The 452,070-nt window shown below is 37.6% G+C and overlaps 11 protein-coding genes across 21 annotated transcripts; 6 read left to right on the forward strand and 5 right to left on the reverse strand.

Annotated features, from left to right (window-relative positions):
* The first annotated feature begins 11,330 nt into the window (after nt 1–11,330).
* Nucleotides 11,331–35,123, forward strand: LOC139143078 (multiple epidermal growth factor-like domains protein 6). The gene is made up of 7 exons (XM_070713241.1): nt 11,331–11,554; nt 23,530–23,603; nt 25,415–25,546; nt 32,899–32,996; nt 33,594–33,689; nt 34,158–34,289; nt 34,612–35,123. The coding sequence occupies exons 2-7, from the start codon at nt 23,536–23,538 to the stop codon at nt 34,620–34,622; spliced, it is 537 nt and encodes a 178-aa protein (XP_070569342.1). The 5' UTR covers nt 11,331–11,554; nt 23,530–23,535; the 3' UTR covers nt 34,623–35,123.
* Nucleotides 35,124–37,486: 2,363 nt separating this feature from the next.
* On the reverse strand, nt 37,487–42,165 carry LOC139143809 (CMP-N-acetylneuraminate-poly-alpha-2,8-sialyltransferase-like). Its single transcript, XM_070714373.1, has 5 exons — nt 41,740–42,165; nt 41,108–41,431; nt 40,273–40,383; nt 39,013–39,591; nt 37,487–38,644 (listed from the first exon to the last, which is right to left on the reverse strand). Exons 2-5 carry the CDS (start codon nt 41,284–41,286, stop codon nt 38,389–38,391), a joined length of 1,125 nt encoding a protein of 374 aa, XP_070570474.1. The 5' UTR covers nt 41,287–41,431; nt 41,740–42,165; the 3' UTR covers nt 37,487–38,388.
* A 20,279-nt stretch (nt 42,166–62,444) lies between these two features.
* Nucleotides 62,445–63,260, reverse strand: LOC139144411 (galactosylceramide sulfotransferase-like). The gene has a single exon (XM_070715113.1). It carries the CDS (start codon nt 63,258–63,260, stop codon nt 62,445–62,447), a length of 816 nt encoding a protein of 271 aa, XP_070571214.1.
* Nucleotides 63,261–96,161: 32,901 nt separating this feature from the next.
* LOC139143180 (uncharacterized) lies at nt 96,162–156,078 on the forward strand. Its single transcript, XM_070713312.1, has 8 exons — nt 96,162–96,242; nt 151,734–151,828; nt 151,974–152,159; nt 152,474–152,542; nt 153,136–153,256; nt 154,069–154,242; nt 155,734–155,799; nt 156,035–156,078. The coding sequence occupies exons 2-8, from the start codon at nt 151,739–151,741 to the stop codon at nt 156,076–156,078; spliced, it is 750 nt and encodes a 249-aa protein (XP_070569413.1). The 5' UTR covers nt 96,162–96,242; nt 151,734–151,738.
* Nucleotides 96,174–207,857, forward strand: LOC139144412 (uncharacterized). The gene is made up of 15 exons (XM_070715114.1): nt 96,174–96,242; nt 96,724–96,852; nt 96,998–97,183; nt 100,130–100,250; nt 101,019–101,192; nt 101,420–101,495; nt 102,288–102,432; nt 102,586–102,635; nt 156,465–156,590; nt 158,510–158,621; nt 160,371–160,456; nt 160,957–161,086; nt 162,143–162,184; nt 207,057–207,233; nt 207,759–207,857. Exons 1-15 carry the CDS (start codon nt 96,174–96,176, stop codon nt 207,855–207,857), a joined length of 1,722 nt encoding a protein of 573 aa, XP_070571215.1.
* On the forward strand, nt 102,956–109,273 carry LOC139143179 (putative adhesion G protein-coupled receptor E4P). The gene is made up of 10 exons (XM_070713311.1): nt 102,956–103,135; nt 103,589–103,686; nt 105,089–105,200; nt 105,476–105,603; nt 106,013–106,102; nt 106,283–106,355; nt 106,920–107,005; nt 107,154–107,284; nt 108,323–108,364; nt 109,185–109,273. Exons 1-9 carry the CDS (start codon nt 102,956–102,958, stop codon nt 108,358–108,360), a joined length of 936 nt encoding a protein of 311 aa, XP_070569412.1. The 3' UTR covers nt 108,361–108,364; nt 109,185–109,273.
* On the forward strand, nt 193,465–205,463 carry LOC139143181 (uncharacterized). The gene is made up of 9 exons (XM_070713313.1): nt 193,465–193,536; nt 194,318–194,462; nt 194,613–194,662; nt 195,046–195,172; nt 195,829–195,926; nt 197,486–197,597; nt 203,289–203,378; nt 204,252–204,337; nt 205,460–205,463. Exons 2-9 carry the CDS (start codon nt 194,442–194,444, stop codon nt 205,461–205,463), a joined length of 588 nt encoding a protein of 195 aa, XP_070569414.1. The 5' UTR covers nt 193,465–193,536; nt 194,318–194,441.
* A 4,401-nt stretch (nt 207,858–212,258) lies between the features above and the next one.
* On the reverse strand, nt 212,259–391,009 carry LOC139143812 (uncharacterized). Of its 8 annotated transcripts, XM_070714377.1 has the most exons (18): nt 390,758–391,009; nt 350,929–351,016; nt 296,900–296,967; nt 272,250–272,313; nt 263,263–263,487; nt 261,552–261,641; nt 250,483–250,614; nt 244,073–244,111; nt 233,249–233,374; nt 230,543–230,665; nt 227,634–227,825; nt 224,066–226,887; nt 223,032–223,179; nt 222,437–222,574; nt 220,155–222,035; nt 219,407–219,530; nt 218,634–218,806; nt 214,343–217,852 (listed from the first exon to the last, which is right to left on the reverse strand). In XM_070714377.1, the coding sequence occupies exons 1-18, from the start codon at nt 390,781–390,783 to the stop codon at nt 217,646–217,648; spliced, it is 6,666 nt and encodes a 2,221-aa protein (XP_070570478.1). In that variant the 5' UTR covers nt 390,784–391,009; the 3' UTR covers nt 214,343–217,645. The 8 variants fall into 8 exon arrangements, with proteins under 8 accessions (XP_070570477.1, XP_070570484.1, XP_070570478.1 ...); XM_070714376.1 differs by lacking the exons at nt 350,929–351,016; nt 390,758–391,009 and adding an exon at nt 311,782–312,148 and having other exon boundaries at nt 212,259–217,852; nt 219,416–219,530; XM_070714381.1 differs by lacking the exons at nt 350,929–351,016; nt 390,758–391,009 and adding an exon at nt 349,329–349,658.
* Nucleotides 391,010–395,630: 4,621 nt separating this feature from the next.
* Nucleotides 395,631–421,874, reverse strand: LOC139143814 (histone-lysine N-methyltransferase EZH2-like). Of its 4 annotated transcripts, none has more exons than XM_070714387.1 (20): nt 421,796–421,874; nt 419,174–419,484; nt 418,198–418,326; nt 417,126–417,245; nt 411,413–411,533; nt 410,607–410,684; nt 409,569–409,668; nt 408,321–408,484; nt 407,448–407,545; nt 406,577–406,793; nt 405,573–405,763; nt 405,122–405,216; nt 404,499–404,539; nt 403,887–404,012; nt 402,436–402,549; nt 401,542–401,603; nt 400,213–400,308; nt 399,098–399,179; nt 397,268–397,433; nt 395,631–396,431 (listed from the first exon to the last, which is right to left on the reverse strand). In XM_070714387.1, the coding sequence occupies exons 2-20, from the start codon at nt 419,438–419,440 to the stop codon at nt 396,356–396,358; spliced, it is 2,343 nt and encodes a 780-aa protein (XP_070570488.1). In that variant the 5' UTR covers nt 419,441–419,484; nt 421,796–421,874; the 3' UTR covers nt 395,631–396,355. The 4 variants fall into 4 exon arrangements, with proteins under 4 accessions (XP_070570488.1, XP_070570487.1, XP_070570486.1 ...); XM_070714386.1 differs by having other exon boundaries at nt 403,887–404,018; XM_070714385.1 differs by having other exon boundaries at nt 410,595–410,684.
* A 176-nt stretch (nt 421,875–422,050) lies between these two features.
* LOC139143818 (uncharacterized) lies at nt 422,051–425,219 on the forward strand. Its single transcript, XM_070714390.1, has 3 exons — nt 422,051–422,203; nt 423,807–423,892; nt 424,480–425,219. Exons 1-3 carry the CDS (start codon nt 422,075–422,077, stop codon nt 424,628–424,630), a joined length of 366 nt encoding a protein of 121 aa, XP_070570491.1. The 5' UTR covers nt 422,051–422,074; the 3' UTR covers nt 424,631–425,219.
* Nucleotides 425,220–426,548: 1,329 nt separating this feature from the next.
* LOC139144413 (kinesin-like protein KIF9) lies at nt 426,549–443,464 on the reverse strand. The gene is made up of 15 exons (XM_070715115.1): nt 443,441–443,464; nt 442,883–443,038; nt 441,665–441,937; nt 440,593–440,820; nt 439,396–439,572; nt 438,936–439,083; nt 438,249–438,464; nt 436,973–437,220; nt 435,945–436,105; nt 431,081–431,343; nt 430,474–430,596; nt 429,790–429,969; nt 429,275–429,378; nt 428,333–428,437; nt 426,549–427,712 (listed from the first exon to the last, which is right to left on the reverse strand). The coding sequence occupies exons 1-15, from the start codon at nt 443,462–443,464 to the stop codon at nt 427,602–427,604; spliced, it is 2,517 nt and encodes an 838-aa protein (XP_070571216.1). The 3' UTR covers nt 426,549–427,601.
* Between the last annotated feature and the right edge of the window lie 8,606 nt (nt 443,465–452,070).

Below are 452,070 nucleotides of genomic sequence, written 5' to 3' on the forward strand. Positions count from 1 at the left end.
AATGTACTCTATTCGAGTTGTATGTGCCAGTGATGCTGCTGGGTCGTGGTTGGAAGTACAGCAGACAAATATACAGGTTGGTGAGGCTACAAACAACTTCAACGTAAAGTACGTTCGTTTTTCTTGCGAGCTACTGCAAAAGCTGATGATTTACCTGTGGATAAACAGTTCACTTTCCTGTCAAAGAATCGTAATTCAGACATTTCCGCTGCAGTCTAATAAACCGCACACTTCAATTTTTACTGATGAATAATTTATTTTAATATATTGGTATTCAATTTGAGTGCATTTCATGAGGAAATTGTTCACTGGTAGTTTGTTTGAACGCGTACAAAATGCACATTGAGAAATTAAAAAATGAAAAAAAAAATTCCCTACCTACCTACCTGCCCTATATTTGAAAACCATGTAATCGGAACAGCACATGTTCGGGGGGGGGAGCTTACATTGTGTCGAAAAAATAGAATAAACTTTAAATGTTTCATTGTCTCAATAGAGAAGTAATAATTGTATGGGCTATCAAGTGTGTAATATGTAGCTAAAAAAGTAGTTTGCCTGTTGACGCTGGACTTTCAATTCTAGCCCTGATTTTAGCTCGTCCCTATGACCCATGTATGGTATTTGTGCGGGACATTGTTGCTAATTTTGAGTCAAAATACTCGAGAACGCACTCTGGGCAAAACACTGACTGATTAACGTATTTAAGAGACTTTCCTACTAAGGAATATATATCAGTATTGTCTTGACCAAAGTTGACAAAATGCCATGTACATTTCATTACTACAGTGGTTAAATAAATTTCTTTAACATGTAGTATTTTCGATATAAACAGGGGAAGGTATGAAGTTACTGATCCAATAACAAAGATGCCACCTATTTAAGGTGGCCGGAAAGACTATTTTTGATCCCACATGACATGTAGCTAAAAATATTATTTGAGCAAGTCAAAATAAAGATACAAACTTCAAACTTTCAGTGTAGCTTTGTTATATATTATGTATCATTAAAAATGCATAAAAGTTTTATAACCGTATAATAATGAAATTTGAGACGTATGAAAAATACTTGTTTTTTTCATATTTTTCGAATTTAATTTTTTTCGCTTTTTTTCTGGCTTTGTAATGAAATTACCATAGTATGCATGCCATCAAGACTGTGTACGGCACAATGTCTGTGTCGATACTCAAGAAATAATAATATCTATAGAAAAAAATATGGATTTTTATCAAAAACATTATCCAAATTTAAAGACGTGTTTCATGCCAACAGCCCCAAATACGAAAAAACCCTGCCATACAATTGTCAGAAATAATCTCTGAAATGCGTGGGAAAAATATCAATTGCGTTTGTTGTTTGGTTAGCCAGAAAACTGAATTCTGAAGAACATGAAAAATGCACTAAACGATTGAAAAGTGTTTTCGGCGCCGCTGAAATCGTCCAAAACTTCCGCATTCCGATCAACTGGGTCTTTCCTGATTCTTTAGAACACCCTGGGATACGATTCCCGTGCTCAATATGGTCACTCAAAACACTCTTCCCTGATTCAGCTTGCTTCACAATTTGACTTGTATTGTTTTGAAAAGTCAGAAACAAGAGGGTGTGCTTAGGGGAGCTGTCTCACTGCACATGAATCTTCGCAGAATGACATAGTGACTCGCAGTCGTGCCCGTGCTATGAAAGTTTGGCGCGCGTCCGGTAGAGAACGACTATATAACTTACATGCTCCCCACTGAGAAAAACAACAGTCATGTCCGATCTGTTCTGCTGGAGGGCGCGTAAAAAACTCCCTAGCAATACAGACAACCGTAACTTTCCGCATAAAATATTGTTGCTTTTTATATAACTATCATGCGAAAATGTTGTTTTTAAAGATTTCAACTGACGCCATAGGCTTTCTCGCCACCTTGATATATTACAGAAAACCGTAACTTTCATAAAATGTTGTTGCTTTTTTATATTAACTATCATGCGAAAAATGTTGTTTTTTAAAGATTTTAACTGACGCCGTAGGCTTTCTCGTCACCTTAATATATTACAGACGACCGTAACTTTCATTAATATTGTTGCTTTTTATATAACTATCATGCGAAAAATGTTGGTTTTTAAAGATTTTAACTGACGCCGTAGGCTTTCTCGCCATCTTAATATATTAAAATTTATGAAAAAGCGCCGAGTCAGCACTATTGCATCAGTGGCTTCTCAAGGAAAATAAAATAAGTGCAACTAGTCTCCCTACTTTTCATCACCTTATTCTGTATAGCTGAAGACACAATCAGTGGAAAAATAATGCTAATATATTCTTTCTCAATCAAGCACATTTTTCTAAATCATTTGAAATAGGAAATTTAGAAGAAAGGTGTCCATAAAAGAACGTTTTCAGAATTTTAAAACCTAGTCTGTGAATATATGTACACATGGGAGACACAGTAGACCACTGAGGAGTTGCCGAGTGTACCAATCATGATAGGAAATCTCCAGTACTGTGTAACAGGCTAATGAAACTTTAAAAAAAACAAACAAACATCAAAATAAGAAAATTGGTGGCAAGGTCCTACGGGAGACAAACGTTATATAGAGTATTAAAAATCCACCCTTTAGGACAAAACGGTCCGGCCCTAGATCACGTGAAACATCAAGTGCGCAAGCGCATACTGTCAACGTCGTCATAAGGGCAGTTGATCCAAGGCCGAAATGATTACCTGCTAGAGACCGTGATCGGTATGACTTTTGCAGAGTGAAGTATTTAACGTAGCTTTCTTTAAGAACCATACAGTGATGTGTTGTTGATATTACATCAGGTAAGTTATTTTATGCTTTTTCAGAGTGTTAGGTGCCATGTCTGATCACAGGACTGCAAATAAATAAGAGTAGATAGCTCCGATAATTTCTGCCAACTGCCATACGCGTTTCCTTTCCGAACATACAGTACCCCTTTCTCAATGAAGATTTAGCTTTATGGTGCTTTATAGATTGCCCAAGGCTACAAAAATAAAAGTGAGTTTGTGTTATTTCATTTTAATATTTACGTTCAAGTTTCCAGTGAAAAAAAAATCGATGGGCTTCATCTCGTATATTTGTAGGATGTAAAATAACGTGAGAAAGATACGGTAGAGCAGTTACCAGTTCATCTCTCTCTCTCTCTCTCTCTCTCTCTCTCTCTCTCTCTCCTCTCTCTCTCTCTCTCTCTCTCTCTCTCTCTCTCTCTCTCTCTCTCTCTCTCTCTCTCTTGTCCAGCATACCATTTTCAATGGTGTTATTTTATTTAATTTTATCGACATAAACACAATAAAGGTTCATATCTATGACATTTTTATCAATAGATCATTTGCATATTTAATGAAACTTGATAAGGCATGTATCAAAATGCATTTGATTGGACTTCTTGGAGTACATTGGTTATATTTACTAATACATTTATGATGACCATGTAACTCTGATTTAAAACTTGTACATAATGGAATACTGTACTTGGGCTATATGTTGAAAGTGAATGTGATATTTGTAACTTAATTTGATATGACTTCTAAGCTTCAGCAGCTATACTTACTTTAAGTCATGCTTGAAGTTTATGAGTATCTCATATTATAATTAGCTCAATTAGGCCATGAACAAAACTGAATGCAGTGAATTTGATCCAAGTTTCGTTTAACATATATGCTTTTGCTTAATGAGCATGCTATGAGTCGTCATACTTACATTTTGCAATATTTTTTTGAATACATTTTTGAAAGTTTGGTGTTTCCCATATCATAATTAGTTCATTTGCATATATTTGCACATATTTTGATATGTATATCCCTTTTTCTCTCCACAGATTTCTGAAGGGCTGACCATAATTAATAACCAATTAGCCTGTGGCATTCACTTCCAGGGAACACAGAAATGATAGTGAAAGATGTCAACTGTCAATCATACCAAATTCACTTACTTTGACCTGATCATGTCATTGCTCCCACACAATTTGCAATGCATAATAGTCCAACAAAACAACCCATCTTAAAGGGTATGATTGTCCCTCTTTACAAAAAGGGTTCTCGTGAATCTGTGAACAACTATAGAGGGATCACATTACTTCCTGTTGTCAGTAAAGTTTTTTGTAATATTATGCATAGCTGGATATCTGAATTTGTTGAAATCAACTGCCCTATTTCACAATCACAGGCTGGTTTTCGAAAAAATCGTAGTACCATTGATAACATTTTCATTTTAGACACTGCAGTATGGAAGTATTTAGTTAAACACAAATCAAGGTTATACTGTGCATTTATCGATCTTGAAAAAGCTTTCGATAGAATAGATCGTACCGCTATGTTTTACAAGCTTTTGAAATTAGGTATGAAAGGGAAAATGTTGAAAGTATTAAAATCCATGTATAGTAATGTAAAAGCATGTGTCAGGACTCCGCACGGAGTAACTGAGTTTTTCAACTGTACATTTGGGGTTCAACAAGGGTCTGTATTATCACCTCTTTTTATTCAATATTTTTATTGATGATATCGGTGAAACTTTACAAAGTGGATTGTATAGTGGTGTCTATGTGGGTATGTTAAAATTATTGTATTTATTATTTGCCGATGACTTAGTTATTGCTTCTAGTAATGTAAGTGGGTTGCAAAGACAACTTGACAGGCTTTGTATGTATTGTAAGCAATGGAAGCTAAAAGTTAACTCATCTAAGTAAAAAATTATGGTGTTTAGGAAGGGAGGAAGATTGAAAAATTATGAAAATGGTATTTAGATGGAAAACATGTAGAAGTAGTTTCATATTTTAACTATCTTGGTTTACAATTTTCTTGCTCGGGCGTTTGGTCTAGCGCCCAAGAGAAATTGGCAAAACACGGTAAAAGTGTGTTGTATAGAATTAAAAATACCTTAGTCTCTTTAAAAATTCAGATGTTAACATTGCACTTAGAATATTTGATTGTAAAATTTTACCGATTCTTATGTATGGTTGCGAACTGTGGGGCTTCCACGAGGGTCCTGATGTGGAAAATGTACACAGCCTATTTTGTAAATTCATTTTAAAAGTTGGTACCAGAACATGTAATTATGCTGCTTTGGGAGAACTTGGTAGAGTGCCTTTAAGAGTCATGAGGCTTGGTCGTATTGTTAAATACTGGCTCAAATTAATTTCTAGTGATAATGCCACATATATTAAAATGTGTTACAATTACCAATTTGAAATGGCTGAGAAGGGATACAGTTGTTGGGCTTATAATGTTAAGCATTTGTTGTTAACTTATGGTTTTGGTATTGTATGGGATATGCAAGCCGTAGGTGACGCATCATCTTTCTTATCTGCATTTAAGCAAAGATCTTTTGATATTGGCTTCCAACAATGGAACACGAACCTCCACAATACTTCCAATTAGATTCATATCGCCTTTATAAAAACAACCTTGCGCTTGAGAATATATATGTGTTATTAACGTGGAGATATTTAGAAGAGCATTATGTAAATTTCGAGTGTCGAATCATAACTTGCGTATTGAGAGTGGTCGATTTGAAAATATTCCAAGGGAAGCCAGAGTTTGCCAGTTGTGTAATGACAATCAAATAGAAAGCGAGTTTCATTTTTGTTTAGCTTGTCCAGTGTATAGTGACATAAGAAAACGTTTTCTTCCGTCTTACTGTCATGACTTACCAACAGAAACGAAGTTTGTGAATCTTCTCAGTTCACAACATCCTAGTACTATTATCAATTTATCTAAGTTCATCTTTTATAGTTTCAGCCGAAGAGAAAACTTATTATCCATGAGCAATAATGTATAACTGCCCCTAAGTTTGTCTGTATTATTTTTACAAGAATTGTAAGAAAGGCCGGTGGCCTATATTACTGAATAAACTTATATATAACTAAAAACAACCCATCTGGAATCATTCATGTGATAACTCAATTAATTCCAAAGTTGCACTTCAAAAGTTTAACTTTATCTAACTTTATTGATATTGTGTAATTCCTGGGTTTGTTCTTTGTCATTGTGTAGTGAAACTTGAAAAATGCACATTGTTCATTTTATTAAAATTAATTCTCTTGCTTCACTTACTCTAGTAAAAGAGTTATTAATACTCATGTGTCATGTAATCATTGTCAATGGAAATATTTTGGTCTTCCGTTAATTATATAGGCCCGTGTAATTTCAGAGACCCCATGCTTGCTTTTATCAGAGACCCCATGCTTGCTTTTATATCATGGGAACGCAAATCCTAGTTTTTGTAAATATATATAGTGACAAATTCTATTATTCAATTAACCTTTCATTTTTCAAATATTTCCGCGTTGGCAACTAAAGTTTTACTTTGATTTACCATGGCCCTATAATTTGGAGGGGAAATTTAAGCTGTTTGTAACTGCCCGACCACCAGCAACATGCAAAAAACATGCCATCCAACTGAGTTATATTTCCCAATGCCCTCCAGAATCTATGGTCTACCCACTCCCCACAACTGTTCCAGCTCACCACTACTCTCTCCCCGCCACTGACAGTTCCCTTCTGTTTGCCAGATGCCGGATATTCAGAATACATACAGCAGAGGCAGAGCGATAAAAAACAGGCATTACTCGTGCAGTCCATGTTCACTTTGATGGAAAAAGAACTGGAGCACAAATAAATGGACATTGCTAGCGCGTGCATTTAGTGTTGTTAGCAAAATATCCAGCTTGATCTTCATTTTATCCCATAGATGTATGATGGCCGATGACACTGTTGACTTTCGAATTTCAGCAGTTTTAGCGTTGCATATTAAACAGAATTTACATTAATGTGTTTTACAAGATAATAATAGGTATTATCTTTTAAAACAAATTTCAGTATAATTTTGTGTGGAAAAGCAAGTGTATTAATCTTCCTGTGGGTAAATTACACGACGTGTTATCGATATCATATCGTTTAGAGTGATATTTTGACGTGTTGCATGGCCACGTGTCGAAACTACGGACACATTAACATCACGGATTGCTATAAGTTGTTTTCTGATCCCTGTTGAACCCGGACACAATGTTTGATATTGAAAAATAGCTGTAAACATGATACAATCGTCGACGTTGTTGCGCAGCTTAAACCGTTTTCATTCGGTGAGTTTTGTCCAGTGCACGGTCCGACTCTCACGTGATGGATGGACCATACCCAGTGCAAACACGGAACGGTCAAACTTTGTTGGCATTATTGCGTACCTACATTGTACATAATACGACAAACAATCACTCAACACGCCTCAATCTTTCAATAACAAATCTTATTATTGGTTTTCTTGGACCTGGTTTGACTGTTCAATGACGATAAGAAACAAGGAACGCCTGCATGCTAAGATTTTTAACATCATTTGAATTAAAAATCATTTGAAGTGAAAGTTATTAAACGTCTATTAGAATGTCAATAAGTTTAAAATATTAAGATATTGCAGATAATACACTGGCTTAGAAGAATGAGCAAAATGTCTTCTTCTTCCGCGAAAAACTGCATATTATCAACCCTGAAAAATTACTATAGTCCCACATCTCTCTGTCAGTCTAACTGTCTGACTTTGTCTCTCTGACTGTCTGACAGTGGTTGAATGTCTGTCTGACTGGGTCGTCTGCCAGTATATGTCTGGCAGAATTTGTCTGTCTGTCTATCTGTCGATACAGTGATACATGTTTCTTAGCTGGTAAACATAAGAGTATTGGCAATAATGCGTATGTGTATCACGTATTTCTTAACAAAATCACGGGTGTTGTGGTTAAGTCCCTTACGTTGAAGTTCCCTGCTGTTATTACTGCACTGCTTTGAACGAACAGCCATTGTCGTCATTCATGCTGTATCCTTATACAAAACAACGTCAGGATTTTTTTGCGTGAACAAAACGAAGTGAGGCAACAATGTAAAATTGCTTCAATGGCATGGACAGGATAACATTTTGTGATAAAAATTTGGTCGAAAATTTATAGTTGCTGTTGTAGTTTGAAGTCTTTTTTCCCTGCAAATTCTTTGGTCGAGTAAGTGAGCTTATTTCAAAAAATGAAAACGAAAGAGCGGAGAACAATTTTAATAACACTGTTGTAAATAACATTTAGGTTCCTGTTTTTTGACAAGGAAGTCCACTTTTTATGCTATTTTGATCTCGAGCTAAGGGCTTTCTATGGAAACCATAATAAACTATGATCACATTTCTGTACGATCGACCAATCAGATTGACCAGTTCGCTGCTTCCAATACACCACAGAACCTATAGTCTACCCACTCCCCACAACAATTCCAGCTCACCACTGCCCTCCCCCAACCACTGACAGTTCCCTTCTGTTTGCCAGATATACATTTTCCTACATGTAAATTTTATGGATACAACTTATCGTGAAGTTCTATCAACCACATAATTCCCTCTCTCTACTATTATCCGGCACCAACTGCCAGTAATTGCCTCCCTGCCCACTGTAAAAACTGAAATTTCTTCCCTGCCCATGATTAAATGGACTTTTCTTCTCCATCCACCGTTTTTAAATTTGACATATCAATATGCAATATCTTATATAGTCTTCAAAAAATAGGACCACACCCCATACCCCGAATTCTCAAACTTCATCTAAAGTAAGTTTTCGAACAGATGTAGTTTGCAAATAAAACTAAAGGCTTGGGTAAGTTTTTTGCTATTTCATTACAACTTAAGATGATAATGCACTTTATGATATGCTAAAATAAAGAGTGATAAAAACTAATTGGAATGATACCCTACAATCTGGGTCACGTATAAAATACAGGTTGGCAGATAACTTTCATGGAAACTTGTTTAATAAAATTTAACGGGTTTCAGCAATATATATCCTGCAACCCTTCAAAACATGATGCTAACAGCAATTACATTACAATAATTATCCTGTTAATGGTATATTTCATAGTTTGGAATTGTCTCTTTAACAAATGATATAGGTTTCATACAAATTTTGCCTTTTTTATAGAATTTATCTAAATTAAATTCTAGTTTTGACAGTAATTTGCGACATAAAACTTTCGGGTATGGGGTAAGGTTTGGTCCTATTTCATAAAAAACTATTAATATATTGCATATCACAATATGTCATTTTAAAGGAAAATGAACTGCCTTTTTAATGACACCCCATAAGTTAGGCTATGATAAAACGTAAGCAATACTGTGACTTCACGGTACCCGTCATACAAAATAGAATTAATCAACACTTTATATTACTTCAAGCCAGTTTATTTCATCAGGGAACGAATGTTGTACCCCTTCTCCCTGCTTTTGCGTACCCCATACCGATACATGCAATTCAAAATTGACGGCAGGGAAGTAGTGTATTGTTAAATAACCAATGTTAACACTTTTTTTCTTATTTAATATGTAGAAATAAATAATGTAAACAAAAAGCTGTAAAATTTTGCTTCATAAAAAGTAAATCATAATTGTTACATGGTATTTTGGGTAAACAATTTCAAAATTGGCAAAAAAAAAATCATTTTAAAGTCGTCTTGTTCAATGTAAAAGAATTTATTTTGCTAAAGTTGGTGTTTGTCATAAAGAGCAGTATCTGAGCTTTCTAAAAATGTAAGGTTTGTGTTATTCCATGCTGGGGGAGGATATTGTACCCCCTACCCCTATCCATATTTCGCCATTTTTCGCGGTACATGCAAATCAAAAACCAGCCCAGATAGGTAGTGCATCCCAAAATATTCAATGTTAACATCTTTTTTCTTATTCAGCAGGTCCTAAAAAACAAAAAAATACCCATGTAGTAGAGATGTTGGGGTGCATGTGGGCCCCTCCAGCCCACGGACTAAAAGAATCTTTTTTAAACACTGATTATCATTGCCCTGGAGTCTCCGTTTAGGACTTGCCAAGTGCCCTATTATTCAAAGCATATTTAACAGTTTTATGGCTCTAACTAAACCTTTACTTCAAAACACATCCAATGCAATACATGGGGGCGAATGATTCTTTAGTTGATGATGTGCATTGCAGTCTTACGACTGTGTCCTTGCATCACGAAACCGTTAATATCCAGAACCATCATATTACAATGAGATTGGTTAGGTAAAGGTTTGGAACATCTTCGCGTGCCAAGGTCTCTTGGCCGGGGAGCTGGATGCTTCCCGGTAGTAAGTGGGAAGTAACGGACCCGTGCGAGCGGATGATTGGTTTGGAAGTGAGCGTGGTTTGGTTATGTGTATGTGGCGGGTATAAGAAATTATCAGAGACACAGTCCCCAGTGTTACCAATATACAATTTGATTGAGATCACTCTTATTGCTGCGCATGCCTATAGATGTACTGCAAACTTTGTAGGGTCGTCTAAGATTGCCACGTAAGTTCAACAAACGGAAAAAGGCGACTACTAACCCGGATATACACCCGGATATGTGTATGTGGCGAGTGTAAGAAATTATCAGAGACAGTCCCCAGTGTTACCAATATTCAATTTGATTAAGGTCACTCGTACTGCAGGGCATCCCTAGATGCACTGCAAACTTTGTTGGGTCGTCTCAGATTGCTGCGGAAGTTCAACAAACGGAAAAAAGGCGACTACAAACCCGGATATTCAGGATAGATACAGCAGAGGCAGAGCGATAAAAACAGGCATTACTCGTGCAGTCAATGTTTACTTTGACGGAAAAAGGACTGAAGCAGAAATAAAATGGACATTGCTAGCGCTTGAATTTAGTGTTGTAAGCAAAATATCCAGCTTGTTCTTCATTTTATCCCATATATTTATGATGCCCGATGACACTGTTGACTTCCGAATTTCAGCAGTTTTAGCGTTGCATATTAAACAGAATTCACAATAATGTGTTTTACAAGATTATAATAGGTATTATCTTTAAAACACATTTCAGTATAATTTTGTGGGGAAAAGCAAGTGTATTTATCTTCCTGTGGGGTAAATTACACGACGTGTTATCGATATCATATCGTTTTAAGTGATATTTTGACGTGTTGCATACCAACGAGTCGAAACTACGGACACATTAACATATCGAATTGCTACAAGAGTTTTTCCTGATCCCTGTTGAACCCGGACTCGATGTTTGATATTGAAAAATAGCTGTAAACAATGTAAAATTGCTACAATGGCATAGGACAAGATAACATTTTGGGATAAAAATTTGGTCGAAAATTTATAGTTGGTGATGTAGTTTGAAGTCTTTTTTCTCTGCAAATTCCCTGGTCGAGTAAGTGAGCTTATTTCAAATAAATGAAAACGAAAGAGCGGAGAACAAATTTGATAACATTGTTGTAAATAACATTTAGGTTCCTGCTTTTTGACAAGAGAGTCCACTTAATATGCTATTTTGATCTCGAGCTAAGGGGCTTTCTATCGAAACCATAATAAACTATGATCACATTTCTGTACGATCGACCAATCAGATTGACCAGTTCGCTGCTTCCAATACACCATAAAGAGATCAAATTCTCCAAGGACGCGCCATACGAATCTCGACAAGAGAACAAACATCTTCTCTCTGAAGCTCGGTGAGCTGCTCCATTTTAGGAAACTACACGATTAAGAAGCTGTTAGGGCTTCCATACGAGTTGAACAGCCGAAGTCTAGCTACTCAGAATTTCAGGTGAGTATACCAAACTACACGTGTTTACTATTTTCAGTTTGTAGTGTCACTTATTTGAGTGCTGTAAAATGGCATCAAAAATTGCATTTACTGTTGCTGGTAATGTGCTCACAACTTCGGCCGCATGATTGCTATTGATAAAAAGCTATTATGATATCATTAAAGCGATATCAGTCGCTGTATCACTTATTTGAACGATTATAAACCATGAACGTTAATAAGTGGAATATAATAGCTTTCCCCATCCGACAAAAACATTTTTCTGAGTCGGGATGTGGTAAGCAGTTTTAGTGTCACCGTCTTAACTTCAAGTCGAATTTAATAGAATTTGTCACCAAAGAATAGGATTTGCGTTCCTATGATATAAAAAGAAGCATGGGATCTCTGAAGTTACATGGGCTTTAATATATAAAAAAGACAAAAATATTTCTATTGATAATGATTACATGACACATGAGTATTAGTAACTGTTTTACTAGAGTAAATGAAGCAAGACAGTTTTAAAATGAACAACAGTATGCGTTCTTCAAGCTACACTATACAATTACATGGAAAGAACAAACTCAGGAATTTACAGAACAACTACAATAAATTAGAGAAATGTAAACTTTAGAAGTGCAACTTTGGCATTAATTATATTGTGACATGAATGATTCTAGATGTTTTTTGTTGGACTATTATGCATTGCAAATTGTGTAGGAACAATGACATGATCAGGTCAAAATAAGTGAATTTAGTATGACTGACAGTTGTTCTGTCTGACAAAGCATCTTTCACTGTCGTTTCTGTGCTCTGGAGGTGAATGGCACAAGCTTTAATTGGTTCAGCCTTTCAGAAATCTGAGGAGAGAAAAAGGGATATACATATTAAAATATATGCAAAATATATGCAAATGAACTAATTATGATATGGGAACCTCATCATACTCCCAAATATGTATTCAAAAAATATTGCAAAATGTGAGGATGATGTACATATAGCATGCTCATTTAGCAAAAGTATGTTAAACGCAACTTGGACGAATCCACTCCATTCAGGTTTGTTCATGGCCTAATTACTAAAAGGCATCAAATGTGTAAATGAGCTAACTATAATATGAGATACTCATAAACTTCAAGCATAACTTTAAGTAAGTAGAGCTGCTGAAGCTTAGAATATCAAATTAATTTACAAACATCACATTCATTTCTCAATAAATAGCCCAAGTACAGAATTTCATTAGGTAAAACTTTTTAATCAGTGATCATGGTCATCATAGTTTCAGTATGAATAAATCTATTAGTACTGTTACGTGTAGAAAACGAACAAAAGGTGAACTCAGCAGTTTCCGTGTAAAACGAAATTTATTACGAAAAATAAAACTAATTGCTAAGTCAGGGATAGAATACAAACTGTAAAAGTGTACAGACTACTTATCTCAGCTGGGACGGCAAAGCTCCAGTCTCAGAGTTGTAACAGTAAGTCGGTGAATGAACAGTCCTTTGGCTTGCAGGCTTGAAGTTGCACAAAGTCCACAGTATAAATCCAGCATTGGCAGTGAAGGTCTTGAAAAGTCTTGAAAATTAATACTGCTGGAGTTTCCAAAGACTTGAAGTAACACGCAAGAGACACAATCCCAAAAGTCTGACTGCAAGCTGTGCACGTCCCTATTTATACCCATGTGCTTACATAAGAGCATATAAGAATAATCTAGAACTTTTATTGACATGCTAATTACTGTTCTAAAATTATCTCTCTTGCACAACTCAGTAAATTTCCAGAACATTCCAAACATGACTAATTGAATTAAAGGTTGTGAGGTCATTATAAAGGGCAGTGACCTTGAGAATGTTCTAGACTAATTAAACTCAGGTCATGATGAGTGTGTGAAAATGACCTACATAACAATACAAAGTTCTTTATATCTACATTTATTTGTAAAAAAGGGTAAATAAATAAATTATTATTATTATTATTATTATTATTATTATTATTATTATTACAAGTTTAGGGGCTATAAGTATTATATAGAAATCTAATAACAGTTCATTGAAGCTGTGGGAATTCTGAAAAAGAGGTGTTGTTTATTTTAATTTTGTCAATAGGGGTGACTTTTAATTGTCGTACGTATATTCTCTCCGCCCAGTTAGGTGTTCCTTTTGACATCACTACCCTTATGAATATTCATATACTTGCAAAAACTGACAGTCGCTGTGTCTGGCAGCGCGTGCTCACAGCTGCTGAGCTGCACAGCGTAGCCTTCGAATGCAGGCCCATCGTGGCAGTCGTGGGCGTGCACAAAACAAGGCACAGCGACTGTGCAGAGTCTATGCCAGTGTAATTGGCCTTGTAAACGTATCTTCAGCGTGGCATTTGGAGTTGTGGCGAAAACCATAAACCCTCTCCCTATGCTGACGTTGCTGGTTTTATTTTGTTCATGTGCATTAAATGTAAGCAATCAAGGAAGTTTTGGGATGGAAATAGAGCAAAGGCATGAGTTTCCGCGAGATCTGTGCTACAAATATAACTTTACGCATGCGCACTCTTTTGCCAGTGTAGTCTGCCAATTGAGCATGCGCAATTGAGTGAACGTGCGCGTGAGTGTAGTCTGCACTACGTCTCCTGCTATAATCATGTCGTTCAGCTTTGCATGTTGACAGAAACTGGAATTACTGCAGAGAATACCTTTCAGGACATCACATGTGAGTCTCTAAGGTAACAAGTAGGACGTTTAGGAAATCCTTTCAGAAAGTTCACGCTGCCTGTGGCCATTTTGTGGAGTATAAGCTTATAGTTATACGTACCTGGAGCGTATACAGTATTTCTACTGTACAGTGTACATATTGCCGGATAATATGCGATGGAATTTTGCGTTTCACGTCGTTCAATCATTCAGATGGAAATGCTGCCCTTCTCCAAACTTTGAAAAAAACAGGGTGACAGATTTGGAATGCTAACTCTTGTATATCAAGAATGACGTAATTTAATGAGAAGACATTTGTATTCGAGCACGGCTACAGTTTTTGATTCGAGAACTCTCATCATGGACCGTGGTTGTATTCAACAATCGAGAGGGCTAGGGTGAGTCGAACTTTTTCCTATGTCCATGTAGCACTTGTGCAAAAATAAGCGAATCCACAGGCCTTTGGCGAATCAATAAATGCGTTTTTCACCAAGCTGAAAGGTTGAAAGATCCGTCCGTCACTTTGGGACGAGGTAGATAAATGCAGTCAACCCAGCTGGGCACATAATGTGACTTTGTTCTGGAAATTACGAAGACGACCGGCCGTGCGGTGGAACTTTGCAACAAAGTTTCAATATCTGAACTGACGTACTTGAATGACAGGCACAGGAAACGATGGCCAATAAAAAAAGTTGTTGCATTTTGATAATAATGTATCAATCACTATGACACAGAAATTATGCCTCCTCCCGGCAGAAGGGCCATGGCCAATTTTTAGCCCTGCTACAGTATGTCTCAGTGCCGAAAAGGCCATGTTGATGTCAGGTTGTCATGGCAACTTTTAAAATTTGCATACAACTCTGAGAGTGAAACGGGTTGTTAATAGGTCACAAAACTTTTGAGTCCCACTGTCGTCCATTATACCTGTTTCCTTGGGTATTAAAGGTGTGCAAGTATACACATCAAAAGACTAGAAAATTCACTTCATGGGCAGAATCTCGTAAAATAGCCTTTTCTTGTCTGGTTAACGAGAAAAGATACCCCTGATCTAAAATATGCATGGTTTTAAATAAAAAACTGTGGTTACCTAAATGGTTACCATGGCAACATGAAACAAAATGAACATGGAGTTCATGCTGTGATAAATACACTTAGGAGAGCATTTGCATAGTAACTGGGATTACTTTTAATGGAATTTGGAAAAACTTTGAAATTTTAAAACGCAAATAGGTTACTATGGAAACACAGGGCAGTAAAAATGGATATCATGTTTTGTCTTTCTAACCCAAAATAACCCTTTGGTATAATATTTCTGTTGATTACTGGATTTTTACACTGGATATTTGGTCTTTCTAACCCAAAATATCCCTTTGATATAACATATTCTGTTGGTTACTGGATTTTAGGTGGAATCTTTGAAAAACTGGTAATATTTACTCCTGAATGGTTACCATTGAAACATCTCACATTAAAATGAGTGGGTTTTTTTGTGTGCTAACAAGAAAAACCCTTATTATCATTTTTTTTTACATCAATCAATAGTTCTTTAATAGGAATTAGGGAAAAAGTAACATTTTCAATCCCAAAATAGTTACCATGGCAACTCGAAACATTAAGATAAGTCTGGTTTTTGTGTTCTCTGACCCGAACTCCCCCACTAGGTAATTTTCATATCAATCAAAGTAACTTTTCATGGGATATTAGAAAAACTGAAATTTTCAACCCCTAAAATGGTTACCATGGAAACATGGGGCAGTGAAATCGATATCATATTTGGTCTTTTCGACCCAAAGTATGGTGAATTTTCACGGAAATTGAACCTATTATTATTCGCGTTATTATTTCTATTTCTATTTCGCTTCGATAAAGTGTGTATGTGCGATGTATGATAGTGAGCATGCGTGCGTGAGTGCTTCACGAACTCTACAACGTGTTGAGCGGTCTCAGTCAGAAAAATGTAACAACTTAGCCGGCTATTGAACCACTCTTTTTTGGGAGTGGAGATTTAGCCGAGTGGTTCTGTCTGTGGCCTCTCAGCTAGGCGACTGATGCCGTATGTTGTGGGTTCGAATCCGATTGAAAACTATCCGAATTTTCTACCCTGGATAGGTAACACTGCTGGTGGACAGAATTGTCCCCGAGGTTATCGTTCGCCCAGTTAAAGCAATGAAATTCGTTTCTTCGCTTCGATAAGTGTGTATGTGCGATGTATGATATGAGCATGCGTGCGTGAGTGCTTCACGAACTCTACAATGTGTTGAGCGGTCTCAGTCAGAAAAATGTAACAACTTAGCCGGCTATTGAACCACTCTTTTTTGGGAGTGGAGATTTAGCCGAGTGGTTCTGTCTGTGGCCTCTCAGCTAGGCGACTGATGCCGTATGTTGTGGGTTCGAATCCGATTGAAAACTATGCGAATTTTCTACCCTGGATAGGTAACACTGCTGGTGGACAGAATTGTCCCCGAGGTTATCGTTCGCCCAGTTAAAGCGATGAAATTCGTTTCTTCGCTTCGATAAGTGTGTATGTGCGATGTATGATAGTGAGCATGCGTGCGTGAGTGCTTCACGAACTCTACAACGTGTTAAGCGGTCTCAGTCAGAAAAATGTAACAACTTAGCCGGCTATTGAACCACTCTTTTTTGGGAGTGGAGATTTAGCCGAGTGGTTCTGTCTGTGGCCTCTCAGCTAGGCGACTGATGCCGTATGTTGTGGGTTCGAATCCGATTGAAAACTATCCGAATTTTCTACCCTGGCAAGGTAACACTGCTGGTGGACAGAATTGTCCCCAAGGTTATCGTTCGCCAAGTTAAAGCAATGAAATTCGTTTCTTCGCTTCAATAAAGTGTGTATGTGCAATGTATGATAGCGAGCATGCGTGCGTGAGTGCTTCACGAACTCTACAACGTGTTGAGCGGTCTCAGTCAGAAAAATGTAACAACTTAGCCGGCTATTGAACCACTCTTTTTTGGGAGTGGAGATTTAGCCGAGTGGTTCTGTCTGTGGCCTCTCAGCTAGGCGACTGATGCCGTATGTTGTGGGTTCGAATCCGATTGAAAACTATCCGAATTTTCTACCCTGGGTAGGTAACACTGCTGGTGGACAGAATTGTCCCCGAGGTTATCGTTCGCCCAGTTAAAGCGATGAAATTCGTTTCTTCGCTTCGATAAAGTGTGTATGTGCGATGTATGATAGTGAGCATGCGTGCGTGAGTGCTTCACGAACTCTACAATGTGTTGAGCGGTCTCAGTCAGAAAAATGTAACAACTTAGCCGACTATTGAACCACTCTTTTTTGGGAGTGGAGATTTAGCCGAGTGGTTCTGTCTGTGGCCTCTCAGCTAGGCGACTGATGCCGTATGTTGTGGGTTCGAATCCGATTGAAAACTATCCGAATTTTCTACCCTGGGTAGGTAACACTGCTGGTGGACAGAATTGTCCCCGAGGTTATCGTTCGCCCAGTTAAAGCGATGAAATTCGTTTCTTCGCTTCGATAAAGTGTGTATGTGCGATGTATGATAGTGAGCATTCGTGCGTGAGTGCTTCACGAACTCTACAACGTGTTGAGCGGTCTCAGTCAGAAAAATGTAACAACTTAGCCGGCTATTGAACCACTCTTTTTTGGGAGTGGAGATTTAGCCGAGTGGTTCTGTCTGTGGCCTCTCAGCTAGGCGACTGATGCCGTATGTTGTGGGTTCGAATCCGATTGAAAACTATCCGTATTTTCTACCCTGGATAGGTAACACTGCTGGTGGACAGAATTGTCCCCGAGGTTATCGTTCGCCCTGTTAAAGGGATGAAATTCGTTTCTTCGCTTCGATAAAGTGTGTATGTGCGATGTATGATAGTGAGCATGCGTGCGTGAGTGCTTCACGAACTCTACAACGTGTTGAGCGGTCTCAGTCAGAAAAATGTAAGAACTTATTAGCCGGCTATTGAACCACTCTTTTTTAGGGAGTGGAGATTTAGCCGAGTGGTTCTGTCTGTGGCCTCTCAGCTAGACGACTGATGCCGTATGTTGTGGGTTCGAATCCGATTGAAAACTATCCGAATTTTCTACCCTGGGTAGGTAACACTGCTGGTGGACAGAATTGTCCCCGAGGTTATCGTTCACCCAGTTAAAGCGATGAAATTCGTTTCTTCGCTTCGATAAAGTGTGTATGTGCGATGTATGATAGTGAGCATGCGTGCGTGAGTGCTTCACGAACTCTACAACGTGTTGAGCGGTCTCAGTCAGAAAAATGTAACAACTTAGCTGGCTATTGAACCACTCTTTTTTGGGAGTGGAGATTTAGCCGAGTGGTTCTGTCTGTGGACTCTCAGGTAGGCGACTGATGCCGTATGTTGTGGGTTCGAATCCGATTGAAAACTATCCGAATTTTCTACCCTGGGTAGGTAACACTGCTGGTGGACAGAATTGTCCCCGAGGTTATCGTTCGCCCAGTTAAAGCGATGAAATTCGTTTCTTCGCTTCGATAAAGTGTGTATGTGCGATGTATGATAGTGAGCATGCGTGCGTGAGTGCTTCACGAACTCTACAACGTGTTGAGCGGTCTCAGTCAGAAAATGTAACAACTTAGCCGCTATTGAACCACTCTTTTTTGGGAGTGGAGATTTAGCCGAGTGGTTCTGTCTGTGGACTCTCAGGTAGGCGACTGATGCCGTATGTTGTGGGTTCGAATCCGATTGAAAACTATCCGAATTATATTAATTATTATTATAATAGTCATCGATATCACTGCGCATTAGGCTTTAAGATGGGACCAGTTTACGGATAACGGATGAAATTTGTATCTTTATATGCTGGTACTTTGTTTTTGACAAGCAATAGAGTTTTGCTTCGCTAATTTTACATTTATACAAATATGCCCTCTGATAAACACTGTCATTAGTGAACTTTTATGTCCGAAAATATATATCGAAATGAAGTTCAGAAGCGCCAAGTAATTTACTCTTATTCTCTACTGAAGTTAAAGGTGCCGCAGAGGGCGTCAGATAAATGTTTGAATAATTTAACTAGCTTGCTAAAACACATTTTCCAAGTTTTAAGGCAAGACATTTTCGTTCAACCTTCTTGTGTCTTACTGTGAGTAGTGCATTGCATTACCTTTTTTCTACTTTGAGAGATTTTGATAACGAGATTTCGTTAGTTTTTGACGTTTATCCTAACACAATTACACTTCTCAAAGGACCCTATTTATTTAAATGAAAGTTTTTCCCTGCAGAATATCTGGATGAAATTAATCCAGAATTGAACTGTTCAAGATCTAAGATCTATTTTAAAACATGGCATAAGGTCTTGAAGAAAAAAAAACGGCTAAAAAGCAGGAAGTGAAAATGACACTTTAGAAGAAATGAAAATTCTGAACATTAACATTGATTACTGGAATGCCACCAAGAAATACTCTATTTCATTATTCTCATTACGCAATAGACCAGATACCACATTTGGTTGGCAACTCAAGCAGTTGATGTAAACAGCATTAAACAAACAGGGAAATATAATTTTACATGATCACATGGAATTAAATAAACATTTCTTGGGAATCCTTCAAGATTACGTCTGAACTTCTTAATTAAGTATCGAGTCTGTGAAGATTGAGACCCGATTTAAACTTTTGAAAAAAAAGAATCTCGTCGATTGAAATATATCTTCCACTTTGATTACTGGAGAATAACATTTTATCTTAAGTAATTGTTTGCTCGCTTTACAACTGAATAACTTCAATTTTATTGTACTACTTTGATTTCGGTCTCGAAGTTTCATTTTGTTCAAATGACAACTAATCCCTCAAAGTCGACATTTTTATTTGGCCATACATGTATTTCCCTTAACAAACTTTGTTTAATAGAGAAACAAATTACCGTAGATTTACTGATATTTAAATTAAAAATGGCCGCCATCCCTGTGTTAACTCAATTGAGAAAATAAAATTTTCGAATTTCGAAAAACTAAGCTTTCGTACACCAAAAGCTTTAAAATGAACTCCCGTAAGTGGTATATTCGAAGAGAATTGTAAAGTTTGAGAGTCCGAATGTCTGTCCCCGATGCGCGTTCTACCTTAAACCGCTTGAGTGAAACTTCTATGAAAAGACATGTAACATTAAATATCGAACGCAGAAGTTATTCGCCTGGTTAACATTTACACTTCTTTCTCAAGCTACTTTCTCTCATCTAAGCTTGATCAATAACCTTCAATTTGTGTCAGTCGTATACTTGGTGCTTTTGGTGCTACATGTTTGTACGACATTGGTAGACATGCAGCTATGCTGTATTTTGAACATGGGCGGGAAATAAGTGTTAATGATAAACCGTACACATACTTGAATAACTGGTACACTAAATGTTCACACAGACACTGAGGGTAATATTAAATTCCGGAATCTAGACATAATGTCGATGTAATTAAGTCATGTCCGTAATTCCACCAGAATAAACCTAACTACTGTTGAGAAGAGAAATAAACCAAAACAGAGACAGAAGCCGATCGCTTCGACATTAAAGCCTCAGACTTTTTCTCAAACTTTCCTCGCGGAAACTTGATTAACCTATATTTGAAATTCAAAATGACCGCCATCTCTTTGTTAACTCTATAGGAAAAATGTTTCGATTTTCAAAAACAAAGCATGTGAAAACTTTTGTTATTCCGCGAGCTTCATAATGAACCCTACAAAATACCGAAAAATTCTGATAAATATACATACAAAAACTTCTATAATCCGAGAGTGAAGCCAATGATTCGCTCAGTGGATTTAAAAACTAGTAAAACTGATTATTAAAAAGGTTTAATAACGTTACCAGGATGCCTTTCGATACACAGTACCAATTTTTATCATGGTCGATTAAAAAAGTCGTAAAATTCACTAGGTATGTCATTAATTTTGATCAACTTCAACTCGATTTAACACTTTTTTTGTTTCCTTTGCAAAGCTGGTTATTGCAAGCTTCTTGACTTCTGTAAACACTGAACAGTATTTCATAGACATAAATTCAACCTGATCCTTCATCCTAATGTGCAGGATCAAGAATAGAAATCAAGTTTCACCGTCCAAAGTGTGGAACAGAGTAACAAATTACCTAACGCTCACATTCACCGGTATTTGATGTTAAACATGGCCACCATCTTCAACTCTACAGAGGAATAAAGATTTTCAAATTTCGAATACCTAAGATGATGAAAATTTTTCTCATTCTCAGAGCTTTTAAATGAGCCCAACACGCGGGGAATCAGGAAAGGCGCATTCTAACTTAATAGGCGTCAGAAGTAAAAAGGGCGCGGGGACTGTAGACCTTTACGGCAATACGGCTCCGTCCGTGACTCCATGTCACCACTAGGCGAATAAAGTGCATTTAATCAATAATTTACCCATGGAAGTGTGACATAGAAGCGGGTTACGTTTACACCCTTGTACTCGAAAAAGTATGTCTATTTCCGGGGTCGCCAAAGGTACTGCACGAAAGAGGAGGGCAGTGCTTTATGGGCTGGTAGATGCAACTCTTCACCGTTGCACTCGAGCAGTAGTTCTGTTTTCCGGGTTCACCAAAGGTTAATCGTTACCTTGACTGGAAGGTCGGCCGTATCGTACGACGGACCTTCCAGTTTAACTGTTGCATAACCTACCAAAAACTCATGGCCTGCGTGTGCGGGACGTATGAACCATACCCTGGCATACGTCGAAAAGTTTTGTTCATGCACAAAACTTTTCGACGACCACGCCGTACTACGACGTATACCAGCGTGTAAGCGTGCTTCAGCGTGCTCTTAACTTATACAAAACTTACCCATAACGTATTCGACGTACGCCCAGCGTATTCGCCAAATTTTTCATACGTTGGCATACGCTGGCTAAATCGTCAAGGTGTGACAGGGCCTTAAGGGAAAGGGTTGGAATCGGTACGGTATTATGCTAAGAGGCATTTTCATTCAATCAAGTGTATGTTGGGGTGGGATTCCAGGTGTGTTCGTTGATAATTACGAGCAAAATCAAAGTTCCTTACAACATAACCATTATGATGAATACTAAAAGTAACTTTTTTCCTGGCAGTTTTACATGTTATATATCGTCTATGAAAGGTATTATCCACTCAGACGATTATTGCCATACGTTTTGGCCTAATTTTTCTCGTATATGCGGTTTTGCGTACGCTGTTTATTGATGGGTGTTTTCAACACTTATGGCAGTGTTCAACACTTTTTCAATCTTTACTTGGTGGTATTCAAAGAAAACTCTTAAAAAACTGATATTTGAGATCGGTTTACCTTCGCAGCTATTGGGGCTTTAATGATGTAAAAATCCGTCATCGTATGTTTCCTCATACGAGATATTTCACGATTGTCATTGCCATGATATTTCACGATTGCGTTTCACAACTATCCTTGGTTCATGTTATGTGTCTCGGCCTTCACGAAAAGAGGTCTTCAAAGCCTGTGGAGTTATGATCGAGATTAATAAATAAAGATCAATAATAAAGATCAATAATAATATTCATGGTATAGCCTTCATCTCGTTCAAGGAGCTTACACATTACAGCTGATAAGCATAGATGTCATAGCATCCATGGATAGATTGTTTTCCTCAGAGCCAAAGAAAGAAGCTACCCTAAGTTTGAACCCGCCACTTTCATTACTACATTACAGACAATGGTGTTTTGTGGTGTCCGAATTCTTACCGGAGTAAACACCGAAGACAGCGTTTCACAAAACTTTCAAATGTTTACCTCTGATCTTACGATGGAAACTTTTCACACGAGAATTGCAATTCAAACAGTTGCAAGCCTTATACGATATTTTGTGAACCCGGAAACTTCATTCTCTGTCGTTTTATTTGGAATCAGATGTCCTTAATGGTTGACAGTTTCCTTTTCTTGGCGTGTACCCCTTTAAGGGTTCCATACCTCCGAATTTTCCGACACAGTTCTAGTGAAGGTCGTTTGCAACATCGCGTGCTTTCATTGTGACAAGTCTCACACGTTAAGGACATCAACAAAACTGGACTCAAACCCAACTGTGTCGTCACTCGTATAAAATCTTGTTCAGCAGATATTTTGGTAGATTCGCCATTTTTCACAGAAAGTAGATAATACTCGTCACTAGTCGCTTGGAACGACAAAAAGTATTTTTTGGGACAAGCTTTTGCCGTGTTGTTGCTTTGCAGACTTTCCTCGTATCAGTTCTAATAATATTATTCTTAACCTTTCTGCTTCCAATCACATACCAACTAGCAAAAATGGTTGCTACCTGCATTGCTGTGAAGAGTCTGATAGACATTATTCTGGGAACTCATAAATTAAATAATTGTCTGTATCTTTCTTCAGATAAGAATGCCTACAGGAATGTTGAAGCAGAGCTTGATAATGGCGACTCTGGTATTGGTTATCGTTACGGCAAAGTAATGTATTGTATTTGTTTTTCTGCAATAACGTTTAGTTTGAGGTCATAAAAATAATGTCTAAACAGTAATGATTTATTGACCAAGATATCACTGAAGCTGACAGACAAAAACCATAGGGGTCTACAAGTCCGTCCCCTGGGATGGGTAGGTGTTTGGTTGTATTGCTAATAAAAGTTTATTCTACCAACCTTAATTTGGAGTTCTGGTCTTAACTGAGCACTGCCCTTGACAATCTTGCGTAAACTTTTTATCACCATGTTGCATCTATTATCTGAAGAGTTTGATTGCCTAATTCGCAAAAACAAGCAGGTGTAAGTTACTAATCTGTGGACGCTGTCACCAGATTACCACTGGATTAACTTTGACAAAGTAAACAACGAACGCACCAGCAAGGCATACATTGCTGGCGCGTTCGTTGTTGACTTCCGGTGATAATCTGGTGGACACCGTCCACAGATTAGAAATTCCCTTGCTTGCTTTGGCGAATTAGGCAATCAAACTAGTCAGATAATAGACGCAACACAGTGACAAAACTTCGTGTAAGATTGTCAAAGGAAAAATAGGTGGCAAGGCGAAGGAGAAAAAAATCGTTACAAAACCAGTGCTAACATAAGCAAGGGTTGGCAGTATAAATCTGTATTAGCAATACATATCATAGTCAAACGTATTAAAATAAAATAAACCATAGCAAGAAGAACCGTGTGCTGAGACCAAGACACCCCTACCCCTCACCACTACCCCTGGGGACGGACTTTTGTGCAATCCCGTATGCAAAAACGTATGAAATTAGCAGAAATGATTTGAACAATTTGTAATATCGTTAATCGGATCAAATGCACCAAGTACGAGATCAAAGCAAATGGAGTGACCGTTAAGATATATAACATTTGTCGTGCACTAATTTCTTGGAAAGTTTATGTCAATATTTAATGCAATGGAATTAAACCCTGGATGTCTAAATTAAACCCATGTGTCTGATAACTGACCCCAAAAACTTGAAACTGAAGGAAACTTGTCATTATTTTCAAGCGTAATAAGCGGCCATCTCTACGAACCTCAAAACCAAAATCGGCCGATTGGTCGCAGGATTGAACGTAAACGAAAACATTCGGCAAAAAAAACTGCTATGTAAAACGGCTCTTTGAGAAAATTGATTTGACCGAACCTCTAAACACATCAATCATGATTTCTGCTAATTTCATGTGTATTCTAATGCTAATGCATTAGAACACACATGAATTTGACCACCAAAAGTAAGCTACCGACAAAATTTCTACGTTTTTAAAGGAAGGATTTTGAAAGAAAACAAATTAATAACTTGTCAGGAATTTCCATATGCAAATTTCATGCTTATTCAACAGTTCTGCATAAGAGCATCCCAATGTATACATGTCCAAAATACGGGACTGTTAGTATAGCTAGAGAGAATATGATTTTCTTTAATGTTAATAAATTTTATGCAAAGTACGCCCATCAAATATCGGAAAAATATTGTGGTATTTCGAACTATAATCGATGTATCAAAATTTTATTCAATTACTATACCAACCCAAAGACGCACACATACCAACAGACAGACAGACAGATAGAAAGAGAGACAAACGGACGGACAGACAGACAGACAGACACATAGACACATAGACACACAGACAGACCGACAGACAAAGAATGGGTAATATTACGCTGACAGGAGTTAAAAGGGACCTATGCGATGTATTCTAGTATTCTCTTTCAGCATTTGATTTCCCTCGAGGGGGTACAATTGGTCTACAGTTGCTACAGTATTGCTTTAATGTTCACTTTTCTAGGGCGAATTCGGAGTCTCATGTGTGTACTCGGAAAGTAAAGCGCGAAACATACAGAAGCATACTAGTTTCATCAAAAGATATGTATCACAGGACGTGCGGATGGTGGGGATGGAGTAGCTGTACAGCTTACAAGTAAGATATATCGACCACTTCAAAGTGCAAATTTTTTTGAATAAATTTCGACAAACGTACTTTTTAAATTTTGCCATACGGAGTTGTCATTTCAATAAGACGTGTGTTGCTATTTGATGTTTAGCAAATAATATTTAAGGGTTTAAAGAGACGTTCTGATCGTCTATGTAAACGTCACGATCGTGGATTGCACATCATGCCAGTATCTGAGTGTTTTAGTTATTGCCAATTTCAAATATTTTCTTAAAATACCAATAGCCAAATACCAAGTATCAATTGGATGAAAACTAAGATGCTCTAATGTTTGCATTTGAAGTAACTTGAACTGGGATTCTGAAGATATTATGGGGTTATCCCGAAAATATCGAAAAGGACGCACTCGGACATTGGCGCAGCGTATGCGCGGCGCCAATCTTACTATTACACATCTTTCATTCGTAACTGAGGCATCAAATTTTCAGAGTATTGACCGTTTTCGTTCAATGTCAACAATTTTTCTTCCAGTTTATAGTGTAAGTATGCTATCCTTGACGCGCTTCTTGATAGCTCAGGCCTAGGTAAGAAATATTAGCAAAGCGTACGGTCCATATCGTCAGGATGGAATTCTAGATAGCTAAGCTACGAAGTCCCACCTATGAGATGTAAAACACAGATAGTTGATGACAAAATCTAGGTTGTCAAGACGCAATTTTGACGATTTTTCCCGTCATACATGCCGTTTCAACATGGCGGCCTAAGATAACGTCGATGCGAAGGCAGCAGTCGTGGTAAGTTTTTACCGTTATTTTTATGTTTTGAAGTGAGAAATCGTGAAAAAATGTATCGCCTTCCGGGTCAAATATCATGGAAAATGCCCTCGTGAAGTATTTTTGTCGAACGTTTGGTATTTTTAGAGAAGATAGATGTTAATTGCAGACTGCTGTGGGTCTACCAGCAGATCTGTGCGATTTTGCAAATACTAATAGGAAATGGAGCAAACTTTGCATGAGTACCATTTAATAAGCTAGACCCTGCACATACGGTAATCTCAAAGATCAGATGGTAGAAGTCGCATGTTGTATACGACCAAGTCAACGAGTTGAGATCTTAAATTGCACAGCACTGCACCATACCGTGTACCATACTTGTACTGATACGCACGTGGTTTTCTATGGATATCGCACAGATCAGCTTAGCAGACCCACAGCAGTCCGCAATTAACATCTATCTTATCTAAAAATACCAAACGTTCGACAAAAATACTTCACGAGGGCATTTTCCATGATATTTGACCCGGAAGGCGATACATTTTTTCACGATTTCTCACTTCAAAACTAAAAATAACGGTAAAAACTTACCACGACTGCTGCCTTCGCATCGACGTTATCCTAGGCCGCCATGTTGAAACGGCATGTATGACGGGAAAAATCGTCAAAATTGCGTCTTGACAATCTAGATTTTGTCATCAACTATCTGTGTTTTACATCTCATAGGTTGGACTTCGTAGCTTAGCTATCTAGAATTCCATCCTGACGATATGGACCGTACGCTTTGTTAATATTTCTTACCTAGGCCTGTAGCTTGTGCACCACACGCACGGAGCGCGAGAAGTCGTTTTGTACTCGTCCAATGAGTCCCTTAAAACCGTTCAACAGTGAATGCAGCCGCGGGGGTTTGGCAGTCTGGAAACGGTAAATGTTACGGAACGGGTTCCGTACAGCTTTTAAGAGCACACAAAATTCAATTGATCTTGATGATTGATGTATAATAATGACAAATATTATTTTCACATGCACAAATCAAGTTTGTCGTCTCTGAACAGAAAATACCGGGATTTATACTCTGGTCGTTCTACGTCACGACAACTCGCTTCAATGCCGTCACCAATTTTGGTGCGTCGGAACTTGTTTGCGTTGATTTTTCGATGTGCTCGTCAATTTAAACAAACATCATGGTGGCCCATATTTCTCCCGCGATCAAAATTTGTCTGACGTTAACATTTGTAAAAATCGATCTGTTTTAGTTTCGTCGCCAATATGGGGTTCTGTATCCGTATAAACCCCGCCGCTGCCAGAACTTTCCGGGCACAAAGTACTTTGAAATTCATACGGTAGGGATGCAATTTCAACTGTAACAGGGGAGGTCAAGGACTGCGCCCAGACCGCACGCCAAGCCTCAAAAAGTCGTGAAATGAAATTAACATTTTCATACACTTAGCTACGACAATAATAATTCGAACTACGAAAAATGCCTGTATATTCCTACGGCATTACGTAAGTAATATCGAAAACAAGGAACTCGAAGCTGGTCGCATTACCGTGGTTCCGTGAGCATTTCAACGAGGGTACAATCGGGCTTGACGCTACACAGTGTTCGCGCCTTGAGATTCGATTTTGTTCTCGAAAAATAGCGTAACTTTGTTTAACACTAATGAATTTCTAAGCCTATGCTAGTTTTGAAATCGTGTATAACTTCGCGGCAGGTATGTGTTCTGTAAGGTCATCTGGCATTTGCTCCTTACACAAACGTAGGCGCAGTGTTCCTCGCTGGCGCGACTGAAAACTACATTGTAAAAATAGCGGACGCCAGACGCGTCATTACGCCTTCAAAATGTACGTGTCGGTGTTCAAATTCGAACGGCTAGTGTTCATATTGTTAACACTAGTGTTCATATTATTAAAAATGATGTTCTAAACCTGAACACGTAGTGTTAACAACCATCTCCTTCAAGTGTTCAAAACTCAGCATCACAGAAAGTTTACAATACTGTGAAACAATTAACAATCTTTTGTTTATTTTACTTTACAATGGCTATATTAAATTTACTAATGCCTCGCTGTCCAGCAAACGTACACGGACTTTGGTGTAACGAGTTTCACACTAAGTGAAACATATTTCCGGTCTACAAGGGTCGTAGGTCGAAGTGCGCCGGAGCGCCCGCACGCGACGGAATCTTTCAGTCTAACAATTGCTGAAAGCATGTTTTTTCTCTAAAAAAAAAGTATACAAAATAATTTTTACACGTTTATTACGTGTTGAAATTTTGAAAATTTGAAAAGAAAATCAGAAAATCACCATGAACGTTTTAATTTTAATATCGGCGTGCAAGAGGCGTTCTATTTCGAAACACTTGGTATTCAAGTTTGGTGCTTTTTCCTATCCCATAATGCATCAAAACGGAAGTTGCGACATTTTCTTGTAAGCGCACCCTGAAGTCGTGATTGTGCGAAAGCATGACCAGAAAGGGTAAGTTTTCTCTCCAAAATAGTAAAAGGTATTAGATTTTGAAGCATCTGCATTAATATCCTTCGAAATTAATCATATTGTACTTTGAAATAGCTTAACTACATGAAGAAACGGTTTTTCTTTCAGTGGCTAGTATACCAACAACAAGCTGTGAATACGCGGTGGTACTTTTGGCCATGGCACATCGATCGATCTCACTCGGGTCAAGGGTCATCGCAACACAACTGTAGCGATAACGCGTGACCTTAGCGAGATCGATACGTCTTGCATAGTACCGCTGCGTAATCACAGCTGACACATGTCTTTTAGTAGAGACAATCGCATGTAAAAAATCAATTGAACATTGTAGAGTATACAATGTATTGTTTCAGCATATGAGAGGTTGGCTTTTTATTTTAACAAGTTGATGACAAGAAGAAGCCAATATTTTGTAACAGTATTGAAAAGAGGCACTGTGTATATAAAAGTCTCCCCTTTTCCTTGACCCAATCTGCCACTTGTCTTTCATTTAAAGTCTCATCTGGCCATATTACCTATTGTTGCATTATTTTCAGAATGCAAAAAGTTGGATTTTACTGAAAATTGAAGAGTTGTTACAGAAGCTGGTGGTACAGATAATGAAGAAGATGAGTGTACAGGAAGCTGTCTTGAAACAGCTTGATAACTTGAGTTCATCTCTAATGTAGATTTAAACTTCCAAGGCTCAGTAACTGAATTCTATAAGTTTCTGTATTTTTTCTGATTAATCTAAGCTTTGGTAGCATGCTATGATCAGCTAAATGTTGCCGGAGAATAAGCTTTCACGACGTGTAGTCTCCTTTATCAGATGCAAGGGTGGAATGAAACATTACAGCTGAAAGCGACGGAAAATTCAGAGTGAAAATGTCCACTCTGAAATACTGAATTTACTGAAATTTTCACTCTGAATTTTCTGTCACTTTCTGCTTCAATTTTTCATTCCCCCTTGCATCTGATAAAAGAGACTTCATGTCGTTGGAAGCTTATGCCCTCATGAATTTAGTTGATCATAGCCTGCTACCAAACCTACTTGTTTAAAACGTACAAAAATCATCTGAAAAAGCTCAAAATTTGGCATACGTATTGTCTTGAAAAGACGTATATGTATGAAATTCATGCTTCATTTTTGTAAGATGGTTTCTTAAAGACATTTCCTCTTTTATAGACAATTGTAAATTTTGAAGAAAAAAGAAGTTAGTCAAGGCTTCTCTGGTGCACATGGTATATAGTTGTCCACACTAAACATGTCAAGTTGCCAAAGTGTCACAGTAAGGCACAACATGCAGAAAGTGGGGAAAGTGGGTCCTTAGAAGGGTAAAACCTATTTCCTTGTCCAACAAAGTACTTCATAAACAAAAAAGGTTTGTTTGTTTGTAATATCTTTAAGTAAACCCTAAAATAAATGGGTGACATTTCAAAAATATACTTTTCAGAAATTTAAAACATATTCGTAAACACCTTTCAAATTTTGGTGTACCCTGCTATTAATTTTTGTAAAATTTTTTTACCAAAATGGTAAAAATCACCCTTAAAATGAAAAAAAATGTACATTTCATCATAACTTGAATATACCACATTTTGGTACTTCCTAATGTCTTAAAAATGTCTGAAATGTCTTTAATAACCTAAAAATAAAAAGTTGCAAATTTCTGCATAATTTGAACAATCTGAAAAAGACTATCAGTAGATACCTATGTCCTAAATATTAAAGCTGTTCGATTAGCAGTTTTGAAAAAGAGTTTTTAAAGATTTTTTGACCAAAAATGACAAAAATTGCCATGATATATAAAAATTTGAATATTTCATCACAACTACCACAAATTTGACAAAGGTCGTTTTGAGAGACATGTTTACCAACTATTGAAGACGTCAGTTAAAGAGAAGATTTTTGCCACAAAATAGCAAAATTAGCCTCAAAAATATAAATTTGCATATATCACCATAATTTGAACATATCTGATTACGGTAATCCCTTGGGACCTGTAATTTAAATATTAAAGGATTCGTACAGGCTGTTTTGAAGAAAAACCGTTGGGTGTACAAATTTGATGACAATGCTACACATCCACCTATTTAGCTGACAGCAAAGCTAAAAACCAGTTGCTAAATACAAGAGACGTGTTGAGCTACAATACAAAATAATCTACGGTTTGGTAGCAGGCTATGATAAACTAAATTTTACAAGGGCATAAGCTTTCAAAGACGCGAAGTCTCCTTCATCAGATGCAAGGGGGTAAGAAAAATTGAAGCAGAAAGTGACAGAAAATTCAGAGTGAAAATTTCAGAAAAATCAGTAATTCAGAGTGGACATTTTTACTCTGAATGGTCTGTCGCTTTCAGCTTTAATTTAAATAAGGGAGACTACACGTCTGTGAAAGCTTATTCTAAGGCAACATTTAGTTGATCACAGCATGCTACCAAAGCCTAGATTAATTTCGAACAAAAATACAGAAATTTATCAAAATTCAGTTACTGACCTTGGAAGGTTAAATCTACATTAGAGATGAACTGGGGTTCTCAAGCTTGTTTCAAGACAGCTACCTGTACACTCATCTTGTTCGTTATCTGTACCACCAGCTTCTATAACAACTCTTCGACTTTCAGTTAAATCCAACTTTTTACATCCTGAAAAATGCCACAATAGGTAATATGGCGAGATGAGACTTTAATGAAAGACAATGTCTGGCTGATTAGGTTAAGGAAAAGGAGAGACTTTCATATACAGTACCTCTCTTCAATGCTGTTACAAAATATTGGCTTCTTCTTGTCATCAACTGGTTAAAATAAAAAAGCCAAACTCTCATATGCTGAAACAATACATTGTATACTCTAAGATGTTTAACTGATGTTTTAAATGCGATTGTGTCTCCTAAAAGACATGTGTCAGCTGTAATTACGCAGCGGTACTATGCAAGGCGTATTGATCGCATTTAGGTCAAGGGTTATCGCTACAGTTGTGTTGCGATGACCCTTGACCCGAGTGAGATCGATCGATAGGCCATGGCCAAAAGTACCACTGCGTAGTCACAGCTAGTTGTTGGTATAGCAGCCACTGAAAGAAAACAAGGTTTCTTCATGTAGTTAAGCTATTTCAAGGTACAATACAATTAATTTCAAAGGACGATAATATAGATGCTTCAAAAATCTAATACCTTTTACTATTTTGGAGAGGAAACTTACCCTTTCTGGTCTTGCTTCCGCACAATCACGACTTCAGGTGCGCTTACAAGAAAAAATGTCGCAACTTCCGTTTTGATGCATCATGGGATAGAAAAGACACCAAACTTGAACACCTAGTGTTCAGAAATAGAACCCCTCTTGCACGCCGATATTAAATTAAAACGTTCATGGTGGTTTTCTGATTTTCTTTTCTAATTTTTAAACTTTCAACACTTAATAAATGTGTAAAATTATTTTGTATTCTTCCTTTTTTAGAAAAAACATGCTTTCAGCAATTGTAGGTCGGAAATATTTTGCACTTAGTGGGAAATTCGTTACACCAAAATCCGTGTACGTTTGCCGGACAGTGAAGCAATAGTAGATTTAATATAGCCATTGTAAAGAAAACAACACATAAGACTGTTAGTTAATTGTTTCACAGTATTGTAAAATGTCTATGATGCTGAGTTTTGAACACTTGAAGGAGATCGTTGTTAACACATAGTGTTCAGGTTTAGAACATCATTTTTCATATTATGAACACTAGTGTTAACAATATGAACACCAGCCGTTCAAATTTGAACACCGAGATGTACATTTTGAACGCGTAAAGACGCGTCTAGCGTCCGCTATTTTTACAGTGTAGGTGAGTGGACCAGCCATATTCATAGGAATTGGCCCCTTCCATATCACATTATGCAAGCTCCAAGCTTGGCGCTTTTTCCCATGATTCAAATTACATGAACAACTTCCTGTACTATTTGTATCGTTTTTTGTAAAAAATCGTACGAGTTATAAATGGCGAAAATAGCTTTACCGGGATAAGTGACTACAAAGCTAGTACATATGTAATAAAAATCACTCTTGGTGAACTCCCCCTTTAAGCTATAATAATCATTACGGTCCCAGTGCACTCAAAATTAATTACTCACTGCGACATAAATTTCCAGGACAGAATATCACACTGACTGTCGGCCAACGACCGAGCTAGTAACTGAACAATATTGTTGTCCCGGATGGAGCAACATGGACAACGAATGCAGAACACGTAAGTTCGTGAAAATTGTCATCTCGTATCACATCATCATTATGTATATATTATTAGAACTCGATTTCTGTGAGTTACTATTACGTTTATATTGACCGTTACACGAATAAACATGTATGCATGCTTAAATACATACATACATACGTACATAAATACATACATATACATATATACATACATACATCTATACATACATACATACATCTATACATACATACATACATACATCTATACATCTATTTATACATACATACATACATACATCTATACATACATACATACATACATACATCTATACATACATCTATACATACATACATACATACATACATACATACATACATACATACATACATACATACATACATACATACATACATACATGCATGCATGCATGCATGCATGCATGCATGCATACATACATACATACATACATACATACATACATACATACATACATACATACATACATACATACATACATACATACATACATACATACATACATACATACATACATACATACACCGTGCGATTCACGTCATCGTACAAGCTCATTATAAACCCAGTTTTGATTCCTTAATCTGTGCATTACAGCAATATGTACACCATCTTGTGAAAATGGCAGCACCTGCATCAGTCCAAATGTTTGCACTTGCCCTCCGAACTTCACCGGTCCAACCTGTAATGAAGGTGAGCAAAATCATGAATTTGTTACTTTATATATATCAAAAGTAATACACAAAGTCTAGTGTATAGTTTGGTACATAATGCCGTACCGTCTGAATTTCAAACATGTCACATATACATAAGCAAATTCTATATAGACGAAAACTAAGCCTTTTCGACCTTATGCTCTCGGAATCCAGACGGGTTTCGTTCAGAAAATTTCTGGTTAGCCACATTTCTGTCGAAAATGTAGAATGGCAATATGACCTACTCGGTTAGGTTCGATCGGTATGATAAGAAAGTGTTGTGATAGACATCCTCTCTTCAGCCGAATCAACCATGACGTCATGACGCAAAGGAAGACAGTACTTTTGTAGAAGTCCGCATATCGTTGAGTAGGCTATCGGCGCGCAGAGAAGTACAAAGTAAAAGCCCCAACATTTTTGTGACGTAACTAAAATGTGTAAGTTGTCACTCTTTTGTACCACCCAGGATTGACGACAAACCCTTGTCAACATTATAATGGCGGTTGCACTCACACATGCGTACCCTGTTCCGGTAGCAGTTACTTCTGTGACTGTCCAGATGGTTATAGACTATCGCTGAATCGTCGTGGTTGTGATGGTAAGGCAATTTTGATATTTTAGAGTGCAAATCCAGTTCATAGAGTAAACAAGAATATATAACCATCATCAAATCTCAAATTGCATAATATGCCGAAACCCCCGTTACACACTTGATTCTATTTTTATTCTGATGAATTTCTAAGTACATTTGTATGGCACTAAAAGTAATTGATTTTATGATCGAAGGCTATGATGATGATCTACTTCTATATTAAATTGTAAAGTGCTACATGTATAAATTCCATTTCGTTACGTTTCGTTACGAGATATACTGTTCATATCGAATTTTACTCTGTATTTTTTTCTTATCCACTACCTAGTGATCAATTAGTTGCTATGACGACAATTGGGGAACTCCGGATTCAGATTTCATCCTACGTCAGAGCCCTGTCCAGTTCGTTTCGTACAACCATATTTGATGATCAGCAGTACTTTATGGTATAAATGAAATAGAAGAGGATAAAGCAACGTAAAAAACTTAATATAAAGCTCAGTTTCTTGTAGAAATACATTAGCTTTTCACCTTGAGAAAAGTTTACCTTCCTTTTATAGTAGTTCGTTATCTCTTTTTCGAATGATATTATACAGATATTTTATGCAGAAATTCTTTTGTCAAATCTATCCAATCCAACATCCACTTATCGATATCCAATTCTCTCCAATATGTCACTAGTTGACTGAACAATTTCACAAAATTCTCTTGGAAAGTCACATGAGCTTTGAGAAGCACTGATAATGTGTGAATTAATTTTTGCATAAAGATTTTACATCATAAATAGAAAGGAATATGCAAGTAACGCGTATCGTACCAAATAAAAGCAGAAGTGACAGCAGCTCATAGTCTCTCTGGTTTTGCTCTGTCGATGTTTCACAATATTTGGGAGTAATTTGGGTTTTCCTACAGAGAATTCAGGACACCACATCAAGAAATTGTAAACACATAGACGATTGTACTTGGTCCATTCAAGTACGGGCGCACAGCATGTGACTCTGACCTTACTTCTAAAATCGGTAGAAGCTACTGCAGAGCGATCACCAATGTGTGGGGTACAGCGAAGAGGCAAACCATCAAATTATCAAACACTGCTGTGATATGAACCTCGATAGAACAAAGATGTATACTTCAACCATTCTAAAACATCATATTATAATATAAGAAAGACGTCGTCTGTTATAAGGCTCGAAATCACAGGCGCTTGTGGGGTGGGTAGCTGCTGGTCGATCGATCGTCTGCTCGATCTATAGATCGCGCAGTCATTGCTCTGCCCTCTAACGCAAATTGGTTACGCGTGCTATGACCCAAAGTATCGGCGAACTAATCCACAGACTCCAAAAGGGTGGCTATATGCTGAAAAAAAACCGCAGTCACGATTTCCCAACAAATCAAAACTATAGTCTGGTCCCCTGCCCCATTTCTACCGTTGGCTGCACTGCTCACAAAAATAGGGCAGGTATGGGCAACCATTTTAGGCAGAATTTTGACTGCATATTAATGAGAACAGTCACCTGATCACCGTGACGTGATCAGCACATCTGTATAGTGACAAGCTTAGAAATTACGGCAAAACATCAAAAATTGAAGTTACTTGCACGGCTTTACTTTTAAGTCTCTAGCTCTGTACTTCCATGATGAAATTTATAATGATGAACTGCAGATTATCGTCTGTAGGTTTTTCCAGACGTAACAAACTAACCGGAAGTGACTTAAAAGTAAGTGATTTTTTCGTTTTTCACTCAATTTCGACATAGGATGCTTGGTTTTGGGAAACCATGGAGGTAAAATTACTCCATGGGCAAACGAAAACTTAATTAGGAGGTAGCGCTAAGTTGGAAATAAATTCATTGTAATCACACTCGTACTATTAACCAACGAAGCCATGCTTAACAATAGCCGATACTTGACCCTATTCTCTTGAGCAGCGCAGCCAGCGGTAGAAATGGGACAGGAGACCAGACATAACCAAACTACAGCTGTGTACAGCTGTCATGGTATCACCCTACAGTTACAGCAAACCCACGGTAATTATGAAACAGTCGACATGGTCACGTTTCCTTGAAATAACCAATCTTTGTTTGTTCCCTTGATTTAAAATGACAACCGCCAACGATCAATGAAATTCGACAGTGTATTATTTACCACCTGGCAACTGGCATTATTAGCCGGCGTATTTTTCTGTGATCGATAATCCAACGCTGACAAGTTTTGAAGGCAAACCAGCAAGAGATTTATCCCAGGGAGAGTTAATGAGGTAATCAAAATGGAATTTAGTGATGTTTGCACGCGCCTATATTTAGACAGAAATCGCTAGGAAACAGTAAAGAGAGCCCCAAGCTAAACATTTTCAGAACAGGACGAAGAGGGTCTCAACACCTATCAGAGCTCAAACCTCCGGACATCACCCAAGATCGGAGGCCGTCCTCGAATCCATCTCCAAATCCAAATAAAAAAAATAAAAAATCCTCACCTCAAACTGCAGTAATTATTCGAGCGTTACTGAACATACATATGTACATGATTTCTGTTGAGAAATGTTATGCAGAGATAGTAATTCCTTGACAATGAAGACAGATTGTCATTTTTTCAGTTCCTCCCTAATATCCTGTGTTTCCTGGTCTCGGCACAAAGACAATGTGTTTAATCGTTTGTGAAGCAGGAACTTTTGAGTTCAAGTTATGGAGACATAGACGGTGGCTTTATTTATGTACTATTTCTTGACAATTTCACGAGGCCGAAGAAAATTCTTTGTTTTGCGTCCCGCGCGAGTTTTTTTAGTTTTCCAAAACAACAGTGTAGTTAAATAAAACATAAGCGCCTAGCTCTTCTACCTACAGAATTTTGTTTGCCAATTTTGTAAAACACATTTATAAAGCCTGCATGCCTGCAGAATGTGAATTTGCAGGCCCTTAAACACTATGCCGTTACTCCCTCAGTGATTTACACACTGCAGATTCACAATGTATTGTTACATATTTATCTACACACGGGCTTGTCCATCTTGACAGCTAAATTCAACAGCCACCGTTGGTTAACATACAGTCCACCCTGTCGTACAATTTGATAGGTTATTTTGCTGTGCTTCTGAATGTCCGTGAATAAATCATATCAGTCATAATGAGGTGCCATACTTTTGGCAAAGGTTTATTGATGATATCTAACTGTTGCCAAAACTCAACAGCACTTACTTTCTCCTGCCATACCTTTCATTCCTCTCTTTTAGTACACATTACTATGCAGACTACACTTCCAGAGGGGACAGTATAGGTTATTCAAAACCGACACTGTCTCACTTTTACCCATCCCTATATGCGTCCACCGAATGATACTCACCACTTACGCGTAGGAGCAAAGACATCCTCGTAACTCTATTAGTTACTTCAAATAATACCTTAGCAATATCCACGTGGAAGTACGATAAACTCAACAAACGAATTTATAAACGGATTACATATAAAACACTGTCAGATACACATCGGTGAATAGCAACTATATTCTATGGTATTCCTAACAGCATACCTTGATTTAAAAAAAGACGTGCACGAAAGGAAAAAGAAAAAGTAGGAGCAATCGTCACTGAAGCGTAAATTTTAGCGCAGTACCTGGTTTGTATCTTGTGTCGTGTATATGGTGCGTTTTATGGGCACACTTCGAGCTAATATTTTAGTCTCAGAACAAGACTTTATATAGGACAACAAAACACCGGCGGCGACTTTTTGGTGGCTGCCACCCCTAGCAAAACTGTCCAAAATATAGTGATTTCCAACATTTTAACAAGTAAGATATCTGCTGTTCATTTGCAAAAAAAGGACACAATAAGGCAAAATGTGTGTTTAACTTAGTATATACATGTGTCAATGCATGCCAAAAAAATCATGGACTAGGTTTTCTAACGCTAACGCAAATCGATGCGCTACGAGGCGGAAACGTGTCCCTATTTTGTTCAGTCACCTTCTGCGGTCACTGTATTATTAAGCCTCGTCTTCTTGGGCTGTAAACCTTGTGCTAGTCAAATTTTCAGGGTCATTCTTGTCATAATGTGACTGTGGGGAGAGGGTTCATGTACATACCATCCTGCCACCTACTGAACAGAAACAGTGAATCAATGTCGACAGTTGGATGTCACCATGTTTATGATTCCTCGATTGTTCAGCTCTCGCAGAATCTCGCTCTCTCTCGGCATGACAGCCTTTCTTGTATACCGAGATTTCTTGTCGTAGTAGTGATGACTGATATGCTTTCCCGTGGGACTGGAAGGAAACGGCCAGAAACCGTAGATGTTGATCTTCTCACAGAATAGAACTGCCACCGTGAACGCAAGAAACCCTTCGCTAGTTCCTCTTGTCGTATTCCAGAACCTTTGAAGTTGGAAAATAGAATTAATTGCTGTATAAATAGGGGTTTTTGTGTGAACAAGTAGTGTCTGACAGTGTCTGTAGTGACAGATTGATTACTATTCAAAGAAACTTTCATTTAAATTTAACACAATCCGTTGAGTGACCTACTGCCGAATGACATGTTGAACAAAGGAGGCCCAGGCGTTACTGACGTCAAAACAATGATCGATCGACGTGATAAATTGCGAGTCGAGCTAATCGGCAAGATTTATTGAGTAAAAATATATATTTCTCAGCTGAAAAAAATTAAGAAAGACGGAAAGATAATATCAACACTTTCCTCAATGAAAGATGCTAGACTACTTATAAATTCAGAAATGCTTGTTTACCTTTTCACTATCCGAGGCCATACTGGCAACATGGAATAAGCAAGTGTGAAGTTCAAGTTCGTTTTATCTTTTGCGTGATCAAGGAGATATTTAACATCGGATTTTGCTTGATTCATGAGATAAACTCTCTCTGTAAAGTTGTATCCGAACCATAGTATAGTGTTGTTAGCCGACAATAACGAATCGAAATAATACTTGTTCGTCTGTATCTGCCATTGGTTTTCCGGGTGCTTCATGTAAAGGACCAGGCCGTGGAGGGCGATGTTGTTGACGGCGGAAAAATCTGTTCTGTAGCCGACATCCTTCTCGTAGCCCTTGATGGGCGGCAAGTTGACACGGAGGACAAAATCGTGAGAGTCAATTTCCCGGCCGCATCTGCTGTGCAGTAGAATTCCGCTGCTACCAACTACTGCGCATGATCGAACGGGCTTGATAGTGTGGAAGTGTTCGTCGTAACGGGTGCCTGTAGGCACTTTCTTTTGGCGCCAGTTTTGGTGACAGCATTTACTACTAAGATTACGATCATCATTGAACATAACAACTGTTGACTCGAGCCTAATCACTTCTGAAAGTGGTTTTCTGAAACAAATGATCAAAACAAAATTAAAGGAACAATTGCTTAAGCTTCCGATTATATTTTATTATAAAATGTTCTATGTATGTTGTATATTACAAATACAATTTTTGTATTTTGCTCTATATATGTTGAAAACAATCCGACTGGCCTCGTGTCACAAAAACTATATAAACTGCTGTTTTATTTTGTAAGTTTTCCCATTGCAAACAATGAAAAGGCAGTCTCAAAATAGCGCAGTCACGCTCAGAACGAGCGGCTTCTTAGTTTGTTACATTGGGGTTGACAAGCGTTGGCAAAGAAACCTAAAATACACAACATTTTGAATTGCATCACTATTTTTCAAATCGGAAAGATATGGGACAGTTGTTTATCAGAAACAGAATCATCGATTCTATGAAATTCACCAAGAAAATATCGTACTTACGTTTCAATTACAAACTCTTTTGAACTGTTTGGAACTACCACCGAATTAGAGCACCGGGATAGAGTGTGACAAGAGCGGGAAAGAGGGCCAGGCTAGATCGAGAGATGTGTCCGACGGTGACGCATACGAGAACTTCAGACACATAGACAGACAGATGAAGGGTAAACATTTAAATAGAAAGATGGGCAACAGGACGAATGATACTGAGAGGAAATGGCAAAATTACACCAAATATAACAAGGACATACTTTGCTTTTACCTTAAATCTTGTAAAGTCTGCACCATTTCTAAACGTTGAGGGCAGTATTCACAGGATGACAATCCAGTTCGCTCTTTCGCTACTGATTTTATACTGGATGAAATATTGACCCTGGCAAACATAACGAGAAGTCGAATTTTCAAAACATGCCTAAAGCACGTGTAAAACAATCCTGAAGTCAAATCATTCTAAATATGTAATCAACAATGGAAGGCATGAATTCGTCAGTACTTTATATGAGACGTACGCTTGATTCATGGAGGTCAGGTCAGGTCAGGTCAGGTCAGATCTATGTAAACCTCATCGCTGTCATCTCGGATGTTTAAACATCATGTCGAGTTCGTCTACTACGTCGGCGATAAGGAGAAACTATTCTACTAAACTTGTGTCTTGTTTAAACCAAAGGGACGCGTCGTCTTTCCTGAAACTCCAGAGGTGCACGCAGAACGTGTGCCAAGATGCTATCAGGCGCGCGTGCTGCCCGAAGCTTGACGGCACAAAGATACTATTGACATGAGGCTTCACCTTCCTATGTTTATAGAACACCGATGGTGTTTTATATAAATTGTGGGGAAAAACTTACTTTTAAGAAAACGTTATTCTTACATGTATTTTACGGAAAGACAATATTTCTAAAAATAGAACCAATTTTGTTCTTGACACCTTTGCGCTACATTTATGCGCCCCTATAAGAGTCAATGAGGTACTTAAAGTACCAAAATATCATACAGCAGCTGCGTGTCGCGCAACAGGACATGCCTCTGTGGTTTAAACCTGCTTAAAAGCTGAAATAAATCTGTGATCACGTAACGTTGAATATATTACTAATCAGCACCTTGTCTTTCTGATTTCTTGTCGGCCTTTCTGATCATGAGTGGCATGGTGCATAATAGACGGCCCTGCTACGGGCTTAACATACGATCTTGTTTCGGTCCGGGAGTACAGGAACAAGCAAACGCCACAAACAACGAGCATTACCCAGAATAGTTGATAAAATCGCGTTACTGTTGCCATAATTTGAGCGACGTAATCGACGAAGCTGTCTGCCTCTTTCTGTTTGACCTGCTGGCGACCCTAGGAGAGTCTTCAATGCGAACATACAATCTCGATATCTTGGACGTTCAACCCATCTGTCATCAGGATACCTGGTTAATGGACCCTAAGTACCGGAAAGGAGGACGTAAAACAACCATTTACAAAGGATAGCGAAACGGTAAATAATCAAGTTAAGTTTATGAAGCAAAGGCAGAATTATTTATTCGGACAAGTTATAATCTCCGAGGCACGAAATCCATATTTATGCAATACCTGTCATTCGACGGTCACATGTCCCAAGCTTCTGTTCTGAGAAACTTTATCAGACTATCGTTTTCTCTGATCATAAATTCCCAAGTGACTGTTGAGAACTATGGAAACTTTACACATGTTTGAAGCCCATGGTAGTGTTTATCGTGCCAGCCTGCTTACCTTGCTCAGCTCCTTGCTCGTGAGTATTGCGTCGGCTTCCTATTTGTGACGCAAATTCATGCGATTGGGTGTAGCCTTTCTTTCGTGTGATCGTCTCGAATCGAACGCTTTACTGCTAACCAGCCGCTCAAGTATGGAATGAAATGCCGTACGATTTGTCCATGCTCTTGAAGGTCGGCAAAAGACTTGCCAGAGAAGCTACACTAAGAAAAGAATTATATAACTCAAGTGGCACAGGGTTTAACCGTACAATAGAAAGTCAATGTTTGGCATCTTATGGTTAAATACCGAAAGACGAAAGACACACGAAATTGGCCTCATTACGTAACAATAGTTTAAAAGGGAACTGCTGTGATTCGTATGATGTCGTCATGGCACTTTCATCGCGTCATAAATCGCAGAACAGACCGACCACTTTCTGTAGGTTTCATACTGAAGCCGTACAATTTATCAGGTGCCGCCAACGAAGCTGTTCGTGCAAAAAGGTGTTTGTGCGCAGTTTTTCAGCGGGCGGGCAGATTTAAAAACTAATCAGCGGGTGGGGAGAAAGAAATCGATATTTTCTATGGGCGGGGAAGAAATTTCATTGTTCGTCAGTGGGCGGGGAGAAATGTTTTGACAGTGGCTACCGAAATTCATATAGGGAAAGGAATACTGTGGTTGATAGAACTTGAGGGGAGATAAAGCTCCTAACTTAGAGGGGAGAAAGGGAATATGTACATCCAGCGGGCAATGGGGAATTTCAGTCGTGGGGAGAGGGCAGTGGGGAGCATGAATTGTTATGAGGAGTGAGGAGCGGGCAGACCTGGAAGGCAGTAGGCATCAAAATTCAGAGGGAGGGCACATTTTCCGTGTATGCCAGTGGGAGGGCAGTTACGAACAGCTCTACTTTCTCCTCCAAATTTTCGCTCAAGGTAATAAAAGAAGTAAAGTCGGTATATCAGCTTTCAAAACATGTGTTGTGACGATTTTGCAAAATTGATGAAATTTACCACTTGGCGGCGCTTGACCGTTTCACTGAGTGTCCTGAATGGTCAGATAGTCAAGAAACGAATCTCGTATTACCACATTTGGTTATTCAAACATCTTCGTTCGTGACACATAGCTTGAAATGGAAGTACACGTAGTCATGGAGGCAGTCTCTCTTTCTACCTCCATGTTGTAGATTAATTCTTACCCACATGACACGCGCCCGCAATTCTCTTGCTAACCACAAAGACTGGAGAGATACTTTGCTTCTACACCGAGAGCCTTCGAGTCCATTTGATCGTAATATTGATTAGGTGTGACCTCACCTTCGGCTCAGGTATCAGTAAAATTACAGCCAAGAGCACTATCCCCTTAGTGGGCGACGTCAAAAGTTCAATGTAGGATAAAAAACTTAATTCCCTTAGTTTCCCCCCAAACCCCCCCCACCCCCCTAGAAACTTAATTGACTTATATTGAACCTGTTGCCAGGCTCTATCTAATAGATGTAAAGCGAAGATAAGGATCAGTCAATTTAGGGGTGAAATAAGTAATGCATCGTTAAGGCCCCACTAGCTGTAACTCTTGAAATTTGTTGACGTCAAATTATCTACCTATTCTTTCCTCCTCTCTGAAATCTACCCTCTGAAGAGATATGAGCTTTTACTGCATTAGGAAACCATTCCTTTCAGAAACATTTGACATGTAAATTAAAATTTTATTACGGTCATTTTGATTTCCTGGCATTTTCAAAATTTGGTAAATTATAAAGGAATCAGAACATACAATGTCATAGTTGAAAACATTCACCCTTGTGGATTACAGTTTGGACTACGCTGTGCAGTTTATATGAAGATTTAAATGCAGATATGCATAGTATCAAGGGTTTAGCTTTTCTGCATGGGGCTGTGATTTAATGTTTGGGCGAACATTTAATCGCAGTGTAATCTTTATCTTGTTCAAAATTGCATATATAGCCCCGGCAGTGTGTACACAGACCTAAATGACTACATTGTCACAAGCTTATTTTAGTTTGAAAGTAAAATCATAAAAATAATGCTAAAAGATACAGCTAGTGGGGCTTAAGATTGGGAACACACTTTGTGTTTCATCCAATGTAAATACAACATACTAACAACAAACTTGAAGTTTATCAATGAATGAACAAGAACAACAACAATAAAGTCCAGGTTTCTCCTTCCAGAGGCATAAAAACTATCTCATCTGTCCCGGTGGGTTGTAACAACTCAGTTCACACTGCTCCATTCAGGCGGACTACACATGCACCAGAAATGTAGCAAGATATAATTAAAAATAAATCCGAGTGCAACCAGAAACAGTAGAGAAACTACCGTCTATGGTGCAACAGAAGCCAACAGCCTGCATTGTTTACACTAACTAGGCCAGGTGCAGCTCTGCACCGTGTTAAAACAACTCCCTCCGCTGGATTCAACACGAAAGTGTGCATTTCTGCTCTATTTTTTCAAATATTCATTCCCCTGGCAATTTTACCTTAAATCGATTTGTAGGATAGAAACTTTTTAGGTCAAAACCACCCCACCCCAAACTAAAAGAATTAAGTTTTTTATCCTTCATTGAACTTTTGATGTTGCCCCTTAGTGGGCAAGAATCGTGTCGAGGGTAGCACGTTTTATTATTTATATTTAGTGTGTTTTTTTTAAAGAGATAACCCGATAGTGTTTGAACTCAGCGGTATAAATTTCGCAATATACTGTAGATTTGAAATCTATTCACGCAAGCTTCTGATACCGGTCCGCAAACAAACAACTATTTCATGTAAGGGACTGGTCAGTTTCTTCAGCCTGGGGGGGCGGTGGATTCATGGGGGGGGTCACCTGTTTTTGACTTTGGTGATGGGGGGGGTCACCTTGTTTTTGAAATGCCCAATAGGGGGGTCAGTGTGTTTTTGAATTTTGACACAGGCTCATCATTGCCTAAATGCTAGTGTCAGCCACAAATTTCATTATTCAGTTGTATTTTTCGGCGCGCCCTTCGGGCGCGTAACTTTAATATCAGTCATATTTTTCAGCACACCCAACTTTAACATATCAAGCATACATACATCAGAGATATCTGTATGTTCAATATTTTTCAGCATGCTCTTCAAGCTCATTACTTTAATATATATCAGACATTTTTCAGCATGCCGTTCAGGTGCATGACTTTAATATACAAGGCATATATATCAGAGATATCAGGATGTTTCATATTTTTCGGCGCGCCCTTCGGGCGCCATACTTTAATAAATCAGAGATATCTTGATGTTTGCTAAGTGAAAGTGTACCATTATGAAATCTGCATTTCATATGAAAAGGATGACAAATTTCTGATACTTTTCTGTTCTCTCTATGAGAATTCAGTATGAGAAAGCAACATGCACAAATATTTCACAATATATATTTGATACAGTGACTTATTTTAGAGATAGAAAAATGACAAGATATCTTTCCTTCTCATTGATGCAATTATTTTCCTTTGTGTCACAGGTTTTCTGTAGAAAGATGTTTTTTTATGAACAAAATAACAGTTAAAAAAGGCAGTTTTTGTCATTATATAGCTGCATGTGCTTTTATGGTTTCAATGTTACAAGAAAAGGTCCTCTCAGACACTGTACACATCAGATTTGGCTAAAAAAGCTCTCTATGGCTCCTCAGGAGATTTAATTGGATGGTTGGCAAGTCTTTACACCCATCAAAGTTTTTGATTCACTGCTTTTTCCTCTTTGATATTAATGATTGACATCCATTTCTGTACAACAGTTCAGGACATCTGGTTAAGCATAGAAAGTGTGAAATACATTCAAAGCTCATTCAAAATACAGCTCATTCAAAATGTACTGTATTCAAACTTTAAGCTTGACACTTTGAAATTCCTATCTTACAACTGACATGTCAACAATTTCATTAAAACATAGAATGACTATTTAAAATATAAATATATGTAAAATGTAAAATATAATAAATATATATATATATATATATATATATATATATATATATATATATATATATATATATATATATATATATATATATATATATATATATATATATAATTTTTGTCCACCTTTTGTTTTACCTATGTCGCGCGCCGGGGGGGGGGGGGTCACCTTGTTTTCGAAATTTGGAATAGGGGGGGGGGGTCACCCTGTTTTCAAAATTTGGCATAGGGGGGTCAGCCACTTTTTGACGTCGGCAAAAAATAATCCACCGCCCCCCCCCCCCAGGCCGAAGAAACTGACCAGTCCCTAATTGGCTCCCACCAAGAAGCAAAACGGCAGTGAGCACGCCACCCGGGGAGACATGCTGGTGCATCCAAAGGACAATTATTTTCATATTCTCGTTGTTGATATCGAGGGGTTTAAGCAGTTTATTCGTCCCCATGATGCCCCACACTACTGTTTTGGCTTTACCTCCATGACAATAGTGTCGTTCACAAACAGGCCATTAAAACGCCTCTGAAACGGCTCAGGTCCAACGCTGGCGTAAAAAGTTACGTTGTGACGCTCCCAAGTGGTTCTGAAACGTTTCAAATTTGAGATTTGAACGGAAAATTTGAGACGGAAAAACCTGGGCCGGTGAAGGGGTTACTAGTAATTCTATCCGCAACTCGCTGTGTGGACCCACTGAGCCGCTTCAGAGTCGTCTTAAACGCCCTCATGCGACAGGTTTTTGTATCTTATCACAAACAACAATCAACATTCAGTTTCCTTCCATGGCTGCCGAACAGAGTTCATCATCTTGTGGCACTAATTGGTCTGACGATGAGATCAGTCTGCTTATCTCAGTCTGCGCATGGATGTACAAAATTTTTGTATATCCATGGTCTGGGCGGACGAAAGTACATAGGGAATGTTGGAACAGAACCTGTAGACACAGCCTCATTTTAAAAAAATTCTGCAAGGGCTCTACAAAAGGGTTTAAATATGACAGTTGATCAGTGTCACCGCAACATAAAGGCACGGAAACTGAAGCACAAAGAAGTTGTTGACAGCAACGGGTAGTACGATATCAATCATGTAAGCCATCTTTTACAATGCTGTATGCTTGGCCATGTACACCTTTTGAACTCGAGAGGGTGCCGAAACAAGACTTCAATTTTGAATGTGTGGACATAAGCGTACTCAAACTATTAATCCCCTGTGTTTGCAAATCACAAATAGTGTCACACAAACGTTTCCAATTTTGAACGAACTAAAAACAACACAAAACGCTATTCTGATAGACAAGTCCTACATTCATGGCTTAATTACAAAATAATAAACAACGAATGAATATCGTCATTTTATGTTTCTTCCTGTTATGTCTATACCTTTTCCATATCAATTGTGAATTTTTCTACTCCGACAACACGCTTTACATTGCATGTCAGACCAGTTGTTACTTCTAAGCGGATTTCAACTCTTTTGTAATCGTCTTATCAGGTTGTCATATAAATCTATTGACAAAATGAAGGAAAGCTAATCATTGTACTTTGCGGAATTTCGGTATTTTTTCAAAATATCTTGTTTTGGTGATGTTTACCCTTTCTTTTTATCGTTGTAAACGTACAGGGACAAAGCCGCTCTTTTTTGAACTTCTTTTATGAATTGTGTTCGATATGAAAAGTAGTTAGTGTCGTTTGACTTCTTGAAACATGCTGAAATACTGCTCACCAGTTCAAAACCTATACTCTGCTTGCAGCCAGAGAAGGTTAAAAATTCAACATTTTACATGGTGTACCAAAAATCAAGTTCCGCGTGCTAAACTGTCAATATACACGGCTGAACATACACTAGTTTCAGACCTAATGCAAGCTTTGTAAGACTACAGCGATTGCGCAGAATAAACTTGTCGTCCAGACCAAAACAAACCATCTACACACGTACATCGATACATGTGCATGGCGTTCCTCCTTGTTGTAATGTACTAATCTTAACGGCCCTGATACTGGGAGCCTATAAATACCCCCTATCTCCCCGGGCATTCATAATCCTACATGAGTGGCACATGATAACAGCGTCAACGAATGCTCCCGAAAATCTGGAGCTTTCAACAACCATGGTGTAAATTAAAGCATTGTTCCAACATATTACGTTTTGTGAATACTTGTGGCATCACCTTGTTGGCGAAATTCTCTCATTTTTTCCATTTTAAGTTGATTTTTGATGCCAAAACTGCTTCGATGCTGTGTTCGAAGCGTCCAACAAACAATAGATGAAAGCATTCAAACAGCTGCCAATCACAAGGGGACGCGCAAAGGTGCAAAACGATCAAACATTTGTTGTGTACATCGGATCGATTACGATGTCAACAATGAATAAACGATTCTTACAACTGAGCAAAATACTTGACCAACGGTTACTGAACACGAGTCTCAGATGAGTTCAGACACAAACGGACTATTTCATGGTTTCAAGCAGATTGCCTCTCCCTGTTTGTTTGTTGATCTGTGTACGTCTAGGCCTATGAATGGGTGATGTGTATGTTTACCTGCAGTACGATATTTTACGATAGATCTCTTTTCGAAGTATGTTGTCGCCTAGCCCTGCGTACGATGCCGTGTGTTCCCGGCGTTATACGGCCTCCCACCACAGCTCTGCTGATTGCCATGGACAAAACCGGCAACATGCGGATCCAATTCGGACGGAACACGAAAAACTACTTTTCGAACTGTTTTCGGCCGAAATCAACTCGATTCCGATCTATGCAGCCTACCCAAATCACTCAACCGCTCACAGACTGCGGAAAAATGCTCTCGTGACGTCCAAAACCGTTGTTTGCTGGCGATGCACGGTCAATGGCCCATGCAGTGGACGGCCATTGGATACGTTCACGCCACGATTATACAGGTGCCCATGAGCTGCATTATTTTCTGTCGGGTCGGGGCGATGAAACTAAATCGCGATTGCTTCATCTCTGTCAGATTTGACCAAAAAGAGACACTTGACATAGATTATAGCATCAAATGTTGACCGTTCAGACTGAAACATGATAAAAGGTTTGAAGATCGCCGTGATGTCGTTCTTCTCTATACGTTTTTCTGAGCTTGTTTTTTACTAAATTGCTCTAATATTATCTGACGTTTTTTTGAAATCTTAATCAACTTTTCTTTCCCAACCAGGACACAACATTACCTTTTTACTTTCATAGTAACTTAGGATTCATTTAATTCGCAGATTAATAGACTCTTATGTTCTTCCTCGATTGTCTGTGACTGATTTTGCTATCCCGATACCGATATTGCGTTCGCACTCAGGTGTCTTGAAACTTACGTCATTCACTGAAATAGTTTTCGGACAAACTCAAGAAATTCGACAACTACTAACGAATGTTCGGCAAAATTTACAGAGACTAGCAATAATAATTATGGTCATTTTACCGTCTTTAGCTAAGCGGACTCGCTTGGCGGAAGCAGTATATAACGTTCTGAGTTCCCCATTTTTACCCTACCATGTAAGTGTAGTATTCGAACGAGTGCTTGGATATTGATATTTTTCTATACTTTTTTACTTTTGATTTTAAGTCTTTTGATTCTCCATCGGCGGCAGCACATGTACGGTTACAACCGTCAATGTGATGACCGGAGTGTGCTTGTAGTTGTCGACAAGTTGTCGGGAAGTTGTATTTAGAGGCTGCAGTTCGGGATTTTTCAAGATGAACAACACATTATACATTTCCTACATCTTTGAAATGGGGATTACGGTAATCTTTCATGTGATGAACATTTTTTGAACGTCTTTGCAATGTGTTCCCACGATGAGTGTGAACTGATTCTTTGTTTGTAAAAATCGTCAGAAATGGTCCAGTGACCGTGTTAAAATAGACACAGATGTAAAACCATTGCGAGGAAGATACAGTTAAGGAAATTCACATTGCAATATTTGCTGTCGTATTTCTCAGCAGGAATAATCATTTTTTACACGTTGTGTATAAGAACAGCAAGCAGGTGTTCGGCGGTCAATTGCTTCTATCATAATGATCTTGATCGCAGCTATTTGGCGAGAAGACAGCGGGTACTTATAATCTCGCAAAATTATTGATATCATGTCTTTGTATAGAAAATTTTCGATCGAGGCAGCTTAAATCAACAGCCGTGGTATAGTGTTCTCACTGGACACAGAACTACCTGTTATCAACAGTACGTTATGTACCATCGGCGGTAACACATTGGTCATAATCTTGTCTAATTCTGCCCCGCTTTTTGTACCGTCCAGAAATTTCAAAACTAGATTTTTTTACCCTGACATATAATACAGCGACCTTGCACACTAATGATCATTCCACTGTTTCTGTTGGGATTTGTTGGTTTTTTAATTTGTTCCGTGGCCCCGGTAAGATTTTTTCAATACGATACACAGTTTGAATTTTTTTCAAGGTAAATTTAGTATATTCCCAGTTTCTGGGGTCAAGTAGTCTGGAGTGAAAGTTTGAGCAGACGCTGACAGAGTAGACGTCGAGCCCGGTACAGTTGACTGAGATCCGGTCGGTTTGGGTCGTTTTGTCCAGAAACCTACAAAGTTCTGTATGATCACCGTTCGGCATTTGGGTGAATTTTGGTCAAAGTAATTCAGTAACAATATACGCCAGATTCCTTGTGTTGTTTTTGTCACCATCATACGCGTATACGGACGGTTTTCGATTAAAAACGGTAAAAATATCCAGTGCTCGTAAATGCGTGCAAAATTTATTCAGTGACTGTTTACGCAGCAGTCGTAAATACGACTAGGATTTACCACCACGTAACAACTGTAAACACCGCATCAACAGTCCATACGAAAATTTTGTGCTGAATCGAGGGAGATAACAATTGCGGTAGGAAAGGTCAGTCCACCATCTGTCAAAGTTGTTGATCGGAAAAATCTTCACTGTTCACAAACTACATGAGTGGCTGTTATAGTTGTACACGTAGTTCCATGGGCTTTCCACTGTCCCTTGTTACGAGCTATGTTCAAAGTGCGTCAAGCTACGAATATTTTCATGTATGGAGTTACAGACATCGGTGAAGTACCGGCTACATTTTGTTCAAAACCCCTGTCTGTTTGTTCCTCGTGTTGTTTTTTGTGTCCCTAACGTCGACTGGCTCTATGTGCGTATAAATATAGCAGTCGGGATTAAGATTTCCTGGATAGATAGATACACTCATCGTTTATTCCGCCTCTGACGCAAAGATACTGTTATGTAGGTCATTTCCCCCACACTCATCATGACCTGAGTTCAATCAGTCTAGAACATTCTCAAGGTCACTGCCCTTGATGACCTCACAACCTTGAATTCAATTAGTCATGTTTGGAATGTTCTGGAAAGTTGATTAGTTGTGTAAGGGAGACAATTTTAGAACAGTAATTAGCATGTCAATAAAAGTTCTAGATTGTTCTTATATGCCTTTATAAAAGGGACGTGCACAGCTTCCAGTCAGACTTTTGGGATCATGTCTCTTGTGTGTTACTATAAACTCCAGCAGTAGTCATTCTCAAGACTTTTCAAGACCTTCACTGTCAACGCTGGATTTATACTGTGGACTTTGTGTAGCTTCAAGCCTGCAAACCAAAGGACTGTTCATTCATCCGACTGACTGTTACAACTCTGAGACTGGAGCTTTGCCGTCCCAGCTGAGATAAGTAGTCTGTACACTTTAAAGCTTGTATTCTATCCCTAACTTAGCAATTAGTTTTATTTTCGTAATAAATTTTGTGTAAACGGAAACTGCTGAGTTCACCCTTTTGTTCGTTTTCTCTGCACGTAACAAAATTGGGGGCTCGTCCGGGAGACGAATATTTTGAGCCGTTTGACAACATTTTGACAGCTTTTAAAACTACTGTATACTGTGAACTCAGCGAAATTTAATCATGGCGGAATTTAAACCAGAGGAAATGGATGACCTTGATCAGGACACATTTGATTCCCTCAGAAAAGACGACCTCATAACACTGGCCATTTCCTTAAGGTAGAAGTTAAACGATCTATGCGCAAGCGAGAAATACAGTTCAAGATTGCAAAACATTTAGTTAAATCAGGCCATTTTGAGGAGTCTGCCTTAAAAGATTATGAGCCCGAGTCTACCTCTGAACTCAGAAAATTAGAATTAGAAATGCAGACAAATTTGGAGATCAAGAAACTAGAATTACAAATGAGAGAGAAAGAATTACAAATGGAAGAAAGACAGAGAGAGAAAGATAGGCAGGAAAGATTAGAAATGGAAGAAAGACAGAAAAAGAGGGAATTGGAAATGAAAGAAAAAGAATTGCAAATGGAAGAAAGACAAGGGAGAAAGAAAGAGAGGAAAAAGAAAAGGAAAGAGAATTAGCAGAACACCGACTGCAGTTAGAAATGAGACGTTTAGAGCTTAGAAAGTCAGGAAAATTCTTCCCTTCAGACAAGTTTGACATCACTAAGCATTTCAGGTTAGTTCCCCCTTTCCAAGAAAAGGATGTTGATAAATATTTCCTTCATTTTGAGAAAATTGCTCAGAGTCTGGATTGGCCTAAGGAGTCCTGGTCTATGCTTTTGCAGAGTGCTTTGGTGGGTAAAGCCAGAGAAATTTACATTCAGTTGTCAGTAGAACAGGCTTCAAATTATGATTCTGTGAAGGAATTAATTCTCAAGGGCTACGAGTTGGTGCCTGAAGCTTACCGTCAGAAATTTAGGGATTGTGAGAAGGTGAAAGATCAAACTTATGTTGAATTTGCTCGAACAAAAGAACAACTGTTTGATCGTTGGTGTTCTTCTGAAAAGGTCAGTCAGAATTATGACAAATTACGACAACTTGTTTTGATTGAAGAATTTAAGAGGTGCATTCGGAGTGACATCAAGACGTTTATCAATGAACAAAAGGCAGATACATTAGAGGTTGCTGCACGTTTGGCCGATGATTATTCATTGACCCACAAATCTTCATTTCTCAGCAAACCATCCCAGTCCTTTTCCTACAGAAACAATGCAGGTAAATTTAACTCCTCCTTTTCATCCAAGAATTTTTCAAAGGACAGTAGAAAATCAAATGACAACAGTTCACAGAGTTCAAGTAACACTCCCACATCATCAGATCCCAAGTCTCAATCTCCTTCTGACAAACAGTTCGTTACACTTTCTTGTAATTATTGTAAGAAAGACGGCCATTTAATGTCAGAGTGTTTCAAATTGAAAAGAAAACGTGAAGGTCAAAGTGGTCAAAGTGGATCTAAGCCAACCGGCTTTATTTCTTCATCAACTCAATTAGAGTCTAATAATGTGTGCAACACATTTTCTGAGGTTAAACCCCTCTTATCCCCAATTAATGAGGTCAAGGTCAATTCTTCTCAATATAGCATTATGGGTATTTTCGAGCCATTTATTCATAATGGTTTTATATCACTTTCTAGTGATTTTTCTTCCGCTACCCCTGTCAAAATTTTAAGAGATACCGGGGCTTCCCAGTCTCTTTTGTTGGCAGATACCCTGCCGTTTTCTGAAAAGTCATTTTCAGGTTCTAAAGTTCTTATTAAGGGGGTAGATTGTAATGACTACATTCCTGTTCCTCTCCATAATGTCTATTTGTCTTCGGACTTTGTTTCTGGACCTGTGACTTTAGGTATTAGGCCTTTTTTGCCTTTTGAAGGGATTCACCTTCTTCTTGGAAACGACCTTGCTGGGGACAAGGTCATTACTAATCCACTTGTGACTGATAATCCTAGTTTAGATCAGGATCCAGAGCCAATTGAACAAGAGATACCCGATTTATTTCCTTCATGTGCTATTACTCGAGCCATGTCAAAGAAAACTTCCGAGAATCAAATACTCTCAAAAATAATGTCACAGATGTTGACTTAAATGACACCTTTCTCAGTCAGGTGTTTGACACGGATCATTCCGTTATCCCTCGTGGATTTGAAACTTCCAGTAAAACTTCTGCTGACCAAAGTCAGACATTTTCTAGATCAAATCTCATTGCAGAACAACACAAAGACCCAGATATTTTGTCTTTGTTTGACAGGGTAGATGATGAAGGTAAAACTTCAGATAACTCTGTTTCCTATTATACAAAATCTGGTATTCTCATGCGTAAATGGAGACCTCCAGATGTTTTGGTTGATGACGATTGGGCTATAAAACATCAAATTGTGGTTCCAAAGCCCTACCATGCTGAAATATTGCGCCTGGCCCATGAAACCCCCTGGGCTGGTCACTTAGGAGTCAGGAAAACTTATCATAAAATTCTCAGTCACTTTTATTGGCCTAATCTCAGGCAGGATGTAGCACATTTCTGTAAAACTTGTCACACATGTCAAATGGTAGGAAAGCCAAATCAGACCATTCCAAAGGCCCCTTTACAGCCAATTCCTGCATTTCAAGAACCATTTAGTAGGATACTAATAGACTGTGTTGGGCCCCTACCAAAAACAAGATCAGGAAATGAGTACATGCTGACAATAATGTGTACATCAACTCGGTTCCCAGAAGCCATACCACTGAGAAACATAAAGACAAAGACTATAGTGAGAGCTTTAGTTAATTTTTCACTTTATTTGGCCTCCCTAAATGTGTCCAGTCCGATCAAGGCTCCAACTTTATGTCTGGAATTTTTTCAACAAGTAATGGATCAGCTAGGCATTAAACAGTATACGTCATCCGCCTATCATCCAGAAAGTCAGGGTGCTCTTGAGCGATTTCATCAAACTTTGAAAAACATGATTAGGACCTACTGTTTTGACACAGAGAAACAGTGGGATGAAGGAATTCATTTTTTGCTCTTTGCTGTTAGAGAGTCAATTCAGGAGTCTCTTGGTTTTAGCCCATTTGAGCTTGTATTTGGACATACAGTCCGTGGCCCACTTAAGCTCGTTAAAGAGAAATTCCTATCAGACGATGATGATTGTCTGAATATTTTGCAATATGTGTCAGATTTTCGTACAAAACTCTCTAAAGCATGTGAATTAGCCAGAGAAAATCTTGAGTCATCTCAGCAGTCAATGGAAACCAAATACGATAAAAACACCTCAAAACGGAAGTTTGAACCAGGTCAAAAAGTTCTTGTTTTACTTCCAATTCCTGGCAAACCACTCCATGCTCGTTACTTTGGGCCATACCTAATTGATAAGAAATTGAGTGATTTAAATTACATCATAATAACACCTGACAGGAGAAAACAAAAACAGCTATGTCACATAAATATGCTTAAGCCATATTTGGATAGGGATAATCCTACTATAACTCAGCCTGTCAGTACCGTCAGTTCTGGCCATTATGAAGATAGTGATACTGAAACTGACTTGAGTGAAAATACTCTAAACTCAAAGCTGGGCTCGGTCAAGCTTCAGAACTCAGAAATCCTGGAGAAGCTGGAGTCTACAAAGTTGGCACACCTCCAGCCAGAACAACAACAACAGGTGAAAGAACTGCTCCACGAATATAAACACCTGTTTCAAGATGTTCCAACGAGGACAAACGTCATCTATCACGACGTTGATGTTGGGGACAGTAAGCCTGTAAAACAACATCCATACAGACTGAATCCAACAAAAGCAAAATATCTCCAGGAAGAAGTCAAATACCTGCTGGACAATGACTTTATTGAACCCAGTAAAAGTAACTGGAGTTCGCCGTGCATACTTGTTCCCAAATCAGACCACAGTTATCGTATGTGCACGGACTTTAGGAAGGTCAACACTTTAACAAAGACAGACACTTTCCCAATCCCGAGGATTGATGACTGCATCGACCGAGTGGGAAAAGCCAAGTATGTGACGAAATTTGACCTACTGAAGGGATTTGGCAAGTCCCTCTGACGGATCGTGCTCGTGAAATATCCGCCTTTGTTACACCAGACGGATTGTTCCAGTACAAGGTGATGCCATTTGGAATGAAGAACTCTCCGGCAACGTTCCAACGGATGATCAACGACGTCATATCCGGGCTAGACGGGTGTGCAGCTTACGTTGACGACGTCATTCTGTATGGTGACACCTGGGAGGAACACATCAAGCTCATGCGGAAGTTCTTTGAGAGACTGAGCAAAGCAATGTTGACTGTCAACCTTGCCAAATCTGAGTTTGGTTGGGCTAGGGTAACTTACCTCGGACATACTGTAGGACAGGGTGAGGTAAAACCTGTTGATGCCAAAATCAGTGCCATTTCAAGTTTTCCCATACCAAACTGCAAACGACAACTGATGCGCTTTCTCGGTATGGCTGGTTACTACAGAAAATTCTGTCCAAATTTCTCCACAATTACTGAGCCTTTGACTAACTTACTTAAAAAGAAAGTAAAGTTTGTTTGGTCAGAGCAATGCCAACAGGCATTTGATACACTTAAAGCCATACTGCAAAGTGCCCCAGTGTTGTCTGCACCAGATTTCACTTTGCCATTCAAATTAGCTGTAGATGCTAGTGATACGGCTGCTGGTGCTGTTTTATTGCAAGAGGATAGTCATGGTATAGATCATCCTGTTTGCTATTTTTCACGCAAATTTAACAAATCCCAGAGAAACTACTCTACAATTGAAAAGAGTGTTTATCTTTGATATTAGCTTTACAGCATTTTGAAGTTTATGTTACTTCTTCAAATCAGCCAATAGTGGTTTATATGATCACAACCCTCTTGTTTTTCTGCAGAAATTTAAAGGCAAAAATCAGAGATTGCTAAGATGGAGTTTAATGTTACAGGAGTTTAATCTTGACATTAGACATATCAAAGGCAGAGACAATTTAATTGCAGACTGTCTCTCTCGTATTTAGAACTTATTGTTGTTCACACTTTTAAGATTACATTTGTAAAAGAAAGATTTTTCTTTGAAAAATTTGCTTTTTGAAGACGGGGTGTGTTATGTAGGTCATTTCCCCCACACTCATCATGACCTGAGTTCAATTAGTCTAGAACATTCTCAAGGTCACTGCCCTTGATGACCTCACAACCTTGAATTCAATTAGTCATGTTTGGAATGTTCTGGAAAGTTGATTAGTTGTGTAAGGGAGATAATTTTAGAACAGTAATTAGCATGTCAATAAAAGTTCTAGATTGTTCTTATATGCCTTTATAAAAGGGACGTGCACAGCTTCCAGTCAGACTTTTGGGATCATGTCTCTTGTGTGTTACTATAAACTCCAGCAGTAGTCATTCTCAAGACTTTTCAAGACCTTCACTGTCAACGCTGGATTTATACTGTGGACTTTGTGTAGCTTCAAGCCTGCAAACCAAAGGACTGTTCATTCATCCGACTGACTGTTACAACTCTGAGACTGGAGCTTTGCCGTCCCAGCTGAGATAAGTAGTCTGTACACTTTAAAGCTTGTATTCTATCCCTAACTTAGCAATTAGTTTTATTTTCGTAATAAATTTTGTGTAAACGGAAACTGCTGAGTTCACCCTTTTGTTCGTTTTCTCTGCACGTAACAATACACACTGTTTTAAATGTGCCACTCCTAGGCCCTGGGATCGATTTCCATACCTTTAAGGTGAAGTACTACGAATTACGTCAAAATTAAGTTGTGGTGTCATTTTCTTGAAACTTTGCACAAATATTCTTGGAAGTTTTGCAAGTGCAAAAATGAAATTAAAAATGGGGGTCACCAAGCTCGTTTCCATGGAAACGGACGTTAAAATGGCGTCGTTAGAAATAATAAAAATGATATAATTCACTTAAACTAAAAAAAAGCAATTATAAACGCTTAGCAAATGAGTTATTTTAATAAATACCAAGACTTAAGATCCATATCTATCGAATGTATAGTTTTCATGATGTTTGTGAAGAAATTTTAACATAAGTATCGATTACAAAATGACGATATCGAAATTGTATCTCTACATAATTTTCGAACTTTGTTCCTGTCGCTTTGAATGGTGTCATTTTGACCAAACTTGGCGAATAAACTCCTGACATAATACCATTTAGTTTACACTTTTAATAAAAGGGTGTCACCACGCTCCTTTTAACAATATCTCCAGGTGAATGGGTAATTTGCGCCATATAAATGGGAGAGAAATGTAATTTTTCGCTCATATTGAATAAAAAACAGCTTCCTAGGGGGTCAAAATATGACCAGGTTATGGGCCACATGTATTTCTAAGACACTGGGTCAAAAAATTAGGTAAAAGCGCAATTTCAACAATGACAGGTGATGTTAAATATATGCGCTACAAATAACCCATTTGCGGCAGGCTGGAGTTAAATCTGCGCAGAAACGTTCTAAAGCGTGTGCGCGTCCGAATTCGTCGCCCTTTACCTTAACGGCCCTGATACGGCTGCGAGAGCCCTTACGCCGTACGACCAAGGGCCGCAACAGCCGTATCAGGGTCGTAAAGGTTTTATCATATACCTTATAGAATGATAAATATGTAGTTTACATAATATTCAACATTGTTTAGGAGATAAAAATGTGTGCGATATCAAATATTTATCGCCTTTTGTGTCAGTTTTTCATGAATACGATGGCCGCTTCCCGTCGCGGATTGACATACATAATGACGTCATTTGTTTACCTGCAGAATTCTAGAACGCGCAAAGCAACATCCGTACTATTACTTGACCAACAGAGATCCAGGCTGAAATTGAGGTGTAGGAAGGACAAAAGCGTGGTGTCAGTTTCTTGTAATTTATACTGAACAGGCACGCATTTGGTATACAAGATTTCACTAGAATTTAGAAATAATAGCCGATGTTACCGGCGCGCCTCCACTGTCGCCACGCGCAACTACGATCTGAGCGAGCAGACGTTTTCCTAATCTCGCGCTGGCTTTGTGTACGAATGGAACGTTTGCGGATAGCAACGCGCGTAGTAACCAGAATCGAGATAGTTCAGAAATGCATGCGATTGTCCATATTTGGGCCGAGGCGTGATACGTATGTACGGCGCTTATCTGACAAAACGTGCTTATCTGACAAAAATAACTAATTACTGCTTGTAGCCTTACTTATTTGTGGAAAGTAACCCCTCACACAATACTTCGTCTGTTAAAACACACAAATGAAATTTTAATTACAGAAGTCTAAAATCACAAACATCACAAAATAGGCATAAAATAGTTAAAAAATACAGTAAATTTCATTGATTGTGTAAAATTGCCGTGCACCTCAATTAATCATTGTGTATACATCGATCAACACATAGAGGCTGTCTTGAGGGGTAGAGGAGAGGGCACGGGGTCACATGAGGTCGTTCGCTCTCACGGTGGCGGGAGTATCAAAACCATTAACCACCCACATCACAATGCGGCAATGGCAAGCAGAGTACTTTTGTTTTTGTTTTTCATCACCTTCCTCGACCGCTAATTTTGCCATTTAAGTACATAAATTATATTCAATAAACATACAAGTGGATGATAAGAAAAGCACCTACATGTTGCTACACGGAGTTATCTCCATGGGCTCGTACAGTACTTTGTACAGTGAGCGAGCGCGAGCCCGGCCGATGGAAGAACCACCACAATAAAAAAACTACATGTCAACAATTTGAGAGTAGTTTACAGAAACAATAATCCTCCGTATAGAAGAATTCGTATTAACGTTAAATTGGCACACTCCGTGTACACAACATCGTACGAAGCGACGACATGTACCGCGCGCATGAAGTGCGCTGGCTATAGTGACTCCCCAGGGTATTGCTAAAAAGAGTTTTGTCAGATAAGCACGTTTTGTCAGATAAGCGCCGTACATATGTAAAAAATGCACTGATCTGAGGGCGCTTCCTCACATAGCTTTACACAGGCATATAAATGTAGGTATATGATAATTTGTTTTAGAACATCTTGATGTGGATCAGGGTGAAAATTTGGTCACTCCTCACATAAGCACGGTCCCAGCTTATCCGAAACGAAGCAAATACTTTTGTAACAAAAACTTTTCGATATTGAGGTGGGAGCCTCAAGGCTTTTTCGCATTTTTATACGAGATAATTCATTTCCTTTAAAGCTGTTGCGTTCCCTTTTGGCGTCCAAATCCGATTGAACTCCTGGGGAATCCGCGTTGCTAGGCGACTGTGCGCGACTGTGATCATCGTGTCACACTAACTATAGGGCATCTATGGAAGTGTACCCTGAGTCTTAAAACAGGTAAACCAAAGACACAAACAAAATCACTATCCCAAAATCATTGTTTCGAAAGAAAAAAACATAAAAACAAAAGACTCACCAATAGTAAAATATCATAAATTTAATCTTAAAGATCCATTAGCTGTAACTTTTGGTCATTTTTTCATTTTGTTTTTTCTGTGTATCATCTGCAGTTTCTGGTTTGAATCCCTGAACCATGGAGAAATTCCTAATATTTAGCTCATAAATATACCCTATATGAGTATAATCTGCATTGTAATTGTTTAAATTTTGTATTCAGGTCCGGACTAGAATACATTTATCAACAATAACAATGGTCATTTCACATACACAGGCTGTGTTGGCAAGCAAGACACCGGGCATTGGTCATGATGATTTGATTATAGTAAAATTCTGTAGTTGATACATTGAAACAGAGTAGAGAAAATTTAGTCAAAAGTTACAGCTGATGACTGAAATATGCTGAGTTGGATTAGCTTCAAACATGGAGGGGAGGAGAAAAAATTGCGACCAAAAAGCCAACCTGCTTAAAGTTTCAAAATGGCGTCGCGAAAACCTCAACAGCATTCCGAAATATCGAAAGAATTAATTTTAATTAATAGTCGCGCCAGCGGCTTACTGACTACGCATGCGCAGATTCATAATATACCATGCGAGTAACCGGAAGTGTACCCTACTTTCATGGGCCCCGCGATGTTTTTTTTTTTGAGTACTCGTAAATAAACAAATATGAAACGTGCAAATTATTATTTTATAACATGCCATTTATAAAATTTATATTTTTTATTAGCCTGTAAGTGTTATTATCCACCTTGTCGCTGGTACAAAAGACCGTTAATATCACGCATAAAAAAATAGAAAAAGGGAGAAAACTGTCATGCAGGGATTGAATTTTAGAAAGCGCCCCCTGTGTCAATAACTAGATTCAAAAATTGTCAGTTTTTAGACGAAACGCTATAGTTTTCAACTTGCAAGTGGAAGGTGGGCAGTGAGGTTACCATTGCAATGATAATGATGGCATAATACGTCCCTTGTTTAAGACCATAGGCTGTTATCATGGTAAAAATTGCAAATTTTTGTCCAACACTTTTACACAATACAGAAAATCTATACCTGCACTGCTGCAGGTTTTGACGTCGTGTAAGCTTACGTACGTGAACTGCTTTCATCAGAGGGAAACTGTGCATAGTTGTCATACAAACGTATATAACAAATCATTCTATTTTATCATGCAATGATCAATACAAATAACATTATTATTATTACCAATCTTAACCCCTGGCGCGACACCAAGGGCTGAGCCCTATATAATATTATTAGAATAAAAATCAAGTCTAGAAAGTAGCTTTTAGGAAGGTATACACCTCGCAAGTCATACTGTATACAACACTTTACCAGTTGATTGGCAATTTTCGTTGTTCAAAAACCGCATGGCCGATCGATAGTGGCCGCCATCTTGATTTTAAACAACATAAACATTGTCGAAAACGCGGGCGTTTTCTAACACAGGACAGAGTAAAGTAACAAAAAATGGATATTACCAATTTTCATAACCACATGGCTGATTGATTACGCAAAAATCATTTCGATTTCTGTTTATTTCTGCAAATGAGAGGGGAGGACGTTTCGTACCACAAACTGCCTTTTCCTACATAGCACTGTCAAATTTGATGGGTGAAAATTCGACGGAAAAACACGGAAAATCGTAGACGAAAATCTAAGAAGAAAACACTCTCCATAAAAACAGTTACTTAGTTTTATCAGAAATCCTGACTATGGCAACAAAGTTAACAGAGGTGCGAAGAATATGACAATAAATAAAAATAGTCCGCCCCGCAAGATGTCGCCAAATGCTACTGACGGCGTCACCAAGTGAGCGTTTACATTTGCAACGCCTTTAGAACATACTGTAGATATGAGCGCACGTGTCGCGTGTTCAGACCGGTAGGTGGAGAATCTGTGTCCTAAAGTTATTATATGGGCAACAGTTTACATATTACATTCACTTATTCAGGACTCTCACAGTACAACACTAGCACGTTCGAATATCATATGTGTATTCAGTTTATAGCATTCTAAAATAATTAACAACAAAATGTATATATTACGTAATATCTTCACTGCTCTTAACTTAATTTAAACATTCAACCGCCGTTTATCGATGCTATGTCTACTTTAACTGGTGGTTAACAGCCAGATGTCTTGATTTTTAACGTTGCTCAATGGGGTGTAAAATGCCATTCTTTTATGAATGGTTACCTCCGCAACGAGACAAATGCACCATTTGATTTTTTTGCTTTACCATTGATCATAATTCCATTCGTTAATTTTGATGTACAAACTGACAGTTTTGCGAAACAAATCCCAATACAGGTTAGATTTATATGCCTTACGGTATATCCGTTTCTATAAAAATGTTTGCCTAATGCACTTACAAATTTCGAAATATTAATGAAACATTTGATGTAATGGTTTTTCAGAGAGGTAGGGAGCTTCCAAAAGTATAAGCACTATATTTAAAGGGACAAAGTCGGCAATTTTTCATGAATTTTGTTTAATACGAGATACTTATATTGTTTGACATGTTGAAAGACACTGAAAGGGTGACCATGCATATATTTTTGGCCCAGGGTTTAAACACGATAAATGAAACCATCGCAAAATTATTAATGCTCATGACCATGGTATCATTAATTGGTCAAAAACCGGGGTCGAATGCTAAAATGCGGCTAGTACAAGTATGGTAGGATAAACTACTGACTTCAACACATCGATCCATTTTGCTTGCTGATTGTATACTATCTTTACCAGGTCTTTCACGTCCCCCTGTAAATTCCTGCAATAGTCACTGCATTCACTAGCTTCACATTTGCCCGTGGCCGCTTTCTGAAACGATCGAAATTCTTCGAGGTCAGCTTCGAAGTCGCCGTCGTAGTTCTTCACTTTTTCCCAGAATGTCCTGTTGAAATAGTCATAAAGCCTTATGTCTGCATGGGACACTTTTGTAATGATATCTCGCATTGCGTCAGTGGTCGGTGGTTGATAATATTCATGCACCTTGCATGAGCGATAGACAATATCGTCAAAGTCCCAGCACATTAGCTTTTTCAGTAAAACGAGCGACTCGTCCATGTCTTCCATCATCATCACCAAATCGATCTCATCGTCGAACTGTCTGAAGTCTTCAAAAGCAGACGATGTGTTCTCGGTGATTTTGAGACCAAACCGAAAATGAAAACAATTTGTTTCTTTTCGCAGTTGTTCGTCCTTCATCGCTGTTTTCTCAATCTCTTTGAGGTGAATCGCAAAAGGGTCGGGTGACATCGACAGGTTCAGAATTCGCCTGCTGTAGTAAAATTTGGATTTGAGATGTGTGAACGGAGATCGAATAATTGTCGTGTATTTGGCATCGTGGACGGTGCTGTCCAATTCAGCTCGGTCATAAGTCTGGATATGTTGACACAAATAATTATACCCTTGGAAATCACTGCAGTTGTAATACAAGATATCCAGTCTGCCTTTTTCTTTATCCATTTTTAATAATAACGAAGCCTTTTGTCTGTCTTGGTTTCAGAGCAGCCACTAGGTTGTTTTTCATGCCATACCGCAAGAAGAGGGAGGAAACTGTACTCCCGCCAGTCTTTTCAGGTTTGATGAAAACAAAGTTATTCACTGGTCGGCGACTGTATGGCTTCTTCCTATCATTGTATCGTAGGACGTCTACTCCCACTTGTTGTTCCCTGTTTAAGTCTCCACTTTTTATGACTGCATAACTGCGGACAAACAGTAAATACCTAATATAGAAACATTACCAGTAATAGGGAAGACAGGTATTGCTAAACTAAATTTCCATTATCCTGCAATTTCCATTATCCTGCAATGTTGAATAGCAAGGTTTCTCCATCTTAACAGCCGATAAGCATATATATTTATGAACAGATTTAATATTGAAGCCCACTTATCAGAAAGATCAATTTATATAGATCAGAAGATTTTGTGAAATTGCACCAATGTTCTTTTGGCGGCGCTAGACCTTTTTAAGGATATTGAGAAAGCCATGAAATAGCCATTTGTGCTCGAATATTGAACTGATTAATCATGGAAATCTAGTATAACTTGGTATATGAACAGACAAAACTGAACGAAATCGTGTAATTATGACAAAAATGAAATTAAAACTAAACGACATACATGGAGAAATATGATTATCGGAGATCATTAAACCTGAAATTAGACATTTTGTCACCGATATGTTACTTGTTGCAAAGATTTTTTTTTTAACATTGCAGAGGTTTTGCACTGAGCAGTGCGGATATTAATCTCAATTTACGAAACACAAAGAGTCCCAATTGCACTGACGGTTTAGGTAAAACCAACCGTGTACTATACTTAATTTTAGCCACATCATGTTTTATCGATGTAACCGCATGACACAACCCGATCTTATGACATTCATGACGGAAAAGCGTAGCAAGCCTCAAAACAGAATACCTGTGATAGTTTTTCGACAGTGATTCGCATAAAGTTACATGAAGATGATGGCGAACAAAATATTAATTTCACCTCTTTTCCTCGAAAACCTCTCTGGGATGTTAGGTTGTAATAAAAGTACAAACCGGAAACGAAGAACACAAGCCAAAGCAGGACATTGTAGTGACTGCATCCTGAGCAGACTGAAATACAAATGAAATGTAAATCTTTAGATCAAACTAACCAGCGGATATGGACTGACAAACAACTTAGTTATCTTCTATATTAAAGACATTTCAATGCTTTTCATGCTAAATGAATGAAATTTAAGTAACAGATATAATTACTTTGTACTTGAAGTAATATATATATATATATATATATATATATATATATATATATATATATATATATATATATATATATATATATATATATACTTTACGGGGACAAGCAAGCACTATATCGCGATTTCGTCAAATATCAATATCAAAGAATACAACAAGATTAATTCGATCTTTTGCCTGAATGCCCCTAATGCCCCCGAATGCCTTGGCATTGAAAAATTCATTAACATACCGCTTAATAACTTCATGTTCATGGCTCTGAGCTGTTTCTATTCGTTCAAGGCCCGCTCTCTCGTCCTCTTCTCTCTGCACAACATTGGCAGTGTAATGTTAACAAATCCCAAGATCAAATGAAAATGAGGTAAAAAATTGACCGGTTTGCTATGAAAGCGTATACACGCCACATTTTGCAAGGAAAATATTTTTTTAAATCTCGCATTTTTTAATCTAGTAGGATTTTAACAAGCATTACAATTTCTGAATTACGAGGATTAAAATCTCGTAATTACGAGGATTAAATCTCGTAATTACGAGATTCTTTTCCTACCTAATTGTCGGAAGATGCTTCCGTAGATTTCAGATACTAACACGCGCAAACGATGCGAAGAAAGGCTTTCCTTCACTGCTGGCATATTAAAAGGGTGTACAGAGAATCCGCAGTTAGCGAGTTTACCACATGATGAACAGATTTCATACTACTGTAAAATGTCAGCAGACTTTTGTTATGAATGCAAATTGGAACAATTCTGAAAGAAGCTTATGTGATTTGCACAACTGTAGACGATTTTTCCCTAAGACTTGTTTTTGCCTGTCGCGGCTGCCTCTCGGTGAGCATAGAATCTGATTATTTGATTATCTGGTGCTCTATGGTGTGCGACAGTCATATGACTAACACTTGTCCCCTTTTTATTGTTGCATGGCAACGAATGGCAATTAATGGGCAGGTAGAGAGTTAATCGATCGAAAAAGACATCGGTCGCACCCTGGCAGGTCAATCGTTTGTGTCCTAGCACAATTATAATAGTTAATATTTTAAGCCAGGCACAAATGGAGAACTTAACATGGCAAAAACGATAATAGAGCGACCGACAATTGCCAGGCATCAATCCATTTGCGGTAATTACGAATGGATTTACTGACAGCCATTCTCGACAATGATGGAATTGACTGATGAGTAATAGAATGTAGTTTCATTAGAACCACGTTTGCGACCCGAGTTCAAAAAAGTATCCAATAGTCATTCCACGGTCACTACTTTCGAACCAACTTTAACATTTCTTGAGAGCAAAATTCACGGTGCCGTCTGACTTGTGTCAATATGAGTCACAAGGTTTCACTACTTCGATGTTAGACAAGGCCTAGTGGTTGAGACATCCATACAACTTAAAAAATACTCTCCATACACGCAAAATGCTTTTGATTCATAAAAGATGCTTGTTATATTATGTAGTCGCTGTATATTCAAAATTATATTATATCATGCTACCATGCGCCATTCTGATTGGACGAGAGCTCATTCCACCGATGCTAAAATACTGTTTTAGCACTGATAGCAGTGCTAAAACGGGCCCCTAAACCAGCATTTTCGAACATTGCCCGGTCGGTGCATTTGAACGTACCTATCTAAACCATACACCCTCGAGAAAGACCGAAACAGTCCACTTTGTTTCAAAGACCGAAGACCGAATTTTGATACACGGATAAAGTGTGGGTCTTTAACTCACCTTTTGGTGTAAATAAGTTGGGATCGATGATGAAAGACATCTCTGAAGCAGCACGTTTGGGGTATGATGCACACAAATATTAGGGCGACAGCGCACCGTGCACTTTGCGGGAGTCGAGACGCGATATATCCTAGTACCGCTCTTTAAAATGAAGATAGTATTCGTTCATACACAAATAAATTGACACTTCCTCACAGTAACGGTATTTCGGATATTATTTACCAAAGTTTGGGCTATAACAGATCGGGATGTCCTAACGACGTAGACCAAGAAGTTCAAAATAACAATGGGATGACTCCTGGCGACTGCGACGATATTTGACATCAAATGCAACGAGCAGTGTCAGCGTCCAGCTCTCCCTGCATCGGGCAACACACTCAGAATTTGCACAACTGTTCATCACACTTGCAGTCATAGCAAGTCTGGATTATTTTAAAACTGCTTGTTTTCTGGTACAATTATAACGTCCAAATTATCAATCAAAAATAGATCCTGTAACTTCACTGTGCCACCACTGAATGTCGCGACGGTATGCGGTACAGAATTAGACAAAACTATTTTTAGTATGCCAAAAAAGCCAGGACTATTGTTCTTATGTAAACTTACGAAAAAAATTGTTACTCTTTTCTTTTGATTTGAACTCTTGACCCATTTTCTGTGTGAGTGCAGCAGGTATTTTTTGACAAGTATCGTTCGTGTTGCATGTGAATAAAATGCAATGTCGATATGGACGTAATGCGTATTTATCGTAGGATACTGTGTGCCTGAACGGAATCCTTATAAAAATGCTCGGTCTCGGGCGCAGAATTTCCGACGTTCGATCTCTCAGACGTCCGTTTTCTGCATTTGGGGCTTAGAGTTATGAAAATACCCAAGTAAGACAACAAATACACTCAAGTTGATATGATATAATAGCAATAACCCCCTTCGCAGTCGGGTATACACTCGATTTTGGTACAATTCGCTCCATATAGCACTCGCCTATCGGCTCGTGCTATATGTCGCGCATTGTACCAAAATCTCGTGTATACCCTCCTGCGGCGGGGGTTATTGCTTAAATATTGTATATAACCTATCTAATGATCAGTAACACTATTATCAAAGATCGCGCCGGGGACAGATATTCGGACTCTCAAACTGTTCCAATACTTCTCTGGTTAACTGAGGGCTCATTTGAAAACTCTTTGGGTCAGAAATATTTTCATTGCCATAGAATTTTGAAAATAGAAAAAATGTTTTCCCTTGCCCCTCCCCCAAAGAATTAACACAGGGATGGCGCTCATTTTGAATTTCAAATATCGGTAAATGTCGAGTAATTTGTTCCTGCTCAGATTTCTGATTTTTCTTCTTGATTTGGTAACATAATAACATTATGTTTTAAATACCAATGCGATGTCATCAAAATAATAAGAATAATAAGTTAACTTTTTGTAAGAAAGATGATCTCAACAAACTCTCCGGCGGTTCAGAAAAATCATAAATATTTAAACCATGAACCTCTTGTCTTTTATGGAGAGTCTCTCCCACAATATATCGCCCTTGTATGTCCTCTTTTCACCAATGCATTTGCTTTCCACTGTAAGTTTGTGGTACAGCATCATCTTGAAGTCTTTTCCTAATCCAAATTTGATTGTGGATCGTCAAACTGCCGACGAAGTCCTTCTCTTGGAAACGGCCTTTGCATACGTAAAAACATGCACTGCACTTATAATTTTCAAAACTAATGTCAGTGGCAATCTTTACCGGCAATAATTTTTAGAGGCGGTGTTTTCACTTCGGGTTTCGAATCATTCAGAATGCCTTATCGAAATCTCGCCCACGATTATTGGTACATCCCTAATACTTACAGGCAGGCATAAGCTATTTATGAGACTCCCTAGATCAGACCCCCTAGCCAATGCACCAAAACACGAAAACTTTACGTCATCATCCGGGCATTTCTCCCGACATGCTTTGCGAGGAAGTAGACAATATGGCTGCGCACAGTCGGCTAAAAAGGTCTCCATATTGCCTGATTTTGATATTTATTTTCATAGATAACTTCAACAAATCGCTGTTTCTGTGCAAAAAGTAATGATAAATGCTTTTATGACATACATAGAAACCTGTATAAGGCAGATTACATTTTGAGTGGACTATTCCTTTAAAGTTTCATTTAGGAGTGTTTGAGCAAAAGTTTTGAGTCTTACGCAAAATATGTTCATGCAGAGTCCATAAATAATTTGTCGATCCAAATTAGGGGTACTGAAGATTAGCTGGAATTATCGAGTTTAATGAATATTCGCCTTTGATTTTTCTCTTTTAATATCTCTGCCAATCTTCAGTGAATGTTACTGAAATTCGACGTGGCAATGTGGTTAACAAGGCGAACTCACAATATCACAGTGCCTGCCTCTCGCCAGACAACGTGGAGGGGTAGTCGTCATTGAAAATTGTTACAAGACCACGGCTAAGTTTAATTATTACAGTCAATAGGTCCGATGCGATGCTTCGGAATACACGGTGGCCAAGTTTTCATTCACCCTTCCACTTTAACTTTGACTTGCATCGGATAACTCACTCGAACACCTAAAGGGCGATTGCCCGAATTATTCAACATAATAAATAATGGGTAGCACATTGAGTTAGAAACATTTTCGAAATAAATGAAGTTCCCATTCTTTTCCTTCTTGCAATTTTTCACACAATTCATGATAAATTTGCATAATAGTTGAATTTTCCTCAGAGTTTGACGGACAGATAGATGGACATACAAACGGTCAAAGTTTGATGGAGATACATGTGCAGATAAATAGCAAGTTAAAGCAGACGACAGAAACGGAAATATGAGTTCTTGCATAATTGAAATAAATGACTTCATATAAATTTTAGTCAACAAATCGGAAGGGAACAAATATTCCTGATTATGATGAAAAAAGGAGAAATATTCATGGTCGAGGCAGAACGAACGAAATTGGGAATTGGAATTAATTTTACTCACCTGTTTCATAAAAGCTTTCAGTGCCCTACCGCTTTTACCGATCACGAAGAGACTGAATTGACGAGTTGCAATGAATAGAACGCTGGGGTCGCCAGTTTTGCCAAACATGCGCATAAGTCGCCTTTTTGGCTTACACACTTTAGATTGAAATAAAGTATGTCAATTTTCTGCGAATACCGGAATCCCCGGCCCACATTAGGTCTAAATCTACACTGACAAACACTGTCAGTGTCTTGCGAGGTACTCTCTCCTTAAGAAAGTGAACTTGAGCAGAGTATCAAAATAGGGGGTAGAACTGACTTTTGAGAGCACCCTGGGTCAGAGACGGGAGAGAGGACAGATATGAGAGATGCCTGAGCTGCCATATCTTAGATGCAAAATCTCAGAGGCCTCTGATCTCACAGCGTGGCTGCCAACCTCATAGAATATTATTCAAACTTGGCTACCATGTGTTAGACAGTAGCAGACTCCATTCTCAAATATATTTGCAAAATGTCTTCAAAAGATCGTTCAGTATAATTTTCGTATCGTACCGATTCGAAATAGGCCTATATGCGATTTGGTTGAAATCCAAGCGCCAACTCAATATGCATTCTGAATCCACTTCGAATTCAATCCCAAAATAGGTCATTGGCCGTACCACACAGCTGAAGAAAATGTGGTGCCCCTACCTCTGCACTTATCACACTTGTAGACCTGTATCCTTTTCTACGATAAAGCATTGCAGTGTGCTCCATTCCAGTCAACTTCAATTTATCTTAAAGTTGCTAAACCGGGGGCAACAAGTTTGTTTCCCAATTTCCGCTCGGATGCTGGCATTAATCTAAGTCCGAAATTAACAACTCTGGACGCTAGTATGGTTGGTTTTTTCAAGATGGCGGCAAAATGCTTTACGGAGTATTTCAAGGCTAGGTGTGTGTGCATGTAAACTTTAAGCTATTAAAGCTCCATAAGCTGTATCTTTTTTCTATTTTTTCAGAACTTTTATATTGTGGTTTCCCTACACTTTCTGCATTGAATTCCATGACTGTAATTTAAAGCCAAGTATTTAGCATATCAACAAAACCTATAAGAGTATAATCTACATTGTTATTGTTGAACATTGTATTCAGGTCCGGACTAGAATTCATTTATAAACAATAAATAATGATCACTACACATATACAAGCTGTGTTGACAAAAAGAATACTGGAAATTTCAGCATGACAGACGCGGTAGTTGATATATACAGACGCAGAATACTGAAAAACTTGCCACAAGTTACTGCTTATGTTCCTTTAAACATGTTTTTTATAATAATACGGTTTTCGACATTTTGGATATCCCTTGTCCTTTGTGTCTGCATAGTTTCGCCCGCTAAATTTTGCCCGACACAGTACAAATTTTGACGGCCAGCATGACATTACACCTTCATCTTCGTTTAATATATGACTTTTTCGGTTATATTTCACGCCACCGGTAATTTCGGGTTTATATGAGAGGCTCTGAGGATGCCTGCTCATAGAAATCTATCTAAGAGACCCTCTGAGATATCAACTTAGAGATCCCTGTGAGATCTACCCTCTGACCCCTCCCCTTCCTTCAACTCTACCAAAATCTAACAAAATGTGGTTCTTTTTTGCACGAAACGAAGATCCACATTAATAACATAATGGTGTTTAATCTGGTTTTAAGCGTGCGGCATTTCCTCTCGACATTTTACATGACTGTTTTCATTTGAGTTGCGTACGACAGACATCATCGTTGAACACCCTTACGACTCGCCCTATTGTACTCACATAATTCTAACATGACGTTATAACAAGTCATTGTCGATGACACAGTCCCCAGTTGTTTACGAGTACATGGACTACAAGTTGTCAAGGAGGACAGAGTACTGTTCATTAATTGCAACACAGATGGGGCTTAATGACCGAGAATGAGTTTGTAGCACAGTTGTGGTTCAACTATTGAATTGAACGAGACATGTCTGAAGACAATATTGATGGGAATTTATGCAATAGTAATGACAGTGATAACCATACAAAACCGAATACCTCAGTGCAATTGAGTGGTTTAACGTACCACATACAATCATGGATGAAAGTTGTTTTTAAAATTATGACTAGATTACAAGCAGCATATGATAACTTGCTGTTAATGTACAAAGAAAACATTGCCACCTATAAGCTCGGTGTTGCTGACAGCGGAGCTAAACAAAAAGTAGCCACGCATTTGTGGGACAATAAGTTGGATACAGTTTGTGCAAGGTACCAAGTATGTACCAAAGATCAAGGCAAGCTGGCTGGAGATTTTTTATTGTAGCATTTTAACAGAGTTGGCCTTTTTAACCTCATTTGAATGTTTTGATACAAACGTTTGTTTGAAAAAGTTCACATGTCCAACCTGTAATGCATCAACACATAAAATATTGAGACGGTAGCAAGCTAATGTGGGGTGACTCTGGGTGAAAAATATGTGCATCTTTGATGGCCATTGATGGCCATATTGGATCATATCATGAAACAAATTGATCAGCCCATGTATGACATAGATTAGGGTTCTTGTACTAACTTTAATTGAAATGTTTGAGTTTTGCCTCTGAAAAATTTGTTACAAAATGGCCCCAAGGCAGCCATATCGGATCATATCACCAAAAAAATTTATGTGCACATGTATGACATAGGACAATGTCCTTGTATCAACTTTGAATAAAATCGCTTAAGACATGTCTTAGTTTTGGCTCCGGACATGGAAACATCGTTATAAAATGACCGCCAGGCTGATCGTACCACGAAACAAATTGACACGCATATGTATGACATAGGTCAATGTACTTGTACCAACTTTGAATGATATTGGTTGGAAAATGGCTAAGTTACGACTCCAGACAGGAAAAATCGTTATAAAATGGCCGCCAGGCATCCAAATTGCATCGCATTGTGAAACTAATTGACGTGCATATGTATGACATATATCAAAGCCCTTGTACCAACTTTGAATAAAATCGGTTAAGATATGTCTGAGTTATAACTCCAGACGTGAAAAAATTGTAAGAAAATGGTGGCCCTGCAGCCATATTGGATCGTATCGTGAAACAAATCGACGTGCATATGCATTACATAAGTCAATGTTCTTGTACCAACTTTGATGATGATGATGATGATGATCGTGATGTTGTTGTTGTTGTTGGTGGTGGTGGTGGTGGTGGTGATGGTGAGGAAGAGACGGGGACGAAGAGAAGGTGGAGGAAACGAGAAAAGGGGAACGAGCATTGTGATGATGAACTGGATGATGTTGATGATGATGATGATGATGATGATGATGATGATGATGATGATGATGATGGTGATGATGATGATAATAGCAACGGTGGCGCGGTTATAAGTGATGTGCTGGTGACGATAGAGACGACAGAGATACAGGCTGACACTTTCTTGTTTAAGTTGATTTTCTGTTCATTAATTGCAGCTGTGAAATTGATAGACTTACTCAGTAAATTAAATTGATTATTTTTTCAATTATTGTCGTCACAGAGACTTATTCAGTACTTCATCGGGTTTTTTTCGTTCTCCAAAATATACTTTTCAGTGTTTTTCAGATTGCATTGTTCAGTGCAGTATGGCGTAAGGTTTGTACATTGGCATAAAACAAAGTGTATAAATTTCTTTTTCACAAGTCATCGTTGACGATTCCAGTTATGTAACGTTTAATTTGGACAATAGTTTACGGAGGCGCCGTTTGGCAGAGGCTAGGGTACCGGACTCACTATCAGAAGATGGTTTTTCGAGACTTGCTATGTCCAGAGTAACGGATGTCGAAGGATTGTGAGTTCGAGACTCTAATGCCGTGATGTGCCCTTGGGCAAGGCACTCTACTCCTCATTGCTCCATTGGGTAGTGGGTCATAGGTACCTCATCCTGTAAATGGGTTTTCGCCCGTTGGGTGATGGATTTAATAAAAACATTGTTTGGCCTATTCAAGTTATATTTATTTTTTTCAAAGGTCATGTGAATGTTGATATTAAGTCAGAAGTCATCTCGAAGACAGATATTTGGACTCTGAAACTTTTCCAATTCTTTTCTGTTCTACCACTTGTAGAGGCTCATTTTAAAGCTTTTCACCTCCTTAGATTTTTTGAAAATCGAAAATTTACATTTTTCCCAATAGAGTTAACACAGGGATGTCGGCCATTTTGAATTTCAAATGTCGGGAAATCTCAGGTAATTTGTCTTTCTAGTACCAAAATTTGCATTGTGACCCCTAGTACTTCTTTTTCATTAAGTAGGAGAATGGTTGAAATATTCCTTGAGGAAAGTTTGAGCAAAAGTTTAAGCTTTCACTTTCGAGGTGCATGCTACCTTAACTTTCAACTTTTATGAAGAGGATATGTATTTGACAGTACTAGTGCAATCAAAACTCACATTCTTGAGGGTATTTCATAATTTCTACATACAATTGAAGGGATTCGGTCAACCCGTCTGCGGCTGCGCGTATGGAACCATGCAACGGGTCTGTCGCCATGCACAACATATCCCAGCATACCTTTTGGGTATACCGAAATTTTAAAATGTAATACCTAATCCATTTTAATTGGATTAGGATTTACAAAAATAGTAAAATTTATTGTCGGATTGTCAACAATTTATCTATGAGGCTAGATTTTTCACACTCAAATTATTTTCCTTCTTCCCGAAAACAAACATAAAAGCCCTGTTCTAGTCTGTTGTTCATTGAAGCGCCCTCTATTATCATCATTTCAGCATCTTTACATGGCGTTTCTTGCTGGACTGACTTCACTTGACATAGATGGCCATGTTCTGAGGACTCTCCAAGAAGCAGTCGAATATCTAAAAAGTTGGGTATCCGAAATTTGTTTGGTATAGTCGAAGCGGAGGGTGTTTCATATCAAAATGTAATATGAGAGGTGCGCTGTCTCTGCTGAACACGTCCCAGGTTGGCGCATCAGTCACATACACAATTAATTATAATTACCGTGACTATTTTTATGCGACGAATAATAGTGATTATTTTAATTTTCTGAGTAGCTTTTCTTCATAAAAGTCAATCACAATGACAACCTGCAGATTGGGAGTAGATCAGATGGCACACGGCTGATCAAATTCGGTCGAAAATAAGCTGTCGATATGCATCGGAAGTCAATTCTACCGCGTAAGGCACGTCTTTTCTTGTTTCTCGCCGTTTACATCGGACATGCTGAAGGCCAAGGTAAGAAATTTGTACAATTTATATTGGGAGTGATAATAGTGTAAATCGTCCTTCTGTAGCTGTAATAATATGTTTAAACCTACGGGTACTCCGAACTATGATAATATGAAGAGTAAGACTGAAACTTTTGTTTATTTTTACGAATAAAATGGTCAAAAAATATTGGCATCGAATTTTTCAAAACTGCGCTCCCTGTTCCGAATAAAGGCCGTAGCAACGCCCTTGGCATCAAGGATACAAATTTTCGGTAATCTTCGGCAAATGTAGGGTATGACGTCAGTTTTAGAATGTTCTCCGCCGGCGCTATTCACGCAAATGCTTTTGTGTGCATTCTATCATGCCTAAACGCGGCCTATGAAACATTTTTACGATTTGATGAATGTTTATTTTCAAGTCAAATACGATGTTAGATGTAAAATATAGGCTGGGGTGAGTAATGTGAATAGTTTTTCGTGTTGTGAAAATAAACTTGGCCCTTCACGAAAGTTACGAGGCCCACCAGAACATCGGGTCAAGGTCGACCTCGCTCGGCGCGCGCATTGAGTTTGCATACGGCATCTCTACACAACAAATGCAATGTAAGTGGGATATAATATTACTTAGTGAGTAATAGTTGTACCTGTCAGTTCATCTTCAAGAATAGTACATGTCCTTTCTTTACACGTACCATATGCCGAATTTATCATCCCAGAAGGGGATTTGTGAGCGGATTAGATAAGACTTGAAGTGAGTGCAGCTTTGTAACTCGTTCATTATAATATACTGTGTACATCCACAGTTTATTGTAGTACGAATAAAACATTTCAAAAGGTATTTTACATCGTCTGCTGGTGTATTTTCGTCACCGACTTGCCTAAATATAACAAAACTTGTTTCAACGGCCAACACGAAAGGTTGACTTTCTTGGAAGTATCTTCAATATGCTTTGTGTTCGAAACTTATACGGAACAGGATCACGACCTTTCTGAGTCTGACACTCAATGTATGTATAATCGTAAAATGTGTGCACCTTCTCTGTCGTGTATTTTCACTGTGTAATCGGATTTTTTTGGATCATTTATGGTTATAGTCTATAGGATCATTTATGGTTATAGTCTATATAATTTTCTACATCGATATTAAACGTCGTAAATAAGAAACTTGTCGTCTAGTGGTTCTGTCATAATGCAGTCGACCAGGACTTCAGCAGCGACATGAAAGGGCCGAACAAGGACCGTGTCGTTCGTAATATATGCACAATGTTCAACGCAATCGTTTGCTTTATCCAAAGCCTGTTGGTATATATTTTATATACTTTATTATTAGAATATGATGATAAATTTCAAGCCATTGACTTAGCAAGACTCGGAAGCACAATTTACTCAATTACACCGAGCACAAGTCGCAATTGAACCGAAGTGCAGGTCAACAAAGGCGAGCTGAAGCTCCATGGAAACACAACGCTTTTTTTTAATCTATAGCCTAGTCCAAGGTCGTTAACCGATCCTGTGGCAAAATTGTAGTAATCGAAGCTTTGAACAAGATTTGCGTAAATCATTTCCAAAGCTTTGAAACATAAGCTTTCACACAGGCCAGTAAGCTAAAGGTTCAGCAAAGATCACGCGTGACGTGACTGCGCTCAGCTGTACTTGTCGAGGTACACTTCGTGCACACCGATGCTGCTCTTACGGATAATAGCATCTCTCGTTGGGCTTTTACTGTGCGAATCTAGCGTAAATAAGCCCGGGAAAGACTACGGAATTTTAACGCAAGGTATTGATTTGATACATACTATAACATTAATTTGAGTGAAAATTCATTCATAAAATGATCAGACGTGCAAACGGGACGTCGCGACACTCAGCCGCGGCTGGCAAGAACGGGTCATTTTTGTCAATATTCGAACATTATTCAAAGAATTCTGCTTTGAAAACTTTGTATGAAATTTTCGAAATTACCCCACAAGTGGTAGGCCGAAAGACTATCGTTTCAAAGTTCTGAATGTCTGTCCCCTAGATGCATTTATTTGTCATTAATTGGATTTGTGATATCAAACAACTAACTTTGTCTCGGAAGCTTGTAGATAATTGTTCAGCTTAAAGTCATTTTCCCTTTGAATTATTGTCAACATGTCCAAACAATTAAACATTTACTCAATAGCCTTAGTTTCAGACTCCTTAAGCTTTTGGAAAAACGGCAAACTACCAACCAGATAAAGCCTTCGGAGATACCGCATTATGCCAGCATAATTTGCCGAATCAAACAACTTTTATATGACTTGAAACTCTTTGCGCAGTCTTCGTAATATATTTTGAAACAATAAGATTGTGACTAGGACGAGCGCAAATATTTGAAGCAAAATTAAAATCACCAGCAACAGGTCTAATATAAAACAAACATCAAACTTTTTTTTTCTCTTTTATTATAAAAAAAAAATCAAGTAATTGCAGAGTTACATTAAATCACGTAAAGAATTTACAAAAGGTTGTGAATTCTTTTGTAAATTTTCATTACATCAGGTCTAGTTTCTATATTGTAACGTAAAGTAAATTCTTTTTTAAGTAAAATTCCAATTGGAATATTTGTTTCTGATATCCAGTATTTATGTATGCACCATTTTCCTAATAAAATTAGAAGTTGCATAACCGTATTACAATGTCTGGGGATGACCATGTTTTCAATGGGGTCACCAAAAATTTTCATTGATGGTGTGATTTTCACCCTTTCTCCAATAAATCTACAAATTACATTTTCAATCTTTTCCCAACATCTTTCAGCAATGTTACAATATAAAAATTTCATACCCAAAGAAAACACCTAGAGTCTTCCTTCACAGGCTCTTGGGTCCAGTTAATATCACCAACATTTTAACCATTTGTTCTTAAATTACCGAGCCACACTGCTTTTGTCTTATTTTTGTTGACTTTTAGCCCACTACACTTATGAAATTGTTCCATAACGAATAGCACATTTACAACAGATGCTTGATCTTGTACAAAAATAGTTGTGTCGTCTGCAAGAAGTGAAATCTTTGCATCATACACTCTGCTGTTATATTTCGGTAACTTGAAACCCTTTATGTCATTATCATGTCTTATTTTACAGGCAAGCATCTCAATGGCAAGTACAAATAGCAAAGCTGAAAGAGAGTAGCCTTGCCTAACACCTCTATGTATATTAAAGTAGCTCGAACACCAGCCTTTATAGAGAATACAACTTTGAATGTCAGTATACAAAGTTCTTACCCACTGACGAAACGATAGACCGAACTGAAATTTGTGTAACGCTTCATCGATATGAGACCAATTAACGCTGTCAAAAGCTTTTTCGTAGTCCACGAAAATGGTGACACCACTTACGTTACGTTTCTTTGAAAAATGAAAAATATCAGAAATCAAACGAATGTTCTCACCAATGTAACGTCCTTTTATATAACCTGTTTGGTCTCTATGGATTATTGACGGAAGGACATGTTTCAATCGATTAGACAGAGCTTTGGTGGCAATCTTGTAATCAGTGTTAAGGAGTGAAATTGGACGCCAGTTATTAAGATCTCCCTCTGCACCTTTTTTGAACAGAAGGGTGATGACTCCACGTCTCTGAGAAACAGACATGAAACCACTTCTGTACGCTTCATTCAAAGATGAAAGAACAAGATCTGAAATTTCTGGCCAAAAGTGTTGATAGAACTCGGCAGTGAGTCCATCAGAACCAGGGGACTTATTATGAACCATGCTACTAAGCGCAGCGAAACATTCCCTTTCTAATAATTCTCCTTTGCACTCGTCTCTCTGTTCATTTGTCAATTGAGGCACAGGTGTATCACCTAAAAACTCATTCAAGTCAATCTCTCAATCCCTTGATTCATACAAATTATAATAAAATTGCTTTTGCCCTTCAAGTATATGCTCTGTATCAGTGATGTGCTCCCCGTGTGGGGTGTAAAGTACCTTCATGACAAACATCAAACTTTCCCTCAACGTAGTACGCGCCTCGAAAGTGAAAAACTTCAACTTTCGGTTATACTTTCCTCAAAAAACTTTTCAGCCATTCTTTCATCAAATCAAGAATTAAAATCATGGGTCATAGTTCAAAGTTCGTACTAGAGAAACAAATTAGCTAACGTTTACCGATATTTGAATTTAAAAATTGCCGAAATCCTCTTATAACTCTGTGGGGGGAATAAATTTTCAATAAAAACTAAGTTGAAAATCATAGTATGAAATAGTATTTTCTCACTCCAAGGGCTTTAAAAATGAGCTCCCACTAGAGGTAAATCAGAAAAGAAATGAAAAAGATTGAGATTCTAGACATCTGTCCCCAAGGTCTATCTACCGTAGTATATTGCCATAATTTCCGATGCTTTCTACCAGTTTGCAGCCCATTGTCGGCCTTTTATGAATATAGGCTGCGGTAGACAATCGAGCTCCCTGGAGACTTTTGCGGTATTTTCGACAATTAGAAACCATAGTGATCTGCTGATAAACCCGTGGGATTAGATGGAGAACGTCATTATTATTTTTCCTTAGAAGTGTACGGCAAAGGGAATTGTGTAAAATAATGTCAATTATTTTCGACGTCACTCTTTCGTTTACTGGGTCATTGTCCAACTTGTACAATAAAGACATAATTCCTCCTGGACTTCAATAGAGATTTCGTCGTGATCTTGGTAACAAGATTTGTCCAAAATGCATCCCCTCCTCTACTTCTTAAAACGGTCTCAACCTAGTACTCAAAAAATGCATTCCCTGTCCTATCTGACGACTGTATCAATCAACTGACATAAGAACGACAGCTAAACGGAAACGTTATGTTGGCCTGTCAGTGCAGTCAAAACCTGAAATGAATTGCAACACAAATCATTCATGTCGTTTTGCACTCGGGAGATACCGCTCACTGACGTACCAAAAGTAGCTAAATTCAAAATCTAAAGATTTCGGTTTGTTGGTGGGTTATTTTTTCTTGATTTACAAGTGAAAATTTTGTCTTCTTAAAATGCAGGAGTTCTTTGTCCTCCATTCTTAGTAATGCTGTTCTCATTATGGTTGAACTAACGTAGATATTGCATAATGTCAAAATTATGTTGTCATTGTGTTCTTATTTCTCAATTTGCATTTATTATCTTATAAACTGTTACCTTAGTAATCGATCTTCAAGAAAACTTGCTTAAAAATGAATCAACGCATAACTAAATCCTGTTTTACCGTATGAAGAAACTACTAAAACATCAGAATCGTTACAAATAATTTTAATACCACAAATAATATTAAACATTTCTTGATAGTTTATTCCCATACCGGAATATTACAGAAAGACCTAGTTTAAATATATTTTTTTTCAATAAAGTTATATAGGCGGTCAAGAATAGACATACTTCTATACATAGCATAGTGAGTGTTCATAAAGGATAAAAGCACATCTTCACAGAAACGTTTCTGGTAGTTCTTCAATGCCTTTGTCTTTACCTACAATGTGTAGATAGAGAGAATTCAGACAAAAATTTTAAGTACCCTGACAATGTTTCCTCAACAAAATAAACTCAAGCTCGTGTCTTAAGAAGGCAGCGGACCGTACAGCAATTAGACGTACGCTGAAAATAATTATATTAAGTAGGTTGTCAGCCGGAAGAAGTTATTTGTGCATGAATTGCTGCACTTGTTTCCGTTTATTTCCGTAAACTCGTATTTCTTTGGTCGGATATAATCACTCTCCCTAAGTTGACAGAACGTGTACACTCTGCGGTATGATAAACAGTTCCCGCTGATCTTGCTGTAATACTAATTTATCATTTTATTGGTTTATTTCGGACAACGTTTGTCCGAATAGATCACTTGGTGAAGGTAAAGTATTCAAAAGAAAATTTTACAGTTGCTCATTAAACTGCTAACAATGGAAGACTAGCTTTTATTTTTGAAATAACGCAATTGAAAACTGTACAAAACAAGACATCATCAATCATTCCTTCAATTCTATTTCTTTGTTTAACATTGTTTCATCAAACTACAGATTGCTGTTCGAAGCAGATACATTTATCGACCGTATTTCTGACAAGCAGAATTTGCACTAAACTGTCTCCCGTAAAATATAAGCTTGTGCGTGCTACTTCACTGTTTACAGTCTTCATTTTCTAAGGCACCAACCATGTACACTATATTATTACTGTATATATAATATTACTGTAAGCCAATATATAAGCATAACCATTCGATCCGAAATAAATTACACTTCATTCTCAGTCACATAGCAAAAAACACGATTTTCTGAGCACCATGTTTGCCCATACACAAAAACATACTCTTTTGACGCTAAATATCCTTATTGTCACTAAACATATCTCAGAGCGTTCAAAAATGACATAAGTTCATAGTGTTTTCTACTTGATTAAGGTAATGCCATGTTTGTCGCCAAAGTGGCTACACACGTATTTTTATAGCCCCCTTGACTGCAAGGCTAATCAAACAGGTTTCATCAGCATAAATTAGGTGATTGCGAAGATTCTACCTATGTAACATCCCATTTTAGCTCACGTGTTCACACACTTAAGCTTATGTCGTAGCGATGTATGTCTGTCTATCCATGAATGTGATTATGTCTGTCTGTCTCTCTGTCTCTCTGTCTGTCTGTCTGTCTGTCTGTTTACACGGTAACTCAAAAATGCCTGAACGGATTCAAGTCAGATTTGGTAGACAGGTACTCTATGCTAATGGTAAGAACTGAATAGACTTTGGTCAGTATGACTTGCATATTAAAGACTTGATAAACTCAACATATAAAGAAGGAGAAAAGCAATATTTGTACCCCGCGGTCTTTAATTACCATAATTACTGCAACCGTTTTATGAATAGAGAAGCATCATGGAAACAACAAGGAGTTCTCTGGAATATAATATTTTAATTATAGTAAGTAAAAGCTTCTCGATGACATATTGACAACTAATCGATAAAAGAATTGTACGATTAATCAGATGATGGATTATCGGTTGACTGATCGCAGTAAAGCAGCCTTGTCTGCAAATAGGGAAAGCTGATGTTGAAATCGTAAATCTAGACTATTTTTTCAGTGATCGGATAGTACTGCCACTATTTCATTAATCAGCCATGGATACATCTGTCAATGTTTACGTCAAGAAGTTGTCTTCCGTTGACTCACAATCGATTACTACTCCAATAAACATAATAAATTCATCAACTTCCGCTTACATGTAATTCTCGGTATCTTAAATACGATTTTGCCACCTATATGGTCTCAGACGGTCGACCACATTTTCAATAAGGCGGATTGCTAATGGTAAAACACATATGATTATAGAAGTCAAAGTAAAATTTTAGGCTAGCTACAGAAATTATATACTAGAAATGCCTATCACGCGAGTTTAGCTGGTTCCACACAAACAGAACCTTTTGCCATGAAGACAATTTCATTTGCAAAAGTGTTCATTTGATCATCATCTCCAACTCTTTTTTTTTTGGTGAGAAGTCGACGTTTTACCCAGAATGCATTAGAATAGCATGTAGTTTGCACCCCAAGCACAGACAAAAGCCAGAATTGTAAATTATCTGTACGTTGAATGAATGCCCTAACTAGCCATGGTCTCGCTTACACCTCCACGGTAAAACTAAGGTGTCCAGTCAACAATATTTCATACCGTTGGTACTAGGAAACTTGCTTTTCGATACTGAAACCATCGTGAGTTCTGGTGGACTAAGTCACTTCAAGAACGCAACTGTGCCAATATATGAAGGACAAGGATAATAAAGATACCGTTAAAATCAACTATCGCCCAACTACATTGTCAGCAATTCCATTTAAGTTATGATGGAATACATGCCATCTCATTATTCGTTTGGCTTCAACACCTCCCATTCTACAGATATAGGTGTATTTTGAAAGAAACCGTTAGATCTTACAGGAAACTTTGTATCCATTTATGTACATCTATGGATGCTCCTAAAGCATTCGATCGTGTCAATCATCGGACATTGTTCGAGAAACTGATCTCTTGTCATGTACCAATTTGTTTCATAACATTTCCCCTTGGTCGGTTCCGAACTAAGAATATTCCACGGGCAGTTGTCTATCAGACAGTTGTGTTGTGATCAATGATGTTAGGGCAGCGTACAGTTTAATTTCAGAAATTTTTCAATGCGTATATCAGTCACCATAGTACTCGATTATTAAATTCAAAAATGGGATGAAACATATTAGGTAGTATCTTCGCAATCACCTAATGTATGCTGATGAAACCTGTTTGATTAGCCCTGCAATCAAGGGGGCTCATAAAATATGTCTGTAGCCACTTAGACGACAGTCAAGACATTACTCTTAACACAAAGAAAATGCAATCTTTCAAAATTTATATACCTATATTTATAATTCGTATTAACTTAAAAATGTAGAATTTAAAAATATTACCCTCCTCGTGATAGGTTTTCAAATATGCCCTTCCTAAAATTCTTTCTGCCCCGATCGAACGCTTTAGAAGCATCCATGGATACAAAGTTTCGTGTAAGATCTAATGGTTTCTTTCAAACTACACTTATATCTGTAGAATGGGAAGTGTTGAAGCCAAACGAATAATGAGATTAATCAAAATAGATGTCATTCTTGTACAAAATAGCATGTATTTCATCATAAATTAAACTTGAAGGGAATTGCTGACAATGTAGTTGGGCGATAGTTGATTTTATCGGTAATTTTATTATCTTTGTCCTTAATAATTGGCATAGGTGCGCTCTTGAAGTGACTTAGTCCACCAGAACTCACGATGGTTTCGGCATTGAAAAGGAAGTTCCCTTGTACCAACGGTAGGAGATATTGTCGACTGGACAACTTATTCTTAGTTTTACCATGGAGGTGTAAGCGAGACCACGTCTAGTTAGGGGATTCATTCAACATACAGATAATTTACAATTCTCGCTATCACCTTAAAGAGCCTCTGTCTGTGCTAGGGGTGCAAACTACATGCTATTCTGATGCATTCTGGCTAAAACGTTGACTTCTCACCAGCCAAGAGTTGGAGTTGGTGATCAAATGAATACTTTTAACGCAAATGAAATTGTCTTCATGGCAAAAGGTTTTGTTTGCATGGAACTAGCTAAACTTGTGTGACTTTTCATCTTTTGTAGGCATTTCTGGTATGTAATTCCTGTAGCTAACCTAAAAAATTACTTTGACTTTTATAATCTTATGTGTTTTACCATTAGAAATCCGCCATATTGGAAATGTGGTCGACCCTCTGACACTTTATAGGCGGCAAAATCGTATTAAGGTACCTAGAATTACATGTAAGCGGAAGTTGATGAATTTATTATGTTTATTCGAATAGTAATCGATTATGAGTCAACGAGAAATAACTTCTTGCCGAAAACATTGACATGTGTATCCATAGCTGATTAATGAAATAGTGGCAGTACTATCCGATCACTGAAAAAATAGTCTAGAGTTACGATTTCAACACCAGCTTTCCCATGGGAGACAATTTTATTTTGCAGACAATGCTGCACGACTGCGATCAACTAACCAATAATTTGGCACCATCAACTAATGAATCGTCCAATTGTTTTGTCAATGGCTTGTCTATGTGTCACTGAAAAGCTTTTACTTAATTAAAATATTATATTCCAGAGTGCTGATGCTTCTGTATTCATAAAATTGTTGCAACAAGGTGATGAAAGGCAATGGGGATAAAAATATAGCTTTTCTCTTTTGTACTTGTTTAGCTTCTCAAGTCTTTAACATTTCTACTAAAACGATTATTTCCATAAGGTTTCATAAACTCTCACAAAATTTTCAATTCTTGCCAACTGCTTTAAAATTATACTATCGATCGATTGACATAGGGATTTTTACATATCATCAAGTGGCCAAGCTTCCACATTGATCAAACGGCGGTTCTATCGACTTATCAAACGTTTGCCGGAAATCGATAAACCGACGATAAAGTCTTAACTTGAATGTACTTTTGCATAAGGGTGCCGTCGTTATTTACGGCCTGGAGGGGGTCGGAGGAGTTTCATCGGAAACTCTGAAATTTCGAGTAACCCCCGCCCCTGCCCACCAAGATATATTTGAGCAACTCCCTTCCTAGCACAGAAATTTTGACTGACCCCCCTACTTAGAAAAGTTAAATTTCAATATATGTATTTGTGAAAATTTACATATATACAACAATAATAAAGATCTTTCAAAATCCTGCTGTACACTGCTAGATTATCATCGGTTATCTCAGAATGTCAAACAGAATATTAAAGTACAAAGGGAATTGTCAGAGTAGTGTGTCCCCTATCTTGTGTGCATACTTTTGCTTCACATTTGTCTCCCTTCTTAGAACATTGGGAGGGGGAATTACTGTGACTCCGGTAAAAGTAACACTTTTGAAAACTTTATCGCTGCAATTTTTGAAAAATTCCACTGGATTGGCATACCAGATCATGTGTTATTAACATTGTTAGTACTTGTCTTATTTCATCTTTTGAAATAGGGTTATCAGTCAGGGCGACCACTATCAAACCTTCTTGTTCATTATCAATTCTTCCCTCATGGTGTCTCGAGAAATTCTTTCCGGTTCTGCCGATAGTCCTCTAAGCTCACTAAGTTCTATTCTATAGTATGATTGAAGGACGTGTAAATATTATTGAAGGACGTATGAATATATAACCAGGCAATTCGTGTCTCAAAATTCTCAATTTGCAAATTTTACATTTTTAAAGTTAAAACAATTTCTCAATATTCTGATTCAGTGGTGGAAAAAGGACAGAAACTTTGATAATGTTTTGAGAACTGCCAATAGCTGCAGGAACATTTCAAGTTTTTATACAGCTCAGGACTTTACTTTTAGCAATGTTACATGACATTGTCAGCACTTTGTCCTAACCAATATATGATAAAGTTTAGTAGAAAATGGTATTTTGCATATTTTGTTCCTGTGCCAACTGCAATTTAAAAATCCACTTTTTGACAGAGCCTTGAATGCATAAACCATTGTTGAATGGCCACCAAAGTGTAAATGTAAATAAACGAAATACTGGCTATGCATATCCAACACAGAGTATTTTGCTCAAATCACTGTTATGCAAATATTCATTCAATTTAAATTAATTTGTTAACCCAAGATTAAGATATTGGTTGTGTTCACTTTTAAGCTTGTCAAGCAGTCGTAAGTTGCGTGATAAAAAATTGTTTATTTAGGCAAATGTATGTAAATCACCCTATTTCTGGCCTCTCTTTCTCCCGATTCTCCCAAATCTCCGGTCAAATTTTCTGAAATTTATGGTACTTACCTTTTGAATAAGAGGCATTTAAATTTGCCAATCATGTTTTTACTCACTTTTTGGGCTGTCAGTTTTTCAAACCATGCCATGTAAGAATGAGAGATAATTCAACATACATACAGTTTTTTACCTCAAATATAAACCCCCTTCATCCTTTGAGTAAACTATTGCTACCATACTAAACGTTAGATTCTGTACGTTTTGAAAATGTATAGTATGAGTAGGTTTCCTTGTCATCTTGGATGAGGCATATTCCTTTCAATAACTTTGTGTCTGGTAATTGCATGATCGACATCGACATATGTGTTTCAAAATCGAAAAGTTTTTCAAGGCCACAATAAAATTGATGATAGGGAAGGGTCGTGTCCAATACATTTGGTAAAGGGGTCATATTTGAGAAAAAGGAATCGGGGAGGACAAACTGGACGTGGCCGAGGAAAATTTGATGTCCTGAATCACCTCTAAATGTACAAGCTGGCTATAAGTACCAAAAACTCAACGTTTGTACTGCATGTTCTTTTCAGTAGGATTAGTGGCTTACGATTTGAAAAATAAGATCGTCGTCCTTCCGGTAAATGTAATATCCCAGTGAGATTTTAAAACGTCATACATATTGCAACATCGATTTAAAAAATTACTGTGTTTTAGAAATGTTATGGCCGTATTACATTTGATGATAAAATACTAATTATCCATTCCTTTGTTTACAGGTATTAATCTTGCAGTCGGGAAAAAATCTCGGGTACACCTCTCACAGCACAATCAAATTACTGCAATTTGGTTGATGACAGCTTTGAAACATGCATTTTCACCAAAAGTGAATTAAATGCTTTTATTAGCATAGATTTGGGAGGGACCTACAGCGTGATCAATATTTCATTGATTTATCCGAATAGTGGTGGCGGAAGTAAGTATTTATGTAAATATATGTGGCAGTTATGAGTTATGAAGAGCATTTTTCTATATATATAAATATAAATGTATATATATATATATATATATATATATATATATATACATATATATATATGTGTGTGTGTGTGTCTGTCTGTCTGTCTGTCTGTCTGTCTGTCTGTCTGTCTGTCTGTCTCTGTCTCTGTCTCTCTCTCTGTCTCTGTCTGTGTCTGTGTCGTTGTGTCTGTGTCTGTGTCAATTGTCTGTAAATTGACATTTTTCTCTGACATTATTGCCATGAGTTGTTAACTTTATTAAAATTGTTACAATCAATATCACGAGCAACATTCATCATGTATAATTTCAACTGAAAACGTTTGAAGCATGCGAATTAGCATTTAGCTGAAATGAAAACAATGCTAAATTTCTGTCACAACAGTCATATCCTTGTATCATATTCTTTACTAGCAAGTGTAATTGCCTGTGGTCAAGTCCCTCACGTCTTCAAAGGTCAGTAACTATGCAAACTACAAATTAGGATAAAATGTTCAATGTCTTTTACTATTACAATGACATTGTCTCATTAACGTACTAGGTTAAGTTTCCTTAACACTTAGCAAAGTTCTTTAAATAATTGGTAAATGTCATGAAATATATAAATAAGCGATTAGCTGGGATGAAAATGTTAAATGCCTTTCACAGCTATTACATAATCATGTCATCAACATAAGTGACAAATTTCATCAACCTTCGCCATGTCCTTCCAGTCTCATGTCCGTAATGGTAAAGGTAATTACATATGCAAATTAGTTCGTAGCGGATGCAAACATGTATTATGACTTTCATTACACTTGCATTAAAATATTTTCAATTAACAAAGCAAGTTTCATCAATTTTGGGCGAGTCATTCCGGAAAAAAAATATATATACTTAATTAGAAAACTTCGCCTAATATGCAAAGTAGTGATAAGTTGATGTAAAAATGCTAAATACTCTTCATAAATGTTATATCATAATATCTTCAATGTGCATAAGACGTTTCATCAACTTTGGACAAGTCAATCCAGCTATATAACCCTCATTAGAAAATATCGTTAAATATGCAAATGAGTAATTAGCTTATATAAAAATGCAAACTTTTTACAAATGCGAAGTGACTTCATTACTGTTATATCAAGTATTTTCAATTCATATACAAAGTTTCGTCAACTTTTGTCAACCCAATCCAGTTATGAATCCTAAATTAGGTATTGTTGAATATATATAGTCTTCCAAAATATTATCTATTATGCAAACCGCACCCGCCAAAACGAATCAGTTCTTGCCATTCCCGAACAAGATCAGTGTAAAATTAGTTGATTCCAAGCCGATGAACTCAATTACTCAGAGAATGAGGCTCCGTAAGCGCCGCCCACCTAACAAGTGACAGCGATGGACGGTACAATAAATTTGATCTAAATCTTGGTGTCATATTATTCCAAGTGTCAAATTTACCCTATCCACCCATATCACAAACAGGCACTATAGGCAGAGCTGGTAAAATGTATGTTCGGGACGCAACATCACAACCAAAAGTGCAATCTATAACGTAGAATGTTAGATAAGTTTTTTGTCTAATTTTATGATATGGGACGAAACGGAATAAAGACAATTGTAAACACTCTTTATGATGGAACAGTCTTGGGTGGATTGACTTTTGCGCAAGGCTTCAAAAATAGAAACCTGGAAGCACCGTCTCTGACAAGGAATCATAAAGTAACAACCGCGGGTATTGGGGCCCCGCTACCCAATATTTTGTCTCCGAGAAAATATCATTTAAAAACGCCGACAATGTAGACAGCCCGAGCAGCAGTAGTTGGAAAAACAGTGTTAGGCGCAGCGGTCAATGCAACGCCATTTACAGAAGGTTCAATTCGTTGTTAAAATGGTCAGGTGAAATCGAAGGGTTATGACGACCGAAAAAAAAGCAAGATCGCACTTTGTTGAACTTCGATGATTAATCTGTTCTGGCCTGCTGTCTCTACAGTCTCAGATCAGTACCAAAATATGTTATTTCAATGTAGCCAGTAGAATTGCTATTTTGCATAAAGTATATCCAAAAACGGGGCCCTTCTCTTCTACCCGTACCTTGAAACTTTACCTATTCAACAGCTGGATACAAAAACGTGGCCGTTAAGGTATTCGATGAACAGGAAGGGAGGGGCTGTGGTGAACTCAACAACGTGACGATATCAGCGCCAACACGCACGAAGCTAACTTCCGAGTGTGACGATCACGTGGGACAACGTGTCGAGGTGACTAAGCGATCTCGTAGCAAGAACAATAAAAGAACTTTCTCGTTGTGTGAATTCCAAGTCTTTGGCAAACCACACGGTAAGTACCTTCACCAACGCGCCATTTACGTTTTTCCGAACGATAAAACAACTCATAACGTGAATAAGTCATAATCTTTAAGTTGATGGATCTTGACTTTATCGCGTGGTCCGAATACCGTCACACGCACAATTTCTTTTCCCTGGCGGATAGTACAAATTAACCTTCACATTAGTTTTCACTGATAGCTTCCTTAGGAAATGCTGCAAGTACGAATAGCTCAAAGCAAGTCTTCCTGATCTAGTTATGCATAGTTAACATATTCTCTGGGACGTATATGTAGACAGTTTTGCATTATGTCTCGGGCAAAACATTAAATGGCTAGTATATTTCCGTCCCACAACACAAATTAAGTAACATTTAAAGATTTCAAAAACATAATTTAAAATATTACCTAATATTATATAGGGCTCAGCCCTTGGTGTCGCGCCAGACGTTGAGATTAAAATTTTTTCATTCATGATTAGTAATCGTAAAGGATAAAATAGAATTAATTGTTACTTTCTATATACGTTTGTACAACTATGACCGGTTTACCCTCTGAGTTCTGATGAAAACAGTTCACGTACACGATGTCAGACCCTGTAAGTATAGATTTTCTGTAATGTATAAAAAAGTTCGACTAAAATTTGCAATTTAACTACCTATTGCGACTATTGTGTTTTACAAGGGACGTATTGTGCCACCATTTACGTTGCAATAGTAACTGTACCGCCCAACTTCCGATATTGTAAGCTGAAAACCAGCGTTACGTTACGTCTAAAAACGGCAAATTTTGCACCAAGTTATCGACACAGGGGGCGCTTTTCTAAGATTCAATCCCAGCATTCTTTGCGAATGTTCTCGTTCATATGCACGACAGTTTTCTCTCTTCTTCTATTTTTTTGGCGTGATAGTAACGATATTTTGTATCAGCGACAGGGTGGATAATGGCATGCTATAAAATAATAGCGAGCACGTTTCGTATTTGTTTATTTACGAGCACTCAAAAAAACATGGCGGCGCCCACGAAAGTAGGATACACTTCCGGTTATTCGCATAGTATATTATAAATATGCGCATGCGTAGTCAGTAAGCCGCTGGCGCGATATTAATATATAGGGCTCAGCCCTTGGTGTCGCGCCAGGGGTTAAGATTGGCAATGTTATTTGTATTGATTCATGATAAACTGTAATTGTTACTTCATATCGTTTATATGACAACTATGCCCAGTTTCCCTCTGATGAAAGCAGTTCACGTACTTACACGACGTCAAACCCTGCAGCAGGGCAGGTATAGATATTCTGTAGCGTGTAAAATTTTGGACAAAAATTGGCAATTTTTACAATGATAACAGCCTATGGCGTTAAACAAGGGACGTATTATGCAATAATTATCATTGCAATGGTAACCGCACTACCCACCTTCCACTTGCAAGCTGAAAACTATAGCGTTCCGTCTAAAAACTTGCAATTTTTGAATCTAATTATTGACACAGGGGGCGCTCTTCTATAATTCAATCCCAGCATTCTTTGCGTTATGCCCTCGTTCATATGCACGACAGTTTTCTCCGTTTATCTATATCAACGATACTTTGTATCAGCGACAAGGTGTATAATAACATTTACTGGCTAATAAAAGAGGTATATTTTATAAAAGCATGTTATATCATGGTAATTTGTTTCGTATTTGTTTATTTACGAGTACTCAAAAAAAAAAAAAAACATGGCGGCGCCCATCATGAGAAAGAAGGGTACACTTCCGGTTACTCGCATAGTATATTATGAATAAGCGCATGCGTAGTCAGTAAGCCGCTGGCGCGACTATTAAAATACACATCCATATTGCTTTTGAATTACACCCGTGGCCACTTCAGTGTTGATTAAGCCTGTCTGGTGCAAGCAGAAATTCTGTTTGTATAAACGAAACAAAGTGGTGATCGGTGTAATAAATGTAAGATTCACTATCGGCACCCCACTGTTAGGATTGAGATAACGGTCTACTAAAATGTCTCGCCTGCCAATTCAAATCGATCAAAACACTGCAATGTAGACACGCTGTAAGTCTGCACTCCGACATTGAACATCAATAACAAGGGTCGCGAATATCATACGGGAAAATCCTTCAGTAAGGACGTGTGCAGCTTGATTGTTCAAAATATAAGACATTGTGGTGGCAATTTGGCATCTAGCGAGGTACCACGAGGAGCTACCAAAAAACAAGCGAGCGACCGTTTTAAGATAAGCGTAGAGGGAGCCAGAAAAGTTTGGAAGAGATATATATGTATCAGGACAGGTTCCCTTCAACCGGGATGAGAAAAGTGTCGTTCATGGTTACACACATGTAAATACATGTACATGTAAAACGCTACCCCGACTGTACTTTACTCTTACCTTTCCGTACCAAGTGAGATTGGAGTAAGTTTATTCACGGTTTGTAGGAAAGAAACATGGCTTAGTGCAAGTGAATGTTTATTTCGAAAGTTTTGCAGTCAAGACGGGCGATGTCTGTAATTTAATTGCTAACATTTTCAAAGTGGCATTTTCTCAATTCCCGCGTCTGAACAAAGTCTGAACACGACACTTACAATACACGCTATAGTATCGTTGGTATTCATTCACTGCAATATTGAAATCGGCACAAAATGTGTGATGTTCTCTGACACTGACTACATTTGAAACACATGAGTTTTACCTGAAACTAAATACTGATAGGGCAAATGCTGTGGTCAAAATCATTTGTATACAGTGTATTTTATAATCACTCCGTAATTTCAGGCTAATCGGCGTGTCCATGGGGTACCGATAGTAGGATCATTATCACCACTGATACAGGGTAAAGTAACCGTTTTATCCCCCTTCTGCAGACAGAATTCTGCTTGCACCAGACAGGCTTGATCAACACTAAAATGGCCACGGGTGTAATACCTGTACGCAAGCATGTATTCCCTTTTCTGGCATTTGCAAATTTCTGATAATCATTTATTTGTACCGTAGTTCCATTAGGAAGCCTGGTATTAGATAAACACATAATTAATGATGGAATGATAAGTACATCGGTCATCAATTTTAATTTGAATAAATCTGAGACAAGCACCCTTTGTAATCTTCAAATTAAATTTCGGGTCGTCATATGAATGTTCTGAGAAGATTACAAAGTGAAGGCAAGTATCAAAAACAAACTGTCATAATTGAAAAAAAAACTAATCAAAGCATAAAAGGGAAGGGCCGGGCCAGACGATAATAATTGTGTCTGGATCAAATCTGAATCAGAACATCGCCGGGAGCCAGTGATGTATACCTGCATCTAAGTGGTAATAAGCAGAGTTGAACATTGCATATGTTTGAGCAATACACTCTTTAGACTGCAAAAATCACAGAACGCTTTTAATTTTCGCCATCGACAGTAATAACAACACTTCTGACATTGATTTTTGTTTGAAGATGATTAAAATTATATCATCGTCATCATATAATTTACCTAAGACTGGAAACGCTTACCATAAAGGCTTATAGTCCCACAGTATGTCAAAAAGATATTCCGGCGATGCTTAGTGCTATGTATGACTGCTTCCTCCTTGCAGTATAGGGAAAGGATGTTAGCAATCTATCTTAATGTTGGGTTCACTTTATAATCTTTGGCTGCGTATGAAAATAAATGCTGATTGAGAAATTATTTTTGTTATTCTTTGTTTGTGAATTATAATGCTAAGATTTCGAATATCGCATAATGACATCAAATCTGTAAAAAGTGCAATTTAGTTCTCAAAAAGCGAACTCCGAGGAGGCTAGACCTCTTTTCAATTTCTATGGAGAAATATAAGAGCAACATTTGGACCTAAACCTGTAAATACATATATAGGGAGTTGACCTTTGACATCCTGTGAAAACGGTAGACAGTGACACCTTGACAAAATACCCTGAATATTTGAAAGAAGAAACAAGCGCTTTTCCGGGATCTCAAAAAACTCCTTAAGATATGTTGGTTACGAACTATACTGCCACAAAACAATCTGCGTAGTTTCCTTCTGATTTAAGTTGGTCCATCATTAATACTAGACGTCATAAGTATATCTGATAGCAGATGTTACTGTTCATTTTAAACACGATGTGCAATTTTAACGAATGTTTATTCTATAAAGTCTGATGGCAAGTTTACAACAAGACAGCCCAAACAATGTATGTATCTTTTCATTTAATTCATTTACTGAGCTATCTTGCTTGTGCGCGTCGAAACAAAACTATTCTTGTGTTCTCTGATCGCAGGGCATTTGGTAAATTCAACCAGGTCTCGATGCGAGGATAGCCAGTCATCTACCTTGTCACCGACGCTCAGTTTGTCAACTTCCGTGCCTACACCGGCAAAAGTCAGTGGTTATTCCACCGGCGTCGGTAGCCTACACAATACCGACGGATCGTGTACTCTCAACGCCACACGCTTAAGACGAGGCACGTTGTTACGTGTGAACTATGGCAGCAGAGTGTTATTTGTCTGTCCGAACGGGACTGAAATTGCCTCTCCGTCTATTAGCGTTTGTACCGATGAAACCAGTGTGATCCCTTACAAGCGTTGTATTGGTAAGACTGGCAATATTTCCAATTTTTGTCTGGTTGAAATGTTCCGTAGCAACAACTTGTTCCGTCCAAGGCTGCATTCACTAATACTGGACGGGGAGGGCAGGAAATTAGAGGTGGACTTGAAAGTTCTGGGAGAGTGGATGGAAAGAGTTGCATTTGGTATAGGGTACATTACAATATTTTGCTTTCCTATTATTTCACATGTTTTGATTCAACAGTTTGAAAGTTGATTCAATAAAAGTTAGAAAGTAACATAACAATGATAACATAACAATGATAAAATAACAATGTCATCCAATGGCTCCAGTGTTAATAATAATTAGACAAATTCTGGAATCATTTTTAAAATTTCATAAGAGTTATTATATGAAAAAGTTCAAAATAGTATGAATACCATTTAAATTTCATTTGAAAAAAAAATACATCGTGTAAGAAGTCAAGAGGCTACAGCTGTTTATTGTTTTCAGTATTTTAATTCTATTTACCAACACCGTTACTCTACCATGCTATCTCAACTCTACAGTATACTGAAACACACATTATTCAACGTGCCAACGAGCCCCGTGTATGTATATACTATTGTTGATGATTGAATTAAGGTCCAGACTTAAATCCATATAGTCAACGATGCAAATGCATAGTACACATTCATAGACTGTGTTGGAAAGCTGAATACTGGTTAGTTCAAGATGCTACAGCAAGTAGAACAAGAAACTCTCGAGCTGATATATTGAACATAGGCAAAACCAAGATTATCAATTATCAATTTATACAGCTACTGGCCCTGTATATGCCATTAGAACGATAATAGGAGTGACAGTGACAGCACAGCCACTTTTATACTATCTCAGTATATGAGTGATTGAAATGCAAATTTTTGTTCAATTCAAGTCAATTCAATTCAATTTAATTCGACTTTATTCATTCCTTAAGGGCAATTCAGTTTGGCGGAAAACACACAAAATATCACAACTAAACAACAATTACTAGACTAAAACTAAAATACAGTAACAACACACAACGACCATTAAGACACATCATTTAGAAACCGCACAACGGTAGGGATAAAATAGTTCTTGAGTCGGTTTGTCTTGCAAACTGGATACTTAAAACGTCTTCCGGAAGGCAGCAGTTGGAATTCTGAATTTAAAATATGATCTGAATTCTATCACATAATATACACCACAAGAACTCCACAAGTGCCTGCTGCCCTGACTTGTTCCTTTATCTCTGCAAGCATAAAGGTACAAGACAAGCAAAATCGTCAGACAACTGTCATGTATTGAAAGTTCTCCATATAGTCATGTACTACAGGTACTATAACAATTGACAGTAGTACCATCAAAGGCCCTGCCACACACGCGTGATACAGAGCACCGTATATGCAGCATGAATTTGAAGCTCTGTTTACCGTGAATCTTGTACCCTCCTTGCTCATACAGACCTGTCTCACAGGGCTGTATTTGGGCATGACAGAGGTGAATTATTTCATGTTGTTTGCTGAGTCAGCAAATGCTTTGTATTGAAACATTGAGTCGTGCTTGGTGAAAAAATAGTGATCTGGCAAGAAGTGGCATAAACAAAACAGGGACCACTGAGAAACATTTAAAATTACTCTATGAGACAGAAGCTGTAAGGTAATTAAAGTATTTTGTGTTGGTCAATTATGGTATATTGTTACTTCTTTCTAAACCTCGCAAGAACACAAAATATGCAGCTTGTTAACTCAGCCTATGCAGGAAGAACTTTGATATTTACTGACAATTGAATTTTAAGAATATCTTCCATACATTTGTTTTGTTTATTGACCAGAGTACTCGTTCCTCTCCTTTTAGCATGTATTGAAACACCAAGCATTCGCCTACAATGTCATCACAACTCTAGCTGTATAGCCCCTATTTTTATTTAATATCTGAATTACTGTCCAGGCTAGTGCTAGTGAATATAATACCAACTGTTTACAAACCACCAACGTGTTCTTAAGTAGTAAAACAAGAAACTGTTGACATATAAAAGTGTAGCAAAATATCAGCAACAGTTTTGGCCTTTATAAAGGCAAAAAAAGGTGAAAGGTTAGTGTTACAGATGATGTCTATGCCCCTAATGTTTGTATTTCATTGGCAGACATCGACGAGTGCGAAAATGACCAACACCGTTGTGGCTTTAATTACAACTGTCACAATACAATCGGCAGCTACCAGTGCGTGTGTCGTGATGGATACAGAGAAGAGGGCGGTCAGTGTGTACCAGAGAGAGCTTTGTCGGCAAATGATGGCGTGGAGGATGAAAGTATGTGACAGTAAAAATTGAGTTAAATTAAACTTTCCCTCATAATACATAAAATTGTAAAATCCCGATTTCCCATGATAAATGTGCTTCGCTTGTTTATTCAGATCCGTGCTTGGCTTATTATTCAGATGTTTAAGCTAAGGCATTTTTGAACTTAACAAGGCTGGACTCAATAACTTAGCGAAAGCCATCTAAACATGTCCAGTTTTATTGATGACAAACGAGTGAAATTTTAACGAAAATAATTTTCTTACTTATTTTCAAATGGAGCTCCAGAAAATCACCTTTCGAATTCACAATTAAAATTTCTCATGTCACAAACAGGCGTTGGGGGTGAACACTGTCCAGAAAGCGACGATGGACAGTGGGAAAGAACACCAGCAAACCACTTTTCTTCATGGATTCCGTGCTCCGGCGATACATTGGGTAGGTTACTAAAACCGATGTACCTCTGATTTGATGTTTACTGCGCTCCCACCATGACATTGTTCAAACTTTAACTACGTTTAAGATGTCTATTTCCCCTTTCATCTCCTTAAGGCCACATCAGATGCAACTTTCTACATATTCGTATATTTTGTTTCATGAATCAGAGATGATTCCTAGGGGTTCCTAAAATACGTTGAAATACTCAACATTACGTTTAATCATACAGTATTTGGCTTGTCTACAAGTAAACAAACACTCCAAGGTGAATTTATACTGTTACATTCACTTGTTATGCCAATTTCGGCTACCTAATTGCGAGCTGTATCGACCTTATCTCTAATAGGAAATTTGAAGCTGGTTTCGATGGCGTCACGGTCGACCTGTAGCTGATGAAAACGACAGACAGCAATATCCCTTGTCAACAATCTGTAACAAGACACATCTCTTCAGGAAATTTGTATTTGTATTCGCTTGGTAGTGTTCATTCGAGGACTTATTCTGTTTAATTCCAGGGTTAATGAGACGATTCTGTGACGCTGAGGGTGAATGGAACAATCCGGACACAACTGAATGCAAGACAAGGGAACTTGTGGATTTGGCGGAAAAGGTTCGTCCATTAAATTTTCTTTCCCTCACTAACGGATCATACAAGCTAATTGAAAATAAAAATGCAAAAAGGAGAATTAAAAACCACGAAAAGGAGATCCAAATATACAAACAACCAATCACATGTTTCGACCATTTAACTGTAGGTAATGCAAACCAGCGATGCAGGCGATGCAGTGGCTATTGTGGAATCCCTTGCTCACTCCTCGACATCACACAGCGCCATCTACGCGGGTGATATGGTGCTCATGTCTGAAATGTTGGTGAACTTGGCAGTGATAGTTTCCTTCTTTGAGGACGTGAACTTGAATGACACAGAAAAGTACATCGAGGTAAATATACTAAGGACGTCAGAAGATTCGTCTCTGCTTTTCTTATGTAGTTTGCAAGACCTAAAAAATTGCAAGTTCTTTTGTTCACAAGTAAGAAGGGACAGTGCACGTACATTTGATATCAATTTTACATTCAGCCTCTACCTTGTGTTCTGAGACTAACTGTTAATGAATTTTCACTACAATTGTTTCTTCTTTGTTTCAATTCTCACGGGAATGTTTAGTTCGAAAGCAATCTCGGTAGACTTTTTTAGGTACTAACCAAGATTTCCTTCACAGCTTTTCACGGAAGATGTTTGCCGACTCCTAGCCAAAGATCACGAACAGGTTTATCTTTTCCTTCTTTATAAAGGGTCATATCAGGCAAATGAAGACTTTTCTTAAAACTATATTCCATATGAAGTGGTGATGGTTGATTTGTCAACTCTGTCTTATCTCAATGTCAGTTATTGCTTCCGTTGCTTTTGAGGTATTACGCCCCTTGAAGGTGAAAGACTTAAATTTTTGCTCAAACTTCTCTCAATGAAACTTTCAACCTAACTCTAACCCTCCAAATCAAGAATTGAAAACTGGGGTCACCGTGCAAAGTTTGGAACTAGATAAATTACCTTATATTTCCCGATATTTGACATTCAAAATGACCGCCGTCCCTGTGTTAACTCTGTGGGGGAAATAAAATGTTCGGTTTTCATAAAAATAAGACGGTTAAAAAGTCTTATAAGTCAAAGAGCTTTAAAGTGAACCAAGGCAAGGGGTAGAATGATCAGAAAAGAATCGTAAAAATGTGAGAGTCTGAATAGCTTTCCCAATTGAGAAATAATTAGGGGCCCAAGCCTACCGGCTGGGCCCCTATTGGTTTTATAGGAGTTCAATATTCTTCTTCTTCTTCTTCTTCTTCTTCTTCTTCCGCTCTTTTTTGTCGACCTAGAACTCAATCACCGCTTACCGCAAACTTCTGAAACTTGCAGGGCTAATAGGTACCTATGAGATCTCGTGCACCTGGGTATAGAAATTTCGAATAGTCGCGCGACCTGGCGGCCATATTGGATTTGCGAAAAATACCGATTTAATTTTAAAAATCTTCTTCTCCAGAACCAACACACAGATTTAGCTGAAATTTTAGTCATGTCATCCTAGAGTGATCTCTTTCAAGTTGCGAAAGACGTTTGGATCGGTCACGTGATTTGGCCGCCATCTTGGATTTTACGAAAATCGCAATTTAATCATTAAAAATCTTCTTCTCCAGAACAAACACACCGATTTAACTGAAATTTTACTCATGTCATCCTTAGAGTGATCTCTTTTAAGTTTGCGAAAGACATTTGGATTGGTCACATGATTTGGCCGCCATCTTGGATTTTATGCGCATATCTAATTCTGAGCCAGCCAATAGAGCTAGAGGTCTGATTTTTGGTATATAGGGATAACTTAGCAATACAATTTTTTTGACAAAATGTCACGTGACCTCGATGACCTTTGACCTTGAATATACGTATATGTCCATAACTCAGTAACCACAAGTGCTACACCCTTCATATTTGGTATGATGGGAGACCTTATGACACCACATCCTGTACCTCATTAATTATGCGCATATCTAATTCTGAGCCAGCCAATAGAGCTAGAGGTCTGATTTTTGGTATATAGGCATAACTTAGCAATACAATTTTTTTGACAAAATGTCACGTGACGTCGATAACCTTTGACCTTGAAAATACGTATATGTGCATAACTCAGTAACCACAAGTGCTAGACCCTTCATATTTGGTATGATGGGAGACCTTATGACACCACATCCTGTACCTCATTAATTATGCGCATATCTAATTCTGAGCCAGCCAATAGAGCTAGAGGTCTGATTTTTGGTATATAGGCATAACTTAGCAATACAATTTTTTTGACAAAATGTCACGTGACCTTGATAACCTTTGCCCTTGAAAATACGTATATGTCCATAACTCAGTAACCACAAGTGCTACACCCTTCATATTTGGTATGATGGGAGACCTTATGACACCACATCCTGTACCTCATCAATTATGCGCATATCTAATTCTGAGCCAGCCAATAGAGCTAGAGGTCTGATTTTTGGTATATAGGCATATCTTAGCAATACAATTTTTTTGACAAAATGTCACGTGACCTTCATGACCTTTGACCTTGAATATACGTATATATCCATAACTCAGTAACCACAAGTGCTACACCCTTCATATTAGGTATGATGTTTGACCTTATGACACCACATCCTGTACCTCATTAATTATGCGCATATCTAATTCTGAGCCAGCCAATAGAGCTAGAAGTCTGATTTTTGGTATATAGGGATAACTTAGCAATACAATTTTTTTGACAAAATGTCACGTGACCTCGATGACCTTTGACATTGAATATACGTATATGTCCATAACTCAGTAACCACAAGTGCTACACCCTTCATATTAGGTATGATGTTTGACCTTATGAGACCACATCCTGTACCTCATTAATTATGCGCATATCTAATTCTGAGCCAGCCAATAGAGCTAGAAGTCCGATTTTGGTATATAGGGATAACTTAGCAATACAATTTTTAGGACAAAATGTCATGTGACCTCGATGACCTTTAACCTTAAATATAGTATATGTTCATAACTAAGTAACCACAAGTGCTACACCCTTCATATTTGGTAGGATCTTATCATCTTAAGTTTAATCTCTTTCAAGTTTGCAAACTGCATTTCGATCAGTCACATGTTTGGCCGCCATCTTGGATTTTTCGTACAACATGCAATAGCTAGTGAAACACATAGTAAATATGAGATGATGTTTAAAATCCTTCTTTTCCAAGCTTCAATTTTGCACATAATATCATCACTGCAAAAAGTTTAAACCATGTTATCCGCTTGGGCCCCGCCAATGCTGCTTGCAGCTTTAATTTGTTCTTGGTTTCTTTCTCTTCCTAAGATACTTGGGCCAAATAAAGGCATAGTTACATTATTTGCTGCCCTTGAATCAGTTGGCAAGACTATCTACGATTTTATGTCAAGGTCGGGACGGGAAGTTGCCACGTCCTGTGGTATACTTGGTAAGTTCAGTGAATTAACAATTTACGAACATGAAGCACCTAATTATGTGCCACTTCTTTCCCCGGTCATTGGTATCGCCCTTTGATTGCTTACATTTTGTCTTTTGAATTTAGTTTTAATGACTGACGATGACTCTGACCGACAGTAACCCCTACACGTGATGCATCGTGAGAATGATCTCCCCTTATTTACCGGACCTTTTGAAGTAACCGTTCATCCTCCTTTAGTGAATGTGTCGTTTAAACAACTGCTAAGCAATGGCGATAGATTCCTTCAGCCTGTTTGACATTGTTTTTAGATAGGAGCGACCTTCCTCAAGATACATGCATACCAAAGTCATGACAATATGCAGATTTTGAGACGATTTACTTTAGACAGACACTCCTTTGCTACACACTTCTACGCACTTCTTTGCTTAATAGACACTGAGATGTGGACGCTCTAAGACTTCGACATACTGACTTCAGTGAGAAGCCCAGTCCGTTTGACTGTGGTGGACCACGTCTTTGTAAAAGCCGACCTTTCTAGACATTGTAATCATGTCGAAGTGTAAAGATTAACTATTAAAGCGACCCATGGTGTACCACTCACCTGTATGTGCTATATTACCAAGCTCTTGGTGTACGAGCAACCGGACTACATAGCACCGACAACCACGAATAATATAGATACTGGGACGATCACAACCCAAACTACCACTCGACAACGCCACATGACAGTATTTCCGAAACTTAACATTTGTATTTCTCTGATTGTCACCACGACAGATATCAACGGAATCTTCTTCGAGCCGAACAGTAACCTGGTTGTCGGGTCTAGAAGAATAGAACAGCCAGCTAGGCGACGACGGTCTATAAAATGGAACAGTACAGAAGCCTCGAACAGCTATGTGTATTTGTCTCAGGAGACACTAGAAAAGCTACATTCTGCTAGGTCCGAAGGTTAGTTTGCTACGAGAATTGTTGCACGCATTTGTATACGTGTGTCTGTTGAGTGTATGTCTGTATGTCTGTCTGTCTGTCTGTATGTATGTATGTATGTATGTATGTATGTATGTATGTATGTATGTATGGTACGGTATGTATGTATGTGTGTATGTATGATTTTTTGTATTCGAATTCGTGGATATCTGATAACTATGCCGTTTTATTCTACTGTCAACCTACAGATAGGCCACTCGCTGTAATACCGTACATCTATAGCAATGTAGAAGACATTTTACCGACGGACTTAATATCCGAGAGGTCAGTAATATGCCTACAACAGTATAATAGTATGTGAGCATGATCAAAAATATGCGATGCAAGTGTACTGTATTTTCGACCCCGCATTTACCAATCCAGTGACGTCATAAAAGAGCAATACTGTTGATGACAAGGATGAGCAGACGCATTATTCATGCACGAAATTATAATCTATGCTAAACGTATTTAATATTCAACAGCATAACTCATTGCAGACTGGAAGATCCGTCGCTCGAGGGCGCTCTTTACGGTCCAGGAAGGGACCGTAGGGAGAGTCCTCGAGCGACTGTTTTTTCAGTCTAAACTCATTGAAGCTTGTCTAGCCCCTTCACTTTCTGTCTAAAGCATTCTAGAGATATCTATGAATCGCACATGTTAAGGGAGCAGTCGCTTTTTACCGGGAGGGGTTGGATGGATGGAAATCAGGGGGTGACATTTACAAAACCGATTTTTGGGGGAGGTCAAATTTTAGAAATTTAATTTGGAGGGGATCGCTTTTTGCATTTCCTTTGTAGTTAAGTTCCACCGACCCCTCTCCCCGTAAAAACAAATGCTCCCTAACTCTTACATTTGATCCCGCTACCGATTACAATGTGGAGGTCGAGGGTTATGCCTGAATGACTGAACAACTTATATTGGCAGTGAACAGTAAAGTGTTAAGATTAACGTTTCTTTCCTTACGTGTTGTTAGTAAGTCATGTAGTCAGAGCGATAAAGCATTGCGTTGGTGATCGGTATCTCTCGTCCCTCTGTTTTTATTTTGTCCTTGATAACTGACACCTTGACCTCTAGGTCACCAGGGCAATATTGGGTGAATTCTGTGACGGCTGTCAAGAGAAACAAGAAAGTAAACACACCGGTAATATCAGTGTCAGTCTATCCAAAACAGGAAGAAGTTATTGATTTAGACGTTCAAATGAGATTCTTTGAAAAAGAGGTAAGTTCTTTTTTACTATACCTATGCCAAGACATGTTACGTTCACATCACCTAATAAAGAATAAATGTTTAATGCCATACACCGATATATTTATAGACAATTATTTGTATTGAATGAAGGAATGCTTATTGACTTATGTCTCCTCTTTTCAGGAAGGATATGCTCCAAGATGCTTGAACATGAAACCAGGAACTGACCATGGGTAACATTAGCTATGGAATTTATTCCCTAACTTTCCTTATTACACAATTTTAAGCCTTAATTTCAGATATAGCTAAATGCCCTCAACTAGAATTTCGCGAACGACGTCGCTATTTTCATGACCGCGTCATTGTTCACCTTTGCACGATTTTAACAGGAACAATTGCTTTGTGACGATTGCTGAGAGAATGCCTTTATTTCCGAACATATGGATTTTTTGTCGTTTATTTGTAGGCGATAACGAGTAAGGGTTTACAGACGCGCGGCTGCTAGCCAAATATATGTGACGACAAAGAAAAACAAACGAGATTTGGAGTGAGAATGGCTGACATTCAAACGCAGACGACACCACATTCGTCTTTTTATACATGCAGAATATGGAGTACCATCGGCTGCAAAGTAACTCACAGTGGCGAACGCGACATCTTAGACTACGTGGAATGCAAGTGTAACCGCGTTGGTACGTTTGCCGTCATTATGACCATGGGAAGGGAACCGAAGGTATGTATGTATTTGTGCACGATAAGTTCAAACCTCGTCTGTAAAAATGAGAGCCTTGTCAGTAGCAGCTATTTAAAAAAAAGATGATTGTTGCGTTTACCTAAGGTCATAAAAGCGTTTTGATTTTCCGGCCAAAGTGTCTAACATTGTACTCGCGAAAAATCAAATTTTGTAAATACTGCTAACATCGTTTAAAGAAGTTTTCCCGTCTATCGACTCACTCTTTTGGAAAAACCCTGGAAGAGTTAATACTTGATCAACAAACCCTTCTATCCGATTACTCGTGTCCATGAAGGTAATATTGAGCTCTGAGATGCAAATTTTAAATGAAAACCATATCTGCAGATTGCTGATTAAATCTGTTAGCAACACTTACCATCCCAAACCCCATCCGTTTACATTGTTCTAACCTCTTTTAATTGTTTCTGAGAAATCAATGTACTTTTTTCGCAGCCATTTCTCGAAGCTGCTGCTGTACCGATATTGACAATGTCCTGCATCTTGTCGATGCTGTTTGTCACAATAAGTTTATTCGCTGTGTGCATTGCTAGGTAAGTGCTTACAATAATTCATCCAACAGAGTTGCACGCATGAGCAGAAAGTTAAGTCAACTCCGGTCATTTTTCGATATGCACTCAATAACCCCTTTCCCAACAATATATAGTAGCGTCTTCTCAGAATATGTATTCTTTCTTTTCAAAGAGACAACTTAAAATCAGATTTTAACTTAGAATATCAAGTGAACGTATGCCAGACATTACAGCTTTGAGCAAATTGGTTTTTAAGTACAACGCCTGTCAAATTCTCGCTAGCTAACTTTCGCTGGTATAAAGCTTATTGTACCGCCAAGAACATGCAGAAAATTTACCTTTATCTGTTTTAGTAAGAGGATATGAAATGTAATTTTCACAGTTGAAGAAAACAAGGACAATTTTGTATTTTAAATATTTGCAAAGTTTTCGAGAATGCCAAAATTGTAGATGTTTATCCTTGACAATTATTCTAATTATTTTCAAGGTGTGTATCATGCACGACTTTCTTCCGGAATAAACATTGCTTTTCCCAGATGTTGGTCATGGATATCGATCAATTGTGAAGCAAATTCAGCATATGATGAATGCCCACAGTTCACCAGTTAACATACAGTTCACCAAGGTTTTGCCGACTAAACTTTGATCGGCTGCAATTCTCCTTCATTAATATGAAGCTGCTTCAGCCGCGGTCACAAGTGTCGCTACAACCGCCATGATTTTAAAATATTTGAAATACACACAGGATGTTGGAATACGTAGTGTGTTTAGCAATAGGCCCGTTGAATTGTTCCCATGCGTACAGCCGCAGACGGGACTACCGCTGTTTAAGTGATTTTAATCATCACGTTTTAAATCACACGTCATTGTCAGACTGAGTTCACAATTTTGCTTGTATTCATTGTAATAAAAAGTTACAGTGCTCTGCATGAAAGTGTATCTGTAAAGTTCTCACTTATGATTTATTGTTGGAAGAATTTTATCTATTTATAACAAGGAGTCTATATGCTTGTGCACTGTATCTTTCTCAATAGTCTTTATCTTCTAGGCTACAGTGTTTGACTCATAGCAAATGTAGCAAATGACGTTTTTCAATGCTTGAACATTTTAATTGCATACATAAATAGTTTTGCTGAAGGTATGAGATAACTATCAGTAACTGGCCCTCTAGAGTCTCCAACACGTGCATCATGAAGGCTGGGTCTAATGACAAGTGAAGATTCTTGTGATGTAATTAACTTCAAGAAAATGACAGCCAAAGTAGCAATGGTTTGCTTGTACGTCTGGTGTTTCGCAGTTTTCTAGTTCAACTTCGTTTTCAGCCTTATAATTGAAAGAAAAGATTTCATTGTAACGAAAATTTATCCTGTAGTATAATTTCTCTTCTTGTGTCTTATAAAAGTGTCTTATGCTCTGTACAAAGGCTGACATCGGACTTCTATGTGGTACTGGCACAGGCAATTCTGTCGTTTGCTTTCTTCCCGACACTGGTTGCCGTTGATGCTCTCTCCAATACTTACGGCATAAAGGATGAGGTATATTTATTAAACTCGCTACTCATTATGTGTCTAAGATACACTTGTCACTGTACGAGTAGTGCCCAATGTAATGTTATTGAAAGCTATCGATATCGACAATGCATGTCCTTATTTGCCGCAGGACCAGTAGAATTGTGATTAACGTTTATACTTTTTAGAATGAAAAGGCCAAGTGCAGGAATATTGGTGCTTTGCTGTGTAATTGAAAACCTGCCATGATATTATCCATGAATTCCAAAAAATGTATTATTTTATATTTCTCTTGGTTGCAGCAATCGTGTGGTTTGAGGGCGTCCTTTGGTCGTGTTGCACTGCTCAGCAACGCTTTCTGGATGATGAACCTTGGTCTTCAGTTTTTCATTCGTCTCAAGTACTACTTATACCGAAGTACACGAGCTAGGTGATCAAAAATATGCATCTTTCCCATGTTTTTCCACTTTTATAAGACAAACGTCTTTCTGAAAAACTTTCAAGCAGCCTTTTATGATATTACAGTATGCATAGCTACGGAATATTACGATAAATCTTGTATTATTTGAAATCGAATGTAGATCTCTCCGTGGCATGAGAATTCGAAGTCTGCTTGGCGTGTTTTCTCCATAAGTCCACTTGGTGGCGCCCTTCTGTGTTCCCAGATAATCCAAAGGAACAAATGTGACAAGGACCCGTCCGGAGTCTGGTTTTATAAAACAATTTCTAATTGCTATTGTATCATAGAGTGAACTTTTAGCGAAGGCTTATTCACATTTTATTTGTTGACCCCGACTATATTTGCACGATCTTACAAAGATTGTTACCTACTTTTTCAGAGTCTTTTACGTCGTTTGTGGCTGGGTGATACCTTTTGTAGTCCTTGCGTGCCAGATTGGAGTGTTACATACCCATCGCGATCGGAACAGGTAAGAGAATACAATCTTGCGCATGGTACATTTATAACTTTTAATAAAATATTTTTCTTCAAAAATGTCGTACGTATAATTGTGTCCAAACACTTACAGTCTTGTCTTGTAATTTTCAACTTGTATTATTCTTTGAAATATCGTCTTGAGTGACGACTAAATCAATATTTTACATTTTAGATACAACTGCCCGGATGTTACCTCTTCGGTTGGTTTGTATTTCATAGACGTAACGGCTCTCTTTATTTCAGTGGTACGTATGCTTGTAGTTATTGGCGACAGATATTGAAATAAAACACCATTTAACAGTGGCCTGCCCTTTCGATATTTACATCACTATTTCTCAGAATAAACCATCCTTTGGCGTTTATTTATGGTTTGTATTGTGAATACTATTTGACATACATGACTATGATGAATTTTTGCTATTTAAAAAAAAAACACCTTTGGAATTATGTTTTCAAATTTCCAATATTACAAAACACGTGACACACTGAATATCCCTTTATCGACGTATTTAGAGGAATAGTATCTACCTTTTCCTGAATTCAGCACTTATAATCACATCAAATGCCAGTTGTTTTAAAAGTTTGCCCTTGGCAATGATTTCAAGAAATTTTAATTAAAGAGTGACTTTTTACCCAACAATTATCCGAGAATATGAATACATACTATTTCGTTCGCAAAAGCAATCAGCTTCGAAATCCACACTCGTACAGGTCAGATTAAATGCGCCATTTAAAGTCTGGGAGGGATACTCTGCAGTTGCATAGCTTTTAGGTGTCCTCTCATACCGTTATGCATTTCCACATTCTAGGCAACGTTGGTGGTATACTGCCGCGCCTATCGCTTGCTGGCTGAACTGATCAAACTCTTTCGGGGACCTGAGGAGGAGATACTGAGGTAAGCGATTCTCGTGTTGTCGTTTTTTTCTGTATAATTGGAGAACAGGGTTTGGGAATCTCAACATTTTGCATTTTTGTCTGGCCTACAGCCTGGGTAGACATTTTAAAAGCATTTTAAATGATTCATCGTTTTCATTGAATTGTAGTGGGAAGATGCAATCCGCCTTCGTATTACATTTAATATTCATTGTCACTGGAATTGCAAATTTTGCTGTTAGCATGATTGAAGACCCAATAATTTTTACTGTATGCCTTGGCGTGCTGCATTTTTGCGGAGGTAAGATTTGGTTTTTAGCTTCCGGTTGCCATAGATGAATATGGCAAAAGCAACGAATTGGTTGATATACCTATGCAGTGTCTGTCTGTCTGCCTGTCTTCCTGTGTCTCTGTTGGTATGTTTGCGTTCGTCTGTTTGGCAGTCTCTCCGTCTACACAAATTTGATGATGGGTCAAGGAGGGATATTGCGAAGTTAGTGTTATGGGTCCAAAATATGTAATAAGCATAATAATGCAGATATTAAAATGCAAAACAAACCTAAATACCAAAACAACCAAGACGAGACCTTTTGCAAGTTTGCTAAAATAGTCCTACACATTTGAAGATCTATTATAGTTTGTTCAAGCCAAGTTGATCGTATGACTATTATACAAATGAACAAAATAAATCAGGTAAATTGGTCAAAAATCATAAACTTAGAACTTGATACTCACAGGTTGTATCTCATAGTGTGTTCACATTTCCGTATGAGGTACGTTCGTGCAAGTGTCTGGAATTTGTGTTTGATGTAATGTCGTCACAGCGTGACAAGAACCACAATCAAAATTGGTAAGGATACTCGCTATACAACAATGTTTGGTTCCCTATTGCACCAGGCAAAGAGATTGTATTATGTTCATGTTAGTTTGAGGGGATAAAGGTCTAGTTTTTGATAACATTAATCGTTAGTTAGCAATTAGCCAAGGTTGCACCGTTCTATGCATGATTCGTCCTATAGAATGCATACATACATGTGGCTTCAAGTAAATCTGCTTTACAGCAATAAGGTGACAGATGCAAAGCACGAGGCAAAACAAGATTCAAAATGCCGTCATTATCTCACGCGTCAGTCACAACGCGACACTCGTCAAGTATACCATAAAAAGAAACAAAATTTACATCTGCTATCTAATCATTTAATCTTCACTAAAATGTAACCTTTAGTTGTATGTTTCAATATCCACCATTGTAATAACTAACGTCAAGGTGGACGAGACAGCGTCTCAATGTAATTTCTCTCTATGGAAAAGTAGTCATTACTTCGATTTCTATTTTCAGGGTTCTGTCATCTATCTTGGATTTTTCGCGACGAATAGCGAGGTTGGTAATTGAAATCACAAAATACATTTTTGTTGCTATACATAAATATAGCGAATTGGAGCTGGAATAAAAGTTCAATATTTCTGGCCGTCTCACTCGCACACTCGCTTCCACCTTTCCACATTCGAGTTAGAGCTAGCTAAATTACAAGTCAAAAGACACATACCACTCGTTTTCATAAAGTATGCATTTATCTGTGAATGCCACATACAACCTGCAGATATGCTCATGTTGTTCAAGGCAGACTTCAAAATTTAAGCCCGTAGTATTGATGAATAGAGTGAAAATTGGTTATATAGAATTGCTTCAAACCTACTGTTACAGTTTTTGAGTCGATGGGTTACATTTAATACACTCATACATCTACTCGTGTTTTTCGATGGCAAAGTATCGCATTTGCAAGAACACCTTTGCAACACTGTCAGGGCGCTTTGCGGCAGCTCGAGATCACTGTTTGCTCCTTATCTCCGTTATCTTTTGCAAAAAGAATGGCCTTTATCCACCCTGTTCATATATCGCTTTGTCAGGGAATTAGATTATATTTTTATATATATTTAATTCTTTAGAGAGTTTAGCAAGTTACAAGTGATGCATCTAACTGTAATAAATATGGCCAAGTGTCTCAAATTTCTGTGTTGAACTTCTTCATTCAAAATGTTTCAGACGGCAAATAAGCATCTTCAGTAGTATCATCAGGCACCACGCTGCTATAAACAAAAGACACAGCTATATCTGTCAACTGTCCATCAACATGCAGTCTTCGTCAGAATCCAGAACAGGTTTACTGAGCCCTGTGCACCCCTCTTTGTTATTTCTCTAGCTGGTCATTGTCTTGAGAGCTCGATATTTCGAAGATGACGAAGAGCACAGACAGGCGTTGGAAGACTTTGAGGCTGAAGATTCTCACAGATTTCAGATCCAGAAAGAAAGGGTGAAAAACGAAGCCAAAGATGGAAAAGGATTGAGTTCAACGCTGCAATTGAATGAACATGCAATGGTAAGTGGCAAACTGTGAAGTGGCAAAGCACTCTGCAAACTTGAGAAGTTAAGTTTCGCAAGAGTTGTGCTCATCCGTTATGCTTCCCTAGCTATTCGTAATAATCCAATTGTAACACCATACAATGTCAGCAATGTCGACCATTCTCTGGCAACCATACGTTTCTGTCGCACATTAACTTCAAGTTGTTTTACGATGTGTATGCAGGAGAATTTTCCAAAAAGTACGTACCTTAATAATCGTTTCAAGCAAACAAATTACAGATTACCAATTGTCTGCTCAGACACACCATTCACATGATATTTTGGCTTCCGTGCTTCGCAGGTCCAGTCCAAGACAGGACAGATACGGTATAGGAATAACGATAAAAAGAACGAGGTAACCAATCAACATGATGACATGGTAATGGAAGATATCTGTTAAATAGTTCCTTGCCTCACCGATGTGTATACTACTGGTAGCCTGGTCTATGATAGCACCTAGTTTATCAGCATTAACCCATTTGCAACTAAAACGGAAATGTAATTGTAAAGATGAGAGATATTGTTCAGATTGTAAATATTGTTGGAGCTGCATTGTGATCTTAATCCCGGTTCATGTATGCAACACAGGGGGACAAAAGTTGCGGGGTTGACAACATTGTCATTATTGTTTAATAAATATATGGTAGAAAAGGTTTTTCCTTCATTGAAGTTGTATTATCCAAGATTTGATAGTTTAAATGAAAGAGATAGGTTTTTAGTTCTCAAATGATAAGCTGTCTCGCATGAAATGTATTACAAACGCTATGCTTCCCCCAGTAGCTGCAGGTCAAAACATTGACAACAATGTTTTATGCAATGTTTACCTTTGTTCTTGTTATATTGCACTTTCTGAAGTGTGTTGTTATGCAATGCAGTGTTGTCATTTTTAATCTGTAAAACAAGTACAGCTCCTTCTTCTTCTGTCGCCAATATTAGGAAAATACAGAGTATTAGCCTGTAAAGATAATGCATCGTGTACAATATGGTATTGTTCATTGATAAATTCTACTCTGGACTAAAGTTCAATACAATTTCAAGAATGACATTGGTTTATATTGCACCAAAAGTTCATGTTGACGAGTTGAAGTCTCGGCACTTTTACATGGTTATGAGATTAGACTAAGATGATCTTCAGAAATACGAAGAAAACAACAACACAACGCTAGATAATACATCAAAACTTACAGCTAATATAACTCTGTAGTAATTTATTTATGTAAAATACTATATGTTTATCATTATTCTGGTTAATCGTATGGTAAGGGTAAAGGCAACACAGCATATCTAAACGGTGAACTTGGCTTTAAGCAACATGGAATATTAAAGCAAGTGTAAAGTGCAAGATCGTTTTGTCTTTTTGAATGTTGAAGGAGATATTTAACATCAAATTTTGCCGGATTCATGAGATAAACTCTCTCTGTAAAGTTGTATCCAAACCTTAGTATTGTGTTGTTAGCCGACAATAACAAATCGAAACAATACTTGTTAGTCTGTATCCCCTGCCATTGGTTTTCCGGATGCTTCATGTAAAGGACCAGGCCGTGGAGGGCGATGTTACTAACAGCGGAAAAATCTGTTCTGTGGCCAACATCGATGGGCGGCAGGTTGACAAGGAGGACAAAATCGTGAGAGTCAATTTCCCGGCCGCATCTGCTGCGCAGTAGAATTCTACTGCTACCAACTACTGCGCATGATCGAAAGAGCTTGATTGTGTGGATGTTTTCGTAATGGGCGCCTGTTGGCACTTTCTTTCGGCGCAGGTTTTGGTGACAGAATTTACTGCTGAAATTACGACCATCATTGAACACAACTACTATTGACTTGAGCCTAATAATGTCTGAAAGTGTTTGTCTTAAACAAATGATCAAAACATAAATAAACTAAAGCTTCCGATAATATTTTATTATAAAATGGTATATGTATGTTGTATATAACAAATACGATTTTGTGATGTGTTCTATTAAGTTGAAAAAATCAGACCAGCCGCGTGTCACAAAAAGTATATGAAATACTGTTTGTAAGTTTTCTGATTACATACAATGAAAAAGCAGTCTCAAAATAGCACAATCAAACTCAGACAAGTGGCTACTTAAAATGTTTCATTTTGGTTGACTAACGTTGGCAAAGACCCACAAATACACAACATTTTGAATTACATCACTATTTAAATTGGAAAGATATGGGACAATTGTTTATCGGAACGGAATCATCAATTCTATGAAATTCACCAAGCAAATATCGTACTTAAGTTAAAATTTACAAACTCTTTGGAACTGTTTTGAACTGCTACCGAATTAGAGTACCGGGACAGGAGATGACAAGAGTGAGAAAGAGGCCCGGGCTAGATCGAGAGACATGTCAGTGATGCAAGCGAGCAGATACATAGACGGACAGATGAAGGATAAACAATCGAATAGAAAGATGAGCAACAGAACGAATGTTACTGAGAGGAAATGGGAAAATTACACCAAATATAACAGTACATGCTTTGCTTTTACCTTAAATCTGTGAAGTCTACACAATTTCTAAATGTTGAGGACAGTATTCATGGGAAGACAATGGGGGTTCGTTTTCCTCGCTGCTGATTTTCTACTGGATAAAATATTGACCCTGGCGAATAGAACGAGAAGTCAAAGAAGACGAAAGACATACTGAATTGGCCTCATTACGTAACAATAGTTTAAAAGGCAGCTGCCGTGATTCGTACCGTCCTAGCAGTTTCATCGCTTCATAAATCGCAGAACAGACTGACCACTCTCTGTAGGTTTGATACGTTAACCGTACGTTTTATCGTTTCACTGAGTGTCTTGAATGGTCAGATAGTCAAGAAACGAATCTCGCATTACCACATTTGGTTATTCAAACATCATCGTTCGTGACACATAGCTTGTCGAAGACAAATAACAGTTTATTGAAACTCTACATAATGATATGGCCATGCGGATCCTGGATGCGATACTTTCAGCCAATCGGACACTGCACTTATTACTTTCTACCAATCACTATGGACTAGAATCTCCCCCAAAATGTTTCTCCTTTGGTTTTCTATCACGTTCGTTGCATGCCTATCTAAAGGCGCATTTAGTTTGCTACATTTCGAGTCTTGTTCATTCCTTCTTTCGCACTATCTGTGCAGCAATAAACCTAGTGAGTTCATTGCAAATACACGATTGTTGTTGCTTCTTTGCGAAGTCAAAGTCACTTGTGATCGGTCTATTCCGCTCGGCGTCTATGCCCCCATAGACGTGTGTACCTCAGGCACATGTACACACGTCTATGGGGGCATAGACGCCGAGCGGAATAAACCGATCACAAGTGACTGTGCCTTGATCATAAAAAAACCGTCACCACATAGCTTGACATGATAGTACATGTAGTTTGATTCTTACCTACATGACACGAAACTTTCTTCCTTTTCATAAACTCTGGAGTGATATCTGGAGTGATACATTTGACAGTACAAGAAAACTCACATTCTTGAGGATATTTCATAATTTCTCAATACAATTAAAGGGATTCGGTTAACCCGCCTGGACTGCGCGTGTGGAACCATGTAACGGGTCTCAGGCTGTCGCCATGCACAACATATCCCAACATCCCTTTTAGACATACCGATGATTTAAAAAAAGCGGCCGTGCAGAAGCTGGTAACGTACGCCTTTCGGGGAGAGAGATTTATGTTTCTGAATAAAAATGCCTTATGTTTTTATTACGGGAAAATGGATCAAGACTTGCAAATTTGTCAAGTTACTCTACTTGTGCTGATAGTCATTACACTTGACTCACCAGTTTCTGCAGTTTCCGGTGAATATCACTGTTCTGAGCACACACTTTCGTCTGCCTTCTTTCAGTAACCCTGAGCAAGCCTCAACGAATTTACGCCCCCTGTATTCTGGACACAACCTTCTTCATGGAAGAGTTTCCTCGCATATCATTATGAGAGAAGATCATAATAAGATTTGTCATCTATGGCGCACTTGTCAGTTTTGTTCGTACCATTAGGGAGAGCACTCACGTGACCAGAATCGTGGCTTGTGGATGTGCGTTTTGATACTTTCTTCATCCCAGAATTTGTCGAAATGTATCCAGTTATGTTTTCAATAAGTTTACGAAGTCGTGCAGGATAACATGTTAAATTTTTATTGTTGGTTGTCGTTAGGTTTCTCAGAGTATCCGGTAAGTTGTCTGTTTATGGTGCGGATAAGGCTGTTCTTGTTTTGTTTTGGTTTTTTTCTGTGAACGTTTTGAGAGGCGCCTGTGGTTCAGAATTGTGTTGCCACTCATAGTTGCAATGTTTCCTTGTGTATTAAAATATATTTGTATTCCCTCTCTACATTATCATCGGATTAGGTATTACAGAAATGGTAAATCTTCTTGCTGGATTTTAATTTGTCTGTCATGCTAGTTTTTTCTCGCTCGAATTATTTCTTTCTTTCCTGAAAACAAACATCAAAGCCTTAATTTAAAAGTGTTTGTCGTTCATTGAAGCGCCCTATATGTGTGTGCTCATTAATTTCCCACTCTTGTACCTTGCCCTAGTATTGTATTTATTCTTACTGCCGTGAAAATTTCATCATCAACAAAGTAATACTAGGACTAGCATTAACAGGTTTTTTTTTGTTTTTTGTTTTTTGTATAGAAACATTTAATTTGAAATAATAACAGGAAACGCATCGCTTCACTAATTTTCTTTCATGCAGTATAACTCGCTCACAACAATAAAAACAGGAAGAATATAATGCATTCATATTTTGAACGTCAGATAAAATTGATGAGACTGCAAGGCTAAGTAGAACATCATTTCAGCATCTTTTCAACGCGTTTTTTGCTGGATAGATTTCACTGGATGTAGACAGCCGAGTTTAGAGGATCCTCCAAGAAGCAGTCGAATATCTACATAGTCTGGTATCCGAAATATCGTACAGTCGAAGCGGAGGGCGTATCATATCAAAATATAATATGAGGGGTGGGTTGTCTCCGCTGAATACGTCCTAAGTCGGCACACCAGTCATATACACAATTATAATTACCGTGACTATTTTAATGCGACGCATAATAATGACTGTTTCAATTTTCTTAATAGCTTTTATTCTTAATAGTCCATCACAATAACAACCTGTAGATTGGGAGTAGATCAGATGGCACACGGCTGATCAAATTCGCTCCAAAATAACCTGTGGATATGCATCTGAAGTCAATTCTACGGCATAAGGCACGTCTTTTTTTGTTTCTCGCCGCTTGTATCGGACATGCTGAAGGCCAAGGTAAGAAATGTGTACAATTCATTTTGGGAATGATAAAAGTGTAAATCATCCTTCTGTAGTTGTAATAACATGTTTATACGTACGGGCTCTTCGAACTCTGATAATATTTGAAAGGTCTTGTGAAGAGTAAGACTGGCATTTTTATTGTTTATTTTAAACGAGTAAAATTTTTAAAAAATATTGGCACTGAATTTCATCAAAACTGCGCTCCCAGTTCCGAATAAAGGCCCTAGCAACGCCCTTGGCAACAAAGATATAAATCTTCAGTAACCTTCGGCAAATATTGAAGATGACGTCAGTTGGAGAACGTTGCCCGCCGGCGGTGCATTCTCTCATGCCTAACGCAGCCTATAGCCCATTTTACGATTTGAAAATGTTTATTTTTTAGTCAAAAACGACGTTAGATGTAAAATATAGGCTGGAGTTGGTAACATGAGTAATTTTTCGTGTTTTCAAAATAAACTCCGCCCTTCAGGAAAGTTACGAGGTCCACCAGAACATCGCAAGATCGACCTCGCTCAGCGCGCGCACGGAGTTTGCATACGGCTTCTCTACACAACGAATGCGATGCAAGTTGGATATAGTATTAGTTGTACCAGTCAGTTTATCTTCAAGAATTATCCATGTCCTTTCTTACACGTCCCATATGCCGACTTTATCATCTCAGAAGGGGATATGTGAGCTGGTTAGGGTAAACTTGAAGTGAGCACAGCTTTTGTAACTCGTTCATTGTAATAAACTCTGTTGCGCCATAAAGCATTCTTACTGCTGCAGGGATGATTGGTACTTGTCTTGGATTATGGTATTTTTCTCTGTTTGACGTCATTGTATACGAGTGTTTTACGCGGAGCCGGACAACTTCGAGCCGAAGGCGAGAAGTTGTGCGGTTCCGCGAAAAACACAAGTATACGATGATGTCAAACAGAGAAAAATACCATGGGAATATATATAATTATCAATGAACAGTCTTCTTATTTTTTCTTTGATGTGGATGGATCAAAATTATTCTGACAATTGTATGATTTTTGTCGCGATTTTGTGTTTTACTTACGCGGATTACTTTAATTTAATGAGTAAAGTGGCCCGTCACCCAGGAGATGTGCAAATGCTTACAGGTACACTTTCATTCATAAATCCGATAAAGCTGAAATGTTGATACATCGAGTGGTACCTCCACCAATCAGACATACGGATTCGGTCACGTGCGCGTGTCAATCATTGTCTCGCGTAGGACCGATTCCAAGGTTAGTCGGCCATCGGCGGACATAGCTTTCACCGCGCTAGCGACGGATAACCACACTATTTTGAGTTATTTAGAATATGTCAGCGTTGGAAACTACCGCCCGTCCTCCCGTCCGAGACGGGTAACTTTTCAGTCGGACGGGAGGAAAATTGTACTTCCACGTCCGTGTGTCGGGCTCTCGATAGTAGCCCATACGGCATACCCAGTAATCTCATCGATCAGCTGCTTCTAGATGTTGTGTAAAATAAACGAAATGTAGTATACCAATACGTCCGACTTCGACGCGCTTATGCTACTGAAACTGTGCAACTGTGTGACGCCGGAACGCAATGCAAGCGAGACATGTAAACACGGGTAAACAGGAAGTCGCTCATACCAGCAAATCTCACACTATAAAGCGAGATTTGCGCGATATTAGCCAGTGCCATAAATATAAGGGACTGGTCAGTTTCTTCGGCCTGGGGGGCGGTGGATTCATTGGGGGGGGTTTAACCCTGTTTTTGACTTTGGTGATAGGGGGGGGTCACCATGTTTTTGAAATGCCCAATAGGGTGGGTCAGTGTGTTTTTGAATTTCGACACAGGCTCATCATTGCCTAAAATGCATCGTGTCAGCCACAAATTTCATCCAGTTGCATTTTTCGGCACGCCCGAAGGGCGCGTAACTTTAATAATCAGACATATTTTTCAGCACGCCCAACTTTAACATATCAGGCATACATATATCAGAGATATATGTATGTTCAATATTTTTCAGCGTGCTCTTCGAGCGCATTACTTTAATATATCAGACATTTTTCAGCACACCCTTCCTGTGCATTACTTTAATATACAAGACATATATATCAGAGATATCAGGATGTTTCATATTTTTCTCCGCGCCCTTACTTTAATAAATCAGAGATATATGCCAGAGATATCTTGATGTTTGCTAAGTGAAAGTGTACCATTATGAAATCTGCATTTCATATGAAAAGCATGACAAATTTCAGATTCTTTTCTGTTCTCTCTTTGAGAATTCAGTATGAGAAAGCAACATGCACAAATATCAATGTTACAAGAAAAGGTCATCTCAGACTTTGCACACATCAGATTTGGCTAAAATGCCTCTCTATTGTTCCTCAGGAGATTTAATTGGATGGCTGGCAAGTCTTAACACCCATCAAAGTTTTTGATTTACTGCTTTTTCCTGTTTGATATTAATCATTGACATCCATTTCTGTACAACAGTTTAGGACATCTGGTTAAGCATAGAAAGTGTGAAATAAATTCACAGCTCATTCAAAATGTACTGTATTCCCTCTTACAACTGACATGCCAACAATTTCATTAAAACACAGAATGACTTAAAATATAAATGTATGTAAATATAACATATATATTTACATATATATATATATATATATATATATATATATATATATATATATATATATATATATATATATATATATATATATATTACAGTATTATATTATTACATATTACAGTTGTCGCGTGCGGGGGGGTCACCCTGTTTTCAAATTTGGAATAGGAGGGTCACCTGTTTTCAAAATTTGGAATAGGGGGGTCAGCCACATTTTGACGTCGGCAAAAAATAATCCACCGCCCCCCCCCCCCGGCCGAAGAAACTGACCAGTCCCTAAAGATATAACGGAAAGATATAATATATAAAGGATATAAAGGAAAATGAGGGCAACTCCACACATCGGCTTTACCAAGATTGTTTAGTATTACGATATGGTAAATAAAAGGATCATTGCATTTATTTTGTATGGAATACATGGCGAGACACCGGTGAATCGATAGTGCTTTGACCCTAGTCATGTGATTTGGGTCCCCGGTAAACCGGTTTGTTGATTGAGTGATTCGTCTTAACGGTGTTTCGGAACCAAAAATGGGGTTCCTTCATCAGTCGCTCTCTTGTTTTGTATCCCATCCGCTTGGTTGTGTGATGAAGTCATCTTCGTCCTCGAGGAGGAGAAGCCAGATTCGTTATTGAGAGAGTTAGCCACTATTGACTGACTCTATAGTGAGCGATCCGGTGTGTGGTGTCATATTATAATTAACATGACCCAGCATCGACCGGAGTTTCTGGACGCTTATAAGGATTTTTGTTTTAGGGCATATTTTGAGCGTTGCTAGTGCTCGTTATGTTAACAGTAAATGTTGTACTAATCTGTCAACGATTAGTTTGTTTTAGGCATTTAAATCGATTATCCGAACTTTTAGTTTTGTGTCAATTTTTCGTGGACTTTGTAATATTGGTGCCTGCTTTCCGGTGTTTGAAAAGCATGTTGTGAAGGGCTGCTTCGAGAAATAAATCTTGTTTCTCTGTGTTTAGTCATTCCCAGGTTTCATGGTTTCGTTAACAATATTTGCTGTAAACGGCCTTTGAAATCGGTTTGGTCTGAGGAGAGTATTGGTTTATTTAATTCATGCCGCCAACTTTGATTACTTATATGGCAGCTCTCTCAGTTTTTTATTTTCTTTGCCAGATGATGTTTTCTGTATTGCTCAGCAATCTTTTCAGTTTGGTTGATTGTAGTACCAATTCGATGACAGATTGCATCTTGGTTTTATACGATAAAGTGGCATAAAATGGAGACAAATTTAAAAAAAATGTTTCCCCGTTGTTAAAACCGCTATCGTGAAACCTTTTAACTGTTTGAGCGATATGGGCAAAGTGTGTTTGAATTAACTAATTAATTAATCAGGGTGTTATCAGCATTGTTATTTTATAAATTTTGTATTCAAGTCCGGATTAGAATTCATTTCAAACAGTGGAATTCAGAACAGTTTGTTTGTAAGATCACAGTTAATACTCATGTTGAAAATAAAGTTGTTTACAGTTTGAAGTACATTATGGTTTTTCAATGAACGGATTTGTCAAAAATTCAGGACAGGCAACTTTCTGGCAGGACAGGCAAGTTTTGAAAGTTGCCAGTCCTGATGTCTGGCAAATATTTTGGCCAGTTTCCAACACTGGAATATTTACAATTATATTTATGAAGTTAATGCAACGACATGATCGAAACAGTGGCTAGTAGTTATCATTCTTAGAGATGCCGTGGCTTTTAAAATATCGCAAGTTTACGACCTTGGCGAGCCCGAATGATTCCGATCGATAACACACAGAGTGTACCCTTGTAGTGGGCGCAACACTGCCATCACCGGTCTCTACCGCGCCGGTGGCAATCTCGGTCGTCAATGTTTTCGTCTTACTGACTTTGATGTTTGCTGTGATATATACTTTGCCCTCAGGTACATCCCAATTTTGTTACTTGACGGGCACTCTGTTCTGTTGTGAGTGTTGTCCGAGTCAACTTTCGCAATAAATCGGATTCTACAGAATTGCACTGCAGAGTTAAGGCTACAGGTCGACAGCTTATGTCTTCACTACATCCTTACGCTGGAGGTTTGATTCCGATCGAGAAACAACGGAATAATTTGTATGATGAAGGAATTTATCGTTGTTAGTCGAAGGACTTTATGCTTGCCTTCTATGTCGCTTTCCCGAAGATTATACGCTACTCATTTATTAAGTTGAACTTGCGTTGAGGTGTATCTTTCGGGTTTATCGCCAACAGGGATCGCCAGGTACGACGACGTCCACATTGGGCCTTGCCACTGGAGCCGTAACGTTACTGAGCCATTAAAACGATCGACGGTATCCTCATTCGATTCATGGGAATAGCTAAAGCTTAAGCGGCTCGAAATTTCGTAGGACGTGCCTTCTATTTTTCCATATCTGGATTTATCGGGTCACCTTTTTGTCAAAACGCCATGACAGCACGGCATCGATCACGACAAATCGGTCTGTGTCGTGGTGTGCATGTACGAACGGTACCATTGTAGGAAAAAAGTTCCGGTATACAACAGGGGTAATATGGATTTCTTATCTGTGCTGGGGTACGTCACACAGGTGGAGATACGGGCTAGTTCATGTGATAAAGTGTAATTTTCTCTTTCGCTAGTATGATGACTTCTATGAAAACTGTGTTTTATCTCCTTGTGTGACGATCGGCTATTGCCATAAAGTTCGCGATACCATGTAGGTAAAGGAAACGCTTTAAGTGTACAATCAGTTTTGATTTTGTTTATTCTTAGAGTTATAATTTCAACTTTTACGTGATCCACCTAGACAAATAATCGCCCGCTTTCGATATCAACAACTCAGCTCAGTACCGTCTTTGCGGTTAATATTGTTCAATACAACATAATCTAAAGGGGCAGATGGAAGCCCACCATTTACAATACTTATATCAAACGCGTTCATTAAGGAACAACTCTCTATTATGCCTGTCAAATCGTTATACACACACTTTGTAGACTTGCTAGAATTTCTTCAATGTCGCTAAGTTAATATAATGCAAATAACAAAATTTAAAAAAACCAAACTGGGTGTAAATTTCAAAATGGCCACCATCCCTGTGTAATCTCTATGGCCGAAAATCAAATTCCCGATTTTCACAAAACTAAGCGGGTGAAAATTTTCTATTTCATAAGCTTCAAAAGGAGCCCCGGGGTAAGCCCGAACAAGTGGTAGGCTGGAAGACTATCGTTACAAAGTTCCGAATGTCTGTCCCCGAGATGCATTTATTTGTCATTAATTGGATTTGTGATATCAAATAACTAACTTTGTCTCGGAAAGTTTAGATAATCATTCAGCTTAAAGTCATTTTCCCATTGAATGATTGTCAACGTATCCAAACCAATAAACATTTACTCTATAGCCTTGGGGAGCGTTAAGTTATTACGGCGGGGGAGGCCGCCAAAATCCGGGGGCAGTCACCTCAAATTTGAAAACTGCAAAGGGGTCATGTATTTGTCAAATAGCATAGAGGAGGTTACTTAATTTTCATCAGTATCCATCCCGTCAAAAAGCAGTTTCAGTGTTCAGAAATATTCTGGGTGATAAAAATGATTCGTTGCATGATTTCATTCTCTGAAGTCATTTAACTGTAAACCTGAACAAAAGTATAGTTATCTGTCACATGAACATCTTCACTTGGCAACTTTGAGGCTTGTCTTATTGTAAATTGAGGTCATTGAGGGGAATGATTATTTCTGTTACTTAACATATTAGAAATATAACAAGTTTTGTCAGGAAATTATTTAACAGTTACCCGTAGACTACTAGGGCCAAGTACCATGAAAAGTCATATAATACTTTTAGGTGAAATTCCAGCATCATAATTGTTGTCAACATCTGAACTTTCAAATACCCTATTTGAATCCATTATCAAACACTTATAAAAGCACAAATTAATTTACTTTAGCATTGTAAAAATATTATTCATTGTTTTCTCATGGACTCCAATGTATAGTGAATCAATATTTCGGTGAATTTCCAAAATCCAATTTCGTGCACACATATCGACCTTCAACATCCTAGTCTAACTAAGTACTTCAAAATTAATTATCAAACGTCTATAAATACACAGATTTAGATGGTTTTGTATTGAAAAAAATTAGTCACAATTTCCACATCGACTAACATGTATAGTGAATCAACATTTCGGTGAAATTCTAAAATTTCATAGTTTCCTCATAGACTTCCACGTACAGTGAGTCTACATTTCAGTGAAATTCCAAAGTCCAATTTCTGGCGAACACATCTTTTTGTTACCACCCTATTCTAATCAAGTACATTAATATTTGTAATCGAGAGTACATAAATACACAGGTTTACCTATTTTGCATCTGAAAAAAATATTCACAGTTTTCTCATAGACTGCCATATATAGTGGATGAACATTTTAAGTGAAATTCCGAAATCAGATTTCTGGTACACATAATATGCACTTTTAACCATTATATTCTAATCAAGTACAATTATGTTAATTATTCAACGTCTGTATATGCACATGTATAGCAGGTTTTTCATTGAAAAAAAATATTTATAATTGTATTTATATTACCATGTATAGTGGATGAACATTTTTTGTGAAATTCTAAAGTCAATTTTTTGTCCACATACCAGTTGTAACAACCCTATTCCAATTAAGTACATTTATATCAATTATCAAATATCTATAAATGTATATATATTTATATTGTTATGTATTGTAAAAGTTTTACATAGTTTTCTCATACACTACCATGTCTAGAGAAAAAACATTATCAACAGCTGATTATCAATAAATCCAAATATCAAAATTTTCTACACACATGCTTGCGCAAAAATATTGCCATCCACCTGTAATTTCTGTCCAATCCCTTTAAGGGGTAATTTCAAAATTATAGCAAATCAAAAGAGGAAGTTTGAACATTAACACCTTGAGAGTTTGTAAGGGGGCCATTTGAAAAATCTGAGTAACTTTTTGGGGATTCTATCGCCCCAGGTGTTTGTGTGTGCAGTTTTACTCAAACAATTTGGGGAGGGTTCATGAAATTTTTGTCATCTTAAAAGGGGGGTCATCGATTTTTTGGTGCAATGGGTAAGGGGGTTCACTTATTTCGACCGATGCGCAGGAAGAATTTGCCGTCCACACCCCGGCCATAATAACTGAAGGCTCCCTAAATGACGGGACTGATTCTGCTTCGTCTACTCAAAACGTAGTTTAATATACGGCACCGGGCTACGCTGCAGGCAACACCGCCTATCAACTTCCCCGTAATTGAAAACGCTCAGAAAGAAACAAATTATATCTTGAATGCGTGCAGCTTTACTCAAGCAATATGGGAGGGGGCGGTCATGAAATTTTTGCCATCTTGAAAGGGGATCATCAATTTTTTGATGCAATGGGTGGAGGGGGTTCCCTTATTTTGACTGATGCGCAGGAAGAATTTCCGGCCCACCCGGACCATAACAACTGAACGCTCCTTTAGTCTCAGACCCCTTAAATTTTTGTAAAAATAGCAAATTGCCAATCAGATATAGCATTCGGAGATGCTATATTCGGCCAGCGTAATTGCCGAACCAAACAACTTTTACAGGTCCATGGGTATGACTTGCAACTCTTCCCGCAGTCTTAATGAATATATTTTGAAACTTGTAGATTGTGACTATATACGACGAATGCAAACATATGAAACGAAATTAAAACCACCAGCAACATGTGCAACAGGTCGTATAAAAACAAACTTATCAAACTTTCCCTTAGGGTAGTATGCGCCTTGAAAGTGTAAACCTTCAACTTTCGATTATACTTTCCTCAATGAACTTTTGAGCCATTTTTTCATCAAATCAAGACTTAAAATTATGGGTCACCGTTCCAAGTTCGTACTAGAGAAACAAATTAGCTAATGTTTACCGATATTTGAAATTAAAAATTGCCAACATCCTCTTATAACTCTGTTGGGAAAATAAATTTTCAATAAAAACTAAGTTGAAAATCTTTTCTCACTCAAAGAGCTTTAAAATGAGATGCCACTGGAGGTAAATCAGAAAAGAATTGAAAAAGATTGAGAGTCTAGGTATCTTTCCCCAAGGTCTATCTACCGTATTATATTGCCATAATTTCCCATGTTTTCTACCAGTTTGCAGCCCATTGTCATAAGTATTTACCGATCTTTTCTAAATACCGGATGCGGCAGACAATATGGCTCCCAGGAGAATTTTGCCCTATTTTCGACAATTAGTAACCATAGTGATCTGCTGATAAACCCGTGGGATAAGATGGAGAACGCCATTATTATTTTTCGTTATAAGTGTACGACAAAAGGAATTGTGTAAAATAATGTCAATTATTTTCGACGTCGCTCTCTTGTTTGTTCGGTCATTGTCCAAATTGTACAATTATGACATTATTCATCTTTTAATAGAGATTTTGTCGTGATCTTGGTAACAAAAATTGTCCAAAATGTATCCCCTAATCTTCTTCTTCTGAAATGGTCTCAACCTACTCAAAAATATGCATTCCCTCTCCTTTCTGACGACGATATCAACCAACTGACATAGGAGCAACAGCTATACTGAAACGTTATGTTGGCCTGTCAGTGCAGTCAAAACCTGAAATAAATTGCAACACAAATCATTCATGTCGTTTTGTACTCGGGAGATACCGCTCACTGACGTACTAAAGTAGCTAAAATTCTAAATCGAAAGATGAGAAAATTGTTAGGGTTTGTTGGCGGGTTATTTGTTTCATGATTTTCAGTGAAAATTTTCATTGTCTTCTTAGAGTGCATGAGATCTTTGTCCTCCCTATTGCTGTTCTCATTATGGTTGCACTAACGATTGAAGATATTATATAATGTCAACATTATATTGTCATTGTGTTCTTATTTCTCAATTTTGTATCTATTATCTTATACATTGTTACCATAGCAATCGATCTTCCAGAAAATTTGCTTAAAATTGAATCAACGCATAACTAAATCCAGTTTTACCATATGAAGAGACTACTAAAACATCAGAATCGTTGCAAACAATTTTAATACCGCAAATAATATTAATTCATTTCATTTCATTTTATTCTCATACCAGGATATTACTGAAATACCTAGTTTAAATATAACTCTTTTTCAGTGAAGTTATATAGGCAGTCAAGAATAGACATACTGCTATATATGGCATAGTGACTGTTCACAACAAATAAAAGCACATCTTCACAAAAATGTTTACGTAATTACTTAAATGTCTTCGTTTTATCTACAGTATGTAGAATTCAAACAACAATTTGAAGTACGCCGACAACCTTTCCTTAACAGCATAAGCTCAAGCTCTTGTCTTCTGCATAAGAAGGCAGCTGACCGTACAACAATTAGACGTACGCTGAAAACTAATTATATTAAGTAGGTTGTCAGCCGAAAGAAGTTATTTGTGCATGAATTGCTGCCATCATTTCTGTTTATTTCCGTTCGTATTACTTTGGTCTGATATAATTACCCTCCCTTTGTTGACAGAACGTGTACACTCTGCGCTATGATAAACAGATCCTGCTGATCTTACTGTAATACTAAATTATCATTTTCTTGGTTTATTTCGGACAACGTTTGTCCGTGTAAATCACATGATGAAGGTAAAGTATTCAAAAGAAAAAAATATTACAGTTGCTCATCAAATTGCAACTATGGAATACTGGCTTTTATTTCTGAAATAACACAATTGAAAACTGGACAAAACTAGACATCATCAACCATTCCTACAATTCTATTTGATTGTTTGACATCGTTGCATCAAACTACAGATTGCTGTTCGAAGCAGAAATATTTATCGACCGTATTTCTTACAAGCAGAGCTTGCACTGCACTGTCTCCTGTAAAAACAAGTCATCGTTGATGACACAGTCCCCGCTTGCTAATGGGTACTTTGATTACAGGTCCTGTGATAAAAATACTTTGATACAGATGGCACTCAATGGCCAAAAATTAGTTCCATGGTGATGAAAAACATAAAACCAATGTAGGCCACTATCCTAAAGGTCATTAAATGAGTCAACTGGGAATTAGTTGACAGGATGTTGCAAACATTTTTTCATACTATCCTAACACTAATAGATTATCACAGGTACCATATTTCATAAAGTTTAATGCAGTATTTACAACACTATGAGATCAACATCTGTATCAAGTTTCATCAAATTTGACGCAGTATTTGTGGATATATCACTCTAATTAGGAAAGTTCATTACATATGCAATTACAAATTAATTAAAATGACACTGATAAATGTCTTTTTCACTGTTAAAGCAATGTGAGCTTAACATCTGTACAAAGTTTGATGCAGTATTTCTGACATATCAGCCTAATTATGAAACTTCAATAATTGACATGATACTGCTACATGACATGAAACAAATTGACGAGCATGTATGAAATATGTCAATGTCCTTGTACCAACTTTGAATGATACTGGTGGAAATATGTCTGAGTTATGGCTCAGTACATGAGAAAATCGTAACAAAATCGCCGCCACGCAGCGATATTTGATCTTACTGTTTAAAAAATCAACACGTATATGTATGACATAAGTCAATGTCCAGGTACAAACTTTGAATAAAATCAGTTGAGACTTGCCAGAGTTATGGGTCTCGACATGAAAAAAACCATAACAAATTGCCACCATGTGGCCATATTGGACCATATCGAGAAAAAAATCAAAGTACATATTTATATCAAAGTACATATGTATACTATAAGTCAATGTCCTTGTACCAACTTTGAATAAATTTGCTTGATACATGTCTGAGTTATGGTTCAGGACATGGAAAATCGTAAAAAAATGACCACAAGGTGGCCATATTGGATCGTATCACAAAACAAATCAATGTGCATATGTATGACATAGGTCAATGTCCTTGTACCAATTTTGCATTGATTGTGAAATGAGTTTTTGCAGAAACTTGATCGGTTCAGCCAAGTACACATGCTTACTCATAACAGCTAGCTGGAATGCGATGATCACAACATTGTTTTGTGATATTCCAATACAAAATTAAAATAATTTTATTAATATGTCGCATTGACTATAAAGTTGCAAATGTTTCCTTGGGTGTTGAAACATGTTAGCATAGTGTGTTACAAATCAACACACCAAACAGCAATGTTCATGTAAGAACAACCTGCTTGATTTCCATGGACTTTCTGGTCCGCCCATCACACTGGTATGTCTGTTTCCCCTCTAGCTTCCGAAAATTCTTAGTAAAGTTACAAATTCAGTCTCAGAAATTTTGAGTAAATTTCAAAATTGATTGTATTAATTAAATTGTCAGTTATTAACAAATTCCTTTTGTATGCCAATACAGCTCATCTCAGAACCGGACATACTTATATACACACAAGATTTGGCAACACCCTGACAATTAAATAATCTTCAACAGCACTGATTTACATTTACAAATTATTCTATGTGAAGTAATTCTTCAATTGCAGATACTATGACAGAGGAGTTCAGCACTGCCAAGATATGAGTATAGCACACTGAATTTTGAACCAGAGTTATGAAAATGACTGAACTGTGTCACAATAAGTTTCTTTTATTAAATCAATCGTTTCATTTTTACTACTACTACTACTAGTAAGATTGTAGATCGTTTCATTTTTTCTAAGATTGTAGATATTAGTAACTTTAAACCAGGAAAAAAATACCAATAAGTGGAAAGGATCAAAATAAATCAAATTATTTATTTCTTTACATATTACAAAACCAGAAAGTAACACATAATTCTAATTTAAGTGATTTAAGGCTAGTTTTACAAGCTTACTTGTCAATGTTTGATGATGGAAAGAAACAAAAAACCACGAATAAACCTCAAAAGCAACAAAATTCCAAGCATAACATTACACGATGGTTCAGAATGTTCATTTACAAAGTTTACTCAAAATGTAGTTTGAAAACGATAGTATTTTGACTGCTGTACTGCGGCTATTACTAAAATCTGTTGAAAAAGAGTACTAAATATCGTTGTTTTTCATGTCAACAAGTGATTGAATCAGAAACATGTCTCATGAAACAGTAAAACAACAACTGATAAATAAGTAACTTTTCTCAAGAGTAACTTGAAACGCCTCGCCTGAAAGAAAATCTCATCCCGTTTCACAGAAACCACAGTCCCTCTATAGAGGGACTGTGCAGAAACTGACTGCGTATTCGAGCGCCACAGCAATGAACGGTCGGGGAATCCCCGCGAAAAATCACTCACACGTATGTACTCGTCCAAAACATTGATTGTTCACTTTTTAGCTGCATGATTCAGCCTGCCAAAATATTTTTATTTTGCAGATAAATAATTGAATTTCTTACTTTTTTATTTCGTTTGTTGATGAAAAGTCATTTTAATATTTTTAGATGCTCTAAAAATTTCAAAACCCGCTAAAAAGCGACTATTTGGCCAAAATTCAAACGAAAAACAGGAAAACCAAGCTCATATCATGGGCTATTTCTGTATGAATACTCTCAGTCTCTATACGCTTACGCTTATTGCTCTCGCCGATGCACGATTTTTGCATCAAAATTTTTCACTCATTTTCGTTGGTATGACTTTGAAACTCCAGGAAGCGATTGAGAAGAAAGGGTTACCTTGAATTATTGAGGTTTTTGCTGATAATTTGCCAAATTAAATGAGAAAAAACACTACGCAAATTTCCACACGCTTACACACTGAGTGTTTCAGAGGCCGGCCTTTCATGTTCGTGTGGTACAACATGTGATCATGGAGCCTCGAAGGTAGTAGGAGACCACAGTCGCTCGAGAGCTATTCAGCTCTGGGACTATTCGCCCCATAGACGAATGCACAGAAGGGGTATTTCTCGCTTCTGTATACTCGTCTATGGGGCGAATAGTCCCAGAGCTGAATAGCTCTCGAGCGACTGTGTAGGAGACTGAGGTTTCTTGCACGGTCGCGCCGATGAAATGGGAAGCTGAAATTTTCGCTCGTAATTTTACAAACGAAATCGTAAATCCACTCAAAACTTCGTATTTTTTTGACACATTTGAAACCCATGAGGAACGTAATTCATTCTCCCCTGCACTGTAAAAAGGAGATCGAAACGACATGCATGTCACTTTGTCAGAACCAAACGCACGCAAGATGTCCGTCAACATCCACCAATCTCGTAATTTACACTGACAGAACAAAAACAATTTGATCGAGCATGGACGTTCTAACGTAAATACATCATTGTCTATCGCATTTTCATGTAAGCCAATACACTCACACGTACGCTCATAAGTTCAATTATAATGTCAATTCAACACGATCTGGTATTTTCGCTGATTGTGAGTGTGCAGCGTGAATGGTATGCTATAGTCGTTAGATAACACTGATCACGTGGTGTGACAAAATAGTTTTACGGAAGTTATTGACGGAAATGACGTCAATTTTGCCTCTCCCAACTCTATAAGCTTCCTCAGTTACGTAACTTCGTCGCTAAAAAATCGTAATAAAATGGTCGCCTGGCGGCCATATTGGATCATATCACAAAACAAATTGACGTGCATATCTATGACATTGGTCAATGTCCTTGTACCAACTTTGAATAAAATCGGTTGAAACATGTCTGAGTTATGGCTCCGTACATGAAAAAATTGTAATAAAATGGCCGCCTGGCGGCCATATTGGATCGTATCGCAAAATAAATCGATGTGCATCTGTAGGTTATAGTGCTATGCCTTTGTGCAAAGTTTGAACAAAATTGGTTCAGCAGTATCTGAGAAACTGTTGATGACGGACGGACGGACGGACGGACACACGGACGGGACCCAATCTATAAGTCCCCGCCGGACTTCGTCCGCGGGGACTAATGAAGCTTATGCGTGCTACTTCACTGTTTCCAGTCTTCATTTCTCAGAGCACCGACAATGTATACTACCAATATTAATGTAAGCCCATATATAAGAATAACTATTAGATCTGAAATAAATTGCAATTCACTCTCAGTCACATATAGCAAAAAACACGATTTTCTAAGCAGCATGTTTGCCTTTGCACAAAAACACATTCTTTTAACACCCAATATCTCTATCGTCACTAAATAGAATCGTTAAAAAACGCAAAGTATCCTATTATAAACACAGGATGTTGAACATATCTCAGAGTGTTCAAAAATGGCACAAGTACATAGTGTTTTCTTCTTGCTTAAAGTAATACCATGACTGTCGCCAAAGTGGCTACACACGTATTTTGAGGCCCCCCCCCTCCCTGACTGCAGAGCTAATCAAACAGGTTTCATCAGCATATACGTAAATTAGATGATTGCTAAGATACTTCCTATGGAACATCCCATTTTTGAATTAAATAATCGAGTGACAGACATACGCATTGAAAACTTCGGAAATAAAACTGTGCGCGCCCTAACATCATTGATCACAACACGAATGTCTGATAGACAACTGCTCAACGGAATATTTAGAGTTGTGTACCAAGCGAGGGGAAATATCATGAAACAAATTGGATTCATTTTCGTGAAGAATGTCCGATGATTGACCCGATCGAATGCTTTAGAAGCATCCGTAGACGTACATAAATGGATACAACGTTTCCTTTAAGATCTAACGGTATCTTTCAAAATACACCTATATCTGTAGAATGGGAAGTGTTGAAGCCAAACGGATATTGAGATGGCATGTATTTCGTCATAACTTAAACTTCAAGAGAATTGCTGACAATGTAGTCGGGCGATAGTTGATTTTAACGGTAACTTTATTGTCCTTGTCCTTAATAATTAGCATGGATTCGTTCTCGAAGTGACGTAGTCCACCAGAACTCACGATGGTTTCAGTATCAAAAAGCAAGTTTCCTAGTACCAACGGTATGAGATATCGTCGACTGGACACTTTATTCTTAGTTTTATCATGGAGGTGTAAGCGAGACCATGGCTAGTAAGGGGATTCATTCAACGTACAGATAATTTACAGTTCTCATTAGTACCTTAAATAGCGTTCGTCTGTGCTAGGGGTGCAAACTACATGATATTCTAATGCTTCTGGGTAAAAAGTCGACTTCTCACCAACCAAGAGTTGGAGATGGTGATCAAATGAATACTTTTAACGCAAATGCTATTGTCTTCATGGCATAAGGTTCTGTTTGCGTGGAACTAGCTAAACTGGTACTGTGTCTTTTTTATCTTCGTAGGCATTTCTGGTATTCAATTCCTGTAGCTAACCTAAAAATTTACTTTGACTTCTATAATCTTATGTGTTTTACCTTTAGAAATCCGCAATATTGAAAATGTGGTCGACCGTCTGAGAGTTTATAGGCGGCAAAATCGCATTTAAGGTACCGAGAATTACATGTAAGCGGAAGTTGATGTATGTGTGATATTTATTAGAGTAGTAATCGATTTTGAGTCAACGAGAGACAACTTTCTTGCCGAAAACATCGCCAGATTTATCTATTGCTGATGAATGAACAATTCGAATAAACATAATAAATACAACAATTTCCACTTACATATAATTCTCGGTACCTTAAATACGATTTTGTCACCTATAAAGTCTCAGACTGTCGACCACATTTCCAATATGGATTACCCGATTGAAAGCACCGTCTTTTCTCTCCTGAGTTGATAGCTCTGCTGGTGAACAGAATTGTACCCGAGGCTGTCTTTTGCCAACTTTAAGCGATGTATTCCTTGCTTCGCTTCGATAAAGTTTGTGTGTGATGTGTGATAGTGAGCGTACGAGCGTGAGTGTTTCACGAACTCTACAGCGTGTGGAGAGATCACATTCAGAAATATGATAACAAATGAGTTCGGTTATTATATAACCAATCTTTTTGAGAATAGGGATTTGGCAGAGCGGTTTTGTCTGTGGCTTCTCCGCTAGGTGGCTGGATTCCGTAGGTTGTGAGTACGAACCCCGATTGAAACCACCGTATTTTCTCTCCTGGATTGATAGCTCTGCTGGTGGACAGAATTGTCCCCGAGGCTGTCTTTCACCCAGTTTAAGCGATGTATCCTTGCTTCGCTTCAATGCCATTGAGCTACAGAGATTGTCAAAAAAACTTGAAATGTCCAACAAAACGTTTAAAGCAAAAATCGATCATGACAACAGCGGTATTGTATGTCGTTTTCAGAAATTCAGTTCCAATATAACAGTTAAATGAGAAATTGTTTTATCAGGGGAAAATTAACAGTGATATCGTATTGAAAATACTTGGGTATTGTTTTCAAAAGAATACATTATTATAGTTATCATTTCCACCGATTTTACTCTAACCTCTCTGTAGCCGAATACTGACTTGAGGACATTTTTACCATGGTATCTAAGACGTCGACGATGATGTTTGCCAAATTTGATTCCTGAACACGCAATTTAGAGTAATTCTATAGAGAAGACTCCGTATTACAGTGATTAATGAACAAGAATTGCCACCCGATGATGTAGTAGAAAAATGCTTCTTTGATATATAAAAGATAGAGAGACGAGAAGTCGAGAAGACGAAAAACGTGATAGATAGTATAATCAATGTAAAGGGCTGCATTAGAAAGCTTTAAAAAGTGATAAACATTAAAGTAACATAAGGCAACTAAAGATTTATGCTGAGATCTTACATGTTTCTCTTGGGGAGCTTTCATCGTTGGAGCGGAGAGATTAGGGGAGGGTCATATTCTGTAAACCTGTCAATGGGAGGGTCAAATTTGCAAATTTTACATTTTATAGTAAAGTTAATACAAATTCTAAATATTCAGACTTTAACGGTGAAAAAAGGACAGAAACATGTACAATGTAATAAGAACTACCAACAGCTGAAGGAACATGTAAATTTTGTAAGTCAACTCACGACTTTACTTTCAGTAATTTCACGAGAAGTTGTCAGCACTTCGCCTCAAGAACAACATGCATTCAAGAAGAGCTATATGATGAAATTTTGTGGAAAATAGCCTTGCTCCCCGTGTTAACTGAACCCAAAATTTCACTTCTTGATAAAGCCTGCAATGTGTAACAATCGTTGAATGGTCGCCAAAGTGCAAATGCAAACAAAATACTGGCTGTGCATACATATTAAAGCTGTATTAAAAGGATGTTAAACAATAATATTTGGATTTTCCACAAAACTGTAGTTGGAAAGAGAAATACAATGACATAACAGTATTTCTTCCTCTAAAGAAAAAATATCAAACAATGTGTATATAAATAAAAAAATACTAAAATATAAGCTTATATTAAAGCCCCAGTAATGCTAACTTATGATGATAATTTCACCATTTTTATTTTGAATGTGAACCATAATTCCTTGTTCTTCTCCCCAAGAATGTTAAAATACACAGTAGCCAGCTTGTTAACTAAGCCCCTATGGTTGTACACTGCGTTGTTATTGTTGAAAACTGACTTCTGGTCCGGACTAGAATTCAATTGTAAACAATAACCAAGCATTTTACACATATAGACGCTAAGTTGACAAGCTAAATAGTGGGTGTTTCAAAATCTTTGGGAGTAAAAAAAGAAGTTGCAATTGATTTGTAAAATAAAAATAATGAAAAAATCATCGAAAGTTAGCACTACTGGGGCATCAAATAATTTAAAAAGCAAACAAATACATCAATATTATATTTATTTACATACACATATAAGATAAACACATAATGTATGACACTTTTGAGACAATATCCTGACCGGATGAGAATATCTAAGTACTTGAAAGTTCAATAGTTCAATATAAATATCAACATAATACTAAGGAAAGGACAACAATATGCAATAAGTGTTTTATGAGCTTTTGATTTTCATTATGCGACACCCATGCTCACATCACTTAATGTTTCATCACTGGTCCCATCAATTTATTGCTTAGCAACGTGATCTCTCAGTTCAAAAGGTAAAGTTATCAGGATCAGCTCAAAAACATGTCAGCCAATTCAAATCCAATCAGTACATGGGAAGGAGATTGGTTGCTTTTGACAGCGACAGTGTCTTCACTGATTTTGGAAGCACCATAGTGGCCGGTGCTGACACATAAATGCCTACCTCCTGTCTGTAAATCATGATTTTTTTCATGAACCTGGTTAACTCTGTTGCTTAGTATATCTAATCATCTAATCCAAACAATATTAGTTTGAATGTCTTTGAGATAGGAGAGGGTCATGTTCAACAATTTGGCAAAGGGAGGGCCTTATTTGAGGAAAGGGAACTGGCGAGGGCAACATTTCGAACTTCAGACATGCTTCGATTCCCAACGGCTCATCAACTCATAATAAATTGAAGCTCATGTTTACCTAATCTCATAATTGCTTAGATGGCATTCATCAGACACTGGAAGCATATTGATCTATCTTTTTGTACTTATACCGGAGATTCCACTCTCAATAAGTCGATATAGAATGCACACCGGGGACAGATATTCGGAGTCTTAAACCGTTCTTTCTACCACTAGTGGCGGCTCATTTTAAGCTCATCATATAAAGAGAATAAAGGTTTTATAATATTGTTTTTGTGGAAATTGAAAAAATTAATTTTTCCTCCTAGAGTTACCACAGGGATGGGCCCAGTTTGAATTTCAATTGTCAATAAATATTTGGTCTTTTGTTTCTCAATTACCAAACTTATATTAGCTCCGTGATCCTTGATTTGTATTTTTGGTTTCCAAGAATACAAAGAATTTGTTTCTGTAGGAAAAATGTGTGCAAACATTTTAAGACTTTTACTTTGGAGGCGCCTACTACCTTAATACCGCATCTGCACAGCAGCCACGTGAGCTGAGCACCAGATTGGTACTATCCGTCGATATTAAATGCTTAAATGCATTTCCATTGCATATCAGTAGGTTAACAATAACAGCAAATCAATATGAACTTACAAAGTCTGTGTTGGAGTTAAGCATGTAATTTAATATGAAGTCTTTCTATTAATGCACGATGACGGCTTTATATTGTAATGTATCCCCATCGTTGAGAGGTAAATCTTTGCTCAGATGACCCATTTCAGCTTCAGTTGTTTCTGATCATGTCTGTATCCACATGCATGTACAGGCGAGTACATTTTGTCGCGAATGTTTGTATTGATTCTAATCGCAACTGAACCATCAAACAACTGAATTGTCTGCGTCACTATAGACCATATGATGGCATTTAAATTCCATCGAATGCATAACCGAATAAAATTCTGGCAATTGAGACGGGAAACTATAATTATGTTTAAGATAACAGATCACAATTTCATCCGTTTAAGAGCAACGTGAAACGCCAGTAAAATATAAAAAATGTGTAGGTATCTAACAATCTGGTTCAATGACAACGGCATGAAACTTGACAGAGCCAAAGAAAATGAATGCCGGTATTCGTAATATCCTAGTGAGCTTTTAAGACTTCATGTATATTGCAACATCGATTAGAGAAATTAATGTGTTTTAGACATGTTATGGACATATTACATTTCATGATAAAATTAAGCAACGTGAGCCCCGTCGCAGGAGGGTATACACGAGATTTTGGTACAATGCGCGACATATAGCACGAGCCGATAGGCTCGTGCTATATGGAGCGAATTGTACAAATATCGAGTGATTCCCGACTGCGGCGGGGGTTATTGCTATTATATTATATCAGTTTGTATGTCCTTGTTGTCTTGCTTGGGTATTTGCCTCGCTTGAAGCCCCAAATGCAGAAAACGGACGCATGAGAGATCGAACGTTGGAAATTCAGCGCCCGAGACCGAGCATTTTTGTAAGCTTGGATAACGTTGACAAGAGACGCTCACAGTATCCTACGATAACATATACACATTACGTTCATCAACATTGCATTTTATTCACATGCAACGCGAACACTGACTTATGGAAATCCGGTCACGACATGCGACCTGCGACTTCAAAACTGCGACCTACGTACGCGTCCTGCGTGTTTGTCAAACTGCGACCTGCGTAGGGTTAGTGTTAGGGTTAGGATTAGGGTTAGGGTTAGGTTTAGGGGTAGGGTTAGGGTATAAGGAAGTCGGACCCCAACCAGAAGACAAGTTTTGAGCCTTGCCTCTCCCCAACGCCGCCGGCCAGGGCAACATGTAGCTAGGGTTAGGTTGCAGATCACAGTTTGCAGGCCGGGACGCAGGTACCGGTCACGACCTGCGACATGCGACCTGCATCCCCGGCCTGCGTCTTTTACTGTGATCTGCGATGTAACCCTAGCTACACGTTGCCCTGGCCGGCGGCGTTGGGGAGAGGCAAGGCTGAAAACCTGTCTTCTTGTCGGGGTCCGACTTCGGGGTACTGTTGCAGTGGGCGCTCAGCAGCAGAGATGCGTCGGCTCCCGGCGGCCCAACGTTGCCCTGACCGGCGGCGTTTGGGAGAGGCAAGGCTCAAAACTTGTCTTCTGGTTGGGGTCCGACTTCCCTAACCCTAACTTAAACCCTAAACCTAACCCTAAACCCTAAACCTAACCCTAACCCCTAACCCTAACACTAACCCCTAGTATACGCAGGTCGCAGTTTGACAAACACGCAGGTCGCAGTTTTGAAGTCGCAGGTCGCATGTCGCATGCCGTGACCGGATTTCCATACTGACTGAAAGATCCGTCGTTCCAGTAAGCGGGAAGTGTAGAGAGCGCCCTCGAGCGACGGATCTTTCAGTCTACGCGAACACTAACTTGCGACGAGAGTAAAGTTGGCGTCATCCTCATCCTCAGCCTCATCCTCAGGTGTCACGCGAAAATTAGGATGAGGATGGCGCTACAGCGTGAGCTTCACCGGCGTCAGATCCGATTATTCCCCGACTGCGTCTGATTGAATGATAAATGTAAAAACGATTGAAAAAATGTGCTCCAAGTTTCATGTCACTTCAAATGTTTATCAAAACACAGTAGAGTTTGTATTTCATAATATTTAATAGCCTCTTCTCTTAGTATCCGTTTTTCATGATGTATAGTTACAACACAACATTCTTAGCACTTAAAATTCGAATGATGTATGTTTAATATGTCAACTTTTCAGGCCTCCTGTCATGGTTATACAAGCTAATTGTTTTACAAATATATGTCCTCTAAATAATCAGGGCTCTCATATCACCTCTCATGATGGCGATTTTTTCACATTTAAGACCATGTATGCTTTTTTTTGCAACAATTTTCGGAAAAATCTTAACCAACAAACCATCCACAGATCATGAACTGAAAATTACTAACACTACAGAAAACTAGTCTTTATGAGATATTCTGCTGAAATCACTAATGTATTCAAAACGTAAAAACAAAGACCCTGCCGCCAGCACGTCTGACCGCAACTTTTCCTGGCTGTCAGCAAGACTTGTCAACCGAAAACATGAACCCGCCAAATTCAAAACATCGACGCGCGAAACAGAAAAGTTTGACTGCCCAGACCAAAAAGATAAAACCACGCCCACCTTCCAAACGCCGACCACCGCACACTTACACTGTGTTTGAAGCGTGTTTGTGCACAGCTTTTCTCTCGATTTACTTACTGGTTTACTAGACTTGGTTCAAGTGCGTGATTTGTGAACGTGTGAGTTGGGTGAACGCCTGAGAATGCAATGATTTGTGTTCTGTTTTCATGTGAAATGTGTGAGTAGGATTATGAACGCGTTGAGTGGGTTGAACGCGATGCAGGGGAATTTCACCCGGCACAAATAAAACTCACTACTGCTATAGCTGCACAGACTAAATAAAAGCGCGTTCGATCGCTACGAAAACCTGCCCTGGGCTGCCAAATTTTACACGAGGAACTTTGGCAAATCATTTTATTTTTGAAAATTCACCGAACAACAACAACTGAACAACAACCAAACAAAATCTGGTTCTTTGATTTCCAGTTCTTGCATATTTCACAAAGTCCTAGTCCATGTTTTCGGGCCATGCTTCTAGTTGTTTCTCCTGCGGCGTGTCGATGTACTGTTCGGGTAGGATTTGAAATCCTGTTCATTGTCTCACAATTTTACAATTTTCCAAAGATGAATGACTGAATGGCCAACGGCCGTGCCAGTCGACAGAACCACAATGTCTGAACAACGTCTGAGAAATGGGTTGATCATGAAATTTGAGGTCAAAATTGGAGGTGTGGTTTAACAGATTTGCTTTGGCGGATAGAACTTTTCTATTTCGCGCCATGATCTTTTGAGTTTGGCAGATTGATGTTTTCACTTGAGGTATCTGCTAAAGTGCGGGCTGCAGGTTGCGGGGTGCGGGTTTTTAGAATAATGGCTAGATGTCTAATATATGTAATATGGCATTTAGTATATAAGAAATAAAACCTTTAGAAGGTGTCTATTATCAATAATCATGATCAGGTCTATCGTACAGTATCCCTTTTCCTGCCAAGTCCATATTTCACCATCAGGTCAGGATGGTTAAAATTAATGAAACACAACTATATGGTGTATTTTAACATAATACTGTACATTTGAAGGCTGTTGAAAACATAAATGCTGTAAATGTGATTTCAGGGCTAAAGATGCTATAACAGACCAAACCAAGTGGGTGAAAATGCGTCATGTTCCTGAAAAAAGTCAAAATCTGCTAAACTAAAAGCGGCGATTCCGAGGACCAATTTATTTATTCCGATTATTATTTATTATTCATTACAAATAATTTGGGATCTGATATCACTTTTCTTCCTTGCCATGGATGTGAGTGAGAAATAATACCAGACTGACAAAAAAAAGTTCGCGCCTCGGAAATGTCGCCACTTATCGCGGAATGAAAATTGTCATTTCTAGTATCAGGCCATAGGAAGTAAATTCTTTGTAATGCATCCATTCACAATTCGGTTCAAGGGCAACACATACAGAAAATTAATGCCTACTTAGGCCTAAATGCAATGTGTAAGAAAAGTTTTGACTTAAAAAGCGTGGAAGTGATGTGTATTTAAATGCTGTGTATTTTTCATGAAATCTTTAAACAGAAAAAGACTTACAACAAAGGACTTAGTTTACTTTGCCGTTTCGGTTTACCCGAGGCCGCGACCGCAGAGAACGACATTCCGCTAACATTTTACGCGAGAATTTCAGCGGGAAAAACACGCCGGTGCGTTGACTTATTTTCAGGAATCGATGTAATAGGAATATTTTTGGATGAGTTTGTGTTCTGTAGCTCTCAATTATTGTGTATCTCCTAATATCATGAACGAATTCTATTTATGACTTGCACCTGCAGTATGATAGTCGCTCAATGCATTTGATCCAGCGTGACTATGAAAAGTTCCTAGGACTATTCACCACAATAAAATAATTTAAACGGCATTGAAAACGATTTTGAAAATTGTGCTTTTATCGCGGCGTTGAACTAATCTGAAGTGTGAGAAAGGCATGGCATGCTATGAAAAAGTAACAAATTATTTATAGGCGTGTCGAGTTTCAACGAACTGAAGTTCATCTCCCAGTTCATCTGTGCTGTCAACGATCCGAAACTTACTTTTAAACTATCCATCCTAATCATAACATAAAAGTTAATATAGCGAGTTGATGTGAAATCTGTCGACTTGTGCTCATATTATTACTCATCCGTGTTCAGTCATGTCATTTCGAAAGCTTCGATCGGCAGTGCGCTGTGCAACGGTTGGATAGGAAATGGACTATTCTGACGTTGGTGGCGCGTTACCAGATGGAAGCTCAAATAACGGCATTATTCAAGAAGTTCACGGCTTTTATTCCATAAACAAATACGTCTAGATACTGTTTTCAGCATTTTTTCTAATTACTAGCGAAAATGATACCCAAAAACACACATTTTTTCATGCCCACAACCTGCAGCCCGCAACCTGCAAAATAGCGCATCCGTTCACTTGACAAGTTGAGCGACAGCTGGAAATATCTTGCGGTTGGACGCGGCTGGGCCTTTGTTTTGACGTTTGAACACATCAGTGCTTTTAGCAGAAACGATAAAATATTACCTGCGAACCAGTTTTACGATTCAAAAGAAAGTTGTGAAAGAACAAAGCTAATATTTTCTGTAAGTTGTGGGCGAATTTTATCATTTATCTACGGTGGCCCTAAACTAAGTGTTCTTCTTATGTAGTAATTTCTCTTAACTTTGGTAACTTTGTCACTTACCTTCAAAATCAATGAGCTTTTCGCGATCACGAACACTGAAAGAGTGATACTTTTTCCGGATGCAATCATGGGTCATGGAGCGAGGGTCACGCTCACCAAAACTTGCCAGCGCCCTCATGTGTTGGTGACAAAAATCATTGACTGCGACGCCCATGTATGAGAGAAGCAATTGACTGCGACGCACACTTTGAATGCGGACAATTGAATGCGACGCAGACATTGAACGCGGACACATATCTCGGAGAGAAACAATTGACTGCGACGCAGACTTTGAATGCGGACACATATGTCAGAGAGAAACAATTGAATGCGACGCAGACATTGAACGCGGACACATATCTCTGAGAGAAACAATTGACTGCGACGCAGACTTTGAATGCGGACACATATGTCAGAGAGAAACAATTGAATGCGACGCTAACATTGAATGCTGACACACATATTTCGGAGAGAAACAATTAAATGCGAACACATATGTCGGAGAGAAAAATTGACTGTGACGCAGACATTGAATGCGAACACATATGTCAGAGAGAAACAATTGAATGCGACGCTAACATTGAATGCTGACACATAAGTCGGAGAGAAATTCTAAGTCGGGGAGAAATTACTACATACGAAGAACACGTAGTTTGGGGCCACCGTATTTATCCGTCCTCGGGTAGCGTCACTTCGGCAATCTTCGGTTCTGACGCTGAGCAGCGTCATTTTCAGCGTTAGCTAGAAAGGTAGGCTGAGGCTGAGGATAAAGCCAACTTTACGTTCGTAACTTACGATCTGCTCCAGACACAGAAAATGGGTCAAGAGTTCAAATCACAAGAAAAAGTAAAAATTATTTCGTAAATTTCCATAAGCCCTGGCTGTTTTGGAATACTAAAACTAGATTTGTCTCATTTTGTACCGATGCGTCGACCATCGCAACATTCAGTCTTGGTACAGGACGTTACAGGCGCTTTTTTGAATGATGGATAATTTGGACGTTATTGTACCAGTAAACAAGCAGTTTTGAAATAATCCAGACTTGGGATGACAGCAACTGCAGTGATCAACAGTTTGCAGAGTGTGCTGCCCGATTCAGTGAGAGCTGGACGCCGACACTGATTGTTGCATTTGATGTCAACTTTCGTCGCAGTCACCAGGAATAATCCCATTGTTATTTTGAACTTCTTGCTCTATATCGTTAGGAAATCCTCGTCTTTTACAGCACAAACTTACCGTTACCGTGAGGAAATGTCGATTTTTTTGTATATGAACGATTCTAGCTTCATTTTAAAGAGCGATGTGTCGCGTCTCGACTTTCCCTGAATCAAGCAAAAGTGCACGGTGCGCCGTGATGGACCGGCAAAATCCAGGGGCGGTCACCTTAAATTTGAAAACTGCAAAAGGGGGGGTGATGTATTTTTCAAACAGCAAAGGGGGGGGTCACTTAATTTTCATAAGTATCGTTCCCATTAAAAAGGAGTTTCAGTGTTTAGAAATATTCTGGGAGATAAAAATGATTCGCTGCATGATTTCATTCTCTGAAGTCATTTAACTGTAAATCTGAACAAAAGTATAATTATCTGTCATATGGACATCTTGCCTTAGCAACTCTGAGGCTTGTCTTATTGTAAATCGAGCTCACTGAGGGCAATGAACAATTCCTATTACTTACATATTAGAGATACAACAAATTTTGTCAGGGAAAAGATCTAACAGTTACCTGTAGGCTACTAGGTACCATGAAAAGTGAATAGGTGACATTCCAAAATCATAAATGTCGTCCATATATTAACTTTCAAACGCCCTATTTGAATGAAGAACATTTGTACCAATTGTCAAACACCTAAAAAAGCACAGATTTAGTTTTAGTATTGTAAAAACTTACTTAAAGTTTTCTCATAGACTTCAATTCATAGTGGATGAAAATTTTCAATGAAATTCCAAAATCAAATTTCTTGCACACATATCATCTTTTAACCATCCTAGACTAATCAAGTTCTTTAAAACAGACTATTAAATGTCTATAAAATACAGATTTAGCTAGTCTTGTATTGGAAGAAAATTATTCATAGTTTCCTCATAGACTACCATGAATAGTGAAACTACATTTCGCGGGAAAATCAAACATCCAATTTCTTGCACACACATCCATTTGTAACCACACTAGTCCAGTCAGGTACTTTAAAATGACTTTTCAAATGTCTATAAATACACAGATTTAGCTAGTTTTGTATTATAAAAAAAATTATTCATAGTTTGCTCATAGACTACTATGTGCGATGAATCTATATTTCGATGAAATTCCAAAATCAAATTTCTTGCACACATATCTACTTGCAACCACCCTAGTCTAATCAAGTTCTTTAAAATCAATTATCAACAGTCTATAAAATTATACACTGATTTAGAATTGGGAAAAATTATTCATAGTTTCCTCATAGACTCCCATTTGTAGCGGATGAATATTTTAAGAGAAATTCCAAAATCAAATTTCTTGTACCCATAATATGCATCTGTAATCATCATATTTTAATCAAGTACAATTATGTTAATTATCAAACGTTTGTATATGCACAAGTATGGCAAGTTTTTCATGAGAAAAATTTTTCAGAGTTTTATCATGACTCCCATGATTGTGGTTGAACGTTTTAGGTGAATTTCCAAAGTCAATTTTTTTGTACACATACCAGTTTAACAACCCTATTCCAATTAAGTACATGCAAGCTTATGTCAATTATCAAATGTCTATAAATGCAGAGGTATTGCTAGTTTGTATTTAAAAAAATTACATAGTTTTCTCATAGACTACCATGTATAGTGAATCAACATTATCAACAGCTGATTATCAATTAAATCCAAACATCAAAATTTGTTCACACACGCCTGCCCAAAGAAATTGCTATCCACCTGTTCTTTCTGTCCAATACCTTTGAGGGGAAATTTCAAAATTATGACAAGTCAGAAGAGAAATTTCAACGTTAATACATTGTGAGTTTGTAAAGGGGATCATTTGAAAAAATCTGAGAATGTTTTTTTTGGATTCCCCCTCCAGAGGTGTTTGTTCGAGCAGCTTTATTGAGGCAATGGGGGGATGAAATTTTTGTCATCTTAAAAGGGGGTCATCAATGTTTTGGTGCAATGGGTAGGGGTTCACCTATTTTGACTGATGCACAGGAGAATTTGCCGGCCCAACCCGGCCCTAATAACTGAACGCTCCCTAATGTAATGATCTGTGTACATCAAACCCAAATGTGCTGCTTCAGAGGTGTCTTTCATCATTGACCCTAACTTATTTTCACCAAAGAGTGAGTTACGGACCCATACTTTTATCTGTGTATCGAAATTCGGACTTCGGTCTTTGAAACAAAGCGGACTGTTTCGGATTAACATCGGAACGTTAAAATGCACCGACTCAGCAATTTTCGAAAATGCTGGTTTAAGGGCCCATTTTACCACTGCTAAAACAGTATTTTAGCACCGGTTGAATGATCCCTCGTCCAATCAGAATGGCGCATGGTAGCATGGTATAATATAACACTAATTATTCATTCCTTTGTTCACAGGTATGAATCTTGCGACAGGAAAAACCGTCACGGGTACACCTCTCAAAGATAATTCAAATTACTCTTATTTGGGTGATGACAGCTTGGACACGTGCATTAAGTCTCAATATGAATCAAATGCTTCTATAGCCATCGATTTGGGAGGCAACTACAGTGTGATCAATATTTCATTGATTTATCCGACGAGTGGTTCAAGAAGTAAATATTTATTATTTGGTATTATATGGCAGTTAGAAGCTATAAAGAGCAATATATATATATATATATATATATATATATATATATATATATATATATATATATATATTTATACTTCATAATAATAATAATTATATATATACTTCATAATAATAATAATTATTATATATATAAATATATATATATATATATATATATATTATATATATATATATAATATATATATATATATATATATATATATACTTCAAGTACAAAGTAATGAAATCTGTTACTTAAGTAACACATTTCATTACTTTTACTTGAAGTAATTTGTGATATTATTATAAAAAAAAAAATATATATATATATATATATATATATATATATATATATATATCAATGATCAATATCAATATCAATATGCAATGAAAACAATGCTAAATTTCTGTCACCAATATGTCGTGAAATATTCAAATTAGCAATTAGCTGGGGTTAAAATGCTAAATGCCATTCACAGCGATTACATCATCACGTCATCAACATAAACGGTACATTTCATCAACCTTGGACATGCCTTCCAGTCTCATGTCCGTAATGGTAAAGGTAATTAGACATGCAAATCAATTCGTAGCTGATGCAAACATGCATAATGATTCTCATTCCTGTTCTGTTACATTATAATATTTTCAATGGAAAAAAGCAAGTTTCATCAATTTTAGGCGAGTCATTCCGGAAAAAAATATATATATACATATATATATATATATATATATATATATATATATATATATATATATATATATATATATATATATATATATATATATATATATATATATATTCAAATATTCAAATATATATATATAATTAGGAAACTTCGCAAATATGCAAAGTAGTAATAAGTTTATGTAAAAATGCTAAGTACTTTTCATACATGTTATATCATAATATCTTCAATGATCTTACGACGTTTCATCGGCTTTGGTCAAGTCAATCCAGATATAAAACCCTAATTCGAAAATATCGTGAAATATGCAAATGAGTAATTAGCTGATGTAAAAATGCAAATTGACTTTGCAAATGCGAAGTGATTTCATTACTGTTATATCGAGTATTTTCAATGCACATACAAAGTTTCATCAACTTTGGTCCACCAATCCAGAAATGAATCAAAAATAGGAAAGTTCTTTAGATATGCAGATGAACAGTGCCATTGTCGTAAAACTTCTTACATGACCTTGAAAGCTGTCATTCTTAGAATGAACTAGATCTGAATACATAATTATCCAAATTACTATTGATTATACAAACCTCGCCCACCAAAACGAATCTGTTGTTATTCCTGAACAAGATCAGTGTATCTCCGTTGATTCCAAACCGACTCACTCACTCACGGAATTAGGCTCCGCAAGCACCGCCCACCTCACAAGTGAAAGCGTTAGATGGCACAATAATTTAATCTAAATCTGGGTGTTGTATTATTCTAAGTGCCAAAGTTTACCCGGGCACCTATCCACCCATATCGCAAACAGGCACTATATAGGCAGAGCTAATAAAATGTATTTGAGGGACGCAACATCAAAACCAAAAGTGCAATCTATCACGTACGTAGAATGCTTTAGATAAGTTTTTGTCTCATTTTATGATATAGGACGAAATGGACTACAGGCAGTTGTAAACACACTTTATGATGGAACAGCTTTGGGTGGATTGGCTTTTGCTATCCCATGGCTTCAAAAACTAGAATACCTTGAAACACCGTCTCTGACAAGGAATCGTTAAGTAGCCACCGCGGGTATTGGTGCCCCGCTACCCAATACTTTGTCTCCGAGAAAAATATTATTTAAAAATGCCGACCATGTAGACAGCCCGAGCAGCAGCAGTAGTTGGAAAAACAGTTTTAGGCGCAGCGGTCAATGCAACGCCATTTACAGAGGTTCAATTCGTTGTTAAAAATGGTAAGGTGAAAGCAAACGGTTATGACGATCGAAAGAAAAGCATGATCGCACTTTGGAAAACTTCAATAATGAATCTGTTCTGACTTTACTGTCTCAGATCAGTACCAAAATATGTTATTTCAAAGCAGCCAGTGGAATTGCTATATTGCATAAAGTATATCCAAGAACGGGGCTCTTCTCTTCTACTCTCACCTTGAAACTCTACCTATTCAACAGTTTCGTACGGCAATACGAACGTTACGGTATTCAATGGACAGGAACGGAGGGATTGTGCTGAACTCAACACCGTGACGATATCAGCCCCAACACGCACGAAGCTTACTTTCGAGTGTGACGATCACGTGGGACAACGTGTCAAGGTGACTAAGATAAGCAATGACAACGAAAGAGCTTTCTCGTTGTGCGAATTCCAAGTCTTTGGCAAACCACACGGTAAGTACCTTCACCAGTGCGCCATTTATGTTTCTCCAAACGATAAAACAATTATGACGTGAATAAGTTCATAATCTTTGAGTTGATGGACATTGAATTTATCGCGTGGTCCGAACCCCGTCACACGCACATTTTCTTTTTCCTGGCGGATTAGCAAAATTTAATCTTCACATTAGTTTTCACTGATAGTTCCGTAGGAAATGCTGCAAGTACGACTAGCTCAAAGAAAGTCTTCCTCATCTAGTCATTCATAGTTTTATATTTTCTGAGACGTAGACAGTTAATGCATTATGTATCGGGCAAAACATTAAATGGCTAGTATATTTCCGTCCCACAAACAAATTAAGTAACAATGGAAGATTTCAAAAATATATTTTAAATAACAATTGGTGTGGTCATTTCGAATGGAGCCAAATGGTAAATGTTAGTTGACTTTTATGAAATATTATAGAAATAACGGGCGACGCGCTGACCATAAACGTTAATGTATGGGCAAGGGCGAGACAAAAGCCAAAAATTAACGGGCGAGGCTTGCCTCGCCCTTAATTTTGGGTTTTCCTCGAGCCCGCACCCATAAATAAACGTTAATGGTTAGCGCGGAGTCTGTTATTTCCATTATATTATCAACGAACCCCAAAAACTGTCAAAATTTACGAAAATTTCCTACGCGAACGACAGCCGGGCCCCAGAACTTGAGTGAGTAGTGCGCGCTGTAAAAATTTTGCAAAATTCGGAGATTTTTTCTAAACTTGGCCCACAAGTGCTCCATTTTATTTTGTGATTGGTTATGATCTTTGTACAAATTATAATTTACGTTTTAGCTGAAAAGTTACGATGTTTACGATATTATTCATATTCACGGGCACATAAACAAACCATTATTGCGTATTTGTGGTCGGTCACATGGTTCAGCTCGACCAATTAAAATGCGACGGACAGGGCATGGTAATATAATTAATAGGGGAATGACACGTACATCGGTCGTCAATTTTAATTTGAATAAACCTGAGACAAGCACCCTTTGTAATCTTCAGATTAAATTTCAAGGCCGTACATATGAATGTCCTAAGAATATAACAAAATGAAGGCAACTATCAAAAACAAACAGTCATAATTGAAAAAAAACGAATGAAAGCACAAAAGGGAAGAGCCAGACCAGATGATAGTAATTGTGTCTGGATCAAATCTGAATCAGAACATCGCACAGAGCCTGTGGTGTATACCTGCATCTAAGTGGTAATAAGTAAGAGTTGAACATTGATATGTTTTTTTCAGCCATAGACTTTTTAGAATGCAAATTTTCCCCATCAACAGTTATATTAACGCTTATAACGTTGACTTCTGTTTGAAGACGATCAAAATTATACCATCATATGATTCACCTAAGACTGGAAACGCTTACCATAAAAGGCAAAGAGTCTCACAGTACGTTAAGAAGATATTCCGGCGATGTATGACTGTATGACTGTATGACCTAGCATGACTACTTCCTCCTTAAAGTATATAGCAAGCAGATTAACTTACAGACAGGGAAAGGTTGTTAACAAGATATGTTTATGTAGGGCTTGCTTGATCTTTAGCTGCGTTCGAAATTAAAGTCTCATTGAGAAATGATTTTTTTGTTATTCTTTGTTTGTGAATTATAATAGTAAGATTTCGAATAGCTTATATCTGCATGTACTTTGCATAAAGACATCAAATCTGTAAAAACTGTAATGTACTACTCAAAAAGGTCGAACTCCGAGGAGGCCAGACCTCTTTTCAATTTCTATTGAGAAAGATAAGAGCAAAACTTGGACCTAAACCTGTAAATACATGTAAAAAGGGAGTTGACCTTTGACATCCTGTGATGGATCGGAAAAAGTTAAGAAACAAATAAACGGTAGACAGTGACACCTTGACAAAATATTCAGGGTATTTGAAAGAAGAAAAAAGTACCTTTCCGGGATCTCAAAAAGCTCCTTAAAATATGTTGATTAAGAACTATACTGCCCAAAACAATCTTCGTACTTTCCTTCTGACTTCAGTTGGTCCATCATTAATACTAGACGTCATAAGTATGTCTGATGGCAGATGTTACTGCTTATTTTGAACACGATATGCAATTTTTAAGGAATATTAAGATTAAAAAGTATGATGACAATTTTAAAAGAAGACAGCCCGAACAATGTATGTATTGAGTCATATGATTCATTTACTAAACTATCTTGCTTGTGCGCACAGTCCCACAGAGAGCGAAACAAAACTACTCTTCTGTTTTCTGATCGTAGGGCCATTGGTAGATTCAACCACGTCTCGATACGAGGATAGGCAATCATCTACCTTGTCATCGATGCCCCGTCTGTCAACTTCCGTGTCCACGCCGACAAAAGTCAGCGGTTATTCCACTGGCGTCGGTAGCCTACACCAGACCGACGGATCTTGTACTCTCAACGCCACACGCTTAAGACGAGGCACGTTGTTACGTGTAAACCATGGCAGCAGAGTGTTATTTGTCTGTCCGAACGGGACTGAAATTGCCTCTCCATCTATTAGCGTTTGTACCGATGAAACCAATGTTATCCCGTACAAACGTTGTATTGGTAAGACTGGCAACATTATTCCAATTTTTGTCTGGTTGAAGTATTCCGTCGCAACAAATAATTCCATCTTAGGCTGCGTTCACTAATACTTGACAGGGGAGGGTCGGACTTTAAGGGGGACTCGAAGTTCTGGGCTGGTGGATGAAAAATGTATATTGGGTATAGGAATTCCTATTTTTTCATATGTTTAGATTAAACAGTTTGGAGGGTAATTCAATAAAAAGTTAAAAACATAACATTTCAATATCGTCCAGTGGCTCCAATGTTAATAATAATTAAACAAAATTCTTGAATCATTTTCAACATTTTATAACTGTTATTATTATGAAAAAAAATTAAAATAGTATGAATGCACTTGAATTTCCATGTGAAAAAAAACACAATAAATCTTGTAACAAGGTCCAGAAGCTACAATTGTCAATTTTTTTCAGTATTTCAATTTTATGTATCGACACTGTTAGTCTACCGGGCTATCCCAACTCTACAGTATGCTGAAACACCCACATTATTCAGCTTGCCAACGAATCCTGTGTATGTATATACTAATGTTTATGATTGAATCAGAGTCCAGACTTAAATTCATATATTCAACGACACAAATGCACAGTACACATACAGAGGCTGTAGCTGTGTTGGCAAGCTGAAGACTGGGTAGTTCAAGATGCTACAGCGAGTAGAACAAGAAGCTCTGGAGTTGATATACTGAACAAAAATACTGCCAACATTATCAATTTATACAGCACTGCCCCAGTATAAACCACTGGAACGATAATGAGAGTGAGAGTGATAGAACAGCCACTTTTTTATTATCTCAATATATGTGGTTAAAATGCAAGATTTGTGTCAGCAACCTTCTATCTAACAAAGATCAGCGTGCCCAATATACACAACAAGAAACCCACAGATGACTGTTTCCCTGACCTGTTTTTTTATCTCTTACAGCAATGCATTCATATGGGTACAAGACAAGCAAAATCGTCAGACTACTGTCATGTCATGTCATGAAAGTTCTCCATATAGTCATGTGCTACAGGTGTTACAAAAACTAAATTGTACGATCCCAGGCCCTGCCATACACGCTTGATACAGAGCACTGTATATACAGCATGAATATGCTCACAGCAGTGTATGAAGCTCTGTTTATAATGACTCGTGTACCCTCTTTGCTCCTACAGACCTGTCTCACAGGGCTGTGTCAGGGCATCATAGCAGTGAATTATTTCGTGTTGTTTCCTGTGTAAGCAAATTTTGTATTGACACATTGAGTCATTCCTTGTGAAAAAAATAGTGATCTTGGAAGAAGTGGCATAAACAAAACAGGGACCACTATGAAACATTTAAAATTACTCTGAGACAGAAGCTGTAACGTAATAAAAACATTTTTGTGTTGGTCAATTATGGTATAGTGTTACTTTTTCCTAAACTTTGGCTCACCAGAACACAAAATATGCCGCTTGTTAACTGGGCCTTTATAGAAATAAATTTGACAATTGTTCAAAATTGAATTGAAAGAATATCTTCCATACAACTGTTTTGTTTTATAAACCAAATCTTCTATACATTTGCTTTGTTCATAAACCATAGTTACTCTCTCAACACCTTATAGCATGTATCGAAACATCAAGCATTCGCCTCATCACTGCTCTAGCTGTATAGCCCCCTATTTTTATTTTAACATTTGAATTATAGTCCAGACCAGTGCTAGTGAATATAATACCAACTGTCTACAAGCCAAAAACGTGTACTTAGGGAGTAAAACTATAAACTGTTTACACACAGAATGTAGGAAAACATCATAACAAATTGCCGCTAGAGTCCCTTTCACATGTCACCGATGCAAATGAAAATAAACATATCGTACTGGCTGTGTTCCACAGGGTGAACACATCGGCGTTTCAGCATGGTTTGTGAGTAGTATTTTCGTAAAGAACATGTAATTTTAACACAGAACAAGCTGTAATCTGCCATAATCACCCTTTAACAAAACAACAGAGAAAATTAAACGCTGACTGAAATAACAGATTGCAGATTGTAGATGGTTAGGAAATCTGTAGTTTTAATAACTCTGATTGGTAGACTTTGCAACGAATACATTATCCAACGACAGAGCCAAGCTGGCTTTATGGCTGGGCTGAAATGCAACTGCTAGCAATGTAAGTGTACAAAACAGATACAGGCATACAGGCTGTGTTGATAAGCTGATTACTTGATATTTCATCACGATAGGGTGTAAAGCAACAGATTGAAGTTGATATAACTAGCAAAAAACAATTTTAAAAAAAATCAAAATTTTAGTTTAATATTGTTGATTTAATAAATGATTTGCCATACAATAGTGGGGGGACTTGAAAAGCTTTGATCATGTGAGATTTCCATTTTTTTGGTATTGACTGAGATCTAAAAAAAAGATTTTAATTCGCCATTTTCCACATTCCTTCCCCCCCCCAGGTATTTGTGAACGCAGCCTTAATCTTTTCATCAAAATTGTCTAGCCCATCCAAGTTGTTTTCAATTAAGAGTGTTGGCCCGTATAAAGGTAGAAAGAGGTGAAAAGGTTAATGTTACAGATATTCGATGTCTATGCCTCTAATGTTTGTATTTTATTGCCAGACATCGACGAGTGTGAAAATGACCAACACCGTTGTGGCTTTAATTACAAATGTCGCAATACAATCGGCAGCTACCAGTGCGTGTGTCGTGATGGATACAGAGAAGAGGGTGGTCAGTGTGTACCACAGAGAGGTTTATCGGCAAATGACGGCGTGGAGGATGAAAGTGCGTGACAGTAAAAACTGAGTTACATTGAACTTTCCCTCATACTATTGTACATAAAACATAAAATTGTAAAATCCCGATTTCCCATGATAAATGTGCTCCGCTTGTTTCTTCAGATCCGTGCTTGGCTTTTTATTCAGATGTATAAGCTAAGGCATTTTTGAACTTAACAAGGCTGGACTCAATAAATTAGCGAAAGCCATCTAAACATGTCCAGTTTTATTGATGACAAACGAGTGAAATTTTATTGTAAATGATTTTCTTACCTATTTTCAAATGGAGCTCACGGAAAGTGTCATTCCGCTTTTACATGTGAAATCTCTCATGTCACGAACAGGCATTGGAGGTAAATACTGTTCGAAAAGTGACGATGGACTATGGGAAAGAACACTAGTAAACCACTTTTCTTCATGGATTCCTTGTTCCGGCGATACATTGGGTAGGTAGCAAATGCCGATGTACCTCTGATCTGATGTATTCCGCGCTCTCACCACTGCACTGCCCAAACTTTACTTACGTTTCAGACTTTTATTTTCCCCTTTCGTCTCCTTAAGGCCGCATCGATCAGATGCAACTTTCTACATATTTGTATCTTTTGTTTCATCAATCTGAGATGATTCCTAAAATTCCCTGAAATACTCAACATAAAGAATAGACTTCATTTAAGAATATAGTATATGGCTTGTCTACACGACAAGTACACAAGCAATCCCATGAGAATTTATACAGATACATTCTGTTTTACTTATGCTAATATCGGCTACATAATTGTGAGCTGTAGTGACGAACCAAAAACAAGGTATCTCACCTTACCTCTAATAGGAAATTTGAAGCTGGTTTTGATGACGTCACGGTCGACCTGTAGCTGACGATAACGACAGATAGCAATATCCCTTCTCAACAATCTGTAACAAGACATCTCTTCAAGACGTTTGTATTATTTGTTTTCGCTTGGTAGTGTTCATTTTCAAGGATTAGCTCTGTTTACTTCCAGGGTTAATGAGGCGATTCTGTGACGCCGAGGGTGAATGGAACGATCCTGACACGATTGAATGCAAGACAAGGGAACTTGTGGATTTGGCGGAAAAGGTTCGTCCATTAAATTTTCTTTCCCTCACAAACGGATTATACAAGCTATATGAAAATAAGTATGTCAAAACAAGTATGAACAAACACAAAAAGCAGATCCAACTATACAAACAAGCAATCACATGTTTCGACTGTTTAACTGTAGGTTACACGAGCGAGCGATGTAGGCGATGCAGTGGCTATTATGGAATCCCGTGGTCAGTCCTTGACGTCATACAACGCCATCTACGCGGGTGATATGTTGCTCATGTCTGAAATGTTGGTGCACTTGGCAGTTACAGTTTCCTTCTTCGAGGACGTGAACTTGAACGACATAAAAATGTACATCGAGGTAAATAGACCAACGACGTCAGAAGATTGATCTCTGCTTTTGTTATATAGTTTGCAAGGCCTCAAAAATTGCAAGTTCGTTTATTTACAAGTAAGAAGGGATAATGCACGTACATTGGCACATTTTCATATATGCAATATCAAGTTCACATTCAGCCTCTAGTTCGTGTTCTAGGACTAAGTGTCATGAAATGAATTTTCACTAGTACTACCATTGTTTGTTCGTTATGTCAATGCTCACGGGAAATTTTTAGTTCGAAAGCAATCTCGGTACACTTTTTAGGTACTGAACGTCAACCAATTTCTACTTCACAGCTTTTCACGGAAGATGTTTGCCGACTCCTAGCCAAAGATCACGAACAGCTGTGGAAAGAAATTCACCAGGTAAAGGTTTATCTTTTCCTTCTTTATAAAGGGCCATATAAGGCGAATGAAGACTTTTCTTAAAACTATATTCCATATGAAGTGGTGATGGTTGATTTGTCATGTCTGTCTTATTTCAATGTCTGTTGTTGCTTCGTTATTAAGTTATTACGCCCCTTGAAAATGAAAGACTTAAGCTTTTATTCAAACTTCTCTCTGAGAAACTTTCATCCAGACTCATATCTACCAGATCAAGAATAGAAATCAGGGGTCACCGTGCAAAGTTTGGTACTAGTGAAACAGTTTGCCTGCCATTTACCAATATTTGAATTTCAAAATGGCTGCCATCCCTGTGTTAACTGAATAGGGAAAATAATTTTTTGACTTCACAGCACCACGGCGATGAAAAGTCGTATTACTCAAAGCGCTTTAAAATGAGTGTACACAAGTGGTACATCAGAAAAGAATTGTTAAAATTTGAGAGTCCCAATATCTGTCCCCGAAGCGTATCTTACCTTAAGGTATGTTTATGTGAAAGAGTTAGCTCTGTCATATAAGGATGCATTGTTATTGAGAAATAATTTGTTCTTGCCTACTCCTTTTCTCTTCTGAAGACGCTTGGGCCAGATAAAGGCGTAGTTACATTATTTACTGCCCTTGAATCACTCGGCAAGACTGTATACGATTTTATGATACGGTCGGGACGGGAAGTTGCCTCGTCCTGCGGTATACTTGGTAAGTTCAATGAATTAATAAAGTACGTATGAAGTACCAAATGATGTGCCGCTTCTTTACCTGGTCATCCTGTATTTACATATCGAATACTCTTGTATTGTATTATGTTATCGCTCTTTGATTGCTTAGAATTTGTCTTTTGAATTTAATTCTAATGACTGACGATGAATCTGACCGATAGTAACCCCTACACGTGATGCATCTTGAGAATGAGCTCCCCTTAATTACCGGACCTTTTGAAGTAATCGTTCACCCTCCTTTAGTGAAATGTATTGTTTTTAACAACTGCTCAGAAATGACGACAGATTGCTTCAGCCTGTTTGACATTATTTTAGATTGGAGCGACCTTCCTCGTGATACATGCATACTAAAGTCTTGACAATATGCAGATTTTGAGACGATTTACTTTAGACAGACAGACACTCCTTTGCTACACACTTGTACGCACTTCTTCGCTTAATATAGACACTGAGATGTAGACGCTCTGAGACTTCGACGTACTAACTTCAGTGAGAAGCCCAGTCTGTTTGACTGTGGTGGACCACGTCTTTGTAACAGCCGACCTTTCTAGACATTGTAATCATGTAGAAGTGTCATGATAAACTAGTAAAGGCCACCATGGTGTACCACCCACCTGTATTTGCGTTATTACCAGACCCTAAGCCTTGGTGTACGAGCAACCAGACTAGCACCGACAACCACGAATAATATACGTACTTGGACGATCACGATCCAAACTACCACTCGACCACGCCACATGACAGTATGTCCGGAACTTATCATTTGTATTTCTCTGATTGTCACTACGGCAGATATCAACGGAATCTTCTTCGAGCCGAACAGTAACCTGGTTGTCGGGTCAAGTAGAATAGAACAGCCAGCTCGGCGACGACGGTCTATACAATGGAACAGTACAGTAGCCTCGAACAGCTATGTTTATCTGCCTCAAGAGACACTAGAAAAGCTACGTTCTGCTAGGTCCGAAGGTAAGTTTGCTAAGAGAATAATTGCACGCATTTGTATACGTACGTATGTACATATGTATGTATGTATGTATGTATGTATGTATGTATGTATGTATGTATGTATGTATGTATGTATGTATGTATGTATGTATGTATGTATGTATGTATGTCTGTCTGTCTGTCCTCTGTCTGTCTGTCTTTCTTTATGTATTACATGCATACATACATACATACATACATACATACATACATACATATACATACATACATACATACATACATACATACATACATACATACATACATACATACATACACAGGCATTACAAATGTATTTTCATCAAACATCGGAAAACGCTCACTATCGTTCGCTGCTATGTAAATTGGCAATAATCGCCATGATAGAAATAATTTCTAGCTCAGTACGAAAATAATGGCAAACTGCAAAAGTTTAAAGCTTAGTTCAAGAAACGGTGACGGAAATAATTCTTTTACTCTGACAGTTGTAAAATATTCATTTGGGTTCAGAAAGGTTTTTACCGTCTAATTGATTTCTCATAATGGATAATTTTATTTCGATATTGACCAATGTGACGTGTTTTGTACTCGAACTTGTGGGGTATCTGATAACATTCATTTTACTGTCAACGTACAGATAGGCCACTCGCTGTAATATCCTACATCTATAGCAATGAAGAAGACATTTTACCGACGGACTTCATATCAACGAGGTTTGTAATATGCCTATGAGAATATGGTATGTGAGCATGATCAGCAATATGCAATGCAATGTACTGTATTTTCGACCCCGCATTTACCAATCCAGTGACGTCATAACAGAGTAATAGTGTTGATGATGAGGATGTACAGACGCTTTTTTGATGCATGAAATGATAATTTATGCTAAACGTATTAAATATTCAACAGCCTAACTCATTGTCGACTGGAAAATCCGTCGCTTGTGGGCGCTCTCTACGCTCCAGGAAGGGTCCGTAGGGAGCGTCCACGAGAGACGGATCTTTCAGTCTAAACTCATTGAAGCTTGTCTAGCCCCTTCACTTTCTGCCTAAAGCATTTCTAGAGATATCTATGAATTGCACATGTTAAGGGAGCATTCGCGTTTTACAAGGGGGGTCGATGGAAATCAGGGGGTGACTTTTACAAAACCGATTGGGGGTCAAATTTTAGAGCTTTAATTTGGAGGGGTCGCTTTTTGCATTTCCTTTGTAGTTAAGTTCCACCGACCCCTCTCCCCGTAAAAAACGAATGGTCTCTAACTCTTACATTTGACCCCAATACCGATCATAATGTGGAGGTGAAGGGTTATGCCTTAATGACTGAACAACTTATAATGGGCAGTGAACAGTCAAGTGTTCAGATTAACGTCTCTCCTTACCTTACGAGTTGTTACCAAGTCCTGTAGTCATGGCGATAAAGCATCGCGTTGGTGATCGGCATCTCTCGTCCCTCTGTTTTTATTTCGTCCTTGTTAACTGACATCTCGACCTCTAGGTCACCAGGCAGTATTGGGTGAAATCCGTGACGGCTGTCAAGAGAAACAAGAGAGTAAACACACCGGTAATATCAGTGTCAGTCTATCCAAAACAGGAAGGAGTTATTGATTTAGATGTTCATATGAGATTCTTTGAAAAAGAAGTAAGTTCGTTTTAGCTTTACCTATGCAAGACATGTTATGTTTACATCACCTAATAAAGAATTCAATAAACTTTTAATGCCATACACCGATATATTTATGGGCAATTACTTGTATTGAATGAAGGAAGACTTCTTGACTTATGTCTCCTCTTTTCAGGAAGGATATGCTCCAAGATGCTCGCTTATGAAACCAGGAACTGACCATGGGTAACATGAGCTATGGAATTTATTCCCTAAAATTTATTATAACCCAATTTTAAGCCTTAATTTCAAATATAGCTAAATGCCCTCAGCTAGAATTTCGCGAACGACGTGGCTACTTTCCTGACCGCGTCAATGTTCACCTTTGCACGATTTTAACAGGAACAAGTTGCTTTGTGACGATTGCTGAGAGAATGCATTTTTTTCCGAAAATATGGATTTTTTTGTCGTTTATTTGAAGCGATAACAAGTCATGCTTAGGGTGTACAGACGCGCGGCTGCTAGCCAAATATATGTGACGACAAAGAAAAACAAACGAGATTTGGAGGGTGAATAGCTTACATCCAAACGCAGACGACACCACATTCGTCTTTTTATACATGCAGAATATGGAGTACCAGCGGCTGCAAAGTAACTCACAGTGGCAAACGCGACATCTTAGACTACGTGGAATGCGAGTGTAACCGCCTTGGTACTTTTGCCGTCATCATGATAATGGAAGGGAACCGAAGGTGTGTATGTATTTGTGCACGATGAGTACAAACCTCGTCTGAAAAAATTGGAAGACTTGTTAATGTCAGTAGCAGCTATTTAAAAAGACTAAATTTTTGCATTTATCGAACGTTACAAAACTTTTCTTATTTTTCCGGGGCAAAATGTTCAGCACTGTTCTAGCACAAAGACATATTTCTAAATTCTGTAATCAATCTACTCACTCGTTTGATACAATACTGGAAGAATTGATATGTGATCAACAAACCCTCCTATCCGATTACTGATATCAATGAAGGTAATATTGTGCTCTTAGATGAAAACTTTTAATGAAAACCATATCTGCAGATTGCTGATCAAATCTGTTAGTAACACTTACCATCCAAACCCCCATCCGTTTACGTTTTTCTAACCTCTTTAATTGTTTCTGAGAAATCAAATGAATGTCCTTTTTATCGCAGCCATTTTCTGAAGCTGCTGCTGTGCCGATATTGACAGTGTCCTGCATCTTGTCGTTGCTATTTGTCACAATAAGTTTATTCGCTGTGTGCATTGCTAGGTAAGTACTTACAATACATTATCCAAGAGAGTTGCACACATGACAGAAAGTTCAGTCAACTCCCGTCATTTTTCGATATGTACTAAATAACACCTTTCCCAACAATATGAAGTAGCGCCCTCTCAGAATATGTATTCTTTCTTTTCGAAGAGACAACTTAAATTAAAATTTTAACTTGGAATATCAAGTGAAAGTATACTAGACATTACAGCTTTGAGCAAATTGCTTTTGATGGGTCACGACGCCTCTCAAATTCGGCTAGCTAACTTTAGCTGGTATAAAGCTTATGGTACCACTAAGAAACATGCAGAAAATTTATGTATATCAGTTTTAGTCTGAGGATATCGTAATGTAATTTTTACTGTAGGTAAACGAGGAAAGTTTGGATTTCAAACGTAAGCAAATTTTTAGGTAATCCCTTTGCAAATCAAAATTGAATTTGTTTACCCTGACATTTATTGTAATTATTTCAAGATGTGTATCATGTTAAATGAGAGCCCCGTCCCATCTGCAGCTGCATGACATTTTTGTTGATAAACATAGCCTTTTACCAGATGTTGGTGATGAATATCGATCAATTGAGAAGCAATTTCAGCAGAATGTTCATAGCTCAACTGGTTCACATAAAGTTCACCAAGAGTTTGCCTAATAAACTTTGATTGGCTGTTTGCTCCTTCTTTCACATGCCTCAGCCGCTGTCACCAGTTTCGCTACAGCGGCCATTTTAAAATGTTTGGGATGTACACAGGATGTTGGGATAGGTTGGACGTATAAGGTTTCCAAACGTACAGCCGCAGACGGGACTGCCCCATTTGAAGTGACTTTAATCATCCCTTATAAATGATACGTCATTTTCATTTCGCAATTTTGCTTGTATTCTTTGTAATGAAGAGGCACAGTGCTCTACATGAAAGTGTAACTGTAATAGTTCTCGCTTATCATTTATTGTTGGAAGAATTTTAATCAATTGATAACAAGGTGTCTCTATACTAGTGTTCTGTATCTTTCTTCATAGCAATTCTTCAGATTCTAGGCTACAATGTTTGACTTATAACAAATGATGGTTTTCATTGGTTGAACATTTTCACTGCATACATAAATAGTTTTCGCTATTAAAGGTATGAGATGATATAAGTAACCAGACACACTGAAGTCTCCAACATGTCACTCATGAAGGCTGGGTCTCATGATAAGAAAAGATTCTGTGATGATTAACTTCAAGAAATGGCAGCCAAAGTAGCAATGTTTGCTTGTACTTCTGGTGTTTCACATTCTTCTAGTTCAATGTTTCCCGCCTTAAAATGTCACTGTAATGAAAATTTACTCTGTACTATAATTTCTCTCTTATGTCTTATAAAAGTCGTTATGCTCTGTACACAGGCTGACATCGGACTTCTATGTGGTACTGGCACAGGCGATTCTGTCGTTTGCTTTCTTCCCGACACTGGTTGCCGTTGATGTTCTCTCCAATCCTGACGGCATAAAGGATGAGGTACATTTATTGAACTCGATACTCATTATCTGTCGTAAGAAACACCTGTTGTGTACGAATACCGCGTAATGTGTGTTATTGAAAGCTATCGACATTGACAATACATGTCCTTATTTGCCGCAGGACCTGTAGAATTGTGATTAACGTTTATAATTCTTTCAGTCGAGAGGCCCAGTGCAGGAATATCTGTGCGTTTCTGTGTTACGGGAAACCTGTCATAACCTTATCCATTAATTCAACAAAATGCAATATTTTACATTTCTCTTTGTTGCAGAAATCGTGTGGTTTGAGGGCGTCCTTTGGTCGTGTTGTACTGCTCAGCAATGCTTTCTGGATGATGAACCTTGGTCTTCAGTTTTTCATTCGTCTCAAGTACTACTTGTATCGAAGTACACGAGCTAGGTGATCAAAAATCTGCATCTCTCCCATGTTTTTTCCACTTTTATAGATAAACGTCTCTCTCAAAAACTTTCAAGCAGCCTTTTATGAAATTACAGTACGTATAGCCGCGGAATATCAAGCTAAATCTTGTATTACTTGAACGTCAAAAATAGATCTCTCCTTGGCATGAGAATTCGAAGTCTGTTGGCGTGCTTTCTCCATAAGTCCACTTGGGCGCCCTTCTGTGTTCCCAGATAATCCAAGTAACAATGTGACAAGGCCCCGTCTCGGGTCTGGTTTAAAACAATTTCTAATTGCTATTGTATCATAGAGTGAACTTTTAGCGAAGGTTTATTCCCATTTTATTTGTTGACCCCGACTATGTTTGCACAATCGTACAAAGATTGTTACCTACTTTTTCAGAGTCTTTTACATCGTTTGTGGCTGGGTGATACCTTTTGTAGTTTTTGCGTGCCAGATTGGAGAGTTACATACCCATCGCGATCAGAACAGGTAAGAGCATACAATCTTGCGCATGGTACATTTATAACTTTTAAAAATGTTGTATGATTGTTTCCAAACACGTACAGATTGTCTTGCTCTGCTTAATATAGTTATTTTCACCTTGTAGTATTCTTTCAAATATTGTCTTGAGTGACGACTATATCAATATTTTACATTTTAGATACAGCTGCCCGGATGTTACCTCTTCGGTTGGTTTGTATTTCATAGACGTAACGGCACTCCTTATCTCAGTGGTACGTATGCTTGTAGTTATTGGCGACAATGTTAAAAGGCTCACCATTTAATATTGGTCTTCCATTTAGATATTTACTACAATATTTCTCGGAATAAACCATTCTTTGGCAATTATATATGGCTTGTATTGTGAATACTATTGGACATACATGACTATGATGACTTTATGATATTTAAAAACATTTTTGGAATTATGTTTCCAAATTTCCAATATTACAGAACACGTGACAAACTGAATATTTCTCTATCGACGTATTTAGAGGAATGATATCTGCACTTCGGTGATTTCCTGGATTCAGCGCTTATAATCACATCAAGTGCCAGTTGCTTTAAAAATTTTGCCCTGGAAGAAGTTTGAATTAAACAATGACTTTTTACCTAAAAATTATCCGAGAATATGAATACATCCTATTTTGTTCGCAAAATTAATCAGCTTCGAAATCCACACTCGTACTAAGTTTATGTATCCTTGTTTTGTATTCTTACTCAAGCATACATTCATAATGCAGATCAGATTAAATATGTCATTTAAAGTCTTGGAGGGTCACTCTGCAGTTACATAGCTTTTATAGGTTTCCTCTCATACCGGTGTGCATTTCCACATTCTAGGCAACCTTGCTGGTATACTGCCACCCTTACCGCATGCTGGCTGAATTGGTCAAACTCTTTTGGGGACCTGAGGAGGAGATACTGAGGTAAGCGATTCTCGTGTTGTCGTTTTTTTCTGTATAATTGGAGAACAGGGTTTGGGAATCTCAACATTTTGCATTTTTGTCTGGCCTACAGCCTGGGTAGACATTTTAAAAGCTAGGGGGATATTAAATATTCATTTTTTGATTTTCTTATTGTTGTAGGTGTCTTTTGAAAATCTAAAATCATTGCCCTTCCCGCTTTGCTTCTACAATCCAAAACTTTCAAAAGTACTAGTGATCCTTGATTGTTATTCTTGATTATGAAGAGAATGGTTCAAACTCTCCACTTGAAAATATAAACAAAGGTTTGAAACTTTCATTTTCGATGTGTGTTGCCAAAAGCTAGGACCTTTATAACTTTTTGCCGTGGCCGTCGTTTAAAATCGTAACGATTTGATCCTCCGATTAGCGCTGGATATTTCTTTAAGATTTCAAATTTACAGATTGTCCTTTTCCCGCCAAGATAGACCTATCGGTGATTCATAGTTTTCATTGAATTGTAGTGGGAAGATGCAAGCCGCCCTAGTAATACATTTAATATTCATCGCCACTGGACTTGCCAATTTTGCTGTTAGCATGATTGCAGACCCAATAATTTCTCTGTATGCCTTGGCGTGCTGCATTTTTGCGGAGGTAAGACTTGTGTTTTAGCCGTTGCTATGGATGAATATGGCAAAAGAAGCGAATGTGTTAATATGCTATGCAGTGTCTGTCTGCATGTCTGTCTGTATGTCTGCCTGTCTTCCTGCGTCTCTGTTGGTCTATTTGCGTGTGTCTGTTTGTCTGTCTGTCCGTCTGTACAAATTTGGTGTTTGGTGAGGGATGAATATTGCGAAGTTAGTTTTATGAGTTCAAATATGTAAATTAGCATAATAATGTAGAAATTCAAATGCAAAAAAAATACCAAAACAACCATAAACTAGACCTTTGCAAGTTTGCAAAAATAGTCCTACACAGTTGAAGATCTATTAAAGTTTCTTCAGGCCATGTTGATCGTATGACTGCTATACAGTGAGCAAATAAATTCTGGTTAATTGGTCAAAAATCATGAAATCAGAAACTACTTGATACCTACAGGCTGTGTCTCATAGTGTGTTCACATTTCCGGTTGAGGCACGTTTCTGCAAGTGTGTGGAATTTGTGTTTTACGTAATGTCGTCACAGGGTGACAAGAACCACCAGTCATCAGTAAGGATACTCGCTATACAACAATGTTTGGTTCCCTATTGCACCAGGCAAAGAGATTGTATTATGTTCATGTTAGTTTGAGGGGATAAAGGTCTAGTTTTTGATAACATTAATCGTTAGTTAGCAATTAGCCAAGGTTGCACCGTTCTGTAGTATGAACCATGCATGATTCGTCCTATAGAATGCATACATACATGTGGCTTCAAGTAAATCTGCTTTACAGCAATAAGGTGACAGATGCAAAGCACGAGGCAAAACAAGATTCAAAATGCCGTCATTATCTCACGCGTCAGTCACAACGCGACTCTCGTCAAACTATACCATGGAAAGAAACAAAATGTTACATCTGCTATGTGATCATTTAATCGTCACTAAAAATAACCTTTAGTTGTATGTTTCGATTATCCGCTATTATAATAACTAACGTCAAGTGGACGAGATAGCGTCTCAAAGTAATTTCCCTCCAAGGAAAAGTGGTCATTACTTCGATTTCTTTTTCAGGGTTCTGTCATCTATCTTGGATTTTTCGCAACGAATACAGAGGTTGGTAATTTAATCACAAAATGAAATCTTTTGTTGCATACATGATAATAGCGAACTGGAGCTTGAATAAAAGTTGAACATTTCTGGATCTCTCGCTGGCTCGATCCCTTCAACAACCGCCATTCTACATTCGAGTTACAGAGCTAGCTAGATCGCCATTCAAAGATATATGCCGATGGATGACATATTTTTAAGAGAATGAATTTATCTGTGGTTGTGATACATGGAACCTGAAGAATGTGCTCGTGTTGTTAAAGCCAGGATTCAAACTCTAAAACCCGTAGCATCGCTAGATGGAGAGAAAGTTGGATATTTTGATTGTTTCGAGCCTGCTGTTACCTTTTTGAATCAATAGAGATTCTTTTAATACACTTATACATCTACTCGTAAGTATCGCATTTGCAAAGTATCGCATTTGCAAGAATAGCTATGCAACACTATCCATTACCGTCGACGGCAACTCGAAATCACTGGTTTGCACCTATCTCTGTTATCTTTTGCACAGAAGAATTGCCTATATCCACCCTGTTCAGCACCTCCCTCTGTCACGTAATGTAGATAATAACTTTATATAGATGTGATTTTAGAGGATGTATAGCAAGTTACAAATGATGCATCTAACTGTAATGAATATGTGTCCAGTGTCTGAAATTCTGTGTTTAGCTTCCTTATTCAAAAGGTTTTAGACGACATTACCGTGAATGTAATAAGCATCTTCAATGATATCATCAGGCACCAATTTGAACGCTGCTATAAACAAAAGACACAGCTATATCTGTCAACTGTCCATCAATATGCAGTCTTCGTCAGAATCTAGAACAGGTTTACTGAGCCCTGTGTGACCCTCTTATTATTTCCCTAGCTGGTCATTGTCTTGCAAGTTCGATATTTCGAAGATGACGAAGAGCACAGACAGGCGTTGGAAGACTTTGAGGCCGAGGATTCTCAGAGACTTCAGATCCAGAAAGAAAGGATGGAAAACAAAGCCAAAGATGGAAAACAATTGAGTTCCGATGTGCATTTGAATGAATGTGCAAAGGTAAGTGTTAAGCTGTGAAGTGGCAAAGCACTCTGCAAACTTGAGAAGTTAAGTTTCGCAAGAGTTGTGCTCATCCGTTATGCTTCCCTAGCTATTCGTAATAATCCAATTGTAACACCATACAATTTCAGCAATGTCGACCATTCTCTGGCAACCATACGTTTCTGTCGCACACTAACTTCAAGTTGTTTTACGATGTGTATGCAGGAGAATTTTCCAAAAAGTACGTACCTTAATAATCGTTTCAAGCAAACAAATTACAGATTACCAATTGTCTGCTCAGACACACCATTCACATGATATTTTGGCTTCCGTGCTTCGCAGGTCCAGTCCAAGACAGGACAGATACGGTATAGGAATAACGATAAAAAGAACGAGGTAACCAATCAACATGATGACATGGTAATGGAAGATATCTGTTAAAGAGTTCCTTGGCTCATCGATATGTATAATACTGGTAGCCTGGTCAATGATAACACCTAGTTTATCAGCAATAAACCATTTGCAACTAAAAGAGAAATGTAATTTAAAGATGAGAAATATTATTCAGATTTTAATATCGTAGGGCATTGTGATCTTAATCTCAGTTTAAATATGGACCACAGGGGACAAAAGTTGCTGGCTTTGACAACATTTTCATAATCTTTTAATAAATATATGGTAGAAAAGGTTTTTCCTTCATTGAAGTTGTATTATCCAAGATTTGATAGTTTAAATGAAAGAGATAGGTTTTTAGTTCTCAAATGATAAGCTGTCTCGCATGAAATGTATTACAAACGCTATGCTTCCCCCAGTAGCTGCAGGTCAAAACATTGACAACAATGTTTTATGCAATGTTTACCTTTGTTCTTGTTATATTGCACTTTCTGAAGTGTGTTGTTATGCAATGCAGTGTTGTCATTTTTAATCTGTAAAACAAGTACAGCTCCTTCTTCTTCTCTCGCCAATATAGGAAAATACGGAGTATTAGCCTGTAAAGATAATGCATGGTGTACAATATGGTATTGTTCATAGATAAATTACTCACTCTGGACTGAAGTTCAATATAATGTCAAGAATAACATTGGTCTATATACTGCTGTAGGGATGATTGGTACGTGTCTTGGGTTATCGGCTATGCTTATTATGTTGTTGATGGACATCGAGAAGGGCAATTTTGACGAGGTAAACAACACAAAATGCCTGTAACATACCGTTAAAATATTATCAGCGGTGTACAAATCAAACGTTTCAATCAAAATCAACGACGAAGAAACACAAATTCATAAAAATTCTAGTATCGACGGTATTTTGTGTTCTACACATATATTTTAATATTCCTATTCCTTATGTTTCATTACCCTCCCACTTTTGCATTTCAGGGATTTGAAAATAAGTTCTGAACTGAACAGCTGATTTTTTGTTTACGTTTTAAAAGTAGTCCGGGTCCCATATCCACCACATGTGGAATATGGATTCATCGTAGTCATATACCTATAGTGTGACGTCATACTATAGGGATAACTGGGTCTATGTATGTGATAATGCTCAAGAATAACATTGGTCTATATTACACCAACAGTCCATGTTGACGAGTTGAACTCTCGGCACTTTTACATGGTTATGAGATTAGACTAAGATGATCTTTCACAAACACGAAGAAACTAACAACACAACGCTAGATAATACATCAAAACTTACAGCTAATATAACTCTGTAGTAATTTATTTATGTAAAATACTATATGTTTATCATTATTCTGGTTAATCGTATGGTAAGGGTAAAGGCAACACAGCATATCTAAACGGTGAACTTGGCTTTAAGCAACATGGAATATTAAAGCAAGTGTAAAGTGCAAGATCGTTTTGTCTTTTTGAATGTTGAAGGAGATATTTAACATCAAATTTTGCCGGATTCATGAGATAAACTCTCTCTGTAAAGTTGTATCCAAACCTTAGTATTGTGTTGTTAGCCGACAATAACTAATCGAAGTAATACTAGTTAGTCTGTATCTGACTGGTTTTCCTGATGTTTCATGTGAAGGACCAGGTCGTGGAGGGCGATGTTACTAACAACGGGAAAATCTGTTCTTTGGCCAACATCTCCGTAGCCCTTGATGGACGGCAGGTTGACAAGGAGGACAAAATCGTGAGAGTCAATTTCCCGGCCGCATCTGCTGCGCAGTAGAATTCTACTACTACAAACACATGATCAAACGGGCTTGATTGCGAGGATGTTTTCATCGCAACGGGCGCCAGTTGGCACTTTCTTTTGGCGCCAGTTTTGGTGACAGAATTTACTGCTGAGATTACGACCATCATTGGACATAACAACTATTGACTTGAGCCTAATAATGTCTGAAAGTGTTTGTCTTAAACAAATGATCAAAACATAATTAAAGGAACAATAACTGAAGCTTCCGACAATATTTTATTATAAAATGTTATATGTATGCTGTATATAACAAATACAATTTTGTAATGTGTTCTACTAAGTTCAAAAAATCCGACTGGCCTCGTGTCACAAAAAGTATATGAACTTCTGTTTAGTAAGTTTTCCGATTACAAACAATGAAAAAGCAGTCTCAAAATTGCACAATCAAACTCAGACAAGTGGTGTGGTTGACCAACGTTGGCAAAACCCTCAAATACACAACATTTTGAATTACCTCACTATTTAATTTGGAAAGATATGGGACAATTGTTTATCAGAAACAGAATCATCAATTCTATGAAATTCGCTACGAAAATATCGTACTTAGGTTAAAATTTACAAACTCTTTGGAACTGTTTTCAGCTGCTACCGAATTAAAGCACCGGAACAGGAGATGACAAGAGCGGGAAAGAGGCCCGGGCTAGATCGAGTGACATGCCAGTGATGCAAACGGGTAGACACATAGACGAACAGATGAAGGGTAACCAATCGAATAGAAAGATGAGCAACAGGACGAATGATACTGAGAGGAAATGGCAAAATTACATCAAATATAACAAGTACATGCTTTTACCTTAAATCTTATGAAGTCTGCACTATTTCTAAATGTTGAGGACAGTATTCACAGGACAACAACGGGGTTCGCTTTCTCGCTACTGATTTTCTACAGGATGAAATATTGACCCTGGCAAATACAACAAGAAGTCAAATTTGAATTTGCAAACGACATGACAGAAATGCCTAAGGAACACGTAAACAATCCTTAACCCAAATCACTCTATACTTGTCATCCGCTGTTGAAGCTAAATTCATCTGCATTTTATATATCAAACGTACGTTTCGTCAGAACTTGAACCTAGAGGTCAGGTCAGTTCAAGTTAGATCTATATCACCGAGTTTGAAAAAAAAAGAGTTTCGTTTTTTGCAAACGACACGACAGAAATGCCTAAAGAACACGTAAACTATCCTAAATTCAAATCACTCTAAACATGTCATCCGCTGTTGAAGCTAAATTCATCTGCATTTTATATATCAAACGTACGTTTCGTCAGAACTTGAACTTAGAGGTCAGGTCAGGTCAGGTCAAGTCAGCTCTATATCACCTCATAGGATGATTACACATCGCTATCGTGGGTGTTTAAACATGTCGTCTCCTGCATCGGTGATTACTTTTTCGCGTACACTTTTGTGTTGCTTAAACCACAATCACCTGTGGTCTCTTCCGCTCTGCGTCTATATATGCGCCCCATAGACGTGTGTCCACATCTATGGGCACATATATAGACACAGAGCAGAATAGACCACAGGTGTCTGTGCTTAAACTACAGGGACTTTCCTGGAACTCTAGGGATCTAAGAACTGCGTGCGTTCGAATGCTATCGCGCGTGTGCTGCCGAAGCTTGACGAGAAGTGGTACTATGGATGTGCAGGAAAAGATGATGTTAAGGCCAGGAAGAAAAAATAAATTGTTCATCGGAATCGCCGCTTCTACTTTGGCGTATTTGGAAATTTTTTTTTTTTTTTTTGATCGCGGCAAATTCTTACTTCCGCATTACAAATATTTTTAGTACTGCCGCTGGTGGCGCCCTACACTTTGTCGGGTTTTCGCGGGCACGGGATTTTGAATGAGACTTCCGACGTAGTTGACCGCCAACACGTTGTTGTGACGTCTGAATTTGGCGAATCACGACGCAAAGTGGGTCGATTTGGCCAGAAATTTCCTCGTTTTGTAAAGGTTCGTACATGTCACATCGTGAGTATTAATTTGATCGCCAACATTCGACGTGACGGCCAACAGTTAGTTCCAAGACGCTACTAGTATTCAGTGTTTGTCCTGATATTACGTTTGGCGATTTATTCAACAAGATCGTGACAGCAGATGGACGGTGCGTCCGATTGAATGAAAATTGCATCGAAAGTATAAAAATTTACGGCAATGACAAAACACATGGTTGCGTCGATGTTAAAGTACGATCTGAATGATGACTATATAACTTCATTCCAATCACAGTACAGTGTTGTTAGACCATTGTGTAAAATGTGTAGAGACAGTGGTAAAGAGGCCAAAACATGGGGCCAAAGTAAAATGAAAGAACTCAGATGCTAGGTCCCACCAGGACAATATTAAAGGACAATACTGAATTGTTGGATTTCAGTGATTTGCTGTACATTTCAGTTTTATTCTGAGAGAATGTTGAAATACTCAGAATATGTTGTGCAAACACTAACTGTGAATGTAATGGCCTATGTTATTGTTGGGAAATATAGTATTGAATTCAGTTACCAGTATCAGTGTTTCTTGTCTGAGATATTTCTGGTAAAAAGGGAAACAATTATCTTGCCTTGTCTGCATCTGTGCAAAAATGCCAGAGAACCGCGTTTACTTTCGGCCTAAAAAAAAAATTAAAAAAAAATTTTCGCTCGCCGCTCCTGGGACTTGGTCCAAAAAATCCGATGAACAAGATTTTTTTTTTCTCTGGCCTAAATACCATTTACAAAAGTAGGTAAATGTAGGATATCAAGTTAAGTTTATCAAGCAAAGACAAAATCGCTTATTCAGACACTTTATAATCTCCGAGGCACGAAATCCATTTTTGTGTTATACCTGCAATTCGACGGTCATGTTTCGGACTGTCAGTGTAGCAAATAAACCTTGTGAGTTCATTGCAAATAGTATACACTGTTGTTGCTTCTTTGCGAAGTCAGACTTAGCAACCTTGATCATAAAACCCGATCACCACATAGCTTGACATGGAAGTAAATGTAGTTTGATTCTTACCTACATGACACGAAACTCTCTTCCTCTTCATAAACTCTGGAGTGATACCTCTCTTCTACACCGAGTGCCTTAAAGTCCATTTGATCATAATTTTGATTAGGTGTGGCCTAACCTTTGTTCGGGCATCAGCAAATTACGATGAAGAGCACCATATCTTTGACAGGCAACAAATCGTGTCCTGGGTAAATGTACTGTTTTACTGTAACACGAAACAGCTGGATAGTGTTTTAAATTTAAGCACAGTCACTTGTGATCTATTCAGCTCTGGGACTATGCGCCCCATAGACGTGTGTACATATGCATGAAGATAGAAAGTAAGGAAACCAAATGACTGTAAAAACCACGCCATGTCACAATCCTTGTCCGATTTCACTGTGAAAATTAGCTAGTTGATCTATCATGCAGCCGTCGATCGTTCCCTATCATTCTAAAAATTCATACCTTATACTTTATCTTATTCAAAAACGCTAGTTTCGTGTGATTTTCGGCCGAATTCGAGGGACACCTCGCCAAAACTTGGGGGTGAGCAACATTCCGGTCACCTCGCACTGAACGTTGGGTAGGCGGCACCGACACAATAAAGTAGCGGTGCCTTGATTGGCTAACTTTTGGGCCTGCGTAGTGGTCTTCATTGAGTGTCCTCCTTTGCCAGGCCTTTTGCTTCGTCCCAGGGATAAGCGCTATATTATTGACAATGAGTCTTTCTGCTAAAAAATCGCTACGATATAAAATAGGTGAGTACATTTTTTATTTGCACTTTCTACCATACATTTCTGTGGGAGAATATATTACTTTTATTTTAATACGTATATACATCATAGAGCCAAGTTAAAAACGTTGATTACCGTTCCCCTGGCGACACGACACGTGCGGAAGTCAGGCACTTAGCCGTGATATTGACAGACCTCACTCGAAATCTGCAGTCCTATCGTTCCGAACGATTTTATCATAGGCCACCACCACCACCACAGTCTATGGTTCTACATTGTAAGAGTGTAAATACTGAATACTTGCGCCGGAAATTGAATTTCAAATTCAAAATCCGATAAAAAACCCGGTATTGTAACTGTACTATGTTGTGGACGAGGCAGTCACAGAGAGCACATACCACTAAAAGCTATTGATATAAATACCCTCTTAATGTCCAGTGTTGATTATATAGCCGGGTTAATTATTACCACTTCCTTAAGTGTTTATTATCATACTCACAAGTATGATAATCTTGGTCATTGTACTTGACCCCAGCATATGCACAACGTGATAACAAATGCATAACTTAGAATTCAACTAGTTGAAAGTATCAGTTTCTAACTCCACGTTGAAAGCCATGAATTCAGAGCAGGACAGAGCCCTAGAATTGGCCTTGTGTCACTATAGGGTAAAATTGCGTGACTAGAGCGAGAAAATGACGCTTTCTCGCAATCAGTGAGAATCTGTTCTTATTCTCACCGCTGTCGGTGAGAAACTTTTAATCTCCACTGGACATTGGTGAGAAATGCACTCCTTATCGAGAATCAAGTGTGAGAACAAATTCTCACCGGCGAGAATGGAAATTCTCACCAAGTACAGTGAGAATTGAACTTCTGATTCTTGCCAATGGATGGGGAGTCTTGCTGATTCTCGCAAATGAACGGCGAGTCTTGATGATTCTCGCCAGTGAATTTCAATTCCCACTGTACTTTGTGAGAATTTCAAAAGCGTCATTTTCTCGCTCTTGTCTCGCAATTTTTCCCTGTAGTGTGTGGTTATCGCTTTTTCCCGTGTGGTAGAGCAGGCACAGGGAAGACCCATACTGTGATAGAAATTGTGAGATCTTTGAAGAGTGCTGGCAAAAAGGAAGTGTAACGTGAACAACAGGACTCAGCAGTACTCATTATGAAGATGGTACAACAATCCATAGTTGGAGCGGCATGGGTGATGGACGGCATGGTAGACAGACGCTAGTGCAGTTTATTAAAGCAGATGAGGGGTATGCAAAATGTAAGAGAAGAATTAGTGATTCTGATTGTCTCATCATTGATGAGACAATTTCCATGATGAGCAAGACATTTTATGAAGGGATTCGGTCAACCCGCCTACGACTACGCGTGTTGAACATGCAACGGGTCTCAGGCTGTCGCCATGCACAACATACCAAAACATCCCTTTTAGACATACCGATGATTTTAAAAAAGCGGCCGTGCAGAAGCTGGTAACGTACGCCTTTCGGGAGAGAGATTTATGTTTCTGAATAAAAATGCCTTATGTTTTATTACGGGAAAATGGATCAAGACTTGCAATTTGTCAAGTTACTCTACTTGTGCTGATAGTCATTACACTTGACTCACCAGTTTCTGCAGTTTCCGGTGAATATCACTGTTCTGAGCACACACTTTCGTCTGCCTTCTTTCAGTAACCCTGAGCAAGCCTCAACGAATTTACGCCCCCTGTATTCTGGACACAACTTCTTCATGGAAGAGTTTCCTCGCATATCATTATGAGAGATTATCACAATAAGATTTGTCATCTATGGCACGCTTGTCAGCTTTGTTCGTACCATTAGGGAGAGCACTCACGTGACCAGAATCGTGGCTTGTGGACTGTGCGTTTCGATTCTTTCTATATCCCAGAATTTGGCGAAATGAATCCAGATATGTTTATGAAGTCGTGCAGGATAACATGTTTAATTTTTATTGTTGGTTATCGTTAGGTTTCTCAGAGTCTCCTGTAAGTTGTCTGTTCGTTTGTTTGTTTTTATGGCGCGGATAAGGCTGTTCTTGTTTGTTTCTGCGAACGTTTTGAGAGGCGCCTGTGGTTCAGAATTGTGTTGCCACTCATAGTTGCAATGTTTCCTTGTGTTTACAAACATGTTGTATTACCTCTCTGCACAATCATCGGATTAGGTATTACAGAAATGGTAAATCTTCTTGCTGGATTTTAATTTGTCTGTCATGCTAGTTTTTTCTCGCTCGAATTATTTCTTTCTTTCCTGAAAACAAACATCAAAGCCTTAATTTAAAAGTGTTTGTCGTTCATTGAAGCGCCCTATATGTGTGTGCTCATTAATTTCCCACTCTTGTACCTTGCCCTAGTATTGTATTTATTCTTACTGCCGTGAAAATTTCATCATCAACAAAGTAATACTAGGACTAGCATTAACAGGGTTTTTTTTTTTTGTTTGTTTTTTGTATTGAAACATTTAATTTGAAATAATAACAGGAAACGCATCGCTTCACTAATTTTCTTTCATGCAGTATAACTCGCTCACAACAATAAAAACAGGAAGAATATAATGCATTCATATTTTGAACGTCAGATAAAATTGATGAGACTGCAAGGCTAAGTAGAACATCATTTCAGCATCTTTTCATCGCATTTTTGCTGCAGGAAATCAGACAGCCGAGTTTCGAGGATCCTCCAAGAAGCAGTCGAATATCTACATAGTCGGGTATCCGAAATATCGTACAGTCGAAGCGGAGGCGTGTCGTATCAAAATGTAATATGAGGGTTGGACTGTCCCCGCTGAACACGTCCCAAGTCGGTATATCAGTCATATACACAATTATAATTACCGTGACTATTTTAATGCGTCAAAAATAATGACTATTCTAATTTTCTAAATAGCTTTTATTCATAATAGTCCATCACAATGAAAATCTGCAGATGGGGAGTAGATCAGATGGCACACGGCTGATCAAATTCGGTCAAAATAAGCTGTGGATATGCATCGGAAGTCAATTCATAAGGCACTTCTTTTCTTGTTTCTCGCCGCTTGTATCGGACATGCTGAAGGCCAAGGTAAGAAATTGTACAATTCATTTGGGAGTAATAAAAGTGTAAATCCACGGTCCTTCTGTAGCTGTAATTATATGTTAATACCTACAGGTTTTCAAAAGCGACAAGAGTGTCTGTCCACCTTGTCTGTTATTCGATGGATAGAACTAGTTTTCGAAAATCGAAATGTACCTGTGAAGATTTATTGATATTGTGCACTGTTATCAAACATTCCAGCTGCCTTCGGTATATACTGCAACTGTCTCTTTCGCTATATTGAATTCTATTAAATACAATAGATTTTCGATCTGATTCAAGCTCACAACGTACGTCATCCAGTCACCTAGTGAAGACATCGCATTCAAAATCGTTGTATTGACCAAATCCCCACCCTTAAAAAGAGTGGTTCACTAACCAAGCTAAGTTGTTACAATTTTTCTGACTGCGACCCCTCCACACGCGAGTTCATAAAGCACTCGCCCTCACATACATGCTATCAAACATAGCACACAAATTTTAACAGAGCAATGAATACATCGCTTACAGTGCGAAAGACAGCCTCGGGGACTATTCTGGCCACCAGCAGAGCTATCAAGCGAGGGTAGAAAATACAGTAGATTTGATTTTCGTTGTGTTGTATCTCCTAAATTTACTATTATGCAAATACCAAGCTCCTTTGGAACCATCATATCATTCGCGTACATTCACTTTTGTGTTAAAGGCACTGTTCGCGATCCCTGGGATCCCTTTGTCTAGTCTGTAAGAGGATTATGGAGGTTGGATAGCCTTTTGTTTTCGTTGAAATTGTATTCTGGTGTAATCTGGTGGGTAAATTTTCTGATGAGACAATTGGTGCCAACACGGGCCTTGTAAGACGATTATAAGACTGGAAATCGTTTTCAAGAAAAGGTTTAAAATGAGAGGAGTTGCGAGTAGGTGTGTCGTGTTGCAACTCTCAGGTAGTTCGAGCCTCAAAAGGGAAAGACTTTACCCTTTGCTCAAATATCCATCATCAAATAAAAAAACAAAAGCCATTGGTCACCCTGCAAAGTTTGGTACTAGAGAAACAAATTACCCAATATTGACAGATATTTGAGATTCAAAATGGCCACCATGCCTTTGTTATATCATGGGTAAAACAAAATTCCCAATTTTTACAAAACGAAGCCGACGAATTTTTTTCAATTCCATAATCTTCTGAGCCGCCAAATAAAGACGATATTTTAAAGTTTGAGAGTCCGAATATCTTTTCCAAAAGCGCATGTACCTTGTCCAAACAATAATTATTTACTCAATAGCCAAGTTTCAGACTCCTTAAGCTGTTGTAAAAATGACAAACTACCAATCAGATATAGCCTTCGGAGATGCTGTATTCTGCCAGCATAATTTGCCGAACCAAACAACTTTTACAGGTCTATGACTTGCAACTCTTTGCGCAGTATTCATGAATATATTTTCAAAATTATATATTGTAACTACGACGAGTGCAAACATTTGAAGCGAAATTAAATCACCAGCAACAGGTCTTGTAAAAACAAACTTAATTAAACTTTCCCTGAACTGAAGGCAGTATGCATTTCGTAGGTGCAAGACTTAAACTTTCCATTAAACTTTGAAATTCCTCACTGAATTTTTCAACCATCCTGTCATTAAATCAAGAATAAAAGTCATGGTCACATGTTCAAAGTTCGGTACAAGAGAAGCAAATCAGCTGATTTTTACCGATATTTGAAATTACAAATGACCGACATCCCTGTCTTATTCTCTGTGTGGAAAATAAAATTTTCTATTTTCAAAAAAACAAGACGTGAAAGTTTTTCTCACTACAAGAGCTTTCAAAATGAGCTATCAATAGTAGTAGATCAGCAAAGGATTGAAAAGATTGAGAGTCTAGATATCTGTTACCCAAGGTCTATCTACCGTCATTGCCATAATTTCGGATGGTTTTTACAATTTTGCAGCCCAATGTCTTGTAAAACACCCCATGCTGATCAAGTACATTTATATCAATTATTAAAACGTCTATACATGTAGATGAATGATATTGTACTTTTATAATGGAAAATCAGTGTTCAAATGAAATCGAAAATCAAAGTTTTAGTACACACTTGCACTTTTTACCTGCTACTTCTACAAGAAAAGTACATTTAAATGAATCATCAAACACATATAAATGTAGAGATATGGCTTGTTTTATTGGAAAAAATGTTAATAGTTTTCCCAACAGACTCTATGTATTATGATTTGTACTTTTTGACGAAGCACTATATCAGCAACACCTTGCCTTCCTTGCGGGGGGGACTCAAAATTACAGCATGTCAGAAGGGGGAACTTGAACCCATTTTGAATTGTTAGAGGGTATTTCAAATCTGAGAACTTTTTTGGAATCTCCCGCCCCCATTTAGAGGTGTTTGTGAATGCAGCCTAACCATTTACAAATTTATTCATGGCCGATGAATGAAAAAGTGGCAGTATTATCCGATCACTGAAAAAATGGTGGCAGTGCTATCAGATGACTGAAAAAAAACAGTCTAGGGTTACGATTTCATAACACGCTTTACCAAGGGAAAACAGAGTTTCAATTAGCAGACAAGGCTGCACGACTGCGATCAATCAACCGATAATCTGGCACCATCAACTAATGAATCGTCCAAATGTCTTGCCAATGAGTTGTCTATATGTCACTGCTTAAGCTTTTACTTAATTAAATATCATATTTCAGAGTACTCCTAGTGGTTCCCATGATGATTCTATATTCATATCCGGTTGTAATTATTATGGTGATAAAAGACAGAGGGGCTTTCAATATTTTTTCTCCTTTTTTGTGTTTGTTGTGTTTCTCAAGTCTTTTTACATTTCTACGAAAACTATAGTTGCCACGAATTTCAAAAACTCTGATAACATTTTCAATTCTTGCCTAAACACACACCCTTTAACTTAAATAGTATAATTTGACATGAGGGATTTCATCATATTCTCTCGTGGCCAAGCTTCCACACTTTATAAAACGGCGTTCTGTCATATTTATCAAACGTTTGCTGGGAATCGATAAGCCAGGATAAATTCTACCTTCTTTACATTCATATACTTTTGCATAAGATGTGGAGAATAATAGTATTGTCAATTGTACTGTACCCTTCTCAACCCGGATTTTTCTTCTTGAAGGCGGTCATTTCTTCCCAAAATTGTGATCCATACTTCAAAACACGTGTACTTTGTCTTATTTCGTTTCTGACAGGAGTTGATCAATTTGGACGACTACTTATCAAACCCTCAGGGTCACTATCAATTCTTTCCTCATGGTGTGTCGAGAAAATCTTCCCAGTTCTGCCGATAGTTCTCTAAGCTCCCTAAGTTCTATTCTGTGGTATGATTGAAAGGCGTGCAAATATATAATCAAGCAATTCGTGATTCAAATTCTGGAGGTTAACTAGGACTTCATGATCTTATGAAAAAGGACCAGAACTTACGAGAGTTGTTCTGATATTTTGCTTGATTTCTCAGTCTATATTTTTATGTTAATCAAGTTTGTTTAATAATTCTGTATTCTTTTATAAAACAAGAGGTGGTTCTAGCCATAGGTTGTTCATGAACATTCAACTGTGATAAACCTGGCTAGCTTCTTCCGCCTGTCGATGGCATTCATCATCGAATCAGCCTCTTTCAAATAGATACACTTCATTCATGTACAACGATGGTTTAACCACGGCAACGACCGAATTCTTTATTGCCTTAGGGTATAAGATAATGTGACATATTGTGTATTCAGCATTGTTGTTCTTTTTTATTAATGAGTTCATGAAAGTTCGAAAGTAAGGTTGGTGTTTGCATAGTGATGGTCGAGCTATTTTACATATTGTTTGCAGATGACCTCGTGTCACTAGCACAAAGCGCCATAATAAACTACATAGATAGTAAATACAACTTGCATTGTCCCTTAAAAAGTTTAAGGCAAAAGCCGATCTTAACAAAAGCGATATTGTCGTTTTCAGAAACTCGGTTCCATTATAATAGTTAAATTAGTATGATTTAATCAGGAGAAAGAAAACACGATTTGAACTAATTGAGACAATTGGATTTTTATATTTTTAAATGCTCAAAAGGTTAGGTGCAAGATAGTTGAATGTTGCAATAATACAAATTGCCTCATAAAACAAGTGTGTAATGTAAAAAGAAAAGCAGATGAGATACATTTGTAGATTCAATCGACATTACTTCACCATCCAATTATCCCAAATCAATTCTAATCGTGTTAAAAGTAACAGTGATATCGTATTCGAAATACTTGGGTAATTTTTTCAAAGAATACATTATTACATTTCTTATTTCCACTAATTTCAACGTTTTTTAGCTGAATAGCTGACTTGAGGACATTTGTACCATCCTATCCATGACGTCGACGATGTTTTTTGAAGTTGGAAAATGGCATTTTACATATTTGTTCCCTGTGTCACTGTAATGCAACTCATAATTTCACTTTGATAGAGCCTGCCATGTGTAAATTATTATTGAATTGCCGCCAAAGTGTAACTGTAACCGAAGTATATACTGACTATACATATATATTAAAGCCCTGTTAACAGGCTGTTGAACAGAATATTTGGCTTTTCCGTGCGTGATACAAGAAATACAATATCATAACAGTGGCTCCACCTCTAAGGAATAAAACATCAAACATTTGTATATAAATATAATATTGAAATAAAGGCGTTATATTAAATAGAAATGTGTTAAGTAACATACTATAAAAAAACATATACTATATCTATATAATATATATATATATATATATATATATATATATATATATTATATATATATATATATATATATATACATGTTGAAAGAATATTCACACTCTACTATATTCTGGTTTGTCGCTGTTTAATCTCACTTAGCACAACGTTTCGTCCGAGAAGTCGGACTTCATCGAGGTGTTCTGTTGAAAAAAATATATATGTGATAAACATATACTCTAGGAAACTTTTAAGATAATCTCTTGACTGAGTGAGAATACCTATGTGTTAGCTGAGTCAATCGTTCAATATCAACACCAACATAACAATGAGGAAAGAGTTGCAATTGCAAGTGTTTATTGGCTTTGATTCTCCTAAGGTTTCAATGTCAGTCTGAGGAATCATCACTTGACTGGACTGCCTCAAAGGTAGTACCCTTGCTCTCATCACTTAATATTGCATCACTGGCTCCATCAATTTTGCTTATCATATGATCTCTCGGTTCGAAATGCTGATTTACCTACTAAAGCATGTCTTTCAATATTTCACATGTGTGATTTCACTCATTTTTATTATCGTTAGAGAAAAAGTAACTTTCATATGTTGTCAGACAATTTCTACACGTATGATTGAGTGAAATGTATTTTGTGCACTCAGTACACTTACACAGTAATAATAATGAATTTTTCGGGGATACGCGATGTTATATTGTTGGAGATATAGACTCTATTAATCTGCGTGCATTTGAGCGGAGACGATGAATTCAAGAACTTATTGCTGGTCTTGTGCGGTAGCAAGCAAACAGAACACTAGCCTAGAAAGTTACGGTTGCTAAGTGACAATGATTGGATGTCCATGACGTAATGTCACATGTCTGGTGACGTACAAGAAGAAGCGGGAAGACGGCATGGGGCCGGACGCGACTTGTGTACAGTCGAATTTCAAACTTTCTGTTTCGACGTTGTGAACGTCGGAACTGACTCAAACATCACACCGTCTAGTATGGGTGAGACTCAAGAACATTTAGAGAGCATTCATATGTGGTAAGAGAGACAATTTCTGACAGAACGATCCATCGAGCCCCGACCACGTGTGGGCGAGTGACGTAGCTACGAGTGAAAGGACAGACCGGAAGCTTCGGCGCGAATGGGAACTCACCGGCCTATATGGAACTTCTGTGCACCTTCAACGCTACGCCGCGCTACCGACCGGACGTCAGGAACGGAACGATCAGGTTTAGTAGATATACACGCTTGTAGGATAACAAGGATCTGTCTTCATCCTTCGAACCGTGTAAACTTTACTTACGAATCCGAACTTTCGGCGGAATCGAAATCGTGCTTTAATAATCTCACACACACAAGTGTAAGTCGATTTTGTATGAGTGATTCTTTGCCGCTTGGAGGGACGTTTATAGTTTGGATCGTGGGTGAAATTGGTTCGAAAAGTGGGCGATTGTTATTTCCCTACAAGAAGGCTTAGAATTGTATGAGTGTTTGTACAAGTTGTCTGACACTGAAATACTGTTGTATTAGTTTGGTAGAACTACAACTAATTTCAGATTGACGTTTAGTGTTTACTGAATTTACTGAATTGTTGCATTGTTTGAGCATCAGTTTTGAGTAAAGCCTCACTGCTATAGGCTACTATCATTTCCTGTACATTTGTAAATCCACTACAGTGTGTTCCTACTTTGAAATAACCTTTAGTTGTCAAAGAGCCCAACAATAGAGTTGCCACTGTTGAACAACTGAGTTGTAAGTGCAAACGCCTCGGAGTGGTGCGTGACTTGTTTCGTCGAAATTTGGGTACATTTCTACTTGAGACACAGGACCTTTGGAAGTGTGACCTTGTAAAACATCGCATTAAACTCATGGATAACATACTTTATTATTATACTTCCTCACTGGCATTCAAAGATAACAAGACTGAAACATGGACACCCAAAAAAAATAAAACAACTACTCTACAAGAGAAAACACATACAAAGTCGAGACTGAAACAGAAGCAAGTAAATGGTTAAGACAAACAGGTGTCGAACACCTCTAGAACTGTCCCACCATACATAAAAATGGAAAAAAATGAAAGGACAACGACAATCAGAAAAAATGGTCATCAAACATTCACATAATAAAAACAAGAAAAACAATGTCAGATAAATCTCACACAGGAGCAATTACGTTGGATGGCAACTGTGACAGCGGCATGTTGTTATCCATGTACAAGTGTCAGTGGAATTAAAAGGAGTTTAAAATTTCTGTTTATAAAACAAGTTTACTTTAGATTTAAAAAGAGATAGACTCTCTGAAGATCTGATGTGGAATCCAACTGGTTCCATAAGGGAACAATTCTGTTAAAATAAGAACGTGTAAATGAATCTGTGTGGCAGGAATGAGATTTGAGTTTTAAATAGTCGTTACTAGATCTCGTACTGGGATAATTGGAAGTGGAACTATAAAAGATACAAAGTCATCCAAATTTACATCACAAAAACCATTAAAACACTTATAGAAAAATATTAGATCCGCTATTTCTCTTCTGTATGTTAGAGGCAGAAGGTTAAGTTTAAAAAGCCTGTCTTTGTAATCTAAATCCGCGTAGTGAAGGATATACTGAGTAGCCCTTCGTTGAACCCCTTCCAAAGCCTTTATATTCTGCTTGGATGTACCCGCCCACAGACAACTACAATATTCTAAGCCACTCCTAATTAGGGTTGAATACAAAGTCTTACTGGCATTCTGCGGAGCATCGAAGCCCAAAATACGCTTATCTACCAATTTACTATAAGACTTGCTTATTATTTTTTTATATGATTATTCCAAACTAAGGTGGAGGAAATATCCACTCCTAAGTCAGTAATTGAATTAACATGACGTAAGATGGTACCATTCATGCTATATGAGTAGATAATGGGATTTTTACGACGAGTGATTGAAATAATTTGACACTTGATGGGGTGAAAGCAAAGGTTCCAAGTATTACTCCACTTCAGTAAGGAATTAATATCGTTCTGCAGATACTCACAGTCAGCAACACTATTTATAACTCTATAACACTTTGAATCATCAGCAAACAAAGCAAGAGTAGAATTTTCGACAACCCGGGGCATGTCATTTATATAAAGGAGGAAAAGAAGAGGTCCTAATATTGACCCTTGGGGAACTCCTGAAACAACCGGGAGCCAGTCTGAATGAAGTCCTTCTACAACAACTCTCTGCTTTCGTCCAGATAAGTAAGCCTGTAACCATGTTAATAGCTGAGAATGGATCCCAAAAGATCTTAGTTTATGAATTAATAACTGATGAGGAACACTGTCAAAGGCCTTTGAAAAATCTAAGTAAACCATATCAACTTGACCAGCCCTGTCCAAAGTAGAACCAAAATCATGAAAAATCTAAGTAAACCATATCAACTTGACCAGCCCTGTCCAAAGTAGAACCAATATCATGAAAAATTTGCAAAAGCTGAGTCACTGAAGAATGTCCCTTAACAAAGCCATGTTGCAGATGATAGATGTGATCCTTTATATTTGGAAAAATGATGTTAAATACAGTCCTCTCAAGAACTTCACTACATATACTTAATAAGGATACTGGCTAGTATTTCAACTTGCTGTCTATCAGACTTCTTATGAATAGGAACAACGTTAGCTGTCAACTGTCATCCGGCAAAATACCTGTTGTAAGTGATAAATTAAAGATGTAACACAGTGGTTCAACTAGTTGCCTGGCACACTGTTTAAGGACAAGCGGAGAAATACCATCTGGGGCGATTGCTTTACAAACGTCAAGGTCGAGAAGGATGTTAAGAATGTCATCCCGAGTAACTGAAACATTTCCCAAAGAGAGATTCTTGAAAATGGAAATACCAGGGAAAGTAGCACGAGGATCAGACTTAGTAAAAACAGAATAAAAGTAGTTATTGAAAAGAGTGGCCTTATCTGCAGCAGTAGTGGCTGAACCTTGCTGGCTAACAAGAATCTTTGGTAATGATTTGGAACGCGTCTTAGACCGAATAAGAGACCAAAACCTTTTTGGATTTTCGACTATAGAGTTACTAAGATTGTCAATGTACTGATGAAATTTCGAAGTCACCATGTTTTTGAGCCTATTGCGAAGCTTACGAAACTTCGCCTGATGCCGTGAAAGATTTGATTTCTTGGCTTGTCTCCATACAGAAATATTTTTTATGCATATGCCTAATGTCGGCATCGATCCAACCCGGTGCAGATATATCCTTGATCTTTACTTTAGGTATATGAGCATCAATCACTTTAAAAAGATGTTTCTTAAAAAATAACCAGGCCGAATTTACATCACTGGAATGTAAAACATCATCAAATGTCGTATTAGACAATGCAGACCTAATGAGATTGAAATTTGCCTTTTTTTAGGTGTAAGTAAAGTGGGGTTTGTGTTTAATGTAATGTAATTAGGCCTAAAAAAAATTGTGTGTTTCCGGTAACCCGACCTACCCTAGTTCAAACCCCCCGACCCTAAACTTTTTTTTTGGACTTTGAAAACAAATCCCGCGAGATTGGCTGGGAAAAGTTTTAAATCACGCGTGATTTCATGACGTCATTAAACAACAATAGCGACTGCTTGTGCAAGCGTGTTTTCCGTAACATGTGAGAAATGCGATCACGTTCAAGAAAAAAATGTAAAAAGTGTGAGAGGCTCCCCACCTAACTATCCAAAATGTTTTGTGTCGAGTTGTGTTTTAATTCGTTTCAAAAATGTGTTCCTATATTCTTTATCCGATTTTTTTTGTTAATGAAAATGTTTGTTTCACCTCGGATATTTGTAGGGAAGTTTGGATTAGTGTGTACGGTAATGTTTTGTTTGTGTGGGAAAGCTTATGGCGAGACGCAGCCGGACCTATGGTGTTACAAAGTTGATGAGTGGCCCTTTGACGCTTGCGTTTCGAAACCCGAGTGTGTTTTCATCAGTCGCAATGTAGATTCTTTCGTTAGTTTGTGTTTGTGAAATTTATTTTAATGTATTTTAGTGGTCTTGCTCTTCGAATAGCGAGGCAAGAATATCAATGTTTGGTCTCGTTGTGAGTCCGTTTGGTGGTCTGGTTTGTTTGTTTTTGGTTCTTTCCTTCTGTAAATTTTGTTTTGACTAGTGTGTCTTTTAGGTTTTTGTTTCTCTTGTAAGCAATGATTGGTGATTCTGGGAATAGATTCCTTAGTGTTGAGTCCTTCTCAGTTCAGCCAAATGTTTCAAAAGACTCCCTTAAGATCTTTTGTTTTTATGTAAGGGCTGTATGTTGTACTGAAGATGAGTTTGTTTGTTGCTTCTTTACGTGTACTTGTACAGTTTGTTAGTGTATTACGAATACTGTGGTTTATTTTTTCTGTTATATTCGTGATTTCATTGTTTTTGTATCTCTGTCGAGTAGTTTGTTTCTAAAGAAAGCGACTTTTTAGTAAAGTCGTCATTGTTGTTTCAAGTGCGAGCGTATCTAAGGATTTCACCTTTGATAAAGCCATTAAATGTTGCTGTCGGGTGACACGATTCTCTATGTAGAAATTGGAATGTGTCTGTTGGTTTAGTATGTGTTTTGATGTCGAGGATATTTTCTTTGTGGTATCTTGCACCTTTGAAAACTACTACATCTAGGAATGTAATTTCTTGTGTTGAGTTTTCGTATGAAAACTTAAACGTTGGGTGCATGTGAGGATTTTTTGAATGAAGTTAGTGAGTTCGGTTTGTGTTCCCAGAAAGATTGCAAAGACATCATCTCTGAATCTTTTCAGAAGTGAATGTTGTTGTGGTTGTTTACGATTATTTTCTTTTCAAGTTCATGAAAAGCAATGTCTGCTATCTCTGGCGAGGCATTCGATCCCATGCTTCAGCCGCGGGTTTGGCGGAAATATTACTTGTTAAATTCAAAACTGTTGTGTTTTAGAATTAGTGAAAGCATTTCTATTGAGTCTTCTGTGGGTGGTTTTTTGATGCCGTAATTTGTTTGAAGCGAGGTTTGTGAGTTTAATGTTTCACTGACTAGCCGAATCGCTTTGTCGTGAATTGTGTTTCTGTACATCGACACTACGTCGAGTGTTATAAGAAATGCATGTTGGGGGACATTTGTTTTTTCTATTTCTTGTATGAAGTTTGTTGTGTCTTTATATTTGACGGTTGTTGCTGGACCAGTGGTTTTATGAAGTAATCCAGGAATTCTGAAATTCTGTTAGTGGGACTGGAGCAGCCACTAAATATTGGTCTCCCTGCAAACGTTGAGTTTTCAGGCGGCGGTTTGTGAATTTTAGGCAATAAGTACCAATGCGGGGTACGGATTTTTATGTTTTTTGGATCGAGATACTTATAAGTATCATGGTCGATGTGTTTGTTCTCGTACATTTGTTTAATAGTTCGTGTACTTTGTTTACTGTTTGTTCTGTGTCGTCACTGTCTAGTTGTGTATAATACTGAGTGTTGCGTAATTGTCTTTTGCATTCGTGTATGTAATCTTTGTGTTGACAATGACGATGCCTTGACCCTTGTCGAAGGGTATTAAAATTTTCACATTTTCTTTTTTGCAGAGAAAAAAAAATTACCAAAAAAAAATTTTTTTCCTACCTACCTACCCTATTTCTGAAGAGCATGTTACAGGCACACACAATTTTTTTTTTTGGCCTTAGCAATAATAGAAAAATTCCAAATCGATGATCGGTATAAACTTTCAGGGGAACAAAGAAACTGCCTCACCAAATCTATCAGGCATTGAAGTAAAAATAAGATCAAGAAGTTACAGCAATTGACCCGTGATGTAATATGATTCATTTGGGTAAAGAAAAATTGTGGACAGTATCACAGAAAGATTGTTTGTTTTTAGAAATACCATAAAGGACAGATCCGTGACAACCGTTGACAACCTACACGAGAAAGGCTCCGTGGACTACCGCTAGCAAAGTACGCGGAGCTAGGTCGATTGATACAAGACATAATGGGTTGTGGCGTCATAAGGGAGTCCAACTCACCGTACGCAGCGCCGATTGTCTTGGTGAAAAGAGAGATGTGAGACCCTGCTGTGTATTGATTATAGACGGCTGAACAGCAAAACAATCCAGGACGCTTATGCTCTTCAAAGGATCGAGGAAAGTATGGAATGCTTGAAGGGAGCTGATTGGTTTTCCACGTTGACCTCAAGTCCTCCTAACGGCAACCATTGATGCATGAAGATGATAATCGAGGAAAACAGCCTTCGTGACTCGGTTGGGCATTACGAGTGTCTCCGTTTACCCATGGGGCTGTGTAACAGCGCTAGCAGCTTTCAGCGTGCAATGGAGAAGTGCCTCGGAGACTTGGTTAACCGCACGTGTATAGTCTACCTTGACGATATTGTGATATTTGCTTCAACGTTTGAGGAGCACTGCCAGCGTCTTGATGAGGTACTCAAGCGGTTTAGAAGCATGGGTTGAAGGTGAAGGCTTCTAAGTGCAGTTTTCCGGTGAGAGGTCAGCTTTTGAGACATATTGTGATGCATGAGCGGGTGAAGACCGACCCAGCAAAGACTGAAGCGATTAAGACCTGGCCTGTACCCCACAGTGCTAAAGAAGTCAAAGTTTTTCTGGGAGCATGTGGCTATTACCGCAGATTTGTAGAAGGTTTCTCCAAAATCGTGAAGCCCTGAATGACTTGACCACAGGACTCTATGTAAAGACAGGACGAAGGGCGGAAAGATGGTACGACAGAAGCCACCAGAATTTGTGTGGACAGAGAGGTGTCAAGTGGCATTTGACACCTTAGTTGAGCGTCTCACAAACCCACCCTGTCCTCGAATATCCTGATTACTCACTGCCTTTCGAGCTGCCCACTAGTGAGAGCCTACTTGGGCTTGGAGCAGCACTAAACCAGGTACACAAAGGAAATGTAAAGAGAGTAATGGCATATGCCAGTCGTGGCTTTCAAAAAGTGAGAGGAAATAGCCAGCCCACCAGCTGGAGTTTTTAGCACTTTGATTGGGTCCCTCCAACCCCTCAAGAATCAACAGTAATGAGCAACCAGATGGTGATGGCATTTCTTGAAAGGTAAACTTGTCCCTATGTTACCAGCCACGGAAATTATCAGCAAAATTCCAAGATTAGCATCCAGACATTGGCGGACATGGTACCAGAAGGTACTGCGATGTTCCCCACCATTAGTCGTGCTGAGTGTAAGGATCTAAAGCTGCCAGATCCGACGATCAACACGATATAAAACTATGTCCAAAGAGGCGAACCACCCGACCGTCAGCAACGTGCATCAGAGACATGCCAAGTATCTGCAGCATTGCGAGAAGGGAAGAAGTATAGGTTGCGTAATGGTGTGTGTATAGGCAAAGAACAGAAAAGAGCGGTATTGACTACCGAGTTGTAAGTTCAAACCATTTGAACAGAGAATCGGTGTATTTCTATGTGTTGTGAGTACAGCCAGTTTAAAGACATTAAGGCTTACTAGCACATAGCTACCATATTTTCAGTGTTGTTCCAGCAAATTGTGACATTACAGAAACAATGCATTGGTGTGTTACTGTCAGTCTTTGCTATAATTGTTGTCGAGTTGTCAATCATTGTACAATACAAAGTATTTGTGAGTACTCGCTTTTGCCGTTTGTTCATTCTTTGATTATAAATATTGTTGCTGGTGGAACTGTTATGCGACTAATATGATTGTAAATATGGCTAGTTTTCAATTGGGTCCGAACCCACAACATACGGTAAGATAGCTTTCTGTTGTACATTTAGAAGTAAAGGCCACCTGCGCGGGCTATCGCGACCAGGTAAGAGATCTCAGTTGACCAAAAGTGAAACAGTTTAATTGTTGAATCAGGCACAGATTTTCTTGCCGTTTGACAATATATTTTCTAATAGTTACATCTGCCGCAACTTAAAGAAATTTTGGGCAACTGTCAGGTGTGACAAATAATATCAAGGTGATTTGCTTCTGACAAGGACTCGGTGTCTTACTGATTTAGGAAGCACCATTGCGGATGGTGCTGGCACATGTGTGACTTCATCGTGTCTGGGATTTATGAATTTTTCATAAACCTGGATAAATCTATTGCTTAGTTTGTCTAATCATGTAATCAAAGAATGTTAGTTTGATTGTTCGATGTCTTCTGCACACAAAGGTTCCATCCAAATAAATTATTGTCTGGAATAACTTCGTGTCTGATATTGCATGAGCAGCATATCTGTATCAAAATCAAAATATTTTTCATGTCCACAGTAAAATTGAGGATAGGGGAGGGTCATGTTCAACAAGTTTGGTAAAAGGCATCATATTCGAGAAAGAGGAGTTGGGGAGGACAGCATTTCAAACTACGGACATGCTCCGACTTCCTCCAGCCCACCTCCCATAATAAATGAAATCTAATTATTGCTTCAATGGCATTCATCAGACATTGTAACTACATTGATCTTTCTATTTGGAATGTAGTTTTCATAGATACATCTTATACCAGGAGTTCACACTCATAGGTTAAGGTAGGATACACCTCGGGGACAGATAATAAGAGTCTCAAACTTTTACAATTCTTTTATGGTATACCATTAGTAGGGACTCATTTTGAAGCGAATGAAGTTTTCATCGAATTATCTTTGTGAAAATCGAATTTTTTCTCTCATTAAATCAAACACAGCGATGAGGCATTTTGATTTTAAGTGTCGATAACTAGTGCACATTCCTGCACGATGACCATTTTATGTTGCAACTTATCCCCGTCGTGAGAGACAATATTACATGCCTCGATGTGAGTGCAAATCAGTACTTTGATTTGAACAGGAACATCCGGGGAGCCAGCGGGCCGTATGAAATATGTACGGATCAGTTTCAATAGTTACCGGTCCGGTGAAGCCCTTTGACGTCAAGGTAGACACTTAACACCATATGTAAAATACCCATGCGCGCACTGCTATTTTGACCTTGCTTAAAATCTGTTTGAAGCTGGTCGATACTGATAAAATTGTTTGAGAATGCACTGCATGTATAACTAAATGTCATATAGCGTTAACTGTGAAGAGGCATGTAATAAAAAATTATTGCCTGAATCTATGCGTTTATGTGCTCTCGCAGCAGCAAACATATTGCCCTCCTGGCGTCGGGCAAATTCTTATCTGCCATCGAGCACATAAACCGATGTATTCAGGCAATAATATTTAATCTGTGCTCAGATGACCAATTTCAGCTTCAATTGTTTCTGATTTTATCTGTATCCACATGCATTTACGAGCAAGCAGATTTGGTCGCAAATTTTTATGGAGTCTGTTTTCAATTGAAGAGACAAACAAGTGAATTGTCTGCAACACTATAGGATGGCATTTTCAGTCCATCAAATGTTACGTTAAATAAAATCTTGACACTGGAAACTTTTATGTTTACGATAACAGGTCAGAATTCATCCATTTAAGGACACCGTCAAACATTGATAATCGTGAGAAATGTGTTCGTATCTAACAGTCTGGTTCAATGGAAAATGCAAACCATTCTGTGTTCTTTAATCACAGAGCCATTGGTAAGTTCAAATTCAGCGGCGTTGATAGCCTCAACCAAACCGACGGATCGTGCACAATCAACGCCACACGCTTGAGACGAGGCATGTTGTTACGTTTAAACCATGGCAGCACTGTGTTATTCGTCTGTCCGAACGGGACGGAAGTTGCCACTCCATCTATAGCGTCTGTACCAATGAAACCAGTGCGATCCCTTACAAGCGTTGTATTGGTAAGACTGAAAATATTTCCGTTTTCCTGGGGGAAATGTTCCGAGCAATAGCTAGTTCCGTCATAGGCTGCATTCACTGGGGTAGTTGATGAAAAGTTTACATGGGGTAAAGGAGGATCTAAAAACATTTTGCTTTCCTACTTTTTTTCATGTGTTCAGATTCAACGGTCCTGAGATTGTAGACAAGCATAACAGCACTTATTAATGATTACATTCTCCAAATGGCGATCATGCTTTTCTCTTTGTTGACATAACCCTTCACTTTGACCTGGCCATTTTTGACCAAGAATTGAACCTCCTGTAAATGGCGTTGTATTGACCACTGCGCCTAAAACAGTCTTTCCAACTACTGCTGCTCAGGTTGTCTGCATGGTTGGCGTCTTTAAATAATTTTTTCTCGGAGAAAAATATATTGGTATAGCAGGCCCCTAATACCTTCGGTTGCTACTTTAACATTCCCTGTCAGTGATGGTGTTCCAATATATTCTATTTTTCTGAAGCCTTGGAATAGGCAAAAGTTAATCAACCTAAGACTGCTCCATCATACAGTGTCTTTACAATAGTCATGATGTACATTTCGTCCTATGTGATAAAATGAAACAAGAAAACTAATCTAAAAACATTCCATCTGATAAATTTCACTTTTCAATGTGATGTTATGTCGCGTCCCTCACTGGCATTGAATCAGCCTTGCTCATAGTGCCTTTTCATGATGTTGGTGGGTAGGTGCCCATGCAAATTGACACTCCGAATAATAAACACGATTGGAACTAATTTTGGATAATTGGATAGTGAAGTAATGTCGTTTGCATCTTTAAATGTTATCTCATCTACTTTTCTTTTTATAGTACACACTTGTTTTTTATGAGTAATTTGCGATATTGCAACTAACAACCATAGGGCACCTAACATTTTTGAGAAATTTGAAAAATATGAAAATCCAATTATCCTAAATTTGTTCCAATCGTGATAATATCTACCAACTCCTATAACACCAAGATTTAGATTACTATTATTGTACTATCTGTCGCCGTTTTCTTGTGAGCTGCCTCTCCTCCGGGCGATGCTCACAGGGTTTCGATCATTCGTGAGTGAGTTCATTATCGGCTCGGAATCAACTGAAATACAAGGATTCTGTTCAGGAACGGCAAGAAGTGATTAGTTATGATAGGTGTGACTTGCATGATTAATTTTATGTTGCATAATTATGTGATCAGAAACCATTTATTTCAGAATGACGTTTCAAGGTCATGTGGACGATATGGCAAGGGCAAGGGCAAGGGCACTGCTCATGTGCATATTTAATGCCATTTTATAGTATTTCAGTATATGAGTGATTGAAGTGCGAGATTTTTGTCAGCAGCGTTCTCTCAAATAAAGATCTCAACAAGAAATCCACCGAGGTGTGTTGTCCTGACCTTATCCTTTGTCTCGTACAGCAATGCATACATATGGGACAAGACAAGCAAAATCGTCAGATATTTGTTATGTATTGAAAGTTCTGTGTAATGTACTACAGGTACTAGAAAACTTGAGGGTAATAGTAGCCTATCTAGGCCTTGTCACACACTCGTGCAAATGTTTGTCCATACAATAGTGAGGGACCTGAAAAGCTTTGATCATGTACATGGGTGAGGTTTCAATTTTTGGGGTATTTCCATTTGAATTTACTCCAAACTCCTATGTGTTTGTAAATGCAGCCTTAATCCTTTCACCAAAATCTGTATTTTATTGGCAGACATTGACGAGTGTAAAAATGGCCAACACCGTTGTGGTTTAATTATAAATGTCACAATACAATAGGCAGCTACCAGTGCGTCTGTCGTGATGGATACGGAGAAGAGGGTGGCCACTGTGTACCAGAGAGAGCTTTGTCGGCAAATGACGGCGTGGAGGATGAAAGTATGTGACAGTAAGAGATTGAGTAGGGAAATTTGGTCTATCCTATATACTAAATAATATATATAATACATACTTTAAATTGTAAAATCCCGACTTCCCATAATAAATGTACTCGGCTTGTAAATCAGATCCTTGCTTGGCTTCTTTATCAGATACATAAGCTTAGGCATGTTTGAACTTAACAAGGTTGGACCCAATAACTTAGCGAAAGCCATCTTGACATGTCCAGTTTAATTAATGAGAAACGAGCAAAATTTTAACGAAAATGATTTTCTTACCATTTTCAAATGGAGGTCATCGAATGTGACATCCGCGTTTACATGTAAAATCTCTCATGTCACAAACAGGCGGCGGCGAAGGTGAATACTGTTCGAAAAGCGACGATGGGCAGTGGGAAAGAACACCAGTAAACCACTTTTCTTCATGGATTCCTGTGTTCGGCGATACATTGGGTAGGTAGCAAATGCCGATGTACCTCTGATCTGATGTATTCCGCGCTCTCACCACTGCACTGCCCAAACTTTACTTACGTTTCAGACTTTTATTTTCCCCTTTCGTCTCCTTAAGGCCGCATCGATCAGATGCAACTTTCTACATATTTGTATCTTTTGTTTCATCAATCTGAGATGATTCCTAAAATTCCCTGAAATACTCAACATAAAGAATAGACTTCATTTAAGAATATAGTATATGGCTTGTCTACACGACAAGTACACAAGCAATCCCATGAGAATTTATACAGATACATTCTGTTTTACTTATGCTAATATCGGCTACATAATTGTGAGCTGTAGTGACGAACCAAAAACAAGGTATCTCACCTTACCTCTAATAGGAAATTTGAAGCTGGTTTTGATGACGTCACGGTCGACCTGTAGCTGATGATAACGAAAGATAGCAATATCCCTTCTCAACAATCTGTAACAAGACATCTCTTCAAGACGTTTGTATTAGTTTTCGCTTGGTAGTGTTCATTTTCAAAGATTAGCTCTGTTTACTTCCAGGGTTAATGAGGCGATTCTGTGACGGCGAGGGTGAATGGAACGATCCTGACACGATTGAATGCAAGACAAGGGAACTTGTGGATTTGGCGGAAAAGGTTCGTCCATTAAATTTTCTTTCCCTCACAAACGGATTATACAAGCTATATGAAAATAAGTATGTCAAAACAAGTATGAACAAACACAAAAAGCAGATCCAACTATACAAACAAGCAATCACATGTTTCGACTGTTTAACTGTAGGTTACACGAGCGAGCGATGTAGGCGATGCAGTGGCTATTATGGAATCCTTGGTCAGTCCTTGACATCATACAACGCCATCTACGCGGGTGATATGTTGCTCATGTCTGAAATGTTGGTGCACTTGGCAGTTACAGTTTCCTTCTTCGAGGACGTGAACTTGAACGACATAAAAATGTACATCGAGGTAAATAGACCAACGACGTCAGAAGATTGATCTCTGCTTTTGTTATATAGTTTGCAAGGCCTCAAAAATTGCAAGTTCGTTTATTTACAAGTAAGAAGGGATAATGCACGTACATTGGCACATTTTCACATAATATTATGCAATATCAGGTTCACATTCAGTCTCTAGTTCATGTTATGGGACTAAGTGTCATGAAATGAATTTTCACTACCATTGCTTGTTCGTTATGTCAATTCTCACGGGAAATTTTCAGTTCGAAAGCAATCTGTGTAGACTTTTTTTGGTACTAAACCAAGGTTTACTTCACAGCTTTTCACGGAAGATGTTTGTCGACTCCTAGCCAAAGATCACGAACAGCTGTGGAAAGAAATTCACCAGGTAGAGGTTTATCTTTTCCTTCTTTATAAAGGGTCATATCAGGCGAATGAAGACTTTTCTTAAAACTATATTCCATATGAGGTGGTGACGGTAAATTTTGTCATGTCTGTCTTATTTCAATGTCTGTTGTTGCTTCGTTATTAAGTTATTACGCCCCTTGAAAATGAAAGACTTAAGCTTTTATTCAAACTTCTCTCTGAGAAACTTTCATCCAGACTCATATCTACCAGATCAAGAATAGAAATCAGGGGTCACCGTGCAAAGTTTGGTACTAGTGAAACAGTTTGCCTGCCATTTACCAATATTTGAATTTCAAAATGGCTGCCATCCCTGTGTTAACTGAATAGGGAAAATAATTTTTTGACTTCACAGCACCACGGCGATGAAAAGTCGTATTACTCAAAGCGCTTTAAAATGAGTGTACACAAGTGGTACATCAGAAAAGAATTGTTAAAATTGAGAGTCCCAATATCTGTCCCCGAAGCGTATCTTACCTTAAGGTATGTTTATGTGAAAGAGTTAGCTCTGTCATATAAGGATCCATTGTAATTGAGAAATAATTTGTTCTTGCCTACTCCTTTCTCTTCTGAAGACGCTTGGGCCAGATAAAGGCGTTGTTACATTATTTACTGCCCTTGAATCACTCGGCAAGACTGTATACGATTTTATGATACGGTCGGGACGGGAAGTTGCCTCGTCCTGCGGTATACTTGGTAAGTTCAATGAATTAATAAAGTACGTATGAAGTACCAAATGATGTGCCGCTTCTTTACCTGGTCATCCTGTATTTACATATCGAATACTCTTGTATTGTATTATGTTATCGCTCTTTGATTGCTTAGAATTTGTCTTTTGAATTTAGTTTTAATGACTGACGATGACTCTGACCGACAGTAACCCCTACACGTGATGCATCGTGAGAATGATCTCCCCTTATTTACCGGACCTTTTGAAGTAACCGTTCATCCTCCTTTAGTGAATGTGTCGTTTAAACAACTGCTAAGCAATGGCGACAGATTCCTTCAGCCTGTTTGACATTATTCTTAGATTGGAGCGACCTTCCTCGTGATACATGCATACTAAAGTCTTGACAATATGCAGATTTTGAGACGATTTACTTTAGACAGACACTCCTTTGCTACACACTTCTACGCACTTCTTCGCTTAATAGACACTGAGATGTGGACGCTCTAAGACTTCGACATACTGACTTCAGTGAGAAGCCCAGTCCGTTTGACTGTGGTGGACCACGTCTTTGTAACAGCCGACCTTTCTAGACATTGTAATCATGTAGAAGTGTCATGATAAACTAGTAAAGCCACCCATGGTGTACCACTCACCTGTATGTGCGTTATTACCAGACCCTAAGCCTTGGTGTACGAGCACCCAGACGATCACGATCCAAACTACCACTCGACCACGCCACATGACAGTATGTCCGGAACTTATCATTTGTATTTCTCTGATTGTCACTACGGCAGATATCAACGGAATCTTCTTCGAGCCGAACAGTAACCTGGTTGTCGGGTCAAGTAGAATTGAACAGCCAGCTCGGCGACGACGGTCCGGACAATGGAACAGTACAGTAGCCTCGAACAGCTATGTTTATCTGCCTCAAGAGACACTAGAAAAGCTACGTTCTGCTCGGTCCGAAGGTAAGTTTGCTAAGAGAATAATTGCACGCATTTGTATACGTAAGTATGTATGTATGTTGTAGTATATATGTAGTATGTATGTATGTATGTATGTATGTATACAGACAGACATAAGTACGTTCGTACATACGTACATACACAGGCATTACAAATGTATTTTCATCAAACATCAGAAAACGCACACTATAGGTCGTTCGCTGCCATGTAAATTGACAATAATCGCCATGATGGAAACAATTTCTAGCTCAGAACGAAAATAATGGCAAACTGAAAATGTTGAAAGCTTAGTTTACGAAACGGTGACGGAAATAATTATTTTCACTCTAACAGTTGTAAAATATTCATTTGGGTTCAGGAAGTTTTTACACGTCGAATTGATTCCTCATAATGGATAATTTTATTTGGATATTGACCAGTGTGATGTGTTTTTTGTACTCGAATTTGTGGAGTATCGGATAACATTTATTTCACTGTCAACCTACAGATAGGCCACTCGCTGTAATATCGTACATCTATAGCAATGAAGCAGACATTTTACCGACAGACTTCATATCAACGAGGTTGGTACTATGCCTATGACAATATGGTGTGTGAGCATGATCAGCAACATGCAATGCAATGTACTGTATTTTCGACCCCGCATTTACCAATCCAGTGACGTCATAACAGAGTAATAGTGTTGATGACGAGGATGTGCAGACGCTTTTTTGATGCATGAAATGATAATTTATGCTAAACGTATTAAATATTCAACAGCCTAACTCATTGTCGACTTGAAAATCCGTCGCTCGTGGGCGCTCTCTACGCTCCAGGAAGGGTCCGTAGGGAGCGTCCACGAGAGACGGATCTTTCAGTCTAAACTCATTGAAGCTTGTCTAGCCCCTTCACTTTCTGCCTAAAGCATTTCTAGAGATATCTATGAATTCCACATGTACTTTTAAGGGAGCATTCGCTTTTTACAAGGGGGAATCGATGGAAATCAGGGGGTGACTTTTAGAAAACCGATTGGGGGTCAAATTTTAGAGCTTTAATTTGGAGGGGTCGCTTTTTGCATTTCCTTTGTAGTTATAATTAAGTTCCATCGTAAAAAACGAATGGTCTCTAACTCTTACATTTGACCCCAATACCGATCATAATGTGGAGGTGAAGGGTTATGCCTTAATGACTGAACAACTTATAATGGGCAGTGAACAGTCAAGTGTTCAGATTAACGTCTCTCCTTACCTTACGAGTTGTCACCAAGTCCTGTAGTCATGGCGATAAAGCATCGCGTTGATGATCGGCATCTCTCGTCCCTCTGTTTTTATTTCTTCCTTGTTTAACCTACACCTTGACTTCAAGGTCACCAGGGCAGTATTGGGTGAAATCCGTGACGGCTGTCAAGAGAAACAAGAAAGTAAACACACCGGTAATATCGGTGTCAGTCTATCCAAAACAGGAAGAAGTTATTGATATAGATGTTCAGATGAGATTCTTTGAAAAAGAGGTCAGTTCGTTTTTCTTTATCTATGCCAAGACATGTTATGTTTACATCACCTAATAAAGAATACACTTTTAATCCCTTACACTAATATGTTTATAGACAATTATTTTTATTGAATGAAGGAATGCTTATTGATCTATGTCTTCTTTTCAGGAAGGGTATGCTCCAAGATGCTCGCACATGAAACCAGGAACTGACCATGGGTAACATTAGCTATGGAATTTATTCCCTAACATTTATTATAACCCAATTTTAAGCCTTAATTTCAAATATAGCTAAATGCCCTCAGCTAGAATTTCGCGAACGACGTGGCTACTTTCCTGACCGCGTCAATGTTCACCTTTGCACGATTTTAACAGGAACAAGTTGCTTGGCGACGATTGCTGAGAGACTGCGTTTGTTTCCGAAAATATGGATTTTTGTGGTTTATTTGTATGCGATAACAAGCCAGCTTAGGGTGTACAGACGCGCGGCTACCAGCCAAACATGTGTGACGACAAAGAAAAACAAACGATATTTTTTCGGGGGGGAATTAACTTACATCCCGAAAGTAGACGACACCACATTCGTCTTTTTATACATGCAGAATATGGAGTACCAGCGGCTGCAGAGTAACTCACAATGGCAAACGCGATATATTGGACTACGTGGAATGCGAGTGTAACCGTCTTGGTACTTTTGCCGTCATTATGACCATGGGGAAGGAACCAAAGGTGTGTATGTTAGATGTGCATGCATTTCTGCACGATGAGTTCAAACCTCGTCTCAAAAAAATGGAAGATTGGTTATTGTCAGTAGCAGCTATTTAAAAATACTATATTTTTGCATTTATCGAACGTTACAAAACTTTTCTTATTTTTCCGGGCAAAATGTTCAGCACTGTTCTAGCACAAAGACATATTTCTAAATGCTGTGATCAATCTACTCACTCGTTTGATACAACGCTGGAAGAATTGATATGTGATCAACAAACCCTTCTATCCGATCACTGATATTGCATCTGAGATGCAAATTTTAAATGAAAACTATATCTACAGATTGCTGATTAAATCTTTAGTAGCACTTACCATCAAAAAAACCCCGCCCCATCCGTTTGCGTTGTTGTAACCTCTTTAATTGTTTCTGAGAAATCAATAACACGATTGGAACTAATTTGGGATAATTGGATGGTGAAGTAATGTCGATTTAATCTACAAATGTTATCTCCTCTGCTTTTCTTTTTACATTACACACTTGCATTTTATGAGTAATTTGCGATATTGCAACATTCAGCTATATAGCATCTAAAACTTTTGCGAAATTTGCAAAATATGAAAATCCAATTATCCCAAATTAGTTCCAATCGTGTTCAATGTCCTTTTTATCGCAGCCATTTCTTGAAGCTGCTGCTGTGCCGATATTGACAGTGTCCTGCATCTTGTCGTTGCTATTTGTCACAATAAGTTTATTCGCTGTGTGCATTGCTAGGTAAGTACTTACAATATATTATTCAAGGGAGTTGCACGCATGAGCAGAAAGTTAAATCAACTCCGGTCATTTTTCGATATGTACTCAATAATCCCTTTCCCAATAATATGAAGAAGTGCCCCCTCAGAATATGTATTCTTTTCGTAGAGACAACTTAAAATCAAATTTCAACTTGGAATATCACACGAAAGTGTGCCAGACATAACAGCTTTGAGCAAATTGGATTTTTGGTACGATGTTTCTCAAATTCTCGCTAGCTAACTGGTATATGGTAAGTTTAGGTACTGCCAAGAACACGCAGAAAATCTATCTTTATCTGTTTTAGTATGAGGATATCGAAATATGATTTTTACATTTGGTAAATAAGGAGAATTTTGGATTTTAAATATTAGCAAAGTTTTTCAATAATCCTAAAACTGTAGATGTATACCCTTTACACTTTTCTTATTATTTTCAAGGCGTGTATCACAATTTCCTTGTTGATGAACATTGCCCTTTCCCATGTGTTGGCCATGAATATCGATCATTATTGAGAAGCAAATTCAGCATGTGATGAATGCCCACAGTTCACCAAGATTTTGCCGAATAAACTATGATTGGCTTCAGTGCTCTTTCATTTATATGAAGCTGCTTCGACCGCGGTCACCAGTTTCGCTACAACCGCCATTTTAAAATGTTTGAAATACACACGGGATGTTGGAATACGTTGTGTGTTTAGCAATAGGCCCGTTGTGTGGTTCCAAACGTACAGCTGAAAACGGGAATGCCACAGTTTAAGTGATTTTAATCATCATGTTGTAAATGACACGTCATTTTCATTTCGCAATTTTGCTTGTATTCATTGTGATGAAGAGGTACAGTTCTCTACATAAAACTTGTAACTGTATAGTTCTCACTTATCATTCATTGATGGAAGAATTTAAATCATTTATGACAAGTGCCTATATGCTAGTGTATCTTTCTCAACAGTCTTATCATTCTAGGCTATAGTGTTTGACTCAAAAGCAAATTTAGCAAATAGGGGTTTTCATTACTTGAACATTTTAATTGCATACAACACGATTGGAACTAATTTGGGATAATTGGATTTTCATATTTTGCAAATTTCGCAAAAGTTTTAGATGTTATATAGCTGAATGTTGCAATATCGCAGATTACTCATAAAAAACAAGTGTGTAATGTAAAAAGAAAAGCAGATGAGATAACATTTATAGATTAAATCGACATTACTTCACCATCCAATTATCCCAAATTAGTTCCGATCGTGTTATACACAAATAGCTTCGCTGAAGGTATGAGATGATCACTCTAGAGTCTCGAACACGTTCATCATGAAGGCTGGCTCTAATGACAAGAAAAGATTCTGGTGATGTAGTTAACTTCAAGAAAATGGCAGCCAAAGTAGCAATGATTTGCTTGTACTTCAGGTGTTTCACAGTTTTCTAGTTCATCTTCGTTTTCCTCCGTATAATTGATTTTGAAAAAAAAATAATCTCATTCTAACAAAAATTTACCCTTTACTATAATTTCTCTGCTTGTGTCTTATGCTCTGTACACAGGCTGACATCGGACTTCTATGTGGTACTGGCACAGGCAATTCTGTCGTTTGCTTTCTTCCCGACACTGGTTGCCGTTGATGCTCTCTCCAATATTTACGACATAAAGGATGAGGTATATTTATTGAACTCGATGTTCATTATCTGTCTAAGATACACATGTTGTGTTACGAATACCGCGTAATGTTTTGTTATTGAAAGCTTTCGACATTGACAATACATGTCCTTATTTGTCACAGGACCTGTAGAATTGTGATTAACGTTTATATTTCTTTCAGTTGAGAGGCCAAGTGCAGGAATATCTGTGCGTTTCTGTGTTACGGGAAACCTGTCATGACCTCATCCATGAATTCCACATAATGAAATATTTTACATTTCTCTTCGTTGCAGAAATCGTGTGGTTTGAGGGCGTCCTTTGGTCATGTTGCACTGCTAAGCAATGCTTTCTGGATGATGAACCTTGCTCTTCAATTTTTCATTCGTCTGAAGTACTACTTATATCGAAGTACACGTGCTAGGTGATCAAAAATCTGCATCTCTCCCATGTTTTTCCACTTTTATCAAACAAATGTCTCTCAAAAAATAATTTCAAGTAGTCTTTTATGATGTTACAGTATGTTTAGCCGCGGAATAGTAAGATAAACTTTGTATTATTTGAAGTCTAAAATAAATCTCTCTGTGGCATGACAATTCGAAGTCTGGTTGGCTTGCTCTGTCCATAACTTCGCCACTTGGAGGCGCCCTCCTGCGTTCCCAAACTTCATGTCCCATGTATAATCCAACTAACGTAAAAAGCATTACAAGGCCCTCGTTTGCTCTAAAACAATTATAGTCCAGTCAATTTAGGGTTTAACCTAGGACTAATTGCAACAGAAATTATTTCTCACCATGACCTTTGGAAAGGTCTCACTAATGACATATTAAAAGTATAGAAAAATATAAGGGGTGCAAATTGGTTAAATTTGCATATATTCAAATTAGCTATATATCGCCTTTAAAATGACTGCTATACTATCATTTTGGGCATGTAAACTGAATTCAAGTGACTTTTTCATTGCAACACAATTTAGTTAGGTTAAATAAGTAATTTTCTAAATGTCTTGAACAATAAAGAATATGCAAATTAAGTAATTTGCATATATTCACAGTTTTTCCACTATTTCAGACAAAATGAATGTTTAAGCTCATATTTAAACAATTTTTCTTCTCTATGAAATTGTTAAGGTTTTGCAAGAATTACCTAAAACAAAAGAGGTTGACCTAATTTGCATGCATAATTTGCATATTTTAATACAAAAGGCATAATTTGCATAATTGACACAAACTGTCTTCTGAATACAATACGACTACAATAGCTTCCATTGTAAATGCAATGAATAAAGAGAAGAGTTTCAGAGCAATACTGTTTAAATAAAAGGAATCAGAATTCTTTCTTTGGATATTCTTCTTTCTTTTACGACGATAAGGTTATTCATAAAAAATCATTGGACGTGCTCAAGTTTTTGACATCAATTGTCATTTTAAGTCATTTTCTCCTACAACATGTTCGATTGAAGTAAAATTTTTGAAGGAATATTTTATGCTTTTGGTCATTATCTTCAATGACGATGGAAATATTCAATTACTAATAAATGGTTCATCACACTTAACAGTTGTGCCTGTGAATCATCCTTCTCATTATTAAACTATCATTAGTATAAATACGAACATCATTTGAATCACCATGATGGTAGTGGTGATGACAATTATTATGATGGTCATTATCATATCAAAATTTCTTCCTCTTCCTCTCTGTTTACATCTTCCTCTAGGTGGTTCATTTGTTTACAGCCAGAATCCTTTCGTTGACAACAGAAAGTCTAGATTTTGCTTTCTGTCGGGGTTATTCATGCTGCCGCAGTTCATTGTAGAACCCATAAGTATGGGGAAGGATAACTCAATGAAAAGATGTGAAGCATAGGATGATATAATTGTACTGCGTATCATATCATATCATATCTTAGATGTGCAAGTATCACTCATGGGGCTGTTATGTAATGGACTTCCCATTTGCAGATTATTAGACTTTTGTATTATTACCAATAAGATCGATTACTCAAGGAATTGAGAGTCTGGCCAATCTGAGGTGAGACTTCCATAAGGTTCAAAATACAGGATAACCAATTTATGATAATTGATGTCAAATTTGATATCCTAATTGATAAACTCGTTAACGGCAGCTTCTGTGATGCAAATCCCTTCACATCTTGGTTTTCTTGTTTCACGGTCATGAAAATTTGAAAGAGCAGCTAGACCATGTAACATTATGAAAAGTATCTAGATTTGCTTTTACCAGTGATTTAGATTATCATGATTCAGTCAACAGATTTTTTTCAGTTTTTCCTCAAATGCTATGGTTGTTACGGTAAGATGTAACAGGAAATCTCTCTCTTCAGTCCACTATATGACTTTATATTAATTTTCAATTGTTGTCTTCAAGAAATTTCAAAATTTTGAGAAATGCAGTGTCCTTTGATTATTGTAATGTCTTTCAGCTGATAAAGGAACAGCTTTCCTATCCATATTTCATGATAATTGGCAGTACAGTATAACAATTGCACCTCTATATCATCGTGATCATTATAATTTATTTATCATTATTATCATAAATTTCTGTATGTGGCATGAACAGGCAAGTTGTACACAGTCAAAAGTATATCTGATTTACCAGTGACCACACAACCTGGTCTTTAATTACATTTTATCCACACTTAATCTATATTAGTAATACGGGTAAGGGTGAAAATAAAAGAAATAGAGCTGAAACACAAATTTTCTTCAGCCTCCCTTAGTACAAAGTATTGGTTATTTGGCCAAGCATTTTGGTATGCATTAAGAAAATTCAAATCTTCCAGTAAGTTTCCAATGTTATTGACATTATGCAAATTCTCAAGATAATTGAAATGAACTATACGAGTCAATCATAGTTTATTTTACAGGGCTTTTCATTCTGTAGGCCCTATTAGTATATAATCATTAAAATGAGTTAAAATACACAGAAAATACAGAACCATGTCAATTTCTTTGTACTGAGCAAAATGTTCATTCAAGTTATAAAATGGACATCTTTCGATAGGAAGAATTTAAAGTATTAAATAACTTAAACAAGTAGTGTCTCTTAATGTAACTTCTCATTTTACTGATAACATAATTAATTAAAATAAGTTGACGTCAATTTGAAAATTGAAGAAAATTATTTAATGATCATCATATATAATTTATGCACATGAGGAATCGCTCAAAATTAGGTAAAATATATTTAGCAATGTTAGTAAAAACTTCCAATCTCTCTTTACGATATTGTAAAACCTTCAAGTTTCAATTATTACATTAAGTACAGTGTGGGCATTTTCTATAAAATATTTTAAAATTAGTCTTTTGCACAGTGTAGATTGTATTAGGCTCTGAATATACCATTCTTGGACCTTTTAAGTATTTAAGGTGAAGAAATAATTCATGTTCCAATTAGAAAAAGGAAGTGGCATGGTTGACTTATTGGACAAATGCAAATAAGAATTTTTTATCGCTGTAAGATATATATGAAAACATTACCTGAACTAAAAACAAGAAAATGATGTTACATAGTCATTACATTGTCAGCTTTTCTCTTAAATCACTTTCGTAAATAGATTATCAACACCAGGTTTGTATAGCATCTATGACCCATTAAGCATTCGGGTAAATTAGCTGTCTTATGCACAACTCATTAAATGCACTTTTCGCGATCCTGGGATCGCCTTTGTTCTAGTCTGTAAGAGAATGATTGAGGTGTTAAGAGCCTTTTGTTTTCCATTGAATTGTAATCTGGTGGGTAAATTTTCTGATGAGAAAATCTGGTGCCAACACAGGCCTTTAAACTTGCGATATGTAACTTCCATGACCCTACTAAAATTTAGTTCTAATGATCTCCGTTGTTTTTTAACATTAGTCATTTATACTATAGGTCAAAAAAAGGGAAAACTAAAGTGGTAGGAGGGGCACATTGCAGTTATGTAAAATGAGGAATCTTAAATGATTTTATGCATTGCCGAGAAACACAAAAAGTACATTAAATAATGAAATTGCTTGAATTAAATATCAATTTGCTGAATACATTTTTAAGAAATCTATTAACAGCAACGATTTTGTTACCTTTTCTAAGTTTTATATTTATTTAAATTATGCACTGTCTCCCCTCTTAACAGTCATTTTGTTTGCCATTCTATACATTCAATACAGAGTGGAAACAAAAACTACTTGTTATGTAGATTAAATATAATTTTTAAGTGAAATGCAGTGGCAGCCATACTTGATTTAAGCAAATAGGAATATTTATCGGGCGATAAAATGTATTCAAAAATATTGCCTGGACAAAAATTAAGATAAATGCATACATTACTTGAACATAATGTCGCATTTTTCTCAATTCAATATGCATATTTCTTTTATCAGTGAATGTATTGCTCCCATTATCCGTTTATATCTATACAAATAAGGTAATGTTATAAATCTTAGATTGTATTGGACTTTTAGTATGTCAGTCTAGGACCTCTCTAAAATACACAAAGAAAATTTAATTCTATTGCAGTCAGAAGTAGCTTATATAGTTATTAATTAGGGACATACAAAGAAAAACGAAGTGTTGTGGCGGCCATATTGGATTTATGCAAATGAGGAATATTTCTATGACGACAAAATATTTTAATCAACATTGCCTGAACCAAAAACAAGGCAAATAAGCCCAAAACCCGCATATATCATGTTTAGCCAAATATTTTTAGTAGCAACATTCTATCAGCACCTAGTTTATAACCGTAATCTTTTTACATATATGCAAATTAGGCATTATTTACATTTCTAGATTGTACGAGGCTTTTAGTATGTCATTGTAGGGCTTCTCTGAAATACACAGTGGATAAATAATTCTATTGCTGTCAGAAGTAGCATAAAAATAGTTATTAATTGGAAAAAATACAAAGAAAAGTGAAGGTTGTGGCGGCCATATTGGATTTATGCAAATTAGGAATATTTCTATGAAGACTAGATATTTCCATCAACATTACCTAAACCAAAAACAAGGCAAATTAGCCAAAACCCTGTATAACATATCATGTTTAGCCAATTATTTTAGCAGAAACATTCTATCAGCACTTAGTTTGTACCCATAATCTTTACATCTATGCAAATTGGGCACTGTTTACAATTCTAGATTGTACTAGGCTTTTAGTATGTTATTCTAGGACTTGTCTAAAATACAATGTGAAAAAATAATTCCATTGCTGTCAGTAGTAGCTTAAAAATAGTTATTAATTCGAGAAAAACTAAGAAAAGTGAAGTGTTGTGGCGGCCATATTGGATTTATGCAAATGAGGAATATTTGTATGACGACAAAATATTTTCAACAACATTGACTACACCAAAAAGGAGGCAAATAAGCCAAAAAACCCTGATCAAAAGCATGTTTAGCCACATATTTTAAGTAGAAACCGTCTTCAGCGACAATTTTATACCCATGAGCCCCCTTTAGATTTATGCAAATTAGGCACTGTTGCACCCCTTAGATTTTATTATACTTTAGTATGTTATCTATGACCTGTCCAAAATGCATGGTGAAGAAATATTTCTGTTGCAATTAGTCCTAGGTTTACCCCTTTTTTGGCTTAGATTGACTGGACTATTATGGCCACTGTATCAATAGTGAACTTTTAGCGAAGGTTATTCCCATTTTATTTGTTGACCCCGACTATATTTGCACGATCTTTTAAAAGATTGTTACCTACTTTTTCAGGGTCTGTTACGTCGTTTGTGGCTGGGTGATACCGTTTGCAGTCCTTGCGTGCCAGATTGGAGTGTTACATACGCATCGCGATCAGAACAGGTAAGAGAACATAATCGTGCGCATGGCACATTTATAAATTTTAATAAAACATTTTCCTTCAGAAATGGCGTATAATTGTGTCCAAACACATATAGAGTGTTGTCTTACTCTGCTTACATTTGATACTTTTCACTTTGTAGTATTCTTTTAAATATTGTCGTGAGTGACGACTATATCAAATTTTACATTTTAGATACAGCTGCCCGGATGTTAACTCTTCGGTTGGTTTGTATTTAATAGAAGTGACGGCACTCTTTATCTCAGTGGTACGTGTGTTTGTAGTTATTGGCAACAGATATTGTATAAAAAACACCATTTTAACAGTGGTCTTCCATTTACATGTTTATTACACTATTGCTGGGAATAAAATAATACCACAAAAATCACCATGGGCGTTTCTTTAAGGCTGGTATCGTGAATGTTATTGGACTCATGCACGACCATCATGACTAAATGGGATTTTTCTCATTAAAAACCTTTGCGGGATTTCGTTTTCAATATCCAATATTTAGAATCCCTCTATCGACGTATTTAGGGAAGTGGTATCTACACTTTCAGTGATCTTCCTTAATTCAGCACTTATAATCACATCAAATGCCAGTTGTTTTAAAAACTTGCCCTCGTCAATGATTTCAAGAATGACTTTTTACCCAACAATTATCCAAGAATATGAATAAATCCTCTTTTGTTAGGGAAAACATTTAGCCTACATACTTCTACTAATCTTACATATCCTTGTTTTGTATTCCACGAGCACTTCGCTCATAATGTAGATCAGATTAAATGCGCCATTTAAAGTCTTGGAGGGTCACTCTGCAGTTACATAGCTTTTATAGGTTTCCTCTCATACCGGTGTGCATTTCCACATTCTAGGCAACCTTGCTGGTATACTGCCACCCTTACCGCATGCTGGCTGAATTGGTCAAACTCTTTTGGGGACCTGAGGAAGAGATACTGAGGTAAGCGATTCTCGTGTTATTTCTTTTCTGTATGACTGCAGAACAGGGTTTGAAAATCTCAAAAGTTTGCTTTTTTCTCTGGCCCATAGTCCGCTGGGTAGACTTATTTTGAAATCTAGAGTGGGAATTAAATATTTATTTTCTTTATTTTGTCATTGTTGTAGTTGTACGGAAGGGAAGGATATAATTTTAGATTTTAAATTGAAATCTAAATTTATATCCTTCCCTTCCCGTTTTGCTTCCTCAATCCAAAACTCTGAAAAGTACCAGTGATCCTTGATTGTTATTCTTGATTATGAAGAGAATGGTTCAAACTTTCCACTTGCGAATATAAACAAAAGTTTGAAACTTTCATTTTCGATGCTAGTTCCTAAAAGTTAAGGCCTTGATTACTTTTTGCCGTGGCCATCGTTCCAAATCGTAGCAATTGTGTTTTGCCACTGCGAATTTTAGGAGCGATTATCCTCGCTGGATATTTCTTTAAGATTTAAAATTTACAGATTGTCCTTTTCCCGCCAAGATAGACCTATCGGTGATTCATAGTTTTCATTGAATTGTAGTGGGAAGATGCAAGCCGCCCTAGTAATACATTTAATATTCATCGCCACTGGACTTGCCAATTTTGCTGTTAGCATGATTGCAGACCCAATAATTTCTCTGTATGCCTTGGCGTGCTGCATTTTTGCGGAGGTAAGACGTGTGTGTTTAGCTTCCGGTTGCCATAGGTGAGTATGGCAATGGAAGCAAATTGGGTAATAGCTGTGCAGTGTCTGTCTGTCTGTCTGTCTGTCTGTCTTCCCGTTTCTGTTGGTCTGTTTGCTTGTGTCTGTTTGTCAGAAGTTTGGTGTTGGGTCAAGGATGGATATGGGTCCAAAATATGCAAATTAGCAAAATAATGCAGAAATTACAATGCAAAAAAAATTAAATGTCAAAATAACCATTTTGCAAGTTTGCAAAAATTGTCCTACACAGTTGCAGATCTATTAAAGTTTGTTCAAGCCAAGTTGATCGTATGACTATTATACAAATGTGCAAAATACATCTGGTAAATTGGTCAAAAATCATAAACTTTGAGTACTTGATACTGGTAGGTTGTATCTCATTATATGTTCACATTTCCAGTTGAGACACGTTTGTGCAAGTGTCTAGATTGTGTTTAATGTAATGTCATCACAGAGTGATAAGAACCACCAATGATCAGTGAGAATACTCGCGCTATACTACAATAATCGCAATCATACCCATCCATAATCACATAACACTAGGTCAAAATTCGTAATACAATATAAACATAGACACAAAACAGCACAGAACACACCGGAAATCACCGGTACACACAACGAAGTCAAATTCATGAAAGAAAGACATATAGTATAGACCTCTGCCAAAAGACAAGTGCGTTATTGCATCAGGCATAGAGGTTGTAGTAAGTTCATGGTAGTTTAAGGGGAAGAGGGTTAAGTGTTTTACAACATTTTATCGTTAGTTAGCAGTCAGCCAAGATTGCACCATTTCTGTGTTATGAACGGTGCGATCGAATGCGGGCATACATAAGTCTGTAAAGAAATCTTCTTTTCAGCAATAGCGTGACCAATGCAATGCACACAAACAATCAGAATGTAACGAAATTCAAAATGCAACTATGATCTTACGCGTCACAACTTATCTAAATAAAAATAATTGCCATAAAAAGAAACTAAATGCTATATCTGCTATCCAATAATTTAATCTCCACTAAAAAGTAACATTTAGTTGTATGTGAAGAAGAAAACGCGCGTATTGTTTTGAACCTGAGTTTCAATATCAGCTCTTGTAATAACTAACATCAAGGTGGACGAGACAGCATCTCAAGGTAATTTCTCTCTATGGAAAAGTGGTCATTTTCTTCCATTTCTATTTTCAGGGTTCTGTCGTCTATCTTGGATTTTTCGCAACCAATAGCGAGGTCGGTAATTTAAATCACAATATGAAATCTTGTGTTGCTATCGCCATTCACCATTCCACACCCGAGTTGAGCAGAGCTAGCTAGATCACCATTCAAGATATATGCCAACTAAGGAGTCACTTTGAAAAGTATACGTTTATCTGTGGATGCGATACATATGACCTGAAGATATGCTCATGTTGTTAAAGCCAGGATTCGAAACTCTGAGCCCACAACATCGCTAAATAGAACGAAAATGGAATATTTGTGATTGTTTCGAACCTGCTGTTACCGTTTTGAGTCGGTGGAGATACTTTTAATACACTAATTCGTCTACTCGTGTTTTTCGATGGCAAAGTATCGCATTTGCAAGAACACCGTCTATCATGACCGTTGGAGGCAACTCGTTTGCACCTATCTCTGTTATCTTTTGCGAAGAAGAATTGCTTGTATCCACCCTGTTCACACCTCCCTTTGTCACGTAATGTAGATTATAAATTTATGTACATGTGATTTTGGACAGATATAAAGCAAGTTACAAATGATGCATCTAACTGTCATTAATATGGCCCAGTGTCTGAACTTTCTGTATTGAGCTTCCTTATTCAAAATGTTTTGGACGGCATAACCATGTATGCAAATAAGCATCTTCAATGATATCATCAGGCACCAGTTTGCACGCTGCTAACAAAACACACCGCTATACCTGCCACCTGTCCATCAACATCGAGCCCTCGTCAGATCTTAAGGACGGTCTTACTTAGCCCTGTACGCCCCTCTTTATTATCTCCATAGCTGCTCATTGTCTTGAGAGCTCGATATTTTGAAGATGACGAAGAGCACAGACAGGCGTTGGAAGACTTTGAGGCCGAGGATTCTCACAGACTTCAGATCCAGAAAGAAAGGATGGAAAACGAAGCCAAAGATGGAAAACGATTGAGTCCGATGATGCAATTGAATGAACGTGCAAAAGTAAGTTGTAAGCTGTGAAGTGTTAAACCACTCAGTCTGCAATCTTGGGAAGTCAAGTTTCGCAAGAGTTGTGCTCATGCGTCAGACTCCCTAGCAATTCGTAATAATCCAATTTTAACACCATACAATGTCAGCAATTTCGAACATTCTCTCGGAACCATACGTTTCTGTTATGTTAACGATGTGGATGCAGGAGGATTTTCCAAAAAGTACGTATAACACGATTGGAACTAATTTGGGATAATTGGATGATGTAATAATATCAATTTAATCTACAAATGTAATCTCATCAGCTTTTCTTCTTACATTAGACACTTTTTTATGAGTAATTTGCAATATTACATCATTCAGCTATACGGTACCTAACGGTTTTGAGAAATTTGAAAAATAGGAAAATCCAATTATCCCAAAATAGTTCCAATCGTGTTGTATCTTAATAATCGTTCCAAGCAAACAAATTACAGATTACCAATTACCTGCGCAGACAGACAATTCACATGATATTTCGGCTTCCGTCCTTCGCAGGTCCAGTCCAAGACAAGACAGATACAGTATAGGAATAACGATGAAAACAACGAGGTAACCACTCCACATGATGACATGGTAATGGAAGACATCTGTTAAAGAGTTCCTTGGCTCACCGATATGTATACTACTGGTAGCCTGGTCAATGATATCACCTAGTTTATCAGCAATAAACCATTTGCAACTAAAAGGGAAATGTAATTGAAAAGATGAGAAATATTATTCAGATAGTAAATATTGTGGGGCATTGTGATCTTAATTTCGGGTCATGTGTGGACCACAGGGGACAGTGGTCCGACTTTGGTTGCCGACTTTGATAATATTTTCTTTATTTTTAATTATTATTGTAACTATTATTTTTATTATTTAAAGATTCGATAGTTTAAATGAAAGAGAGAAGTTTTTATACATTTTACATTGTAAGTTCAGATGATAAGCGGTCACTCATGAAATATATTACAATCACTATGTTTCCTCAAATAACTGCAGGTCAAGACATAGACAACAACATTCTATGCAATGTGTTGTTTTGTTCTTGTTATACTGCACTTTATGAAGTGAGTTGTTATGCAAAGTGTTATTTTTAATCAATAAAATAAGGAGAACTTCTTCTTCTCTCGATATTTATTAGGGAAAGAGTAATAGCCATGGAACGATAATGCATCGTGTACAATATGGTATTGTTAATAGATAAATTTTACTCTGGACTAAAATTCAATGTATTTTCAAGAATAACATTGGTTTATATTGCATCAACAGTCCTTTTTGATAAATTGAACTATCGACACTTTTGCGGGATTATGGGAGAAGAAGATGTTCTTTAACAAACAGGAACAAAACACAACACAACACTGTGAAGTAATTTATCTAAAATGTTTTTATCTAATGTTTATTATTATTATTATTATTATTATTATTATTGTTGTTGTTGTTGTTTAATTGTATAGTTAGCGTAAAGGCAACACAGCAAATTTAAACGGGAATTTGGCTTTAACGAACTGCATTGTTTTAATTACTTTATCTAATGTTTAGTAAAGTAATTGTTTTTATGATATTTTCAGCATGTGCAACTTCCAGATCTATCATTGAATGTGTGGAAACATATGAGACTAAGATAGCTTGTCAAATTTCAGTATTTGTTTCTTGCAACAAAACATTTTTACATGGAGAAGGTTGAGGTTCAATTCATAACTATAATTAAACATTTAATCAGGCAAAAGTAGTGTTCAGAGTGCATATCAGTGTGTAGCTAATAACCTATATACTAGATGAGTCACTGTGTTCATAATGTCTCACTTAGTATGTGGCCTGTCCATCACTACATCACCAAATCAAAGTATTAACAAACACAGTAAAGCTGACATTCTGAGAAAGAAAGTAGCTCAAATAAAGCCTGTGAATGCAAAAGTTTTGTAGGGTCCCTCGGAAGGCTCTCTGAAAGTGAAGTATTGTTTCAGCTTCATTTTACAATGCAAAGATTTGTAAAATGCTTAAGATATAATACTTTTTACTTTTCTGTCGTCATGTTGTCTTTATTTGTGTTGTATATAGTCATGTTAAACCTCACTTTGTGGTCATGCTATTTTATCACTGAGACACCATTACACTAACATAAATCAACCACAGCAAATTTGGCACTTGTTTTTTCAATCCTTTGTAAGAGCACTGTTCAGAAACATTCAAATAAAATTCCTGTGCCGTGATTCAAAACATTAACTTTTTCGCTGTTGAACAAGTTGTGCTCTAAACACGATTGGAACTAATTTGGGATAATTGGGTCTTCATATTTTTCCAATGTCTCAAAAGTGTTAGGTGCCCTATAGCTGAATGTTGCAATATTACAAATTACTCATAAAAACAAGTGTGTAATTGAAAGAAAAAGCAGATTAGATTACATTTGCAGATAAAATTGACATTACTTCACTGTCCAGTTATCCTAAATTAGTTCCAATTGTGTTTCTAAACGAATGCAAATACTAACACTTTCTTCCGACATCATTTGACAAAATCAACGGAAGTGTTTGACATATTTGAATCCCGATACAGCTCTGATGATAATCTCTTTTCTGAATTTAATTTTTTCTATGTAGTTCACCCACAATACAAACCCAGAGTCACATTGTTATCTGCCCTATTGTTAATTTACAATATTGCTGCTTTGTGTAATTGAGGACTGCAGTGTTTATTCTTATTGAGGGCTTGTTTATGTTATGAAACCTTGTATGTACTGTCTTGATGCCTTATAACTTTTTTCTGAAAAGTGTGTGGGTGCCATTATGTTTTGCAGGATGTGCTCACTCCTTTCGATACAGCTGACATCACTGCTTAGTTTTTTGAATAAAAACCTTGTCTTTCAGTGTTTGCCTTTACTATTTTGTCTTGTGTATAGTACCTTTTCTGTCCATTGTTTGTGTTTGTGAGTTTGTTGATTAAAAGCTTAATTTTCTTTAACTGTTGTGGTTTACCACATAATATCCTTGTAAAAAAATGTTATGAATACTGAAATAGTCAAGAAATGCATTGTTTACTTGTCACAATGAAATCAAAGATGCTGATACAAGGACCACTGAGTAGGAATCTGTCAGTCTGATCGTTCCAGGTTCCAATTTGATCAAAATCCTTGGATACTTTCTGGATTTGATAAATTAACACTGAGACACCCATGTTTCTTCATCAAAATAGAACTATACCGAGGCATGGGTATTATTTCAGCGAATCATTTAGAAGAGCTTATTTATATAATCTAATTAGGTGAACATTAGAGTTCCTTCTGTTTATAGATTTGCATCATTTAGGCCTCATGGGTTAGCTTATAGGTTCATGGCATAATTATGGGGAACTTCGGGACATAGAGAAGACAGCCGTCAACTTGATTATGCAGTGAGGTTGCACAATTACGACCCAAACAATACAATGATATAAAATAGACGTTTCACTTTATTTGCCATGGTACTCGGTATTTCGTGTGAAGGTTTGAAATTTGTGCATCATATTTACATCATAAACATGGCATATTTACATACAAATAGCAGCATCCAACAAGTGTTTTTGTCATTTATTTACTGTAGCAAAAGTTGTTTTTTTCATGAAAATGGGTTCAGTTTGGATTTGAGTGTATGTAGTTGGGAAGATGGAACGAGGGATTAGTTGCTTACATTCTCATCATACCTCATGGCTACTGTACTTCCCTAGTATAACACTGTGCAAGAAAGTTGAGGTATTTGCACATGTACATATAAGCCATACACTGACATATCTCCATCAACATTGAAGATAAAATGTCCTTGGCCAAAATGAAAGAACATGATTAACAAGCGCTGATTTTGCAAATTCAAAATTGCAAGTAGTAGACACCATGCCATATCTATAGAATTATAGTCTAATGCAGATTTAAGGAATGGAAAATTTGCCATTTACCCATCCATCCATCCAAGTGGCAGATTTCCCATTCCTTAAATCTGCTTTAGACTAGAAGTTTACAGATACAGCATGGTGTCCACTACTTGCAACACTGGTCGGAATTGTTCTCTTAATTTTTTGCAAAAGTCAAATAACGTACATGTAACATTTGAACAAAATGGAACGGACACAGGCTTTTTTCTTTCTTGAGTTAAATTTCAGTCTAATGGACATGACATTGGATACCTGTGTTAAGTGGCAAATGGATGAGCACCTCAATTCCATACTCCATTTTGCGTGGACTATAAATTTAAAACTAGGTTTATCAATTGTCAAGCATTATGGCTGCCTTGAGCATGTACATGTGTGCTATAATCGAGTAAATAACACAGATGTAAGGGATTGGTATGATGCCTTAGCAAGTGGGCAGGACAAGAGCAACAGTGCTGAGATTTCTACACCTTGCAAAAGGCAGAAAAGGAAATTGTTTGACCGTTGAAGAGATGGGTAATGCTAATATATCTGAAAAAATTATAAAAGTAATTGTCACAGTTTTAGAGGTTTTGAAAAGAAACTAATTAAATGCCTTATTTGGGCGATTTTTGCTAGCAGGTAAAATGGATGAACTCCGTTCATAGTATAAGTCTGTCAAATATTAGATTTGTTAACATAATTGTGAATGTTCTCTTGAAGATAAAAAATCTGGACACACTTTCCAATACTTCTATGATGTAATCATGTTGTTTCAAAGAGTAATGTTTACCATTAAAGCAAACACTTCAGAGTAAAAAATGATAATTCCCTTTTTGTTTCAAATTTTCCACACTTGTTTCTACAACACAATTGGAACTAATTTGGGATAATTGGATGGTGAAGTAATGTCAATTTAATCTTCAAATGCAACCTCATCTACTTTTATTTTTAAGTTCCGCACTTGTTATTATGAGTAATTTGTAATATTGGAACATTCAGCTATAGGGCACCTAACACTTTTGAGAAATTTAAAAAATAAGATCCAATTATCCCAAATTAGTTCCAATCGTGTTCTACATGACTGGCAACCTTCATCCCAAAATTGATGAACTCAATGAAATCACAGAATATATGAAAATTCTACAATAGGACTGTTTATTTCTCAATATTTGATTTATAAACCATACGATCAGCTAATAATCTTCCAGACCCTTGTTGTGTACACATTGAAAAATACCAATAAAAATATTACAGTGCTCTCCTGCTCCGTATAAAATTCTATGTATTGTGTCAATTCAGCAACAATGTGAGCTGGCAAACACTTTGACACTTGTCGTATTTACAATAATTTTGGCCTACAAATTTATACCCTGCACATATTGCTTTCATTATCGCATCATATTTGAGTGACTGCAAGTCAGTGCAATGAAATACTTTTATTTACAATAGTTGGGAGTCTTCATCTACATATATTTCAGACATATTTGATACATATTACATGTGTATCAGTACATGTAATGAACAAGCTCTATCAATATGGATTGGTTTCTTTTCCCTATGGATATAATTTACTATAGTCAAAGCCCCAGTGACTGTACCTCTCGTGGGTATTTTAAGTGGTGTTTGGTGGATTTATCAACCATAGTTTCTTAGTCTGCATTCTTCACAAAGCAGAAAAACCAAGCATTTTGCCATTCAAGGCAGCCTGTATCTCCATTACGTACAGTGCCATTCTTGATTGTTAATTGTGTTTTGATTGGAAATAAACTTCTGGCAATACCAATACACTGGGCATACACTCTTATGTGCAGTGTTAACAAGAAAAATACCTGGTTCTGACAAGGACTATTGAAAAAGTAGTTTGTACAGAGAACGTGATACAGAACAAGTATGAGAAGTAATGTACACTGAAGCTTTACAATACAAAGTCCTTTTGATTCCTGAGCTCAATATACGTATAGCATAAAAAATGACTCAGAGCTTCACTTTAAAATATGGTCAGGTAAAAAATGTTTGAACCCATCTGTATTTATCATGTGGCTTACTGGCAGCTTCATCCCACTATACTGAATGTGCTTTCATCGCTGACACTTGAAAGAAATACAAGAAGTTTCTACAGTACATGTGATCTGCACCAAAGAATATTTTCAAATATTTTCTTCAGCGGGAAGATCTTGCAAGGTCACTCATACACCTTTAGTGCACTCTTTTTCCTTGAATATTTTAGCACCTGCTGTCATGCCATGAGACATGTATGAACCTTGTGCATTACATGATATGCACAGTGACTGCTGTTGAAAAGTTAACGTTGATGAATCAGTTGGCCGTCATACATGATCTGCAGCAGAATTTTAAATGGTTCATTTAAGCTGTAAAATAAGTTGCATGATCAGTGAGTTAGATGGCTGGATTAACTTGTAAGAACTAGTTTTCTTGTATTCTTAAGAACCATTGGAACTAATTTTATATGAAACTACTCCAGTAAAAGCAATTATACAATGTACCCTGTGTTTTGCCATTAACTAAAATGTTGCTCATCTGTTGGCTCTATCAGGCGTATTCTTATACACAGATCAATATATTTTTGTTGGAGTACTGCTTAAAAGATGGCAATGTTTTCTTCCCCGACCACTAAGAGCAAAAAGATACAAATCAATGATAACAAAAATAGCAACCTGTGATCGTTTTGTGTGTTTGTTGAAATTTTCATTAAAAAATATACAAAAATAAACTTCATGGAGATTCCTAAAATACTGAAGATCACAAAAACATCGGCAGGCATTGGTATGAAATGGGAGGACTGAATTTTACCATTCTCTAATTTACTTTTCAGATGGCTTTCTACACACTAATAGATCACCAGAAATGCCATATTTCAAACAGTTAGGCTTGATAAAATGAATTGGCCCTGTGACTCTCTTTGATGGTGACAAGCTTGCTAGAGTGGTGGGTGTTGAGAGAAAATGGGACTGCTACATAAATTTACCTAATCCAAATTAATTTTGGCATAATTTGTAGTAGCCCAAGCTTTGGTTTACATATTGTCAGTTAGATTATCCAATTTGTCACAAGTTCCTTCACAAAATTATGAATCTGAACATTTCTGCAAACGATCAGGAAGTTTGATGAAAGCTAACCTAAAAATCTGTGTTACTATGCTCTTGTTTTTCTAGGGTATATATGAAGCAATAAAACAGGTCGTAACAATAAAATATGTTTCTAAATATTGCATTTATTGTAAATATGTATCGGTTACCATGGATTTTGAATTGTCAAATCTCACTGGAACACAGTGCTTATTTGAAGGATGGCTCTCAATTGTTCAGATATATCATAAGATGTTGTTCATGGAGCAAGGGAGAGGGGCGCTTTTTGTTGTAACAAAATGGCGCTAACTTCAGGGCATGAAAATGTGAACATAATTCCTTAATTATCTATGTACAGTTACATCAGCTTAGTAATAAAACATTTTGTCTGTATGAGATAAAAGATGTACCCTGAATATAAAGTCCCCGACATATTTGTCTGCAAAAAGGGCTAAAATACATACTGATGTCACATACCAACAAATGTGTGAGATTTCAAGTGCTATCACTCGGGGGTCAATCACATTATCATTCTAGGGGTAGTGCCCCTCTCCTTTTCAAATCACATCGAGTAGGAACAGAGACATTGGAAAATTTCAAAAGTGGTGTACATACAAATTCTGTAAATATATTCTCACTGTTTGCATAATGGGCAACCATGAAGAGGTAGAGATAATAATTAGCTTCTAGGTGGTTGGAGTTTTTGCTGTGATTAACACGTTGAAAAGAAATCATCAATATCAAAATGCTCTTCCCACTGCATATCGTTGCCTAATGTGAGGATTTTCTCATAGCTCAGGTCTTCTGGGCAGCAGAGCAGATTTTATCTAAGAAAACGTACGCATGCTTCCATTCCATAATTGGGCCAAATGTTGTCTAAAACTAGCTGGCTGCGTTGGTATAAGTGCATTGATACACACTAAACCATTAGGGGGGTTTCATGTACCTTTGGAAGTTCAGGCAAATCACCAGAATGTGCACAGCAACCACGCTAGTGTGGAAGTCAACATATGACCTAGCATGCAAGTGGACATCCTTGTTAAAAGGTGAGATATTGCAGGTGGTGAACCACAAAAAATTAACATCATACATCATAACTGTGACAAGTCAGTTTTTTCAGGTGCTGTTCATGGAAAGGATTAAATGTATGTATCTGACAGATGTTCATGAAAATATTTCCCAGGACATATCCCCAAAAGATGAATCCTACTTGCTTATGGATTCTACTCATGATCATTTGGTAAAAAAATTAATCAGAACGAAGACATTTTCTCAGATTGCAAAGTGGAAAACTTGAAATTTTGGCATTTATTGAAACTAGGAAACATTTCAATTTCCTGTCTTTCACTCAAATGAGATGAACATCTCTTTCTACATTGTTCTATTGAAATATTTTCACCATGTAATGTACACATGTTTACCAAACAGAAGTATGCCTGGGTAGTGTTGCCACTTCCTATGGATTCATGTGGACCTGACAGTTTCAAGACACCCATTCTCAAAATCTACGGCTTTACACACAGGAATACTGACCTTATCACAGTTTTATTTCCTCCGATTAGTATTATACTTTCTCAAATTTTCAACGCAGTGGGAAATTATTTTGGCGTGATGACGTAATGTCTCACACCTCTTGGTTTTTTAATGAATACCACTGGCGGAAAATTTACGATTGCATATGCATATTGAGGTAATCTGAAGAGACACGAAATCGAGGGTCGATCAGAAATTGTGGTTTAACTTAACGTGTTATCCCTAGTGCCCAGTAAACAGGTCCACAATCACCATTGATAACAATGGGTTTGGGCTAAACCATGGTGGTGAAAGGGTTAACATAGCTAACCAAAGAGTGAAGAATTGCTTTGTACCACAAATCAGACGACTGAAGTCAGCATATTTGAATCATCCCTTCATGATCATCATAATCCAAATACTTTAATCTCTGTCTTCTGTTTTTATGAATTTTTTCCCTACGACACCATTTTGTCATAGCAAAGTCTGGGCTGTTCTTACTATCACCATAAATGGGTCATGAACTTTTCACCCCCCTCCCCCTCACCCCACCCCAATCGGTCCTCTCCACCAAACCGATAAATGGTCCTCTGCATCGACAGAAAAATCAAGCGAAAATACCTCATCCATAAAATGAATACATCACACACCAAGGCATGACAATTTTCGTTCGTACAACTGCAACATGCCATCAGCATGTTAGACTTCACTACTATTATCTGCATAGATCTAATACAATAAAAAAAAATTCTATAATATTGCTACTGTGCGAACGTATGTCCTTATAACCAACCATTCTCGGAAGACCCCTCCATTGAGATTTCAAAAATGTTTTATCAGAGTACTGGTGTACGGTCTTGCTATTTGCTCGAGTAGGAAGGCATTTTATATAAAAATAATAATTTTTTGCAGAGTATCAAAAGTGGGTATTATATAAAATTTGGGAGCTTGATGCATAATGCTGATAAGAAAAATATCAATTCGTTGGCACGGTAGAAAAAATCGAGTAGTCTCATATTTCAGTTCAGGTTCCCGTCAATTGGAAGTACGAAGGCCCTAAAAATTGGTTATAGGGACTTGATTACATTATCTGTTAGATTAGAAAGCTGCATATTTTCATTAAACCACTAATGCCTCGGTTTTATATAAATTCATGGCAGAATAAATCAACAATGATTTCTCTCCGTCATAGTGTTTATAAATAGTTTTCAATGTGGCCTATCATATGAAGGGTAGAATATATCTATTATGGAAGCGCCCTCACAAAGTTCTACATCAAATTCACTTGTTTTTATGTAAGGAGAGCAGAATCTGAGAACTGGCGGTTTTCTTTTCTTGTCTCTTATAAAAGCAAAATCAGTGAATCAAACTCATCTTGTTTGAATGATATAGTAAAAAAATAGAGAATTCACGGGACAAAAACACCATGCTTTAACAAAACATTTCATCCTCTTTTTGCACAAACAACATAACAGTTAACAAATTACTTCATCAGGCTTCTTATTTGCTTCTAAATATACATAACACATATCACACATAAGTTTTTATCAATAACGTAAAATACCATTCATAGAGGATGAAAACACAAATAAGTCCTTGTGTTCATCTGCCTTTCACATCTCATAATGATTATTTTGACAATTGTACAAACGTCTTACGCTGAATTACAAAGTGTCTTTTGTACAAACGTTGTATTTGATGCCGAATTTACAAAGTATCTTTTCATACAGATATTGTATTGGATAGAGAATTACAATGCATGTCTGTTGCAAATGATAGCAACCAGTGGTTCCTGTATTTTGCGGCAGACTGGACCGGAAACAGAACTGTTGTTCTAAGTTTGAATATATAAGTTCCAACTTGACAAAAAGTCTTTGAAATAAATTGAAGACTTCTTCTTGTTCTCAGTGTCGTGTGCTAGTGAATACTTGAGAGACTGTGACCAGAAGATGAGTAACTATCATATAGCGAGTCACTCAACGACAGCCGCTCTGGAGATGAGCTTCCTTCCGAGTGTCTTTCACGTTGCATGCCCTCATCGTCAGTGTCCGATTCCAGCTTGACGCCGCCACCAGGTATGATGTCTGTTTGGCTGTTTTGGTTGGTGTCCATCACGGGGTTATCCTATTGGAAAGATGAGAAACACGCATCAGTTGAAGAATGTCGAGTTTTCAATACAAAGCACCACAAAAAACAAAAATAACATGGTTGTGTGAAATCATAGGGAACTGAAAAGGATGATGGTTAAAAAGGAAATAAAATTGGTTTTCCTGAAGAACCCTTCTCAATTGGACAGTAGATGGAACATTTGACAATAATTCAATTATTTTTGAAACAAATACAGTCACTTCTTCTTTTCAATGTACATGTTAAAATACAAAGTACTAATACTAGATTTCCCAAAGCAATGTATTATGAACAGTATGCAATGTTATTGTTGATAAATTATTTAATAACTGGACTAAAATCCACCTATCAGCACATAACATGGGAGATTACACCCAGCAAGGCTGTGTTGGCAGGGAAAAGACTAAACATTCTATTCTGGCAGTACAGCAAGAAAGTGCATTTCAAACAGAGATAAAATACTGAACATTATATTAAGAGACACCAGCAGAAGAGCTGTAACATTAGTTGCATGCCTTCATACAGACCTCAACATAAACAGTATAACCTTGTAAGTGTTTTCTCCAGGTTTATCTCACATTGGGAGAAATCCCTCTACGTTTGAAAATTTGAGGGGAATTTGGTTCTGATTGAGAGGGCTAGGGACTATAATAACCTATGAAAGTTGAAGCAACCCAAACTTTTTTCAAGGTATTAGTAAATTTATGCAATGGCTCACTCTGGAGAAAAGTTATTGGTTCATTTATCTGGTTCATAAATGAATAGAGTAATGACTCACATTTGACTCAATGGTGTCTACGTCGAGCTCATCCACCAGCTCCTCCAGGAAATCAAAGCAAGCCATGGCTTCACGTTCCTTGTCGTCGTATCTGGTGTAGAGTTCTTGGATTTTGAAATCCAGGATGGACACCCTGTTGCTCTCTGAATACCTCAGCACTTGTCTCCTGTTGCCTGGGAAATGGAATAAAAGATAGGCATGAGCTGTGATACATCTTTGTAGTGATATGAGTAAGCACTTTTGGCTTTCTTTTTGCAGAAATTAACAGCACAAGTCCCTAGGCTCAGTCTTTTCCGATAGAAGTGTTAAGGTAGTATACTTCTAAAATTTGAATGACTGAAACTTTTGCTCAAACTTTCCTCAAGGAAAATTTAAACTTTGTTCTTCCAAAATAACGAATCAAAATCAGACGTCACCATTTGAATTTTGGTACTACTGATACAAACTACCTAAAATTTATGGATATTTGAAATTCAAAATGGCTCCAAAACCATGTTAACTCCATGGGGTAAAATTAGACAAAAAACAAGATTGTGAAAAAGCCTTTGACTTCACATTCTTCAAAAGGAGTTCGAGAGAAAAGTAAACCAGCAAAGAATTCTGAAATTGTGAGAGTTTGAAAATGTTCCTGAGACTCAGTCTACCTTAGTGACTTCAAAAATACTACAACCATGCGTGTCACTTCTACGGACACATGGATTTCTGACCACACCTCTCTCACCTAGGGATCTCATGCGTGTCACTTCTATGGACACATGGATTTTCGATCATACCTCTCTCACCTAGCAATCTCAGGAAGGCGTCCTCTCCGGGGTGACTGTGGTCCGTGTCGTCGCTGTCTCCACACGAGTCATCACTGTCGCTTTCGAAGAAGGAGTCCAACAGATTTGCTCTTTCCTGAAATTGGCCATACAGAGAAAACAAATACAGTGAATTTCTCAGGAAAGAAGAAAGATGACATTATTGCTGTATTCTCTTGTTCCTTGCAGGGCGTTCTTGGTTTTTTTGTTACGAATAGTGATTAGGGAAGTTGTCAGTATTTCTATCATAAAACAGCAATCCTATCACAAGGCATGTACATTCCTGATTGAAAGATTGTGTCGCAGGAAGTAAACTGTTTGTGAAAATGAATAACATAATAAATACTTAAACTATATAAAGTCTGTAATTTTAAGGATCCCTCAGTTCTGCATTTTAAAACATGAAGTATAATTTTTTGTGACGATCCATCAGAATGTGAATGTATAATCTGAGAAGCTCTTTCAATGTAAAGACATTTTTTCACTTATACCCCTGGATTGAATTGTTTACTGACACCCTTCACCATTTCAGCCTGGGTATTTCATCGTCCAATGCAAACATAAAAGATTACATCATTCTTATAATGTACAACAGAAATGTATGTTGTGATGATGAAATTGACAAAATCCGCAGAATAGCCACGTCTAGCGAAACAAGAGTAGCTCTGAAATCATACGTCAGAGTTATGATTTCATTTCAAAACAGCAAGCTGTGACTTACATGGGCATCCAGCTGTGCGGAGTCTTCACCGGCACTTTCAATGTCATCACTATCGTACAGATCTGAGCCTTCAAAGTCTTCCATTAGATCCGCACTGATAATGGGAGCTTGGCTTGCCTTGCTTTCAATACGGATGTCCACCAGTGATGGTTCATACGGAGTCTGACAGTGTTCTTGGTTTGGTCCCTGACATAGGTCAGTCTTCTGTGCAACGATGGGGTTATAAAACTCTTGTTTTTTCTCACTGTGTGAGAGCACGCCATTGGGTGATGGCGCTGCTACATCACTGTCAGTTTTTGATTTTGGAGACACACATTGTTTAGCAGCTGGATGAGTCCTGTGTGGGTGCCTTTCATTTGTAGATTCGACTGTTTTTATGTGAACACCAACTTTGTTTTCTGTCTTTGGGGTATGTCTGTCCAAACTCTGAATTCTTTTTGTGTTTGTATCGACTGAGGTGGTATTATGAGGGTGTCTGTCACTACAGTTTGTTTGAGAGTGTCTGTCAGTTGTGGCCACTGTATTTTGAAGGTGTTTGTCGCTGATGATATCTGGCTTTCTCTGTGGATGTCTGTCACTGCTTGTATGCGTCCACCTCGGAGAGTCTCTGTCACTGCCCCTATGTGCAAGCTGATCACTTTGCCTGCTACTGATCATATCGGTAGTTCTGCCATGGTGTCTGTCACCAGGGGTATCTGTCCTTTTGCTGGGCCTGCTTGGGTAGATTTCAACCCGCTGAACATGTATTACATTATCAACAGCCCTTGTCCCTTGCGTTGGTCTGTCTGTCCGAGGTGGATGTCTAGAAACATCACCGTTTGCATTTTGCACACTGTCCGCTGTAACTCCGTTTCTCTTGCATTTGTCCACAGAGTGACTTGACTCTGCTTTGGTGTTGGCATTTACTCTCTGTCTCCCATCACTGCAGTGTTTTGGGATTGTCTCCATCCTGGTAAAATCCTCGGGAGTTTTCACAGTGTCGCTGTCCTGACCGCTGCTGCTGTCGTCAATGAACGGCACATCGTCATTTTTCATCGCAAAGTGACTCGTCGACACCGCACCCATCTGGTGTCGCGAATTTTGATTTTCACTGTACACACTCCTGAGGCATACTGGCCTCGGTTCATTTTTCTTCAATTGTTTCTGCGGTCTCCCGCCATGCGCATTTATCGGTGCTGATATTTGTTGCCTATGTCCTCCAGTGGAAGTTATCTGCAAGGCAGCTGGCCTATGCTGCCAAGCGATGGCGCTGTTGCTGGTTCGCTGGTGATAAACTCCAGGAGGACCAAAGTTAGGCACTGGACGCCGGTACAGCTGCACATGATTCTGTTGGCGGTCTTTTTCATCTTTTAGTATCATTTTATAATCATATGGCCGCAAAGTCGTTGCCTTAGCTGCTGCTGGAATGAATAAAGTCGTTGGTCGCGTCAAAACTGCACAATCATCCATGGTTGTCCGCTCACCATCTGGCACGTTCGTCTTGCGGATTTCCTCGATTTTGGCACTTGTCGCATTGAAGTTTTCCTTTACAACTTTGGGATCGTTCTGGGAAAACTTTTCCGTGCCCAGGTCCTTCATTTCGCTCGGATCCGCGCTGCTATCCTCCTGAGCAAACAACGCTTTCCCGTTCTTATCTGCAGAAGCAGCGTCCACAACTGGACTGAGGTCCGGCATTTTGGTAGCGTCACCCACGATATGTTCTTTGCCAGCCTGGCCGTTCCTTGGTTCTGGAGAAGATGCCATCTTCGGAACAGGGCATTGGAGCAGTTGCTTTTCCTTTAGCAGGTCTTCGAAGTTACTCTCTTCTCCATCGGGTCTCTTGTTGGCATGGTTACCAGGGTCACACTGACTGTCGTTATCGGCCTTCAGTCCACTTGGCACCTGTCAATTGACAGTTGAACAAAAGATCAACAAATGTGAATGTTGTCTAAGTTCATGACATACGGTGATTTAAGTAACTTTCTCATTATTCCTAACATCAATCCAAACAAACACAAGAGCACTGATATACGGTATACTGGTACACACACAGGCATCTCACTTTTAAAAATATACATCTAAAATCTTGTTCAGTCTGTTTAGTAATTGTTAATAAATTATTCATGAAAGCAGAATACAAAAATATCTGACTGTGACTTTTACAGTACTATAGATATTTTTTAACTATCACGTACAGAAAGTCACAAATAAGCTGACACAGTTATGTTGAAACAGAGTTATCAAGGACAGATATGAAGACTCTGCTTAACCTTTTTTTTTTTTATCTTGAGATCATAGCTTACATTTTGAATGGTTTCTTTCTCTGTTTTGGTATGATCAGCATCTGGTAATGTTGACGACTGCGTCCAGGACTGTAACACGTCAACAAAATTCACCAGTGGTCTATCTTCCTCCTCCTCAGAGTCCGACAAGAATTCACTCTGCAAAGAGAAAAAAATTTGTTGAGGTTGGAAGAACAGATTGATCACCTTGGCTGTGTTATGATTCTAAACATCAGGTAACTTTGAATTGCTATGATTATAAGACCTTAGGACTTTGGAGATTCCGTCTGAAATATATCAGTTTTGTCTGATTACGTTATAATATTTCTTTATTATTTAACATTAAATTTCAAATGACTACTACTTTTTAATACTTATGTCTCGTGCTTTGTATGTGTTGTTCAAAGGCTATCCAGAAACGCATACAAGATAACGTTCCACACTATTGAACTTGCTTAAAAAGGTTAATAGCCACCCCATTTGACACCCCAGTCATGAATGTACAATGTACGGTGTATAATAATTTCGCATTGGGCGATACGCTGTACCAATGTCCTTGTGTATCCTTTGCAGTATTTTCATGATAACCTCATAGTCTCAGAAAGTTGATACTTACCAAGGGAGTTGCTGACTTTCTACTGATACTGCTCTTCAGACTAGCTGCAGCAGACCCTACGGAGTCCACAGAATTCAAGGAGTTCAGTGACTCCACCGACCCGCTCGTTTTGGACTTCTCTGCGTTCAACAAGGCCGATGCTGATGATCTGGAAAATGTGAAACATCTTGCAAATTAATCGTGGTAAAGTTTCATCACAAAAGGTTTTTGTTGTAGTGCCACAAATCAAGGCATTTCAAAACTGTTGCAGAAAAGTCTGGACACCATCAAAGGATTTTCATTGGCTGTGTTTTGTATTAAAAGAGGAATGAGCTTGGCAGTTTTATATACCGTATGGTGATCTTGTGAATCATTAGTGAGATAACACGAGTGATTTTGAGCTCTAGCTTGGTCATACAGAATCCATTCTTTGTCATAAACATTAACTATTCACTGGTCAGTGAGACAATTTAAATTATAATGGTAAATTGGATGGTCTCAGCAAATTTGATGTTCTGGTGCTTGAGTCGCTGGATTCGATCAAATTTTGACGAGGCTTTTGAAGCTGAAGTCTTGGGTAGTTACTGATTGAGGATCCTGTATTTTCACATCTAAAATATTGAAATTCCAAGGTATGAGAAACACAGTTTCTCAAACAGAAACGTATCGTAGAACTTCTTATATTAAAGTATATATCAAAGTAAACATTTTTAATTTTCCCCTTCTCATGGAAAACTTCACTTTGTGTGAAAAATTATTCTACTTTTGAAGGCAGTCTCTTTTCGTATCATTGATATCAAAAACATGTAAGAATTTATAAATAGTATTAAATGGAGACCTTATTTCCAAAACTTGAGGGGGAGTTTCCGAGCAGAAAATCACTAACAATATCCCTCATCATACTAAAAATTACTTTGCCCTTCATCTATTCAACTCCATTGCATAGTATAGAGGCCAACAGTTAAAATGGTTATACCTGAGGAACACAGTGATGTAGAAATGTGTCTGTGGTTGATAAAGTGGGTTTGGGGTTAATGTGCTGATCACATACTTACTTTGGATGTTTACTCTCCTCTGGTGCCTCAGATTCATCTTCCATGATCCCATTATTCAGAATCTGGCACGGACTTCGCCTGAGAGGGGCACTTTTCAAAACAAATCTCGGTGACAGATTGAGCAAAGTCAAGTCCTTGGATTGGGCAGTCAGGATTTCCACTTCCCTGACTGACGCGCTGCTCGAGGCAAACTTGGATTCCCCTATCTGAGTCCCTTGCACATTGGTATTTGTCTTCTGGAATGTTGATTTCTGTGAAGGTTTGTTAAAGAGAGACGACTCTGACTGTGCCCTGCCTGATGCCCAGGCAATGTGAGCGGCGCCCTCACGTGGCCTTGTCCATGAAACTTCTACAACGGAGGTGTGAGGCATACCAGCAGGCTTTCCCACACTTGATTCAATCCTGGACTTGCTCTGTCCGGGAACGATAGGGGAGGGACAACCTGCTCCATCTACGCAACAGTTCTGGTCTTTTGACTTCACTTTTTCACTGCTGCACTTCTCAGAATGTCCACACGAATTTTCCACAGCTACAGCCTTTCCTTTGCAATGCGAAGTAGCGCCACACTTGGCGACTTCTACCGCCTTGCCTTTTGCACTGAGCTCTCCACTCCCTGCACATTTTTTCTCCAGTTCCTGTGCAGCATAGTAAGGCCTGATCGGCCTGTCATCTGGGTTCATGACTGGGCTGCTGCTCACAGAACTGACTGACGCATTTTCCTGCTTCATCGCGTTCAGCTTCTCTGGCGATATGAAAGACGGCACTCTGTTCTCGGCCGACAGCCTCCGATACAGATGCTGCCTCTCTTCTTCGCACAGTCCGTCCTCCCGCCCTTCCCTGTATGTTTCATTGAGTGACGACTGTTTGATTAGTTCTGGTTTTGTGTTGGCGTACCAAAGGGCAGGTGATCCATTTGTGTATTTTACAGGCACTTGAGGGGAACACTTTTGCATGTTTTGCACACCATCTGTCGTTCGAATCCCGTCAACTATTTTCACACAATTCCCTGAGGTAGTAGTTTTGCAGTTCGGCTGCATAACATTTTGACCTTTGCCCTCTGAACTTCTCTCTTCACTTGTCCTCCTTTTCATCAGTTCCACAAGTTCCTTATTAATGCTGCTGTGATACAGTGAGTCGTCGCTTTCTTCTTCCAGAAGCCTCACTGGCTGTGGAAATGAGGAATCCTCAACAGGACTTTGCCTCTTGAAAACTTTCTTTTCAGTTTTTGCTTTCTGTTCTCCATCTATCACACTTTGGCTGTGCTCTTTTCCCAATTCTTTGTCCCTGACACTTGACCCATTCTCAACACCAGAGGGCTCCTTTTCTTTAGCAGCATGGTCTTCCGGCTGTTTCGGCGAGCTACTAGTAATGCCAGATTGGATCGCCGAGGTTATCTTTTCTGGAATGGAATTGTCTGGAATCTGATGTTGGCTGCTGCTTGCCTCAGCTGGCACCTGAACGATGGATGGGCAATTCAAGTTGTCAGAGCAACTGGACACCGATTTGTCTTCGTCAGCGACAACAGAGTTCAACTTTGACGTTTCCGGTTTGTAACTTGTGTGGTGGTTCCTGGTGACTGAGGTATACTGAACGAAGGCACTTTGACCGCTGCTTTCATTCGTTGGAACATCGAGACTTATATTCAAAGCAGCTCTCGGATCCTTCCTCCACGGTGACGTGTAAGTACTAAGTTTGTTTAAGTTACTGTTATTGTTCATACCATCATTTGCTCGTGCCAGCTCTGCACTTTCACCTTTGACCCCTCCAAGGTCGTTGACTATTTTCCCTAACGATGTAAGAGAAGTGTTGATTTCCTTAATCTCTGTGCCCTTACTGGCATCAATCTGACTCGCTATTCTAGCCTGGCTAGGACTTCTGTCATAGTTAGTTTCACCCGTGGTTCTAAAAATCTCGTTCCTTTCACCTGAGAGGGTCGGAATCTGGTACATTTCCTGGCCCCCTCCGTCGTCATCGTCGCTGCTTTCCAAACTGTTCAAACTAAAGGAGCTGTCCAGGAGGCCCTTTCCCGGTGCTGCCCCTTCAGATTCGTCTGTCCCTCCGGAATCTAAACTTCCCTGCGGTGAGCTTGTCTCCAGCCTTGGCATGGTTTCCAGAGTGCCCCTGTCACCGCTCCTCTTGGAATGCTTGACATCCGATGCAACAAGACTGTCGAAGCTTTTTACGTTGGCGGTGGCATCGTTGAGCTCTTTCATAACGCTCTGCGCAGTCTCATAAGGGGCGTGCTTGTACGGGAGGTGGTACTTATCGGTGACAATCAGTCCATTTCTGGAAGCCACGGGATCAAAAACTGGTTTGGTGGGATTGGCATCTCTCCTGTTGTTGGTAAATTCATTTGGTTTTTCCGTCTTTGCGAATTGATGATATGCCAAAGGTTGCATGCCGATCATGTGTTCCGTTTGCAGACTTTCCACGTGGAACTGCCGGAAGGTTTCCCTCAGCTTTGGTGGCATTTCCGAACTCATTCCAATTTCATCATACGCGGGGATTTTGCCATTCCCGCCCTGGTAGCAGTTTTTCTGAGCACTTGCTTGGTACATCCTCTCCTCGGCTAATTCCTGTTGCACCCCATTGAATTGTGGGTAAAGCCTGTCTGGCCTCCCGTAATGAGCAAACATGTCAATCATGGCCGAGGTCTCCTTCATGTAGCCACCATGGAAACCAGTTGTGTATCTGTCCAACGAATGTACATGTCTTTGTGAAGAGAATTCTGATTGGCTGTGGTAGAGATCTCCATTGGCAAATGCTTTGTGCTTACTTGTAGGTGACCACCCAAGTTGCATTGTTGGAACAGACGGATATGCCTGTTGGAGCAAACATGTAAAAATAATTAAAGTTTAATAATGATAGAACATTCCCACAGAGATCAGCCATTTTCAGTAGTTGTTTTACAGTTTTGTCATTTCAAATTCAAGAGTGACTGTGGATAATAAGATCTTCACTTCCTGAGGAATTTGGAGCAATATGAGGAAAAAAGAAAACTGTTTCGATACCCTAGTGGAATAATTTTTTTATGACTCTGTTGCTAGTCACAGAGGTGAGCATACTATTTGTACATATTCAAATGAGGATCTCAATGTTACTGTCTAACAAAGATTACAATATGAAAGACTAAGCCAATATTTTCAAAAATATTTGAAAAACTATTTACATGCAACTTGAAAATTGCTGTTGACAAAATGCTCTTTTAGGGAGTGACAGGTAAAAATAATTTTTTATAGTTTTAAAACTTAACCCTTTGAAAGCCGTAATTTTTTCCACCAAAATTTTAGTGCAACATTTTACCATTTTCTAATGAATATTCCTCAAACCTTTTAGATAATTTTGAACAAAATGGACATTACATTTCATTGGCTACAGTTTTTTATCAAAACTTTGGCAAAAATCTGAAAATCACTGACTGGGGTATATTTTGTAAAGGTGACATACATTGACTTTGGCATCCAAAGGGTTTATTTTCTCTATATAAGTTTCTCTACATTCACACTTTGCATTTTCAATTTTCTTGGTGAACAAAATATTGTCGTTCACAGAGTTTGACAACACTTACATAATTTGCTTGATTAGAATGAGTACTATGCAGAGATTCAGAGCTGAGACCAGCATAGTCAGGGCTGTTACCACCCTCCTTCCTGATTAAAGGCCTGGCACCACCTGACTTGTTTGTTGGTTTGTTGTTTCTCTTCTGGATGCTGGGCGAGGACTGAGCACTTCCTGGAGCACCTTGGGATCGATACAATGCCTGGAAAAGTAGAGAAATGCTCATCAGAGGAGGTAACCAACTCACGTTGACCATAAAAAAACATCCTTGCCAACTAACCAGACAAAAAAAATTATCATTTCTGGGTAAAATATGCATATATAAACTTCGGAATCACAGTACCCACAGTTCTCTTTGATCTGTACACACTGAGATCATTCATAGAAGTGCAGCAAATTTCCTCTGTACACAGAACAGCCGGGTCCATCAAATTCTGACAGCATTGTTTTGATATTCATTTCTTTATTTCCCACTTGGAGAAAATCGACCCTTTTCGCACAGAGGAGATGGCAATGTAATAATTTTGTCAACATATGTTTCAAATCAAGTCATCGTTGATGACACAGTCCCCGCTTGTCCATTTTGTTATAATCTTTGGTGTCTAGGTAGCTGTGGTCTAGGTAGCTGTGGAATGACATTGATGCAACGGGTGTATCAGGCCTGTGACTTGCATAATAAAGTAATCTGAGGAACGTTCAATAAATGACTCATCTCTGCCGGTGTTGACCACTGAAGGAACTTTTGATTACATCACACATAACGATGCCCTCACTGCCTCTCTAAGTGTCATGACGGCACATACATGGTTTGATGGAATTTTCGAAATGGTATGGGATCGGGTATGTTGTTGTAATCAGCCATTTCGAATCATATAATGAAACAAATTAATGTGCACAAGAATGCAGCCATAGTATTTTATCTTCGTATCACGTTTGAACAAAATCAGTCCATCGAGGGGCAGTGATCTATGTTTATGTTTCAAAGACATAAAAAATCACACCAAAATTGAAATCAAATGGCTGTCTATTGACCATATGGATCATAGCACAAAATTAGTAGACATGCATATGTATGCCATAGTTAAATAATAACACATGAGAGCGAGGGCAAGATCACGATTTATTGCCTGCCCAAGGGATGGTGGTCATGATCGAAATATTGATGATGCCCTTGCCTACGGCTCGGGCATCATCAATATTTCGATCATGACCACCAGCCCGAGGGCAGGCAAAAAATCGTGATCTTGCCCTCGCTCTCATGTGTTATTATTTTTATTACACCGAACAAACTTCTTCGAGTACAGTTCGCCTTTCTGCATGAGTCCGGACCTCAGCGAAAAATGTTGTCAGTGCCAAGTCTAGGTTGCCGCTGAATGTTTGCCGATCTCCTCGGTCGCGTATCCAAATTTGTTGCTTGCATAGTCGCTGAACACAGAAATTGCATTCCTTGTTGCCATTTTCGTTCGTTTGCTGTTTACTTGCATCAAAATATCGTCTAACTGTGCCGGTGACAGCTCTGCATGACGTTTTGCAGCGATAGTCAGATAGTAGCAAGTACAAGCGAACGACAATTTGTTATGCGCAGAAAGGATGCGCAGTAAGTAAAATGACGTCATCCATGTAATATCAAATGCAGAGGGCATCATCAAGTTCGCAGAGGGCATCATCACGTTCGCAGAGGGCATCATCACGTTCTTTTACATGTCACGTGAGTCGTGTTTAACCAATGGCTAGTGCACGCTGAATGAGTGAGGTGTAATAATACTTTATCTTTGTACCAAGTCTCAACAACATTGGTTAAGGAATATTTGCATATGATTAAGCCTCAAAGACATGAAAAAATCCAAAAATGACCATCTGGCAGCGATATAGGAAAAAAATGACAATCTGGCAGCCATATTGGAACATGTCACGAAGTAAATTGACATGTATATGTATGCCATAGTGCTTGATCTTTGTGCCAAGTTTGGACAAAATGGGTGTAATGACCTTTGAATTACGCTTCAAAGACATGCAAAATTCCAACAAAATGGCAGTTCTGCAGCCATATTGGATCCCATCGCAAGGTTAATTGATACATGCATATGTATGCCATAGTGCTTTGCCTTTGTGCCAAGTTTGAACAAAATCGGTTCAAGGATGTTTGAGTTATGGTTCAAAGACATGAAAAATCGCAACAAAATGGCCGCCTCACGCCCATATTGGATCGTATCGCAATATAATTCGACATGCATATGTAGGCCATAGTGTTATGCCTTTGTGCCAAGTTTGAACAGAATCGGTTCAAGGATGTTTGAGTTATGGTTCAAAGACACAAAAAATCACAAACAAAATGGCCGCCTCGTGGCCATATTGGATTGTATTGCAATATAATTTGACATGCATATGTAGGCAATTGTGTTATGCCTTTGTGCCAAGTTTGAACAGAATCTGTTCAAGGATGTCTGAGTTATAGTCCAAAGACATGAAAAATCGCAACAAAATGGCCGCCTCGTGCCCATATTGGATCATATCGCAAAATAATTTGACATGGATATGACAGCCATGGTGTTATGCCTTTGTGCCACGTTTGAACAGAATCTGTTCAAGGATGTCTGAGTTATGGTCTAAAGACATGAAAAATCGCAACAAAATGGCCGCCTCGCGCCCATATTCGATCATATCACAAAATAAATCAATGTGCATCTGTAGGTCATAGTGCTATGCCTTTGTGCCAAGTTTGAACAAAATTGGTTCAGCAGTGTCTGAGAAACTGTTGATGACGGACGGACAGACGGACGGACGGACGGACGGACGCACAGACGGGACCCAATCTATAAGTCCCCACCGGACTTCGTCCGCGGGGACTAATCAGAGTAAAACTATTAAAAGTGATACTTTAATAACATAAATTGGTATATTTTTATGAAATGTACTGACCTGAGTAGCTGTGTTGGAGGTAGTGGGCGTTGTGACTACGCTAATACTGCTATCTTCATTGGTTGTTTGATTTGGAGTTTCCCCTGAGACACCTTTTCCCCTTGAATGCTTTGTGGGATATGTCTGCAGGCAGAAGAAATTGTAGAAATATTATTGTTTGGAAAGTAGTCCCCTGTTCTACCGGTACTGCAATACTTGCCTTTGTTTGCTCTTGATTTTCTGCGTTTAAATACACCCTGGTGAACAAAGGGACTCTGGATAATGAAAAGATGTAAAACTGTTCTCTTCAATTGTGTGATTATGGTAGCGACAAGATCACCATCGAAGTAAAATGTGATCTACAAAATGTAAAACCGATAGAAATGAAAATTCAGAACAATGGCTTAGTAAGAGAAATGGAATGAAACTCAACCGATTATCTCTAGAAGAATACAAAACTATCTCCGGACATTCAGAAAATGTACAATCATCTGGTGAAATAAGTTTCAAAAATGTTGATACACACTTCTTGTCATTATCAATTTAGAGACATATGTTATACATGTCATAATACCTTTTCATTAAATATTGCAATTTTATTTAAATATTATGATAAATTTAGTCCACAACAAGAAAAAAGAGAATCCTATTTTCTAATGTATTCTTTTTGACTTCCTGTTTATTTGTGATTTGTTTTCCATTTCCTCCCTCATTTAATAGTAGAAATATCACTACAGTTTGTCTTCTTTTTGAATTTATTTTTAGTCTTTCTACTGTTTGCCACATTGTACTTAGCTATTCTTTGACTTCCAATGGAACACACTGACGATGAGAGGAAACAGGTCCCTGAACTCACAGCAATGTCACGCTGGGGTCAGGGCAATACACAAAGCTCTACGAACAAACTGAAAGGGCATTGTTGAGTACTGAGAAGACTGCCCAATGGAGTCAACCACCTCCATTAGTACAGTCCTGAGACGATCTGTACACTCTGATGGGACTTTTTTCAAATGAGAAATTACATGTCAATTAACCTCATGGAACGTGGCTTAATCCCCCCTCATCAAACTGTATATGACTTTCTATAGTTTTCAGAGCTGTTACTAGACCAACACACATGACACGGTAAATGGGGATGAATTTAACCCTTTCACCCCCAGTTCCCTGTATACAGGTCCAACTTTACCATAGAAAACAATGGGACAAACCATGGTGGTGAAAGGGTTAAAGCTATAGAAATAAAAAGCCATTTAATGAAACTGTATTGAAGGCTAGATATCTCATGCAATGGCTGCTCTCCCAGTGTTTGTATAGAACATTTTGCAAACCACGATAAGCTGTACTATGCTGCTCTTTCCATAGTTTTGACGCATTCCTTTGCCATTGTTAAAATATTGTCAAACACTGCACATTTGTTATCAATTCTTTTGATGCACCTTTCTGCCCCCTCCGCTGGTGTGTTCTGAACAAGGACACAGAATAAATGCCTCATCGTGACAACACACTCTTGTTTTACCACCCCTACGCTACCAGTACCTGCACCGCACATAATAGATGTGAAACAAGATTGCGTAAACTGTAAACACACTCACCACTCACTGAACACAATCAAGTTAACAAAAAGCCTTGCCACAGGACACACTGGAGGGCATTAATGCCCCAATTTGATGCCATCAGATCAGCCAACCAAGCCATCAGTGTTCTGTAACTACAAAGAACCCCTTGAGGGGGAATGCCATCTCCTTTGCCAATCTCCATCTCAACATCAACAAAACCCTCCACTGCTTCTCTGACTTCTTGAGTTTAAATTAGATTCGACAAACTCAGGTTTTTATCTGTAATTAGGTTTCAATCCAATTCTGTAGCATAAACAAGCTCCTCAGACGTTCAATGGCTAGCAGGCAGGCTTCACAAGAGCTGCCGTACTTCAAAACCGGGCACTTGAAATCCTTTCAACTTCTGTAAAATCAGCACACTTAATCAGCTGCCATGATGGACGCTGCAATTTACATCCATCATAGTCACATACGCATAATATGCCCATTCCACATCATTTTGTAGGAAATGCTTTGTTTGATAGAGAGCATCTATTCCTGTGCTTAAAATGAGTGGACACATTATGGCAAGTCAACATCCACGACTGTGGAACTCTGGGAAATTTCCCATGATGCAATTTAATATGAAAGATGACTCAGCAGTACATAAAATTTTTAAGTAAAAAAGTTTGTAGCATTCTGATTGACGATTCATTTATTCTTTTAACTATAAAGTTCATCATTATATTGAGATACAAAAGAGACTTTCCACTGACTTCCAAAGATGATGCTACAGTGCAGGGAACGATGCAATTATAAAGTGAAAGTTTTTAAGGCAGAATGCGCTTCGGGGACAGATATTTGGGCTTCGATATTTTCACAATGCTTTCCTTATCTACCCCTTGTGTAGGCTCATTTTGAAGCTCTTGGATTAAATAAAATTTTCACCGTCTCATTTTTGTGAAAATAAAAATTTACATTTTCCCTGCAAGTGAACTCAGGGATGGCGGCCATTTTGAATTTCAAATACGATAATTTGTTTCCATAGTACCAAAATTTGCATGGTAACCCCATTTTTATTCTTGATTTTCAAAAAAAATGGTTTTGAAAGAAGAACTTTTAAGCAAAAATTTATAAGTGTTTCAATTTTGAGGTGCATACTACCCTAAACAGTTGCTATGGCTTTTCTTACCTGCATAGATAGTTCTCTGGTTGATTGCCTCTGTCTCTCTCTTTCAAACATCATGTTCAATAATTTGTTCTGTTGCTCCAAATCAAACACCCTGTTCTGTAACTTTATGCATTCTGCTCTCAGGTCCTGAGGGAAAAACAAAGAATAGATCTGGTAAACATCTCTGGACTTACAATATGATATGCGATATATGATTTATATGTACAACGGTATTATCCTCTTCACAACTAATTTGTAATACTTGTAGACAAAGACTTGTCAGAGTGCTCAATGGAGCACACATACAACTGGTATTGTTACCATGGAGACCTGAAAAAGTGGTTATCATGTCAGCAAGCACTGGCAATTGAAAAACAACACTGCTTGCCGGTGGCATGGAAACTGTTCTGTATTTTCCTCAGCACTCAAATCAATGCTGTCACTATGTATGTAGAACAAGCTTTGCAAATAAGACCCTACTGTAGTAACGGCACAACTTCCTTGTGTAAATGGGGTTTCTATAAAATAAATTGTTACAATGATATCCTATTGACGTCAAAGTTTATTCAAACAGTAAACCTATATTGTCAGTTTTGGTGCAAGAGAGTCAGCGGAACCCTTTCACATTGGTAGACCTTTTTTACCAAATTCATACACTAGTAGGCAGTTTACATGCTTTAGTTCAAAATGGAGAGTGACATTGTCAAACAAAATTTTGGTTGGGTGACAACTTGTGTCACCCATCACAAGTTTTTTCAGAGAGTTTTAGGGAAACTCCCTTCAAGCAGTGATAATACTCAGAGCAGAAAGTACATCCTGTTAAAGTGCCTTTTGATGAGAGAGAATTTCTATGATAACCCTTTGTAGAAATTGTCTATAGTACTGGGTGTTTTAAACTGTAGTAGAAAAAGCATGTATAAGAATAGGGAAGGTTATGTGACCACAATGACAATAACAGACACTGAAAAGAATTTTCTGGATAATCAGGACATTGTGTTTGGAAAGCCCTAACCTTCACCCTGGCTTCCTCGTTTTTATCTATTCATTGCCCGGTTCCAAATGAACCAGCATGATACTAGACTATTGATCAACACACTGAATGGAATCTGGAAATCAATGAGGTTAACCTCTAAACTGAGGATTTTGCCGAAGTTGGCTGTTGCAAGGTAATGGCTGGAGATGTGAACACATACACAGAGTTATGTCTTCATCAACGTCAACGGTGTGTCAAGGTTATATATCAAGTTTAAGTAAGGTGTGAAGTTCTCTCCTGTACACACTTTTGTGTACAACAGTTGACATTCACAGCATCACTACCGTATAATAAACCTTGCAATCATTAGAGTTTGTTACAATTCTGGTGTTTTCTTTACCTGGACCTCTATGATAGGAAAAGCTTGTGGAAAGTTACGGTAAAATATGCTTCAGGGAACAGTTTTTCCAGACATTGAAATTTTTACAATACTGTTATGGTCTGCTACTTGTGTGGATTCATTTTGAAACTTGCTGAGTAAAGGATGTTTTCATCATCCTGTTTTGTAAAATTGAAAATTTGGATTTTTTTGGCCATTTTAAATTTTAAATTTCAGTAAATTTTGGGAAATACATCTCTAACAGCCCCTTTTTTAAGGGCCAGTAACGCAAACCTTTGATGATTTTTTTCACTATTTTTTGTTCTACTCCCCAAAGCATGTTGAGATATACAGTATTCAGCTTGTCAACTCAGCCTGTACATGTGTAGACTGTTGTTATTGTTGACAATAGAATGCTGGTCCAGATTAGAATTCAAATGTAAACAATAACAGTGCATTTTACACACATAGATGCTATGTTGGACAGCTAAATAATGGGTGTTTCAACATTCTTTTGGGAGTAGAACAAGAACTAGCAAATCATCGACAGTTAGAACTACCGGTACTGGCCCTTTAACCTTTGACCTTGTTAAAATGAATACTAATTTTAATGGCTGACATAAAACTCCTGGCATATACATATATACATTCACCTTGTTAAAGAAGGATCATGGTTATATTTGAAAAACTTTCATGCTTCACATAACTGGGATTTTTTGACATATTTAAAACTAGTAATGCACCCACTCAAAGGAAAAATGCTTTTAAAAGTATATCTACTTTTGAAACAACATTTTAAAACAGAATGGCCTGAATAGTCTCGGAAGCATGCTACATACAAACATTTGCACAACAAATTTTTGTGTTGAAATGTATCCTACCTCCTGAACACAAACACACAAAAACACGCACCTATACATCTCAAAATGGGACATTGATTTTCACAGGAAAAAGTTTGAAGTTAAGTTGATAAAGGGAATTCATGGAGGAAGTTAGGTAACGCAACATAGCTATGCAAAGCCTGTTTGGAGATACGCCATACACCTTTTAATTAAATTACATCCTTCCCGAACAAACGACCATTAGCGTCAGGAATCAATTTGCGACGCAACTTTTGGTGGAAAGTGGATCTAAATTTGGTGTCAGTATATAGAAATTGATTGACTTCATTGATCCGCTGTCTAACAGAGGAGAAGAACAATTCTGAAAAGAGGACCAGGTATTGCATTTTACATCAACAAAACCAAACATTTTTGCCTGTGCTTACGCTTTTTGGTGACATTCAGGAAATTGTTTCAATTAAGTTGTTTATATCTGAAGGGACCTAATCAACAGCACAATTAAAAATACTTTGGCCAGATTACAGGGATCTGTACCAAATTGACCCTTTGCCAAGAACCCTGGGTATAGAGTCCCTAATTGGCAGAAAAGTATGTCCAGCTGAAATGGCACTTCTTATGTTATACGATTTGTAAACAAACATCTCTGTTGAATGTTTGTCAGGCGCTGAAAAACAACAGGAAAAAGCCATTGCTGTGAATCCCCTCAAGACAGCATGCGTCACCTCGGTATGGTGTTTGGCAATGAAATCGTGCAAATGCTGCGCTGTTTCCTGGATTGGCCCTATTCCCTGTACCTCTCCTTGCTTGGAAAAGATGCACAAACACCTTTCCTCACTTTGAGAAAGCCCAACAAACATGCAAGGAAACCACACAAGACGGTTCGCGCTCAATGACGTCAAAGGCACATGATAATCATGATGCCCTACTTTTGACTTCCAGTTCTGATTCAAGATTCCTTGACGTTTCTTTTCTAGCAGTGTTATATTCAGGGTTTCTCATGACTAAAAAATTTTACTTCGTTATTGTCCATCAAACATCTCATCATTCTAATACATGTACAATACAATTGAATTTAGCATTCATGCTGGAAGTTCACGCTGGAAGTTGCATCATTGAATTTCATGTCAATGTTTTACCTTGAAATGGTTCACTTTGTACCGGCCATATGCTTGTTTCAGAAAAAAACTCAGCATCTGGTAAATTACTTTCAAGTTTTTGCAATTTTTGGAATTAATTTTGTAGTATTTTTGACCCTGATGAACATCTGTTTATTTGATTCATCGAATCTAGAACTGCAAATATTTGTAACAGCGAAAGGTAGGTGCATGTCCTGTAATAGCATTCCTCTTCAATCAGATATTTTTTGCAAACTCGTAATTTCGAAAACTAAAAGTGCATTTTGTGCTAAATCAACTTCTCAAGATTAAAAAGTGAAACCATGAGTGACATTTGACCTACACAATTCATAGGTTATTTGACTCAATTTAAGAATGTCCAGACAACTCTCTGAATTTAAGCCTGTATCAATACATGTAAGGTAATCTGACAAGTTTCTTACGTCACAGGGAGTTCTCCTGCGTCAGTGCACGGCACGTCATTATTGGCTTAGAAGATACCTTGATGGTAATGTCATTGAAGTACAGAAGTTGCAGCCGATGACAAATGTATACAATTATTACCTGGTACACAAGTCTCTCTGCACATTATAAGAACAATGCTTTAACCCTTTGAGCGCCAATGTCAATTTTTGTCGCCTATATCAAAATATACACAAGTCAACTTTTTTCTAATTTTTGCTAAAATTTTGATAAAAATCTCAAGCCAATACAATGTGATGTTCATTTGGTCCAAAATTGTCAAAAAATTACAGAAAAATTCACAAAATTGGTAAAATGTTGCACACTATAATTTTGGCGGTAAAAATTGCAGCACTCAAAGGGTTAACATGTAACTGATGCTAGATGATATCAATAAATCAAGTTTTCTTTGCAAACAGGACACACTGGAAGAGTTTTCAGAAATCAAATATTCTGCTACATGTTTGTCCGACATGTGTATTCTAGAAACAACATGTTTTACTTCATTTTGAAGGAAAACAAACAGCCGAGGTGCCTGCTGGATGCTCTGATCAAAATTATCAAGTTTTCTCATGCATCAGTCGGAATTGGAATGCAATTGATGCAAAGAGCACTGACATGCCGCTTGAAATCACAATCTTTTACGTCAGAAATAATGAGCGAAAAACAAATTCAATTTAAATCTCCCTTTGATGAAAAGGGAAGTTTATAAAATCTGAAAGCGAGACAAAATGTAATTGGATTGTCAAGTACCTGCATGTATGTGAGTGAGTTTTATCTGTGCAATCATACGATGAAGTCAAGCATAGAAAACATTTTACTGCCCGAATGGCATTCAAAATGAGCTGAATTCTATCACCCTTTAGAATATCCAACACTGCCAATAAACCTGTCAGCGTAAAATAAAATTTATCAATTTTCCTCGCACCGGTGACAAGAACTGGCAGTGTTTAGCGATTTAAGCAGGAGGAATAAATCTTTCTGAGAGCTGTGGGGCAGACGACAGGCAGTCAAATTTTATGACCGTGTAGCTGATTCTTTCCAGTCAAATGGCTTCTGTTTTCCAGTCAAAACACCCAACTTCCTGGATACCCAGAAACAAACCTTGGAAACAAAGTTGAAGTTGGTTGGTCATGTTGTAGCTATTACAGACAGCATAATCCACTACATAGCCAGTTAAAGGGGTGACAGACAGCTGTAACTATACATAACATTTTCATCATTTTGTGTTCTGTGAAGCAAGTACACTTTTTTCTTCTCCCAAAAGTACCAGTATTTTGAAATACAAAGCATCACCTTTGTCAACACAACGTATTACAACATGCAATATCATTGTTGACAAATGAATTCTAGTCCGGACTAGACTCCATATTCAAACAACAGCATTGGTCGGTTGGTTGTACAATGGGTACTTGTACAAGATTTTTATACTACTGTATGTTGTACAATTGAAAAGCCAATATTCATCATTGAAAATAAATCCAACCATATTCAAATGCAAGCTGCGTACTTTGTACTGTCACTTTGCTATGATGTACCCTACTCCCCATAAAAACAATTTCACATTATTCTGCAGCATGCACTGCTTCAAAAACACCCTGTATGAAAAACACAATCTGCTCGGCACGCAAGATGCAGTTCCCATGGTTACCACATGTTTTATTGACATTTGGGAAGGCGTGAGTTCTGACTTTATTTTATCAACATTCAGGCATAGATGTTTTTCGTGCTGTAACGTGAATCGGTTTGTGACTTCAGTGGAAAACACTACACTGAGTTGATAATACCATCCCCCGAGGGATACTGCTGGGTACCTGTTATGTTTATCACGGAGTTTCATTTGATTTATGAGCCAGTAACTGAATCATTTCAGAATACTGATTTGAAATCCTTGAACAATAACTTTTAAGAAAGTTTGAAGGTAAACTCTTTTCATTTCTGTTGAAATGAGTTTCTTGGCATAATTCTTGTCAACATTATGGAGTATTAATCTTAAAATGGCCCTCTTTGATAATAGTGAAGTATTTGTGTGGACACCAATAATGTGACCATTATTATTGTACTATAGTTGTAAAATCCTGATGGTATGCATGGATTGAACATCCACTTGACGAAACGTTTCAAAAGATGGTATCAACTGACCTGTACCGTATGAAGTGCATAAATAATTGTGTGTGTATGGACTCTGCTTGTACAGTAAAACCTGTCTAAACTGAACCGTTCAAAGACTGAGCAAATTGTTCGGTTTAGAGGGGTGTTTGATTTATAGAGGTCCTTTCAACATCGAGTTCCATTGGAATGAAACTGGGAAAAGGGTTTGGTTTAGAAAGGTTTCCAGTTTAGACAGGATTCAGTTTAGACAGGTTTCACTGCATTCTTAACCCTGTTTAATAAAATGTGAGTCAAATCTAACTCTTGGAAATGAGAGTTAAACCAACATGAACCATCCAAAGATAATCTGCCATTCTTGAGTAACAACTTACACACATGCGTCAACAGAAGTGATTTGTGTTCTGCCGAGCAGAGGTCGTTGGGTACGGTTGATCATTTCCAGACCTATAAATTTGCCTTGGAATGTCTACAATCTGAGATATGGAAACTTCCTTGACGTTTCAAAACTCATAGCAGAGGGTAGCTCTGCTGTGGAGTCTTTGTACAAAGCAAAGCAAAAATTCCTGGATTTTGATTTCATGAATTAAATATATTTTGTGTTCCAAAAATGTCCATTCTATGGGAAAATTACAGTGACAGAAAGCTCATGATTGCTAATGGTAATGTGAATACCGTGTAGCTTTTCAATCTTTTCTTTCAGAGTATGTTTGAGATGTTTCAAAATCACTGGCATATCAGTCTCGATGCTGGGCTTTGAGTACATGACTTGCATAAACAGCTTTTTGATCCACAGTGTTGTCTCCATACATGATTGCTTCCACCCTTCAAACCCTGTATTTCCCTGTATATGGGTCCATCGACCCTAATTGATAACAATTGGGGTGAACAAAGTGTGGCGATAAAGGGGTTTATTATACCATAGACAAGTACTGCATAGCAACACAAGCACAGAACCTAGCAGGATCTACCTGTATCAATACACTTCCCCCTTGATTTGGACACCTTGGTTCAATCATGGAGTACCAATTATGAGCAGAAGTGAAGTTGGAATTTATTGTACCTGTCCTGTATATCCTGCTGTACACAAGTTGTCACTGTGTACTGCAATGCTTGACACACTGGTCATACAGCCACATACCAGCATCACCATGTCACTACCAAAGATTGTGGAACTATGTGGTAAATATCATAATCATCGTTGGCATATTTTGGTTGACTGCATGTCAGTAGAATTCACACTGAAAAGAATTGATCTGCCTTTTTAACCTTTGTACCGATCCAAACAAAATCACAATTGAATTACATGCCTTACCAAGTAAACTAAATATCACTGTATCAGAGGGACAATGACTGTAAGTTTTGACAATGTTTTCAAAATTTTTGTTCTAGTAGACAAGAATGTTTTCTTTCTCATTGTAAAAGTGAGTTAAATTTCAATGTATTGCTCCATGTACAATGTATAATGTCATTGATGACTAAATTTGGAATGGATGTCAAATTCTGTTCTCATATACAACATTTGACGTTACCTACATTTTGGCTATGTCGACAAGCTGAACATAGTTTTACATGGTTTAGAAAAATGTCCATGTATTTCACACACAAAACAAAAAAATATTGAAAAATTTATCGTAAAAGTAACAGTTATGGAGCTTTCAGGTAAAACAGTACAATTTGAATGAAATGGCGAAGTCTTATTTAACTCATAAATTGCTACAAACAGTGAACCTGTAAATATAAAATATAGTTCTAATATGAACACAGGTGACTCAAAGATCAGAATATATGGCATATTTTGTGGGAAAATTATGCAAGAAATGGGTAGTGACTGGGATTTCATAATTTGGAGTTCACTTTTAGCTTGCCTGACAAACTGAAGCCACCACTGATTTCACAATTCAATATCAGCACACATTTCTATGTATATATTGACAAAGCTATCACACTGCGGCCAAAAAATCAATAGAAGGTCACCGTTGAATTATATGGATGCCATATAATTTCATAACACCAGACCGAGACTAACAATGCTTTACTGCTGCAATAATGCTTTGTCACCACAACCTTGCCATCTGTTAATTGAAAATGTGACTCCCTCCGAAACAAGTCACCACAGAAAAATTTTATGATTCAACTAATTATTATAAAAGTGGAAAACCATATATTGACAGCGCACCTGTGACTTTTCTATTTTCATATTTAACTTTCTATTTTTGGACAGGAAATTGCATTACTCAACACAAAACGCCAACCATCAGACACCAATGTGGATTTTTCGCTTGAATTTACTGCTTTCAAATTTACACGCACTAAAACAAATTGACTTTTCCCATCAGGGAGAGCTTGAAAAGTGCAAAAGACAATTAAAAGTTGAAAAATGAGAGCACTGTCCAGAGCTTTACAATAGAGAATAATTGATTTACAAATACTGAAGGTTTGTAGGTCTACAATGGTTTGTATACATTTGATTCATGATATGAAAGCCAAGTGACTTGTAATACAGTGCAGCCGTGCACAAGGAAAACTGACAGCAAGATACCACATTTTCTTGTTTTGTTTTGTTGTTATTCAAATGTCTTGCAAGACGCTTATTTTCACTGAATACAGAGCTTTCATTGTCAGGAATGGGGGAACGGTTCTTAAGAAGATTCTTGGAAAAAATTCAGAATTGACAACCTGACTAAACAGTGATTTCCTTCGGTAATTAGCAAAAACAATAGAGGCGATATACATAGACGTCAATGGTTTGTTTTTCATAATACACACAGTTATGTAACTTTGGTGAGAGTGAAATTGTCGTGTCCTGATTAGATTAAGCTGTGGAATTCACTGTTCTTCCTTACCATACCTCGGATTGGGATCAGTTTTTTCCTGGCGGAGTGACAGACGGAATGCTATTGGATACTGCTCACCGAAACGCTGAGTCAATGTTGTGGATACGCTAGTTTGCCATTTTGACAGAACAGCTATCATACCCCTTCTGAGCTACTTTGCAGTTTGGACCTCAACTTTCAAAACTGCAGATAAGGACAAGAAAAACCCCATTGTGCTACAAAGTGTATCTGCAGAACACAATTAAAACAGATTTACTGTATTTTTTTGACCAAGTTCCAATTAGCTTGAAGATACAATTGATGTGGCAATAATAAGCTTTACAAAGGTAGACATTTAACTCGTAAGATTTACAGCTGTCAACTGAAGGCATCTTACGTAGTTTCCATAAAGTATCCCCACCTACACAGTTGGTTTTTTTTGTGTAAGCTGCATGATGTGAGTTGAATTTCAAATAAAATGTCATTTGCAGCAAACATTCAACCTATATTTACTAAATTACACTCGTTCGACAACTTGTGTGAATAGTTTTACCTAACATATCCCGATATTTGCCTCAACACCAAACTATATGCCACAGCATTACCCTGTTACTACCACTCAGTGGTTTCTCCCGAACAGTGCACTATGGTAAAGATGGACCTCTACACAGACACACGGGGGTATCTGATGTAAGGGCAGTTAATCATGATAAGCATTACCTTTCGCCAGCTATGGAGATCAAATGTTTTGCTAAAAGTAGGTCAAAATTATACTTCAGTACAAAGTTTATTTACTCAACAATGTTCAAGAGGGATTAAACTGTAAATCCGTACACTCTGACAGTTTTGTAAACTTCTTGATGCATGAATGATAACAACACAATTGAAAAGAGAAATATTCTGCAGTGTTTACCTTACACAATGATTTGCTCAAAAAGTTTTTGTCAATCACAAATAAGATGAAGCTGATAATATGAAGCTAACCGATGTAACTGAATGTCAAGGCGGCGACAGAAAATGATGGTTAAGAGTGGGGGATTTTATACATTCATGATGTCCCCGATTTCTCTCGTTTACTTTTTTCTCTTTTCCATTTCTCTCTATGGGTGGACCCAATTACCAAACTGATCCTGACAGGGTGAACACGCAAGCATACGTACACCATGTGTACAGCACATTCCATAGGTGACCTCACAGCCTCTATAGTTGTAAAGAGCCAGGCTATGCACAGGAACTCAAGTCGCGTTGAAAGAATGAACCGGGCACGGCGGAGTCATAACAATGATACATCAATTTGCCAAACCTTACCTTGAAGAAGGACAGACACCACAACAGGCCCATCAGGGCTAGGTAAGTCGCCACAACACAGCTACACACCAGGTCAAAATCCATGCTTTTGAAGACAGCTGAACTTTAAACAGTTCAAAATCTTATGTCTGTCACATGCCTCTCTGTATTTCGGCAGGCTGTCTGTGGGTTTTTGTAAGTACCGCCGTTTAGTACACACTACTCTCTGATTTCCCCTATGCACTACTGCACCACTTTGTCAAATCCCATTAAGACTAAACCATTGTCTGGTGGGGGTGGTCAGGTTGTCTCCCTGAGGGACTAATTGGCACACTTTCAAACCACATTTGAATAATGTTATAGCACTGCCATTTTTTAGCAGCTTTTTAATTTTAATTTTTTTATCAATTGGAATTGAGCGATTATGTATTTTTTACTGACTTCATAACTGACACATTCTTCCTTCATTTCGCAGATACGAAGGCCATCCCCACAATGGTAAAATGACTCCAGAGACAAATGAATAATTTTTCACTAAAGATGAACAGCTGCTTGGTAGTGTAGGATCCCCAGACTAAATATTATCATTGTTGCCCACTAGTTTCAGTCTTGATGACAATATTTCTTTCTTTTCACAATCCCTGCAGTTTTATACAAGCCACTTGACTACCTCCCACAAGGAGCCAGTTTTGTTGGAAAAAAAAACCTGAAAAACATTCATTTGACGTCACAGTGAGCTTAGCAATACACTTGGATCTCTAGCACCCAATGACCAGGGAAAGGCCAAGTTCTAACTGATCTATGCCCTTTCAACTCAATCACCATTGACCTCTGACATCGAAAGCAATGTTTGTACACTTACCTTCTGCATAAGTAGAGCCTGTACAACCTGATTTGCAACCTGCAATTGAACAGAAACGAAAATCATTATAAACGAATAAAAGATATTTCACATATTGTTATCTGTGAGTTTAAATCCAATTTTTTGTGATCACAGCCTTAACAATCTTTTTTTTTCCCATGGACATAGGTATCTTAGTGTGTGTCTGTGAGATATTTAATAGCTAAGAGTTTAAGCACATGAGGTTGTACTACAGTTTGAAATTACAATTCCACTGGGGACAAAAATACTTCGTAAACGTTTTGTTGGTTCTTTACATCCAAGACGTCATACTTTAAATTTCACAACCTGTCTGATTCAGGCCTATACCCCCAGTACTGTCCATTTGGCGAAGATCCAATGAGAAAGACAGAGTTTTGCTCACAGTACTATAAATAGAATTGTGGTCAAATGGAGCACTGCCTTGTAGTTTCATTTTGTCATGCGGTACAAAAAGATTTCTACTTTAGTGAGGCAATTAATTTGTTTATTTCTCCAGGAAACAAAACGAAATAACTGCTACTGTTATCACCATGACAACTGCTTGATTCTGTGTCGGAGCAGTACGTACAAATATTTGTCCTCCAAACACCACAAACGATTGTCGTTTTTTTTCCTTTCTTCAGGACTTGTAACTCAAATAGCATAATAATCTTTTTAAAGTACTGGAAATGTGTCTAGCTTTGTCGTCAAATAGAAGGGATGAGTTGGGGATAATGATAAAAGTTATTTTCGACAAAGTGTGAACAGGAAAAATCAATGGCGGGCAAGTTTGGGTATCACGATGTATACAATGGTATTATCACATGCCTTTAGCCAAAAACACACTGCAGACTACAGCAAGACAGTGGTTTGTTGGTGTGGGCCACAATGCCCTATTGACAGAACAGGCGAATGCAAAGTGGTAACAATAGCGTGACCAATCTACGACAATCAGACAGAGCAAAACAAAAGGTGTAGATTTAGGGAGTAGCACGCCTTGTCATTATTTGAATTGTATCTATCAAGAATGGCCGGCAGCTGCTGAACTGTCCCTAGAATGGACAGCAACCTTGAAGCTGGAAGCTGAAACTTATTTTGGACAAGGATTTCCATAAAGAGATGGTTTTTGTTTTGTTTTTTTCTTTGCATTCGTCAGAATTTTTGTCAGTCATCTCTTATTTCTGAAAGAATAACTTTCTGAGCGTTGTTGCTACTGATGACATAATCAGCCCGGTTGCTAGGTGGAAATTACAGAGCAATCTGTTTGGTTGTCACGTAGAACATAACAGAATAATTTTGCTGGTCACCGGGGTAGAATAGAAAGAACATTTTTGTCACACTTGTTGCTGGTTTAGAATCCAGTGTGTTTCTGACTCCACCAACAGAGTCTGATAGCAATGAGAATAGAGACAACTTTTTAAGTTCACACTGTCAGAAAAAAATGGATTATGCGGGATCATTCTGCTGATATGATTACAGTTTCAATATTTTCCCATCTGCAACCTTTCCTTGCTTTCTTTTGAAATTGATACATTGCCTTATCAAGTGCATGCATTAACATTTCATGATTAGCCTGTTCAGACAACGTAACCAAATAAATACCGTACATGCTGTGTAAAGCTAGATTTCCAATGGCATGGACCAAGGCCAAAGTATAGACCAAAAGAATCACTTTACTCTGATTTTTGCAATATTTTCACATACATTTGGAGTGCTATGGTTTTGTGAGAACCCTATAAAGCTTTGGAACTCATGTCTCTGCTACTGGGGTTTTACCACTTCATTATAAAGGCTTGTCCAAGAAAGTCCAGAACACGCATGGCTCCCGGCACAACCATGATTAAGATGTCTATGGGATCCACTCTTGTATCTGGTGTGTGTAAGTTGGGCTATTAGCTATAGTACCACATGGACAGCAAGGGGAAATCATATCCCACACCTACAGTAAATTTAAATTTAAATTGCCACCGTACCTCCTGAGGGTATCGAGTGCAGGAAAGCCAACCGCGGTGGAAATCTGATCAAAAGTTTCCACCTCAGCGGGCCGGAGCTGAAGTCACTCATCCGACAGATGAGATACATTAGATTTTTGTACCCCTGCTGCGTTGAATTTTCAACACAGGGCAGTGAGTGATCATTTGCAAACGTTGTTCTCTCCTACCTCTGAAGATGTAATGGTGTCAGTTACACATTTTTTGCCGAGGTCAAACCTTCGCTGGGTAAGAATTTGGCACATTGGGAACCTGGGAGTCCCATATGTCTTTAAACCTGATAGGGTCTCTCACTTCCACAGTCGGGATCATTTTTGGAAACCGAAACAAGAACATCATAGAGAGAATGAATTTCAAAGATACACCACATATCAACCCTTTAAAGTGCCATAATTTTCCCTCCGAAATTTAAGTGCAAAATTTTGTTAATTTTTTTTATATTTTTCCAATATTTTTATATAGTTTTGGACTGAATTGACATGCTTTTCTATTGGCGTCAGATTTTTATCTCTGAAAAAATATGACAGAAATTGTTTTAGTTTTATTTTGCAAAAGTGACAAAAATTGACTTTAGCACTCAAAGGGATAAAAAGCCAGTAGCTGTGAATGTTTGTAATTTTTTCACCATTTCTGTTTCAATGTCAACTTTAGTTTCTTGTACTTTTTGCCAAAACATGTTAAGGTATACAGTATTCAGCTTGTCAACTCGGCCTGTACAAGTGTAGACTGCATTGTTATTGTTGACAAGTGAATTTTAGTGCTAGAATTCAATTGTAAACAATAACAGTGTATTTTACATGTACAGACATTGTGTTGACAAGCTAGATAATTGGTCTTTGAGCATGCTTTGGGGAGTATAACAAGACCTTGCAATCAATATACAAAACAAAATCAGTGAAAAAAACTCAAAAGTTACAGCTACTGGCCCCCTGCATTACATATATGTTGCTGTGGTGGATATGTGGGACTACATGTACATTACGACTACTGTAAAGACAAAACCCTGAACTGAATAGAAAGGAAGCTTATTGAAAATTCAGATACCCAAAATTGAATATCAGTCAAGTTGAAGCACAATGTTCATTTGGATAGCAAAGCCCTGCAACTCAATTTCTACTGTCCCGGCAACAGATTAAGAAAATTGGAGTCAGTAGTGGTGTCTGCTCTGCAGCCAGGGAGTCGTGATGCTTAAACCACTTTACGGATAAAAATTCAGACCAGAATAAATCTACAGTGAAGTTTCTTAATCGTAAGTAAGCTTTTCTGTGTAAAATTACAATTCATTTATTCCAGAACACATCAAAATGCTGTTACAGTAACAATGCTCTCAGAGCACCAGCTAATGAGACAACTCCATCAATAATTGTTTCTCTAAATTTCTTTTGATAGGACACATGGGTCATTAAAACCATCTCTTATAATCCTTGAAACTGGTTTGCTTGGTCAAGAAACATGAAGCTTCTGATAAAATGCTATTGATGTTTCTAAATTTGAGTTTCCAAAACCAACATTATCACCCTGTAATGTCTCCACGAATCCTTTCATGTACCATGCAACTCCTTTCCAATATCATCTATCAAGGCCAGGCTATATTCCACTCCCCTACATGTTTATTTGTTTACAAGACAGCAATGGGGATCTGCCTGCAAGTACAATAGGACTACTTGTTCTGTTGATTCGCAAGGACCCCTCGTCTCTGTTTTAATGAAGTGATGTCGGTCTGTGTTGTTTAGAGCTCATCTTCAGGTCCCAGGGGGCTTGTTATCTCAGTTCGGAGGTTTCCCTCAGGCCAACTGGGCTGGCCTGAATAAACACACTGCTGCTTGGCTGCTGAAGATGTTTTTGGAGCAATTTACAGAGAAAATCAGAGTGGAAGGAGATTATCAAACTTGGGCTCAACTTTCACATGAAGAGGAAAATCAATCAAGGACTGTTTTGTTTTCCCTTTACAGAATAACCAGGGCTTTATTACTGTATCTTGACAGGAAGCTTGGTCGGGCAACTGTACGATTCAAATATTTTACACCTCTCCACCTCCACCCCCACTATAGTACTCTTTGAAGTCAGGTAGAAAATGCATGGAGCTTGTTAGAATACAATGTCAATTTCCAGTGTCTTTTCATATTATTTATCATTTTAATAAACTTCAGCGGGTCTGAACTGCTCACAAATATTCACCCAGAACTTGAAAATTTGTCTTGTATTTTCAAGACAATGCTGTCAAAAACAGATGGACTTTTACAATTAACAGTTCCACTGATCTGCGACAATCTTGACGATTAATTTGAAATTGGAAGACACCTCAAATTAACCAGATACATTTGAGACACACTTGAATGTGATCTAGAAACTGATCTCATCATGACGCACATATCCTGTACAGTGTTTGACTGCCAATGAATGCTTTCCACGTAATATTAATGGGATTGAAAAGTTGCCAACGAATAAAATACAAACACGACCTTCAAGAATTCTCACAGGTTCGTGACAAAGCCTTGCATGAAAGGTCAGACCTGGGTAACAGTCAAACTATAAACAAACGAAACAAACTGTTGCAAAAATTTCAACGTATTCATAACCTTTGAACAACATAACTGTTATACAGTGGAGCAATTTTAATACACTGTAGAGACATCACTGAATGTTCAGTTCACTGAAGGCTCACTTATTCGTACCATGGTTTGTACAGCTCTTTATAAAAGCAATCCAGTTTAACTCAACATTTCTACAACCCTGATTGCTGACAGTTACATAAGAGCTTTTATTGTTTTTAGACAAAATTCAACCATTTATTATCCAGAGGCCTGATTTATTGCCAACCTGACAGACATAAAAAACCTAATGACAAACATCTTACCAACTACCAAATAGACTGAATATCTTATAAAGGACAGTGTATAAAACAATATCGTACCTGCGTCACAATTACCTGAGTAGTACATGGCATGAATATATCTTTGGACTAAACTGATTAATAATAATAATACAGTATCTTAGCCCCCAGTGTTAGCCTGAGAAATTTCCATTGTTTTCTGTAGGCAACTTGGATAATCCAAAATTTCAGAGAAAAATATTCGACCTACCTGGCTTTTATGGTCCCTCTCTCATTATCGTCTGACTACACCTATCTACCTGTAATTACTTTACCCCGGAGTGTTTAATTACATTTCACCAATCAGATCTATTGTGAGCCATTGTTATGCAAATGTACTGGAGTAATGAAACAACGTCACCAGGATCCGCATTCAAGTATTGTGTGCACTTACCACAAAGTTCTAAAAAGTTCTCTAATATTTGTTCGGGGGGAGATCTAGAGTAGAGATATCCCTGCCAGAATAGTATTTACACTGAGATATTTCTTTACAAGTAAACTCTGATTTAAGAATCTAAAAAGCATTCTTGGAGAAAGCTGATATCGGAGAATGATCTGGGTCTCTTGTGTTGATCTGAGGTCAAAAGTCACCTTCACTTTACTTGTTCTACAGTAATTTGAAGTGTAACACAAACAAGTAATTTCTACAAACTATCACTTGCGTTCTCATTCGGATGACTTGTAAAGCTGTTGAGATGTCAGCCCCATGAAATACTTGGAGCTAATGGGTTTGCCTTACAAAGGAACCTATGAGCTATGGGCTGTGATATTTTTCTCTCTATTCCAAAAAACCTGGCAGTTTTTGTGAGAGAAGAGGTTAATTGTTGACCTACTTTCAAGAAAGATGACACTACAGTGAAAATGATACGTTTCCTATCACTTGGCATAAATGAGATAGATTCATGTGCTTTTAGTTGAAGGATTCATGTATTGCAGGGTGTTTTTTAGTAGTTTTATTTCACACTGCACAGAGTCAGAGTTTCCAACACAAAAAAACACTGCCTTGTACAGCTGCTGTCAGCCACAAACATGATGTAAAAGTCATCTCTAGAGGGCGCTTTTCCTTGTTAACTTGTGCTCTGCCCAACTTTGAGGGACCTACCACAGACAGTAGAGAGGCAGTAGACCCATTCTTACTGTCTATATGCTTCCATAAACTCTAAGTAACTCATCATTCTGTGGAAATGAATGCATCTGTGATCAATGCAATACAATGCCTTTACTTGCAAATATCAAACATAATTGTTTTGTCCAAAATCAATTTCCAAATATAATCAAGATGTGGTAAGAAACTGGTGTTATAGAGTTTAAGTTTACTTTATGATCAAGATGTCTTGGCACAGTGGCTAAAAGAATCAAAGGTTTTATCACAAACCTAGCTTGCAAAAGAAAATTGTAGCTTCACAGAGACTTAAGATTTGCAAAGATAACATCTATAATCAGTGCAAGAGCAGCTTGGGAAATGAGCTGCTACACTGCCACCTTGACTATGCAATAAACTACATGAACTTCTAGATACAGCATGGAATGCTGGGTAATGAGCTCACCTCATCTAGACACCTCTCATACTGTTCTCTCTGACTTTCATTTTCTAGCACCAATGCAGAGTTCTCAGCTTCTAAGGCACGTAATCTCTCCACCAACAAGGATTTTTCCTTTCTGGTTTCCTCCTGGTTGACCTGAGTGGGGGAAAAAACAAGAACACACATATCATTGACGATGTCAGAAAGCTCAAAGGGGTGTATTTTTTGACATGGTATACCAATGTTCCTACATTTTGCATTTTATCTAATTCACATAATGCATGCATTTGTTTCCCATGGAATTTCAAATCCAGTTTACAAAATTCACTTTCCATGTAATATCTTTCAGAATATGCTGTCTTCAAACTCATGCATGTATTAAGGTAATGTGCACCTCGAAAGTGAAAGACTTAAAATTTTGCTCAAACTTTCCTCAGTGAAACTTTCAACCATTCTCTTACCGAAGCAAGAATAAAAATCAGGGGTCACCGTGCAAACTTTGGTACTAGAGAGACAAATAACTTGCGATATCTCGATATTTGAAATTCAAAATGGCCGCAATCCCTGTGTTAACTCTATGGGAAAAAATAAAATTTTCGATTTTCGAAAAACTAAGACTGTGAAAACTTTTCTTTCGCCAAGAGCTTCAAAATGAGCCCCCACAAGTGGTAGGTCAGAAGAAAATTGATTGCATTCTACCTTAAGATACAGACACTTTTGTGGCTGTATTACTAGAATATAATTACATCTTTTGATTGTAACTGAAGAAAGGAGGATCCTTGAAACTTGAGAAGCATGAGGATGGTAATAAATATTCGAAAAAAATAAAATTAGAATAACCTCTATCATCTATCTTTTGTCTGCCAAGAAGCATGTCAGTAGATTGCCAGCAACTGGTCTTCCCTCTAAATTTACTCATTGATAAAAACACCATGCCCTGCAGTAAATCATCCTATCAGACACATATCTTTCTATAAGATCTGAAGGTCACATCTCAGGGAGCTAGATTGGATGGCAAACTGCCATTCAAACACAGCAGAGCAACACAGGTTGTCGAGCTTTCTAATACAGTTTCTGCGCCTTACAAAAAGCAATCGATACCATCTACAGCAAGTAATGGTTTATTCTCTGACAATCAGCGACTACTTGTTCGTACTCAACGGGGTGTACAATGTTGCCTTTTGATAAATGATCACACCAGGTTTGCTTAAATGCAGAAGGCAAGGTGATGGTGCTGTATATAACATGATGGCTCCCCTCCCAGTCATAGAAAACTGTATGATTATTCTTCGATTTTCGACACTAGGGGGAGACATGCCATAGTAAATATTATCAGCATGTCAGAACAGTCCATAACAAAAGCAGCAGCATTTACCAAAAAAACTTAGAACCTCCCATAAATAATATTTGCACAGGTAAAAGATTACACCAGCAACTCATCAGTCTGTATTCTAATGAATTTTCAAAAACAATCACAACTATTCTCTGTTGAACAAATGACTATATTTTTGTATTGACAATACCTTGACAGTTTTATAATACCTTTATAGACATTCTCATATGCACTGTACATAGTTTGAGCAAAGAACGACAAAGCTATAACAACAGTTCAGTGACATACTAAATCATTCTTTCCAAAGCGTTCCTTGTTAACAACACTGACAAAGAAACAAAATGTCCACTATACAATTTGCATGGGCAACTCCTGGCGAACACATAGCACAGATTTACAAGCACTAGTGCTTCCCCTGCCGCCAGAGGGCGCACTTTGGAACTATGGTCAACTGTCATTCTTCCCTGCCTACCTCCAAATCCCTGATGGATGAGATGTGCCAATATATGGTCAAAAATTGGCCTCACTGACATTAACTTTTACTTTTTTGACTAAATTCAACAACATAGATAGGGAGCCCTCTGCAGAAAGAAACTCCCATTAAAGAAATCAATGTACATGGTCAACCTCAAGTTGTCTTATAATACTCCTTATCTTTCAAACAATTTGTAGTATTATCTTGTGAATTACTGAACATGTTGACCCCTTTGTCATATCTTTAATATTCTTCACTCATGAAAGTAAAGATTTGTGTGCTAATTTGAAGGTACAGCGGTCCCACAGCATCACACTAGCTTCAATTTAACCTCAGCAACCAACCAACATATTGCTTGACGTGACTTCAGAGTGAAGACAAAAAATTCATTAAAAAATATTTTGTTTTCATATCATTTCAGTACACATAATGTCCAGTTGTCCATTTAACGCATAAGAGGGGTGAGGGCTGTGAGTAGTCACCGTAGATGGCAAAATAAACATAGTACGGCTTTGCTATTTTTGTAGCAAAACTGCTGTTTACACACTTCACAATAACCGTGCACAATATAAGGAAAATATCTGCATGAAGTATATTAGCTAAAACCAGATTTACAAACCACCATAACTACTTTTCGGTTGCAATTACATCAAAATTGACAACATAACGAGGGGGCCTACATACATATACAAAAAGCGGATTAAACTGAGAAAACAGTTTGTATCGTTAAAGACTGCAGAAATACTGAGCTAAGCTGAGGAAAATTCATATCTTCGTGATAATCTGTCCTTATGTCAATGGGCTTAATGAAATATGCCTCACTCTTGCCTTATATGGGCACATACCGATGGACCTGACAAAGCTGCGATCACTCAAAATTTCCAACATGTCAGCACAAGAAAAACTCTTTACTCCAGAAATAATCGCACCGAATTACACCGGCTAAATCCTGTTGCTTTTGACGCAAAAAACCAGCTCAGTCGTAGAACATGTCAGAACCAATTTCGGGGCAATTTCTCTTCCGAGTCAAAATAGGCCCGGTAATGCTCATAATCCACAGAATGAGGTTATTGCTGCAGGGGAGTCACTAGCAAACAGCCCGGGCAAGATTTTTACTAAAACTGATCTAGGTGTTAGATTGAAATCGCATATGTGCTCCAATTCCCTCTGGTACATGCAGGAGAATTCACTAGAATGCTTCAGAAAAACTGCCGAAAAACTTTGACTGCAGCTACAGTTATTCATGATACATCGAATCTCAAAACTCAGAAAAAAACCCCTTCACACAGCCCTGCATGGGGGTCCTTTGCGTACTTGGCACAGTCTTCCGGGGCAGGACTAAGCTACACAGCACCCGCGTGCTTACTTTTCTGAAAGCTTAAAAGGCTATTGTTTGGCGGTAAATCTGTGACTAATAACATTACCTACGCATCAAATGCGGTTAACCGCTCTTTGATTTGTGGAATTCGTATTTGTAAGTTTCTAGAAGCTGGTGCACTGTTCAGACAAAGTTGTATGTGCACTGGCTGGAGAGAGTAGATCTGGTAATTTGACTGTCATTCTAAGCTCCAAACTAAGGTAAGTGTGAAGCTTGAAATGACGGCTTTATAAATATTAGCTTTGAGTACGAAGTGATGGTTACATACAAAGACTATGCAAATATCTACTGCTTACAAACAGAAATTTGATTTGACAAAAGGTACATGTTATGAAATGAAATGATACATCAGCTGGTTCTAATGCCAGCTTTAGCAAACTTCCATGATTAGGTGTAACTCAAGCCAGCATCATTGCTAGACTTCACAAATTATCTTCAAGGAACAATTATCTGCTGATATGTAGCGTGCTTGGAAGGTTATATCTGATTGGTCAATTGCCACTATTCACAGCGACTTAGGGAGTTTATTTGTATTATTCAATCATAATGGTAAAATTCAGCCACCCAATTGGATAACAGCTTCCGAGACACTGCACATCAGCCTAATATTAAAGCTGTAACTTTCGATAACATTTTCACTACAGTCTGTTGTTCTACACATTAATATGGTGTTTTTGTGTTTTTTTTTCCCTTTAAAGCATGTTAATACGAAGTATAAACTTTACAAACACAACTCAGAATGTGTAATTTAAGATGTTGTTGTTGACAAACCAATTTAAGCCAGGCATAAAATTCACTTGTCAACATTGCAAATGACACACACACATGAAGGCCAAGCTGACATGTTGGACACAAGGCATCTCATCATGGTTTTCAGAAAAGGACAAGAAACTGGTCACTACATACAGAACAAATATATGGGACAACAGGACAAAAGTTTTAAGAGAGTCAGATTCTAACATCTGGCAATGAGAGAGTCATTTTCCAGTAACTCTCAACAGACAGGTGGCTGGATAAGAACACAGTCACATTTCAGTTGTACAGTACACGACATGGCAAATACAATCACTAATTTCAAGGGAGAAGAAACATTAAACTACAGCATTTTCTTTTAATGCCAAAGATGTATCCTCCTTCATTTGCCAGAGGGCGCTGTGCATAATTGTCATCCCAGCTGAAATCCCATCTGTGCCGGAGAGATACATGATATTTTAATCCCAGGAAATTACAGAGTCCATACGGGAAATGCCAACAGGTTTCAACCATAGCAATTCATTACTACCAGTTTATCATCACCATGGCCTACTTTATAGTGTACACCAAAAAAACGAAAAAATTTTCAGAATTGAAAAAAATTGTGAGAACTTTAGAAATCGCATTCCTTACATTGTTTTTCAAGCATCAATAAAGTTTAATCTACAAGAAATTGTTCAAAACCATGATAGCAGAGAAGAGCGATTCAAATCCCCCAAAACACTTACTCTCTTCAAAACTGCACAAAGGGAAAGTATTTGACTTGGTTACTGATGTAAAGTTTGGATAATGACAGCCTACATGATTTGGAGTGTAATAGCAAAGGGAAAAGGTTATGTTTCTGTGTTATATGATAAATGTGAGTTATTTTCTTTCAAAAGCTTTCAAATTTGATATTAATGGCACCATTTACGCAATAGAATAAACTGTTGATATTGCAGGTCCCAAAGTGAACTGGCCAAGAAATTGGACAACGCGACAATATTTTCAAATATTTTGCAAGCAAAATATTGCTGGAAAAAATTTCATGAATAAATTTAAAACACCCTATGGATTTGGAGTTTGATGTACGATTAACCGATAATCCGGAATGCACTACAAAATCTCAGAGAACTCAAACATGTAACAAAATGGTGATACAAGAGGAAATAGAAATTACATTGAGAAATATTACACACCATATATTTGCGACTGTTTTAAGAAGTTGGTGCGAAACTCACACTTAAAAACTTAGTTTCTCTGAAAAACCATTCTCCGTATTTCCATTACCACACCTTGAACGTAGTCTGAGTGACATGCGAGGATTCCCAACTGTTTTCAGTATGTCAGATCGCGATGTTGAAAGAGTTATAAGGTGAGACGGATTTGCCATTAAGACGACTCCATATCATGTTTCAGTCTGCACTAATACTCCAAGTACTTTTTTTTCCTCCCACTATCATAAATTCAACGAGTCATAAATATTTCATGACAGTGCTCACTTTAAACACTTGAAGACTTTAATCCTTACGACTTTCCAATCTGCAGTACAACCAAAACCTGCCTTTGTGTGCTCGGCAAATTGCAGCGCCATATTCCCGAGTCGGAGTCAATTTTGAAGCCCCTTGATGATTCTTTGCAAAAGAAAGATTGACCAGAGACGATGAGCAATGTTCCTCGGCGTCCAATTTGAAAGGATATTTTCAAAAAGCAGTGTGAAAAAAAAGCTTACTAATCAAAAAGTATCCTTTAACATCACAGGCTGATACAACAGCCTGATTTCTGGACGTATGCAAATTATTTCTTGTTCAATGCGACTTCGTTTCATGATACTTGTGTATATTTTTCATCTTTTAAACCCATTCTTACTCCGCTAGGGGAATCTTGCCGTCATAGGTGTATGATTATTGAGTAGTCTTTGAATTTTGCCTTGAGATGCGTTCAAGAGGCGTCTCCCAATGATATCTAGACTACCTCGCATTAAATATTGCCAGCATTGATCAAAAATATATCGCTCTTTCCTGCCACTCTCCAAATAATTAAATTAAAATCGAATCTTTTAGCTGTCTCTGCTGAAGATAGCGCCAAAAATGAAGAAATTAATTTTTGAAGAGTACAAAAAGACCAAGATTCCTGTTCGATATCGTGCATTATCAGAGGATTTTTATCTGATAAGGAACTATTTTGGTAAGGAGTTTTTGACATGACAGATCACGATGAGATGATACAAATCCACAATATGCTCTCTTGAAAGCGTTGATAAAAATCTCTATTTTCTGAGCGAAAGATCTCAAATATGATCCCTGAGCACAATGTTTACTTTTCTTAAAACTCCATTAGCTGTGATAAAACTTTGACATTTTTCCTTCTCTTTGTAAAGCGCTGATCGCAAATGATGTTATTTTGTCTCTCATTAATATGCACGGATAAATATTTGTCCGCATTTTCCGCATAAAAGACGAAAATAAAACCTGCTAGTTTTACGATGGCTACTCAAAGTCACATTAATTTGCATGATTTAATGGCTCAGACTACAAGCTGCAACAACAGCCGCGCATACAACAGCAAAATTTGTCCAAATTTTAAGCAGTGTTGTCTGAAGTCGTGCGCGTGGAGCTATATTTAGTATTAAACAAACCTGAAATCACGATAAACACTTTATTTTTACTGTCCAGTGTTATTCTTGACCACTACAAAACTAGACAAGAATTCAATTTATCAACAATAATATTACATATTATAAGGAGCACTTTGCTTTTGCAAGACAAGTTCTATACATTTTGAGATAATCCCGGTAAAAGTTGAAAATGTTCTTGTTTTCTAGAACAAAAATAATGAAGACATCCTTGAAAATTAATTAATTTTCATTTTTGTGTAAGATCTATCATTGCATGAGATGGTATTTTTTTTTTCAAAAATTCCTTTAAAATGTGAATAGAACAAGCTAAAGATGAAATCTCATGTTTGAATATATGTATCTCCCTCTTGCATCATTTTCCTAATCTCTTCTCTGATCAGCAAATAACCGATTATCAGTTTCTGTGATAAAATTCACGGCTGCATAGATCAAATTTCCTGGCTAAGTTTCGATAACATGCTGCCTTGCGATTATTATTCTGAAGATTCTGATCATAGTTCAGCACAAGTATTTTGTTATTTTCTGTGAGTAGAATATGACTTTTAGAATGCTTTGTGAAAAAAAGGAAAAAAAAAACTACAAAAGTGGATATACGTACAATTCAAGCATGGGATGCTGTGAATAGGTATCTCTGATGGTTCCCTTGGGCAAACTACAATTCAAATGCAGCTTTGTCTCAGCCTGTCACTTATGAGGTACAGATCGTTGCGAGAGGAGCTTAAATATCATTTTTGTTTGTCTACAAGGACAGAGTAAAATACTACTGGTACCTACAGCATTGGTGAAAAAAATGCTGAAAATTACAAAACTGATAGATCTGCCCGTGGCAAGGCTCTGGCCATCCATACATCAGACTACTAAGCTGATTCAGAGAAACCACCAGATATCACTAGTCTCCAAAGACGTGATTTCACACGAAAGAAAAAGCATCACAGAAACCTTATGGTTTGTCTAAAATTCACTGAGCCACATTATGTGTTGGACATGTATAAACCATGGAGTCGGCAATCAAACAACAAAACCGTACACAGAAGGAGAATCTCACAATCAAAAGTCTGTTACATATCACGATATCAAAAAAACGATTTCTCAGAATAGCTAAAGGGGAAAATGTTATACAGTAAAAGGCCACTTGAATGTTCTTCTATATAAAAGACTGACAAAGAAAACAAAACTTATGATCTGACGTTCACAGTTTCCACAGCAACCAAAGAGCAGAATACTTCGTCAGCACAAAAATAACCAATCATTTCTGGTTAAGAAATTTCCCCTCTTCAGAGACCAGGTCAGCGTTTATCAAAGGATTTAACACCTCATGACTTGTTTCCCGTCATAAATCTGCAATTCAAGACCTGTAAGGAGATTTCACAGCTTGTCAAGCCATCTTAAATGAGTCTTACACCTTCCCCTTATTGTGAGCACTTGCCGCGCCAATCGCAGCTGGGCGACATTTACGATGATTTGCTGGTGTTTTCCCAGGTAAAATCCGCGAACACTTAGACGTTGTCAGGTAAACCCGATCAGCTGACATTTACTCGGTAAACGAAGTGATAACGTATCAATCAACTTGACCTCTTACCGACAGAATTTGCGCCAACTTGTCAAGTTTAATTTCGTTTGTGGGATAGGCCAGTCGAAGAAAACCCGTCCACGACAAATCCCATGGCAGCTCTTTACAAGACTGAACAATGGACCTACATCAGGCGGTTGTCTGCTTGAATAAATTTCAACAAAAGATGGCAAATTGCTAGTGTGAAACAAACCACAGAGAGTCCCCTTCCATTTCCAGAAGCGAAGAAACAACATGCTCGTTCATTTGCCAAAGTCGCAAGTAATAGTGTCACGTTGCAAGTTATACCTGGTAGTGTCATAATAACATGTCCAATTACAAGAGAATACCCTTCTGTTGAGAACTAACAGGTAACAGCATACCCTTTCGCCGCGCTTTGCCGTAATTTTGCCATTTACATCAAGTCTCCCCTCAAAAAATAACCTTGACTGCTACAACAGCCTGAAACACCTCTGTGGCGCCATGCTCAAAATACCGACAAAAGTTTGTCTGATTGTGTCTGCACCGTGCCAGAGCAGTGTACCGGCACTTGGATCTGTTGAAGTCAACACTTTTATGGTTGTTATGGCAACAACGGGAGCTTGAAGTGCCGTTTCCATCTCCATCAGCACGCACGACCACAGTGTCATCAAGAAGTCCACGCAGATTTCAATTTGCATATTCATTGGAAACGTGCTGTAATTTACAATTTGCTGAGTAGGTTGTGGGGGAGAGAGAATATCTAAGATTATTTGAGATGGCGTTTGTACTCATATTTGGAAGATAATTACAGGGGATTATGCCAAACGCAAAAGGCAACGTAAACGCGCCATACTTAAAGGGGAATTCACTGTTCTTAGGGATGATTCAGAAAACAGCTTGGTTTTTAGGAATCCACGGCTGATAACATCGTGTATATTGTACCATTACACCTACAGCAATGACCCCTTTGCCTCTTGATGAGGATGTGACAGCTTCCTGTCAGAATGAGCCGACGTCCATAGCAACGGATATGTCCATAAAAGGTTTTGTGAAATATGTTGCAACGTTCAAATACTGAGAAATTGTTGAACAGCCGTGAAACTGAAGGGACCCACTTGGGTAACTCGACTACAAATTCAGTCTGTGAGTTTGATTAAACATGATAGGAAAACCATCCATGACAACCAGCGTGAAAAATCAGCAATTTGATACAATAGCATCTGTTAGAATGGCTTAAAAATAAAATCTTACACCGTGTAGAAACAGCCAGAGAGACTCCCCTCAGTGGGTAGGTAGAGTTTTTTATGAGTTTTGTATTTCCACAGAGATTGTAACTCAAAATGATAAAATTTATAAGACTTCATATTCATTTTACCCAGACCTCCAATTCACTTTTCTCACAGTGCCACTGTATCAGATACCTTACTATTTTCATTCAGAGTTCAAACTCCATTAGAAATATAAGACAAATTTTATTGTTGAAAACTGCGTTTCAGTTTTTGACTAGAATTCACTTGTGAACAATAAAACTGCATATTGTGCCCCATGACTTGTGTTTGTTAGTCTAATATTTTGTGATTCACCATATTTTCGAAGGGAAGAATACCAATAAAAGTACAAACTGATTTTCTAGGAAAACATAACACCATCATGATAGCTGCTGTTTTTCCTTTATCATTTAACTGAATACCTTTAAATACATCAAAAATATTCAAAATTTTCACAGTGATTAAAAGAGGCAATGAGAAATTTTTCAATACGTTCAATGTCCCATATGCCTTATATAGACCATGACATTCAAGTTCATCAGAATTCCATTTCTCTCTTTAATCCCTATTTCATTTTCTGTTCAGCAAAGGTATCCCTGAGACAACCATCTCACCAGACTCTAAAAAAATATGCCTAGGCAAATGAGATAATCTTACCACTCATTTCATTTCCAAACGCAAATGTACGAAACAGATTTTGTTGAGCTCTAATGCTCTAAATATCTCTGAAACTTCTTATTTGTCTTATTTGTCCTTATATTACAGCGTGCAATCAACCAGTGAGTCGAGTCTCCTCTGGGATATTGCTGTGTGTATAAATAAAAAAATTCAACTTCCCTAGAATTATTTCGATGGCAGGATAAAAATGCTTCCTTCATATTATCCTCATCTGAGGTTGACAACAGACCTGCCAGAGTGGTGGCATTCATCCATTTCTGCAGAAGCCGCGAATAAAATATTCCTTCAAAGGATGACATGCTATCATTTCATCTGCATGATAAATTTCAACAGTTCTCTTCTACCTTTACAGAAACAGATGGCCTAGGATTTTTCGCCCACTGTGCATGAAAAGGACGCCCTACTTTCACGACGGTTTCATTTTCACATGTAAAGACTTGAAGTATTTTTTCTTACATATCTCGGCTTATCTCCCTTCCTTGGAAAGCTGCCTTTCACAACAGATGGCAGTGTCTCTGGGATATAATCTGGGAAAGCTGTCATTTCTAATGCAGCGTGCATTGTCAGTCTCCAAGCACTTGGCCTCTCTGAAGACTCTTTCTCCCGATACTCCAAACACACAAATTATCCAAATCCAAATGAATTATTTCTCTAAACCAATCGCATCGGGGAAATGTTGAGATGTTCAGCAAGATAATTGATATCTTTTAATGAGTTGAATTCCTTGCAGCAAAACAACTCAGAGACTGTAGTTCCATGGACCGTCTCAAAAGTTGTCAATGTTACCACAAAACCCACAGAAATTAAAAGCAGAATGCCAGTTTGGGGGTCTTCACCATTCAAGAATGTTACATACTCAAAACAAATGAGAATTTCATCCAATCACAATGCAGGAACCAAAGTGGATACATTTACCAACAAATTACAATTCAACCAGTTTACCAAATTTCCCCAGTAAAGAGGTCCGCAATCACCATTGAAAACAATGTGTTTGGGACAAATCATGTTTGTGGCTAAAAAAGAATTACAGAAAAGACAAAAAGAAAATGTAGAAACTTACCAAGGCTTCTCTGTTCTGGAATTCATTCATTAATGAGGAGTTATTTTTCTCTAAATTGTTTATGTGTGTTCGAAATTTTTGTAAATTATTCTGAAAAAATAAAAACACAGAATGATTTTCATTATAATGACATCTGCAAACACTTGAAACGTTGAGGGCACACAGCATATTACTAATATAATGCAATTTGGCACAGTTAATTAAATTTACCAGTAAAACAAAAATTTTATAAACTGACCATCAAAAAGTTCACCGTTTGCAGTTCTGAGTTACCTAAGAGCATCTAAACACAACATTTGCATATTCTAGGGACAAGTGTACACGCTTATTAGAATTGATGAGAATTTTAGAGAATTGATGAGGACCTTAGAGAATTTATGAGAATCTTTGAGAATCTGTTAAGATGCTGCAAAGATTATTCCGCTGAATTTGACAGTTGGTATGCTGTAGCAGCATCATTTTGAGGCTTATCGCTGTATATACGGTATGAGGATTTTTACGCATCCATTTTTCATTGCCACACTTTACAGCCTCGGCCGTAAATCACACAGTCAATACCACATCTTCACTGTAAAGACACTCCGTTACTAGGCAGTATCAGATAATCAAAATGTAAACTGATCAATTCTCATATATCAGAACTATTACGATCACATGAACATGTGAAGTGTAGGCTAAACCGTGCTGCAGATATGAATGATTTTAGCTCATTGCACTTTTTGGAAACTTTTTCTGGTTGTGAATCCTCTTTTGCAACTTCTCACACACACTTTTTGGGACAGCCTACGTGATTTCTATAACAGAAGTCTACATTAACTAACTCGAAACACACAGCCAGCTGTGCAGTGTCTTCTGAAATGATCCATGGAGCAAGTCTCCCCAAGGACATCATTAAAAACCAGAGAAATATCAAGAACCCTTCCAGACGATGTATAATTGGGGAGACATTATCATTATTGTCATTTCCGTCCGCTCATCATAATTTGATACCGTGAGCAGTCTCTCTGTAGGTGTCTAAATTTTCAACTTTCCATATATAAATATCATCTCCTTTTTATCTAAGATGTCTCATTATTTTCTGACTTTCTGACTATTTCACACGTCACATGAAATCAAACCGCAATGTTTTTCCAGTTCCCTTTCCTCAAATACCTTGCATCTACTAGTAATAGATAGGAAAGTCCATCACTTCTATACCAAAATCAATCAAAGTGGTCGTACAACTCTAGGCTCACAAACTAATGTGGACAGTCTCAAAATCTTGCAACAGTACATGTACCCTGGTAGGGGCTTGAAAAATGTCACACATTCACAATTCCGCAGCAATTTTTGTCTTGTTCTAGACAGTTGAAATAAATAAAACTGCTGGTTCTGGTCAGTGTTTTACTCAAAAGAAGCACTACTTCATAAAATTCCATGCACAGTGTCGCTTGTTTCTAAATAACCATTTTTAAGATGAAAGAAATTGAAGTGAACACTTTTGCCATCTGCATAAATACTCAATTTTGGAGGGATGTGGAGAACGGAAATAAAATGCATGTGAAATTTTTCCGTGGACATCGCAGTTCTCATATCAGCTGATTGTTGTAACCCTTTAAGAAGGTTAATACCTTGTGAAGATTATCAAAGCACTCATGGGAAATCTTTCTTCCATAATATTGCAAGGAAATGCAGGGTAGTTCATTTGGAAAGGATTTCACTGTTACCATACCTCGTAAGCCAAAATAACGTTGGATTTCTCCATTTTCAGCTGCTCTATTTTGGTTTTATACTGTAACATGTTTTTCACCGCCTCCTCCATCTTTTCAAACTCGGTCTGCAGCGTTTCCAGTCTGGTCTTGCACGTCTCGCTCTCCGTCGTCATTTCCGTCAGCCGCTTCTCGGCCTCCAGTCGCAGCTCCCGCTCTTTCATTAGGTCCTTCATCAGGGTCTCTCTCTGGAAATCATGGAAAAAAACAGGGATGAGGAAAAAAACTAGGAACACAGATGGAGCATCTTCACTCCATTAATGTATCATGCTCATTGTTATTCAGAGAACGGAACTTGCACAAGAAACACAGCGTTTACTGATATTACGAGATATTTCATCTTGTTTCAGAGATAAGCAGAGCTGCACAATGACAAAATTTAAATTTAAACTTAGGAAATAAAGGTTGTCATGGAAACATGGAAAGCGTTTACTTAATATGTTAAGTCACACCTTGAGTGCTATTAAACCAACACTCTAAAGGAAAATAAAATGATGATATTTGATATTTGATATTAAAAACTACAAATTACACAAAGATACAGCAGAAATACATGTGAAGTAACAAAGTCCTCGGTAAACACAAGGAAATTACAAACTATGCATCCACTGCATACTCATACTAAAATATTTGTTCTTTAATGGAATTTTGCTATTAATATTCAACATCACAAGTCTGAATTGCTATCTTTTCAAAAGCACTGCAGCCTATCTGTCTTCACGGGTATCCGATAAGAAATAGGAGATATAATGATAAGAAACCCCAACAATCACTTGAGTCATGCGAAGTCCTGCCCGGACGGTGGTACACATCCTGTCCAGCCACTGCTATGTATGCGCCATCAGCGTCTTTGCAGGAACCGCGGGTTCTATCAGCTTTCAGATCTATTTCAAGAAATACTCGCTGTAACCGAGCTTTGAAATTGGAGAAAGATTGAAGAAATAGCGGCCTGTAATGGGGGCTATTCCTGAAGCAGATGTGAAGTAGATGGTGAACATTTTTCAAACTCTTTATTTTTGTTGGAGTTCTCTAATGACGTGCACAGTGATCAGTTTGCCAGTGTTGCTGACAAGACTCGGCATCAATAATCCATGACTGGGGGATCTTGAATACCACTGATGAGCTTGGTAACTCAATGGTTTTGATGAGGAGAACATTTCTCTTCAGGAGGCCAGAGTTTCTCTATGATACCAGTGTGGGATGGCCTGAAACTATAATCATTGACGTTGAAAGGCCTTGTCGGAGTGCAAATTCAATTCTATGCGTTTCCACCTGAAGCCAAACTGGGGTTCTGAATGCATTTGCGACTCACTTTTGTGGAATTGCATTCAAAAATAGAAATGAAGGCAGCTGGACAAGAAAAGGCTGTTCAATATTATACAAATACACCCAGCTTATTTACTGGATACTTGTGACTTGTGATGAACTGCCTTTGCATATAATATACTGTAATTGTATTTTCACATTTATGTGAAGGAATAACATGGTTATTTACATTTTGGAAAACAGTAATTTAGGAGAAAAAATGAATTGTAAACCAAATGTAGGACAGAGCTGTGTGAAATTTTATTTTACAAAATAAACAAATATGTACTGTTACAATTGTCAGGATATGATATTCATCCTTAGTGTTGAGCTTTACAAATCTTTTGATACAGAGACATTGCAATTTCTTTTTTCGAGAAAACTCATAAACTACCAGTAGATGAGGTAAAACTGACTCTTTGGAAAAACCATGTAATTTGATCAACCATCAATTCAAAATCACACAGATTTCCAATCAACTCCCATCCACACCAACTCTTTTGTGTATGTTGACAATGTCAGAATTCTCTGACAGCAATCTCATAATGGAATTTAATTACTGGAAAATTGCTTCGGCAAACGCTCCACTAGCTCGTGTGGACAGGTCAGGGGTTACGTATTAAACGTACACTGTGTGCGTGACAAAAGATGATGGAGTGGGGAGACCCATGGGAAATTGTTTCCGCGACAATCTTTATGCAGTGTCTCCGCTCATACAAAATGTTTAGTCAGGAAAAAATGATTTTCAATCAAACTGTGAAGGCGTTGATAATGAACACTGAATGCAACATCTTTCAAGTTTATTACTCCATCCAAAGTACCAGGTACAAGACAATGTAAGCGGAAATGGGCGATCACGCCAACTGGTGACTCCTGGTATTAAACATCCTCAAGGAAATCACGACAGCGGTCAATACAATGCCAATTATCCATAAAAAGCAATCTTCAGATTGAAAATAGCTACAATGCTCTGGGTTCAATACCTAATTTACTGCTCATTGATTCTAATTATGCTGCCTACCATTCTGGAATGACTTCCATCACAGTTACTTTTAATGGTCAATGTTTTACCATTATCTGCCTGTGAAACAGCGCCCATGTTTTACATACATAAGTCCAGTGAAATATGATGGTGAAAGGTTTTTAAGGTCATTGATATCTCTCACATTGAAACAAACATCACACATCTAGACAGGATCATATTATTATTCCTCTTTGGGTACAGCCTAATTGACTTATTAACCTATTTGACCAGACACATGTCCAATTGAAAATAAACACCAAAAAATTGTGACCTTTGACCCTGTTGTTCTGTCTGTGTCTTGTCTTCCTTTGAACTAACACAAATGGTATGTTGTACAGCGTATGGTTTTTCTGCACTCTTCAGAAACCATCCACAGATAAACAAGCTGATTGAAAGCTATATTAATAGGTACACTGGTTGACTTTTGTCCTTCTTTCAAAAGCTCAGACACTGATAAAATAGCAAAACCCTTTTCACTGAACTGCTTCAATCTATAGCTAGACCTCTAGCAGTATAGTGCCTATATTATTGCCACAGACTTCTGACTTCTGTCCACATGCCGCTTCCAAAAATCAATAGGAATTAAGTGCTAGTACTACAACTCTTCCATCTTCATAGTAATGCACTTTCATTTTCTTTTCTTCATCAAATGCAGTCGGCACAACATCTGTTCTGTGACAGACTCCATCTAAACTACACACTCATTCAATCTTTTCAATCAATATTGTCTAGATCGGCAAAAAACCAATCTCCCTGTCTGTGGCTTTGATGTGGCCAGCACGGCTTGTCTGCTTATCTCACTTATTCCCATCCTGGAAAAAACAAATGACCTTGCATGCCATACATTAATGTATTGAAAAACTTTTTGACTAAAATGCTGCCCAATTTTTGCAAAGTTCTTTTTTCTCCTGATGTGTTGCTGTAGACTTTTGAAAATTATGGAATGAAGTCACAATTGGAACAATCACTACAATGTACTGTACATCGGTGGGAGTGAACGTTTGATATCCAACAGCCCTGCCTGCAATGCACAGACCAAGCACCGTAGCATAGCACACACCTGAATCTGATGGACGCATTGTGGTGAGAAGTGGTATGCTCATTATAGTATCATCTCATGTGTAAATGAAAACATTTCCACCATTTTGCGCAGGTAAACGCATCAGCAGTCAAATACTGTGCATTTGTGTAGATCACGCTAATAGTTAGTGCAGAGATACAGAATTATCTGTCTTCAGTTTTCTGTTCAAAGCTCAGATGGAAACAGAAAAAAAGTTCTATTATTCGTGGCTCCTGTGAGAAAATCATTCCCTTTTGATTGTCTATTATTCAGAGCGTCTGGACGTTGGTGCTACACAACTGATTGGCTAACTGTCAGTGGTATGCTGTGAATAGACGCCCGACACATGCATGACTTCCTCCATTGAGAGCAATGGTAAGCCACTGAATTGAAGTAATCAAATTCTCTCTGTAGAATCCGATGGGAAGCTGTGATTGTCAACAGACAAGGAAGGGAAGCCAATCGAATGTCCAAAGAAGTAGGTCTAAATGACTGGTAGAAAAGAAAGTAATTAGTAAACACAGGACCACAGACATTGAAAAATTTTTTAAATACCACAAATTGATTGGATTTGCATTGACACTTTTAACAACTTCTTTTGCTTGAGATGTCACAATTTTTTATTATTTTCGAGCAAAACAAAAGAGTACTTCAGTTTGTGATGTAAAGGAAAGTGGACCTAGGAGTGATGTTGTAAGAGCAAGTCGCAGATATTTGAGCAATTTACCTCACATTTCAGATCCACTGCAAGGTATTTGGGTGTAGTTGATGCAAAAATTCTTGAAATACATGTACACAGCATGGTTCAGTAAACGTTTTCTTCATATAATTCTTTTTAAAAAAGCCCTTTCATACCATGAAAAGTCTCCATTCAAGTGAACATATGGCAAGACATGCTATTTGCAGCCACTCCTGAAACTGGCAGAGAGCCATGTACCTTGCCATGTACAATTACTATAACACATCAGGCCAACTTTACAAAGTGGCCTGTCTCTTACGTTCAGGTTACTTTGAATTATGTTTTTTAATTCACCGATGGGATTTCTGCCATAATAAATATCATACATGAAAAAGTAGTGCAGCTGTAATAATGGATGTCAGATGAGGACAATGCACTCCTTCAAATCACAATCCTAGACACAACTTCTCACAACGAATCGGAAATTTTGCTGACTCTTTTCACAAGTAAAGTCTACTGTTTTAAGGTAGAATGCACATCAGGGACAGATACTTGAACACTAAAATTTTTTACAATTTTTTTCTGATCTACCACTTGTGAGGACTCATTTTAAAGCTCTTGGAGTAAGAAAAAATTTCGTCATTTTTAAGTTTTTTGAAAGTTGAAAATTTTTATTTTTTCCCATAGAATTAACACAGGGATGGCAGCCATTTTGAATTTCAAATATCAGTAATTGTGAGCTCATTTGTTTCTCTACTGGGGTAGTAGCAAACTATGCAAGGCGACCCTTGATTTTTATTATTGATTTGGTAAGAAAATGGTTGAAAGTTTCATCAAGGAAAGTTTGAGCAAAAGTTTAAGTCTTTCACATTTGAGGTGCATACAACCTTAAATAACCCCTTAGTAACTTAGCACAACCAGCATAATCAAAAAGTGACATCCAGTGTTTTCATAAAAAGTGAGCGCATACTCTTTTCTGTTTTCATATTAAAGAACAAAGATCATAGGTCAAAATGCAATTACTTGGATAAGAGAAACTAATTACCTCATACAAGATTGATATTTGTACTTCAAAATGACCTACATTCTCTGTGCCTTTATGGAGAAAATTAATGTTTCAATTTCACAAAATCAAGAATGTGGATTCTTATTATTATCTGTAGGTATCAAAATAAGTCTACACAAGCTCTTCAGCAGGAAAGAAATATAATATTTTGTGAGATAAAAAATCTGTTCCAATAAATATAACATTTGATTGTCAGTGAATTTTCTTGCAGAGTGTTTGTTCTATGCAGTAGAATATGCAAGCAGCGGCATTGCTCGCCTTAGCTGCTTTTGTTGTTTTTTAATTTTCCCCCCAAACATTGCCAGACACTTAAAAACTAAGCATTCAACATAAAATCAACACTGCATACAAGAATCCTTATGACCGTAAAAAGCAGTTTCAATAACATAATTGTCATATCCATATTTTGTCGCAATTGTTTGACGTACGGGACACTGAGAGCTATTGCTTGTTATCATCTGTAAAATGCAGTCTTGCCCGTTGGACAACTTTGCACGGCACAGAATCTCCACAGGAAACTACCAATTCCGTCAGTAAGATGACCCTCGGTGAACTGAAATCAAGACAACTCGTTCAAGTCAAGCAGACATGATTGGTTCCTGAGATCATCTTCAGATGGGCGAGAATCAAACTGATGTGCCAAGTCTGCCAAAACGACATCCGGGAATCATTCCGACACTGTTCAACTTTTTGATCATCCATGCAATTTTACTTCCTGTAAACGTCGCCAAATCACCAATTATTCTCACAAGACTCCCTTCCTTATGACTTCATAAAATGACTGCATTGTTGAACAGAGATCCAGAAGCAATGACGGAATGCGTGATTGGATTTTCAGATGAGAATTCTTGAATTTCCACTCGGGCTGCGGGGTCATATATTTATAGAAAAATTAATATCTGTGTACTCTGTCCTCGTTTTTAGCGTCTTTCCATCACAGAGATGAATTTTACTGAAAACTTAAAACAAATTACTGAACGTGTTTTCGATACAAATGAATTGCACACTGCCTCAGGAACTACTATTAACAGCTAGAACCTGATGTTTTATTTAATGCAACATATACAGAAACTCCATGACTACATCCATTTCGGTACACTGACTTTTAAATATTGAAGTTGTAAATTGTATAGTCACCTTAAAAAGAATACAGAAGACAGTATTTTTCAAACCTTTTCAAAAGCAAAAATTAGGCTCAGAGTGTCCACTTCCATTATTTGTTTTAACCTTTGACAAAAAAAGGCATTTTCAATTTTGAGAAAGATCTTGAACACGCATTGATTTATTACAGGATCTGGCTGTTTCTTTGATCCTTTGATGCCATTTTCTTTCACAAAATGTACAAATTTTGTCCAGAAAACATACTTGTACAAAATTTTTGCCAAGAAATGGTTCAATCACTCCTATCACAGAAAGACAGTATGAAATTTCAATCATTTTCTTTCCTTTTATTGGCATTTGAGACATTTTTGCACTGGTACCGTACACTATGAAGGGCCAGGAACTTCTACAATAGTGCAGCCTAGCAGTTGTACTGAGTTCATTCACACCACTGTCCCGCACACTGGAACGTCATATAAAAACAAGATGGAAATGGCAGAAAACATGAAAACACTCAAATGAGAGCTTCCGCCTAGATATACCAGCAACCAGTATATCACGCCTCAGTAATGATTCTTTATGGCAAAGTAAGTACAGCTGTGACGTTTACTGTCACACTCATTTATTACAAGTATCACTTTATAACTCTTCAAATTATCCCACGCAGACACACTCTACCGTGAAATATTGCCATTTTCTGTCTATCTGACTTCTCTGCCTGCAGAAGAAGCCTTACTCTCAGGGTCAATAACATTTGAATACCATAAGGTGTGAAGATACCTAAGGATTCAATTTCACTTTCAATGTCTACACCATGATTCATTCTCTGCTTCATCAAGCTTGCAGTCCTGCCCGGGCTTATGGCGTTCGTTTACTTTTAAACCTTAATGGCTGTAAAAAGTAGTCGCCCCATCCTTGTCTGAAATCTCTGCATTAAGGGAATGCTTACGGATGATTGCCGACATGCGACTGATAATTCGTATAGGGTAATAAAACCCGGTATTGAGATTCGACTCAGGTGTTTGATAACCTTGTGTGTGGACAATAACAGGTCAATATTGAACAATTAATGACCCAGAGTTCAGTAACCGTTGAAAGTTCACCATTCCATTAAATTCTCACTTTAATCACACAAGCATACAAGAAAATGTTTGTATATCTAATAACTGTGGGTTTCATTTTTCCTGATGTCTCAAGACAAATCAATGTCAAGGTTACACATGAACCACAGTGAGTGCAACGAGCATTTCCTTTTCATTAGATTTGATTACAGTCGTCCTATCATTCCACCATGTTTTTCTAAAAGCCTGAACTGATAAAACATGACTCCCCTATGCCATAGATGTAGCAAGGGCATTTTGAAAATGGTTATAAAGGAAGAACTTGTTCTTGTGTGCATTTATTTCTCTGCAATACATGTCTATAATTGTTTGATTTTTCTTAAATTTTTTGCTATCAAGATTCCAAATACAGATTTTCACAATCTTCTTAACCATTTACACTCTGTGTTACTGAAACCTGCCCAAAGAAGATCACAGTAGCCGGTTTGATGACATAACTTAGGGATTAGATGTACTGGTACTTTCAGAATCAAGCTTGGGGCCCAAACATCACAATATCAAAACTTTTAATGGGATTATACATGTCGCTGTAACTTTTGATGACATTTTCATTATTTTTATTCTTTCAAACAACTACATCTCTTCATTTCCTACCTAACGTAACAGTGTTTTGAAATACAGGCGTATTAACCTCGTTAACACAACAGACTCGTACACAATACATATATGCAATGTTATTGTTGACAATTGAATTCTCGTTCAGACTTGAATTCACTTGTCAACAATTACACACATACAGGCTGTGTTGAAATTCATGTACCTGAACACTGAGTACAACAACATGATCATCGACAAAAAAACAATAATCTGCAGTCCACAGACAGTAAAAATACTGACAAATATATATGTAGTTGTTCTTTTATTCACTTAGTTACTTTGTTACAATTAGGTTACTTTGCAATCCCACTACTTTCATGTACACTACCCTCGATATACTTCAGTTTTCTTTTTTCTTCTTCGTTTCCTTGCTTTAACATCAAATGGCTTTGGGAACGGACTAGACTAGCATTTGCTATTTCCGTTTCCATTTACCCTTTATCACAGCACAACTCAGATATACATTCATCATTGAATTGTAATATTATTATGATTAAGGGTAATAAAGATTATTATTATTATTATTATTATTATCAAAAGTTACAGCTTCTGAGCTTTGAAGATTTTCTTGCCAGTAGGGGTGAAGTGTAGATCTTCTCATCAGATGGTTCAGGCTTTCTCCAGAGGACATAAGATTATATAAATATCACATTTTTGGAAAAAATACATCAATATTGCATAAATACCGGTACATAAATATTAGAGTAATGAATTCCATAGTACGGTAGATTCTATTTTTCAAATGATATACCGGTATGTTGGATGTATGTTCACGGAATTGTGATGTTGTTGAAAACCATAACCAAGGTATTTTTGCACTTTTACCGAACTGAAAACCTGATAAGAACTGTTTTGAGGACTGTTCCCATTTGAACAGGAAGCAGCTCAATAGAAATCCATGCTCTGGGATACACATAAATGGGGCTCTGCTGGTCCTAATTTTCCCACCCCAGGAAAAATTTACGAACTGAATGAGATAAATATTGACGAGACTTACTGATGGTGTCTCCGTCTTGGCTTTGGACAACTCCCTCTGCAGCCGAGCCACTGCTAACTTCTCCCTGTAAGACACAAAATAATTTCCCATGAGATCCGGATTGGACAAGAATGCGGCCATTACTTTACCATCAATATCGAGTTTTACATCAGTACTGCACAAGGTTTACACACCTTAATGTAACTTTATTGCAACTTTGTAACTTTCTGACAATCCCCCTCGCACCGGCACCCATTTGCAGACAGCTCGCTTTAATCATCAAACATTAGTTTTTCTAGGTACTGTACACAAAAAGCACACCGCTTAAATCTGTATACACGGTATAACACTACACAGCATGTTCTACCTGCTGTTACAATAAATCGGTGAAAAAAATCACAAAAAAGTTCAAAGCGGCCTCAGATGGGCAAACTTTGAAGGTTTTCATTATTGATTTCCTTTATCAGCCAGCTGTTTGCACACCTGGACCCCTGAATGGTACATGCAAAAGCCTTGAGGTATCGCCTAGGTCCGCGTTCTCTGTACCCTGTTTCCGCAGTGAACATATCAACATATGGGCAAACGTTCCTATCGGGCAAATTAACACTTTCCGCTCCACTTCAAAACACCAAACATACAACCATAGTCGGGAATGACGTGTAAATTTACCGTGTGTACAAGGTGACTTTATTGCGCACTATTTCATTTTTTTATTCCTAAGCCGCTTCAAAGATCCCATCGAATTACCGCGAGGTAACAGTTGCTATGAAGGACGCATTACTTTGCTGAACACGTTCGGCAAATATCCTGTTAAAAAGGTTTCAGGTGGCTGTATTTCCACGAAATTAATTTCCAAAAGCAGCTTAAGACTTTCTTGAGGAAAACTTGAGATTGACACCGATAAATCAGCACGTCAATTAGGCAACAAATCTGTATATTGACACACTGCTGATGAGCTACAAAGTCAAAACCCATCTGGACAGGATCAACACAAACCTACAACACTTCACTGTTCACCAGATGATAGAGTACAAAGTAACTAATAATATTCAGAAGAGTATTTCTTGTCGCTTTGACGACCGCAGCCACTTTGAAAGGTTAAAATTAGGTCAAGCAGAACAGTCACATATCAAGACAGACCACATGCAGAGATTTTCACGCCAAGCTAGCAGGAAATTTGTTCACTTTCTGTTTTAATAAATTCTGCCACTGAGATAATTTTTTTTGGTACTGATGACTGACAAATGGCAGAAAATTTCAATTTTGTCACACATACATCTTATGTCTGTTTTGCATATATGAGAAAAATCACAGAGTCACTTCCAACTGACTGCAGTATTTATGGTAAAATGAACATGCATGGATTTTTGTTCCACAAAGTACATGTAAACAGAACTTAGCTAGCACACACAATAATGAACAAAAGTAATATACCGGTACTTGAAAAACAAGGAATACTGATACAGTATATGAAAATGCTATTAGCAAAAATGCCTTTCACATTGATAGTTCCAAAAATACGGACTTTCACTGACTTGAACAAGAAATTCAGAGCTGTTTGTTGAATATTGTATCCATGAGAAAATTAAAAAGCAGCCAATGCTACGAACATAAAATTGACTTTACAAGATTTCATATGTATCACATACCGGTACAAGTACAAGTTCGGTCAAACATGACATAACAATTTACATCACACCTATCTTTCTTTTTACTGGAACAAGGGTTTGCAATTAAAATGTACATGTACACTTTAAACAGCGTTTGAACCTTTTGAGGCTGAAGCTCAGAGATTTTGCGGCAAAATCTACTTTCTGAGATCTGTCACTTATTTTCAGTAAACGGCTTTCTGGTTTAGTAAACCACGCGACAAATACTACTTAAAAACTATCTACTGTTGATTGACCAATCAGAGTGCTCAATTCAGGGTGTTTTATTTACTCGTAAAGCCTTGGTCACCAAATTCCAGAAACGAATGACAGCGCCGTAGTAAAGTACTGTCCAATCAAAAGTGAACATGTCATATTCTGTAGACATCTGGTACGTTTTAATATTCAAATTTGGTAACACAGCCGAAACCAGCTGCAACAAAAAATCTTCTGTGCCCTAGGGCATTTACATGTATAGGATGTTCCATTACATTGGGAGGCTATTTCACAAATAAAAGTTTTAATTCATATCCTAAACATGTTACATTGACAAAGGGGACGGTTGACGTAAACACATTGAAAACGAAAATATATCAGTTAGGGGCGATAGTTTTTAAGTCGGATAAAACCCTCGTACTCGGGCTCTTCTGGTATATAAAGTCCAACCCTACGATAAAATGTCTCGGCCTGCGGCCTCGACATTTTATCGTTGGTTGGAACTTTATATACCAGAAGAGCCCTCGTACTCGGGCTTTATCCTATACTGAAATCACCTTTAAGCCACACGTACCACTGGTGTTATACTGAAAAAGTATTGAAATGTGCAGCTGCAATGTTGGATCTTGCCGACTTATCCTTTGTTCACTTGTTGTCATGCATTTTCTTGATTGGATATGCGTGTACCATACTCTTAAAATAGCCATCTAATGCCTATTGCCAGATGTAATTCCTAAAACCTGTCCTTTATCCTGAACTTTACTCTTTGAGACTGTAAATGGGAGACTAACACACTGTATGTGTACGGAATACTTGTCAATGAAAGCTACGTTTGGAATGAATTTTCCAAGTCTTTCGTGACACACGTGGAAGTACTACAAGTGAATTGAGAAACCCGTAATTTCAACTGCCTCATAGTACTGCCAAACGTTCTGTACATGTGATGTGCTGCATAAAAAGATACCAGTAACAAACAATGTAGATGTATGCTTATACAAGGGAACTAGTAACTACCTGCAGTGGTGGAATTTCAGAAGAAAAGTGACTGTTTTGGGACAAAATACTAGCCACACTTACTGCTGAAAAGTCATGAACTCGTGGACTGGCACTGGAAAGGGTGAACAGAAATTTCAAAATTCAATCATTCTCAATTGCGCATGAAATTTCTACAGACAAAACTGCAAAATACGGTTTATCTAATGATTGCTGCACCAATTACTGTGAACTTTGATGTGTTGGCCCAATTCAAGAAAATCCCCAACTATCGCAATTTTAAATATCACCATGGGCATTGTGAAGTCATGATGAGATCAATTTCAATGCACAATAAAAATCTAATTCAGTAAGCTGACTTTGAACTTCGCCGCTTCTTCTCTGATCTTCTCCTCATTTTTCTGATTACTATTTTTGCCTTTCTTGGTCAATTGACTGACACCAGGGGACTCATTACAACGATGAAAATACAATCTCCTGCAACTTGCCACTAGAGAGGGAAAAAATTACTAAGTGCAATTCATAGTAAAAAGATTGAAACAGCAGAATTAAACAAAGTGAGCACCATCGCCAACAAAGTGATTTTTTTCTGTCAAGTATAACACTTGCAAACTGCACTTCTAACACGTTTCCCACTAAAAGTATGAAACATACATCGTTCTCATTAAAAGCACCCCCCCCCCCATTTTAAGATCAGGAATAATAAAATCCTCTGAGAGGTGACAATGGTGTTTTCACAGAAACTTTAATAATATCTGATTGTCTGTTTTTAGTTATTATACCATAATTTAGCTATTCTTGTACTGTAATCTGTTATTGTACCGGTATGTACCAGTTATCACATTAAATTTTACAAAATTATTCAACGTAAAAATAGACATAAAAATTTCCTGTTTTGGTGACCTCCAAATGATCTTTGATTGGGCTAATAGGGAAGATAAGATTTATGATGGATATTCTAATAAGATCTGAACAACTTCAATATTTCTGCATTAAACATGCCACGTAAATGCACAACCAAATATGCAGTCCTGGAAATAGAAAAGATCTGAGTTATATGATGACTCAACAGTGTTTACTTTTTAGAGAATGAGCTGACGTCTGTGAAAGGGAAAAGAAAATTCCACAAATGGCTAGATCACTGCATCAAATACTGTTTAATCTGCCTGATCACTGATGCTAAAAGCGTGCTGCTAGCCGTTCACCTTGAACGCAATGAGTTCATCGACACAATTGATGGTTCTGATGACTTGTACAATACCGTGGGGGTGTTACAATGATGGCCGCACGCTTTCAAAATCTTAAAAAGAGCCCCTGCAATGACTCGCCCTTGTGACCTTAAATGAAATGCAACTGAACACGAGCCCATGTCAAAAGAGGATGTACCATCCACTAAAGGTGTTGAAAAGTGTACTTCTCACGGAATATCACTGCCATTGTACGGCAGATGGTACAGAAACATCTTAATGTCCATGTGATATGCCCAGTGAGTATTACGTGATGGATGGCAGTGATCCTGAGTATTAATGTCATGTTACCGTTGCTACTGACATTTCAAAGGAGGGCTGAGAAAATACTGAACACAATGATATTGAAACTGAGAAGCCCTCGTGTTACAAAAATGATGAAACTGACTGCCTACTGAAATGCTGAATAGAATATGTGTATGTATAGATAATTATTTTCAATGCAGAGTAACTACACACACATGTACTGGTAAACTTTCTTTACATTTTTAAAGAAAATTTCAAATGTTCTCTAAAATTTCTGAATTCTTTATTTTCAAAAAAATTTTATTCAAAAATTTTATCTGAACAGCAATGACTTGCCCGTACTATTGGTTGACAAAAACTCTCAAAAAAATTTTAATTCTCCCAGAATACATATCAAAATTCTGACAGCCCATTTTTCTAGATAAAACTGATATTTGGTACTAATCGTGATATTTCACATGTTGAATCTTTACAACATGCCTGCCTGAAGTATGACGTAAAATCCTACTTTACTTAAACATCAAGATGCGTGCAGATTTATGGTTGAATAAACAAGAAAAAGAGCCTGTGAATTTGCATTCTACTCAAATCACTCTTGCCGCAGTGCACTTCTACCAGTATTGCTGGTCAAACTATACTGCGTTATTTTCCATGCACCATCTGAATTTCCTCTAAAATTCAAACAAATAAAGCGCAGTACAATCGTTTGAAGAGCATTTTTATTCCTGCTCGATACATGTATTGCTTTTAAAATATTTCTAAAATATTTTCTGAAAACTTAATGTTCGTATCTGATAAATTACAAGTTACAGATATAGGAATGCTGCACATTTTCAATCCTGCCCAGACTGTACGAGAGGTTACCTTAATAGCTCAGTCTGCGTTCCATATGAAATTACCTGTCTCTCTTGACAACACTTTGCATGTACTTGGCAAAACTTTCCAATATCCACATCCCACACATCTCCAAGGTAATCTCGCCCGAGTTTAACTTGATCAAACCTACCAATCAATCTTAAATTACGTCTAATATGTAAACATTCTTGTGCATGCAGCACTGGAATTTAAATGTATCCTGTAAAAGCCTGCTGCTCTGCTATTTTCACTGTACGCACGGGGGGAAAATTACTAATTATGGCCAGGTATTAAAAATTTGATCTGGATTCTGCACATGGATAAATCTAAAACTGAAATCTTGTTTTTCTGTGTGTATCTATGCAAAGGAGGGAATATGAGTATCAAATTCGAAGCTTTCATGTTTTAATCATGTCCCTATCTGTTGTGGCTTGGGATTTACAAATTGCTGATCGTGAAAGTTTGAGGTCTACCCTGTAAATTGAACTGACAGCTTGAAGCAAATGCTGACGCAGGTATACACAAATAACTATTTCTAGTTAGTCTCTAGGTGCCCGGAAAGGCGCTGATCATGGAGTTAGGTACTGTCCACTATTTGATCAGCTACCGCTAGCGCAGAGGCGATGCGATATTACTTCTCATGAAAGAACATCTACAGTGAAATCACACATACATACACACCTAAGGCTGACTTTGAAGCATTCTGTCATCTTGGACAAGAAACCGCAAGTTGGTTTCGAGGCAGTCTCTATGACTTTTAAAAGAAGCTTGATTTATACACCCAATCAGATCCGCCAATAAGTTCGAATTTCCACAGTATGATACCGAGATCAGGTCCATACCAGAGTCTGTAATCTCACCACTATTGGCGTAATTTTACAAATACAACTTTCTGGAGGCAAACGTAAATGAGCCAAGGAAAAGCAGAATTTCCAAAGCGGGTTCGATTTAAAGACTAGTCAGATATTTTCCTTGATTAGGTCTTTTCATGACTGTGAAGTACAGTCGGCATAACCTGCGGGAATGGCTACAATTTACATTTGTTATGAAGTGATGGGTGTCTCACTTTTCCAATATTATCACAAACACTGTCGATTTTATTCAAGGAAACAGCTTTCTGGTTTGTCAGCTCCGTGCAAATTTATACTTTTAGTCTCTATCAACGAAAGAGATGTCAGTGGGGGGGCTTTGCAGAGACTCAGAAATTATTGCACAGTTCAATGTCCTTCTTTCGCTCAAAATCAACAATTCTGGGTCCCATTCATTTTAAAGGAAGGGCCAGGGATTTACCATGCTGAACTTATAGCATTGTAGACTACAATTCTGTCACATTCTGGCTGATCATTGAGTCTAAAACTGGGTGTTTGGGTCCCCCCTGAGCAGGACGTACCGGTACGGTACATTAGGGGGCTGATGTCATTACTCTCTCAGTCTGTGAGTTTGTGTCAGTCTAAATATCCCAGGGTAACAAACAAGGTACTGGTATTTCTGTACCGTACCATATCAAGGATAACTAACTAGTGTTGTTTTGCATGGTTGCAAATCATTGTTCAGGACCAACCATTTTAAACAGGCACCGAAATACAGTAGTGTGGCATTAGTATCGACTAAAATTTCCAATCTAGCCTGATGCCTTTGCAGCTAATCTGCTAAAAGTAAGGTTATACCAGTATTGGATAAGTTCATAAACTGCAGCTAATGTATAGAAGCTATTACAATTCAAAGATATTACAAATACTATGCTTAGTGTTTCCATAAATACTGAATAATTACATTTCAGTACCAATACAATACTGGCATGGCTCATATTTGAGTACATGACAATAACTGTCACAGAATTCAACCACACATGGTACACCTACGTCTTTCTAAAAATACTTGTACTTTACATATTGTGATAAAAATACCTGAATGGGTTTCAACTGTTAATATCTTCAATATATCAGACCATATGCTACATGTAACTCACACATATACGATCAGTATTTGTACACACGGCATTATATCAAAGAAGCTGTCAAAAATAATCTCGTCAATAAAAAACTTTAAACCGTTTTGTTGAGCCAAAATTATTGTGCAAACAGTTATAAACAGTGAAATGTAGCTATTATTTCACACCTACGCAGTTGTATTGTGAGCTCGTTTTCAGAGTTACTGCCAAGCTGGCAGAGTTAATGATATCATCTCCAAGCTACGGTTAAATGTTTCTTGCTTCAAAAAATACGATGACAGCATCTTCCGAGCACAGTTCCCCTGGACAGCTGCTTACATACGGAATCCTCCAAAGTAAATTAACCATTCAGGAGGCGTAATATCAATGGACAGTTTGACACAAGTCGCTGAACCTTCCATAAAGATGTATTACCCCTCTGATGGGATTTAACAAGCCTAATGTTCCCGCTAAATTCGATTCTCTAAATTCAATTATTTTGAAGATGAGGAGATAGTCTGCTGCTCATGTGAGGGAAATTTTCATATTAGGGACATTCCTTTGCAGTTCAACTGGTGTCTTTTAGTGTTCTCGTATGACGAAAAATTGCTGAGTTTGAACTTTTACTTGTTCTTTCCGAAAACTTCTAGCCCAGGTACTGGTGCTCTACCATACTGTACCATAAGAATACTTAATTGGAATAACACCTTGCAGAGTATACAATGTGGGAAAACACCTCTGAGAAATGGTCAGAAAAGCCAACATTTCTGTTTCTGAGCTATGTGGAAGTGGACATGATTAATATGCACTTTGGTCATGTGGCATTTTTTAACCAATAGAAGATGTATAGGGCGTTTTTGTTAATGACAGTAAGCAGCTGAATTTTACAGGGGTTCCCAGTCATTTTACCAGGGTTTGGTTCTTTTTGGTATAACAATGCAATCAGATATGCTATTGGGGTTCCTGAATCATTTATCAGTCTGTTTTCCCCAACCTGAGCAAAAGCACTGGTTTAAGTACAAGTTTTGGCCATGATGGACAGTGGGACCAAGTCTCTGATAATATCAAAAGCAAACTTGACATTGAAAAATAAAAGATTTTGAAAAACAAAATACAATGTAACATCTTTCTCTGCTCTGAAAATGGATTTTGGAAAACACGGAAAACCTAAAAAAAATATACAAGTGTAATTTGCTCTTTTATCAGGATTTCAAATGAATCAGTAAATTAAACATTAAGTGGAGATTTGCCCAATACCGGTATCTGTTCAGGGCAGTAGTTTCCTGTATAACCCAAAATTCGGTATGCGCGAGTATCAAGTCCTGAGTCACGTATAACATTTTAAATTGTTTGACTTATTCCATCTATTTTTGGTAACTTTTATCAATTATCATAGAACACCTCCTTCTTCAAATATTCTTGCAATTTACAAACTGGCCGCACAAATTACCTTCATTTCCAACCTCATCAGGGTCATACATCTAATACAGCTACGCTGGTTATTTTTGGCATGCAATTTTGTCACGAAACGAAGTTAAAAACCCATCCATTTCCCTGGAGACAGGAATGTCCACACAATTGCCAACGCTGGCCCTTCCTGACAATTTAACTGGAAATTTAATTTTCTCACAAAAAATTAAACTATGGAAATAAAATTAGGCGATCAGTGTCTCTTGGGGAAATGAATTACGGGGACACAACCGGAGTACAAAAATTTTAGAGCAGAGAGTAAGGCAGATAGAGGGCATGGAAAGTTCAAGGTTATACAGAAGACACAAACGTGACATTTGCATTTGACCGAGCTGTAATAACGCAATTCCACTTGAAAATGGACTCGGCTGACCTAGCCATCATCAACTGATCCAGCAACATGACAGCTGACCAATAAGGTTTCTCGATGTGATCAAAATGAGAACTGCGATATTGCTGGTGTTTTGTCCCCAGTACCAGTATATATTGATTAATATGAAATATATGGTCATGTTCTAAAACCGCCTTTGTGGTATTATCAGCAATCACTTCGTTCACCTTGTATGGTTTTCTTGTACTAAAGTTGGTGTAATTTTGTGTTGTAAACTATGAATTTAGTTATTTCTCAATGATAGAAAAGTGATTATATTTATTTCTTGAATCCAAATAATCTCTTTGCCAAAACCATACGATTTGCACTAATATTAGAAAATTGCACAAGGGTTTCCCTTTTTTTCAAAGTGAAGACGATCATTTTCTTAATCAGCATTTCTTGGCATGTAAAATGAGGTTTACCAGTTAAAATGGCAATGCTGAAGGGATACTGGTGTTGAAGAACTAGAGATATTAATCTAAAGGAACGACACACAGTAAAAGATTAACCATAGAACATTTGCCAATTGGACACGAACAAGCCATGCCGAACCAGCTAGTGTAACGGAAAAGTTCACATCCACACATCTCTGTGAGAGGTCACGAGACGTAAGAATTACACAGCAAATGATTTTCAGTGTATTTTGCATAACAATAAATCTGTTTTCATAATCCTGGCACCCTTTTAAGTCCTACAGCAAACTACATGACTGCCAAATCACCATCTGTACACGATTTGACACCTTATACCTGCCAAGGGCAATCCAACCAATATCAATGTCAATGCAATATTCAATAAAACATTTATCAGATCATTGTGGCTATAACACTTTTCCGATCAGGGCATTTATTAGAATTTTTAATCAAAGCAGCATGACGTTAAATTTATCAATTTTATCAGACGTTGGAAAAAGAAAGTGTATTTATTGAGAAGTAACCAGATTGCCAGAGTGAGCGCAATTAATCCTTTATAAATTTTACAGTGTCGTTCAATACCACGGCAATTATTATCCATTGATACGATCGTATTTCACGGAGCTAATCTGTATTCAGTAAATACATTGGAAACTGGCGGTAATTTTTTTCCAATTGCATGCCGGGTTCATTGATGAAGTCAATCGCTGTGAAACCATAAATTGCACAACTTCAAAAACGAAGCTGCCATGCAACAACTGAAAGTAAAGTGATTTATCTTGTTCAATCGGTGCTCAACGTTTTGACAACTTTAGGGCTCATGCCCATGGTCCCATGCATTGCTACAAAGACAACACTCGAGTACATAACACATTTTGCAAGTTCCAACATCAGGGTACTTGTATAAAACGTATGTCCTTCACCCTTTTCCCAGGTAACCCTAGAGTTGAATTCTTCACAGGTTAAAATAACCAAAGCTAGGGGGACCTCACAGGTTTTGGTGTGGTTAGGGATGCTAAATTTCTAGGAATTTTTTTTCTAAAGTGAACATGAGCGTTGAGTGAAGCATTCCCATAGAGATACACCAGCGGGATGGTGAAATGATAAAAAATTTACAACTAACGGAGGAGAAACCAAGGGAGTAGATGATTTTCACTTTGTACGTGATTTGTAATGCACTGCACCAGAAAATTTAGCATTGGTCACACAATGTTGTTTTCAAAGGTTTCTACATAGAGCTGTACTCACCGTACCTTGATGTACCGGTAGACCGTAGAAGGGTCAATGTGTGTGCTCACATTCATTAAGCTTGGGAGTCACAGTGAAGTGAGAGTGAACTCTGCCAAGATACCCTATTTCAAATTGTAACCTTGCTATCTCTGTCAACCATGTGCCAGTAAACCCAATATCTGCCATCACATGTTATTTATAGGAAAAAGAAAACAACTGTGACAAAACAAAAGAAAACATCCAGACCTATTTCTGTCTTGTTCCCTGTTCGACTGTAATAATCGCATGACAGGAAATCTGAGTTATGTTTTGTGCGCAGTGCCATGAAAGTCCCCATGCATGATATTGATCGGTGCAACCTAACAAAACATTGACCCTTCGTTATCCTAGGTTGTGATATGACGCCTCACTTACAAAATCAGACAAATGTAAGCCAGAGCAATCATAACAGGACAACTCGGGTAATGTCAGGATTGCACACATTATATGAGAATTTGTGCCCAGGAATATATCCATTGATAGATAGCTGGAGAGCATCCATTACTGTCACAGCCAGAAGCTATTCATCATATTTCATAAATGGGTGAGCGTATCAGCCTTCATACAAAAATAATGTCCCATAATGGGGGCATTACCCCTTTACGTGTTGCTGTGGTAACGAGAAAATTTTGCGGGATCATTTCCTGAGCTATCAATTTTGCAAATGACGGTTTCTTTTTCGGGTGATTGCAACCGACTCAAATCACAAAATTACTTATTTAACAACAGTGACTCCGATTTTTTCATTTTCTTTGTGTTTGGTCTTTCCTGTTGCACTCTGTGAATTGGCAGTCACACAACAAAATGCCTCTGATATCGTTACAAAATTTTTGTATGACATGTGCAAAAAATGCTGCGTTTTACTCGGGGGTAATGAACCAATTAAATGTCAGTATGGTCGGGGCACATTCTCTGTAAAGAAAAGCAACTCCGTCAATAGGATAAAAATGCATTTTTCCATAACAGCTAATACTGTACGGTATTCGTTCAACGGCATCAAATTTGGCAGAGCCAATTTCTGTCATTACTTAGCTATCGCATGATATGCCACGATAAAGAAAGCTGGGGATTTACAGCTAACTAAAGAGCCTTCATGTTTCCAAATTATGCCTTCAGCAGGAAACATATTTCAAAATCTTTACAAAACTGATACCGAGGACGAGGTATGATTGGTGTATCAATTTGAACTTATCTTTTAAGTTCAATATCTACATTATCCGCAGACGTTTCTTTGCTGGAGCTAGCATTACGGCAAAAAAGTGAAATTATTTTGCGTCATGGACATCAAAGTGCGTCACTGATATCATAGATTAGCTTACGGGGTATTACTGCTGGGTTCTCGCAAATTACGCGACCATTACTCTTTGTAAATGTTTCCAAACTTCTATTGTTGAGGAAATGTTACATTTTCACTGCTGCGTAAAACTCTTAAAATGAAAGTTATCATTTGGTATGGTGGAGGCGTATCGCCTGAAATGTAAAGATTACCTAGTATGCGAATTCTTTTTATGTGAAAGGTATACAGTATTTTGTAGACAGCCTTTCTTTGTTAAAGTATGAAGCGTTTTGGCAACGGCCTCTTCTAGTAATGCAGTGTGCTTTCCTACAGATTAGAGCATGCAGAAATATCTCCCTGTGTTTAATATTTAATTAATGACCTTTGATACAAGAAATTTATTTATAGTATTTCTGTTAATGCTATTACTTTGAAAGCGATAACACAAGTTTGTTCATTATAATCGTAAATACGTAGAGGTACTGGTACCTGGACAGAAATAGTGCCGATATCAATTGTAAGTTTGTCACTAAATATGGCATCATGCGACATCGGCTGCATGCCGCTGACAAAAATTTGGAAAAAGTTTGCCTTTTTGCACCCATGTCCATATTTCTACTGCTTGCGGCTGATTGCTGACATACAATTTCTGCCATGCATCTTAAATTATAACATTGTTAGTTAAAAAGTACCAAATTTGCAATCAATTTCTGAGTTCAAACGAGATACAAAATTGTGTGATAAAAGTGGCAACTTCACCAATTCACAAGACACACCACAACACATAGATGTGGTCGTAATAGACAAGAGCTGAAACAAACTGAGCTGTCATAGAATTGATAAATGCTATAGTCAAGACATAAAGTCATCAATACGACTGCTTTAATGTGGCACTGCGACCGTGTTCCAAGCTCTTAAAAATAATAACATACTGGCCACATCCAGTGAGCTGTGTAAGCCACCAACCCCGTCAAAGTCATTACTACCCTAACTTCAGTATTCATTTTATGATATCAGAATAATACCATGGTATGGATCACCTGCTGTGTAGTTACCCACTATGATCAAAATATTTTGGAAACCAGACCATCAAGTCTGAACACTGGCATTGATTTATTACACATGACAATGTACGCCAATCCGAGCAGCATTTTTGGGATAATATCACTGATCACATATATTGTACGTAATTGTTTGAGCTGTCCTGATATGATGTATGAAGCTGTTCAACTCCGATGAATTTCCACGGATTACAGACTCCTGCAGGGAAAATAATATCTGGAAGTTTTTTTATCTGATAATACCTGCCATTTATTGTAAACTCCCCACAGTGAAAGTACGCCACTGTCAGAAATCTTTCGCTATGTAACATCAGAGCATATAGAATATTTCCACAGTCACTGCTAAGGTACGGCCTACATGTTCCTGCTACCCTGCGACACCAATTTTGACTCGAGGGATTGACGACTGTGGTGGTATTCTGACCTGAAGCTGCTAAAATTTTCAGTTGGCAAAAAATGGAGGAGTTTTTCATTACTGCCCGACAACATGCGCACTCACTCATTTTTAATGACGGTTTCACATTTTCAAATAATTATTCATGATTTATCAATTTTCAAACTAAAAATAACATGCTCAAAACTGTGAAAGCTTCTCAAACACTGAAATATACATGAAAAATACTCATGGAATGAATATGTGCCACAGATAAGCAGCAATATGGTAATCAGAAAGTGGGCAGCTCTGTAAATAACAGTACAACCTCAAAATCTATGAGGACAATAAAATATAATACAAACTAACTGACACACATTGCGTCAATTATGCAAACATAATTATATTCCTAGAAAAATTAGTTATGCTGCATTTAAATGACACTGTATATAACAATTTCATCATGATTTTGCCGAAAAAAGGAAAAATTATTTTCCACTCGAATGAGTTACCACTACTGTCTTCACTATTTAGTAATTTGAAAATCACACAAAAACTGTTATATTTTTTGTTCTAGAATTTTTTTAAGTACAAACTTGAAAATGTCGATGAAATATAGCTTCATCTGATATTCTCACAGAATGCCGGTCAAATTGAAAAGCTACATGTGCATCCCTCATTTTTGAAACATTTTCTACAAATTAATGAAGCTTATATTCTCTACTATTTCATCAGGCCATGCATGACAAAGTGACTGCAAAACATTGCGCTGGAGGCACACTATCTTCTTATACGTTGGATGTGAATTACATTTCTGGGTAAAAGTACGTGCGTCTCAGGACTGACCGGGTGATTATATCATTCCCCGAAGCTTGTGCAATCCATGTGGTAATACACTTATCTGTTTCGTCTGAAATTTCATTTTTCCACGCAAAGCCCTTTCATCGTATCATGGATATTGCACATGTGAACCCAGCACAAACTGCTGGCTCTCACAATGTATTCTTTGTTAGCTCACACAATGATCGAGCTCTAATCTTCAAGAAATTGTCATGCCATAAATTCAGAGAAAAACCCCTGGATGAAAGATATGCACGATTACGAGAAACCGTTCACACCGAGGAACTGATACAAATCCTCAAGAAATCTGACAAATTTTTTTTGTTTTTTGTTTTTCATTTAAATATTTGCATATTCATGGACCAGATTCCATGGCAAAAGTAATTATAATTATTATAATTATAATAATATTCAATTATTCAAAGTGTATGAATCAGCATTTTAAATATGCAAATTTTATGATAATGACCAATCAATGGTGGGTATTTATGTGCCTTGAATCATGCACTATATGCTAAATAATAATTGCAGAAACTACTAGCTAAAATCTTGCCTAAGCTCAGATATTTCTGAAAACTGACAACCAGTGATGATATTGCCATTTCATAATTGCATCTCAAAATGCACAGGCAAAACTCCAGGGCTTCACTGAAACATTCAAATGATGATTAAAAACTTAAATTGATCAAGTTCAATGGTATAATTTCATGCTGAAAGAACTCAACAGTTACACAGCTGTTACAAATGGAACTGCAACATTTGTAGGCTATTAATATTACAGTATACGGTATGTCTAGTGTATGGTTTACATGAGCTTTCGATACACTCAAGTAGGGTTCACGGTAAAGTACTCTGTGAAATAAATGTTTCTGCACTTTACATTACAGCAGACCACAGCTGAATCGCAATACTGAGCACTACTGTAGTTTGTGCCTCAACCCTCTGAGTGCAAATCTTTGTCATCTTTACAGATTATACTCCAGTCAATTTTTTTCAGATTTATGCAAAAAATTTTGACAAAAAACTGTAGCCAATGAAATGTTTTGTCCATTTGCTCCAAAATTATAAAAAAAATACAGAAAAATTCATAAGCATTGGTAAGATGTTGCACCGAAATTTTGGCCGGAAAAATTACAGCACTCAAAGGGTTAAAACAAAGTAAATTACTCAAACTGCAATGCAACAATTGACAGTAGGAAAATGACAAGAACATGCTAGAGAAATGGTATGAATTCAAACACATTTGTTAAACTAATGATAAATACTGATTAATATTTATAAGTTCTATTCAGGGGCAAAAACATATCACAAGCAGCTGTAAAATATAATTTTTCATGATGAACTGTGATTATCACAGAACACATATATTACAAGCAGCTGTAAAAAAAAATTTTTTCATGATGTACTGTGATTATCACAGAACACATAAATCTGGACGAATAATCCCGGGATTTAATTTATTCAGGAAACGTCGTAACTTTTGATCAAGTGTTTTACATAGCAAAAGCACGGGGTAAAATATTGAGTTTCCACACAGTAGCTCAACAGTGTTCCAAACATTTATTGCATAGTTACATATTTTGAAATTCAGAACTATGCTACACGATTTTTCACTATCTTTAAAATCAAATATTCACCACATCATCACAGATACAGAACATCAGTAGAACAAAAGTCATCTATGAGAAATCATTTCATTTGGCTTGAGCATTTAATTTAACCCTTTCACCCCCAGTTCCCTGTATACAGGTCCAAGATCACCATTGATAACAATGGTTTGGGTGGAACCATGGTGGTGAAAGGGTTAAAGAATAAATAAATTAATGGGACAACTGGAAATAAGTCTACCTGCAGATGATAAGGTGTTAAGTTTTGACACAAACATCGAGAAAAAAATCGATTTAGATATGAAAAATTGGCCATGAAAGACAAAAGGATAATGTGATAAATCAGCAGGAGACTTCATACTCTTGCAACTGTTCAATACCTTTGATGAAATTCATGCATATTTGATGGGTTGGACAAACTAGCTTTTGTATGTACCGTAGACAGTGCAGTTGAGTAATTTATCCACATTTGCAACATTCAGAAGTGCTCACTTATCTCAGAACAAGATATATTTGGATCTAGTACATTTGTAAATTGTCTAAAAACAAAATTAATATTTTGTGGTATTTTTAAAAATAAATTATTGTATAATTTTCCACCTACTACCGGTAAACATAGTGCCAAACAGTTAACTCCCCTGTATATCCATATACATTACTTAGACAAATCCAGTTTTTATTTCGCCACCTTGAGAATACTAGTGGCTCGGTGTTGAAATACAGCTAGGAAAAATGATCACCGCCGTGTAAAATGAGATCTAAGGACTGAATGACTATCTCTCCTAAACTGACATTCACCTCAATCATTCAGAAAAAAATTTGTGAATGCTGAAATCCACACTGCGAAATGAATATCTGCTTTTTTTTTTTCAATTATTTTGATGGCACTGTATTTGAATGGTGAGGCAACTTCTCCGCTCCTACTGAAGAAGATTTCTTATGGCATCGGACACCTGGCAGTAAGAGCCTGAGAAAATGAGATCGTTATTATTCTTCTCCGCATTGGCATCATTTTTCACAAGATTTTTTTTTGCTTCAACTCATCTACCATCTGCAGAGGAAAGCATTGTGTCTAGCAATCAATGAGCCCTCACTGCTTCTACAGAGCTAATGGCAACACACTGTACTCATGATAACACATTTTTTGAGAGTGACTCAAATTTCTCACCAAAAAAATTGACCCAGATAATACCATACTCCTTTGTGGAGTCCAAATTTCAAATCTTCACACAGGGGCTGCACATTCCACACGACTAACCTCTTAAATCAGGAAGTATTCTCATTTTTCTAGCATGAAAAAAGGAATTATTTGATTTGATGAACTCAATAGTTGGCTTATTGACAACACTTCTTTTCTGCCAGCACCGAGCAGTATTAATAGCATTCAGCGATCGATAATTGGGAAATTCACAGCGCATTAAATAATGAACTGAATGGGCACTGCGGTGAAATGAGACATTTTAAAGTTATGACTGTTTATGATATTCATTCTAAATTATTGCCAAAGTTGCCGAATCAATCATGGTGAATCACCCTCCCAATGAATATGGATGTCAAATTATTTCTGATTATTTCTTACTAAATATATCCAACATCCTCTGCGTTCAATCCATATATCATGAGTTAAACGTACACGGTACACCGTAGTAAATTGCCTGCCTGTGTACATGTTTGCCCGGGGAAAACACACTCTGTTCAAATTGTGACCTGTTTTCAGTATAGATCTGTAATGAATATGCGAACAACCTGGCTGCGTTTCAATCGATAGCTGACACAAGATTATTTGTTTTTTCCCCTTTTGGATTATTTAAACACTCAGCTGGTTTATCTCGTTTTCCGTTGGCTATTTTGAGACAGTGTGCATTCTCCTCAATGAGCTTTTATCCATTAACACACAATGTTACAACCTCCACACACGGAAACTGATGCGTAACGGTACCGGCCGTTTGTGTTTTGATGGCGTGGGTTTGAATCCCAATGCTGTCACCAAATATGTCACATAATGGGTGTATCACATGTATACCTAACCACATTTGCAGGAGTTCTGTTCTTCATAAGGTTTCAAGAGTTTAATTTGGTAAAGGTATACATATCTTCATATTTAATGGTGAAAAAAAATTTGAGCCTGATAAAAGTCAATTTTATCATATTTCATTGACATTTGAAGCTCATGGCCAATCCATCCAAAGTTTCTTAATTTTGGTCTTACAGAGTAATATGAAAACTCCTTACATGTAACTTTATATAAGAGAAAATATGTCTTCAAACGGACAACTTGCATTGATATGATCAACAAGCACATAACATGTAAGAAAACAGCAGGGCAGCATAGCAGCTTGATGCTGTAATCTGATTGGCTGTCATATTCAATCCCAGCATGCATACAGCAGAGATGCTGGGATAAGAGCTGAGACCGAGAAGAATTCATGCATACTGCTGCACGTCTGACAGTGGCTCGTCCAGTACTGTGGATCTATTTTGCAGATATCCGTCATAACATTGACAAGTATACCAATTTGTTCATCTACTTCATTACTCTGTCTTTCCAGAGGTACGGTTGTTCACAATCAAGTTTTACCATTTGAACCTTAAATGCCAAACAGCATGGAACACTGTAGTATGTATATCTTTTTAAATGATGAGTATGAAGTGACATCATTGTGAAACAAGTGATATGTCTGTAGGTATGTCTAAATTGCATTAAATGCTATAAGTATTTGACACAAATTTTCAAACTTTGTTTTCCAGCGAGAATTTTTAGTAACATACAATGCCACACTGCAATTGCTCAGTAACCTCACAATACCAATAAATCTACTATATTCTGTGAATGACAAAAGACTTAAAACTTATAAGTATTATCTGACACCAAAATGCCTCTTTGTTTTTATCCGACACCAAAATGCCACTTTGCTTTAAACAATATGTGATACACTGCCTGACATACGTGTACAGTGTACCTTGCACTGAGTAGTTTAATTGACATGAAATTATTTTGTTCTGTGGCTATTGAAATGAAGCTTTTGAGTACAATTTTCCTAACAATGAACCAACATCTAGACCAATGAAACCTGGTTTACCACTTCGAGGGTCCTTGACCTTTGATAAAATCAGCAAAGAGAAGAAAGCACATATCTGAAATTTTAACTTATGACAAAATGGCACTCAATATTGTGTTTTCTTTTCAACTTCCGCATGACAATATCTTGCTGTTTCATTTCGGTTTGTCATTACAGCTAATGTTTCAACACAGAGTTCTGACGCACTGCTTTCCAAGGGGTTCAGTAATTGCTTTGTTAAAAAAAAAATATTGATAATTGGCTGAGGGAAGCTTTGCATACACATTTAATTTTTTATAGAAAAGCTAAAAGCACAATGGAGTCTTTATCTTGGTAAGGGAGATGAGAAACATGCAAGGGAAAAAAATATCACTGGCATTAGAGGAAACGTCAACGCCATCAAAGTTCATTCACCATCTGACAATGGCGATTACAATATTTCATTCACAGCATGGAGTAATTACGATGAGTAACCGATGCTATTGTCAATACTGCAGGCTTGAAAGACGGTCAACTCTCAAGGCCGGGTGCATTTAAGCAGATTAGAGGCCTAGAAATTAATGAAATGTAGAGAAACAACGGTAATCACGGCGATCGAGGCAAATCTGATTTGACTACTCTCCGGTGGGGGATGAAACGTAATTCTTCGAGATTGATTCTATCAATGAGCAAAACAGTCATTGTAAACCATCCACCAGAACACGATGTTTATCTGAACGAAAAATTTTTGAAGAGCACGTGGAAACGTCCACCGGAAACTATCCATTTCCAAAACAATTTGCAGGCACCCTGATTTAAATCCAAAAATAATGAAAAGGGATTTCCAAAAAAATCGGAAGGTCAAGTCTGTTGATTTTTACTTCTGGTCAGTTTTTTTTCACAGAAAACGACTTGAAATTCAGAGAAATTCTCCAAGGAATTGAGGACAGTACTATGATGACTCAAAGTCTAAACAATAGGAGACAGTAACTGATTCAATTAAAATCCAAACACAACGGCCACTTTAATATTTAATTGGCTTCAATATAAAGCGGACAATTTCTCCAACTTGGGAACTGACAAAAACGTATTTTAAGTTCGCAATCTATAAATTTCACTGGAATGGGGACAATGTAAAATTAATGGAATGAATCCTTACGTGTGACATATGTAAGTTGATACAACATCACACATTAAAATAAATTGGTAGAGAAACATTGGGAACAGTACGTTTAAACATCAATATTTTCACAGGTAATTGTTTAAAGAGCACTTGAAAGATCTACTCCCACAAATTTCATTGACAGAAAGATCAGATAGGCTTGTACAGCACGTACTGGTTCCTCGTAGATCACACCATATTTGAAGGTTTCTTGTGCAAGTATGCTTGTATCGACACAGGTGGTGCATATTCTACCTTAATTAATGAATCAAAATCTTACTGTTTCTCAGTTTTAAACCACGGTTCAAATACATTTGCTACGTCAGCTGAAGACAGAATATGACTCTCAAATCCACATCAGCTCAAGAATTATACAAGAAAAAAATTTACACAATATTCTAAACTCTGCGTTATTGAAGTCGTTTCACAGATCTATTAACGAGCAGAAACAGTTGTTTGCGAACATGCTGAAATTCATGTTTTTGCATTCGTTATCAATACATGTAAAGCAAAATGAATAATTTGTTTGATAATGGTTTAAAACATGGAGAAATGCGGATAAGAAAGAGGCATTGGAAAGACACTCTGAAGACATCCAAATTGCAACTGAAAGTCAGTAAAACATTGAGTATCACAGCAGAGGGATTATTATAAAACCACCTAAAAAATATAACAGGTGCTTTCCAAAGAATAGTGGTTGATACACTTTTGCCAAGAATTTCCAAATTTTCCTCACCGATCTTCAGCCATATCAATAGCATGCAGTTGCAGCCGTGCATTGCAGCCAGCCCGTAGGACACAGGGGAAGATGTTCCCGATGAAAATTCACTCCGAGATGATGCAGCATCATGTTTAACCAACAGGCGGCCAGCTGAGATCCCTCTTGCATGGCTACATTTTCCGGGAATCGTGAGAGTCTTGTGAATGAATGAATGAACTGTATCTCCAATCACTGGTACCCTTCACGTGGCAGCATTCATACTGCCTACTAGAGTTTGGTTCCAGCCAGCCATACCTCCCAGCTTACTCTCATCGAGTCAGCTGATTGGCTGCTCGCTGATCCCAGTTCGCCTGTTCCTTGAGAATCAGGCTCTTCCATCTAACATCCACCCTCCACCCAGAAAGAGGATTCCCTCTGTTGTGGCTGTTCAAAGGAACATCACCACCCACCTCCCACAAAAGTCACCAGATATGTATGGTTTTTCCTTTATGCACAACAAGGAGCAAGAGATACCGTATCGAGCAAACAGCCTTTTTCTTAAGATTTGCAAAAACAAAGCCTTTTTTTTTAATTTGAAAAAAAGATTCTTTTAGAATTAAAGAATGGAGATGATATCTGTTAATTATCTCTTACAATCTCCTAAATAAATTCCAAGGTATACGTTCAACAGGAAACAAAAGGCTGCCTTCGTAACCATCACTACAAGTCATCTATCATATCCAGCACAGTGGGCAATACATCCATCCACTTATATTTAATTCATGTCTTCTTTTTTTTACCAATTCTTGAAAGCAGTCGCTGCGTGTCATGCAGTTATGTAATTGCCAATCCAATGATTGATTTGGACCCGTTAATGGAATCGAAATTACCCAGAGCAGATATGGAACGTAGTTAAATTGGCACACACAATTAGGGAACAGTTTTTGCAATGATAGTTCCCATTCAGACTGGCATCGTATAACAAAACGTATTATTATTAAGAGACACACTTAGGAAACCTATCTAAATGGAGCGTACTGCCAATTCGGGGTGATGTATTTGATATCTGCTCGCATTTTATCGCTGGTAGACGATTTCTCCGAACGGATCCTATTCCGCCGCGATTGGATTGGATGAAGAGAAGGTCAAAACGCTATCGTGCAATCAGATATTCCTGAAATGCCATCTAGAAAAAAGGGTGGAATACTCTGATCTTCTGTGATATTCTACAAATGAGTGCATCACTTTTCACAAATAGAATATAGTTTGGTGTATATTGCACACCTTCCTGTTTCATGGCAACTGTGTAGACAGTTTTGCATATTGGCATAAATTTTCAACACTCAATTTTGATTTCTTTCTTTGACATCAGTACTTCCTTATAAAGGAATCCATTCTACAGAAATTAACCAGTGATTAGAGAGGCAGTGGCTCCACCGCTGACAATGTTTTCAAATTTTATTTTCAAGTAATGTTCTGTTTCCTACTGTTTCACATTCTCTTCCCTGCAGTACATGTACAATGGCATACATAGAATTCAGCTTGTTTAAAGGCGGAGCCTCCCTTTAAAAGGGTGCCAACCTATGGCGGCGTTCACTGTGTAAGTGGACACCAAACAGGTAACATGAGGGCACACGCTCCAGAAATGCCACTTTTTAGTTTTTTCCGACAGCAAAAACGTTGACAGACTGCCAAGCGGTTAGCACGAAGCTGCTGTCGATCAAACCCTGTGGTTATATTCAAGTTCTAACTTGACTGGACGACGTTTTTTTAAGGAAATTCAAGTGTGGTGCTGAGGAATAATTGACCGTTGGCAATTTGAACCGACCGTCAATCAAACGGTTATATAAGCTCTGTTTGCAGGATTAGCAAAAGGTGACAAAAGATTGAGATCAGTTTGTGTAATTAATGTTATAGAAATCAAACATCGTACTGGCCATGTGTTTGACTGGGAGGAGAACTCCACTAATGCGAGAACCTGGGATTGAAAAGTGCGGCTTTAACCTGTTCACCGCTAATTGCCAGTAAACAGGTCAAAAATCACCATTGATAACAATGGGTTTGGGCCAAACCATGGTGATAAAAGGGTCAACTTTTAAGTGCCTGCCATTTTTTTCTGCTTTACACCTTGTTATGGATATTATTCACAACAAACTGAGATGAGCACCGGAGAATTTTCCAAACGGTTGATACACATTTTGAATTTCAGAACCCTACACTGGCTAAGCCATCCATCATGCTATAGCAAACAGAGCAACAAATTGCTGGAGACATGTCACTAGAAATTTGAAAAAGAATCATATTAAAGAAATTCCCAGCTTTTTGTTCCTCAAGTACTGGTTGTTACAGTGTTCGATATCTTATATTTTCAGACATTAATCACACTAGGAAAATACGTTTCCATAGAATTTCATGGCCAAAAGAGAATTTGCATATTCACAAGTGATGAGCACAACTGAAGCAACAGAATACTTGTACTGAGGTATTTTATTATTTATATAATATTTATCTCTCTCCTACTGGGTTTCCTTACACTAAAACTTTTCTCTGAGCAGGCCCTGTACACAAACACACATTATTCTATCATGACATTGTCTATATGGTACACATCTTAAAATATCATTTCCAGTAATATTTACGAAATAACTTCTTTCAGATATGATACATAACTGCCATTTATCTCAAAGCAATTAAAATAGTAATACAAAAATACCACTTAGTATCTGACGCAAATGTCACAAACAAATTACAGTTTTTTTCAAGGTTTCCTTCAATGATCTTTTCATTTCCAAAGCAATCACAAAAATTATCAGAAAATGGTAGCTGCCATAAAAGTATCATACCTAAACAATAAATATTTCAATAAAATGTCATACCCATTAGTTTTTTGACAAAATAAACCAACATTTTACAAATACCATGTACCATGGACAGGTTTCCTGCTTACGTACATGTTAAAACTTGCAGTGTTTTTGTCTCTCTAATGAACTGAATTGAAAAAAATATCTAATAGTTTCCAGTTGCAGGGAACGGAAATGCTTGTTCTGCACTTGATTTCCTACCTGAAGAAACTGATGCCCCCACGTGATGAGATTTGTGCAGGTTTTTTCCTTTAATTACATATATGATGATTCTTTAAATACTGGCAAAATTATCGAACTTTTTTCCTCAGCAATTTTTCCAAACTTTCACAGTCAGCAATTTTGAACCTAGAACCAAGGCCATCCATCTTGGAATAGTAAACTATCATTTTAAATTTTGGCTTTCATCTAAAAGTGGACACAATATTTTACCACATCAAAACAATACCCGCATGAAGCTCAGATTGGGGTCAACTGATGTAAGCTGTATGGAAACGGCGGTAAAAAAGGAAGGAACGCAATCACTTCTCTTTCCTCGACTGCTCATCATCTTGATTGGAATCATGTCTACTTTTCGCGGGATCAATGGATTTATTTGCTGTAAAGACTGCACTTCAAGCTTCTTTCGATATCATCCCGTCTATTAGCACAGATAACAAACTCCACATGGCTGACTGACAGAAGAACGCACTCTGTTGTCACGACAACCTCATCCTTGAAGCTTTTAACGATGCAACTCCAGATGATAAAGAGACTTGTCACTTTAAACCACTGAATGTGTGTGGTGTAATGGTCATAATTACGAGCGTTAGCTGAGAAGTATTCTCGTCAAAATTTAACCATAACATTTCGACAAGTTCTCAACTCACACATAAAAACTAGAAATAAAGGTGTGACACAAAATGAAAAGACCATTTTCCCAGGCACAGAAGACAAAACTTGCATCCACGGACATGAAATGAAGCTTAATAATAACTTTTGTGTGAGGAAACTAGGATAAGTGCAGGGTACATATGAGAAGGCCATTTCACTCAGACCTGTACAAAACTCCTTGAAGACAATACAGCGCCCTCTACGGGCACTCATTCTTACCTTCTTGTATTTTGTTTTTCTTCCTGTAGCTGCCGACTGAGTTCATCTATCTTCTTATCCATGTACTCCTGGAAGGTGAAAAAATTGAAACAGGTATGTGTAAGAGTATTTGTCGAATATGCAAAATGTCAAATTATCAGAAAAAGGTACATCGAAAATACAAACTGCACAACAGATGGTATTCCCTGGGTGACAAAATTCATGTATTTTTGTATTTCTGAATATAAATCACTTGAAAGAATTTACATGGCCAGGAACAAGCATGTAGCTAATATCGTCTGGTAGTATTTCATTTATCTAAAGACAAAAATTCAAAGGAAATGAATGCATCTACGGTAGATGTACTGATAAATTGTACATGGCAGATTTAAAAGACTTTTACACAAAGAGAACTTGGAATTTCTATCGAGATTACAATATAACGGTTTTTTTTCGCAAATTTTTGATTTAGTATAATAGTAGCAGGGTGTGTGTAATTCATAATTACTCATATTGAAAATTGATGTGAATTGAAATGACTCACAGTGGTTAGGCTACATCAAGGCACTATACACTGTTTGCATAATTCTATTATAATTCCAAACACAATGGTGGCACAGCAAATATGAGTCATTTTTTTTGGATGTACGATGATTTCATGACGAAACTATGCAGAGAGGTGTCTTACTACCAGTTTTTGTTCCGTCTGATTGCCATATTTGGTCAGAGAGAATCTAGGTACAGCGTGTAAAAGAAGGATAGACTACTTTTCCCGGTATTTCAGTTTGTGAATAGTGGGCATGGAACGGACCATTTGTGAGAGTGATGCCACCCCTCTCTGATGTTTATATGTAAGAACCTGAAAAGCCTGACATCTGTGAAGATCGGTGGACACAGACTGATTTTGCATTAATCACCGGTACCCTAGGGGGTCAAGAGTTGGGGTTAAGGATAGAATACACAGCTAGAGTCCCCCTAGGAAAACTCTTCTAGATAGTATCGAAACACTATGTCCACTAATCATGTCCACTAATTGTCTCCCATGACACTCTTGATTTTGGTCTCTGGTGAGATGGGCATATATTTACTTTTATACTTTTTTATAAGACAAAAATTCGTTGTCCAGGTCTTCTCAACTACTTGTCAAATATAAAATTGAATACCGTTGTTCAAAAACAAATTAATTTCTCTACTGCTTGTCAATATCAAATTGAATAGTTCAAAAAAAATAATTTCCCCATCTTTCCAACAAAGTTTTGGTGCATATTTAATAGTTCAAAAAAAATAATTTCCCCATCTTTCCAACAAAGTTTTGGTGCACATTTCAGAGCTTTATATACTGAGGTACCAGTATTTTGGTACAATTTTGAATGTAAAAACATTTGTCAGAGAGCTGGTATAATATGGCACTTTAGCAATGATAAACATTACTGACTATCAAAGTAGCACCTCTTTGACCTGTATCAATTTGTAGCACGTGTGAAGTGTTTCTGAACTACTGTACCAGGCCCAATCATCGTGACCAACTGCTTGCTCACGAGTATAAATATGCATGGATGATTTAAACACTTCTCTTGCAAAACAGAAGGACTCATAGCGATTGCCACTGGTATAAACGTACTTGCATGTTTTCATGTCACTTCAATTCAACACATCAGATTTCAGTTTTCCATGATTCAAAGTTCTCAGGGAGCACATAGTGGGTCCTATATCCACTGTAAACATCACGATGATCCCTGCTGTATGCTAAAAATCTCTCTCTGTCTCTCTCAGACTCAACATGTCCGATACTCCATCACACACTGTGAAAACACCGCTAGCCGTGCTGTATGCACTCAAGCAGTGCCATACATTTTGCATGACACGCGGCGGAGTGTTCTACGCTAACGATGCTAACAGAGCATGTCTTTGTCAGGAGTGCCTCGCTTTAACACACAATACCACAGGTAAGCCATTGTGTGTCACCTCAGGAACCGAGGTGACTTCACAGAGACGTCCAGGTGATGATGATCACAATTTGCCCTACATTATACCACATGCAGGGAATTTTCAACATTTTGATAAACCCTGCGTTGTGATGCTGTGGAGACATTTGGTGACTTTTCCCTAATTGTCTGACTGAACTTACGCACAGGGTGAGGAGTTTAAGAGAAGGGTGAAGGGTGAAGGGTGATGAGTTAAAATGCATCAATGGTGCATTATTTTTATCAGCGTTGTTGGCGTCTACATTGGAAAACTGGGCAGGTATAATGGATTTTAATGAGAGGGATAAATATTGCTGACAAATGTTGACTTTTCAAATTGAGTTCTTTCGTATCATTTTAAACAAAGTAACAATTGCAGAATTTGCAACAAGTTTCACATCTTCCCTTTTTTTGTAAAAAATATGGTAGAAAATAAAAAAAATTTCTGAATCCTAAATGTTGACAGTGTTGTAGGTTGAGAAGGAATCTCCACTACTGCTTGCCTCAATAATATTTACATCAGGCCAGTGCCCGATATTTTGGAGAGCTGGTCTGCATCTTAGTTACCGACGATGCAAAGCATCTTAAAACCAGAGTGAAAACCTACAAAATGATAACATACAGAAGGGCAAGGCACTCAGACAGTTGCAAAACTAGGAAAAACATACAAGAACCTGAAAATTACGGGCGGAAAAAAAAAACGAGGAGTAAAATCTTGAAACTGTCAGCATCTGGAAATTACCACGGTAACTGTGCACCCAGTTCAGGAGAAAACGCATCTCCTTGCTGTTTGATTTCACGGATAAGCACCACCTTGGCATTTTGTTACAAAGACAAGTCACCGAGCAGGCTCCTCCGCAGCGTATTGATGCCTTCTAAACGTGTCTGAATTGGTTTTTTTGGAGCCGTATTTTCTCTATCCCCGGGGCAGTACGCTGCCAACGATAATAAAACGCCGGCACTTAAGTCTGTTGTCTCTTGTGTTTTAACAGACCGCTGGTGCCACAGAATCTCTCAGACTTTTCTCGAGTATCTTCAGCATGTATTCAGTGACACCAGAAATGAATTTTTTCTCCGACGATTGATTTATCATCGCATGTGGCTTCTCTCTGTGAATAACGACACTTTTAATGAAAACTGAATTAATGAACGGTCTTATCACACCAACAGTCTGTACGCCTTCCCCTCCAAAAACAAAACAAAACAAAACAAAACACTGCCTTTTGAAATCAATGACAACTTAAAACGAGAGAAGGAAGCCCCACTTGATAGTGATTCAAGTAGCGGTGTTGAAGCAACTGGAATAGTATTGTTTTTCAAGATGTGATCTTTTGGTATTTCAAAGCCTAGCTGCACAGTACATCAGCGCAATCCTTACCACAAATCGATGGGCTGTTTTTCACATGATACCATTGAAAGGAGTAACATTTAAAAAGACTGGTCTATTTAAAAATATCTTTCCATACATGAACATACGGTAGGTGTTCGTATCACTATTCATTTCACAGAAAGGTATCTTACTCAGGCTTCTCAATTTCGCTTCACAGGAAGCTTCCAGGCAAGCTATTTGCTGATTGGCTGACAGTCAGGTTCTCAGAAGTGTCGGCCAATCATCACCAGACAAAAGCTGTAGGGCAAATTTCAAACTTTGATATTTAGCTTTTCAATATCCCAAAGTGCGATTCCGAGCGACAGGAAAGAGAAGCAAAAATCCATGAATATGTCTTCTGTCAGGATGGAATAACACACTCTATTAAATTTTCAAATTGCCAGCTCAAGGAAGACTCTCTGATACTCCCAGATTTCTTTAGGGAATTACTTGTTGGGTCTCCATGAAAAACGGCCTTATCTTGAATCTTTTGACTGAAACGGCCCTTTATAAAAGATGATTCGACGTGTTGCCAAACATCACAGCAACTACCATCTTCACACTACATAATTCTTTCACATAGGTATTGAATCTGGCAGTTAGTCGATAACCGTATGCTATGCAATTCATTCATGGTAATAACATCAGGGGGGGAATCTCACAGCGTTGGCTTTGGTCTCCCATAGCAGGTTCACACAGGGAAAGGCCAGGTATGAGACGAAGCCCACCTGCATCTGACAGCTCATTGTCAACGGGAGTTGCTTCAAGGGACTTTTTCCGCTCATACAGCTTTCATTAAGAAATGAGAGAGAGTTAGAGGTGCCATATCAAAGAGACCCCCTCAAGTGCCCAGTATATTAACTTACCGCCACGAGAACCAATATTGACATTACATGTTTAAGGTGCTTGCCACTACTGCTTGCTCTGGGTGGCATGTTTTTCCATGTAAAGCTTTGTGACAAAATCAGACAATCAAAACAAGACATAATTGAAATGAAAAGTATATCTGCACCTTCATTTGTGTGTCTGTGACCCTGAATAAGTTAAGTAAAGCACTATTATGTGTAACTTTTGATATGCTTTCTATTATTATTTTTTTTCTGTTTTGAAAATAATTTCTTCTCCTACTCCTAAACACAGTCACGCCAACAAGTTTGTGGAGTGGCCGTGTCCTAAATCACTTCTAAATGCCAATTGCTCAACATGATGTGTTCACACAGCTTGTACTGGTACAGTGCGTGTGGTGTCAATTGTGAACGACTATAAATTTTTGTCAAAACGAGAATTCATTTTTAACACCTTCGAGGCTTGCATTTTGTACACTGTCACAAAAGGGCATTTCTTTTCTTGGAACAAAAATAATGAAAACCATTTCTCAAAGGTGAAAGCAACTACCGTCCCTTTAGACTACAAGTACATATCACTAAATACTGGCTACACACACTAGTACACTAGTACACCGAATCCCTCGCAGCAAAAAAGCAGGCTAGGTCCTAACACATTGATGTATCACATGCAATCACCCTTTGCAATAGAACCCTGACATGGGAATCAAGTACTCCAGGCCCTGCGGCTGAAACACGCTCCATGCATTCGTGATTTAGGCGTCACTTTCCACTAAAAGCAACGGCGTCACGGCAAGTTCAATTTAACCATGTACATCTCGACAGAGGCTAATTGCTCAATTAGCATCCGTCAGTGACTGTTGGTTTTTTCCTCCCGTGGACGTCAATAGAAATTAATGAAATATCAGCTTTGTAAGTAATGTTTACCAATACACATAATAATGAGATTGTATATATATATGTAACAGTTGAACTGACAAAGTGCTGTGGTATACTTATTGCTTAAAAGAAAATAACGCAAATACCCTGTCTCAATATTTTGTTTACTTTTTCCACTTCAGAAAATGATGCAAATATCCTTTCCGTAATATTTTAATTCATTTCACCAACCAGGTACTTAAAATAGCTTTTGTTGCCATAGATTGCAAATTATTTTATTCACAAATGTTGGCTGAATTAAGCAGTTTCTATATTGAGCACAAAGCTACATCTCTGGATCACTACACTTGTAACAAAAATTGCAATGAAAGTATGTATGCCCATTGTCTAGCGAAACTGTATTGACACGGTGCTTCATAAGCTTTTAATGTCCCCTACGTTTTCCGATGACTTTTGTCGTTAAATATTTAACCGTTTCACCACCACACTTTGGTCCATTACCATAGTTTTGAATAGGGCGGGTGGACCACTTTACAGCGAAATAGGGGTGATAGCATGCTTACAACATGTATTATCCCCATGAGGTATGAGCTAATTCACACAACACACAGTGAAGAAAGCTTCAATATAAATATTTATGTCCGTATAAAACTAAAATCAAAATTTATGACAGTCTGGAGTAAATTCAAAAAATATAATTGTGTAAGTGTGCATGGTTCAGTGCTTTGTGGTTGAAATTATCCTGGCATTAATTTTGGCTGTGCATAATTATGCCATATAGTGAGAACTACTGGCTCTATCACATCATTTTCCATCTTTAGGGCCTGACTCTATCATCAGAATTGCTGGTACTGGTGATCTTGTATCAAAATCTTTCGCCAGCAGGAGCTTGAACAATAGCAAACGACAAATAATAGAAATTCGCTACATAAGTATCAATTGCTAACATGACACACAATGGCTGGACAATGCTGTAGCACGGTATTGTCTTCTGCAAATGGCATAATATTGTTTCTGTCTTAGTCATGACCCACCTACACTGCACGCAAAAGTGATTATACCGGTGCAAAACTGCCTGCTCTGTTTAACACGAGCTGATCAGTTTGAATAAGCTGGCGAGATAACGGCTAATTCACAGTTGAAAATACAAATTGAGTTACACACATATATGCCAATTATAACAGACATAAATGATTGTCAGTGTCGTGTTCATGTCAATGTTATTCACACGTCGAATTTAAACAACTCAGAGACTAAAAAAGTTCAGAAAATGGCACCACGCACTTCTAAAACATGATATAAATTTTCTAAATTATGACTAACTGTCTGCCAGGCTTAAGCTTACCCCGTAAGACATTTCAGAGTAAGGTTGGAAGTTAAATAGATCGACACACATAACCTCTGGTCCACAGAACGACATAAAAGATACTAAAGGTAATACCACAATTTACTTTCACGATTTAACTGCTCTGTTATGTCAACCAACGATCGTCAAACTGTAAAAAAAATTCCGCTTTACTTTTCAGAAACCACCTCAGTGGACGTCGTTTTTCCCTTCATTGTCATGCAAGCCTGTATCTACGACAAACAAACAAATTCCCAATTGCATCTCGTGCATCCTTTTTAAAAACTGTGATTATTTTTCTGGTTGAAGGGATTTAATAATTACCGGACATTTTCCGAATGATTAAAAAAGAACACGTTTGTCACAAAGATAAGTGAAGTTGTACGTCACTATGTGGGAGGAAAGATGATATTTTGCTGTTCGGGACAAAAAAATGTCAATTATCGTCCTAAAAATTGTCAAAAATTTCAGAGATTTTGAGTAATTTTAACACAGCCACAAATCTTTGCATTTGGAGAACGTGGACTACTGTTCAAAAAATTGAAATGTCAAGATTCAGAATGATATGAAAATTTGACGCTATTTCCATAAATTTTGCATTACACAACAATGGGAACAAAGAGTGTTGGTTTCAGATATTTTTGGACTTCGTTATCATACGGGTGCTAGTTTTGTCATAATTTTGCGAAAATCACACCTCCATTTTCCCCCTTTGCATGAACAATCACCTCCATAATCCTAGCAGTACAGTTCATTACCCAGCCCTGCGAGCATTACACGGCGTTGAAAACTCTCAAATCGAAAACTTAATGTCCTCACCATCATCAGGATTTATGGAAGTCTGATTTGCAAAATGTTTGATTTTTCTATACTTTCGCCCCACTTTCACACTGCACCATCGACTGTCTGTCTGCCGTGGCGATCCATTCCGCCCGCTGGGCATTACAACTCATCCAAATCCCCCCAGCTTTCAAGCCTAAACACCCCGGATCAGGGAGCCTCTCAAAAAGACTGACGCAAAACACTCTGTACATTAAAACAATCCTGGATTTTGTCTGAAAAACCCCCTCAAACAATTCTAAATAGCACATCACCAATGTTAGGATTTTCTTTCTGTCCTTTTGTTCCAGCAGACAACAAAGAACTGTGCGAATTACAAAGAATAGAGGGTATGGTTTGGCCCATTGACTGTTGAATATCATCAATGGACGTAATGAGGCAGACACTGCACAAATGGTAGAAACTCAGACAGTGGCTCTGACTAAAACATCAGTTTCTGACACCTCTGTGCTCATCCTCCATGGCCAAACCTTTGTCTGTGCTGAAAAACAGATTCACAGAAGTTCAGGGATAAAAAACTGCAATATGCAGAGACTGAACAACTCTGCAGATGACTTTTCCCGAACTTTTTGTAGCTGCTATGGTAGAGTGAGTGCTCACCACTCTGTGCATTCCCAACAGATGGCGTTTACATACACTGGTATCACAGACAACTTCACACTGTTTCTGACCCTGAACACTTTTTTACCAAATTCTCCGCATGTCTGCAAAGATGAATGAAAAACCAGCTTACCTCACCATCGTGCCGGGAATGGCCTATTTTCCAGGAACACACTGACATTGGAAAGCGGGAATCGGCCTATATATCCGACAAACATGAATCGTGTTGCCTGTGTAACATGTGGACCATCACAACTATTATCAAATCATTATGTCGGAATATTGGCAAAACTCTAATGGGATTTCCCTACGGAAAGTCAGACAATACCATTTCAACACACAGGGGTGACAGGCGTAACAATGCTGGGGCTCTCATCACTGCCCAGTAACAAAAGTCAATGATTTCAACTGCAGTAGCTAAATCGCTCGCACAGAGAGATATCAGCGTAATTACCTGACCGGAGGAATGACACAATACCAGATTCAGGTTGGGATTTATGCAACATGCCTGGGGGAAGCAGACAAACTGAAGTCACCCCGTCATGAAGTAATAATGACTGAACTGAGTTTTGTTCGAACAATCGTACCTTTTGGGCATGCATGTGTGCCAACCGTGTGAAAATAAAATCTGGGAGAAGCATGCTAGATAAGGCTAAATACGATTTAAAAAAAAAAATCCATGATGCATGAAAAAAGAATTTTTGACAATCAATATTCATTTTCAGTCAATAATGACTGACCATAATTCATATAAAAATGATGAAAAAAAAGAATGAACAGTAAAGAAAGGATATTTAGAAATAACATTATCAATGCATTTCCTAATTGACATAAATGCAAAAATTACTATCATCGCTTAAGACTATATGACATTTTTATGACCTTAAGTTGACCTTTGACCTGATAAAGATTCAATGAAGTGACCTCATCTTTGTTGTGATCCTTCTGTACACTGCAAATATGTGACTAAAAATCCGGTAACACTTTGTAATATTTCATAGTTTAAGCATGGAATCATACCGCACTAGTCTCAAGTAACTGCCTTGAACAGTTTTTTTGGATGCCTATATTCAATCAACAACAGTCGCAGCTTTTTTAGTTAATTTTTTTAGTAACCGTGTATCAGCTTTTGTCATACAGTACAAAATGGTTTGCTGTGGTCTTTTCTAGCTTCCTTGGATAGCAAATTGGTTTAACGTTTTATACACTGGAAATGAAAACTACAGCAACCTTGTCCACAATCACAGCATGACTGTACTATACAAGGCAGTCCCATGATTTTGATAAAGCATTTGACAATTTACAATTATAGTTCGGAGACGATGGAAGTTAGATACAGAATTACAAGTTTCAGCAGTTAAAATTGATTATATCATATAGATATTGACACATATAAAGTAATTCTTGATAAATTTTGTAAAATTTCTGTTGTGTACACTGCACCTGCTATACAGCAGTCTCTCCATTTAACACATACAAGGGTAGGCTATTATTGAACAGATAAATACTACAAGTTGTTTCAAACATTGAAAGTTGAAAATAGAAAATACTGCTGCCACAAATGGTAAGAAAATAATCAATATGGGTTACGCTCTTGAACACTTAAAAGATTTCTCATACACAAAAGTAGTCATGAAATAAAATATGTAGATTGACAGCGATAGAAAGACCACTGCAAGGACAAGACAAGAGTTCAGACAGACTATTATAACAAATGTTTCACATGACGAAAAAGAGTTAAAGTTACGAATGTGTCTCCCATGGACAGGTGTTCCGCTTTGCATACAGTAGCAGTATATGATGATTGTAATACAAAAATGCTCACATTTGTAACTAATCATTTATGGTATTAATAAACTATGCTGTTAGGTAACCAAATCTCAGTGTAAATATTGAAAATATGGATTAATGTGACAGATGAAATGAAATATCCTTCTAATAAGCCGGAGCAATTGTCTGGAATAAGCCATTTCAAATTTTCATTCTTTCAAATCTGTTTAATGGCTGGGCGTGGATGTAATTGTATATTAACGGATCCAAACAATTGTATGAACAGCATCCATGACATGTCGAAGTTGATTTACAGCCATAGTATTTCACTTTAAATAAATACAAACTATCACTTTTAATATTGCCGTAGTAAGTCACATCAGAGGTAAAATTGGAGAGATTAAAATTTTAATGCCAAATGTAACAACTGGGGCGATAGTACTAAATGAACAGTGGTAAAAATATCTCATGACTGCCCGATGTGTGTGCACTGCAAAATAATGAGAATATGAAATACAAAATAATGGTAATTTTGTCTTGCCTTTTGTTTAGTTATTGTTTTTGCTTATTTATTCAATTTTGTCATAGGGAATGTTTTTAAAATCTTGAACTCCTCACACATTAAAAATAGTCACCGCCGTGTGAATGCTACTGGTGCTGATCTTATTATAATGTATATGACACCATAGCAATTACTACCTCCACATATAACCTTGTAAATCATAATTGTCGGCTTCCTGGTCAGTACAAATTCTGTGCAACAACTGGCAATATTTGTTCAGCGGTGGCAGCTAACTTTGCGCTCATCACTGCAGTTTGCAAAGTTGGGTCATATCACACAACATCAGCCACCACTATGAACAATTCTTTCAGTTTACAAATGTGGTACAAACACTTAAACTACATGAGATTTTCCAATAAACTGCAGGACATTTTCAAATGAACAGGCAAGCTTGAGTTTCCAAAACAGCAAACAATGCGAGTGATAAACCTTTCCTTGCATGCATGACAACCATAAACACGAGCAGGCAGAGGTGAAAAGTTCAACCAGCGAGAGGTTGCCATGGCATTAACCCAAGCCGAGCAAACAAGGTCCTAGGCTATGGAGATTATTACAAATCCTAATCTACCATCAAAATATTCAAATTTTTACAACAGAATCTTGTAGATTGATGTAGCTGATACTAGGGTCGACTATTGGTGATCATGACAACCATAATCCACCATTGAAATATTCAAAACTTTTTACTGTATCTTGCAGATTGATCTTGCTGATATAGGAGTATACAACAACGGACGGTGGTACAACTACGGTCTGAAATTTTCAGGAAGTGAGATCAGCTATACAGCAGATTATCTCAAAACTGAAATGTCCATACAACAGTGGGTTGAGAAGATTGACAGTCAGGCAGATTTAATTGCTCTGTTCTGGTAAATCATCATAGCTTTGATGACATCACAGCCTTGATGACATCATAAACCTTGACGACATCAAGTCGTTGGAATTTACACTACCTATCAATTCTACCATCTGCAAATATCACAATATGATAATTATTATTTCATCCATACAACAGTGGGTGGCCATGCCTGCACTGCATACGGTAGATACCCCCATTTTTTTAAAACCTATTTTTAGCAAGTTGATATTTTACCGAAAGTCTCATTTGTGCATACGACATCTGCAAACATACTGTACAAGAAATTCAAGTTCCAAATTTTACCAAATTCAAACTACGGATGAGGTTTGCAGACATGAGGTATCATATCATGTGCAAGTTTAGATCTGTAAGCTGATCGAGAAGTTGAAGCCACTAGTGACAAATTTCGGTATGATAATGGTAACCCTTTGGAAGAAACAGGGCAAAAATGGATTACCACTGTTCAAAATTTCACCCTTAAATTTTAGCAACATCTGGAAACCTCAACCATTCTTTTTATAATTCATAACTTTACACTCAACAAATTATACCCCTCCCCCCCTCCCTCTTTTTCCTGTACAAAGTTCCAACTTAGCCTTAGAAAGTAATGGGACTGTACCAAACTTTGGAGATGCAAAGGTAAAATTAACTTTTTTGTAATTTCTGAGGCTAGAAATAACATAGATCAGTATGCAACTTCCATCAGGTATTTTCTCCACACACACATAAACGCTGCTGCATCGCTAATGTTTTATGTAACACTGACATTTTCCTTTAAGAAGTTCACGACTTGCCGGAATGGACTGTTTCTTTAGAGTCTTTTAAATGCTCATTCACGCTGAAAATTATTCCACAAGGCGTACAGTCTTAATCCCAGATGTACGATGTCACCTAAATGTCCTCCTAAATAGAGAGCCATTTTGCATAGGTTACACGGGACGGATATTTACTGTTAATTAGCAAACATGACGTTCGGGGGTAAGCAACCAGGTTGCCGTGGTTACAGGGCTATTTCAATTTATTAGTAGTACCCTAATCAGCAGAAGATGGAGTATATTTTGTTCATTCATATTCCACTATTTTCTAGCTTTTAACAGCGGTAGTAGGCGTTACGTTACAACAGTGCTTTTCTCACAAAATGTTGTGGCCTGTATTTAAGTCTTTCATGAACTCATTTTGGTTGAACATCATTGCTCTAAAAAGGGTGATTATGCCAATGTCGAAAGAAATACCGGTTGCCATGGTTGCTGCTTTGAAACACTTTAGGCTCCACCTGCAAACTTTTCACAAATAAACTGCAAGTAGGGTAGTCCAGCACATTTTCACTATACCCAATTAAGGAAGAATGCCCAAAATTTGTTATCATTATTTTAACATGTGCAGACACCCCACGAAATCATCTGATGAGCAGGTTGGCATCAGAATAAAAAGCGCCCTCTAGAGCCCAACACCAACAGATTGCATTACAAATCCCGTAACATTGTATGTGCTGCAGTAACATCAAAAGTGATTACGAGATTTGTATGTGCTGGCACTATTTTTACAAATCTAGGTTACTCTGACATGATTGCTGACATCACAAACTATGCCCAGCTTATTGTGATTTGGTAAATTCAATACAAAGATCGCTAAGAACCCTGCATTAGCTATAATGACTGTCTGAAAACGAGTAGAGAAAGCCACCACAGCTCATATCAACAGGGTACAGTGACTTATTAAAGGATGATCTTTTGTGTTCCATGTTAGATGATGTTGTTGTCATGAATAATGCTCTCAATTTTACAGAAATACGACTTTTTTAATTATCTTTTTTGCCACTGATGTATACCCATTGATTTTGATCTCATAGAAACCGAGAGGCTGACTAAAGCAAGAAGAACAAATCGGTTCTGAGACAAAATCTGGTGTATTGGCTCTTCCCCTTTGTGAAGTGAAGTGGAAAGGACAATTTGTATTTGCCCGGCGGCAAAATAAGACAAAAGCTGCCCCGAAGATAAATTGTGATGTTTACAAACTTGTATTGCTGCCGTTTTGCGCAACTCCTGGGACGTAATGGCTGCATGGGACATTGCGTTTGTTTGACAAGTAACACAGTCACAAAATTACATGACAATTCCTGTCCAAACCTGGTGTTGCACATGTACCAATACACACACAATGCTAACACATGTCATTGACTTCAAAACAATGCGAATTTTCCAAGTGTTGCTGTCTGACAGAATTGAAAGCGGGGCCACAGCCGTTTTATAAACAAATGCCCAATTTTAGCAACAAGTTGTGACAAGCACATTACTAATGGTGTTTGGTGCTAGCTGACAACACAGATTTTATTGCCACTGCAGAAAAAAACAAGTTGAATCCTGTAGATCAATTTTGTGTTGTGGTAAGATGATGTTTCCATAGGATTTGCAAACAATGCTTCGAGAGCGAAATTTCATGTACAATGTAGTCATTTTTGTAAAGACTGCGATAATTTGATGTCGTCATGGTTTGGAATAGGTCTTTTTCTGACATAACAGCATGAATGTGCACTATAGCGACCAAATGAGCTTGGACAATCAGATTTACCTTTTGCCTGAATGGTTCAATGGTTATACAACATTTTATGACAGGGAAATAAAGAAATGCTTTAGCTTTGGAACACTAAAAGAGAAACAAGATAGGCTGCACCCTGACAACATGCCCTGTAAAAATGTTAAATCACTATTGTTGGAGTCTAATAATATTTTCAATGTTTACAACAGAATCATTATACTTCTCAAAACAAAATACGTCAGTCCTATTTTCTCATTTCAAAGACAATCCTAAAACACAAAATTCTACCAAATTGCTAGTCTTATACCTGTGTGAACACCACACATAGGCCAACTATCACTACCTACAAAAATGAAAACAAAACCGTAATAGAGAAAATGTTTTTGTCCCCTTCACCCCTCCCTAGCCTGTACACTGGTCAAACATCCCCTGTGTCAACTATAGGGTATGGACCGAACCACTGTGTGGCAGGGGTTAACACTGACATATTATAGTGTTTCTTCAGTTGAAACATGATCACTGTGGTACGATATTCTAGCAGAAGACATAACAGGGTACCCTTATCTGGCGGAAACACTGAGACAGAGTCTAATGCCTGGAAAAAACAGTCCGGTGCAAAACAAGGATCTGTTTCTTGTTTAGCGAGTGATTGTACATGTATGAACCACAACTAGAAAAGAAGATTTTTTTAAGTTTTTGTAAAAGCTGTCGACACAAGGAAGAGCATATGATGTTAAACGATATGTCAAGTTTGAAAACTAAGCCAAACCAAAACTGAATATGTAAAATAGTGGTTCAACCGGACGTTGAAGAGAGTTTCTTAATGGCAAAAACGTGGGTTTTTATAATTTATACCCCTGTGGTAGCGTACGGTATACCTACTCTGAGAACAGATTTGTAATTTGGAAAGGTTAGTCTTGAATGTACCTTCTTACAACCAGACTTTGGTATAACCCCCATGTGTTCCACGATAAAGTTGAATCTCTACCAAGGACAGGAGGGGGTGGAAGGATTCAGTATTTTCTAGTTCATACATATTAATTTCTCCCGGAAGTTACAAAGCTTGAAAACTGGAAAATAATTTCAGATTTTCAACTTATCACCTTATTGGTTTCAGTGATATAGCCATTTTGATTATACACTGCACGATGAAGACTGGCAGTGAACATGCGTGTTTTGCACAAAAATTGAAGGCATACAAATATCCCTGATAAGTAACTGCTTACAAAGTTCATTAACTACACACAACATTGAACATATGAACTTTGCTGTTCAATTCTGATTACACATAATGAAATTGCCATGTTGATGCTAGTCAGCAGTATCGTATCCTACCTGTTTACATTCAAGGAGTTTAGCGACAACTTTCCTTTCCATCATTCTCAGCGTGTACAGACACTCTGCCTTGTCGAATCTCTGTAACCCCAGAGAAGGCATGTCCGTTATGGTAACTGCCATGTTTTTTTCCGTTGGTGGTCTGTATCGTACCCGCAAACCAGATGACTCACGGCAAATGTCCTCACAGTTTTTTTTTTACAAAAAAAACGGACATATATATCTGTTTCAGTTCGGTGCGTAAGTTGAAAGGTGAACGCTGGCACACCTAGAGTACGTCTAAATCACCCAATTGAACACTATTGACTGCTGAGCTATAGAGCCTGACTGCTGATGCTCCGTCCTTGATGAATTCCCTATTGTCCGTGGACAAAGCCCCCAGTGGCTATTATTTGCGAGCAGTGACCTCGTAGCGCTGGGGTCAACAGACTCACGCCTTGCACTCGCCTGGTATCATTGCCACATTCCATGTTCAAACTGAATGAACTTTTTACGCCATTTTGTGCCCCGTATAACACAAACAAAACAAGGTACACTGGGCTCATTGTAATCTGGACAAGTTTACCATTGTTGTGAGGAAAGGACCATATAACAGCAATGGCTGAGTGTCAAGAGGTGATCGATTCTTCGAACACTGAATACAACAACTCACATTAACTCTCTACTCTTGGATAGGACTTTCTAAAATTTTCAATGTGTCTTTTCTTATTTCTTGACAGGTGAATAAAAAATGTTTTTCCCTTGCCAATAGCATTTATTTCCCATACACTGTGTAATATTCCTTGTGTCTTGTGAATTCATCTTTTCCTTTGTAGAATTTTAAAGACAACAAATTTTTCATTTTTATCTAAACGTTCCACTAGCTGCAATATTTAATGTGGAAAGTTTGTAAATTTTGTGTTGGAAATTGCACAGTTTTGATTTTTGTAACATTCTTACAGTCAAATTTTAGGCTGAGGCATATTGGAAATGAAAGTACCAGTACACTGTGATGATGGTATGTACAAGGAACTACCGGTGTAGGCATGACTGGGCACAGCAATGCCTTTATCAAACACACACATTCTATTCAGACTGAAATTCTATTGTAAACAGTAGAATTGTTCATCACATAGGCTGAGTTAACCAGTTGAATACTGGGTATTTCGATATACTTGTTGGTGTGGAACAAGAAACTGTAGGGCCAGTAGCTGTAACTTTTTATAGCTTTTTCACTTTTTTTGTTTTTGATAAATTAAAATGTCTACAAGAGTTTCTTGCTCCCAAAAGCATAGTATACCGTACAGACACATGCACAATATTCAGCTCGTCTACTCAACCTGTATGCGGGTAGACTGTACTGGTTTTGCTGACGGGTGAACTCTGGTCCTGATTAAGATTCAAATGTAAACAGTAATGGCGCATTTCATATGAATATACATGCTGTATTGACAAGCTAAATTCTGTTTCAACATGCTTTGTGGAGTAGAACAAGAAACTGTAGTTGACATTAAAAACAAAGAAAGTGAAAAAATCTTCAAAATTTACTGCTACTGGCTCTTTCAACATTTAAAAAAAAAAGGAGAAATAATGGAAAATGTGATAGATTCATTTTCTCTCACCTCTATCAAGGCAGAGATGTCATGAAACACAAGGACACACTGTATACCAAACTAGTATATTGATTATTCAATGAACTGAAATCACAGACATTACATTGCAGCATTTCTGGTATACCGTAAGAACAGTTCAGCATAAATATCAGATCATACACTATCACTTTAAGCAGCCACCACATTACTTATCTGCAATTATGTGAACACTATCAAGTTTCACCGATGAAAGCAGATGATTTGTGTTATGAGTTTAACTTCGTCTTAAAAGACACCTGAAATGACCACACATCAATGTATACACAAATTATGTCAAATCTGCTACCTTTAAATTGATTGAGTCAGATATAGCCTGCATGTGGGGAGTTTTCAATGCAAAACAATCAGACAATTTACCGTACACTATTTCCAGGAACTGATATTTCAGTAGTACCGGTATATGAGAACTTTCAAGCATAATTGCACGGTTATAAGTATTTAATCTTCATGTTTGCTGAGTTTTTTATTCATTCTCTTTTCTATGGAAAGATAAATTACACAGTGGCACGTTTTTTCTGATATGTCATCAACGTTTAGTTTACATATATTAAACAAAGGATGAGTACAAGAGTAATTTTATCAATTGCTGGAAAAAAGAAAACTTTTTCATTTTGTTCATATTTCAATGAAGGACATTTTTTCCATAGACAAGTAACTGGCTATTGATTGATATTTCAGCAACAAAAAATTTTGTCATTTCAATCATGTTTTGGCAGTCCATTTAACAGGTAAAATAGGGCTTTTTAACAACATTCCAAATTACACATGTTGACACCATTAGCCATGCCGAGAAAGACTTGGAGCCTACAACTACAGGTTCAAAAACAATCTTTACGTCATACACCAGCACTAAAGTCAATAAATCTTTGCAAGGCCAACAATCAGTACATTGTAATGTGACAGTATTGCTGTTTTGTGATTTCTGTGATGAAGATTTATTAGAAGCTTTGTCAATATTAATGTTTATGATACTGGAAGTGTATCGTAAACGTACAGTACGTTTACAATAGCGACAATGGGCAACAGAGCTCTTGACATCAACCCTGTGACCTTATACAAAGGGCAACTGAGGTCAGCAAGTTCACGACCTCTGTGAAAGTCATAAACATTAATAGCGCTCATCAGTATCTACTTTCAAAGGTGTTGAAGTATGAATGGTGTCCCTGCAGCTATAGTCTGAGTTGAATACATTAACAATAGTAAGTGGTATTAAAAGTATGTATACGTTTATGTCTTCATGCAGTTTTATATTAATTGTGGTGAGTATCGGGGTTTTGTGAAACTTGTAAGCTTTATTGCCAATTTTTTCAAATTGTTCTCAATTTACTTTTAAATTGTTCTTTCAGAGATATGTCTCAAACCTTTGAACAGTATTTGATTAGTGAATATGCAGACAACAATATCACTAGTACGCAGCACAGTTTCAATACATTTCATAGACAAAAGTTGACTTGCCTCGAGTCTATTGGCATATAAATATCAAAACAGTAAACAGAAGCAATATACTCGGGCAGACTGTCGCGCAGTTCATGAGGTTATCGCAATGGCCTACAGCCAGTAACTGGTGCATATGCCAAGAAAACAAAGCGACTGGGGCCAGTCTAAGACAAAGGTTAGGTATTTAATTATCCAAGACTATCTCTCTATAACATTCAGGGTTACATCTCTTGGGTATGATTGAGCATGAAAACAAAACATTTTGGATTATCCTAGTAAAATTGAATTTACCCTTTTGTTCAGGAGTAGAGTATCAGAACAGTACCCAGTGAGTGAAAAAGCTACTGATTCTGTAACCAGACCAGGAGAAGAAAGCCTCAGAAATAACAGCCAATGAGATCCACACTCCCGGGGGAGTTGGAAACCACCTCAAGACATTCAATCATCTTAAGTGATTCGTGTCTCATCAGAAACAGCAGAATTCATGATTAAATCATGAAGCGTCCACGGTACAGGCCGACAATGTTCAAAGAGTTTCAGTGTTCTGCTGTGTGTACAAAATCTCATTTTTACGGGGATTTTTGTCTCTGTGTATTCATTTACTTTTCAAAGGGTTTGGATCTGATTGGCTTGTTCTTGGAATGAATGTACGGTGGATAAAGAAGTATTTGGAGTGAATAAAAAATCATCTCCAATATCACTCTTGCAATAGTGCAACTCTCAGAGTCATCGTACATGTATCTCTGTGCAGCGATTATAATTTGCCTTCATTCATCCTGTTTCCAGCAATGAACAAAAATAACCACTGAAACAATACAATTAGCGACTCTGAGAAAAGTACAAAGGGGGTTCACAGTACTACCCGCCAAGTCACATGTCCGACTACACTGAGAATCTTTTCAGTCTGTAAGAATTATTTCTGCCCCCCGCCCTTTGAAATTAATTCTGCCTTCTCAATAGCATAGTTTGGTCCAAAACCCATTTTTAATCACAGTGAATGGTGGACCTTCACACATGGAACTAGGGATGAACAGGTTTAAATGCACGTACATGGGTACCAAGGACTTGCGAACAACGTTGACCCAAGATGCCCTTTTCAAGGTTAACTTAGGATGACTCTATGTCAAAAAGGAATTATGGGTGCACTGGTACTTTTACAAACGGGGAATGAGGCAAAGTCAGAATGAGGCTGACAGGAATGACAGCCGAGAGATAGCTAAAAACTACTGCTTGACCCATTACAGGTCTTTATGTATCGTGAAAGTGTTACAAATTTAGGAGTTTTGGCCAAAGATGTACTAACATTCTAATTTTTAAAATTTTCGGACACAGTAAGGAACCTGAAACACTGACAAATGTTTCATTCTTGATTTGCTTCAGATGAAAACTACTGTATGTAAATGATGAGATGGCCCCCTTTGTTGATCATTTTTGGTGCTGGTCCTTGGGTGCATGATAAAGACAATTTGTGTATAATCATTCATGTCCAGAAAAGATGGTACTGAGTTTTGCTACATGCAACGAGATGTCAGCAAGATTTTACAGACTGAGGCAGGCCTGTCCACTTTCTTCAACATTCACAATTACAGCAGTGGTTGAAACTGTCTCCGTCGTACACAACATCCACGAGGTCAAGTCACATGGAAAGTCCCCCCCCCCCCCGGAAACTGCACCTCTAAAACATTGATCCTCTGTGAACCAAAGTTCAAGGTGACTGCCTGACCATTTGAAAGACCTTCAGGTGAAAATGCAGCAAGGCATTGTGGGTATTATCTTTAACAATCGTAGAGAATTAATCTTTGAAATTGACAACCATGCATGTCATGCATGTAAAACCTACAGAAATGTTGATTTCCATCTATTTTAAACTAAAAGAGGAAAACGAACAGTGTCTCTTGGTTCAAATTTAATTTAATGAATTGCTAATATTTAATAATTACGGTGATATTCGCTTTGAAACAGATGAGAGGAGACAGTAGTCTATTGCAAGCTAAAAATCAAGTGTTTAATCCTAATCGCTAATTCATTAATACCACTTTGAGACATTTGAAAAAGTCGTGAACAAGTATCAAATGCCAGCTCTGTAGCTGCGAGGAAGCTGTTGCCATGGAAACACTCAAACATCATCATCACCATCGGTGAGCTTTCACCTATCTACGAGGGGACGCCATTCCGGGATGAAAATTAGCAACCTATGCATGTTTCCCAGCTTGGGGGAATAACAAATAGATAGGCCATGGACAGAACACACGCTGATAAGACACTGTTTAAAGAAATTCGAATTGTATTGGTTTCCATGGTGACAAGCTTGCAATACCGGCAACAGTCACTCAAGTGAATATAATGTCTTGGGCTTCTGCACATTTACAGGGTATTCCGCAGTGACCAATATCGACATCGCGATGGACAGAGCAAATTGAAGGAAAATTCTTTTTTTTCGAGGTAATTCTCCGAGACTTGCACTCTTCCCATGGTAATTGCAAACAAATTGTGGACAGAATATCTCAAGATTATTTTGATGAATTCATGAAAAATTCAAAGACGGAAAGTACATACATTTATATCGATGTACCATGTACAAATTACTTGTATTCTTGAATTTTTTTTCCAAAACAAGATTTTTGTTTTCTCTGCCAAAATTTGACAATTTGCCTTTGTAAACTGTAACGTTTAATATTCTCCATTGAGAAAGACAATACTGTGAGTTCAAATTCATCACCATTTACCAAAAAAATGATGTCCAATTTCCAATTGAAAAGTAATGAAAACTAGAATCACACAGTGCATAAATCCAAAGTGCTTCCGAAAAAAATTATTCTGTACTTGTACATCCAAAGTAAACCACATGATTTTGCGGTGGCATCACGGCAAACTGCTGAAGCCACTGTTTGCATGTGACCTATATATGTCAAAGAAAATTAGTCATACCTTTGTGTGTATCATGGTTCCTCCGTGACAAAGATGCTAATGTCTTTGCAGAACTCTTAAATTTGAATTCCAAAATTGATGCTGACTGCAAACACACTGGTAATGTCTTGGATTGTACAAGTAAAGCTGTAAGCTCAGTGGATGGGGCTGACCTTCTGGTCTGGCCAGGCTTGACAAATGGATCACTTTAAAATGGATAACAACAATCTCCCATCACAGTCACATCTCCATGGTAAGGTGTTAAATAAGACGCCAGAATTTTTTTTTCCCCTCCTGATTGTAGCTGGTTGATGATTCTATGCGGAAGGCCGAAGAATTTCAAAAACGATGAGCTGTCAAACTCGTTCAGCAAGAGTGTTCCTTCAGTGTGATCCGCAAAAAGATAAATGACGGTCACAAGTCCAGGACTTGCAGTTTCTTCACAAGGGGGATCCACGGCACAGCTGGCACGACGCATGGAAATCTTTCACACCTCGCGGAGTGGCTAAACGAGAGCAGGAAGTAGCCGATTTAACACAGTAACAGCCACTATCAGAAGACTGGCAAGACAGGCGCATTCTCCACACCGAGCAGCTCTCCCTAAGATTCAGCATTAAGATAGAATATAAGTCACGCGGTATTTCACCTTTAAAAGTTGACGCCGAAATCAGAGGAATCAGAATCCAATACAGACCGCATCGGTGGCCCTAACTCAACTGACTACGTTTTGAACAGGGGAGGGGAAAAAATATGTTGGCAATTGAATGTAGGTGTGTACGATAATGGTGAAGGAAATCTGTTAGCAATGGGTGAGTTGAAATACAATTAGACAGGCCGGCACCATAGCTTACTCCGAGGCAGTACTTTTTTCCATCTTAGATACATTATCATTGGGGATAATCTCTGGGAGATGCATCAGGGCCAGAGTACAGCATCTTTTATACATTGCCACAGTAGCAATATGATGCATTTATACCAACACAATTTGCGAGAGGGAAACCGATGCACTGTATCTCCTTGTGGATAAATTTATTTGTGGAGGCGGTGTGTTATCTACAGGGATGCGGGGATTAAAAAGATGGACAAGAATGCTAAGGCTCGTATGATCTCTAGTGTGAAATACTGATGTTTAAACTGTATTCGCCGAACCCTGGATCACTTTATGTCTCAAACCGTTTGAGGACTGTAACCCTTTGTTATCAAAGATGGCAAATTTCATTTGGATTTACAGCAATAAAATTGAAACAAACTTCAAAGAACGTCATTCATTCCATATCGATAAAATATTCACGGGAAGTGTTCCTGCCAAAACTTGATATTCCAGGGCATGAAGCACTTATGGATGCCGAGTTTTGAGAACTTGACACCTTTCGGAATCCAAGCCTTTTAACAGTGGAAAATAACACCGGATTCACTTTGCCAGAGCTGACCTGACAGAGTCTGATAACCCCCGATTCAGAAGCTTGCAATTCCAACCATTAACTTTCATCATCATTTGTGGCTTAACACAGACAACCTTTCAAGTTTCTGCACTGAGTATCACGTTGCCCAGACCTGCAGTCTCCCAAGCTATTTATCCGCAAGCACTTTCTTTTGATGAAGCAAGAGATAATTCATACTGTATAATATTAACTTTTTTTTTCTTTTAAGCTGCGAGAAAACAAGGACATGTACTCATTTCAGCCCAAATCCCACCTTTTGCATATGCCATAGCAGCCTTCAAGCTTCGAGTAGATTTCAGGAACCTTGCCTACGTTATTACACAGACAGCGTGTCACCTTCAAAAGTCAAAGACATGTCTTCAGACATTAATGGCACGAAAGATTGAGGAAAAGCTGGCCATTAGCGGAAAAAAACTGTCCATCTAGTGCAGAAGTAAAAGGTTCCGACGTAGCATCTACTGTTATTGCCTCAGTACCTGGCTTCACAGACACACACACCTGTATAAACTGTCAGAATATACAAGCTCACTGAATGAAAATTTTCCAGAAAAGAACACACTATTCATCGTTCACGATCATCAATGTCATCCACAATGAACTTTAACCTTTGACCTGACTCAAGGTGAAATAAAATGTAAGCGAATAAAATTATCACTGGACTCCACCCCTACCATTTTCCATTCACATGGGTCCACTTTCACAACTGAAAACAATAGCATTGGATCAAACCATTGAGGTAATAGGTTACGCAAAGTCAGCAAGTTTTCGGTTTTCCACACTGTACCGGTACTGAACCATTTACCGGTGGCGATAAACCTAATATTCCGAGCTCTACAAGTGATATTGCCACATGGCCAGTTTAGAATCCTACAAGGCAAAATCAGTTTATAAATAATATAATTTCAGTTAATAACAAGGTGTGATATACATTATATGTGGACACACATCCGACACCTCTCATCGCCAATGTAATTAGACTCACTGGCACCGAGACAACAGAATCTGAATAAGATTAATACCGAAAATAATTTGTACTTTGTGTGTTTGCCCGTCGGGCAGAATATTACTATTTTTAAACTGACAATACTGTTTCCATCAAGGCATCCTATTCCTTAAATCAAATCTGATTAATTTTAAATGCACATGTGTCAGCTCCTATTTGGGAAGTGTGCATAGATACTGCCATTGCCTACAATCAAATGGATTGGAGTCAAAATAGCTAAATGTCATCACTAGAGGGCAGGCTTTACTGTAAGGCAGCTTGTACTGAAGATTGGGCTTTCACTACTCGGCAGCCAGCTTGCCACTAGCTATGAAGTTTCAAATAGCGACTAGGAATTTAATTTACAGTGTTCAAACTGCCCAAGAAACACATTCTTGAAGATGATATGAAGATATATGATCAATAAATTTTGAATACTGCCCAAGAAACTGTGTTACATAATTCATTTTTGTACTATTTCTGTGCCTTTTAGGTTTTGCTCCATACACGCAATTGTACCTTTTACCTTTCAACACTGACAATAAAGCAATTTGCCAAAAGTACCATGGTGCAATATAAGACTACCGGTATATTTGGCACACTTACAAGTACTTTTACACACCAGCAGTGACAACTTTGAATAATGCATACCGGTATTTCTTGCTTTTCATTGGTTCAGAAGATTTCGCTTTCTTCTCATATTTTTGAAGTTTGCCAATGTGACCTACATACTCATATCACACAGAACAGTTTACATTCTGATTGCCAACATATTAAGAATAGTATCATCACAAACAGACTTACGAGACCTTTGGCAAAAATGACTTGAGTGTCAAAGATAACGTGGAAGACAATCGGTATCTCTTAAACTTTATTTCAATTATTTTAGATTTCATGTATTGAGCAGCTATTCATGTTGTTCTGCTCACTGAAACATGTTTAACTGTCAGTCGCAAGACCTCTGTTCCCTCCCTGCTTGTATACAATACTGCTATGATGACAAAATTTATGCTATGTAATCTACATATTTGCACATTATGCACATAAGCAAGGTGCAAGTAGAGGTCTGACGATTGATAAGTAAACATGTTTCTGCAATCAGAAAAACTCACAGACGATTTTTCACATGAAACAGAAATAACCAAAATAATTTGAAAAGATGGTGACTTTTTCCCAAGAACAGAGTACAATCAAGCTTATCCAATGGAGAAGTCTGGACAAACAGGTGAACTGATTTTCCCATAGCAAGACTTGTACAACAAAATACCCACTTGAACAAACATCGCTGAGGGAAAGCCTTGTATGAACAAAGGCAGTATTTGAAGTGACTGTGACAACGACTGTCATAATAAGTGATTTATGAGCTCCAGACACATCCATCACTGGGGAGAGATTTTCAAGATTACAAATCTCCTTCAGATGGGACGATATCAAGATCCACGTCATGGACTAATTGTCAAATCCTGGCCAGATTTTATTCCAAACTGAGTGCTGGCCACACCAAATTTTATTTGTGTTATGCAGACGCTAAGGAGCCTGGTCCCTTGTAGGTACATGTACAAGGTGCATATCAATATCGTATAATACCTGAAATAGAACAATAGCTGCATAAATATGCTGGTACATAAAAATTATGCGTGTTAGGTAAATTTATAACCAGAAATTAAGCAAATATGTCTCACCTGTTATGTCACCTAATGCTTGAAGCCAAATATGATAATATTCATTTAGACAGAGCCTATTCCTGAGCATAATGACTCATTACAAACGAAGAAGATTCATGTCGAGTACTTCAGACTGTGCACTATGTACTGCTACATGGTGCAACATAGAGGCTCAAACTTCACTACAGTCATGAATAACCGTACCATGTACTAGATTTCCAAATCACTCACTTGCATATGCAGCCATATTCAGTTATGGTGCAATGAACAAAATTACGCCTGCCTCATTCATCAATTGATAACACGGATATCATGCTTATAGCATACACAAACATGTGTAACAGTTTAAGATTGCATAAAATACTGGTAATATTGTACTGTCCGTTTTAATGTCCTTATGTACCGGAAGACAGTGTCTGGACAGACCTCTGTGTCTTCATTAAAAGCTCTGAAAATCAATTCCTAATTATCGAGCAAGACGTCAAGACTAACTTTGAGAAACATGTACTGCCATTGGCAGAATACATGTACCGGCATGGTACATTTAAGCCACAGTTGAAGCTAATGCCACAGGCATAGCAATAGAAAGTACACTGACTACTGGGGAGAGGGTATTGAGTTTTTAACAGGAACTACGGTCATTATCATTTAGAACAAGAAATTTCATCCAAAAGGAAAAAGATCCCCCACACCTTGCTCAACCTTGCATGTCCATACAACTAACACTCTGTCACATTTACATTACAGAAGTATGTTTAGTTTACATCTTGGGAAGCATTCTATAGTATCTGTCTGGTTAATTTATGGTAAACCGTGACACAGATTACCCACCTACGTTAATTAGTACTGTTATAGATTCCATCTTTGGAATTGAAGCAATTTAGTGTAATGACCTTGACTTCATTAGCTGCAGCATATTACTGTAAAGCAGCTGTTTAGCTTGTATCGAGGGTCATGATGAACAGACTGCTAACTTTAACAAGCCAAAGCTGTATCCAGTAGCTTGAGATTCTTTTGGCATGTCAGTGTACCCTACAATTTCTAGTATCTGTATCAGTTTTAGAGCTGGTTTCATTGAAGTGTATTTTTCTTATTCCTACCCTGAAGGTGTGAAGTGCCACTGTCATAAAAAGTCAACTAGCATTCTACTCAAAAGTGAAAATTTAAAGCAAGTAAAATGAACCCTTTACTTAACAATATTTTCTATGTACCGGTATAAAACCTAACATGTTTACTGCGTTAAAACCTCCAAGGTGCCCAAGTCTTTTAGCAAACCCTTGTTAAACAAAAGAATTTACCAGTATGGCTTCATTAACATCTGTTCGGAATGAAACCCATTTTCTACCTCTCTAAATCCAATCTAGATACAACGCTCCAACTACATCATTATGTACATTTTTGGATATCTCCCTCCTTATCTCACATTAAAACTTACATTTAGTCGTCTCCAGTCAAATATGTAATCTCTCTTGTGGGACCCGGCATGAACCTTCATTTACATTCGAAAATCCCTGCACCGGGCAATTAATGGGACATTCACCATTACTCAATGACAAGAGCCAGACACGTTCTGATCCGGTGTGCACACGTGTGTGAGTACTGTGAGCTTCGGGGACTACTGCATCAATGTTTGGGGATCTGCGTTTAAAGAATTGCTTCTGAGGGTAATGGAGGATGCATTAATACCATCAAGCACTTGGCTGCCTCTGTGTACCGGTACCCATCATGCAATGATTGGATGTTAACACTGGATCTCTGGGCAGGACACTTAACCAGTATACCGGTATACAAGTTGATGTTTACACCTGATGTGTGCATGGGCAGGACACTGTAACGTATATATTACAAGTTGATGTTAACACTGGATGTTGGCAGGACACTGTATACTATAAATGTGTATGAGTAGTTTGATGAGGTACATGATTAGTATGTATTATATCCTCTGCATAAACCTGTTTTGTTGTATCAATTAAGGATACGTATACAAACACTGAATTTAAATAATGTTCCATGGATCTTTTCTACAACTTGTTTGCAAGTTATACTATTACTGCATGAGCAATCGGAGGTGAAATGATCAGATGTGCAAGCCTATTTTTGTTTACATGGGTATGTGCATGTTTTGTGTTAATATACCGGTATGCATAACAAACTTTTAAATGATGTTAATTGGCATGCACTAATAATCACGCTTCATGAGAAACTTTCCAATCACTATAACATAGTACTGTCTACAGACTGAAAGTGCTTGGAATCTAAAATGTTGAGAAATACAATGAACTCCAGCTACAACAACCTTACCGTTGTGTTTAAGTTATAATGATAGACAGAATGGCAAGGCAAATAAAACACTTCCATCTAACTTCCACTGCAGTCAAGAAAACTAGGCACCAGAGACGAGAGATAAGAATTCTCTTGCACTGGCTAATACTTCAGCCTCCCATCTTGACACAAATATCTCCTTTTCTTAAAGATTTAACCTCCATCACCTTTTGTCCGCAGTGGAACAAAAATACCTGAGAAGGACTGCTCAAATTGACAAAACAGTACAATATCCTCCCAGGGACAGTTTAAGCATCCCCCTTCAATGAGTCTCTAGTATGCAAATGAGCTTAAATGAGTCTGCAGAAAAGTGCAACAACGCAACCATGGCGTCCTTATTAGGATTGTAATTTATGAGATTAATCTCATGAGATACGGGCAACATCAATTGTCAATGTTAGCGTGACTCATTCGATGTGTTAACTTTCTTGCAAGAGCAAGCATTGTTTATCCATAATGCATGAGAGCAGTCAGGTTTATTCCAAGGGATAACAATCCATAATTTTCTTTTTCAGCAAAAGTCAACTGCCAAAACAATTACCTCCAAATTGACGGCACCTCCCCTACACTGCATGACAGTCACATCTCCAAGTACTGAACCTGGATTTGAACTTGCTGAAAGTGAATCTGGATTTCAACTGGCCGTAAATGAAAAATCATTCGATCGAGCAAGGAAGAGTTTCAGTACCTTGGCGTTATGCGGCAACATTGACTCAAATGAATGTCATTACATTCTATATTTTAACTGTCACTCAGTCACTACAAGGCTAGTCAGGTCAGCTATACATGTACTTTGACATATACTCTCATAAGCTACCATATACCCCCGGTAATAGCAGGCATTTTCCAAACTAATGACTAACAAAATTAAGATATATGTTTCCCCTTAATTTTAGCCATAAACGCCTAATTTGAGAAAATGAAACATGACTCGTTTTACATATTCAGCCGATACAGCCTGCTCAACCATTCAATCTGAGAAAAACTAAGTCACTGGTTATACATCAGAATTTATAAAGATTGCGACAAAACACTAATGATGATGGGCTGACTTCATCATGTTCTTTCTATGGTAAGTTTACAGGCGAGTAAATTGCAAATGAAGCACAAACTTGATTCATTAAAGTTCTGAATAAGTATTGTTCGTTTAGGAAATTCAGTTATACTATGAAGAAATATGTTTCTGTTTTCAACCTGTGCAGTGCAAGTGGGAAAGTATGTAAGTACGGTATATAAACCAAAATCTTTTACGTACTCATATACAGTATCTGAAAATATTCAAAACACAGATTAAATAGGGCCGTTCACAGTTTACGTCACTGTTCTCCTATTATATGCAAAAATAAATATTTGTCCGCATTTTCAGATAACGCTTTTGAAATTACGCATGCAAGAACGACGAAAATACATCTCAGTGGGTGACTGCTAGTGTAACAATGAATACTAAAAAACATATAAACGACTCTGAGTACTAGCTGCAAAACGGCCATATATGCAACATTTATAAAATTTGTCCGCATTTCAAGCTGCGTGTGCGATGTCGCGCGCGTACAGCTATATTTAGTAACAAACCTGTAACCGTGAACAGCGCTATTCTTTGAATCTTTGGATGAGTACATTTTGTGGATAAATAATTGGACAAATAGACAGTGGTATATCATCAACTTCTTTGACACAAATAACTTGAGTCCATTGTTGGAAGATATAGAATACGAAAACAATTATGGACAGCGAAGAAACAATCTTATCTTAAATCTTACCTCAAATGTCTTATGTAACCATTTTGGCATGGGCACATTTGCAGCAGCCATGCTCTCACACTTGTACGTCCTCTAGAATCTCATTCCATTTGAGAGCCGATGCGTTATCACATCGCACACAACTGAATTAAATATTCCTGGGCAGGACTCTGGCTGGAACCAATGAGTCTGGGACTTGCGACATTACTCGAACGCTCTGAACTAACATTTTTACCCAGACTGGAGACTGATTTATGAACTTTTGTAATAACGGCAGCGTGTACGTGTATAAAAATGAAGATTTGTCAAGCTTTCCTCCCGGGGATTATGTCACTCTGCCTAGTAATTAAATTGTCTGCAAGTGGTGCAGTCCAAGGAATGCACACTTGATTGCACTGTAATCACGCAAAATTTCATAAGGAAATGAAGATGGGAACAAGAAGATCTATATCTTCAGAAGAATGGAAAAGGTCTCTTTGCTTTTTATCTCTACATATCTGTGTCCGATCACAACATCATCCTCCATGTGGCTATATTTCAAATTCAAACCATCAACTTTGCATTAACTAAAAGGGATAGAAAAAATTTGCCTCTCAAACAAAAACAAATGAATGTTTACAACAAAGTTTATTTGTTGTGGTTAGTATTCGAAAGGAATCAAAAATTGCTTGGATTATTAACGTTCTTGATTCATTGTTTCATAAATTCTAACAGTCACATATCCACTCATAGGGCAAAATAACACCATTTCTCCCCCCTCCCTGCACAGAAATGGGATGTCTCATCTGTTATTACGATCAAGTAAAGATTGAATCACTGCATTAAAAGGCAGACTTGGTGTCTTCAGAAAAACACACAGCCTGATAGCGGGACAGCCACTCTCACTTAACACGCATATGAACATTGCAAAAGAGAGTACAGCAAAATCCAAAGATAATGGTCATTAGACTAGCCACACTGGAGTCTGCACGACACGGAGACGGCAGTCTTTTACTCAAATAGCTATTCTCCTGTGGAAGGCCCGGTGTTCTGCCTTGTGCGGGAGACTTTCAGGTGTAAAATCAATTACAGTTTGATGCGTTTCATGTCAGGAATGATAACGCTCTCTTATACAAAATCATCATATTCTCATATATCATAGCAGAGATCTAAAGAACAAAAAAAAACGTTTCTATCTGCCTATCCATTCCTTTGAATTGCTTGATTTGTGGCCAGGTACTTCACTTTGTGAACAAAATTCCATCTTTAATATTGCATAGTGGTATTATACTTTCCATGACGAGAGATGACATTTAGAAACAACTACTTCAGACTCTGCATGTTATTACTCTCGCGAGACACGAATATACAACATTTTAAAACTACTAATCAGCAAACTAAATGATTCATGTTTGCATTTTGGGGCAAATAAGCACTGGTATTATATAAACCTTTTTGGTTACCACATGCGGTATTTGGATGAACTAATATACTGGTAAACCTTCCCCTTTAGCAGTAACATATCTCTTATACTATACCGGTATATGGTAAATTGCTTTCTGTTGCATGGAACTACCGGTACAGAGGACCCACAAATCAGCATATACCAATACATAATTTGCATATTTTATTGTTTAATATATTGGTATCTGTTCTTTTCTTGTTTTCTCATTAACGCAAAGAGTGCAACTAGAATAACAACACGTTATGCTGCTGAATCCCCCCCCCCCCCCCCCCCCCCCGAGAATAAAAAAAGATCTACACCTATTACTAGTATTAGTAGTGTGGCTTACCATGTATTTTCTATACAGCTCTTGTCCTGCCCATTTAGAATGAGACTAATGACTTTATTTTTCATTTGATTTGCTGTGCTTTCATATTTACTTATCAACACTCTTATATTCACTCAATTTCTGAATTCAAAAGATAAAAGGAAGTATGGATTAAAAAGAAATCATGAACTATAATATTCTCACAAGGGTTACCTTACTGCATTGCATGTTTCATAAAGCAGGTCAAGTGATTGAACTTAAACCCAGTGTCTTATAAACTTGCTCTCATTACTTTTCTTTGATGGGGTGAAAACTGTGACAAGTCACACACTCGAGAGTTACAGTGCTTCTTGCTGTATCTTATGTACCTTGTCATTCATCAACATTATTGATTGACAGTGTGTTGATAGTCGGTGGTGGTATTTTGACATCGACCTCGACCCTGTCCACGTGGTCAACATGCTTCATTTCAGGGTAATTTCGACGGGTCAAAAGTCGCCCACATGACAAATGAACTCTGATTTAAATGCTCTACTTCTTGAACAGAACCATCTCGACAAGATTCAATTCTAAGTTGAGCGGTCTTTATCCAATAAAAGTTAGCCGCTGTCAATCTAAAAGCAAATGTAACACCGTGTCTTCAATCCCATATAGGCTAGCACACTGGTGAACATTTTACCAAGACCTGAAATATTGAATTAGGTAAATTTTTCTACTTCATCTGCAGAATTCTGATGTTATTATCACACCAATTTGAGTTGTTCCTGGAAAAAAAATATTCTTGAGAAGAAATACTTGGTTTACTATAGTATGACAGCTATGTGTGTGACTTCCATTTGATTCAATGGACAAATTTTTGGAGTGTTCAGGAAGGAGCTGTGATGTCATACAGGCTTCCTGCTCAGCAAAACGTGTCCTATCATTGTAATGTTACTGACTTGCTGTTGAACGTTGCTGCTGATCTCTGATTCTACATAAAGACATTATACTTTCAAAAAACAGCAATAGAAAGATATCTGTCGAGTTTTCAAACCATACGATGGGAATACGAATATCTCCAGTTGACACAATTTCACATCAAAAACGTCGTAGAAAACGTGGAGACTTGTTGGACATTGTAATTGGGAAATTGTGCATACCAGTACACCGGTACCTAGCTGTGCTTTCAATGATGTCCTATTTGTTTGGTATAGATCTTCCCGGAATTCCTATCAGACCTTTTAACTGTTGGCTTTGGCAATCCTTATAATCATGTCAATTTGAGATGTGCTTTAACTTTTACAGTTAACCTATTATCAGTAAAGCTTGCAGCTAGTTAAGGCTATGGAACGTCAGAAAACTCCAATTTCATTCTCAATGAAGTTATTTTCCTCCACGCGACACGGTAATCTTGCCGTGAGTGGGCAGTGGCGCCCTGTTGCACTAAGAACACATATGAGCAATTATCCGATTATTGCACGCGGTTAGGTTGGCCTTCAACATGAGCCATTGCTGGGTAAATGAAATGCGCCCTGACAGGGCTATTCAAGCAGTCCTCAGAAATGCAATCACCTGTATTTCAGCTTGGACAAAGTTGCGTTAAGAATACAAATAGTACCCATAGTGGTAAATCAATCAAAGAAAACATAAATTAAAAACACACTTTACAAAAAATACTTTTTACCAAAGTCTCAGTCAGTTTTTTGGATTTGATGAATGCTCTCTTTGCTACAGAAAAGGTAGGAAATATCTTTAATGTTTCAAAGCCACAATAAATGCTGCTGGTGCTTGATAAAAGGGATTTAGGAAGTTTTCCTTTGTTGTTACTTTTTTCCCTGTAGAAATGTATAGTTGACCACAACTGCAAAATGGAAAATTCAATTTGATCAAAATATTTTGGACGTTAATACCATGCACATACTGCCCTTACATGAACTCCACAGCAATACATGTATGCCACACTCAATTGCCATAACTCAGCTAGCATATACGGTACAATATACAAACAGCTATTTCTGGCGAACTCAAAAATTTCACATCTTCCATGAAGGATGCCAATCACCAAATACAGATAGTTCACATCTTGTGAAGGCAGAGACGTTTTTCTGAGGCAGATGATCGGTGAAGTCTATCATGAAAAGTTTATATTATTAAATTTGATTTATTCTAGTTACAATATACAGTATCTTCCATAATGATGAATATTTGTAAACCTATATAAGACATAATTTCAAATACATACAGGTATGCATCTCCAGTACATAATGACAATATTGCCACCAGGTACAATTGGCACATTGGTACAATTTGGAAGGCTCAAACATTCCGCAACTTCTATATCCATAGCAACTACTGGTAATTCTTTGTCGATGAACATCCTCAAACATGTTGAATCTTTCACTTCAGTGGCGCTGCAACGGCAGCATAATTTGAGGAGACGTGCTGTCTGCCGTTATTCCAAATTAACGAATGCAGGTGGAGGCTTACAATTATATCGTGCCTCAGAAAATTTTTGCTTTGCATTTCTGTGGATTGTAGCGCATATAAAAGTGATTAATTCTCACAAACTTGGCAAAATTATTATGCTTTCGTTTAATATACTCCCCGCCATTTCCAAAGTTCTTAGGCCCAACAACATCATTGAAAATACGGCAGAATTGTATAATAACTTTGAGGTGGTAGGTCTAATGATTCATCGTAACTCTAGCCACCGACATGGAGCAAAATTGCAATAAATAGCGAAATAATACTTCAAAATGTCAAAATTTGTGGCTACTTCAGCTGTAAAACATACACTCATATATAGAATATCAGTAATTCTGACTCGACAGGGTGGCAGTGATATACACGTTACTGAGCGTATATGACATCCGATGATTTACAAGGTAATTATGGCGCAATATTACTACCGTAGTGCATGTGGAAAATCACCGTCCATTACAAAAAGAACATGCCCATGGAATTACCATTAAATCTGAAATAGAAGTCACAAAGGCTCCACCACAATATTATCCGGCCAAATCACTTTGACCGATTCAACTGCAGATATCTCCTCTCTGAGCAGTATCTCAGATAAATGTAACTCTCTCGGAGAGAAAGCACCAAACCAAATTACTTTATACACTGTCAGGTACAATTCTGTTATAGATGTCCATTCCTGAAATACCAACAACCAAATGCCCACTTCAAGAAAAGGTCTACACCTGCCCCGAAAATTTCTTTTCGACTGTGTTGCATGAAATTGTCGGAACCCTAGGCTATGTACAGCTTTGCCCACTGGGCAAACCAGTAAAACATGGAGGCGTATTACTCCTTAGCCAAATTTCATTTCAGACAAAGTACTGAAATATGGAATACAAATGTCATTAAGATCCGCTAGTTGGGGGCTCTGGGTTCAATTGTTGAATACTTTACATCAAGGCGTCAAACTTTAAATACAACTGCTGGCAGCAATGAGTGGGGAGCTCTTGTATAAAACACCTATTACTTATCCTATCACTAATAGCGTTGGCTCATTATAAAGTATCGGTAAAAGCATCTGTTGCTCATATAGACAAACTGATGTATTCATCACCCGGAGAGCCTTTAAAATTGATATTCTAATGCCCTGGATGCAGTAATTTTCTTCAGCTTTGGAATAATGACTCTTCAAGTCACATGTGAGGTCGTTGAAGTCATGACAACCCTCTCTAAGTATACATTATTTTCGCAATCTCATTTTGCGCAAGCAGTTTTTTTAATGGTAACAAAAATAAATTGCAGCACCGAAATTGTAATTCTAAATTGAAAATTTTCATTTCGGCATTTGAAAACCAGTAATTTTTGCAGGTCAAACACTATGAAGAACCTTTACATGTAATCAACATATTGACAATGCACCTAGTATCTACCACAACCTATTTCTTTCAGCAAAGCACATATAAGGGTGAGAAGAAATTGCAATTGCTGAAAAATTAGTGAATTATTAAGATTTGCACTGCTGCTTTCAAAAACCTGTTTCCTATGAAAACAAAAGACCTAGGGTACAGCTGAATAACCATGACGACCCTGAAGTTAACATTTATAGGTGGATTTAAAATAATTGCAAAGGAAGACATACAGTAGGAGCTTATTCACAATGACTGTGATAAATTAATTTCACTCGCTGTATCAAAGTACAAAAAACGCTATCAATCAGATTTCACAAAATGCTAGATGATCTTTTCAACAGCAGCATACCAATATTTTGCTGTGTAAGGGTCAGTTTGTTTTCTGTATGCATTTATTCTTTATTTTTTATTACTGGTACGCGTAGTGAGAGCAGAAATGGATTGGATAATATTCTTTTTTCACAGTACAGTATTCAAAATTACATGGTGACACTGCGGTAGAAAACAGTATCAGGAAAACATTGCTAGCTGTAACGGCCGTCAGAATATCAGCAGTCAGAATATTTTTCACGTTACACCATTTATCACTGTATCTAGGACAGATCTTCAAGCAGATTTCACCCTTTCACCGCCATGGTTTGGCCCAAACCCAGTGCTATCAATGGTGTTTTTGGATCCCTTTACAAGGAACAGGGGTGAACAGGTTGATTTCCCTCGGCACAAAATTTTTGTTGTGACCCTATTACTTTCAGCAGCAAAGCTGTACCTCAAAAGAGTGAATCATGATCACGACAAGATTGAAAGATTTTCTGTTCAGATTTGCCTCTGGAATTTCCTTGGCCAGTTCACTTAATACAAAACTGTACTTTACTCTGCAACCTGACCGTTTTGAATTAGTGGAACGCCAGTCTATTGATGACAGCTAATCAAACTGTCCGCCCACTGACTCTGGCATCAATTAGATGGAATGGAGAAACACACCTACTTGGCCAGGATAAATGTGCTCTGTCTCTGTACTCATCAAGTCCATCAACTGACAGCCACCAATAAGTATGCAAATTAAATGCCACATTGTGCATATCAATGTGACCCAGCAGGTCGCCTTATCACTTATGTGGCTACAATGTATCCAATATTGATGATCATTTTCACTTGTAGAATATTTTCCTGACAGGTGGGCCAGCAAAACAATGAGAGTTAGCAACATCTTTGCAACACTGTATCCATAATCTCAGATACTTTTTGTGTACCCAAAATGACATTGGATACTTTTATTTGGACAATGTGTCAAAATATTGCTCTCAGTGATAAATTTGTTTACAACCTGTGTGAACTTTGTTAGTAATTTGACAAGTGGTTAGTTTTGAGGAGCAGAGGGCTGAAAGACTGTCTATTAGTTTAAGACACATAATAAACAAATAATAGATCGACAGATGCATGAGAGTTTGAAAGAATGGATGAACAGACGGATAGATGGAAACATTTCTGATACAATGGAGGCAATTGAAACACAAATGAACTGAAGAAAGCAAACCCATAGCAGCTATACATGTATTAGATTAATGATTGAAACGATTGAAAAACAAACTGACAGCCTCTTCCCTCATTAATTCACTAATTAAACAAACAAATCAAAGACTTATTTAACTGTGCTGGTTACTTTCATCATTCACCAAACCAATTGTATTTGTAAAGCATGAGTATGTATGGACAGCCTAGATTGATTTGAGTATATGAAGACAATTTGATAGATGGTCTAGTTTTAGAGTATACCTGAAAATATTTGCAATAGAATGGGAAAAGTGGAGAATGGATGAATATGTGTATTGTAAGCGCAAAAGTTAAGATAGCTATTCCAGAAGGAATTAAAAATCTGACTAATAATGCTTTGACTGACACAAACTGATTCGTAAATCACTTATATACAGATTACATATCATAACAAAAAAACTCATTCAAAAAACACATGTTAATGAGCTTGTAAATCCACAGTTTACCTCTGTGTGCCTGGAACAGGCTTGAATGAACCCCTCCTCCATGGTAACGATACCACTATTCGACAACACTGCAAGCAAACCCTGAAACAGGGGTATCAACACAGGAGCGCAGTACACCTTGAACTTATCCCCCTGAATGTCATCAGTGTCAGTTAGAAACTATCCCTTATTGGACTTTTCTTAAAGGTATGGAAATCGATCCCAGGGCCTAGGAGTGGCACATGTAAAACAGTGTGTATCTTTTCGTCAGAGGCGGAATAAATCTATTTATCCAGGAAATCTTAATCCCGACTGCTATGTTTGTCCGCACATAGAGCCAGTCGACGTTAGGGACACAAAAAACAACACGAAGAACAAACAGGCAGTGGTTTTGAACAAAATCAATGTACCCGGTACTTCACCGATGTCTGTAACTCAGTACATGAAAATATTCGTAGCTTGACGCACTTTGAACATAGCTCGTAACAAGGGACAGTGGAAAGCCCATAGAACTACGTGTACAACTATAACAGCCACTCATGTAGTTGGCGCTCAGTGAAGATTTTTCCGATCAACAACTTTGATGGACTGACCTTTTCTACCGCAATTGTTATCTCCCTCGATTCAGCACAAAATTTTCGTATGGACTGTTGATGCGGTGTTACAGTTGTTACGTGGTGGTAAATCCTAGTCGTATTTACGACTGCTGCGTAAACAGTCACTGAATAAATTTTGCACGCATTTACGAGCACTGGATATTACTACCGTTTTTGATCGAAAACCGTCCGTATACGCGTATGACGGTTGTGACAAAAACAACACAAGGAATCTGGCGTACATTGTTACTGCATTACTTTGGCCAAAAAATCACCCAAATGCCGAACGGTGATCATACAGAACTCTGCTGCAGGTTTCTGGACTAAACGACCCCAAACCGACCGGGTCCCAGTCAACTGTGCCGGGCTCGACGGAGCAAATTAAAAAACCAACAAACCCCAACAGAAACAGTGGAATGATCATTAGTGTGCAAGGTCGCTGTATTATATGTCAGGGTAAAAAAAAATCTTGCTTTGAAATTTCTGGACGGTACAAACGGCGGGGCAGAATTAGACAAGATTAATTATTACGACCAATGTGTTACCGCTGATGGTACATAACGTACTGTTGATAGCAGGTAGTTCGGTGTCCAGTGAGAACACGATTCCGAATATATCACGGCTGTTGATTTGAGCTGCCTCCGATCGAAAATTTTCAACACAAAGACATGATATCAATAATTTTGCGAGATTATAAGTACCCGCTGTCTTCTCGCCAAATAGCTGCGATCAAGATCATTATGATAGAAGCAATAGACCGCCGAACACCTGCTTGCTGTTCTTATACACAACGGTAAAAACTTATTATTCCTGCTGAGAAATACGACAGCAAATATTGCAATGTGAATTTCTTACTATCTTCCTCGCAATGGTTTTGCATCTGTGTTTATTTTATCACGTCACTGGACCATTTCTGACGATTTTTACTAACAAAGAATCAGTACACACTCATCGTGGGAACACATTACAAAGACGTTCACAAAATTTTCATCACATGAAAGATTACCATAATCCCCGTTTCAAAGACGTAGGAAATGTATAATGATTTGTTTATCTTGAAAAATCCCGAACTGAAGCCAGAATACAAAATGATTTTTCTTCTGAACAACTTCCCGACAACTTTACAATCACACTCTGGTCATCACATGGCGGTTGTAACCGTACATGTGCTGCTGCCAATGGAGAATCAAAAGACTTCAAATCAACAGTCAAAACGTATGGAAAAATATCAATATCCAAGCAATGTAAAACAGAGTACTTTTGATAAGGTCAATTTATTGTATATTATAAAAAATCTCCAGACCACTCGGAACAGCGTAAGATTATGATCTCACTCATTCGAATACTACACCCGCACGGTAGGGCAAAATATAGGAACTCAGATCGTTATATACTGTTTCCGTCAAGCGAGTCCGCTTATCTAAAGACGGCAAAAATGGTAAAAAAGACGGTAAAATGACCATAATTATTATGCTTGTCTCTGTAAATTTTGCCAACTATTCGTTCGTAGTTGTCGAATTTCTTGAGTTTGTCCGAAAACTATTTCAGTGAATGACGTAAGTTTCAAGACACCGAGTGCGAACGCAATATCGATATTGGGATAGCAAAATCAGTCACAGACAATCTATGAAGAACATAAGAGTCCTGCGATTTAATTCATCCTAGGTTACCATGAAAGCAAAAAGGTAATGTTGTGCCCTGGTTGGGAAAGAAAAGTTGATTAAGTTTTCTAAAAAACGTCAGCTAATACTCGAACAATTTAGTAAAATCTAGCTCAGAAAAACGTATAGAGAAGAACGACATCACCGATCACGGCGATCTTCTGACCTTTTATCATGTTTCAGTCTGGACGGTCAACATTTGACGCTATAATCTATGTCAAGTGTCTCTTTTTGGTCAAATCCGACAGAGATGAATCAATCACGATTTAGTTTCATCGCCCCGACCCGACAGGAAATAATGAAGCTCATGGGCACCTGTATACATGTAATCGTGGCATGAACGTATCCAATGCCCGTCCACTGCATGAGCCATTGACCGTGCATCGCGAGCAAACAACGGTTTTGGACGTCACGAGAGCATTTTATTTTCGCAGTCTGTGAGCGGTTGAGTGGTTTGGGTAGGCTGCATACATGTAGATCGGAATCGAGTTGATTTCGGCCGAAAACTGTTAGAAAGTAGTTTTTTCGTGCTCCGTCCAAATTGGATCCGCATGTTGCCGGTTTTGTCCATGGTAATCAGCAGAGCTGTGATGGGAGGCCGTATAACGCCGGGAATACACGTCATCGTACGCAGGGCTAGGCCACAACATACTTCCAAAAGCGATCTATCGTAAAATATCGTACTGCAGGTCAACATACACATCACCCATTCATAGGCCTACAGGTACACATATCAACGAACAAAAAGGGAGAGGCAATCTGCTTGAAACCATGAAGTAGTCCGTTTGTGTCTGAATTCATTGAGGCGCGCGTTCAGTAACCGTTGGTCAAGTTTTTTTTTCAGTAGTAAGAATCGTTTATTCATTGTTGACATCGTAATCGATCCGATGTACACAACAAATGTTTGATCGTTTGCACCTTTGCGCGTCCCCTCGTGATTGGCAGCTGTTTGAATGCTTTCATCTATTGTCTGTTGGACGCTTCGAACACATCATCGAAGCAGTTTTGGCATAAAAAATCAACTTAAAATGGAAAAAATGAGAGAATTTCGCCAACAGGGTGATGCCACAAGTATTCACAAAACGTAATATGTTGGAACAGTGCTTTAATTTACACCATGGTTGTTGAAAGATCCAGATTTTCGGGAGCATTCGTTGACGTTGTTACCATGTGCCACTCATGTTGGATTATGAATCCCCAGGGAGATAGGGGGTGTTATAGGCTCCCCCTGCCTGTAAGCATCTTGACACAGGCTGGCAAGAAAATTGAACCCTTTTCTCAATTTGATCTTTCTTTTTCTCGTCTTTTGCCCTTCTTGCTTGAAAGATTATATCCCCTAGGTGTAGGAGCCGGTTGATTGCGGTGACAGGGCCTAGCCATGCTGTCTCCACTGCCATTTCCTTCTGCAATTTGCGATTAGATATCCATAAAATATACACGAATTAGGAAATTTGCAGAGAGGGAGAAAGAAGAAGAGGGAATCAACGAGAGGGGACTGGTGCCGAGAATTTGTGAAGCAATTTCCAAAGTGAAAAAGCCTGTCCTCGCCTACATGTCAGTTCCTTATTAACGAAAGAAAAACACGGCAAAGTTTTGATGTGACTGCAGAAGACGACTATTGAAATTCCGGAAGACTGGCATATTGATGAGCTTCTCAAATCAGAAAGGACATGAAATATTAAAGAATGCTTTTTCTTTAGCATGGGAGTGTTGGTGACATGCATCCGCGCTCTTGGCACCATGGAGATAACAGCCCACATATTTATGTCTAATACTTCAGGGATGCTACTGCAATATCTCAATTTCAATGGCCTAAAGCTGTATTTTCACAAAAAAAGTTTCGAGCTTGACACAATGGTTGACCTCTGAACAACATTTCCCCACGAAACGGCTGTCTTTTCATAATGCCTCTTATTTTAAAAATTTCATCACTCGCATTTTGAAGACATCTTGGCGACATGTTTTTAATATCAGGTGTATGTATTCTGTGAAAGATAAGTTTATGACTTTGCGATGATGCTTGGCAGCGCATTAGTAAGTTTTATATAAGAACCCTGAGACTGAGAGAATCTTATAGACTATTCATTGAGCTTAAGACAAGATCCTTCGCTTGAAGTCAGCAAAATTTATTTCACCACAGAAACAGACCTTGAAAACATTTCTGTTGAGAGTGTTTTTTTTATGAGACAAGACAGAGAGAAAGTGGTAATTTCTAAAAGAGAAAATTTAACATTTTGCTTCTTTACCTTCAGAAAAAAATAATCTTCCTGACGATGCGTAGTAAATATGTGATCCACTAAAATGCATTGGGGAGTCTCTACTGAAAGCAACTGGCCGAGTGTTCTGTCGGCGTTCTGTATCCTTATGTCATTTCCGTTTCAAATTAGATTAAAATGCCGATGCATGTGCAATCAAGTGCCGTACCTTGCCTGCCACTCTTGAATCAGTGGTGCATTAAATTGGTTTAGAGGGCAAAACCAGTGTGGTGTCCGCTATTTATATGTAAGCTTGGGTATGTAAGTGTGCGTAACTCAAGATCTACCAGCAGATAGAGGGTTGGAAAGAGTAGCTGCAGATAATTTGGACTGCTTGCTACATTCCAGTCGACCACAATTACACATAATGGAAATTGTCACTTAATGAGAGTGGTATGATGAGCACCTGTACAGTAAACGGTACTATTTTTCAGTTGTTGATCAGCTGCACAATTGGGATTGCACTGTCGTCATTCCACCACACTGACTACTTTGTTGGGCCATTTTCGAAAGTTCCAGAAGCATGGACACGTGCAAGTTCACTGACAACCTTGAAACGCAAAGCAAAAAGTTGACAGACTTATCCCCATTATGAAACCAGCTTTTAGGAGAGTTGTTTGCAGTTGAGTACCCTACTGTACCATGGGCCAAGCATGTTAGACAACCTGTGGTATCACCTCTTTGCATCCGATATGCAAATCATCCAACAAGTCACACAACACTGTGTAACTTTTGAAAGTGCAGCGTTTGGTTGCTAAGCAGCCACTGCAATGAAAAATAAATGGCACTCATGCAAAACTTTCTGCTGATGTAGGTGCTGTGTTACTACAACACATAATTCTAATGAATAAAGTTATCTTCCCTGTACATACACATGTAATGATCTTAAATTGCCGTGATCTTGAATTAACCTAAATCCCACACTATAAGTATTGGTTCTACCAGTACGCTATAATATTTTTATTGCATGAGTCTTATATTGATGAAATGCTCAGTCCTAACAAAAATTGAAAAATGCCTTTTTTCAAACGAATATATTTTAAAATATGTTTTACAGGACAACTCTCTCACCAGAAAAAAATTCATACAGTAAGAACTGTCATAATTCATCAAAGAGATGTATTCCTGAATGCCAATCTGATGCCGCTCTCACTGCATATAAATTCCGTGTGAAACAAGTATCAGCTTTTCTCAACTGGATTGTTCTGAGATCAAAGAAATGCATCTGGATTTTTCCATACGTACAGAATCTTACAATGTAATTATCATGAAAAGTGACACCAGTGTTTGCCGATACTGGTATTATATCCAGGCATCATCAATCATTCTACATCAGTAATTTTCAATGGTACAAAAATATAATACACATAAAAATTAACAAATAGAATGCATCTTGGTAGCAACATTCCTAGATGGTTGTTTTAAACAAAATGTTTACATTGCACAGAACAATTTCAAAAATTTTCATCGAACTCTACAGCAAACAGCAGTAAGTACCCAGCATGCAATACATTAGCTGAATTACCAAAATGATGAAATTGTTTTATTATTTTTTGTCTTGGAATGGCTGCTGATCAGTAATATAAGGAGTTTTCTCTGAACGCAAACTGTTCTTGGAAGCGCCTAACAATCTAATGGTGTGTAGGACAAACAGACATACTGATATTTACAATAAACCTGATTGTATAATAATACTTTTGAAACACCGGGAAAAAGTTCTATTACCTATTATCTGCAGAAAAATGATATGATGTACTGATTGGAAATATATCTTCCCCCTCCACTGAATCTATACAAAACAACAACATATAGAAACTTGCATTAACCCCAATTTATGCCGGGGCAAATAGTTTTTGAATAGGAATATTGTAAAGAAAGCGATCAGTTTCATGGCCACTGCAATACAGCTGAATGCCACCTAGACGTCATTAAAAGACGTGGAAATCACACGAGATGGGTTTGAAACCTGATGGTGTGCTGCGTATGAAAAATGTCAGAGGTCAGATATTTTGGAGCACAGCCTTGCTCATTGCCTATCATATTAGATCGGCAAAGATAAGCAAAAATCTAAATATCCAGTGTAGATTCACCCTGAAATTTGCGCTTTGATTAAGCAAACTTAATTCAACAAAATGAAATAGACAGCATGTCGCCACGGCAAGATCCTGTGATAAGCAGCAGCACCTTGTGCCCACCCCAAGGAATTCTAGTTTTTTCTTTGAGAGCCTACTTCACTGTTTCAAAATTAATTTTCCTATTTTGTAGTGAGTCTTCTTGAACTGAGAGACAATTAATATGCTATAGTCTGAAGCACTATCGGTAGATAAGTTCTTGTATTTTAGAGGCAGACATTCAACAAGTTCTTTGTAATATTCCATGCTAATGAAGTATTAATGGAATATTCAAATTTGGGAAGCTGTAGTAAGTAATTTACGACACCTGAAACCACTCTATATAGTTCACTTTCCCTCAACCTTGTCTAAGTCTCATATAATTGCTCCAGTAATAATGACTTTTGAAATGTCAAATCCAATCTGTTTGGTAATAAAGGATCATTTCACCTGCATTTCACAAAAAAAAACTGGAATTTTTTGTTCATCAGAATGTCACACATTTTTTTAATGGTTTTGAATGTACTAGGAATGCCTAGTAATCTCACTTACACTGGGCTGTATCGACCTCACTTTGGGAAATCAGTGCTCGTCTAGGGATGCCTTTCATGCTGATTAAATGTGACATGCCCCCTAAGATGATATTGAACTGCACTACGGCTCAGTGGGCACTATGGATTTGTCAGTCTTGTTATCAAGCAATAGCAATAAATGTTACACAAGGCATTTAGAATTTATTGTGAGACTTTTTCACATTCTCTACAAACATCAATGACTTTCTGCTCAGTTTGCCTGGAATGGCAATTTCATCATTGTGACTGGTTTGGGGAAAGCTGTCACGTTTTTGCTATACCAACAGCCTATTCAAAGCCCTTAAAAGAATACACATAGAACCCGGTACAGTCTGATTTTACAAAGGTGAATTCAAAGAACCAATATGTATTGTATATTGGTATCAACCACTGGCTAATTTCAGTTTGCATCTGTCCTCTGATAGTTTATGACCAATTTTTCATAAATGTAACAGCTCAAACTTTTATTGGAAATGCTTTCCCAAAGCTCCAGGCTGTAATCTTTTGTTTGTGAAACAAAGTGTCTTGTTCTATTCCAAAACGTCATGTTCAAATGACTGATTTGCCACTTGCAAACACAGCCTGTATGGGTGCCATGCTGACAATATGATAATAATAGTATCAGGACTAGAATTTGTTTGTCAACAATAACAATTGCATATTGTAAACAATGTTGTTGTATTTGCATAGCTAATACTGTATTCTGCACGTTATATCCTTAAAAGAGAAGTAGGGATAATTGTACAAAAAATTATGAAATTCTTGTAAAAACTTCCAGTTGTTGCCCCTTGAAGTTGTATTTCTCTGCCACAAAGCATTTTACCAGTGCTTATCATTTTAATGATGCTGATTTATTGAGTCCAAAGGTATAAACACCAAAATACTACAGAGTTTTCTTTTGCATCATTCATGCTTTCGAATCCCTGATTAGTGTTCCAAAAACTGAAATTAAAATTTAATAAATTTCTCCCTAGCAGTACATTTCCGAACATCCACTTGACATTAGATGCTGGAATGACTGCAAGCACATACACCCTGGGTGAAGAGACCTACATACTTGGCAAGTCTGCACGACCTTACAGTAGCCTCAGCTACTTTCTAAGGTTTCATACATCATACATGTATTGACGGTGTTATTAGATACAAAACGTTCGTCTTGGCCCACAGCTACACACCTTTCTATTTCATTGAAAGCTTTGTAGCCTACGGCGCTGATGTGTGTTTCATCTTTCTCATCGGTGACCTATCAGATTGCCAGGTGACAGTCACACCTCCGCATCAAGGTGGTGTGGTGACTGCATCCTGTGTATGGATTTGCAGGGACTGGGCTGGTGTTGACAGCCTTGCTTGGCACTCTCTTTCTCATCTGACCGACAGTGGCAGGTTCGGGTGTCGGGACTTTTGCTGACGTGCAGGGTAAAACTTGCAAAGTATAGAATAAATGCATGACATAGGAATCTCAGTCTTTGATATTGATGTCGCTATCTGGAGATGATACAGAGGACAAGACTAGACAATGCCTGATATAATGTACAGGTACATTTACTGGTCCAATTTTTATTTGGATAAAAAGTGGATCAGGGAGGGTTAATAAACAAGGTTCAAAAACCAGCGAATTGTTATGAAAATCTAATGACAACCCTATAAAATTCAGTAACATCAATAAAACACAAAATGTTCACTGAACAATGTTAACGTTCCACAACAAACTTCTATTCTTCCTTGATGTCTTCCTTGATGGAATTCATGACCTCATTACAATGTCTCTATAAATTTGGTAGGTCTTAAATATCCCAATACAGCTATGACATTATTAGAATCATAGTACCATATTGCACTGAATATATTTTTTTCAAAACATTTAATTTCAATCTTTCATATACCGGTACTTCATGAGGATTTAGGATAGTGGTTCAATATCACTGAGATTATTTTGTATTCACGGCTCGTCAGCGGTTGCCTGTATTATGAAAGAATGGAAAAAGTTCCCTCCGGTGAAAATTGGAGACAAGATCTACAAATGTCAGCCGAATCTACCTTATCACTACTTCAGCCAAAACAAAGACAGACAAGGTCATAGGCCGTCTTGGTTTCATGGAATGTCTTCACATACCATAACAGGTTTGCAAAAAAATTAAAATATTAAAATGTTCTTGTTTCTTGCACCTGCTTCCTGAGTACCAAATTTAATTATCATCACAAACAGACATTTTTTATAAGTCTATTATTAACCAGGAAAATCAAATGTATGGACAAACTTCAGTATTAAAACATCTGAATTCAAATGCTGACACCCTGCCCACTAAGGTATCAATTTTTCAAACTGATACCACTCATTAAAATTGACAATGACAGACTGCCGCGGTATTCAGAGCCATACGTACGTACATGTAATGTTGCTGACCTATTGACATTTTGCACTGGAACTTTGCTCGTTTACTGTCACAGAATTCCACACACGGACACAAATGTGCTGCAAAGTCCTATAACTACGCAACATCAGCCCCTGTAGTTACTTCAATGCCATTGTGCTTGTCTCTGAGTCCATAAAAACCATGTTTACAACCCTCTCTGGATGGCACTGCTTGACATTTTACACACAACTGCTATCTTTTTAATGGAGGAAAGCTGAATGCGTTGGAATTTTCACTGGATACCTCACGGTAATAGTACATGAACGGGCGAGCAGATGGCCGCTTTTCAAGCTATGCCGGGGTGTTACGCCGACATACTACAAATACAGAACGTGTGTGGGAGTCTTGTAACATTGCTGAGAGCCTGAATGTCAAGTGATGCTCTATAAACATTGCAATATTACTCTCATAATTCATGATTTCTGAGACGTGCCGAATGCACTCAGAAAATCTTCAACAAGTACAGAGTGTACTCACCCCTTTCAATGTCTCCATATCTGCTCTCCAAGCCTTTCTCATGTCTACCTTCAAAGCTGGTCTGTCTCAGTTCTCCGAAAGATGCCTCGAAGAGGTTTAACTCAAGAAGACATCCCCGCCAACTCTACCCATCCAGGTCAAAAATGTCTGTTCTTCAGTCATAATACACAACTGTGAGACTTTCCACAGAGAGGGACCAGCCCCTCTGGCCTGAGTCTCCTGGAGTATATGGCAACAGACAGAGTTATCCGTCAACAGCATACACAGTCACCTCTCCACAGGCCTTCAACATTGGCTGGCTTCAATGAATACGCATAAGTGAGACGGAACACATAACTTTAAACTGAGCTACAACAAATGAAATCATGGGATGATGAAAAGCTTGCTAGTTGTCATTCTGACAGAGTAAAGTGCCTCATACAAGTTATTACATCTGTGGTGGTACAAACCACTCTAAGACACAGGAAGTATTAATATCTGGAGTCCTGCTCACACTGTCAAGTGGAACATTCCATTGCGTAGGATGAGGGGAGAAAGCATGTCAATTTTTTCCCCCTTTCAAAGAGATGAGCCACAGAAAGACAAGAGGCTCTGTTGTCAATCTGAGGGATTCAACCCTTATCAACTAAAACAAGATACAGTAATTCTTCAGCCTGATCCTGCCCACACTCTTGCACCATCAATCAATCTCCGAACCATTTCTCTGTGAGATAAAAAGACCTAATCAATTCTGACGACGATATCAGTTACTAGTGTCTCCACTGGCTTCCAGTTTATGCACCTGCACTCTGATTTACAGCTCTACGAAGGCTAGTATCACGGAATTCTATCCTTATTCCCTATCTATGCTTAACAGTGACGGATGGGCCACTCCGGTGATGTTGTTGGTCAGTTTTTAACGCCAATCACACCTGATTGGCAGCAGACGCTACCGTGCACGGAGATGCCTAGCGTGAGTGTGCATGATCTAGCAATAATAAGACTATCTTCCTAGAAGTCAACATAGCACAATCCAATCTCTGTCAAATGGATTTCGGGAGTGTGCACAGTACACATGTATTAAGATCATTGTTGGGGAACCTGGTGCACATATCCCAGAGTTATTGACCTGCTATCGTCATATTGATTTACACACATATGGATATCTATTTATAGAGAAAGGCTTAACTCCGTACACAAACAAACCTTGTCATCTGGAAGCACTTCCATGATCTACGGGCAGATTGATTTCACAATACTATGAGATGTAAGGACTGTAATGTCACTGATACCACTCACAGATGTAGTATATACATACCGTATATATATTACATTGTACAACTAAATACGAATAAGGATCGCTTACACTGATCTGTGCTACTCCAAGCTGCACTCAATTCTCATATATCAAGTGAGATTACATATATTCAGTGAAATATGATTGTATTAAATGCAAATTAATGTTTCATAAATGTAATTCCAGAAATATGTCAGTTATCAAATATGGTTTGGATGAACGTAAAAAAATCTTGGGATATATAAATGCTTTCAACTAGAATAACAAAATTTACTATACTGGTGCAGTAGTTTATATTATATGATGTGAACTTGATTATGAACCTGGACTGAAATCCTGACTCTTCATATGATCAGCACAACATTACTAAATGTAAGGTGATATATATATATATATATATATAATGATATATATATATATATATATATATATATATATATATATATATATATATATATATATAATATATCATATATTATATATATATATATAATATATATATATATATATATATATATATTTAAACAGTACCAGAAATTTCAATAAAGGTCATTGTAAACTGTAATGTTTCTGGGATTTTATCCAGATGTACCTAATTCCAAAAGTTTTGGCATGCATCACACGGTGCACATTACAAAGGGAATGGAGTCATAGATTTGAAGGTCAAAGCACTTAATGTCAGTCAGCGGCTCCACTTTTCCTCCAAGCCTGTTCCAACAGACAGAAAATTAGGCCCATTGATGGAGATGAATGTGCCTCTTTATGAAATTCTGTTCATGTAATTTTCATAATGTAATGAAAGCTTATTTAGGTTCTGTTGCAAAGTCATACTTGAAAGTATCTCGATAGGCCAGTATATAGTCAAAACAGATACTGGTACTACACAATTAAAGTTTACTTTCATTGCAGATTCTTTCATTGCTACATGTAAAACAGTCAGATATAAAACGTGGCTCTGGAATAAAGTGCAGCCTTAAACATCAACAACCAGGGCATCACCTGAGTGTGGGCAAAAAAAAGTGTTTTCAGTTTTTCAATATCTGCCATAGAGGGCAGGCTTTTCATGACACCTACTAGGCTGTTCTGTTGGTTTAAACTATGCAAGAGGTTTCATTTGCTGTTCTGGTGCACTGTGAATGGCAATGTACCAGCGTGCATGTCCATAGACTTTCTCACACCTCTGGCTCAAAATACAACATCTAATCTTTGTTTTACTGTATACTGAAGTGCCCTCTACGTCTGGCTAAATCAGCCCTAAAGCCAATGCCTGCAATGCATGGCAAACCTCACTGGGGCTGTGCCTGCTCAGTGAGTTAGACAAAATTTTATAGCTTAAAATCAGGGCTGGGGAAGCCAGTACTCTGCCCATAGCCAAGACGGGCTGTAAAAGAATCTAAGCATATGCACATTTTTTTACAAGTATATTTCGAAAATGTTGAAAATGAGTATGCCACAATGTTCAATAAGCAACCAACATTCTGACAAAGTTGAATATTGTTTGTTTTTCACATTTCTTTTATAGTGTTAATAACAACAAACCGCCTGATACTTTTTAAAAATTTTATGGAAAACAAAGAATTATAATGTGGTGACCGGGTATATTTTATGCACTACATGTATGTTGAATGGTACCGGGGATTGGCCTTGCAAAGGTTAAGAAAATATTGTGTTACAGGTGACGTTAATTACAAGCTTATACTAAAACAGTTCAATATTGGTACCTCTGACATCTAAAAATTTAATTAACTGTGGAAAAACATCGCATTGTGTGGGAGAAGAAATTGTAGATGACCAGTATCAACACAACAGCTGTCATTTACCTAGCGGGGACACCAGCATATCAGAGTTGTGCACTGGTTTAGCCTCTTCCGAGATGACGTTTACACGTTTGGCCTGCGACTGAGACAGTCGTAAACGTGAGACAGACGACTTAATTTGGATGCAAAGCCAGCTGTTAGAGACAGCAGACAATGTGGAATTGGGCGGAAATTGGCTGCGGTTGGTCACCAAGCTGTGTAGCGCGTCACCTGTTTTTGGTCATAATCGCAGAGTACTGGCAGATACGTGCCTGTGTGGTTCAACAGCCATTTTTTTATTGCAATACTTGGCAAATAGCAGCCCACAGTAAATTTGGTACTGGAAAAAGTTCAATATGTATTCCACACATTACACGCTGGGCTTGTTGAAAGTGAAAATACTGTAAAGTACATTAATTTTTACTTCTGCACTGCGATGTACGTTAAACTGTACAGCTAGAATTTCAATTCATACACACATAAAAGTGTCATTTCCATAAAAAATATCTCGCTCTTGGTTTCGAATATTTCATGACTGATTGAAGACAGACTGGGCTGACAGTTTGTGTTAGGTCCAATTATACAGATCCTTAGATTGTTGATAATTGTAATAAGTAACGAAACACTCTCCCGTGAGCAAGAGTGCAAAACTTGATAGAATTTATAGTTTTATCATGCCATCCCATATATACAAAATGCAAAAAAAACTGACTATCTGATTGCGATAATGCTTAATGTGCAAAACTTAGACAATGGTACAGCATATATTTTTGTTTCACTCTTTACAACCGACAAACTCTCATCTCTTTTGATAGCCTCTTTTTCTAAAATCTGTTCCTCATTTGGCTTTCCGTTACAAAAGAACACAAAAGAAATGCAAAGCTGTGTTCAACTGATATGAGTGAGTGCACAGAAGTAGAAGTGGAATTCACTAATGTATGTGCCAAACTAGAATTTAATTCTCGTATATATACTATTACTAAGGTCAACGGCCACCCATCATGGCATGAACATTTCAAATTACAATTTTTTGTTGTATTTTAAGTACATGCCACTGAAATCTGTTGAACCAGATGAAGCAGCCCTAACTTCAGCACATATCCAACAGCAAACAACATCAAAATTTATCAACAGCACTGGCAAAACAAAGTTGATTTTCTGTGCCATCACTGTGTAGTCCTTACACAGTTTTTACTTGACCACTTCCCACTATAGTTTCCAAACTTTTCAAATTACCAATACCCCTACCCTGGTCAACGACACAGCAAAGGTATAATTTCTGTAGTGGCATCAAAAAAATTTAATTGGAAACTATTGCATTTCCAGCAAACCGATTATATTCCTTTGAATGTCGTTATTATTTCATAAATATCAAGAATTTAAATCTACTGGTATCGTAAATGGGCAAAGTGCTTTTCTATTCATTTGTCACAAATTACATTGTGTAATTGGGTGACATTGTGCTCCAAAGGTTATAGTGGTAGCAGTTAAACAGCATTCCTTTCTTTTCTCCAAACAGTATTTGGTTTTCCTTGGCACATTACACAATGTTTGCATAACTCTCACTCATACCCTGACCATACCATTGTTACAATTGTTTTATTTCAACAACGTGTCCAATTTATCACAACTACCAGCAATTCTGGGGAAATGAATGTTGACATTTTTGATCATATTGTATGTAAATATCAGTCGATACTATAGAGCCCCTATATCACTTCTGCAACCCCCCCCCCCTTCCATGAACAAACCATGAACAAACCATATACAAATTTGTACATACAGTTGCAAAGCAGAGGTAGAGATACTCAGACAGTCAATGTAGTGAAATGACTTTTGCATCCTGTAGTGAATTTGCATTTTTGAATTTGATTCATAAGACCTGTGTCTAAATCATACATACTAATTACATAAAAACTCATGAAATTGCATAAATATGGAGAGGTGTCCACTAACATTATGAAAATATTTTGACAACATGTGCTTGACATTTCATGCATTAATTACAGCAAAAAAAGTAAAAATACAAAATTTTTAAGTGAAAATTTTCTTCATTTTAAATCGGTCATCTGCTCTGTATTTTATGATAAATGATAATATTAGCTGTAACACAGTATGGGAAAATTTAATCAGGTTTCACTTCTGTATCAGGTTTAATCGTATTCATACATGCAGATTGCCTGGGCACAGTTGGATAAATTGACTTTTGGAAAAATCAGTAAATATTGGGGGATGGATTAACTCGCCAGATGAATGCCTGAAATTTCATGTAAACTACAGACCTATCATCTTACATCAGACTCTGGCTCTGCGTGTACAGAGTTCAGAGGAGAGGCTGTGTGAACGTCTCGTATTATGGAATCATTACACAGACACTGCACAAAGAAAAACAAAAGCGACCGAGGAAAAAAAAGTCGAACTTTTATCACGAAAAGATTTTAAAGTTGAACATTACGCCTAATAGCAATGATACCCCAGTCTTTCAGAGCCACAGCGTCATGCAACGTTTTTTAGTCTGCCAGTGCGACTACAATGTTTCGGCGATACCAGTAGATTTCATGTTTTTTTACATTTGCAAAATACGGTATTTATACAGTCTGCACACAACTGCAGAAGCTGAGAATGAAAGTCACTGAAGGGGTAAAGCCAGTTAACAGAAAAAAAAGACACTCCACGTGTTTAATACCTACCTTTTGTTGCCAACTTGACAAAGATAAAAGAAGAACACAGCAAAATTGTGTGATGGCTGCTTATCAGATCAGATCAAATCTGCATCTGTAAAAATTCCTTGGTTTCCCTACTGGGACCTGAACACTATCCTCTCCCGTTTCTACATTGGGAAATCGGATCCAAGCCCCACGGAAATGCCATCCAATGATTTTCAGCTATGTAGCAATACGTAACCAAAACACATGTAGCCCAGTGTGAGACTGTTTCCAGGCTGACTGTAACGAGATCCCTGGTACAAAGCCCACTCCAAAAATTTATCAGTGTTGGTATTCCAGCTGCCAGCGGTATCTGTCCAGAGACAGTGTGTCTCTCGAGCAGAAGGGAGCCCTCTAGAGTCATAGTGAAGAAATCAGCACAACCAGCCCTCTTTTCTTCTCCTCTCATTGACCCCCTCACCTACTCCCTCTCTCCCTCTACTTTCCTTTTCAACGTTTTCTCCACACATTGTACATTCGTGATGACCCGTCATTCACCTTATCTTTGTTCAATCTGCTTTGTCCAGACACGATAATTATCCGGAAATAATTTGAATTCTTTGGAAATATGTACTGCATATAGTGTCGCTGCACAGACATTTCATCTGCAAGCAATTGCTGCATTGTAAGCTGAGAGATACATACAGGCCTGGTATTTCAATTAAAACACTGATGTTGCTTTATGTTTCCCACGAATAATTCTTTTCTAATGAAACACTCTATTAAAAGGCTTCGCTGGTTCACTCCCATGATGCATTGCTGCATAGCCCTACATCATGGTTTATAAACATCTCCCACAACACCTGATTGGCTGATGCCAAATATCAACCTACAATACCCTCTGGCTCAGGTAACAAAGTAGTATTCAAAAAGTGTAGATTAAAATTTTCAATATTGAAGTATCGAAAATGATACTTCTGACATGAAACACTGACAACTTTACATGGCCAGCAAGGATTCTGACAACTAGTAGTCAAATCAGAATCAACCTGAGACCAAGCATCCATATTTTTTTTACTTTCTTATATACTCTAGGAATTCTGAAACATTGCAAACTTTCCATATAACTGGATTTTAAGAGCAACATCATTGACAGACAAATGAAGAGATGTTTAGCTTGCGATGCGGTTATTAAAAGTACCTGTGAAGCAGTTTCTCTGCAATTATGTTTCAGACGGATCACAAGTACAGCTATAAAATGTATATATTCACGATAAAGCACAGGAGGAATACATCACTATACTCTATTTCTGATACTAAATGTGTAAAATTTGCAAGGCCTAGATCTTTTAAGTAACTTGGACATTTCTTATGAAGTGATTTATATGGGAAGTGAAATCTTTCAGAAGGACTGGATGTGACAATATAATTATACATTATGCACTTTTAAAAGTATGAACGTACGTCGGTATTCTTGGTGCAAACTCACACTTGCATTTGACAGTGTGCACCATGTATCAAAGTTTATGAAAGACACTTTATGTATACAAAATAATAAGCAGTCTGCCCTTTTACACGCTGTACCCTTGGAAAAACTTCACTGTATTCCAATCATCAATATTGATCATGAATCACTTCAAGGTACCTCATTTTTAGTCTTGTATTTCTTCTTTTCTTTCTTTTCTTCCTTCTTCTTCTCCTTTTCCTTCTTCTTGTCCTCCTTGTCTTCTTTCCTGATGGAGAATCACAGAGTGAAAGGTTAGGTACTGGGATGGATGAGCAATGAGGTGAAGACATCCACAGTTTGAAAAACAATGTGAATGGCCCTGAGACAAATTTGTGAGTATACTTGGACCGTCTTAATTTTTCATTTTTATTTGGGTGGAAGAGGGGTTATATGGCTGTATTATATCTTTTCCGGTTCCTAAAAAATGTGCTACAGGCATAGGATTTCAGCAAATGATAAACGGGGCAATATCTATTTCTTTGATCTCTGCCTGTGGAAATGCATTCAGAGCTTGTTGGAAGGCTACATGAGAAGTATAGAGCAAAAATCTTAAATTTCTCCTCAAATTGATTTCAAAGGCAATGCTATCTTTGACTGCACTTCTGGATGATTTTGCAAAAAAAACTTCCAGAGAAAATTAAGATTCTTTTTCATTTAGTGACAGGTCGTAATTGAACTAATAAAAATGATTTTTCAAAGTTATATCATTGGCATGCAACAATAAATATTGGTCTAAAGTTTTTGACAATTAGTTGCAGACATTATGCTCAACAAGCTGCAGAAGTGCATACACACAAATATACAGCTTTGTCCAGATTTCTGTTGGCAGCCACTGATGTCGCACATATGATGCCAAGTCTGGTATAAAAACATTACAACTGTGAATAGCACTACCACTGGAAGGACTAGATGCGAGAAATAATGAATATTTTTCATTTAGTATGTTGCTTTAAAAGAGCGGGCAGCTTTAATTTGATGATTTTTTTCACCATTTTTGTTCTTTACTGTTAATATAACAACAGTTTCTTATTACTGGCTCATGAATATGTTGGTATACCATGCCATCTTTGAGATCAACAACATTGGAAAAAATATCAACATGATTACTGCTTGCATCAGAACAAATCTGAGACTACAACTATGGTCTTGTTGTGATTGACATGTGTAATAAAAACCCTAGCTGTACTGTGTTACAAATGAAATTTATTTGGGGGAAAATTTGATCAGCTTTCTATCCCTTCAAAATTCCTCCGGCACGGGGCGATTTCTAAAAAGCCGTGCGATCCAGGCAAGGAGATCAGCGAGACACCATTTCACAAGGTAGACGTTACCTGTCTTGAGTTTCAGAGCCCACTGCCACCCACGAATATCGAGTGTTGTGCAATTTTTAAAAACCGGCAATGTTCACTTCCAGCGGGGTATTTTTAGTTTTCGTTGCGGTATCCACTGAAGCCCGACGATATCATTTTACAGAACAACATCGGAACTCACCCAGGCTTTGGAAAATAACTCAATCAATATTGCATTAATGTTTTCATCAACTGCACTATTTAAAATATTGATGTTGGAATTACGGAAATTCCATGATGAGCACATAGGAAGATAGTTATTTAAAATAACAACAGTTGCATATAGACTATCAGCCCAGATAAAAAGACTAATATAAAGTATGATTGATATCAGTACATGTTGCTTGAAACTCAAAACTGCACTTTCGGGTCATTTGAAACTTGCTGTTTGTCACAAAAATCTTCATACATTTATACACAAGGCTTGGGTCATATACACAACATTTTTTTAACATTTACAACCTTTAATACATGGTTTTGCTAGAGAAATGTACTTAAGGTAGTATGCGTCTCAAAAGTGAAAGACTTAAAATTTTGCTCAAATTTTCCTCAAGGAGTCTTTCAACTATTCACTTTCAAAATCAAGAATGAAAATTTGGGGTCACCATGCAAATTTTGGTACTAGAGAAACAAATTACCCAAGATTTAGCAATATTTGAAATTCAAAATGGCCGCCATCCCTGTGTTAAGTCTATGGAGAAAAATAAAAGTTTCGATTTTCACAAAACTAAGAAAGTTTTTCTTAATACTTGAAGAGCTTTACAATGAACCCCAATAAGCAATAGATCGGAAAAACTGAAAAAAGTTTGAAATTCCAAATATCTGTCCTTAATACATTTAATACTACACGATGCAATTTGATATCAGTGGTAACTGCTCAAAATTTGACAAATTAAAAGTATTTTGCACTTTAACCCTTTTCCCGTCATGGTTTGGGCCAAACACACAGTTTTCTATGATACAGTTGGACATCTATACATGGAATTGGGGGGTGTCAGGGTAAGTGAAGCTTACTGGAATAATGAGAACATACACTGAAATGGCGTATTGAACATGGTTTACAATATGAGGCTGTCTACAAGAGCTGAGAACAGTTTACGCTTCCTGTGCAAATGGACTTTACAAATGGCAGATGAAAGATGTCGACTCCAAGCTGAACATGTTTCTCTATTCAGAGCTACCTTGTTGACAAAATTTTGTTTTTTACATTCATAATACACAGAGAGTAAGCCTATGTCTGGTAATTATAGCTATGAACAACTGATTCTTCTCCACAAGGAAAAGAACATCCTCTTCTTTTTGAGAGTTTCAATTATGGATGCCGATAAGTCAGTTTTACCTTGACCTTCATGGATTTCTACCTCACAGCTGGTAAATGTACAATTCCAGCAGGTGCACCTAAATCATGCAGCTTATCAAATCAAACGAGCTGTGGTAAATGAATTCACAAGAACAAAGACATGCTGTACATAAGGGGAGAACCATTTGATTTCTGGGGGGGGGTATGGAGGAAGAGGGTATGGGAGCAAATTTTTTTTTCCTGTCAGAGTGACAGCAATTTTTTTTTTCTACTGTCAGACCTGCATCAATTTTTTTTTTCCAAATGGAGTAGCAGTGCAAATTTTTTTTTTATTGGTCATCAAGTTTGTAATGCGTTGTATATAAGGGAGCCGTCATTATTGACGGCCTGAAACTCCGAAATTTCGAGTGACCCTCCCCCCTTCACCAACCATGATGAATTTGAGTAACCTTCCTCTCTAACTCTGAAATTTTGACCATTCCCCACTTAGAAAAGTTAAATACCAATACATGTAATTGTAAAATTTACAAAATACAGCAACAGTAAAGACTCTTCAAATCCTGATGTACCCTGCTAGACTATCATCAGCTATCTCATGATGGTTCAAAAAAGGTGAACATATCAAAATGAAATTCAAAGTCACAATAAAATAAAGATATAAAAGATCATGCAGTATCTAATCATATAGTATATTGTTTAATTGGATGGATATTATGACAGGGTTTTCACTAGGATATCTGACCGGGCAGAATTTGAAAGTACAGGGGGAGAACATGAGAGAGGCTTAGGGGGAAGTGTCACAGGGGCTTTCCCCTATCTTGCATGGAAATTTTTAAGATATTGATGTGTGCAATGGTGCAGTCTGGTGCAATCTGAGAGGTTTTTTAATTTGTTTACTCACTTAAAGTGAAACTGTTAGAATACCCATAGGGGGAGAGCACGAGAGGGGGTTCCCCCTCTCGTATTGGAAATTTTGAGAAATTGATGTGTTTAATGGTGCAATCTGAGAGGAGTTTCAGTTTATTTTGCACTCGGTAAAACTGTTTGAAAATGACATTGAACACTGATATTTTTTACATTTTTTGCATGATCAGTTTTTGAGTCACAATATTCAACAACCAAACAATGACAATACAATTTGTGAAAAACAGTTCTGTTTGCCAGAGACTGAAGACAAATGAATATACAGGAACGGAAAATCTGTGACCTTCTTGTGTCATTTCTACAGCTGCCAGCTTCTAATGAAAAGCCTGAATATGGTATGTTTGCGATCCGGTGTTGTGGTCAGAAAAACAAGGCTCACACATTGTATTTCATTATATTTTGTTTTTCCTCAATTTTTCTTTGTCAAGGTACATCTTTCTAACAAATTTATATTGAGAAAATAATATATTGGCTTTAACACTAGTTGATTGACTCCTGTCTTGTGTTTTAAATTTTCACAATTTACAGAAGTCAAATAGTCCCCTTTAGATAGTGCCTATGCCATTGAGATATTGCAACAGAAATCGTGAAAATGATTTCTTGGGTCAGAAAATGGAAGGAAAACATTGAGTGTACTGAGGTGTAAAGTAGACCTATGTAGTGCATGCTTATATCATAAGTGCTGGGAAAAGAAACATAAGAATTGCTTGTGGTAAAACATTTGCGCCGCCTATGGCGGCGCGCCAGCAAAGAATACATGAGAATAAGGTTTCCAAATTTTGCTTATTTCTGGTGCATTGTGACAATTTTTTTTTCTCTTCTGTCTGTTATGACAATTTTTTTTTTCTCAGGCCATGACAGGATCAATTTTTTTTTCTTCTCTCTCACCTGGTGACAAATTTTTTTTTCTCAAAATCCTCCATACCCCCCCCCCCAGAAATCAAATGGTTCTCCCCTACTGAGTCTGGTTCACCTTCTGAGTAACATGTACAAGGTCCTGAAAATGTTGAAATAAGGTTGACTTCCTGATATCCATGTGTCCAGTTTCTTTGAAATCTCTCACTAAAGTATTTGCAAAAAATATTTTTGCTTCAGGTTTACAATATTGTTGTTAGGACTGGCTATCACCTACAAGTCCCTCCAAGTCAGTGCTGTCTGCCTGTACAGACACTTCACCGTTGTCACAAACACTGAGACAGATCGATCAGTATTCAGTACTGCCTGTTGTCTTGTATCACAATGCACTTAGTACCTTATCAAGGTAATTCTCGTAAAGGACAACTTTCTAAGGGTTAATGAACTGATAACGGCCGGCTCACCTAAAGAATATATTGTGTTATTGACAAACTATCAGAACGTATAAGATTTGGGCATCCATTGGAAGATTTCATTTTCCAGAATATGTATCTAAACTTTGTAAATGATACAATTAATCTACCAGTCATTGCATACAGCGTCTGAAATGCCGAGAGATGAATGTTACACTTGTACAGTTGTCGATCTGCAGTTCTGACTCAAATACAATGCTTTCTATGATAAACCCCCGCACTGGTATTAGACTGTTAAAGTCAACCCTATGCGAGTTGTATGCACATCACATTGTGGTCATGGTTTGATCTGAATTCCGACATGCTATATATGAGAAGTTTTATACTATTGTCGGTGTCTGTAGTCTCCTCTCTGACTTTGAAGCTTGTTATGATGTACTGCAAGTCTTTCTTGAAAGGGCCAAATTGACACAACCATGAACTTCAATAAAGTTACACAAGATGGGTAACCCTTCCTATGGGACGATGCTGTGAATCAACATTTGAAGAATTTGCTCAAAATCAAAAACATAACAATATACTGGGTTTTCTTTGATCTTACATGTAACTTGACAATAGCTCACACCAGAATAGCCACTGTACAATGTTTCACTGCTATACACATTATTCGGTATCTGCTGTGTTGCAAATAGACTTTAAAAGGTCAGGTGCAATGTTATAAACATTGTTATGGCCATTCTCTGACCTCCATCCTATTCTAAGACTGAGACATGGAGTTCAGTAAATTGAATACTTCTCGGCTGGCTTGATATTTTCCATACATGCATGCATGCCTCAGCCTCAATCGCCTTGTCTAACAACTGAATGTATCTTATCAGTGATATTCCACATAAGACCACAGCCATGCTTGCTTTATATCACTGATATTGATAATCAGATATTATTATCTGCCTGATATTTACCAGTGAGTGAAGTTTGCAGACAGTGGCAGACTTTGAAGCCATTCCTATGCAAGATTACAGTGGGCCAGTCCAAAGGAATGGGAGAGGCTGTTTGTTTAAATTGTATATATTTGTTGCATGAAATGTGGGGGGGGGGGTCGGGTTGAATTATACATATTTGGTTCACGAAATGTAGAGGTAGGGGTGATGGTGTTTGTTTAAATTGTATGTATTTGGGGCATGAAATGTGAGGGGAGGGTTTTTGTTTTAATTTGTACATATTTGGTGCATGATATGTGGGGGGGGGTTGTTTTTGCTGTAAATTGCACATTAAAAGAGGGGGCTTGTTTTGAATTGTACATATTTGGTGAATGAAATGTGAGGGGAAGGTGTTTGTTTGAAATTGTACATACTTGGTTGATGAAATGAATTACACTAAAGACAAGACTTAAAGACTGATTATAAATACTATCAAAGTTGATTTACAAATGTGATGGATTCCATGCTGAGGTATGGATGGCACTTCAAAAAACTCAAGTTTAAATCAAACATGTTATTCTAGCAAAGACAAACACAGCAAATGCTTCAGCAAGATTTACGTTTACCCAAATCTTTTCAGTTAAACAAAAACGTATCAGTTCTAGAACCCCCATCTTTAAATACCGTAGTTCCTGAGAGTGAAAGTTCATGCACGCCACAATTTTTTAACTCATCTCGCTGGCAGAATCCTTGAAATATAAAAACACACTTCTTCTGAATGGAAAAACACCTGATTTTATTTATTGATAGCTTTTCCTTTCAATTTTGAGTCTCCATGGTATGTGTGTGTGTTTAAGATGCATTTTAAAGCCTGACAATGAAACAGACTGAAGATTTATTTTTTATGGCATAATCTCTGGAAAATGTTCAGAAATAATAATTTAAGGCTCTATCAGCTGCAGTGTATCCTAATATTTGGTCTGTAAAATGCAGTCTTGTTCTGTCACAATCATGATGAAATGTTGTGGCTGGTGTTGACACACTCTGCATGTACCGTATGTATGTATGTACTGTCTGTTGACGACTGAATTCTAGTCCAAACAAGAGTTCAGTCGTCAACAATAACACCTCATATTTGTACATAGTCAAATGTGTAAACTGGCAGGGCCAACACAACACACCTCAGGATGAGAATAAGAAAATATATTTGCTTCATAGAACCAAATACTGAAAATATACGGGTATCACCAAAAAGTTTCGAGGAGGCTTGTCCTTTTAGACAATACACATGTACTAGGTTGTTTATAAAAAATTGTCAATTGCTGAATCTTGCAATTATATGAGAAAACAAATTCCCCTGTCCTGGAATGATTTGGATTTTGATAAGACAGCAACTGATCAAAATGGATGTTGCTTTTGGGGATACACTGTTTGAAGATCACCATGCACTCAAAGCAAAGTGCAGTGAGCGATCGCATTCTGCTACACTCACTGCAAACAGGAATAATGTAAACAGACAACATTCCTGACTGGAAAAGTTTGGATTCCACGATAACAGAGCACTTGATGGATTGGGATGCGGAAGATGTTATGGATGAACAATGGAACTTGAGTTGAGCCTCGGAGTTTTATCAGATTTGGTTGATGTTTCCCTGGTGTACGGGATGCACATGGTGTAAATCACACAGGACCACTGATAATGCTCCTAGAACACCCAGCAAAGGTACCAGTTAAAGATTAGTGTATCTTTTTAAGTCTCTGGATGTTCATATGTCATCCTATGCACAGACTGAAGGATTCAGTCGTGTATGGGTGCTCTGCCATCCACCGTCCCTGGTCGTTTACGGCAGAGCACACATAATACTGAATCTTTCGTTTCCAGCCTACAGCGCCCTGTTTGATTGCCGTGTGACACAAAATGAAATCACCAACACTACTGTACCGCTGACATTACCTGCAACAGTGATTAATACTATTTCCAGTCCATCCAGGGTTTAAATCTATCCTGCCCCCCTAGAACTGACAAAATTTGCACTCAGAGAAATGCAATAGCCTACAGAATGATAGTATACCTTCTTTTTGGTATCAAAAAAAGCCTTGAGCAAAATAGAGGCGTGCAAATTAAGTTTCCAGGGAGCTTTTAGCTACACGTAGATACTCTGCAAATCTCACCATAATGACTCCCTAGGTTGCTGGTGATTAAATGTTTGTATTCAGTAATCTTCACTTATGCAAAAAAATCCACAAATATGCAAATTATTACATGCAAATTAGCAATGGTACATGTCTTCACCACTTCCGCACTCATATTTGACAATGCCCCGGGGGATGATGTAAAGTAATCTGCTTGAGACAAATCAAATTAGCTTTCAATTTCCTATATTCAATAAAAGTAATATTTCACACACAGACACCAATTTCTACTTGTATGAATACTGTGAACCCGTTCTCTGTAATCTAGGCCAAGTTCCTTGCAACAGTTGAACTGTGTCACACGTTCATCATCGGAAATTTTCAAAAACTGAAAAAATATGTAAAGCAAAAAATATTGCATAAATACACCTATATCTAGACTATAGTAAGATGACTGATTTACAATATTCAAACCATAAAATTGTTGGAAAGTGCAATATATTGGGGCAGTAGCTACCCATAGTCTGTAACACCTTCACAATGGAAATAAGTGGTTTCTACGGTACATGAGAAGGCGGTTACCAGGAAACCAAATTTGACTTGCAGCTCCATCTACCAGTGATGAAACAATGTGCCGATATTATCCAGAAAATTGTTTTCCGCAACAATGACAATGCAACGTCAGTGAATTTGATGAATCCTTTGGTGCCAGAAAAAAAGTGAGCATTTTCTCAAGGCTAAGAGTAAGAAGCTCATAATTTGACTCTGGGGAAAAAAATAACTGCTAATTACAGTATTCCAACAACTCTTTGTCTCGAAGGCTTTTTCACAAACTCTACATGTAGGAGCTCATCTTGCAAAATATCCACCTGCGCTGCAAATATTTTCACCCACTTTGTCAAAGAAATGCATCATACTGTACCCTACTCTGTCGAGATTTAAATCCACGTGTTTGTACAGCAATTTGAATTTCATGAGATGCTATGATTTTGAGGGGAATATAGAAATCTGACACACAATCTAAATCTCATGGGAGATCTAAGTTGATTTTACATATGCAGTAGGCTCTGTAATCAAGCAATATCAAAAATTTCTACGAATAAAATCAAGATAGGACTTCCACAGTGATGCCCTAGGATTGGAGAAAATGCTGTTGACATTCCTGATATATTCTGTACAAGCAATGTGCTGTATGAATTGATCAACACAATAGAATACAGCATGCACAATGCACAGACTTTTAATCGCGCTTCACAGGTATGCATGGCTGTATTGTGATCGGGTTAGTCTTACCTGGCCACGTTGTATCGTCCGGAGCTTTGCGTGAACGACGGCAACCGCACGAGGAACGTTCTCTTGGGTGTAGCCATCCCTACACCCTGTGACAACACGCAATTTCCTCAACAAGCATGCGACAGTCCAATTACCCGATGACTCATGAAATATATTTTTACCAGAAATACCCAAATAAACACATCATTACTTATACTGTCACAGCAGAGCTAACAAATACACGTGTGCACCTTATCTAGGGCCTGGATGCGACTCCACTCGGGAAAGATGCACTCATGGAAAAGGATGCAGTGGGCTTTCCCTCATTATCGCTGTGCCGGAATGACAATGATTTAACACAAGGAAGGCACCGCCACGACCCATGAATTATAATTTCCGATGGAAAGATAATTAGGGACATGAATCAGATTGGGGGGGATCAATATGACAGATAAGTCATGTTGAAATCCATCAGCCATCTGTCATATCTCGGCAGAAGTTCTAAATCTCAAAGCACAAGATGACACGTGGGGACGAGCACTGAAAGGGTCTTGTAGTTTTAGACTAGCAGCACATACACAATCAATGTATAAAAGTAGGAGAACCTTTATTTTAACAGGAAGCACATGCTATGGCAAAGCAATTGTAAAATAATGGGATTTGAACTCATTCCTATTGATTCCTGTGAGTGAGAGATTTTCACACACAAAATCAGTACCCTGACAATAATGTCACTTTCCGTTGCACGCTCCATGTGGACCGGACAAGTGATGGAATATTTTTTTATGACAATGCACCTTTGCCAAGTGCACGATAGGTTTAGAATATTTATGGTGCTGGGTTATTCTCAGTTCTGGAAACCAACCGAGATGCTGCATATCAATAATGGATTTAAGAAACAAAGGTTCCAACTGAAAATGTTGGCCAAATCATTTGGATCTTGATTTACAGCGCTTGAGGCTGATGACGCTATATGTGTTGCAAAATCCATAAAACAGCAAGAATTACCCAAGGCTACTGAAAATATTTCTTTGATAAATTATGTAGCCTGGTTTGTTCATGTAAGGAAAATTACCATCATTTATTTTAGTTGTGTGAAACACAGTCTTTTCACTTAAGACTGACAATTTTTTTCAGATAAAATCAAAAGCCATCCTTCTATTGAGTGAAATTCTACCTTGGATGTTCGGCTCTGTGGATGTAAATTACAACCATTTCGACCAATCAAACACAATGCTCTACTATGACCTTTGACATCAACACACCACGTGCAAGCTACATGTATGGCATAAGAAATTGTACAAATTTGTAGTTCTAACAAACAGTTACTGAACAGTAATGCAATTTTTATAGTAACAAAATAAGAAATCAGTTTTTATATAGGATATTTCCTTTGTAAGCCAACTTTAATCTGTTAAGCTAGTAAATGCAACTTTTTACAATGTTTTCACCGTCATGTTCTGTGAATCACGTAAGTTCTTGGTCCATTCTGAAAAGCATGTTGGAATACTTAATGTTGGCTATTGACTTGTCAATGCAACCAGTACGTGTGTGACAGACAATGTTATTATTGACAATGAATTAATGCAGGTAAGTAATATAACAGCATCCCATACTAATCACAACACAACCGGCTATGTAATCTACAGCAGGCAAGTTTTTGTTTGTATTTCATTTTGGTAGTACTGGTATGTGCCTTGAGAGTGAAAGACAAGCTTTTGCTCAAACTTTCCTGCAAAATATTTCAACCATTCTCTTTCAAAATCAAGAATAAAATAAGGGATCATCTTGCAATATTTGGTACTAGAGAAATAAATTACCCAAGATATCCAATATTGGAAATTCAAAATGGCTGCCATCCCTGTGTTACATTAGGGGAAGACTGCATTAACTTGCATGGTACCTGAAACCCGAGTCCTTGCCTGACCAACTCGGGTGACAAACAGAAGACTTTTAATCCCTCAAGGTGTGAATGTTCCATTGTTATGTTTATCTAATCCAGATGGTGCCATTGTAGTGCCATTGTAGGAAAGGCAGGTCTGTGAAATTGATCCTCATAGGGAAGTCGGGTATTCCTAAGTTAATGGAGCCTTCCCGTAATGTACTCTAGGGAGAGAAATGAAATTTTCGAATTTCAAAAAACTAAGACAGTGAAAAGTTTTACTGTACCAAGAGCTTTAAAATGAACCCCCACAAATGGTATATCAGAAAAGAATTGTAAAACTTCTTTGCGAAATCTGTTGCTGAGGCGCATTCTACCATAAGCTTTCGGAGACAATCAAAATGTTGTTGACACAATTGAGGAAGAGAATTATTGAAACATGGTAAAAACTTCTGAATGTCAAACGGTCAAGTTCTGTTCTTGTATAAAGTAGTTTGGAAAAGATTTGAATGCCATCACTTTCAATACGCATCAGGGATACTGTCCTTCACCTTGTGGAAATAAATTCTTTGGCACAACATGCACTCAGCGTGTACATGTACCTCCTATTGAAATCATTATGCTTCAGACCTTCACACTGGCAGTTAAGTTTGACAGCGATGCCGCAATATTAGCACAACTAGCTCTCTGAGGCATGTGAAGTAATTCTTTGGCTGAGCAATGAGAGGACACTGATATTACTGACGGGAATGACACCTCAGAATCACAAACCTCATTTCTGCCGCCATCCATAGTGTGGATGACAGTGTCAGATATGGCAATTATGTGATTAACATCTACGGATGTACAACAGCTCAACACTCACAGAAATATGAAATGTACATGTGCATCAATTACGACTGCGCAAATGACGCCATTGCAATATTAGTTTTGTAAAATGTCCATGTTTTCCAGGATTTGTTACAATGCAATCTTAACAATTCACTGATGCATACAGTGAATGGGCAACATGTAAGTTAACTGTAAAGTTCTTATTATTAAAGCTGATAAAATCTTCAAACAAGATGCCAGTAGCTTTTACTTTTACTATTTTTTTTTTCTCTATTTATGTTTGATATGTCAATGGCAAGTTCTTTCTCCACTCAACATTAGCATGTTGAAACACCTACTGCCTTGTTTGTCAACATAGCATCTATCCTTGTAAAATTCACTGTTATTGTTTACATTTGAATTCTAGTCCGGACCAGAATTCACTTGTCAACAATAACAATAAGGTACATGTATTTAGCCTACACATACAGGCTGAGTTGACAAGGTAAATACTGGGTATTTGGGGAGTAGAACAAGAAACTGTACAGTAGTTGACATTGAAAACAAATATAGTGCAAAGAATCACATTGTACATGTATCTCATCCTACTTGGCTTGCGATCCAATTAATTTAACAAATTTCATTTTCTCATATTCATTATACAGCCAATTTTTTTCAAGAGTCATTATTCACTGCCAATTAATATTTGCTCCACTTTCGAAAAGTACAGGTGTGCAAGGATTTCGATATCTGAATTCTCTGGGGATTTTGTGAGAGCAAACTCACACACATGTTCATGCTGTTTAATTCTAAATTAGTACAAGATATTTACAACATTGTGACAAATGACACGATGAGAAAATTAATGATTTCTCATCAGCTAGCCATTCTTATAGATGTAAATGTGAAGAAGTCACCGAGGTACACAGGATGACTCTGGGTTCATGCTATGACATATTGCATTGCGATGCTACCTCAGGGATTATGTTTCTGTGAAATGATGGGCTCTGTGATATGGATTACTTCCGAGTGGGTCCACTATGCCTCAGGTGCACTGGAAAAATTATGTTTCAATCCAATGAATGAAAAGAAACTTTACAGCTTAACCCTTTGAGTGCTGTAATTTTTTCCCACCAAGATTTTAGTGCAACATTTTATCAATTTTTCTGTAATTTTTTGATAATTTTAGACCAAATAGACACCACATTTCATTGGCTACAGTTTCTTATCAAAATTTTAGCAAAATAGAGGGTATATTATATAAATGCAACAAAAATTGACTTTGGTGCTCAAAGGGTTAATGGTAATATTACAGCCTGAATAACCATCACTATTCTAACTAAGGCCAAGTCCGTACAAGGCATTCATCCCCGGTACTGTAAAACAAGATCTGCTTGAAAAAAAATGTTGTTGTGTGGGTTTATTACAACTTGAATTTTTTTTATGCTGTCATTCTTACATTTTTTGCTCAAAGTATAAAATTTTAAAATAAAGAATGTGCATCAACATGACATTGAATTCTTGAATCGGATGAGATGAGAACTTGGCTTGTGGTACAATTCCTGACATACATACATTCTGATTTTGCGGTAAATGTAATATACAAGAAGTATTAACAACTGCAACATTTGTAACCAGACAAGGTCTTTGAGAAATCTGACTGACCAGCCAGTTGTGTTGTTCACACTGATGAACATGTGTGGATGTATAATTCTCACACATGAGTAAAACTGAACGGTGAAAAATCACGAGAAAAATATGCAAAAAAATTTTGCAGTTTTCAATTACACTAGCTAATATTCAATATTCCAACAATATGAGGTGAGTCATTCAAGAAATTTCATCTTACAACTCTGATCACAGCCGAGATATCTTTCCGATGACAGAGTTTTAATGTAGCGGTATTCCTGTTGAGCTTTAAGATGACAACTTGTTCTCAAATCAACTGGAAACTTGACAAACAATGCACAGTCTTTGGAGATTAATCACATACCATATAGCTTCTACATGTTTCATTCTACAGTAACTGATGTGATGTCACAATTTTCACTAGACAAAAATCCTTTTTACACTTGTACATTCACAGAAGAGGAAGACGTTAGTGAATTTTCGTCCAAAATTAAGACAATTTTCATTGATGAAATAACACTTTCACACAGCAGCTTACAATGTGCTAACGAAATATCTGTGATTGGCTGAATGTGATCACATGACATGACGCCACATCACAATCCAGCCGGTCGTCTTTTCAGCCACCTGCAGAAGATAGCCTTCAATAAATTGCCAAGTCAATGTTACACAGCCAGTAGTCACAGAGAATCTGACCCCAACAGCCTTGAAATCCAGCCTAATGGTGCCACAAATTAGATTTACGCATCGAGGGCAGGCATGCACTGCATTCCAACCAATTTCTCCAATCAAGTGCGACCGACTTGATCGTTTACTAATTAAGCCATAGTTGAAATGTCATTAAGCTGACAAAATTTCCAACATTCTGACAATTTTTCACAAATTTGCCGTTTTTTGTTTTTTACACTTTTAGGTCAGGCGGTAGTATATGTAATGGCCTTTCAACTGCTTCTGTCAAGTATCACATTACAGTTTGAAGGTCTCAGCCATTTTTCTTTCTGTCCTTCTGAAGGACACCATGTGACAATCGTGAAGATTTTTCGCTTGAGTTAAAAAAAACAGACACCGTAACAGCACTGCAATGCTTGGAAATTTGATATCTCTGCTAGTTTGTTATTGCATCAGTGACGTACTGCACTGGGAATTGGTGCACTGGTATCACTGTATCTCACTCCACATGCATTCTGTGTACCTGTAGTACTGAAAGACACGGGTAGGTACCTTTGGTATCAGAGATACCATCAATGCCCCTGGAAAAAAAGTTCCCACTGGGAGTGGAATCTGAGATCCGGCATTCGGCAATTTTTTTTTTGAAATTAAGGAGGTCACTTTAAACCACACAGGAAGTCATATCAGGGCTATACACAAGATCTCAATAAATATGGTATTTTTATAGACTTAACATGGCGTGGGAAATCATAAAACTTACTTGCTGACTTGTCAATGCAGAGCAATATACACCAATTACGGCATGAATCATGAGTGATGTTTAGGAAATTGATTTTCTTCTGAAGACTCTCAAAGGTTAATAAGTATCTTGTGAATTAGACTTGCTCCAAGTCTGCAGGCATTCAAATATCAAAACAGATATTGAAGAAGTAAACTTTAGCAGACTGTTGCGTTAGAGATGCGCTGTTGCATAGATTGTGGGGTGAACGCGTTCTTGGGCAGCCAGTAACTGCTGCCCAGAAAAGCCAAGCGACCGGGAGCCATCTACTTGTGAATTTGAAATGCACACTATCATTTAAAGGTACTTTCTTCTCTTTAACCCTTTGAGTGCCGTATTTTTTCCCACCAAAACTATAGTCACTGTGACACATTTTACAAATTTTTATGAATTTTTCTGTAATACTTTTGAAAATTTTGGACCAGGTGAACAGTACTTATTATAAACTTCAGCTTTAGGTCAAAATTTTGGGGAAAATCAGAACCAAATGTTTGGATCTAAAAATAAATTTTTTGGTTATATTTTATAAAGGTAACAAAAATTGACTTTGGCGCTCAAAGGGTTAACAGTTATTTAACCACAAAAATATATTGCATTTATGTGTCAGAATATCAGAAAAAAATTTCATTTAACTATATTAAGTTTTACTTCATTCCTAGTTCCTTGATTACTGCTAACATCAACACTTTAGAAAGAAGAATACGGGTGCAATATTAGAAACTGACCACATGAGGGCGCTCTATCCTCCGAGCAACTTTCAATTGCCCTGTGGGGCAAAGAATAACCAGCTTTTCAATACTTTTTGCAACTGTAATTAAAATTGCTTCATGGCAAACATGTTCTCACTTGAATATTTTGCAACTCGTGAAACAAATACTGTCTAAAAATCAATTGATGCCATTCAGCCAATTATTGAATCATGTCTGTACACAAACACACAAAGAGCCCTACTGGAACATTACATGCTAGGACGTAAACTGCAGAATTTCCAGCGCAGTGATTTTCACAGGCCAACTCTGACTGGTATTAACTTACATATCAGTTAGGATCTCGGTTATGAGTTCAGTGTATGGCTATTAAAAAATGTATGACTCATTTTTCACTGGCCTGGCATGCTTTGTGTCATTTCTTTGTTTCCCATGAATGCATGCACACACACACACATGTACAGTATTTCCGTCATAAAAAGTATATGGTATGTCATTTGGGTGTGATTCAAAATTACACATGAAACCCAGGAGATAGTTTACATAGAAACATACTATCAGCAGGATGAAACAGCATGATAACACAGGTCGTACAACAGTCAGGGAGAAGTTTAGTATTACTATCTCCCAGGACATAGGCAATCTCTGTTCCTAAAGACCATGTGCAAATTATTCATGTACCGCAAATCAATATTTTGCAAGAGGGTTGTCAAAAATTTTTTCAAACTGATGCCACAACATAATTGATAGGCAGCAAGAGAAGTATCAGCCGAGGGTCATACAGTGTACAACCCTGCATGGATGAAAGAATTTTTCATGGGAAAACTGTGAGGCAAAATTTCTGAATATTGGGTCAATTTCATCTATGCCAAGCTGAAATAGTACTAGTGAAGACACTGAAATCATGTGTATGAGCAGATTGATATCTTTCTCTGACACCTGACTTTGACCTTCACTTTAACACTTCCCAAGGTAACCTGGGGTCAGAGGTCATCTCCAAGGCCACCAAATGAGAAACCTAAAAGGTGGCAGTAGGAAGTCTTTCACTAACACCAGATATTTTTAGAGCACTATCCAAATATGCAAACACATTTATAAAGGTGGTTGCAAATTGTAAAACCGTCACCATAACATTAGATCTCGGAAAATCACAGCTGAATCTACAGCGCCTGTCTTGTAGGATAAAGCTTGTCAGACATTACTCATTCCTATAATTGCCGCATTGATGACGGTCGGATTCCCAGACTCGCTTTGTAATTTGCTGTCTGGCGTGCACTTTTACGAGCCACCATTATCTGATGATGTTACAGATAAAGTATGCTCAGCCTGGCTACACAAGTCAACACTGCTCAATATATCATCAGATTTTCACTTCTGTAGCCTGTCAAACACAGGGCACTGACTAGCAGTGAACATGTATTTTGCAGATTGTATCTTCTCTTTTTGTTCCACTTTTGCTTGTTTTTTTTTCAGAAAAAATTTTTACAGGTGGTGCTTCCCTTCTGCTGAAATCAATTTTTCTGATGACCTATCTCTAAAATATCGTTTTAGTCGATGTCTTACTTAATGTTTCACTTTTTTCAAATTCCATTTGTTTCTGATTGCTGACCTGCATGGGACAATAGTTCTACGAAATTTCAATAAAAGTCGTGATTCATCAGAAGGTGTGGCTGCTCAGAATGAGCAACATTTTATGTGACATGAAGGTGAAAAACACCCAGAACATTTACAACTTCAGCACTGATGTCCATGTAATCCATTGTACCTCTCTTTCTTTCCAACTTCTACATGTACAAATTAAATGTTTTAAGGGAGAGTGTGCCTCCGGTGTAGACATTTTGACTCTCGAACTTTTACATAACATTTTTGGTTTACCACTCATCGGGGCTCATTTTGAAGCTCATTGAGAAAATTAAGTTTACACCGACTAATTTTTGTGAATATCACTGCAAAATTTCATTTTTCACCATAGAATTTACAAACAGATGGCAGCCATTTTGAATTTCAAGTGTTGGTAAATAGCAGGTAATTTGTTTCTCTAATGCCAGATTTTGCACAATGACCCCTGATGTTTATTATTGATTTCCAAAGGGAATTGTTTAAAGTTTCCTTGAGGAAAGTTTGGGCAAAAGATTACACCTTTTAATTTTGAGGTGGTACTCAGTACTGTACTACCTTAATAAGGCAAACCTTGGTGAAAACGTAAATTTTGTTTAGAAAATCTTTTCATCGTATTCAACCGGCTGAAAATAATTAGTAGGTCATTAATGATGAAAGAAAATAATCTTAATCATTTAAAAGTAGGACATCACAAAATTACCAATAATCAAAAACTACAAGGTCACCTAAATGTTATATTTCCAATGGAAACTGAAATAACAGAACAAGTTTGCAGTCTTATCACACATAAACATAGGGTAATATGTACCTCGAAAGTGAAAGACTTAAACTTTTGCTCAAACTTTCCTCAATTAAACGTTCGACCATTCTCTTACCAAAGTATGAATAAAATCAGGGGTCACTGTGCAAACTTTTGTTCTATAGAGACAAATTACCCAAGATTTCCCGATATTTGAAATTCAAAATGGCAGCCATACCTGTGTTAACTCTATGGGGAAAAATAAAATTTCTGATTTTTGAAAAACTAAGAACGTGAAAACTTGTCTTTCATCACGAGCTTTCAAATGAGCCCCCACACGTGGTAGGTCAAAAGAGAATTGATAAAATTGGAAAGGCCCAATTTCTGTCCCCGAGGCACGTTCTACCTTAATGGCTGTAGATTCAGAAATGCACTTCACTTTTACTCTGAATCTATTTGATTACCCATTAAAATTCACAAACCATATGTTCTCTGCTCTGTGCCATATGTCATGACAGTTGAAAACCTTTAAATTCCTTCTGGATCTGGATGTACGTATTTGACGAAATACAGTTCATATTAAACAAAACCCGGACAAAAGCATGGCGGTCAATGGATAATTCACTTGCAACATCAATCCCACAAACAAAACTAATATTACGCAGTGACAACCATCTTTATTTTCAAACAAAGTTTACAAACTCAGCAATTCCGTATCGTTTACATACGCTGTACATCTCGGTAAACACTCTGGCTTTTAAATCATCCATTTTTTAAGAGGCTGTAAAAATAAATTGCACTTTTACGACTCCCCTCGTAATATTTCCGTGCGTGCTTCACTCCGCACTGACTTCGCATCAAAGTTCACATAAAGTTTACACACACCCTGTACTCTCACTGCACCAGAAACATCAATCTTGTATCTTTTCACACACTAATTGCTCAAATTTTCTGCAAACAACGTCATATATTTTTTTTCACCTGACCTTTAAAAATTCCAAGGTCAAGAACGGTAATTTCGTTACAGCATAACAAGACTACAGCAGATAAATTATTTGGCCACTTAGAGTTAAAGGGACCCTTTGGAGACATTGCAGTATTTCTTTACTATGCCCCGGAGGCAAATGTGTTGTTTACTAGTTGTTTGAAATTTAAGACTGTGCTATCAATAGAAGGGGTTCCCCGATTTGACCCCTGGGTCAGCTGGATTTCTGTTGGAGAGGTATTGTTTCTCTTGTCCTATTGCTCTGTTCGGCTCAAATCCTTACAGAGTAAAGCTTTGACATGTGGTTTACTGTTTTCCGTCCACAAAGGCCAGGCAAACTAATCGCCTCTGCTGGAGTGGGTAACTATTGAAGTGGGGTTAGCGGGGGCAGAACTGGTTCACGTGTGGTAGGCACTCGAAGCGCCGACTCTTACGACACAAACCACTTTCCACAGATCTTAAGTTACCATCTCATCCTTGGGAAGTGACTCACCTTGAAAGAACTGAATCTTATTTAAACTTAAAGAAAGGTTTTTTAAATGCATACTGTACATGTATGTGACATGACACTTCCGACTTATCTTTCACAAGGATTAATTTTGTCATCACCACGGAATATTACAAACTTTCCACATTGTCCTGAGGGGGACATACATGTAGTTTACACATTGCAGGTTGGACTTTATACTCCCTTTGAGCAAAGTTTGAGTGCTGTAATTTTTCTCACCATAATTTAAGTGTCACATTTTACCAAATTTTATCAATTTTTCTGTAACTTTTTTGATAGTTTTGAACCAAATGGACATAACTTTTCATTGGCTACAATTTTTGACCAAAATTTGGGGAAAATCTGAAAAAAAAATTGTCTAGGTCTGAAAAAAGTTGTTGTTGTAGATCTGAAAAAGCTATGAAGGCACCATTAACAAGAATTGATTTTGGCATTCAAAGGGTTAAAATGGCAGCCAAACAAGAACTGACTTTATTGATTCAAGTACATAACGGCCAAATAAAAGCATATATGTGTTCAGAAACATGCCTACCAAAATTAGGGTAGGTAAGGCTGTGCCGCAAAAAAAAAACAGTCAAGGGGGCTGGAGGAATTCAGGGGATTCGAAAATTTTGGGGTAATGGAGGGGGTACTTGAAAATTTTGCTCTGCCTGTAGGGGGGGGGACTTGAAATTTTTTGGTTCCCTTTAACATCTTCCAATTCCAAGTTTTTGTAGGTAATTCAATGAAAAATGAATACCATTTTTATGTCATCCAATTGTTGTAATGTTTGTAATACTTTCACATAATCTAAAACCATTTTGTCACATTTCATGACTTTTGTCTTGAAAAAATCTAAACATGTATGATTTGTCATAAAAAATCCACACAAGCCTAGTAACAGGGCAGAAGCTGCAACTGTTGATGATTTTTGCAACATTTCTGTGCAATATATCAACTACACTTTCTTGCTGTTTCCCTACAGCATGCTCAAACACACAATATTCAGTTTGTCGACAAAGCCTGTATATATAAATATATATTAGGTGATAATTTAATAAGAGTCCAGACTGACAGTCAGTTGTCAGTGATACGAATGCATGGTACACATACACAGGCTGTGTTAACAAGCTGAATACTGGACAGTTCAACATGCTGCAGGGAGTAGAACGAGAACACAGTTGTATAAATTGAACAAAAAAATTGTCAAAATTATGAAAGTTACAAAAAAAGTAACACAGTATACTCCCTACGGGCAGTGTCACTATCAGGTATAACCCTGCTACTGCACTGTCACTGTCACTGCATACCTGAACAGTGATAAAGATAGCTCTGACTCTGATGTACATGGTAGTTGAAGAAGAGTTTGGGTCAAATGATGCTCGAATGACAGTGAAACATACTTGTACACAAGATCAGGCCAGAGAGCAACACATAGAAGACCAGGAGACTAATTAAGTGTATAAGTTATCAGGGATTTTTGAATTCTGGCATATGAGAATAATCAAATATTAAAGAACCAGATATGAAAAGATAGGGTCACCATGCTTGATTTTCTAAATTTTCATTTCTCATCATAAATAAATACAAAAGTAAAACTTTGAATAGTAAAGACTATATGTGACTAAATTGAATTATTTATTTTTTAACCAAATTTGCCATTATTACACCAAAAATTTCAGAGATTAAAAGCATTATTTGAAGGAATATTTTAATCTTCCAGTATTGTCAACTTTGAGAAACATCTAATTCATATATGTCTTGTACTTTAGAAACAAATTTTTGATAGGTCACTGTGCTCATTTTTTCAAAGTATGACAATTTGCCTACTCTCTCATGATCGTCATTTTGTGTGCTCTTCAGCAGGAGCAATTGAGCTGGCCAGAGTTGGATCAACTCAAGTTGACTTAGACTGATAAATCCAAAAAGTTCACTGAAATGAATCAATTTAAGAAACTGCCCCAGGAATGAGACTTTCCAAACTGCTAGTAACAGGTAGTGTTGAAAATCTGCGAGCGGAACGGCACGATATGTGTTTATTTGTTCTGCCCGCATATCCTTTATCGATATACGGGCTTGTGATAGTTGGGGGGGGGGACTTGAAAAATTTGATCATATGGAGGGGGATGTGAAACTTTTTAGAGTATTGAGGGGATCTGAAAAAAAATAAGATTTCAATTGCAATTCCTCGAGCCCCCCCCCCCCCCCAAATCGTTATTTGTGAACGCAACCTTTAAAGTTGGAAGAACCTTTTTTATTTTTATTTTTGTTGGCTACGACACATAAAATACGATAAAATTTAGAGAATTTAACCAATTTTTTTTTTAAATGAGAAAAAATTGCCTAGGGTTGATGGGATTTTTGAGGTTTAGTCGGATTACCAGACACACACAGATATTTTTTATTTAAGGTACTGTATATTTCTTTAACAAAAAAAGTATTCAATTTTACCAGCCAAGTACTCTTAATGCATGTCTAATGCATTGGCATATTTATTATTACAAGGTAAATAGAATTCAGCGTTCATGAACAAGAAAAGAATCATCAAAATACTTTTGACATTGTGTACACTTTGCCTGGCAAACTGGACTTGAACACATGCTTCATCTTTGTAGAAAGGTCCAAAACCAATGATAATCAGCAAAATGGTAGACTAGTATTTCAGGCTTTTGACTGATTTTGCCCCATTACTACTTCATTTCATATTTTCTACATGTACATGTTCATTCGAACAAATTCACATCTCTATCATTGGGTGGACCTGAACATCAAATACAAAGATTGTAGGTCCTGCAATTTTCAAGCTTTTGATGTGGATGGACATACAGATGACAGACATTTTTTCAAACTGTTATGAATACTTCCAATATTAACATATAGCATATGGGAGCTAAAAATGAAATATTCTGGTCAAAATATCAAAATTTCACATTTCATTTCACACAGCAGGACTGGTACATGTAGATTATGGCTTTTGTGGCTTTCTATATTTTTACACAGGTATCAACTTGTGTCAAGACTCGAATGCTAATGACAAGACCAGCGCCTTTTATTCTGGGATTTCTTCCTGATCTTCCCAACCAGGTTATTCATTACTTACCTCTTATCCACATCACCTGAAATGCGCACGCTGGTCTTGAATAAGTGGTGTGTAACTTTGTAAAGTTCTGAGATTTTGCAAATATTTGCAAACAACTTTTCAAACTGACAGACAAGGTCACTCAGCCACTGGGTGAGAGTTTAATTTACTCTGCACCGACATATGTGGCAGTGTAGGGACTTGGGACTTGAACACTTTAGTTTTTGTATGAAAGGCTCGGCCAGAAAAAGAACGCTTGTGTTGTTTCGTATAAAGACATCTCACACAACCAAGCTTTTGGGCCTGCAGGTATAATGGAACAGGTCACAATGAAAAGTTAGCTGCAGGTTGCCTTTGGTGTCATAAGAGTCACCTGGGCTTCTCGCTGCCCACCCCCTGACACAAAAGGTGATCCCGACTACACAAATGGTGGTAGCAATGAGAAAATGGGGTCTTCTCAACCGAACAGATTTGGAAGAACAGTGACACAATGGAATTCAGAAATAGATAGCTGTGTGTTCTGGCGACTTGGTCAATCTTTGTTCTGTAACCCTTTAACCTTATTTCCCAGTTTAGACGTCGCACTTCACTTTTGACGAAACGGCAATGAAGCAAACTACAGTACTGTTGTAAAAAGCTGTGTACAATTTGTTATTTGCCTCAAAATGCACCAAAAGACAAAAGACAGGAAATTGGGAGGTTGCCTAATGAAAGATGTTGGAATTTTATGCATGCCAGCTTTGGTACAAAACAACAACTTCAATTACCAAACTGTGGAAGACTGGAGAATGGTGGACCAAGACTGAATAATTTCACACATTAGCATTCTCCTGGGGAGTCCAGTAGCTTAACAAAGCTATGGGAGGGTCATCTAGGAGAATTTGGTAGTTTATATGTCATTCAGATTCATCTCAAACTGACTCGAGTATGAAATCATAAAAACTTTCTGATCAGAGTCAAACACAGGCAAAAGATTGACTGGAGATAACCTCAAATCTGGACAGTTAATTCAGGCTCTGCCAACTGTTGAGAGATTTACAAAGTCCCAAATTTATGACGGCGGACTAGATTCTGGATTGGACCACAGTCCCCCATGACTGGACTAATGGAGGTGTCCTTGCCAACAGGCTGACTTGTTGACAGGAAGACGATCTGACGGCCAGCAGTCACTTCACACTTCAAGGAGTAGGACTGAACAATAAAGCAATCGACTCATTACCCACCTTGTACACAATGTTATCATAAATTAGGTAAATGGGTTCACCCTGTGGGCTGGCCAGTACCTACCTTCAACAGTCTGGGTTATGTCCATATAGAGGATAGTAGGGAATAGCCAATGGCGTACCGTAAATGTAATGAAATTAAGGCAAGAACCAATCACGTACTGTATATATAACAAGGGTCAAAGGTTACGTTGGTTCACTTCGTTCAGATCGCGATATGACCTGACAGATCCACCGATCGAGTGAGACTGTTGGCTACCCGGAAGTATCTTAGCTCCAGTCGATTGGCGACGTTCTACCGTGTTAAAAATTGTAAGATTTCTTCAAGAATAGTTTTCTGAGTTTCTTAACCCTTGACCATATTCGACAAAGAGTTATGTGACGTTTTTCGTTCTCTTTTCCAGCTTTTGGTTAACTTCTCGGCGATTGATCCGGCGCGCGTTTTTCTGAGCGAAGGGTCAATCGTACCTGGCAACGCATGGTGATCGAAAAATCGTGCTCCATCGTGCTCCGATGACCGACTAAAACAGTTGACCCATCTTTGCAAAGCTTGAAACATTCTCCATACTGCAGATGCCAATGTTAAATTGAAATTTGACCAAAATAGGCGATATTTGGCGATAAATAACGTACTGTAGATTTACAAGGGTCAAATGTTGATTTCTAGGAGCCGTACCCGGCCAGGAAATTCATCCAAATAAGTAATTTTCAATGTACTAACCACTTGTGTCGGTCACCATCTCGCCGCATTGAACATTGTGCGTAACGTCTACGTCTAAAACTACCCAGTGCTAAAAATAAAGGGCGAAATCAAGCCGAAAAGTTCCAAACTCGTTGCAATGTACGATCCAAGGTTTGCATGGTTAATTATTCATGACGTTGGCGGCGGCAGGTTCGCTGATTGGTCAATCGTAATATCCTCTCTATGGACATAACCCGGACTGTTCAAAGACCCACAGCATCCCCCCCCTCACCACCAAAGCTGTTGTGTGCCTTACACCAAACCTGAAAGTATATACTTTCTTCAAACGCTGCGTAAACAGCTGAACGAATTTATACATACGTGTGTGTACCAATACCAAAATCATTATTATTGAAGGGACAATGGCACTGTTTGATAATATTGAAATGTCTTTGGTCTGGAAAGCAATTTAAGTTTCTTTTTTCCTCGCTACAGTATGCTGAACTTGGCAATATAAACAGACATTTTCCTACTGTCAGTCTGAGATATTAGGCCTGCCAACACAACTGCGCCATGTACAAATACTAGACAGCACATTATTGGTTGGCCACCAGTGAAATTCTACCCCAGACTAGAATTCAGCTTTTGACAGTAAAGCATCACATATTACTCAGATACATGTATTGACAAGCTGAACGCTGGACACTTCAGCAGAGATTTGGGAAGTAGAACAGGAAGAGAAACTGTATTTCAAACAATTGGAACGAAACTTCGAGAAAATGAAAACAGTCAAAGATTATGTGTCTTTGAAAACTGACATCAACAACAATGAAAACAAGGATTTTGTTCCAAATTTTCCTCTACATACTGTACAGTACCTGTATGTGTCTCAAAGCACTAGAATAAGAAAATACATATAGTACATGTGCTTGTCAGACTACAGAACTACTGTTAACTGTAAAACAGTCATTTTAAATTATTTCAGTGATACAATACAGGAAGTATAAAACTGTAATAGTGCTTATTTGCAATCTATTTTTATGTCCATAAAAAGTAATGACGGATATAAAACAGGAGTATAGTTTTCCCTTTAAATACAATGTCAATATTAGTGCGGTGTGATTATATGAATTATTTTTTGGTTTGATTGCTTAGTATAGGTTATTAACTTTTTTTATTATTTTTTGCTCTCAGTGTAAACATTCATGATGCATATTAACAATCATGGGTAGATGCTTGAAGTGGGCATATCATGATGATGTATGGAAGAGTGTAACTCGTACATGTATATACGTCCTAAGCTACTGTGACAGTTGCTGTTGTTGGGTAAGGCAGAGCCATCCTCACACTACAGATGTTAAAATTGACTGACACAGTGACAGGCATAGACAGATTAACTATATATTAATGTAGAATTGAATTATTTTATTGAATAGTCTCTATACAGTGTATACCCACAGCTGCTTTCATTGAAATGGCTTATGATTTAGTTAAAAAATTGTTGGAATAAAAACCAGTAGTTGACGTGAAACATTTTTCAAACAGCGGTCACGTGAACTAGTTCAGAAATACTTATTGTTAAAAATACATGGGAAAATATTCTTATTTTTGCAAATTCTATCAATTCCGAGGCATATTCAAAACTGGCCAATTATTTCAATGAAGCAACCAACTGTGGCAGAGTCTGCACAGCTTTGAAACCAGACGATTGATTAATCTGCGTGACATTTACATGTCGTTATTTGTTTTATATTTAGTTATTTGCTCTTCTTAGAACTCTAAATATAACCTTTATCCAAAATAGCATCTCTGCTGGTGAGCATGTAAGAATTGTACTGACAGATACATTTGTACTTTACGTACTGTAAAACAGTAATAATCTGTATTGCTACATTTGATGTTTGTAGAATATCAGTTATGAAGAGAATAATTTGTTGGTTTTCATCAAAGTGACTCGGCATCATCACGATTGACAAATTGTGAAACTATATAACAGCAAAATATTGGTTTTCATTCAGTAAAAACAGTATAAATATTAAATTACTCCAGCGAGGGAGCTAACTTGGTACTGAGGAGCCACCTGTAGGACATTTGAATAGGGTGTTGTGATAAAAAACTACCCTGCGGCGTATTCATTTTTATTTACAACTTTAGAGCTGCAGTGCCCTGGGACGCTGTATTTCTGCATGTTGATGAATTAATCAATCATATATAAGTACCAACAAAATCATCTGCTGTTGTATTGTTCATTACTTCTGCTTCAAAATATTTGATACATTGTACCTTTTACAGTGTTTTCTCCAGATTTCTCTCACAAGGGGGGAATGTTGCCCTCTGAAAATTTAGGGAGGACGTCTTCTGATAAGGGGATGGGGACTGTGGTAATTAAGAATGCGAGCAAAATGCATGAACCGGGGTAGTTATTGAGTTGTCGACTCATGACAGGTAGTTTCCAAGTGAAAAATCAATGTGAACAAACTGGAGCTAGCACACATATACAAATTTGTGCCAAGACTCAACTCAGGGATCTAAAAAATAACCAACAGCCAGTGAAAACAACCAACTGTCAGCAAAAATTTGGCGGCAGTGAAAATGATTATGTGCTCATATTTATGTGCTCACACACTACTTTTAACCACTAATATTGTACTTTCATTGTTACGTCCTGTAACCAAAATTTTCTACATCCCTGACAACTACTTTCTACACTATTTTTTTTCCTAAACTAATCCTTTGTACCTGTTCACTCACTTTGGCATTTTAAAATGTTGATGAGGGAGTACATTTATGATACTGGAGAAAAATACATGAATTTGAAGTCAATATCACCTTACACAGCAAAATACATCATTTCAATTGGCATCATAGGGAAGTAGCTTTAATCAAACACGTCACTTGTAAATGCCAGTTCAAGGCTAAACATCCCACTTTTCTTTACAGTGTATCAATTTGAGTGCATATGCCATTCACAAACTTCAGCGTTGCCTGTCAATTCAAAAATTTGACAATTCATGGCTGCCAAGGAAACATGGCATCTATTTCATTTGCATAAATCATCAGAATACCAGAAATCCCCTTTTGACCAAAATATGGTTATCTCTTAGTAGTTTTTGGGACTGCCTGGTACATCTTTTGTGCATGTATCGATGAACGTATTACCTGTTACCCGACTTTTAAGTTAAAATTAAACTAACTAACTTGACACCTTTTTAATTAAATAACTGCTGTGCCAAATACGGCGAGCACAAGCTCAAATCCTGTCAGTTCAACTCTGTTGATTAGCTAAATCCTGGGAACTTTTTTAAAACATGAAATCATTTCCATTGATTTATATCATGAAGTTCTGGTCTGACTGCTGAGGTCAAAGGTGTCAAAAAATGTCAACAAAATGTGTACCAAGCTATTTCTATGCGTGTATTGACTGTGTTAACAGATAAACTATAAATCCGGTTGCTATGCACACTTCATGGGTCATTATCAGACCCATATCAAAGAACCAGGCCACGTCTGTCAGCACTTTTAGTCAAAAAGCAAAGAAACAATCACCAAAAGAAAAGCACAAATATGACATTGCATATATGTAGCGCTCAACATAAACCAAAACATGAAAACATATTTCATGTTGTCCAGACATGAGAAAACTGATCAGATATGATAAGAGCCACTGCAGACTATTGTACTGCAACACCTGTGAGCACCCAGATGGGTTTGATATTAAGGCCACAGATGTTAAATCCCATCTCCTGTCACCACAGCTGATAGGGCTATCTCACCATGACATCATCACCATACACATATCAACAACATTCACAGCTCTGTGCTATCTCACTCAATATGGACCCACCAATAATTCCACTACAGCTGATGACCTTTCACCTATAGAAAACTCAGCGAAATCTTGTCTGTCCTTGTTTGTACATGTGGTACACTACATTCTGTATTGTAAATATCACGCTGCAAGTTATATCAGTTGTAATCACATATTATGATTTTTTAGGGATGAAATTTTGGTCTGGACACATCCACTATAGCCAATACCGCGTCTGTCCTGGGCGATCACCATAGCAATACCGACCTACTTGCTCATGACTCAATATGAAAATTGCCAAATAAGATCTAATCTGGTCGCCATGGCGAAGGGGATCCCTTTACAAACAGACTGTCCAATAGATCAAATTGAAACAAGCATATATCTTGATTGCACACCCTGTTACCATGGCAGCACAATCTTGGCAATGTCACAAAAAGTTTTGATAATTTTGAGTTGACACCTTAGTCTGAAATTCTCCTTGTCAATTGGTACATAAGCATAAAAGCCATATTTTTTTAAAACAGCAATTACAGTACTGTAGAAATATCCTACCTTCCTGACTCTGAGAAGGAATTCTTCTACACGGGCCCAACAATTCTTTTTTAAGAGGGGCCTGACGATTTTTCTTAAGTGGACAAGTCCACTAAGCCCTGAAATTAGGTCAGTTATTGGCAGTGATGTCTTTATGGCTGATGGCCGCAAACAATGAGTGGTTGTAAATGGTCCTCTGTAACACTTGTGTTGAAAGATAAAAAAATTTGACTTTGGAATTTATTGCTTCTTGACAAGTACTTGGGACTGATCAGTGATTTACATTGAGCTAGAGAGTACCTGCGAACAGAGAGCCATGTGAGTTTGCAAAAATTGCCTGCGAACTTGGACTTTCTTGGCTGGACATATCCCAACTGGGATACGATTTCAATAAAGGCTTACTTTACTTTACTTTACTTTCAAAGAGCAATTTTTTTAATTTTTATGAACTGGTCAATTTGCCCAATATGACTGATTCCTAGTGACCGCAGAGTTCCATCACTACCTGGTGTTATGTAAAAATAAACAAACTTTTGTCCATCTCTGAAAAATTTGACGAGGCTTTCTGAAATTACGCTTACTGGAACAAAGAATTTGATTCTTTGTGACTGCCAATGTTGTTATTGAAAGTATGAAAATATTAGGTACATGTAAAAACGACCCTTCCATAAGATGCAGTAATAACAACATGAGAATAAAAGCAAAATTCTGTTGGCTCTAGATATTGTTGTGTGCATGTCACTAAATTCCAGTCAGTGACTTTTTTCCAAATATTATTCAATTTTTAGTCACTGCAAATATGCATGTATATGTATATGATGCATATGATGGCTGAGAAACTAGTACAAGATTTCTTTTTTCAACAAATGCATGCATTGTAAACCAGAAAAACATGAATTTAGTAAAAAAGGCATAACATTCTTTAGCTTTTTATAAGTAAAAAATTCAAACTCATAAAAAGGAGAAGCAGCAATTCCAAGGAGCATTTCTTTTCACTTTTCTTAGACTGAATTTGTTACAAAAAGAGATTACAATGACAATCATTCAGATTAAACCAATATATGCTCAACATACGTGTATAAAACAAGGTTTTTACACCATAAATATTGCAACCGTACTCAAACAATACCTGACTGACACTGAACGGATGCAGGTGTTTCTGCACAATATTTGCAGGGCTTTGCAATATCCGAAGGGAATAAAAGACCAAGCTCATATCCTATCTCGTTGCTTTTTTTTGAGCAAATCACAAAAGCCGATCGGGACTGAAATTTATGGAAGCACGTGTACACCGCTGATCTCTGCTCTGACAGCGTTGCCAAGTCTGTATATGTTATGCATCAATTTACTGCATAACCTGACATGAAGTCGGTGGTTCCTCTAGCTTTGTAAACACTGTATGTATTTTTACACTGAGTTCTTACTAAAGGACATACCAGGAAACTATAATCATACAATGTAGCTCACACGGTGTTTTTCACCAGAGTTTACAGGCACGAGTGGCACTTCGTGATTCCCTTCGGGAGAAGAGGCAATAAAAAGCTGTTTCTTGTCTTGTCACATGTATTTACGTCTAAACCGCAAATTTACGTGCTTGTGAAAACCTTGGTGCATTTTCCCTGTAATCTGTTTACATTTATTGTGTGTAAAGGAGTTACAGCTTTCTGTGGTTGATTTTTGTTTGGAGGGGGCGGCTTAGCGTGTGTGAGATGTGGCACGTTCAGATTGACAATGTGGCACGTCTCCTGGTGTCTCCTACTTTGAAAAATTCACGCGACATTTCTGACTTTGTCGTAAAACAAACCAACAAAATAGCAACAACACAGAGAATGCTCTTTGTCTAGTCTTGTCAATACACTCAGTATTTGTCTCCCATTTGCCTGTATCAGCATTCACCTTAAAGTGCAGCAAAGTTATCAAAGAGGGCAGAGAGGCTTGGTATCGGGTAGGACCCTTGGCACAAAAGTACCCAAAAATCAGCACAGCCAAAACACTGCTAAAAATTTAACACTCAAAGTATAATTCTTGGGAAAGTTGCATGAAAACACAACCTACCAATGCAGGAACACCAAGAAAGTGCATGGATAATGAGATTAAAGCAGTATACATGTGTAAATTATTTGACTGGTGCAAGATTTGGCATTGCTAGTCAACGCTTACTCTACATGTGTGCCTCTGATGACATTTTCACTGAATTCGAAGAAACAAGGACACTGACAGAACGAGGAATTATAAGAGATGAACTTTATTCTGCACTGAATATTCTGTACAGGCTCCAGCTCTCATCTCATTGGCACCAATAAGCAATCAAACTGACAGTTTCTATCCCAGGATTAGATTTAAACTTAACTTTCAAAATGTCAATGTGCTATTTATAATATTTTAAACACTGAATGATTATTCAAGTAATCATGGGGTCTGTACATTTCTATTTACTGTAATAAATGAAGGCTGTGAAATCAACCTGTGCTATTTACAAACTGGATTTTCTGGGGTCAATAGCTGTGTTTCATATTAACTTCTGAGTTATTCAATTATTTTCATGTTCTATCTTCCAGCTTGTATCGACTGGGACAAAATAACCCTTATGATCCAAAGTACAAGCGGACCACACAAACTAAATGGGTCATGTTTAACGTTTGACCCATCCAAAATCACTGTAGCCTAGATTCTATTCGTCTGCTTGCCTCCGTACCTCCGACGGACAAGCAGACAAATAGAATCTAGGCTAAAATCACTGTGAGTGGCATGTGAGGTACCCTGGCGTACAAGCGCCAGGTTCATGTTCTCATTGTGTACATTCACACACTGGCGACTAGTAGGTCAAGACCTGGCATTTCACCATGGCAACAGGCACTTCGTCATGGCAACAACCACCAGCCAGGCCTTTAAATGGGAGATGTCAAAGAGCCATGAATACAAATCTGGTACATGTGTAAGAATTACTCTTGCTATGTCAGTATGAAAAGCAAAACAAGACATACAAATCCCGGCAACTAATCAGTGTTCCTCAATTGAATCAGTGACAAGCACATTATAAGTCCTGTAAAGCAAATTAAACACAACTTGATTTCAAGACATCAAAATTAAACCCAGGGGCCATTCAACGATTGAATCATAAGGCCATCTTCAGTGGCCAGTAAAAGGAAAATCCCGTAACATTTTACAACAGTAGATCCAGTCAATACATTATCATTCCGGAAGTCTTTATTTGCATTATTATCTCTGGTGATAAGCAGGTCAGGGCATTTCAACGATAACACAGGCCACCCACAGGAAAAACAGTTCACTGAAACAAAATCAATATTTTTTGAATCGAGTACCGCAGGAGCAATAGTTGACACTTCACTCAAGGTATGTGTGTGCACACACTATATGCATACATATGCATACCGGGTCAGGCTTTGACCAGCAGCACAGCATGAATGTACTGCCTGCCTGATACTTTATGTCGGTGACATTGCCTCATTGTGCTTGCATCACCTACGTCAGTAATCTCTGCAGTACGGCTTGCGGGATTCAGGATGACATAATGGTGCCTTTGTCGGTCTGATGTTGACTCCCTGATCCTGCCTTGCTCATTTGACATTCTGGAAAGGGGCAGATTAAAGAGCAGGATGTACCACTACTCTCTTCTGATAGCGATCTCGCAACACACATCTACTGAAATTGCTCACAGTTATGCAAATCATACATTATCATGCAAATCTACCGTCCCTGTCTGTACCAAGTTGCTGAGATCGCTGGCTTCATTCACACGTTTTTCAAAAGTTCATTTTTGCTTGCGCTTCAACTGCTGATAGTATGACTAATCCCCATTGTACTTTCATTAGACTTGAAATAAAGAAATCATTCTCCCCTTGAGGGCAGAGTTACACAGTCAAAATCTCTGTAATCCCCAACAACATTTTCATTGTTGGTACCTTTTTTTTGTCGCTGATTAGCTCTCCACTTTCACAAAGCCCTGTCGGATATCTATCTCCACTTTCACAAAGCCCCGTCGGATATCTATCGGTAAATTCAAAACCGACAATTGTAATTTATGAACTACCCCCACTCTGCAGCCTTGTCCTGTACCTTCAACTGAGGAACAATCCCAGGGCCAGATTCTGAAAGGAGCCCGCAGGAAGAATGTGTCACAATGCGACATCACAGGGAAGAGTGCACAGAAACAATGGCAGTGTGGTTGCAATGTCATCTATTGAACCTTGGAAACCTCCGTTTGACTTCCTTACGGTAATACCTCTTGTCCCTTGTGTATAGAGCTGTTCTGAATGCTACACATAAAACCCCAATAGCTGTTAACTTTTTTTGTAGTTCCACTATTTTCTTATTGTTTAGAAGGCAATAACCTGTACTACCTTTGATTAATTAATGTGGAAAAAGTCGAGTGTTCAAATTGTGGAGACAATCTGCATGTGTAATGTCAGACATTATGGAAGACAACTGAATTTTTTGGAATTAAATGGGAATTTATATGTCAACAACAACAAACATTGCATGTCGTACAGTCAGACCTGCCTTAGTGGTCAACCTTACAGAGTGGTCAAGTCTTTATGGTGGTCACTTGTGACAGTCCGGTGACATTTTACATGTAAAAAGCCCTCTTCAGAACAGCCAAATCTCTTATGTGGTCAGTGGCCACAAGGAATTGTTCAAATTTGGCACAAAACCTGTGAATAATGGGTCAGCATATCTGACTTTGAATGACCTGTCAAAAAAAATTCTCAGAATGGAAAGCAAGAAATGAGACTATTTTGACCAATTTCAATTTCACATCTGCATTTGCGAGCTTTCAGAAACTAAACGGATGTATTTTGATTTTCAACAGATCCATATTTTCGAATTATCATAATTACAGTTATCTGTTCCTAAATTCACCACTCAGCATACCACCTACACCCAAAATGATGCCACACCAAACCACTATAGAAAGGCCACTTCAATTAAAGTGGTCACTTTTTCTTGGTCCCTTGAGTGACCACTATAGACAAGTTTGCGTAGCTCAGTCAAGTACTCTGTATTTGGACATATTTCAGGACGACAAAAAAACCTTGCAACTTCTCTTCCAGAATAAAAACTGGGATGTAAGAACGAGAGAGGGGAACGACACTATCTGTAATGCGTGGAGAGAGTACCAGTGATAAAACGTGAAATTTAATTTGTTTTGATATTTACTCCATTGAGGTTTTCCACATCTTGTGAACATGGACAATGACACGCTTTGCCGGAAACACACGCACCGAATTAATTCACGCACAGTTGCTCCGCAAAGCAGTTTCTGATATATCGAATGACGCACCGACCGGGAATACACGTAGATGTATGCATGGTTGAATTACGCTGCATGAAGTAATATTTTGTGTCAAATCCAGGGAATCATAAGCCCTTTGACAGGACTGGGTAGAATTCCTCTTTTCCATGACTGAGATCACCATCAATAATTCATTTACATCATGCTATATCCCAGATGCAATCAACTGATATTAAAACCAACTCGCCATTTATGACAGCGGGTCTCCGATCCATATCATTCAATACAACGCTAATACATTTCTAGCTAGCTGAATCACATTATTGACTAGATTTGTAACAAAATTAATCAAATTACACAGTGACCTATATTCATTCCGTAATGTGTTGCCATGGTGATGATTATCTCCGACTTATTTATCCCGACTTTCCGGCTTTTCATGAATCAATGGTTTTGACAATAGACTAATTGCACTGCAAAATGGGTTTCTGCCCTGGGCGATATTTCTGATCAAACAAAGCATTTTGACACGCTGCCAATCTCTGCTCTTCCATCCCTGTGTGGAACTCTCAAGCTTGCAGAACGTACTGGTGTTAGTTTACATTAATGGAGGGGATCGGGGATCACATCACTGTATTCCCGGAAGTGCCTTCTGTCCTGGGATTACATGAAGGATATGCTGTAACTCCTGATAAAATTCTCATCTTTTTTATCATGTGAAACAAATACAATCTTCTTTACGTGTACATTGAAATTCAGCGTATCAACCTTGCATCCTGTGACACTATGCATTGTGCACACACTATGCACGCTGTTATTTACTGATAAATGAATTCTACTAGTCTGGCTAAAATTCAACATTAAAATTGAACTAGAAACAACTTCTGTAAGCATATTCTGTGTTGACAAGTTGGTCAAGGTATCTCGACATGATTTGGAAAAGCAGGACACGAAATTGAGATGTATTTTTTAACGAGAACAAAGAATTACGAAAATATATACCAAATGTTATGGCTGATGGAGATTTAATCTTTGACGCTGTCTATTGAAAGATTCTGCACTAAGTGAAATACTTGCTATTGCTCAAGTAAAATGATGTACAAAAATGGAGATACCAGTTTGCCTGAAACGTAGTGCTTTTACATTGGAACTGCGATGTACATAGCCATACAGAGAAACATTACATGCCAAGTGAAGTGGCAAAATAAGAAAACTAATCGGAATATTTTTACGACACTGTCATTGATGTCATATATTGCCGTGACAGCATGACTAAAATCCCTGGCTGATCTGCCATGACTTTTAACATGAAAAGAATCCACTGAGAATACAACCCGCTGTTCACAATTTTCACTACCTGACCAAACGTATGACAAATTGTCAGAGTATTCAAATCAATTTATGAATATGATTCCTGACACACAGCTACTGCCATAACTGCTGGAGCCTCTTTCACTGCCCGACTAATGAATGACAAATTGTCCAAGTATTCAAATTAATTTACATACTACCAGTGTATCTGCTGGAGTCACACACATGGCCCAGTATCCAACAAAAATTTACTTGAAATATTGCAGACAAATCCATGCATGAGGGCTTATTCATGAATTCTGTGTAATAACTCTCCTTGCCATGAACTCGTCTGAACTTTGAAGGTTATAGTAATTACATCGTAGCCGGCACATGTGCCGCATTATTTTGCCGGTAATCCTTCCACACCTGTGCACTGGTTTGACCCTTGTGGAAGACATCTGAACAAAAGAAAACCATTTGTTATGGAGGGGAAAAATGGTTTACATTCAATTTTCATAAAAATTCAGCACGTGGGAATTGGATAATATTGCGAACAGTGTCTGTGCGTACCGCGTAATCAGTTATGTTGTCTTTGTTGAGCAGAAATGAGATATGATCTGGTAATGTATACACCTACATGTAGGCCTGCGTGTACCGTAAACCTTGGTATGCCTGGCAGCACTGCCGGTATTTAAAAAGCAGTGTACTGAAAGCGTGCCATTCTATCTGAACACTATGGCAGAAAAAACACAAGGCTGATAAATGTATAAGGGAAAAGTGGTCATATAGAGTAACTACACTGAGTTTGTTGATTCAACATTCACACATAACAACATTATCAATAAGTCATTGTGGTAGGACTCTGATAGAATTCAAGACTCAATATTAAAATTGATGAAATAATCATTGAAAAATGATCGGGAAAATTTTATAAATTACATGTACAACAAAGGGAGGTCATATACATTGACCTGTGAGAAATTATACACATGTTCAATTATGCAATGTTTCAACATTATAACTACACAACAGCGGCTCTATGAATTTTTGAATATACCTAAAACGCATTTGAAGAACATTGGAGTATTATGTTACGTGCTCATTGCAAAAAAGACGTTTTTTTCTCTAATTTTAAAAAGTGATTCTGAATTAGCAGATTGGTGCATTTTCCTAAAACTGAATAACAATAAGCCATAAAAATTTTATATTATTTTTCTTTCCTCTCCATTTTGTGAACTGGAACCTGGTTTACTTAATGTTTTCATATCTTGGTTTTATATCTCAATGACATAAATTCAATTGGCCCCTTAATATGATTATGGTCATGCATACACTGTACAGTATCTATATATGCAAAATTTTTCAGGCTTATCTAATCGACAATGTTAAAAGCTGAATTTTTTTCTGTATTATTCATTAATATTGACATAATATTACAATTTTTTAAAAATAACACATTTTTAATTGATGATACAAACTAATAAACGTAAAAAACCAAATCTCCTAGGGACATGAAGAGTTCATGATTTAGATTAAATGCATATTTCACACTGTTTACTAATTTATGCACCTTGTGGACTGTAGGATAATTAAACCCTGCCAGGTTTGACAAAATCAATAAATATGAAGACTTTCTTGCCGTACATGACAGATAACACAAGGGAGTAAAAACATTTTTTTCTCTTTCTCTTTCTCGTACCACAAGTCTGCCTTTCTTTCATGGCATGCAGCGTTTCTTTTTTCTCACTTTCACAACAACGTATGTTAAACAAACATCACAGACCACAAGACAGGGAAACCAAGCCAAAGGGCAAATAACCCTGAAAGTTAAACTATAAACCACATTGAACGTTTCCTTGCTAATTAGTTACAACTTGACAGCCGGGATCTTCTCCCACGATAAATTGAACCAGAATATTCTCAATGGCTTTTCTGGCAAAGAAAGGTGAGTTTTATGATGCGTTCAATTTTGATGTGAGAGACAGTTCAACTGTCTTTATCTCTACATCAATATCGAGGCTGACAACTGAAGGTTTTCCGAGATATCTGTCATTCTTCCAGTCTAGTACCCACACTGTTTCTTTGAAGCTCTGTATTTAAACACCATGCAGTTTTGAGTTCAAAACGAACCTGCAGACACTAGACTTGCCATGTTCAGACACAATTATAATGGTGCGCTGGAGAATAAATTTAGAACGGGGGCAACACTGAATACTGAACTGATGAAATAATGAGAATCTTGTGAAGGTACAGACACTGACTCATCAATAGACAGATTTCTGTAATGGGTCCACTCAATGACACAAATGCCCTTACTCCTTGTTTCCACACTCTAATTCTCACAGACGTTTCAATGAAAAGGGGTTCTGCTCGTATTCTATCTTTACATAGCAGCAGTGTGTCTTGAGGTTGAAAAGACAGATTTCAAAGGGAGTAGGGTGGTTTTTTTGTTGCCATTTATGTAACACTAGCAGTGTTTGCACACAGAATGCTAAACTAGATAAAACAGCAAATCTATACTTATTTGAATTTTTGTCTTCACACCGAAGTGAAATTTTCGGGCCAGGTTTGATTCAACTGAGGTCGTTGTCTCATACATACGCGAAAATTAAAACCTGCTGACTCGTTCAGCGGTTAATTGTATTAATCCGTGACGGGGTATACCCATAATCGCCATGGGTGTTATCAAACTGCACGACTTCACAAGTTCAAAGTTGAGCACTTTTACATAGATAAATCCAAGCCAACATTGGGAATTCTGTTGGAAAGTCCAATACCTCCAAGGCAATTCTGTAGCAGCAGAGCTTATCAAACATGGAGTATGTTGACATAACTGTCATAATGTAAACCAAAGATACCAAACTTTATTTAGCTGTATGGTATCCTAGCTGCATGAATATGCTGATTGACTGAATGTCATAAACACATCAAAATTTTCTGCTGTTCTCAGGAAATCCCACAGGGGAAGTTTCTTCTCTGACCCTTACACTGATTGCAAACTGAATTTTAAAGGTATAAGTATGCACGTCCACTCAAACATGGGTTTTCAACTTTTCAATGGAAACTTTCAATTTTTCTCCTATATAATCAAAGTATTCAATTCAGAGGGTCACTGGGCGAATCTATGGATTACAGAAGAAAATAATATTTACATGATATATCCTGAATTTAACAATATTTGAAATTAAAAGTTAGCAGCTTTGTGTCAGTTCTGAGCTTCAAAGAAACATAAGAAAGATGCAATTTTTAAAAAACTGCATTTTCTTTGCAGAATTGAAGAAAATCCACACACGCTGTCATTGTCAATAAGTCAAGTCTAAAAGTCCATTCCCATATGCCACAAAATTTTGAACAGAACTGTGACACTGAAATTTTCTACAGCAGTGCAGCCACTGTAAAGTTTTGTCACAAATATCATATGATTATCCTATCAAATTTATGATTAAGTAAAAACACTCAAATGCAGTTTCCATCTTTGGCAGACTATCCCATGATTCAAAGATTTCTTTTCAAGAATATTATATTAAATCATGACGGATTATTCTGAACATATCAAATTACAGAGCTCATCTGAACAACCGAGTTATGAAAATTACAAAACAAACACTCTCTCAAAATACTGCCCCTAATCTGTAATGCTCCCTATTTCAAACTGATTTTTAATTTATTAGTTTTCTCCTTAATTTAGATGTTCACGTTTTCTATTAATCGCGTTCTTTACGACGCAGACATTTTCAAGATGGGACACAGTCAAAAGACATTCTCAACTCGTTTGGGGAACGTATCTCAGTCAACTAGCACAAATGGAAGGCGTTGAATTTTCGACACCACTGCCCATGCATAAAAAAGTGCAGTGGCTATTGGTCTAGTTTGCCTCAGGTAGCCATTATCTTGCATGGTTTTGTAGTTTCCTGTTTTCGCTGAATGCAACGCCAATCGCCCAGGTGGGCTTGACTTGTCACTATCGATTTTTAATCTGAGTAAATTTTTTCCCGTTCGCTCGGTGGAAGACGCAGAGCTGAAATCAATTTCCCGGGGTTTTTAGATAGCCAGTCCGGATTCTTGGTTACAAAATCGGGGCAGAAATTGTGCAATTTCCAATCAAGAATGTAACACTTTAACCTGGTAAAGTCTGAATTATGACATGATTGCTCTGACCGCACGTACATTGTCAATTTACGTGTGAGTCATCGAACCGGTCTAGTTCCAGTCACTGGCGATGGGAATCAATGAAAATGATTGTGAAGCCAAGAAAGAAACAGGCGAGGTCGGCTATTTTCAAGCGTGCAATTGAAGTGCCTTCAAGAAGCACCCAATATATCCCAAACTAATACGCTGTACTTGCATTTGCGCCAGATCAGGCCGTCTGATAGCACGATTACACGAATAAAAACACCAGAAAAGCATCGCTTCCGCGGTGCTTGGCAATATGGAAATACGGAATTACCGGCGATCGCCGTCTGTACCAGGCGGAAAAATGGATTCCTCGCAACCTGCTTGGGGTTTAAGCTTGGATTCAGGAGGGGTTGTAAACATCACAATGAACTATTCAAAACTTTAACAAGGACAAAGCCCTGAAAGCTGACTGCTTTTTTGCGGCCGAGCGTATATAGTGTACATACCTTCGTCTTTCCAGCGTGAGCGGCATGACTTCAAGAGGGCTGGGAACGCCGAGAAACGAAAATGTAAACGAAGAAAAATAGCTGCTTAACTTCTTTACATGTGTCGATGGGTAGCACCATAGCTTGCGCTGATTACTTTCCAAGGTAATCGGCAAAATCACGGGAATTCAGCCAACAGACCTCACCGCATTCATCGTGAATAGACAAGCTTACCACCGTCACATCACAACATTAACGCCATGTTGAATAACTAATGAAGGTTGGAATACAAACTTCCGAGGGGTGGGCCGAACACCGGAATATACCATTGACAGGTGAGGGATTGATGCCCTTATCAATTCGGATTTCAAAGGTAAAGGTTGGCTCGTATATAAATATAACTATTGATAAAGTAACGTGTTTACAGGAACTAGAATTCTTTCAACTAGCCGACATCTATCTAGGGTACAACACAAAGTTGGCACGCATTACTGGATATACAGTGCACTTTTACAGTAAGTGAATGTGCAGGAATGCTGGGTACCTATCCATGGCTGCAGTCTGAATTTATATGTCCCTTTACATAGTTTTGCAGAAAAATAATATCTTGGCAAAAACATTGAAAATATTATGAATAGCCAACTTCATATTTCAGGAAATTTATGTCAGATGGTTTTTAATGTAAATACCTGACTTAAAATTCCATTGATTATCCTAATATCAACCCCTGTTCTCTCTAAAACATTCATATAAATTTCTCAAAGAGATCCTCCAAAGGGGTGACCTTCCATTTATGACTATTAAAGTTTGTGTATTTTATCATCCTAAAATACTGTTATCAATTATAGCTCTCATCATAAAGTGTTTTAAAACTGATATTGTATCTTAAGGTAGAACGCGCCTCAATATATTCAGACTCTCAAACTTTTACAATTCTTTTCTTAACTACCACTTTTGGGGGTTCATTTTAAGTTCTTTGTGTAAGAAAACCTTTCATCTGCTTAGTTTTTCAAAAATCGAAAATTGTAATTTTCTCCGTAGAGTTAACACAAGGATTGTGGCCATTTTGAATATTAAATATTGGTAAATCTTGGGTTATTTGTTTCTCTAGTACCAAAATTTGCACAGTGACCCTCGATTTTTTATTCTCGATTTTGAAATAGAATAGTTGAAAGATTCTTTAAGGAAATTTTGAAAAAAGTTTAAGGCTTTCACTTTTGAGCCGCATACTACCTTAATTAGACGTTTTGCTTTCAATAAATGAAGTGATAAAAACGCTGAAGAAACAGGAGGAATATGGAGAATGTGCAAGAGTATTTTTCAAAGGCAATGTTCAAAGTTTCTATTTTTTCTGCGAAGCTAAATTCATTGTCTCATTTTGTGTAAGCTACCATAATTACTTTGTCCCCCTAACTTCAGATACCATGACCAGTGGAGCATAGAATCGATGTAATTAATTAATTACTGAAATGTAAGCCTATGAGAGACCCAATTATTCAATCAGCTAACATGTTTGTCACGGTTGATTTGGCTTGTCTTAGTAGTGCTGTATGGGGTTACAGTAGTTTTGTAACCTGGTATTAGATTAAACATCTCTGAATATATTGTGTTGACTGTTAATGACCATATTACCCTGTTACAGAGAAAGTAGGTTTATATTTCTAACTTATTGGCTGTGAACTGCCCTGATCAGTGACAACCATTCACCATCAAATTTTGCTTTACTATTAATAATACGGCTGATGATCGACCTCAAAAAAGGGGGACACAATATGTGGAAAGGTATTTCAATTTAATTTGTTAACATGTCTCGATGACATTCTGCTTCAAAAAAATGCGCTTTCAAAGTACTAGTGGTGCAGAAATTAAATGAGAAAAAGCAATGTGAATTACAAGTTTCTGATGGGGGTTGAGTATCCTTAACATTTACAGTGTTTATAGGCATGTTTTTATGGTTTGTTTGAAAAATCTTTTCTCTCCTAGCAACGTACATTTCAGATTTCAAGAATTTCCACAATTTCCGGAGGTTTGTGTAAGTCTTCATTTAGTTAGAAACAAAATGTATGTGTTTTTTGTAACATTGTTGCGAGTGTATAGATATGTAATTAGAAACATTAGTATGTGTACAAAACTGTTTTTGATAGGTAGGACAACTGAGCGGGGATATTTTACTTTCGTTAACATCAACAGTGGTTGAGCCATCAAATGTGAGCAATTACAACAGACTGATCGTGTCCTGTTTGCGGTTTGCTTTGCATGCATAACACAGGGAGTCAAATGTCTGAGCTAGTTGTCGGTGGATCTTTAAGCTCCGAGGGGGAAACCAGAGGCTGGCAATCAGCACAAAGAATTTTTATATTTGCAGCCATTACGTATGCTACAACTTTTCAAAATACAACTGGCCTGAAACTGCCACCCCATGTTGACATCAATACGATATCTACCGTGACTTTTTGAAATATTCAAACTGGTCATGTCCATATCTTAAAATCTTCATGAAGAGCATGCACATAACTCAACTTTTTTTTTAGCTTTGTTTAATTTGACTTCTAGCTTTTCAACAGTACCAGCTTGCCATATAACATCTAGCACATGTTTTTAAGCGTAAACTTCCAAGATAAACACCAACCTATGCTCAGTAACTGTTTTGACAGCATATTACTACATTCGGTGATGCTTAGTGATACGTATTTAAGCAATATTGGTCAAAGTATTACCACCCCCAACTTCCTTGTACAAGTAGGTCCATTGAAAACAGTTTTGATTCGAGCAAATCACTTTGGTGAAAGGGTGGAATCCATCCTCAGTTACTGTAATTAACACTACATAGTGGGCAGTACATACCATCAAGCCCATTATTACAGATTATGGGGTCAGAGTCTAGACAAGACAGCGTTAATTCATTATCATGTGTTTGTGGAACTGCATCAATGGGCAACCTCGAAAATTACTTGTGGCAGTGCATGCCTCAAATCTTACGGACTTCAGACTTTCACTAAAAACTTTCCATGAGGAAACTGTAAACTATTCCCTCCTGAAACCAGAATAAAATCTGGTGTCACCATGCAAAATTTGGTAATTGAAAAACAAATTTCCATTTATACCTGTACACTCCAAATTTAAAATGGCTGTCATCCTATGTTTATGGGGAAATATTATATTTTCGATTTTCACAAAAAAAAGCGAGGGAAAACTTAATTAGCTCCTATGAGCTGAAATGTTTGAGAGTCTGAGTGTCCCTAGGCATGATCTACCTCACTAGAAATCACGTACAGTGCTTGCTGACATGAGTCAAACCGATAGAAATCATAAAAACTTAGCTAACATCTGTTTATCAGACTAGTTTAACCCTTTCACCAGAATGGTTTGGCCCAAACCCATCGTTATCAATGGTGATTGTGGACCTGTTAACATGGAATCGGGAGTGAGCAGGTTTACAAGGCTGGGATGTAGTCTGATGTGATTTGTTTCTGCAAATCCATTATGTTTCCATCATTCATTCACAGTTAATACAACAAACAATTTCTCAAACAAGAATGTGGAGGGTGCTTAGCAGCTGTCACGCTGATCTTCAGAACTTAACCACTGGTAGATGCCTACATGAAATATGGAATATTTCCAAAAATCTTTTGACACACATTCCTTTGTCTTGCAGTTTGCGTTGGGCTTAACATTTCAAACATCATGATCGCGTTCAACAAACATACCACTGCCCTGAACACAGATCAGCATCATTCATCTATCAATGAGTTCATTCATCTCCCAGTCCACTATAATGAACTGTACGCAAACAATTCCGTGAAAAGACTTGCTGTAACTTGTGCCTTGCTCAACTGAAACAATGTTTCATCTCTTTGAAAGAAACCTTACAGTTCAGTCTAACGGAGCTGTTCAAGCCTCTGATTCTACCCATCGGTGAAAAAAATTTCACCAAGAACATTTTTGATCAAATCATTCATCAGAGAAAGTTTTAAAAATAATTTGCAACATTTTGGTAAAAATCAAAGGGTGCAAAATCTTAATACAAGTCGGTACTTGAATATTTCTTGTCGCGCATAGTAATTTTTATATGAAATATTTTACACATCTGATACTTGTTAACAGAAATATGCATTTTATGACCATTTTCCACTGAGCAGTCAAATTTAGTCAATGATCAAGCTCTCATTTCATTAACTTCAACCAAGGCTGGATCCTTGGCAAACAACACTACATCTCAATGGAGGTCCTTTTTGCGGTCTGTATTGCAGACTATTTGCCCAATTTCATCAGAGGTTACACGATAGATCAAATGCCATTGCACAACGCTCATTCTAAAAGCTATTGGATTTCCCTTCAGCTGTCAACACGTCCACATCAGTGGTATCATTCAGTTTTTAGAAAACAACAACCGAGAAACTCAATAGACTCTCTCCTTTGTGACTAATCTGAGAAGCCCAATAGTATGATATTATCCATGGACACTGATGACCACTGGTTGAATGATCAATCACTAACTGGACCCCAGTACTTGACCCTCAACTTTGAGCATGGCTCAAGAAGCGAAATGACCACTCACATGATTTAGGGGGGCTATTCTTGTGTCTTGGCGAGGTCACATCTCTTGAGTTGACAAATGAAACATTCCAAGCCCGATGCTTCATACCCCCCCCCCCCCCCCCCCCCACCTCAAATTGTTATATGGCCAACTCTGGTTTTTGTCAAGGATGAAACTGGACATGTACACAAAGTAAAATATGGAGTCAAAACATCAGCCCTCATTTTCAACACTGAGATAATGCATCCATTTCACAACAGCCAATATGTATAATAATTTATATTGTGAACTTCCAACTCCTGAGGCAGACAGGCAACACTTTCAGGCCAAAAAGAGACTTGACATCCATTCCCACAATTCAGATAAAAAGAATTTATTTCATTCTAGAAGAAAATCAGGTCAGCTATTCATATAAATTCAAAACAGGTTCGTCAAAAATTCATGATTATATAAGCTTTATTTTAACATACTAACACTATCTTTTACATTTCATGGAGAAAGGTCTCCAAGATTTCTCTGCACAAGTTTTTTTTCCTGGATTCCTAGCTGTAAGACACAGGTGGTACAAAATACTGAAAGACAGTGCAATGTGCGTAGAGAAACACTCCCCCTAGAGAGGGCTATACATTCATCTACAGACACTTTACATTCATGTATTCTATCAGTGGCATAGGTTAAAGAAATCTTGCGAAGAACAATAAAATTAACAGAGCAATACTAAAAGGTTACCACACAATTCTCTTCATTTCACTTAAGACTGCATTCTACAGTAAATTTAATCAGCGCCCTCTTGTGACACACTCTCTCTTTCCTTTGTTTAACACAATCATTTCACAGCTGTTCACGGATTAGAACATTGTGGCTACAATACCTCCTTTTAAACTGTCAACAATATCGTCAGCAATCTTGAAATGATAAAAGCTGCAGGCTGTACAATAGACAAGAATGATAATGCTAAGCAAATTTTACACATAAAAGGCGACAGTCAACGATTTTGGGAGCATTAACTGGCTGTCTTCTTTCTTCTACAGACTCTGATATTTCTTGGCGGAGGAAGAGTTGAGGCGTCGCATCTTTCTTGGTCATTTTCCTGCGATGTACGGCACTTCTGTTTCTCTCTCAATGCCAACGTATTTCAGAGCGTCTGTAGGTCCATACCTGAGATGTGAATCCACAAGGAGATGGCGATCGTTTCATTCAAATTGTACATGTTGTCAATGCAATGGCTGTTGAGGCACTGCACCAGATGTTGGCCGTTACCTTCCGTTTTGTTTCATGATAATACAGTGATCTGACAAACCCATCATCCTTCTCTGAATTAAAAGGTCATCGTCTCCACTTTAGGATTAGTCAAGATCTCCCTTCCCCTGTAACGTTTTTGTAATAATCGATCAAGGTTTTCTTATATCTGACATAGAACATTCAAAGCTATGAAAGTGCAAAGGACACCCATATTAAATCTGCCTTGGGGAGAGGTGGGGAAGGGGCGGGGTTAACACAGTCTGAAAGCAAACTTTTGCCACTTGCACTTTTCAAGATGCACTTTAGCATGGATGGGTTAAAGATTTCTGAAACAAGCATATTTTGGCTCATAACACTGTGTACGTGCAGGCTTATTTTTATTCTAACAGTGAAAAGTGTTAGCGACAATTGGGAGTGTTACAAAAGTAAACTTCACTATGAGAGCATTTAGATTGAAAAATCTGATGTTAGATGTGTTACTGTCAATCAGCTCTTTCGGTAAATGACATACAAATGACTCAAAGATGTCCTCCTTGATACAAACAAATTTCACGCACTACACACATTGGTTGAAATCTGAAGAATTCCCAGATTGACTCAAAGTGTTCAGAAATATTGACAGTAAGGAGGGCAACGTGTGTGTACTGAAAGGTTTCACAGTATTCAGACACGCAATAAACCACACCCAGCGATGGTATATCACGAGATTTTGACCAGTTCACAACATACATGCACGAGAAATAGCAACGTACCTGTAATCAAAGAAGAGTTCTTCACCAGTCTGGATTGGACGTTTAGCAAAGATACCAATTCTGTGATCACCATTCACCATCATCACCTTGGCACAGCAGTTGGGATTGACTGAGTGGTTGGCAAACCGAATTTTATTACCTTTCCTAGTTGCATCTACCACAAAATCTGAGGGGAAAATACATATCTTTTAATTTTTTAATATTTGCAAACAATGAATTCACATAGGCACAGTTCTGATGATCCCTTCCCTTTAAAGGGACAAAGTAACTTTGGGAAGACTGAAGACGACTGCACCAAAACTGGATAGTTTTACAACCTAGGGGGTTGGAAGACCCCCTAAGAAATCCAACTATTTTCATAGCGAAGATTTGGCCAAGCGTTTCCTTTCTTTGGAAATAATTTCTGTATTATTTGAGTGTTCAGTTATATCAGTTGAAACATGCGGAAAGAGTAATCAACCAATGAACTTTCAGCTGAACTTGGTGACTGTACAAAAAAAAGAAAAAAACATGTTTTTGGTATCTACTGGAATTATATGGTAAGCAGCAAACAAGTACAAAACTTGAATTCTTGTCATATCATGCATAAAAAATGTTTGAGATGGTAATTTCATTTTTTCTTGACATCATAAACTGCAAAAGACACCATAACTCTGTCTTATTGCAGACCAATTTGATGTTTCAATTTCTTTCACTCAAAATCTGATGAGTAGAACACAATGTGACTATACCACAGTCCTACCTTTCAGCCTGTGCTGACACTTCAAGAAAGACAACCCCCCTGAGACTACTAAAGTCATGGCTACTTCATTCAGAAGTGATGAATGCCATAGCTTTCATCAGGATAAGGTCTCTCAAAACCAGCATGAAAATCAAGGTTGACAGATACGTTACAGTGACACACACTGTCCCTATCAGATTCAGTCAGAAAAGGTCACGTTTTATATCGGACTTTATAGGAACATGAGTCCGGTGAAAATAATTTTTAAAGGGGAAGTTCACCAAGGATGATTTTTACATATGTGGTAGCTCTGTGGTCATTTACCCAGGAAAAACTATTTTCACCATTTATAACTCGCTAGATTTTTTACAAAAAACGATAAAAATAGTACAGGAGTTGCCCATGTAATTTGAATCATGGGAAAAAAGCTCCAAGCTTGGAGCTTGCATAATGTGATATGGAAGGGACCATCTACGGACGGGTATGGCCCCCAAATTGTCCACTCACAGTAACATAGTAGTAAACAGCAACACAGAATCTGACAGTGAACAGTTTATTATAAGTGAATCATCGTTTATGCAAGGATACTCAGTATAAACAAAAGTTATGTTAATTCACACAGACTGGTTTGAGCACTGGTGAGTGGACAATGCCATACCCATGGGAAAATGGTCCCTTCCATATCACATTATGCAAGCTCCAAGCTTGGCGCTTTTTCCCATGATTCAAATTACATGGGCAACTTCCTGTACTATTTCTATCGGTTTTTATAAAAAATCTTGTGAGTTATAAATGGCGAAAATAGCTTTTCCGGGGTAAGTGATCACAAAGCTAGCACATATGTAAAAATCATCCTTGGTGAACTTCCCCTTTAAGTGAATCTTTAGAGTCTTGCAAAGGTTAAGTCTGTTCTAAGACATCAAATGGAATATGAAATCCTCTACTGGTTTTTGAACTTGACCTGATAGCTACACTTGAACTTGACAGGAAATGGGTCAAGATGGCAAGGTTAACAACCATCTCAAGAGACCAGATATACAGTATATGCATGCATGCATGCTGACATACTGAACAATGAGAGAAGAACCACCGTTGACTACAAAACCTACCATTGTTCAGATTGAATAGAAAACTACACATGTATTTATCATAGACTTTGCCACGTCTGTCAGCTTCATCCTGTGATATGATCTGTAAAACATAACATAAAAATATATGATGTTCTACTCTATAGGATGTTTACTCTTAAACTTTAAAATTCCTTTCTCATGTGTGGGGGTTCATTTTAAAGCTCTGGGTGTATGAAAAATTTGCATTACTAGTTTGTTGAAAATAGAAAATTTAATTTTTCTGCATAAACTTAACGCAGGGATGGCAGCCATTTTGAATTTCACCCATCAGTAAATCTTGAGTAATTTCTTTCTCTGGAACCAAAATTTGCAAGGTGACCCCTGAATTTTATTCTTTATTTTGAAAGAGAATGGTTGAAAGCTTCCTTGCTGGAGAAAAGTTTGAACAAAAGTTGAGGTCTTTCACTTTCAAGGCACATACTATCTTAAATAGTAAGATGGAACAACATCATGAGACAAAGAAAATGAGGCTTGCTCGCAGTACGATATACAGCATGACAGATTGGTTGATTGAGAAACACTGGAAAAGCTAGTTCAGTTGTGTGATCTTTCGATCTCATGAATATTAACAAAAAGTACATTTCTATAAATTTCTAACAAACCAATACAAATTTGACACAGAAAATTATATGCTTATTACAATGTAAATACTTCCCAATCTCAGTCTCCAGAAAATATGATACTTTGCAATCTGATTATTAGTAATTTCATACATTTACACATCACATAAATGGCCCAGCACAAGAGGAATGTATCTCAAATTTTCTACAATTTGAGATGGAAAGGAAAAACACTGAAAAACCTTGTAATTTATGATTTGCACTTGTGGAAATTTTTATACTGATATTGCCTTGTGATCTATGCATTATAAGGTTTTTCTAATTTTTGTGACAGATGGATGTTAAGACAGTGAAAGATATTTTTTACTGAAAAAAAAAGTTATATATTCTTGCCATCAACATGACACAGAAATTCTCACTATAAGTACTGAAAATATTTCAAACAATAACTTTGGTACAATTACAGCTAGTCTAATCAAACCACGAAACTGACTTTTATGAACAAAAAGTTGTAATTGTTGCAAACAAACTAACCTCTCCACAGTATTCTGATATGAATTCATTCTTCTGGGCGGATCCTTTGAGAAAGATTCCCCAGCCAGCCACGTCTGAGGGCGCTAGAAGCAGGTGCTGAAAACAACAGACAAACTCAGGTCTAAATCAATCTGCATGCATTATAACAGGACAAAGAAAGGCGAGTTTCTATTGTCTACTGGTGTTTTAATCTCAAGACTTCAAATCTTTCTGTACCAGGGTGTGGAAAGTGGTTGCATAAAATGAATACTTAATGAGAATTGAAAACAATTTCAGCAAAAGAATGATCTATACCAGTTCTTGCTATTCTGTAAACCATACATAATTTGCACAATTTGCACATACAAACACTGGCTCTATGGTTATAATATTTTGTATTTCAGAATATCAGTATCAAGGTACATTGGGGATACTGATCGATGACAGTTCGAGACATACAAGGTCTACATACTCAGTCACTTGAAATTCAAGGACTTTCAAGGAATTTTTCAGCAAATTTTCAAGGCCTTTTTAAGGTCCAAAATACTACTTTCCAGATTTCACTTGTACAATGCATCATTTCAATATATCATTTACACATCAAAATCTATGATATCAAAACAGACCATCTTGTCATTTTTGAAAATTGTGGGTAGATTATCAATTTTCAGGACATTCCAGGACTCAATTTCATTTCCAAGGACTTTTCCAGGACTTTCCGGGAGGTAGTAAACTCAAGGACTTTTCAGGAGTATATGGGCAGCAAATATATAATATCCACTGAAATCTTGTGAAAGCTAGATGATCACAAAGTGCTTTCTTTGCATCATAGCAAGAAACAAAACAATGATTTGAGGGAAATAAAATACTGATGACTATTCTTTAAAGTTTTAAATTAAATTAAATTTGACAATGAAGTGAACTTGGTAAATGCACTGTTCATTTTTGAAAATCATGGGGCAGCAAGCTACTTTCCATGATGAGATGACTTCAGTAGTGATCACTGTCAATACAAATAACGAAAAACTCATCTTTTTGCCTGAAAACGAGTTAGGGAAATGTTTAATGGTTCTACTCCGGAATAAAAAGGACGCAATGCGTATGCCGTTCTACATACTCAGTACGCCCAAATAATCACGTGATGCCGGTACAAACAAACCCACATGTGTACTGAACGCGTATGGAAATACACGTACGTCTGTGCGCGTTTGCGCACATGGCTTTGTTTGTACCGTGGTCGATTCGAATTCCGGGTTTGGCCTATTAATGAAAATAAAACTGTAGTAACAGTATGATCACTAATTTCTACTTTGAAATTGCAGTAAAACAAGACATAAAACACAAACAAACCTTTTTGGAGCCTCTTTGTAAACTAACATTTTTGCATGAGATGTTCTTTGATTCAAAGTTATCTGCAACAAAAAGGATATTATACATGAGTGACTTAAGGTTAAGGGTCAAGATTTATGGGGTAAAATCAATATTTATAAAGCATATCAATATGTCAGTGATTTATGGAGCTTTGTTTGAGCTTCTGAACAAGAATGGCAATGAAGGACATACTGAGAGAAGTTTGTGCCTGAATTCACTTAAAATCTTAGAGGTCATCGGGAGTTGTTGAAACAATATCAAATATTGGCGATAACAATGAGCATTCATGATAGACTTCAGCTTTTTTAGGTTTTGATTCTTCATTTTCCTTGAGAAGTGTTTTCTCCAGGTTTCCCTCGGGGGGCATGTCTCCCTTTCCTTGCAAAATTTTAGGGGGGAGGTTTCGTTTTGAATGAGCGGAAAGCACAATAAATTATGCAAATTAAGGTTTATCAAGGTATTAACACACTGCAGTAGATGCACTTGAAATATAACATCAAAACATGTTTCTCTGTAAAATATATCGTCTGAAATGAAAAGAGGGCAGTAGTGATACGATGTACATTACCAACATTCATTTCTCAATGGAACATAACATCTGGTCACTGATACAGGGGGATATAATGATGTGGTACAGTGTTCGCCACAGCAGGGGAAAACAGAGGGGGTGCAGATTTACATAACAATGTATTATTTTCATATTCATTAGTTGTGAAAAATGTACTCTTTTATATTGTCATTAACATATGAATAGAATGCTCCAAATACAGAGGGGTGGCCCACCCCTCAAAATCCATGTGTGGAGAACCCAGTAACAGATGCATCATGGGAATTCAGGAAAACTTTGAAGTGTAGGCAGAGCCTGTGACATACCTGCACCACATGTACCACAGAGGTCTGGGTCACATTCCCTGACAGCCAAATAGCACGGACACTGTTTTGTATTACATTGTGCTTTGCACCGACAACCTGGAAAACGATTCGTACCTGCAACAGACATGTTACCATGGCATTCACGTTAATATCTCAGTTGCAAACCCACACTTGACAAATGACAAACTGATCTCTTCTGTTAAGAAGAGTTTATGTTACCTTTTATGAAATAAGACAGGAACAAAAAAATCCTCATCCTACTGAAAAAAAATACCGTATGCATAGATATAGCAACAATTCGAATTTCAAATATTGTTAAATTTAGGTAATTCGTTTCTGTAGCACAAAAATTTGTGAGGTAATCTATTTTTACCTTCATTATGAAAGAGAACCATCGTCTAATTTCCTTTGGAGGGTTTCAGCAAAAGTTTAACATTTTGTTTCTGGACACGGGCTACCGGAACAAGTCTACACACAGATGGAGTACATTTGAAAATACTGGAAGTTTACAGATGAGCAACATCAGAACTACTAGTGTGATAAAACAAGACAAGGATGGTAAGAGAGTCATTTGACCACATTTGAACATCTATTCAAAGCAGTGTTTTTGTTTTTTTTGTTTTTTTGTTTTTTTTTTTTTTTTGTTTTTTTTTTGGTTTTTTGGTTTTTTTTGCCAAGTCTAGGGCAAGAGGGAAAATGAAGGATTGCTATTCTTGTGCCAACTTTGATACACTGAGGGGACTGTATGTGTGAAGTACTTTGTGAAGTGAGTGGGGAAGCTGATACGGCATTACTGGCTCAGTGAGTGTCTGCAGCAAAAACGCTGAGCCGACTTTCAAAGCTCCAGAAGGATTGTTCTGGGTCTGCCATATATACAGTGGCATCTGTGACCCAACATTGGTCAAGTTCAATTTCATGCCACAGAAAATCTTCCAAATTTAAAAGTCAAGCCCATTTATAATGCTAATCTTTTGGTTGAACACTGAGCAACATCCACTTCAAACTACACATATTAATATTAACATCTTTACCAAATTTATATTTACCATGTGTGCAAAAAATTCATTAAATTTGCAAAAACCCCGTCTGTCTCACGTAACAGACATCCCCTTTCAAAAATACAGGTACTATACAGGAAGTTTACAAAGAAAGAAGAACAGTATTAGAAGCTAAAAGTGAAAACGTGTAACTTTACTTATTTTAAAAGAGAGTATTATGTTAGAGATGGCAACTGGAAACAACGGCTCCCTTTAAATTTACCATCACAAATAAATCAGTGGTATATTTTACAAAAAAATTCACTCCAAAAGAAAAAACTTAATAAATTATCATAATAGGGTGATAAAAGAAGACAGATTACCAGTGAGACTGTGCATTACAGTATACTTATTTTACTGAGGATAGTATTCTATAGACAGCCACTGGTTACAATGCGGCCCTTTGGAACTTACAGTCTGGACTACACTGGCAGTATTTTTCACAAAAATTTTGACACATGATACAGGGACACTCGGCGTCACACGGTTTACCGGGATGGTCACACGGCTGATAGTTATACACATGGTTGGACGAGTTATCTGCAACTTAACGCAAAATGAAATTAAAATACTATAGCATTCAGAGAATGTGCCATTGAACTCTGAAAGATGTATTTTAAGAAAGTTTATACACATGATCGGATGGGTTATCTGCGACATAAACACAAAATGAAATTAAAATACTATAACATTGAGAGAATGTGCCATCGAACTCAGAAAGATGTATATCAAGAAAGATTGTTAGATTAATCATATTTTTTGACACAACCTTGAACAGTAAATTGGAGTGGAGAATTAACAACATAATCCCCTTTAACTTGTTCATGTCTCCCCAAAATAGCCTGCAGTGCATTCATCTCACTCAAAGTTGGTGTACTCTCTTTCAATTTCAGTGTCAATGTTTGTCCATTATTGTCCCTTTTCTATTTCACATTCATTGTCTGTCTGTCTGTCTGTGTCTGTCTGTGTCTGTCTGTCTTTGTCTGTCCTTCTGCCCCCCCCCTCATATTTCTGCCAAAAATTTACCTTTTTTCAGTTGTATTTTCCTACAGTGCATGGACCACAATCTGAAACCAAACCATTCAATAAATATTAGATTTGTGAGACTTTTGAAAGCACTTCTGGGTTCTATTTTCTGTCTGACACAAGACATTTTACATACACTCTTTAGGCAGTCATATCAGAAGTTCATCATCATAAAAATATTGATTTTTCTTTTTTTCTGCTACATTGTCATAACAAAAGATATCAAAATTCCAACTGCTGAGTATTCAATCTACAAAGCCTTTCAGGACACGCTACTTTAACTTCTACTTTAACCAATTTGTAAATTTTTTTTTTGAAATTGTGGCAAGCATGTACATCAGTATCATAACATTTAGGGCATTGTTGTTGTGCATGTTTCACAAATTTCTTGTTTTCTTCTGGGAGCATGTGGAAATGTTCAGAATTTGTTGTCAACACTGCATGTATATGTAGTGCCTCTATTATTGTGGACAGTTTATAAAATCTACACTCAAAGTCATTTGTAATGATGTAACTAGTGGGAGATTTGCTGGTTCATAAAGAAAATATTAAAAAAACATTTTCACCTCTGTAGCTTTGTCAAAACAATCTGAGGAACAATAATTTTTTTCTTTAAACTTTACCTCTGTTTTCTCTTCTTTTTTCTAGGAGGTGTGTTCTGTAACTCTTCTAAGACATCTGATAAATCACAATTTTCTTTGGCAGCAAACTCAAACACCTGTAAAAACAACATAGTTGAATTTTTGTCAGTGAAAGCCACTGTAAATGAGTGCTAATGACTTTCCATATATAGACATGGTCAACGTGCTTCTTTTACCATACAGATATGTGGAAAATTTGTAACTCAGTGTGATTGTAACAGGAATGATATGCGCGTGCAAGCTGACTCCCAGCCCTACCAGTATGCTGACACATATAAAAGTGGAGATTTGAGCAAATTTTGGGCTTTGGTTTTAAAATCAGCTGTAACTTTTTGCTTTCTTTTACTCCTCTCACATTGAATGACAAATAATCATTCGCCTTTATGGAAATGTCAGGCACAGATATTGGACACCACTGTGGGGCAAAACTCACCTCTCGACAGGTCTTTGATTGCATCAGCTCAGCCATGTTGCAGTAGTTGTTCATGTAGACTGTCCTGAGAACTCGGAATAGCGATGCCTCAGAGCCTGTCCAGCCGTCAGGCAACGGGTGATCTCGTCGCGACGACGGCGACACTGAGGTAGATGAATGTGTGTGATGGGACTTTGATGGAGTTGTGTACTCTGGAAATGAAACAAAAAGAATATGAAATGATTTCAGGGGTTTTATTAAGTATATAACATTTGGGGCTTTCTTTAGTGCCCTGTTCCCTTGAAGCCACATATTTATACCAAACTACAATACTGAACTATTGTCAGTAATAATAAAACTTACCATAAGGAAACTTTAAACTATTCCCTCTTGAAATCAACAATAAATTCAGGGATCAACTTATGAACTAGAGAAAAAAATTACAAATTGCCCCCAAAAATTACCCAATATGTTGAAATTTAAAATGGCTGCCATTCCAGTGTTGGCTGTATAGAAAACACTTGAATTCTTGATTTTCACAAAAATAAGTCCATGAAAACTTTTGTTACTCTATCAGCTTCAAAATGAGGCCTAACAAGTGGTAGACCAAAAAAAGTATTGAAAGAGAGTCTGTTTATCTGTTCCAGAGGCGCATTCTACCTTAAAGGTATACAGTCACCTGTAATCTAAATATGCCCATATATGGTCAAAGGGGAGTTCCTTGGTATTCAAAATGCCCATGTGAGGGCGCTGTTTTTTAAAAGCAGCCACCCGCTTAAAATCTGTGATTGGTTAGATTTTCTCTTTCCATGGTAACTGTGGCAAAATTGGAACAGGTGACAGTATACCTTTAAGGCACAAGATAGACAATCTCTGGTGGGATACATTTGAAAAATGACATAAGCCATAAAATTCACATTGCATCCAAGTTTTACTTGAAAATAACTGCTTAAATCATTTCATGTTAGTATTGAAACATGATTTTTGCAACAGGCCCAACGATCTCACACACACATATGGCATACCTTTTTTGTCTGTCGATATTTTCTCTCTCTTTTCCATTTCTACATCAGTATCTACTTTCTCCACTTTTGTCATCGCCAACGCCATGCTGTATCGACCTCGACGTTTGGCACCCCTAGCTGGTGAATTCCTACCCTTGTCTGGCCCCCTAGCTGGAGAGTTTCGACCCTTCTCGCTGGGAGTTGAACTCCTGGTGCTGCACTCATCAACTTCCTGTTTCTGTAACGTAATTACAGGTACAGGGTAGTTTCATAAACATAATGGATGTTAATCTTATGTGGATTAATGTGAAGTGTACACCAGATATAAGCTTTTCACAAAAAGTCTCTATTGAGGTTCTACCAGGCCAAAATTAATTATATGCATGCTGGTGTTGAAATAAAATTGCCTGTGAAAAAACTTTTGCCAATCAAGTTTAGTGGAACCCTTTCATGGCCATGGTTTGATCCAGTCCCATAGTTTTCTATGGTAAAGATGGACTTTTATACTGGGGAATGGGGTAAAAGGATTATTATGTAATTTTTTTCTGTTTCCTTCAATGCAGAGCCTACCTACCATATGAGAATTGTTAATTGAAGGTGTATATCTAATGTATTCAATAGAGCAGACAGCTAAATTCACGACACAATCGCCCCCTCCCCCAATAAAACCCACAGATAGTTTATCACTTCCAAATCAGATATCCATATTACATTAAAAACAGATCATTTGTCAACCTAAACTATAGTGGTGGTTGCACATGCTTATTAATACAAATAAAGCTACAAAACCGTGACCTTGAATGATCTGTGACCTGAGCACGCAACCTTCGACATAGCTGACCTAACCATGTGACCTTACACAATACAGCACTCTGCCTGTCAAAATACTTACCACATGGAGGTAACAATGAGGACCACATGGCTCACTTTCAGACTTGACTTCACCTGGCGGTGCCTTTCTTTTGATTTGGTTTGGTGTAGGGTGATATGCTGTGAAGACAAGGAGTGATATTAAGGTAGAACGCGCCTCAGGGACAGATATTCGGACTCTCAAGCTTTAACAATTCTTTTCTGACCTACCACTTGTGGGGGCTCCTATTGAAACTCTTGGTGTGAGAAAACTTTTCACCATCTCAATTTTTTCAAAAATGGAAAATTTTATTTTTCTGCATAGAGTTAACACAGGGATGGCGGCCATTTTGAATTTCAAATATCGGTAAATCTTGGGTCATTTGTATCTCTAACACCAAAATTTGCACGGTGGCCCTCGATTTTCATTCTTGATTTTGAAAGAGAATGGTTGAATTCCCCGAGGAAAGTTTGAGCAAAAGTTTAAGTCTGTCACTTTCGAGGCGTACACTACCTTAAGGTGGTGTTGCACTTAACCAACACAGGTGACATGAAAGCCCCCTTACAACTCTAGATTTTCAAAAAGCAATGGGTTTACTATGGTAGCAATAGTTTACTCATGGGATGAAGGGTACATATTAGAGGTAAAGGCTTGGTATAGTATAGCAGGTTCAGTCTGTAAAAATCATGTTTACAGTATCTGTGTTTCCAGGGGCCGTTAAATGTTCAATCTTTTGTTAAAATGCACCATATGGGATGTGTACTTCACTGGTTTTAACCAACTTGACCTGATGGTAAAATATTAACTTGACAGAGTAAGGGTTAATAATTCGATTTTTTAAGAAGTTTCTGTATTCTGTAATATGAATTTTGAAGCTGCTTCTAACAAAGAAAGTCCTTCACCATAGCAACTTACGATGTAAAAAACAGTCATATTTGAAGCAACGCCTGCAGAATAAAGTATGAAATGAATGGAGGCTTTGTTCACGCTGGACAGATTGTGCATCAGGTCCGTCAATGTTTGGAGTACACTCCGGTGGCAGACTGTTGGGGTCCTGAGACTCAGTGAGTTCTTTAAATCTGGAGAGAAAAGACAAACACAAACCAGTTCTTCAAACTTGTTAAAGGTATACTGTCACCTGTTCCAATTTTACCACAGTTACCATGGAAAGAGAAAATCTAACCAATCACAGATTTTAAGCGGGTGGCCGCTTTTTAAAAACAGCACCCTCACATGGGCATTTTGAATAACAAGGAACATCCCTTTGACCATATATGGGCATATTTAGATTACAGGTGACTGTATACCTTTAATCTGATAGGGAAAAATTTTCCACAATGCATGCTCACAAAGCTTTTATACACTCAGAAATGGTCAAGCAGAGTGTTTTGACTGTCTCCAATTGATTTGCGTCTCAGTGATGTTAAGTATCAATGATAAAAACTTTCCTTGATTTATTCTAAGTACATACATTGTAACAAAGTATAGCCGTCTTGCTGTCAATCAAGATCATTGCAAACAAAAGGGATTTTCTTACCACAAGACCAGAAGTGATCAGTGTTTTTGCAAAGGGTTTGGACTGGTGGGTCAGTAGTTTGTAAAACCTTTATATACCATTTCTAACATTACCTAATATTGCAATGATATACCAAGGGGAATCCCCATTCTTGATAAAATATACTGGGGTATCATCCCTTACAAAAACACTGGTGAATGACCGAACAACAGGGTTCTATTTGTGACAACGTGTATACAAGCACTGCTCACATCACATTTGACACTTTCCACTCACAGGGACCATACTCGGTCACTGTAGCCGATTGTCAGATATCTCCTATCCTTTGTCATGGATTATCTAAGATTTCAATTTTTAATATTATTATTATTCCGATGTCTGTTTCATCCAGAGTATCACATCACCTCAGTGGCATGAACATATGCCAGAGGCAATTTTCTTTGGTGTTATAAATGAAAGACTGGGTAATCATGGATTTCGTAAATTGAAAAATGCATAATTTATATCAAGGATTGTGACTTATGTCGATGTAGATTTTCCTCGGAGACTGCAACTAATGCATCGGTACTTGGATGACAAATCCCATGGCAACGTCAATATGAACCGCTTTTGGGCAGTGATATTGATTACGTGAAAAAAAGACTCACTTTTCCCTGAGTTCTTCTGCAGATCCTTTGTCTGGAAACACACTGGACACAGCTTCAAATATCTGATCGGATGGAAATCTGTTTCTCAAAACCTCATCATCTACAGTTGCAAGAAAGAAAGAAACAACGCTCCATGAATGAACTTGAACTCTCTCATGAGACTTAATATGTAGAACCTGTTGTTACATGATACTCATTGATGTTACAAATGCCAGTTAAATTAAAGGTATACTGTCATCTGTTCAATTTTGCCATATTTACCATGGAAGAAGAAAATCTAACCAATCACAGATTTTAAGCGGGTGGCCGCTTATTTAAAACAGCACCCTCACATGGGCATTTTTAATACCAAGGAACGCTCCTTTGACCGTATATGGGCATATTTAGATTACAGGTGACTGTATATCTTTAAATTCTGCTGTTGAGACTGATGGATTTTATTTTGAATCAAAGAAACTGGAGAAAGTTGTAAATATTGTCCTTATCACAGCTGAATGGTCTATACATAAGCACTGGAATTGGGCCAAACCATGGTGGTTGAAAGGTTCAGTGTACAAAAAATGTTGGGGCTCAAGGATTCATTATCATTGCTTTTTTTCTCCCATTTACATTTTGCGACAACCAGACATTGGCTTTTGGTAAATTCTCAGAATATCAATCACCATGCACACAGACCAGTCAACATCAACTAATCAACCCCCTTGACTATTCTACACACGCTCAGTGTCACCAATTAATTCAACCCTTCTGCCGTAATTTGAGAGATTGGACGCACATGGGGAGAAATGAGTTTGAAAGTGCAAACCACATTTTTCACTGAAAGTCTATCTATTATGCATCTTGTGTCGTGAGAATATTCTGAAACTGTTGCCCACTGACTGGCAGAATTCTGTGAATTCAATCATTTTCCTTAATCTGCTATACACAAAAAATATCGTAAATCATCATGTATTTTCATGACATTTTACATAGGATATCAGCTGACTGGACTGAAACCTGACAATACATGCACACCCACACACTTACCAGCCTTCTCACCTAGCTCATCTTCCATTTCCAGCTTGTGTAGGGCATTAACCAACTCTACAAATATCTCATCATTTATGAAACCACCCTCTGATGAAAGAAAAAAACAAAATTTCATGTCAAGATGAAAAGAATGGAACAGTGAAAATGCAATAAGAAATAGAAACAATAATTATCAGACGTCTTTTCATACAACAGTCAAAGTACATTACATGTTGGGTTAAAAATCTATTTTTTTTACTATTTATCCTGTTTTCGTTAAGATGGATCCTATGCCGTCACAACATCACAGAAAGTATGCGTTATTATCCTATGAGCAGCTATCAGTTTCACTGGTGAAACTATACACACGTTGTCACAAACAGAGCTTGAACCAGAGAACGGGAAACATGGAAATCCATCATTGAACACAAAATGATGTCAAACTAAACTAACACAAAACCACTTTCACAGAAAATCTTGACTGATCGCAGTCTACAATTTCTAGTCAGCTTGGGCCAAGTGAAAGAAATTAGGGCAAGAAAAAGAAAAAATCATATTAATAAAACTTTAAAACTCACAAAAAGTTTCATGAAATTAATCCTCCTCTCACAGTTTTTGTGGAAAGATCAATTTTCACTACATTTCTTATCATCTCTGGTGGTAGCAATATTTGCTAACTGTAGCAATATTTTCACTTCGCCAATTGAAATTTTTCATTGAATAAAAAACTGGTTGCAAAACTAAAATTTAGCACAAAATGATTCTCACAGAAAATTTGAAAGTCTAGGAAATGGGGCACAGGCCATGAGAAAGAGACTCTGTTCAACAATCCTCACCTCTATCTCCATGGACTTTTCCATCGTAATTTTTGATGAGTTCTTCAATAAAGGAACAGTCCTGATCCAAGACTTCATCGCCCATATATGGAATGTTATGCAAAACAGTTTCATCCTCCACCTGCCAAAGACAATCAAACAAACTTTACAACTCTACTCTTGTAGTCCGTGGGCTAGAGGGGGTCTACGTGCACCCCCCCACAGGATAACAAACCTGTATTTTTCAGAACCCTTGGGATCCCTAGAATACGAAATGGAATTTTAACAGAAAAAATGTAGGGATGGAATAGCTGTTATGGTCATGTTTTGAAGGGTACCGCAAAATCACGATTTTTCAAGCCAAATGCATTTTCGTCAAATCTGTCTTCTTGTAAGTCATGTGCTGAGCTCATTTTTTAACATAACCTCACTTGTTTGGTATCATTAGAAAGGGAATTTATTCTTCTTTAAGATGACATATTGCACTATGCAATATCTTCTACAGTTTTTGTCAAATATAACCAAAACTTACCCCTTACCCCAAAATTTAACATTGCAAATTATAGTAAATCTCAAATTCTACCAATTTTTTAGCTAGGCATAATAAAAAATGCAATGTTTTATCTGAAATCTGTTTTATTTGATACAGAAACATGTCAGAAATATCAAATAGACTTTTAACAGTTAAAAATATTGGGAATCTACAGCTATAACAGTCATATTTTGAAGGGTACCGCAAAATAACAGTGTTGCAGATTTGCATGCGTTTTTGTTAAAACTGTCTTCCTATAAGTTATCTGCTGAGCTTGTTTTTGAATATAACCTGGTTTGTTAGGTATCATTAGAAAGATAATTTACTAATCTTGAGAATGACATATTGTAACATGCAATATCTTCTATAGTTTTCATGATATATAACCAAAACTTACCCCTTACCCCAAAGTTTACATTGAAAATTGCAGTCATAGCTAAAACCAAATTCTACAATTTTTTTAACTTGACACAAAAAATCTGGCCGTTTTTGCTATTAAATCTATTTTATTTGGTACAGGGACATGTCAGAAATATCAAATAGACTTTTAACAGAAAAAATATTGGGAATCTACAGCTGTAACAGTCATATTTTGAAGGGTACCGCAAAATAACAGTGTTGCAGATTTGCATGCATTTTTGTTAAAACTGTCTTCCTATAAGTTATCTGCTGAGCTTGTTTTTGAATATAACCTGGTTTGTTAGGTATCATTAGAAAGATAATTTACTAATCTTGAGAATGACATATTGTAACATGCAATATCTTCTATAGTTTTCATGATATATAACCAAAACTTACCCCATACCCAAAAGTTTACATTGAAAATTTCAGTCATAGCTAAAACCAAATTCTACCATTTTTAACGTAGACATATAAAATCTGCCCGTTTTTGCTATTAAATCTGTTTTATTTGGTACAGGAACATGTCAGAAATATGAAATAGACTTTTAACAGAAAGAATATTGGGATTCTATGGCTGTAACAGGCATATTCTGTGGAGTACTGCAAAATCACAGCAGTGCAGACTCATATGTGTTTTGTAACTTTGTCCCATTGTAGGTCATCTGCTGCGCTTATTTTATGACATAACCATGTTTATTTGGTACCATTGTAAAGCTTATTTACTACTTTTTAAAATGACATATTGTTATATGCCATATCTTATATAGTTTTCATGGAATATGACGAAAACTTACCCCATACGACAAAGTTTATATCGAAAATTACTTTCGTAGCTATCGTCAAATTCTACCAATTTTCTAGCTAGACATAACAAATAAGCCAATGCTTTATATAAAATCTTTTTATTTGGTACTGGGGAATGTCAAAAATATGAAATAGACTTTTAACAGAAAATATATTGGGACTCTACAGCTGTAACAGTCATATTTTGAAGGGTCTCGCAAAATCACAGTATTGAAAACTCGCTTGCTTTTTTGTTAAATCTGTCTTCTTATAAGTCATCTGCTGAGCTTGATTTTCGACATAACCTGGCTTGTTAGGTATCAATAGAAAGGTAATTTACTAGTCTTTAAAATGACATATTGTAATATGGAATGTTTTGTTTAGATTTCATGAAATAGGACCAAAGCTTACCCCATACCCCAAGGTTCATACAGCAAATTACTGCAAATCTGAAACTCTACCTTTTTTTACAATTTATTAACTTTACATACAAAAGGCAATGCTTGTATGCAATCTATGAAATCTGTGTTTTTGTTAAAAGAGTATGTTACAAATATGAAATTAACTTTTAACAGGAACATAATATGATTTTGTAGCCTTTTGGATCGTATTTGGAAGGGTACCCAGGTATCAGGGCAAATTTGCCGAAACACATACATTTGCAATGTATGGGTTCCCCCTCCAAAAATGATCCAAGTGGCTACTAAATTGTATTATCTTCCCGTTGAAAGTTAATTTTATACTTGTGACATACTTTTGTAACAAATAAATCAGATTTTATAAGAATTGCCTTTTGTATTATGTGCAGCAAAAAATGGTAGAATTTAAGATGAGCCGTAATTTGCGATTTGAACTTTTTGGGTATGGGGTAAAGTTTGACCATATGCCAGGAAAACTATGAATGACATTGTATATTACAATATGTCATCTTAAAGAAGAATAAATTGCCCTACTAATGATACCTCACAAGCCAGGTTGTGTCACAAAGTAAGTTCAGCAGATGACTTACAAGAAGAAGAATTTAACAAAAAAGGTGCCAGTTTGCGGTACTGCGATTTTGCATTTCCCTTCAAAATATGGCTGTTACAACTATACAGTCCAAATATTTTTTCTGTTAAAAGTCTATTTCACATTTCTTACATGACCAGTACCATATACAACAGATTTAATACCGAAACAGAGCTATTTTTATCATGTCTAGCTAAAAATTCACGGAAATAGATCACGTTATCTTTGACAGTACTTTCAATATAAACCTTGGGGTATGGGGTACGTTTTGGTCATATTCCATGAAAACTATTCAAGATATTGCCTGTTACAATATTTCATTGTAAATACCAGTTAATTACCTTTCCAATGATACTAAACAAACCTGGTTATAATCAATAACAAGCTCAGTAGACGACTTATAAGATGACAGATTTAACAAAAACGCATGCGAATCAGGAATACTTAGATTTTGCTGTACCCTTAAAAATACAGCTGTTACAGCTATAGAATCCCAATATTTTTTCTGTTAAAAGTTCATTTCATATTTCTGATATGGCCAAGTACAAAACAAAACAGATTTCATACAAAAAATTGCCTAATTTTTTATGTCTGCATAAAAAAATTGCTTGAATTTGACATTACCTATGACAGTAGTTTTCGATGTAAATTTTGGGGTATGGGGTAAGTTTTGGTCATATTTCATAAAAATCTGTACAAGATATTGCATGTTACAATGTGTCATTTTAAAGACTAGTAAATAATCTTACTAATGATACCTAACAACTTACATTATATTCTATAAGAAGCTCAGCAGATGACTTACAAGTCGATAGATTCAACAAAAATGCACGCAAGTCGGGAATACTGAGATTTTGCTGTACCCTTCAAAATCTGACTGTTACAACTACAGAATTCCAATCTTTTTTCTGTTAAAAGTCTATTTGATATTTTTGACATGACCCATTACCGAATGAAATAGATTTCATACAAATAAATGCCTGATTTTATATGTCAAGGAAAAGAAAATGGTAGAATTTGATTTTAGCTATGACTGCAATTTTCAATGTAAATTTTGGGGTATGGGGTAAGTTTTGGTCATATTTCATGAAAACCATGCAAGATATTACATGTTACAATATGTCATTTGAAAGATTAGTTAATTATCTTTCTAATGATACCTAACAAGCCAGGTTATATTCAAAACCAAGCTCAGCAGATAACTTATAAGAAGACAAATTTAACAAAAATTCATGCAAATCTGCAACACTGTTATTTTGCAGTACCCTTCAAAATATGACTGTTACAGCTGTAGATTCCCAATATTTTTTCTGTTAAAAGTCTATTTCATATTTCTCACATTTCCCTGTACCAAATAAAACAGATTTAATAGCAAAAACGGCCAGGTGTTTTTGTTTCTAGCTAAAAAAATGGTAGAATTTGGTTTTAGCTATGACTGAAATTTTCAATGTAAACTTTGGGGTAAGGGGTAGGTTTTGGTTATATATCATAAAAACTATACAAGATATTGCATGTTACAATATATCATTCTAAAGACTAGTACATTATCGTTCTAATGATACCTAACAAACCAGGTTATATTCAAAAACAAGCTCAGCAGACAACTTATAGGAAGACAAATTTAACAAAAATGCATGCAAATCTACAATACTGTGATTTTGCAGTACCCTTCAAAATATGACTGTTACAGCTGTAGATTCCCAATATTTTTTCTGTTAAAAGTCTATTTGATATTTCTGACATGTCCCTGTACCAAATAAAATAGATTTAATAGCAAAAACGGCCAGATTTTTTGTGTCAAGCCGAAAAAATTGTAGAATTTGGTTTTAGCTATGACTGAAATTTTCAATGTAAACTTTGGGGTATGGGGTAAGTTTTGGTTATATATCATGAAAACTATAGAAGATATTGCATGTTACAATATGTCATTCTCAAGATTAGTAAATTATCTTTCTAATGATACCTAACAAACCAGGTTATATTCAAAAACAAGCTCAGCAGATAACTTATAGGAAGACAGTTTTAACAAAAATGCATGCAAATCTGCAACACTGTTATTTTGCGGTACCCTTAAAAATATGACTGTTACAGCTGTAGATTCCCAATATTTTTTCTGTTAAAAGTCTATTTCATATTTCTGACATGTCCCTGTATCAAATAAAACAGATTTCAGACAAAACATTGCATTTTTTATTATGCCTAGCTAAAAAATTGGTAGAATTTGAGATTTACTATAATTTGCAATGTTAAATTTTGGGGTAAGGGGTAAGTTTTGGTTATATTTGACAAAAACTGTAGAAGATATTGCATAGTGCAATATGTCATCTTAAAGAAGAATAAATTCCCTTTCTAATGATACCAAACAAGTGAGGTTATGTTAAAAAATGAGCTCAGCAAATGACTTACAAGAAGACAGATTTGACGAAAATGCATTTGGCTTGAAAAATCGTGATTTTGCGGTACCCTTCAAAACATGACCATAACAGCTATTCCATCCCTATATTTTTTCTGTTAAAATTCCATTTCGTATTCTAGGGATCCCAAGGGTTCTGAAAAATACAGGTTTGTTATCCTGTGGGGGGGGTGCACGTAGACCCCCTCTAGCCCACGGCCTATTGTGTTTTTGATGAAAGACACTGATGCAGTACTGAACATCCTTTGCTTCCTTTCTTTGAAAAAAAAAAATGTTTGTGACGCATAAAAAAACGGAATACCATAAATGTCAAAAGGTATCTCAGTTAATATGTTGCATGTCTTGGGCACAAAAATTAATCTGCAAAATGCTTTTCTGATAATGCTTCATTTCAACATTCTATCCAAACAGAATCAGAGAGTGACATTTGAGCTGTACATTTTGTGAAATATCCGATCTTTTCCTTATGTCCATAAAAGCAGTGAAAGACATTCTAGCACCACTGCCTTGAAGGAAGCTGAAACCATATAAATTCACGAACATCCCGACAGACAGAAGAGTGACGGTGCTGGTCTGGTCACCATGAGTTGACTTACCATGAAATTCTGCTGTAATGGTGCCCACGTGAAAAATGTGGGTATGGAGGTTGTGTTGTTGAAGACGTGTAGCGGCACCATTTGAGTTGTGGGTTCATCCAAGCCTGACTCTACTACACACTTACATGGAACAAACAAGAAATGATATCCCTTAGTAACATGGATGAAACAAACTGTTCAAACATACTAGAAAACTGCAAAAAAATTCCATTGATCCTAGTTCACCCGTATACAAATTATTTACATTTCATAACCAAGTTATCGACTGAATCTGTGAATATTGATGAATCTATGAATATTGAAAGCAGAACTGCAGTTTATCTGTAACTTGACGCAGGAAACCACAAGATGTCGCAAACACATAATGCACACATACAACTGATCATGGTGTGTGCCTGAGGCATCATTGTTATAATGGTGACAGAATGCAGACAGAAGAAACCTGAAGAGTTTCTCCATGCTAACAACTTTACATGTGAAACAAAAGGCAGATGAACTTTCAAAGACAACAACTTTGGTCTGAAGTTTTTTTTTTTTCCAATCTAACCATAGAAACATTTCAATCATTGTTCTTTTATTTTGGAGCCAAGTTATAATGATTTAGATTTCAGTTGTATTGTAGGAGTGCTCATCAAAAGCTATCTTCAACCCAATGTACAGAGAGAATCCATAATGACAGCAATTACAATTTTTTTTTGAGCAGACATGCTGAACTTGGTAATGAGCTAACTGATAGTCTTGCCAACTGAGAACCCTGATGACAGGTGAACTTGACGTTCACCCTAGTGTTCATAGTTGATTTTGAACAGACATTTCATTTTTTCTTGACAAAACAAACACCAATGGCCAATAACTTTTTCCCTTTTCGATTTATAGTCACACCTGACTGCATTCTGTTTCTGATATTACAATATACATAACATACTCATGAACATCCTGAGAGCACAATTGTCAAATATTTTCGGCGGTACATTTTCAACACTGCATAGATGATACAGCATTATACCATTATGAAAATGTGACCGACAACCATACTTTATGATTTCATCTTGTATCCTATGACAAATCCTACCTTTCTTGTGACAGGGACGTGATCAAATGTCGCCGGTGCATGAATAATTTGGGATGGCTTGTCCCTCCACAGTTTGGCATATTTTTCTGTCTTCTCTGTGATACACCTTCTATTCTCTGAAAATGCAGCCTAAAAATAAAACACATCCATGAATAAAAGTTTTACCGGTGACATCTAACATGCCATATTCGTACATTTGTTAGTGGCATTAATTTTATGATACCGGAAATCATCTGAATGAATAAAATGAAATTTGTAACAAGAGTTTTTGACAAACATATTATATTCAAAGCATGTTTACAAAATAAAGAAATCCCAAAATTAAAAACAACAAAGGAGACTATTAGTTTCTAAATAGAGAAATCATACTGGCCTTTTTAATATCTTTTGCCAATATTTGTGACAAATGAAATGTCTTTAACTTAGTAATAAGTAATTGTGCAAAAACGTTTTAGTATGCCAAATAAAAAATTGATTTCATATTTTGGGAAAAACGACCAAAAGGATATTGTCTCTATGAATGTGATCAAATTAAGACAAGAAAGAAGTCTTTCATTTGCCCTACAGACGGGTAATTTTAAGAACATTCTTAAACCTCTGAAATGACCACCTCTCACGCAAAAGAGGGCAATCATCAAAGGGATAGCTGTAACTTTTGATAAGTTTTCTCCTCTTGTTGTCAACGTCATGTATAGTTTCTTGTTCTACTCCCCAAACCATGTTGAGATACACAGTATTTGGCAACTCACCTGTACATGGGTAGACTGCACTGTTATTGTTAAAAAGTGAATTCTGGTCTGGAGTTTTCAAATGGTAACAATAACAGTGCATTTCACACATATAGATATGTGGAAAACCTATATAGTAGGTGTTTCAACATGCTTTGGGGAGAAGAAAAAGATCTTGCATAAACATACAAAATAGATATTGTGAAAGAAATCAAAAGTTACAGCTACTAGCTATTCAATTACGGTACCTTAATTTCATCAGCTCGTTTATATCTCTTGAGCTGTCTCAGTCTCATGTACTCTGATTTCACCCTGCGTTTCCAGTCCATGGGCGGCTTTGGTCCCCTGGCTGCTGCGGCCACTATGGCTGTTGAAGTCCTCTGGGAGGCTGATGCAGACACTACTGCAGACTGTATCCGCTGAGATGCCGAGGATGCAGTCACTATTGCTGGGGAACTGCGCTGGGGTCCTGCAGCTGATATTGCTGTTGACATCCTCTGGGAGGAAGTTGCCATTACGAGTGTCTATGTCACCTTGTTTCCATTAGAGGGGAATAAATCTTATGAAAAGGATTAGAATTGAAGGAAAACATATTAAAATACTGTAAGGAAGGCTGTTTTGGCTATAGCGAAACACAGAGATAAGTGTTGAAAATTTCAAAACTCGACACTATATGGACGCAATTGGCTCACTCACTTTGGATTTCAAAATGATCGACTACTACGCTGTATTGTCACGCTACATCTCTTGAATATGCAGAGTTTGTCATTAAAATGGCATTCTTTGATTTCAAGGTTGAATAAACATGCTTTGAACCTGTATGTAAATTTGACACACCACTCATTGGAGAGTTCTCTTTGACTTAGGGTATGAAACTCGGGAACAGATATTCAGACTCTTACAATACTTTTACGGTCTATGACTTATTGGGAAACATTTTGAAGCTCATGGAGTAAATAAAATTTTCACCAGCTTCCCCTTTTTGTGAAAAGTGGAAAATTTAATTTTTGTCAATAGAGTTAAAACAGCCATTCTGAATTTAAAGTTAGGAAAACATATTGGAAAATTTGTTTCTCTTGTACCTAATTTTATGATGATACTTGCTTTTTTATTCTCCATTTTGAAAGGGAATGTTTCAGAGTTTCCCTGTGAAAAGTTCAGCAAAAGTTTAGGTCCTTTAGGTTTTGGGCTGAAAATGACTCCGTGCCGCCATCTTGCATGAGATGATCTCTGGCCAAATGTGACACATCAAACTCTCGTTTCTCTGTCTTAAAAGTTTCACTGTAGAGCATTTGGTTGATTTATCTGTGGGATCTCTTATGACAAGGAAGCAAGACTGTGGTGATATTTCCATGGGGTTAGGGAAAATTTGCCGTCTGTGCGACTGTTTCTGTGCACAGCAGATCTACTGTGCAAAATGTACACTTCATTTACACATTGGAATTGAAACCGTTGAGACCAGGTAACAACATTAGAGCACAAAAGAAGCCACTGTACTGCTACAGGGCTACAATTACTACAGGTAGCAGTTAAGAAACTTCATATATAACCCTTTTGCCACCATGGTTTGGTCCAAACCTATTGTTATCAATAGTGAGTATGGACCTGTATACAGGGAATTGGGGTTAACAGGTTAAACTATTTACAGTCGTTTCCTGGAGCTGCTTTACATTGCCTTTGCCCAACAAAAGCTATATCAATTGAGATAAATTCTGGCATTGCACATTACTCACCTATAGTAATAGTATAGTAACCGAATAGTGTAGCAGTTACTAAAGCTTGTTGATTAGAGGTGAATTTGTGAGATAAAAATACGTACAATAACAGCTATGTACCAAAATGTGATTTAAGTTTTTGACAAAAATTTTATGTGCAAAATATACATACTCGAGATTTTGAACAGAAAACAGAATAGTGTGTTGAACATACAAAACTTTATACCACAAATAAAAAACTGCCTACATGATTGCGGGTGAAATAACATTCTCCATGATCAAAGGGTATTGTTCAAATAACAACGTTGCTAATGAGCGCATGTCATGGTCTGACCAAAATCTCACAAATTCTTTAGAACTGAAACCATGAACTGAAAACCTTATACATAAAAGTATATATAAATCTATTTGAGAGGGTACAACCTCAACTTGTTTAGCTTGTCATACTGAATTTGTTTAGCATGCTATACATTCTTTTCAGGGTTTTGATCGTCCTGGTACAAACAATACAATATATGTAAAGTGTTATACTTCCCTTTTTATGAATTTACTTTGACAAGAGTTTCAGAAAGAAATATTGCTTCTCAGTCTCACATTTATTGAGTATTTATTCGAAAAAATTATCTTGGACGATATGTTGCAACTTCTGAATATAACTTATGAGCAACAGTAGGATATTCAATGACAGTAAAACGCTTATACAAAGATATAGCCGAAGTGTGCATATCGTTGCCTTGACATCATTTGAACTTTTGACCCATGCCCCAGATTTCAAGGTCGGTGAAAATTTGCATACGCCTGTGAATGCAAGCTGTCGTCGCCTCACGTACGATTGCTCGGCTCGAGGAAGCTGATATTACGCGAAAAATTGAAGATTAAAATTTTCAAACGACCGGGCGGATTACGACCTCAATATATACATTTGAACTGGCAAAGTAGAAATGATATGCAAACTCTATTCAATACCATGGTCACTTCACGATTCGAAGATTGGCCGAGGAGCGTAGTTCCTCATTATAATGACTCAAAGCGATACATATCTAGTATAAGATCCAGCGACACTGTATTTCCGTCTAAAATCTTGACATTGTGGGGCTGAAAGTACTTTTAAGTAGCAAAAGTCGGGATAAAACAGGACAATAGTGAGTAACTTACCTTTTCACAATGTATTGTGGTGGCGCGAAATTGGAATTGTGGGAAGACCGGGAAGCCCTGTAGTAAGTTATACATAGTCTGTCGATTCGAAGCCGGCAAATGTTAAAATATAGTATATCAAAATCACGTCTGTACAGCACAACTCTGTAAATCTCAATATGAGTCGTTATAACACCCTTAAATTTTAATTCTAGGAAATAACAAGAACTTGTACAAATTTTAAATAATTTTGCTTTCGAATTTGTTTGAAAACAGGATCATCAGCGAAATTACTCTAAAATGGCGGACGACAAGGCAGAAGTTGCTAACAACAAAGAATCGCCAGAGAGTGACAAGGAACAAAGTTCCGAACGAGATGGGGCAAGCAGTCTTGAAAGCTTTGTTACCGGTCATTACCAGCAGCAGAAGGTATGCTCTCTTAGGATAGATCAAACATTGGTCAATTAAAATTGTAGTCGACTCAACGTCAGACGACGCAGTTTTCTGAAATTTCAAATTAAATGTTTGTAAACAAAGAGAGAAGAGAACCACTGTAAGATGTCCGTGGAATACCTCTCGAATGGCATAAACAAGTAAACTACAGAATGTCACTGGATACTATATATTTCGTATATGAGATGTTTATTTCGACGTTGTGCCAATTCTACCCGTGTGACTGCTGCCGTACCGTTGCTGCAGTACAGTAGCTCGAGGTTTTGCCTGGGTATTTGGGTCCGACCCAAATACCCAGGCAAAACCTCGAGCTACTGTACTGCAGCAACCGTACCGTAGCCAACACCTTTCCCAACCACACAGAATCGCCGGGAAAAGTGTTGGCAGATGTGAATGTATAGTGCATGACTTTTGCCATAGACAGTAGAGGGGGGAAGACTGTCTATGCTTTTGCCAACCCTTTGTACAACCGTAGTCACGGACAATGTATAGTTAGTATGCACAGCAGAAACTCGAGGGAAATTTACTGTCTTTGTCATCCCAGTACAACTGCATCTTACATCATTTTTTAAATATTTTTGTTCTGCGTATCAATCAATTTCTTGGTTTACTCCCTACAATGTAGAGTGGAAATACTCCATATCTGGCTTGTCAACACAGCCCTTATGCGTGCATTGTCATTGTTAATGATAATAATGATATGAAATAAATTTTTCAACCAAAACAATGCATTTCACAAAAATACACATTGTGTTGACAAGACAAGGGCTGGATGATAGCCAGAGTAAACTGTGAAAATTGCAGTTGATACACAGAACAAAATAAGGTGACACCAGTTCATGAATGATAGTACATATGTGTTACCATCATCTGTCTATTATGAAACTTTTTAAACTGCAGGAAAAATGACAAAAACGGTCACATACTAAATTTGACTCTAATCACTTCTTCCTCACCATTGCTACAAAAGTATGTTTAGAATTCACATTCTGGTAAATGATGATCTTGTTAAGGCTAAATACAACTTATAAACCATAATATTTGTTCAAGTGACTCTGTGATTCGTGTATGCTGTGTTTGTGCTTCATAACACAAACATAGCAAATACATATGTTCTTGGAAAATTCCAGAGATGCTCTGTGTGTTTCTCACTACATACAAGGAGACCTAGACTTGGTACAACTCTGTGAATAAAAAGCCAATTTAATTGAGATATAATAGAGTAATTGCAACTTTTTTCTGACCCCGATGAGGTGGAATTTTTGCAAGATTCACTTACTGCTGATCAGGTTTACTTCGTGCATGCGCAAATCAACTATCAAGAGTATTCACCTCACACAAGTATGATGACAACGGCATAGGATCATATTGCGGAATCGCAGTCAAAACATTTCAAATTAAAAGCAACATCAACACATTAAATTTAAAACCTTTCTGAAATGACTTTATCTTACACAATCATCAACTTGAACCAAGAACCTGAATACCTGTGGAAGATTCTGTCATTGTGTACTACTTCGAGTCCATTAACGAAAACAGTGTTCCTAGGAAATGTGTTTGGGTTTTTTTCTCTCATCAGGATGAAGGAAAATTTGATGATACAAATGAGATCGATTCTGACAGGACCATGAACTTCTTCAACAGAGCTATTGCAGAAAGCAGAAGGTGAATGATATATTTGTCAACAGAGTATTTCTGTAAGATTCCATTGAAAGAAACTTTCTAGTATTTCTGCAACGTACTACCGTATTCTGAGAGAGGTTCTGAGGCTTGATGTGGGTTAGGAACAGAAAACACTTGTCTTGATGTATAATGCCCTAATGGGCAGTGTTCAAAATAATGATTTACTGGTACTGTAGTGTGATGAACAATATAGACCATCAGAATATGTTTTGGTTGAAAAAATATAAAAAGATGGCCATCACAAGTTACATTATATGGTTATAATCTGCCAATAAATCTTGCTTTTAAAACTTAGTCTTGTGAGTTTTCAAATGTCACTGATGTATCACGTATCGCATTTGTAGTTGTTTGAACGTTGCTTGGTGATGCACAGCATTAAGCTTTACAATAACGTACACATCCGTTAGACCAGAAACTTATTTCAACAATTTTGGAGTCCAAATATCTGTTCCTGAGGTGCATTCTACCTAAATGAAAAGACAAGGCTGTTGTCCCCTTATTGTAATTAATGTTTTGCACTGGTTGCTGTCACTTTACCTTCAGCATTTTATGACTTTGTCTCTCAACAGAATGAACAAAGAAGTGACAAAATCAGAAGCTAAACTGACTAAACTCCACAATGAGCTGGGTGCAGACAATTTCCTTGCATGGAGAAAAGAGCACGCCGCTGAAGCCCTTGTTTCTCTGCCCGATAAAGAAATGTCGCACATGGACTTGTAAATAATTTTTTATTCATGTCACATGGGTGTAAATCTTTCATTTGTTGCTCCACTTTCGCATACTTTGAACATACTGATAGTACAGTGTGAATGACTTGTATGACTTCATTGTACATCATGTAATGAAAGGTGTACACTATTTTTTTTTTTTCATTTTCACACTGTAAGTACTGCAGGTTAACCATGAGCTGAGGATGCCAAAGCCTTGTATCAGCACAAAGTGGCTAATACACATTGAGAACCACCAAACCAGGAATTGGTTGAATTCAGATTGATTTTCTCAGACCACCTTAACCCTTTCACCCCAGTTCCCTGTATACAGGTCCAACTTTACAATAGAAAACAATGGATTTGGGACAAACCATGGTGGTGAAAGGGTTAATACTATATGTGTTCAAATCCTCAGTTAGTCAATAATAAGCTGATGCTAACGCCCATTCTACACTGAAAGATAAAGTTTCTTGCCCGCTTGTCATATCCTCAGACTCCAGCGAAAGCTCCAAATGCTTTGAAGTAACTGGCTCTTTCGGGGCCAGATGTACATTTTTGACAATGTAAATAAAATGAAAATAATTTGTCTGTTTTATGCATATATTTTGTCTTCTTTTGTAGTTGATTGTTGCATTTCACAGCACTGGGCAACACGTCCACTTTTTCAGCAACATTTCCACAGTTCAAAGGCAAAGCAGTTCTCCAATGCTTAGCAAGCCATCACTGTATCACCCTCTGAAATACAGGGCCAATATAGCTGTCATGTGATATGACACACACAATAAATAAAATGGAATTAAAAAAGTTATGAGAAATGTTAAGTATTTAAGCAATAATGTACCTTCTCGGCCCATAATGGACAAAGGCAAACTTTTGCACGACATAATGTACGAGGCAAAAACAAGTACATTATGAAGTGCAAGTGTACTTGCTCATGAGTTCGTTATGGGCTTGGGAATTCGTAGATGTAGAGACATCCTTGGTCACAATGCTGGATAATAGGATACATTATCAGTAATAATTTGACGGTATGACGTCACAAAATTCACTGGTATTGACAAAGCTATAATATAACAACCAATCATGACTGTCTGACCAAAATGAAAATCCAAATAAAAACAAAATTGCTTATTTTATAATTGTTTGAACAAATCTATAGAAACTCTCATAGAGGGCCAGTAGTTCTAACATTTGATGATTGTTAGTATATTTTTGTTTTGTATGTCAGCTACAGTTTCTTGCTCTACTCCCCAAAGTATGTTGAGATGCACAGTGTTGATCTTGTCAAGTCAGCCTGTACATGTGTAAACTACATTGTTATTGTTGACAAGAGAATTCTGGTCCTGACTAGAATTTAAATTTCAACCATAACATTGAATTCTACACATACAGAGGCTAAGTTGACAAGCTAAATAGCTGCTCTTTCAACATGCTTTGGGGCATAGAGTAAGACCTTGCAATCAACATACAAAAAAATGGTGAAAAAATCACCAAAAAGTATAGCCCTTAGAGATCTTTCAACTTCATTTTGCACAGCATAGTTATTCTTGAGATAAAGATGTTTGTAGCAAATGAAGGATGATGACACACTCAGTAATGTCTCTGCATATTTGACACCAATGCTAACAAAACTATGCCCTAGCCCACTTAAAGAAAGAAGTCTATGTCCACCAGTCCCAACAGCTCATATATAAGTTACCATCATCAATAAGTATATAATATAAGAACACTTCCACACATTCGATGAGCTCACTCTTGTTGTGTGATTGTACAAACCTATGTACTTGAGCAACTGCTGTAAGTGTAGCATATTGGTACCTGGTTCACACACTTATCCATCCTAATTGTGTTACCAGACTGCTTCATGTGTTAAAGCAGGGTCTTGTATTGGTGTCAAAAAAGGACAGAACTCACACTTCATGTAGGTCTGTAGTTTATAAAGTTTATTACAAACAAAAGACTGGGTGTACACAATGGTCAATGCATACAAACAGCAGGGGTGATATCATCCTATGTAACCAAGCAGTTGTGGGGGTCAAGTCATACAAACAGCTTGGAATACTGTCACTGATTAACCCTCATCTGACGTTGGTTTTCTTACATGCCCGATTTACATTTTGATGTCCCAAACATCTCAAACTCAACTTCCTCAGGGTAAAAAACAGATAAAATGTGTGAAAACTGACGTTGGTTTTCTTACATCCCCGATTTACATTTTGATTTCCCAAACATCTCAAACTCAACTTCCTCAGGGTAAAAAACAGATAAAATGTGGGAAAACTGCAGTCTTATAAATTACATGGCCACGCTGTTAATAACTTTGTTAACAAACACACTTTTCCTGGAAAAAGCATTCACCTAAATTGTTGCTGGGAATCAAAAACATTAAATGAGTGTATAAAATATGAAATATTTACAACATTAAGTAATTCAATTGTACAATTTTTTGGAAAATCAAACTTTTAAAAAATTTACAAGTTTGAATGTATCTCTTAGTCTATCATTACATGTACATGGATGAATGTATGTTACAACTTTGGTTATGGCCTTCCCTGTGCTTCACTGTACCCCCTATAAGTGCAAATGGAACAGTCCAACCAATTGTAGAGGACAACTGGAGTGTCATTTCTAGGGTGGTCAGGGTTTAATGAATTGATCAAATTTTACAATTCACAAAATGACAGCCGCATTTGTTTTAAAAATACTGATCTATATTATACGGTAAAACTATCTTTAGAACACCAGCTATCTTGGGGTTTCTCCAAGTCTTGTCTTGTAGCTCTGCCAAATCTGTGCAGGTACTTGCAGTCAATGTGAGAATCTTTCAATGTGGCGACAAACAAAATAGAAATTGTTTGTGAAAGTCAAAAATTTGTGTTTCATTATCACAAAAAAAATGACTAAATGCTGGTCTCTTTGTATTTCGCTGGTTTTGTTATTGTCAGTTCTCAAGGTTGTGTACTATTTCAGACGCGGAGTGTTCAGAGCTGGACCATCATGGTAGGTGGCTGGTTACGAATATTAATTGTTGGTGTGCCCGGGGCCTTGTGACTGCCTGGCTGGGGTTGCATCATCGCTGCCTCATACGTTTGCTGAAAATGTAAAACAAAGAGCATTAATCAAAACAAGCATTTTTTTCTAGGAATAGTTCGGTAATGCAGAACAAGGGACAAAAGTTCTGGAGATTCTCTGAGGCAGTGGTGTATAAGGCTCTAATTCTGATAAATGTTGATGATTGAGTCTAATGAGTCGCTTTTAAATTTAAGATTTCTAAACATTTCAAGTCAGTGAAGTAATGTCTTCAAGTTTTGAGTCTGCCCTACACAAACACATGTAATATGTAAAATTTCCCTGAGTCAAATTCAAAGACAACACTTGAGTCACTGACATGTCAATGGGCTCACAGTACACTGTTTTGTTTACGTGTAACAATCAGAAACAGCACATGCCCAAAAACCTACAAAGCTATGGGTACAAGCCATACAAGACACAAAATGATCTACCGATATGAAGAGGTTGGTTTATTTTGATGATGACATACTCATATCATTACTTTAAATGATTACAGTTTTTGAAAAATAAAGTTGCCCTGACAGACATGTGGATGGGTTACAAGGTCACAGTTGTACAAGCCAGAATATGTGTTGCCAATCTTAAATTTAAATAACATTTTACGTTAGACAACTTATTTAATTTCCTTTTTGACACTCACCCTCCTTTCAGTTCTCATCTTAGCATTATAAAAAGCGGCAGAATCTGGATTTTCCATCAACAACTCCATCTGTAACCTTTCAAATCTTTCGCCTTCATCTTCAGGCTGCAATAACAAATGGCATAAACCAGTCAGGTGATGTAAAATGATCCTTTTCACCGACAAAAGTAGTTTGGGTGTATGAAGTTCAAGCGCAACAAGTATCAGTAACTATCATGAGATAGATGTGGACACTACAATCATCGCAATGACATGCCAAAAAGTCACTGGATAATTTTTCAAACAAAGGCACAACAAGGGTTATATTGACAACAGCACACAGGAAACATACTACGTTTTATATTTCTTGAATGGACCATGGTATAAACAAAAGTGCATGCACAAACGTGCATAGAAGTACGTATATTTCTGCATGCGTTTGAACATTTTGCTTTTGTTTGTACAGCCATCATGTGATCTCTTGGGCATAATCATTCAATGGAACAAAGCATGTCAATTTTATTCCAGAGTAGAACCATTGGTATGTCATATAGTGTTCAGAAGACATCTCCCTTGTTGTTTAACTGTTGTTAAACTGAAGTAATGAAACTAATACCGCTTTACCACTTTTGTACTGCATTATACTACAGTGCACAATGTACTGTATTTTTGTTTGCTATTTATTATTTTGAATTTATGATGCAATAAAATATGCTGTTCTGTTATGCTTATCTGCGATCATTCTTGTCCCCTGCTAATTTGTACCCTGAAGCAACATTTTCTCATTTACCCTTTTACCACCATGGTTTAGCCCAAACATATTTAGATGGAATTGGGGTGAATAGGTTAAAGCTCTAGAGATTTTTTTAACCCATACAAATTTTTTCCCTCAAATATGGGTATTTTGGGTATTGATGGATTCTGAAGGTTTCAAAATGTTAGCCTGCTGGTCTATTTACTCACATCAGCGCTGTATGTGGTGCCTAGCCTTGTACCAAATCCAGCCTGGGCACTGCTCTGTTCATCTGAGGGTGTCAGGAACGATTCGGAATACCACGAATCAAATTCTGAGAGAAACAAGGACACAGTAAGTCACAAGTTACGGCATTGTGCCACGAGGCAAGATTATCATTCAGAAGACACCTGCTTCAACAGAATTTATGTGACAAGGAGGTAGACTATTGTTTTCATGTTCCATTTTGGGGGAATAATTCAATATTTTTCAAACTAATCTATGCAGAAGTTTTCATTCCGGCATTGTACAAACTAGATATCAATGGAAACACCCCACAAAGTGTTTTAATACTGTTATTTGCATATGGTATATTATCATCTAAACCATATCTGTTATTTTTGTGCTGTGTCATACATTGAACCCATTCACCACCAGATTATATGCCACATTTAATATTGTTTGCAATTGGATAGGTGTTCCATTCCAATTCTGTACGATTGACATAGAGGACCTGACCACTCACCTTGAATAAGTCTCTGTCGACACTGATCAACTAATTTTTGACAGTATTGCACCTCTGATTTCACATTTTTCAGTTGTTCATATTCATCGCGGTACACTGTTTTCAACTCTTTCAGTTTCTTAATCAATAAGAACTCTTCCTCATCAATGACAGTCTCTCCATCTTCATTGACAAATTCTCCTGGGAAAATGAAAGACTCAGATTAACTTCACTCTGTCTGTGTTTGGAAACCAAAGACACTAAAAACTAAAAAATGCAAGTCTGGCTCACACACGGTACCTATTATGAACAGAAAAACCATTTCACAAAATCATACAAGAGTATCAGTATGTTATTTTCATTAAATACCACTTACGTTTCGTACTTGAAATGTGAATAAAGTTGCACTGCACTAAAATAGGGTGAGTCTTGCTGCCTGACTGAAGGGCGCCCTCATAAGTTGAATATGATAAAATGCCTGTACCATTACCTTATCTTTATGATTACATTGTGAATTTATTGACTAAAAGTAATAGATTCTCGACAAGTTAAAATAATGTCTGTAAAGTGTTCTCTGGAAATCCAATAAAAAGGTTTGTTTACTTTTTAAGATTCTTTGCGACTTCAAAAGCTTAAAATCAAAGTCGAAACTTAGGACAATATTGGACGCTGAAAATTGAGGCACATCCTTATGACATTGCTTACCTTGTTCAAGCCTATCATTTCTCTTTGTATCCATTGCCAGTCTTGTCTGATCAATTTGCTCTTTGGTAGCATTGATTGTTTTTGCCAAGTCTCGACACATTTTCTTCTTCTGAGCTAAGATATCTGAAATGACAAGAACAAGCAGCGTGAGTCAAACAATATCTTTTTTCCCCCGACCAATCTAGCCTTGGTCAACATGGTGGCTTTAGTGTATTACAACTGTGTTGGTTGTACCATATCGACAAGTCATCAACAACGACAATGTCTGTTTGTTTATTATGACAACAACATTTGGACTCTCTTTCTTCTTTCAAAAAAATATCGAAAGACAAAGTCTTTTTTGTATTATTCTGCAATTTATTTAAAATGTCAAATGCAAATCACATTTCTCGAGTTATTTCTATGTAGTTCACCTGCATCGCCAACAGTTTATACACACATATAAAATTTGTGTCCCACTGAGAGTCATGAGAGATGCTGGCAAAAGATTACATGTACAAAGTCCATGGTACACAATTGAACAAGACTGTTGACTTGGAACTGAGAATTGTTCGTCAGAACTAATGGAGGCTTTCTCTAATATGATCTCTTCTTTGCTTACACTTACCTTTATTTTCTGTGAGAATTCTGTTAATTTCACTCCCCCTCTCGTGTTTGAATTCTTCAAAAGCCACGGTTCTGAGGGGTGGGGTGCTGGCCCGGGGTGCCATCGTGTCTCCCAGAGCCCCTCCTGATCCACTGACAGGGGTTGCATCAGCCCCAGGGACGGACTCCCTTGTGTCGGGAACGAGCTGCCTGGTTGGGGAGGAATGCTCCGTCTGCATGGTGCTGGGTACGGGACTGGACGGCACGTTACTCTTGGACGGAGGGCTGGATAGATAAAGAAAATAACATGCATTTTCTTACAGTCAGTGAGGAAGGTCACACACCTGTTCAGATACATGATGTCCGACAAGAATTCAGACACTTTTAAGACATTTTATTATAAAGTACAATTTCACCAACACATCCGGTGTCATGTCTTGCAAAAAACTTTGTATTTGGTTGCTGGGGGAAGTTACTAAGTGGTAAAGAACACTCTTTTTTTTGCTAGTAGCATCCATGAATATCTGGCACTTGTGTTGCTGATAAACAAAATTGATTGACTTTTTTCTAAAAATTTTCGACTAACGGTATTCATTTATTTTGAATGGGGCTCACTGTGAATATTCAGGCAACTGGGACATTCAGAAAAAATTAGGTTAAATGATTTGGAAAAAAAAATTCTATATTAAATTCTATATAAACAATTCCATACTACAAACTATAGTTACACATGGAATGTACAGTAGTAATGGAGACGATTTGATGGCAGCTTCACAAAATTGTGGCCAACTTTTTGAATGGTAAATGGTTGCAATTGTATGAGGAAAAATTGAGATATGAGGGAAATTACAGGCTGCTGGTACAATAACAATATATCTGGAGAACGTGGTAATTTGCCACGAGGCAGTGTACTATATACTGGTGCATTCTAAATTCTAAATATGAAAATTTTGATCTGCACTGTTCCAACGAAATTGAAACATGCTCAATGATTTTACCGTTGAACAAGCGTTAGTTTCAAATTATAGTGAACCTTACATTTAACTCTTAATCACTTCACAAAACATGCTAGTTTAGACTCCAAGATAATTTACTAATAGATATGCTGTACTCTGTTGTCCACATAGCGAATAAATGCCATATGTTAATGGCAGGTTTTCACTGTACAAATCAGAGATAGGAAGCCTCAGCAACAGCAGGCACTTGGGTTCAATTTTATGCTAATTTATGCAAATTTGTGCACATAAAATCCAGACATATTCTTCGTAGATATATAAATATTCATATGACAATAAAATCTTGAATTTCTGAACTGTAATGATCATCCATATTGGCTGTAAAATTTTGGATCAAATTGCACTAGTCAAATTCACAATTTTGTTGTGGAGGAAAATAACTTTTAAGGAAATTTTTCAAACAAATGTGGTCAACAGAGCAGAGCACAGTCACTGTGCTGTTATAAAAGTTATTTACATATAAATTTAAATATATCATGCAAGAACAAGACACAACTTAACTAAACAAATACAACAAAAATCACTACCAGTGCATGAAATCCAGTTTACCAGGTGTTATTCTGTTAATATGCTAATGCAACATTTGGAGTATCACCTGCTGGTGATTTTAATGTTGTTAGACTTATTTTTTTGGTCAAAACTGTTTGGATAGTATTAAATTCTCAATCTTATTTAACACTACACAAATAATTTTGGCATGCAGTGCGCACTTATCGAGGAAACGATGCAAAAATATTGGATATCCAAACAGAAAAGGCAAACGTGAATTCTTTTTTAATTTTCACTTTTGCTTTTGAGAGTGGATACCAGATTAGTGTAGAAGAGTATTAAAGTATACAGGATTAGTGTCAATGCAAAGTGATACAGATTGTACACATTTTGTACAAAATTTAATCATAATATTAGCATATGCAGATCAGATGTGGTGAGTTCATAGGTCACCAAGAGGTCAGAGTTCACCAGTGTCCAAGAGGTGTTCCTGTGGAGCAGGCTCGCATAGATCTGGCTTTTTTGTTCTACCAGTAGTAGGTAGGTAGTAGTAGGTCATCCCATGAAGATAAACTGACGAGACGAGACGAGACGAGACGAGACAAGACGAGACATGCAGATGGAGAGAAGGGTCATTTGACATGCAAATAGGAGGGTTAAAGTAGCCTAAGAACAGGACATGCACTAGTACTAGTATACATGATACATAACATCAACTCACTAACCCAGCCGGATGTTGACTAGTTCAGATTTCCATGTAAAAGAAACACTTCAAAATTCATTTCCGAATTTGCTGGTGCACCTTAAGCTTCCCTGCGGACAGCCATCGCATGATAAACTTTACCGTTTATGATCACTCACACGTTTCCAAGCAAGTGTGCTCAGACACTCATACTTCTCTTAGCACTGTAACTCAGACACACACAACACAAATGTACATATTTACACACAAAACTATCAGCTTATCCTACCAAGTCTGTCACATAAGGTGTTGGGACATGACAATGGTTCCCATGGCAGCTAACTGATATTTTACAAATATTTAATCTATAAATCTTATTTACAGCAGACACGGATATGCTGAGAGAAATTTCAATATAGTTTTTTGTTTTCATTTAAAAATACTCCATTACTCTTGCATGTAAACCTTCCAATGCTGATTCTCTGTACATCTGTCCTACTCTATATTAGAAATGATTTCACCACGTGTCAATATTATAAGTGCAGGGGGATAAACAAAGGATCAGGAACACCGCTATTATTTTTTAGACTGATGCAGGCGGAGGAATGCTTTGGGTAAGGAGGGTCGTAACCACACACCAGTTGAAATTAACATGATATCATATACCTGGATGACTGAAAAAGATATTACCGTATTCCTCCGATTCTAAGACCCGGGGTCAGCAACATGAAATGGTTGTAATTATCAGGGGGGTCTTATAATCGAGCCATCCCGCGTTTTGAACTAACACTGTTAATTTATGCTAATTCATTCACGTCAATTCAGCATTACTCGAGACTTTCACACATTTTTTGGCAGAACGTACTAAAGTTTACTTATATTAGCAACTTCTGACAAATTATTCTCGAGAATACACAAAGTCAAAAATACGTAAATGGCAACTGTTCCTTCATTTTCAAAGATAAAACACAGTGATCACTTCCCAACCTAACTGACGAGTTGTTTTTTGATCACTGTTTAAATTTCAACTGCTCAAACAATACCTGTCTGATCAAATGGTTTGTGAGGAGAAATAAAACTTTGAAACAATTCTTGAAAGACGTAGACAATTCAAAACAGAAAGTCGATCATATATTCACCGGATTGGCATCATGCAGTTAACTTATGGCAATGCCATTGGCTTATACAATACATGCATTTGCTATGCTGCACGTAAAAATAACTAACCTTTCTTTCAATCTAAGGTCTGTGTCGAGTAAAATAATGATATGGCACTGAAATTCATGGTTGTCAACGGTAAGAATCCATGATTCAAGGTGAAAAACTGTTAGCTACAAACAGTAAACCCGTGCATGAAATGGTAACACATACATCGTGGATCAGCTTGCAGCATGCAGCAAAACAATATGGCGGTCACTGTGGACTATTCTATTATATTGAGCAGGGGCCGCAGAAGGTTAACAACGGAATGATACAGAAAGAAAAGTATAAGGACAAAATTTAGTTTTGCCTGCCGTTCCAGTAAACAAATTTCAATGTTACATCATTTTAGCATCTTTAATGATTTTTCTAGGTCTTAAAGGAAATTTTAACCACTAAATAATTTACAACACTATGCTTATGCGTACACACCCTGCCTAACAAATAGTATCTCCATTACAGCTCTTCAATAGGCTCAAACAAAGGCCAAACGACCTTGAAAGTGTCAATGGGCAATCAGCAACATCAGCTGTCGTACTAGTGATCGTTGAAGTCATACTATCATCAATTTTTGAGTTGTGATTTGTTGGCTTTTTGAACTAAGGTAGGGAGGGGTCTTATACACGGATGTAAAGCATTTTTGAAAATCTTCTAAAAGTCGGGGAGGGTCTTATACTCGAGCGGGGTCTTATAATCGGAGGAATACGGACATAATGTATTCTAGATGAATTCTAACACTATCTTTGGTCTGTGTCACTCTAGCCAGTAACAAAAATAAATTTGAAATTTCAAGTAATCGGACCTGGTCAATGATATGATAAAAGACATAAAAGCTAAGATTTTTGACACTATAATTTAGTTTTCTGCTGCTGCTCTTATCATATTCCATGTTTTGCTTTCACATTATAGCTCTTTCCCTCCTAAAAAGAGGTATTATTATCTGTACCGAAATCCCCTCGATTAATCAGAAATATTCATTATTTTCAACACAAATAATTCACATAGATTTTCTATATTGTCAAGCATTCAATCACTTATACTACAGCATCCTGGCTTTAAAAAGCAACATGAATTAATTAAAGTGTAATGACATCATTGCCAGACACGGTCCTTTCAAGCCATACTATCACCATCACACAACAAACACTCTCCCCCATTTGTATCTTTCCTTCACTCATTCCTAGGTGCAGATCGCAAAGCATGCTCCAGCAAAGCGTTTTTAAATCACTACAAGCAAATGCGGGGGGGGAATGGTTTAAAGTAGGTGTTGATGGTAAAATATGATATTTTTTCATGCAAGATTCCCTTCACCAATTGTTATGGGGTAACATTATGCATGAAGCTGCTGCATAAGCCAAAACAAATCTTCAAAACAAACCACACAGTTAGTTGAAACCATGGAGGGCGGCGGTGTCATTTGTGCGTTATTCATCTGAACTAGCAAAGATCCGGGTGATTTTTGAAGTGAGCTGCTGTTACCAAGACAGGTAAGAAGCTACCTGGCTCTCTCTTTGCTCTTTCTACTCTTAACCTTCCTAGCAGCCACAACCGACGAGCTGGCGGGCTTGGAGGAGGTGGGGGCCACGCCGATGCCAAAGTTCTGGCGGTCCATCTCCCCGACGTAGGTTGCTTCGCCGTTTTCATCAAACACTACTCCAGCCTGGGGATGTGATAAGAACACAGGAGAGAAAAGAAGGAAAGAGACAGAGAGGCACAAGGGAGAAAAAGTTATGATTGGTGATAAATTTGGCAAATTATGTTTTTTGCATGATTCTAAGTCCTTCATACCAAATTATAGCAATTATTAACGAAATGCTATCTTTTTCTTTGAATGCTAAAAAACATCTGACATTCTAAACAAAAACTTGCAAGAAGCAGGACTTTACAAGTATAGTAGTGTAAAATATTAAAATGGCTATAAGTTAGACAAATGAATAAAAAATATAACTGAATAATTTTTCACATTAATTGTATCTATTCAGTGAAATGTCAATGGATACTGTGATAATATCTGATTGTCAAGATGGGAACAGACTTGTGTTAAGTAAAGAAGACATGAATCAAGTTCACAGATCATTGTCACACGATAAAATTTTCAATATGTGATCTTTGTGTTGCACTCATTCTTACTTGACTCACTGAAAGACAGTTTTCATCAAATATTTTTAACATGTAAAGCCTGTTCTTGATCTGATTGCACTGTGAAAAGTAGAGAGTTTGAGATAAGTCTTCAAATTACTGGACAAACGTAACACCATCAGTAACTGCCATCATGCTGTTGCTCCAAAAATCAACGGTAATAGTTTGAAAGAAATTCAAACAGAAAGCATTTGCACACAGATTCAGTTCAATTACATCCAAGCTATCATTGATATAAATCCATTATTTCAAACATTTTTCACTTCAAAAATGAAAATATCACAAATGACTTCCTTGCAACTGTGTGACAAAAGACAATTTAACAATTTTACGATGACAGAATATATATAATTAGGATCAATGCATGAGTGTTCAGGTATGGGCTAACCTTCTGAGCTGCAGCGACAGCATTTGGGTCTGTCCTGTCGATCAGCGTGAACTTGGCCCTCAGTCTGCTCTCGACCTCGGTTTCCATCTGATTGACGGTGTGTTTGAACGCCTCGAAGACACTCTGGATCTGCCGCACATTGATGATGTCAATTTCATCCAGCGCTCCGTCGAGGTACCGTCGGACCTGCTGTTTGATCTCATGCTGCTGTGCAACAGAGAGTGGCTCGTACGTGACCTGACTGCGCGGTTGGTCTGTAGGAGTTTAAAAAAAATAGTTTATGACGACATTAGCTCACAAACTACTCAAATTACACTCACTCTTTGGAGCTGGTAAATTGCGTCACACAAAAAGATTCCCAGGATGTAGATGAACTGCATGTGGAGAATTTATTTCTGCTGAAATATTGTTTATATTTAAATGAGATTTGGGTGAAGCATTCAAAATCAAAATCATTTCATAATAAATTTCTATGTACCGGTACAATACACAGATCAAGGGTATTTGGTTGACCACCAGTAATTATGGTTGTACATGTATAGGGCTACAATGGTAAGAGACACTTACAGTTACTTAGAAGAACTGATGTATAGGTATTTCTCACTGTAGATGAGTACTTAACTTAATAAGCTACCGTAGAATGTGCCTCAGCAACAGATATTTGGACTCTAAAATTTTTACAATTCTTTCCTAAGCTACCTTTTGTGGGGGCTTATCTCAAAGCTCTTGGAATGAAGCATTTCTCACCATCATAGTCTTTCGAAAATTTGAAATTTTTTTACCCATAGAGTTAACACAGGGAATACAGCCATTTCGAATTTCGAATACTGATAAATGTAAGGTAATTTATTTCTTCAGTACCAAACTTTGCACGGTGACCCCATTTTCATTGTTGATTTGATAAGAGAATGGTTGAAAGCTTCATGAGGAAAGTTTGAGCAAAAGTTTAAGTCATTCACTTTTGAGGCACATACTACCCTGCCAGGCTGGGTACTATAATATATTGGCTCCATAGATGTGAAAGAACAGTAGACTATTAACACTCCAATATTAGCCCTTTCACCACCATGGTTTGGTCCAATCCTATTATTTTGAACAGAAAAGGCAGACCTCTACAGTGGGAAACAGGTGTGAAAGGGTCAACCCTGCCAGCTTGCTTTCCATCAACAGAGGTCCAACTTTGCAGTAGAAACTGAAGGTGTAATACCAAAACTTGGCTGTGAAGGGTACGGCAAACAACAGAGGATGAATATAAAGAGATGTAAAATCTTTCCTCTCACCAGAGTGTCATGCATAGCAAGTTCCTGTTTCAATGATGATATTTCCTTTTCCAACTTCTTCACAAGCAAGGCCGGATCGTAGTATTCATTGACTGCAGGCTGGCTGGCGATACACATGATACGCGTGGCAAACCGTAATGTTGAAATGGTCTCCTCAATCTGTGCCTCCTCTCCCCAGATGTTGGCAATCATAATTGTGTGACAATTTCCACCTGTGAAAATCAGCAATATTTGAATAAAATCGATGAAGTATTCAAGGCCGCTGGAGTAAAAAGAAACATTTTGCGTTTCTAACAAACAATGTGAAATAATGTTATGGGCCAAACGACTTGAAGTTTAATTTTTGCTTGGATTGTGTGATTGTAAAACTGTTGTACGGTACAAGTTGGTAATGCCAGTACAGTGATGAAGTGGCTTACATGCTAATACCAAAACGCCATTATTACGATCATTTGGGTTTGTACATCATTCTTGATTTGATACCCATTTAAAGTAATCTGTGTGACAAGTAAAATAGAAACTTGAATGCAAAACATATCTACCATCTAGGGTCTGCTGCACACACAGACAAGCCATGGAGCCTTAGTCAACTGTCCCAATGTTAGAGAAAGAAATTGACAGGTCTACACATTATTTACAAATAATTTTTACATCAAAATCAAAATAATAACTTTAGACATTACCTATTGAGTCCTTGAGTGCGTGCGTAAGTTTAGTTTGTCTGTATGGGATATGTTCCCTCTTTCTATCGGCCAACGCGATAACTGTCTGTTCTAAGAATGATAATGATTTATTGATGTACATGGCTTCCATGGCTGTTTTACCGGCAGACTGTAAGAGAACAGAAATTTATCATATTTAAAATACATTGAGTGAAATACCACAGACATGAAAAGAAGACAAAATTGAGTATAAGAGAGAGCTGTGGGATTTCTATATGTACATTAAGGAGATTATTGTACCCTAGGGTACTGATACAACAAATTTACACACCAAGTGTAAATAAAATAAATTTACAAAAAAATAACAGTAAAATTGTAAGTACTAGTACTTGAAATACATAAGTATTTATAATACAAACTCTTTTAATACATAAAAGTCTCTGATAGATCAAAAGCAAATAACAAGAAACTGCACACTGACCCCAGTTTTTCCTAGTCTTTCTGACCCAGCCAAGTCGACCAGGTTGAGTTTTGATCGCATATATTTGGCGTTTGATTCCGTTCTCGATCTGGATTCCACGTGGATGGTGAAAATACAGTGTGATCTTGACGAGACACTATTCAAGGAATGAGCTGCGATGGCACGGTTGGTCTCACCCTGTCAACAGAATTATGAAATTATGAGAACTGGATCGGATGGATTATCATAGCAGTATAACTAAGATGAACATTCTATTTCTTTTTGCAAAACAACATAAAATACAGCAAAACAGCATAATATTTCTTTTTCAGACAATATTATGAAACACGTCCCCACAGCGTTACACTCATAATTGGCATATCATATTTTTATGAATATTAAAAGTGACAAGAACATAAAATGTCAGAGGAAAAATAACCTATTATGGTATAACGCTGCTAGTTGACAAACACGATGGATATGATTATTTTGCTTCAAATGTCAGCTGAATTTGCAGAATAAAGATGAAAATGATAATTGCGACTCATCTCTAACTGTTACAACAGGCAGTGTAGAAGATAACAATAAATATGCAATCAGTGTTATACGAGGAATGACATACAGATCTAAATAGTATTCCTTTTCAGTATTAACAATATTGCTACACATTATAATTACTGATAATGTATTATGTTCTCAGCTCTCTGTGACATTTAATTGTTTGTATAATATTTAAATGCAGACTATTAGTTACTGTTAATGATCCATTTGTAAAATGTCAGTGAAGATAGGTGCACAAAAGTGTTTATGCCTCTTGCCTTTTGACATCATGGGGTGAAGTTAAGGTAGAATGCGCCTCAGGGACAGATATTCTGACTCTCAAATTTTGACAATTCTTTTCTGATCTACCACTTGTGGGGGCTCATTTTAAAGTCTTGGTGTAACAATCAACGATTCAACGATCATTTTTCGAAAGCAACAATTGCATTTTTCACCATAGAGTTAACACAGGGATGACAGCCATTTTGAATTTCAAATATAAGTAATGTTCGGTAATTTGTTTCTCTACCAAACTTTGCACAGTGACCCTGATTTTTATTCGTTATTTGGTAAGAGAATGGTTGAAAGTTTCATTAAGGAAAGTTTGAGAAAAAGTTTAAGTCTTTCACTTTCAAGGCTCATACTACCTTAAATTTACTGTAAAAGATGGTAGCATACCTCAAACAGAAGATTGAGAGCTTCCTCTTCATTTTGAGCTAAATGGACGGACAATCCCTTGACGTTCACTCCTCCTTGCTCGTCTTCAACTATGGTCATCTGTGGAACTGACTGGATGGACTCGGGTAACGTTGACAGCAAGTCAAACATGGTTTCATTGTAAATTTCTAAGTAAGATATCCGCACGGTGATTGCATGTTCGGGCCTCTCTTCAATTTCTCTGTAGACCTGTGAAACGATGACAATGAACTTGAAAGTAATACTGCCATCCGCTTGCATTGACTTAGCACTATTATGTTCAATGCTTATTCCTATGTTTATGTCATGACATTGATGCATGAACATTACCAGTAATAGTTGGTGAAATTCTTGACCCACATTAACTTTTTAGACCTCTACAGACTACAAAATGAAATAACACAATACCTGACCAGTCCAAATAAAAAAATTTATGTGTTTCCAGTAACAGGGATGCCTCCAAAAATTAGGATATGTAGATCAGAGGAAAATCTTTATTTTTTATTTCAGTTGGCTGAGACCCATAACATATGGTAAAATTTAGGGAATTTACTCAAAATTCTTTGAAAATGAAAAAAAAATGCCTAGAGTCGGAGGGTTTTTGTAAGGTTGGTTGCGTTACTGGAAACTCATGCACACATATTTCTTTATTTTGCCTAATGAAATTAACATGAACTATTTCACTAAAAGAGCAACACAGTGTAAACTGACAAACATTCATCGAAAATATGACTTTGAATGTGAAATGGCAAGTACTAGTAATTATGTAGCCATCTGTTCTATATATGAATTAGATGGCGTTAATTTGTAAGAAAAAATGGTCATGTCTTTTTGTCACAAACAATGATCCCTTGGTGATGAATGTTGAAAGCTGCAGTCATAACATACCAACAATATGATACAATAAAGCAGTGACCTAGTCCCTGAGATTACTCTGTGGTTACCATTTGACCAATTACACTATATTGATTTAAAACCTATTTGTTCAGATCTTTCAGATCTGGTCTAATTGTACATATTTTTTTTTTCCATTTGGTCAAGGGTTTATTCATACCTGTGCTATTGACCTTGGTATAAGTCCTCTATGCTGGTAATTCTCTGTAGCTCCTGTCATGGTGAAGGTTTTCCCGGCACCAGTCTGTCCGTAGCACATCAGAGTACCGTTGTAACCGTCCAGGAGATTGGTCACCATGCTGGCAGCCACATCGTTGTACACTTCATCTTGGCTGGCATTGTGGAGAATGCCGTCCATTTTAAAGGACCAATCAAGGAGTTGGTTGTTGACAACCCCTCTTTTCATATCTTTTCTACCATGGATATTCACAGTCTGTGTGAAAAAGTGCGTAGTTAGTCCCCAACTCCATAACAGAAGAGTGAATTTCACAGAAGAGTAGATCAATTGCAATACCATAAGAAAATACTGGTAAAAGGTATATACTATTAACAATTTCATAAACACGCATTTGTTTTGAATGTGAACCATAATCCCTTGTTCTACTCCCCAAAGCAAGTTTGTACTCAGTGTTCACCTCGTCAACTCTGCCTGTATATGTGTGAACTGCATTGTTATTGTTGAAGTGACTTTCTGGTCCGGACTAGAATTCAGTTGTAAACAATAACAATGCACTTTACACATATAGATGCTAAGTTGACAAGCTAAATAGTGGGTGTTTCAACATTCTTTGGGGAGTAGAATAAGAAGTTGCAATTGATTTGTAAAATAAAAATAATGAAAAAAATCATCAAAAGTTAGCTTTACTGGCCCTTTATCTAAGGTTCCACCTTCAGAAAGTAAAAAAATAAAAATTCAAAGATTTGACAGGGAATAGAAAGTATATTGCAAAAATAGATATAAATTGGAAAAAAATTTTTGCATCAGTGTTTTCGCCAGGAAAATAAGCTGCATTGTCTGAGAGTAAAATATGTTATATTGACAATGCATACAACAAATCAAAAGTTGTATCCACAAATTTACTTTTATATTTTGTGATTGATTTTGTCTTTGATTCTTTCAACAACAAATGAGTGATATTTCAACAGATAAGTTACTTGATCATCCACAGTCTGCCTTATTGATTTCTTATTTTCTTATCATTCAAACTCAATCAACATCACAAGACTTCTAAGACTACATAAAAGTTTATGAAATGACCATCATCCACGACAGGAACATAAAGATTTTTGGCTTCTGTAAAATAATTTTAACACAAAAAGTAATCATCTTATCGATGTTGTATAAAGTTGAATGGACTCTCTTGATCAATGAACTCACCTTTCCATCTGGCATAAATTCAAGCATATCATGAGCAAAGTTTGCGGTGGGCCGTGTACGGGCGTACACATGAACCCGGTTTTTCCTGCCCCGAACATCCACTGCACTCATTTTGTTAACTATCTGCCCTCCTCTGCTTGTGATGTTGTGGACAACCTAGAAAGTAAAATATTCCAAGATAAGCCACAAATTTATTCGTGTATATGCATTTTTTTATGGTCACATCTTAACTTGGAAATATTTGATTCTCCGCCTACTCTTTGTTGTTTGTCGGACAGTGACAACAAAGTAGAAATACGGTTTTTAGAGACTCCGGAATTAGCACAGAATAGCAGAAACTGAGAGAGTAGCATTGTTCAACAGTATTTTGTGTAATTTTCTCTCAGGTTGTTTCACATTAACTTGGCTGTGAGTGTGATAATAAAAAATAATTATCGATTAAAAATGTAAAACTAGATATCGTAATTGTTCGCTGTTATTTCTGTTGCAAAGACGTCAACCCTGTAAGTAAATTTATATTCCCCTGGTTCACAAGTACCATCGAGGTACTTCCAATACCAGCGTAAATGGCAGTATAGCCATAGCGAGTCAGATGAAAAACCACGGTCCCTCCACGGGATCGCCTAACTGACCGCACTGTAAAATGCGACGATGTTCTGATAAAATGCATATGCGACAGTTCGTTGCAACGACACAAAAAGTGTTCTCGATTAATACTGTTATATTCTGACACGGTTTCAGAAAGCCAGCTAGCCGCCGAAATGTATAATCACAGCCCATCATACGACACTGTATGAAACGTCAGCAGCTCTGCCTCTGGACAGAGTTCAGAAACCCGATGAAATACCGACCGGCGACACATGTTTATTAGCGCCATATTTCTGAAATAAACGTTAAAAGCATGTCATGTTTATACTTTACTTACCTATGGAAAGAATATCTAATTCGGGAAGACAAGAAATAAGCGCGTTTAATGGACGGAAAGGTGATCACAACAAGGCACGTTTGCTCGATCACCTAACTCCAAATCCAGTTTACCCCGACTTTGTTTTCACGCCTTGCGTTGTTAGGCCAACATGTACAACTGTTTGCTACATATTTACTCCAGTAATGAAAGCCACTGAGTGGAGAAAAGAAATCTAAGTTTTTACAGCTGCTTCTATCGATTTCGTACTTACTACAGTGATGCGGCTGCGGTTCCAGAAGTTTGCTTCAATGAAATCCAATATTAATTATATGCTAACGAAGATTTTGAATTGAATAGGTATACCTAATGGTTATTATTCAGCTAAAATGAATTTACTTGAGCAACCGTCAATGAGCCGTGCGCGTTCCAACTTACTAACAACTTTGCATAGCGAGCGGTTCATAAATAATTAATCATTTCCGGTACTCTAGTTCCGGTTTGGTCCTACGTGAAAAATGAAAGATGCAGCAATTGACGAAGTGAAGAAAGCATAGGGAGGCTGCTGTGTGCTCTTTACCTTGAAGATAAGGCGGTGTCGACCATGGAGCAATCGAGGTAAGTTCGCAAGAAACACTTGCAAACCGATAACCGTTCCCTTTCTGACTATGCAAACTGGTAAAAGCGCGAACATGACGGAACCGCGGGTAGGTGACAGTATCCGTAATTTCTTATTCACAGCGGACCTCTCTGTAATGCTAATGAACACTGTAGTGTCCTTACTTTCTATACGCTCGTTCACACTTCTGGCGCATGCTGTGAAATCACAGTTTACAAAAATTTGTCCATAATTTTTCTCTTTATTTTTTAAAACACCTGACAAGGCAAGCAAGTTACATTCCACGGGGAAGTTCTTTTTTCTGTTATTTTTATATCCTTAGAAATTTTAGAATTAGATCCGTAAAAACATTTCACATTTTGCTAGTGTAGTACATATTATTGTATATGATCATGAGATACGTGCATACAGTCTGTACAATACAGCTGCTGCATGACTCACCGAATTTATTATGACTCATATCAAGGTATGTAAAGATCACATATCTTATTGAAAATATAGACTGATAGATAGTGTCTTCATATATTAGTAAACCTCAATGTAGTGAAGTCAAATTCCCAAAATCCTTTGCATGTGCTAGTTTGTCCTGAAAAATGTGGAAGAAACGAAGAGTATTATGTGGGCTAGTCCAGTCCAACCATCAGCTAATTTTTGTTACTTAAACCGCTTGCATGCTCCCGGGCGGCGGGTTTATTTTTTTTGGTGACAAAAATTTAATCCAAGTTTTTATATCGAAACATTTGAGTAATGAATTTACCAAGGTGGGTTGACACACCCCTTCAAACGTGAAAATTGACAGAGTGTGGTGTGTGTACCAGGCGCCAAATGTAAAATAATTATTTTACACATTAGAAGAACATATTCATACGAAAAGGGTGTATTTGCATGCATTTATCAATAAAACTACTATAGCATAAGTATAATAAATAAATCAATACAGACATAAGTAAATACATATATGAGTGAAAAAACATACATATATGTGAACCAATTCACACAAGACCTATGAAGACAGACATATACATACATACGTGCATACGTACGTGCATACATACATACATACGTACGTGCATACATACATACATACATACATACATACATACATACATACATACATACATACATACATACATACATACATGCATACATACATACATACATTCATACATACATACATACATGCACTCACGCACGCACGCACATACATACATACATACATACATACATACATACATACATACACAAGCCCATATGCACTCATGCACGCACGCACGCACATACATACATACATAGCCCATATGCACTCATGCACGCACGCACGCACATACACACAAACCCACACACTCATATATACATACATACATACATACATACATACATACATACATACATACATACATATACATACATACATACATATATACATACATACATATACACACATACAGGATCGAAAAGTTTACATGAGGGGAACGAAGTACGCTTGCGTATATCCACTCGCACACACACACACACTGCTACTCGGAAAAGTTTACATGAGGGGGAACGAAATACGCATGCGTATATCTACTCGCACACACACACACACTGCTCTGAAAAGTTTACATGAGGGGGAACGAAATACGCATGCGTATATCTACTCGCACACACACACACTGATCCACGCCGCCCTGGAAGATATCCTATAATGCATTGCTGTAAGCCCAACGCCTAAACCGGAAATAGGCTCATTTGGCGTCAAGACACCAAGGCGAGCGGACCGGCCTCGCTCATCCAATCTTGCCGCATATGGCAAGCAATTGCGATAATGACGAATGCTTTATTTCCAAAGAATAAGTAAATGACATGCTTTATCCATCCGTACTTCAGTGAGACACGTTCCCCAGTCAGTAAGTGACAATGGGGCCGGGGTACCCCAGGCCTCCCACAAGTATCAGAGTGTTCACAGCCCCGTGGATAGCTGTGATATCGCAGCGGTACTCGTGGCGAACGCGATCGAGTCATTGGGGTCATCGCCACAGGGACTGTGGCGATGACCCCAAACCAATGACCCGAGCGCGTTCGACACGCTACAAGTACCGCTGCGATATCACAGCTACCCCGTGGATTGTTGTAGCGAAGCCAGCAGTTTTTCTCACAGAAACAAGTTGCATAATGTACTCAGTAAAACGTTGTCAGGTACATGTAACATGAAAACTGACTGAGGTCGAAGTGACTAAGGCACCGGGATTGATTTGACCACAAACAACGACAAGAGGGTGTGAATTACTTGGGTCGAAACGGACAGGGGTCGAGGTGACCTGCTGCCCCGGTCCTCAACTGCAGGCCTGACGGCCTGGCTATGTTTACATAAGGCGTCCACATTTTAGAAAATCACTAAAAGTAGGCAGAAAGAAAGCCCCCATTACGTGAAAACGCTAGGGGTCGATAGGGGTCGGATGACAGTTTGACACATTTCGTACCATTAAGAGTCGAATGATACTACATTGACCGGGTTGACCATATGACTTTCATCAAAAAACCATATGACTTTCATCAAAAAACGTCCGGGGAAAAGTGAATACATTTGATGTTTGACCAAACTTTACAAAGCATCAATTTTTCGATCAAAAAATTCACGCGTAGAACTAATGAAAATTCGTAAAAAAATACCACTCCCTTGTACATCAGGCACTGAAATGTCGTAGGCGTGAAAATGAGTTTATTAGAAAATACACAGTGGCTCTTAATATTAGTTTGAAAATTCCAGTCTCCGTACTCCGTTGCTGTCTAGTTCCAGTGGGCATACTTGGCATTCCAGACATTCATTCCCTGCTGAGTGGAGCTACGTACGATCCTGAGTAAGGGGAGAACCATTTGATTTCTGGGGGGGGGGGTATGGAGGAAGAGGGTATGGGAGCAAATTTTTTTTTCCTGTCAGAGTGACAGCAATTTTTTTTTCTACTGTCAGACCTGCATCAATTTTTTTTTCCAAATGGAGTAGCAGTGCAATTTTTTTTTATTGGTCATCAAGTTTGTAATGTGTTGTATATAAGGGACCCGTCATTATTACGGCCTGAAACTCCGAAATTTCGAGTGACCCCCCGCCCTTCACCAACCATGATGAATTTGAGTAACCTCCCTCTCTAACTCTGAAATTTTGACCGATCCCCCACTTAGAAAAGTTAAATACCAATACATGTAATTGTAAAATTCACAAAATACAGCAACAGTAAAGACCTTTCAAATCTTGATGTACCCTGCTAGACTATCATCAGTTATCTCATGATGGTTCAACAAAGGTGAACACATCAAAATGAAATTCAAAGTCACAATAAAATAAAAATATAAAAGATCACGCAGTATCTAATCATATAGTATATTGTTTAATTTGGATGGATATTATGACAGGGTTTTCACTAGGATATCTGACCGGGCAGAATTGAAAGTACAGGGGGAGAACATGAGAGAGGCTTAGGGGGAAAGTGTCACAGGGGCTTTCCCCTATCTTGCATGGAAATGTTTAAGATATTGATGTGTGCAATGGTGCAGTCTGGTGCAATCTGAGAGTTTTTTAATTTGTTACTAAGTGAAACTGTTAGAATACCCTAAGGGGGAGAGCACGAGAGGGGGGTTCCCCCTCTCGTATTGGAAATTTTGAGAAATTGATGTGTTTAATGATGCAATCTGAGAGGAGTTTCAGTTTATTTTGCACTCGGTAAAACTGTTTGAAAATGACATTGAACACTGATATTTTTTTACATTTTTTGCATGATCAGTTTTTGAGTCACAATATTCAACAACCAAACAATGACAATACAATTTGTGAAAAAACAGTTCTGTTGTCAGAGACTGAAGACAAATGAATATACAGGAACAGAAAATCTGTGACCTTCTTGTGTCATTTCTCCAGCTGCCAGCTTCTAATGAAAAGCCTGAATATGGTATGTTTGCGATCCGGTGTTTGTGGTCAGAAAAACAAGGCTCACACATTGTATTTCATCATATTTGTTGTTCCTCAATTTTTCATTGTCAAGGTACATCTTTCTAACAAATTTATATCAAGAAAAATATATTGGTTTTAATACTAGTTTATTGACTCCTGTCTTGTGTTTTAAATTTTCACAATTTACAGAAGTCAAATAGTCCCCTTTAGATAGTGCCTATGCTATTGAGATATGCAACAGAAATCCGGCAATATGATTTCTTGGGTCAGAAAAGGGAAGGAAAACATTGAGTGTACTGAGGTGTAAAGTAGACCTATGTAGTGCATGCTTATATCATAAGTGCTGGGAAAAAAAACATAAGAATTGCTTGTGGTAAAAACATTTGCGCCGCTATGGCGGTGTGCCGGCATAGAATACATGAGAATAAGTCTCCAAATTTTGCTTATTTCTGGTGCATTGTGACAATTTTTTTTTTCTCTTCTGTCTGTTATGACAATTTTTTTTTCTCAGGCCATGACAGGATCAATTTTTTTTTTCTTCTCTCTCACCTGGTGACAAATTTTTTTTTCTCAAAATCCTCCATATCCCCCCCCAGAAATCAAATGGTTCTCCCCTAAAGTAAGCAGAGAGTTTAGAGAGCAGAGAGTTTAGCAGTAAAGCTGTTGCTTTAGTTCCAGTAAGCTGTTGCTGCTGTATTTAACCATTAAAGAATATAAGCCGAATGGCAGAGAGCTGTAATACACGACTCCCAGTGTTTTATTGGCCTGGGTTGGGCCGTTAACCCCAGCAGAACTTCGCCGGCATGGCAGGTACCATTAAGTCAGAAACCCTTACGGGGCCTCTAAGCAGTGTAGTATTACTCAGGCCGGCTACCACTTTACCACTGTGTAAAGCCTGTACGAACCCGACTCACGACACAAAGGCAAGAAGAGAAAAAGTGTCGCACATCTTTGTCATCGTCACTAGCCTTCGACGCCGCGAGGTACGTAGAGTCCGAGTTAGGAGTGAGCTCCCCGGTGTGGCACTTCCGGGCCTGCAGATCGTCGCGTCAGTGTGTGTATCTCAGAGAGAGTAGCAATGTGTGTGTTGTGTTTGTTGTGTGTGTGTGTGTGAGTGTGTAAGTGTGTGTGTGCGAGTGGATATACGCATGCGTACTTCGTTCCCCCTCATGTAAACTTTTCAGAGCAGTGTGTGTGTGCGAGTAGATATACGCATGCGTATTTCGTTCCCCCTCATGTAAACTTTTCCGAGTAGCATAGCAGTGTGTGTGTGTGTGTGTGTGTGTGTGTGTGTGTGTGTGTGTGTGTGTGTGTGTGTGTGTGTGCGACTGGATATACGCATGGGTACTTCGTTCCCTCATGTAAACTTTTCGATCCTGTATGTGTGTATATGTATGTATGTATGTATGTATGTATGTATGTATGTATGTATGTATGTAGTATGTATGTGCGTGCGTGCGTGCGTGAGTGCATGCATGCATGTATGTATGTATGTATGTATGTATGTATGTATGTATGTATGTATGTATGTATGTATGTATGTATGCACGTATGCACGTACGTATGCACGTATGTATGTGCGTGCGTGAGTGCATGTATGTATGTATGTATGTATGTATGTATGTATGATGTATGTATGAATGTATGTATGTATGTATGTATGTATGTATGTATGTATGTATGTATGCACGTACGTATGTATGTATGTATGTATGCACGTACGTATGCACGTATGTATGTATGTGTCTGTCTTCATGTCTTGTGTGAATTGGTTCACATATATGTATGTTTTTCACTCATATATGTCTTTACTTATGTCTGGGTTGATTTATTTATACTTATGCTATAGTAGTTTATTTTTATTGATAAATGCATGCAAATACACCCTTTTCGTATGAATATGTTCTTCTAATGTGTAAAATAATTATTTTACATTTGGCGCCTGGTAGTGGTGAGTCTTGAGAACAGATCATGGCGTCACAACATTCAAAGTACTTGTCATGTAAATCATTGAGACAAGGGGACCCATAAAAACCATTGCTAAATTTTACTAGAAGTGATTGTCACTTTCTGAGCATAGACGTTAATACCTATTGAACTCGGTCAATTAAAGAGGTTTTTATGTTGAACAAACTCTACACCCCAAGGATAACGACCATTGACGAGTTCACAGTATTGTTAATGGTGATTAGTAAACTTGCTGTGCCTTCTTTGTCTACATTTGTGTAGCTCGACTCAATACATTGTGATGGCATTTCAAAAAATACGACAATAATCATTTGTAGAAAGAGAAAAGTGAACACCTGGTATCATTGATAACTTGTTTATCTTTCTATAATGACATAATAATGTACACATTGTTGAATCTAATTTAAGGTATTGTAACAGACCAACACCATATGGTTATTTAATTCAGATTGCAGACAGACAGGCATTCACACATTCTTCACTGCTACAACAATATAAAGGTTGTGTTTTATCTGTTTGTTTTCTCGTAATATTGCAAGATAGACTGTTCATAGTCCATCATGCTGATAACTCTGTGATTTGTCTGCCCAGAGCAAGTATGATGTGATACAGGTGGCAAGTGCCATTGGAAAGCTCCCAGTACAGGGTGAATTTCCTCCGTGTGCTGAGGACATAGCCACAGCACTTGCTCTGAATTTTCTCAACAGGTGTTGAAAAAAGTAAAGGCTCAGGACCGACTCTCATTTGTAAACAACCGGAAATCATAATGAGATGTGCCATATAACTTTTTATGATTCAATTCTGTAGGGAGTGAAATTTCAAAAGTCAGTAAACTATTTGGAATTCATCCCATTGCAGCTGTGCCATCATTGACAGAAAAAAAGATTATTATATTCATTGAATTTCAAATATGGTATGTTGATGGCACCATCAATAAGTGAAGTAGACGTTTTTTTTGTGAAATTTAATTGCATCTGGTTTTATGATATCTATATCAAACAGTAGTATACTAAATTTCCAAATTTTCTGGGCACGTCAGTTTTACAAACACAGGGTGATTATGGGATTATGTAATGTTTAACTGTATGTGACCTTGAGTAACCTAAGGCAATGAAAGGGCAATAAATACCATCCCACCGCACAGGTGTATGAATATGTGGGTTTTTATGTGCTGGTAGGCAGACAGCAGATACTCAGCCAGTACCAGTATTTGTTTGAACTTTAAACTGGCATGTTATCAATTAGGAGTGGTAGATCTAGAAAGGACAGAGTGCTCTGACCTGGAAACTCCATTCTGAATGAACTCCTGCTAGTTTGTAATGTATACCAGCGTAAGCGACAAGTAGATCATGTTTAAAAGAGGCAAACATGTCATTGGCATTGCCGATTGTCAGTGGGCTTGCCTTCTGAAGGCTTTTTCAAGACACAGCCTGTGACCTCAGCAGTGCCAAGGGATCAAACAGAGCTGGGCACGTGCCCATAAAACTTTATGAATGGGCTGGCAAGCTATCTGATTTCCTTATTCTGGAAAACTGATATCCCAGATAGGAGAGATGGAGACTGGGGATATATAAATAAAGGGAGACTGCATACAGATATGAGATATTTTAGTTTGGAGACGATTTTAACACTGAGCAATGTGCCATAATAGACTGTGTTTTTGACCTTGGCCAGCAGATCCACATGAATCATTCTGAAATGGAAGTGAGTGAATTTATAACGTACAATGCTAGGACATTCAAGTGTTTCTCAGTCAGTCCGGAATCATGGAG

Source organism: Ptychodera flava, chromosome 11 (assembly GCF_041260155.1).
Source record: "Ptychodera flava strain L36383 chromosome 11, AS_Pfla_20210202, whole genome shotgun sequence".
Taxonomy (NCBI): Eukaryota; Metazoa; Hemichordata; class Enteropneusta; family Ptychoderidae; genus Ptychodera; species Ptychodera flava.

Coding starts and splice junctions, on each gene's coding strand:
- LOC139143078 (XM_070713241.1), top strand. CDS start 23,536: ATGCCTACAGGAATGTTGAAGCAGAGCTTGATAATGGCGACTCTGGTA. Junction 23,604..25,414: donor TTGGTTATCGTTACGGCAAA/GTAATGTATTGT, acceptor TCACTTTTCTAG/GGCGAATTCGGAGTCTCATG. Junction 25,547..32,898: donor AGTAGCTGTACAGCTTACAA/GTAAGATATATC, acceptor ATAAATTTCCAG/GACAGAATATCACACTGACT.
- LOC139143814 (XM_070714384.1), bottom strand. CDS start 419,440: ATGGCAACTTCCTCCCAGAGGATGTCAACAGCAATATCAGCTGCAGGA. Junction 405,764..406,576: donor AATATCGACAGACAAAAAAG/GTATGCCATATG, acceptor TTTCATTTCCAG/AGTACACAACTCCATCAAAG. Junction 397,434..399,097: donor TCTATTCAATCTGAACAATG/GTAGGTTTTGTA, acceptor TTTTCCCCTCAG/ATTTTGTGGTAGATGCAACT.
- LOC139143181 (XM_070713313.1), top strand. CDS start 194,442: ATGAGATTCTTTGAAAAAGAG. Junction 194,463..194,612: donor TGAGATTCTTTGAAAAAGAG/GTCAGTTCGTTT, acceptor TCTTCTTTTCAG/GAAGGGTATGCTCCAAGATG. Junction 195,173..195,828: donor CCATGGGGAAGGAACCAAAG/GTGTGTATGTTA, acceptor TTTTTATCGCAG/CCATTTCTTGAAGCTGCTGC.
- LOC139143812 (XM_070714375.1), bottom strand. CDS start 311,904: ATGGCAGTTACCATAACGGACATGCCTTCTCTGGGGTTACAGAGATTC. Junction 263,488..272,249: donor CCAAGACGGAGACACCATCA/GTAAGTCTCGTC, acceptor CATGATTTCCAG/AGAGAGACCCTGATGAAGGA. Junction 233,375..244,072: donor AGGCTCTACTTATGCAGAAG/GTAAGTGTACAA, acceptor TTTTTCCCTCAG/GACCTGAGAGCAGAATGCAT.
- LOC139144413 (XM_070715115.1), bottom strand. CDS start 443,464: ATGGCTATACTGCCATTTACGCTG. Junction 439,573..440,592: donor CTCTCAATCTTCTGTTTGAG/GTATGCTACCAT, acceptor TTCTGTTGACAG/GGTGAGACCAACCGTGCCAT. Junction 436,106..436,972: donor CTGTCGCTGCAGCTCAGAAG/GTTAGCCCATAC, acceptor TCACATCCCCAG/GCTGGAGTAGTGTTTGATGA.
- LOC139144411 (XM_070715113.1), bottom strand. CDS start 63,260: ATGGATAAAGAAAAAGGCAGACTGGATATCTTGTATTACAACTGCAGT.
- LOC139143179 (XM_070713311.1), top strand. CDS start 102,956: ATGGCTGACATTCAAACGCAGACGACACCACATTCGTCTTTTTATACA. Junction 103,687..105,088: donor TTCGCTGTGTGCATTGCTAG/GTAAGTGCTTAC, acceptor CTCTGTACAAAG/GCTGACATCGGACTTCTATG. Junction 105,604..106,012: donor TACCGAAGTACACGAGCTAG/GTGATCAAAAAT, acceptor CTACTTTTTCAG/AGTCTTTTACGTCGTTTGTG.
- LOC139143818 (XM_070714390.1), top strand. CDS start 422,075: ATGGCGGACGACAAGGCAGAAGTTGCTAACAACAAAGAATCGCCAGAG. Junction 422,204..423,806: donor GTCATTACCAGCAGCAGAAG/GTATGCTCTCTT, acceptor TTCTCTCATCAG/GATGAAGGAAAATTTGATGA. Junction 423,893..424,479: donor GCTATTGCAGAAAGCAGAAG/GTGAATGATATA, acceptor GTCTCTCAACAG/AATGAACAAAGAAGTGACAA.
- LOC139143180 (XM_070713312.1), top strand. CDS start 151,739: ATGAGGCGATTCTGTGACGCCGAGGGTGAATGGAACGATCCTGACACG. Junction 152,543..153,135: donor TGTGGAAAGAAATTCACCAG/GTAAAGGTTTAT, acceptor TCTCTTCTGAAG/ACGCTTGGGCCAGATAAAGG. Junction 155,800..156,034: donor ACAAGAGAGTAAACACACCG/GTAATATCAGTG, acceptor TCCTCTTTTCAG/GAAGGATATGCTCCAAGATG.
- LOC139143809 (XM_070714373.1), bottom strand. CDS start 41,286: ATGGCAACAGTAACGCGATTTTATCAACTATTCTGGGTAATGCTCGTT. Junction 40,384..41,107: donor CAAGAAATCAGAAAGACAAG/GTGCTGATTAGT, acceptor TATGTTTGCCAG/GGTCAATATTTCATCCAGTA. Junction 38,645..39,012: donor TGGCCTCGGATAGTGAAAAG/GTAAACAAGCAT, acceptor CCAACTTCAAAG/GTTCTGGAATACGACAAGAG.
- LOC139144412 (XM_070715114.1), top strand. CDS start 96,174: ATGGACAGTGGGAAAGAACACCAGCAAACCACTTTTCTTCATGGATTC. Junction 156,591..158,509: donor ATAATGGAAGGGAACCGAAG/GTGTGTATGTAT, acceptor CTCTGTACACAG/GCTGACATCGGACTTCTATG. Junction 160,457..160,956: donor CCTGAGGAGGAGATACTGAG/GTAAGCGATTCT, acceptor ATTGAATTGTAG/TGGGAAGATGCAAGCCGCCC.